The 576,716-nt window shown below is 45.3% G+C and overlaps 1 protein-coding gene across 3 annotated transcripts; it reads right to left on the bottom strand.

Moving 5' to 3' along the window:
* Nucleotides 1-134,815: 134,815 nt before the first annotated feature.
* PAX7 (paired box 7) lies at nt 134,816-381,103 on the bottom strand. 3 transcript variants are annotated; one of them, XM_085609035.1, is made up of 9 exons: nt 380,779-381,103; nt 372,619-372,854; nt 370,570-370,699; nt 364,632-364,766; nt 222,516-222,715; nt 206,784-206,946; nt 205,338-205,528; nt 159,966-160,209; nt 134,816-140,506 (listed from the first exon to the last, which is right to left on the bottom strand). In XM_085609035.1, the coding sequence occupies exons 1-9, from the start codon at nt 380,861-380,863 to the stop codon at nt 140,391-140,393; spliced, it is 1,500 nt and encodes a 499-aa protein (XP_085465161.1). In that variant the 5' UTR covers nt 380,864-381,103; the 3' UTR covers nt 134,816-140,390. The 3 variants fall into 3 exon arrangements, with proteins under 3 accessions (XP_085465161.1, XP_085465163.1, XP_085465162.1); XM_085609037.1 differs by having other exon boundaries at nt 364,632-364,760; XM_085609036.1 differs by having other exon boundaries at nt 370,570-370,696.
* Nucleotides 381,104-576,716: the final 195,613 nt, after the last annotated feature.

Here is a 576,716-nt window from a genome sequence, read left to right as displayed (position 1 = left end):
ATAACATTAAAAGTAAAGCGCGGGTGCCGCTATTATACCAAAGGTAAAGAAATAGATTATTTTTTTTCAATTTTTTTACTTTTGGTATAAGCGTGGCACCCGCACTTTACTTTTGATGTTATACGTAAAGCACGTGTGCCGCGATTATACCGAAGGTAAAGAAATGGAAAAAAACATCTATTTATTTACTTTTGGTATAATCGCGGCACCCGCGCTTTACTTATAACATTAAAAGTAAAGCGCGGGTGCAGCGATTATACCAAAGGTAAAGAAATAGATTTTTTTTCTATTTCTTGTTTTTAATTTCCTATCGCTGAACAGAAGGATAGTCTGAGAGGACCCGCTGCAAAACTAGAACTCTTTGCATCAGGCTGCGCCTCAAGGGTTCGTGACGGAAATAATACCTACACATTATCTACACTTAACATGGCCACGAGGAAAAGCGCATATGCACTATTTATGCGGTAAAGACTCTTGAAGGCAGACCAAATTGTTGTCCTACGTCTTTGATGCCGCTTCCTATGTTTCGGCCCCCAAGTACTCGTGCTGTGTTGCTTGTTTTTGCTGCTGCGGTGTATCTTGGAAGTGAGTCCAGAGCCGTGCTTAAGGGGTTAAATACCTCAGTATGGAACTGTGCCAGACACCAGACTTAGTGAGGCTACTATATATGTGCTAACAAGCAAAAACTTCATACAGGGGTAGGCACAGTGTTAGCGGCAGCATAAACTGTGGGACACATGGACTTGTGTTTAGCTGCGTTTAAACACACGCTGCTTGAGTTTCGCAGGTTTTTTTTCAAGCCCACGTATTTTCTTTTATATTGTTCTTCATATTCATTTTTCCTCTCTAATTTCGTCTTTGGACTTTCCTCCCTGCACATTAATGATTCTCTACAATATGTTCGACTTGCTTGTGTTACTCTCCGAAGTACAAAAATAGTCCCTGTGCACCGCACGTTGCTCCGAAGCAGCCCCTTATCCTGCCTCCAGTACTCTGCTACTGTATAGAGTGCCATATGCGGGTCTTTAAAGCACGAAAGGCAAAGAGGTGGCCGCAGGTATAGAGGAGTGTACAGGGGAGATATACACAGGCGCCATGACAGTGGGGTATGTCCATTCGGTCTGGTTAAGGTACCTAGTGCCGGAGTGTCAAGGGCCCTCCTCGCAGTAAGGTGAGGCAGGATGCATCTACCTGCAGACCCCCTCGATAGCACATGCCAGACAGGGCCCATTCCTGACGCACAATACAACCACTGCCTCTGAAATGATGAGGTTTTTTTACACGCCTTTTCGGGACACTGGCATTTAGGTCCAGAGACTGTTAAGGGGGCTTCTTTATTTGGCCACACGTCGTTAAACTGTAAACACGGCCAAAAGGGTGCTGAGTGCTAACCATTCCGGTTCCTTGGGCATGCTTTGTGTGCCCGGTCCGTGTGTTGTGCACTGCCGCCCGGACACCCGCAATAAGGGTCATCGGTAGGTAGAGCTTTGAGTTCATGCACACTCAATGGGTGCATCCCCCTCTTAGACTACTTGCATCACTGCATAGTGCTTTGAATCCTGCTTGGGTGAAGTCTGCACTAAAGAATACCATACATAAATAACAAGCATTTGCAATGCAGTAGGTCTCTCATTTACGAGAGTACCACCTATTGGCATTGTAAATGACAATGCATTTTATTTATCTGATGATTTTTAAAACAAAATAAAAGGCATTGTCATTTACAATGCCAGACCTATTGCATTGCAAATGCTTGTTTTACTTGTATGTTGGGATGTTGAGGCCGGGGGCCAGTCTAAAATGGAGATTCCTTTGTTGACTTTATTTTGTGATTTTCTTCCTGATAAAAAGTGGTCCTTTGCCATGTATTGCTTTGTGGGTGATGCAGGTTAAAGGTGGATCTTCTGGCAAATGATAACCAGTTTAGGGCCCTCAGGGCGGAGAAGATATGTGTTTATGGCTTTACATGTTGGAGTAGACTGGCAACAGAGTTCTAAATTCTCTCTAGTCTTTTCATGGTTGATAAAGGTGAGTCTTGATATAGACTATTTGACATAACCACATTTTGATTGGCAAGAGAGATTGTTGCCGGACCTTGTGGGAGAATCCTAGGTGGGGAAAGATGCGTTCCAGAGTTGTCATCATAAGAAAGCTTGATTTTGTTACCTTATCCACATGGGCATTCATTGACAGCTTGGAAACGTGTGTATTTCTGAAGTTTCTTACCTCCTTGGATTTTCTTGGTGGTGGTCCTAGATTGTCAAGCCATGCCAGAAAGGTTCTCTTATGTTTTCCAGTCACCAAAGGTGAGTATATCAGTTTTGGATGCATTTAGTTTGAGGTGGCTTCATGCCATCCGCTAATCAATAGCCTGGAGGCAATTGAGGATTTTGGAGTTTCCAATGTCAATCAATCAATCAGGGGTTGGTAACGCGCGCTACTCACCTGTGAGGGTCTCAAGGCGCGGGGGGAGGGAAAGGTAGGGCTGCTCCGGTCAGTCGAAAAGCCAGGTCCTGAGAGCCCTTCTGAAGGTGTGCAGGGTTGGCAAGCGTCTTATTTCTACTGGGAGAGTGTTCCAAGCTGTGGCTGTGGTGTATGAGAAAGCTCTCCCTCCAGCTCTGCTCCGGTGAATGCGTGGGACCTCTGCTAGCGCGAGGTCGGCTGAACGGAGGTTCCGCTTGGGTGCGTGAAGCTCATTCGGTTGTTGAGGTATTTGGGTCCGATGTTGTTGAGGGATTTGTAGGCGTGCGTGAGTAGTTTGTAGGTGACCCTCTTCTCGACGGGGAGCCAGTGGAGTTCTCACAGGTGTGGAGTCATGTGTTTGTGGCGCGGTGTCCCTAGGCTGAGCCTGGCTGCCGCGTTTTGGATGGTTTGGAATTTGCGTAGTAGGGATTTTTTGATTCCGGCGTAGAGGGCGTTGCCGCAGTCGAGCCTGCTGGTGATGAGTGCGTGGGTGACGGTCTTTCTGCAGTCTGGGGGGATTCACTTGAAGGTCTTACGTAGGATCCGGAGGCAGTTGAAACTAGTGGAGGAGATAGCATTGATTTGGTGGTTCATGGAGAGGGAGGAGTCGAGGATTATGCCGAGGTTCTTAGCGTGGTCCGTCGGGGTGGGTGGGGGTCCCAGGGCAGGAGGCCACCAGGAGTCGCTCCAGGCGGAGGGGCGGGGTCCAAAGATGAGAACCTTGGTCTTTTCGGAGTTGAGTTTGAGGCAGCTGTCCTTCATCCAGGTGGCCACGTTTTTCATTCCTTCCTGGAAGCTGAGTCTAGTGTCTTCTGGGTTGCTGGTGAGGAAGAGGATGTGCTGGGTGTCGTCAGCGTAGGACACGATGCTGAGTCCGTGCTGCCTGACGATTGCGGCGATGGGGGCCATGTAGATGTTGAAGAGCTTAGAGAAGATCCTTGAGGAACTCCGCAGATGATGTCGGTGGGTTTGGAGAGGAAGGGGGGAGCCTGACCCTCTGTGTTCTATCAGAGAGGAAGGATCAGATCCAGTTGAGGGCGTTTCCCTGAATTCCCGCGTTGTGGAGCCTGGTGGTTAGTGTGCGGTGTGAGATGGTGTCGAAAGCTGCGGAGAGGTCCAGGAGGATGAGGGCTGCGGTGTGGCCCTGGTCAAGCAACATACGAATGTCGTCGGTGGCGGCGATCAGGGCTGTCTCGGTGCTGTTGTTGCTGTGGAAACCGGATTGGGAGGGGTCAAGGATGTAGTTATCTTCGATGAAGGTTGTCAGCTGGCCGTTCACGAGCCTTTCTGTGACTTTGGCAGCGAAGGGGAGGAGGGAGATGGGTCAGTAGTTCTTGAGGTCACTCGGGTCGGCCGATGGTTTTTTGAGGAGGGGCTTCACTTCCGCGCGTTTCCAGTCCATGGGGCAGGAGCCGGAGGCCAGGGAGGAGTTGATGGTGCAGGCTAGATCGGGAGCAATGGAGGCTCTGTGGAAGATGTGAGGGGGGCAGGGGTCCGTGGGGGCTCCTGGGTGAGTTTTCTTCAAGGTGGTGGCAATAAGTTCGATGGATGCGGGGTTCCAGGTAGTGATGGTTGGTTTGGAGGTGGTAGTGGTCGTAGGGGTGAAGGCATTCGTTGGCTCGTTGAAGTTGTCGTAAAGTGTCATGATCTTCTGGTGGAAGAAGGCGCTGAGCTTGTTGCAGAGATCTTGGGATGGAGTGATGTCAGAGTCTTCGCATGAGGCTTTGGTGAAATGCTAGATGACGTTGAAGAGTTCCCTTGTGTTGGCTGAGTTGGTGTTGATTTTTTCCCTGATGAAGGTTCTTTTGGTGTCCCTTATCAGCTGGTGGTAGTTCTTCATGGCGATCTTGTGGTCGGTGTGGGCTTCAGTGGGCTTCTGGTTCCTCCATGTTTTCTCGAGGTGCCTGCAGGCGCGTCTGGCCTCTAGGAGTTCGGTGGTGAACCAGGCAGCCTTAGGGGGGTGTTTGGTGGTTGTCTGCCAGAGAGGGTCCAGTTTATCGGCGCAGCTGGTGATCCACCGGTGGAGTTCCTTGACGGCGGCGGTGTCAGCGGTGGCTGAGGGGGGGGGTCGTGAAGGAGGGTGGTGTTAAGAAGGTCTTTGGTGATCTTACTCCAGTTCCTCTACCTCAAATACTGTCAGGGAAGAACTCAATTGATGTGCGGTACTTGAATCAAATGGGATATCTAGGCTTATCTCCTGGTGGGTAATTCCCTTCGGGTTAAATATATTTGAAAAGTAAGATACCCATGCATCCCCAGGTATCACTGAATCCATACCTTTTACATCCTTCGAAAACAAGGGCCGGTTTATTACCTCCCAGAAGCTCTTAGAATCTTTCAGCTCACTAGCTCTCTCTAGATCTTCTCATGCTACTCTTCTTAGATCGTCCTTCCTCTGATTTATTGTGTTTTTATATGCCTGCTTCGCGTTTTTAATTCGGGTTTTGTCTTGCGGTAATATATGCAGCACCTTCCTGAGATCCCTCTGGGCTGTAGTACATTCGGCATCAAACCATTTGGTCTCCCGGGGTTCCCTTTTTCCTATTGAGGTGGTCAATTTTTCAGACACATCCCTCCAAATTAATTGGAAACCCTGTATAATCCTATCTGGGGGAGAATCTTGCTCCAAACATTTTAAAATGGAACCCTTATTATCTTTAACAATTTTCTCCTCAAATCGGGAGGGAATTATTTTCCTCCATTTTAGTCTCACCCCTTGATTTGGATTGTGTTGGAGGGGTCGACCATCACCGGCCGCTTTCTGAGCGATCACCTGTAGGGAGGCAGTGAGGGGGTTATGATCGCTAGCGTTATTAGGCTCTACTTTAAAGCTAGTAATCAAAGGAGCGAAGGTTCTGGATACTAACATAAAATCAATAACACTTTCACTGCCTCTACCTAAATAAGTTGGGTACTGTATTAAGGGGTTACTAACCAAGGTATCCACAAAAACTAAATCATTTATAGTAATGATAGCGTTTAGGGCATCACCCTGTGGGGTGTGTGTAAAGTGTGTCATTGGTTGGCCCTCTGTGTCCAAAAGCCCACACACCGATCTGAACTGTACAGGCATAAAGTACAGTTAAAATCCCCCACCCAGTAAATACATAAGGGCTGCCACATCCCAGCGACCTTATCAATTTCCTCCCTGAGGGTGACAATGACATCACACATATTATGGTCAAAGATGTTATAGTACCAATTAATCAATAGCCTCTTGGCCTGAAACAACTTTGTGATGAGGATAAGTTGATACCATGGCGAATCGATAATGGCCTCTGCCTCAATGGACCCATAGCTAACAGAGATCAATGTCCCCAGCCCCCCCCTTTACCCTCTCTGCTGGAGAGGCCATTGCATAAACATTAAAGCTATAATAACCATCTAACTCAATTTTTTCCCTATACTATGTTTCTTGCACACAGACGATGTCAAAGGTCTTGACATACTTTAACCACCTCTCGTTTTCTAATTTCGGGCGGATGCCTGCGATATTCCGGGATAGAATTCTAAGAGGGCGTGGTTTATGAATCCTTGTAACTGGAGCCTCCCGGTTACCATTGAAAAGGGGCTCACCAGGCGCAGAATTTAAATCATGCCCCTCTACTACTGAATTAAGTATAGGAGAAAGAATAACCAGATCAGGACAAAGCTCATACTCCTGTGTGTTAGTGTGATTACTGGATTTTTTTTGTGGGGTAAGGTCGAAACCATTTTTGACCGACCCGTTACGTGTTATTCTATCCACTTCACAAGGACCTCTCCTTAACCGCCTGCCTGATGTTACTATCCTGTCTGCTCTACCAGAATGATAAAGTAGTCAATCGTTGTCTTATAGACCAGAAAGTGCCTCATAGCGATTACGATGAAACCATATGGGGATGTCTAATCAAGGGTCGTGGGCGAGTATGTGGGCCCAAAAGGGCGCGCCTGTATCTGCTCAAAAGGAGAGGTTCGAAGATGACCCACAGCCAAGTCATCGCACCTCCTGTCATTAAAATTTAGTATCACACAGTCCCCTTCTCTGTTCTTTTCTGTTTTTCCCAGCCAACTCACCTGCCTTGCCATAATGATATGATTGTGCCAGTTTATCTGGGACTGAATTTTGTTAGTACACCAATAGACAGATGTATTAATGAGGCTCTGGCAACTTTCAGAAAGACCTGGTGGGGGGATGGAACCCATATCAAAACCATGGTATAGGGCGCACATTCCGGGGGCAGATTTAATGTGACATCAGCTCCTTGTCTGCTTGGGTTACCGAGCGTAAAACCCTCTGGGTGCTTTTCCGCTGTTGTTTGTCCCTCCCTACAGAGTCTGTCTAGTCTTGATGAATTAATGGCCCCACCATTGCCGTTAAGAATGCCCTTCTGTCTGGATGCCATGGCAACCTGAGCCGCAAGGTGGCTAGAGGTGACGTTCTCATTCTCGGGATGCTCAAGTGGAATACTCTCACTGCATGTAGCAATGGGGCTCTTTATTATAGTATTCCCTCCCTTAATCCCACCAATGGTGGCGTTATCCCCGTTTCCCCCTGAAGTGATTGTTGCAATCTGCCACCCAACATGTTTACTTTGACCATCTAGAGTCCCTGAGACCAACAGCAGCTGGCCAAGCTGCTCTTTAATATGGTCCAGTCGCCGCAAGATGGGCTCCAAGGAGTCCAACAACATTTTCCCAAATTGAGCTGTCCCCGTGTCCTTTTCGTTCTGAGACGTGATCGACCCTCCTGCTCCACGAGACCTTCCCCCGGTCCCTGTGGGGTTCTGCTTTGATCTCTTAACCTTTTGCAAATGTCCCGTGGCACGCTGATCAGTTCCAGTCAGGTCAATGCGTTTTCCTCCTACCATACACTCCTCCCCCATAGATGTGCATGTTGGTGCCTCCAAGCCTTTTGTCTCTCCACCTGGAACTCCTTGGCTCAAGATAATAATAGTAGGAGTAAGCGGGAGAAGAGGGGGACAAGTCTGTGCCATCAAAACGGGGGATATAATTGGAAGTGAGTGGCTGACTGGGCAGATTGAGTGATAGATGTATCCAATACATACAGTGGGGCTAACGATAGTCTGAGTTCCGCAAAGCTCGATTTCTTTGTTAATAGCCCCCACTGCCTTCGGCACGAAGCCATCTGAAGTGGCATCAGTACTTTTAGGAGCGGGCATGGCTTTCTTCCTTCCCATTTCAAGACAAATTCTCTAATACGTGAAATAAACTTTACAGGACAGGGCAAAACTAGTTCTTTGGTTCATAAACCCACCTCCTTACTTGGTAGATCTTGCTCCGCAGCTTGTAGGGCCAAAAGGGAAGGCCCAGCCCAGCCTCCTCCGGTCGCCGACGGGCGCAGACGGGCCCGCCCATGATTTTGAAGCGCCTCCAGGCACTTTGATTGGCCGCTAGTGCTGGAGCAGTTGAGAGGCTGGCGGCTCCGGCCGCAAAGAAGGCAAGGAAACGGCTTCCAGCGGTGTCATAACAAGAGCACTAAGCAATTTCTTTGTGCCTGTTGCTGGTTATTTTAATATAAATATTTTTTTACATTCAATGTTGTGTTACCACGTACAGGTAACAGAAGAACTTTGATTCATTGGATATTGTTTGAAGTAATACCACAGTGTATCATTGTTGATATTTTTTTATTGGGTAGAAGAGCACTTATGTGGCCTATATGCATGAGAAATTCATGCTTAGAACTAAAAAGATTATGAATAAAAGGTGATAAAACTCACAAGTAAGGAACTCCCAACAGTTTCGTTCCCCTTGCCTCGTGCCTCTCTTACTGCATATTGTTCCTATAGAGAGTTTTAGTCAATATTCTAAACAAAGTAATGAGAATAGGCAGGACAAGTAAAGTTGACCAAAGACATTCTCACACTCTCACAGGGCATCTTAATGTGATAAAGCTACACAAAACGAACTTTAATTTCATACATTTAAACCCCTGCCCAACTCTGACTCGGCCGCAAAGCAAAATATCAATACAACACACACTTTTATTTTAAGGGATGTTTGAATCTTTTTTACTTACCATTCACAGTGATGGGCATTCTTACCAAGGAACAATGTATTGTTTTAATGATTTCATGCACTTCTATGAGAAAGTGGATTATTAGTTGGGGTAGATGATAGCCCATCACAAGTAATAATGACACTATAATTGTGAGGTCCAGCACAGGTTTCAGAAATGTAAAACTGAGCTCAACCCCATATAGCTATGGCAAAGAGCAGACAGGCTTAATTTAAGAAAATGAATAAAGCATTTAGAAGCAACAAAACAGTTTAAAAAAAGAATCGAAAACAGAACACAACAAAAAAATCCCACTCTAATTCATAAAAGTAGAAAATATTTACATGAACAAAAGGAGACAAAAAGAACTGGTGTGGTTGTCGACAAAGGTGGAAACGCTCAGAGAGGGCGAAGTCTGGCATTGGTGCCCTGGAAGGTCTTGACGTCGAACAGCTTTGGCTCGGTATCGCTCTCGGTGAAGCCTTCTATGTTCAGACATAGAAACTTTCCCAGAAGTCAAATTTCCTTCAGGGGACAGACCAGGAACTTGAATCTGACCGGTGATTTGACATCGATGTCTTCGGCTCAATGGTGGCCCGGTGTCTTGCTGGTTCTTCGGAGAAGAAATTGACAAAACATTTCAAAGTCCTAGCTTTAGCAGTTTGGGCAGGAGGATTACACTCCGACAATTTTCTAAGAACCCCAGAACTCATGGGGCACTATTTAGAGGTCAGGACTCACTGCAGTAGAAGCCACCAGAAGCGTCTAGGCCGGTCCAGTTAGAACTAGTCAGCTAGGCTCTTCAGCTTTTGTGTCCCTGTAGCCTGACAGGAGGTCAGCCAACGGACCCTTGGCGTCCACCCCTTGGCCCTGGGTACAAGTGGGAGCAGGTCCATCCCTTAGGGCTGTACTCACAGGTCACAACAGCAGGTGCAGTCCTTCTTCTGTTTTCCACAGGTGCAGCAACGTTCTGAAGAGAGTATTGGGGGTGTCAATTTAATGCCCAGTGCCAGCCTGTGGACAGAGGAAACACCTGGGACTTCCTAACCAATGATGCAAGTTACCCAGGGGTGACCCTACCCACATTTGTAGCACTTCCTGTGTGTTTTACTGTAACCTATCTCAGAGTGCTCTACTCTACCTTAAACCAACATGGCAGAACCTTTCTTCCCCTGTGTAGAGCTCCCTGTGTCCGCCCAGAGGTGTGACTATGATAATGGACAAACTTTCCCTTGTAGTCACTCTAAACCAGTTCTGAGGTTGACCTCCCTCCCACTGGGTTTGAAGAAAAGCTCGCTATAAAGACAAAAGGGAGACATACCCAGGCATGAGGTACATATGCCAGTGACAGTGTAGGCATCCTTTAAAGGTAATTAAATTCCTGGGCACATCTCAGATGTCCATCCTGTCAGGGGAAGGTCAAACCCCTCCCTTTGTTTCCTCTCTAAGCTCTGGGAGCCACTTCACATGTAATCAAGGAGCCATTCATCTCCTGAGTGACAGTGAACACTGGCAGAAAGGCACGTTTGGTGATCTGAACGTGCCATTGTTAAAATAGTACTATAGAAAATGACAACTTTCTAAAAGTGTAATTTTCAAAATAGTAATATAAAATCCAACCTTGACTGTTAAGTTGAATTTTAAAATACTGTTAAAATGAGCCTTTGAATATTTATTTTCAGCTACTTCCAAACTGAAGCTAAGCAGTATAAGTTGTTGTCATGCAGCCCTGTGCTTTCCTATGGCAGCCCCCGCTTTGCCACACTGAAAAACAACTTTGGATGTTTTTCACTGCCAGTACATGTAAAGCATAAAATATATGTCCTACTTATTATATACCGTGCACCCTGCCATATGGGCATTTAGGGTCTACCTTAGGGTTCACTTATAAGCATTGAAGAGGAAGGTTAAGCCTGACAAGAGGCTTATTTTGCCAGTTGATGTGTCATTTTTTAAACCTTCCCACGCAGGCAGCAGGGACAGGCTTGGAGACTGGCTTTGCATTGTCACTTATCTGCTTCAATCTACTGGTGACCAATGTTAAGGTTGATTTCCTCCACACTGTCGTTCCGAACCAATAACTATCCCTGGATGGCGTGCTGGAAGGTACGACCCAATGGCTATCTTAGAAATTCATAATAAGACTACCCACACACCACGTTTGTTTCTCTCTGATAAGTTAATGTCTTATGATCCATATCTACAAAACATTTTGAGGCACAATTCGGTACTGATATCTCAGTATTTGGAAAGGTATTGCGCAGTCCTCAATCTGAGACATCTCCTTAGTGCATGACGTTCTATATCATTGAATTCATGCCTATTAAGGGCAGGGAACCCCTTTTCCTTAAGTCCCCTGGCTCTGCACCATCTAAGGCCTGCTCCATTCCCACTTGTGGGCCTTGAAGGAACATACTTGGCATTTGATCACCACTTGCCATTCCGGTAGCCCTGCGTGCAAGGTGTGCTTACCACAGAGATCTGGGCGCCGTTGAGCGGGGGAGTGACACGGAGCAGCAAATGACTTTTCTTATTTCCATAAAATATTCCGGCTCAGCTTTTTATTCTCTGCACCCCAACTAATTATTATTGATAACGGATATGGAGATACTTCAACAAAAAAAGAGGAAGGCGACTGGGGAAGGGACAAGAAAGCAAATGTGAGCCCCCCCGCCTTACCCCGCCACAGAAAATAAGCTGTTCCCATTGCTGAGCTGTGTACAACGCTTTTCTGAATGTACGAGGGTCTGTAACATGCGTGAAGCTGCACATAAGCATTCAGACATGGAGACAATTTTAGCAGATAATAGACTATCACGCAGGATACAATTTAAATTAAAAAATGCAATTTTCACCTTGAAATGAACAAATGATTACAATTTCTATACAAATTAAGGTCTTCAGACTGTCTTTCAGCAGTGCCAGCGGTCCATGAAATATGACATAATTACCATGAAATACATTTTCAAATATTTTGATTTTTGTCCGCTGGTTTTGGAAAAAAATAAAATAAAAAACCATTGACAGTAAAAGCTTCAATGTGAGAGGGAGGGCACGATATCCAACCTTCTGTAGGAAAACATATTAAAAAAAGAAAGGGAGCGATATTCAGAGATTAAACCTGCACTCCTCACCCTCCTTCCTCGAACTTGCTAGATAAAATTAACACGATTTTCGTTTTAAGTACACTCAAAACAGAAAAAGGCACGGCCGGGTCTTTAGATAGGCCGCTTGAAGAGGTTTGTGGATTCCTGCGCGCTTATCTGCAAATATCACATCTGCTAGTTATCTTCCGCACTTACAGACCCATCTCTTGTCTTATAGTAGTGATTTTTCACTTTCTTTACTCTTTTAATTCGTAATTATTTTTCATTATTGTGCCTTTTTTTGTAAGTGGCAGTAAAAGGCGAGCAAGAAATTACATCTCTAGGCTTGTATAGACTTTTTCACTTTCTTTACTCTTTTAATCTTTAATTATTTTCCAGTTTTGTGGGTTTTTTTGTGAGTGGCAGTACAAGGGGAATAAGAAATTACATCTCTAGGCTTCTATAGACTTTTTCACTTTCTTTAATGTTTTATTATTTTCAATTATTGCGTCTTTTATTTTCGGGCGGCAGTACAAGGCAAATAATAAATGACATCTCTATGCTTGTGTATATAGTACAATACTTTTCTAATAAAGCCTTCAGGGCGGGCCGCCTTCCCAGCATGTCTCTGGCCCTGACTCTCGGACACATTTCCTGCCAAAGCTCAGTCAGCAGGCGTGGGCTCTTCTTTGAGGACTCAACCGAGAGGACTTTGGAAGAGGCCTCTTCCTCAGCAGGGGTCATGGTCCGCTCCAGTGATTGGTCATCCCAAGCCAGCAAAGATCGAATGCCTGATGGGCTAGGAAATTGGAAGAAAGGGCTAGCGGGTTGAGCGGAACACTCGCAGAAGATTTTATATTTAATACATATTATTATTTGTACAAACCTAAACGTGCAAGCACTAACCATAAAAAAAGCTTCAAAATCATCAGAAAGAACAAAAAAAATGTCAAACCAATGGATATGGCACAATAGACAATGTAAATCCTTGCTAAAAGGTCGCAATAAAGCAGATTTAATCAAACAGAATTAGATTAGAGTTTGTGAATATAGTACCTCTCGAAAGCAAATAGTTGTTCAACTTTTTCCTTGAATGGGGATTCAGAATGGCCTTTTTTATAACTTGCTAGAACAGTGCACAGTTGTGCTTGTCCTACTTTCTTATAATCTATAAGCCCTCAGCCTTCACATCAATGGAACATATCTATGCCTCAGTCTTGGGGCTCTTAGTCTGTCTGCAATCAGGTGAACTAATGCGCAAAACATTTCGCTCTTATATACAGTGGGTTTTGTTTACCTTTTTTTGTTTTGTTTTGTTTTTTAACAAACCTTTATTGACATCATGAAGATCTGACACAGCTGGGTGCCTACATCCCAACGGGCCGGCACTGCGGTGCATGACATTCTTTGTAAAGGACAGTGGGGAAGTAAACACAGCAAGCCGCCTACAACCACAACGGGCTGGCCGCGTCAAGTGGGCTTTGGGTTTTGTTTACCTTATGGTTTGTGACCACTACTACCTAAATAATGATCCTCTAGGATCTGCAAGCCAATATATTACTCCCCGGGGTACCTTGTTGTATTTCAGTGTTCTAGGCTTTGACCTATTTCAGTGCTCATGGCTTTGACATATTTCAGTGTTCTAGGCTTTGACCTATTTCGGTGTTCTAGGCTTTGACGTATTTCAGTGTTCTAGGCTTTGACCTATTTCGGTGTTCTAGGCTTTGACATATTTCAGTGTTCTAGGCTTTGACCTATTTCAGTGTTCTAGGCTTTGACATATTGCACTGTTCTAGGCTTTGACCTATTTCAGTGCTCATGGCTTTGACATATTTCAGTGTTCTAGGCTTTGACCTATTTCAGTGTTCTAGGCTTTGACGTATTTCAGTGTTCTAGGCTTTGACATATTTCAGTGTTCTAGGCTTTGACGTATTTCAGTGTTCTCGACTTTGACATATTTCAGTGTTCTAGGCTTTGACCTATTTCAGTGCTCATGGCTTTGACATATTTCAGTGTTCTAGGCTTTGACCTATTTCGGTGTTCTAGGTTTTGACGTATTTCAGTGTTCTAGGCTTTGACCTATTTCGGTGTTCTAGGCTTTGACGTATTTCAGTGTTCTAGGCTTTGACCTATTTCGGTGTTCTAGGCTTTGACATATTTCAGTGTTCTAGGCTTTGACCTATTTCAGTGTTCTAGGCTTTGACATATTGCACTGTTCTAGGCTTTGACCTATTTCAGTGCTCGAGGCTAAGACGCATTTCAGTGTTCTAGGCTTTGACCTATTTCAGTGTTCTAGGCTTTGACGTATTTCAGTGTTCTAGGCTTTGACATATTTCAGTGTTCTCGACTTTGACGTATTTCAGTGTTCTAGGCTTTGACATATTTCGGTGTTCTAGGCTTTGACCTATTTCGGTGTTCTAGGCTTTGACATATTTCAGTGTTCTAGGCTTTGACCTATTTCAGTGTTCTAGGCTTTGACATATTGCACTGTTCTAGGCTTTGACCTATTTCAGTGCTCGAGGCTAAGACCCATTTCAGTGTTCTAGGCTTTGACCTATTTCAGTGCTCGAGGCTAAGACGCAGTTCAGTGTTCTAGGCTTTGACCCATTTCAGTGTTTTAGGCTTTGATGTATTTCAGTGTTCTAGGCTTTGACATATTGCACTGTTCTGCTCGAGGCTAAGACGAATTTCAGTGTTCTAGGCTTTGACCCATTTCAGTGTTCTAGGCTTTGATGTATTTCAGTGTTCTAGGCTTTGACATATTGCACTGTTCTAGGCTTTGACCTATTTCAGTGCTCGAGGCTAAGACGCATTTCAGTGTTCTAGGCTTTGACCTATTTCAGTGCTCGAGGCTAAGACGCATTTCAGTGTTCTAGGCTTTGACCTATTTCAGTGTTCTAGGGTTTGACGTATTTCCGTGTTGTAGACTTCGACCTATTTTAGTGTATTAGGCTGTGATGTATTTCGGTGTTCTAGCCTTTGACCTATGTCTGTGTTCTAGGCTTTGACGTATTTCAGTGTTCTAGGCTTTGATGTATTTCGGTGTTCTAGGCTTTGACCTATTTCAGTGTTCTAGACTTTGACCCATTTCAGTGTTCTAGGCTTTGATGTATTTCAGTGTTCTAGGCTTTGACGTATTTCAGTGTTCTAGGCTTTGACCTATTTCAGTGTTCTAGGCTTTGATGTATTTCAGTGTTCTAGGCTTTGACGTATTTCAGTGTTCTAGGCTTTGACCTATTTCAGTGTTCTAGGCTTTGACCTATTTCAATGTTCTAGGCTTTGACGTATTTCCGTGTTGTAGACTTTGACCTATTTTAGTGTATTAGGCTTTGATGTATTTCGGTGTTCTAGCCTTTGACCTATGTCTGTGTTCTAGGCTTTGACGTATTTCAGTGTTCTAGGCTTTGGTGTATTTCGGTGTTCTAGGCTTTGACCTATTTCAGTGTTCTAGGCTTTGATGTTCAACTCACACAAATACCCTTGGAAATTAGCCTTAGTTAAGATTTGTTTGGCAGGTGCCATCCACTGTTAATTGCACTCTATTTATAATCAATATATATTCGTAATTGCATATGACCGGTTGCACACACGTGCCATTCCTCCTAAGGCCCTGTTTCTTATGGGCAAGCATTCTAAACGCGGCCCATCAATCTTCTGGGAGGCAATGTATAGTAAGTAAATGTGCTCCAGACATGGGAAATGCTGACAAGAGTCACATTTCCCATATATTTTTCTCTAACCGGGCCTAGACATAGGAACTTAACAAAAACTATTGATGAATGAATAAAGGGCTGTTACTGATAGAAATCCGCCTTTATTGTCAACCATTGCAACTTGGCAACCGCTTTTGTGTCTGTTTGTGCTGCAGATGATGTACTGGAGTTGCACAGCTGCTTAACTTCTCTTTCCACCCCCATTGTTCGGTCTACCCAGCGGGGTTCTTTCCCGTTGGCCAACTTTTGGCGGTCGTCATGCAAAACTTACACCTATCCCCAAGTAAACGCAGTCGAGGTGTCCAGAGCGTACTTCGAATACCGCATTGCGTTCGTCGAAGCCTAATGTTTCATGTCAAAGCGAGGTAAACTGTGTTTGTGTCGGGGCCTGCGCGCGTGAATGAGAGGACAGGCCCGAGCAAACGGCACGCTGCTCCGACGACAGAACATCCAAGCCATTCACGGCCACTGTTCTTACTAAGAAAGATTTTTGGGCCAATAGGAGATGAGAATCAGCAGTGGCATGAGTAAATCTGAACGCATCCAAGGTGTGAATGATCCTTGCAGCTGTCTGTGATTACAGGACCCTTCAGGCTTTGGGTATTCATCTAATTTGCAACTTCGCTCTGATAATAACCACCCACCTCCAATGCCTTTGAGTCGATTTACTCACACGCGAAATTATCCACAAAAGATACAGGGGCGTAGCTTGTCCAGACAGATTTTGGGTGGGGGGGGAGGTTATGGGGGGCGGTGTGAGCTTCAGATATTCCGCCAATGAGGCTGGCATATAATGAGTGCATGCGAGCGGCATAAGGGGCAACGAGAATAGAGAGGAATGCGGATTGGTAGGGGTAATATAAGAGCGAAAACAAGATATTTTGTAAAATAACCAATACCCTGAGGACTTTCAAAACAGAGAGGGAAGGTGTGTGCATTTTTGTTTGTGTGTATGTATGAATCCTTGGTGGAATCTGACAGACATCTCACAATACCTGACTGAAAGCACCTCTACCCAACTATTTATCAGAAAATAAATTTATTACGGGGGTGTTACACCCCAAACACTCCCCACCCCGCCATTATGCCCCTGAAAAGATAGCTCCTGCTTTCGAGGGGTACCAATCTTCCATAGGAACTGGAAGTAGGGTTGATGGGGCTGCTGCAGGACCCCCAGAAGAACCGTGCTGGGGTTCAGAAGGTATCTGAGCAATAAAAATGCCTTTACATTTTGGTTTTCTGTTGTCACATCTGCTGTGGTTCAAAGACAGGAAATCAAATGCAAGGCTGTCTTCTGACAAATTGCGGCATATTCTTTTAACATGGGATATGGTGTTTACTTTTCTTTCTCCGACTACAAAGTGAGATGATTTTGTAAAGTGAACTATGTGACAATCTTGCTGGCGTACAGAGAGTGAGAAAGGAAAGGATGTAGGATATCTATTTTTTCTTAACACACAACAAAATTTAAATACCAGTAGCACTCTACAAATATTTTTAATTTAACAGTTTGAAAGGCACAAATGAAGCACAGTTTTTTAATAATTCGTCAGTGTGATGGAAATGAAGGTTTTAATATGTTTTAAAACAAATCAAGACACTTGAGGATGTACAAATTATAAATGTTCATTGACACCCCACACATTATCTAGCGTTTGTGTCCTATATAGTTTTAGCAGTAAAACTGCATGTCTGTGCAAATTTAGTAGCCATTTCAATGGAAAATGTGCAGCCTGCAAATGACAGTATCCTACCACAACATGCGTTAGTAATATATCGTCAACAGTGTGCTCCAAAATTCACCACTGGTTACATATCACAACCTTACCACTTTCCCTCTTGATGGGCGTGGCTCATTTGATACCCTTGTTCTTTGCATGATGCTTGGAATTTTCACAATCCCCATGTCTTCAGTAGTGTAACATTGAGACCCCCACTCTGAAAAATATTCCACCACCACTGTCTTCATCCTATTTTTTCAAAACTTTCCTATTTGCATGAAGAAGAAGATGAATAGGAGAGGGCCCACATAAAAATATCAGTATTACTGAATGAGACACTGAAAACCCTGGCTGCTGTGCAAACTGTAATTGCAACAATATGATCGTCAGCAACACATTCGTAGCATCAGAAAAAGGTGTAAACATCTGAATATATTTGTGATTCTGATTTTGTGGTGCGCAGACTTACTTGCCAGAGGGGATTGACGCATGAAGATGAAAGAAGCAAGAAGTTTAAATATACATCTCTGAACTTTGGAGTAAAATTGACAATGGGAATTCATTGGCCACCTAAGTACGGTAGTTTATAGAGCCATCATGTCAATTCCTATGGATTTGAAGACATTGGATTTGTTGATACAAATGAGAAAGAGGAGAACGAGGAAGCACCTTTTAGACTTGTAAATTTGGGTATTTTGTACCTCAGATTTGTGATATCCTCTCTACCAATGGCATGAGGAAAATGTATGTAATGAAGGCTACCCCACTAAAGTTGATTTTTGAACTACCTGAATGCAACAATAAAGACATCAACATACACTCTCGCTCTATCATGGTTCGTTCTGATCAGGAAGCTGTTGGACTCAGTCTCCATGCCCTGAGGATGTCTCAAAATCATGATATAAGTGGCAGAATAGTGATACCCTGACCCTCTTACAGTTACGGTGGTCCCTTGGAGGGAGCCACTTAACCTCCCAAAAAATAAAAACAACAATTTTTGCCCAGTAGTTCTAGAGGTACATCCACAGGACCTAGTGTAGTCCCTCAGGACTCTCTCGAGATCACAGGGGGTCCACACTGGGTCTCGCGGCCCTCCTGAGGGACCACTGAAAAACTAAAAAACAAAAACAACTTTGGAGACTATTCCTCTGTAGACAGTCAAGTTCCGTGAGTTGGCTGTACCCGCTCTATGCCTAGCCTTTGTCCTATGCCGAACCCTTTGCAGACAGCTAACCCCAAGTGGACAACCAAGTACACATGGGTTCAGCAATCCCCTGCTGCACAAGAACTCATGGAGAGACCACTCCTTCCAGACACCCAAGACTCCTTAGGTGGCCAAACTCCTACTACGCACAGTCTTCGCCCTATACCGAACCATTCTCAGAGACCCAACCTCTCATGGGCAACCAATCACACATGGATTGGCAAGCCCCTGCTGCGCACAGGCTTTGCCATATGCATAACTCCTCATGGAAAGCCCACTCGCTCCAGACACTGAAGCATCATTAGGTGGACACACCTCTACTACTCATGGCTTTCGTACTGTTCGGAACCCTTTGAGAATAGCCAACCCTTTGTGCCATTGTAGCACACACTGGTGTGCAAACCCCTACTGCACATGGTCTTTGCCCTGTGCACAACCCTTCATGAATAGCACACTCCCTCCAGAAACACAACCCCCCCTTAGTAACCCTAACCCTTAATATGCATGTCTTTTGCTTTGTTCCAAACACTTTATGGGCAGCCAATTCTTTGTGGATAACCAACCACACATGGGTGGGCAAGCACCTATTGTACATGGTCTTCGTTCTGTGCACAAGCCCTTACGGAGAGTCCACACCCTCCAGACACCCAGGTCCCTTTATGTGACAAAGCTCCTACTATACACAGCCTTCACCCTGTACTGAACCCTGTGCAGTTAGCCAACCTCTCGTGGGCAACCAACCAAACACAGGTGGGCAAGCCTTGCTGCACACAGTGTTTGCCATATGCACAACCTCTCATGGACAGCCCACTTCCTCCAGACACCCAAGCTTCCTTAGGAGGTCACACCCCTACTATGTCTGGCTTTCACCCTGTTCTGGATCTTTTGTAGACATGCCAACCCCTTTGCTCAATCAATCGCACACGAGTGAGCAAGCCCCTAATGCGAATGATGTTTTCCCTGTGCACAACCTCTTCATGGAAAGCCCTCTCGCTCCAGACACTCAAGGCCTCTTAGTTAGTCAAACCCTATTATGCACGTCTTTTTTCTTTTTCCGAAGGTTTTGGGGCAGTCAACCCCTTGCAGGCAATCAAATGCACATGAGTGGGCAAGTATCTGCTGTTCTCGCTTTTCACGCTGTGCACAACTTTCACATAGAGTCAGCTTCCTCCAGACAACCAAGCCTTTTTGTAAGTGTATGTCAGCTAGTAACTAACTCTTGCACACACTCACAGACACACACACAAAAAGCAGAGGTGCACAGGACTTGTCCCTGAAGTCTGTAATGTTGTCTATTACATTTCGCATTTAATGATTGGAATGTTCAAATCGTTTTATACGCTATCATAGTCGCTCATACCAGCCATTGACGGCCCATTGCTTGTTCTAAGCACTTGTTTTTCAATTAGATCAATTTCTCTGGAGTGGGCGTTTTAAGAACGAAATATCTTACTGCCGTACACTACAGTGATATAAGTACAATTTTTCATCAGAATGATCTTATATATTTATAATTTGCTGTAATATGCTGATGCAGTTATTAAAGTGCAAATCTGTTGTTATAAATCTTTGCCTATTGCTTACAGTTATAACAGTAATACCTTTGTATTGCTATCTGTAGCCTGCAATACCAGACTGTATGGATATATTATCATTAAAAGACAGACATGGCAAACAACAAATTTTTCACGTTCTACACAAGAAAACGTGGTTCCAACAAGTACCTTTTTTTAGTGTTTCTATTTTTTTAATTTAAAAAAAAAAAAACATCACAGGTTGTTCAAAGAAAGGTATATAGGCGCTATGAGAAAATGGATTAAAGGAATAATAAAAAATATAACTATTTTTTGCAGGTTTTCCCATGGGCAGCTAACAGTCTGTCTGCCTGATGTACTCTTCTCTATTCTAGACACACACTTCATACAGTCCATACAATATAGTGCAATGCGCTGATACAGCGGGTCACGATCCTGTGCCAAGGCTAAAGCAGCATCACTGGGAGCACTGTCTCCAACTTGCCCTGTATGAAGAAAGTGCTGTTGATGTAGAAGCTCCATCTTCTGTATCCTTCTTTGCTGGTACTAGCTAGCTGCCTGCTGTGGTGTAATTGCATGTGTTTCCACGTGCCAGATGTTCCAAAGGAACATTTTTTATAAGTTCCTCTGGAGAGCGCCCAGTCGCATATCGTGCACGTTACTACCTGTGCTGATATCTTTTTTGGATCACTCCAAGATGGCAAAAAATTCTCGCTTAAGGGACTCGTGTGTAGCCTGTGGTTGAGTCTTCTGCTTCTCCTCATTTGACTCTTAATCTCTGTCCTCTTCTAGCGAAGCAATTTTTGTTCAATCCCTCCAAAAATTAGGAAAATCCCACAAAAAGCCAAGCGATACTATTGAGGGAGTGAATCTTCTTCAATGCCATTCCCTGATTACAGAAAGAAGGTGGGCACTTCTGTCTACGCAGCAACCTAATCACATTAGCTAATGCAATAGCGTTTTATCATGAATCATAGGTACTGCGGTACCATTTTCAGATACCACGGTACTGCCACACCTAAAAACATAGAAGCATGACAAAAGATAAGAAGACATCTTACTGAGGGGCATACTTTTGCCTCAAACTTAAAAAAAATATTTACTACTAAACACAACTTTTTTAAAGACTTTTTACAGATCCCGCAATACCCTAGAGGGACCTGCAACATGAACCAAACCAATGATAGACTCCCACTGGATACTCTCATTGGTTCTATTGGTTCCACAGGAGTATTGCCGTGCCTAAGGGAGGTAAAAAAAATATAAACCATGAAATCAGCAATACTGTCGACCAGTCACAAGACACTACTGTTAGGTATATAAAAAGGAGTGTAAATGATTTTATTTTTTTAAATCTAAAACTTATTGAAACAGTCATTCTTAAAGTAATGGTACTCTTTGGTATAGAAAAAGTCCCCAACTTATGTTAAAAAAAAGATCCCAAGAAAAATCAAAGGTTAAAGGGACATTATAGTTAGGTATAGTAATATGATCCTATTTTATATTGAAAACATAAACCGAAAATGCCACTGAAAAGAAACAAAGGTTAAAGGGACATTTATTGGGAGAATGGGTGGGTGCTGCCTTCTTAAAATACATATAAGTTTTAATTGATTGTTTGATTTTTTATTTTCTTTTTTATTCGTTTATATTTTTAATAAACTTTTAAATTGTCTACTAAATTTCGGTTAGTGGGTTTTACTGAGAGTTTCAGTGAATGTTTTTAAAATTATGTATTAACTAATTTTGCTTGATTTTTATTAAATTGATATGTATTCCTTTACTTCTTTAATAACAATTGTAATTATCTAATGCCTCTTAAATTCAGGGTATGGGCTTTATTGGGAGATTAGGTGAGTAGTGGTGAAGTAAAATATATTTAATTGATAATAATCGATTAAAGTATTATGTCATTGTTTTAGCTAAATGTGTATATATTTTAAATTGATAAAAATATACAGTTTTTGTAAACTATTTTTTTGTATTTGAATACTTTTGGGTACATATTTTTAAAGTGTTTAATAATTATTTTCATTTGCTTGATATTTTAAATTGTTAATCTTCAGTATTTTTATGGTTGTTTTTTAGATGTTTTTGGTATGTGGGGTACATTGGGGGAATGAATGTGTAGTGTTTCTTTAAAAACAAACTGAAAATATAATCAAATAAAATAATTTTATCATAACAGATTTTATTACTTTTCTTTCATGTTTGTGTGTTATGTTGGGTTGCTTGGGGTTTATTTAAAATTTTATTTATTTGTTTATTAAAATAAAACAATAATTTTGTGCAATTTGATATATTTGCTCCTAAAATATTTATTTAATTATTTTCCTTGTTCGTATATTTTAGATTTTAAAGTATTTATTCACATTTATGAAATAATTTTTAATGGTTATTTATTTTGTTTATTTGTGTTGTTTTTGAACCCCCAACCTATGTACTTTCCTCAGTGATCGTTAGACTAAGCTTAGAAAAGTAAATCAGATCTTATTTCAAATTCTAATAATGTTAATTACAACTTATACTTAGCATTACAATGTCAATATTTTGGACCATAACATTTTTTACCACAATCTTTTTCTACTTTACATTATAAGTATGCAAAGACAATATGCATTTGGCGGATATTTTTATCACAATATGTTTGTATTACAATATGTTTGTGGGTGATATTTTGTCATACAAGCCAACTAAGGGCCGATTTCACAAATGTAATTGACTTCCCTGTCCTCCAAAATCTCAGTCCAGTCACTCTATTTAGAGTCAGCTTTCCATCAGCGGTGCCGCCGTTGGTTCCGTTGACTGAGAGCTTACTCTGATGAAGTGACATAGTGCTGGCGGTTGGGGTAAGGGCATCAGACCACCCGCCCTGTGGAAAATAACTCCCTCAGTGTGGGGATCGTAAGTTGTTTTTAAAAAATAAACTCCCACCATGTGAATTTGTTTCTGAAAAACAAACACTTTGGTGGACAGCCATCAAACTGAACAGCAGCCATCCACCAAACTTGTAGTTCCTTCAGAGGAATCGCTGTGACAGCAATTCCTCTGAAGGTACGGAGATCACCAGATCACCACTCGGCTGGTATGTTCTCCACCACCCTGACTGGCGACTCACTGCCCGTCACATTCTAAATCGGGCTCTAAGTATATAATGTAGCAGGCCACCCATTGAAATTGAATCGGAGATTTTAAGACATCCACCTTTGCCTCCTAGGGTAGAGTTAAGATATTCAGGCTTTGATAAGTTAATCTTAATTCAAGAAACCTTATCAAAGTCCAAAATGTGGTATTGCAAGCAGAAAATTGAGGTTACTGGGGACATCAACATCAGCAGGAAGTCATCTATGAACAAGGTGATCTTGTAAATGTTGGATCCATATATATTTCCCTTGATGGCTCCAACATCCTAATACCTGTACCAAATGGTTCAATCCTGAGAGTAAAGAGTAACAGCGAGAGGAGACAGCCATAACGGGTGCACCTACTTAGTGGGTACGTTTGTGACAACCTACAATTTAAACTGATACCCTGCCATCTCAATGGAGATGAACCTTGGCCCAAAATGAAATTGGTGCATCATTTTCTGAAGGAAGTACCAGACCATCTGGTTAGGGTGACCTGTTTTTAAAAACCATTTCAAAACATCGAGGGTGCACTGCTATTTTACAGCGGCCGAGTAGTACAGAATGACTTAAAGCACAGCACTCATCAACGTAGAAAACACAGACAACGAGGCACTAAGAGGAATAAATTAAATGCAACTTTTACACAAAATATCACATTGATTTCTGGAAGGGGCCTGTAACTAACCCTGCATTGGAATATGTAAAATCTTGCCGTTTTCTGTGTTCAGTCGGCCCTCTTTAAAAACAGGGCATGTCCTGAATCTAGTGAAACCTGTCAGTGCAGACGATGAAAGATCAAGACTGTGCTGCCAAATCTGGGATGCCTGATCACCCTACACCTGGCCAAGAGCCTTTTCAGCATCGAGGGAAAGCATTATAGTAGGAATAGATTTCCTGTGACTTTTTTGATCAGCTTTAATATGCCTTTGGTGTTATCATGAGCTTGCTGGCCTTTAATGGATATCAATTCACAAAGGTGTATTAAATCAGAAAAGTGAATCCTAAATTGGATTGCCAAAATTTGTACTAACAATTTTGTGTCAAAAGTTAACAAGGTAATGGTGGAGTTTAATTGCCCTATCATCACACAATTAAGGTGCCAGACAAAAGTACTCCTGTGGTGGAACCTAAAGGACTAAAGTCAGAATTTAAAATCTTTGATCAGGATGAATCTGGTTAGTGTGTCCGACCCGTGCACCATCTCAGTCAGCGTCAAATTGCACCTTGGCCCTGTTCTACTGCAATCGTTTGCTATCATAGACGCTTTGTGCTTCTCAGTGCTATTTCTACTTAAAACTTTAAAAATCATGTATTTGGTTCTCCTTTTTGGATTTTTATCATTTTTGTGTCATTTTAAGCCAAGGAGGCTAACACCGAGCTCCGCCACTTCTATTGTAAATATGTCCCGTAGATTCAAGTGTCCACCCATCCTCAGCAGAGACAGAAGTCTCTTTACAGTGTGGCGAGGGGAGAGCTTCCCAGCAGGGCAATTTTGCATCTTTACTGTGCAATCAGCCCCAGGACACCCACAAAGCTCATTGAAATCCTGGGTCACATCCAGCAACTTCCAGGAGCCACCGCCCACATGGGTACCAACCCCACAAATGCTTCTCAGCTCTACCGTTCATTAAACTCTGGACAAGGGTGCCCCCTACTGATTAGGGCCAGTTGTCCTCCTATTGTGGACTGCCCCAGAAGCGTGTATGCAGGCGGACTGCAGGCAACATCTTGGAAAGCCATGGGGAGTAACAGACTTCAAGCTGTCCTCACCACTCACTCATGGGGGTTAGGCAGGGTGGTGGGCAGCCTCCTCACAACTCGAGCAACCAGGGGTGCTCGGCATCCCCCGGTGTGCTAGAGTAATGCAGGCCGGTAATGCAGGCCCGCAGGAGGCTCAAGCTAGTGCATCTGACTCAGCAGATGCGTGGCCATACCCACATGGGTCTCATTCTTGATCTTAGTCCTGGCTTTCACTCGTAGGTTTCATTCCTTCCCCTCACTCATTGATCCAAATCTGGGATTAGTTTCTGGTTCCCATTCATGGGTCTCGTTCCTCTGGCTCACTCCTGAATCTCACCCCTGGTTCTCATTCGTTGGTCTCCTTCCTTCTCGCACTAATGATTCTCATTTCTCGGGCTCACTTCGATTGTTACATATGGGGCTCTTTTTTTGACCTATAAAAGGCAACTCACCAACATTTGGCAGGTGTCACCCGCTTTTTGCTTCTATTAACCCACCTGACAAACAACCAGGCTTATTATGAGCCCCTTGCACCAGCGGTGCATCAATTTTTGTGATGCACTGGCCGCGTACAATATGTGCCACACTGCGACATATTTACAAAGTGACGCATCTCAGCAGATTCGTCATTTTGTAAACTCCTGCGCAACATTATACCTGGGTCAGATATAAAGTATGCAAGGTGGGCGTTCCCCCGCAAAAAAGAGTCATAGAAGTGGCACAGTGAAATCTATCATATTTCACTACACCACTTCTAGGACGCTACTGCGTCAAATACTTATGCCTGCCTCACAGCAGGAGTAAGACTGACGCAGGCCCTTTCACATGTGGCTTTCCCCATGTAAAAGGACACATTGCTGGAGTTGCGCCGGTTGTCAGACACACTCCAGCAATGCGTACATTTTTTACCTATAGATATGTCAGGATTACTGACATATTGCTAAATCCTTATGACATGGAGCGCCGTACAGGAAATACCGTGCCTCCATGTTGTCTCAAGGAGGGTGCACTGAAAAGTGATGCATCGTTGTCTTCACGCAGCAATGCGACACTTTTCATAAATGAGGCCCAAAGTGTCTCCGTATACTGTAATGGAGTCACCCACTTTTCAAACATAAAATACCCTCCAAAAATTGTTCTTTTGACCTTTGGGAGTTCTGCTTAAATACTTGAATTCACCTGCATTTTTGAGGCAAGAGGTTGACAGGTTTGTGGTTTCACTACCAGCTCTTCCGGCCCACTTTCTTGTGTGCTGATTTGTGGGTCTGATTCTTGTATCTCACCCTGGGGCTCATTTTTGGATTTCATTCTGGGTTCTCCCGCTGGGCTTTTACTTATGGGACTTCTTCTTTTTCACTCTTATCGTAGCTCTTGTTTGTCTTATTTCCGGATCTCACTCTTGGGGCTTATGCCTCAGGCTCACTCTTGGCACTCACTTCTTTGTCTCGTTCCTGGCTCCCAGGCATGGGTCCTATTGGTAGCCCTCCTGGCTTTTACTCTTGTGTCTCACTCCTGGCTCTCACTCCTGACTCTCATGTGGGTCTCACTCCTGGCTCTCACTCCTGGTTCCCATGTGGTTCTCACTCTTGGCACTCACTTGTTTGTCTTGTTCCTGGCTCCCATACATGGGTCTCATTGGTAGCCCTCCCGGCTTTTACTCTTTTGTCTCACTCCTGGCTCTCACTCCTGACTCTCATGTGGGTCTCACTCCTGGCTCTCACTCCTGGTTCCCATGTGGTTCTCACTCTTGGCACTCACTTGTTTGTCTTGTTCCTGGCTCCCATACATGGGTCTCATTGGTAGCCCTCCCGGCTTTTACTCTTTTGTCTCACTCCTGGCTCTCACTCCTGACTCTCATGTGGGTCTCACTCCTGGCTCTCATTCATGGGTCTCGCTCCTGGCCCTCTTTCCCTCTTCTCACAATGTCCCCACAGACTGAGGTCTCTAAGGCTTTTGTCCCCTGCGTCCTGGTTCAGGGGACGACATTAGCAGGACTGAGCCTGGTGGTCCTTGCAGCCTCGCTCTGCCAGGCCTCAAACAAGTAATACAAGGACATCCTATTAAGATGGCCGCTGCGAGCCGGAGTGGGAGCTGTAATCTACAAGGACAGATGGCAGATATTCGTGATTTGGGCGAGCTCAGGATGTATCCGCCGCAGGGGCGCTTCCGAGAAGGTGAGAGATTGAATTATGCAGATATGGAAATGGGAAGCGGCGCACTTGGGAGACGGGCTCCCCTTAAATGGGACGCTAATACCGTGAAGGTGGAAAGGAGACCGGACCAATGAGGTGAGGGAGGGGGTCAGCCGCTCCTACATCAATGGAACCGACCTCTGCCAAGAGTCAGGGACATTTCTTTGGGAGTCACACTGTCTCGCGGGAGAAAATGGAAAGTCTCCACTGTTTGTGGACGGCCCTGTCCAAATATGTGCGTGTATTTTGGGGGCCATCTTACATCTGTCATTGCAGGCACATTGATGTATTTTTATCCATACTACATACAAACATTGAGTACATTTGGACAGCATGAATGCAGGCCTATAGAAAATATGAGGCCGGGTGTATGCGTGCCATCCTCGCCCATGGAATACCTCATTCAGGATACACATTTTGGCCAACTTCCCTTCCCTCAGACTACATCGCTCAGGAAGGAATGCAGGCCATCCTCAACCCCAAAAGTATTTTAGGCAGGCTGCAGGGTTGGATTAGGATTAAAAATCGGCTCGGGCACACTAAAAAAAGTGGCCCACATTTGCATATTGCCTTTCCGCAAAGCACTGCTTCGGCGAAGGTTTATCAAAAAGAAGGGGGGGGGGAGGGGGTCTCTGACAGAGGCATGTTTTCTTAACTTTGTTTAGATTTTTAAAAAAATGCACGAATTAGTTCACACTGGTGAAACACACCTGAAAAACAAGTGAGGCCACTCATACTCAGGCCCTCTGCCCCCACTCAGTATGCATACATTAATGGGCCGGCACCACTGAGAGAAAGGGAGTGACACCTATGCCCTTTGACAAAAGGGAGATAATGGACGCCCATCTGCCCCCAGAAAGGCCACTCAGGGCCCCACTGGGCCGCTGGAGGTATATGAACAAACCAGACACAGCCCAAATCAGCCCCCAGGCTGCCCAAATAAGCGGCCCACAGCTGGTACTCGGATACCGGCCCCTCGGCCATTGCCCGAGTGCCCGCCTAACCAATTCCGAAATAAACCACGGACGGAAGGAGGCTTGAATTCCAGATCACGAAACACATCGGACTGGCACAAACACAAACACGACTCCAACCGACGAGTGGAAGTCAAATACAGTTTATCTTTGAGGCTCTAAACCGGCTGGTGGAGTTCCTTATTATTCATTTTCCTACCCATACCTGACCAAGAAATTATTATTCGCAGGGCCACCTAGGAATCTGCTTTTGGGCTGCCATCTCCCTCCTCCTGCCCTGAGGAAGACCCGCCAGAACGCACTTTCACTTCTTGCGCCATACACTGGGTCGAAACGCCGGCGTATTGTATATGTCTACACAGAGCTTATGATCACAGTCCCATTCGTCATTGGATCATTAAGCATATGTGCTAATAATGACATTTATAAAATCTTTCTCCCTCCCACTCCCCAATTTTTGCACAATTGTTTCTGTATATAGTGGACTATATTTATCACCATTCACCACATGTCACTGTTTCACCAGTCACGTACTTCACATTGCAATTGAAATTGTAAATTGCGACAGCCTTTATTATTTGATTGTCTCTTAATACATTATTGATTCAAAAATGTTGGTGTGTGTTATATCTCTATTTGTTTATCTTTGTAAATTATTCATATTGGTTATAAGTAAGCTGCTGCTACTTGTCTTAAGTAATTGATACCCCGACAGAACCACTTTTTCTTTAAAATAACCAATCCTACTCTGGCAGCCTGAAATGTATTCCAACCTCCACTTCATCCTTTGAATGCCTCAGGCTGAACAGAATCAATGTCAGCCTCATCTCTGGTGCACAAGATGTTGGATGGAGGACAGGCCATCCTCGGCCTCTGCGACCCCGAAGCAGAATGGAAGGCAGGTCAAGACAGCGTGATGAAAGATGGATTACAGGCCAGCCTCAAATGTGGGCCACCCTGACCATAGCCCCGGAAATAATGCGGGTGGGGAAGTGGGCATTCCAATCTCTAATTTACAGTACTTGAGGTAGGATGGACTACAGACCAACCACAACGCAATGGTAAATCATTCAGAAGGGCATGCAGACAGCTTTCACCCTGAGAATTTATTAGGCGGAATAGAATATAGCCCAACCCCAAGCGGAACCACGGAATACCATTAATAGTATAGTGTTGAAGCCAACTTCTTCACTGTAGAATAATGCCAGACAGAGGAAAGACCAATCCAAACTTGGAACAGATCAAGCAGAATCAGATACATATCACTGTAACTCTAAAACGGCGTGGGCAGTATAGATTACAGACAAGCCTTATCCCTGAATATCGTAGATACGATGGAATGCAGCGCAGCCTCAAGCATTTTTGGCAGAAGATAGTGCATGTTCGTGGTAAAACACTTTAGACTGCTCTATCGTCTCATCTGAGACTTGAAGGATTCCTCCTGAGGCTCCACCGTGGACCTAAGGCCCATCAGTTCTTCTCTGCTTAGTAGTAAGCACTCGCTGCCTCATGCCGTCTTACCTTTGCTCGTAATTCCCATGAGGCCAGTGAGGTATTAGCTTCCAGCCACTGCCATACACACACATGTGGTCCACCACTACCAAGGCTTTAACAGCTTCCCAACTTGTGCCATGCACATACCCATGACTCCACCAATCTTCCAGGAAGGAGTGCGCCTCTTGCTGTCTCCATTACCCTTGACTCTTATTGGCTTAGAGGCAGATAAAACAGACGATAGCACTTACAAAAAATTAAATAAATATATAATCCCTGGAGTACCTCAGGCAAGTACAATGGAGTACAGGTAACCCTCCAGTGTATACACAATAGCAGCTGGAGTGAAGTTACACTCCATCGCCGGATGCACAGCTTTTTGCGTGATTATTCACCACATTGACAACTTTATCCACATTTCAACGATTTTATTTTCATTCCATGTAATCCAGTGAATATTCGTTCAACACTTCTTTCCGCTTTTCAACCTTTCACATATGCGGCCTTATTGTATTCAACAGTTTCTAGTGCCCAGATATGCCTATCCGGGCCTTTTTCTAGCGCATGACAAATCCATAAAACATCCCGAAGTTCATAACTTTATCCAATGTATTTTGGGCTATTTATAGCCCTTCTTCAGGGGTTACCTATGGATTTAAAATATTGACATTAGTTTTATATATTCAGACCTCTATACAACGATCACTCTAATACATCAAACTATTCCTGTCTCATTTTAAATAATCAACGTTTTCCCTCTAAATGTGCTGAAAACACGCCAAAAAATGTACCTGAAACAGCCTTCCCCAACCCCCGGTCTGCTCCCATGTTCAACCTCATTACCCATCTCGGCAACCCACCCTGTTATTTCCCTTCTCCTAGTTTGAAAATGACCTGTGTGTTAATCCGTCCCCACCAACAAAATCCAGTGTATACCACCTCCGGCAAGACAGATTGCAGATCAATCTCCTTTAAAAAAATACTTTTTGAAAAATACAATTGAGGTCAGCACCAACAGTAGAGTGCTTCATGTAGGATGTAATACATGCCTCCATTACTCTTACAGTCCCTCAGGTAAGATGGTGTAGAGGCCACAACTGCACCTGGAATACCTCAGTAGTTCACCAAGACTACCTCCGGTAGGTTACAAGCTACCATCACCCCTCGAATAGCTGAAATCAAATGAATACAAGTCAATGCTAACCCTTGAATGCTCCAGTCGTGAGGGAATACTTGACATTCCAGAATGAAGAATACCTGATGAAGGATGAATACAGGCCAGACGCACCCCTAGAATACTTCATGCAGGATGGAATACAGGCCAGACACACCCCTAGAATACTTCATGCAGGATGGAATACAGGCCAGACTCACCCCTAGAATACTTCATGCAGGATGGAATACAGGCCAGTCTAACCCCTAGAATACTTCATGCAGGATGGAATACAGGCCATCTGCACCCCTAGAATACTTCATGCAGGATGGAATACAGGCCAGACTCACCCCTAGAATACTTCATGCAGGATGGAATACAGGCCAGTCTAACCCCTAGAATAATTCATGCAGGATGGAATACAGGCCATCTGCACCCCTAGAATACTTCATGCAGGCAGGATGGAATACAGGCCAGACTCATTCCTAGAATACTTCATGCAGGATGGAATACAGGCCAGCCTAACCCCTAGAATACTTCATGCAGCATGGAATGCAGGCCAACCTCTCAACCCTAGAATACTTCATGAGAGGTGAAATACAGGCAAGCCTCACCCCTAGAATACTTCATGCAGGATGGAAAACAGGCCAGACTCATTCCTAGAATACTTCAAGCAAGATGGAATACAGGCCAGCTGCATCCCTACAATACTTCATCCAGGATGGAATACAGGCCAGCCGCACCCCTAGAATACTTCCAGCAGGGTGAAATACAGGCCAGACTCACCCCTAGAATACTTCATGCAGGATGGAGTACAGGCCAGCCTCACCCCTAGAATACTTCAAGAGGGATAGAATACAGGCCTGCCTCACCCCTAGAATACTTCATGCAGGATGGAATACAGGCCACCCTCACCCCTAGAATACTTAATGCAGGATGGAATACAGGTCAGCCTCACCATTAGAATACTTCATGCAAGATGAAATACAGGCCATCCTCACCCCTAGAATACTTCATTCAGGATGGAATACAGGCCACCCTCTCCCCTAGAATACTTCATGCAGGATGGAATACAGGCCAGCCTCACCCCTAGAATACTTCATGACGGATGGAATACAGGCCAGACTCATTCCTAGAATATCTCAAGCACCATGGAATACAGGCCAGCCTCACCCCTAGAATACTTCATGTAGGATGGAATACAGGCCATCCTCACCCCTAGAATACTTCATGCAGGATGGAATACATGCCAGACTCTTTCCTAGAATATTTCATGCAAGGTGGAATACAGGCCACCCTCACCCCTAGAAAACTTCATGAGGGGTGGAATACAGGTCAGCCTCACCCCTAGAATACTTCATGCAGGATGGAATACAGGCCACCCTCACCCCTAGAATACTTCATGAGGGATAGAATACAGGTCAGCCAAACCCCTATAATACTTCATGCAGGATTGAATACAGGCCAGCTTCACCCCTAGAATACTTCATGCCGGATGGAAAACAGGTCAGCCTCAACCCTAGAGTACTTCATGCAGGATAGAATACAGGCCACTCTCATCCCTAGAATACGTCATGAGGGATGGAATACAGGCCAGACTCATCCCTAGAATACTTCATGAAGGATGGAATACAGGCCAGACTCGTCCCTAGAATACTTCATTAAGGATGGAATACAGGCCAGCCTCACCCCTGGAAAAATTAATGGGGGATGGAATAAAGGCCAGACTCATTCCTAGAATTTCTCAAGCATGATGGAATACAGACCAGCCTCACCCCTAGAATACGTTGTGCAGGATGGAATACAGGCCAGACTCACTCCTATAATACTTGATGCAGGATGGAATACAGGCCAGCCGCACCCCTAGAATACTTCATGCAGGATAGAATGCAGGCCAGAATCACCCCTAGAATACTTCATGCAGGATGGAATACAGACCAGACTCACCTCTAGAATACTTCCTGAGGAATGGAATACAGGCCAGCCTCACCCCTAGAATACTTCATGCAGGATGGAATACAGGCCAGACTCTCCCCTAGAATACTTAATGCAGGATGAAATAAAGGCCAGCTTCACCCCTAGAATACTTCATGCAGAATGGAATATGGGTCATCCTCACCCCTAGAATACTTCATGCAGGATGGAAGACAGGCCAGACTCTTCCCTAGAATACTTAATGCGGGATGGAATACAGGCCATCCTCACCGCTAGAATACTTCTTGCAGGATGGAATACAGGCCACTCTCGCCCCTAGAATACTTTATGAGGGATGGAATACAGGTCAGCCTCACCCCTAGAATACTTCATGCAGGATGGAATACAGGCCAGTCTAACCCCTAGAATACTTCATGCAGGATGGAATACAGACCAGACTCACCTCTAGAATACTTCCTGGGGAATGGAATACAGGCCAGCCTCACCCCTAGAATACTTCATGCAGGATGGAATACAGTCCATCCTCACCCCTAGAATACTTCATGCAGGATGGAATGCAGGCCAGACTCGTCCCTAGAATACTTCATTCAGGATGGAATGCAGGCCACCCCCACCTCTAGAATACTTCATGCAGGATGGAATACAGGCCAGCCTCACCCTTAGAATACTTCACGAGGGATGGAATACAGGCCAGCTCCACCCCTACAATACTTCATGCAGGAGGAATACAGGCCACCCTCACCCATAGAATACTTCATGAGGGATGGAATACATGCCACCCCAACCCCTATAATACTTCATTCAGCATGGAATAAAGGCCAGCCACACCCCTAGAATACTTCATGCAGGATGGAAGACAGGCCAGACTCTTCCCTAGAATACTTAATGCGGGATGGAATACAGGCCATCCTCACCGCTAGAATACTTCTTGCAGGATGGAATACAGGCCACTCTCGCCCCTAGAATACTTCATGCAGGACGGAATGCAGGCCAGACTCGTCCCTAGAATACTTCATTCAGGATGGAATGCAGGCCACCCTCAATTCTAGAATACTTCATGCAGGATGGAATACAGGCCAGCCTCACCCTTAGAATACTTCACGAGGGATGGAATACAGGCCAGCTCCACCCCTACAATACTTCATGCAGGATGAATACAGGCCACCCTCACCCATAGAATACTTAATGAGGGATGGAATACATGCCACCCCAACCCCTAGAATACTTCATTCAGCATGGAATAAAGGCCAGCCACACCCCTAGAATAGTTCATGCAGGATGGAATACAGACCAGCCGCACCCCTAGAATACTTCATGAGGGATGGAATACAGGCCAGACTCTATCCTAGAATAATTCATGCAGGATGGAATACAGGCCAGCCTCACCCCTATAATCCTTCATGCAGGATGGAATACAGACCAGCCTCACCCCTAGAATACTTCATGACGGATGCAATACATGCCAAGCTCATTCCTAGAATACTTCATGCAGGATGGAATACAGGCCACCCTCACCCCTAGAATACTTCATGAGGAATGAAATACAGGCCAGACTCATTCCTAGAATACTTCATGCAGGATGGAATACAGGCCACCCTCACCCCTAGAATACGTCATGCAGGATGGAAAACAGGCCAGCCTCAACCCTAGAATACTTCACGAGGGATGGAATACAGGCCAGACTCTTTCCTAGAATCTCTCAAGCACGATGGAATACAGGGCAGCCTCACCCCTAGAACACCTCAGGCAGGTTGGTATACACCCCATCCATACCCATAAAATACCTCAGGTAGGATGGGATGCACGACATCCATACCCCTAGAATACCTCAGGCAGGATAGTATGGACGCCATACTTACCATTAAATTACCTCAGGCAGGATGGTATACAGGTCATCCTTACCCCTAGAATACCTCAGGCAAGGTAGTATACGTGCTATCCTTACCCCTATTATACCGCACGCAGGATAGTATACACGTCATTCTTACCCTTAGAATTATTTCGGCAGGATAGTATACGTCATCCTTACCCCTAGAAAACTTCAGGTAGGATCATACACAGGTCACCTCTCACCCTAGAAAACCTCAGAAAGGATGATATTCAGGACATCATTAGCCCCACAACATGCATGCCGATTCAGACGGAGTCCCAATTTTTGAAGCCCACATTTTTTTTCCAGCTGTCTCCCGCCTGAAATTGCCTCTGCTTTAATATAAGTGAACGGGAAAATGCATCCCCTGATTTTTTTCAAAATCTCCCACTTTTCTTCTTCGAAATGTTGACATCTATGCTAGAATGCCGAAGCCCGGGTAGTTTACACCACAAACTCAGCCCTACTATAATAGTTACGGGAGGATTAAGTATGAAGGTGAAAGCGAACAGCAGAAGGCCTCATTAATGCATGGGGGCACTTCTATGGTCTCACCGAAGGGCCCCATTGGGTCACTTCCTGGTGAGAGAGAAGCTTCCTTGTTAGGCTAACATACATATTTCAAGGCTGTTATTGAATAAAAGGCGAAAGGCCCATAGTGTAACCTTATTATTTCCATGTCTTACGAAGGGCTGCATTAGGGTTGGTTTATTCAGGTTGGTGGTGTAAAGTTAGTTATTTAACCCACTGACATCTGTCTCCTAAGCCCTCCTTGGAGGTTTGCAGCAGGGCTGCTGCCGCTTAGGTGTTTTATTTTTGAGTCTCAGAGTAGAGCTACGTTACGTCTTCAACTTCCTGTCAGGAAACCCAGGACGACATTATGTGCAGCCTGCGTGTGTTTTGTTGAATTGTTTCCGTGTCCTCTGTGATGAGGAAAGGCGCCCCGGCACACTATGCCACCTGCAGGAACCAGTTTAATTATGACAGCTGAATTGAATTCCACCCAGTACGTATGGGCTGCCCTCTGCATAATCACCCCCCGCCTCTGTTAGCCAGGAACAGGGAGCAGGGGACGGCTGCTCGGGCTTTCACTTCCCTTTTCAATCAAGGATGCCTCAAAATGGTGCTCGTGAAATGGAGGGTGCATTTTGATGTGTGTTAGTCATGTGATGTGAAAAATATGTCATCAACAGTCTGCTCAGAGCTCAGGCGCGCGCAGGACCAGACCAAGACCAAGGAGCGAGGGTGCACTCCAACATTGGCCTCTTTTGCCATCGTGTGACATGAAAGGTCAGAGGGCAAAGCAGATCTTCAGAAACACTGGGTTCTGCTGCAATATAAACTGCAAAGTGGCCTGCGCAGTTCCTCGGAGCAACTCTTTGTTTTTTTGTTTAACCCTATTACAATGAGACAGGGGAGTAACGTAGGCCCTGCGGCGCAGCGGGGGGGAGGGGAGGGGGGGGGGTTATTTTCCATGCAGCATATTACTCCTGTACTCTACATACTTTCAACTTAATCGTCTCTGGATTTATGTAAGGTCCATGATTGAGTGATGTCGAGAACCAGTATGGCTGCAGCATTTTGAACGTTCTGTAGTTTCCTGAGGAGTTTCTGGGTGACGCCGGTGCAGATTGCGTCGCCGTAGTCGAGTGTGCTGCTGCTGATTGTTTGAGTGACCGTTTTTTGGGATTCAGTAGGGATCCATCTGAGTGTCTTTCAGAGCAGGCGAAGCGCGTGGAAGCATGATCAGGATAGGGCATTGATCTTACGGTTCATTGTGTGAGTGAGGATTCCAGTAAGATGCAGAGGTTTTGTTCATGGCCATGAGGAGTGAGCGGGGTTCCCAATGCGGACGGCCACCAGGAGTCATCCCAAGCTGAGGGGTTGGTCCCAGGATGAGGACTTCGGTCTTGTCCGAGTTGAGTTTGAGGCAACTGTTCTTCATCCAGGTGTCAACAGCCTTCATCCCGCTGTGCAGATGCGGCTCTTCATGTGGGCGTACAAGCATCACCCCACTGCTTTCTCGTAGTGCGAGAAGCAGTAACATAAAATGGTATGAATATCATTTAATGTTACTGCTTCTTTCACTGCGAGAAAGCAGAAGGGTTTGGTTAGGGGCGAGCGGGTGGGCGGTCCTGCAATAGGGCAGGGGGGGAATGGCTAGACCAATGTTGCGGGCCCTGACTGAAACCAGTCATGCGCACTGTGCCATTTTCTCCATGTAGGCTGCATGCAGCCTACATGGAGAAAATGGCCTCCCCATGGCAGCTATCCCTACCAATCCTAACGCTGCCATTGCAGCGTTGTTATTGGCTAAGGGGAGGGGAGGGAGGGAGGCTGCGTGCTTCCTGCGAGGAGCAGAGAAGCAGAGACGACGCAGGACCGGATCGGGCCGGCTAAGAAGGTATGGTTTTTTTTCATAATTAAAATTGAACCTCACCCCCGCGCGACCCCAGCACCCCTCCACTTAAAAGTCATGGTGGCTGCGACTGCCGCTATGGAAGTTGTTGCTGGCGGTTGTGGGTTTGTTGGTTAGGGAGAGAATCAGTTGGGTGTCGTCGGCGTAGGAGACGATGTTGAGCCCATAGATCCTCACGATGGCCACAAGAGGGGCCATGTAGATGTTGAAGAGAGTGTGGCTCAGGGAGGAGCCCCAGGGTAATCTGCAGCTGATCTGGAGAGGTTATGGAGAGGAACGGAGGTAGTCTGACTAGCTGTGCTCGACTGGCGGGGAAGAAGTGGATCTAGTCCAGGTCCTTGTCGCGAATGCCGGCGTCATGGAGTCTGGTGATTAGGGTGCGTGGGAGATTGTGTTGAAGGTGGGTGAGAGGTCCAGAAGGATGAGGGCTGCAGTTTTTCCCTGGTCGAGGAAGGAGCGGATGTCATCAGGGGCAGCGAGAAGTACGGTCCCGGTGGTGTGGTTGCTTCTGAAGATGGATTGGGAGATGTCAAGAATGTGGTTTGCTTCGATGAACTCGGAGAGTTGGGCGTTGATGGCCTTCTCAATTACCTTGGTTGGGAAGGGGAGCAGGGAGATGGGTCTGAAGTTCTTGAAGTCTGTCGGGTCGGTGGATGTTTTTTTTAGCAGAGGATTGATATTGGTGTATTTCCAGTTGTCAGGGAAGGTGGAGGTCTAGATGGAGCAGTTGATGGTGCAGCTAAGCTCGGTGGCGATGGCGGTGGCTGCTCTGTGGAAGATGTGGTGTGGGAATGGGTCCGAGGGGGCTCCGGAGTGGATGCTCTTCATCGTCTTTAGAGTTTCGTCTGTGGTGAGCGGGGTCCAGTTGAGCATCATCTGTTGGGGTGGCGTGGTTGCGTGCAGTGGTGTCGGGCTTGGTAGGAGGGTCTTGGGTGTCGAAGCTGTAGTAGATCTGCCTGATCTTGTGGTGGAAGAAGGTGCCAAGTTTGTTGCAGAGGTTTTGAGAGGGGGACATCCGTGGTCTCGCTGCTGGGCCTGGAAAACTCCTTAATGATGTTGAGGAGTTCTTTGCTGTTGTGTGCGTTGGCATTTATTCTGTCCTGGAGAGCCATTTTCTGTGTGGTTTTGAGGAGGAGGTGGTGTATGGTGATTGCGTTTTTGAAGGTTGTGTGGGTTTCCGAGGTTTTGTTATTCCTCCATTTCTTCTCTAGTTGTCTGCAGGTGCATGGTGGGCAGGAGTGAACCAGCTGGCTTTCTTGGAGTGTTGCTTGTCGGGTGCATTCTTGAGGGGTGCCAGAGTGTTGGAGCAGGTGGAGATTGTGTTGGAGTGTGGTTGGTTTGGTGAAGGCGAAGTGCATGCAGCAGTGGTCCGTCCAGAGGAGTTCAATGGTTTAGCTGTAGGTGATGTTTCCGCTGGCGGAGAAGATTTGGTCGAGCATGTGTCCTGCTGTGTGGTTTGGAGAGGTGTCTAGCTGCTTGAGTCCTATGTTGGCGAGGTTTTCCAGAAGGGATGTGGTGTTCGGGTCATTGAGGTTGTCCAGGTGAAAGTTGAGGTCGCTGAGTAGGATGTAATTGGTGAATGCAAGAGCCTAGGGGGGCGATAAAGTCGACAATGGCTTCGGTGAAAGGCGGGTGGGGGCCAGGTGGTCTGTTGACGAAGGTGATGTGGAGGGTGGTGTTGGGGTTGGTCTGGATGTGGAAGTGGAGGTGTTCCATTGTTGTCATTGGGTCATTTGAGTGCGTTGTCAGGTCAAGGGTATTTTTGTGGACGATGGTGATGCCTCCTGTTGGCACGGTCTTGCAGGTGATATTGGAGCCATCGAGGATGGTGGTGGCGATGTCTGGGCCAGAGCTGGGGTTTGTCCAAGTTTCCGTGAGGATGGCGATGTCAGAAGAGATGAAGTCAAGGAGGTCCCATGTTTGTGTGGTGTGTTTGTGGAGGGAGCGCAGGTTGAGGAGGATGCTACGGAGCCTGTCTGGTCCGCTGTTGTTCGGTTGGGCGGCAAGAGGAGATGGAGTGCGGAGATGGGACAGGGTGCAGCTGCAGGTTTGTCAGGAGAAGGGTTCTTGGGTGTCCTTCGGCCATGCGAGGTGGTAGGCGCAGTGACGGCCTTGTAGGGCGTTTTACCGGGGCGGTGACGTGGCGCAGAGGAGGGGCAGGGTGGGGGGTTGCAAAATGCGGCATACGGCCGAGTTCAGGTAAGTTACGAAAAAAATTAATAAAACGAATTTTGTTGCGCCGTCGCATGGCATTCGGTGTTGAGAGCAAGGAGTGGGCTGGGATCGTATCGGTGGAAGGTCTGAGGACCAGGGTCCGTGGCGCTGGGCGTGGTCCAGACACGGATGGGCTTGCCTGTGAGCACCCATTGTCAGCCGCGGTGCGTCCATTGGGGCGTAGGGGCGTAGCCCCACCAGCCCTGCTGGACCCGCGGCTGCCAAAATAATTAAAATAAATGTTACGCCTAATAATTAAAATAAATGTACGTGCTAATTTGCTATGCGTGCTAGTGCTACTGCTTAGCGCGATATTTACCCGGGCATCACCCGACTGATTCGGGACTCGGGAGTGCGTAGGGGGGGCGGGGCGGTAGTTCCGTTGTTTTCCTTCCTTCCCGCATGTATGCTTCGGGCAGCAACTTGCCCGAGCATGCGCAATAAAGTCCCCAGGGCCTAGCTAGTAGGGGGGGGGTGCAGGTTATGTTGGCGGCACCCCGGCCTGGCAGCAAAAGGGCGACAGGGCGAGCAGTTGATGTGCCCTACAAGCCAATCCCGGCGCTGCATGCAGCGCCAGGATTGGCCGGTCACCGCGCAGCACAGCACAGCAGGGGCAATCCATATTGGATGCCGAGCGTGGGTGGCTCAGCCGCCCTGCACAATGGCCAATCACTGTCTCTGACTTAATGTAGTCATGCAGTGATTGGCCATTTGCGGCGCGCGGCGCTGTTGGGATCCGGTTCAGCCTGGTTTAACCGTTACCTCACTCCTCGCCTGAGTCGCCTCGTTGTGGACCTCGTGGGAGATTGAAGTCCTTCGATTCTGGCACAAGTTCAACCCGAAGACTGAGCTGAGGTAAGTCTCACTGGTGTAGTCTGGATATGGGTTATTGGCTAAATTGCAAATTTCAGCATGGAGACATTTTCTTTTAATCTCTGCTTCTCCACTATACCAAATGCGTGTGATCCTGGACAAATACTGTCCTGTGCTATGCCTAATCTTATTGGAAGCATTTATAGTTGGCTCAGTTGAGTATCTCGAATCCAAGGCCGGGGTTCCAGGAAAGCTTGCAAAGAAACAATCCCGCTGCCATATTCCATACATCAGTGTGTTTATGTGCGTGCACGCGTGTGGCTTCGCGCTCGCGCAATATATCGCTACTGCAGGAGCTTTAGAATTGATAGGAAATGTGACTTACTTTGATGTAATGTCCGTATTTCACTAAAAGTAGCGTATTCCTTAAATTAATAATTGTTCTCCTAAATTAAAATGTTTAACCAAAACTAAAGTCATGTGTTTTTTACATGTTTTACAAAAAAAACATGTAATGTGTGGTACGGAACATATCCAATCATAACAGCATCTTGGTTTTCAGGATCACGCTGTGTTTTCGTGTCAGCTGATTGTATTGCTGTTTGACTAGTCGTGATTCACACCCCTTATTTCACTGTCATGATATCATAGCTGTGAAATATGTCCCATTAAGTACGGACTGGCTAGTTTCACTGCTGTTGAAGCATGACAATGCATGGAGTACATGGCAGCCCCAACCCACATGGCTGCGTTTCACCCTTACCCATAGCTTATCAGTCAGGGCTGTCTTCGTGGAAAGTGAACAGCACTTTAACATGCTGGGTGGAATCAGGGCCCTTTGTTAGCTGCACCCAGGGGCAGAGTCAGGGAGATCGTACCCCTACTGTTAGATTGTGCGCAGCAAAGCAGAGCGCCTGCCCCGAAAGCGCCCCTTCTGAAAGGCAGAATTACAAATGTCTTTTCATTTTAAACCACCAAACTGCAGATCTAATATTTACCGAACTGTTTTACAAAAACGCTTTTCTTCGGGAAACATTTTGGGTGCAAATTGCTTCAAAACAAATAATACAAACTCGCCTATTGGATAACTTGTGTTATTCTCCAATGGCGTGGTCTTGGGGTTCTGGTGACATTTACACCCCACCTGGCCCTCAGTGTAACTGTAATGTGACCTATGGGATTGTGTGTGCGGGGTGGGGGGGGGGGGGATTCGCCGCGCGTGTCTGTGTGTGGATACAACGCCACTGAGAGTGTATTCATCTAATAAATCATGAGAATAAATGATATTTAAATTAAATACTACCACAACCTATAAATCACATTTTATTGCAGAACATCTAATTGCATTTGTTGGCGCCTGGTGTTCAGAATAGCGACCTCAGAAGGATGAATGGCTGAATCAGCAGTGATATGTACATGTATAACTTAGATGGCAGCAGAAAGCCTTTTGTAGGTTTATTTTAAGCCCGTAAAACATGAGTGCGCACCCAGTTAAACTGCACTCAGATTGTGACATGTTGAGAGCATCTGAGCCGACACAGCTCCTCCTTTCAGCAGCGCACTGGTTGCATCGTTGTGTTATGTTGTGTCATTGCTGGACAGCTCACTGGAACCGAGGCTGTGTTACACAAGAGGGTTAGGGGGCAGATTTACAAGCCCCTTGCGCCTCATTTACGCCGCCGTTGCGTCACTTTTGTGACGCAGCAGAGGCGCAAATCCTGTGCCATGGTGCGGGGTACTTACAACGTGACGCATCTGGGAGATGCGTCACGTTGTAAAGCCCTGCTTGCCACATGTAGGCGTTCCTGCGCAGGGGGGGCGTTCCGGCGCAGGAACGCCTCCGAAATGTGGCTGAGTGAAATCGACAAGATTTCACTCAGTCACTTTTATGCCCATGCTGCGTCAAAACCCTGCGCCTGCCTGAAGCAGGCGCAAGGATTGACGCAGCATTAACAAGATAGGACCCCCCAGGGCATTGCTGGAGCTGCGTCGCGATTGCGACGCAACTCCAGCAATGCGCCACTTTTAAGGCACAGATGCGTCACGCATCTGTGCCGTTTTTGCCCCATGGTGCGCCGCATTGTAAATGCGGTGCATCCATGCAGGCGGAGCTGTGGCGCACAATAACTGGCACTTAGTACTTTGCCACTGAAGGTGTGGTGAGCTGCAGTAGATCTTACCATATAGCAGTTGCTATCACTAATTTCACTTCCTGTAAAAGGGTAGAATGGCCTGTCTTATATCGAGTTACCACATGAGCACATTTCTAGAAGACACCCCTTTCCAGTCCTGGACTGTCCTTTACTACATTGTTGTCTTGTTTGATACTCCAGTGCCTTCAATTGAACTAAACAAAGACTACATGTCCCAGAATGCACTGTTGTGTGAAATGAAAGCCTAGGGCTTTGAACGATGTGTCCCTGTTTTATGGAGTTGTATGGTAACCCCAGGGCCTGGAAGCCTCCGGATTTACATAGAGTGCAGCCTGTCTCTGTGGTGACAGTAGTGCAGGTTACCCTGTCCCAGGTGCAGGATTTCATGGTCCATGGATGTAGGGATTGACCTCGAGAAGGACCGTCCTTACGCCTGAAGACCGCCAGTGAAGGAGACATTGGGCGGCTCAGGGTCCTGGCCTTGGCCAGCTTGGGGAGGTCATTGTACCGTAAAAGATTTCCTGCAGAATCGCTATGTTTGTGGTCCCAGTAGTGAACTAGCAGCAGGCGGCAGCGCAGAAGCTTAATGTGCCTGCTGCAAAGAACATATATACCTGATGCAGATCACAAAATGCATAAGATGTAAATAGGTCAGTGAGGCACTGCTTTTGTCAGAGAGATCCTTTTGGTACTTGCAGTTTCTAAGTTAAAATCCTAACATACAACAGAGAGCTATTAACTGTCATCTAAGAGCTGGATGCAAACTGCAAGGAAAAAATTGGAGCGTTATGTTTTTTCCCCACAGTCTTTGTTTCATTACCCTACTGTTTCAAAAATAAATTGTTATCTTTTCATTTTCAGCACCTGACAACCTGAAACATTACCGCATTTTGGGGCAATTTTCCAGCAAACAACAAGAGGACCCCAACCTCCTTTGCTGCTCTCTCACCCGACCCCGGCTACAACCCAGCAAACACCAGTGTTAAAGGTAAGGAAACTGATGCTATATATTTTTTTACATCGTAGTTAGAGCTATGTCTGTGGTCACTCTCAAGGCCCTCAAGCAGTGTCTTTCAGTGCCTCCAGCAACCACTATGGCACAGAGAGGCAGGAGGCAGTACGGCTCTATTTTTAGCAGTCATTTGAGATGTATTAGGATAATGCACAAGATATATGTATAATGTATTTATACTGAAATTTCATATTATTGCACTGCACCTTATACGTTGTACTTTGATTATTGACAGGTTTCTTTTATATATATATATATATATATATATATTGGTAAGGCCAGCAACACCCCATCATGAATACAGTACAAGAGCTGATTACAAAGTCATTCCAGTCACGGCCACTTGAACAAAAACTACAGTTAAAACAATTGGGACCTCATCAGCCTGAAATAAACCTACAGCAAACTACCCAGGACAGAGGAAAAATGTCAAAACGTACATTCTCAAATGCCTGGTACACAAAAGCTGATTGGCTTACAGGGTGCCCTATAAGAAATTCTCTGTTCTGCTTCCCCTGCTTGCTGTTTGGCGGTGACTTTTCTTGGACACGGCAAGGAATGGTCGACCTGAAGCACATCGCTGAAAAAATAAAGAAGCATGCGCTCACAAGAAATCATCTGGAAAACCTGACAAGACTGGGAATGTTGGGGGAAGACGCACCAATTGAGCAGCAGATAAATGATGCGTATCGCAAATCCATTCAAAAACACAATGAAGCTGTTGATAAGAACAGACAAAATCTATCCAAGATCATTGATTGCATTAGTTTCTGTGGTGCTTTCGAACTGGCATTGCGAGGCCATGACGAATCAGAAACTTCCTCAAAACCCGGGATCTTCCGAGGCCTAGTGGATTTAATGTCAACCATAGACCAGGATTTGGAAAGACATTTAGCACATGCTACAGTCTTTAAGGGCACCTCTAATACAATACAAAATGAACTCCTTGACTGTATGCTCGAAATTATAAGAAGCCATATTGTGCAAGAGTTGCGAAACACAGACTTTGTGGCTATTCAGGCTGATGACACCACTGATGTGTCCACTCAAACACAGTCCGTGTTAGTGTTTCGGTACCTTGACAGTGACAGAAACATTGTGGAAAGATTTTATGGCTTCACGCATTTAAGTGACTCTAGTGCAGCAACCATCACTGAAGCAATACTGTGTCAACTGGACTTAATTTTCCCGGACCTGCCTCAAAAACAAAAGCTTATCGCACAAAGCTATGACGGTGCATCCGTAATGAGTGGGAGCCTTAGTGGAGTTCAGAAGAGAATTCGAGATGTGTACCCTAATGCTGATTTTGTGCACTGTTACGCCCACCAACTCAATCTTATTATGCAACAGGCGGTATCAAAGATCAGAGAGACACGAGTCTTCTTTCAGGATATCGGAGGCATAGCAGCATTCTTCACACGTTCCCCCAAAAGAACAGAAGCCCTTCATGAGATTCTGGACAAAAGCGTACCAAGGGGATCCTCAACTCATTGGAACTTTCACATTCGTACAGTCAACTTAATCTTTGAACAGAGGGAGGGCCTTGAGAAATGTTTTGTCGCCATAGCATCCAGAGCAGACTTTGATCACACAAGTCAGAATGAAGCCCATGGCTTTATTAGAACACTACAAGACAAAGAGTTTCAGTTCTTACTGTTTTTATTTCATGACATAATGATTCCTGTTGATGTGTTATACGATCAGTTGCAAAGAAAATACCTAGATACTGTCTCTGTGAAAGCCAATACATCTGCATTTGTACAACAGATTATGAAAGTGAGAGATGGGGTTGAAGATTTAGAGAGCAAACTGCCGCAGCATTCTGTTTTTGAAAACCGCAGACAAAACATCACCTCTCTGGTTCGAATTGGAAAGGAGATATGTGACATTGGAATTGTGCAGGCGAAAGAACGCTTTTCGTTCACAAAACATTTGGTGAGTGCGACTTTATTGCAAAGTAAAGAGTTTGCACAATATGATGAATCCTTCCCTGAGCGTGCTCTGAATCAGGCTGTGGAAGCGTATCCTATGCTCAAAAAAGAGCAGCTGAGAACTGAGTTAACTGTACTCTACGGAATGCCTGTGTACCGGAAGGCCACAAGCGCCTTGACTTTGCTGAGTTTAATTCATAAACTGCATATGGAAAACTCACTTACAGAGACAGTGACTTTACTAAAAATTGTGATTACGACTCCAATGACAACAGTAGAAGCTGAACGATGTTTTTCAGCCTTAAAGCGCATAAAGACATTCCTCAGGAACACCATGCTAGAGGAAAGACTAAATGCTTTGGCGATACTATCTGTAGAGAGCAAGCTAGTCCAAAAGATACCGGACTTCAACATGAAAGTAATTGACAAGTTTGCTACACTGAAAGACAGACGTGCGGATTTCATCTACAAAAAGTGAATGCTGCTACTTGTTTGAATACAAAAAATTCTGATTGAGGTAAGAAATGCATTGTTATCTCTGTTTTTAAAAGTTTTGCAGTGTTTGTTCTATTTGGAGACTACACAGATTTGCTCACCTTTGTTCACTGGCCGGACCTGTCTCCCGCAGGGTGAACGATTCGTTGCTTGTGTTGCCTATCAAACCTTTCCCCTTGGCAAATTGCGAAAACCTTTATACCAGTGGTTCCCAAACTGTTTACTCCTGAGGACCCCAATTGAGTCACCACTGGAAGCCGGGGACCCCCAAGCAATTTGTATGACTTAAATTTCAAACATTAAAACAGTAATTCGAAAACAATAATCACACGTGTGCACACAAAACGGATACTCGAATTACTAAGGATTTTAGTATTTTATATTGAAAGAATTTGCAAAAAACAGGAGGGTTAGCGCTGCATCTCCATGACTAACTTTTAAATGGTTGGTTTTATTTCGCAGTATGAGACTCCTGCCAGGGCCAGACTGGAAACCCAAAGCAGCCCTGGCAAATGTTTTCAGACCAGTCCCCATACAGTGCACACCTAGTGCAGTAAGTGCGCCTGACCACTACAAAGGGGGCTTTGGGAGGCTCTCCCCCCAAGACAATTTAGGAAACAATGGTGCAGTCTACAACAAATTTATCATTATATATTGAATTGTATCAGCTTTTAAAGAGTAGTAAATGATGACCTTACTATGCACCAGGATATGACAATCTTTGTTGGGGTTCTTCAATGAATCCCATATTATCCTCCTCCAACAGTGCCTCTCATCTCTCCATAGCCCCTCTGTCACATGTATTTAATTTGTTTTATAACATCTCTCATACCATTGAAGGATGTCAGAGCACCTTAAATCACACACATATAGGGGCAGATTTACAAGCCCCTTGCGCCACAGGTGCGTCACAAAAAGTGATGCACCGGTGACGCATTTTAGTGCCCCATATTTCCAAGGCAGGAAAAGCAACCCTGCGTGACTTTTCCTGGTCTTGTAAATATGGCCCAATTGCACACAGCACTTTACGTGAAAGGGACGTTCCATGAGTGTTGCTGTGGGTGTTCCCACGCATAACCCATGGAACCAGACACATTTCCAGATTTACGAGGAATCGTAAATCTGGAAATGTGTCTGAATGCTACGCCACCCCAGGGGAGGCGTAGGGAGGGGCAACTTGGAGAAATGTATTAATTTCTCCTCTTTCTATGCATGTTGCATTCTGCAGCACGCATAGAAACAGGATATTACCTCTGGTGATTGTTTATGTACAGGAAGGTGTCCCTTCCTGCACATAAACAATCAGTAAAACAATGACGTTTTGCAAGTTCTATGTGTGCTAATGCAGCACATTTAGAAGTTGAAAAACGCCATTTCTGATTGTTTATGTGCAGGAAGTAACCCTTCCTGCATGTAAACAATCTCCCCACGACACAGGCATCCTTGCACCATGGTGCAAATGTGCCTGTGCAGGCGCATGGCAGCAGTTTATGCGCCAGCACAGGGGGAAGCACAGAGATGCAACATATTGTTGTAAATATGTCGCATCCCTGTGCTTCGAAAGTGACTCAGTGCGGCGCAGCCAAATGGCTTGCGACACACACAGTCAATTTCCTTGCAAATCTGCCCCATGGAGACAATGATTCATACGTGTAAATCAGTGTATAGAAAATGTTACATAAGGCAAATGCGACTACAGGGTGTAGGAGTCACATGTTATTCATACTGGTAGGCATTTTTAAAGAGTGCTTGGTCTGGAGAAGCACAAACTCAGGATTCAGAACATAACAGTGGTTAGCATTGACTTTAACAATAAAAATGTATTGCCACCCAAATAAACCTTTTTAGCAGGATTAGGATAATGAAAGACTTGAAACAAACATATGTTTCTAACTTGTATCATGCAGCTTGCAAGCAGCTCTTTGATGACAGTTTATAGGTCACTGTGCTAGATTACTATTGTCACTTATGAACTGCACAGTAACAAAAGAATCTGTGACTAAAGCAGTAACCCACTAACCTAGGCACATAAAAAATGTTTTTCAAAATGCATGGTACACGTTCTTTGCAGTAGGCATATTAACCCTCTGTGCTACATTAGATAAGTCAAAGCTGCCACTTGACACAACTCTCATCTCTCTCCAGCAGGTACATTAATCACCGACGTAATCTTGACACTTTTATTGTTGCTGGAAAACTGCTGATTCTACAAGGAACTTTTTTGTGCTTTTAAAATTACTGCCTGAGGACCCCCTGGGAATGTGTCACGGACCCCTGGGGGTATTTGGGGTACTTGCGTGGACCTATGTGAAGTGTGTGTACAAAGTTCAGCTCAACCAGAATCACGGTAACAGCGCATTGCGCTGCCTCTTTTATATTCAGTATATTGTAAGACTGTTTTTCTTCCCCCGCCTTTCCTTGTTTTGTTTCCCTGTTTTCCCCTTGCTTGCCATTCGTTACTCTAGAGTCTAATATTCAGTATGTTGTAAGACTGTTTTTCTTCCCCCGCCTTTCCTTGTTTTGTTTCCCTGTTTTCCCCTTGCGTGCCATTCGTTACTCTAGAGGCTAATAGAGTCGGAAGGCCGTAGGGGAATACTGTGGACTTTTCTTCAAGTTCCTGACGCTCCTGCGGAACGAGCCTGGCAACCATTACACTGCTGTGCAACTTCTTCTACTCTTAGAGCTGAGATTTCCATGAGTCTTATAGTCTGAATTCAGCACCTGAGCATAAGAGGACAGAATGTATGAAGCTCTGTGGTAATACTGAATAAGCAGCTACCTATGTTATGCCATCTATTAATGTAATAACTGCACTTTCACAATTGCTTTATTAACCTTCCTGCTTTCTCAAATTTGCTTGAAAATGCACGATTTTTCTTCTTTTTTTTCAAAATTTTCAAACCCCCCTTTTGGGGTTCGGGCTCGCGCGCTGCACTCGCTCGCTACGGTGCTGTATGCTAATTCGTTTGCGCCCCACCACTTTAAAATCTCACCCACCGCCCCTGCCCATTGTGCGACCCTCAGCTGTTGCCATTAAGTAGTGTGCAGGGGGGCTGGACAGCTGGGAGGTGGGAAATGCTGGGAATGGAAAGTGGCACTGGAGGAGGGCAGTGCCACGGGGGATCGAAGAGGCAAAGCACGGCAATAGGGCACAAAGAGAGAAGAGGAAAAGGTGCAAAAAAGGGCAGAAAGGCAGTAAACAAGAAAAAAGAGACACAAAGGGCAGTCCAGCAGTAGAGCAGTGACACTCTACCACGCTACCACCAGGGATGAGGCCCAGGCAGGAGCCTGCGGATGGAGGATGGTCTCCAACCACTGACCCGAGAGTCGGGAGGTCAGCAGCAGGGAGCTCAGGGGCAGCAGCTATCAGGCAGAGCTGCGCGAGGAAGGGAGCAGTCCACTGAAAGGTCAGTGGGTCAAAAAGGTGTTCAGAATGCATGGTCATCAATAGTTGGCCTCTCTGCAGAGCACAGAGAGCAAAGGTCATGTGTCCCAGTTGCAATTGTGATTCTGTCAAATGTGTGTTAAGGAAGTACATAGTTGTCAAGGCAAAAGTACTGCTGTGCGTGCAGGTAAGTGGGTGCATTGTTTGTTCATGGGTGGTGAAGTGGGGATGCGAAGAAGTGTATTCAGGAGACAATGAAAAGAGGGTGCTGTAGAGGAAAAAGATGAAGTGAATGATATGCAAATGGACGAGATGTGGGGAGAGAAATTGTATACATATCTAACATACATTGAAGATGACAGGAGTGTCTGAGAGTCTCTGAAGACCGCTACCCTTTTCACAGGTCTGAATCATGTTTAACTCACAGTCTCTCACCATCTCAGAATTTAAACATTTTGAATATTAACTATTTACAACAAAACCATTGTTGTTACTCAATTTTCTTATACAGCTAACAAACAGTGGTAAAGCCAATATTCCTGGCTGGTTTTAGGTGTATTACAGTTATTGTGTTATATGTCTAGATGCAGTAACAGAAAGTTCAGAGACAAACTAAAATGCCGGTTGGGTGGCACATTATTGAAAATCACAGAAATTTAGGGGAATATTTACAACAAAATATCGGAGCGCGGTGTTACGCCAAAACTGGTAACACCACACTCCGACAGTTTTAAAACGCAGGGATGTGGAGTATTTACAAAAATACGCCACACCCCTGTGCTTCCCCTAGCGTTGATGCTAATAAAGTTGCCTAGCGCAAGCGAAGGCACTCTTGTGCCATGTTGCAAGGGTGCCTGCATTGCAGGGGTGATTGTTTATGTGCAGGAAGGGACACCTTCCTGCACATAAACAATCTTTAAAGGCGATTAGCTCTTTCCATGTGTGCTGCAGCTGCAGCACACATGGAAAGAGCAAAAAAGGAGGCATAATTAATGATTTCTCCGTGTATCGCCAGTCTAAGACCAGGTGTTCCCTGGTCTTAGTTTTTGGCGCTGCCCCAGCCTTGTAAATATGGAGCAGCATCAGAAAGCAATGGGTGTTGTGGTGGAACGCACACAGCAAGACCAATTGCACGCCCCTTTTATGCTAGGTGAAGCATGAAAAGGGGCCTTATTTACAAGGCTTCATTAAGCCATGCTAAAAGTGGCTTAACGCTGCTTTGTAAATAAGAAGAAGGGGATATTGTCACCAGAACGTTGCTAAAAGTGACATTCTGGTGGCGATATCCCCTTGTAAATATGCCCCTTGTTTTGTGTTTATGCCATGCCCTATATGACAATAGGCGGTGCTCCTTTTAGAGACCCCTTCATACTCTTTTTTTCTTTCAATTTATAGCCCTGAGGATTCCACCATACAATGCAATTGTATGTATAAAATGATGCACGTATCCATGTATGTATGTTTGTACGGGCATCTCTAGACAACAAACCTAGTTGCAATGCAACATAGCACTGTAAACTAATGTTGGTGGAAACAGGAGGGGGATTCACTGGTAGGGGTCTCTTAAATGGTGGCCAGGTGTCAGCTCATGGTTATTGGAGTTGTTTCTTGATATGCAGAAGTACAGGGCAGGGTATTTTTCAGACCTGTGCAGTTACAGAGGTGAATATCTTAGATGCAATGTAGGATAAAGATGGATGTATCTTCGAATTTGAACTTTATTGTTTGTGGTCTGGTGGTGATGTTGTTGCTGCTGCAGCTGTTACGCAGACCTTCAGATCTTGTTTGCTAGGTACAAAGGAGGGCATTCTGAAGAGTTTGAAGATGCTGTAAGATGGAAGAGGGAGCCAGTTTAACTTTTAGAGTGTGATCTGATACGAGCAAACCTCTTCAGTCCTTTGATCAGACAGTCCTCAAGATGGAAGAAGTTCCGCGTGGGGAGTCAGAAAGAACTCTGGGATGCCTGCTGGCAAGGCACAGCTTCCCTCAACTACAGGGATTTGGAAAGTAGGTCTGACGTCTGCATCAGGAAGAAAAACCTTGATTCCGCAGAACTCGGTGCATTGCTATCAGGTGGTTTGTGTCTTCCTTGCATGTGAGTTATGAAACTGTGGCTCACGCCATTGTACAATCTCTGGCATTCAGTGCTTACGTGGGTTGAGGGGTGAAGCCTTTAAGTGTCTTTTTATTTAAACAAGGTCTACAGTATTGAAACAGATTTATATGCATGACAGGCACTAGGCAACGTTTAGGAAGTACAGCAAAAATGTGAACAACAGGACCAAGGATAACAATTCAATGCTAGATGATGCATGTACAGCAACTTACAACACTAAATTGCCTCATCCATATTGATATTAAAATTGGTCAATAATATTTTTTTCCTGGTCACGAATGTGGAAAATGACTTTTACAACAAAGCCCATGACCGCATGTTGTTAATCTGACTCTCAATAGGTAACTTAGAAGGTGATTGAGTAGAGCACAAGCACTGGGATTCACACCTACTCGGACATAATCGAGTATCATTCCCGTAAACCAATCTTTCACTTTTACCTCGTAGCTGTTGTTGGAGAAGAGACTTTGCCTTCAGGGTAAGAGCATCAGGTAGTCCTCATGCATACAGGTATTCATTGTGGAGCAGCTGTAGTTCACGTGGTCAATGTCATTTCTTGATGAGAATTTCAGTTCCAGCTGAGTATCATCCAAAAACTGTTGAATCATGACGTGCTTGTCTGCCATAAGCTTTCAGAGGGATTCCGTGAAACGAATGAACAACACCGAAGATACACTCAGTCATTGAGGAGCTCATTTGAACCTGCTGGAACCTATTGATCATGGGAAAGAACCACTATAAGACAATGATGCTGCAGCTAACTCTTAAGGAAACTACGATGAGTATGGCTTGACGATTGGCAGAATCGAAGGCGACTGGGAAAAGAAGTGCAGGACAAGGAGACAGGAGTAACCATTATAGCTGAATTGAAATGTGTTGTCGGTACTGTAGTGCACTCTGGTCTGAATCCAGATTGATAGTTGTGGTGAATTATCATTGATACTTATGTGCATTTGGCTGGCAAATTTCTTGTTGATCACCTTGGGCCTGGGCTGTAGGTGGGTGGTGGGTTGGTATTACGTAAGACCTTCGCAGTCTAGGTTCAGCTTCTTTGGAATTGGTTGGATCTGCTCAATCTGAGGGGGTGGGAGTTGTAAAATACCATTATGTGGAAAGTGTTGAATATGTTAAGCAGCGGACTGAAAGTTTTGCCAGTGATTTGATTCAATATGGATGTTGTGATGGCGTTTATAGGACGGAGCATCAAGAAAGAGCATTAAAGGACTCTATAAAGGATGTCTATGGACACTGCACTGAGGTGAGTCCACTTAGAAACATTGAAGGGTGCCACGCTGTCAGTGTGTAGTCTCGGTTGGTTTTGTCTACTTCTTGATAAGTTGTTGATGTCTATGCATTTTTCTTGTGAGTGTTCAAGATGTGGGTGTGAAGTAGGGTTGATGCAGTACCTGATTGCATTGATGGTGGCTACACTTGTGTTAGTGGCTTTGTTGATGACTGTGATGTAGTTCACTGGTTTGTTCTCCAATTTGAGCTATAAAAATCTTGAGGGACACAAGAATATCTTGTCGCTGAGGCTGGTGTTAATCCTTCTCCTGCCTTCCGATGGAACACTTGTTGACTGTGAGCAGTTGGGTGTGCTGTGGAGCAGAGGATTGACTTTTGAGGAGTGGATCTTGGATGGAGAATACGTTTTTACCATAGTGTAGATAGTTTAGTTGACATTAGAGAGCATGGAGTTGATATCAGTGTTAAGGACTGATAGGTTTTTGTGGAGAGCTTTCATATGCAAGGTGAATGAGGAAACTGTTTTTTGATTGTGTTTGGCGGCTATTACATCTGAAGTACAGTATATTCTAAGGCAATGGCTGTGGGGTCTTTCCAATTCATAAGTTGCAGGGCCTGACAAGTAATGTGTGGCATGGAGGAAGAGGTAAAGTCCAAGATGTTACCTATGACATGAATTGGCAGTGTGGTGAGTCATTTGATGTTGATGCTCAACAACTGGTTGACAAAGTGTTCTTTCATTGTGTTGGTCGCTCCATACCAAGGTTGATATTGCCCAGGTTATGTTAATTTATTTTATAATGTACATATTCAATAACCATAGTAAAAGAAAGAGAGGAGCAAAACAACTGTCATGCATTGAAAATCCAAATAGTCAATGACTTGCAGAGGTTTAGCAAATCAACCTTATTCCTTAAATAAAGGGACACAGAGATAAAAATTTCGATGCAGTGATCGAGAAAGTTCAATCCTCATAAGATACAGATATACATTTTGGTAGCCCAATAATGAAGACATTGTTGGAGTAGTTATTTGATGTTAAGGCGATGAAGACAGGCATCTCAGTGATGAAAGTGTAATTGGGTCCAAGAGGTCTTTATATCGGATGGAAGCTGACGATCTGAACATCTGGCATTGGGAAGTGGAAAGTGAGCTGCCTAAAGGTGGTGAAAGTTGACAGGTGCTGAAGTGCGCTGTACCAAGTTGATTTGTGGATGCCCGTGGTACCACTACCTTTTCTGTTTGGCCAATCAGTTTTCTGGATGCTGCAGTCAGTTATTTCACTGAGGTCATAGGGATTGTGAAAAAAAGGGGAGAGGAGTTGGCCTAATGGCTAGGGCGCTTGACCTCGGACTTGGGGAACTGGGGTCGAGTCTCAGTAATGACACTGAACTTCCTGTGATTCTGGGCAAATCTCTTAATCTCCCCGTGCCTAACAAAAAATGAATGTGTGTCCTCATGTAACGTAACTGGTGCTATGTAAAGCGCTCTGATACCTGATTGGATTTGGGTCAAGTTCGCACTATATAAAACTCTGCAAAAAAAAAATCAAAAAAAAAAATCAAAGAGTCACACAAAGAACAAGTGGAGCAAATGTTACACACTAACAAATTCAGCAGGAGAGTGGTAAGGGTGCATTTTGGAATAGATTGTCGCTCATATATTACTAAAGTATGGTGGGGTAGCACCCTGTCATTTACAGACAGCGCATTTTCTATTGAAATGGCCATAATGTTTGAACAGACAGCAGTGTTACTGATAAAACTATATAGTGCACAGATTAAATTATATGGTTTGGAAATTTGGTTTCAATGAATACTTATGTCTTGCCCATCACCAGCTAGATTCTTGATTTGTGTTGATCCTATTAAGCTATTTATTTCCATCACACTTCAGAGTTACAAACAGCCTTTCATTTCACATTACCTGTACCCCCATCAAGATTGCCACATAGTCTACTTTACAAAATCCTCTCAATATACATTACGAGAAAGAAAAGTAAACACTAATCTCCATGTTAAAAGAATAAGCAGCAAATTGTCAGAAGTCATAACCTGACATTTGACTTCTGTCTTTGTACTGACAGCAAATGTGAAAAGATGAAAACAAAATTAAAATGCGCCTTTATTGCTCATTCACCATCTGAACTTCAGCATTCTTATTTTGGGAGTACTAACCCCCTCTTCTTTATTATTCTGCGATTTCAGGGAATACTGGGTCACCTTATACCTTGTACTTGCCAGTGCATTATGAACAGATTCTAAAGATACTCATTAAAGTGGATTGTTGAGTCCAGGTCTTAATACCCTGAACATGCTTCACAGCCGATGCAAATCTCACACATAAACGGTCCCATTATTCTTTGTTCATTTACCACCAGATTCTTTATTACGGCCGTAACACAAGCTCCCATAGAGAAATGGGAGTATGCGACTGAACAGTGTTCGGTTGCATCGTAATCAGGCGGTCATAACTGCCGACCGAAGCGACGGTGTTGGTCGGAGCCAATTCCGACCGACATCGTAATAAGCCCCAAAATGTGTCAGGATTCAGTGTTCATTGATACGTAAAATGTCCCTCATGCATTGTAAAGCAATCCCTCCATAGGAGGTGGACTCATGATACATCAGTCAATAGCTTGAGTGCAGAGAGAAATACTCTTCTGGGCTGAGCCAAAGCCCAATAAGTCCTTATTTTAAAGAATTGATAACAATTCATGCAAACAGCTGTACTGTCAAGCCAGACTTAATAAATGCTGAACTCTAACCACATATCTCTAGGATGCTGCTGGAAGTGAATATACGGACCGCTTCCTCGCTATGAAGTCAGAATTCTAGATCCTTAACCATGTTTGTGTTTTGCTCGAACAAAGTCTTTTAGTTAAATCAAGATTGTTATTGTGTTAAGAGCACCAGTTGCTGGCACAGTATACCTGTTTCTCTGCATGAGCAGCTCCAAGCTAGCATGACTATCTTTACGCTGTGTTTTGTTGGCAAGAACATTTTACATTTGCTGTGGTTCCTGAGAAATGTGGATATCCCAACAAACTGTATACCACTGGCTCCCAACACTGGGCATCTTATATAACGTGTATTTTACCATGGTAGTCACTAAGGAAGAAGAAATTCTATGGCTTGCTGATCTAAGATAATGTGTAGATTGGTGCATGTGTGTTCCTGTGTGTGTGTGTGTGGTGTGTGTTGGTGTGCTATATTTTATTGATATGTCTGTATTTTCAGTGCAATGACAGGACCCAAATATCATCTATCAGAAAGGTTGTGTTAGCCTTATAATAGCTGGATTCCCGTTTGCACTGCATGCATTGCATGCACTTGGGTCATATACTTTGCAACACAATAGAAATCATAAAAGGTAAAAGAGGCCCCCTAGTGCCTACCCCATGTCGTAGGATACAAACTATTAGTATATTAATGGACTTTCCCCAAGGATCCTGTGTTCAGCGCCCTGGTGTTCGAATCATCAAAAACTATCTCTAAGGTCCTCCTGGATCATTGAACAAATCCTCCTGATGTACCATGGGAAACATCCTTTCTTAATATACTGAACCCCTAGATGATCCTACTGCCCCCTTCTATGGTGCAGCAATCATTGCTATATAGACAATGAGATATGAAATCTCATAGGTCACTGTAAAGACCAAAGCCCTTGAGTTGCTTGGTTGGGATGTTGTAATTTCCTCAGAAGAGGCCACCGTCCGCACATGAGCTTCTTCACATCTCGATGAGCTCCAAAAGATGCATGAACTCCTAATGACAAGTTGCACACCAAATGCATGGCCTGGGAGGAAAATGAAAAACCTGCTCCAGCCCAACCCAGCTCCTCTGCTTTGATCCTCAATGGAGCCCACCAGAACTTTGAACTACGCTCCTGCTCTAAATGGAGATGGCCCTCTATACAGCTTGGCTGAATTAAATCCATATACCAGCATTTGGGAGAGTTACATTTCAACAGGCCTACATGAATGTGGCTGGTGCTTGCTGGATGTGGATCTTCACGTTAACCATTTTCCCCCATCCAAGAAGTTGGAAGAATTCCTAATGGCTATAAGACAGTTTCTCAAGAAACCATCCCTTCACATAGGTCTCTGTTAGGCTTTTCTCATCTATTAAGTGAGAGACTTTCACACGAATACGAACTAGGGCTCAGGGAATAGTGCACTGAGCTGCTGAGCAGTAAAGTGAGCCATGTTTCCAGTGGCGGCTGGCACTGATCGGAAGTGGCGGGGTGTAGAAAAATAAAAATAAACGTACCTGTCACCGTGTCTCTCCTCCATCGTTTCTCCGCTTCTGACCGGAATGGAAGCAGGAAGCATAAAGGCTCCCCTAAGCCAATCACAACGCTGTTGTTAGCAGCGTCATGATTGGTCTGAGTGCTGTGGTTCGGCGCTCCGATAGGGACTATGAGCCTGTGCATTTTCTCCACCCAGGCTCTCATACAGCCAGGGTGGAGAACATGCTAAGTGCACATGACTGTTTGGCAGGGACAAGATGTCCGGCCAAACCGTTCATGCGCACTTGCATAGTGCCCACCACTCCTCTCCCTCCTCTGAGAGCAGAGCAGCCCAACTCAGCTCAGCCCCGCCCAACATCCTGCCTCAGCACGGAAAAATAAACTGGTAATAACATCGAGCTATTATCATTTTATTTTTCATTTTTTTACACTGCTGAAAAGAAGTGTGGCAACGCTCCTCCGGCTTAGCAGAGGACCCTACCCTGCATGTTTCAAACATATGATTAGGTCTAAATTTGTTGGGACGAGCAGCACAGCAAATTCTGTATGCCTTGTAAATCTTCAATGTTTTGTGGTGCAAAATGCAAGAAATAATTCTTTGGGTGTGTTTGGAAGAAGAGCAGCATGACATTGAGGCCAAAATGGAGGAACTCAGGAGCATTTCTCTTTCCCCTACTTTGCTCAATGACCCAAACTAACTGACTCAGATCACGACCTGTGTTTTTGCTTGATGTGTGATCTGTTGTTTGAAGCTTCTTTTCTGAAAGTTCACCGTAGGCACATGAAACAGTATTATATACCCTCCCCAAGTGCTTATCACAAGAGTGAGTCATGTTTACAACTTGCATCATTGTGTTAAACTCACTTTCTTGACATCCTCTTACTACCATCCAAGCTCGCTTTCTCACCAGGTCTTATTATTTGCATCAGAAATATAATTAAATGCTTGCCCGTTCAGAGGTCTCAGGACTGCAAACCATTTAACGCTCAGGATGTATGCAGGATGGAAACTCTGGGATCTGACCATCCGTCTCCAAGGGTTTGCTTTTCATATTACCCTATGGACCTCATTTTGAGTGCACCGCAAATCCTGATTCAAGCACAATTAGGAGATTGTGGCCAAACCAGGAGGATCCAGAGTGGCGCTCAAATTTCCACATTCCACAATTTTCTCTGACTCCATTCGCAAGGAAAAACCTGGCAAACTTTACCAGATGGAAAATAGTTGTAAAGAGGCATAACATGCAGCAATCAGGTGCACAATCTACCGCACCACATAAAAGACATCATTCCCATCTCATTATCTCAGAAGGATGTGGTAATATCCCATCTGTTAAATACCACACTTTGCACTACCAGTATTTCTTAGGCACAGCATTACCACCCAGAATAGCACAGGGCTTTGAAGGACGTCCTGTGTCGCAGAACACAAGGATCCAGTCCAGGACTTTGCTTATACAAAGCTTTGTTTTCAAGAATGATAATCCAGTGTATTAAATTGGCTAAATCAATCAAGCAAACCGCAGAATGCAGTGATGTGGTGAATGAGAGTGTAGGAAGCTGTCTTTTTATGTGATATGTCAAAAATCTTTTATACCGTGTAAAGAGTCCAGGGGTTCCCTTGTGAGTGGACAGGGTCTTGCTATGGCAATCCCAAAGTGCTCTGTTAGGGGGTAGTGTGGTCGAGCAGCATTAGGCTTAACACAGAGGAGTGCAAGACATCTGAAAACACACATAATGGTCAATAAATGAGACACACGACTCAAAAAGGAGATCCATACCAATTTATAAAAATAGCAAGTATCTTTATATATATTTAGGCATCAGAAGAAAATCGTTCAGGTAAGTATGTTTATAAATAGGAATATTTTTCAGTTCAAATAGTCGACACAGCAATACTTGAGTTCTGCAATGTTAACCTACGAGAGGAAAATCATATGATGCTTATCGGTTCTTGTCAGCAACTTATACGACCCTTCTATAGGAGTTAAGGTGATTGGTGGACAAGGTCCAAGGCAGCACCAGCAGAACACCACCGGCGGGACTAGGACAGCCCGGTGCAGAGGTGCCAAACAGCATTAGGTGTCCCATGTTATTCAATAGAGATCAGTTGTGGTAAAAAGAGGCTGCAGGAGGGGGTCTCTGTGACCTGTACAATGAAACCAACGGGTGGCCAGCAATGTTGGCGGATGTGGTAACACCTTTGGTCCTCTTTTCCTCTGGACGGGTGTCCAGGTACAGAGTGTCTTTGGTCTTTCAGGTTTCTCCGTCTGGCAACACTCGCAGTTGAGGGGGCCTGCCAACAGAGGCTGCAGACGACATTGGGGAGGCTACGAGGGATCACTCCATGGTGGACTCTGTACCTTGAGGGCTGGGAGACCTTACTGGCACCTTTGGCCCACTTCGACATGGGCTAGGGGGCTCGGATAAAGTGGTGAAGTGGTGCTTGGTGGCGTCAGGTTTTGGCTTGCCGGTGTCCTGTTGGTCTTTCTTTTGCTGTCTGCAAGTTGCAGGGGACAGTTCCACTGTCCGTCTGGAGGTCTTGGTACCTAAGCTAAGGCTGGCAGGTCTTCCGGGCTCTGAGGACTCAGCAGCTACAGGACAAGACAACTTCATGCGCAATAGGCAGTCAGCGAGCTGGCCGGCAGGGTTGGCGCCAATTCAGTTGCAGGGTCTTCTGTTGTTGCTGTGCAACACTTCTCAACCATCTTCTTTCTTCAGGTCATCAGGATCTGCTCTTCTGCTGCCAGGAGCTCCCCTAAATACTCAGTTTAGAGGTGCAAGGGGAGTGTAGGATATTAGCCAATGGACTACTTAGCCATGGGTCACATCCCCCCATATGACCACTTTCTGTTGGAAGGGGGCATACCCTGTGCCACAATTCCTAAGTGTGCCATCACAAAGATGGATACTTTTGAAAAATCGTGTCCACATCAGTCTAGCCCACCTTAGGGATGGTACTAGCCTGGGTGTGGCATGCCTATCTGCCTAGCTAATTTTCCCACCTGTCCAGGTGCCCAAGAGGCTCTGGACAAGGGGATTGGCTTCCTCTCCTGTGAAGGGGAGCCAGATTCGCATTTCAAAGGCGGTAGCTCTTTGAAGCTTTCCAGCCTAGGAAGGCTAATTCACAGGTCATCCTGTGGGTGGGGGTGTTACACCCTCTCCCCGGACAGGCTTTTGTTCTGGGCCTCCTGAGAGCAGAGGTTCTCACCCTAGAAGGTCAGAATAGTGTCTCTGGTGGCAGGCTGGCAGAAACCAGTCAGGGAACACATCAGAGGCTGGTAGGCTTTCAGCTGGCACCTCTAAGGTGGAATCAGTAAGGGTTTACCAGTACCAGATGTTTGATGCTAAACATCCCTATTTTCAGTGAAGCCCTCATGTAGCTGGGGAACTTGTTTTTAAATGGCTTCCCTGTCCACTTCCACTGATAGTAATAGTACTTACCAGCACAGGAGCATATCTGCTCATGAAGATATGCCCTAACATGTATTATTCAACACCCTGCCTTAGGGCTGTCAGGCCTGCTGAAGCGGTGACTTACAAATATTACATGCAGTGTTAGCGTACATGTTGTTTTCACTTTTGTCTGCACCAAGACACGCAGTCTGCAATGGCAGCCTTGTATGTGCTTGGTGAGGGGTGCCTTAGGGGTGCACAATTTGTGCTGCTGACCTCAGAGACCCTACCCCAGGCCCTAGGTACCATGGGTACCATTTATTAGAGAATTACAGAGGGTGCTAAAGGTTTTGCCATTTGGGGAAACAATTGAACATTTTTAAGGAAAGAACACTAGTACAGGGGACCTGGTTAGCAGGAACCCAGTGCACTTCAGTCAAAGTTGCATCAAATACCAGGCAAAAAGTGGGCTGGGTACTGCAACAAGTACCCAGCTCCTACAAAGAGGCTTGAAACAAGGTGTCCTTGAGGAAGGGGGACCAACCCTGAAGATCGGGGAGGGGAGAAGCCAAACGATATGGAAGACATTACATCTAATCAAGATTAGCAACCTGTGCGACTTACAATACCAATAATGACTAATGAATGTATATTGCACATTACCTAAAGTGTACAAATGTTATACGCCCTAGTTTTGTGTAAGCCAAGCATTTCACTGCTGGGGGGGGGGGGGAAATGATTGATATACGGTTTATGTTGTATAAAATATACAAAAAAGGAACATAAAAATATTTTAAAACAAAAATAAATGTATTTAATAACGGTCGTCTGCCCCATACAGCCCCTGAGGTGAAAGGACATCCTGCCAGTGGCGGCTGGTAGAGAACGGGGGTGGCGAGGCGGTGAGGGTTGAAAACAACAAAATATTTTTTTTAAACCACCTACCTCTTCTGCCGTCTCTCCTCCGTTGTCTCTCCGCTTCTCTTCTTGACTCTGAGTCCGAAAGCTGTAAGCACATAGGCTCCCCTAAGCAAATCACGACACTGGTGTCGCCATGACAGGTGGTTTGGTACTCAGACAGGGAGTGGGCGCTTGTTCATGTACTTCACCCAGGCTGTGCAATACAGCCGGTGGAGAGCATGCATGGTGTGCATGACGGTTTAGCCGGCCAAACCGCCATGCGCACTTATTGTGCACAAACCACTCCTCCTCCCTGTGACACCAACCCCACCCGCCCTAATCTACCCACGTAGCTATGACAAATAAAATGATAATAATGGCGTGTTATTACAGACCCTTAACGTGATCGCCAAGGAGGAGCGCATTCTATGCATACATTGAATAGCGGGAGGTCTTTGCGGACGGGACTGCGAGGACCAGCAGCCCCGTAACTCCGCTCAGCTGTGTCCTCTTCCCGCCCCTGCTGCCTGAGCCTACTTAACATCTCACGGCCCCCTGCTTCGCGGGAGCCGTTCGCAGAGGGAGGCTAGTGCGCGTGAAAACTCTGCTGCCTACACTTTGAAAGCATATGCCCTGGAGCTGACTTTGCCTTTTTACTTTTGTGTGCAGATAGCGGGAGGTCTTTGCGGACGGGACTGCGAGGACCAGCAGCCCCGTAACTCCGCTCAGCTGTGTCCTCTTCCCGCCCCTGCTGCCTGAGCCTACTTAACATCTCACGGCCCCCGCTTTGCGGGTGCCGTTCGCAGAGGGAGGCTTGTGCGCGTGAAAACTCTGCTGCCTACACTTTGAAAGCATATGCCCTGGAGATGACTTTGCCTTTTTACTTTTGTGTGCAGATAGCGGGAGGTCTTTGCGGACGGGACTGCGAGGACCAGCAGCCCCGTAACTCCGCTCAGCTGTGTCCTCTTCCCGCCCCTGCTGCCTGAGCCTACTTAACATCTCACGGCCCCCGCTTCGCGGGAGCCGTTCGCAGAGGGAGGCTGGTGCGCGTGAAAACACTGCTGCCTACACTTTGAAAGCATATGCCCTGGAGCTGACTTTGCCTTTTTACTTTTGTGTTCAGATAGCGGGAGGTCTTTACGGACATGACTGAGAGGACCAGCAGCCCCGTAACTCTGCTCAGCTGTGTCCTCTTCCCGCCCATTCCGCCTGTACTTGGTATATCACTACCTGCACACAACCCTGCGCGGTCGCGCGCCGGGAGAAGCCCGGGACAAGGGCGGGACCGTTTGTGGCCATTAGTGGCCGGTTGAGGCCGGGCTGGGCCCCGTCTCTAACATCGTGTTGTGAGGCACGCTACCCATGCAATAGTGTGTATTATATCGTGTGATTGGTTCAATTGTTATACTGCCTTATCGCTATGAATTCGCTCCCGGGTTGTTCTAACAGTAAGTCCCCCTTTAAGAGTTCAGTGGCAGGGACCTTAGATAGATTTATCATTAGAGCATCCTCCTTACTGGCCCACAAAATTGAACTTACGGAGAGGAGACTGTTGTTGGATACAGTTACTGGAAAACGATTATTATACATGCTAAATCTCTCCTACTCCCTCTCCCCCCCTCACTTGTTGTAAATTGAGACAGAATGTGATTAAGCATTTACTAAAGACATTAATGCTTTCCCTTTAGATCATGTTTTCTTCGTTATGTTGACCGAAGTCCGGACTCCATTTGTATTGACATGCTGCCATGTGTTCACCACGAGGAGAGTCCGACCTCTGTGTTAGTTGCTCTTGTAATCTGCCTAGTAACAGTTTATAAATAGCTCTCTCCTGTCCATCTGGCGCATGCCCAGACTTGACCACATCTGTTATAATTAGCCTTGCTTGACCATGTGTTTTCGCGGGCTCAAGGAGTGTGTTGGCTCCGCCCATGTATTGATTCAGTATTGAGAATGACCATAAATGGTAATGTTCTTCGGCCTCATGTTGTATCCACCCACTTATGAGCCCCTCTGTTGTGTATAAAAGGGGACTGTGTACGAATGTTCTTTGTGCTACTCCATGCAATACTGAAGAGTGTTGTGTGGATTGTAGGACCACCCTTAAGGGTTAATAAATGCTGTGTTTGTACTTTGCAGTTTCCGTGCCAACTTCCTTATAGATTCCGTTACAGGAGAGCGAACCCTTGTGTCCTACGGGCCTAGCTGGGGCCTGTATTCATCAATTGGCGCCCGTCACGTGGGGCTCATCGGCGACTCGGATGCTCGAAGGACTGGTCGCGACGAAGGTGAGGAGTTTGGCCGGGGACGTGATCACTGCCAGCGGCGTCTTAGCCCTGGCATCCCGAGGTTTTTCTTCCTTCCCTTCCGAGCTGACCGTCTGGGTGGCGCCGGTCATCGACTGAGACCTCTTCTGTCGGTCCTGCCGTGAGAGCCGTTTGGGCGATTGTGGAGCTTGGCAGTTGGAACCTGGACTCTTGATTGGTAAGAACCGTTGTACGGTACTTGCTCCGAGTTTTTGAAGCCTGGGTTGGCTATTTGAGTTTGATTGATGACGACTAGTCATATTTTGAATTTGTCTTTGTGAAAATATATGCGTTGCAACACATATAGGCAGGTAATGTGGAGAGATTTCTCCGGAGCTGTGTAAACTTTGAACGGCGCAACGATTAAGTGCCATTTTTCCTTATAATATTGCATATTTTGCATTATTCCTAGCATGCCTGCTTTTAGCGCACTCCGTAAGTGGTGCTGCTGTTTTGGTAACCGGTTGGACCTCGAGGAATCTGCTCCAGCTCCCCCAGAGGGGACTCCTAATAGGGATATGTATGTGAAGCATGGTCTTTCTTCCATAATGTACAGCACACTATGGAGGAAATACACGAAGAAGGATCCTGAGTTGCGATGGCCTTTGTATGGATCGTTTGATATACGTAAGATTGAGTATGTGGAACAGTGTATGTGTAAGCGACGTGCTCGTCAGGATATGTTTGAATGTGTGCGGTTGTGGGTGAAGGAGGTGCGTGAGCGAGAGAAACGTGAGAAAGCGCTGTTTGATAAAGAGCAACGGAAGAATGATCATGTGCGAGCGCAGGAAGCGAAGCGTCGGGAGGACAAAGAGCAAACGGACAGACAAGAGAAAGAGCGTAGGCTACAGGTCTCGGGTCAATATGTTGTTCGTCAGCCACTTTATCCTGTCCTTAATAATCCTGATGATGATTTTTATTTACTAGATCGCTCTCCGCCCCCTTATGTTGGCGCATCCGCTCCGCGGCCGCAAGATTCTGGCCCGGTTTCGGGTAAGGTAGACACACGGTCCATGTTATCGGCCGAGCATATGGCTGAGCTTCGGAAACTTTCCCTCCGTGCACTTAAGGGCAAGATGTCTAAGGAGGAGTTGTTCCATACTTGGGGGTCGTGGCAAGATAGAGAGAGGGTGTATTTTCTGTCTCATTTCGCGGATGAAGTAATTGCTGCTTTCCGAAAATATTCTAGTGTCCTTGAGCCTGACGAAGTGTCTTCGGATGCCGGAGCATTACGTAATGGTGTTTTTTCTCCCCCTAAGGCTCCTGAGGCGGCTCGGCGGCTGTTCGCTTTGCGGGACGAGGTGCTGGCCCTTAGAGAGAAAGCACGCCAACAAACGGAGGAGGAGAAGCAGTCGGATTCGTCTGCAGCAGGGGGCCACCCATCCGCCTCCCAGTCAGATAAGGATGACATAGTGCATGCTAAACCAATGCGAGAGGCGGCGCCTTTGTATGTTCCTCCTAAGGGAGCAGGGACTAGCTCGGATATTAACTCCGCCGATGCAAGGGGATATTTCGTATATAATTGGGTTTACACTCCATGGCATAGGGCCGATGTTATGGCGTTAAAGAATGCATTGCCTGACCCCCGCAAGAATCCAGCGGCCTTCTATGAAGAAGTCGAGGGGGCCTTGAATTCTTGCATTATGACCTTAGCGGATATAGACCTGTTCTTTGGCCTTATCCTACCGCCGGATACGTGGCGCTCTGTCCGAAAGGTAGATGATGCGGTTGCCTTCAAGGCCCGGTGGTCTGACCTTGAGGATGAGGATAGGGAACGGAAGCCCGCACAGAAACCACCCCAGAATATTTTAGATCTCCCTGCTGCTATTGTGACTAAGTTAAAGACGATTATCCCCCCTAAAAAGATTGACTGGAATATGTTAGCTGCATGTAAACAGAAAGTTGACGAGTCAGTTGCAGATTTCTTCACGCGCTTTGAGGAAACGTTTCATGATTTTAGTGGCCAGTCGCTTACTGACGACACGGGCCGCCACCTTTTCGCGGACAAATATGTGGCTAATCTGCTACCGGCAGTTGCGGCCCGGTTAAAAGCGAGCGAGAGTTCCTGGTCCTCCGCGACGCCGACGGCCCTTCTGACTATCGCTCAGTATTATGAGCGTCAGGAGCACGAGGCGAAGGGCCAGGAAGAGAAGAAATCGAAAGACCTCAAGACTAAGGTGATGTTAGCACAAGTATATGGCCCGCCCCGACGGGGTAATAATAGAGGAAGGGGCGGATCTTATGGTCCCCCTTCGGGCCGATCTGATTTGAATAGGAACCAGTGTGCGTATTGTAAGCAATTGGGCCATTGGGCCAGGGATTGCCCAGTGTTGCGTGCTTCACGTCAGGGGCATACTCCGGGTGGCCCGAGAGGTAGAGGGGGTTCCTCGAACTTTAGAGGGAATTCTAATGATAATGCCCGTTTCGATACTGCTGGGCAGCACCGAGATAGCTCAAATGTGTTCGATCGCCAGCACCAGTATCATGTGTCGGACATCGATCGATCGGGATATCACGATTCGCAGCATGCATAGGAATGCGTTGGATGGGGGTCTGAATCAGTTGAGGTGCCGGTCGATCAGACGGGTCCTTATGTATCGGCTGAGGTTTTAGGTTCTACTGATCAGTTCCTAGTAGATACAGGAGCGACACGTAGTGCATTGTCTAGGTACTTGGTTCCGGGGGCTCCCCCATCCGGCTCAGTGGTTACATCGGTAGGGTTTGACGGTACACTCTCCCGAAGCCCTCTTTCACAGCCCCTTACATTTAAGGTTGATTCTTTTTCTGCGCCCTGTCCGTTTCTGCTTGCTCCGTACACACCGGATAACATTATGGGCCTTGATATGTTAAAGTACTTTAGGGCTACAATCCGCTGCTCCCCTGAGGGTGTGAGGGTGATCTTAAATGACAACTACCCCCGGTCTGGGCGGATGTGTACGATATCAGAGGATGCGTTGTTGGCTACCCTCCCCCGAGCTTTATGGGCGACTTCGGACACAGATGTGGGACAAATGGTGATTCCTCCGGTCCACATTAGTGTCCAGGAGGGGGCGGTGTTACCACGCCTCCCGCAGTATCGTATTTCCCAGGAGGGCGAGGAGGCTCTCATACAGATTGTGCAAGACTTGATCGCAGTAGGGGTAGTGGAAGAAGTTCCCTATAATATCTGTAACAGTCCGATTCTCCCTATTCTGAAAAAGGACACGGATGCAAAGGTCTATCGGTTCATAATTGATTTGAGGGAGGTGAACAAGATCGTGATACCTCAGTACCCGGTGGTTTCCGATATCACGACGTTGCTTACCTTGGTCCCGCCTACGGCGACCATGTTTTCAGTGATTGATTTGAAGAATGCCTTCTTTTCCATTCCCATTCACCCTGATAGCCGATTTCTTTTTGGGTTCACATTAAATAATAGATCTTATCGTTTTTGTAGAATTCCCCAAGGCTACACAGAAAGCCCTAGTATTTACAGTCAGGCTTTGAAACGACAGTTGGATTCCTTTGTTTTACTCGAGGGGGTCGCCCTCATTCAATATGTCGATGACATCTTGTTGGCGGCTGACACCCTGGAGTTGTGTGAGACGAGCACGTTATCCCTACTTTCCTTTTTAGCATCCCACAATCATAAAGTATCTAGGAAGAAATTGCAATTCTGTAGACCAAAGGTGACTTATTTAGGTCACCTTTTGTCTAAGGAGGGGCGTGCACTCACACCAGATCGTATCCAAGTAATTTTGGACACACCGAGACCATCCACGCAGAAGGATGTGCGTGCATTTTTGGGCCTTGTTTCTTTTTGTAGACAGTGGATATTGGGGTTTTCACACATAGCTAAGCCATTACTAGCTCTTTTGACAAAAGACACGCCTATCCCAATCCCTTGGTCAGATGAGTGTGATGCTGCTTTTCAGCAACTGCGACAGGCCCTTTGTTCAGCACCAGTGTTAGGGACCCCTGATTATGCAAAACCCTTTTCGTGGTATGTGCATGAGAAGGATGGATGTGCATTATCAGTTTTAGTGCAGATGCACGGCGACAAGCAGCGCCCTTGTGCATACTTTTCGGCTGTGCTTGATCCTGTCGCCCGAGCATTGCCTGGGTGTTTTCGCTCGGTTGCGGCGACAGCTGTGTCAATACGCCAAAGCGAGGGAATTGTGTTGTCCCATAAATTGTTGGTGTTAGTTCCCCATGCTGTGGATGCCCTGCTCAATCAAACAAAGACGCAGCATTTGACCAGTGCCCGCTTAACGGGATATGAGTTGACGCTTTTGGCTCCTCATATTACGTTGAAAAGGTGCGTAACGCTAAACCCGGCCACATTGTTGCCATACCCCGAGACCCAGCCTGAGGCGCAGAAAGCGCATGATTGTATTCTTGTGACTGAGGAACAAACAAAGGGTCGTATTGATCTCCAGGATACGCCCTTTTCAGATGTAGATGGAGAGTTGTGGGTAGACGGATCATGCCTGAAGCTACCAGATGGTACGACTTCAGCAGCGTATGCAATTACCACATTACACACGATAGTGGAGACAGCACGCATACCACAGAAATCAGCTCAAGCAGCGGAACTGATAGCATTAACACGAGCATGTGAGCTCAGTACAGGATTATGTGTGAATGTTTATACAGATAGCCGCTATGCCTTCGGAGTAGCACATGACTTCGGCCTACTCTGGAAGGAGAGAGGTTTTTTAACGTCACATGGAGTACAGATAATGCATGGAGAGTTAGTTCATAATCTTTTAACTGCATTGACATACCCAAAGAAAATTGCTATCGTTAAGTGTAGCGCCCATAGGAAAGTGGTTGATAAAGTTGGAGAAGGGAATGCGTTAGCGGATCGAGTAGCACGGGAGACTGCGATGCAGCCCGGCGCTACTGCCATGTATGTAGTAAAATCACAGGTGGAGAGATGGCGTGATGCGAAGGAGGAAGTGCGAGAATGCAAAGGACCGCTTCTGATAAAGAGCGGGAGAAATGGGCTAGCGAGGGAGAGTTGGATGATGAGGGTTGTTGGAGAAATAAACAGATGGATAGATGGAAGTTACCCACGGCTTTCGTACAACCTATGGTTCAGATGGCACATGGGCTAGCACATGTTGGAGCTTCCGCAATTGTGAAATTGCTTACCCAAGTCTGGGAGCATCCAGAGATTGCTAGCACGGCAAAGAGGGTGGTGCAGACCTGTATGATCTGTCTGAAGTATAACCCAGGGAAAGGCACTCGAACTCCAGCAGGAGGATTTGCGACACCTACTGCACCCTTTGAGGTTCTGCAGATGGATTACATCCAGCTTGAGCGCTGTAACAATTTGAAGTATGTTCTAGTAGTGGTTTGCGCTTTCAGCAAATGGGTTGAGGCGTACCCTACGAAAGACAATACTGCAATGACCACGGCGAAGCTACTGCTAAAAGAGTTTTTCCCTCGATACGGCGTCTGTAGACTTCTGTGGAGTGATAATGGCCCTCACTTTGTAGCGGATGTTATAAAGTATGTCTTGAAGGGCCTAGGCATCACTCAGAAGTTTCATGCCGTGTTTCACCCCCAGTCTGCCGGACTAGTCGAGAAGTATAATGGTACACTGAAGCTTAAGATAGCCAAAATCCAAGCTTCAACGTCTTTGACTTGGCCAGACGCCCTGCCACTGGCGTTATTGTCAATTAGGTCAGTGCCACACTCTCGAACCGGCCTTACGCCGTACGAAATAGTATTCGGACGCCCAATGAACATTTGGGGTCTACCAAGGCCTAAGGCTGTGTATGATGTACCTTGTGTAATGATGAGCGATTATCTGGCACAGTTAACGGATAACTTGGTTTCTATTCATCAACAGGTTCGAGAGGCGCTCCCTGATCGGTCTACCGGCGAAGGACATGGTCTCCGGCCTGGAGATCATGTTATGGTGAAAGTCTTCGACAGAACGAACAGTTTGGAGCCGAGGTGGGTAGGACCTGAACAAGACCTCCTTGCAACGAGGACGGCTGTGCGAGTCTCGAACCGAAAGAATTGGATCCATTCCTTGCACTGTCGAAAGGTACCGCCCGGATTGGTGGAGTCTGCCGTGCTGACCGATCAACGAGAAATCCTAGCAGCAGAGACAGGCCGTGCTGCTGAGCCACGAGACACTGAGGAGCTCTTTCCGGACCACACGACTTCTGGAGGAAGGCGATATCATCTTCGACCAAGGAAGAAAGGTTTCCAGTGCCGGGACATACTGTCAGAACGGCCCTTGGGTTAGTGAAACGGAGAGCCGATGAGGCAAGGGGGGGGGATCAGCCCTGCATTAGTGTAGTGACACCCGTCTTGGCCCGCTGGTGAAGAAATCAACCGCTGCCCAAGGGGAAGAGTTCTGACAGACCTTTTTAGTTTCAGGAAGATATCAGGGTATTGTTTCTTTTGACATGGAGAAGAAGAAAATCCTTTGTGCGTTGGGGTTCATGCTAACAGTAGCTATTGTTGGGATAACCACATGGTTTGTGGAGGAGGTAACTCCTGCTCGGAAAACACTTGTGTTGACAACTCCGGTGCCTGAGGAGCACTACTTTTATACATTACCGTATCAAGAGTTGAAGCATCGACAATCTTACTTGAACAACACTTTCATCCAGATGCTGCATCATACCCACGTTGCTACGAACGCTACGAACTGTTGGATATGTGGGATGATGCCGGCTCATCAGAAGAAAGGAGGTACGCCATTCATACCACTCCCTTTCTCTCATAATGGCTCTTGTAGAGCATGGTACACTTTGCTTTTTGCCACTCGGAAACCGACAGTGGGTCGATTGCTTTTTAGACTTAATAGAGAGTGCCATCAAGACAAGAATGGGTATCCACAAGCGAATGGGACAATTTGGGAATGGGAAGAGTACCGACCGGACAATGAATCCATTCCCTATATCTTCACGAACACCAGAGACACTGTGGGGAAGGACAAATTCGTGATCCAAGTGGCACAAGCTCAAGCGGACCTGTGTGTCCAGAGTGTGGGTTTTATCCCTGTTGGTGTCAGTGATTGCATAACTGTACTGAATATTGACGGGTTGAACAACAGTACCTTCCTAGCGTCCCATAATACTTACTTTGTATGTGGAAATAAAGGTTATTACCGTTTGCCGGCTGGATGGTCTGGGGTATGCTATGTATCATTCCTATTACCTCCTGTATTTCTAGCACCCGCGTCATATCATAAGGATTTGAAATTGTTGAATAATGTGACTGTAAATAGGTATAAACGTACTCTATCAATTGATGATGTGGATCAAACCGATACCAGCTTGCAACAGTATATTGATTTTAACTTAGGACTGTTTTTCTTTGTTGGAGCCGCTTTGAATAGTAGGAAGATCCGAAGATTAACAAGAGTGGTAGAAGCTGTGACCAATCAGACTGCTGCTGCTCTTGGGAATCTTATGGAAGAGTTACAAATAACTAGGATTGTTGCATTACAGAATCGTATGGTATTAGATGTAATGCTAGCTGATCGAGGTGGAGCCTGTAAAATTATTGGAAGTAGCTGCTGTGTGTTCATCCCTGATCATACGCCATCCGTTTATAACGCCATTAACAAGCTGCATAAAATAGCAGCTGAAATCCACACAGAAAACGGCACTTGGTCCTTTTCTGGATGGTTTTGGGCGTTGGTTACTGCCTGGGGATGGAAGGTCTTAACTGGTCTCTGTATTATTATAGCAATTCTGTTCTTCTTCTGTATGTGTGTTCAATGTGGACCATTGTTCTGTTCCGTATGCATTTCATTCTGCATTCCGGATAAGAAAGCTATTGCCGATGTTGCTCATCAGAAGCGTCTAGCTAAAGAGGTTAAAGGAATGATGATAATTGACATATATGATGATTTTTGGAAACCGGATGTCTTCAGTAAATGCTGAAAGGGTCGTCTGTTGTAAATTGAGACAGAATGTGATTAAGCATTTACTAAAGACATTAATGCTTTCCCTTTAGATCATGTTTTCCTCGTTATGTTGACCGAAGTCCGGACTCCATTTGTATTGACATGCTGCCATGTGTTCACCACGAGGAGAGTCCGACCTCTGTGTTAGTTGCTCTTGTAATCTGCCTAGTAACAGTTTATAAATAGCTCTCTCCTGTCCATCTGGCGCATGCCCAGACTTGACCACATCTGTTATAATTAGCCTTGCTTGACCATGTGTTTTCGCGGGCTCAAGGAGTGTGTTGGCTCCGCCCATGTATTGATTCAGTATTGAGAATGACCATAAATGGTAATGTTCTTCGGCCTCATGTTGTATCCACCCACTTATGAGCCCCTCTGTTGTGTATAAAAGGGGACTGTGTACGAATGTTCTTTGTGCTACTCCATGCAATACTGAAGAGTGTTGTGTGGATTGTAGGACCACCCTTAAGGGTTAATAAATGCTGTGTTTGTACTTTGCAGTTTCCGTGCCAACTTCCTTATAGATTCCGTTACAGGAGAGCGAACCCTTGTGTCCTACGGGCCTAGCTGGGGCCTGTATTCATCATCACTATTATCTCTGGAATAAATGATGGCGCTATGATAGGTAGGAGGAGTTCTATGTCCCCGCTGGAGGAACTGCCAGAAATTAGACAGAGATGTCATCCTACCTCTGAGGTTGTCGGCATGCTCAGTAGCAAGATCTCTTGCTGACCGAATAGCTCCATTTCTTTAAATTCTTCCATTTTGGGGATGCAGTGCACGCAACGAAATTCGTTTTATTATTTTATATGTTAAATTACCTGTAAACCTCCGTAATCCATAGTTTACTACACCCCCCCTGCCCCTCCCCCTCCCCACGTCACCGCCCTGCAGTTACTCCTACTACCGACCGCGGCTGAAGGTTTGTCTAAAACATCTTCTGCTACTGCCCCAAAGGGTTTATGCTCTAAAAGGAAAAGGGGGTTGGATAAAAACGATAAAGGTTTGTTGCCTAAAAACCGTAAACTTGGCCCCTCTAAAACCAATTTAGCTGTCCCAGTAAATCAATGCCAAGAAAATGTTTTATTTGATGATCCTTATATCCCCTTGGCAACGGCAGACACTATGCCTACTTCACTGGGAGATGATTTCTGGAATAGACTGGAATCGATGTTAAAAAAATCAGTTTCATCGATTACTGACAGGTTGGACAGTATTGATAATAGGCTTTCTTGTCTTGAACTGGCTTTTGCCTCATCTCAAACTAGTAGTGATCCGCGGGGGAGTGCCATGAATGGAACTTCACACAACAAGAGTGTGTCGAGAGCAACAGCCTGTAATCAAGAGGGTTTGCAGGACCATGTAGGGGTCATCACTGAACCACAAGTAATTCCATTATCCCCGGTGGTATTTCCTAGTGCACCGGTCACTAGTGGGAAACCTAATTTATCTGGTGGAAAGGGTGGGGACGGGCAGGGGTCGGGAAGTATTGTTGCATTTGCAAAATCTATAGGCCAACGGGGTTTCCAGCCCTTTGGCCTAGTAGATCGAAGGCAATCTTTGCATCTCCCACCTGAATCGACCCCTTATGTTGTTGTTCTTACAGGAGTTCCAACATTATTAGACGGTAAGCGAGAGGAGTTTTTGGATCTAAAACACAAATGCATACATTGGTTAAATCGACATAGGCCACTGCCAAGGTGGGTCTCAACTGAAATCATCCTTGCACGGCGGGTGGATTGGGTTGGCCCTCAAGCTAAATCGCTGAAGGGAGACTGTATTGTCATAAATTTTAGAGACAGAAGGGCCGTGGAGCACATTTGCGGTTGGCCTGTAAACAATCTGGCCACCCACATTAATTCTCTTCCGCTTACTTTCTTTTACCCGCCTTTGTGTCATAATAGGAATCCCCCGCATTCGCTAATATCCGGTATCCCTGCTGATTTGCTGGGCAAAGGAATTCCTTTGTCTAACCGGTTTGCAGGTTTGTCGGATTTGGAAGACTGCGACTGACGGTTTACCGTCCTCCAAGTTAAACCTCCTTTTGTAGAGCCAATTAAAATGAATACTATTATATCTTTGGCTGGGTGTATTGGTAAACCTGTCTTGGTGCCAGAGGGGATTATCTCACAGAAGGCTGCTCTTGACACTGATTTATCCACCCGAGGAGAGGGGGTCATTTTACCGGATGCGGTTGAAGACATGGGTCCTAGTCTGCCAACAAGTTATTCTCTTTTTGAGAATATATTTACGCACTCTGGTCTATTGTCTAAGACCTCTTATGATTGCTCTGGCCCTCAACTAGCCCGCACTTGTTTGGGGTACTATCTAGCAACTTGGAATATTGCCGGGTGGCAAGGCAAGCAGGATATTTTGGGCTGGAGGGAGTTTGTCGGTTGTTGCGATTTGTTTTGTATGCAGGAGAACTGGTGCAAGGAACAAATCAACCTCGATGGGTTTGTTTCCTTTAATCTTCCAGCCCAGGAAACCCTGTCGGGCCGAGCCAAGGGTGGTCTTTTGATATTACTGTCCATTAAATTGCCTGTAGTTGTTAAGGCATACGAAACGATTGGCCACCACGCCCAAGTGTTGTGGTTACAGCATGAGAATGGCCGCAATGTTTTGATTATTAATTATTATAACAATCTATTTAACCAGATGCGTTCACTTGCGGTCATGGAATTAATGGGTGCTCTTGACAAACTGTGTTCCGACAACCCTATTAATTTTGATTTTATTTGGTTGGCCGATTTTAATACCCCTCTTTGCCCTTTATCCTTTATTGAGGCCTGTGGGGACACTATAGGTAGCACCGATGTCGAGGTGCACTTTCCACATAACTCCTATGGAGAGTCACTGAACTCTGCTATGGCTAAATTTGATTTAAAAGTTCTACAGAGCGTAAAAGATGATTGTGGTAACATTGTCCCTACTTTTACCGGGAGGGGCGCCATGACTGTAATTGACCACTTGATTATTTCGGCAAGTATTCATGTCTTTTGAGGAACCCCAGAGACCTTGGACCTATCCGTTAGTGATCATAATTGTATCATGTTTTGTCTGTCCTTATGGGGTTTCAAGAAGCAGGTGAACGAAAATATTGTCAATGACGTTGTTTTAAGTAGACCTAATGGCCACAGGATCAAGTGGACTGCTACTAACTCAGACTCGTACTTGAACAGAATTGTCACTCTCTGTTTACCCGAGATTAGTACGTGTCTGGATGCCACTGTTGGTCACTTATGCATCTTACAATGTTTTAACAAAATTAATGAAAATGTTAATAAAGTTTTGACCTCCTCCAACATAAAGCGACATAAACAGAACTGCGGATGGTTCGATATAGCCTGTACCAAGGCCTTACAACAGCTAAAGAAAGCTCTTTCATGTAATTCTCGGGACAGGTCCACTATCATCAATCTGAGAACAGCCTACAAGGAACAGTTAAAACGTAGGAAACGTGAACTTCAGGTTGAAGCGTGGGATAAATTGACAGCTGCAGTTGAGCTATCTAATAGTAAGCTCTTCTGGAACACTGTCAATAGTCCTTTTTTAAGGAACGATGATGTACCTACTATCACCTGTCAAGTTAGCAAGGAAAGCTGGGTTCTTCACTTCTCTTCCATCTTTGACTGTAGTGTTGCCAATCGTGTGTTTAGTTCACCCATCGTTATGTGGCCTATTATTCCCCTTAGTATTAAGCCACCTGAAGTAGCAATAGCCCTAAGATGTAGCAAAGGTGGACAAGCTCCTGGCCCAGATGGTGTGCCAATCGACCTTTATAAAGCTGATACTACGTTATGGGCCCCTGTCCTATCTAATGTATTTAACGCGGCAGTTGAGGAAATTATTCCATCGACCTGGGGACAATCTATAATAATACCAATATATAAAAAGGGCCTTAGATCCGAAGCTAAAAATTATCGCCATATATCCCTTTTGGACTCCTCATTGAAAATTATGAGTCGGGTCCTACTGTTCAGACCAGAAGAATGGGCAGAGGATAACGGGATTCTGGCCCAATCCCAATATGGGTTCAGGAAAGGGCTAGGGACCCGGGAACAATGCATTAATTTAGATCTCCTCATTGGGAAGTATACACGCGCTAAGCAGGGATCCTTTTTCCTCTGCTTTGCTGATCTTAGTAGCGCGTTTGACCTGGTAGATCATGGTCTACTATGGACAACTCTATTGGATTTAGGTGCGCCCCAGGCAATAATCTATTTTCTGGCACGACTTTATGCCAAGTTATCTGCTAGAATACGTTATGGCCAAGCAGGAGAATGTACCAGCCAAATTACGGTGAATCTTGGCATTAGACAAGGCTGTGTGTTGGCACCCTTACTTTTCTCTCTTTTTATTAATGCTTTAGAATCTGATCTTAAAAAGGTTATATGTGATGCCCCACAAATTGAGGGACAGGATGTACCTGTACTGCTTTATGCCGATGATACAGTTCTCCTTTCGAGAACCCCCATTGGCTTGCAAAAACTTATGAATCGGTTCTCCGATTTTATAAAAGAAAGGAAATTAAAACTTAACAACTCCAAAACCTTTATTTTACCATGCGGACGTAAAATCAGGAATTTGAGATCCTTCCATATTGAGAACCAGAAAATTCTTTTGGTTGATAAGTTTTGCTATCTTGGCATCATGTTCTCGAGTAACGGCATGTGGCATGATGAGATTCTTAATGTTAAGGCCAAAATGTCCAAATGTGCCTACGGCATTTTTAAATTTGCTATAAAGTTGGGGGACCGTCGCATATCTGATATGTTACACATTTATAGAAATAAATGTGTTTCGGTGGCGCTCTATGGAGCAGGGGTTTGAGGTTATTCCCCCCATGGTCAGCTCCAGGTTGAGGAGAAAGCTTTTCTTAAAAAATTACTATGTTTACCTTCACCCGCCCCTACTGTTTTAATGAGGTGGGGCTGACCTATTTAACCGATCTGATAGGGCTGAGACCCTTGATGATATGGAGATCGATCTGGATGAAGAAAGAGACCAAGTTTAATTGAAGCATTATAAATGATTGCCTCTGCCTGGACAATTGCCTACGAATCCCATGGTTAAAATATGTGGTTTCCACTTTTATGGATTTTTTCCAGGTGAATATCCTGGATAACCCGAACTATGCGACCAATCTCCCAAAGTCAGAATTTAAACATATTTTTTTAAGGGAAAAAACTCAACGTCGCCATCCTAAGAATATGCAGCTAGCAACCGTAGCTTTTTATTATTCTCAGGAGTTCATTGTAGGGTTTCAACAATACCTATCTAAGGTTACCAGATCCTCACATCGGTTCGTATTGACTCGATTGAGATTAGGTATTGTCCACCATCTGGTGGCTTTTCCATCTATAAATAAATACCCTACTGCTCCTTGTCCATGTGATGGAGTTACCAAACAGAGTGCCGAACATTTTCTCCTTACATGTGATTTATATAGGTATTTGCACATTGTCTATCTAAAACCTCTTTTTATTAAATACGGGTGTCGAACTTTGAAATCTACTTTGAGCCTGTTGTTCACTTTAAATGAGATGGATTTATGCTTTTGCACTGCTACATTTATTTTAAAATCTATTGTTGCTAGAAAAAGTATGTTTTTTTAATTTTCATGTTCGTTGGCTGATTAACTTTTTTTTCTCTCAAAATTCTGAACTGTGTTCCTTTTTATTATTTATTGAAATTTTTTTCTGCTTTGTGCTTTTATGATTATTTCAATAATCGAATAAAGTTTATTTTGAATTGAATTGAAATGATAATAACATTATTATTATCATTTTATTTTTCCTTTTTCCACTGCTCTGAGAGCTGTGGGGTAATACTCCCCCATCTTAGTGGAAGAGCCATCCCTGCATTCTGACCCAGTCAGCCCAGTTCATTTAGTGTATTTATGTATGGATTTGTTCAGACCGCAGATCCTTAGCTAAAAATGGTTTAGCAGCACCACGGGAAGTGTTCGGCCATCTTACAGTGATGCGGTAGATAGGGGAGTAGCAGGCTTGCAATTTGCTGCCGCGGTGGAAGGGGGCTCATAAGGCAATGAGGATGGTTGCAAAGTGCCACCAATTCACCCGTTGCCATGCACGAACATGTGACGCTGCAGGTAGGGTTTGACACTGCTGCAAACACACCCTGTAACTGTCCCTGCGAAGGTCATCATTGTTTTTTATAAAATTATTAATTTACAAGGCTGAGGACTTTAAAAATTCACACCCCGTAGTATCAAGAAAGCACACTGATGCTACTTTAGGGAACAGCTGATGATGAAACAAGTTCTTTAGATGCCAAATAAATAACAAGCATTGTTAAAGCCAGTAGGTATGGGTTTAATGTTTTAACTCATGCAGCATTAGTACATCATAGTGAGACACGCAGGAGAGGGAGCCATCCAGAGTATACAGAGAGGGCAATTGTATTATAGTCTCTCATACAGTTCAATGCAAGTGCTTGGGTGGATGCAGAAGGATGCATTCAAACGACCAGCAGCTTAAGGTGAGGAATGAATATTCAACAGGGCGGGAGCAAGAGGTGATTGGCAAAGTCTCAAACCTATGGCTTAAAGAGGTTGGTCAAAGTAAGCCAATTGGTGAAAGGAGCAGACCCAACCCTTTGTATGCAAATTGTAAGCAATAGGCACTGCCACTTAAATTATGTGATTTTTAGGCCACAGCTTTTTTTTGCACAAATACGGATTTGAAACATTTGCCACATAATCCTTCACCTGCTGCTTAATCTGCAGGTTTTAACCAAATAATTGTTTCTAGCTCAAATGGACCAAAAGTTAAGAAAAACTTTGCGGCGTGTTTGCAAGCAGTGGACGGCCCTTCCCAAAAGTTAACTACTCATCTTTCAATTACTGAGTTCTGTATTTGGTTGTAAAACTACTCCTAATGAGGTGAAATCTTTGCTCAGACAGTATCAAAATGTGTAAAAAAACTACAAGATAATGAAGTTATACTTTCACAAAATGTTTTGCATTATATGCTGCATAATTTGCCTTTTTCTTGCCACATAATTGAATCAACCGTGCTGCATAATTTGATGCTCCCCATCTCATAATTTCAGTGACTTTGGTGATAGGTCTGCTTGACAGCTCCACTAAAAAACCTTATGTTAAGAACGACCCACAGAGGAGAGCTCAGGGGACCACAACATAAAGGAAAGCCAAAAACAGGGCAGCACTATAAAAATGAAATGCTTAAAACCTTATTTCGATTGAAAGCATTCTATGGAACAGCTGGTGAATACATTTTAAATGAATAAAAAAAATATACAGAAAATAAAGAAATTTGCTCCTTGCACTTTTAGGAACCAAACTGCTTTTCTAGCGTTATGCAAGTGAGTGAGTAAGCTTGGAAGTGAGTGAGCTCGTAAAATATAAAACAGCAACATGAATCACGTTTAGGCACCTCCTTGCTAGCTCCCAGGGTAGTAAGGTATTTGGACAGAAAAGGTCCCATGAATGGATCGGGAGAACATCTGGTCCGGACTGGGAACAGCAACTGCCCTGGCAGCTTGCTGTTCCACCGGCCCTGGGAATGGAGGGGGGGTACTAGCGATAAGCAGCGCTCCCGCTTTTGTTACAGGGGGCAGATGTTGAAGTACTGCTGAAAAACCGGCCCCCAGTGACAAAACCTGCCCCCACAGGCACAAAACTGGGCCTCACCCATCCCGCCCACCGGGGATATACCCGGGGTCCACTACGGCCAGTCCGGCCCTAGAGAACATGCATCGCTACCCTGAATCCCCATAGTGAATCTCTGGATGTTTTTAAGTCTGATGTTAGCCCAAAGCTTTAGAGATTATATTTATAACAAACATACTTACTTGTAGGTCTGTCAGCCAGTCCTCTTCTTCCTTTGGTTTTTTGTTGTATAATTCACATTTTAACTCCACCCACCTCAACATGGGGCAAAGAGTCAGCCCACTTTAGACATTTGCTAACTTCATTAGGTCTATTGTTAGCCAAGACCTTTTGATTTTACTAAAATCATACGTCTAATATACTTCATGACAGGGCCTTCGAGACAGTCCTCTTCATCCATTAGGCAATTGTTGTGTTATTCACATTTTTCTTTTGCCGCTACAGCATTCAACATGGGGCAAAGGGTCACACCTCTTCAGCCACTGGCTAACCTCACTGTCCATGATAGCATTCTGCTCTTTTACAAGAAGTCCATCCTTTAGTGCCAGCACCCACCATTGCAAAATGTGTTTTTTGAGACTAAACACATATTTTAGCTTTCAGTTTCACCTGCCCCATCCACTTGTCCATTACTCCCCATGGTGCTCCTTGCCACGCCCTTTTTAAAACACAGCTGGCTTTAAGAGGTATCATCCATGCTCCAGCCTTTTATGACAGCAAACTCAGGGGCTTATTTACAAGCCCCTTGCGCTGCCAGTATGGCACTTTTTCCCATACTATAAGTGACGCACCTGATTGTAAATAAGCCCCTCAGAAGCAAGCTCACTGTACTGCACTCTGGCATGAGGTTGGAAATCTCCCGGTCCTTGTGTTGCACTGAGGTTGTGTTGGTCAGAGTGTTCTGGGAAAGGGTTTGGGTGAGGGAGATAACTAGGGGTGGGGCAGGAAGTTAAGGGTCTCTTGCCTGGTCACTGTGCTCATCAGTCACTAGTCTAGGTGGGGTCAGGATTGCCACATTTCTCAGTAAAAGATACCGGCCATCTGTTCAGTCAAGGAAGGATTCTTAAGTGCAACTTTATATGGAGTCGTCTATAAGTCATTTTTAGGTCTCGCCTGACCCAGCGCATGCGCTGGTCTGGCGAGACTTATTGAGAGGGCTCCAAAAAGTGCTACCAGGCCAGCCTAGAGCTACAATGCATGTGCGCGGGCGCGCGCGCCACGCTTTACCACGATTACTTTCACTTTCGCGGCCGCTTTGCATAGCCAATAGTTCTCGCTTTTGGGACCTTATAAGTATTTAGTTATGCAACTGTTGCATGGCTAAACACTTATAAGGTCCCAAAGGCGAGACCTATTGGCTATGCCAATGCTTGTTAAGAAGGACTTTCGGTCTTTGTTTACTTTAATTATCAATCAGAGGACACTAGGGCAGCTGAGGAACACATTTTAAAATTTACTGTTTTAAGTACCTAATAAATAGAGGAAAAATACAGTCTCTAGCTGATTTTTCTAATTTTTATACTGGCCGGACATTAAATACTGGTCATGCCTGTATAAAACTAGCCAGGAGGTAACGCATGTCCCAGCATCCCTTCCCTGTACATTGGGGTTTGGGAATGGTTGTAGAGGGAGGTGTGCTTGAAGGAAGTTTTTCTGCCCTTAGTGGAATTGGTGCACAGAAGAAGGAGGTTTGTAACTGTTGTAGGCACCACCAAAGTGCAGCGTTGTGTCAGGTCTGCAGGCTGTGTTAGGACGTAATCGAGGTTGGTTCAGTGTCCAGGGGCCAAGGAGACACAGAGTCCTGGGTTGTTAATAAGCTGAGTAATGCAGGATATGAGCGAAACAAGGGGTCATAGCAGTTTTGGGGAACTTTGAAAGAAGGTTTATGGGGGGAGGTGTATTATGTTAAATTGAATGTATGTATAATGAGGCATTAAGAATAGTCTGCATGGTGAGATAGAACAATATGTGTTGATATTTGTTATGCGCACCTGTGTCATTAAATATGACTTTTTCACACACATTGTTGCAAAATGTTTCATGGAGACTGCTTTGTTCCCTGAAGTGCTGTATCCTTTCAATCACTTAAGAGTATATTGAGATGTTCTCTTGAAGTGTGCAGGTGGCTTGGCAAGTTTAAGTAAACTACCTGTCAAAGTAGTCTGTAAGACCATATTGTTGCTCCATTGGAAGATGTCCTCTCAATTACTGCTTCCTCTTACATTACTTCATCAATGCCTTTGGAGCTGCTTGTGGCTAGTACTTCTTCGCTGTCCGTGGAGCTCTCTGTGGCCAGTCCTTATTCACTGTCTATGCAGTTGGGGGCAGCACTGACCAGGTCACCTGTATCAGTGTCGGACTGGGACAAAAATAGGCCCAGGCACCAAAATAAAAATTGCATCCATTAGCGAAGCATATATAAAAAAAAGTAATACTATCATGGAAATCAACAGTAAAAACCGGCCCACCTGATCATAAAGTCAGTTCACAACTGCTGAAAAACTGACCTATACACTGATCTGTCAGACCAGCTATCAGGCCCTGCCTGATTGCTCTATAGCAAAAAGAACAAATGAAGGATGGAATGCTGAAAAAATCAAACATTCACCCCAGTCACAGATCTGGTTTAAATCCAGTGATGTTTTGCTCACCACGCCATTCCACATTTGGACCCAGGCATATGCAAATAAGTCTTCATCCTGCTCTCCATGGAAACAGGGGTCAGGTCCTCCTTTGACCAAAAACAAGCATCCTAGGACCGGTTTGGGGGTATCACCCCTCACCAGCCAGGCTAGCTTGAATCTGGAGGCATACCAAGCATGGGACCCACGTCTGGACACACCCTTCCCACTTAGGGCGACAAATGCAAAAAGAATAGATGATGGACGGAATGCTAAACAAATCAAACATTCACCTCCAGTCACAGATCTAGGTTAAATCCGTTGTTACTTCATCCACGCCTTCAGAGCTGCTTGTGGCTAGTACTTCGCTGTCTGTGGAGCTCTGTGTGGCCTGTCCTTCCTCACTGTCTATGCAGATGCAGACAGCACTGAGCAGGTCACCTGTACCAGTGTCGTACTGGGACAAAAATTAGGCCCAGGCATCAAAATAGAAGTGGCACCCATTAGTGAAGCATATATAAACAAGCATTGGCATAGCCAATAGGTCTCGCCTTTGGGACCTTATAAGTGTTTAGCTATGCAACAGTTGCATAACTAAATACTTATAAGGTCCTAAAAGCGAGACCTATTGGCTATGCAAAGCGGCCGTGCGGCCGCGAAAGTGAAAGTGATCGCGATCACGATCATACATCAAAGTGGCCGTGCAGCAGCGAAAGTGAAAGTAATCGCGGTAAAGTGCAGCGCGCGCGCCCGCGCACATGCACTGTAGCTCTAGGCTGGCCTGGTAGCACCTTTTGGAGCCCTCTCAATAAGTCTCGCCAGACCAGCGCATGCGCTGGGTCAGGCGAGACCTAAAAAGTAGCAATATCAGGGAAATTAACAGCAAAAACCAGCCCACCTGATCATAAAACCAGCGCACAACTTCTAAACAACTGGCCCACACATTTATCTATCAGGCCAGTCATCGGGTACTGCCTGATTGCCCTATAGGCCAGTCCAACCCTGACCTGTATCCGTTAGGTGCATTCTCTCCTTGAGTTGTAAATCCTTTCTCTTCTGTTCTTGTCTAGCCCGGCTTCCCAAACAGTAAAGGGTGTCCAGAGAGGACAGGGGCAATTGGCCCCTGTGGAAGTCTCAAATTAGCCTCCAAGGCCACCATGTGGTGATCTATGGGTAGGGTGACCAGACATCCTGGCTTTCCCATGACAATCCCGTTTTTTTTGTGGACTGTCCCGGCGTCCCAGTAGTTTTAATAAAAACTGAAAAATGTCCTGGTTTAGGGAGAAAGGGATGGGGAAGCATGCACATTATATTTCAAATAGATTGCGGGCATGCACTCCCTCTGGCTCTCTTTCGATAAATCAAGATGCAGACAAAAAGTGCATTGTTTTCTATTTTTTAAAGACTCCCCTGATGTGCTGTAGTTATTTACTGAAGCAGCCCAGCAGAAGGAAAAGAGGGGCTAAGTAGCAACGAAAATACCTCAAAGCCCAAGCTCGTGAGCTTTCCTCTTAACTGCATCACAAGTGGAGTTGTCGTACTTTAATATTCGGGACCGCGTAGGGGACAGGGCCCTACCCCTGTCTATCTTGGTATTAGCAAACCGCAAATGGTAAATGCGGCATGTACGAGTGCTTTATATATCGTTCTAGCTATGAATGCACTGTGTACACGTTATTCTGCTTCACTACGCGGGTTCCATTTTGGAAGCAGTGGCCATCTTGTCATTGCCCTCACATAGGCTATAATGGAGTAAATACGGGCCTCACAGTACATGGGCTTCTCCTCTGACTTCTCTGTGACCTGGGCAGCTGGCTCTGCTGCCCCGGGTCAAACTGGTCTCACGAGCTCCCCTTCCTCCGTCCACCTGTGACTAGCATCAGGGCTTGACCCGTCATAAAACCCTTTCATTCTACACAATCCTCCGGCTAATCTCTTTCACCTGCTTGTTCCTGCTTTATGACTTGTTTCCCAAAACAGGAGATGCTCATGTTTATTGGGGGGCCTATTGATATCAAATGTGGGATCTGAACCTTACTGTGTAAATCATTGTGGGCTGGCCGAACTGGAATGTGGGATGGTCATCATGACTCTGCCTTTTCTTTGTAATGTATACTTGTAATGGCCATATCATAAACCTAGGAATGTATGCTTGAGGCAAGAAAAAGGGTATTTAAGATGAAGTCCGTTCCTATGATTTTCAGCAGTCTCCTGAGAACATACACGCTGTTGTACTTCTAGGATACCTGTAATTGGTCTGCAGCCAATAAACGAATCTTTGACTTCACCCAGAAGACTCTGTGTTTCTGTAGGTCTGGAACAGGGTGAACCCAGAAGTCATAGGGTGTGTGCCCCTGCACCGCTGGGACTAAAATACCCAGTACTTCAGTTTGGCGCCCAACTCGGGACGATTTCAGCGGTACCAGTCCAAGCCAGAGGTTCGTGAGGAGCTTCGTGTGGAAATTCCGGAGGAAGGCCGCCACTTCATCGACCCCTGCATGTCGACGTGGTCCAAAAGTCTTTTCTGCGAGGTTCTCCGCGTCCCGACGGCTACGAAGGACTGCTGCCCTGATTAATCGACCTGTTTTGGACCCTTGACGAGTTTGAGAGAGCGAAACAATCGAGAGAGTCTTCTGGTGACGTCATCGATCGGCAATATTCAGTTAAGTATAAGTGGAGCGTCTCCCATTTGTTTTTGGTATCCTTCGGGATCGTTTGATTTGGTAAATTGGTAATTTGGAGTTTGCAAACGCCAAAGCCAGAGGACTCGTGTATTCACGAGACTATCGTAATCGATCATCCTTTGACGTTTGGATCTAGACTAGTGAGCGAAGATGCCTGGTTCTGGAATATTTGGTAGATTATTCTGTTTGGGTTGTGGAAAAGATTTCCAGCTAGAGGAATCATGTCCGGTTCCTCCAGTTGGAACTCCAACTTATGAGCTCTATGTAAAACATGGCGTAGGCCCCATTGCATATAACGAAGTGTGGATCCACTACACTAGGAAAGACGGTGTTTTAAAATGGCCCCAAAATGGTAGTTTCGATACCGATATTTTAGATAATTTGGAAATTAAATTGTTTAAGAAGAAAGCCCGGCCGGCGATGTTTGACTCTTTCCGCTTATGGCGAAAGGAAGCCAAACAAAAGGAAATTAAGTTAGCGAAAAAGAATAAAAGAGAGAGAGGTATGACAGTAATGCAAGCAGCTGTACAATTTAAAGACAATGAGGAGGAACAGATGAATGAGCAATTGCACAGACAGCGTAAGTTAGGGATTGACAAATGTTACCCAGCTTTACCACATTCTAAGCAGAATGAGTTAGAAGAAAAGGAGAAAGATCCCCTGATGTCGCATTTGTTGAGTTCGCCACCCCCATATGCTCAAAATGCCATGGCACCTCCCCAGCTTGTGAATATGCCCCCTCCAGTCAATATACTGCAAGCCTTGCCGCTACCGCCAGTTGCTTTGCAGCCGGCTCCTATCCATATAGCGCAGCCCTCTCAAGGGCCGCCAGTTGTGTTCCCGACTGCCCCCACTCTTCCTGCAACTTTGCCTAATTCAGCAGCTGCCTCTTCTGACACTCTTCCTTGCACCACTCCAGTACCTGTTTCTACATCCTCTTTTCTTCCCTCTGTTTTTCCCCCGTTTCCGCCTCAACTTCTCCTTCAGCGCGACAGCGCTTAGCTAATGTGGTTACTACATTAATGTCGCCTCTCTTTGAGTCATCTGGTGCGACTCCTGGTTTACAGCGTAAGCAATTGCGTAGTCAATTGCCTAACCCTGATGAGAAAAAGGTAATAGACAGCATGGCGCGTAGATGGATTGTTTTCCCTTCATTGTATGATGTGGAATCAGTTGTCAACGTTTTCCATCAGTGGGATGCCCCAAAACAGAGATATGTGTTCGAGAAAATGTGCGAAATTCTCTGTGAAGAATTGGAAGATAGTGGTAAAAATCCGAGCCCGCAGGAATTGTGTAGAGTGAGGTTCGATTTTGGAACTGGTATAATTGTGGACCGCGAAGTAGATAAAGCAGTTGCGGTTGTATTGTCCTTCAGGAATGATGATTGTCAACAGTTATTGTTTGAACAAGATGTCCTTGTGGGGAAAAAGGTAAAAGCGCGACAATACCCCATGAGAGAAGTTCCCCCGGTATGGAAGGAAGCAGTTGCAGCTGATGCCAATGCCGGTATTGCCGCTGCGCCAGCGCATTTCCAGCGTGTTTGGGTGCATGTTCCATGGAAGCGCTCTGAGGTGTTAGCACTTAAGCAGTCCTTACCTGATCCCCGTAAAAACCCAGCAGGTTATTATAAAGAGTTGTCACAGACGGCAGGGTCATGCGTTATGAATCTGGCCGACATAGACATGTTGTTTGGTAATGTTGTTCCACAGCCTCTATGGGGATCAATTCGTAATGCAGATCACGATGCAGAACTAGGGGATACATGGGCTAACATCGTTGCTGCTGATGCTAGACAAACTGGTGGCGCGAAACCAGAACCTTTAGTAGCTGAACTGCCTGGTAGAATCATCACGTATATGAAGACAATAATGCCCGCGATGCGCGTAAATTGGGGCAAGTTATCTGCATGCAAGCAGAAGAAAGATGAGACAGTGTCAGACTTCTTTACTAGGTTTGAAGAAACATTTATTGACCACAGTGGGCAGGATATGAGTACTGAGGGTGGCCAACGGTTATTTGTGGATAAGTTTGTGCAGAATTTACTTCCTGACCTGTGTAAAAAGTTGAAAGACTCAGAGAGTTCTTGGGCTGTTTCTTCTTCAGCGCAAATACTGGCTACTGCACAGTATTATGAAAATAGAGATAAAGACGAGAAAGATAGAACAGAGAAGAAAACGAAGGAATTAAAGACAAAGGTCCTTTTACAGCAGGCTTACCCACCACGAGGAGGTCAGAACAATTATAGACAACCCCAAGGTGTCTATCACCAACCCCAACAGTTTCAGAACAACCAGCAAATGAATGGGTATTATCAACCACGTGTCCCTGTAGGTCCCAACCAATGTTCATACTGCAAAGAGGAAGGTCATTATAAATATAGTTGCCCTAAATTAATGCAGCGGAACGGTAATGCGTATGGCGCAAGAGGTAGGGGTGGTCAGCAAGCTCCTAGAGGCAGAGGGCGTGGAAGTGTTCCCCAGAACGCGCGTCCTCTTCCGCCCCAAAGCGCCATTAATAGCTTTGATCAGCAAGCTAACGCGACTAGTAATACGGCTCAGTACTATAATAATGATTATTATGCAGAGGACGGTGATGCAGAAAATAATGATTACTAGGACAGCCATAGACAGAGAGAGGGAGTTGTTTCAGTGCCAGTGGATCAGAGTGGACCGTATGTTGAGGTGACTACAGCAAATGTGAAGGAGCCTTTTCTGCTAGACACTGGTGCTGCAAAGAGTTCAATCATGCATTCGAAACTACCTGGCGCACCTTTGTCTGGCGATATAAATGTTTCAGTAGGTTTTTCTGGCGCCCCAGTTAGGAACCCGATTTCTAGTCCCTTGTCACTTTCTGTTGGGCCTTGCGAGCTGAAAGCACCCCTGATTCTGACAACAGGTTGTGGTGAGAATTTGTTGGGATTAGATTTGTTGAAAAGATTGCACGCTACACTGTATTGTTCTCCTTCAGGAGTACAACTTACATTAGGCAAGAAAGTGATTTCCCCAATGTACTTGTCTAAAAATACAATGCCGCCTGAATTGTCATCCTTTCCGGATGCCCTTTGGGCTACTGGTCCCAATGATGTGGGCCTCTTGGAGATACCGCCATATGTGGTGACTTTAAAGGCTAATGTCAGACTGCCACGTATTCCCCAGTACAAGATCTCTAATGAAGGGCAGAAAGCATTGTTAGACATTGTCAGCGACTTGATTAATAAAGGTGTGATTGAGGAGACAAGAGGCAACGTTTGCAATAGTCCGATTTTACCTGTCTTAAAACGAACGGATCCTTCACAGCCACCTGTTTACAGATTTGTGTTCGATCTTAGAGAGGTTAATAAGATTGTTGTGCCACAGTTTCCAGTTGTCCCTGATATAACTGCCTTGTTAACGATGATTCCAGCCTCTGCTGCATGGTTTTCAGTGATTGATTTAAAGAATGCTTTCTTTAGTATCCCAATTGCAGAAGAGAGCAGAGACATTTTTGGCTTTAGTCTGGGAGGCCGAAGCTTCCGCTTCAAACGCGCTCCCCAGAACTACTGTGAAAGTCCATCAATATACAGTCAAGCTTTGAAAGCGCAGCTTGATGCACTTGTTTTACCTAGTGGCGCTATCCTGATTCAGTACGTGGACGATTTACTAATCGCTGCGGATACTGAAAAGATTTGTAAAGAAGCCACATTGTCATTGTTGCGCCATTTATCTGCTTTCCATCACAAAGTGTCTCTCTCTAAGCTGCAATATTGTCGACAAGAAGTGACCTACTTAGGTCATCTCTTATCGAAGGAGGGAAGGAAACTGACCCCAGAAAGAATTCAAGCCATTGCACAGTTGAGTGTGCCGAAAACACAGAGAGAAGTGCGTGCTTTCTTGGGCATCACTTCATACTGTAGGCATTGGATCCCTAGTTTTTCTTTGTTGGCAAAACCTTTAGTAGCCTTAACATGCAAAGACACATCGAATCCTATCCCATGGTCTGAAGAGTGTCAGAGAAGTTTTGTGGAATTGCGTAATGCATTGTGTTCATCTCCTGTGTTGGGTACCCCTGACTACAGTAAGCCTTTTACATTGTATGTTCACGAGAAAGATGGATGTGCGTTGTCAGTGTTAACACAGCCTTTTGGCGACAGACCGCGCCCATGCGCATATTTTTCATCAACCTTGGACCCTGTAGCGAGGGCATTGCCAAGCTGTCTGAGAGCGACAGCTGCTGCAGCAATGTCTATCCGACAATCTGCTGGTTTGGTAATGGACAATACATTGATTGTTATGGTTCCACACGCTGTAGACACATTATTAAATAGGACCAAGACACAACACTTGACTAGTGCGCGATTATCAGGCTATGAGCTTACACTGTTAGCAAATCACATACACATAAAGAGATGTAATACGCTGAATCCAGCTATGTTATTGCCAGTCCCAGCAGACTCAGACGAGATTGAGCAACATGACTGTCTGTTCAGGACAGAAGAAGAGACGAAAGGGAGAGTAGATCTAAAAGATACTCCCCTGACTGAGTGTGATGGTACTTTATGGGTGGATGGTTCATGTTTCAAACTCCCTAATGGTGACACGACTGCTGCATATGCTATCACGACTTTACACACGGTCGTGGAAACTGCACGAGTGCCACATAATTCGGCCCAAGCAGCAGAATTAATCGCCCTCACGAGAGCATGTGTGTTATCTGAAGGAATGAGAGTAAATATATACACAGATAGCCAGTACGCCTTTGGCGTGGCTCATAATTTTGGGCGATTGTGGAAAGAGCGTGGGTTCCTGACTTCGCATGGAGTTAAAATTCAGAATGGCAAGTTGGTGAATGATCTCCTTGAGTCACTGACCCTACCTTTGCAAGTTGCGATCATGAAATGCAGTGCGCACAGGAAAGTCACAGATGATGTTGGACGTGGGAATGCGTTTGCTGATGAGACCGCGAAAGAAACAGCACAGAATGTGAAGACTAGAATGTATGTTGCAGGCCCCGCAAGATGGGTTGATGATGTTGGGATGTGTGAAAACACCATAGAGAGCGTGAAGTCGCTTCAAGCTGAAGCCACAGAGAAAGAGTTAAGCAAGTGGAGAGAAAGTATGGGTAAGTTGGATGAGAATGGTTGTTGGATTGATCTGACAGAACATAGGCGATGGTTGTTGCCTGACGCATATGTGCTCCCAGTGGTTACTATGGCACATGGAATGGCACACATCAGTACGAAAGGAATTTGTAAGTTGTTGGCTCCAGTATGGCAGAATGCTGGGATTCCCAAGTGTGCAGAGAATGTGGTCAAGAATTGCATAGTATGCTTGAAGTATAACCCTGGTAGGGGAACCCCAACTCCAGCTGGTCACTTTGCACCCCCATCATGTCCATTCGAAGTTTTGCAGCTGGACTTTATTCACATGGAAAGATGCAACAACCTGAAATATGTACTGGTGGTTGTTTGTGCTTTCTCAAAATGGATAGAGGCTTATCCTCTGAAAGATAACACTGCCCTATCCACAGCCAAAGCCCTTGTAAAGGAATTTTTCCCTAGGTTTGGGATGCCAAGAATGGTGTGGTGTGATAATGGAAGTGAGTTTGTGGGTAAAGTGATGAAGAACGTATGTGAAGGGCTAGGGATAAAGCAGAAGTTCCATGCTGCAAATCACCCCCAATCAGCTGGACTAGTAGAACGCTACAATGGAGCCTTAAAGCTCAAGCTGGCCAAAATCCAGGCGAGCACCGGTCTTAAATGGCCTGACGCTCTGCCTTTAGCACTCCTGTCCACCAGAATGACCATACACTCACGAGTGGGACTTAGTCCTTACGAGGTCATTTTTGGCCGCCCGGCCAACGTATGGGGTGTACCGAGGCCTACGAAGTTTAGTGAGATTGAGCATCCAGTACTACTCGATTACCTGTATGATTTGACTGTTAAACTGCGTGTTTTGCACCAACAGGTACATGATACTCTTCCCCAAGCTTCTGAACCTCCCGGACACCCCATCAACCCTGGCTCGTGGGTCCTGGTCCGAAATTTCCAGCGCAAGAGCAACGACGAGCCTCGCTGGATCGGCCCTCACCTTGTACTTCTGTCGACAAGGTCAGCGGTGCGAGTAAAAGGGAAGAAGCACTGGATCCATGGTACCCACTGCAAAGTAGTCCCCTTGCCTCTGCCATATGACCAGTGGGTCCAGGAGGGTATCGCCGACTCTGAGACAGACACTGTGCCTCGTTTTGTACCATTCAGTGACGCACGCATAAGAGGCACAGTTTCAGACCAAGAGAGTGACAATATTCTGCAAGAAGCTGTGCCACCATCAAATCGACTGGACACCACTCAGCCTGAACTTTTGTTCCAAGACCAAACAGCACCTGGCCGTCTCCGCTATAATTTGAGACCAAGACCCATGGACAAATAAAGATTTCCTTACTATTTCCTTTTTGACATTTTTTGCTCTCCCATCTGAAGGACTTTCTTGATTTTTGTTTTTCGAACCACCATCCGGGTTCTGCCGCAGGGTCGCGGTGCCGCGGTGGGGTACAGGCCGAAGACGCTAGGTCAACGGTTCTGGTTGGTCTAGGGCGTTTCCCTGGACTGACAGGCGTACTCCTTAGCAGAAGAAACTCATCCGCCGCGAGCGGCCCGATTAGAGGATGGAGTTTTTTAAGATGGAGAGACCCGTTGAGGAAATGAACTTCAAAGCAAGGATGTGTAGAATTGTAAAAACTAAATGTTTTGTATTTTTGTGCCTTTTTACACTGTGTAGTATCATGATGTTTATTGTAGGATTTGTGTTCTTCTCCGCTCAAAAGCCCATTGAACCCACTGAACAGCCTACACCTCTCTCTACTGCCTCCTCTCACTCTTTTCACCCTTTGCCTGAGCACGAACAGACCAGACGATCAGAGTTTGTAAATAACTCGTTTATCCAGCTCTTGCACCAGCACCAACTGGTAATGAATACGACCAATTGCTGGGTGTGCGGGTTAATGCCACACACCATTAACAAGGGTATTCCTTATTTGGTGCTGCCGTATAGTTACAATGGATCGTCATGGGCATTCCAGACCATGTTTCTCTATGCTCTAGATACGTACTCCCCTCGCCAACCGCGTTCCATTAGACCTATCACCAATAATAAGGCTTTGATGAAAGGAGTTGCTGATATGAGTAGGGATATTGATGCATACTCATCCATTCCCAAAGAAGAGCTGAGACCTTATGTAGGATGGAACGCGACGGGGTATAGTATTAGTCTGGGTGAAAGACAGCGAAAAATCTCATCTCCAATCTGGGTCGTACCCCACATGGGTCAGTTCTGCTTACAGGGTAATGGTCAGAATCCTAGAGCTCAACTGGGAAGAAGTGACTGTACTGAAACGTACACTTTCCCGTCACAGTTCTCCCCTGCGTTTTTGGCTGCCAAGGGCACATATTTCATCTGTAATGACCGAGCATATACATGGCTGCCCCCTGATTTCTCGGGCACATGTTATATTGCGAACTTGCTACCGCCGACATTTACTGCTGCCTCTGATTATCACAAGACCAGAGTTGTGAGAGGTGTGATTAGTAAGGAGGATACTGCCGGTCAGGAAGCGGGAGACTTCTTCTTGGGTTTCCTGACGTTTTGGGGACCTATGGTCAATAGTAGGAACCTGAGACAGCTGACACGTGTGGTTGAATCCACTATAAATGTAACGGCTGGTGCCCTTGGTAATCTGACAGCTGAGCTCCAAGCGGATCGCCTTATGACTTTGCAGAACCGCATGGTTCTAGACGTTATTCTTGCAGACCGCGGTGGGGTATGCAAGGTCATCCAATCCAGTTGTTGCATTTTCATACCAGACAACGCTCCAACAGTATATCAGGCCATCTCCAAACTCCATAAAATATCTGAATCCATACACGTGGATAAGGGAGATTGGTCACTGGTGGGGTGGTTCTGGGAATTGATATCTGCCTGGGGTTGGAAAGTTCTGATGGTCATTGGAATGATCTTAGCCATTCTTTTCCTGTTCTGTCTGTGTATACAGTGTGCTCCTACGATATGTGGCCTCTGTGCTACCTTATGTGTAAGGAAACCTGTATCGAGGGACGAGCTAAGTAATAGGATGATGCTACAGCAACATCTCCATGACTTCGTGAACATCGACCTAGACTCGGATTAAGATGAGTATAGTGATTGCCTATGTAAGGGCAAAAGGAGGGTCTGTCGTACTTTAATATTCGGGACCGCGTAGGGGACAGGGCCCTACCCCTGTCTATCTTGGTATTAGCAAACCGCAAATGGTAAATGCGGCATGTACGAGTGCTTTATATATCGTTCTAGCTATGAATGCACTGTGTACACGTTATTCTGCTTCACTACGCGGGTTCCATTTTGGAAGCAGTGGCCATCTTGTCATTGCCCTCACATAGGCTATAATGGAGTAAATACGGGCCTCACAGTACATGGGCTTCTCCTCTGACTTCTCTGTGACCTGGGCAGCTGGCTCTGCTGCCCCGGGTCAAACTGGTCTCACGAGCTCCCCTTCCTCCGTCCACCTGTGATTAGCATCAGGGCTTGACCCGTCATAAAACCCTTTCATTCTACACAATCCTCCGGCTAATCTCTTTCACACCTGCTTGTTCCTGCTTTATGACTTGTTTCCCAAAACAGGAGATGCTCATGTTTATTGGGGGGCCTATTGATATCAAATGTGGGATCTGAACCTTACTGTGTAAATCATTGTGGGCTGGCCGAACTGGAATGTGGGATGGTCATCATGACTCTGCCTTTTCTTTGTAATGTATACTTGTAATGGCCGTATCATAAACCTAGGAATGTATGCTTGAGGCAAGAAAAAGGGTATTTAAGATGAAGTCCGTTCCTATGATTTTCAGCAGTCTCCTGAGAACATACACGCTGTTGTACTTCTAGGATACCTGTAATTGGTCTGCAGCCAATAAACGAATCTTTGACTTCACCCAGAAGACTCTGTGTTTCTGTAGGTCTGGAACAGGGTGAACCCAGAAGTCATAGGGTGTGTGCCCCTGCACCGCTGGGACTAAAATACCCAGTACTTCAGAGTGAAGGGGGCAATTAATGAAAACACTCACTACTTTCGCTTCAATTGTGAAAAGTTGACCCATCTTTAATGCTAAGTCATGTTTCAAAGAGAGGTCCTGCACGTTTTATTTTTCAGCCCATATTGTAGAAAAGGCAAATATATTCTTATGGATCCTTGTGCATCTCTCCACGTTCTACCTCGTCGATAAATGTTTACTCTTATCAAATCTTGGTTTTATTTTCTTCTTTTGGCACTTTCAGCTCTGTTTTTTTCTTTTATGGATGCAGAACTACATGTCCCAGACTGCGCAGCGTTTCCCGCCTTCCTGTCTCTCCTCCTTGCCGAGCACTCATCTCTCTCATCCCCATAATGCACTGCAGCCACCGCATCAGCACCAGTATCGGCACAGCATTGCCCCTTTACATTATGTAGCACACATCCTTTTCCATTTTATTCAGATTCACTGCCTGAGGTCGCTGCAGGGAAAAGAAAACCACTGGGCCAGTATTATTAGTAGTAATATGTTTTATATAGCGCCTGGTACCCCATGCTTAGCTTTTAATAGAGCTGCTGTTACTCTTGGTTCATATTAACCATGGAACATGGTAAAAAGGCTGAGTCACCCCACTGAAATTCAAATGTGAACCATAGACTCCACATAGATCTCAGCAAAACGCGCGTTACCCACTGAGCTCTCTTGTGAGTAGCTATATAGCATTAAAGTATTTCCTCGACTTTACCATAATATTCAATTTAAATTAGATTTACACAAAAGCACTGTCCCTATAAGCATCTCTTTAATTTAGTGACAATGGTTTCCGTCCTTTGTTTTCTCTAATGTTTTGAGTATTTTATGTCTGATAAACGACATCTATACAAAACAGATAGCACAATCCTTTTGCCTACACTACCTTCCACAGGAGTCATTCAACAGTATTGTCAAGGATTCCTTCACTTTTGATTTTAATAGTAATAGTAATATTCACACAGTTGCAGTTTATTGGGGCTCTACTCTAAAAACGGTTAATTTCTCTGAACATGGGGTCATGTTTACCTCAATGCTTATGCTCCTAACGACTGAAAAGTTAAAGTCCATTATCTGTGTGCACCTTTTGTAAAAATCAGTATAGTGTGTAGAATGCTTTAATGCACAACCTGTGCAGCTCCTCAAGTGCACAGTGGCTATATGTCCAGCGTGGCTGTATGCACAGCCTGCACACGACTCCTAATACGCACAGTGGCTGTAGGCACATCCCACACATGCATAGGAATGCGCACTAGCCTTCATGCATGACCTCACCATGCTTTCCTCCTGTACAAGACCTGTATACAAATCCTGTTCACGTTTTTCCCGTGTGAACAATATATGCACTTTCCCCGTAAAATGCTGAGCCTTTATAACAAAGAACAGATTCAATTAAAATAGCCTGGACCTGTTGGTTTTGCTGCTCACATGGCATCAATAACATACTAAGGGGCATATTAACAAGGGCTTTATCTCCGCTTTTTTGGCTTTAAACGCCAAAGAAGCGGAGATAAAAATATTGCCCTATCAACAACAGGGTGCTAACATGCAAAATCGCATGTTAGCACCCTTTTTCACTACGCTCCCCTTTGCATCTCTAATGAGATGCAAAGTGGGCATTCCAGAGCAAAATAAAAGGAGAAATGTCGCTCAGCGACATTTCTCCTATTATCAAGCTTCACGCTAACCCTGTTAGAGACAAAAAAAGCAGCGCTAACCACGGTTAACGCTGCGTTTTTTACGTCTGCTAATTTTCAGATTTAGTCATGTAATCCAATGGGAGGTGGATTACATGGCTAAATCCACCATGGGCTATCAACAAGGATATCCCTATCCTTGTAGTTTTATCACTGCATTACCAGCGATAACCTCTCAAAATGCCGCTTTCGCTGGATTTTTTATCGCCTAGGCGGTTAGCGTTGTTAAAAACGCGATAACCAGGCAATATTATCCAGCGATAGCGGGCGTTAAAAAAATTAACGCTAAGCGCCCTTAGCGTTAATTTTCCCTGTTCCTTGTTAATATGCCCCTTAATTATTTTATTTTGCTGAAAACGATTGGGAAATGACCCCCATTTGAGGGAAGGTAATTCCAATTCCAACCTTTCGAGGGATAGGCTGTGCCACAACCATTGTTTATATATTTGTGAACCCTAACTTTATGCCATGGTCTCTTAACGGGGAGGTGCAAGTAGCTTAGTGAGGGGACCATAATGCACTATGCGCTTTAGCTCAATTGCCAGTGAGCAGAGCAAAACGCAAAATAAATGTGATCCCCGTTACTCAACACTCAACAGATGTCCGTAGGCTAATGTGGCAGCTTAAAACCCCAATTCAAACTCTGACGCTGTTAGTCAAATCGAATCAGGGTCTGTTTCTCAGCTGTTTAGCCAATGCTGGCAGCGTTGAGTTGATAACTCACTATAGGAGTTTAACTCAATGCGTTAAACAGGCCTCACTTAAGCCCATCTGTCCAGACAAGGGGCCCGCGATAGTTCGACAAGCATTGCTCAGCGGCTAGTCGTAGAATGAGGAAGGCGCTGTCTGCCTCCCCGAAGGTTTGGCCCAAGGTTTGGCAGACCCACCCTGAATACAAAACCATTTAAAAATGTTACTAAAAAGACTGGGAACTCCTGGAAGTAGCAGCAGCAGAGAATGACAGCAACATTTTTTGGGTTCTAATACAGAAAATTAGATCCAGGAACGCCTCTGAAAATCCCTCCCTGCAGTGTAACATCATAGCCTCACATCGGGTGTCACACTTCACTGCTAAATATCCTATTGAGGAAGACCAGGGCTCAGTGGCGGCACCTCCGCTAAGGCGGAGGAGCATCGCCCCACTGCTTTTTAGCAGTGAAATAAAGAGAAAATAAAACGATAATAACATTTTATTTCCTCCTACTTCCACTTTGCGTGATGGGGTGGGGGCAGGAGAGGAGTGGTAGCACCCTCCTAATTGTGCAATGACTGCTTGGCCAGCCGTTTCAGGCCGCCCAAAACAGTCTTGCGCACTTCGCATGTTCTCCATGCAGGCTACATTACTGTCTGCATGGAGAACATGCCCAGGCTCCCAGTCAGCATCTGAGCACCGAAACATGGCGCTCAGACCAATCACAACGCTGCTAAGGCAGCATTGTGATTGGCTGACTGGGAGCCTGGGTGTGCTTCCTGTTTTTCGGGTCAGCGAGTGAGGACTACAGAGGAGAAATGCCGCGAGGAAGCAGCGAGAAGGTATGTTTTTTATTTTACTTTTTGCTGCCCGCTTCCCCCGTTTCCCCCCGTTTCCCCCACCCCGCCTCCCTAACGCTGATCCATGCTGGCCACCACTGCCAGGGCTTGGTACTTGCTCTACACAGAAGATAGCAGCATTCACTGCCCTTTTTTTAATGTCTCCTCAGGAAGTCGAACTATCTATACAGCAGAGCACAGGCGGGAAAGCACTCAGCCCAGATGGGGTCCCAATCGATCTCATAAAATATATGCCTGATTTATGGGGTCCCATAATTACAAATATTTTTAACAGCTGTCTCACTTTTAACATCCCTCACTCCTGGATCTCTTCTACTATTGTTCACATGTTTGAAGTGGGTGACCATTCGTTCCCTAAGTGTTACCAACCCATTTCACTCATAGACACTACAATCAAAATGATCGAGAGAGTTATTTATAATCGGCTGGTTACATAGGCCAATGATAATTATATTTTTTCACCCTTTCAATTTAGTTTTCACCCCTGCTTGGGCCCAGTGGAGGAATGCTTGCATTTGAGCTTGCTTATAAGCAAACATACCCATGCTCGGCATTCCTCAGTTTATATGGCCCTCATGGACTTGTCCACCGCTTTTGATTCAGTAAACAGGACCAAGCTGTGGACAATGTTGGTCGACCCAGGGGTGGACCTCCCTCTAGTGAATTTTTTACACTCCTTATATGAAGATTTAACTGCAAGAGTACACATGAGTGCTCATGGTGAACTGTCTCCTAATTTCCCCAAAACGAGGGGTGTATCAAGGCTGTATGTTAGTGCCCCTGCTTTTTATCCTGTATGTAAGCAGTTTACCCACTTATTTGATCTCTAGCCCAGTGGACACACTAAGGATCGTAAGCATGCAGGGGCCAGTGCTACTGCTCACTGATGACACAGTCTTTTTAGCGCATACTCCTAATGCTCTGAGATCACTGGTGGACCGTTTTGTAATTTATATAAGTAATGTTGATTTAGTGACTAATTATGGTAAGTCACACATTATGGAATACGGCCCTGGTAAATCTAGGTTAACCAGATTTAATGTCACCGGCTAGGTTCTTACCACTGTTAGAGATGTTTGTTCTTTAGGTGTAGTTTTTAGTTGTTGGGGAACTTGGCACTCTCAGCTGAACAGCTCCTGTCTTGAACACTGTCCTCAGTGTGCTCAATATGACCAGACCGGGAAACAGAGGGACTATTTCTCCTCTGTTGAAAATGTAAAACTCGCAGTATGTTTCTACAACAATACATAGAGCCGGGATTTGGGGCCTTCATAACAGTTCCTCCCTGCAGCTGGAGGAAAATCATATCCTTCACAGAATTCTGCAATTACCATTGTCTACCCCGAGTTTTGTCATCCATTCAGAGCTCAAACAGGGTTATATTGTAGATAAGGTTCTGGTAGCCCCACTATTGACGTGGAACAGTATATGGACTAACGCGGTGGCATCTTTGTGCAGGGAAATCCTTTTGGATTGTCTCAGCCTGGAGAAGGGGGCCACTATTCCTTGACTGAGTTACATTTGTAAATCACTAAACACCCTGGGGCTGTCCCCTCTGTTCAATGATTCCAGCAACATCAATAGTTTGGACAAACTGAAGGTCAAAGCCACTTTTTTAGAGCACTGTGAAGAAATTAGAATGAAAGTTGAACTATCTAAAAGTACTGTGCAGACTTATTTGAGATATTTTTCTTTAGTGGAACCTGCTTTATATTTAACCGTAGATCTCTTCCAATGGGAGAGATCGCCTCTATTTTGTTTTAGGACAGGAACAGTACACTGGCTCTTGCGTTTTAAAGACGTTTTTAATATAGAGGGGATTGACGTATACTATGCCCATGCGACAACAGATCTGAATAATCACTTTTGCACTTTACTTTTTTCTGTTGCTTGTACAAATTTTCTCGAAAGCACTTTTTGAAGCCTCTATTAATAAAGCTAGGGCACCGGCGGTGTAGAGAAGCCTTGTTTCACTTGTAAATACTGAGGGCCCGATTCACAGAACTAACTTAAGACAAAATCCTAAACTTACTACCATTTTGGTATTCACAGAAGGCACTTTCTCATTTTGGTATCCACAGAAGGCACTTACTCATTTCGGTATTCACAGAAGTTAGGAGTCCTAACTTTAGGACACCTAAATGCCTTCTGTGAATACCGAAAGTCTTAAAATTAGGATTTTTCTCAGTTTAGTAGTAGTATAGTTAGGACTCCTAACTTTAGGACTCCTAAATCACTTCTGTGAATACCGAAAGTCTTAAAATTAGGATTTTATCTCAATTTAGTAGTAGTAAAGTTAAGACTCCTAACTTTAGGACTCCTAAATGCCTTCTGTGAATACCAAAAACCTTAAAATTTGGATTTTTCTCAGTTTAGTAGTAGTATAGTTAGGACTCCTAACTTTAGGACTCCTAAATGCCTTCTGTGAATACCGAAAGTCTTAAAATTAGGATTTTTCTCAATTTAGTAGTAGTAAAGTTAGGACTCCTAACTTTAGGACTCCTAAATGCCTTCTGTGAATACCGAAAGCCTTAAAATTTGGATTTTTCTCAGTTTAGTAGTAGTAAAGTTAGGACTCCTAACTTTAGGACTCCTAAACGGAGAAAAATCCTAATTTTAAGACTTTCGGTATTCACAGAAGGCATTTAGGAGTCCTAAAGTTAGGACTCCTAACTTCTGTGAATACCGAAGTGAGTAAGTGTCTTCTGTGAATACCAAAATGAGTAAGTGCCTTCTGTGAATACGAAAATGGATTTTATCTCAATTTAGTAGTAGTAAAGTTAAGACTCCTAACTTTAGGACTCCTAAATGCCTTCTGTGAATACCAAAAACCTTAAAATTTGGATTTTTCTCAGTTTAGTAGTAGTATAGTTAGGACTCCTAACTTTAGGACTCCTAAATGCCTTCCGTGAATACCGAAAGTCTTAAAATTAGGATTTTTCTCAATTTAGTAGTAGTAAAGTTAGGACTCCTAACTTTAGGACTCCTAAATGCCTTCTGTGAATACCGAAAGCCTTAAAATTTGGATTTTTCTTATTTTAGTAGTAGTAAAGTTAGGACTCCTAACTTTAGGACTCCTAAACTGAGAAAAATCCTAATTTTAAGACTTTCGGTATTCACAGAAGGCATTTAGGAGTCCTAAAGTTAGGACTCCTAACTTCTGTGAATACCGAAGTGAGTAAGTGTCTTCTGTGAATACCAAAATGAGTAAGTGCCTTCTGTGAATACGAAAATGGTAGTAAGTTTAGGATTTTGTCTTAAGTTAGTTCTGTGAATCGGGCCCTGAGTTCTTTTGATGTGTCTGTTTTAGTATAACTTCTTTTTTTAAATCTGCGATTAGAACTAGAACATTTATGGAGGAGAGCTTTTAACGCGGGTAAAGCGATGATATGAACCATGAACTGTTTTAAAATGTGTGTTTTTACTGTCAAAGATTTTTTCACAAAGTATTATTTATATTGTTTATGTATTTATTTAGAATTTTCTTTCATGAGCGTATTTAGGTCCAATAAAGATTATCGGATTGATTGATTGCCCTCCCATGCAACAGTTGAAGCTGTGCATGCATTCCTCTGTATGCATGCATACATGCAGCCATGTTTGAACTGTTGTATTATACTTTACTAAGAACCATTCGGCGTGGCCTGAGGCGTCAAGATGGCGGTCGCACTCTAAGAGTGCTCCGGACCCCTCCGTCATCTGCCTTCTATCCACCCGCTACCAGCTGCCATCGGATCCTTCCTACGATCAGCAGGGGTCCTCTGTTCCCTTTGCTGTGCTCCGGTCCTGCTTTGCGGCAGATTCGGACCCCCGTTGCACCGATTTGGCCTCCCTCCCTCCGAGGCCTCACTGGGCTAAAATGGTGGCCTTCTCGGTGGTCTCTCCTGGGACCTGATCGCTTAAACCCTGGCACTTCATCCCGGGGCCTTCCTTGCCGTTCCCGGGGCCGGAGGTGCTCACCTGCTGCCGGAGCTGCCCGCGACCTGGCTGTATCCTGGGCCAAGTGTGGTGTCATCGAGGCAGCGGTGGGGGCTGTGGAGTGAGGCCGGTGTCCTGCGAGGCAGAGAGCGGTGGGGAGCGGGAGCGGGCACGGTCTGGCTGAGTTGGGGGCACTGCCGGCCACCCGCGGATGCCTGCTGCTCCCGGAGTGCTGGCGGCAGTCGGACTCGGCTGCCTCTGTCGGGCAGCGGCGTAGCAGATCTGGGCCCCTGTTCCTTCCTACCTCCGCGGATCTGTTCTTCTCCGCCTCGCCTGCTGGAGGAACTGTGTGTGGTGACCTGCCTCCTGGCCTGCCGAGGCTCACCGGGATCCCTTGGAGACCTGCCGCCCCTGGAGGGGCCCTGTCGCTGCCCGCGGCTGCGCGGCCTCCCGCTCCATCCTGCTTCGGACCTCCCGATCCCTCCTGGGTTGTGGCCGCACTTCGGCCTCGTCCTGGCCTGCGCGGGGGCGGCGATCCGGCTGATATATAGACCGGCGGACTGTTGGTGAGCGGGAGCCGGCCCAGGCCCGGCTGATGGATTGAGGGGGGGAGTTGGGGTGGTGTGGTCGCTGCGGGCCCCCCGCCCCCTTCCACTGCCTTGAGTCGCAACTGGAAAGTCCTGGCCTTTGCCCCGGAGGGACACCTCTTTGGCCTCGGTGGTACCGGCTGCTACAGTCGGGCAGCAGTGCGAAGAATCTCTGCCTTAGTTTTGATTTTGGGGGTGCCTTGTGAGACTGTCGGCCTGTGAGTGGGGGGGGCCTGCTTGCCCAGCCTGTTCTGGAATCAGCCCTCGGCGGGCGGTGTACCCTGTGGGGTCGGGCCCATACCTCCTCCCTGCGGCCCCTCCGCTGGATGGTAACATTACAACAGCCTCAAACTCCCTTCCGGCCTCTGCTGTTGAGGGGCGTGGAACACGTTGCGACGTCCTCCTAGCCTCTGCCCCATTGCTTGGACCTAGCTGAACCCTAGTAGACTCGATTGCCCATCGCCGGCTGCCAGCACCGAGTGACACCTACCTCCTGCGGGTGGCCTGCCACCCTTCACCGTGGTGTGGACTGGCGGTCCATCTTCCAGGGGCCCTCCATACCTGGCTCGCGGAATTGTGTCTGGGGGCCCAGCGGCTGTAAGGATTGGGCAGCGGGCAGCCCTTTTCCCTCACGCCGCCTCCATCTGAGGGGTACCCTCACCTTGCTGGAATCTGCCTCGGCATCCATCGCCCCTGGAGCTGGGCGGTCTCCTGCGCCCTGCGGCATCCACAGATCCCTGGGCTGCCTCCTGCCTCTCGTGGACCCCGTTTCATTGGTGGCGGCCGGCTGAGACCCACGCACAAGTCTGTTCCGGTGAGTGGGGAGTGGGCTGGGGGAATTGGCTGCCTGGCCGGGCGGCAGGCCGGGAGGTCAACGCTGGGCCTTCCGGAGGGTGCCCCCCCGCCCTTCCCCGGACCCTTCAGGGTGCTACTGCGGCCTGAGGCGCCATACCGGGCCCCGCTCGGTGGAGTCTTGGGGACTTGAAGGCACCGTGCCTTCAGCGAGAGTACGCACCTCTGCTGGACCTGCCCCGGTGAGCCCCTGCCCTTCCGCCGACCTGGTACTTGCCATCCTGCTGAGAGGGGCTGTGGAGCTGGTCGTTGTGTCTGGGTCCGGGGCACTCTTGGCCCGTCACAGTCTAAGCCACGTGGTTTAATCCTGCCATACCAGGCCTGCACCCCCCTCTGGACGACGACCAACCGGAGGAGAGCTTGCTGGGAGGCCTACCGTCTTCCTCCTTCCCCTCTCCCCACCAGCCTCGTTGGGGTGCAACAATTTGCGGCATCGGGACGGCGTGAACTACCTTGTCCACCCTCCGACTGGTGGTGAACTCCCTACCACTGTGGTCTACCGGGCTGATTCTCACTCCCACATCTGGGCCCTTGGCTGAAGTTGACGTTCTCCCTACCGTTCGGCCGCCATTGTCGGGCGGAGGGAACGCGCTGTTGGCCCCTTACTGCTGCTGCCTGTCCAACCCGGCCTGGCCGCTCCCCAATAGAGTGATCCTTATGGGCCCCGCCAGCGACCTCGGGGCCCTGGATGTGTACTGGCTCTTCCCGGTGGTTCTCGAGGACTTGAGGGGGCAGACCTGAACGCCCAGGCCTGAGTATCGACGGTCTGGGTGTCCGGAGGCCCCCCCTCCTCTCTGGGAGCGCTGATCACCCCCTTGCCCGTGCAGTGGCCGGACCTCACCCTTGGTGGCAATGGGCAGGACTCACACCCTGCAGACCCCTAATCCTCCAACCCAACGCAAAATGGATCAATACACCACGTCCGATCGGGATCCTGGAGGAGGGGCGTCTAATACTCCTGCCCCGCTAGGGGTGATCTCTCCACTATCCTTCAGGCGATAGGCACATCGCAGGCCTCAGTCGAAAACAAGATTGGCGAGGTGAGAGTAGATATGGCCCTTATTCGCCAAGACCTGCGCAATGCCACTGTGCGAATTACAGAAGCGGAATCCCGTATCTCCACGGCCGAAGATGACCTTGGCCAACTCAAGACCCAGGTGGCTCGCCCCCAGACCTCGGAACTCCACCGACGGGACGAGGACACCGTAAACAGGTCGAGGAGAAACAATCTACGCCTCATAGGATTTCCCGAAGGGGTTGAGCAAGGCCATGCGGACACGTTTGTGGAGACTTGGGTGCGATCCTGGATACCCAAAGAATCCCTCTCACCCTGGTTCACAATCGAGAGGGCCCATCGCTCCTTGGCCCCCGACCTCCACCCGGGGCTCCTGCCCGGCCCATTATCCTGAGGTCTTCAACTTTCGGGACAGGGACGCCATCCTCAGGGCGGCAAGGGCGCCAGGTCCACTGGCGTTCCAAAACAACAAGATCATGGTCTTCCCAGATTACAACAGGGAGGTACTGGCCCAACGGCGAACTTATGATGATGTCAAGCAGAAGATCCGTAACCTGGATCTTCACTACGGTCTCCTTTTTCTGGCCCAGCTCAGAGTTGTTTTTCAAGACAAGACATTCTTCTTCGATAGTTCCCAGGTGGCCTGGACCTGGCTCACAGAAGAACAACCCCTTCTGAACCGGCGAGTCTCCTCCCCTACCCGGCGAGACCCCACTCAGCTTCACCCAACCCTGCCTAAACCTCAGAGACGCCGGACTAGGTCCCGCAAGAAGGGTGACCATCGTGGTGAAGCTTCCCACTCGCTGGGTGCAGAGTCCCAGTGGCCCCCTCCTCATGCTTCAACTCAGAAGTCTGCCACTCCCAGCTCGACTGACCCCTCCGAGACCCTGCGCCCTGCCATATCCGACTCAGACTTGTCAAGAAGCCCGCGCTTCGTGTAACCGGGGACGACGAGGGAGTTTGAACTCAGGACCCTAGGCAGGGGATCCTTAATCTGTTTCCTAAACTGCTCCTGTAACTGAGGTCGCTACCATATCCATACAGCAGGAGCGGTCCATCTCCATAGCGACCACATGCTATGAACTGTTCCTTACCTCAGCTCCTAGGCTTACTTGTATTCCTCTGGTGCTTATCTGTAATGTAATTGCAGCTGTTAACGATTTTTATCCGACTACATGGAGGGGTCCATCTCTGCCACGTTCCTGTTCGGCTAACCGTTTTAGCTTAGCATTCAGACTCATTCGTGTGTTGTTGTTTTAAGGTGTTTTAGGGCGACAGATGCTGTATCTTTGGAAGTGTAGGGTGGGGGGTGTTGGGGGGCGTGGGAGGGTGGGTAGACCATTGTTTCCCAGTTGTTTCTTGTTTTTGGCCAACTACAGGCTGCCGTTCTTTGTTTTCGTTGGTAGCTATCTACGCACGCACACCATCGATGACGACATGAGACTTAACACACCGCACAAATTTCACCCAAAGGCCCCGGCCATGGGGTGTTGCCTTCCCTGGGACCTGGGTCCCCTTGCGCTTGCGCTGTTCTTTCCACACACTGTCCACCCAGATGACGTCCACCTTAAATAGACCCCTCCACATTCTGTTGTGGAATGTCAACGACCTACTAGACCGCATAAAAAGTACTGCTGTTCTTCGCAGTGCCCTGCGTCATGCGCCTGATATTCTTTTTCTACAGGAAACACACCTTCTGGGCACTCACTCCACCTTCCTCGCCCGGTATGGGTTCGACAGGGTCTGGCATTCTGGTTTCGCACGGGGCTCCCAGGGGGTTGCCATACTGCTTCGCAAGGGGCTTCCCTTTACCTTGGCACAGGCCGAGACGGACACACAAGGCCGCTACCTGACCCTGTCGAGCAAGATCGAAGGGCATCCTTTAAATCTCCTGTGTGTATACATCCCCCCGCCACAACGTCCTCTGCCCTTCGACGTCTCACACTCGTAGTCTCCACCTTTCCACAGGGTCTGACGGTCATCGGAGGCAACTTCAATGCTGGCGACTTCAATGCTGTTATGCAACCCTCCCGCGGCACGACGGGTGCGCCCTGGACGTTCCGTCTTGCCTCTGCTAAGCGCCTATCTGACTGGTCCTCCGCCCTGGGTCTCTGCAATGCATGGAGGGTGTGGAATCCCCACCGGGAACAGTATACTCACACTTCGGCGGCCCACCATACTCACTCTCGTATCGACCTGCTCCTGTTGCCAGCCCCCGACTGTCAGTTGATGTCCGGGGCTACCATCCTGCCCCGAGGCATCTCGGCGCACTTGCCTCTGTCTCGGTAACACCCCTGGTGTCATTTGTACGGCTTGGCAGATGAACGCCTGGTTTCTGCAGGATGCGGAATCCATTGAATCCCTCGGGCAGGAACTGAGGCATTATTTTTCGACTAATATGGGTACGGTCTCCTCGCCGGGAACATTATGGGAGGCCGGCAAGGCCACTATAAGGAGGGCGGCTAGAGGTTTGGTCCACGCGAAGTGCACGGAACAGGCCGTCCGTCTTGTGCAACTGGAAGCCCACGCTGCACAGTTAGAGGCGGCCCAGGCGTATACTGAAAGCGACGACTCCGCTCGGCAGCTTACATTTCTCCGTGAAGAGATCTGTCAGATCTCGTTGGAGTCCGCTAAAATGCTATGGCGCTCCTCCGTGGTACGGTTGGGGTGATAGGAATGGCAAATTACTTCATAATTTAGTTTCATACCCCAAAGCCAACCGCATAATTCCCGAGATCCGTGATGGGACCAGTGTTCACCACGTTACCTCTCGGGTTATTGCCCAAGCCTTCGCGGGCTACTACGCTGCCTTTTACGCGGCTCGATCTCCCGAATCCTCCATGGCTGATTTGCTGCCCGAAACCGGGACCCAGCTGCCCCGCCTCTCCCAGATGGTCTCGGAGACTCTGGAAATTCCCTTCACCCCGGAGGAGATACATGGGGCCAGTTCGCTCCTGAACTCCGGTAGGACGCCAGGCCCGGACGGCTATCCCCAAGAATACTATGCGACCTATTGCGACACATTGGTCCCACACTTAGTGAAATTGTTTAAGCATGTGGTGGACACGGGGTCCTTTCCTCCAGAGACAGACATAGCCACTATTGTGGTCCTCCCAAAGACACAGCCACCTGCATGTGTGGATTACCGCCCCATTTCCCTCATTAACACCGAGGTTATACTTTTTGTCAGTGCCGTGGCTAAACGACTCCGCCCCCATTTACAAGATTTGGACCATCCAGACCAATGCGGTTTTATGCCTGCCTGGGATACCTGATATTGCATACGCGGCCTCCACCTCGCCCTTGCACACCGCCATCATCTCACCCCGTATCTGGCCCTGCTCTTCATTGACTTTGAAAAAGCATTTGATACAGTGGACTGGAGCTACTTTGGAGACATGTTAGAGGTGATGGGTTTCAGCCTCCTGTTTCAGCACCTCATCCATGTCTGATATTCCAGTCTTAAGGCGAGGGTCATAATTAATGGTGTGCTCTCTGAGACGTTCCCCATTCAGAGGGGCACCTGCCAGGGATGTCCGCTCTCGCCGCTCTTATTCACGTTAGCGATGGAGCCCCTGGCCTCTCTCATACGTCAGGACCCCCACATCCGGGGGTGGGCTTGGGACCCCTATCACATCGACAAGATTGCCCTCTATGCCGACGACGCCCTCCTCTTCCTGGCGAACCCCGAGAGCTCCGGCCCACGGTGCTTGGACGCCCTCTCTGCCTTTGAGCGGGTCTCCGGCCTCTGGCTCAACCCGGAGAAATCCACTCTGGTTCCCCTCCACCCGTCCCGAGCTTGCTTCGATTGGCAAACGACCGTTTCCCTGCGCAGGCAGTCATTCAAGTACCTGGGGGTGTGGGTCGCCCTCCTTCTGGAACTCGAGTGGGCCCTGAATATTACGCCCCTGGTTGCCAAGGCGGACCTCAGGAAATGGCAATCCCTCCCTCTCAACCCCCTTGGCAAAAGTGCCCTTTTTAAAATGATGGTTCTCCCCCGTTTTTTATATATCCTACAAAATATTACTCTTCACCTCCCGGGGAGCTGGTTTCGTGAAATCGACAGTACCCTCACCCAGTTTTTATCGGGGGGCGGGAGACCGCGAATGTCCCTGGCACACTGCTGCATACCTCCCTACGATGGGGGTATGGGGTAACCAACCTCCACCTCTACTACCTGGCCACGAGACTCATCATGATCCACGACTGATTGGCAGGCGACTGGTCCGACCCGGCGTACCGGGTGGAGCTCTGATCATTGGACTTCCCACAACTCCAGGCATATCTGTATGGGGCCCTCATACCGCAGGTCCTCCCCCCCCATCACCCGAACGGTGCTCATGGCCTGGCGCACAGCCTTGCAACACACGAAATGGGACGGGAAACTCATCAGGCAGACGCCCTTGTTGTGTGGTGTTTGGCTGAGAGAGGCCTCATCTCTCCAGGACTTCCGTTGGTGGGACCACATTGGGATCTCGCTACTAGGAGATATCTGGGTTGGGGACCACATCAGATCCTTTACAGATCTACAGCAGCGCTGCTCCCTCCATTTCTCCCAATTTTATAAATACATGCAGCTAAGGCATGCCCTTCGAGTAGATATTCCGTCTCCCACCTCTTTCCCTGAATTCAGCCCCCTTGAGGCGCAAGTGATGATGGGGAACCTGGGCAGAGGAGGGGTGTCGCAGATTTACCGCTCCCTAGTGAACAATGGCCCCGCATCCCTAGACTTGCTAAGTGCCCGCTGGGAGGGTTGGTTGGGCCCCCTAGAAGACGCGGACTGGAGAGATGCTCTCATGGCCTCCAAGACCTTGTTGACCTCCTCCAAGTGGTGTCTAGTCCAACTCTACTACCTCCATACGGCTTACCTCACATCTGCGCGCCTATATAGTGCCCGTATGCGGCCCTCCCCGACCTGCACGCGTTGCCATCATGCCCTTGCGGACTTCTACCACATGATTTGGCAATGCCCTGTCCTTGCACCATTTTGGGCATGGGGAACTGTCCACAGACCCTGGGGTGGACAGTTCCCCATAACCCATTACGTTTGGTCCTGGGTGTGTTTGATGGCCTCGACGGATCTCGGGCCGATAAGCGCTTCCTAGAACAGCGGTGGCAGTAGCAAAGCAAGATATAGCGGCAGTCTGGTCTCAGGCCAAGCCCCCTACTATGCGGAAATGGGGATGGGGGTGGATTGGTGTGGAACCCAAGAGGAACCCCTCTTTGAGGCCCGAGCTTTTTGGCAAAATATGGGGCAAATGGTTCAATCTACTGCCCTAAGGGTCGCATGTGGGTCTTGTGCAGGAATAACCTTATGCAAGTGTTTTAATTAATCCTAGAGAATGCGTACAAGTCTCTGTCGTCTCCCTTTCAAATGTATTTTATCCAAATATTGTGCTTGATTTAGCTGCCAATGTATTTTGTGATTTGTTCTTTAAAACCAATAAAATTGATTATCAAAAAAAAACCATTCAAAGGCAACAAGCATTGGCAGATAAAATTGCTCCGCTGCCAAAGAGAGCCGCATTGGCTTTGCCAGTGTTTCTTTGGGATTTTTGGCCTCATGGCAGTCATGCAAGTACACTGAGAGTCTGCGTGGAATGGACTGACACACAGCTGGGCTCTGTGATCTGGAGGGGCATACAAGGTCGAAAGTACCCCTTAGAGGATGCTGTATGTGGTCTGGGAGAAAGGAGAATCAAACAACAATGTTATAGAAAAAACCTTCCACTCGACCAACAAATGTTTTAACACTGGCTAAGAATAGCTCACACGGGCTGTCCCTTTGTAGTGACGTTGCTAAGTACACATGTAATGCATGACTTCAAAAGTGGTGTAATTCATTTTATTTTTATTTTTTATAATTTAATTATACTGCTTGTAAACCATTTTTTCATTTGTGTTTTTCTTTAAAATACAAGTCATGAACTTGTTGTATTACAATATATAGTGCAAATCATACAGAGTTAAACAAATGGCCAATATAAATACAGTGTACACACAAAACCTAAAAAGTACAATATTCAACATACAGTTAATCAAAAGATGTATAAAACCCCTTACAAAGGCACAGTTATACAACCTCACATACAGTCACCACATCAAAATCATACTCATACACACATCCCATACATAGTGTTCCAGCTAGCAAGGCTTGCACTAAATAACTCTTGGCGAAAATCCTTCACTTGTATTCCAAGGTTATGCAGCCAGCTGGAAAGTAGATCACGCCGACGCACGTTTCAGTAGATTATTAAACTTGAGTCCACCTTCATCAGGACCGCTCAATATTTTAAATTTGAAACAGCGGAGGCAGTAAGGGGATACAGGAATACAAAGGGATCAAAATCAAATTGGGTGCCCTCACAAACAATATTTTTAATAGTTTCTGATAGACACTGCTTCAAGAGACAAATTATTCTAAAATTTAGAGAGAATAGTAAAGGCCTAAGGACATGCAAAGCATGTCGACACCTTGTGGAAAGATAGAAGAAATTGCCTTATAAGACGAATGCAACTGCGTTGTCTTATTAAAGATAGCACTTCTCCTTTAACCAAACAGAACACCATGTGTTTGCATGAAAACACCTTATAACCCACTAGGTGAATTATTCTGTATCGGCATGTATTTATGTTATTATAACTAACCAGCACAATTGAATCCAGTTGGTTGCGTGTAGTCTGTATCAAGTCTAGAGGTCCACAATAGGTGCCACTGAAAGACTATTCAATCCGAGCGCTTGGTAGCGCACCTGTTGCAAAAACAACAGTTATGGACAGAATGCAGAACAATGTCATACATTCACCCTCAGTACCGAGATATGGGCCTAAATCCATCGTTTTTTTTCTCACCATGGCATTCCAGTTTGGACCCAGCCATATGCAAATCAGTCTTGACCCTGTGCCCAATGGGAACAGTCCAGCCCGAACTGCCTGGCCCGGTACTCCTTGGACTGGAAACAAGCATCCTAGGACCGGTTTCGGGGTTTCGCCCCTCTTCAGCCAGGATAGCTTGATTCCAGTGGCATGGAGAGCACGGGACCCACGTCTGGGCATACCCATCCCACTCGGGGTGACAAATGCAAAAACAACAGTTGACGGACAGAATGCAGAACAATGTCATACATTCACCCCAGTGCAGAGATCTGGGCCTAAATCCATTGTTTTTTTGCTCACCATGCCATTCCAGTTCGAACCCAGCCATATGCAAATCAGTCTTGACCCTGTGCCTCATGGGAACATTCCAGGCCGAACTGCCAAGCCAGGTCCTATTTGGACTGGAAACAAGCATCCTAGGACCGATTTTGGGGTTTCACCCCTCTTCAGCCAGGATAGCTTGATTCCAGTGGCATCGAGAGCACGGGACCCACGTCTGGGCATACCTGTCCCACTTGGGATGACAAATGCAAAAACAACAGTTGATGGACAGAATGCAGAACAATGTCATACATTCACCCCAGTACAGAGATCTGGGCCTAAATCCATCGTTTTTTTGCTCACCATGCCATTCCAGTTCGAACCCAGCCATATGCAAATCAGTCTTGACCCTGTGCTTCATGGGAACAGTCCAGCCCAAACTGCCAAGCCAGGTCCTCCCTGGACTGGAAACAAGCATCCTAGGACTGGTTTCGGGGACCACCACTCTTCAGCCAGGATAGCTTGATGCCGTCTGGGCATATGTCCGGGTGACAAATGCAAAAACAACAGTTGATGAACAGAATGCAGAACAATGCCATACATTCACCCCAGTACAGAGATCTGGGCCTAAATCCATTGTTTTTTTGCTCACCATGCCATTCCAAACCCAGCCATATGCAAATCAGTCTTGACCCTGTGCCTCATGGGAACAGTCCAGCCTGAACTGCCAAGCCAGGTCCTCCCTGGACTGGAAAAAAGCATCCTAGGACCGGTTTCGGGGTTTCACCCCTCTTCAGCCAGCATAGCTTGATTCCAGTGGCATGGAGGGCACGGGACCCACGTCTGGGCATACCCGTCCCACTCGGGGTGACAAATGCAAAAACAACAGTTTCTGCGCATCTGTTGTACACATGACTCCTCAGAAATCCGCTGTGACAAACACAATTAAGAACAGCCATTTAACCTACTGTAAAACGATATGTTATGCCAATTATTTCAAAGATCCATATCTATTGTTTTTTACCTCCAGGGGGTTCCGAAGCTCTTATGGGGAAATAACTTCCTTTATTATAAGTTTGGCTCTCTCTCAAAGTGCGAGGCTACACTTTTGAAGTCATGCATTACACGTGTACTTAGCAACGTCACTACAAAGGGCCAGCCCGTGTGAGCTATTCTTAGCCAGTGTTACAACATGTGTTGGTCGAGTGGGAGGTTTTTTTCTATAATATCTGGAGGGGCATACCATGTGTACCCCTCATTTACCAAGCAAGACTCAGCTCGCGAGGCTGTGGTGGACAGCCAGTGGGGGCAGCAAGGCATTCTTTGGGCAGTATAGGCCCTCTTACTCGTTATCTGCACAGCTTGAGCTGCCTACTGGCCTCGCGTGTCGGATCCCTACAACTGTCCGTGTGGACACAAATGCTGCATATATTTTAACGCTATGTATATGTAGAAAGACGAGTATGGAGTGTATATGCTATGCATAGCAGGAATCCACTGTAGATCTCTCCTGTGTGTGTATGTTCTCCCACCTCCCGAGCAACATACTTCGAAGTCAGCCCCTTTAGGGTAAGGAATTGTGCAGCTTTGGCACAGCTGGAGACAGGTTGTGTGGCGAGAGAAGGGGGGGTTATGAAATAATAGCAGGAGTATCTTTATTTAACCCATAAGCCACAGTGAATGGGCCCCTTATCTGGCCCCTCCCTTGCCCGTCGCTCCGGGGCCCGGCCCTAATGCTGTCAAAGAAGGAAAATGAGCCCTGCTTCTCTTTTGGATAGTAAAACCGGCAACATTGGTGTGCAGTGGCCCCCTCGAAATGCCTTTGCACATGTGCCACTGAACTTGCTGCACTAATGGTAGCTTTGCCCTCTGTAAAAAATGCGACTGCATCTCATCTGCCTTCCATACATCTCTCTGAGACCCAAACCACACTGTACCTGTGCTTCTTTTGAGTCTCTCCTATGAGCCATCTCTTCGATGCATTAGGGAACACTGATTCAGCAAGAGTGCCTTGGCCTCAAGGCTATAAAAAATTCGTCTGAACTCCCCTTTTGCACAGTGTGACACAATTGTGTGCAGTAGAACCCCTTTACTCCCAGAACCCAGTGTCAATGCATCTGATGGACTAATGATACTTACAGACCTGACTGTCTCATCTGCTCATTCTAAAAAAACAGAAAAAAAAATTAGCCTCCAGACTGCCCCCGTATTATATCAGCATGCTTAGACTCCGCTCAAGCTGTCTCTTCATTTTTCATTCTCTCTCTGACCCTTTCAAAAAACAAGCATTTGCAATGCAACAAGTCTCACGTTTGTTAAAGTTAGAGCTGTTGGTGTTGAAAATAACAATGTTTTTTACTTTTGTTTTATTATTTGCAGTGGAGTTATTATATTTGCATAGCACTATTGCCAATGGTATAAAAAAGCAAAAGTAAAAAACCTTGTCATTTTCAATGCCAACAGCTCTAACTTTAACAAATGCAAGACCTATTTCATAGGAAATGCAATCGTCCTCGTATTTGTTAAAGTTGGAATTATTGGCATTATAAACGCCAATGTTTTTTACCTAGATATGTTGCAGGGTGCAGTACCATATGTGGCCAAAAGTGGTCCCATAGAACCTCTTTTAGCCACATATAGTACTGCACCCTGCAAAGTTGGAGTTATGGGCATTATAAATGGCAATTGTTTTTACCTAGCCATATTGCAGGGTGCAGTACCATATGTGGCCAAAAGAGCTCCCATGGGACCTCTTTTGGTCACATATGGTACTGCACCCTGTAGAAGATATGGTAAATCCACCCTACCCATAATGCATTGCATGCAAGACAGTACCACAAGTACATTCAAATAGCTATGTCCATATATACAATTAGTATCTTTGAAATGTGACAAAAGATTTATATTAATTCCTGATTATGTTGTATTCTGTGTGGAGCTGATGAAGGGACATTTATAGAAGATTTTATATAAATGTGAGATGTGCTAGTGAGGAAAGTAACCACTTCCAGCCTTGCTTAGGACCAAGTGTGTGTCCTGCCTGAAGCCCTTTTGAAGAAAATAGTTCTTAGAGGCTGTAATTAAAACCTAGGGAGTAACAACACATGTAACAGGGGGTGTCCTCATGGGAGGTTACAAGAAAAAGACAAGGCGGTACTAAGGAGGAAGTGCTAAGCCTATTGACCAATGAAAAGCCACCATTTACAAAGGACAGGGACAGGAGCCACTTAAAAAGATGGGTGGGACGTGGCCAAGATGGAGGCGGAGTAGCACCGTTTCTCTGGGGCTCCGCTCGCCGAGGCTGATAAAAAAGCATCCAAAGGCAGCCTTGAGACCTGTGAGGCAAGGAAAAGTGATCTTAGGGGGTCCGGAACGCAGGTGACCCGTGCAGCCCTGAGGGCAAGATTCAAATCAGCGGTTCGCAACCGCAGCGCCATTAATGAGGCTCGCGGCTGCGGAGGCAGGGACGCCACGGAGGCCGCAGTGAGGAACCCAGAGGTGGAGGAGGGGTGCGGTGCCCTCGAAAAGAACTGTCCCAGCCGCTTGTGGAGCCTTGGCGAGAGAAGAGGAACGTCGGAGGGGAGTCTGCACGACAGGAGCGCGGAGTGCCGGGACACTGCAGGGCGCTCGCACTGGAGCTCTGGACCACAAGGCGGCGGTGGAGCTGAGGTGAGGCCGAGAGACAGCGCCGGCGGGGGTGGGGCGACCCCAACGGAGCAGGCAGCACTTCTCCCCCAGGCCCAGAATCAGTGGGATTGCAGGAATGGGAGGCCCCGCAATCAACATTCCCCACGACCCACCGCAGTAGTCCAGGATTGGGGGCCAGGTCCTGTTTGAAGGACAGCAGCACTGAGAGTGAGCGCTGGGACGGAGCGAACACTGCAGAGCGGGAGAGGCGCTGGGCCGTCGCAGCGGTCCCGGTGAGTGGTGCGATGTGGAGGCCCTGCGGTCCCTGGCTGGTAGCGGCCCCTAAGTGCATCCTACGCCCTGCACAAGCCCAGCGGCCTGGAAAGCGGAGGGCCTTCAAAGCACGAGGTAGAGGCCTTGCAGTCCCGGGTTGGTGATGGCCCCAGAGTGCTTACGGAGCACACCCTCTATACGCCCAGAGACCTACGGAGTGTAGAGCCTTCACAGCTGCCACGGTGGGTGGTGCGAGGTAGATGCCTTGTGATCTCTTGCTGGAAGAGGCTCCTGGGTGCCTTGAAATTACCCTGAACACACCCAGAGTCCTAAGAAGTGTAGGACTGCAGTAGCGGCTCCCTATCCCCCCCACAACCTGCTGTGTCCCTAGAGTGGGGGGCAAACAGCCTGGAAGACTAGGCCCAGCAACCGGTGCTCCCTACGCCATCCAGGAAGATACTTACTCCCAGGATAGGCTACCAGCCAGCAGGTAACCCGGGAGGGCGAGCCAGTAAAAGTGCAGGACCAAGGGGTGTCACGGAAGGCCCCTCACCAACCGTTGCTCGGTGTTGTGACCAGCTGTGCAACTCCCCAGAATGGTGACAGGCAATCTGGAACACGGACGTAAGGGAATCTCCCTCCGCTAGGAGAACAGGCCATTGAGCACATTGAGACTAGGCCCCATCCAAATGGGCCAGGGGCAGCAGCCCAGAGGGCGAAATTGCAGAGTTCGGGAGGTGGCTGCCCGGGGGCGACTCTCACACGGACTCCTTGGCGATGGGCCGTAGGGACTGGCTTGCCGAGAACACGACCCAGTGGACGACCGGGGGAGCGACTGGCCATCAGTGAAGCAATGCTGGGAGGAAAGGCACGTGGGCCTGTACCACAGTAGACCACGGCAATGACTACACCGCGGTCCAAGAAGGACGCATCGATTAAAGACCTGCTTCAGAAACCGGGCACAAAGAAAGCAGGGGGGCCCGGTCCCGACCCACAGGTGAACCAAACGACCGAGAGAGAGATGGAAACGGAAACCGGGCGAGCAGATGATCCAATCACGAAGGGCTTTTTGGAGAAGCTGTTTGGCTCACTCTGGGATGACTTTGCCGCGCTGCGACAAGGTGTGGCCTCCGATATCAAACAGCTGCGTACGGAGCTCCAAGAAGTGGGAGACAGGGTGGACCCCCTGGAACGCAAAGGGGATAGTAGAGAGGAGGAAATCATCTAACAAGTCTGGGAGCTGGTGGAGCTGCACAAACGGAACGATGAGCTTTACCTCAAGCTGGAAGATTTGGAGAACCGCTCAAGGCTCTCTAACATTCTCATCAAAGATGTGCTGCTCCAGGCGGATGGGGCCAGGCTGGAGGACTGGGTAATTTGCTTCTTTCGACATATAGCTCCGGAACTACAAGCCAAGGAGATCATACTGGATTGTACCCAACGCGCCAGGAGGCCCGCCTCCGGTCCTGGTCAGCCCCAGGACATTCTTACCTGCCTGCACTCCTACGGCCAGAAGGAGATCATCATGGCTTCCACTCGGGACCGAGTGACGGTGGAGTTTGAGGGGCTGCAGGTGGGGGCCTACCAGGATCTTTCGCCACTCACCTTACAGAGGTACAAAGAGTTGTTACAGGCCACAGCCTTCCTCCGAGAGCAAGGAGTGCGCTACCGTTGGGGACACCCGTTGAGACTGTCTTTCGTTTGGAACAAGGAGACACATGGAGTGCGGACCCTAAAGGAAGCGAGGGAAGTCCTTGGGAGTGCCTTGGTGGAGACAGGAGATTTGGATGTGACAGAGGGAGCTCCATGCTCTGGGAAGCCACCTAAATCGAATCAGAGAGGAGGCCTCAGGAGAGGAAACAAGATAAGGCCATCAGAGGGAGAGCGTCAGAAGGAGGAGGAAGGTCTACTGCGACAGATCCAGGACCGGGAGGGTACCGGCGACCAGTCCGGTGAGTGAGTTCAGCAGCGATTGTCCTGAGGCCCCAAGGTGGAGAAGAAGGTCCAAGTCCAAGGGCTAGAGTTCTCGGCCCTGGTGGGTGGAGCCCCACTTTCGGAGAGGTGATGACCATTCGTCGAACACATGGACCCGTACACGAAAGTGTGAGACATCACTGTTGGTGGGCGCTACGAGGGTTTACTTGCTTTTTCTCATGCCATTCTGTTTTTCTCTCTTTTCTTCTCTTCCAAACCCATAGGAGACCTGCAACCCTCACACAGACAGATAGGGCAACCATTCACTATAGGAACATACGGGTGGCAAGCAGGGGTGAGGGGCGCTGGGCGGCGCACCTGAGGGGGACGTGTTTGCCTTGTAGTGTAGTTCCTATTTCCCTTATAGGCTCTGCGCACTGGAATAATATAATATAATATAAAAATAATATTTTTGCATAGGATTAAGGTCAGTATGCTCCTATCAAGTACATTACACTTAATTACTTGTGTGTGCCAGCTAACTCAGAGATTACTAGAAACTTCTCAACTGAACAAGAAGAGATTCGTTTCTGACAACTGCATAAACATGACAACTTTGTTTCCCTTAGAGTTGAAATGCGTCTCAGAATCGTGGAAACAATAGATAACAGTTTCACTCAGTCAATCTTGCAGGCTTAGTTTAAAAAATGTTTTTTTTAGAGTTTTATATAGCGCGAACTAGACCGGAGACATCAGGTATCAGAGCGTTTTACATGAGCACCAGTTTCGTTACAGAAGGACACATTCATTTTTGTTAGGCACAGGGAGATTAAGTGATTTGCCCGGATTCATAGGATGTTGAGCATCGTTGCCGAGACTCGAACCCGGTTCCCCAGCTCCGAGGTTGGCAGCTCCAGCCGTAAGGCTACATCCTCCCCCCGTAAGGCTACATCAGAGTTACACAGAAATAGACGGGCGTTTCAATAAAAAGGTTTATTGAACAGTCTTGTTTCTTGTGTAAGAGATATGAGCTGTTACAATCATTAGACAGTAAGCAAGATATAATACGCACAGCGTAAGCAGTAGGAAGAAACAATACTGCAATAGCATTGTCTTTTAGCTATGACATATATTCATATATGCATACATAAATAACACAGGCTAAAAAGTGAATACTCCTCTGATGCTTCTAAATTGTTCTACCCCAGTGTACCTAACCTAAGTGTAGTACGTGAAAAGAAGTAGGTGCTGTTTTCTATAGAATGGTATATACTAAGTTTAGTATGCCAAGAGTTCCTCTAGGTTCTAGTCAGCTCCATACCTTAGAATGAGAGAGGTGGAATCTCTTTCCGAGTCTCAAACTCTAACACCCAGCGAAGGGAGTCAGAACATTGGAAGCTGGATTCTCTGCGAGCAGGAATGACAGCGTCTGGTCAGTGCATCAGGCTGGGATATGGTCTCTTCCGAACTTGCCGTGGCGAACCGCGCAGTCAAGTCGTGCTGAGTCGTGCCGAGTCGTGCCGTGCCGTGCCAGGGTAAGGGAAGGTATATTTATACCTGGAAGGTGCTTAGGAATGCTAGCATTGACGTAAAGTCGGCAGAGGAAGACGTCATGGATGAACCCCTAAGGAATAGTAGTTCATGCATAATAGATGAGTTATTTGAGAAATCAATAATCCTAGCTAGGGAAAGTCCCGTTCGGCTTAAGGGTCTGGTTTCTAAGAACTCGCTGTGACATGGGATGGACGGATGTAGGTGACCATGCCTGTATTTAGATAGCATGGCTAATGCCTAAATAAGGACTGGGTTACTATGCCTAAATAAGGGCAATGCGAATTGTGCCTAAATAAGGACATGATTCAGGGAAACCTATATACGGGTATCTAAATCGAAACACAACACCCACTCCATTGACGAATGATCGATATTGCTAAATGCTAAACATGCTGAACACATAAAATTGAGTATCACATGTTCACTAAAAACATTTGTAAAAGCATACTAAAGAGTCCTTGTTAAAAGTTTGCTACGCATGAAATGCAAAGTTGCTGTACATATTAAAGCAATGTTTCATTCTAAGCATATATTTACAGTGAATGCTAAGTGAATGAGCAGAAATATATACACATATGTAATGAAATGGTACAGTTTTACAGCAAGGAAAAAACAGTTCAGAGCCATTTCACGTCATGATTACATAAATGTGGAAAAAGGCGACAATGTGTCCCTGGAAGTGTTTCAAAGAAGTCTGTTCTCTATGAATAGTTCTACTGTAAGCAGAGCTTTTAGCCATAAAAGAAAAAGTCAATATTCACAAAAGTACGATCTTAGGAAAGTTCCAAATTTTGTCTTTTGTTTTGAAAAAATGAAGGCCGAATTCATAGATTACATGGTACACTGTGAGCCAAATCAAAAGTTATTTGAAGATGCTGGGGAAAACATGAAATCCTCTAATCCTGTAGACAAAAAGTTGTCTATTGATGTCGGTGATAGGTCGATTACCTCGTTTAGAAGACTAACTGCACATAGATGTGATGCATCGTCAGTAGCAGTGTTCGTTGATACCTGTCTGCCAGTTGATCCATCTTGTACCTCAGCAGTAGCATGTTGCGTCTGTGAGATCTCAATGAATGCCGTCATCAGGATCGGTAGCCTCTGGGGACAACTCAGAGCATAGGCCGTTATTGTGTCCAGCAGAGTATCGATATCCGTTGGCATGTCTGATGGAAGTGTTAGACAGACGTCTAGCACGCATTCTTCACCGCAAAGCAGGCAAAGTAGAACAGGTAAGATGCAATCTTGCCAGATTGGTCTGAACGACGAAAACCATGTGGTATTTAGTTCTCGTAGACGAGGTCAACCCAATAGTTGCACTATGCGCTCACGACACTTCCTTTCCGGGAGAGCATTCTCCAAGGTGCCGAGAGTGACGCTGGTGGATTGGCTTGCTATAGCGTAGCAGAAGGAATAAAAACAGGATTCCTGCAACGAGTGCTAGAATTAGCGGCAGACCACCAAACACCGAGTGCATGAAGTTTGGAATGATTCCGAGGACTGCTTGAAAAGGTATTAACAGTCCCGAACATACGGTCTTAAATACACGCATAATATCGCTCGTATCAGACATGTTTAAGATACGTCCCAACATTTCTGTGAAATGTGTAGGGCAATTTGTCCTGAACAGAGCCTGTATCTCAGCCGAAGTCCTTGCGACTTGTAGATCATAGGATTCTTTGGGCGAGGTCAAAAGCACGGTTTGTTGTAAAAGAATGACTTTTATTCAGCTTAAATATCAATTCGTATAGAAGAGATGTTCAGTGAAGGCCATAAAGGCGACTCCCTGACTGTGTCTATTTGGGGGAACAAGACTTGCATACAACAAGTGACCACGGAAGTAACTGTTACTAGATATGGGATACCTGGCAACATGCCACAACAGCTCTGATCATTCAACATGATGTAACTCCCATTTGAAAGTCGGCCAAACGTTGGATTAATCACAGCGGCTGGTGAACCTTGCAGGTGGCAGGATACATTTGCAGTGGAACCGCTACCGGCCCCATGTATACTAATATCCCGAAATATGAGTGAACCGCTCAGTGCATTTTCACAGTGTGTGCCGCTAATAAACACTTCACGCCCCCCACTCCAACATCTGTGTGTGTAAGGTAAATCCCAGGATGTCCTGATGTATTCTTTACCTAACCTTTCATATTTGCCTACTGGCATGTGTTTAATGCAATGCTGAAAATGGAAAGTTGCAACAGGCAGAGTTATTTTGCCATGTATGATCCATTATGTAGCTGGTTTTTCTGCTACCGTAAATGGCAATTTTTCCAGTTTTTCAATGCTCAGCACTGTATACTTTGCTCCCCTTTGTGCCAGTTTGATCTGTTTATAAGGGAGATTGTAATCAGAAAACAGAGAAGACGTGTTGATGAAACGCCAAGGCACATAGCCTGCACGCAAGTTTTGTAGCGTCCAGCCTAATGACAGAATAGAACGTAATTGAGACTGGCCTTGACGCAGCAAGACCAAATCTTGTTCCACAATGTCTATAGCAGAGGATACAATGTTGCCCAATGAATATATCCTGGATGACCCATTGCCGACCACAGCAAGAGATTTCTCTAAATTAATACAATCAATTTCTTGAATTCTTTCTGCAGCGTCTGCTTTGGTAACCTTCCATATTTCATTATAAGCAGCATAGATGCCGGCATATGTGAAATGTTTTTGATGCAGTTTTCTTGGACCTAGCAAGAATTCCCTAAGGTCTGCGTCTTCTTTAAGTAAAGATAAGTGTTGTTTCACATCTTCTAGTGTAGATGTCTGTAACCAATCAAGGCATAATTTTCCTACACTGTACGTTGTTACTACCCCTGGATGCTGTCTTTGAACATAGCGTGGGTCTGGCCTATTGTTTGTTAAACCTTGTGTTTTGTTCAGGAATCTTTCTTGACAGTTGTTTGTGCTGTGGGCCAGAGCAACCATTTTTTCCATTCGGAAGCTGATCTGTTGTTTTTTAAGATAGTATGTACGTCGACCACCCCCTGTGTAGTGCTATTACTTGCAGGTGTAGGTATGAACAGTTTGTTCATGTCTTTGATCTTGGCTGACCCAAGGCAAGACGTTTGTTGGACAGTGTCATTCAAAAACATTATCTGCTGTGGGATGATGCAGGCTCTAAACAAAGCTTCTATCCCCTGTACTTGCCAATCTTTTGTACCCCAGACAGATTTTGTGTTGGTTGTGTTTTTCCAAAACTCAAAACCCTGTCTAGACACTTGGGCAATAAAGGCTGCAGCATAAATCTGTTTGGTATTTGTTAACATATTTTTCGTTCCTGTTTTGTTCACATTTTTAAAGTAAAACGTGTCTGGATCGGATGTATTGTACCTTGAAAAATATGGAAACTTTATTTCAAACGTTTTTGTGCTACCCCTTAGTGGTGTAGGACAATGTGCCCATTAGTTATACATAAATACATTTCTAGGTGTTGCAGATTTATGCAAGGAATGATGACCATAGTGGTTGTAACAAAAAAGCTGTTCATAGTCTGTTGAACCCTCTAAGTATTCATGGTTAGAGAATGCAGCAGAACTTTCTAGATCAGACATCATGTTATTAACAGTCTCAAAGTCCCAATCATCAGAATAGGTACTGGAGGTAATAAAGTCACTTAATGATACCTTAAATAAATGTGGAATCTTCAGAAGTTCTGATGGACCGAATATATCATAATCCGTTTTGTCCCAAACTATACCATCTTGTATAGGAACGGCTGTGATGTTCACTGCTGACAAGTCTCTTGCTTCACGATGGGCTGATTTGTGTGGTTTCAAAAGTAAGTTCACATTTTTACTTTCTGTGTCCAAATGAATATATGTTCCATTTATCAACATGCTCAGAATTATTACTAAAGCTAGCCAAAGCAGAAAGAAAAATATTCCAGAAATAATGCATAGTTTAATCCATGGTGAAACCAGATAAATCTTTTTCACGTGATGAAAAATGTCTTGTGCTTGTTCTTTGAAAGTTCTTTTCGCTGGCGTTGTTTCAGGCTCGCTGGGAGCCTCAGAAAACGTATCAAAGTTAATGAAGTAGCCAGAAGCAGTTCTGTCAATGGTTGAAATTGCATCAGGATTCGTTGAAATCACTGGAACCAGTGGATCACTTGCTACGTTGGTGTAGACCGGTGTATCAGGATGAACTGTTATTTGGGTTTCAAGAGGACTGAATTTCATAGTATTGTTGCTTAGTCCTTCATTTCTTACTGTTAGATTCTCAATAGTGATGAGTCTTTCAGTTTGAACCTCATGGGTAGTAGCTAGAGGAGTGCGTCTGCTACTTGGTCGGAGTCCACATGGCCTACTGCTTAGTATTGGCCACATAGTGTGGTTTGATGAGGTCGATGGACACAAATCTTTTCTCCTTTTTACTAGCAAGGGGCGGCAGAAGTACTGTTCTTGATCCGTGGATTGCTAGAACAGGTACCGGTTGTCTGTAACAAGGCCAAAATTCCTTCTTGTCCGCGATCTCTCTGACTAGATCCTCAAGCTTTGGGATCCAGACCGGCCTCGCTGGGACGGCTGGATTTTCCCCAGTGGTGGGTTGTTTCAGGAACACGTTGTTTCGATCTTAGTTCATTTAACTCCTGTAAAACAGCCAAACGATCTTTGATATCAAATGCTTTATTTTCCACCACTGTGCCTTTACATTTGAGATCAGAAACCCACATTCTTGTCCCAAATAGGACCTCATATGGAGTGACCCCCCCCAGAGAATTTCTTGGCAAATTGTTTAATGAGTGTTGGACCACATAAAGATGTTCAACCCACCCATCACCCAAACTAAATACCCTAGCTGTTATAGACCGCTTTATGTCCCAGTTTTTCCTTTCCAAAACCAGATTTCCCTCAGGATGGAATGGAGAGGAGTACCGCAATGCAACGCCCAAACTGGCCATGGCTTCTTTGTAAGCCCGAAAGCTAAACGCAGGGCCCTGGTCAGAGTGTAGCATGCCTATTGCGCATGTGCCGATAAAGACTCGCAAATCTTTTATAAGAGCTCGAGCATCAGTCGAGCGCTGAGGCCACATCCATAGGAACCTTGACTTAGTGTTTGTGGGATTGCATTCGTCCAAGAGGACACCTGCACATAGATAGTCTAATGCTGTCTAGCAATGGTGTTTGTACTGGGCAGGCTACTTCGCAGCCTGGTATCTGGTGGCGTTCTGCCCTGCGATCTCTATTGCAGTCTATGCAGTTATTGATGAAGATGTGAATAAGTGTATTTATTCCAGGCCACCAGTACATCTCTTTTAATGTTAAAATTGTTTTAGAGATCCCCTGATGTGACAGACCCTCTCCCAGATGTGCTTCATAAATCAAATCTGCTCTATGTTCCATTTTTTGAATTACCATATCCCCCACTCCAGGGATTCGAGCAAACGGAACACTGTTCGCATCAATTATATATGAGTATTTGAGTGGAAACTTTTTAGGTAACGCTGCACCACTGCCTTTGCTTGAAGCATTGACAGCCAACAATATCTCACGGTCTATTTTCGTTTTTGAATGAGTGATCCCAGCTAGGGAAGCCGTTTGCACAGCCCCCGTCGCGGCTTCGTCAGCCAATGAATTCCCTGCAACGTAAATGCCATCACGTTGATGACTCAGCGTGTGTATCACGTGAGTGTTTTGTAGTCCATTTCGCAACTGAACTACCTGTTCCCAAAGCTTTTTATGCTTGATTGTGCCACCTGCATCTTTGAAACCATTTTGAAGCCAATTCTGTAAATATTCATTGTATGATTGTACACAGTAAAAAGAATCGCACACTATAAGTGTGGGAATTCGCGATCTGTATTTTCATGTGCCAATTTGAATGCTTGTAGTTCCGCTCGCTGAGCTGTACAATCTCCTAGAGATTGTGTTTTAGTGACCATCGGTCGGAATTTACCATTGCGCATACGACCTTTACCGATCGCGCAGGCTGCACTGTAAGCTTGCTTTCTTCTCATAGCGGGTTGTGCTGATCCGTCAGTATAAATTATGAATTCATACTGGTCAAGAGGGAGAATCTCAATAGGCAGAGGACATTCGTGTTCGTATTGCAGGAGTGCTTGTGTTTTTAAATTAGGATCAAAAACATATTCAACATCTGTTGCAGCAAGAGAATTAACCCATTGTATCCATCTTGGATGTAAAGCTTTTGCATTCTGAATACTGGCTTTTATAACTGCCTCTAAGGCTGGTACCGGAGTCACGAAAATAATGCGTTTCCCCTGAGCCAGAGCTCTTTCTTTTGCTACAGCGGTTTGAACTGCTGTCAGATTTTTTTCTGTCGAAGTGAAGCGCATTTCCGCTTGTGTATACAAATATGATTTGTATGCAATTGGTACTTTTTCACCTTCATTAAATGTATGGCAATCTGCATTGACCCGAAATTATTCGGATCACTAAATTGCGTGTATTTACACGTGTATGTAAGTGATTTGTTGCTAACATGTCAGCTTGAAGTGAACGCAGGATTTCTGTGTGTTCCTGTGTCCAATCTTTGGTTTTGAAATCAGGTTTGATTAATTTGCAGAGAGGTTTAACCCTTTCTGCGTAATTTAGAATGTAAGTTCTTCCAAAATTCAGGAAACCTAGAATTGACTGTAAGTTTTTCAGCGTTTTTGGAGGTTGGAGCAGCACACATTTTTCTAAAAATTTTTGCTGCCAGGCTTTTACCTTCACTTGAAAGTTCATATCTTAGGAAACGGAAATTGAGATGGGCAATTCTTGATTTCTTAAAGTTGAATTTATAGCCCTCAGAGGCGAAGCCCAGTATAATGGTGTTCACCCTGTTCAAGTGCCTATCCAGGTCATCGTCTGTCAGATAGATATCATTGACACATGACAATGCCTCGTCATCATAAATTTGTAGTAACTCTGTTACTCTTGCTGAGAATAGCCCCGGGCTGTTCTAGAACCCTTGTGGGAGTCGACAGAAGTGACGCTGGGTCTCCATTATTGAGAAAGCTGTCAAGTACCTACTTTCAGGTGCTATGTTTTGACAAAAGAAACAATTTGAAATATCCAAAGTGGTTTTATATTTTTTACGCACAATGTTATTCATTAATGCTGTACTGTGTGCATTTTGCACAGCAAATGCCTTAGAACAAGTGTTCAGGTGTCTGTAATCCAAAACTAGACGACATGTGTTGTCTGGTTTAGAAACAGGAAACAAAGGATTGTTTATTGATGAGGTGCATGTTTCAATCATCCCTTGGTATTCAAGTTGATCTAAGATCTCCCTGACCTGTTTTTAGCTACTTGCTTAATTGGGTACTGCCTTTGTGCAGTAGGTTGACATTTTAATTGGATTTTGTGGTGAGGTAAGTCCTCATCTCATCCTACATGATTTTTGTATAATGCAGGGGCCTGGGCTACTGCTCATTTCCTGGCATAAGTATATTTTAAATGTATAGGAACATGGTTGGAGAAGGCTGGCATATTGATGTGGCCACTCCCTGACAAATTCTGGTGGCCAGTCTTTTTCTGCTCGAAGTATGTCATAACCCCTTGAAAGTTTTTCCCAAAAGAGTGCTTTCACTTTTCTTGGTATGTCTCCTTCCATCCAGAGTGTTATTTCATATAACCTTTGTGGAGAACTAACCCTGGTGTCTACAGTTTCAACTGTTATGTATTCATTCAAGTCCACTGTCTCCAGAAGTTCCTTCAGGTTCTGGCGAGCTATTGTTACTTCTGGTGCACTGTCCAGCATTGTCTGAGCCCATTCTCCGTTCTTGAGTTGTGTCCTCAGGATTTTCGGCATGTCTGATCTTCAGACCTGCTACCTTTTTCTTGGTGAATTGAGGTTTTGGTTTGTTTTTCTGAACATGTTGATCGTCTCTGGACTTCACGCGTTCTTCTTTGTGATCTGACCGTCCTCATGTTTCGGATGTCTGTGAAGATGTCTGAAAGGTACGAGAGGAAAGTGTATCAGTATCTTGATACTTGTCAGGTTTTTTCAAATTATCCCTATTCCTGAGGTTATACCTCCTGTCAGAGTGCTCCTTTTGAGGAGACCTACCTCGGGATTGAGAATGTTTCTCTTTTGAATGTTGTTTTTTGTTTTCCCACTTCTTTTTAGAAGATTTAGGATTGTGTTTAATTGAGTTCTTATCAAGACCCTCAGACAGTTGTGGTTTAACTGTGTAATTCTATCAATTCTTGTATTTGATTAAGTAATTCCTTATCTGACATTGGTTCAATATCAGGATGAGGTATGTAGCCAGCTAAAATCGGCCATGTTGCTCCTGGTCTACCTAGTGGACCGAGCCTGGTAATGTGATTGTAATGTTTTAGGGCGCCTTTAAACCAGAGCTGTTGCTCCTGGTATGTGAGTGGAATTTCAACATCCTCGAAGGGAATGTATTCCTCAGGTGGTTCATCTTCTTTGAAGAAGTGAAACATTTTTGTTACTGGATTTGATTCTGGGAATGTAATCCATGAATAGAATACCTCTGTCTGAAAAGATTCATGTGCCTCTATCACAAAAACTGCTCTACCACCTCTTGGTGTCAGGGGATGTATGACGTTACAACGCGCGCTGTTACAACGAAACTGTTACAACGCAAGTGGATTTACAACGCATGCCATTACAACGCAAGTCTTTACATCGACTTGCGCTAGATGGCGTGCTAACATTAGAAAAGTGTAATTTACTATTCCAACTCCAGTCCACTTAACAGTAGGGAAGGTGTTGGGATAGTAAACTACACTATTTGTAATGTTAGCACGCCATCTAGCGCAAGTCGATGTAAAGACTTGCGTTGTAATGGCATGCGTTGTAAATCCACTTGCGTTGTAACAGTTTTGTTGTAATGGTAGTGCGTTGTAAAAGTTGCGTTGTAAAGGTTGTTCTCCATGTCAGGCCATGTTTTATAAGTTTTAGAGTGATGGCTCTCCTTAAATTTGGATGGATGTTTATAACACCCTCATCGGTTTCATTTAAACCTTTAGTATTGAAACCTGTTGCGACTAGGTCAGCCGCAGCCTCTGTATCAGACATTTTGTTCAATGAAAAATGTAGAACACGTTTTAAGGAAACAAAGATAAGGTGCACAATATTTTGGAACACTGTCTCCTTCCACGTTGACTAAACCAAACAGCTAATACATAGGATTTTCGTCCTACTCAGCTATGGCTGATATTATCCCTACCCACTCCAGACGTCTTATGGGTATTATGAGTAGGGGTCTCTGAGAAAAGCACGACTGAGTTTCTTCAGTATCAAGCGTTAAATGAGTGCCTTACCAAACGTTGGGCGCCATGTAGTGTAGTTCCTATTTCCCTTATAGGCTCTGCGCATTGGAATAATATACACTATAGTTATTGCATAGGACTATGGTCAGTTTGCTCCTATCGAGTACATTAAACTTAATTACTTGTGTGTGCCAGCTAACTCAGAGGTCACTAGAAACTTCTCGAATGACCAAGAAGGGATTCGTTTCTGACAACCGCATAAACATGACAACTTTGTTTCCATTAGAATCGGAACGCGTCTCAGAATCGTGGAAACAATAGATAACAGTTTCACTCAATCAATCGTGCATGCTTAGTTTCTTCAGAGTTACACAGAAATAGATGGACGGGCGTTTCAATAAAAAGGTTTATTGAACAGTCTTGTTTCTCGTGTAAGAGATATGAGCTGTTACAATCAGACAGTAAGCAAGATATAATACGCACAGCGTAAGCAGTAAGAAGAAATAATACTGCAATAGCATTGTCTTTTAGCTATGGCATATATTCCTATATACATACATAACACAGGCTAAAAAGTGAATACTCGTCTGATGCTTCTAAAATGTTCTACACCAGTGTACTTAACCTAAGTGTAGAACGAGGTAAGTAGTAGGTGCTGTTTTCTATAGTATGGTATATACTAAGTTTAGTATGCCAAGAGTTCCTCTAGGTGGTTCTAGTCAGCTCCATACCTTAGAATGAGAGAGGTGGGAATCTCTTTCCGAGTCTCAAACTCTAACACCCTGCGAAGGGAGTCAGAACACTGGAAGCTGGATTCTCTGCGAGCAGGGAAGACAGCTTCTGGTCAGTGTGTCAGGCCGGGATATGGTCTCTTCCGAACTTGCCGTGGCGAACCGTGCAGTCAAGTCGTGCTGAGTCGTGCCCTGGTTTGCCAGGGTAAGGGAAGGTATTTTAATACCTGGAAGGTGCTTAGGAATGCTAGCATTGACGTAAAGTCGGGCAGAGGAAGACGTAATGGATGAACCTCTAAGGAATAGTAGTTCATGCATAATAGATGAGTTCTTGGAGAAATCAATAATCCTAGCTAGGGAAAGTTCTGTTCGGCTTAAGGGTCTGGTTTCTAAGAACTCGTTGTGATGTGGATGGATGTAGGTGATCATGCCTGTATTTGGATAGTATTGCTAGTGCCTAAATAAGGACTGGGTTTCTATGCCTAAATATGAGCAATACGAATTGTGCCTATATAAGGACATGATTCAGGGAAACCTATATATGGGTATCTAAATCGAAGCACAACAGCCTGGGACGTCAGTACCCCACTGTTAGGCTTCCTCGAATGCACTCACCACGGAGGGTATCCAATGGCCACAGGCTACGCGACAGAACCACACGCAGCAGCGCACACAGGGAGGTCACTACACCTCACTAGATGGGCGGTGCAGGGTACTTAGGCCAGGGGGAGGAGCGGAGGAGGGATCCCCCACTAGATTAGGGCAGTCGGAGGAGTCCAGCAGAGTAGGCGTAGCCAGGTTTGTATGCCGATATCTAGCGGCTGCCAAAGCGTACATTCAAACCATAAATCCATGATAGGATTTAAAGTGGTTATCATGAGCTTCAATGTTTGGGATCTTTACTCACCGGTTAAGAGACATGCGCTTCTTGCCATGTTGAGATGTCAAATGTGATATCTGTATCTTACAAGAGACCCACCTCTTGCGGGCAGACTGGAAACGGCTCCGTTCAAAATGGTTCGACAGACAATATTTCTGTCATCGGGGAAGAAGGCCGGGTGGCAATCCTTTTGTCTACGCAATTTCAAGGGACAGTCTTAGGGGTACATGCGGATGTGGCGGGTAGAGTCCTGGCATTGAGCGTTTCGTGGGGGGGGGCACACAATGGCTTCAGTTTATAGCCCCAACGAACACCAGGAAGCCTTTTTTCCAGGACACGATACACACAATTCTGGAGTCCCCGGATGAGGATCTAGTAATAGAGGGGGACTTCAAATTGGTTCATGATGCCCAGCTGGTCAGATCAGTTCTCTGAGTGGGGCAATCTGGATCCATCTCCGACTCACTGCTACAATGGTTGGGTGAAGTGGTCTGAGAGACGCCTGGCGACACTGCTACCACGCAGCGTGGGAAAACACCTTCTATTCTACTGCACACCAAACGTATGCCCGGATAGATCTATTTTGGACTTCACCTAGAGTCACAATGGCTACAACAAACGTGTCTATCAGGGCTGCAGCGTTCTCAGACCATTCCCCAATCGTTTTATCGCTGCTTCTCCCAGCGGGGTCCCCACAGCGGGGGTCGTGGAGATTGAACTACAAACAGCTCACATACGACGCCAATATTGCCGAGATACAGGGTGCTACTAAAGCATACCTGGAGGTGAATGATGTGGGCACGGTCAGTGTGGACATGCTTTGGGATGCCCTAACGGCAGTTCTGAGGGGATGCTCTATTGCTATCTCAGCGGGCCTAAATAAAGACCGCAGAACCAAACGGGAGGAATTAGAGAATCAAATTAAGGAGTTGGAGAGGGTCCACCTCCGCACCGGGGCGGTTCAAACGTGGCGGTTAATTACTAAGGCGAGGAAACAATTGAGGGCCCTCGATATGGACCGTGCTGAATAAGCGCTGCTTCGCACTAGATAGCACTACTATGATGGGGCGAACAAGGCTGGGAAACTTCTGGTACATGCACTCCGGGCCGAGATGGCGGCATGACGGATCGTAGAGATTAGAAACGACCGGGGTGAGATCCTGAGGCCAGACAAAGACATTGCGTCCGAGTTCGAGGATTTCTACACTGCCCTCTATTCGGCGGAACGCCTAGACCCTGAGGCAGCCGAGGAATATACATGTGCGGCTCCGGTGATCCCCCTTCCAGCTTCAGAGGTGGCCCCTCTGGAAGCAGATATCAGGCCGGAGGAGGTCCTCCGAGCCATTCAAAATCTCTCCCCTGGGAAGGCCCCAGGAGAGGACAATTTTCCTGCGGACTTCTACAAAATCTTTGCCTTAGATCTTACCCCCCTCCTGACACGCCTGTTTAATACATTTAACGAGACCGGGAGACTGGCGACATTGATGTCCATGGCCGAGGTGGTGGTCATCCCCAAGCCAGGGAAGGACCCCAGGAGTGCGCGTCATACCGCCCTATCTCTCTGCTCAATGTTGACCTGAAGATTTTTACAAATATTTTAGCGGCGAGGCTCGCTCCCCACATGCAGGGCCTTGTGGATCCAGACCAGTCTAGATTCATCCCAGAGCGTAACTGCAGTGACGGGACCCGGCGATTATGTCACCTTTTGGATAAGACTCAACGTACCCAGATCCCGGCAGTTGTGTCGGTGGATGCCGAGAAGGCATTGGACCGGGTCGATTGGCCCTACCTTCGCCAGGTCCTCGGCAGGTTTGGCATTGGGGAACGTTTCCTGAAATGGGTAAACTGTATATACCCAAAAACACTGAGAGGGTGAGGGAATATCACTCTTGTTCCCCCAGGGTTAAGTCAATTAAACAACTAAAGAGTGACAAGGGAAAAAAAGAAGGAGCAAAAAAACACGGGCAAAAACCAAAAAGAATTGTTAAAAGAACCCTCACTCACCAACCTAGTTGGTGACATGCTTCATCATCGGGTTCCCACCAGAGAGGCCGAGTGCCTCTCTGGTGTGCTACAACGCCTGAATTACAGCGGAGCTGGTTTCTGAAAGCGGAGGGGAGTGAAATTAAAAGGTAAATGGTTTTAACCGTCAACTAATTTAATGTCGGCAAACCAAAGACCAATAAAAACGTGAATTGGGCAAGTTCTGGCTAGTTAGGTTAACCAGAGCTTAACCAATTAGTGATAAGGTCGACATGACATGTTTCTGCTTAAATGTGCCCAATTGGCTAAGCTTTCATCAGGACCACAAGGGTCTCCACGGCGGTATGCGCACGCTAAGGCGCACCCTAACCTGTGGAGAACGAAATGGCAAAACTCACGGTTTTACCAAGTAGCCATCCTAGTATTTCCGGGGCTATAAATGTTTAAGTACTCGATGTTACTAACATCATGGGTCCGGGAGGGGGGTAGTGAGCTATAGTTTTTCCATGCTCGCACACTCCCGCAGTCAGCCTCGATCTGTCCTCCTCGGCCCGGATATTTTTTGCTCCTTCTAAACTGTATATACCACAGCCCGCAGGCACGTATCACAGTGAATGGGATCACCTCTCGCCCCTTTCAGATTGGGCAGGGCACGAGACAGGGGTGCCCACTCTCCCCTCCTCTGTTCGCCCTCTATATGGAGCCTTTCACCGAACGCATCCGACATCTCCCCACGGTTACCGGGATCCGGATGGGAGATAGAGAGCACAAGAACTCGCTCTACGCGGAGGACGTGGTGCTCTTCCTGACTCGGCCGCTACTTTCTCACACTCCCCTGCTAGCAGAAATAGATGCATTTAGTGCGGCGGCGGGATTTAAAATCAACCTGAGAAAGACACAGGCCCTTAGCTTAACGATGCCTCACACAGATCAACAGCAGATAGCGGCAGGGTTCCCGTTCTCATGGGCCCCTAATGACATTACCTATTTGGGGATCCGGGTCTTCAAAACAACTGCAAAGATTGCCCAGGTTAACTATGTGGATATTTTTGCCAAGGTTCGTCAAGAACTGCACAGCTGGAAGAAACACGTCCTCTCATGGCTGGGCAAAATTGCTGCAATCAAGATGATGATTTTGCCCCGTCTTCTTTACATAATGCGTAAATATGGATTCAAGGGGACTTAATCCCCCAACTTACAACACGCCAGGGGGAGCGCTTGCACAGTGGTGCAGGGAGGGGGCAGGAACTGATATAACAAGTTAGCTATTGTGCTGTGTGGGACTTACTGGAGGTAATAAAAGGGGTAGTTGGCCCCAAGGTTGGCGTTGGGGGCTAACTACCCCTCCTGATACCTCCAGTAAATCCCACACAAGGGATTCCTAAAAGGTGTATGCAGGCCACGCTCACCTTTCTCCACCACTCTGCAAACGCGACTGCTATGTTATACTTAGTAATTAGCATTTAAAAAACCTTTGAAATTCACTGAAAAAAGCATAGGTTGTCATGTGAGATGTCATCAGTGATGTCACTGACCATTTCATGAATGATGTAATAGGTGACATCACCAGTAGTGCATTGCGGGGGCGTGAGTTATAGTTAGCTCAACTAACTATAACTGCCTAATTTCTCTGTTTTTTTACGAGTGAAATGTCCAACTAACTATAACGTCCCTAAAACCTATGTTTTTTTCTGTGAATTTCTATGGTTTTTTAAAGGCTAATTTCTAACTATAACGTCCCTGAAACTTATGGTTTTTATCAGTGAATTTCAAAAGTTATTTAAATGATAATTTCCAACTATACGTCCCTGAAACCTATGTTTTTTTCGGTGAATTTCAAAGGTTTTTAAAATGCTAATTTCTAACTATAACGTCCCTGAAACCCATGGTTTTTTCAGTGAATATATATATTACCACAGATCCTTTACCACACAATGCCCTTTAACTTGCAGGTTTACCACACATATGCCTTTACCACGCTTGACTTTTTTTTTTTTACAAATAGAAAGTATATATTAGGTAAAGTATATACATATTCTTACCTGATATATACTTACCATTTTGTGTGTGTTTATATATTATATATATGCACACACACCATTTTGTGTCTGTGTGTATAAATATATGTGTGTATATACTAACCTGATATATACTTACCATTTTGTTATAAAGGCATGCGTGGTAAAAGCATATGTATGCTAAAGACCTGTATGGTAAAGGCGTTGTGTGGTAAAGGATGTGTGGTAAAGGCATTGCTTGGTAAATGTCCTCCTTCTTTGTTTACCAACCGCAATAAAAAGGTTCAGTAGTTCCAATGTGAGGTTAAAGGTGTCAAGAACGACCTTATCCCGCTCAAGTCCTCTTCTTCTATTAAGTCTGGTACGAAAATTAATTGTTTTTCTGGCTCCTGTACTAAAATCCCTAAAAATAAATTAATGGATGCTGTAAAGACACTGGAAAAAATATTCAAACGATAATGATAAACAGGCGCTCCAACGCCATTCCAGCATTTAGGAACCCAGCATCAAAAAGACACCACAATTCTCGCTGTATCCCAGAAGCCACTAACCCACCCACCAACGAACCTACACAAAATTATAACCCCTGAATGCATGAACTGAAAAGTGAAAACTTCTCAAGCTCTCTGTGACGCTCAGGCAGAGAACTTCATGAGACATGTCAAAGACCTGGAAAAATACCTAAAGAAAAAAGGTGAATATTTTAAGTTATCCAATTTCAACCCTGACTGATAAAACAAGACAGGAGTTTGTTGGTTTATCTGTTGTAGTTTTGACTCAATACTTGGGGTTCGGCTAGGGTTATCCTCTGGACAGGTAGTTGGAGCGTGCCACAATTCAGATGGTGTTGTAACAATGTATCCATAAATGGAGTTGAGTTGCTTTCCTATAGAAAGCCTTTAATTTCAATGTATATTTCAAAGAAAGGGAGAAGATGTGGCCTAATGGCTAGATCGGCCGACTCCAAAGCTGGGGAACTAGGTTCGAGACTCGGCACGGAAGCTCAACCCGTCTGTGATTCTGGACAGCTCACTTAATCTCTCTGTGCCCAACAAAATGAAGGTTTCCATCTCAGTGTTTTAAATGAGGTAATGCCAGCACTTTTTTATTTTGAGAAGGAGATTATCGGCACCCCTCAAGGTGGACGTAATACTTTTAATTGGAGAGTACTGGCACTTCTCAGAAACAAGCAGGTACTCTTATACTTTTCATTTCAAGCACTGTTCCGTCTTTAACACAACTGGTGCTAATGTAAAGCGCTCTGATACCTTTGGGTCGAGTTTGCTTTGTATAGAACTGTGAAAAGGAAGCTGACGAGCCACAGAGTCATGACCAGCTGCAGAACACTGAGGTGGCTGAATGCTTCTTTGTCCAGACACATCTTTGCAGCAGTGCCGTCTTAATGCATGGGCACGCTGGTCAGTTGCCCGAGGTGGTACGAGCATAGGGGCTCCATGCAGACCAGAATTTAACACTCATTTTCCGTTAAACATTTTTATTCCTGTGAGTGGTTGAGTAGGCAGAGCCCAGAGCACTGCTTTGCTTGAGGGCCTATAAAGTTGTTAAGACGGCTCTGCCCGGCAGTGCTGCGTTGTACACCTGTACAACAGATTTCCTTCTTGTAACACTTCAGATGTATACTATTTATGTGAACAATTGCGTTATTTCTAATTTAGAAAATTTATTGGACTAACCACAATATCACTTACCACTGCACCTACATTTAGTAAATGTTTCTGCCAAATCATGTCATAAATCATGCTGCATCCCAGATAGCAGCCTTTGAGAAATAAATAGGAAACCATCTATTTCTACAGGCATTTCATCATTCATTGAATACATAACTGGTGTGGTCGCACTGTTCTATAGGTATCTGAACCTGGTGGAATGTCTCCACTGGTAACCTCGTCCTTACAAATTGCACACTTTAAGTCACACAGAGAGGTGGTCTTCACACACAGGTGGTCTTGCATTTTTGCACAAGTGGCTCTAAAGGAGATGAACAATTACCTGCACTTTACCGAGCCTCACCGATTCAGAAGAGGTGCACACTACTGGATTGTATTAAAAAGGCATTTATATCGTACTTCATACCTCTACAAGGCGCATTTGTGAATGGGTAGCACACTACTCCCATGGGAAAACGTGTTTTTGTCATGTGGGGCATATGGGCAGAGTACGATATCATGCGTGAGAACCAGAGTTGTGCTCTTACCAACTTTTTGTCACTTCTGTGTGAATCTGAAAAGTAAGCGCTAGAAGCATATGATGCTTAGACATTTAGCGTCATATTTATCAAAGTTTTGTGTTGCCCTTTCACCATGCAAGGTAACACAAGAGTGACGCAAAACCTAGATGAGATTTATCAAGCCACGCAAGGCCACCTTTCGTGGCCCTGTGTGTTTTGGTAAATCTGAAGTACCGCAAGGCAGCGCAAGTCACCGCCTTGCATTACTCTGCCCAAAGGAGGCGTTCCATGGGGAGAGAATGAGTGTTCCCACTCATCCACCAATAGATTTTGGTGCATTCCCAGATTTACCACGAGTTGTACACATGGGAATGTGACAAAAGTGTACGCCTTAACTAGGGAGGCGTAATGAGGAGAAATATCTTTATTTCCCTTGTTTTTTCCTCATTCTGCAGAACACGTTGAAAGAGAGAAAAGTCTCAAAGTATTGCTTTTGTGCAGGAAAGCAGGCACCCTTGCACCATGGCAGTAAGCAGCCAAAAGTGTGCCAGCGCAAACAGAGAACAGGAATGCGCCATATCTTTATAGATATGGCACATTCCTGCCCTCTCCCTTTCATGCAGCACAGCAAGGTGTCTTGCTGTGTTGTGTGAAACAATGATAAATATGACCATAAGTGCTGATGTGTGGATGGGCAGGAAGTGTTTGAGTGTCTTGTGACTGCCAAGCGGCCTAGGCGGGAAGTGTTTTGGAGTCATACATGAACGCAGAGACTGCTCTGGCCTTGTTGTTTCACCTACACCAAGGATGTTAGAGTGCGTGATACTAATTCCCCTGCTCGTCGTTTGTATGGACAGTGGTAGAGAAGCTGAACTCATTGAATGGAAGAATTATGGGTGTCTCAGTTTAATTTTATTTTTTTCCTTTTAATGTATAACAGTTACGCCTGAGTTACACAAAGAGAACACTTACAGGCAGCAGGTAATTGAAGCAAATACCAGTTTCTCCTTCTAGTCTACTACGCCATATAGCTGAATAAATTATGGTGAGGTTATATATACAAGCACACACGTGCACCCACGCACCAACAGACGCACCCACACACACGCAAGTGGAGTGAAATGGCTATGAGTTAAACACAGAGGCGGCAGATCCGCAGTTGCAAGTTGCGAGGAATGGTATACAGTGCTAGGAAGCTATTCCAGGTGAGTACATGGTGTTGGCGGGTCCGGCAGGCTGGAGCTGCCATACAGTATGGAAGTTCCTCATCCTCAGGTGAGCGGCCATGGAGTCAGGAGTGGTGGTCACAGAGATGGTCCAAGATGGCCTAAGGAGAAAGAGTGGCCACACCTCAAGAAACGACGATCCCCTGGTGTTGGTACTTATTGTCCGGGTTGACTACCAAAGAGTTGCGCAATCCCTCCTCTTCGTGGCACATTGACATAGACTGTGGCACATCACCAGGGTGTCTGCTGATGTGTGTAAAAAAGCAGTGGCTATGGGTATCCGTCCAGCACCTCAACGAAAGCTCTCACATTGGCATCTTATAAACAGTCCGGATCCGCCCGCATAAATGCCTCTTTTTGCAGAGATGGTCCAATTTCTTTTATGTTCATTTTTGTAAAACACAGTGGAAATTCTCAGTCCTCTGAATATTTGTTTTAAAAATTTTATACATAAACCCAACATTAACAAATAAAAACATGAAATGGAATTATGAGATACTATTTACAGTCCTTCTTTACATTTGGCCTTTCAATGTCTGCCATTCTCCACTTTGCAACTAACAGTCATAGGCTTTTCATGAGCATAGAGAACAGGAATAAATTCCCACAGGCATACATAAAATCTCAAGGGAAGGGCTTCATGGAAAGCCCACTATTTACACCAGTTTGTACCAAGCCATTTATTCTACGAAGAGCTTTATTTACACCAACATTGTGCCTTATCCGTCCGCTTTAGTCCCGCAAGCGGGCCCACACAGCCGGGCCATGTACCTTAGATGAGGTGGGGCACGGAAAGGAGGCATTGGCAATGTGTGCACATGTGGACAGCAGAGATAAGCAGTTGTTAAAAGCACCACTGAATAGATTTCATTACTGCATCACTGCTGCAATGGTGCCAGGATGTGGACATTGGAGATGGAAACTGAGTGTCTTCTTTAACTTATCATTAACTGTTGGGCACTCGCTAATGACTGATGATCTGTGGTAATGCCAATTTTGTTCTTCTGCGAGTATTGAATCAATTCTTTCTAGTCTGGTAGATGGGCTTCTCAATAGTATTTGATTGGCATTTAATTGATGATTGAAAAGTCTTATCTGAGCTTTTTGCTTTTTATAGGGCCTCTACCTTGTCTTGATTCCTTGCAGGGCATAATTTTTGAGCAGTGTCAGGGCAACACAGAAAGGCAAACTTTAGAAATAGCAGCATGATAATCCAAGGAATGATGTCTTTGTGCTGCTTCATGGACCATATTTTACTATCTCCACTTGGGTACACAATCCTCACACTGGCACAGTGAGATATGTCATTCTCCAATTTCCGGTCTGGGAGTATGAAAATGTAATCAGTCATGGGGTGTGAAAAGACGGGAAGCGTGGTCCAGAAGACATGTTTCTGTTCTGGCTGGCAATCCAGTTATTAGGCATAGGTAAGGCCAAGGGGTACACTAAGGAGTCAAAGATAAAACTAGGAGTTTGGGGGGCTGCATCGAAGGAGTTTAGTGGATTGCTACAGTAGGCAGATGCTCAGTCTGCATCCACTTTCCAAACACACTTGGCATTCTATTTTAATTTAATTCAGTTTTGAAGTCCTACGCCAAAAGAAATGACTTTGGGGTGGGTTGTCTGAGCACCCCTAGTGATGAACAGTATATAGTATTCCTTCCTGAAAACACGGCTTGGTCTTGGGTCATCCCTAGGCCTCACGGGACAGCCTTGGCATGGGTACGGTGTTGTGACGGGCAATACCCGAGGGGGCATTTTGGCGGCTTGTCCTAAAGGGTTCTGCTCCATCAACACATGCCACTCTGTCTCCCGCTCCAACTGCCTGCTTGCATGATATTATACCTGTAGATAATATGTAAAATGTGTACGATCACATGAACAGCAGAGGGCACTCCACTGTGCCTACTGATAGCCGGGTCCCACACATTCCCAATGCAGGCAGCATAGCTGACATGCTACACACTCTATAGGTAGAGTAGCATGTCAGCTAACGGAGCTAAAGAGCTTAGCAATTATACGCCCACATTGCCTACCAGAAGCCAGGATAGAGAAGAAACCTCTGCCTTCTGCCCTGTCCGAGCTTCCAATAGGGCAGAAGCTTGTGGACCCAGATGGGTCAAGTGAAACACATCCATCCACAGAGAATGGGACCCTACAGAAGTGCCTGCTTGTATCGGGGTCAATGACACTCTCGCGGCACCACTGTGATGTGACAGTGTTTTGGAATGCTATATGGCCAGTGTCAGGCAGGCAGTATTGTGCCTGTTCGTTCACAGGCCCAGGAAGTCCCCATTCAAAGCTCTCCCTTGAGAACCCTACCGTTCGAATTGGAAATACCTAAACCAATGGGTTTGAGTCTCGGCAGGGACGCTCAACAGCCTGCGATTCTGGCAAATCACTTAATCTCCCCATGCCTCACAAAAAGAAGAATGTGTCCATCTGTAACGCAACTGGTGCTCAAGTAAAGCGTTCTGATACCTTTGGGTCTAGTTCGCGCTAAATAAAACAAAAACAAAAAAAGTTAGATTTTTTTTAGTTGGCCACTTTCAGTACCAGAAGTGGACTGTCACTGGCCAGCACACAGAACTATCCGTTTCATGACTCTAAGAACTCTTCCAAGACCTTAAAGAGACTATAAATTTAGCATATAGTGTAATCCTGTGTGCTGGCCAAGAATTAGGCAGGACTTTCACCTTTACCTTACATTACTGACTCAAAGTATGAAAACTATAGCTTACAGACAGGGATATAAGATTCGGCAGCTGCAGCGATTTCGGCATCATAATGGATTTGCCCATTTTACCCATAATTCATATCCTGCACAATCTACAGGAAAAAACAATTCTAGTTTAAACGGATCAAAGTCATTAAAAACGTTATGACGTGTTCCAGCGCAGCGGAAGGCCTTTTGCAAAAGTTGGTCATCCTTCAGTTGAATAGTGCTGTATTTGTTGTTAAGCCGGTGCTAACCAGGTGAAATCTTTGCCCAGACAGAAAAACCATGAGTATAAATAACAAAATAATGAAGCAATACATCACAAAATGTGGTGCATTAGGTCACATAATTTGCCTTTTCTTGCTGCACAATTTAATCAACCCTGCCGCATTACTTTGGCCTTCTCTGTCACATAATTCCAGTGGCCCTGCTTACCACTAAGCGATACTGCCGTTCATAGTTATGTGAAAGCAGGTGGACATACACACTGCTAGATAGCACTCACCAGTTACCCAAATCAGTAGTAAACTACTTTTATCAATCTTGGAATGTTTAAAGGATGAACCAGCAAGGTTGGTTGTCAAGCCAGTGACATGTATGTGGCAGATTCAGGCAGTAAGGCCATTAACCCACTAAGATGTCTCACCAGTGTTTTTGCAATCACAAGGGGAACTCCACAGTGTATGGAGAGAGGAACGGGAGGCGTGGGGTTTTTTAGGAGCTAGCGGCCTCCATTACTGAATGATTACCACAGAAAGCTGCTCCTAATGAAGTGTGACCCTACTACAGTTAAAGACCTATTGTGAGTTAGGGCATCTCACAAAAAGTGACGGACTGATCTCACACACCACCTGGTGTCATGCTTCATCATCGGCCAGTCCTCGCCCTCCAAAACCTTCGTTTGATGGAGGGCGGGCATACACCTGGAGACAGGGATGCACTTCTAAACTAAAGAGTGGGGGCCCGTGAGGTGGAACGTGAAGTTAAAAATCATTATAGTTACCAGAGAAATTTTTAATGTGGCCAATAACTATATGATGCTAAAAACAAAAGGACGGTGAGTGGGGTATTTAGTGTCCCCTAACCGTCTTGTGAAAGGTCGACATGTTTCTGCCTAGTTGGCCCGAACGGGTCCAGGGCATTCATCAGGACCTAGGTTTAGAATTGGGGCACCAGTGTTTTTGCCATAGCCACGAGTATACTTCTCAGGGCCATGATTAACTTTTAAGGGCAGTAACAAGCTTCGCATAGCCACCTGGCTGATGTGCACGTTTTTGTGACGAATGAATAAAGTGCTTTTATCAAATTCAAGAACACTGGCATGAAAGGGTTGTCGGCTGCAGAATCCTGGCCATTTCTATGCAAGTCTAATATGACGGACTTGTCTTCTTTGTTGTCCGTTTCAACAGAGTGGCCAGTAATTTAAGAGCATTAATTTCCAAGCCCCCTTACTGTAGGGCCATAGTTTGAATACAACCACATAATCCTATGAGTATTGACCCAGAGCTTTAGCATTTGGTTACCACTGGGCTACAGGTTGCCTACTCAAGAGTCATACTACAGTATTACAACACTATCAGAAAACTGCCATTGGGGTACCACGCTTCTGGATATAAGAGGAAAATCATAACAAAACAACACACTGGAGTGAGTGAAAGTATTTAGGTAGTGCTTTCTTCCAGTTCTAGTTGCTAGATCACCACTTGGATGCACCACCTTCTAGAGCGCCTAATCCTATGCGTCACTGCGGGAATACAAAAGAGGTGCACCGACGCTGTCCTGCACCAGTCACTGCAGTGTGAATAATTCCCTAGTCGTGCAGTGGGAGTGGGGCTGAAATTTACTAGTGCTTTAGGAGCTAGTGCACTGCTATGTACCAATCCTTGCAGTGTGGATATCCTGCTATGCAGCCAGACTACACAGTAGAGAAAGGGCATGTCAATGCTGCCATGCTCCAGAAATTCCCCAGGTCCACATTCCACAATTTGGCAGGAATGTAGTGGTCCATATTCACTTTCCGTCTCAGGGACTGCAGGAATGATATAGGGAGCTTGGAGAAGAAAGAAGTAATTCCAACTTCTCGACGATTTCATTTGGTCCAAATTTTAAGTGGCTCAACTTACAATCTCTAAGATTTCATTTCTCATCATTTCCTTCCTATACAATGTTTAACATTTACAAAATGTATGTACAAATATATTTTACAGTCATTAATGAGCATTCTGTTGAACAGAGAAAATGTCTCTGCCCCTTCACTCAAGCTGTGGATCGCAGTTCCCAAAGACATCATCCGCTCTGGAGCTTGAAAGTGAATAAGAGCTTTATATGGTCTTCGAACAAGGTCCTATTGGCAGTCATCTGAAATGAGCGGGGTCTCCTGACCTCTGGTGTTGGAAATAGACACACGCAGAGTTGACATTGGTGCTAGTCAAGTGCCAAGATTGGGCTTCAGGGTGGAAGGTATCACACATCGAGATGTCCCTGGAGTCTGGGGTGGTGCTGGTGGTATCCATATGCCCTAGAGTGCGTCAGTAGGCTTGGCCCGTCTCCACAGGAAGGAGGCCGAGAACGGCAGAGTGCTCCCCCAGCTTCATCCTCCTCTGGGTTGACAAGCTCACGTTCTTGGCCAAGTAGTCAACAGCAGCTGTAGGACAACACAGGAAAATAATGAATATATTAACTGAATCCATCACATAACATCTTTATCTCATTGACACTTTCTACAGAAAAATATGCTGAATCTCGTTTTCTTTACCAACTTAAAGCGTTCTACTTCTTGCGGGTAAATATGGCAGCAAGTGTATCAAACAATAAAGTAATGACCCAAGTATTACTTCCCAGTATCATCAATGGGTGTAGCTATAACACCAAATAGGGTTAATCAGAATACTGCACTCTGTAACTCTTCCACTGTATAGTAGGTCTGGTGCAAAATACTAAAGGAACAGCTGCCACAGAACTCTCTACTTGTGCAGCCGCTTAGAGACTGTCTAATAGAGAAATAATATACCCAGGAGTTTGCACTCAGACATTCATATATAGTATGCATTACATATCAATTTCTGTCAGTCCATGATCACAGCATAAGGATGCAGTTTTTTTGATCATTGCTTGATCGTTTTTTCATTGTAAAAACAACCAAAGAGCCTCTCAGTTCTATTCCATCATAGAGAATAATCTCTCAACCAACGCTTTGTGTTCAGTAGGGAACTTCTTCAGGGCAGTGAATAGCATGGATATATAGAACAGTACAGTATACACGTTGTTTATCTTAAAAACAGATTATTTCTAAAACCATATTATGTCTACATATCGGTTTATCATTTTATCTTACATTCATTTTTAGGACTTCTCATATTCTCGAAGTGCTATTATAGTATAATACGAATTATTCGAAATGGAGCACATTTCTACATATTGTAAATTCAGAATAGTGACAGAATCATAACATTATTAACTAATAGAGCATTAAACATACTTTTTGTGAGGGCTCTGTTATCCAAAAATAGCGTCCAGCTTTGTACGGATTTGTACCAATATTTTTCTTTTACTGTACAGTAAATACATTATCTTCTACCCACAAATACGTATATCCATATAACTACAAAGCTTCTGAAATTCAGCAGTGGGAGATTAAGAGATTGTATTAACATGTATAGCATAACAGTATTGTATTATTATATATCATTTTGACAACTATCCTAATATTGTGTTCAGTCTCAAATTACATTGAATGGTACAACTGAAAAGTACATCTAAAGGAAATATATATATAGATCATGAGTATATATTGTTAAAACTGATGTTTGGTGATGTCATATAGAATAATCATTGCCTGTTGACTGTAAAGTACGTACTGAGAATCACAAATTGGCCATGCAGCAAGAAAGCTACCAGTCACAATATGTGTCTATCGATGGATCTATATGAGCCCTTTAAGGTCTATCGTACTGATCTGTATTAAAGGGTATGACCCTATTTAGTCCTCATATGTAGCACCATGGACCTTAAAGGGCTCCCTCAGATCTACTAGGATGTGTATATGTGTGTGTGTATAAATATATAGGGAGGGAGACACACACACACACACGCACGCACGCACACACACACACATATAGATTTTGGCACTTACATTTTACTTATATTTAAAGCTATTATCAGCTATATTGTATATGTTAGGTTTTATCAGATGACATGATTTCCTGGTGGTTTCTGCCTATAGATGATCAGTTCTATTGAGGGATACATACTGTAATGGGCATTGATTTAACGTGTGTTCTATATATATATTGCTTTAGATGTACTGTTTACTTGGCCCATAAACTGAAATACATGATTGAACACATCATTAGGATATTTGTCAAAACTAAGTGCTCAACACAAGAAAGTTATCTTTTTCCTAAGGTCAGTTATCTTTTAGGTAACGTCAGCTTACTTGATTCACACATGCTGCCAAGCAATACTTATAAATGGAACTTAAGAATATAGGGCCACATGCATCAAATTTGGAAATTGCGATTACCTAATTGCGATTTTGTGAGAATCGCAATTAGGTAATCGCTATTTACAATGTATGAAACTCCGTGCGTTTCATATACCGATACCTATGTGGGTCGCAAATCGGCATACTTCATTAATATTAATAAGGCAGATTGCAATTTGCAACCCCCTAGGAATCACCATGTTTGTGCTTGTTTTTAAGTAAAGCAATCTTTTTTTAAAAATGCAGCTCATTTTCCCTAAAGGAAAACGGTTTGGGTTAAAAAAAAAAAAACGTTTTCTTTTAATTTTTTAAGAGAAACTGCCTGCTTTTAAAAAACGTTTTTACAACATTACCAAAAGGGAAGGGGTCCCAAGGAGACCTCTTCCCATTTGCGAATGGGTTACCACCAACTATTTTTTTAGGTTTTGTTTAAAGAGTTTTATATGGCACGAACTAGAGTCGAGACATCGGGTATCAGAGTGCTTTACATGAGCACCAGTTTCGTTACAGATGAACACATTCATTTTTGTTAGGCACGGGGAGATTACGTGATTTGCCCAGGATCACAGGATGTTGAGCTTTGTTGCAGAGACTCGAAGCCAGTTCCCCAGCTTTGAGGTCGACCACTCTAGTCATAAGGCTACAAACTCTCCCCAAGATGCTGGAAAATTGTGAATGTTTTGCAACCACATTCACAGTCACAAAACATTCATACATACTATTACAATTCGATATTTGGAAGGGACGCCCTAAACACGCCACTTCCAAATACCGAATAGCAAACCCATTTGTGATTCCCGAATCACAAATTAGGGTTTGATACATGTAAAAAGCCTTTTTTTGTGCTTGCGAACAGGCCGATTTGCAGATTCTGCACGTTTGGGAACACAAAATCGGTTAATACATGTGATACATGTGGACCACAGTATCTTAATCGCCCACCGATGACTTTTGGAAGCTATGTAATTATACAGAAATATGTATTTGTGGATTGAAGATAATTTGAATTATTGATACAAATCTGTATACATAGTGATACTATTTTTGGAACAACAGATTTTTCACACGAAGGGTGTACAGGTTAGGTGTAGATCAGCGGCCTCCTACGTAGGTGCAGGAGCTAGACACTCATGCCCGAGTTTATAGTCTCCTGCTGTGATAAATGGACATACCATGAATCTAAATGTAAATCCTTTACATTTGGAGTGGTATGCTGAAAATCTGGTTTGGCTCTGGCTCTCAGGGCTAATGGTGGACATCTCAGGACCAAATGTTAGGAAGGGTTTGACAAGCCGAGCTATTAATGGCTTCAAATTCCATGAACTTCGTCAACAACATGCAGTCTGCAGATGGCCATGACCCAGAGAGCAACATACATTTTGGCTTAAAGCTTGATGATAGAGGAGGAAAAATCGTATTTATGTTTATATATTGTAGGAAGACATGATGGAAAATGCGATATTATTTAGAGAAGGAGTACATGTTTGAACAGCATCTCAGAAACTAGCTTTATCAAAATTAAATATCTGAATCAGGTGATGTATGAATCCTGCCTAGTAGGGAGAGGTAAAATCCTAAAATTTTAGAGGGTGAGGAAGAGAACCCATCGAGGTGGCAAACAGCACGGGAGTAGAGAAGGGGGTAAAGGTTAGAAAGAATGGACTCCGAAAGGAAGAGATAGCTAGAATATTGAACGCTAGAGAATTAGGGATGGGCAAAGTTTTAAAATGTATTCTCGCAGTGGCAACACATCTAATTTTGTACAGCTTGCAATGACTACCAAGTTTTATCGAACTTCACTGAGAGGACAATTATCTTACATTTTTAGCGAGAGAATTTACCTTGGTTTTTCTACTTCGAAAAAGAATATTCACCCGTTATTTGTTTTATCAAACTTTGCAAAGTTTGTAAAATTCACAGAGGTCGGGAACATAGTAAATGTGCACAGAAAGCTGCTGGTGCAAACCCTTTGTAGGTTCACAGACAGCTATGGAGGAGATAGCAATTGGTACTGATTTTGGAACACGAGGTAGGAACACGACAGCAAAAAGGTGGGAATGTCGCTCCAAGAGAGCAACCATGAAGAAATAAAAAATATCATAACAAAGAGGGAACAATGCTTAATACTCAGATCACAAAAATAGGCTGGCTTTGCCTAAATGCCTTTAAGTATGGAAGAAATTATCCTTATCCACAACTGCCAAGATGGTTCACCTGACACTTGATGGGATCTGAGGTTCACGAATCTGGAAAGTCAGGTTTATTTCCACCCCTTTGAACCTAATACATTGAGTGCCATTGAATTGGGTCACCGTAACATCTGTTATTTACAGCGCTTACTAATGGCAAAAGTGTAGTACTAAATAAGAGATAAAAACAAGTTATTATTCCTTAGCTGCTCAGTGGTGCAGTTTATGTATGTGATCAAATATTTAATTAATATAAATCAGCGTACACCACAGATCACCAAACAGGAAGTAGTGTGGTCTCTCTCTACACAGTTGACCCAAGAGACCAGAAACCAGTCTGCATGTCTCAAGTATTTTATGTTTCATTGGCGCAGAAGCTCTACACTGTTGGAGCAGCACTGCTGGCAGCCCAGCTGGACCAAGGAAGCAAGCCTCAATGAGTCTGTTGGATAATGTACGCAGGTTGCCTTCTATAGGACGGCACAGGGTGGTTGAAATTCAGTTTTCACCAGCAACGGTTTACGAAGAGTCCAATCAATGATTCAAATATCAAAACTGACAATTGTAGTGGTAGCCCGCACCTCTCATGAATGCCCAGTTTGAGTCCTAAGTATGATGCTTGCCTAACTCCAAAGGCCCGCTGTCAATGGCCCAAACGAGAAGCATACACTGTTAGACCTGTCAGCCTTAGGGTGGTCTTAACCCACAACTGTTTCCTATCTCCTCCATTTTTTTCTGATCTCGTTTTTATTGGCATTAAGACTCCGCTAACCAGTGCTAAAGTGCATGTGCTCACTTCTCTAAACATGGTAATTTTGGCTTATTCCCAAGTGGCATATCTAATTTACGTATATATATATATATATCCCTAGTAAAGTGGTATGACATGTACCCAGGGCCTGTATGTCAAATGCAACTAGTGGCCCTGCAGCATTGATTGTGCCACCCACTTACGGCATGCCATTGCAGAGCCTGAGTGTGCAGTTTTAAACAGCCAATTCGACCTGGCAAAATAAACCCTTTGCCAGGCCAAAGCCTTCCTTTTTAATACCTATAAGTCACCCCTAGGGTAGGCCCTGGACAGCCAGATGGCAGAGTGCAATGTATTTAAAAAGTAGGACATGTACATCTAAGTTCTACATGTCCTGCGAGTGAAAAACGCTTACATCTGTTTTTCACTACAGCAAGGCCTATCTCTCCCATAGGATAACATTGGAATTGCCTTATTACATTTTATATGAGTAATTTCTAAATCGGAACGGATAACTAATTCATGCTTGGTATTATCTGGAATCATGATTTAAAATCCTAACTTACTGTCTAGTCTGATTTTAAATTGCATTTCTGAAAATGCCACTTTTAGAAATATATTACGTTACACGGCCCTATTACATTACGTTACACGGCCCTACCTGGTGTCGGTCTCTTGGGCCTAACCCCCTTTTTGTTCCTACTTTTAGAAATATGGCATTTTCTTGCCTTAACCATTTGGTGTCTGCAGCCTATCTTTGGTCACATGACTGGGTGCAGTTGGCAGCTGGGCTTTGTGTATTTCTCCTAGTCGGCCACACACAATGGGAGCTTAGGTTTAACTGGATGGGCCATCACTGGCAAGATGGGAGGGAGAAGCTGGGCCAAGCCTTACTTAACCCTGAATATTCAGTGTTCGGTCTCCACACAAAGGGTTGCATACCCCCTGTGATTAGTTTGGAGCCAGGATTAGGAAGGGAGGGCATCTGTGCACTTCAAAGGCATGTCTCTAGAAGCTTCTCCCCCACTTCAAAGGAACAACTGGGAATATATACTGGACCTCAGACACCAACTCTTCAGTACACTTCTGGACCTGTGGATATTTTGCCAGGTAGGACAGCTGTGCTGCTGAAGGACTGTCACTCAGCTGGACTCCTGCTTTGCTGTACCAACCTTCTGCCTGCTGCTCTCTTGCCTGGGTGAGAAGGACTGGACCTGCATCTCTTGAACCCAGAGTGACTAAAAGGAACAGTTGGCTGGCCTCCTGATCTGAAGCGTCAGGGACAGAACAGGCTTCCACCAAACTTGCATCTGTACCTGGACTCTGCCATCTGTGAGTCTACCCTGCCAAGTGGTGCCACCCCAGCCCCAGACCTTGGAAGTGGGCTTAAGGTGCTTTGCCAGCCACTGTGGATCCAGTGACTAAACCCTGAGCAGAACTGACGCATGTCTGCTGTTGCGTGGATTGGATCTGTGCAAAGACTCGCATCCCTGCTGCAGTCTGCAATGGCTTTGGAACTGCTACTGTGTGACGCATCCTTGGCAGAGGTTCTCGCATCTCTCATTGATGGCAACCATGATGGTGATGCCGGACTCTGAATCACAGCCTCGCAGCTCTTCGGAACCCAAGCATCACCCTGACTGCACACCACATCCCGACGCCGGACTGCACATCGCAGCCCCGTCGACAGGATCCTTGACGTTGAAGCAATAGGACCTTGCACCGCAGGTTCGCCGCATCTTGGAACAGACGCATTGCCTCAGATGAGCAATGCATCTTCGATGCGGATCCATGCTAGGGGTGGGCAGAATGTTTTGTTAATTTTATTTTTTAGAGTTTTATAACACGAACTTGACCCCAAGATAGCGGGTATCAGAGCGCTTTACATGAGCACCAGTTTCTCTACAGATGGACACATTCATTTTTGTTAGGCATGGGGCGATTACGTGATTTGCCCAGAATCACAGGATGTTGAGAGTCGTTGCCGAGACTCAAACCCGGTTACCCAGCTTCAAGGTCAACAGCTCTAGCAGTGCCTGCAGAACTGGTGGAATTTCAGCCACTCCGCGTTAATCTTTAACGCTGTGTTCTGGCCAGATTTCGCCAAACGCTGTGTGCCAGAATTTCTCTCTCATGAGTCCTCCCCTAGCGCAATCTCCTAATGCGGGCAGGTGCCGGTGTTAGCGGGCAGTCGTGGTTAGAGGGCTGCCGTTCGAGTACATTTGCTGCTGCTCTAGCAGATTTTCTACTCGAGTGAATACAAAATAAACTTGAATGGCTGCACGCTCTTGTGCAAATCATGGTGCCGTTCACGCTGAATTTCAGCGCTGCTCAATTGCAGCACAAGCTGCATATTTTCCACCCCATTGGCGGAATTCCACAGAATCTTATATAGTTTTTCTGTAATTCCAAAGAATTCCGCAGAATGAAACTCTGCGATTTACACCCACTCCAAATCCACGCAATGCTCCACAACCCAGGATTTAAGGTACTCTGTTTAGCCATTTGTGCTTACTGCAGGCTATGATTGTGCTAATATCAGAGAAATCAGCAGTAAAATCTAGTCCGCCAAACCATAAATCCAGCCTGCAAACAGCCAAATAACCAGCCAATATACTGATCTCTCAGACCACCGGGATGGTCATTGCCAGATTGCCCTACAGGCAGGACCACTAGAATACTTGTAAATATACAGTACCAGACATGAACCATCAAATTTCACAAATTGAGTATAATCTTGCGCTCAAGCATCTCCAAAACTCAAAAATCTAATGTTCATGGAAGGAAGATATCCAAAGGATAAAAGGAAGGCAGTAGACTTGTTCCATGATACAAAATCCTTTATTGATTTGATGTGGTAATTCTTCTTAAAACACTGAAGTGCACTGAATACTTCAATGTGTATAAGTTTAAGGACTTGATACAGCACAGAGTAAGCTTCACACAGGACACGAACACTCTGCAGCAGGAGATTAGCTCAGAAGTGTGCACATGAGGCCACAGTGAGGCCAGGATGTGAAAGGTAGGAACATACAACTGAGACAGTACATGACAACACATTTATTTTTTCAGATTTAAATTAAATGTGTGCCCAAGTCTTCACTGAATGTCATATGACATACACTTGAGATTTATGGTACAGGAAGGTAAACTGATATTCCCAGAGTCACTTGATTTTTGCTGAGGTTGTGATTAGAAACCAGGACATAGTTCCATGGAAGCCACAAGACCACATCTCTAACATACCGCAACACAATAAATCATAACCTAACGCACGATATCATACTATAAGGCATTGTTTACTACTCAAGGAAATCACTACCTGAACGCGTTTCAAAAATCGAGAACATGCTATAATTCCAAAGGACTATCAAAAATTGTATATCCTCTCTCGACACTTATGCAGGCCTATTGCTTTATCTCCAGCCTCTTGTCCAAGGGGCAGCTCTCAAGAGTAATCTCAATGGTTGGGGATAAATGTCTTTACATCCAGCACACCACTCTGAGGTAATGACGCATTTATCTGTAGTGATACATTTGTCATGACCAAACTGGCCCACATCTCTGGGCTTGTACGCCACATGCGTTGCAACACATATGTGCAACAGTTTGAACCATGCACTTCTTCAAGTCTCTGGAAAGCTGCCTGGGGTAGTTCCTCCATAGAAGTGTAGGGGAGTTGACCCGCTACCTTCGAGCCATTATCCACAAATACCTTAATTACCTATCTTCTGACAAGCAAGGCGTTCTGTGCTCCTAGACGCAGTTTACTAGAGCAACCTGCTGGGGTTGTGTATCTGAACTACGCATGTCAGGTTGGAGGGTATTTCGCTTGTGGCCAGCCTGGCATGGGTAGTTCAGGCTTCCCCAATCATCGCGGTAAGGGAGCTGGGAAGAAGAGACACAGTCTCATCGGTCTCCGAGGGAGTGTTGTATTCACCTGTCCCAGCCAATACCCACACTGCTCTTATGCTGTTTACTATTATAAACAGCATGAGAGCAGGGCTTTCATTGGTTGAGATGCGTAATGCCTAGTTTCTGCATGCTCAGCACTTCAGTGCAGCCAGGCAGCGTGCACTGTGCGGGTGGATTGTGAAGAGTCGGCCTGCCAAGCAAAGAGGATCACTGAGGTAAGATTATTTTTGCCAATTATGCTCATGTTAAGTGCACGCAAGGCCGTGGTGTGTTTGTGAATCATGATTGTGTGCACTAGTGACCTGAGAGCTCTGTACGTCTGCTGGTCTCCGTGTGAACTTCAAACATTGTCATTCGATGCCAGACGGACTAATGTCCCACCATTTTATAGAGTCACCAGCAACCACTGCAAGCTGCCATTTGTACCATATCATTGTACCTGTTTGGACACCATCCCGCTTGTGTTGCGGTGGCAAGTACACAGCAGCATGAGCGCAACATGGCCACACAAGTGTGCGATACAAAGGCCAAAATACTATTAGACTTACCCCATAAAAATCTCATTTATAAACACAATGTAGACTCTTAACTGATCCAGCCTGGACTTTGCAGGATGTATGCCTGCTTGAACTGCCCATTCCACGGAAATTTCAGTGGGCTTCATAAAATGGTAGGGCAAAAGTGCCCACCGTGATCCGTCTGCCAGCGCCCACTGAATCTAAGCTGCAGAAGTGACCAGGGTCAGAATTCCAGCACCCGCTGAGTCCTGCAGTGGGTGCACCCACTGCAGCACCCAGCTATGACTGAAGAACGATTTTGGGATCTGAGGCAGAGATGGGTGACACCAGGTGTCCAGCAGCACCCACGATGGCAGGCAGCCATTTTGTGGTGCAAGGCTGGAAAAGGATTCCATCAGTACCCATTGAGACTCACCTGGCAGAACCAATGGAAGACCAACAGTGTTGGTGGAATTCACAGTGCCAGTAGCACCTGCCGACACCCGTCCTGCACCACTGCCCCAAAGCCAGTACAGCAGAACAAACCATGGCCTCTGACAAGCCCTACCTAGACCGGAAGTGATTGTGGGGCTCAAAGAAGAGAAACGTGTGCCAGCCGCACCCTTTCCCACAAGCTCACCCAGCACTGGCAGCCTTCACGGAGTCCAGAGACAAACCCACCTCCCTGAGGGTGCAGCCTGACCATCTGAGGCCTTCCCTGCTGATGCCCACACTAAAAGTTGGCAGAGCTGGACACTTGGCACCAACTAGTAAACAAATTCCAGCCATCAGCAGGTTGTCAGATGCTGCCCCCCGGGGCCCCTTCCAGACAGAGACTCTGATTGGACTTGTCATATCTATTAGGATCTCTGTCACGCTTCTCGTGCCATCTCTAGCCTCATTAGCAGGGCTCTGATCTCTGGGAGGCTGAGGCCGGAGCTGCAACGGAGCAAGGCCGGCTGGGGACATACAGGGACGGCAAAGGCCTGTGCCAACTGTGCCAGGGAGCGTCTCCGCAAAGTATCAGAGAGAGCAGCAGGAGAGGAAGTGCCTATCACGGTCGGCCTGGGAGTGAAACTAGGCACCATATTAAAAGGAACCCCCATTAGTGAATTAGATAGCTAAAAAAAGTGACCCACTTTTGAGAATCAGGACAGATCTATGGGCCAGATGTATCAAGGTAATTTGCGATCACAAGCGCTGAAATTCGCAGCAATTGCAAAAACGCTGTGTGCAACGCAGGTAAGTAAAAACCCACTCGCAAAATAAGGAATTGCAAAATTTGCGATTCCCTATTTTGCGCACACATTTAGAGGCTCGTAATTTGCGATTCCCTAAATGCTATTCTAGTAGCCATCGCAAATTGCGATATTGCTATAAGGAATCGCAAATTACCACCAACTTCAAGTTGGTGGTAATTTGTGATTACCTTGAAAAATTCACTTTTTAGCAGTTTCCAAAGTGCCATGTGGCACATATACATGCCCTTAGGACATGTATGTGCGCCACATATGCACACATGCACATTTCAGGGGTGCAACAGGGTGTCCTTTAGGAACCCTCGCACCCTTGGAATTGCGTGCGCAATTTGCGAGTACCTATTGGGTACTTGCAAATTGCGCATGCAATTCCCATTCATTCCTATGGGCCTCTTGGCCCATAGGAATGAATGGGAAGCCATTCCTTATTTGCGAGTCGCAAATGAGGAATGCATAGGAATCGCTAAATATTAGCAGATTCCTACATACATTGCATTTTGCGAGTCTATAATAGAGAATCGTTAAAATTCGCTAAATGCAATGCAAAATGTAATGTTGATACATCTGGCCCTATACTTGTAATGACAAGCTGTATGCGTATAAAGCATGGGAGAATATACATTTTCCCTTACCGTAGGCGATGATTGTATTAATTTCAGAGAAATCAGCAGTAAAGTCCGGCCCACCAGACCATAAATCCACCTCACAAACAGCCAAATAACCAGCCCCATACACTGACCTGTCAGACCAACCCTTCGGGCATTGCCAGATTGTTCTACAGGCAGGACCACTGGAATTATGTAGCAGGGAGGACCAAATTATGCTGCAGGCCTTAATAAATTATGCAGCAAGAAAGTTTAATAATGTGACGTAAGCAGCACATCTTTTGATTGCATTACGTCCTTACTTTGTCATTTGTACACAGGTAGACACTGTCTGGTCACAGTTTTCACCTGGTTAGTAACAGTTTGACACTAAAATACAATAAGCAACAGAAATGGGATCAGTCAACCTTTGCAAAAGGCCTTTCACTGCGCAGAAACACATGTTGTCACTATTTTTGTAATTTGTTATGCTTGAGCTAGAAACATTTTTGTAATTAAAATCTGCATATTATGCAACAGATGATGGATTATTTGGCAAATGGTGCAAATCTATAATTATGCGCAACAGATGCAATACTGGGCACATATTGCCTCTTCTACCTTTTGGGTGGCAACTAGCATATGGTTAACTCAAAGCTTTTCTCAGACACCTTATTTTTCCTCTTGTGCTAGCTATGGGTGAAGTAAAATAAAAGTCCACAAAACATGGTGTATGTCATAGGTTGGTGGAGCTTTGGTAATGGAGAGGTTGGCAGTTCAAGGCTCGGGCACTTTGGGAAACAGATATGTTACCGTTAGGTCGACCTCAAGCCTTTCCTTCTCGCTATCACGAGCTCCAGCCATCGATGGGCAAATCCCTGGGAAATGCCCCAAACCCTTGATCAACAACTCATGTGCCCAGCCCTACATCCAAAAGCAAACCTGAGAATGAAGCCACTGGCTTAAACTTCCATCCAAACAGCAGTGCACGAATTGATAATCCTCTACAACAATTAATGTGCTTGTTTTTTTAATTAATAGTTTTTTAATGTCAATCACCGTTTGGTCACTTAGAGCCCTGAAGGCATAGATGGGGAGGTTAATGGCAGCAGGGTGTTGGATGGAACCCTTGACAGATCCTTCAATAGTGGTAAGTGTTCTGTGTGCAGATCAGTTGAATTATTTATGCCTTTGGAGACTAACCTACCTTTTGTATGCCGTTTTGAGTTACTGATGGCTTCTACAGCTAGGTAAGCCTTCGCCCGCAAAAGGTGCCTGTTGTGGTTATAAATGCAGTCTTTAGTGATCAAAGTCGTCTGCAAACATGGAGGTCTTCTGCTGCTACAGATACCTATTGAGGCTCTCAATACCGTCTTTAGTGATTGAAGCCTTCTACAGCTGTTGATTCATTCTGCCTCTACAGAAGCCGTCTTCTGTTCTTGATACCATCTTCAGCCTTAGACACCACTATAAGTTATTGATGTCTTCTGCAACTATTAATGCCTTCTGCGGAAATAGAAGCCTTATGCAGCTACAGGAGCTGAACTCGGTTCTTGAAACCTTCTTTAGCTCTAGATACAGCGGTTAGTTAGCAATCGTCAGCGCCTATTTATGTCTTCAGTTGCAATAGATGTCATCTGCCGATATAGAAGCTGTCTGGTTCTTGATGCATTCTGCAGCTTTTGAGGTTGCCTTTGATTTCTGGTGCAATCAATAGCTTCTTATACCTTCTGTTGGAGAAAGACGCCACCTTTGGCTTTCGAGACCTTCTGTGGCTGTTGGTGCCTTCTGCTGCCTTGGATGTCCTCTGAGGTGAATGATTCCTTCTGCAGCTATAAGTACCTTTTGTGACTACATACGCTGTCTATATTTATCGAGGTCTTCTGCAGCCACAGATGGCTTCCACAGCTATGAAACATGTTTTTGATATTTGATGCCCTCTGCAGCAGTACGTGTTGTCTTTGGTTACAGCTGCTGCCTGTACCAATTTACATCTAACTAAAGATGGCATCTTTCGCTTTTGACACCCTTTGTGCCATCTTGTGCCTCTGTGCCCTCTTGTGCCTCTGTTCCCTCTTGTGAATTCTGTTGCTTTCGGTGCCTTAAGTGGCTAATGACGATTTCTGCGGCTACTGGTGCTTCTAGCCACAATAGAAGCGTTCTTGAGCTGTTGACGCCTTCAGCAGCTATAGATGCTATTTGTATATATTGAACCTTCTGTCCCTATCAGTGCTTTCTACAGATGCTGCTTTAGCTAATGATGTCATCTGCAGCTACTGTTGCCTTCTGTGACCACAGACGGTTCTGATTTAAGCTCGGGAGTTTACGAAATTAGGGGCCCTCTTGCCCGGGTGCACCACCAGAGAGGTCACAAAGGATAAGCAGCGCAGGGTTGGCGGTGACTAGATGAACAGGAAGTCTCTTGAACCCCAGGATGGTCACAGATCCATTATTAGGTTAACACCAGCACGCGGGGTGTACTGGGAGGGCGACCAAGGTCATGAACTAGAAGATTTCCGTAATGAAAACCCCCAAACGTTGGGTAAAAAAAATCCGAGGAAAAGACTCGGGGTGGTTTCCACTATTTGGCAGTACTTTTGAAAGTCTTGTTAGGCTGGGACAGAGACAGTAGCAATTCGGATTCTGCCTTACGTGGCACAAACTTTACCACAGCAATACCACTCTGCTTTAGCAATCTCCACAATTTCCGACAGTTCAACCCACCAATGGATTCATGCAAATAATAGTGCCAAGCTTGGCCAGTTAGCGTGTCGAAGAGCTCCACTGCTGGGCCTATCGCCTTCCGCCTGCCCCACTTTCTGTGTTTCTGATTAAATGTCTATCTGTAGAATAAACAAGGATGATTTGCCTTTGCCTGGGGCCAGCAGGAGACACTAAGAGGGGCTTAGATCTGGTTAAGAGCTCCATTCTATGGATAACACATGACAATTATTCTGGGCTAGCAGACATCAGAGGGTACCGGTGCCCTCAGGCGGTGTCACCCAGGGGACTATCGATTCCTCTTGCCAGTCTTGCCCGAGGGCAGCAGCATCCCTGGGACTCTCAGTTTCATTTAATAAGGTGTTGTACTTGGCATGTTTCTCGTTAGAGGGTGTTGAATGTGTTTTACTGATTATAAATTAAATCCCTTCTTTTCAGCGAGGCGTTTATCGCCCTGTGAATGGTGTTTAGGGATCCCCGCTCAGGGAGCTGTTGGCACAGCCCACACTGGGATAAACCATTACCACTGGCCTGCTGGTGAGCCTGATTGAGATGTGCTTAGGAAGAAGCTCAAAGGAACTATAAAATGTTAAGCTTACAGTGCTCTGTTACCAGTGTGCCTCCAAAAAGGAAGAGTGGCGGACTGCAAACTAGTGCAAGTGGCTTTGCTGTTGCACTATAGGCAGGGCCATTTAAATTATATGGCCGGAGAGGGACAAATTATGTGTCATAGTGGACTAAATTATGTGGCAAGAAAAGCCAACGAACGAGGCGTAGTGTGGCGCATTTTGTGAGAGTATTACTTCATTATTTTGCCACTTTGTTTTCACATGGCAAGGCTGTCTGGGCAAAGATTTCACCTCATTAGTATCAACGGAACAACCAAATACAGCAATAAGCAACTGAAAAATAACCAATCAACTTATGCAAAGGGCCTCCCACTGCGCAGGAACACGTCGCCATGGTATTGATAACTTTAGAGGCGTTTGAGCTAGAACATTTTTTATTAAATCAGCAGATTATGCAGCAGATGATTGATTGTGTTGCACATTTATAATTATGAGGAAAATGCTGCACACGCAGATTCAAATAATTCCAGTGACCTTGCTAGAGGTTTGTATTCTAAACCAACCCAAACATTTAAAAAGGAAGAACTAATGAATTTGTCGTGAATAGTTAGTGTTGTTTGGGCATGTAAGACCTTTGTAGCTCAGGAAACAGAGTTGAATGAAAATGTTGTTGGCCAACTTGGCCACCACTATATGGATAAAAAATCCTCACGTGGCTAAGATATCAGTAGTGGAATTAGAAGACCTGGGAGCAGATTCCCCAAGGCTTTGCTCTAGCACAAAGGCACCCAAAGTGATGCAAAATGGTGCAAAGTCTTGGAAGGGAATTTACTTTTGAACACAAAGGGTATTTTGTGTTGTAAATGTACACTTTTCTCGGTGCAAATAGGGGTTTGTGCAGCTGTGAAGCAGTTTGCATCAAAGTGGATTCCATGAGTTTAATTTGGGCAGGTCAGCCAAAGCACCCATAGTTTTTGGTGCAAAGCTCAGTCTATTAAGTGTGGCAAACCAGGCAGTGCGTCAAGCAATAACACCTCCTTGAAGCAGGCGCTAACTTGGAGAAATGATTTAATTTCTCCAAACATTCTGCTCATTGCATGTGTGCTGCACTTCCCAGAACACATTCAGTGTGTGGAATGTTTTATAAAGTGTCTAGGCACATGATTCGGGTTGCTCTCCGCTTGGTCCTTATTGTCTTGCAGCTTATAGATTCTGGCCCCATTTCCAAGGACGTACCCCCACTACCCCGCCGCCCCACCACCCCGTCTACTCCTCCATGGATGAATGTTTCGAAAATCTTTGGGACTGATTTCGATCCTAGTGCAGGAATACAATCAGGAACAATCATATTTTGTTCTCGTTTGTACCACTGTGCCCACGAGATAGTGAACATTAATTGTGCTGCCTCAGTTGGATTTAACAACGTTATCTATAGATTAATTCGAGCACAAACTTATCGAAAATTGGTATAAAACAGACCCAAAATCTCTTTGCGATTGGTAGCCCTTATTTCCTTAAACAAAGGCTAAATTTGAAGCAAAAACTTGGTGCGACCCTGGCACGAATGCTAACTGCACCAGGAAGTTTTATTGCCTGATTTAAAGCTAACTTCTAAACTGAACCCTAAAATGTCTACAGTTGCAAGAGATGTTTTTATTGTTATAGGCAAGTGATTAGCTATGCATGATGACATCTTTTCATAAAGTTAAATCCAAAGTAAATCCAAAGTAAATTCCGTAAAGCATTGTACATATTCTTTTAGATACTGTTATTGCTACCCAATTGAAATTGGTTCTGATTTTACTGAGTTCAGAAGACTGAAAGGCTAAGACGACATTGACAGAACTCGAACCTGCGACCTGCACACAAATCTCAGAAGCAATCACTGAGTTGTCTTGATAGCGTATATGTATACAGCTTAAAAAGCGGAGGTGATGCTTCCATTGTACATGTATGCAATGTCCCAGGAGCGCGGTGGCATTGCTTTTCTTCAACTGAAATAACCAAATACTACATGGGTTTATTTATTTGTAGTAAAGAGAACTGTGCCACTGTGGAGGACCTATTGCGGTTGCAAATTTGTAGCGTCGCTTTAAAAACGGAAATCCGGAGTTCTTGGTGTCCCACCAGGCACATATTCATTTTTTTCTCTTAAAATTCAGGCCATGTTAATTGGTATTTGTATATCACATGTTTAACTTTTGTATGTTCTCATATTCCTACCAAACTCTAAGCTTAATTTCCATTGGTTCTGGAATTTCTTTTTGGCTGGAGTCATGGTGGTATAAAGTTACTATGCTAGGCCAGTAAAGATCTGTCTGTCCAACGCATTGTTTAATAACGGTCTGTATTGGATAATGGGTAGAGTTCAATGTACGCAATCCGGTCAAGGATATTTGCATAGTACTGTGTATTTAGGTGCATGTGTCGTATGACTTAACTGTTTATTTCAGCACCAAATATCTACCAAGGTGGCACTTCGAGAGTGCTACAGGGGGGTATTCTGGACTCTGTCAGATTAAAGACCACCAGAAGTGCACCTTCTTTCATCCACAGGTGGTACTTTTTTATGTCTGATGGTGGGCTGTGTACTCAGGATCATGGCAATTTTCTTACTCAGAGGCACAGTATATTTACTATACCGATGGTGTTTGGTCAACCACAAAGGGTTGAGAGCAATACAGTATACAATAGCAAGGCCCTTCCGATCACCTACAGTGTGTGGTAAGAATGTGATAATAAATTGCTAAGATCTCTTTAGAAGGATGCCTACGTGTAGTACTGAGACCTTCCACTGGATGGCCAACCCTGTGAACCCCACATTTCCTCCAAGGATCCAATTCCAACACCCTGCGTGATTAAACAAGGAGCAGTTTTCAAGATGTTTGTCTTATAGCCCAAGACAGACCTTCCCCACCTTGCTCAAGAGGAAGCCCCTAAATATGCACTCTTAAGTGACTGAGAAGCTGACATACAAATTAAAACTCATGACCCCTGATCACCTCTTCTGAATAGTATCAGTGCTGAGCCCTTGCAGCCAGTAGTTGATAAAACAAGGGACTGTGAACCCGAGAAGATATGGCGATTGGAACTCGGATCTACTGTTGCATGCTTGACATTTCCTTATAACTAGGATAAGTTCTGCCTGTTCTCTGGTCTGTCTGGCCTGCCTGCCTCTGAATAGCTTCTACATGGACCAGAAGCTTTCCTCAGCATGAGGAGATCCACAGCTATCAGCCTTGGACTTGCCTACAAGACCCAAACCAGAGGCTGTCATGCCAGTCTATGGGAGGACCAATGGAGCCATGGCAGAGGAGCAGAGCCAGTGAACCAAGATGACGATGTCAAAGTGCAAGAGAGAAGCTGAAAGTAGTGACTGCTTGCAGAACATACTTCCATGTACCAAGAAGAGATCTTTCACTCACCAGGGCCGTTTGACTGCACCCCCCATCTTCCCGCTAATGTTAAACTTAATCCTGAAACCCCTATCTGGTGTTCTTTGAGCACATCAGAAGGCACTTATCTCCACTGGCCAAAATGTTGAGGTCTTTCAATTGTTAATTCGTGTACGAATCCAGATAATGAACTTATGTTGTCTCCTAGAACAATGCAAGTACTGCATCTCTGCACCTGGAGCCCAAAGCTTTACCAGAGAGGAGCCACAAGTCAGTAGGAATCCGGAGATGCAGCCCTTCGACCATCTTCCACTTCTCTGGCGTTACCATAGCAGCATAGTACATGTCACCCCAGAACCAAGTAAAACACCATACACTATTTGCTCAGACTGGCCAAAATTTGAACTTGAGGACCTTGTAACCCAGGCGCATAAGAAAGATAGGACTACTGCCAGTCCATTTTGAGATACTGAGCTTTTTGTCCACATGGTAGCCCAATAAGAATACTGCGAGCCAAGGGAGGCTCCGCAGCACTGACAGCCACATAAAATATTTAACTACAATGTCCTGAAATACTTGTTTATCAAATAAACTTTTTTTATTTTAATTTATTTGAACAATGTTGCATTTTGGTCCATGCAGAAGCAAAGCTCATTGACCTCCTGTGGAATCTCCTCATGACTACAAAGTATTTTTGTGCTAACTGGTCTGGCAGTGCAGGAGACAGTGTATTACCCAGTAGTACGCTTTGTTCGTTAACTGCCTTTATGTTTGTAATGAAAGCAGTGACCTCTCAAAAATTGGAACAAGAAAGCTTTGATTGCAACCAGAAAGCTTTGATTGCAACCAGAAAGGTTCTGCACAATCACAAAGCCTGTTCATCATGAAAAACGGGCCGACTAAATGTACAGAGTGCTGCCGCCATTTTATTTCACGTATTTATAAGTTATTTGATTACATCTACGGAACTGATTTCACTATTAATTCTCGTATTAATTGATCAATATATTTAATAAAATATTAACTTGGATACTACAGAGCACCCCATATGACACTTCTGTTATTTGTAAGCGCTATAAATGATGTCATTAACCAAATTGTTGTACTCGGTTTATTTACCTGCAGAAAGATGGAAGTCTTCTTTTTTAGGACTCGAGCTAATAACCTCTGGCTCTGTTTTCTCAGCAACGAGGGCTGAGCTCACAGTGCCATCCCATCTGCTTCCTATTAAGTGTACATTAAAGAATGCCAATTTTAAAGACATAGCTCTGACTAGATATTGACCTATAAATGTTGTATTATATTTCATCTGAAACCAACATCCACATTACATCCTATGTGTAATCCCTGACTAACTGACCACAGTCACCAATGGAGAATCAAGAAACTGCGGGAGTCTTGGCTAACCTCTGCACGTAATACTGATCGGCATCTTAGGACTGAAGGGGCGCCAAATATAGTTTAGTTTCTGATACTGCCCACGGTTCCCTGAAAAGTCCAGGGCCAGGACTACAAAGACTGATAGTCCTTTCACCAGCAGAGTCTCTAAGAAGAGAAGTCAGATTTCCTTTGGTGGTAGATGTGCTGCATGCTCATCTGTGGACAGTGTCCACTTCCTTTGGTAGAGCTACTGGCCTCAGCGGACTCAGGCTAGTGACTCTCTTAGCAGTCACAGACAAGACTCCTTATGTTTCAATGCTCAAGGTTCTAAGTCCCATAAGTACACAGGCAGGTACTTACTTTGCCCATACTGTCCATACTGGTAGCTGGCCACTGGGTCCACACTGTAGCCGGTAGTGCTGTACGTCGGCGGGCAATACGACTGTGAGGTGGAGAGACTATCAACAGACTTGATGGAGTCGCTCCGCTGGCTGCAGCTTGCTGAAATGGAGTTGGAAGTTTCCAGACCACCATGCAGAGGAGAAATTGAAAAATCCTGTGATTGGGACTGCACTCCGCTGGGGTTACTGAGGATGCTCATCACCTGTGAAACAGAAGGCCATCGCATTAGTACAGGCATGTAGAAACAGGGGAAAAAGTGTGATATGGCACGTTAGCTCAGGGCGGGAGCAATACAGCAAACAAAATATCCTCTTATTTCACATCTACAAACATATTCAAAAAGCCAATGAGAACTCCGGGTTAACTGTTGAATCCCTGAAACTAAAGGTAGAAAACCTCAGAATCTATTGCCATCTGGGCTTCGGCAAAGGCACAGGAAAGAGCTACATAAATCTTCAATCACCTCCAATGAAATAGCATATAGGCCTAGGATTCACTGTGTGTATGCCATACAAATTACAACAAATGAGAGTCAGGAATCAAATGGCTTTTCACAAGAAATTAGAGCAGGATCAGAGAAGCTGCCGACAAATACCTTAACAAAGGTGAAATCAGGATTCAATGTCCTATCCTTAGAATTTTCGGCATAATGGATTGTCCGCTCTCCTGTAGGTCACTGAATATTGCAGTATAAAGGATCTCAGAATTGAATGTCATTCACCTGAATTTACGGCAGTAGGTATCTGGAGATTTACCATCACATCACTGGAGGTTACAGCAGAATTGACAGTGGTTGATCAACAGTGGCCATTGTGCCTGATTTAGAGTTTGGTGAGGTCAGGACATCCTGCAAAAAATGCAGATGTCCAATTCGCCCTTTTTAGAGTGCACTGACATCAGTACACTCTAAACAGGTCAGACAGGACAACCATTGGTTTTTGCCAGATGTTCCGCATCAGCTTAACTTTAAACCCACCCCATAATATCCTATCGCTGTTAACAAGCACAGAAGGTAGTGATGAATCCGCTGTCATCACACTGATTTAGAGCAGGGGGACCCATGATCCACTATCACACCACCGGAGAGTGGGAATGAGGAGATTCTATAAATTTCACTAGGATTTGGATCAGAAGGGCGTTCAAGATCTTCTGTCATACTGTCACTGGAAATGAAGCAAAGAAACACACAATCTCATTCCGATAAACTAAAGCATATCAGGATCCAGCAACCACTGGCATGACATTAGAAACTGCAGCATGCGGGCACCAGGACCTGTTGACACTTAGCATGACAAAGTCATTTTGGACCCCTGGGATCTTTGTGAAGTTATCTCTGGATCCAAAATATACCCTTGGCTAGTCTTCACTATCTCTGGAAACAGTGAGACGCTTAAGGATGCTTGATAGACATATCAAGCAAGAAACCATCTGAGAAAGTTAATAACTACATCCCAGAAAAATAAATGGAGAACACAAGATGTCTCTACGGCAACATCTTACTGGCTATAGAGTAAAGACAGTGGCACAATTTCTTAACATACGCGCCAACAGTGGGGGAAGTAAAAAAAACACTGTTGACCAGTGAGTATGTGATCTGCTCTCCCAGTATGGGTCCATCCGTCTGGACTACATCCATAGAATTCCTGCGTTCCAAAGACACCAGAAAGCAGGAAATTACAGCAAATATTTGGAGTTAATTCTTAAAAGTCAATTTGCACCCTTTGTCCATATTTATTTTCGCTGCCCAATAACGTCTAAAGCCCATGAGAGGGCATTGGGCAGCTGACCCAACCGAGTAAAAACATTTAAATGTCAAGGTAAATGAAGGGTGTCTGCAGAGTTCAGGCCCCGGCCCACTGAAAAGCCCCACTGGCCTTTTGACACCCACTATTCATTAAAGGAGCAGATTTTTTTCAGTTCTTTACATTTACTTTAACCTTATTGACATCAATTAAAGTGGCAAATTGAAAATAGTTTGAGCCCGTCAAGTGATGAATTTGTGCTTTATCCACTGCCAGAAGCCTGTGGAGCTATTGTGCAAAACATTCTTTCACCAGAAGGACACCGGCTGAATATTGCAGAGGTCCCTTCTTAAGACCAGAGTTTGACTCAAAGCTCTCTGAATACTGCGCAAACTCACAGCCAAAGACAGCAAGGGACAATCATGAAAGCAGTCTTGTTATCAGTGTGACAGCCTTTAGACAAACTATATTTCTGTGTGTCAGAAAACCCAATATTTGTATTCCAACAAAAACTGGTGCAATAGTGCGATTCACCAACAGGCTCCAGGTCAGTGTGCCTATTGCAGGATTCTTCAAAAGCTCCCTTGGGAAAAAGCACCTTGAAGGAAACTGCATACATCGTCACTTTACTCAAGGCATCTTACCCTGCTTCTTCCCCACCCTTTTTTTATAGTAGTTCAAAGCATGCCAGATCCACTTTTATATTGAGGCGCCTTAGAGCATCTTTTAAAGCCGAGCTCCTGATTTTGAATAAAAATGTAATCTCCCACCATGTTTTATGGCATTTTCATATGTAATTGAGAGACAGCTATAGATATGCATATGTATTGTACGATTAATTAAAATCATTACAAAATGTATTTCATCAGTAAACATAAACGCAACACATATTGCACACGATGGGAGGGGTAAAAGAGAAAAGTGCTATTGTTTTATTAAAACATCACTAGATAACACACTAAAAAACATACGTTCAAATTGCACCTTGCATTTTTTTTAAAGTTGCTAAAAAAGTATTGTCACCCGTGACGTTTGACGATTGAGAGAAGTATTAATCAATACTTGTTTTGTTTGACTAGTGGATTGACTTGGAAGTACTGTAACGCTGTGTAATAAATACATAATTTTCTTTTGTAGACTGCAGTTTCGTGTGATTTGTGTTTGGCAGGGGCCCTGCGACCCTGCCAGGTGTAAATGATGAACTTTTCTCTGTTGCATCGTTATATTTTTACCTGTTACCCAGGTTGAGTGTGTATGCTGGACACCATAGCATAGCGTTCACTATACCCATTCCTATTGTAATGCAGGCCACAACATTCTCCATTATTCTATATTTATCTCCAGCTCAAGCTGTTTAACAGCACTCATTTTCCATCCTCAGTTTCTAGCATTTGGCATTGCTCTTCATCCAGTCTTGTCTCAATGCTTCTTACAGTGGTCTTCATCCATCACCCCAATCCAGTATTATGTACTAACGGATAAGCCTAGCACTGGTGCATGCTGAAGACAAAATGGCCTCTCCCCCCTCAATTAACCACATGCACGGTTGGATGCAACTAGGACTGCTGATGGCACCCATCCCTTCACTTGCACGAGAGGTGTAGCTAATTTCAGTTAAAGTTTACGTTCAAAGAGCCTCCATAGACTCAGTCTGACACACGCATCATGGGTGCAGGTGGTTATGGTCAAAGCACAAGGGTATCCTTACACTTAAGCAAACACGTGAATGCCAGGTCATAGTCAGCACTGGAAAATGTTGCAGTCCTAAGTGTTTCCTTCCACCCAATCAAACCACGGCCAGCAGGAGACAGATCGCACTGGTGCACGCTTACGCCCAAAGGCTTAACTTCCACTCAGGAGCACATGGAAATCCAAAGGCATTTGTCACCTCAAACAAGACACGCACAAGAGAACCCGGCTAATTCCTCGGAGAGAAGAGTTTCATTCCAGCGCAGTTTAACACATATGCCACAAGGCGTGGGTACTGGTGGTGAAAAGCGGACGCCCAATCAGTTTCATTCCACCCTCTCTATGAAAAACCTCCACTGCTTCAACCAGGCTTCAAGAAAGCCAAAGGCTGGACATAGCCACCCACTGAGTGTTACTATATGCAGAGTTCTTACGCTTGTCTTGCGCCCCTCATCTTCTGATGATGCAAGACTGTTTTTAGCGAATTCCATGGTGTAAAGTTTGGTGTGTACATCCTTACAGCCTGACTGCGAGTGTACTCACAGTCACCGCATGCTCTGACCCTGCAGAGGCAGCCATTGAGCTACAGCCTGCAGAGTTGGGCCACAGTAGAGTACATCTGACAGCAGTGCATAGTCACCTTACCGCTGGACCTTGGATTGCTTCTCCGCCATCCCCATCTTTGGTAACAGTGGTCAATGGACTTGAACTGAGGGGGTTCAGTCGCTGCAAGTTCATTCGGAAACAGGTTAAAGTAATTTAAGCAAATGTTTGAACTTTCGGAAGTTTGCAGCGGATGCTGTAATCCCCCCTGAAGATTGGAAGGCAGCCCTCCCCCTCCACGCCGCTCACTTCCCTATGACCTTGCCTTGCTGTAATTTATTACTTCTTGGTACATTACCATCACTAATGCAAAATCAATAGCAACTCTACATCTGCAAAGTTTTATCTGACGGGAAATCGGCAGCCTGTCAATCACTGAGATTGGCAGGCCCTGACGGCCGGGGTAGTGCCGTGCCCCCATCTTCCTCCTGCTGCACCACATCAGTCACAGGTTCCACAGGGGTGGGCACCCCGGGGTGGTCAACGGGAGGCTGAAGGGTGATCACCCATGCCCTGAGGACCCGCGTTGCCAGCCAAGAGCCCAGTGTGTCGGTCCAATGACAGTGCGTTATGGGTCCCAGGTGAAAGCGCAGGCCCGAAGCCCCCCTCGCCCATACCGTACTCCTCCACCACCCCTTGCAACAACCTCGCTCCCCCTCGGGACGTTTCATCACTCTGCCGTACTTTAAAAGAAGGGGTGGAATGAAAGTAATTAATTCCCTCCGTTGCTGAGCCGCCCCCGGGGCTCTGTGGCCATGGCGTCTGCAGCGGGAAATGTGCAGCTTTTATGATAAACCACCGAGTCTTTGGGAAGTCGACTGCAATTACTTGCCCCCAATCTCGACCATCGCTGCCTCCCCTCGGTGGATTCTTTTAGGGGTGGGGAGGGGTGGAGGACAGGGGGCGATGGTCAATGTCGGGAGTCAATTCCTCGCCCCTTGCACGGAAGCGCGCGGGTCTAAGGGTGCCGCGAGAGAAGGCACGCGATGTTTCTAGCCCATCGCCAAGATGGCGGGAAAAGGAAGTTCTCCACATCGGTTGAGGAGAGAACTGGGTCAAGCTGCAGGTAGATTGGAAGTGCTGACCAGGGTCTGCGCCTCGTTCACATACCGGTCTAACTTTCTAAAACATACTGTGCGCGGCTTCCGTTAGTGGCACAGAACGCACAGCTTTAGGGGCTAAAACGTGGAATGCACACACAAGCACGCCCATATGTGTATATATGTGTTCTCGTGATAAAACCAGCCCTGGAAATGTAAAAATACAAGTGCAAGTACTCCCTACCAGAGTTCCTGCTCGTTTCCGAGAAGTGCCGGTATTCTCCAATTAAAAGTATTACGTCTCTCTTGAAAAGTGCAGGTACTCTCCCTCTTAAAATAAAAAAAGTGCTGGTACTCAGTACCAGCTCATTTAAAGCACTGGATAAAACCACAAGCCTAAATAGTTAACAAACGTCTACAGAAGGCAGAGATGACGTTATACAAATACAAGACAGCACTATGTAGTACTTATTCCTGTATTATAAACAATGTTTTTTTCTGTTTTCCACACTTCATGTGGGTGAAGAATATCCCTTATCTATGAAGATGGCCACGTTTCCGTGAATGATCTATCTCTCCCACCCTTGCTATACCTTTGTAGACATATCTATCTATCTATCTATCTATCTATCTATCTATCTATCTATCTATCTATCTATCTATCTATCTATCTATCCACACACACACACACACACACAAACACATTTATGGCAAGAATCACTCCCCAGCAACAATGCACTCACTTGCAGAGAGGTCTGTCTTCATGCTGCCAAATTATTTGTGTATGCACATTAAATGTAGTTATCTATGACTGTAGCATAATACCACCACTATAATTAAGTTTATATTGACAGTTTACAAAAACAGATTCAAAATTCACGTTTTGCCTTTAACTTTGGAACTTCAATACAAAAAACCCCCACGAAATTCAGAATAGTCTCCTGGAATACACATAAGCTGAACATTGGTAAATGATTTCATAATGCACAATGCCTTCTTAGGGTCAAGTTCTGATAACTTGTTTTTACGTGGGCCAGCACAACTTGCTCAAACTGTCGTCATCAGATCCCAATCCATTTTGATACTGGCATAAAATCTTTTTAGGACATGTGCATACCACATAAATTATGAAAACTGATCCAGCCGTGCTCTAGGAAATACTCTTAAGCACACTTGATATTTATATAAAATTATGGGTTGCACAAATGAAACAAACTCCTATTCAGTTACTGTTCCTACAAGGTGTACCCATTAATTACTGTAGCCCCTACAAACACCAGTTCATTACCTATGAGGTCTTAGAAATGAGCCTAAAGAAATGTACATGCTCACCACTATATTTGCCCTGAAAAAAACAGATTGACTAAAAAATACCACAAAGCATCATTAAGTCTGCTTAAAAAAAACCCACTATACATGAAAACCAGACTGGAAAAGGTACACATATATAACGTTTGCTCATACTTAGTAACCTTGGTTCCTATTGAAAACTTGTCTCTTTTTCACTGAAAAAGGCGATGAACACCAGACCACCACAAAAGGGCATATAAGGAGTGCTGTTGCCTAACAGCAATTTATCAATACAATTTCTAAACTTACTGGACTTCAAATCAATATAAACCTGACAGCCGTAATTAGGAATCAATAAACTTATTAAATGAATATCAAAAACATACAACGCTTGATTACAAAATGCTTTAGTTGAAATGGAAAGCAACATTACCCCATAGAGGTGAATGAAGCTTGTTTTACCATTCCTTGCCCTGTGATGGTCCCTGCGGATAAAGTGGGCTAAGCTTTGTTTTCCGTTTTTCTTCACTTTCTTTAGACGCAAGGCATTGTACAATAGTATGAAAACTCTGGTGGCACCAGAAAAAGCCGATTGGCTTTCCTTGTGACTCCCAACAACCTGGAAAACTAGATAGAGCAAACCAGTCAAGCGCTTAGATGCACCCTTCAGTCTAAAGCACTACACAGATTCAAAAATGAATCACACAAGGCCCATGAACAGTTTCATTGTTTTACCAGTCTCTTGCCCACAAAAAGACATTTTTCGCAGTGGAGCGGAGTCACGACCTGAGTGTGGACAGGTTTTATTTTTTTTAGCACTATTCTCTGGAAAACCAGTCGTTTACATGAAAGGGATTCTGAAATACGAGGTGCTTGTAACACAGAAGAGCTAACTACGAGGAGAAACATTTTACAACTCCAATGAGAATAAAGCTGTTGGAAAAATTTTAGTGGGTGAATTTATAGTGCAAAGACACAAAAAGAGCTGGTGACGATTCTAGTCGAGGTGTTGCAGACGGCGGGAACTGCCACACTACTTGGGCTCGGTGTTCCTCATCTAGCATCCCTCCAATCAGAACCCCGCCCCTATGCGTCCTTCTCTACTCCAGGTTCTAATCCCCCTTCCCTCTGCTTTCTCTTTAACTTTATGTTCCCTCGCTTTTCTTCTCTCCGGGGCTCCTCTTTCTCTTTGTAAACCCCTTCTCTCAAGGTCCCTTCCAGTGGATATCTCCCCCCTGGTCCCTTCTCACGTACTCACATTTATATATTCTATTGAATCTATTCCCAGAAAGCTTCTCTTGGTTCGCCGTCTAACCCAGGCTCCACCACCCCTCGATCTGCTCCCGCCCCCTCCACTTGCTCCTCCCACCTCCCTGGTGTGGAATCAAACTTGTATTTTCCAATTCCCTCAAAGCTGCTCTGCGCTGCCTACCTCTCGCACCCCCAGGGGTGCTGGTAATAGACTGCCAGTGCCCACTTATTGCTTTCAAACAAGATTTCAGAAGCTCCTTTGAGGCCCCTCCCGCTGCAGCCCAGGCCTGGGGGGCGGGGTGCTAATACATATGAGAGGGACTTGCACTACAAAGCTCTCGGAGCTCGATCCGCGCCCGGGGCGGCCCTGCCTGCCCACAGATAGCCTCAATCCGCCTCTCACCGGATCAAGGGACGGAGGCATCAGTTAAGGCTTGGCTTAGGACTGCTGTAAGAGACACCGGCGGTAGGGGGCGGTGGACGGTCCCATTGACACCGGCGAAGGGGGTGGGAGTGGTGGGGGTGGTAAGGAGTGTGGAGCGGTCCAAGAGACTGCCAGCGACGTGCCAGGGAAAATGGTCCCACCCTCCCAGATAGGTAATAAAAAGGCCATATTTGGAGCGCGGTGCGCCCCTCAATCTCTGGGCCCTGGTGCAATGAAAGGTGCACTATTTGGGCACCAGTGTGGGGAGATGGAGTTCCTGCGAGTCTGCCAACACCAGTGGCAAAGGGCCCAGGACCCTCCCGGTCAGGACAGTCAGTAGGAGGATGGTGACGGCCCAGGGTACCATAAACACTTGTGAAGTAGAAGGCGTCTAGTAGCCTGCTGTACCTCCCATGGTGAAAAAAGCTTGTTGTTATGTTATCTTAGCAACATTTATAAAGCGCACATCTGCTATGGGGGTGGCCCTCTGGCGCTGTGGGCTGACCGGGGCGCATGTTTAAGCAAGGCTGTTTCTGGCTGGCAGCGTATTGTCCTGTCTTATGTGCTCAGACTGTTACAGTACTGCTGGGTGTGATGTGGGATGAACTCCAGTGTTGTGTGATTTGGTCAATGAGGGCTGTGTTTGTAGGGCTGTTCACAAACTCCTAAGGTGTGGTGGAGGACCAGTAGCACAGAAGGTGGTTGTGTCTTGGTCAGCTTGAAGTATATTATTTTTTTCAAGTGTGTCGTTTTGTGTTTGTGGGTGAGCAATAAGCTGGAAAGCTAATCCGCTTGGGTTCTGTTAGAATGGTTGTTGTCATTTACTTGTGAGTCATGTTAGATTGTGCAACATATACGTTATAGGCAGTGTGTATTGTAGGATGTATTGCAGACTGCTTTAAATTTGTTCTGAGTCTAGAGTTGCTTCTACTGTTTGTTCGCTTACCGGTTAGGTGAAATTTTGTTGGGTGGTCTGAGGGTCGTATTCACTTTCAGTCTGTGTTTAGTGATGTTTGTTGTCATTTGCATAGTTTAGGTGCTCTATACGTCGCACAGGTCTCTGATGTTGATGTATTTAGTGTGCTCTGTATGAAGGTTGCCGGGGGCATTTGGTTGTGCATGCTGTGTGTGTCTTGTATTTTCAGAGTGTGTTGTAGGGTGTTAGATGGCCTTTTTTTCTTTGGGGGTGTTGGAGAAGAGCTCATTTCGAATTGCTGTAGGAGGGTGTGGGTTGGTGCACATTTTGTGTTTTTTTAATGAGATTGGTGGTTAGACATATGATCATTAAGGTGTTCTATTGTGTTTTTAGCATTGTGTCCTAAGGCAAAGGTCACTGCTATGTTGTAGTCGTTAAGATTCTCTCTTTATGTTGAGTGGAGCTGGTGCAGCACATTGACATTTGATTGGTCGTCGGTGCTGTACTTGATGTGTAGGGGTGTGGGCTGGTGTGTCTAGATCATTCTGTTGCGCTGAGTTTAGCGGCTGTTGGGAATTTATTGGTAGTAGTTCTTGCAGATTTTGTGGTCATGGAATAGAAGATTCGGGGCTGAATATTTTGCCTTTTGATTAGTGTTGTCTTTCCAAGGTCTTCTGTTTGTTTTTAGCGCTATTGAAAAGGGGACCATCCCATCTGTCTTGAGTGTATGGCACTCTCTAGGAATAAAATGTGGTGATTAAACTGCCTATGTTTACTGCTGGGGAGCGGTGTATTGATAAGCACTCCAGACCTAAGGCTTGTGGAGCAGGGCAGGTTGACTGGCAATGATTCAGCTGTGTAGTTCTGCGGGGAGTCGATCTGCCCAGAGCATTAAGATGCTCCTTCACTGCTGCTGTACTTTTAAAGGGAAAATACCAACACTTGTCAGCAGAGCTACTGTACCTTTAATCACACTCTAACAATACTTCTCATTCTCAGTGGCAAACTTGATATCAGAGAGTACTAACACTGCATTTTGTGGCTACCATACTTTACATCAGAGGACCAACACTGCTCACCAAGGATGCCATTCCTTAAATAAGACAGTGCCAACATTTGTCACCAGGGCTGCTATACTTTAAATCATCCAAGAGTACCAACCATTCCCACCAGGGCTGCTATATTTTAAATCAGAGAGTGCTAGCACTTCTCACCAGGGCTGCTATACTTAAAATCAGAGAGCACCAACAGTTCTCATCAGAGCTGTAATACTTTAAATCAGGCAGTACCAACACTTATCACCGGGCTGCTATACTTCAAATCAGAGTACCAAATCTTCTCACCAGGACAGCTATACTTTAAATCAGATTGTACCAGTCCTGCTCAGCAGTGCTGCCATACTTCAAAGTAGACAGTACCAACTCTTGTCACCAGGGCTGATATACCTCAAATCAGAGAAAGCCAACACTTCTCTTTGGGGCTGCTGCACTTTAAATCAGAGAGCATCAACACTTCACAGCATGGTTGCTATACTTTAAATCAGAGAGCGGCAACACTTCTCTGTGGGGTTGATATACTTTAAATCAGAGTGCGCCAACGCTGTCAGTGGGGGTGCTACACTTCACAGGGGGGGGTGGTACGCTTTAAATCAGACAGTACCATCATTTCGCAGTGGGGCTGCTAGGCTTAAAAGCAGACTGTATCAAGAATTTTAAGCAGGGCTGCAATACTTCAAATCTTAGAATAACAACATTTCCCAGCAGGGCGGCTTCACTTCTCACAGTAACAGAGTCCACCCTCTGCGGCTTTACTATTGAGAAGAGGGTGCAGGCAGACAGCAGGATGACTGTATATTGTGATGGCTTCTTTTAATACAACTGGCCGTTTTGTGCTATGCCAGGGTTCCATTATTCGGTATTGGAGGGAGAGGTGCAGCTGGTTTAGTGCCTTTCAAGTCCTCCAAGAGGCTGGAAGAGCTTGGCAAAGTCAGTCATGTTATGCTCACCAAAGAACCAGCTTTTAAGAGGCCCTGCCCAGAAACATTACAGCCTCTACACTAGTCCTTCAGCCTAACAGAAACTGGTCTGGCATAGCACTGGCTCTGCCCAGCCCAACCCGCGTCCAGAGCGACGCGCCTGTTGTGAAGTTCCTGTTCCGTCAAACGGAATACCTAACGGTAGCCCGGAGGGCCTCTGTTAACGCGCAGATAGTGACTGCAGATGGGATGAGGGGCGGCGTCAGAAGTGAGATCTACAGAAGTCTACAAGTTATGCCCGTTTAAAACAACAATTTGCATAGATTTAATTGCAGCATTTTCACGCTGCAGTAGGGGCGTTTGTAATGAATGTCTGCGCAGCGGCTAGGCAGGCGGGTGCTCGTCACTCGTGAACTCGCCCTCCGTTGTCTAATGGGAGACAGACAGCCGGTGACAGAAATAATTTGTCAGCAGAGTGGGTGTCAGATGCGCAATCCGCGGCACCCATTTAGCGCGGGAAGCCTGCAGGTCTCGTGCTCCCTCCTGGGCTTCGATGCGCGCGCGCGCCATTGTGAGAGACCAGCTTTTCCAAGCGGGGCGGGGGGCGAGCAGTGCACTGACTGCGCCCCATTAATTGAAGCAGATTAGGACATAGATTGGCTGTGACAGGCACCGGGCAGGAGGAAAGAGGGGACCGGAAACAACCATTAGCGGCCCGACAAACAAGCTGTCACATCTCACATAGGTTAACTCCAAGCACTTACTATCATTTCACGACGGCTATTAACCCGTTTTCTCCCATTTCTCTATTAATTTAATATTTACTCTGCTTCTCGCACCCGCTCCTATAGCTGCTGTGTGCGCATGTGTGGCTGTCTGGTCAAGGATGACATCTTAAACCAGAACTAGGGCTGTGGTTTCACTGTTAACGCCTGAAGTACAGGCTTAAAAGTCGCAGCATACCAAGTGCGGTTTGCTAAACTGTCAGGTCTTGTCGAAGGCGCGCACATTATATTGGCCCACTCAGCAAGCACTTTCAAGATGGAATCTGGACAAGTCGAAACCAGCTGGTTTGATATTGAGAGACTAAAGGACTCATAAAAAGCAACTTAGTCCACGTCCTTTCCCCCCACGCTTCTACTTGCTTCTTAGGGTATTCCAAGTTTGCTGCCGCCTTCTGTGGCCTCGTGGCAGCAGTGGCTGGGAGTGTGCTGCGATGCAAAGTTACAACATTTCAACCCTGCTTTACGATGCTTGGAGAAATTGTAACTTTCCACAACATTTTCCAGATCTGGACTTAAAATAGTCAATTATTGCATTCCACTTTTCTGAGGTCAATAATACCTATCTATAATTATATTGCATCCAGTAAATGCCCTACTGCTGGTAAGGTAAGTATATTATTATTTTTACATCCACATAATTTACCTAACACCGTTCACTATATTCACCTATTATATTCACCTTTCTCTGTAGTAGTATGAAAATGCTTTGGATGTGATATTATTGTCATACATTATAATGCTTGCTATATATAGGGGTATACCTAGCAAATAAGCCTCTGGGACAATTTTGTGACAGGCAGAGCTTTCTCCAAACATTCAAGGACTTGAGTTTGAATAGTAGTATATTAGCCTTTGCAGCATCTGCAAAGGCTCTGCTGTCCTCAGAACACAACCGAAGACAGGGCCAGGGCCGGCTCTAGGGCGGTGTGATCGGTGCCACCGCACCGGGCGCTGACTTGGGGTGGGGGTGCCATGTTCATCTTTCAAAAGCACCTGATGCCGAATACATTGACCCAGCAAATTCCAGACATCAATAAAAATGACAACTCCGGTGATGTGCTTCCTGGAGAAAGACCGGAGCTTTGTCTAGTAAAATCATCATAGTGCAGAGGGTTAATGTGCCTGCTGCATGTAAATTGCAAGGAAAATATTAGAGCTATATATTTTTTGCCCAGTCTTTCGTTGTCCTAATTTTAATAAAAGCATTCATTTGGAGAGAAAGCAATTCTTATTATTAAAGAAACCCCCTAAGAATGGTGTTACATTTTAAATTCTGAATTTGTGCTTTTCCAGTCCAAGGACTCTTAAACTATACTGCCTACCAGTAAGGATGACCTGTGACTCCTACTCCTTGTAGGCCTCTGTCTTACGTAACCCTTCCTATATACAGATTTGCACAGTGATGATTGTCTCTGTGCAATGCGTGTGTGATGTAAAGTGCTCTGATATCTTAAAATGGTATGAGTGGTGCTATAAAACTAAATGAATCTAAGAGACAGTGGTTATAGAGACTGAGGGGCATTGTCAAATGGTGGTAGTGAGCGAATCCGTGGTGAAGGTGGTGATTGGGGGGGGGGCGCCAACAAACATTGTCGCACAGGACGCCACCAGTGCTAAAGCCAGCCATGGACAGGGCTACACCCTCCAGATTGCTCTGAAGCACCTTCCAGGCCATTTGTAACACATTCCATAGATCGCCCCGAGTGTAAACACCAAATCACTCGCTAGCACACTTTCTCTCCCAATGCTCCTTTGCTTGTGCTAGAAACTGCTACCTAACTCACCCTCTGGATCATTCTGAACACATCGGAAAATTCCTAACCTATGCTCTGGATTACTCCAAACACACATTGCAGACTGATCCTTATCAAATGTTCTAGATTGCACTTAACACATACTTTTCAAATGGTTACTAATACACCCTGGAGATTTTCCAAACCAAACACTGTAGATCACGACCCAAGACACTCTAAATTGCTCTGATTAATTTGCTCCAGATTGCTTTTTAATACAGTTTCTCGAATTCTCTGATCATTTGCTCTGGATAGTTCCACTGTGATCACAGCACACTAGATCACTCCCTAACACATATTGCAGATCACTTCCTATTGCATGACTCAATCAATCCCACACACATGCTCAAGATCACTCTCTAAAACTCACTTAGCATTGCTCCCTACCATATTCTAGATTATCTCTAACACTTTCAACTGTCCATTCAGCCCTCACTCAGACTCCAATAGGCTTAGGTCAAGCTGGTCTGATACGAAGAAGGAACATGGTCACTTTGAAGTCCACCCTTCTCTATATTTGATAGCAAACTGAGGACAAATTTATCTGAACGAGCGCTCAGGAGGACGGAAGATTGCTCAAACAAGTCCTCGCTCTGGAGCATCAGAAGTATTCTGCCTTTGAACCTAAGGCTGAGCTCTGGAGCATCAGAAGTATTCTGCCTTTGAACCTAAGGCTGAGAGAAAAATTGACTCAACTGGAATCTGATTGTTGAATTTTCCAATCCTTTACTTTTCACAAATGTCAATTTATAGCCAACCACAGATATTCTCACTGAACTTATGTTCCCCTTTTTTCATTGGGAATCACCTTCTTACTGCAGGAATACCTGCAGGGATTGCTTTCTTTAAGACTTTTCTTCTGCGGGCTTCTCCAGAAACCATACTTCTTCTGCATGGATGGAAACAGGCTTTTCTAAGGAGCTCCAAGAAAAGCTCTTTGTGATGGCAGTCAGAGATTACCCAAAGTGGTCCCAAAAACTGGCAAGTCAAAAATCTTCCAGAAGGCGGGAGTTATAGAAACCTTAGGACACGAGTTATAGTTACTTGAGATAACTCTAACTATAAGTGGTGAATTTGAGTGGTTTTCAGATTATAAAACAGAACATTTCACCTAACAATAATGTCACTTTAACCTTTATTTTTTTAGTGAATTTCTAGTGTTCTTTTAACGCAAAGTAATATTTAATTACCATACGTTAATCCAACACCCACCATGCTCAGCCTCAGGCCATGCGCAGTGGGTGGTTGGCTGCAGGCCTGGCCGCAGCTGCCAACTCCCCGCATGCAGCCAACCCCATGCTCCGCAGGGCATTTGGTCGTGCATGGTGGGGGGAGGTTGGTCACAGGGCATGGCATGGCCTGGCCTGTTGCCAATCTCCCGCATGCAACCACCCCCACACTGTGATTGACTGGCGGCTTGGCCGCAAGGCTTGATCTGCAACCAGGTCCTGTTGCCAACCCCAGGCAGGGTTAGTCCTGGTGATCCCAGGGCCTTTTTTTTTCTTTAAAGAGGAGGGGGACTGCGTGGACACCCTCCCTCAACCCATAATGACACTAGGGACCCCAAACCCCAAGCCATATATATTTTAAAGGGGAGAGGGCCACATAATTAAAACATACGCAAGAAGGGCATGCAGCCTCCTTCCCGGACGATTTTGGCTACAGGGACGCCACCCTCCCCAGTCCTGGCATATTCTTTGGGTTGAGGAGGGCACATGGTCCCCTCCCCGGGCCAATTTCGGTCCCCAGGATCCCATCCTCTGTGCCCAGCACTATATTTACAAGGGAGGGGAGCACGCAGCCCCTCTTCCCATCCCCCAGCCAACAAAGGGTGGGTGCCCTGGTGCTCATCCAGGACACCCACCACACTATGGTTGGGGGCTGCAGGGGGAGTCCCACGGCCCCAGCCGCCTTTCTACATCTAGCGGCAGCCAGCACTGCTCTCGCCCACAGGAAGCAGTTAAAAATGCTGCTCCTTGTGGGCGGGAGCAATCTTTTTATCTGTTGGTGTTTGCTCCCACTTGGTTGGAGTTTTAAAATCGCTCCCGCCAAGCGACAGCAAACACAGGTTTCCCTGCCTGCACCAGTGCAGGCAGGGAAACCGCATTGTCCTGGGGGGGGGCACCCCAGGACATAGCATATGAGCCGGCCCTAGGAGATGGGGTCCACAGGGTCATTAAAGGCTCAGGGAAGGGGCTGCATGCTCCCCTTTACCTTGCGGCTGGGCCCCGGTGGATGGGTCTGCAGGCCGAAATCGGCCTGGGGAGGGGTTCAAGTGCACCCACTATCCCCAAATTATAAATATTTGTTTCCCTCGGGACCTGTTTGAAAAAAACATGGGAGGGAAACTGCATTTGTTAATTGTTTTTTATTTTGCAGTCGATTCGTAGCAAAAAAATAATAATAATAAAATGTTTTTGTGCCCAGGCAGGTGCCCCTCTGGGACTCCACCACCAGACCTAGGGTTCAGGGTATTCCTACCCTACTCTCACATGTCCTAAGGTGGCTGCCACCACTTTCTGGTGAAGGTGGTGGCAGCCAATCAGATCTCACTTTGAGATCTGTCAGAATCTCCAGAGCCACAGAGTCCCTATATATACAAAGTTTGTTTTTCATTAATTACTCAAAAACTACTGGATGGATTTACATCAAAACACAAAAAAGCACTCTTTCTGTCCTAAATATCGCTTTCTGCTCAATCTGATGTAAACCCCTTCAGATGTTTAGGCTGTAGCTGTGTCTAAAGTTCCTATGGAAAAATAAATGGGGAAAATGCATTTTGGGACCCCCTTTTTTCTTAGTCCCTGCTTGATGGATCACCCTGAAATTTTCCATGTGCTAACTAGACAAAAAAAGAGCATTTCTTTGGAAAGAGTTGAGGAGAATCGTCAAAGGGCGCCAAAGTTATTAGCAACACAAAAAATGCTTTTCCTATTGAAAAACAATCCTAGCTATAATTACTCAGTGGCAACTTTATTTCTTTATTTCTTCTTTCTATACAAACCATACTTAAACATAAAAATTAAATAGTTAAAAGTTACGGTTATACCATAAATGTATCATTTATCTACCACCTTTACATTATTATAACTAGCGTTCCACCATACACACTGTTTTTAACTTGCATACCATACAAGAATAACTATAACCTGCCACTCTACCATGCACTGCTTATACCCTTTCATATTACATCACTTATACCATCTGAAATTATAGCATTTATAACAATGCGTATGACATCTCAAATCCCATCATTTCTGAGAACAAAGAGCATGGTAGAGTGGTGAGTTATAGTTATTGTGTGGTTAACGAGCTGGAGTGGGGTACAGTGGAGTGGCGAAGTGTAGAGTCAAGTATAGTGTCATAAATTGGGGTGGAGTCTCGCAGAGTACAGAGAGTGCTGTTTCATAAAGTGTTGGAAAGTCTTGTAGAGTGGAGTTGAGTGTTGTACAGTGGAGTGTCCTGGTATAGAATGGATTACAGAGTTGTACAGGCGAGTGTATAGGGATAGGTTGGAGAAGAGTCTCGTAGAGTGGCATAGACTGTTGTACAGTTTTGTAGATTAGAGGTGCACTGAGTGGAGGAGAATACTGCAGAATGGAGCGGTGTAGAGCTGAGTGTCAAACAGTGGCGCAGCTTGGGGTAAAGTATTGTATAGAGGAGCAGAGTGAAGTGGAGTCGTGTTGGATAGAGTGGAGTTAATTGTCATAGAGTGGAGTGTTATGTTGGAGAGTAGAGTGGAATGGAGTAGAGTGGACTGGCAGAGTATACAGAGGAGTAAAGTGTCAATGAGTCGAGAGGAGTGTTGAATCGTACAGTGGAGAGGTCTGGCATGTTGTACAGTTTTGGGAAGTGTCGTAGAGTACAGTGGAGTGCCACAGAGTGGACTGCAGTGTTACAGAGTGCGGTAGAGAGGAGTAGAGTGTGATACAGTGTTGTCGGTGGAGTGGAGCAAAGGCAATTGGCATAGAGTAGCTTAGAATGGGTAGTGTACAGTGGAGTATTATTGTACAGTAGATTAGAGTGGAGTAGTGTGTCAAAGTCAAGTGCAGTAAAGTGGGGTGGAGTGGCATAGAGGGAATTGCGTAGAGTATCATACAGAGTCACTCACTAGAGTAATTTAGACTGGCATTGACAGGAATTAATTGTTGTACAGTTTAGTGCTATAGAGTGGAGTACAGTGTGGGAGAGTGGAGGGGCGTAGACTAGTTCAGTTGAGTACAGTGTTGTTGAGCGGAGTACAGTGGCATAGTGTGCAGTGGAGTTGGGCAGAGTGGAGGGACGTACACTGCTATAGAGTGGAGTGGCAAAGGGTGGATTAGTGTACAGAGGAGTGGCGTACACAGAAGTTTGGTAGAGTGGAGTGGCGTACAGTGGAGTAGCATTCAGTACAATAGCGTACACTGGAGTGAAGTACAGTGGAGTAGAGTGGAGTTGCATAGATGGTGTCTATTTTACCACCAATGGAAACCACATCTTACTTTCAAACCGGAAACATTTGTAAGATTATTTTCTATTCCAAACACTCAAAAGCTCCTGTAAGAGCCACCCTATATTATGTATAATATTTAATATTGTGAAATATATATATTTTTAATTTTATTGGTACCGCGGTACTTCCTAGCAACTACTGTGGAACTACTGCAGAAGTCAGTGCATTTCTCTTTAAAGAAATACACATTACACATATACAATGACCTACCACTACTACCTTATATAGGCTTTCTGCAGCCTATTTATACTACAATTCTGAACTCCTCATCTTTATTTTTCACAATACTTTACATCACACAGTAAAATCTGTGTTACAAATACAAGAGGGCTTCCTTTCCACTGTGGATTATCCCCCTGTAGCCATTCATATATTATGACGTCATCGTTACGTACAGTGGTACTACAGCGACAACAGATATCACTACATTTTATTACCTTATAACTTTACAACCACTAAACCATTTTAGTGGTCATATAAAAAAGGATCATCTACATAGTATACTCTGCATCCCAGTGAAATTTCACTAAAATCTGTGCTGCTGTTTTGAGACCCTCTTTATTTCTTTGCACCCCCTTGGCGAAAAACAACAAAACTTTCCATCATTTACCAATGTACAATCAGGATTAATTCTGGAAAGTTTAGTGGAGATTCGTAAAATGGGTGTAAAGTTATTATGGGGCAAAAATCAGAGGAATGTCTATCTCTGGTGACCCCAATTATAATATATTAATATATATACACACACACACAAAGAAAACAGTAAGTCACAAAGAAATGTAATATCCAAGAAAAAAGTAACTCACACAGATGAGTGCACCAAAGAACAAAAATATATTTCCACTACAACGTTTCAGCTTCTGCCTTCCTTTGGTAATACAAGATTGTTTGCTCGGTTGCTGCATATTACACATATATATATATATAGAGAGAGAGAAAGAGAGAGAGAGACAGAGAGAGAGAGAGAGAGAGCATGAGAACGAGAGAGGAAACATAAGTAGAACAGGTCCCTGCTTGGTTTAGCCCATTCACAATACAACAATGACACAACCCTTAAGAACAGCCCTCTTTGGAGCTAACAAAGAAATGAAGCAGGAGAAGGGGCTAGGTCTGGCTCCACCAACTCTAGTTAATCTTCTCTCCCACAGGAGGAGAACCAGCCTTGGGCTTTGGAGGACAGCTTAATTATCAATGATCCAGAGGGTTATCAATGAAAAATGTCTGCAGGGCACTATTATCAAACTTCAAAGGATTACGAAATTCTATGCCTGGAAGGTAAGAAAGATATCTGTGCCATTTGGCACCAGCCCTAGAAGCTGTGGATAAGCTAATCTTCAAAATGTGTCTCTCTCACCTCACAACTTCTCAGAGAGACCCTTCAAGATGACAAAGAAGAGAATCCAGAGTTTTTTGATAACATACTTGGAGAGTCTTCCCGCATATACACATGCACAAATGGGTGCATGGGCACACGAGCACACACACATACGCACTCGACTAAAGACAGGCTTAAAGTTCTACATGAAAACTATATATATTTTTACATAAAAAATTAGAATAGGCCATTGGTTCAGATTCACCCCTTTGAAGGATAGTATTCTTTCCTCTGATGGTCATGTAGAAACTAATGGAATTCAGTTATGTTTAGTAAATTGCAGTGCCACCAGACAGGTCAAAAGACCCTGAGACTTTGCAAGGGTAACAAAGAAATAACATAAATGAGGGATTAAAACAGAGGCTGGAAAACCCTAAATGTGGGCACAGAACATACACCTGCGTGCGCACACACACACATGGTTTCACCTTATCGCAAGGTCAGATTTCGTACCTAAGGCATAATCTACATAAGTACAAGGCTCTGGAATGCTCCTTAAGATATGCTACCCCAATCTCAGCATATCCTTTTAATCGTTCTACAACATAAGCTCTGTGTATCACCTAACAACAGACTCTTCCTAGTTCCTTAGCACAGGCTCTACACGGCTCTCTGCTCTGGACTGTCCTCCTACCAGACATGTCACCTCATTTGTAATACATCTTGCAGATCCATAGAGAGAAGCCGTCAGGGTCTATGCAGTAGCTTCATTCTTGTGCATGTTTGCCAGCCTGTAATGGTTATTGACTAATATACAGAACACACTCTGTAATAGCACACACATGAACGCCTGTCTATCCAGGCAACTGTTCTCTCTTCGTGGCTGCCTTGCTAGGCCTGATTTTGCAGGGTTAGCCTAGTGCTTTGTAAGTCAAGATCAATGGTCCAAGGGAGTAGCCAGAAAATTAAAATACCTCCACTTCAAACCTAAGAGTGCTTCCTAAAACACAGGACTATTTCTAAAATACCATACAGTTTGCTTGAAACAAATTCTCTGGATAGTTGTAATATGGTACAAACGTTTCCTAACAATAACACCTGATCATTCCCCAACATACTTTCCAGAACACTTATGATAACTTCATATCAAGATTTCAGGATAACTTCCTAGCACTCGAAAATCTACAGTACAGCCCTAAAGAAATGTGTGCATGGGATCGCTCCGTAAAACCTATTTCTGATTACTCCAACCACACAATCCAGAACACTGACCACACCCTTTGGCAGTAGCATTACAGCCCCTATTGCTCACTAACATACACTCAGAGCACACATTCCTGATTGCTTCTAGCACGCATTATACTTCACTCCTTGTAACACACTCCGGATCGCTTTATGTCATACCCTTAAAATAGTTCCCAATCGTACACAAAGGATCACCTACCACACACTCCCTAGCACATACTATAGAGCGCTTCATAACACAGACTCCAGAATTCTTGTTGGTACAAACTCCATCTGGCTCACACTCGGACTCACTCCCTATCAAACATTCTTGATCACTCCCTATCAGGCACTAGAGGTCGCGCCCTGTAATGCGGTCTGGGTGGCTCCTGCCATGCACTCTGATCGCTCCCTATCATACACTGTGGATTGCTTCATAATCATACACTATGGGTTGATCCCTATCATACAATCCCAGGCGCTTACTATCATATACTCCAGAAAGCTCTCCATCATATACTATAGGTTGATCCCTGTCATTCTCAGGATCGCTCCCTGACATGCATATCAAATCATTGACTGTCTTACACTTTCTAGATCCCTCCCTATCATACGCTCCTGGTCACTTACTATCATACACTCAGGACTGATCCCTATCATACACTATGTCTCGCTCTCTATCATACACTACTACGCGTTACTCCTTACCATGCTCCGGATCGTTCTCTATCATATACTCAGGGTCATTTACTATCACACGCGCTGATCATACACTCTAGATCACCCCATCACACACTCCAGGTCACTGACTGTCATGCACTCCTGATGGCTCCCTAAGATGCTCCCATCTCCCCCTGTTCCTGACTGCTGTCCACGGTGCAGGTTAACTCTTCTCATTTGATCCAATTCAGAAGGCGGCAGCCGGTAAATCTGATGTGTTTAAGTGGAAATGCTCCAGTGGCCGTGGACTGGCTGGGCGCATCCCACGGCCTCCCTGGGGCACTGGGTACATCTTAAACTGCTCTAATGATCTGCATTAGTCAGCCAAGGGGGCTCCGAGCCCACCTGCCCACCGCCAGGAGGCCATCTTTTTCAAGCAGCAGTGAGGGATGTCCGGGCAGATTGGTGCTGACAGCGCTAATATGTGCAGCCTGGGACCATAATGACATGTAAATAAAGAGTGAGAAGGGCTCAGCTGGGGAAAGGGGGGTGGGCTGGGCAGAGCAGTTTCATGGGCCAGCTGTGCACTGCGGTGCAGCAACCGCAGTCCTCTCTAAAGACTCCCAAGCCAGCTCCCTTTCAACACACATAGGCGGTGTCACAATGCAAAATGATGGCACTTCCTGCACAATCTGTTGCGGCGACTGTAAGAGTGCACAGTGAATGCACCTCACAAATGTATAAGACCCTGAGCTAAGCAGGGCCCACCTGAACAGTTGGCGCGCCCTTGCACTGCAGGGGCTGCACAAGCCTACCTAAATTCCCTCCCACAGCCCCTCCCCTTCATTCCACATCCCCTCTTCCAGAGTGCACTTCAACATGACGGCTTCTTGCACAGCTCTCAAAACACATCCATAACTCCTCCTCCCAACCCACTCTAACGCTCTACTCAAAGCTTCCTTCCATACCCGTTGTGAGCTCAATTCCACAGTTCTGCACTACTCCCCACCACCACTTCCTTCAGCAACCTCACTCCACCCACTCCACGACTCACCATCTCAGTGCGGTTCTTTTCCACAGCACCACTACACTACTCCTTACACCACCCATTCACTGCACGCTGACTAACCATGTCACGAACAGATACAAACGAACCTAACACTGCTCCATACCGCTTAGTCCCAAGGGTACCAAAGAAACCACAGCTACTAACTCCGCAAGTTACCAACTAACCCAAGGCATAACAACTGACCCTACCACTACCAGACATCAATAACCTCTGGATATACCAGACACTAGTACACTAATTATAACAAACAACAATTCTTAGCTAGATATACAAAAAAGAAATCAAATCAGAGAATTCAAACAATAGTAAGCATTCAACCGACATCAAAAATCCTATCCCTAACAGACACCACCTGATCCCTACACCTCCAACTTCATGTGGCAACTAACCATAACGCTACTAGGCTCCCAATAATCCCTCCCTATACCAGACATGAACAACCCACACCTATATCACACATCTCTTACCCTAACTCTATCACAGACACCAACACACTGTAATCATACCACTGACATTAACAGACCCTCAAGACTAGCAAATGTGAGCCAAGCCCAGCTGTATCAGACATTATCAACCTCTAAAAAACAATTGTATCAGGCACAAGCTACCCTGAACTCTGTCATTCAACATTTATCTCTAACTCGTCAAGACACAACCTATTCCTAAATCTACCATACATAGTGGCGGGCAATACAAATAAAAAATGGTTGGCAGGCGTAGGGGGCGCAGGCAGAGTGCGGGGAGGGAGGGGTTAAAAATACAGAAATAAAAGACTTACCTGATGTTGCCGGCCGCCTCAGTGCTCCTCTGCTCTTTTGCTCCCAGCAGTCCCTGGGACACATCACAGACTCCCCATCCAATCCAGATGCTGCTCTCATGCTATACCTAGCATAAGAGCAGCAGGGGGATTGGCCTGAGTGGGCTGGTTTGATGCTCGCTCAAGCACTTTGAGTCTGTGCTGTTTCTCCACCCGGCTGTGGAATACAGCTAGGTTGGAGAAACCTAAGTGTGCATGTCTGTTTGGCCGGCCTAAGATGGCTGGACAAACCGACAATCACATTTGTAGCACTGCGTGCCACTCTTCTTCCCAGCCTCCCAGTGTCAATCAGGAGGGCCCAGCCCCACCCACCCTTGAACTGGCATACCGGACATCTAAAAACGAAAAATATCATGATTATACCATGTTTTATTATCATTTTATTTTTCCTTTATTCACTGCTCAGAAAGCCTTAATGGAGGAGCCGCTGCTGACCATACATCCACTATCTCTGTCTCTACCAAGAATAATCACCTCTAACCCGATCAGGCATTACCTAAGTCCAGCTTTACCAGACCCAAATAAACTCTAACTCGACAGAAACCAATAAATCCTAATTCAACACGACATCAACCATCTTACAATCTTCTTGTCCTCAACACCCTTAGCTCAACAAGACATCATTTAACCCCAACTCTGCTAGATACCATTAAGCTCTAAAATTACCAGAAACCAACAAAGCTATTTCTACAACACATCAACAGATGGTAACTATGTAAAAACCTACATTACAGTAACCCTTTCAATGACACCAATTACCTCTGCCAGATATCAACAAACTACTCTTCAAGCAAAGCAAATGCTACCAGAACAAAAATGAACTCTAGCACGCCCCAAACACCCATAAACAGCGATTAACGATATTTATGTCACAATATTTCAGTCAGAAGATACTTTGCTTATGATATCCTAGTCCTACACCCAAACTACCCGTTACCCCAACTTTATACCACCTACTCCTGACCCTCACGAGATGTTTAGGGGACTTCTCTCCTTGCAACATCTTCTAGACGATTCGACAGGTGGCAGAATAAGGAGGTGCACCTGAGTGGTGGGCAAAGCTTAGCATCATGCCCACGAGTAAACCCCGAACGCCGCATTCAGCAACAAACACGACTCTATTATTGAGAAACAAACGTCTTCTCTCCTGTTCAGAGCTGTCAAACACCTTCTTGTTCAGCTCAGCAGCTAATCCACTTATTGAAGCTCGCAGCCGCCGGTGCACAACGCCTGCGATAAAAGCATGTACAAAATTAGCAAAAACATGCCTCTGGCACCTTCACTATTTGCAAACACAGGATCAGGAACCATTTATTCCCTTCTCATTTTCCTAAGATCCCCAGGAGTGATGCTTTTGTTAGATAAAATGACTTTTTTTCTATATCTGCCTGTGCTTTCATTTGCATTTATATTTTTTTTCCTTTTTTCTTTCCTAAGACTGGAATCCAGGAGATAGCGGACAGCGATAAGGTGTGGTGGATGTGACAGCGCTAGGGGCAGAAGATAGGCAGTATGAGGGAGGGGTGGATGAGGAGACAGACCGGAAATGTAAAGGTTTAAGCAGGAGCTCAAGTGACCAGCAGATTAACGTCCAACAGCCACTGGGCTCTCTGAACTGGGACCATGGGGTGGCACTCGAAGGCCCGGAGAGGCACCTTGATCAGTAAAGAAGACATGGGCTGTATTTAGAGTTTGGTGAAAGGGATACAAAGCTGTGGGTCTTCTGTTTTTGTGCAAGTTTTTAGAGCACGAACTCGACACAAAGGCACTGGGGCCCTTTACACGATCACCGGTTACATTACACAATGAGGGATTCTTTATTTTTGGGTGGGGGAGACAGAGTGATTTGCCCAGAATTACAGGATGCAGAGCCAGGGTTCGAACCTGCCTCTGTAGTTCCAAAGTCAGCAGCTCTGGCCATAACGCCACACCCTCTCCTTTCCTAATAGACCTGCCACTGTGGTTTTCCACTTGAACATGGCAGAATAAGCAGATGTCGTTGCTCGGTGGGAGTGTGGAGGTTGCCTGAGTGACGGCGCACATAGAAGACCAGTTATCCTAGTAGACTTATCTATAATTGAGCAAAAACCTGCTTATTTCATCAATAGCCGAAGTAATGATTTTGAGGTGAGAGTGATGTGGTCTATGTTTTTTTCCAGTGGAGGTATAGATTGGCAGCCAGCTTTGCACCATTTGCCTTTTGATTTGGTTTTGGGCTCATCCTGTGTAGCTGATGTTTGAAATAGTCCAAGCAATCCGTGACCAGGGATATTGAGAACACATGCTGGTAATCAGTTTGGAGCATATGGAGCGCTTAGTTGGTGATTTGAGATTTTGGTCTGTTCACCTGCCTGCACACAGAAATAGACTGCTGGTTTGAATAGGGCACTCAGAGTTTTGAAGAAAAATCAGAGCCACGCATCAGAACTGGGGCCAGCCGAATGGGATGGTGAGCCTATTACCATCCGGCCATTGTGTACAACAAACATCATTCTGGTGAAGTTCGGAGAATATGTTAGATTTTATTGAATTTTATACAACACATCACATGTGCAAAAGTTCTTGTAGCACTACAGGCTGGCATCTAGAGGGAGGCACAGGTGGATTCCAATGAGTCGACCATGCCAGTGGTAATTAGTATTGTTGCTGGGTGGGTAAGAGTGCTAAAGAGGTAAAACTAGTTTTTCATATATGTTTATGTGCAAAATCACTCCTCAGATGATGCAAGCAAGGAGCGATCACACACAGACCCAATAGTGACACTCGGTGTTGGTCTGGAGCTAGTGCGCCGGGCTGTAAAGTTAGCCAAAGATCCATGAGCCTCCGTAGCTCTCATGTGGGAGTAGCGGAAGAGCACTCAAACCCTCAGCTCTTTAGGAGGCAGAGTATTGCTACCAGATATGAACAAACATGAGTGCCGACTCAGTTATTTACTTTAAAAAGAAAATACGTTGTTTAATACACAATGAAAATTACGCTTTTAGAAGACAGCCAGAAGGTTCTAACCACAGTGATTCCAAAGTTTTTATGCCAAATAAGGGTTTGGACATTGACTGTCTTAAGGACTCACAGCATATTCAATTTCATTATTTGTAGGTCTGGCCTTTGACACAGCTTTTGTTATTCGCCAGAATATTGCCCCCCCCCGCCAAAAAAAACAGTGACATACATATGTAGGTGGGATTTTGGTGAGCAGTTTTTATCCTTTGGTCAGTTAAAATGGCGGTCACGTTTTGCTTCTGCCTTCCACCACATACAGCATGGAGCACTGATCAGTTTGCTTTACCCATTGGGTCCTTTCATTTTGAATGACTGCCCAAAGCCTGTGCACATTGTTCCGATTTGCCTAATAATAATTTGCTTCCCTTCAGTGGCAAGGTTAGTTTTCTAATTTTTGTATTTATCATATTAACTTATATACTGGCTATTTTTCTGTCTGCACGTCAGGTGGTCAGTTAGATGATTTACTTTAAGCTGCAGTAGCTCCTAAGGGGCGTATGAGCGCTGCCCCACAGACCCCTCTGAACTGCCACATGCTTTACTGTTTATGTTCCTTACTGTTATTTTTTTAAATACCTCATTCATGGCGGCGCTGTTTGGGCAGGGCATTGGGCGTAGCTTAAATGATTGGCAGGCTTGGGATAAACTCAAGTGCGCATGTCGGGTTTGACAGGTCTCTTACTGTGTCCAGCCCGGCATGCGCACTTCAGTCCCTTGAACCTGCGCTGTGTTAGGCAGCCAGGGGGAAGGCAGCGCTGCCGCTTAGTCTTCCACGGATTGCTGGCTGCACCTGCTCCTGCCAATCTTTGCGTGGCTCTCATGCTGTTTACTACTCTAAACAGAATGGTAGCAAGGCAAGGATTGGCTGTGATGTGATCACAACCTTCAGTCAAGGCAGTGCATGCCGAGGCGAGAATATCCTTGGTCAATCACTGCGTGACTTTATTTGAAGCCACACAGTGAAAGGTCATATTTCTGTCCTTTGCACAGGAGGAAGGACTCTTTCCTGCAGCTCCGTCTGTCTGTCTAGGAATGGAGGAAGAACGGCACCACACTGGAATTACAATGAGGAGATATTGAAGAGATTGAGGAAGCAGCAAGCTTCCTTGAGAGACTGCATCACTCTTTTGGAGAAGAAGTTTGCGCAGGAGGCTTGATGTTGAGTCAGACACTGATGGGGAGTATTTACATCTTGCTGTGCCTAATGCAGAAAGGTGTTTGTTACTTTCCACTCACCGCTTTCCCCATCCACCAGCCGCCACTGTTTAATTTCCATCACTTTTAAAGTTTATTTTATAAAGTGTTTAGGTGATGTTGTAACACTGTACTTGCATGCAATTTGAGTGCTCATGTAGATGGCAATTTATTCTTGTCATCTTCAAAAATAATAAGAAAATACATGACAAAGCTAAAAGACTTGTTGTTTTAAAAAACATCAATAGAACAAATCAGTGAATGCTTTTAAATGTAACATTTTTATTGGAAGCATTTGGCAACCACATTTGGTGCCGGTAGGTTATTATTAGTATTGTTTGTGGCTTTAGCTTGCAGGAAAAAATCAAAACAAAAATGAGCCATCACACCAGCTTGCCAATGCAACCCCATTTGGCTTTGCCAATGCAAGTTAGATTGCTAGCCAATGCAGTTCCTCATCAGCGCAAAAACAAAAAGTTTGTGATGTCTCAGCCAAATATTAGTTTGGCTACTTGTTTCTGGGATCTTTGAAGTTGGTGAATTGTCTTTTTTGGGTATAAGTGGGGTTGCTGAAGACCACCCAAGCTATTACCACAGCAAGGGTTAATAAAGTTATGTGAGGGAGCTAGCGAAGACCCTGGGAGTGTCAAAGGGAGGACAGGCCTTTACAGGACACATTTAAACTTCCAAATACCTGGGTTTCCTTGAAGTGTCCCCAGTGTGTGTGTGTGGTCTATTTGAATGATTGTCTTATATAGTTCAAAAACACATAACGACCCCACTCTGAAACTGTCCTAAGGAAGCCAAAAGTGCACTTACAAGAACATCACATAATGGCCTAACATCACAGCACAGCAGGGCACAGCATGGCGCCCCTGGCTCACTGCGCCACTAGATTCAAGCTAGCCTGTCTGATTAGGGGTAATACCCCAAAACCGGTCCCAGGATGCTTGTTTCTGGTCCATGGTGGACCTGGCCTGAAAGTTCGGGCTGGACTGTTCCCATGAGGAACAGGGTCAAAGCTGAACTGCATATGGCTGGGTCTAAACTGGGGTGGCGAAAGTGAGCTAAAGAACGATGAATTTAACCCAGATCTGTTGACTGGGGGTTCATGTTTGATTTGCTCAGGATTCCGTCCATCATTTGTGTCTCTTTTGACATGACAGCATGGCATAACTTTGGCTAGATTATTATCACTGATGTGCGGGGACTATCCATATCAGTGCAGGGTGACCATTCACATGTATTACAGATTCGCTCAGGGAGATGGGGCGTGTCGGGTGGTTGCAGGCACGAGCCAGTGGGACACAAGCACCTGAGGAGGAGGCGAGTCTATGCAGACATGCCCTAGCAAAGGCGCAGCTTGCGGCTGCAGCAACTTGCAGAGTGGGTGGACATACCTGAAGAGTACTGACTGCAGACAGTTAAGGTGAGTAGCATTCCTACTTTGGGGTGGGCCTGGGGCTCAGAGCACACACATGCAACCTTCGGCCGGGTGAAGAATTAATCACTGGCGAGCACCTGTCAGAGAGGTATCCGGAACTAAACGGAAACACTTGTTACTGCTTGACCTTTCACCTCCGGAAGCCTAAGGTACATAGGGCATTCTGACAGCAGGCCCAGCGGTATGAGAGGGGCAGCCGGGAGCACGCTGGTGAGCCAGTGGGGAGACGAAAATACAATGAGAGAGAGAGAAAAGGAAGAGTTAAGTTAGATAGAAGAGAAAAGAGAGGAAGCGAAGGAAGAGGGAGAGAGGAGGTAGTAAGGAAAGGAAAGAAGAGGGATAGACTGAAGAGAAAGAGGGGAGAGGGAAAGTGACGGAAGAAAGTAGATCAGAAGAAACGAGGAAGAGGAGAGGGAGGAAAACAGAAAAGTACGAGAAAAGTGAGTAGCGGTGCTCCTGATATGATGGCTCTCCGCCATAGTCTTATGTTTGGCTCGCCAGCGGCATTTAGATCTCACAACATTTTGATTGGTTGACGTGTAATTCCACTGACGACGCCAGTCCTCGTACTGTGTGCATGTGAGGAACTATTTTTGCTCCCTCTTTTTTTCTCCCTCACTCTTTGCTTTCCCTTCTGCCTCTCTTCTCGTCCCAAGCCTCTCTTTTTTACCCCCATTTCCTTCACCAAGTCCACCCTAGTATCCTCTGAGGTCCATCTGTAATTTCTGGCCGGTCGCCACACTATCGATGGGCAGCCATCTTCAAATGTTTTTTTTTCCAATTCAAAATGACTGATGGCATGTACGTATGCACACCCTTGCACAGTGGGCACCTACGAATGTTTATTTTTTTATTTTTAACAAATCCCACGCACAGATGGCCGCCACCGATGGACACACCTTCTCAGCAGCCATCTTTAAACAGCACTGGATGGCTGCTAGAGCATACCGGAGCAAATGACAACCTATTGCCAATGCTGAAGTACTTTTGTGACAGTAACACTTCCCAGTTGAGCTACAGGAATAGCTTGTTTTCTCTAACACACTTCCACTGTTTCTTAAGTGTTGTAAATAAGCTGCAGTGCACTATAACCTGGTAAAATGGTACATAGTTTAGCAAACTCGAAAGGTAAAAAGGCTTAATTTGCCTGGCAGAGACTCAAACTCCAGGCTGCAGGCCACAGTAGATGTCAGCAGCAGGTGTTTTAGCTCACATGTATGGTCTCATTGCCAGCACCAGCACTTCACCGCGGGGGCGCTGTATCTGGAATGGTGGAGGGAGTACCAGTGCTCCTCATAAGGACTGCCCTACATGCCCCATTTCTCTGCGCAGAGCGGTTATGCTTTACATTTGCTGCAGCTGACACTCTCTTGTGTGTTTGGGGGGTGCGAGAGAGCTGGGCTGGCATGGGGTGCAGGACTCTTCCTCCTCACACCGGATTCATAAGTGAGATGACGATGTTTAATTGCTCCCTGCCATGTCCACCTTAGCTGCAGATGCTGGAAGCATGGGCACGTTTAGCTGCTGGCAGATAAAGGGCCCTGTAGGGCCCGGGGCCCTTCGTCTCCCACACCAAAGGGTTCCCCGAGATGGAGCGGAACGCGCGGCCCTGGCCCGCGGCACCGGCTCCTCGGTGTCGATCAGCGCCCGCAGCCCCGGCAGAGCCCGGGCGCAGATAAAGGCCCGGCCCGGCAGTATCATCGCACGACAGGCGCTGCCAGGCCGCTCATGCCTCCGCTTTAAAGCGGCTGCGCATCTTATGGAAACCGAGAAGGGGTGTTAAAGAAATCCCAGGAAGAAAGAGGGGCCTTATCTCTGGGAGACAGTTGTCAGGAATCACTTTGGCTGAGTCGTTTTGTCTCCGCGCTTCTTCTACTGTCAAGCAGGCCTCGGGGCATGGATCAAAGCAGAGAGGAGAGCCAGGCAGAGCTCTGATCCCCTCACTGGAGAGGACTGCCACAGCCCTGCGCCCAGCTACCAGAGAGAGAGAGAGAGAGAGAGAGAGAGAAAGAGGGGAGTGCAGAGCCAGGCAGAGCTCTGATCCCCTCACTCGCGAGGGCTGCCACAGCCCTGCGCCCAGCTACCAGAGAGAGAGAGAGAGAGAGAGAGAGAGAGAGAGGGGAGTGCAGAGCCAGGCAGGGCTCTGATACCCTCAGTGGAGAGGACTGCCACAGCCCTGCGCCCAGCTACCAGAGAGAGAGAGAGAGAAAGAGGGGAGTGCAGAGCCAGGCAGAGCTCTGATCCCCTCACTGGAGAGGGCTGCCACAGTCCTGCGCTCAGCTACCAGAGAGAAGGGGGAGAGCCAGGCGGAGCTCTGATCCCCTCAGTGGAGAGGACTGCCACAGCCCTGCGCCCAGCTACCAGAGAGAGAGCGAGAGAGAGAGAGGGGAGTGCAGAGCCAGGTAGACCTTTGATGACCTCACTGGAGAGGACTGCCACAGCCCTGCGCCCAGATACCAGAGACAGGGGGGTGTGGGGGGGGGAGGGGAGTACAGGGCCAGGCAGAACTCTGATCCCATCACTGGAGAGGTCTGCCACAGCCCTGCGCCCAGCTACCAGAGAGAGAGAGGGGGGAGTGCAGAGCCAGGCAGAGCTCTGATCCCCTCACTGAAGAGGACTGTCAAAGCTGTGAGCCCAGCTACCAAAGAGATGGAGAGGGAGAGAGAGAGAGAGAGAGAGAGAGGGGGGGGGGGATAGCCAGGCAGAGCTCTGATCCCCTCACTGGAGAGGGCTGCCACAGCCCTGCGCCAAACTGCCAGAGAGAGAGGGGGGGAGCCAGGCAGAGCTATGATCACCTCGCTGGAGAGGACTGCCACAGCCCTGCGCGCAGCTACCAGAGAGAGGGGGGGAGAGGAGAGCCAGGCAGAGCTCTGACACCCTCACTGGAGACGACTGCCACAGCCCTGCGCCCAGCCACCAGAGAGGGGGATAGAAGGAAGTACATGCAGATCTAGAAGAGGGAGAGAAGAGAAGAGGAGAGCCAGGCAGTGCTCTGATCCCCTCACTGGAGAGGACTGCCACAGCCCTGCGCCCAGCTACCAGAGAGAGGGGGGAGAGGAGAGCCAGGCAGAGAGAGAGGGGAGCAGAGCCAGACAGAGAGAGAGGAGAGCGGAGCCAGACAGAGAGGAGAGCAGAGTCAGGCAGGGAGGGGAGCGTAGTCAGGCAGAGAGAGGAGCAGAGTCAGGCAGAGAGAGGAGCGCAGAGCCAGACTGGGAGGAGAGCAGAGCCAGACAGAGAGGAGAGCAGAGCCAGGCAGAGAGAGGAGAGCAGAGCCAGGCAGAGAGAGGAGAGCAGAGCCAGGCAGAGAGAGGAGAGCAGAGCCAGGCAGAGAGAGGAGAGCAGAGCCAGGCAGAGAGAGGAGAGCAGAGCCAGGCAGAGCTCGAGTCTCATCACTGAAAAAGAGTGCCACAGCCCTGCACCCTGGTATCAGGAGGGGAGGTGGAGAGAACAGAAGCTGGGGGCAAGGGAGAGATAGGCGTTTAAGAGTGAAGGACAGATGTGGGAAAGAGGAAAAGCACAGCTAAACAGGTCTACTATCCCATCACTGGAGGAGGACTGCGGCACTAGCTTTATATTCAGCAAAGAGACAGTAAGTGAGAGAGAGAGAGAGTAAGAGAGACAGAATGGCAAGAGAGGGATAAAGTGTGACGAGGGAGGGAAGAAGGGAATGACGATGAGCAAGAGCATGGGGTATAGGACAAGAGAGGAGAAGGACAGAGAGCAAGGAGGTGAGAGATGGGAGATCTGGGGACAGCGAAAGCGTGGAATAGAGGAAGGACAATGTCAAAAATTGAGGTCAGTCATACCGATTTGCACATATATTAACTCAAGGATATCAACTACCAGCATATTGTCATGGTAAACATATATAAGGAGACATAAATGTACTATTCTTAGGGCAGCCACTGGGACGGGAGCCAGGGAAAAAGGTAGAGGCAGAGTTTAGGCCTAGCTAATGTGTCAAGTATATCGGTTTCAAAATTTCCAGCACAAACTGGACCTGGTTCCTTGTTCCAATTGGTTTGTGCATTTGGCTAAGACGTCCAATAATGTCCAGGAAAACAAATCCTTATAGGATCAGATCCGGCATAGCAGTCTCTGTGTTTATAGGAGTGTGTGTAAATGTTTCACACACATGCATGGAATGGTAGGTATTCCTAGAGATGAGCAGGTATATCTGCAAGCAAATGTCCTTCAAAAAGGATTCAGGTGCACAAAAGCATTCACAATGCATACTGTGTTGGGGCCAAGCTATTGCTGCTAGGGGGTGCCTTCGGCTTTCTAGTCATGGCTGTTGGGCATCAACCCTGGGTACAGTAGTCGGTGCTGTACCCTAAAAATGATACATTTCCACCATCCATGTGGCTGTCCCCGCTGTTACCTAGTCATCCTTACACTCCAGAGAAAGAGGTCACTTTGGGCTTTCCCAGCCAGCAGACCAGAGGCCCTTGTGACAATGGTAGAATAAGTAACCTGCTGGCTCCAGATTCAAGACCCCCAGCCGCAGTATAAAGGCGCCCATTATTTTTATTTTTTAACTGAAGTGCCCAGACACTTCATCTTTTGGATGGGCTAGTGCTTGAATGAACACTGATGGATACTGTAGGCATTAAAGAATACCTCTATGTCCTGACCTGCCGCTGAGAACAGCTCTTGTAGTTAATGTAGATCATATGGTTACTAGACACTAGCTTCTTCTCCTCCAAAACAAGCTTCTTCTGCAAAGAATGGAGCCGGGCTAACAGAACCATTCAAGTCCCAAGTAGATCTACAATGAATTCCTGAAAATATCTTTCCCAGATTTGGGAACGCTGTGAACCAATATTTGCCCAAGGATTGACCTTTCCTGCACTTGCCTGCATGGATGTCCATTCAAGAAAATGCCTGGAGTAGGAAAGTGACATCACCCGCCCTTTGACCTTCACTTCAATTCACACACATGCTTACACATACATGCACATTCACTCTCTCTCTCTCTCTCTCTCTCTCATAAACACATTCATATGCAAGTACACACACAACATATATTTAGAAGAATGTTTTCACTTACCTCAGCTGCCAGGTAATGTCATATTCCAGCTAAGTGTACTCCATTTTTATTATACTAATAGTGAATAATGTAATATTCTTCACCATTAGTTTAATAAAAAACAAAATGACAGAAAACGAAGAGCAGTGCCCCAGATATATGAGGAAAAGCTACCTCTTTGTTCCTGGTACTGATTTTGCTACATCTGAGGCTAGGTGTCACAAAGGTGCACTGCCTGTGTATGTACACACACACACACACCCACCCCTGCAACCCCTGACGGTCCCTAAATAACGCCCATGCTTGCCTGGGCAGCAGCAATTCCAGTTTCTTCCATTCTATTTATTCAATATATTTCTCAGCATTATGTCTGCATGTGCGAGTTCAGCTTTTTGTACCTTTTACTCTAGATCCAATTTCTGTTACTCTGAAGGCTATCTATTCCTTTGAAAATCCCTTTAAATTTGATGATATGTAATTTGGGCGTGTTCTTGATCAATCTCGGGTGCCTCAAATTGTAGGGCTACAAAATGTAGGGTACTCAAATGCAAGATAGGCCAAAGCTCCATAGAAGTAAGCTCATTCAGTTGTGTTCCAAAAGAGAGATTTCTATTATAAAATAAAAATTGTGGTCCAGCATTCATATTTATTTATGCTGGCATTACGTGGGAACCAGTTACAATTAAGCACTTAGCAAAAAACTGCAATGTTCTGCCCAACTCACCCTCTCCCAACTGTTCCAAAGTTATGTGCCAAAAGAGTTGGTCATCCAAACTTGTTACCAGAACCATAGTTCACAACACAGCCAGTGCTATTCCTTGGCACTCAAAGTAAGTCAGCGGGACAATATTATACCATGGGAAAGCATCACGTTTGCCATATATTTCATCTTGTGAGAAGACTCACAGTCAAAGGAAATTAAAAATCAGTGCAATTATGATGGTCGAGACCCTCGCAGTTGTAGGTATGGTGTCTATTTGGGTTTATCAGCGGACAGAGCTTCTGGTTACTGAATAATGTGAGAAAGGCAGAAAACGTGCTGGATCTTACCTTCTACCAGAAAGAAAGGCACACAGTGCAGCAGTTATAGTGGTCACAGCTTTTCAGCTCCCACTCCATTGTGTCACAGTGAAACTCCATCTTGCTTACAGCAGCCATCTATATCAGCCTGGTTCATAGCAGTCCTCCCAGTGGTAACCAGGATTCGCATTACTAACAAACCACAGCAGCCCTCTTAGGGTTCCTACTGATTCACAATGGCCCTTCTGGTGGCCCACTTTATGGAAAGGATCACACTTTATTCATTGTCCATTTCCACATACTAGCCAATCTACTCTTCTGCACCTACTAAAACGTGCACCCTGACTTCTGCTTACACTCTGATTTTGTCTCTAACCTGCACATCACAGAACCACTCTACTGGCAACAGTACGAGCATACCAACCATCCCGACGGTGTCCTGTCCTGAACCCTGCTGCCTATAAACACCCATCACAACATGAAAGTAGTTGAACTTACACCGTGTCACTCAACACCATATCGATACACTTCGGTGTGCACCCCATTCAAATGCGCAGCTTGTGTACGACCATCTGGACCTGCAACAGCAAGTACAGTATATCCTAGATGTTTTAACCCACAGGCACTAACCGAACGACATCTCCTCCTTGTGACTGGTTTGTGAGACTCCTAGAGTGAGTCAATGCGCTCTCAGACACACCAGATACGCTTAGTAATGCAAAGACAGCCCAGAAGTATGCAGCAATGCAAACAGAAAGCCCAGATATGTCATGTGCTGATGCATACTCCACAAAGCCCAAATATGTGCAGTACTTCTCACCTCAGAATAAGTGCAGCCGTGAGAGCCCACAAATGCCAAGAGGCCACACCAGTGGAAGATGTGTGTATAAATATCAGCAACATGCACAGATGTGGAGTTAAGAATAACAAACCACAACTTACATATATATCCTTACTGTCACAATTCTTTGTTAGTTAATATAATGGCTAGGATAATATTTAATACACAATATTCAGGTAGAATACCACAGCAGGGACAGAGCAGAGGGCTAAGGTACTTCCCAATAAATATTACAGTAATGGACTGGAATCAAGAACATGCACCACTTGTAGAGTCCGTTATCTACCACCCTGCTAAGCATTCCTGATGCTTAGAAGTAACTACGAATATCTTGCCTATATTCGGAGCGGGTCTATGTGCGATCTTTTCAGTGCTCGGGTGAAATAAATGTGTACAATATGTATATATCCCTAACTGCTCAGGCTTGCCCTTCGACTGGTAGAAGGAGTCCATAGCAGAGCATAATATCCAAGTTGCCTCTACCACAAACTTTTCAAACTTGAGCAGACATTATGGAGCTCCAAGGGGGACATGGCTTTCGCCAGAGGCCCTGAACTGGACATAGGACCTGGTACAGAGAGGGGGGGTGAGTGTGACATGATCTCTGTCATGGAGCACCCACTGTGCACAGAAATCCTGCACAGAACATGGTGTGGCAGTGGATCAAGGCCTACGCTAGTGCCGGCTAAACTACAGAGCACCGGCCCTGGCATAGTGCTCGGCCGCCCCCCTGCCCCCTCGCGGGGGGTTGGGGTGCCGCCGATCTCTTTGCCAGGGCCGGTTTTCGGTCGATTTTGTTACAGGGCCGATTTTGCAGCTATGCTGCAAAAACGGCCTTGTAACAAAAACGGCCCCCAGGGGCCCTAAACCGGCCCACACCCGTGCGGTGCACCGGGGGATTGCCCGGTGCCCGCTACGGCCAGTCCGGCCCTGGCATAGTGCTCGGCCGCCCCCCTGCCCCCTCGCGGGGGGTTGGGGTGCCGCCGATCTCTTTGCCAGGGCCGGTTTTCGGTCGATTTTGTTACAGGGCCGATTTTGCAGCTATGCTGCAAAAACGGCCTTGTAACAAAAACGGCCCCCAGGGGCCCTAAACCGGCCCACACCCGTGCGGCGCACCGGGGGATTGCCCGGTGCCCGCTACGGCCAGTCCGGCCCTGGTCCCAGGCTGTGGCTGCAGGACTACAATGTAGCTCCAGATGGAGACAAGGACTGTTGGCGTGGAGGTGGGTGTTGACCCAATTGTAGGTCCACATTTTTTGTGACCTTCCTTCTGTTCCACTGTGTGAGAGTGGCTTCTGATACCCTACGGTCATCCCTAAATCTGTTTCCCATCGGATCAACACGATCGCTGCCAATCTGCATCTACTTCTCCTACACAGCCTAAGAAAAGTTGTGATTTTTAGGTGGTCATCTAAGAGATGTCACCTAGGCAGTCTGTGTAGTAATCCTCTGCTTCTAAGCACTGGACTTCGGAAACTATCACGCAGGGACATCTTCACATTTCAAGGAATTGAACACTGTGTGTTGTAAGGGCAGAGTGCAGGGCATAAACACCCTGTGCAGCTCTATGCTAGCTAACTTTTAAAACTATACTCCTTACGGCAGTTAAGTCAGGAATCTGTCAAGTGCCCAAGATTGCACCATGTGTGACACTAGAATGCCAACAGACAAGATGCACATGTCACTTACTCTAGAAACGCTCAATAATACAAGCCAGGCAGAGCTAGGGCAACATCGATTACTATTTAATATAGGGAATCAACCCACAGAATTCTGGCCATATTTAAGAAAAACAGAAGTCTTTATAGTTCGAAGCACTGCGAACTCAAGCTGCCAAGACAACAAATTCCCTGACAGTTTAAAACCTTTTTATACTAAAGTCTACGGGTGACACTCACCAAAGAAATGAAAGCAACACAGAAAAAAACATTGTATTTACGATCGAAAGAAGCTTAACAAAGACACTCAAACCCGTCGAAAACACACAGAAAATTAAATGACAGGGTCTGCTCCATCTAAGCTACACCCTGGTAGAATATCTGCTCAAAATAAAGAACCATGAACACCTGCAACTAATAACTGCGCCCAGGATCCGGAAGCACTTGCATGCGGTGGAAACAGACCCAGACAAACCAGAGATCTGAAAGGAAGAAACATTATTTCCAAATACAGAGGGGGTCAACCGCAGGTTGAAGGTGAAAAGAAGCTGAGGCAGACACAGGGATCCCAAAACATACCCAATTAATGTCCATGTGCAGGTTCAGTGGATAGAGTAATGACTGGAGTAATTAAGATTAAAATAGGCACAGACAGACCTAGATAATCCAGATTTATCCAATAAATGACCAGTACAGGATGAGTGGGATGGAGATAGAACCAGGCCGATATGGATAGTCTTTAGGATCCCAAGACCAGGGTAATGACCAGGGGCTGAGGACTGAAATAGGCACAGATAGACCTGGGAATTCCAGGCAAACGCAATTGATGACCAAGTACAGATTTTGTAGCTAAAGATGGAGATGTAAATAGGCCTTCAAGGACAGAACATGGAATCCCACATAATGACCTACAACAGGATCAGCAAACACCGGCTGAAGTCTAACGGGAACAGCCAGACCTGACTCTCCTACAAATATACTGACCAAGCCCAGGGCAAGGGACTGCAGGCTGACGAATGACAGAGGCACAGGTTGACGTGAATATCCAACAGTTAGGCAAGCATTGACCGAGCACAGGGAACGGGCTACAGGTGGAAGATGAAACAGGCAGACAAGTCTAGGGTTGTAAAACACGGGCATAGACTGAAAATGAAAACAAGCACAGATAGACCTGGAAAGTAGTGCAATAGAGGCTCCACCAGAAAAGCGACCATGGGCCTATGTACCTAAACTACACAGAGACATTAGACCATCTAACATGGCGGGTGAAGTACCACAATATCGACTTTAAAATATTGACCTGCATCAATATCTGTCACAAGATATTGACTTGCATAATAGTTTCAATGTAAAATGATGTGAATTAGCAGTTAGATTAGAAATTGTGCACTCCGCTAACTATGCTTACCTTGACAATACTCTGCAAGGTAATATCTTGCATTTTTGTTGTTGTGAGTCAGTATTTTTAAATTCGATATACTGTGCATGGTAATATGTTGCATTTTTGTTGTTGTGAGTCAGTATTTTTAAATTCGATATTTTGATATCCAACTGATCTGGAGGATTATCAATGAGGTCAGTTTACTTCACAAGACTGGCAACAAAGGCAATGTCAACAAAATACTTGCTGTCATGTGATGACATCACAAGATCAAGGAATCAGGAGTAAAGCTTCTGAAATCTTTACGAATCAGGAAACTGTGCCAATTATCCATTTTTTAAATTAATGAATTGAATTGAAAATTGATTAAAAGGAGAGAAATAATATACAAAAGAAGAAACAGACAAAATTACGAGGTACATTGAATGATGACAGAGAGAGAAGTCTTAAAAAGAGGTCAAAAGAAGCGAAAGAGAGAACAAAGATAGCAAAAAACCGAAGAAAGGGAGTGAGGGCTCAGTAAGAATAGCCAAGTCTTGCAAGCAAGGGATGCGCTGGATTTCTCTGCATGTCGCTCACGCCGCGCATGCGCTTCCACGGTGCAGGCTAATCTGGAGAAGGCTCCTTGTCCCGCACAGCGTCCTCCCAGACACCGCGAGGCCCGCTTTCTCTCAGGGACGCGGGAAGCCTTAATACCCCCTCCCTCAGCCGCTGTAATGCCACGACGGCTCCAATCTGCTTTCAGGGATGGAGAGATTAAGAATAATAAAAAACTGCAATAAAATATGTGTGAACGCGGGGGTAATTGTGGACAAATGCAGCATTCAAATTCATTTTTCAGCTCTTTTACGCACCATTTCAATCTTATTTTCTGCCTGTTAATGAGATCTTGTTGGACGGGGTGGGCAGAGCTGCCCAGTATCGGTCGGTAATTGCACATAATTTTCTCTTTACCAGTGATTTGCATCAGTTTTTTCATAATTCTGGCTATTTAACACCCCTCGCAGACCGCCCCCTCACGAATCGGGCGCGTCTCATTTGGAACGCTCCTTAGGACGGAATCCGTCTCGGCAGAGCGACGGCGACCGAGCCGCCCAGCAGTGCAGGCTCCCGGGAGGATGGCGTCAGCCATGGTACGGCAGCAAGCCGAGCTGAACGTGAGGCTAGTGTATCTGAACAAAGCGACTGACCTTGGGTACGGGAGGAATGGAAGATGGCATGATTCAAAGGGAACTTCAGGGCGTGATAATAAGGGCTTTTCCCTGACAACAGAGGACATTTTCTCCGGCTACGGCCCTGTGCTACATTTCTTGAACTCTCCTTAAGAGGCTGAGGTTGTGAATCGCCGCTTAAACCTCAACCATCGCATAAGTAGGCCCGGTACAGGAGCGCAGTTGCAATGGTAGTCCCAGGGACCCCCGGTGGATCCCTACAGAGAGCTTCTTGATGACAGTAGGGTCTCCATTTTGCTCTGTAATTGCCCATGGACCTTGGCACATAGCGATGTTTGTAGCACAGCCAGTTCCTACAGCCTGGGATGCTGTGCACAGCCGCAGCATTGAGCACCTTACCAGGGAGCTGGCTGTTCTCCGTCTCTCGCCCACCATTCTCCAATTCTTTCCAAATATCAAGGTCATTGATATTGACCAACAGATATATCAGCTAAAAGATATCTGGTACCAGCATATCATCAAGGTAGGAATGTACAGGTAAGTATAGACGTGCTATTCTAAACTCTACATCTACTTAATCGTGACATGTTTGAAGTCCATATTGGGTAGTTGACATAAGTGCAGATCGATACTAAAAACTCAATATTTTGGAAGAACATCGACTTGCCGCTCTGCTCACACTATGAATTTGCAGGCACTTCTACAAACAGCACAGTCTTTCAACCCGCACAAGGCTCAAGCCTTTGCTACTGAAAGCTTGTGTACGGCGAAAAAGGTATTACTGCCAAATGAGTGGAGGGATGCAGTGAGCCTGACTGATACCAGTCTGCCCCAATTCATATTCCTACGAGCCCAAAGGGAGGGAGAAGGCGGGTATCTGTATCTCACCGATTGGTCCTTGAGTTTCAAAATCACCCACTTCATTCTGAATTAAAGTGTGCAGACAAGCACAGGAACAGAACTAGCAACATCTGCATTATCGGGTCTACATAGAAGAGATCAAATAACCCTGTGCCAGCATCCCACCACAGCCATAGGGAGAATGTATCCCCATCCAGCAACAGTAGACCTGTCTATGCATTCTGGAACACTAATGCATTTGAGGCTATCCATTTTTCATCACCATCTACTTGCACTGTGGAGATGCACCTGTGCTCCAATCTGACCACGTGCTTAAAGACTTTTGTATGCTACGATGTCTTTCTCCTAAAATGTTATATACAGCTTTTGTGTTCTCGGAGTCTGTATACCCATGTGTATCGCTCCAGCAGAGACAGGGTGTTAGCAGCAGGTTGCTGAAAAGAGTACCTCAGTCATTTCCAAGTTTTACAGTCTCTGTCAATTTACAGCACTCAGATGCAGAGTGCAGAAGATTGTTGGGCACAAGATGCAATACCTAAATAGGTTCCCAGATTTTACAGTTGCAGTCACTAGCGGAGAAGATTTAATTTCCTCTCCTGAGATTTACTCAGACATCAAATGGAGGAAAAGACTTGTACCCAAGTGCTATCAGCCAGCGTTTGCTTACTTTGTAGAGCTCTTGGACATATTTATGTGAGAGTAATAACGTCCTTTTGGTTACTTTACAGTACTGGACACTTTAAAGATAAAAGGTCAACTTTGGTTCCGTATTAGGGCCTCTGGAGATTGATCAATGATTTACATATTGGCTTATACTCTTCAATCAACCTTTTACAGCATAAAAACTGACTTGTGGCCAATATTGAAAGGTTCTCTTTTTCAGCTTCCTTTTCAACCATGGGTGGTTTGGGTCAGCTCGCAGGTTCAGTCCAGGGTGTTCTACAGCCTGGGGCACTGGGCTCCAAAGGATCCATTGCAGTCTATGTGACATCTGAAAGATCACTGGTTGACAAGGCGAGTATGCATAATGTGGATCTAAATCTTGCAGATATTAAAGATCTGTCATATTTATCAGGATCAACCACCTGACTGGAGTAAAAGAACTTTCATCAAGGCTTATCAACTGAATTAAGTGTTGTTCTAACTTGTATTTGGGGGTTAATATTGCAAAGCCTTTATTATTAGGGTGAGCGCTCTAAGGAATGCTGTGACTGCACTACCGACTGTGGTTCCGGAATATAAATATGTATGCACGTTTGCAAAGTTAAACAATATGAGGCTACGTATAATGCTCCCAGAATGCTAACTGTAAAGATGCAAATATTTGCATACGCTTGAAAGCAAAACTGATGATTCTTTGCTTTCAAAATAAAATGTTCACAAAAAATGCAAATGGGCAAAAAAACTTTTGCTAAACTCTTGCGAAATTTTAGGTACCATTTCTTTGAAGCATCATTTAGTAAAATGTGTTGATGCATGCTATTATTTTCAAAAAATATTCATAAAGGAAAATCAGCGTAACGAACTTCAACAAGATTATGGGAAACATGAAAATAAACAAGCACTGACAAAGGAAATAAGTCTGACATTGGTGGTCAATGAAGGTCTTATTTTTTACAGGGTTTTTTTACAAAACGTTATTGTTGTGGGAGCCGCCAGGCCCACGCCAGTATATCAAACACTGGCAATAAGCACAATTATTTTTTGTCTCAAAAAGCACACACTGCCACAGTAGCTCCTGGCACTGAACAAAACTACTTTGTGTGCAGATATGGTCCTTGTGAAATGGCAGAATGCTGTCACTCACTGTGAAGCCAGCTGATAGAAAGATAGAATTTTATTAAACACAAAACATCTTGGTTATCACCAGAACTAATTAGGGGCATGATTCTTAAAGAAGTCACAAAAACTACACCCATGGGATATGTCCTTGCATTAGTGCAGATTTACGGCTTTCATGAATTTACAGCAGGCTAGGAAATCGTACTTAAAAATATTTAGGAACTCCATTTTAGCACGAGCAAATATGCATGAGTAGATTTGCTCATGTGAAAATCTGTTGAGCGTTTACAAGTTCACTTTTCCTCCAAATACTTTTTTCCCCAACCTGGAAGAAGTTATACTTCTGCTCGTCAGGAGTAAATTTCCAATCTTTCTCAGTATGGGAAATGATTAGAGAAGAGCTGGTGAAAACCCCTAAAACATGCAAGTTAGTAGGTTTGCACTGACTCAAAAGGGCATTCCAATCTTGAAACTATCTATAGCTTACCGCTACGTCAGGACCCAGTAAGTAGACCTGTGGAAAGGTGGCAAAATAAGGGAACTGCAAGAATTCGAACCCTACTATATAGCATGAGCACTGCCATAATTGGGAGGCTATCATCAAAGCTCTTGTATAATGCAATTGTTGGCATAATTTGTACCCGCACTACGTGGCACCAAAAGGACAAGTGGATTTTTTTTTACAGGACAAGTAGATTTATGAAGCAGCCTGCCCCATGGACAAGTAGATATTTTATTAAATTCCACACCCCTGTTATACATATAAATAACAGACTTCAAGATTTTGGAGGCTTTTCTGAAAACACCCTGGTAATTTCTGCACACATGAAAGAGTTTGTGAAACCCAGACTAGCACGAGCCCTATTTTATAAACTGCCACCATTGCTAAAAAAAATGTTTTTTTTAAAAGCCTTGCATCCACAGCTTGAATTGGAGGAAGCAAAAGTCAATTTTGCAATGGGCTTTAGATCGAAGAGACATAGCACAGTACCCAAGGAGGTTCTATAAAATCTGGAATTCTGCAACCAGACTTGTGGTTGGGAGCGGGAAATGTCCCACAACTATGCCACCCCAAAGGAAATGATCCCTGCTTCCCATGAAGCCCGAACAGTTCATGGTGCTGTTGGAGCCACCAACCACACATGGCAATGCTGCAAATTGGTCACTAGCAATTTTATAAAGAGACCCTGTGAAACAGCCTTAAAAAAACACTGTGGGTTAAATTTAGTAACGTCAGTGCAGGAGCTTGGGCGTCGTAACGCAAATTTGCCTTGCACTCGTGGGCTGTTGTTATATTATATTATAGAGGGTAAATTGTTACTACGTTTTGCTTTGTGTTGTATAATGTGAGTGCACACTAGGGTGGCCACCTCCCTCCAAATCATAACAACACTGTTTCCAGTCCTGGACTTTTGTGTGATAGCCTAATGTGTTCTGGGTAGTGTACTCTTGTTTTGCCTCCATTGAGCTACTCACCTTAATAAGGCTGAAAACAAAGATTAGTAGGTGAAAAGTTCAGGACTGGAGACCGAGTCCATTATGACAGAGTGAGGTGGTCATACGAGGACCCTCACAAATCTTTCGTAAATGTACTCCTTTAAGGAACCAAATCACCCCTGTAGTTGTGGATCTCCATTCACGAAACATAAATTACGGAACCTCAGTGGTTGATATGTCAATTGACTCTCCTTGGCTTTTAAATCACCATCGAAGGCTTTGATGTGCCAGTGTTTTCACAGAACCCACATCAGCTCCTTCCTGTGTCCACTGTAGCTCCAGGAAGGACAGCTCCATGCAAGAGCTACAGGATATCATCATACGATAAATGCACAAACAAGGAATCTATATGGCGCTCAGCTCACTGGCTATATGGAACATCTGGTAGGGATCTGGCCCTCCTGGACCCACATTGGACACCCCTTCCGTACCTACTGTAACATAGCATTAACATAATTAAATCTTTATGGAACTCCGTGGTTGTACTGAAATCAGTCATGGATACGGCCCTTTTAGAACTAAGTTGGCACCTCTGTTTTAAATTCTATACCATTATCTATACATATAGTTAATCTATAAATAATTTAGTGGTCATACTGAACATCTAGCTTTCCTAGACCTACGTTGGATCACCATCTCAAATACTGTACCGTTCTTCCTATATATATTGAATCTATATGAAGGTGTTATACTGTACACATGGCCCTCCTGCACCTATGATGGACATCCCTGTCTTAAATGTTGTACCTTTATTTTTTATAGTGAATCGATATAAAGCTCAGGGATTATATTGATCATCTGGTTTTCCTGGGCCTACGTTGGATCCCCATCTTAAATACGGTACAATTATTTTTACATATAGCGAATCAATATGAATTTCAGTGGTTATACTGGACATCTGGCCTTCCTGGATCTACTTTGGCCACCCCTGCTGTAAATATTGTACGGTTATTTTTATATATACTCCATCTATATAGACCTCAGCGATTATACTGACCATCTGCACCCTTATTTTTTCCATCTGAGACAAACTCTTGACATTATTCAACGGCTTGGACTTGGAAGAGAACTTTCAAGAGCAAACCACCAAAGCTCACTCTTAGTCCCGTGCTCGGTTGGTGAGCCGGCGATTCTCATATGTGCCAAGAGGCGGTCAATTGATGATACACCGCATAATTGCCATGTGTTGGCGAGTTCATTCACTCACTCACCACCATGAAGAATGCAAGCTCAAAGCCTACAACACTGAGTGCCCACAGTAAAGAATGCAAACCCATACCACGGATACAGACCGTACACACAGCGACATCTGTGCACGTGAAGAGACACTTCTGAGAACCCCCTCCCTCCCCCACAGTGCCCGTACCTGCGGGGACAGCCCGTTGCTGACGGGGTTCATGTGGTTGCTCGGCCCGCCGGGGTTCATGAAGCTGTCGGAGTAGCTGGAGAAGCCGTGTCGGGATCCGTAGGCCGAGCTGGCTTCGGCAGCGGACAGGCCTCCCTGGTGCATGGAGGACGGCGGCAGCGGCTGGGGTCTGTGCACTGTGCTCCCTCCATCTGAAAGGAATGATGGCGCAGGAGAATAAGACCTCAGCGTGGCCTTCATACATGTTCACAACCCACCAGCGTGTCCTGAGATAAAACAGCATGCAAGCAAAGAAGGTCCGAAGCACGTGCGGCTGGGGCCAGCAACGCTTAGGCTTCGGCCTGTGGGACGCCTGTGCCCCTGGGGATAAGGAGCATCCATCCATAGGCCCTAAGGTGAAACATCTTCTGCCTGTGGGAACAATAGTCCTGCTACTGAAGTTCTTCTACAGACGTCACTGTGTCAGAAACTCTTCACTGGCTGGGACATGCACGGTCAGTATAGAACAGGGGGAGGGAAGCTCTTCAGCAGCTGTGAGATTTGGCTGTGTACAGGATGCAGAACTCTATGGAGGAGCGCTCTTCAGGCTGCACGGCATATGACTAACAATGGACGCTCTTCACACTATAGAACCGAAGGCTATGGAACGTTTCACCTTATGGATGGACACTCTTCAGGCTGTGGGGCATTTCACCTTATGGATGGACACTCTTCAGGCTGTGGGACATATCACCTTATAGATGGACAATCTTCAGGCCGTGGGACATATGACCTTATAGATGGACAATCTTCAGGCCGTGGAACATTTCACCTTATGGATGGACACTCTTCAGGCTGTGGGACAAATCACCCTAGGAATGGGCGCTTTTCAGGCTGTGGGACTTATACCCATGAATCGAAGGTCTTCAGGCTGTGGGGTGTATCCCCTGTGGATGGACTCTTTTCAGGTTGTGGGACATTGAACCTACATATCTATCTACGTAGAGAGAATCTATAGAAGCAAGCAATGGTGTACTAGATTGTACTTAGGGCCTGGTATAGAGGCTGCCAGACGGGTATCCATCACAAATGTGACCATCCATCCCATCCACCTTATTACAAGTGCATTCTGATATATTGCACTTGTAATATGGCGGAGAGGATATTTGTTCCTTTTGTGGTGGAGTACCCGTTGAGCAGACTCTAAATCAGCCCACAGGAGCATGTCAGCACAGGCTCGGGGAGAAGGGGTTCCTGGAATGTACGTAGAAGGAATCAGAATCAAGAGGATACGATGGAGGCCTCCTGGAGTGTACACAGAGAGCACTGGGAGAAGGGTCGGGTAATCCTGAGCTGTATACTCAGATATCACTGGAAAGAGGACGGATCCTGGATTGTCCCAGATTGTACATAGAGAACAGCAACAGTACCAGAGAGGCGACTGTCCCAAGTCCCATGAGTGCTCACCTTGTGATAGGGCGCTTGCATAGCCAGTGTCTGGAAGCTGGTAGGGTGGAAGGCTGGGCATTCCTGTTGGTGGAAAGCCTCCAGGCAGCAGATGATTGAAAGCTGCCAGTTGATTCGCTCCTGCCTGCTTGCGCCATCTTGCTCTACGGTTGCTGAACCAGACCTAAGATTGTCGAAACATAAACAGCGTTAACAGAAAATTCATAATCATGCTCAGTGCAGATTGGCTCTCATAACCGATTCATGTTCTAGTTTACATCTAAAGTTCCTGTGAGCACAGGAGAGGTTGCTTCAGGTTTGAGTAAGACTATTAGACAATCTGCCCATGCAGGGCTCCTTGGAATAGTTCCCTGGAAGGCCCAGAATTTACTTGCCGGTATACCTACCCCTTCATTAGATAGGACCTAGAAACTGTTGTAGATGTCGCGCCAGACTCATGTAAAAAACATAAATGCGTAAATTGAAAATATATACATACATAGAGGGGCTTTGGGCCAGCCATCTCTATTGGTGTACTCAAATGTCATTCAAATTTTGCTACCATGTTGGGATGGAGTAAGATCCTATGTTTAGCTCAGGGCAGCATATCTCATTGACTAAAGTTCCTCATTGCAAGCTGTAGATTTCTGACCCCCACCCCAGCACATACGACAATCATGCATGTTCACTGGGGGCATTTTTGTGACACAGATTCAGACAAAAGAGACAGGCTCTCTAGGGGCACTCCATGTGCATGCTTCATACCGTCATTGCTGCTAGCAGCATGTCAGGCTGTAGGGCACTGACAGCGGAGGCTGCAGTATGCGTTATAGCGGCAAGGCAGGCCATTTTACCTATTTGTGCCAGGAGAACTGCCTACTGGCCTCTTCCACCGTTTTAAATTAGTCCCCCTGTCCCTTGCTATCGGTTCTTTAGCCCACCTATTTAGTCTATGGATGTTGAATGTGTGTACATACTGCCTGTGTAGAAGACTGATGTATGGAGTATAGGTGACACACATGGCCATAGCCGCACAGGAATCCATTCTGTGTTTGGTACTTCCAAGTAGTACCTAAGATGGATGGTTGGGAAGAGCACAGGCAGCAGAAGAGAATTTCAGGGCTCCTTCAGGATATTCCCGGAATCCTTTCTGGTGGGTCAGACCATTGTAGGCGGAGGAGAGGGGCCAGAGGCCCCCTTCTAACGTAATGAGTTTCCCATGAAATTCCTGGCTCATCCTGGCTACGCCAACAAGTTAATAGGTAGTTAAGCGGAACTGCTTCCCTTTGGAATTCACAATGTATTCATGCACTTTTAATATAAAATGGGGCACAAACTTCAAACCAATGTGCCTAGATTTCTTCACCAGAAATCCAGAGTCCACAATCTCCGTACCCCAGGTTTGGGGTATATACCACCATCTCTCCATGCTAGGTTTGGGAACAGAGAGAAACCTGGGAACTTAAAATTGAACAAAGACTGTCAAGAGGAGGTGCGTGGACCCTGCTTCGAGGGAGAAAGCCGACTGCTCAGAACTTGCATTGGAGGTGTCCTGGCTTGAGGAACATATAGCTCTGAAGAGGGCCTGTGAGGAAGCTGAAGTGGGACGAATCAACATCAACTGCAGGACCTAGGAAGGACTTGCATCGCTCTGCAAGGTAGCTGCCCAGGGATCCCAAAGTGACCCCGCAGAGGGAGCAAGACTGTGTGCCCTATGTGGAAGGAGGGTACTGAGGAATTTGTGTTCAGTTGAGTTTATTTGCAAAACCGAGCAGTAAGACACCATGTGACTCTGAGACGAGACCACAATCTCCATGAAAGACAAACCAAGAGTGCTAGAAGAGAACTAACTCGAAGGGGGGCTTGAACCAACAGCTAGGTACCCACCATTGCAACCAGGTGTGGACATCTATGTGTGTGGGCTCGAGGACGAATCAAAGCCACAAGATCCAAAAAGCGACGAGCACTGCAACTCCACTGCAGCCTTGTCACGTGGTGCTAGCGTTAACCCCACTTACCTGGTACACCACACCATTGTTGCTGCTTTGGGCACCAGTGAGCAGAGCTGGAACGAGAGCACTGCTCCTCAAGCTGTAACACACACAGCGTAGAGTGGTGGTGACTCGCATAAGAATGTAGGCGCTCCATGCACCTCCAATGAAATAACAAAACAACGCCAAAGCATCGTGCAAACCCGGGAGAGTACAGTAGGGGACACATTATGTCCTCAGTTACAGGGAGGGAACCTCATGAAAGACGGGTCCATGATCAGGGCAACCTTCTCTAAAAACTACCCAGATTCCAGTCCTTGAATGCGAGGCCTCAAGTACTGGTTCCAAACTACCATACGCAAAATACAGGAAATACGGAAGCCTGCACCACATCAATAGGCCAAACTGTTACTTCAGTATCTGCTGAAAGTTATCAGTATCCCCAATATAATGTGCTACTGTCTGTAAAATTATGAGTGGTTTTGCGTTACATGTGTTGTGAAAAAATTATTTCTTTTTTAACAACAAATTTAAAGGTTGGCCATTGAGTTATTGACTTGCATTGCTGATTTATTGAGTTCTGAGTCTCTGACCTCAGACCACCTCCGTGAGTAAGCTAACCCTAAATTTCAAGTGCTAAAGAGGTGGGCTTGGTGCTCAGTGGTGGGCTCAAAAGTGAGGTTGAGCCCCAGGACACCACGGTATTAAAAAAACTCTAATTGACGCAATATGAGCCCATTAACTTCTCTGTTCCCTAGGCCTCCTAACAATGTGTCCACATTTAATTCGCCACAGCATATAGCAATGTGCAATGGATCATCCCTCTTCAGCCATTGGCTGCCTTGCAATGTGAGTGACGTCATTTGGAATGATCACTTGAGCACATCCGTCTAAAATGAATCATTCTTTGGTGCTAGGACTGGTGGTCCAATATTGTTCTTTACTTTTCATTTCCATTGTTTATACTGTTTTCATTTTTTCTAGTAATCCTTGCATGTTTGTACATTTTCTTTAGGTTGCAGTGATTCAAAGCGAATAGTATATATTGTTTCCACCAGTAACAATCATTTTCCGGTGATGAGCACTAAAACTAAAAAAGGTTTCTGTGCCAAGTACACATGCCTGCTAGGAAACCCGTGTACCACTCTATTCACATTACCTGCAATTGTTACTTTTTTTTTTTTTTGCAAGCATATATATGCCTGCTGCATTTAGGAAGCAGCAAGTTTTATTTTGTATTTTGAAGGCATATGCTTCCAAAAAAGGTTTTAAAAAGAAACTATGGCTCTACCTTGCTAATGACAGACGTATTGTCTTTTTCAATGTTTGCTTTCTTTGTGTATTGCTGATGAAAGAGACCCCTGTAGAAACAAGCATTTGCAATGCAATAGGTCTCGCATTAATAAATATTTTAGCTATTGGCGTTGCGTATACCGCGTTGCGGTACTGTGCTCAGCAACTATAAGATACACAATTAAGCTAAATTTTTGTTCGATCACCAAAATGCTGTGTATATTTCCAAAGCTTCACATCAGCAATGTCTTTAATGACGCTCAGATCCTCTGGTTGCAACATTTTAATGCAACAGACATAAGTCAATACTGTTTTGCAAACCGTAAAGGAACAATGGCACAGCTTGAGCTCTGGCAATCAATGTGGAGCATCAAATGCGATATCGGAAGCGGCACGCCATAAACATGAAACACTTGTGGCATAATATGAGCTATGACAATCACTGTACAGTGTAAATTGCGATATTTGAAACGGTGTGTCATCATACAGTGGCACCGGCAGTGTACAATGGCCCTAACAATACCCTCTGAAAGGACAAACAAGGTCTAAACCAGCCTGGGGTTGCTTCCGATTCAGTAGAGGTGTGGCCTAGCAACTCGGCCTGTATTTTCAATGATGGGGTGAGGCCAAGAATGAGATGCATATGGTCTGCCCCATTCGGCCATGGTATAGAGTAGGCAAGCTTATATAATAGATTGTAACACGGCCCACGTTGAGATGAATTTAAGAATTCCATACATCGCTGACAAACACAGCAGAATTGGGATCATATTTTCACGGTATTCAATATTCTGAAACAATTTACTGGATTCAAGTGCACTATTAATCGTGTGTGCACACGCACCCAAATCCCCGAGATGGACTACTGACATCGCATGCACTTTCCTCCACCCTAATCAGCAGCACAGAGGCGCTGGCCGACTAGAACCCTTCTCAGATCTGCACAACTGAAGTCCCACCATCCCCTACATTTAATGCGCTAACCAGTTACGGAGTTTGCATTACACTACTGCAAAATGCAGTGTTGCGGTTCATTCGTCACTGTAACCCAACTTCCTCACACGCTTTGTTTTTTAACTAGAATAAATGTAAGCCCAATGAGTCCCACCGAACATATCTAAGGGTAAAATATTTGGACTTCACATTACCTGCAGCCCCCACGTCGTGGCGTTCATTCATTTCCTCATCTTCCGATGCATTCAACCCAAGTACAACCTTCTCTGCTCCAACACAAGTAGAATGGCCCAGTGATGGCGGAGTAGACAGGCGGCAGTGAAAGCGATCGCGAAAGTGAACGCGATCGCTATTGAAAACAAACAAGCCCGCGAGTGGTGCGCACACGCCGCAGCGAGACATGTGGTTTCAATTATCGCACCCGTGTCTGGGCACGATAATTTAAACCACATGGCAGCGGTGCGCGTAATAGACACCAATAGGCCATGAGCGGAGCAATGCGCCCGCCTTTGGCCAATTGCGTGCTGTCTTTATTTATTTTTTTTTATTATTTTTATTAACAAACGTTGAACAGAACGGTCACTTTCACATTTGTAGGTCATCAGGATTACAGTGGTACACCATAGATCATTTGACAAATCTGTAATGCAGTATCTTACAGAGGCGCAAGAGTAAGCAGGTTCACGTTCACACTTCATTGGGGCAACAGTTCTTCAAGGGGCGAGGAGATTGGGGGCTCACAGATATTGCCTAGGTAAGCATTCCAGGGAGACCATATCATCACCCAACTCTTTGGGCAGCCTCTCGAGACATATACTGTCTTTTCCTGCAGCATGCACCAGTCCATGTCCTTTTTCCATGCTCCAAGCCGTGGTGGTGCCTCCGCCCCCCACAGGCGGGCAATGTTACGTTTTGCCACTGCAAGCCCCAGTGTTGCCCACTTTTTGCCCCTTACTGGCAGGTCCGTGGGCTCCCAAATATTTAAGAGGCATCGTTTAGCTTCGGGCCGCAACCGAATTCCCCACACCTCACTTATACAGTCATGTATCTTTGCCCAGTATGCTTGAACCCGTGGGCATTCCCATAATATATGAAGAAATGTCCCCCTGTCTCCACACCGCCTCCGGCAGAGCCCATCCACGCTCCTCCCCATCAATTCCAGTCTGGTGACTGAGACATACGCCCGGTGTAGTATTTTAAGTTGCATCAGGTGCAGTTTTGCCGAAATCGCCACTTCCTTAGGGGAGGAGAGTGCTTCCCTCCACTCCTCCTCGTCAATTTCAAGGCCATCCGCCTCCCATCTCCCCCTGAGGGGCCCCATTGGATCCGGGGAGTGGTGTACGAGTTTTTTGTAGGTGAGGGATATCGCCCTCTCCGGCAAGTGACCGTCTAGTAATCTGTCCTCTAGAGGGGAGGATTCCGGGAGTGGTGTCCCCGGTGGGATGTTGGATTTGAGAGAGTGTCGGACCTGCAGATAGGCGTGCTGTCTTTATTAAAAAGACGCACGCAAAGGCTAATAACGTGGGCCAAAAGGAAAAGCACACGCTTGTGTGTGTGCGATTCCTACCTTAGTTTTAATACCCCCTACAAGAAGTCTTGCACTGGGCGAGCAGTGCTTTAGGCGCGAGACCTAAAAAAAAGGGATGATGGTTGTAACCTTCCTTGTCCTCTGGGTGAAATTGTTTATGCTTCGACAAATATTGTGTCCTCTTGACATGATATAGTATTAGTAGTGATTTTGCTTGAGTTCTTAAGCAGGGCCTGATGCCCACAACCCTTAATTTGAGACTGCAAACTTCAAACCCTTAACTGGTGTAATGCCGCAGAAATTCTCCTTCTACCAAGGGACTCTGTAGAAAAAACAGAGCTTGAAAGGCCTGAGGTTAGCGGTCACTCCTCTTCTGCACTGAAAACACGGACTGCCGGGAATTTATGAGAAGTGGAAGGGAAACGAGTGCAAGCACCCCTCTGTCCCCAGGGCATCCATGATTCAATGAATTTCCAAATTTAGTTACTACATTAGTTAGTCACGTGCGGCAGTTCCTATGGGTGACTCACAGGGCCGAGGAGTCTCTCGTGACACACATTACTGGTCAGATTTCATTAGCTAACAGGAGAAGTCTATGTCTGGCTGGTCTAGGGGACATTGGCAAGTTTCCTGAGAAAGGGATGCCTCTAAAAATCCAGTGAATCTGGGAAGGAATCTGTCAAATGTCAGACAATTTAATGTAGCAGAAACGCAGCATTACCACACGAATAGCAAGCACACTTGGACAGACCCATACCATTCCCATAGTAATAATGCACTAGAGAGCTAAACTCATGGCATTGCCATGCGTCTACTGCGCCACAGTGTTCCAAACCCATAGCTTTACCTAAGAAATACTGGATAACAGTGTGCCAAAACCACGGCACTACCCTATAAATACTTGATTATTTAACCCAAGGAATTACTCCAGGGACATGGCATTATAGGATTACAGACGAAGAGCATTACCACAAAAATATTACACTCCAGCCTGGAATATTATAGTATTACTATTGCACTAGAATTCCAAACCCAAATCCTAAACTTTAACATGCCAAATCGAAAGTATGACCACGAGAATACTACATTTTAGTATATGAAGCGCTCAAAATGACCAAGTAAGTATTGCTCTATAGTGTGCCAAATTCAGAGCCTAATTATATGAATACTGCCCAGGAATACTTCCCTGTAATGGGAAACAAACAGCACAGGAGTACAGATTCGCCATCTTCGAATAAGTGGCACTGGAATTCGGAACTACAGTATTTCAAAGCCATAGAATTTCCATTTGACCACTGAACTAGAATGTGTTAAAACTACGAAACTGCTATATTTATGGATACTAGGCTACATTAAGGCCACTTGAATTATCCAACTCTGTTGTAAAAGCAGTTTTCTGCATAATATTGGATTCACCGAAGCTGCCATACAATCCATTTGCTGCTTAGCTTTCAGGTTTTCACCCAAAAATTGTTTATAGGTGAAATGAATCATAAGTTACTAAAAGTTGAGCTTTTGAGTGAAAATTGTGGCAAGCCACCTTGCACAGGCTAACTGGTCACCTTTCAGCTCTAATTAGGCCTGGGTGGAGTTCAACTCCGTGGAACTCCGTGAACTGCCGGAAAAACTCCACCGCAGATTAGGTTTTTCAGTATATTTTGGGGGGTTTTGATGACAACACTACAATCACCTCCTACACAACTATTCCCCGCTGTGCAAGCCTTTGCCCATGTACACTGGATTTTGGCAGCAGTAACTGGCCACATGCCAAACCCTGAGCCCACTCACTAATAAGGCTAAACTCTATGGTGTTGGCCAGCCTCGTACATGGCCAACTGTACAGTACATCCGGTCGTGCACTGTGGGGGCAAACGGAGGGCACAGTTTTCACCCACACCCTGCACCCAACCTCCCTCATGCCCAATATTGCCATGAATGTTTTTGGCCTTGCACAGCATATGTTGGCGGAATGCTGCAAATCCAAACTCCTGCACCTAACTCCCACTGCGCTGCACGGTGCATGTGTGTGTGACCATGCATAGCTGACTCTGGGTGCATGTCCCGCACCAACCGCTTAGTACTAAGTAAGTTGTAAACAGTCTTCGTCAGTGTGCACAGGGCTAAGGACAAAGAACCTGGCCTATGGCTAGGCCCTGAGCCAGCCCCTGGGTCCGCACTGCGTACGTGCATGGTCTCTGAAAAGTATAGCTGCATAGAGATTTTCTTTGTTTTAACTTTTTTTGAAGGATTTGCGAAAAACAAATTACATTTTTAAAATAATATATGGATCTAATCCCGATTTTGCACAACCACTAGTCCACTATTCCAGAGGAAAAAACTGTTTTTCTTTGCTTTTGGGATAACATGTGCCCGTTTAGGATCACTCCACATTATCTATGGGGAAAGGGTTGATCCACCAGCCATCTCGCTCGCTTTTGTTCAGGGTGAAGTGTTTGGCGCCTGGCATTGTTGTAATGACTACTGCAACAAAAAAGTTCAGTTATAGTCATTCAATCATTGGCTTGAATCTCTGAGGATCCACAGATCCTACATTGTAGAAAAGGAAACAAATGCTCACTCCTCCAATCTGATTCATTTTTCAAATATTACTATTTTCTAAGAATCCACCAATTAACAGTCCAAATACATCTACGATTAACCCCTCAAAGCCTGCTCAAAGGCTTTTGGTATAACAAATCTCAAAAGATGCTGAGCGTTTTTACATTAAACTAAGAAAAAACACTGCTCTTAGCAAAGGTTCTTGCTTCATGCTAAGTGTGGGGTAATACTGTTCAGTTGCTTTTGCTATAGTGAAGAGTAAAATTATCTATGAGATTTTCTGAACACCCTTCTTTTTTATTTTGGTTACACTTCCGCTAATTTAAGACATAGCTTATGCAATGCCAGTGAACCCATCTAATTTGGTTTATCCAAAAAGCTCGTCCAGCAATGCTTTAAAAAGCAATTTTTCTTCTAGTTTTACCAAATCATGCCCCCTCTGGACCCCCAAATCTATATTTTGGTTTTATCACTGTAACCTACATTAGGTTTTTCACTTACATTCACTACTGCCTACTAGGTCTCTTCCATTACATTTTCTGCTACTGATTTTTAATGCTAATCCGATTCACTTATTGCGAGCTCTAAACAATAGATAATGCATCTTTGAGGATGTTCATCAGAGGTCGAGTGGACTAAGAGAAAAGTTGGGTTTCAACCTAATAAAGTATGTGTGGGCATTTGGAAAGAAGCACTGGCAAAGCAAACGGGTCTGGATTTAATATGCTAAACAATGCAGCATTAGAACAAGAAACTTGAGAGGGAGACAGCAAGAACAGAGTGGACTATAGTTGTAAAGTAGTCGATCATGCTGTTCAACGCAAGCACCTGAGTGAAGGCAGAAGGATACATCCGAACAGCCAATAGCATTAGGTGAGAGAGTGAGACCGAATACTTCACTGGTGTGGCCCAAAAAGTGAGTAATAAAGTCTTCAGTCAATGTCTGAAAGAGGAGGTTGATTGAGAAAAGCCAATGGTTGAAATGGGTGGACCCAAAGTCCAGTTTATGTATATAGTAGGCATTAGGTCTGTTCAACAACTGTGCCGTCAAAACCTAGACCTGAACAGGCTCCTAGCAAGGAGAAAGAAAGGATGGAAGAGCTCTGAACATACAATCAGGATGTTTTTTAGTAGAATGTACAAAAGTTTAGCTGTGCAAGTCCAAAATTCAGATATTCAAATACGCCGCAAGCTTTTCTACGAACTTTTTACATGATGGACATTTAAAGCTGATTGTTTAAGAGCTACTTGGAGATACAAGAGTATGTAAGGTAAAAAAAAATCCATAAAAAAATTGAAATTCGTTAGTTTCGGATGGTAATGCATAATAGTCAGCCTTTTATAATGTATCTAAATTAAGATGGGCTGGGAGATGTAAAACGAATAAAGGAACCTATTTATAAACGTGCTACTTTGCTATTATAAGCTGTGTTTATCAGCTGAATACTAACACTTTCTATTCAGTATTTGATAGAATACTCCAATACCCAATACAGCATTTTTGGGAAATGCTACAATATGAATTTTGTATTTAGTGGGGTACTACATAAGTATTTGATGGAATACTACAGTATGTCTTTTGGTATTCAATGAAATACTACAGAGTGCTACACAGTATTTCACAGAATCTAAACCTCAATGGAATACTATAGTGTACTATTCATAATTCTCCATGATATGGGTGTGCAGAGAAGTACCGTCTGTGGAGCTGCAACCTTGCATTTTTTCTTTTAGCCAGTACTTCTGCAAAGTGCTCAGCTCCCACGTGTTTGTAGATCTTTTCAGTAATGGGAAATTGTCCCTGCCTGCTGCTGTGGGGGACTGCTCAAGTCAATGGGGAGAGGGGGACTGGCAAGGTTCAGTAGCTGCCCACAATCCCCTGCTGTAAGCCCCTCCCCCACCTGCAGTTCTCCGACTCAGAACTGACCTAAACCCCCATTCACAGCAGGTATTCCTCCCCCTTCAATAGCCCCGCCCATCCATGCCCCAAACCGCCTCACTTGCCCTCTTGCGTCCGTCCTGTGACGCCTCCCACCTCACCACCAAGCAGCTTCATTTCCATGATCTCCTTCTCCAGGATTCCCAGTCGCTGGGGCAGCCTGGAGTAGGAAATGGTCAAAGGGAAGGCGGGACTCAAGTATTTTACTACATCTCATGAACTGGGTGAAATTTCCCAAATTTCACCCGATTCGTGAGGTGTAGTAAAATACTTCACACAAGCTAAAAAAAGAAAATCTGATTTTGCCAAACTATGCAAGTGTAATAAAAAACTTGCTCAACACTAGGTACAAAATGATGCCCGGTATTTGACGTAAAACTAGCAGGTGTTATGTATTTTACTGCAAACTCCAGTATATTATTGTGGTATTGGAGTGGATATTCCACTGTATTATTCGAACCCGGGTTTTTCTCGCCTTGAACTTGAATGCCTCATGCGCCTTGGTCCCGGGAGTCCTGTAAGGATCACAGGGATATCCAGAATATCCTACAAGGAGGGGCAGGATTAGATGTGGTGGGAAGCGCTGCCTGCCAGGATCCAGGCGTGAGAAATGCCTTAGGAATGAGGAACGAGAACAGCTGCTGCCCCTCAGCTGAGACCCAGACATGAACCTCACCACTGTTCCAGCAGCATGGATCCAGGCCGGCTCGAGTGGCAAAGGATCCAAGACACAGCTCCGGTGGCAAAAGTTCCAGGCTCTGACTAGTGCGGCAAAGGATCCAGAGCTGTGTCCATGGGCAAAAGGATCCAGGCCAAGACCCCAGTGCAGTAAAGAGCCAGGCTAGCTCCAGTGGTAAAAGCATCCTGGCAGTGGCTCCAATGCAATAAGTATCCATGCTATAGTTCCAGAGAGACAAAGGATCCATGCCGCAGCTCCAGCGGCAAAGGATCCAGGCCACAGTTCAAATGTCACAAGGATCAAGACTGTGGCTCTGGTGGCAAATAATCTAGATCGTGACTGAAGTAGTAAAGGGACCAGGCCAGTGCTCCAGTGGCAAAAGGTGGCATCCCAAGGCTCCAGTGCAGCTATGATCCAAGTCACAGCTCCAGAAAGACAAAGCAGCCATAACGCTATTTAAGAAGGACGAGGATCCAGGGCACTGCTCAAATGGCAAAGGATCCGTGCCACGCCCCAGTGACAAAGGATCCAGGCCATGGTTCAAGTGTCACATGGATCCAGTCCTTGGTTCCAGTGCCAATAAATCCAGGCCATATCTCAAATAGCACAAGGATCCAGACCACGGTTTCAGTGAAAAAGGATCCAGGCCACAACTAAAGTGTCAAAGGATCCAGTCTAGTGCTCTAGCGGCAAAATAATCCAGGCCAAGCACACATTGTAACAAAGATCCATGCCACAGCTCCAAACAGACAAAGGATCTGGGGGATAGATTCAGTGAGACAAGGATCCAGGGCACTGCTCCACTGGCTAAAGATCCAGCCCACGGCTCCAAATGGCAATAAGATCCAGGCCAAGGTGTCAGTGGCACAAAGATCCTGGGCACAGCTTCAGGGGCACTAAGGATTAAAGGCACAGCTTGAGTGGTATGGGATCTAGGCAATGGCTTCAGTGGCAAATGATCCAGTCCACAGCTTCAAGGGCACAAAATTCGATGCCATGGCTCCATAGACACAAAGGATCCCAGATGCAGCACCAGTGGCAAAGGATCTCAACCACGGCTCAAGTGGCTATGGATCCAGGCCACAGATAGAGTGGCACAAACAATTCAGGCACAGCGCCAGAGGCAAAGAATCCAGGCACAGCGCCGGTGGTAAAGAATCCAGGTACAGCTCCATTGGCAAAGAATCCAGGCACAGCGCCTGTAGCAAAGAAACCAGGCACTCTCCAGTGGCAAAGAATCAAGGCACAGCGCCAGTGGCAAAGAATCCAGGCCCAGCTCCAGTGGCAAAGAATCTAGGCACAGAGCCAGTGGCAAAGAATCTAGGCACAGCTCCAGTGGCAAAGAATCTAGGCACAGCTCCAGTGGCAAAGAATCCAGGCCACAGCTCCACTGGCAAAGAATCTAGGCCTCAGTTCCAGTGGCAAAGAATCTAGGCCACAGCTCCAGTGGCAAAGAATCTAGGCCACAGTTCCAGTGGCAAAGAATCGAGGCCACAGCTCCAGTGGCAAAAAGATCCAGGCCTAAGGTCCAACTGCCCAAAATCCAGGCCACGGTTCCAGTGACAAAACGATCTAGGCCATGTGTCTTATGGCACAATGATATGGCGCAAAGGATCCAGCCCAAAGCAGGAGTGGCAAAGGATTCAGGTAATGCCTCCAGTGGCAACTGATCCAGACCATGGCTTCGGTGACAGAGATAAAAGCCGCTACTTCTGATGCCATAGAGCTGGGGTTCTTAATCTGAGGTTCGAGGACTCCTGGGTGTCCGTGAAGACTGCTCAGGGGGTCCACTGGTGTGTTATTAAATGAACTGTAATTAAAATGAATGCAGTACATACAAACGAAAAAAAGCAAAAATGAAAACGTGAAGCCTTTTCTACATTTGCTTGTGAATTAAACAAAGTATTTCAATATTTGAGAATTTGTTCGGTGTATACTCGTTTCTGCATTTTTGTGTGTTGTTTTGAAGTTCAAATCATAGAAATGGGTCAGGCTGGGGGTCCCCAGCTTCGAATAATCTCAGTAGGGGTTCCAATGAAGATTCAGTGCGGGTCCACAGAAATCAAAAGGGTTAGAACTGCTGCCCTACAGCATTGCTCAAGACCACCACTTAATGTTACAAAACTCCAGGCCACCTTTTCAGTAGGAGTAGGATCTAGACTACTGCCTTAGAGGCACCAGTGCTTGTATTCAGGTTTTGAGCTTTTGGGTCAAAAGAGTGGGTACTCAAACCACAGCTTTAGTGGTACAAAGATAGAAGCCCCGACTTCAATGTCACAAGTGCAAGGATCAAGGCTACCATTTCAGTCTTCGGAAACTCCAGGCCACAGAGTCAATGACACAGTACAAGACTATGGCTTTATAGGTGCATGTGCATATATCCAAGGCCACCGCTTCAGTGTCTAAGGGTGTGGATTCACGATACAGCTTAAGTGGCACAAGTATCCAGACCACAGTTTCATGGGCACAAGTATTCAGGCCCTGCATTACTGGCATGTCACTGCAAAATGGCATGAACGGAGGCCACTGCTTCAGTACCACAAACCTTAGTTATAGAGGTTCACAGGTCAAAGCGCGTGGGTCCAGGCCATTGCTTCAGTGACACAAAACTTCAGACTACAAATTCAGAGGGCAAGGATATAGATACAGGCCACTGCTTCAGTGTCACAAAACTTCATTCTAGAGGTTCACAGGTAAAAGTGCATTGATCCAGGCCACTGCTTCAGTGCCACAAAACTTCATTCTAGAGGTTCACAGGTAAAAGTGCATGGGTCCAGGCCACTGCTTCAGTGCCACCAAACTTCATTCTAGAGGTTTACATGTAAAAGTGCATTGATCCATTCCACTGATTCAGTGTCACAAGTAGAGGTTCACAGGTACAAGAATGTAGACCCAGGCCACTGCTTCAGTGCCACAAAACTTCATTCTAGAGGTTCACATGTAAAAGTGCATTGATCCAGGCCACTGCTTCAGTGCCACAAAACTTCATTCTAGAGGTTCACATGTAAAAGTGCATTGATCCATGCCACTGCTTCAGTGCTACGAAACTTTATTCTAGAGGTTCCCAGATAAAAGTGCATGGATCCAGGCCACTGATTCAGTGTCACAAATAGAGGTTCACAGGTAAAAGCACATGGGTCCAGGCCACTGCTTCAGTGGCACAAAACTTCATTCTAGAGGTTCACATGTAAAAGTGCATTGATCCAGGGCACTGATTCAGTGTCACAAATAGAGGTTCACAGGTAAAAGCACATGGGTCCAGGCCACTGCTTCAGTGCCACAAAACTCTAGTCTACTGAGTTCAGAGATATTCGGGCACGGGTCCCGACCACCGTTTCAGTGGTGTAAAGGGGCCCGTGGAGGCAGAAGAACGTGTAAGAGTAGGGGGGGGGGGGGGGTGGTAGTGTTCTTTGGTCGCGTTGTGCTCAACCTCCCTAGTGCTGAAATTTACTTTTGGGGAAAAGGGGACTTTATAAAGAGAAGCCGATGCTTGTGAGTTTGGGACGAAGTCAGTCGCACTCCAGGCGCTCTGTGCAAACCGAAGCATTCCTCGGGCGAGGGCTTTTCTTGGTAGCCCCCGCCCGCACACACACTTCGGTTCCCAAGGACCCCTTTGGAGCACAAATCTTTTAACACCTCCGAGCCCTTTGAGTTGTGGGCACAGCTGACACGGGCTTCACTGTCAGGCAAGAGGCCCCGTGTGCCGCTCCCGCCAGGAATATTAATCCTGTGCATGTCAAAGCCAACCCTGAAACAAAAACACCCCCACACATACAGCCGGCCTCTTCCCGCCACAACATGGGCCTTACCCTCAACTCCACACTGCACTCACTTCCTCAGCCTTCCTCTTCCGATACCCCAAACCTCTGGTCACACCCAAACAAATCACCATATCTAGACAGCCATGGGTCTATGAACAATAATTATCCCATCTTCAATGAAAAAGGGGTGTCGCCCCCACGGCCAGGCGAACGGGGGAGGAGGGGTGCACTTTCCACTCATTACAGAAAGAACTTCACCCACCGTCTGCCTGGTGAATGGGAGTGCGCCGCCCCCTCCCTTGCGAAGGACGCGGGGGCTCCGCTTCTGGGGGTGGAGGGCATTATCTGCTCCCCAATGAAGGGGGTGCACTGTAGACTCTCTAGTGCTTAGAGGATGCACGCGCCATTCACTAGTGAACGCGGCGCGGCGCGCCCTCTGCTTTCCGGTGATTTGAGTACACCCCTTGCGTCCCAGTAAATGTGAGTGCACCCCGAGTTTACTAACAGATGATAGTGAACCGTTCACTCTCACTAGAATGGGGATGCACACTCCGCCACCATCAGCGGAAAGGGAGTGTTCTCTGCTCCCTGGTGAACGATATGCACCCTCCGTGGTGCACATTCGGCTCCCTGGTGAAAGAAGGGTAACCATGCCGCTGAAGGGTTGAGTGAATGATAGCGTATGTTCTGCTTCCTGGTGAATGGGGAGAACTACAGTAGGGACACGGCGCTCCACATGGGGCCTCTGGTACACGACACAATACCCATCACGAGACATTTATTACTGGACAGAATGAGTCCTCAGTACTAGAAACAACGCAAGAGGTCAGGCCACCAGTCAATATATCTAACAAGACTTCCGGTACGTTACAGTTAGACCCGACAGAGGAGGCCTCATCAGGATAATGCATATGAGGTTCAATGTGCAGGACACAACAGAGGGTGTGTGGGCCTGGTGCAGCTCTGAGTGGGCGTGGCCTGGGCCCAGATGAGGGCTGGCACGACTAGCTCTCGGAGGCCTTGAGTGGGCCCCGCCTCAGACTCCGTACCTGCACTCGCGCCTCCGTGAGCTTGGTCCGCTGGGCCAGCTCCTCCCGGGTGTAGATGTCCGGATAGTGGGTCCTCTCGAAGGCCTTCTCCAGCTCCTCCAGCTGCTCGGCCGTGAAGGTGGTCCGGCTGCGCCGCTGCTTGCGCTTCAAGGGTAGGTCTGGCTCGGACTCCACGTCGGACCCCTCGTCCAGCCTGTTACCTGGAAACGGAAGTAGAGATCCGGGTCAGTTTGAGGAAGATTATTCATGACATTTTCACAACACAAGGTGTATTACTGCTAAATCTGAGCTGGCCAAGCACTGCAGTGGTACTGCTAGGTAGTAGGCAACGTCATCACCGATTGGGAGATAAGGGGGGGGGGGAGCAAGCCGACACAAGACCACTTTGTGTGTGTGAAAAAGGCAGATTTATTGAAACAGGTGCATATCACAATTTCAACCCTTGGCAACTGCCTTCCAAAACTAAAAACCTCACTATACAAGAATTTCCTGACCCCTTGTTCCTCCCCCCACCCCTGCTATCCCCACATCAGATCCCCCACCCCACGAAATACAACATAACATTCCATAACCATAATCTTACCCAATCCTACACAATGTAGCATTTCCAAATCCTCAACCTATCTAGGTCAGCGCTCCCAGCCACCAGGTCACCAAACCTAAAATGGTGGCTGGGGAGGCGCGAAAATGAAATAAATACCCCTTGGGCTACATATCCACATATTGGGCTACAATTGGGCTAGTCCCAATGTAGCACAAAAAACATACAAAATGGCCGCTAGTCGGCCAGCCCCCCCCCTTCCCAATCTGCCCGGGGGGCAGACCTCGCCGTGCTCAGCTGCCCCCCGAGCCCCCATACTGACAGGTCACAAGTACTGACGCCTGCACCACTGCAGGGGTGTGGAGTTTAATAAAATATCTACTTGTCCATGGGGCAGGTTGCTTCCTAAATCTACTTGTCCTGTAACAAAATCCACATGCCCTTTTGGTGTCATGTAGTGCAGCGACAAATTATGGCTGCTATCTCATTATATAAGAGCTCTGATATAGCCTCTCTGATTAGGCCAGGGCTCATACCATAGTAGTGTTTGAATACTTGCAATCCCCTTATGTTGCCACGTTTCCGCAGATCTACATACTGGGGCTGAAGGTAGTGGTACGCAATATTTCCAGGGTTAGAATGCCCTTTTGAGTCTGTGCAAACCTACTAACTTGGATGTTTTAAGGGTTTTTAACAACCCTTCTCTAATCTTTTCCCATACCGAAAAATGTTGAAAATGTACTCCTGACAATGGCAGATGTAAACCTTCTTCCAGAGTGGAGTAAAAAGTGGTTGGTGGGAAAGTGAACTTGCAAACACTCAGATTTTCGCATGATCAAATCTACATATGCAAATTTGCTCATGATAAAATGCTGTTCACAAATATTTTCCAGGGATACTATTTCTTGCCCTACTTCTGTAAATTCTTGGGAATTCACGAAAGCCATATAGCTGCACCATGGGTGCACTTTTGAGACTCTCTTTAATAATTGGGCCCCTAATTTGGTCTGGCGTGGACCATAATCTTCGGCGTTTATTAAGATTGTGTCTCTCTCTGTCTCTCTGTATCGTCTGGCTTCACTGTGAGTGACAGTGTTCTGCTCTTTCACAAGGAGCATATCGGCACACAAAGTAGTTTTGCCCAGTGCCAGTAACTACTGCGGCAGTGTGTGCTTTTTGAGACCAAAAACAATTTTTGCTTTTACCAATGTTTGTTATTATAGTGAGGTCCCAGCAGCTACCACACCAGTAATGTTTTACAAAAACCATGCCAAAACAATTCACACATTGACACATCTAAAAAGCTGACCACCAATTCCAGACCTACTGGCTTTGCCAATGCTTGTTTATTTTTGTTTCCCAAAATCTTATTGAAACTGGTTACACCGATTTTGCATTATGAATATCTTTTGGGAAATACTAGCATGCATCAACACATGTTACTAAATGATGCTGGAAAGAAATGGTTCCTGACATTTTACAGTAGTTTAGCAATCTGGTTTTATTCTGCACTCATTTTTTTAATGAACATTTTATTTGGAAACAAAAGAATCATCTATCTTGCTTTCAAGCTTCTGCAAATATTTGCATCAAATCAGAGAGCATTCTGGGAGCATTATACATAGCCTCACATTACTAAACTTTAAACATGTATGTACACATTTTTATACTGGAACCACCGTCAGTAGTGCAGTCAGAGCTTACAACATTTACTTAGAGTGCTGACCCTAATAATAAAGGCTTTCAATTAATGAACCATAAATACAAGTTTGAAAAGCATTAACATATGGACAAAAATATTACCTTATCTGTAGACAGTGCCCTTCCGTGATCCATAATGTGGTACTGCAAATTGGCAGCCAAAGGGTTTGTGCTGCAGGGGGTTGGGCCTACTTGTCCCAAGGACAAAATACACATGAAAACTTGTTGCCCTTGACCCCAAACAATATGTCCTGGGCGTCGGGACAAGCACTGCTACTGGTGGTACAGTGGGGAACAGAGTACTGTGCCCTAGTAGTACCGTCACTAGTAGTACTGTCAAGCATCATGAACTGGCTGTGGAGGCAAATGCCGACTTGGAGTAGTGGTACCCAGGTCCTAACAAGCACTGTCACCACTGTACTGATAAGTAATAAGTACTGTGGTACCATCAGACACAGAGTACTTACAGCGGTAGTCCCATCATAAACCAAGAACTAACAATGCTGGTACTGTCATGCACTGGCAGCAGTCATCTTAGACACTTGTCCTGTACCATGTAATTTCTACGACGGTACTGTCAGGCACCGTACAATGGTTATTACTGTCCTACACCGAGTAAAGGCAAAGCCAGTACTTTCAAGCAAATGGTGCAAATATTGCATCTGCCAAATTCATCCCAATTTTTCGAGGGTGAGGCCAGGTATAGATTCCCGTGACTTTCCTGTTTCCCTCTTTCCAGGCATCTTCTCGGGTTCTGGGGCAGATGGGGTGTATTTGGTGCTATCAGTGTTGGTATTGTCTTTTTCACCCCACTGTCCCAGGGCCCTGGTAGTGTTGCTATCAAGCGATACCCAAGACTCTTGTTAGGTTCTAGATGATGGGCAAACAGTCAAGGTTGATTCCAGAAGATGGTTGGGGGCGCCCAGGGCAAACTGAAGAGGAGATGCTACAGAATATAGGTTATCAGCAAGAATCCACATAACTTCCATAGGTGTAACAGAGCTTAGATCTAGGGTAGCGTGCCGAAAGTAGATCCAGGCAGGCCAGATATTTAGCCTATGCATATAATATAGATATACATATAATGAGTTTAAATGGAACACATTACAGAGTCAGTCAACGTCTGAATATCTGAACTGGATCCCGCTTTCAGGGACCTACGTTGAGCACCCTCTGATCTAGAGCTTTCTTCTAAAAAGGAGTGTCTGTTCGAAGTTGCCTTGCACATTACAAAGCAGACCAGTGCTACATATGTTAAGAGTGATGTGAACTATGCTTCATGTATCTTTCTCAGAAGGTGTAGAGCAAACATCTTGGATTTTTAGTTGGGAAGTCTCAATTGATACATCAAAATTAGTACAGATCAGTTTTAGCCTCAGGCATCGTCATACACTATCAACTAGTAGGAGATGACACCAGCATTGGAGACCATTTTAGGGACCACTTCCTCCTAGTCACCTTTTGCCCTATCCCGGGACCCTGTCCAAATAATGCCACTTGAGCGGCTCATACATTTGTTGTCTGTGTTTTTTTTATCAGCATTTTCTGCAAGAGCATCTAGAGGAAGGGCAAGCTGCGTTTGGTCACAGATAACAATATTCTTGGTGTGGCTGTTCAAAACAAAAAACAGTGATTGAGATAGTGTAATTAATCTGCCCCTAAATTGCCATTGTGGGGTTCTCGCGACATCATAAATATGACGCTGACGTGTTACCTATAATTCTTTTTTAATTTTACATGTTTGTTTGGGGGAAGTTAGTTTCAAAACATTGTTAATTTTATTGAAAACAGTATGGGAAATACTGGAAAATACTGTTTTGTTGTCTTTAGAAAAAGAAGAGAAAATATTTAATTTTACAGTTAAGAATGTAGAATTTTAAATAAAACAGCCTGTTTTTATTAAAAACACGTTTCGTCCGCAGAAGGGAGAGACTGTTGAAGCTGTTTTCACAGTGTGCAGCTAACAATGGGTACTGATTGAATTTAAAATGTCCAGGTTTTCTTTAACTTTGATTAATACACCACTGATTAAAACAATAACAGTTGCGTATCTATGCATAATGGTTTGTTGCTGTCATTATAACGCTGAATCACATATTCCATAGGTACCTTTGAAATATGTTCCATATTTTAGGAGTGTCTTTGAAAAGTTTATATCATTGGATTTTGTACAATAAAAGCATCCAAACCTGTAATATATGTAATTCGTGTATGAGGCAGTGGTGCAAGCACACCACCAACCTTACCTCACCCTTACATAGAACCACGCTAGTCATTTTGCCAGCTTATGTCAACTGAACCTTAGCACACCTGCCCAAGTAAAGCCTGCTAAGAATAAAAACAAGCCACCACTTGCCCTCCCTCGCAAGAGAGGCTATTTACTCACAGTATTCCACAACCTATTGCATTCAAGTTGTTGATAAATCAACAAATGCACAGTAGATTGCCATGGACTAAAGTCTACGAGTTCTCCGGGCCCGTTGGCAGGTGGTGCATCACGCCGGTGAGGCCTCCCGGCAAAAGTATGCCCATACAACGTTGAAAGATGAGACGCACACTCAGGAAGTAAACCAAATACGTTTATTTAAACGTATTTGGTTTACTTCCTGAGTGTGAGTCTCATCTTTCAACGTTGTGTAGGTATATATATATCTATCTATATATATATATGTATATATATAAACACCAAACTTCCTCCCAGGTAGGAAAGAGTGCGGCACAGCTCCGGGGTTCAAAACAAGCAGCTTTATATATATATGTGTGCGTGTGTGCCCAGCTATACTAGTCTACAGCTACACATTTCATACAGGCCCCTAAGACTGTGAAAACTGAGTTGTAATAAAGGATTCATGTGGGATAATAACCTATATTAACCAATGTTGCACATTTTCAAACAAATCTGACAGATATCTTCTGTCGTAAAAATTATAATTTAACCTATCTGTTTCTAAACTCTGCTCTAACTAGGAGTTTACCAAAAGAAGGATTTGAATTTTGCCTTTATACATTAACGGCGGGAATCATTATCCCCACTACTTGACTGATTATCCAAGGTTAAAACTCAAGATTCACGCCACAAGGAGAACTTTGCAAACAATGGTCACTCTCCAGATGCCCATGTAGGCAGTATCATTTGTATAAATCACAATGTTCACTAACAATGAACGTGTAATCTATCATAGTAGATAAATCAAATACCTTGGAGTAACACCCACACATACGCAGTAGAGATATATCATTTAAGGATATAAAAGATGAGGGTTCTAGAGGATCATATCCTCAATCTATCTTGAGTCAACTCTACTCAGGAAATTCATACAAAATAAAGGTATTGGCAATAAGTAATTACTGATGGACTACTAGGTTATGTTCCATTCTACCATTAAGAAAACACTGAACTAAAGCTAGGGGGACATGACGAGGAGAAGAAACCATGCATACCGTCAAAAAACAAACTGCTTAAGTGGAATGACTGCTGTATCAGCAGCCTAAGGAACCACATACAGAAGGCCTCACTAAGTCCATCGCTTTTGTCACTGTTGATATTAACCCTTTCTGTCCGACCTCACAACATGCAGGCATCTCGTTCATTAGCTTCCTCTGCAGCAACAAACCAAACATGCACCCATGTATATAGGGGAGTAGGGCTACCAAGTGCAAAGCTGGCCTCAACGAGCAACAGATGTTCTCCAGGGCCTATAATGGAGGACAGTAAGGCTGGAGTGATTTGCCTAGATGCTTAGTTTCTGTGACTCTCCAGTGGCAGCTGTTGTTGAGCTGTCAAGGCTTGCAGTAGGAAGTGACGTGAAGTTTAGTACCACATACAGTGAAACTCAAAGTAACCTCAAGCAATAAAGGTCAATGCCTTTCCATAAGGCATTACACTGAAAGGCTATAGGTCTATTATAATGCAGGGTAATAAAACTGTTAATATTATGATCTCTGATTTAAACCATATGTTACAGCAGCTGGAGTACCCGAGATTTGATGTCAAATAGCAAAGAAGCTGTCGGAGGCCTTCATATTAAATGGGGGAATATTCCACTACGACCTCAGAATTCAATGTGATGCATTACCCAGCTTTTTATTCCAATTCCAAAGTGCAGCTTTTGCAAAGCATGCGGATCAGGATACTGACATATATTTTATTTAGTTAATAGTTTTTGCCATAGTGCTTCAAAGACAGATTGCTATGTATAGCAAGCAGGAATCATACAAGATAGCAGAACACCTCAGCAAGTGAAACTATAAAAATTGTTTGCTAATCCGGTTCAAGCAAATAACAAGCAGCGGGAAATACTCTGAATGGATTGACAAACATGCCCATCACTTCGTCGGAGCTGCCTATGAGCAGTGCTTAAAATTAGAATAGCAGGTACTCCTTGTCCCCGAGTACCCGGTTGCTGCTGAAAAGTGCTGGTACTCACCCATTAAAAGCATTGGACTAGTGCTGAGAAGTGGCAGTACTATCCCTTCCACATTTAAGAAGTACACGTACAGAGTACCTGATAGTACCTGCCCATTTAAAGCACTGCATATCAGGATGGAAACAATGGCTCCAGGGGAGTGCTATGGAAATTGAAAGAAGAGGGTAAATGAGCAAAGGACACACTATTGTGAGAAGACAGAAATACTGGGGCTTTGTGAAGAGATGTTTTTGGAGATAAGGCTTGAAAGTTTGTAAGAAAGGAGCAAGTCTGATGTGAACAGGTAGTGTGTCGCAAATCCTAAGTGCATTTCCTAAGAAGGAATTTTAATGGTAAATACTTTCTGACAGAGCCAGGTTTTCGTTAGAGAAATCAGTGCCATTCCTAATGTTGCAACGTCAGGAAGCATAGTAAAAATAAATGTAGAACAACACGAAACAAAGACGCCTTGTAGTGTAGCACAGCGTGCAATAAGGATCCTATAATCAGTTTTCAAGTGGAGTATGGTATGTACTGCCGGCACCTGATTGGTAGGGATAGGGTCACCGGGCAACCAAAGTGGCCTGGTTCCTTCTGGTTGTGGTGGGGTTTGTCTGGAGCTGCAGAGAAACAGTGGTGTGCTTGCTACTTTATGAAGCAGTGGAACGTTTTCCCTACAGGGGGCGTCTAGACTACAGATAATGGAGCCTGGGGCCCAAAACAACAGGGTAAGTGCCAGGCACACACATGGACTAATAAAAGGTGATTCTGACAGCTCTCTAGGGGTATCCTTATAAAAATGCCTTAAACTGCCTATTGCTTGCAAATTTGATTTAATAGAGGTGCATCTCGGCCTGGTCATGTAGATGCAAGTGAACAATATCAAACAGTATATTTTATTTTAACCATAGATTTTTAGTCAACAGCTTGTCCCATGTTGAAATTGGCTTTAAACATACTCTTTATAATAAAAACTCGTCAGAAACCCATGCATTTTGCACTAAACTTCCTATTTTGTGATGCGATTCCCACATCCATCCAACCAGTCCAGTTTACACCCAACAGTTCAAATCAAAGTACTAGTGAGCCAATGCTGCTTCACCTGCAGATCTCAAGAGGCTCTGAAGCCCAGTTTTCCTGAGATAATCAGTGTCTTTGTGAGATCTGCCCAGATGAGTATACCGTTAGTAGTATACTGTACATGCTTCTGGTCCAGACTTCTGGAGTACGATACACAGATAGGCGTCTTTTCTAGAAGCCCACCTCAAACTAGTTGACCTGGTAGACCTTACTGAGCACACAGTTGTCACTCCAAGGCGTCTGAACAAACGCAGCATGCAAAGGTCCCAACAGTGTGCTTGTTTTGTAGATTGTAATAATGTGTTATGTGAGGCTCCGTGATTGGCAGTGTGAAGTGGGTTTCAATTGTAACACAGCCAAGACCAGGAGTGTATCCTTTCTGCGGTTACTCAGGAAGGGCCAAGACCAAACTATATGAGCCAGTTATAGGTATCAGACCCATCCATAGAGGCAAACAATACATAAAAGGACAAGCCAGAGAATGCACCACAAAGTAAACCCATTATAGGTGACTCAGGCGATCTCAGGTCCATAGGTCCATAACTATCAGAGTCACGATGTACCTGAGGGTGTCACGATAGAGGAGGATGATGAGGATGTATTCCCCCCTTACGTCTCTCCTCTATTTTAACTCTCCACAGGACCCGTATTTACAGGATCAAGACGGCGCCTTTAAAAACAGGGACCTCCTGGATTCCAGAATGCCTCACGTGACTTGGTCACGGGAACCAATCACAGAGTGGAATAACGCCGAAGCTGCAGCTTCTCCAGTGATGAAGGTGGCAACGACTGGAGCTCATAGAAGGATTCCGTACCCGACGTCAAGAGAGGCCCAGAAACTAACGGAAGAACAGAGAGCATCGTCGCGTCCCAGACAGAGACCAGACCAGTAGAGGCTAATACCCCGAGGATTGAGACAAGGAGGGAGCCGGACCCAACCCGGCACTACGGATTGTCCCGCCGTGCTCCAGGAGGAGCGGGGCTGTCTGAGGGACACCCAGAGATGCAAACCATCAGGAAGGAACAAGCCAGACAGTCCCTATCAGAAGAAAACTGGAAAAAACTAGACTTATACCTTGAAAGCTAATAACGCCATGTTAAATAAGCCAAGTGTATCTACTGTTGTTTCTCAAAGTGCCACACATAGGTAAGCATTTTATAAGTGATTTAGGTTACTCTGGCAAGGATCCTAGAAAACGTAACTTGAGATGAGGACCCTAAGACAGTTGATAGGCAACCCACACACAGCCAGCACCCCTTTAAAGCACTTAGACAAGGGCTGGGCGCTGTCAATAGACGCTTGTGGAAGGCCAAGTTGTCATGACTGCAATAGGTGCCTGACTTGGGATCAGATGTAAAAAACTTTTTGGGAGGTCAAAACGCTATTTGAGACTGAAAAAAAGCATTTTAGATGTACAAACGCCAAATTGCAATTCAGTAACTTTTGCGAATCGGTATTTGGAAATGGCGTCATTAGGGTGTCTCTTCTAAATAATGGATCGCAGTGGTATGTATTAATGTTTTGCAACCAAATTCCAGTCGCAAAACATTAATATTTTACTAGCACCTCAAAGGAGGTCGTAACCTATTTGCAAATGGGAAGGGGTCACCAAGGGACCACTTAACCTTTGAGAATGCAAACAAAAATATTTTCTAAGAGCAGATAATGGTCCCACAGACCACTGGCAACTCTAAAAAACATAAAACATAACTTTTTTTAAAACCCTTTCCGTTTTCCTTTAAGGAAGAAATTGCTTTATTTAAAAGCAATCACAGGCATGGCAACCTACCTCATTAATATTCATGAGGTAGGTCGATTTGCGACCCCACTAGGAATCGCTTTTTAAAATATATTCTTTAGTACATTAGGAATTGCCATTTCCTAATTGCGATTTGGTCAGAATTGCAATTCGGAAATCACAATTTCTAACTTTTGTTCATCGGGCCCAAGGACCCTGTCATAGGTGCCCTTTGCTATGGTGTTATAGATCACTTTGGCAAGGGCGGTCCTGGTATAGGGGACCTGGACAAGGCGGTGGCACTATTATGAGCCCCGTGGAAGACTTGCTACGACTTGGATCCTATCATGGGTGTAACAGGTTACTTTGCCAAGGACCCCACTATAGGTGACTTGGACAAGGCCATAGGGCTATGAGGAGTGCTATGATGGTTGCACAGGCAGGCTGCGAAGCTCCCTCTTTGGTTGGAGGGCCAGTGGGAGACGTCAGGAAAAGAAGAGATTAATTCAAGCTTCTTAAGCTCAATAGAGCATGTGCAAATGTGTAAATTAAAGACTGTAAACACTTGGCAGGAGGAGACTTCATGGATAATGATGGGAAAGGAGGGCAAGCTAGTAATGAAAGAGTAAGAGCACTGTGTGCACCCCCGCTTCTAGAGCACTGAAAGGGGGAAGAGAGGGGCTTGCTCGCTTATTGCTCCCGAGAGCCTGGTTGCCCCGGAGGTAAACGATCAATGAGATTCAGCTGGCTCTTTGGCAGTGAGGCCTTCAGGGCCCAGTGCCAGGCCTGTGTTCTGTGGCACTGCTCAGAGGCCGACAGGCCCACCAGGGAACATGTAACTAGCCCGCCTTGCCGCTACTTCTCAGAGGCAGATAGTTTGCACCTGACGGACTCTGCCACTGCGCCTTTGTCCTTTCAGACAACGTAGCCTTTCGGGCAATATCCCAGTTTAAGTTTGGACATATCAACCTATGGAGCTGCTCACCTGAAACTTTAGTCTGTCTGACTAGTCTGGGACCCATCAGCCCCAGGATTTCACAGAGGACCTAGTGCCGAAGAGCTGCTCTATAGCGCCCCTTGTTGTCTGGGGAGTTTGTCATATTGGTCATATCTGTCCCACTCTCAAACTGTCCTTTAAACAAACCGCTAACCGAGACCTAAGCGGCCTCTCTGGTTTGCTGACTGTATGGAACAGAGATCTGCTTTTTTGTGGTTGGACTTCACAGAAACGAAGGCTGCATTTAAGACCAGCGAGGTGTCCACTCCCTTCTGACACCTGTTTTTATTGCATTTGACAAGTTTGAATCCTGTCATGGGTGGCTCAACACACAATCCTTTCAAATTCATTAAACTGAGCAACACACAATTAGGTCTTTTCAACACCTGCTGTTTACAGCGCATAGGAACGGCAAAAGTAATATAAAAGGCTTTGTGGCAAAAACTTCAATTGGAGATGGATTTTATAGGAACCAAATCTGTCATTTGAAGCTCAATTTTATAGAAAGGAAGGTTTGGAGGATGCCTCTGGGGCCTTGTTTCTTATCTAGAGTTGAACTATGCACAGGTCAGCTGCCTGACCTTTCAATAGTGCTGGTGTGTTACCCAAAATGTAAATCTATGGGCTGGTCTGTTATCTGACATTGGCCCTAAGGGATGGCCTCTTATCCAGAGTTTCTCTCTATGGACTGGCCCATCTTCAATTCACGTAAATTGGTTCATTTTCGACAGATCAACTGTACGGACTGGTCTGATATCTAAATCTTGACACTCCCTCACCTGTATAAAGTGGTCTATTAGCTACAGTTGTGTTCTTCTTTAACGGGTTACTTATCTGGAGCTGGAATCTACGGGGTTGGCATGCTGGCACTGGCAGGTGGACTGCCTCAGTTGATGCTTTATTCTGAGCTGAACTATGGGGCCTGGCCTGTAATCTAGAGTTTGGTTGAATGGGCTGGTCTGTTTCCTGCACCTATACTCAACAGACGTGTCCGTTATCTAAAGCCAAACACCGCAGATTGTCTAGGCTAGTGCGTGACATGGAGGAGCACTCTTGGCTGAACTCTGGAGAGTACTCTGTAAGCTGAAGATGGGTTGCGTAGACTGCTCATTATCTGGAGTCAGACTTTAAAGGCAGATATCATCAGAGCTCTTCAGGAAATCAAACAGAAAGAGGTGCATTTAGGGCAGAATAAGTGATGCTATAGCTGACAAGGTTCCGATAGCCGCTGTTCCACCCTCTTTAAAGTCCCAACCACGGGCTAAGTTTATCATAGAAAGACTGCTGGTGCCAGGGGACTCTCCTATGTTAAGGTGTAAGTTACAATATTAACTCATGAACTACTGATCTACAAATAGCCATGACCATGAGATAGACTCCAGAAATACTGTAAAGGTATATATGTGTGGATTTGTGTGTTTTTTACCTCAGTTGTGGTGATATTTCCCGAGGCAATATTATGGTCATGATAAACCTGTTAGTCGAAAATCTGACTGTGATATTGTGGTACAACACCATGTGAGCATGAATGAAAGAAGCCCCCCTTTTATTTCAAAATTAGGCCCACTTGGTGGAGTTAAATTTTGTTACGACTAATGACACAGAAAAGAAAAGACACAGAAGTAGTTCTTGAATTTCAGCCAGTAGGGATCTTTTAAGGTGCCCTGAGGTAAATGGGGGTTTAAATGATACAGGAGCACACAACTTGGGCAGCTCATTGGTGGCCATGCACCAGCTGAACAGAATTTCAAAAATCTTGACTGAAAGTGGGTGTTAACTCCCCCACCCAAATAACACCCAAAAGCAACAAAAAAGCAATTGAATTACAGAGTAGACAGAAGGGCCTGGGATTACGACACCTGCTGTTCCATTCTGTGGGAGCTCAGCTATTTATGAGACACCACAGCGCATAGATAAGAAATGCAGGCTTTTTTTTGCAGATTGTATTTTCGGGAGAAAAAGAAGGCAATGCGAGGCTCCGAAAATCTGATGGGTTGCAAAATCCGCAGACCTAGCTGAATGGAAATGTTGGCCCCGTTGGTGCAGCCTCCCGCCACTGCCCCCACGGTATTTCCACACAAATAAAAGCAAATGGCCGCCGTGTTTTCGCCACCTTGTCACGACCCCCTAACCCTCGCCTGCTCCACAAGTTTCATTACGATTTAACATAGTTTAAAATTCGTGGTGCGAAAGCGCAGGGGAAAAAAATGAATCGTATAATAGTTGATATGCGTTTTAATCAAGTAATGCGGCCAAAGCCGAGCGGCGCTGAGAGCTGGTGAGATGCCCCTGAATACCAAGCAGCCGCCGTGCAGGCCTTGGAAAATGAAAAAGTCATTTAGAGCCCAGCGGGATGCCGCCGTCTTCAGCCTGGGAGCATTATTCGGGCATCGAGGGGCTTCGAAGGCGAGGGGGGCCGGCGCATCTTCTCTGTGGGCACCAAGCTGGTCAGCTGTAACGCTGGCGCGGATCAAGGCGATGTACCTGCCGCCATTTACAAGGTGGTGTGAATCTGATGGCTGACACCTACCATTGATTTATAAAGAAAAATGGACCAAAGCTGAAATGGGGAGGGGGGATTAATGGATAGTTCAATGTTTCTGGGATTAGGGCATGCTACTAGAATATCGTAATCAAAATATCACCTGACAGAAATATTGTGTCCTAAATATTGTCCACAAAAATATCGCCACATTGGAGTTTATAGTGGAACATCTTCAACGATTGGGACATTATTTTAGTAAATTATATTTAGGACAAGATATTCTTGGCAGAAGATATTTTTTCTGACACAACCAGCTCTGAGGGGCAGCTGTAGTTGCCACACAGACAGAATTTTACTGACATGACCAGTATTTTTATGTCAAGGCTGGTGAACAGTATTGGAAAAATGAGCAAATGTGGGTATTTTTCCCCTTTTAAAACAACACTACAGTAAATACACAAATAATAGTCACCTCAAAGAATTTTAGGGCTGCCTAAACCATTCCAAAATGATTTTTACGGCGAGCAAAGGCAGCACTGCCATGCCGAAAATGGATACAGGGTATTTTAGACAAAATTCTATTCAAGAACCAGCGCCTCACATTTCCGTATCTCAAAATATGAACAAATGACAGGTGTTTCTCTGAGAAAGATGGACACCCCAGATGAGACAAGAAATGCCTGATTCCCCCAGCCCTAAGGGACCCTTGACACTGGCGTGTCATCTGCAACCACCTTAGGCTCAGTCTCACATCTCTTTAGAGGAACTAGCCGGTGCAGTAATGTCCACATTTTGTAGTATATGTCTATCTGCCTTCTGATTTTAGTTGTCTTTTTCCGGCCTCAGAATCTATATATTTACTAATCCCTAAAAACCAGAGCACCTTGCCTCCAAAACAATACCAGTGTGGCCTCAATCTTTACTCTTTCTTTTCCATTATGTTAATACAACTCTTTATAATTCATTTCTATATGTTAACTACATTGATTCTTGCTAGGGTGGCATTTCTATACATTCATGAACTCCCTTTTTTGTTATGCTACATACACCCTACACCTATCCCAATCCAGAATTGTGACCTTTGATTATAGGAATACTCTGAAAAACGCTTTCTCTAGCATGGCCTACTCACATAGTAGCATATGTAGCAGTGAATATTTAAATTATTGGAGAAGCAAGTGCAACTAGGTTTACAGGCATCTATCTTCATAAAGAGAAGGTATACAGCATAAAGAGAGTCACAACATATTGAAGAAACTATAATGGTGTATTTAGGCAGCAGAAGATACAAAATGATGTATGGTACCCAAGAACATCAGAAAATAAGGAGAAGGAAGAGGAGAATCTGCTACAAGAACTAAAGTCTGATACGGTATGCTGCAGCTGTACTTTCATACGTTTTCGTTTTTCCTAGGAACATTTCCACATATTGTGCTTGACCTTCTGATGCTTTAAGTGCTTTCCAGCAGAGCTCAGAGTTGTGGCTGGTTTGAGGATATTCAAATTTGCCCAAGATCTAATCTCAAGAAAATGATCTTCCTTGTACTCTAGAAGGAAGACTGACTGGTTGGTGGCAACCTATTGTCTATCGTAAATTAAGGGTATAAAGCCTTTTTCAATGCCCGTGACAGTGAGTACCATCCATTCGACACCTGTAAAATCATGTACGACTCCAAAACAGATTCTTGCTCTCCATTTTCAGTGTGGTAAGGTGGTAAGAAATATTAGACTTGTGGCATTCCCCCAAGGTGATGCATGTGCGGATTCTTGAGACTCCTCACCTGAAGGCCAGCCCTCTATATGTGACCCTCTGTTTATTCCAGTTTCTTCACCTTTAATAGCATTAAGACCAAGGAGACTTAAGACTTCATGCCAATTTGCAAGCCCCATACATACCAGTCATTGTTTAGCAGCACTAAATACATAAACTTGTATTTATGCAATAGAGCGATCATTGCTCACAGTTAACTTTATGTATTTATTACAGGATTTGATCCATGTTTAGTGGTCTTCTGATTCAATTTATCATCACTTGGAAACAGAAGCTCATCACCTAAAATCCAACCTGATATGTGGCTGCTCTTCCAGCACCCGTCTTATAAGGGATGTGCACTGTCATTTTGATAATAAAATTTTCAAAAGCATGATATTTTCCAGATATCTACTCTTTTCTGGTTTCAAGACCTCTTTTTAAGTCCAGGTTATCTGAGAATGCCATTATGGAAAACTTTGGTTTAATTTAGAAATCTACTCTCACTTCAAAACAAGATTATACAAGTGCTGATTTGTAAAACAATTCATTTGTACATCCTATATCTGAGATTGCAATTATGAATACATACAAGGAAGTGTACAATGTTCTGATCTTCTCGGGTCATTTAATAAATGTGTTTTAGTTATCGATTCACCTACATTTTCTGAATTCACAAGGACCTCCTTTGAAGATTTTTATACACCAAAAAAAAATAGTTTTCACATACAAGTGAACAGATTGTGGCTATTGTGCAACATTGCACCATTTGTAGAAAAAAGATGTATTGTGTAGATTTCACTAAATAAACCATATCACTAACTGCTCAAAACATGTTTTCGTAGTATGCGGTCTTCATACAAGTAACTCAAAAAATATGAATCTATGTTACTTCTGAGAAATACCAGGTGACTCAATGGACAAATATCTGGAAATATGGATGTCATTTACAGAGCTTTACAGTTAATGGTCTTATGTTTAAAATAATATATTTAATATAATCATGGGATCAATACACTCGAATGCGTTATGTGCAATTAAATGTTATAACAATTCTAAGAGGCTATGTTATGATGTTAAGTATGTGAGTGGAAACATGTTGTCTAATGCCTTTTTTATGGTGGATTGAACCTGTGGGTTTAGTTTGTATTTTTTTCCCCAAAATCTGTTTATATACAGAATTCTGTGTGGCTCATCATTTTATCAGTAAGATTGTAATTGAAAAGAAAAAGGCTAAACACAAAATTCTGCCTAATTAGCCAAAATGTAATTGATTTTTAAAGGTAACGGAAGTCAAACAAGTGTGTTATGAGGCACAGATATGATAATGCAGGTGCAATGTGGGTTATTGACTCCTACAATTCTCTCCCATTTTTATTAGCTAATTTACCTCTTCCCTTTTCCTTTTGTTTAAATGAAGGGAATCGCTCCGAGAGAGAGGCCTTTCTGTTTTCCTGAGTTAGTAATAAGTTCATTGTATATTTTCTTTGGTCAATCTCTTTAAATTCAATTCATTTAATTTTTTCTTAATTTCCCACTGAGATTTTTGGCTTATTTTACAAATAAAATTTTGATAAAATAGAATGTAATTGTTTGGGGGTGGAGGCTGCTAAATGATTTTATATACCGGGCGACTTGTAAAGAAAATGTTTGAAATTCTGCCTTCAAAATACAAATTTGTGTCTTATTTTGTCTCTGTCCTTATTTCTCACTCTGGGTTTTTTGTTTACTTTTAGGATCCTTCTTTACCTTCATCTCCCTACCTGCAAATCCATATCTATCTGTGTCTCTCTTAATTTATCTCCATTTGTCTCTTTCACATATCCCTCTTCCTCTCTCTCACCTTATTACTCTTTTCATTCATATTCCAGCATTGTCTGTGTTTCAACTTCACTCTTCCCCTTGCTCTTTCTATACCCCTTACTAATCACTGAAACCTGTTTTATGCATCTCTAACTCGTTTTCTTCTTTGCTAACTTTCTCATTTCTCTATTTTCCTTCATCTTGATCACTTCTACACTCATCTTGGTCCGTATTCTCTTCCTTTGTCCCCTTGCTTTTCTTTACCCTTCCTCTTGCCTGTTTTTTCACTTTAATGACTGTCACTTCTTTTCCTTTGTTGGCATTCCTCTCTCTCTTTCCATTACTGTCTCTCTCCCTGGCACTTTTTACCCAATATCTGTTTCTCTCTTGTTAGCTCTACCACTTGAACCATGTCCCTTGTGTGGGCAGGTCCTACTCCCTCTACACCATCTCAATTATATGTGGTCAAAGTACCTCTGAGCTGTCACTCTGATATCTTCTCTATCAGTCCTTAAGGTGGGGATTTCTACCTCGACCTCAGGCATCCTTTACCCGTTCACATCCCCTAAATACTTGGTGGCAGCCTCTTGCACAAAGATAAAGTCTGGCACTGTCACACTTTGTTGACACACCAGTGATGTCTTTGTGCAAAAGAACCGAGAGGCACAGTGGCCTACTGGGAAATTGCCAGAGGTCTGCTCCAGAGTATGTCTCAAAATCTGATGTTTCTTAGTACAGTCTGCAGTGCCCTACCAACCTTTCAGCAAAACACACAAGATGATGGACGGAATGTTGCATATTGGCAAAACATTCACCCCCAGTCACAGATCTGGGTTTAATCCATCGTTATTTTGCTCACCACGCCACCCCAGTTCAGTCATGGCCATATGCAAATTATTCTTGACCCTGTGCCTCATGGGAACAGTCCAGCCCAAACTGCCAAGCCATGTCTTCCCTGGACCGGAATCAAGCATCCTAGGACCGGTTTCGGGGCTTCACCCCTCTTCAGCCAGGATAGCTTGACTCCAGTGGCGTAGTGAGCACGGGACCCACGTCTGGGCATACCCTTCCCACATAGGGCGAACAGCAAAACACACAAGATGATGGCCGGAATGTTGCACATTGGCAAAGCATTCACCCCCAGTCACAGATCTGGGTTAGATCCTGTCTGCAGTGCCCTACCAACCTTTCAGGCTGTACCTTGCCAGGGCATCTCCCACTTTCCCTAGAGGCCAGTGCGCCACTTCTGGAGTTTCCAGTCTCTGCTTTTGGAGAGTTAGCTACAGAGAGATGGGTTAAAACGGGGAGAAAGACAAGCACAATAAAGGAGAGGAAGAAAGAAAGTGAGGGTAACCCTGGGCTGTCCCATTTGCTGCAGGCACAGCTCACATTGTCCAGCCTTGGACAAAACCCGACAAAACCCAGAAGGCATGTCTTTGTGAAGCCCATAGAGCTGCCAGGCCTTCACCATAGGGGGCCGCCAGAGGCTGAATGTCCATGTGACAGGCCATGCCGGGCGCCATGATATCAATAAAGCCTGACATGTCAGCTCTGCAGTGCAGCTCATGAGGAAGATGCTGCCTGAATATTAAAAGGCTACAGAAGAAGGGGGTGGGAGAGTAGATTGAGCAGTTCAAAGTTTCGGGCTGCAGATATGACCTAGTGCATGATTTTGCACAAGATGGTTTGATCAGAGTGTCCACTTAAATTCTCCCTCAGCAGCCCAGTGAATCGGAGGACAGTAGGGCAGGAGTTAGAGTTTAATAAGGGAAGTGATGGCACCAGCTTAAATTCCACGAGTACTAACATTGGGATCTGGGAACGAAAAGGTGTCTGCACACATGAACACAATCCAGATCCCATTTGCTCAGTCAAGTAAAGACCGCGAGGGTCAGTGAAAACTTTTTACTACAGAGGGCGTGATTTTTGAGCACCTTAGCATACTTCTTGCCCTCATACCTAGGCTGCTCCTGAGACCCTCTAATTGCTGTCATTTTGAGACCCGTCTTTCTCATTGTGCACTCAACAGGTTAGTGCCCATTGTTTTGCAACCGTAGTTGTTCGATTTCTTCCATGTCTTACAACTCCCTGCCCTCAAAACTGTATGCTCAACGAAAGAGTAGGCAGCTGTAGATAGTGCGTGCCAGAACTGCCCAGACAGCCTGTGGTGAAATTCACAACAGCCCCCTACAAGTGAGAAGATTTATAATTGTGCTAAAGGAATCCAAAGCATTTGGGAAGGATTGAGAACCTGCTGCTGATTCTTTGTGTATAGCAGATAAACTGCTGCTCCTTTGAGTACAGGAAGCTCAACTTGCAGTGCCTTGCGTGCAAATAATGTAAAAAACTGCTGCTCACCTCCCTAAAGGACACCTGGCATGCTGCTCTTCGGATACAGAAAACTCGATGAGCAGCTACTTAGGATACAGGAAAATGGGAAATGATGCTCCGTAATCTACAGGAAAAGCAACCTGTTTCTCTCTAAAATAGAGGAAACTCAGCCTGTTGCTCCTTAGGGTACAGAAACCTTAATGAGCAGCTCCTTAGGATGCAGTAGAGTGGGACTAGTTGGTTCTTAAACTACAGGAAACACAACCTTTTTCTCTCTAAGATACAGGAATCTCAACCCTGCTGCTCCTTAGAAGACGCACGTATGAATCCACTGTAAGACACAGGAAACGCAACCTGCCTCTAAAACACAAAAAACTCAATCAACTTGCTGCACATGATAAAGAAAAATTCAACATGCTACTCCTTAGGCTGGCGGAAACTCGGCATGCTGCTCCTGGGGATAAGAAAACTCATTCTGGTGCTCTCTGGGTCACTGGGAACTTAACTTGCTGCTCCTTGAGATACAAACAACTGAACTGGTTGATTCTTAGGACACAGGAAACTCAACCTACTGTTCTTTAGGGTACAAACAACCTAATGTAAAGCGCCTCAATACCTTCGGGTCGAGTTCGCGTTATATAAATATGCAAAAAATAAATAAATAACTAGGTTCTTATCTGTGTGCAGAAATCTCAAAGAGCTGTTATCTAAGGTCCAGGAACTGAACCCGCGTTCGAGTGCTGGAAACCCAGTTGTTTGTAGAAACTGGTACAGCTGCTTCCACGTGTCTTGTGCGCTGCTCACCAGTCACCTATCAGCGACAGAAGCCATTCATCTGACAGGAAACTAGCCCCATCCACGCACCATCTCTGCCCAGACCCACTGGGCCGCTCACTGCCCTCCTGCCCCCTGCTCCGCCTCTCCTGTTCCCATGCGTGGAAAGGCGGTGGGCACATGCGGACACATTTCTGATTTGCAACACTTGGGGCTGCGCTTAACGTCATTGTTCGGAAGCAACATGTAACCGGAGCGAAAAGAAGACGGGTGAGTGAGAAGCAGAAAACGAGCAATGTTCTGGCCGTAAGTGGCGTGGGCTCGCGGAGATCCAGAGGGCGCTGGACCGTGGCTGCTACTTAGCTAAATGATTACTGCGCAACTGGCCAAGAAGTGTACCTCCTAATTACTGTCACAGGGCCTGCGCGGCTGACTCCGGAGGGGCTACTGCAGCCCGGAAGTCAGGGGCACGTGCTGACGAGTGCCGCGGAGGTACAAATTCCTACCACAGGATAGGACACGGACCGGTCTACAGACAGAATGCGGAGCAAGCATGCTGCCAGGGAGAAAGACAGGGTCATTTAATTTAATATATGGTGGGTGGCCTGTCAGTGCTTAATCTGCAATAAAATATACATGCAGCAGACTAAAGTATTTTTATGGAGCCCACCTCTGGCGCTGCCGAATACAGGTGTTGCTAATTTCAAATGCTCCCTAGTTATGATTGCACCTCGTGCCTCTTTCTTCCACCACCCTACACTTCTCTCGCAATCTCACTGTCCAGGTTCTTTTCACCGCATTCACCCCCCTTTTTTACGTACGTCCTCATTCTTTCCTCCTTTTTTGCCTATCACTTTCTTGTTCTGGCTCAAAGTTTGATAATGTCCTAGTATCTAAATAATGAAGGCTGGAGCCAACCACCTGCTACCAACAGCATGAATGAAACACTGCGGAGGCGCCCCCCACCCACATTCCCTATGGCAGACTGCACACCATAATATCCGTTTTTGGCTGTGGCTAATTGCTTCCTCCAAAGGGAAAGGGAACAGTTTCACGAGAAAGCTAATGCAGGGAAACAGAAGATGCCATTACAATCCTCTTCATTATTTTTTTTTCTTCAACAACAACCCCCCTCCTCCCAATGCAGGGGCTTGTTTTTGAGAAATACACAAAAAAAGAATCAAAGGCCCAGATAAACGGAGTTTTCTCCCTGCACGTGCGGTGACACTCATTGTTTTTCTTGTCTGTGACCACCATACATTGCAAAGCAGTGTCAAGCTGGGATACTAAACTTAGGAAGGCCACACTTAGGTAGGACAGGCCTTCCGACAGACCAGAGGCTGGTGTTGGAAGGGCAGCCAATCAAAGGTTTCCAACTGTGTACCAGCTGAGTTTCTGGCTGTTTCCCAAAGAAAAATGAGGCGGGAAACCTTGACTTTGGCTGCAAGGGAGTCTGGCCATATACAGTAGGGCTTCCACACCACTCATCTTTAAATGAGTGGTAGACCAAATCATTCTCCCAGTGAGACTGAGTCTACATCTTTAGTGCTAAATCACAGCATTCTCAGAGGGAGAAAGACAGTGTTGCCACAGTACTAGTTCAAATCATTTTCACAAAGAGAAATATGGTAACTAGGACCACAGGGCTAGATCATGGAAGACACCCAGACAGAAAGACCACAAGTTTGAATGGAGTTACCAAGTGTCTCAGTGATGGGAGTCTGTCGGAGGTGGAGGGAGGGAGTTCCATGCCTTGGCGGCGAGGAGGAAGAAGAAGTGTCCTCCTGCTTTGGTTTTCTTGATGCGAGGTACTGTCGTGAGGGAGAGCTGGGCCGAGCGGAGAGAACACTGGGGAGCGTGGAACGTGAGTGGGTGGATCAGATTGGTGGGTCCAGTGTTATGGAGGGCCTTGTGTGCGTGGGTGAGAAGCTTGAAGGTGATTTTCTTCTCGATGGGGAGCCAGTGTAGCATCCGTAGGTGTTGGCTGTGGCAGTGGTGCGGTAGGTTGAGGACTAGTCTGGCGGCTGCATTCTGGACGTTATGGAGTTTGGGGATGATGTTCTTGTTGATCCCGGCGTAGAGTGTGTTGCCATAGTCAAGTCTGCTACTGATGAGGGCGAGTGTGACGGTTTTCCTGAGTTCGGGGGGGGGGGATCCAGTTGAAGGTCTTTCAGAGTAGGCGGAGGGTGTGGTAACAGGGGGAGGTGAGGGCGTTGATCTGGTGCTCCATTTTGAGTTAGGGATCCAGGATGATTCTGAAGTTGCGTGTGTGGCTGTGGGAGTCCCTGAGGGCAGGGGGCATCCAGGTGTGGTTACAGGCGTCGGGGTGTGGGCCCATGATGAGCACCTCGGTTTTGTCCGTGTTGAGTTGTATGCAGCTGTTCTTCATCCATCTGGCGACAGCTTCCATTCCGTCTTGGAAGCTGCATTTGGTGATGTTGGGTTTGTTGGATAGGGAGAGGATGAGTTGGGTGTCGTCTGCGCAGTATGTGATGTTGAGTCCGTGTGAACTGACGATGGATGTGAGCAGGGCCATATAGATGTTGCAGCCTCTTTTCAACCGGACCAATCCCCATTGACTTGCTGTATTGCACCTCTGCACCCAGTCTCCTCAGTGCTGCCCGAGGTGACTGATGGTGCTGCCTTGGATCTTGCCCAATACTCAGCTTAAGTCCAGGAGATTGGTCTTGTAAGTCGTTGTGAAGAACGTGTATGGAGTATTTGTTTTTCCTCCATAGGATAACATTGCCGCCTCAGAAAATTGCACGGTCGACTTTTGAAAACTATAAACATTTCTATCTCGAAACGTACTTACATGATTTTGATGACATTGGTGCCTAAATATATGTAAATATATGTGTTATTTTTATAAATTGGTGTAAATCTCCTTATTGATTGGTGTGCATCATTTATTGACTGTGTGTATACTGCAGATGTCTAACACTCCTCTATGATAAACCTAAGGCTGCTCGACCACTCTACGCCCTGCCCCCCCTAAGAGAGCACATTGGGATGGCTAAAGCAAGCCCCGTCCACTTATAAGGGATACCTGGACTCTCTCCACAGTATTCTTCTTTTTGGTATACTATATTAAGAGGCTGCTTCCTACAATATTTCCCTTAGTGTTGGCACACACTGGGATGAACTGCAAAAACTGAACAATTTTCATAATGTCGTAGTGTAGGTAGACTGGTAAAGATTATAAATAAGCCTGTCTTTGTGGAAATAGCTAAATGTAGACAAGTACACATACACACAACAATGCTCCATGCGTATCTTATGCTTAGCGTTACTGGATACACAGATCATACGCACTGCATGGTTTATAATTCATGTTTTTTCTAGGCAGATTTATACACACAAAAAATCAGCACTGCTGTGTTTGCATCAGGAGGTTGGCTGTATGTAGCTACACAGACTTAACAACGGCACTGTCTGTAGCTAGTGCCTAGTGTAAATACTGGAACTGATCCATTTTTTTCTCATCAAAGTGTCTTTCATAGTAAACCTGACCAAATAGCCACATTCACGCGGGGCCTTCAAATTACATTGTGAAAAGTTTGGGACAAATGGAAATAGGGCTAAAATCACTGTTCATGTTATTGGTATTTTATCAAATAAAGTTATAATATCAGACAGTTTGGATTATTTGTTGAACTTTCATCAAAAATGCTTTATCTGTAAAGTAGATAGTTATACACATCAAGGCCAAAACGACACTTTTGTGCATAGAAAACTTAGGGCCTGATTTAGTTTGGCGGAGGGGTTACTCCATCATAAACATGACAGCTATCCCATCTGCCTTAATACAACTTCCTTAGGATATAATGCACTTGAAATAAGGCTGCTGGGATATCAATCACATTTGTGACAGAGCTTGTCTGCCAAACTCTGAACCAGGTCCATGGTGGTATATCCAAGGGGTCCTATGTTAAAAAACACAGGCCAAAGTAAATGTACCTATGCTCTTAGAAAAGGGCTGGCTAAGTAATGACCATAAATAACCTAAGCCAATCAGAAAAAATGATTAACTTGAAAGAATATTCCCGACTCCGTAGTCATAATGCTAATGTCTTCACGTTCAGCTTTTTTTTACCCTTCTCAAAGTGCGATATGAAATATAGAATTAATCCTTTTGTATAGATGTTTTGATTCCTAATTAGGAAATTCAAACAATTATTAGACAAGAACAGTGATACTGCTTCAGGCTAAAACGCACTTCATATACAAATATAGCAAATATAGTACTCCAGTCCAAAATACTATATTTAACACTTCAGAATGGTTTCATTTCAGGTATGAAATTAGGCAAAACTGATTTAAGGGTTAAGGTTCATTGTTTCCATGGATGAAAACATCTGCACAATGATTTACAAAATGGACGATACCCGAGTTTTAAATCACATGAAAAAATAGATTTTATGCTAACATCAACAGCAAATAGCTGCATGATCCAGGCAAATAAAAACACAGGGAACCCCCTGTTAAAGTTCCCACAGAAATCTTTAAAAAAAGGGGTGTGTTTGTTCTCTGAATCTGGATCTTTCTACATGAGTTTTGCATAGGATTGCAATGTAATTGATTAATTGATTGGGCATTCATCACAATAGTAGTGCAATATTGCCCATACATTATGCCACAAATTACAGATTAAATTAATGTTTCATGTTATTCACAGCACTACATATCCATGTTCTCCAATATGTCTATTATAAAGGATCATAGGGAAATTAATGATGTTGCTGTAACTGGCCCTGCAAAGTGCAAATTGTGACTGATTTGGATTCATCACAACAATCAATCCACCTCCACACCTATCAGTCGGATACTTTGATTTTAGGAAGAAGACTTCTCCAAATTGACTTGGATGCACATTCACCTGCCTATTCATCGAATATTTTGTCATGGGATAAGACCCTTGTAAGTTCAACCCATCAGCTCTGTGGCTTTATCCTCTTAAAGACAAAGGTTGGTTTCAAACCGTCTCAGTTTTTAAACTGTATCAAAGCAAATCACTCTTGGTTGAGAATCAAGCACTACCCATAATATGTCTGTTTGGAATAACCAAATCTATTTAGTCAATACCAGTCTGTCTTGGAGGCATGCTGTATTCAGCCTGAGGGCTTCGAACAAGCCCAGCGATTTTCATTGGTTGTTTCGTCTGCCTTTCTAAATTCCTTTGGTTTTGTTGGTGAATAGTTATTTGACTCGCCTTTTGGCTGTTTTGTTCCACCCTGGAGACTGATCCTGCACAGCCATCCTTTCATTATGGCCATATGTTTATTTTGGTGTACTACTTTTTTATTAGGTCTCGCCTTGCGCGCTGCATAGGAGATGACCTCTTGGAATTGATCTGTACTTTCTTGGAAACTCGTGAATGTTTTGCACTGTTTCCAATGAGTACTCGTGCATGCAGAGCGTTTGCCTTGCGGGAGCGAGCAGCGGCGCCATCTGTTTGTATTTATCGCGCCTGCCGCTGCTCGCTCCCGCAAGGCAAACGCTCTGCATGCATGTCTACTCTTTAATTTTCGCGGCCGCGGGGCCGCCCTGGTCTTTCAGCGCTTGTATTTCTAGGTGACTGAGGAGAATATTATGCGTTGTTTTAGATATCATACCATTTGCTCCTATTTGAGATGAATTTGCAAGCACGAATTTCAGGAATGTAGTTTCCCTGGGCACCCCAGCCACTCCCTCTTCCCGCTCTTGCTCTTCCTTTCTGGGCGTTACAGACTGTTGTGGTTCATTAACTGTGTATTTTGAAACCCTACATGTTTAGGCTTGGTGTGTTTTATCCACGTGTCCGTTTTATTGAATGAGTGTTTACCAAGTAAGTTTGTACTAAAATAGACATTTTAATAAAAAAACACAGCCGTAAAGAGAAAGTGTTTCCCATGCTCCGCGTTGTTCTGTTTGTTGTGCTGCCTCGGAGCATTCCTTTACCGCAGTGCACATGAATCGTGCCATTTTGGACTGTTCTAAAATAAACATACACGGACCGTGTCAACTAGTAAGGGACAAAACAGGGATAGAAATATTTGTGTGGGCCCGCCACATCGCATACCTGGCCAAGGAGTTGCTTTCACTCTGTTGGTTTAGGCGTTTACTTCGCGTGCGCACAGTCGGAGCGAGGCAGGGGGCACGCGGCACGGCTACTCTTGCATGTTTGAGAACACCACACGAAAAGCTGGAAGCTCTTCGAGGGTTATTTCATCTACTGTAGTAGTTTGTCCGTTTTATTAGGAGGGTGTGTTCACATACTGATCCCAGTTAATGACTTGAAATACACAAATCAGTGCGCGCAGTCCTACCGATTCGCAACACCTGTTTGTCAAGTAAGAATTAGTTTTGTTGAGGTACAACACGTTAAACGTGTTATTATATATTCAGCATTCTTTTGTGTCGTCAGTTTATGCAGATCTACAAGATTCGTTTTCTGTGTGTTTAACCAAACAAGATAGATGCATATTGTATATTGAATTTTGTGCGCGTACATTTTCAGAAAGCGACTGGGTTCTTTAAAGGGGGTGGCAAATGTGTAGTTAAGATCGATTTTATTATGTCGTGGTATGTTGCGCATCTTTGCTCCAGCTCTTGCGCACTCACTCATGTATGCACATGGAGAGCCAGGCACGGTGCTTCTGGCATTGCGCACCAATATAATACCAAAGTTTGTGCCATCTCTGTCACAAGTGTGCCCGCTCCCTCTTCTCCACCTCCCTCCCAGCAGGGCTGTGGCATTGCTAGGTTCTCAAGATCTCCAGTTCTGTGGCCGTGCATGGCCACTTCACTTTGTATTTGACATGTCTCCTTCTCAGGGCACAAGTCCTAAACAAGCATTTGCAATGCAATAGGTCTCGCAGTTATTAGAGTTTGAGCTATTGGCATTGTAAATGGGAATGCCTTTTATTTAAGTGTTGGTTTTTAAAACATAAATAAAAGGCATTGTCATTTACAATACCAATAGGTTAAACTATCGCAAATGCGAGACCAATTGCATTGCAAATGCTGGTTTATTTAGCTTTGGTTGCAACTCTCCTTCCTGTCCCGCCACCCGTGTAGTTTACTGTGAGCTTCCGGTCACCCAGTCTGTGATGTGAAGAGAATTGCCCCTGTGTTGTTTATTGCCTGCATCTTCCTGTTAAACTTCTGTTAACATGGGACAGAGAACAGCCGCAGGCAGTCCTGTAAAAATACCACCCTGTATGCCTCTGTATCTTCGATCTAAATATTTAAATGCATAGAGCAGAAAAACAGGTAATATATGCAAGTGCACTTCCAAGGGTAGAGGGGCATAACTATATCTTCAGGATAGGGAGTGGTGCGTTTGTTGTGTATTTCGTTCTTTCTCATGAACTTGTGTCGGGTGAAGCGTGCTGCGCAGCCAGAGTAGTGTTTCTGGGCGGCAATCATGGAATCATGATCTACTGCCTCAGGCTCTGCTGTGTTTTTGGTGCTAGTGAGTTTGAGTTCTAGCCTAGCCATTTAGCATATTACTGTGTGACCATGGGCAAGTTATTTAATCCACCAAAGATGCTATCTTCATATTAGCACGTACACGCAGTGTATTGCTGCTGCTGATATTGCATATTCCTGGCACCGCCAGTCACCTTCCACCCAGGCCAATGTTTGTGAGTTTATTAAAGCCTCTCTGTCTGTCAGAGGAATAGCTGGGACTCTATGAAGCGCAAGGGCCCGGGAATAGGAGTGGGCCTCACAAGCCCAGGCAGCGAGTTGAGGCCATGTTTAAATAAAGCATACTGCAATCGCCTTCAGCAAACCTTTCGTCCACCCATGCCAATTCACCTTTGCCAGGACACCTCATCCGTGCCTAGTCCCTCAATCTATACTGAGCCTCTTCGCCACAGTTCTGTCCTACACCACCCCTACACTCACACACACACTCCCACCCCCGGTATGCCCGCTATCCAGACACCCCCACACTTCCAAAGGAGCACCCTCGTACAAGCCAATACAGTCTTCCAAGGCTACCAGCCCCAGGCTCCATCTCGCCCTTTAACCAACCCTGTCTCCCTGTAGCAGACCCTCCTCAGCTTATTTGACGTAGGTAGCCTCACCTTTTTATAAATCCCTAATAAAGCTCTACGTGCCCCATCGCTCTGCTTTGTTTCCATCTTATCCGAGCCAGTCTCACTAACTTTTTACCAGTCTCTCGCCCCTGGACCCAACTACAATGTTCCACGTCCCGCCATTACAAGCCCACATACATCTCAAATAAACATAAAAATCAAAACTATATCTTTGAAAGACGACCACCAACCACAGACTCATGTTCTGATTTGTAAAGGAAAAAAAATCTTTAGCTGACAATAGTTACATTTGAAGTGGTAACACCCTTAGATTATGCAAACATACAGATCTCCTCTTGTGATGACTACAGCTGTGCTGGTCTAAAGGGTATATAGGTGGGGGATGTTTCTGGTTTGAGGAGTGGTGATATTTCAACATGTTCGATGGACTAGCATAGTAGCCCTGTGCAGATTCATTATTAAGTATATCACATACAGCAAACCTGCTATTATTCACAGCCTTTTTAGGCCGGCTTTGAAAAAAAATGCAGCACCTAATTTTTTAGGTATCGCCTAGACAATATTTAATTGGTTATATATAAGGTAACAAAAATGCTTATAAAACTTTTTTATTATAACTTTTCAACATGCTGCACAGCACCCACGCTGCTCTACAACATAGCTTAAAGACACTGGCAAAGCCAATAGCTCTTGCTAAACACTTATAAGGTCCCAAAAGCGAGATCTATTTAGCTATGCCAATGCCTGTTAATGTTAGCAGTTGCTAAAATTATTTGTTAACTTAAAGGTATTGTACATCATACCAAATATTAGATAATACCTTAACAGTTCCACTATTATAATAAGCTGCATTGCACATCATGTCCAAGTTATTATTTTATGTTATGTTACATTATGTTATGGCAGATTTGTAACGTTTTTTTATCACTGTCTGCTCTTTTGGTGCTAGGGAGAGAGTTTGAACCGTACTAATAAGTTATAAAGTCCAACCTACTAATTAGAAAAGGAAAGTGTTAAGTCTCCTCCTAAAGAGTAACAAACAGGACTTTACTAAACTCAGATGGTAAAGCATGTCTAGGTGAGGGTGCAAAAACCTAAAAAAGAGTGCACACCGAGTTGAAATTTTGTAAAGTGTGATGTGTTAAGGGTGATATAATGGATGCATATGGAAGGATTGTATCTGATTCGAGGTGAATTAAGACAGGTCGAGGTTTTACTAGAAACACAGTAGTGAACCAAACAGAGAACCTTGAATATTTTGGCACAAGCTGGCAGGCATGAGAGAAAGTTGAGAACAGGGTTGTCTGTTTTTTAACTTTAGTGATGAAGTCATCACAGTAGCTCTTTGATGTGTTAAGAGTTGAAGTTGGTACATTGAAAATGTTGCATTACCAGGGTAGAGTGCGCTACAGCAGTCTGGTCTGGCCCAATGACAGTGCTGATGACAAAATACCGACCGTTCATATTTAAATAAGGAAGGATCCTGTGCAGCCGTCTCGTTTGGTATGTGCAATACGAGGCTATTACAACGAGTTGGGCAGTCATTTAAACATTGGAGTAAACCTTCGTGCAATGAATTTAGTTAAACCACACAAAGCAAAGATCGAGCTCCACCGGCCGCAGTGGGAGTTGCCATAGGTCCTTGTTCCCACAAGCAACAACCATGTTGGTTTCTCTGCATTCCGTTTTCCTGAAAGCAGTCCCAGCCTCTCCTTGGCACCAACATGCATTGGCAGAGCTCACTGCCTCTGCTATCACAACCTCTGAGCCGGAGTAGAAGCTGTGCATTGCCAGTATAGGAGTAAAACTGACATAAAGCGCTGAATCTTATTGCACAGCACACATGATGTAGGTTGGATAAATGGCCCATAGCCAGATTGTGAGTCCGGTTAGACAAACATGAAAGCTATCTCAATTTTGTTCTGCCCAGGCCAATTTTACCAAGCCTGTTCAACAGGAAACCATGTGTTTAACATGATCGAATGATGTGTTCCAGATATATGGTCTCAATGAGCTTCCAGAATCAAGTGATTGTTCAGAATACAAGGTACATGCGGGTACCACAGATATTTCCACACAGTATTTGTCTTCACCAGTAATGCATTTCATGATTACAGCCAAAGCCTCAGCTCTATGATAAAGATGGCAAATAATATCAGTTTAGAAAAGTCCGCTACTGATCCTCTAAAGATAGCTCCCCCAAAAAAACCCAAAAGTACAGATTCCTCTGTATAACTCGGATGATAGGCAGTGACCTGCTAAAACCCATAATGTCTAAAGATAGCTCTCCAAAAAACCCCAAAAAGTACAGATTCCTCTATATAGCTCGGATGATAGGCAGTGACCTGCTAAAACCCATAATGTTAATTAATATTACATTAATTAACTAAATAGGGGCACATTTCCACTCCCACGTTTTGTGAGCTCCAAAGTCTCTGGGCAATGCCGGAGAAGGCTCAGTTGTAGGCTTTCTTTTTCTAGAATCTTTGTGGGTTCAACAGTAAGATGCTAAAGCTTCTGGAGGATCTGCAGCCGCCAGAAAGCTACAGCTTCTGAGCGAGGTATCTCAGGGTATTGAAGTGTAGGGCTTTATGGGTCATGCAGGCAATTTTAGCTGTGTTCTTGCTTTGTAAGTGAGCCAATTGAGGGATTTCAAATCGGGGGTGATGTGGTTGTTTCTTTTTGATCCTGCGATGAACCTTGCAGCAGAGTTAAGAGAGGCCCTTAGGAAGGAAAAGAAAGGAGCTCATAGAAAGAAAAAAGCAGCAATCTTCCAACGAAAGGAGCCACGTTCACAAAATTATTGGTGAGGGTCACTGCATATCAGCAGTTCTTTACGGTGGCGAGATGGCGAGCGTGCCCTGCAGAATGCATTTAATCACATGCTTGATAATCCATTGGGAAAGACCCTAGAATTAAAGAACTTGCCCTAACTCAAGAACAAGAAGTAAATCATGTTTAGCCATCTGGTGAATTCCTAACTGACCAGTGCTGGAATGCCCATATTGCCGTCTGAATCCTGAAAGTAGGGACCAAGTCTCAGAAACATAAGGGGGGAATAATTAGAGTAGGCAAAGTGCATTATTATTCACACTCTGAAATGTGCATTATATATGCAAGTAACTACACAGTTTACAGTGCATATTTTTATGTATAAACCATGTGCACCAGGCTAAGAGGTTTATGATCATGTGTTGCTTTTATTGGTGCCCTGGAAAGGCCTCCTGACTATTTGACCACTATAAACTAGATATCCCAAATAGAAAAGTGAAAACACTTTTAAATTATGTTACTAATGAATATCTCATGCATATATTGAGGGTCTGGCCGTATGAATGAATCGAAATGACATTGTAAAACAAAAGTTACACTTGTTTGGCACGTTTAAAAAAGACCGTTTTTCAACAAGTAAACGTTCAGCCTTGAATATTACAATACTTAGGTGGTAATGATATGAGAGATGCCTCTGAATTGTAGCATTCATTGTGTCTAACACCCAACGTCAGTCCCCTTTAGAAATGCTGATCACTCGTGTTCATACCTCGTCTTTCTGAAAGAAGGCGCCTAGCACACCCTACACCACTAAACTGTATGACCCTGTATTCCAAGCCACTGCCTATAGTTGCTATCACCACTTTTCTTATCCATCCTGTCGGCAGCCAGGACCATACTTTGTAAAAACATAAGTGCAGGGTCCCTCGTCAGGCGGTCACTGCAGCTTGCATCACCCATTGCCTCGGTCAGTGACAGTACCAACACAGCCCATCAGAGCCTCCTTCTCACTTCTTGATTTCCACAAGAAGACCTGGCTCTCTAAATTACTTTGAGAGGGCGCTCACCTACGCATCTGCTGAAGGGCCTGCATACCCTTACGGGGGATAAATGCGCTATACAAATAGACATAACACATGAGCCTTGCCCACATTCAGCCAATAAACAATGTGAAACAGACATACCCAAACTTTGGCCACTTATAAATTGTGAGTGTGGTCCAGCCCCACAAATCCTTATAACGTGATACTTATGCTTTTAACGGCCCAGATCCTTAATGTATCCAGCAACTAATGCAAGAGGAATGGACACTGGGTAAGAACAACGGTGACACTCTGTAGAAAGTAGCCATTTGCAGATATGAAGAGGCGCCATTCAAAACACAAGAACTGTTAGCTGTGGTGGAATGAGCCGTTCAACGAGAAGTGGATGAGAGGCCTAAATTACAAAGAGACACACGGAATTATTGTTTAAGAAAGTATACATTACAAAGGTTAACGATATGTAAGGCAGGGAGGTTGGATGTGTGGGACGGAGGAGATCTACACTGCATTAGGTGGCTAGGTGGTATATGTGTTGAAGTGCATTGTGTAATGGTCCGTTCAAGAGTCTTGGAAGAGCAGACGACCTTTCAGAAGGATCTGGTGGGTCCAGTGGGTGAGGAGGGTGAAACGTTCTGTGTTGAGGGTGGAGGCTTGGAAAGATTGGTTATAAGCATGACATTGATTGTCTTTCGCAATAGATAACAGATTAGTTCCCAAGTGCCCTCCCATTGGGCATTTCTGATTGAAAGGGGACAGTCAGCACTGGATGAGCTTAAGAGCTATTAACCTAATATCATGCACGGTCCTACTCTGTACCCAAAGAAGTGACAATTTAAATTAAAATTAAAACCACACTTTATCCCGTGGTGATAAATGAACGAAGAAATTACTATATCCAAAAGGGGTTAAATTCATCATTCCTATCAGATCAGCAATATACAGTGAATTACTTTGAGCACAAATTTATACAGCATTCCTATATATAATTTCTTTCTCTATCATATTCAAAAATTGTGTTAACATACCAATCTGAGTTCATTTGTTGGATATATACATATATATATGGCAGAATTTGAATCTGATAGAGAAAGAAATTATATATAGGAATGCTGTATAATTTTATCACCAAGGGTTATAGTGTAGTTTTAATTTTAATTTTCATTTCTTTGGGTACAGAGTAGGACAGTGCATGATATTAGGTTAATAGCGCTTAAGCCCATCCAGGGCTGAATTGTTTTGGTAACAGATATGTCCAGACAGTTCTATGCATGAGTATTGAGGTATGCAGGACTATTGGCCCATCTAGGGCGTGATGTTGTGACTGTTCATTGTTTTCATTTATTTAGATTAATTTTCTATTATAATTATATATGTGTTTAATTGATTGTATTATATAAACAGTCGATGGACATTGCCGTAATTGGGAGAGAAAAACCCGAGGCAGTTTTCTGTAATCGGCAATGCTATTATTTGCAGGATGTTTAAATATGGCGCTAGCAGTAATATGAATGGATTGGTCCTTTCTCCATGTTGGTAACAGGAAATGTGGTCACAGGTAAACACAAAATATGGCCGTTTCAGGCGCGCCTTCATACCATCGAGGAAGGCGACTGCCGAAATGCGTCTGGTGCGTTGAAGGTCAAAATAAATCTATTGACTCTCCCCCATGAGTGCTGTGTCTTTTCTGAAGTGGAGAGGAGGCGTGCATCGAAAATATTGGCGGGAGCACCCCCCGCCGTACAGCACCCGTTCGTGAGTGCGAGAGTTCGGTGCAAGTGGAGCGACTTATATATATCACCTCCCCATTTTCTCCAAAATTTATTGAAGACATCACCAAAAAACAACAACATATTCTTGACGGCACACCAATTCAATTTCAATTCAACACAGCAGTCGGAGCATCACACACACACGTACCACAAACACAGAGAACACATAAGATAGAGCAACACACCCAGGTCTACCTTAAGTCAAACATGTCATAATACCCAGCAACAATGTGCTCTGACAAATGACATCTGCTACATAATTGGCGAGGTTGTGGACTTAAACAGTTGAAAAAATCTACAATTACCAGACACCAAAATAACACATCAACATCTCACTGAATAAAATAAAGCCACCAAACTGAAGGATGGACAAGAACACACTATCCATAACACATCCTTGCAAGACGCATCATAATCCTGTTTGTGCCAGTCACATCACAGATGTAGAATGAACTGGTCTATATTTACCTATATTACAACCATGCCTGTAACTTCTGCACCCTATCATGACTACGATGCTCATGCAGTGCTTTAAATGGATGAAAATAAGTACAGGTACTCACCAAAAATAAGCAGTGGACTGGGGGTGGAGTTTGGGACGGGGCAAGGGGTGGGGTTAAGTTTTTTACCTTTCTAAGCTTTGTATGAAAAAAGTATGCATGCATTGTAAGAATGTCTAACCATTTATATAGTACTTAACAAGAAGTCCTTAATATTAACCAAAGTAGCCTTTTTTTTTAGCAACCTTATAATAAAATATTGACGGAAAAAATAGCAAGTTTCCCAACGTTTGCCTTGTAGTTTGATGTGTATCTTTCACGCAGGATCATAAATCACTAAACTATATGACAAAGATATTAACTTGTGACCTGCAGGTAGCACAATGATCTCTGAAGCAAAAACAGTAACCAACAAAGCTCTCTATATAAAAAACAAATCTGTGATCTGCATGTCTCATGCTGTGAGTTACAGCAGCAGCATTGATCCTCTATGCAATTTTATGTTCAGTCAAACCTTTGATTAGAAGAAAGCACACAGATATTTCCAGCAAGTGCATTAACCACCAGAGTTATTAAAGTGCCATTGTACCTGGGAATTTACTGGATATCAAAGATCTCTATACCGGGTAATATTTCGGAATGCAGAATGTTGTGATGAGTTAGGCAAGGCAGAATACATTTATCACATTTGTCTTGTTGTCAAATTCTTTGGGGCAGAGTTAAAAAAAATAATTAGATCATTAGAATGTTGGCAGCTCCTTTGAAAACGATGGAGTAGCTCCGGGCTTATAATGGCTGGTATAGGCCCAGAGCTCCAACATTCCAATGATTCTTTGTTCACAGCTGTGACTGTGAACAAAAGCTTCAGGGAGCCTGAGGGGATTTCAAACCCCTCGCGCTCCCTGAAGACTTTGTTTTATTTGTTAGAATATTCTGCCCTCTTGTGGCAGAATATTCTAATAGCCTTATAGCCCTTCGTAGCTCAGCTATACCGGCTATTAAAGTCCCTCTCCCTTGTTAAAGGACCTCGCCTTCGGCTCGGGCCTTTAACGCTGGAGCGGGCCTTTAGTAGCCAGTATAGCCCGCTATGGCGGGCTATAAGGCTATATTACGTTCATATTTTGCTCTTTGCAACTGCACCCATTTTCTGCTGCAAACCCTTGGCCTTTGCCAGATTAATAAACCTAGAGTTGGCCTCATGAGTTTCTATTTCGAAGTACACTTGCCCAGAGGTGTGTGAGCCACTTACAATTCAAGCCAGGCTTGAGCGAGATGCTGGGCTCTGGATCAACTCAAGGTTCTCTTGGAACTTCGAGCCCGAAATGAGAAGAAATGTCATGTGGCTTCTGCCAAGTGCACTCGCTGTACCATTATGCACAGAGTTAAAAACAAAATATTAACTCTGACATAGAAGCAGGAGAGATAAATAGATACTCATTTAGTGGCTGATATATACAAAGTGAAACAAGAAAACCTGGGATACATTCTGGCTTCTCCACTTACCCAAGCTCTGTGATCATAGGGAAATATTTAGTTTTACAAATGTGCCTTTTACTTCATTATATCTCAATATTGTATAATGTGACCTATTAATGTCAAAGCTGTACCATGTTACACAAAATATGCTTTTTTATTCTGGTGAGACTTTTTCCTATTTTAAGTGATGTTTGTTAGATGATTTACATTCAAACAGTTTCAGGGCTCGGCTCATGCAAGTTTTTTTAGAGCCCAACCAGACCCTTGGCTCGGCTCTCCCTGTAAATTTGTTGGCTCCCCCACTGCTACATTTGTCTTCTGAATGGTAAACCTGCTTTGTTCACATAGCTGGCATTTTCGTAAAAAGATAAACAAACTTTCACAAAATCATCAGAGAACATCATAAAAATAACAAAATTATCTCTAGCAAAGATGGAGATGAACTGTTAACACACATTCCCTACATGCAGTCTAAATACATTTGCCCCCTTTCACCCACACATGTCCCCTCACCCACTTAAAAGCCCATTTCAGGCTCCCTGAATCACATTTGGTTTCATACAAGCACACAGTACTACTTTTCATTCTCTCAGTCATACCCATTCTTGGAAACTCACACACTTATTGCTTTTACTTCCTGGCCCTCACACATTCTCTTTCACACACAGTGCTCGACAGTGGAGGCCTTCAAAAACTTTAACAGGTGCAGCACAAAGTCAGGGGTCGCATTTTGTGCGATGTATGCATTCGCATATTGAACCCTTTCAGAGACTGCCACAGGTGTGTCTCATTGCTGCAAATCACCCAAGTTTATAGTTATATAACAAATGTTTATGAATAAACGGCACACTAACAAATCAATACTAGTTTTGCAGGTTTTTTTTATTACTCATGAAGGATTTGCTTTAAGTCTAGAGGGCAGGGTTTTTCTTTCATGCAAATCCCTTATATTTAAATTGTTGATGGGCGAAGAATTGCGGGCATTTAAAACAATGGGCATCCTAACAAGCTATATTGTCCTGAACAATGTGTCCCACACTCGCGCCCATTCATTTTTTTGGACACCTTCCGACCCCCTCTTAAAGACACCCTGCGGCGATATTCCTCCTCTCTTAACTTCCAGAGAGGCACATGCAGCTCTCTGTGCTCTACTGAAAACGAGCTGCAGTCCTAGCGCTTTTGAACCAGCTCAGCCCTGGCTTCAGCTCAGTTTGAAAGGTGCTTGAAGCCGTGTTCAAGGTGCTAAGGGTGAAGCTCAGGAGCGCAGCACCAACTGCATCACAACCGTGCCGTTATGAGTAGCGGTACTCTCCGTGTCTGAGGAAAGGTCCCGGTACTGAAGGGGAGAAAATATAAAAGTGCCGGTACTCGGTACCGGTGAGTGCTGGCACATTTAAAGCACTGTGCTCATGACAACCAGTTCTTCAACAGCAGTAGTCTGATAATCAGGAACTCACTGCCTCAATGGAATGGGACGGAAATTAATGCAATGGTATGAATGAAAACATTGCTCCTTCCTGACATGAGAATAACCTCTGCTCTTCTACAATTAACATTGTAACTGGTGCACCTCAGGTCAACCCAATGCTTGAAATCAGTCAACGTGACTCCAACCAGGGAAGGCGGCTCTCTCAAATGCCTGAAAATGCCTGAAATAACTTAGGGTATGCAGGAAGTGATGCACAAGGAAATAAACATGAGTAAAACATACAATACTAAGCATGCAAGCAAAGACTGGTGATCAGACCTCCTCTATGAAGTCTTTGCAGGAAGTAATCACAGGATGTGAGCATCCCGAGGAGCGCCCTCAACTGCACATAGCAACCACACGGCTCCATTCTGCTTCCAAAAGAATAATCGGAACAGAGACATCCAGATGAGGTGTTATCAGACACTGCAATGCTGTTGGTGGTGGAGTATATCAAAGGGTCAATACACAGAGGCATGACCAACTTTCTCCACCTTGAAGTAGTATGGTCTGTGAGCACGAAGATTGAGTGGAGCTTGCAGTCCCGAGCAGAGGCGCTCCCAATCTGCTGAATGTGTGCAAATCAGGTAGCGATAGAAAACCTGCAGGAATTTCCAATATTTCTGAAAATGTGCACGTTTACCGCAATTTGCTGGCAGATAAGAAATCGATGAGGAACTAAAAAACATGGGGGTGGGGCAAGAAATCTGTGTTTGCCACATAAATATATGTGTCAGTGATTTGAAGTTTCTTTAGTCGTGAACTCTGAACACAAGCAACAGCTGCACCAGCACATGGCCTGCTGCTTAGGAGGTCCAGGTACCATGCATTCCCAAAACCCATCTGGGAAGGCAGTAGATCTCTAAAGGACATTCCTATGTCTAAGAGGCCATGAAAGGGCGTGAAAGCTGGGTTTCAAGACCTCCCTTGGCGCTCAGACAGTAATTCTTCCCATAAGGATTGCTTTCACCCAGAATATGGAAAAGGGAAATGAGAACCCCCGGAAAAGGCTTTGCCGTCATCTACATATTGTTTTAATTGTTCCATTCATAAGTTTTGTTTACATTCCACTAACACTTGGCTGCGATGACAGGGAAAGCACTGCTGTCGATGACATCACAAGAACTACATGGAATGTGAGCAAAACAACTCAGCACTTCTTTAGTAACTCTCTGCTGATATTCTGAGACAATCCCTTGCACTATCCTTCTATAATTTTGCATAGTGACATATATGTTCATAGTCCCCAAACAATTCTGATGGTTTAAAATCTCATGATGTCATATAGCGGGGGTTATCTTCTTATATATTTATATATTATCTCATTTTTTCAAAGTAAACATATAAAATGTGTATTTTAAGCAAGCGCTTCCCAGGACAGTACTTGGTTAAAATAAATTACAACACACAAAGACATGCAAGGCACCACTGATGCAAACTACAAGCAGAATTTGGATTCAGCAACCCTGCATCCCAAAAACAAACACTGCCAGATATGCAGAACTCACCAGATGCACTAAATGCATATTTGTATGCAAACCACACAATGGCAAGGACCATACTGGAGGCAATCTGTCACTCTCCAGCAGAAAATATCACATTTCAGAGGACACCCAAGGCATAGCATCACTACACTCTTATGAAACTAACAAAAAAAACAACGGCCATAAAGAAGGCTATGTGTTACTCTTCAAACATAGTAAACAAAGTCGGAGTACCTACTTCTTGCCCATAAGGCTGCAGATACCAGACGGTCACCTAAGCTTCAAAACTACATACCTCAACTCCTACTAAAACACATACATCCAAGTCCTTCCCCTTTCATCCTTCACAGTGTCAAAGTCATCCCATCTCAAGAGCCCACTCAGAACCCTTGCTCTAGCTGCTTGCCCCATACCCAGTCCCAGACTAATCTTACCAAACCCTTATGCACACACCTGAATGCATCACAGAATCAAGGCCAACCAATTGGCAGTGTGTCGTTCTCAACAACACACTTATGCATCTTTCACGTCTAGGCATTTGCTGTCTCACTTTCCTCTACTTATAACCGCATAGTCTGCACAACCAACTGTATACGTCCATGCAACAGCCGTGACTACATTTACCACATGCAAGCATGCACTAACCCAGCCCTTCCAGCCCAGGAAGGTGATTCCGGAGTTTTCCAGCGCTGTGAAGCAATGCACACTCAGACAGACCTGATATGTGGATTAATGCACACTCCAGACATACCTATGCCTGGGACCCAGACATACAAGAAGTGTTAAGTGGCCGCCCAATCGATGGAATATATGGTAGATATGCATCACCCCCACCCTTTACGTTTTAAAACCATGATGGAAAAGCATTCAAAGAAGAACATGATCACATGGCAACAATTTTGCTGATGTAAAAAGTATAATGAACTACGGCATGCATGGACGGCACCACTGCCTGGCTTCCCTTAAGTGGCAACTGTCTCTGAATTTTATGAAACTTAAAGAATTAGCTTCGGATAACAGGCCCGGTTGGGAGGTCCCATATCATCTGGCAAGTTGACCCCGAGTTTGGCAAAGCAAATTTCTCCATCTTGGTGGGCAGATCCAGTACCACTAGTCAATTTCAAGGAGAAAAGCAGTACAATATGCATGTTCATGATGCTGCACCAACAGTTTCTTTAGAAGGACATTCCTGGTGCAGGGCATAACTAGAGACCAGCATCTTGCCAAAAATAATTAGATTCTAGCCGGTGCGTTTCGGATCTGGCCTTTCTATCTAGACTTCTCAGAGGGAGCAAGCGAACGCCGCGGTTGGCCGGAGGTTAGGTGCGCCGCGCTGCTTCAGAGAGGCCCTTAGCCGAGCCAACACTCAAAACCGCTTTGACGCAGAAACAAACAACATTTTTCGTATTGGCATATAAATGAGCTGCTGCTGCAGAGAGGCGATGCTCACAGCTAGTGTGCAAGGACCTGAACTACTGGAGTTTGTCATGGGGGGGGGGGGGGGGGAATCCCATCAAAATTGCGTGCAAAGCGACACAACTTGTAATTGTGCTATAAAACTAATTTTTAAGTGCGTTTTGGGGAAGCCCCTCCTTCTTAAGGTCGTACTGGCTTCAGTGGTTCGGACGACCCTGCTGTAGGCGGCTGCTAAGAACACACTTTCTACCGGGGCTGCTTTCGGCCCCCAAAAGGGTTCAATGCTTCTGTGTACGCCGGGGGCCTCAGCGCCCCAGGCCGCAGCATGATGCTTCCTCGTTCGGCTCGCTCTTCGACAACAAGGCTGGGGAAGCAGGGGATTGGCGCGAGCCTGTAAAAGTCAAATTACGAACAAATGAAAGACAGATCAGAGGTAAATCAGAACCACGCGCTGGGGAGAGTTTAAAATAACACACTCGAAAATAGAGCCCTGGAGGCTGGAGCCTAACGTTTTAGAAGAGGGGGCGGGGAGGGCTGTTTACCCCCAGTGTTTGAAACACACGTCCTTCCCTTGAAGCACACTGCTCTGTCAAGCAACAGACAGCCACTTGTTGCTGTCTAGTCCCAGAGAGGGCGGCCCACTCGGCAGCACCCCGCCCCCCAAGAGCTCCAGCCTAGACACTCTTCCCCTTAAGTATTTCCAGGTGACCAAGAGATTCCTGGTCAAGCGCTCACATGAAAAGATGAACCACAGTTCGAAAGAATTACAAAAAATATATATGCGTGAAGGCTTCAGGCAATTTTTGAGCATGTATTTTTCTTCAGTCAAAGCTAACCTTATTTCCGCCAGAAGAGTGCCGTCATGGAAAATGATTTCCCCTCTGTACCGAATTTCACCCATATTTTTTTTTCCTAGGCTGGTACTTCACCAGCCTTCAATCGCTGCACAAAAACGAAATTTGAAAATTCAAAACTCACCTAATAACTGCCTGGCTGGAGTCCCAAAACCAGGCCCAAAACAGGAGGTTAGTGCGTCTTTTGAAAGGAATAAAAATTGACCTTTTCCTCTAAATGTTTTGCAGTCCTTGGCCTGGGAGGGAAATGGACGGGCTCCAGTGTTTTCGAGGTAGGAAGTTCTCTGGGCTTCAGTCTTATTGACTCCATTGGGTTGCTGGCAGAAATTGCAAACAAATGGGCCATACTTTCATTTTTCAGTGGACTTTGTACTGTTTGACCTCCCTACTCACAGATCCTTGAGCGATACAAGTGTTGAACACCCTGTTTGGGTCTTGATTTGAATGAATGTCTGAATGAAGCCGTCGAGTGGGGGTTGCTGGCCATAACAGTTCATTAACAAAAACACACAAGGAATCCAGGGTAGAGGCCCTGAATGGGAGACCGTACTGCTCCCTATCGGAATATGAAACCCACAATAAGTACGTCTTGAGAAATTATGAGTCAAAAAAGTGGGAGACTGTTCACAAATGTATTACAGTCTGGGTGTCGGACTCAGCATTCCAACCATCGTGCAGGGAAGAATCTGTTTTAGGACAAGAACCCTCACTCACCCATATGTGACATGCTTTATCATTGGGTTCCCTCCTCACACCAAGGCCGCAAGGTCATTGGTGTGGGATACAACTCTCCAGGCTTTAAAGAGGAGCTGAGGTGTTTTCAAGGAACCTGGGAAGAAAATGGAATGAAGAAAGGGGCCGTGAGGGGCAGAGTGCAATGAAGGGTGAGTTGTGAAGTAAAACTGTCTACAGGAGGCCAAATGGTATTTATTCCATGGTCTCCTGGGACAGGATTAAAAGAAATGAGGACTAGGGGTTACCCATGGGGGCTCAGGGGCATTCTTCAGGACCAAGTAACTAGTCACTCTGTATAAAAAAAAATATATATATATATACATACATACATGTAAATATACTGAAGAGTCCGTGTCTTCTCTGTTTCGGGTGTCCAGGCGAGAGTAACAGTTCATTGTCATCTTGCCCACTTGGTTTGAAGGTGTGCAGTTTCAGCAGCTATTATCTTCTAAGGTGTGTGGGTTGAGCATTCTTGGAAGCATACAAAGATGCAGGAATAGTTGCATCAGGGGGTGGGTGAAATGCTGAGCCCAAAAGCAGACTGTAAAGCAGGGCCAAGTGCTGTTTAAGAAGTATAAATAAAGTAAATAATTTAAATTAAATGCTTTCATGGCCTCAAGAAACCCTGGAGCTGTTGAAAGCAGAAAGGTCGGTCATGGGGTTGGAGGCTCCTCTCTGGGTGTTATATAAACCCTGGCGGTAGCAACTTCTAATGTATAATCTTTTGTTCTGGTAATGCAGGAAGACAGGAGAAACATAGTTCTAAACAGGTAAGGTCCCATCGTACTTAATTCACTGCATTAACTCAGAAATTCCTGCTGTCCAGTATGCATTCTGGCATTGACATCCATAAAATGATCGCAAAATTTCCAAGTATCCAACTCCAAGAAGCAAGAACATGCCTTAACCTGAAGAATTCAGAGCATATTTCCCCAGCTCTTAAAGAACTCCACTGGCTGCTGGTGGCACAGAGAATATAATGAACAATTTAGTGTGTCACCTTTGATGCTCGGAAGGGCAGTGGTCCAGGAGCTTTTTACACCCTCTGTAACTTGTCAAAGCCTGAGATCTGGCAAGTCTACACTGATTACTCAATGGGAGGAAAGACGGAGGAGATACATCGGATTCAGGGTGATTAGCTCTGGAACTCTCTCTGCTTGGACTTCAGAAACCTTACCAGTCTGGCAGTGTTCAAGCACAAAACTAAAAGAAAGTCTTCAATGAAGTTTCCCTTCTAATTAGACGTTCATTTGTCACCACCCTCGTGGTCCTGTACGGATAAGGCCCCTGAAGAGCATAAACCTAATCTCAGTTGAAGTCCTCAACTCAGGAACCTATTGGAGACTCTTCCTCCTCCAGCTATGTGACCAAGCAGCTCCGAAAGAAGACAGAAGGAACCAAGACACACACCTTTCTTACAATAACACTGTAAAGTGACTCCCATCACAAGCCACTACACTACAGAACACACATTACAAAAATAAAATAATAAATAACTCAACACAGTGAAACATATCATAACTTGTAGAAGCAAATTGAAAGCCTTGTTGATCGAGAGAATTAAAGGGCTCGGGCAAAAAGTGGCAGGAGAGTGGAAAAAAAATATAGGAGTGGATTAATCCTAACCTAAACCACACAAATTATTAGTAGCAAACAGGTCTATATGGTGATTGTGAGATCATAATCAGTAAGATGGCCACAGATTTCCAAGAATTCCAGCAGGACACAGCAGGATAAAGCCAACAATATCTAGAACTGAGATTTCTCAATCAAAACTCGGGCGGTGGCGGGGCTTTTCATGGTTCCTGTGGCCTGATATGACTGCTTCTCATTCTTGGACTCCAAACAAGAAGCATAGTCAGTGTACAAAAGACTTGCAGGTAAGGTACATGCTGTCCTGCTGACCATGGAGCAAGAATATTAGCAGGGTAAGTGATGCATGTGAGAACTGAGTTTGGTCTGAGCTACTGTCCTGAGACCACAATGAGATACCGCAACACCAGGAAAATATAGGCATTACAGATGATGCTTGTGAGAATTGATGCTGGCTTTACTAAGATCCTGTGACCACACTTGGTCAGGTCATCGATGACAGATGGTCATGCGGAAACAATTCCACAAACCCCAAATTAGCTATGTATTGGTGAGGTCGAATTGATACTAGGCCTGGGCAAAAATTTCGTTCCGTTCGCGGAAATTGCGATAATTTGGCATTTTTGCGTTCCGCGGAGAGCGCGAAAATGTCAAAAATTCCGGTTTCCGCAGCTTGGCGATAATTTGTTTCTTGCTCGCGCTGTAAAATAATACATTCTCGCGCGCGCGCGATCGCCTTACCTGAATCCCTGCGTTCGCCGACAAGTTTTCTTGATCCGGTCGCGTTCTCCATGAGATGTTGTATTGTTTTTAGCCATTTGCGCTGTCTCGCGACAGTTCGCGCCCGCAGTGACGTCATGCGTCGCGCGATCACGTCTTTCTTCTCGCGATCATGCACCGCGAGAACAACTCAAAACAAGATGGCCGCGCCCGCAAGCAACCACATGGGTAAGTTGGCGACCCGCAACCATGCAGAAAATCTCGCGAACATGCCGGAAAAAAACTTCCGCATCTTCGCGATATTTCTGCTTGTTTGCGATAATTTTAAACATTCTCGCGATAATTTGCGAAGGTTAATTCCGCAAATTCCGCCCACCCCTAATTGATACCCCTTGAAAAATGACTGTAAAACTCTTGGGTCTGTACAAAACCCGCACGTAAAGTTTTGAAAACTCTTGGCAAATATAAACACATATCTTGGAAAATGTGTACAAGCCTGTTGAGTTATGAAGACAAAACTATTGCCAATGAAGTAAAAGCCCTTTGGAAGGGTACGAAAATTTGTAAGAGTGCGAAATGTATGGAATACTCTTGGGATATATATTTAAAATTCTTGGAAACGGTGTGGAAAAACTCTCGAGAAAGGTGTACAAAACTCTCAACATAAAGTGTGGGAAAATCCTGGGTCAAGAATTACAACACATGCAAAAAGTGTGTAAAGTTATTTGTAAGTTACTTGACAAAAATGTTTTTGAAACTCTTTCCAATGGTTTGCATATCTCTTGGTAAAGGTGTGGAAAACTTAAGAAAATAACTGAAACTCTTGAATTCACTTTGAAAAACTGCTGAGAAAGGCGTGCAAAACACATGGAAAATGTATAAAACATTTGAGAAAAAATGTGCAAACTGTCTGGAAAATCCAGCAGAAAGAGTATATTGGTATGCAGCATGAAAAATATTGGTAAATGAAAGTAAGATATTGGGAAAAAGCAAAGTGTGCTGAACATTATAGCAGGGTGTCGTGTCTGAAGAGGTGTCAGAGATGTACATGGCCCTGCCCCGAGCTAACTGCTTTTACAATTTTGTTTTCAAAAAGCACTCGGCTTGACGCCCTGTAGGCAGGAAACAGTGTGACGTCAGAGCAGAGCAAGAAGGTACCAGTGTCAGTTGAAACAACAGCAAATAAACGAAGTACACGCTTTTTGGTGAAGTTACTCACATTGCTGTGGAGAATCAGCTGTCTCAACACAAACCATTGCTAAACTACACATTTAATACAAGAGGCAGCACTGGTGTTGATCGGTCATTGAATGAGGAGAGGCAGTACTGGTGTTGAGCGATCATTGAATGTCGAGAGGCAGTCGTGGTGTTTAGCGGTCATTGAGTGAGAAAAGGCAGTCGTGGTGTTGAGCGGTCATTGAATGAGGAGAGGCAGTAGCGGTGTTGAGGACTCACCGATTGATGAAAGGTAGTCGTCGTGCTGAGCGGTCATCGAACAACGAGAGGTAGTCCTGGTGTTGAACGTCATTAAATGACAAGAGGCAGTAATGGTGTTGAGCGGTCCCTAAATGAGGAAAGGCAGTAGTGGTGCTGAGCGGTCACTGAATGTTGAGAGGCACTCTTGGTTTTGAGCGGGCATTGAATGTCGAGAGGCAGTCGTGGTGTTGAGAGGTCATTGAATGAGGAAAGGGATTTGAGGTGTTGAGTGGTCATTGAATGAGGAGAGGCAGTCGTGGTGTTGAGCGGTAATTTAATGAGGAGAGGCAGTAGTGGTGTTGAGCAGTCATTGAATGTGGAGAGGCAGTTGTGGTGTTGAGAGGTCATTGAATGAGGAAAGGCCGTAGTGGTGTTGAGAAGTCATTGAATGAGGAGAGGCAGCAGTGGTGTTGAGAGGTCACTGAATGACGAGAGGCAGTCGTGGTGTTGAGCGGTCATTTAATGAGGAGAGGCAGTAGTGGTGTTGAGCGGTCATTGAAGGAGGAGAATCAACAGTGGTGTTGAGCGGTCATTGAATGAGGAGAGGCAGTAGTGGTGTTGAGTGGTCATTGAATGAGAAGAGGCAGTAGCGGTGTTGTGCGGTCACTGAATGACAAGAAGCAGTCGTGGTGCTGAGCGGTCATTGAACGAGGCTAGGCAGCAGTGGTGTTGAGCGGTAATTCAATGAGGAAAGGCAGTAGTGATGCTCTTTAGTAACTGAAATAAAAGAGGCAGTAGTGGTGGAGTGTAATAACTGAATTGAGAGAGGCAGTAGTGTTGCTTTGAGGTGAATGAATGGGAAGAGTCAGTAGTGTTGCTGTGTTGTAATTGAAAGGATAGATGCAGAAGTGGGGCAGTTTGGTTGATCAACTGTGGAGAGACAGTAGTGGTGCTTTGCTGTGATTGAATGAGCAGAGGCAGCGGTGCTGTTGCGAGGTGATTGAATGGGTAGAGGCAGTAGTGCTGCTGTCAAGTGACTGACTGGTGAGAGGCAGTAGTGGTGCTGTGTTATGATTGAATGATGTTAGGGAGTAGTGGTTTGTGAATGGGTAGATACAGCAGTGCAACGGTACTGTGACTAAAAGGGTAATGGTGCTGTTTGTTTTCTGACTGTACAGAAGCAGCAGTTATGCGGTGCTGTGTTATGACTGACTGAGGAGCGGCGGTAGTGACACTGTAGTTAGTCAGTGGGTACACACGGCGGTGCTGCGGTGAGGTGATTGAATGAGGATGGGTAGTAGCGGGGTTATCTGGTGGAAGTGTGGTTTCGTGCATGTGTTTCCTTAAGGTCTACTCTACGGCATGTCAGGTGGTGCAGAGGCAAAGTGCGAGTTGTTTCTCTGCCAAGTGCTGCCTGCTGCCTTTTGAGGATCTTTTGTCTGCTTTCCCACTCAGTGACCCCCCAATGACCGAATCCTACGGTCTGTCAGTGACCCGGAGACCCGCGCGGCCGCGGGTCATTCCTCCCGGGGCACAGGGTCCTTTCATGGTGCTAAGAAGAGGTCCCGGAGGTCACAAGGCACTGGGAGCCCTAGGGCAGTTTGACTTCAGTAGACCAGCCATGGAAAAGCGACTAAGTGTTCTGTTGAAAAAAGGGGTGTTTGAGGGGAAAACTGCAGAACTGTTTTTGTTTGTTGTGATTATCACTTGACCTCTCGCAGCCACCATACTGAGCTGCCGAGCACAGAGGCATCTGGGGTTTAAATCATTGTGTGGCATGGGGCTAATTTATCTTCTTCATCCAGTCTACCCACCTCCTGCGCATCTTTCTGCACACTCCTCCCTGCAGACGTATCATCTACCCTAGCACTGCACACTGACCCCCTGCAGACATATCATCTGCCCCTGCACTGCGCACTGACCCCTTGCAGACATATCATCTGCCCCTGCACTGCACACTGACCCCTTGCAGACATATCATCTGCCCCTGCACTGCGCACGGACCCCTTGCAGACATACCTGCCCCTGCACTGCACACTGAACCCCTGTATACACATCTACAGTACCACAGCGAACTGACCCCCTGCAGACACAGCATCTACACTAGCACTGCACACTGACCCCCTGCAGACATATCATCTGCCCCTGCACTGCACACTGACCCCTTGCAGACATATCTGCACCTGCACTGCACACTGACCCCCTGCAGACATATCTGCCCCTGCACTGCGCACTGACCCCTTGCAGACATATCTGCACCTACACTGCACAGTGACCCCCTGCAGACATATCTGCCCCTGCACTGCACACTGGCCCCTTGCAGACATATCATCTGCCCCTGCACTGCACACTGACCCCTTGCAGACATATCATCTGCCCCTGCACTGCGCACGGACCCCTTGCAGACATACCTGCCCCTGCACTGCACACTGAACCCCTGTATACACATCTACAGTACCACAGCGAACTGACCCCCTGCAGACACAGCATCTACACTAGCACTGCACACTGACCCCCTGCAGACATATCATCTGCCCCTGCACTGCACACTGACCCCTTGCAGACATATCTGCACCTGCACTGCACACTGACCCCCTGCAGACATATCTGCCCCTGCACTGCGCACTGACCCCTTGCAGACATATCTGCACCTACACTGCACAGTGACCCCCTGCAGACATATCTGCCCCTGCACTGCACACTGGCCCTTTGCAGACATACATGCACTGCACACTGGCCCCCTGTATACACATCTACTGTGGCACTGCGAACAGACCCCCTGCAGACACAGCATCTTCCCTAGCACTGCACACTGGCCCCCTGTATACACATCTACTGTAGCACTGCACACTGACCCCCTGCAGACTTAGCATCTACCCTAGCACTGCACACTGACCCCTTGTAAACACATCTACCCTCGCACTGCACACTGACCCCCTGTAAACACATCTACCCTAGCACTGCACACTGACCCCCTGCAAACACATCTACTGTAGCACTGTACCCTGAGCCCCTGCAGACACAGCATCTACCCTAGCACTGCAAACTGACCCCTTGCAGACATATAATTTGCCCCTGCACTGCACACTGATCCCCTGCAGACACTGCATCTACCCTAGCACTGCACACGGACCCCTTGAGGGCACAACAACTACCCAAGCACTGCACACTGACCCCTGCAGACATAGCATCTATCCTAACACTGCACACTGACCCCCTGCAGACACATCATCTACCCTAGCCCTGCACACTGACCCCAGCAGACACGTCCCCTGCACAAGCACTGCACACTGACCCCTTGTAGACATATCATCGGCCCCTGCACTGCACCTTGATCCCCTGCAGACACAGCAACTACCCTAGCACTGCACACTGACCCCTTGCGGGCACAGCAACTACACAAGCACTGCACTCTGACCCCTGCAGACAGAGCGTCTAGCTATCACTGCACACTGACCCCTGCAGACAACCATCTACAACAGAACTGCTCACTAGACTCCGCAGATACAGCATTTGCCTGAGCACTGCACACTGACCCCTGGAAACAAGGCATCTACTGCAACATTGCACATTGACCCCTGTAGAACTAGCATCCACCCTAGCACCACATAATGTGCTTCTGCAAACAAATAATTTATCCTAACACTGCACACTGTCCCATGCAGACATAACATATTTCTAAGCATTGTACATTGCCCCCTACCCCAAAATCATCTACCTTAGCACTGCACAGTGACCTCCTGCAGACAAAACATCCACCCTAGCAGTGCACACGGACACCCTGTAATTGTAGCATTTAACCGACCACTGTAGACTGCCCAATGCAGAAATATCTTCTATCCCCAACACTGTACAATGCCACATGCCGAAGTAGTCTGTACTGTAACACTACAGAAGATGGCCCCTGCAGTCGTCTATTGTAGTACATCACACTGAACCTATGCAAACACTGCATCTACCCTAGAACTGAACACTGTCTCTTGCATACTTGTCTACCCTAGCACTGCCCACAACGCCTGCAGACGTCATCTACCCTACCTTATCACTGTGCACAGGACCCCTGCAGACACAGCATCTGCAGTAGCACTACACATTGCCAATGCATACGTAGTATTTACTATAGCACTGCACACTGCCCTCTGAAGACATATCATCTACCCTAGCACTGCTGATTGACTCCCCTGCAGACATAGCATATACCAAAGCACTGCACACTGTCCCCTGCAGACATAGCATCTATCCTAGCGCTGCACGACGACCCAGTGCTGTACAGTGACACCCGTAGACATAGAGTTTACTCTAACACTGCACAGTGGCCCTCACAGGTACAGCATCCACCCCCGAACTGCACACTGCTCCATGCAGGCATAGCATGTACCCGAACAATGCACACTCTGCTACACACACATCAGCCCAGCACTGCGCACTGCCCCCTACAGACCTACAATCAACTCTAGTACTGTGCCTGGAAGAAATAGCATCTACCCTTGCACTGCACACTGCCTCATCCACAGATAGACTAAGTCTGGCACTGTACACTGCCCCCCTGCCCCTGCAGACCTACTATCAACTCTAGTACTGTGCCCTGAAGATATAGCATCTAACCTAGCACTGCACCTCGCCCCATCCACAGATAGACTAAGTCTGGCACTGTACACTGCCCCTGCAGACCTACTATCAACTCTAATACTCTGCGGACACAGCCTCTACCCTCACCTGCAAACGTATCTACTTTAGCACTTCACACTGTCCTCTAAAGACCCATCGCTGCACGCTGCGCCATGCACACATATCATCTACCCTAGCAATGCACACGTCCCCTGCATAGCATCTACACTAGCACTGCACACGACCAAGGTAAACATAGTATTTACCCTAGCACTCCGGCCTGCAGATATAGCATATACCCTAGGACTGCACACGCCTCCTGCAAACATAGCATCAACCCTAGCACTGCACATGACCCCTGTAGACATAGCATCTACCCTAGCACTGCACACGACCCCTGTAGACATAGCATTTCCCATAGCACTGCGACCTGCAGATATAGCATCTACCCTAGCACTGAACACGACCCCTGTAGACATAGAATTTACAATAGCACTGCGACCTGCAGTTATAGCATATACCCTAGCACTGCACACGACCCCTGTAGACATAGCATTTACCATAGCGCTGCGACCTGCAGATATAGCATCTACCTTAGCACTGCACACCACCCTTGCATACATAGAATTTACTCGAGCACTGCGACCTGCAGATATAGCATATAAGATATACCCTAGAACTGTACACGCCTCCTGCCGATATAGCATCTACCCTAGCACTGCACACGACCCCTGTCAGCATAGAATTTACCATAGCACTGCGACCTGCAGATATAGCATATACCCTAGAACTACACATGCCTCCTGCAGACATAGCATCTACTCTAGCACTGCACACGACCCCTGTAGACATAGCATTTACCATAACGCTGCGACCTGCAGATATAGCATCTACCCTAGCACTGCATATGCCTCCTGCAGACATAGCATCTATGCTAGCACTGCACACGACCCCTGTAGACATAGCATTTATCCTAGCACTGCGACCTGCAGATATACCATCTGCCATAACACTGCACACACCTCCTGCAGACATAGAATTTACAATAGCACTGCGACCTGCAGTTATAGCATATACCCTAGCACTGCACATACCTCTTGCAGACATAGCATCTACTCTAGCACTGCACACGACCCCTGTAGACATAGCATTTACCATAGCACTGCGACCTGCAGATATAGCATCTACCCTAGCACTGAACACGACCCCTGTAGACATAGAATTTACAATAGCACTGCGACCTGCAGTTATAGCATATACCCTAGCACTGCACATACCTCTTGCAGACATAGCATCTACCCTAGCACTGCACACGGCCCCTGTAGACATAGCATTTATCCTAACACTGCGACCTGCAGATATACCATCTGCCATAACACTGCACACACCTCCTGCAGACATAGCATCTACCCTAGAACTACACATGCCTCCTGCAGACATAGCATCTACTCTAGCACTGCACACGACCCCTGTAGACATAGCATTTACCATAGCGCTGCGACCTGCAGATATAGCATCTACCCTAGCACTGCACATACCTCTTGCAGACATAGCATCTACCCTAGCACTGCACACGACCCCTGTAGACACAGCATTTACCACAGCGCTGCGACCTGCAGATATAGCATCTACCCTAGCACTGCACACGACCCCTGTATACATAGCATTTATGCTAGCACTGCGACCTGCAGATATAGCATCTACCCTAGCACTGCTCACACCTCCTGCAGACATAGCATCTACCCTAGCACTGCACATGACCCCTGTAGATACAGCATTTACCACAGCGCTGCGACCTGCAGATATAGCATCTACCCTAGCACTGCACACGACCCCTGTAGACATTTCATTTATGCTAGCACTGCGACCTGTAGATATAGCATCTACCCTAGCACTGCACATGCCTCTTGCAGACATAGCATCTACCCTAGCACTGAACACGCCTCCTGCAGACATAGCATCTACCCTAGCACTGCACACGCCTCCTGCAGACATAGCATTTCCCATAGCGCTGCGACCTGCAGATATAGCATCTAGCCTAGCACTGCATATGCCTCCTGCAGACATAGCATCCATGCTAGCACTGAACACGACCCCTGTAGAAATAGGATTTACCACAGTGCTGCGACCTGCACATATAGCATCTATGCTAGCACTGCACATGCCTCTTGCAGACATACCATCTACCCTAGCACTGCACACGGCCCCTGTAGACATAGCATCTAACCTAGCACTGCACACGCCTCCTGAAGACATAGCAACTAACCTAGCACTGCACACGCCTCTTGCAGACATAGCATCTACACTAGCACTGCACAGAGCCCCTGTAGACATAGCATTTATCCAAGCACTGCGATCTGCAGATATAGCATCTACCCTAGCACTGCACACGCCTCCTGCAGATATAGCATCTACACTAGCACTGCACAGAGCCCCTGTAGACATAGCATTTATCCAAGCACTGCGATCTGCAGATATAGCATCTACCCTAGCACTGCACACGCCTCCTGCAGATATAGCATCTTCCCTAGCACTGCACACGCCCTCCTGCATACATAACATCTACCCTAGCACTGCACATGACCCCTGCAGACATAGCATTTATCCTAGCACTGCGACCTGCAGATATAGTATTTACCCTAGCACTGCACACGACTCCAGTAGACATAGCATCTACCCTAGCACTGCACACGCCCTCCTGCATACATGACATCTACCCTAGCACTGCACACAATTGCTCTTCCCCTGAAAACATTCCATTACCCTAGCAGCCAGCATACATCGACCGTGTGTGTGCATACTCCCCTTGCAGCCAGCGCATCTGCCCTGTGTATCAAACATGAATACTGCCCTCGCAGTCACAGTATTGTCCTACTCATGCATACTGCCCCTTGTGGACACAAGACTGAAATACTGATACACACTGGCCCCGCTAACACATTAATGTCCTTTTTCTGTGCAGGTATTCTGGCCGGCACGATAGTTTTGAGCCTGAATATTGGCCCTTGTAGACACAGGGCTGTTCTATTTCTGAACACAGCGCCCCATTCACACTTACTGCCCCTTTCATATACAGTATTGCCACACGGCTGCACATTCCCATTCTTAAAACATAGTTCCTGCTGTCCTGTCTGCTGCTATAATGCACAGCGCTAACGTGTCAATGCACACTGCCATCTACGGACACGGCACTGCCCTATCCATGCACAGCGTCACATCAGTAAAAGTGAATCCTATCCTTGCACACTGTCCGCAGGAGAAACAATCTGTGCTATCCTTCCAAACTGCCCCTAGCAGAAGCAGTATTGTCCTATCCTTGCTAGTAGTCCAAGGGAAACTCTACTCTCCTAGACTTGTATGCTGACCCAGGCAGAAACTGTAGTGTCCCATCCTGCCACACTGTTCGCAACAGAAATAAGTTGCAAATACAGCTATGTAAAAAATAGGTTACTGTGAGATGGAAAACCTAAAATTAAGTGGCACCTAGACATGTCAAGGTGTGGTTCGGCAGCACCTGGGTCTATGCTGAGAATGACTTGGTAGTACAAGACACCATCTAAGTCTATACTGAAAATGACTCAGCTGCACAAGGCGGCACCTAGGACTGTACTGAGAATGACTCTGCGGCACAAGGCAGCACCTAGGACTGTACTGAGAATGGCTCCGCGTTACAATGCTGCATCTAGGTCTATACTGAGAATGACTTAATGGCACATGGCTAGGACTGTACTGAGAATGATTCGGCTGTACAATGTGTCACCTAGGACTATACTGAGAATGATTCGTCGGTAGAAGGCAGCATCTAGGACTGTACTGAGAATGATTCGGCGGTACAAGGCGGCACTTAGGACTGTACTGAGAATGATTCGTCTGTACAAGGCAGCATCTAGGACTGTACTGAGAATTATTCGGATGTACAATGAGGCACTTAGGACTGTACTGAGAATGATTCGTCGGTAGAAGGCAGCACCTAGGACTGTACTGAGAATTATTCTGCGGTACAAGGCAGCTCCTTGGTCTGTACTGAGAATGACTCGACGTTACAATGCTGCACCTAGGTCTATACTGAGAATGCCATAACGGCACAAGGCTGCACCTAGGTATGTACTGAAAATGACTCGGCGGCACAACGCAGCACCTAGACCTGTAATGAGAATAACTTTGGGGCAAAATGTTTCCGTGTTTTCCGGGGCACTCTATGTCATATGCAAACTACAAAGCAGAATGTGGTAAGAATAACTAACCACCCCAATGTATCATCAGGATGTGTATCTAACGAGTATAGCAAATCTCAGATCTCAAGTCTCTAATGGGAATGAGGGAATTGTGTACAAACTAGGGCTTTAATAAAAAAAAGTACTGAGAACCAGAATGCTGCACGTATATGAATAAGCATTGACTCAGGAGACCAATATATCATCTATAATTTTGTAATGGGAATGACTCTACAGCACAATGTAGCGCTTGAATCTGTAACTAGTATGAATCAGCATCATACTGCAGAGCCCAGAGCTATACTGAAAATGACACTGCAGCAACAATGTAAAGTCTGGATCTAACCGCAGCACCTACTGAAGCCCGCCGCCATCATAGTCTCCTCTCCAACTCCTACAAAGATGACAAACGCCTTTAAAACATTCACTAAGAAGCAAACCCAATACGAGCCTCTTATAACCCGCCTATCTGCCTTCTTATTGCGCGACCACAGGCTTTCTGAAAGGAAATGCTTCCCAAGAGGAGCAAGTGTCTCTCTGTACTGCATGCTCTGCCAGTCAGACTCCTCCATCCACCCAGAGTCTGTCAAGAAGCCCAAGAACTGAGTCCCAAGGCCTGTGAGGCCCCATGGACGTAGAAATGATACAGGATGCTCACACGGGATCAGTGGGGGGCACTTCCAAGTACTTCTCTCCAATCGCTCTGCTATGCATCCCCACACAGTCCTGCCCGTGCCAAGAATCGAGGAGCAGCATTGATACCAACCAACACCCACCGCCACTCTACATCCCTCTACCACAGGTCCCACCACAGGGGGGTTCTAGGTACGACTGAAAGACTGCCCGCTGAACTCCATCGCCCAGAAAACTTTTCATTGGCTGCCATCAGCACCTGGTTTGTTGTCAATGCCAAATGTCTCACCCACAATGACATCCATGGAAAATCCCATAATACCTCAGTGAAAAAGCTAAAAAAAACAAAAGGGTGTTACCAGCATTCACCAAACAAAGCCTATTGTGCAGCCCCCAAGACACACTCTGACTCAAATGAGGAAGGTGCATTGCAGCCCACTGACCCAGACTATGTTATGGACCCTTTGTGAACATCTGCAACAAAGACATTAAAAAACAGAACTCTTGACATTTTCCTGAATAGTTCTGCAACCACTCCTTCGAGAGAGGGTGCATTACACATTGAAGTGCGTATTCTAGACTATTCTTTCGTATCTTCAAAAATGAGTTTCTTCAATAATCATTGTTTCGTCCTTTTATTATTCCTACATTCACCAATTATTCACTCATATGCATCTTTTCAGCATGGTAATGCAATTGTGAGGAAACAGTGAGTTGCCAATTGTTTGATATTATGATCTGGAAGTGTCGGAGTTTCTCTGGAGTAGACAAAGCTGCGGTTTTACTACACGCGCAGGGCTACAAAAAACCCGAATTGTTGCAGGCGGCTGGCCATAAAGGCATTGTGTTCAGAAGTAGACAGGGGAGCAGCGCTGGGGATAGCCAGGGAATGAATCACTGAAGCGCCTGGACGATCTATCTGAGTTCAAGCACTATATACAACCCACACAAATTAGACCAGAATGGACGCGCAGGGCTGTGCAGCACAGCTCCCCTTCGAGCGCTCAATAAGGGGGTGGCAGGGAGCTAAACATGCACCTGTGCGCGCGGGACCCCCGGACGCCATCTTACTCCAAGCCATCCGTCACCTTTCTATTGATCTGTAGGAATGTCGAGCGCGGCCACTTTGACAGAATTTATCTGGTGTGTTAACATCCTGGTCTCCCAGGCGCTAATGAGAGGAGCAGCTTCTTTTTCATGTTCCGGCTCCGGGCCCTTCTGGAACAGGTCGGGAGTGATTTGTGGCATATGGTGCGCGGAACATCCCGGGGACCGAGGCTGGGGCGGGTAGAAGGCAGATGTACAAACGCGGTGGATATTTATTCCGCCCCCTGCAGATGCACATGAAGGGGCGGGGGCGGCCCGGACCTGCACGGCAGCCCTTCCTTTAACACGCTGTTGTCTGGCCCAGTCGTGTCACTCCAAAGGCGCCCATTCAGGCCTGCCCGGGCACCCGCCTCCCGGGGACAATAGAGGCCGGTTTATAAACTGCCTGTCCAGTTGCCTGCGCTCTTTAGTGCCTTTGTCTCCGACCTCTCTTAATAAACTTTTTGGGGTAGTACATCAATCCGCTTGAATGGCTGATGAGCTCTTTCTCCCGCGGGGCCCGGGCAGAAGGGCCGAGCCTCTTCCAGCTTTGAAACGGGCCCTTTTCTATCAGACGGCGCTGAAAGCCTCAAAGAGCAGCGAAGAAAGGCGCGGACAAAGGCCCACTTAACCACAGTCCCCAAAGCCACTGCGCCCGCGAAGAGAGGCGCCACCCTCTTTGACCACAAAAGATGTGGTAAAGGGGCAAACTGCAGCTGTGAGCGTGTTGGCTGCTGGGTGGGGTCCTGTCGCCTCCTGTGGTGACTTTAGTTCACGGGCCGGGGCCATGCAGTGAATTCTAGGCGTGATAGCATGCTCGGTGCGGGGCAGTGCGGTAGGCTGGTGTGATTTGTAAGGGTGGCAATGTGTGGTCAATATGCAGCCATAGCCAAACCAAGGGGCGCCATGGCTCCTGGAGTCAGGGGTGCACCGAAAGCTCATGTAGTCCCAGCGGTGCTGGTGGGGCCCCCAAACCACAGAGGACCGTCGTTCTTCCAAAGCCTTCGTAATTTTGCAAGGGGGGCAGCAAACAGTACATGTGAGGGCCCCACACCAAACACTGTGGAGGAGGCATCATTTGGGCTATGCCCTGCCCGATGCCATATGACCTTTCGTCCACTCTGTTTTCAATTATCTAATGGGGTATCCAAGTTGTAGAACATATTCAGTAAGTTTACTAAGCTCAACCGATATTGTAGCTTTGTGATGGGTCCAGTTGTACACACCAATAGCCTTTATCGGCTCATCCGCTCCTACCTATTACCATTCGAACCCCTTGTCCTATTGACATAGACTTCACAATCTCTGGGAGATCAGAATGAGGAAGAGGGACCCTTTGTAAGAATGATGATTACTAACAATGACCGCCATTTTAGAATCTACGCACCTTAAAAGTGAATCTTTACTGTTGCTTTCAACGCCAAGATACCCTCATGGGTGATAGTGCGCTTTACAAATGCACATAACACAACGCCTTTGCTGCAGAAGAGTCATACGGAGACCATCTACTGGAATAGCAGAGGTGCTCCATGCTCATTGACCTCAAACTATCAATACCTTTGAGGAAAAAAAGAGGTCTCTTTAAGGAAGGCCCCTGGGATCATACAGAAATAATCTTTACATAAGGCATCAGGATTCTGTAAGGCGTAACGAGATAGTCCAGCCTTCACCCTCAGTTAGTATTGGGGCCGTGTCCGGTTTTCCTCCAGATTCTGCTTAGTGGAGATGCACCTGCCGAACATTAGATGTGATGTTGCATGTTCTCTCAAATTTCCCAGGATGCTTGCTTGCCTAGGTTAGCCAAGAGTAACTGGTTTCCTGCCATTCCAAACTCCCAGGGACTGTGGCCAAGGTTTACCTATAGGAGGCGTTAGGGAGCTTGTCACATAGAATATGGCAGAACAGGACATGCAGTAAATTGGCGGATGTCCAATTCCTCTTACGTCACAGTTGCCTGCCTCATTTAGAGGCAGTTGAACCACTAGTGGTGAAGCTGCACATAGCTCCTCTGTAGGAAACCTTTTCTAAGTGGACCATTCGCAAGAGGGTTGTGGAGGTCACAGCACTGGAAGGTCCCCTCTATAAAGGCCAGTCCTTCAGATGCAGGTTTTCTGTGGGGAAGTGGGTGGGGGAGTGGGTGGTGAAGATGGGGTGCTAGTGTCTCCTGGCACCACTGTTATCCCTGGCACAATTTCTCGTTGAATGATTGGAGCGTGAGAATGATGCAGGTTCAGGAGACCTGAGGGTATCATTTGTTTCTGTGCCTGAGACTGCCCGCTCCACGGTCTGTTCACCTCAATAAAAGTCACTTTAGATTTAGGATACTGTAAAAATAAACAGGAGTGCAACTAATCTATTTCTAAAACAATATAATTGCAGGCTAAAAAAATGTAGAAACTATCACAAATTTTACATACAAGCCATTGTAATAAATGAATGCTGAAAAAGAATAAATTTTTTGCAATTTACAATAGGTAATTTTTAGTGAACTAAAGATTTAAAATGTCTTGACACCCGGTGTTAAGAAATCCTTCCTGGAAAAATTACACAGGTAATAACAGAAACACGAATCTGTGGTCATTTCTCACCACGTGCAGAAAGACACCACCTGAGTTTTTACATATTTGTTTACTTCATTCTTTGTCCAGTCACTTAAGTGAATAAAGAAAGAACAAAATCTTGCAATGTTTTTCATCTACTGGTCTCTGAAACCCGGAAAACATCTAAGTGTCAGTTCTGTGTGCGGCCCATGCACTCCTTCTGTACACAAGGAACAGTGTCCCGGCAAATTATGTATCACTGCCTACCCAGCGGAACATGAAATAAGCCAGTGTGCAGCCTTTTCTTTACTACCCATAGAGCTGAGGCCTCCTAAACCCAACCACGTGAATTCCAGTCTTATCGCTCCTGAAGGTTCCCAAGCACAACCGTAAAATTTCAGCCTTCTCATCCCTATTATATTTTTTCCTTTAACCTGTGTGCTTGTGATCTGGTTGGGTTCTGGCATGCCTGAGCTCTATTATAAGTAATGAATGCCTGCCAATCTGTTCCCCAAAAGAAGGCCACCCCGTTCCAAGAGTATTAGCTCCAGGTTGTATGACCATGTTGCCATGGTTTGGAGGGTCACTGCAGTACTTAATTTGTAAAAAAATGAAATAAATGCCAGTGCCCTTGTCAGAAGGCCACTGCAACTTGCACAACCCATTGTCCCCACTAGTGCTGCTAATGACAGAACCATCACACTCATACAAGTGTGACAATTCAGACTTTAAATATACATCAAAAATGACTAACACATGCCACCCAAGCTATTCTCATAGCATTGGGTAGCAGGTATTAGTGATTTTTATGTATATTTCATTATTACACAACTGTTGTGCTCCTCACAAAACCACATAAACAGTGGCACCAAATGGCAGACTGATATAAGAGCTGGTGTTGACAATAAAGTGCCGGTGCCGAGCACCGTAAACTACTGGCTCAAATTAAGCACTGGTCACAGGTGTACACAACCCTCCTCATGCCTTTAGGATCTGCTGTGTTGTAGCCTTATTCTCACATCCTGCCTGCCAAAAGTTGTTCTGCGTATACATGTGGTTTGTGGCTGAATTAATATTTGGATCTAAGTTAAAGTGACTTTTGTATGTGAAAGACCATCTACCCAGATTTTAAAGGAAGTGCTGTAACACTGTACTAGGTCAACAGGCCGGTAACTATAGAGTATGAATGTACAGAGACCTAACATCCTTCAGTTGGGAACAATAGAGGAAGAAATCTTTATTGAAAGGGACTGTCTTGCCTGCCAAATGAAGCATTGTTTGGTGGACAAAAAACAACCCAGCTTGAAGAGACAGTGACAGGTCTAGGATTGCTTGCCTATCCCACATGACTCAGCACTGAACAAGCAGCTCTGGAGGAGTGGATCCAGCGGTTCAAGAAGACCCTCAGTCATAAATAATAAAGTCCTTTGGAGCAGAAGCTTTGTTTGGGAAACTTACTTCCCTACATCAAACTTACTCTCCTTATTCCCCTACATCAAAAAAGAGACCCTTCTTTTACACCCTAACTCCGTAACCTGTAACACAAATATGTCAGTTTCCATTTGGTTGGATTGTGATATTGGAGCACCATTACTCCAGCTAGGCTCTGATGGTGTTGGCAGATATCTGGCTATGGCCACCAGCCAGCATGGGAGTGAATGCCCAATGTACATAGCCACTGACCCAGAAACTTTGTTTACCCCTTGTGGTACTGCCTACTTCATTAGTCAATAGAACTTCAACATCCATCACAAAAGGTGCCTGTGGACTTTAAGGAGCCTTTGATGAAAGAATTTCAAGACCACCATTACGTATTCTTGAGCTACAGGTCACCTCTTGTTTTTCTCAGTAACTGTAACCCTTTTCAACCTAAGTCTATGGGGATCCACATTTTTTTAGCATATGAACTTCTGAAGATCCAAACACTTTGGAGGGCATCTAACAGAATGAGCCATGACTGCTCGGTTAAAAGTTATTATAATATTCTTTCATCACTTTTAGCCCAATCCAGTAACTGATAGCCAAGGGAGGCTCTGAGCAATCCGAAGATCAACTGTTCATTGCACCATCATGCCCCAAAATCTACTTTTCAGTTATTGAACACTGCTGCATTATTTAACCCAAACTCAGCAGCAATCCAAACCTGCTTATCTGCCCATAACTCTACATGACTTGCATGCTCTACCTTGGTGGAAGCTAGAGAGATGTAGTATCTATTGACTGACTGCTCGTCTAGCAGTAAATACTGTAGAAACCCAAAGGCTCACGCCCTTCTGAGGTGATTAGGAGTCGGACCTGTGCGCTCACACTAAGTTATTGTTGCCCCCTATATTAATACTGGAGTACATTTGGGTGGTGAGGTGCCACATGATCGATGTCAAAATGTTGATCTATGCATATATATGGCCACATTAACATTGACTCTGAAATATAGTGAAGCTGAAGTTAATGAAAGTAAATACAGCAACACAAAAAGATGATGGACGGAATGTTGAACATTGTCAAACATTCACTCCCAGTGACAGATCTGGGTTAAATCCACCCCAGTTTGAACCCAGCCATACACAAATCAGTCTTGACCCTGCTTCACATGGAAACAGTGCAGCCTGTACTACCAAGCCAGGTCCTACCTGGACCAGAAAGCAAGCATCCTGGGACCGGTTTTGGGGTATCATCCTTCATCAGCCAGGCTAGCTTGAATCTATTGGCATAGAGAGCACAGGACCCACTTCTGAGCATACCCGTCCCACTTATAGCAACTATAATAACACAAAAAGATGGACGGAATATTGAACAATGTCAAACATTCACCACCAGTCACATATCTGGGGTAAATCCATCGTCTGTATGCTCATTATGCCACCCCAGTTTGGACCCAGCGATATGCAAATAAGTCTTGACCCTGCTCCCCATGGAAACAGTAAAGCCCGAACTGGCCTGGCAGTTCGGGGTAGACTGCTTCCATGCAGGGTCAAGACTGATTTGCATATGGCCAGGTCCAAACTGGAATGGTGTGGTGAGTAAAAAAACAATACTTTTAGGCCCAGATCTCTGTACTGGGGATGAATGTTTGATAATGTTCAGCATTCCGTCCACCATCGTTTTGTGTTGCTATAGTCACCTCAAGTGGGAAGAGTATGCCCAGACGTGGGTCCCGTGCTCACTATGCCATTGGATTTAAGTTAGACTGGCTGATGAGGGGTCATACCCCCGAAACTGGTCCGAGGATGCTTGTTTCCGGGCCAGGGAGAACCTGCCCTGGCACTTCAGGCTGCACTGTTCCCATGGGGAGCAGGGTCAAGACTGAAATGCATATAGCTGGGTCCAAACTGGAATGGCCTGGTGAGAACAAAAACGATGGATTTAGGCCCAGATCACTGTACTGGGGATAAAAGTCTGACAATGTTCAGAATTCCATCCCTTATCTTTTTGTGTTGCTAATGAAATTAAATATACATTTATCTTGACAATATTTTCCAGTGAAAATGATGTTATAGATATGTAGGTTGATAGTTCTATTACAATAGTGTGACCTACAACCATTTGGAGTCATATCTCAGAGGTGTTGAGGACTGAGTTCTTTGAGTTTTTACTGCTGGTATATATCAACAGTTGTCTTAATCAGAGGCATGTTAACGAAGTGTTCCCTTTCAAATAAATACACGTGGCTGGAGCTAATGAACCTAAACCATACAGTTTTACAAAAAGTATTGAATTATATTAATTGTCGTTCTAAAATACATAGATTTATAGATGGTTAACAGTGAATAACGGGTATTTTTTTTTTTACCGAAGGGTTCTGAGTGAAGGCAAATTGACAACGAGATTGAATAACACTCAAATCTGCAATGTACTACTCCCAAAATTATCTGTCCCTGCCTTGAACTACAGTGCACGGGCAAAGGATAATAGGAGAGCTACATATAACATGCCCTCTCCTCCTGGACGCAAATGTGAAAAATAAATATGTTACCTGTTATCCTTAACCAAAACCAATCACCTTCCCTTTCTTCCTTCCCCCCTGCAGCAGTGCTTTCTACTTTCAGTCATAGCAGACAAGCAGAGCAGCGCTGCCAGGCTCTCAGAGAGCCCTGTCACCTGGTTTGGAAGGCCTTTATCACATACCAACAGTTGATAACCACTTTTGTTATCAACTGTTGTGATGACGTTATAGCTAGGAGTTATTACTTTCAGAAACTAAAATAATTGGGGGCGTTGCCCCCCCCCCGCCCGCAGCTCCCTCGGCGTCTCTGAACTTAGTTTACTTAAGTTCAGAGACGCCGAGGGAGAACTGACAATGCATGTCAGTCAGCATGTCATCGGACCGCGGGTGGTCCGGCGTCATGTTGACTGATATGCATTGTCAGACCAGCAAGGGACAGGTAGCACTGCTGCACAAGTGCGCATGTGTGGGCAAGGTGAGCTAATTTTTAGCCCGTGGCCAGTCATGCGCACTTGTGTTTTCACGGACTTGCGCATGCCCATCAGGAGCCCCTCGGTCTCCTAATGGGCAGGTGGCGGGCGAAGAGTAAGCTGTGCCCTCAGCCAATCCTGGCGCTGAAGCAGCGCCAGGATTGGCAGAGGGGTTGCCACTCCAGTGCTGACGTGCTGTTCCTGTTTGAAGAGGGCAGAGGCGCCAACGCGGACCAGGAGCAGAGGCGGTCAGGTAAGTTTTTGTCCCGCGCAACCCCCCTCCCCCCCCCCGCGACTGCCTCCCCGCTCTTTGAAGAATGTTTTTGCGTGCATTGGAAAATAAAATGCATACTGCGCGCGCGGCTCTGTATTCACTAGCGTGGTCTTTTTAAACCATCCTGCTTTTGTTTTTTAATGATATAAGCAATGGGCATTAGGTCTCACTAGGCGCTATAGATAGATAGTTCATGATGTTCAACCGATTGTGAGATGTTCTCTGTCGTAAGTCACTGCTTGAGTCCAGTTCTCCCGCTGCTGGCAGCTGCCTCCCCCCTCCTTTGTTCCCCCTCTTCCCTCTCTGTCTCACTTCTCCTCATGTAGCAAAAAACGGTCAGAGACTTCAAGAAACAGGTATTACCTTCTCTTTCCTCCTTTCGTTTATTTGCTTCCTTGTGAAATGGATCCAATAAAGAAAAACACTTGCTGGAAACGTAGTCTTTTGCTGACATTTTTCAATTTCTAAGTGCAGCCTCAGGGTAGAGAGAAATAAAACATTCAAAAAATGAAAAATAACTAACTAAAGCAAGGTGGCCATATTGATTTATTCACACCTAAACACATTGGCACCACATTACAGTGTTTGCCAGTGAAGCCCTACTTTTGTTGCCTCCTCGCTCTTTGAACAACCATGTTTTCCCTGGGTGGGAAAGCACACTATTCCTGGAGGTACTGAAATACCTGCTTGTTGGGTGCGTGTATTGGAAAACAAAATGCATACTGCGGCTCTGTATTCACAAACATGGTCTTTTTAAACCATTCTGCTTTCGTTTTGTAATGATAAAAGCAATGGGCATTAGGTCAGCTCCGTTACTCTCACATGTTCCTTTCTGCACCCTCGTTCCCTTATGTCACTGTTTCCTTCTCTTTCTATTCCCCGGTTAACTGACTTTTCTCTCTTGCTCTGGGGGTGAAGGCCGATGATGAGAAATACCCCCCGGACCGGACGCTGGACCTTAAAAGAGTGGCAGCGCTAAGTGCCCACCAGCTGCAATCACCGATACATATTAGGCGCTATAGTAGAGTCTAGAGATAGTTCATCCGATTCTTGTGTGAGATGTGCTCTGTCGTAACTACTTGTCATTTGCTATGACGGGCGAATGGAGGTGCGGAGACAGAGAAAGAGACGAGGGAGGAAGGGATACTGAGATGTAGGGAGGGATAGCAAGCAAGATGGATGTGACAGCAACAAGATAGGAAGAGATAGCAAGATAGAAAGAGGAAGCAAGATAGGGAGAGAGGAGAGCATGGGGGTTGCGAGACAATGGAAGGGGCAGCAAGAGACAGTCACCGGGCAGTGTCAGCAGCACCCAGCCAGTGACAGAGGAGGGGAGATGCTGAGATAGCGAAAGAGATAAGGTAGGAAGGGATGCTTAGATGATGGGAAAGTGAGAGTGTCACTGGAAGAGAGTGACGCCGATAGAGCAGCTTGTAGCCACTTACAGGTGAAGGTGGTGAATTCTGGGAGAGAGATAGGTAAAGAGAAAAGTGACAGTTCACAGAGGCACTTTCACAATTGTTTTATTAACCTTCCTGCTTTCTCAAATTTGCTTGAAAATGCACCATTTTTCTTCTCTTTTACCAAAATTTTCACGGGAACAGAATCACAACGAACCCCCCCCTTATGATGGTTCGGGCTCGCTCGCTACGCTCGCTCGCAACAGTATACCAATCATTTTACGCCTCACCAGCAAGACCAGCAAGGGACAGGTAGCACTGCTGCACAAGTGCGCATGTGTGGGCAAGGTGAGCTAATTTTTAGCCCGTGGCCAGTCATGCGCACTTGTGTTTTCACGGACTTGCGCATGCCCATCAGGAGCCCCTCGGTCTCCTAATGGGCAGGTGGCGGGCGAAGAGTAAGCTGTGCCCTCAGCCAATCCTGGCGCTGAAGCAGCGCCAGGATTGGCAGAGGGGTTGCCACTCCAGTGCTGACGTGCTGTTCCTGTTTGAAGAGGGCAGAGGCGCCAACGCGGACCAGGAGCAGAGGCGGTCAGGTAAGTTTTTGTCCCGCGCAACCCCCCTCCCCCCCCCGCGACTGCCTCCCCGCTCTTTGAAGAATGTTTTTGCGTGCATTGGAAAATAAAATGCATACTGCGCGCGCGGCTCTGTATTCACTAGCGTGGTCTTTTTAAACCATCCTGCTTTTGTTTTTTAATGATATAAGCAATGGGCATTAGGTCTCACTAGGCGCTATAGATAGATAGTTCATGATGTTCAACCGATTGTGAGATGTTCTCTGTCGTAAGTCACTGCTTGAGTCCAGTTCTCCCGCTGCTGGCAGCTGCCTCCCCCCTCCTTTGTTCCCCCTCTTCCCTCTCTGTCTCACTTCTCCTCATGTAGCAAAAACCGGTCAGAGACTTCAAGAAACAGGTATTACCTTCTCTTTCCTCCTTTCGTTTATTTGCTTCCTTGTGAAATGGATCCAATAAAGAAAAACACTTGCTGGAAACGTAGTCTTTTGCTGACATTTTTCAATTTCTAAGTGCAGCCTCAGGGTAGAGAGAAATAAAACATTCAAAAAATGAAAAATAACTAACTAAAGCAAGGTGGCCATATTGATTTATTCACACCTAAACACATTGGCACCACATTACAGTGTTTGCCAGTGAAGCCCTACTTTTGTTGCCTCCTCGCTCTTTGAACAACCATGTTTTCCCTGGGTGGGAAAGCACACTATTCCTGGAGGTACTGAAATACCTGCTTGTTGGGTGCGTGTATTGGAAAACAAAATGCATACTGCGGCTCTGTATTCACAAACATGGTCTTTTTAAACCATTCTGCTTTCGTTTTGTAATGATAAAAGCAATGGGCATTAGGTCAGCTCCGTTACTCTCACATGTTCCTTTCTGCACCCTCGTTCCCTTATGTCACTGTTTCCTTCTCTTTCTATTCCCCGGTTAACTGACTTTTCTCTCTTGCTCTGGGGGTGAAGGCCGATGATGAGAAATACCCCCCGGACCGGACGCTGGACCTTAAAAGAGTGGCAGCGCTAAGTGCCCACCAGCTGCAATCACCGATACATATTAGGCGCTATAGTAGAGTCTAGAGATAGTTCATCCGATTCTTGTGTGAGATGTGCTCTGTCGTAACTACTTGTCATTTGCTATGACTGGGGAATGGAGGTGCGGAGACAGAGAAAGAGACGAGGGAGGAAGGGATACTGAGATGTAGGGAGGGATAGCAAGCAAGATGGATGTGACAGCAACAAGATAGGAAGAGATAGCAAGATAGAAAGAGGAAGCAAGATAGGGAGAGAGGAGAGCATGGGGGGTTGCGAGACAATGGAAGGGGCAGCAAGAGACAGTCACCGGGCAGTGTCAGCAGCACCCAGCCAGTGACAGAGGAGGGGAGATGCTGAGATAGCGAAAGAGATAAGGTAGGAAGGGATGCTTAGATGATGGGAAAGTGAGAGTGTCACTGGAAGAGAGTGACGCCGATAGAGCAGCTTGTAGCCACTTACAGGTGAAGGTGGTGAATTCTGGGAGAGAGATAGGTAAAGAGAAAAGTGACAGTTCACAGAGGCACTTTCACAATTGTTTTATTAACCTTCCTGATTTCTCAAATTTGCTTGAAAATGCACCATTTTTCTTCTCTTTTACCAAACTTTTCACGGGAACAGAATCGCAACGAACCCCCCCCCTTATGGTGGTTCGGGCTCGCTCGCTACGCTCGCTCGCAACAGTATACCAATCATTTTACGCCTCACCACTTTCAAATGTCACCAGCGGCCCCTGCTCTCAATGAGAGCCATACAAAACAACTGAATAATTTCACATGAAGCCTGATAGCAAAGACTAACAATTGTTTTAATCAAACATACCTGTTGCGCTTAGCACATTCAACTTTTAACATACTGTTGAGCTGTGCCGACCTCATATACAAAATCTAAAAACATGTTAATCTGGCATGCCTACACCGTGCTTCTAAAACACATAAATGCTCAAAGTACACGGTTTGTAAAACTGGCACACTTAAAAGGGGCTGCCTTCAAAAACTTTGAACAGCCACAGGCCAGCTGCATACAGGGGCTACTAAAACAGCTGGTTATGTCATCACTGCATTTTCAAATTCCGAGATGGATAAATGATGTTTTTAAGAATAAGCTTCTTCCCCTGAGAGATGTGTGCTGAGCAGCACAGAATGTTCGCTAGATCTTAAAAAACAAATCACAAACCCCCCAGCCACTGGGTATTCGTTGCTGTGCTTCACCAATTTAAAAAAAACGCCAAAGTGCAGCCTAGCACGATGGCTCTTAATTTTGAGACAATTTAAAATGAAGAATGCCTGGATTGAAAGACTTTAGGACTAGCCCGGCATGGCTTAATGATCAACAGGCCTTAAAATCGGACCCAAACGTAGTTGACTTTTTAATATGGTTTTATTTTGGAAAATGGGCCAGGATGCCTGGCTGGACGTTGTTCTTTCGATTCTAGATTGTCCTTGAGCTCAACCCTTTTACCACCTCCTAGAGCAAGCCTCGACTTCCCAACCAGATCAATTAAAGTGACTGAATTGACGTTACCCTCTGCGAGCAACATCCAGCGAGGAGAAACAGAAATGTCAAGTACTTTCCTAGTGTCCCGAGCCCTGCGGAGAAGGCCTGGTGGAATTTGCCAGAAACACACAAATAAATGTACACACGATCTGGCGTGTAACATGGCTGCCAAGCTTCATGCAGCGTTTGTTGCTTTGTTTAAGATATAATGCTTTACATAAAACCAATTGAGCTGCGCCTTCCCTGGCCGTATTGTGTTACCAAGCGTTTCTAAATGAAATATAAAACATGCCAACTGCAAGCTGGAAGGAGCCGCCAATGAGGGAGCACAGAGAGCGGGAACCTTCATCCAAGCTGGGAAGATGCCTGAGAAGTGAACAGGGCTCCGCGGGCAAGGGTTTCTGGGTCGGCACCCCAAAATGGAAGGCTGGTCCTTACCTGCCTCTTGTCTTACTGTGTCCTGTGTGCTGCCTCCCAAGTGACAATGTACTGTGTAGCTGCCTTTTCAGTGACTGTCTTCATTGTACCTGTTTCCTGAGTGAGCGAGACTGTATGACTGCGCTTAGTGACTATGTCCAGTGTAACCGCCTTCTCTGTAATTGTCTGTCTTCTGACTAGCTGCATCCTGTATGATTGCCTCCTGAGTGACTGCATCATGTGTGACTGCTTCCTGTGTGACTGCTTCCTGGGTGACTGCATCCTGTGTGACTGCCTTCTGAGTGTGACCGCCTTCTGAGTGACTGCCTCCAGTGTGACTGCATTCCGAGTGCCTTCTTTCTGTTTGACTAGCTTGTGAGTGGTTGTCTTCTATGTTAATGTTTCATGAGTGACTGCATCCTGTGCGACTGCCTTCTGAGTGACTGCTAACTGTTTCACTTCATCATCACAAGTCAGTCCCCGCCTCCTCTGGAACATTCCTCGCACATGGGTCTGACATCGATGACAGGCTTTCGAAAATGTGTGAAACGCATTTTGGAACTAGAAAAAGTTCAAAGCGTGGACATTCTAATAAGTATGTCTGCCTCGTGGCTCCCTGTCTAATCGATGGATCTGTCTGGTGAGCTCCATGTCTAATGGGCGGCTCCTGATCAGTCATTCCCTCGTTCAAGACAGTCTTAAGACTTATGCTATGTGTATTTGTAGGATGCGGATATCACCCCGGAGGGTATCTTTGCGCCTGACGAAAGATGGTGCGGTCTGCCCGGCACAAATTGGAAGAAACATGTTTTTAGTTTTTTTGTGTGGAATTCAATGACAATATTGGTGGTTGTGATGTGCAGGAAGAGGTCACGAGACTGACTATCTTATATAAGCCAAGATAGCCCTGAGTAACACAAGGTTACACCAGTTTAAGGCAGTCTTACAATAGGAAGGTGACGTTTCGTCTCACCTGCGAATTTCAGCTAAAGTGCCCTTCAAAAAGCTTGCAAGCAGAAAAACACAATCTTTCTTTGAAGGATATTTTACGCAGAAACATTTTGCTACTGTTAAATGTGGATATATGGGACATAAATTGTTACAACAGTCACAAGTTTCTCAAACTTCGCAACATGGCAAAGTTTTCTGCTCCATTTGCAGAAAAGATGTAACTTTGCACTGCGTTGCCCAAAAGTCTGGCCTTTCTGATTGTAGAAAGTCTTAAGTTTCTCTTTTACTCCGTAAGGGGCAGGGTTCTCACTCGACAGCGTCTGGAGGGCCAGGAGGAGCAGGGACAACATTGCAGGGCCAGCCCAGTCTAACAGGCCAGTGTCCCCAGTGAAGGGCTTCAAGGTTGAGCATCCACACTCCGCAATGTCAGTTCGGCCTGTGGTGACAGCAGTGGTGAAAGTGGATTGTGTATTTCAAGGTTTTATGTGGTGCTACTGTGCCACACTTTGATGTAGCTGCCTTTTCAGTGACTGTCTGTTTTAAACATGGAGTAAATTGATGCATTCAACAAGACAAATTTCACATAAAGGTGCCCCAAAAAAATGTAGATTTTGAAAGGGGGATTAATTAAATACTGCAGTATGCTAATGGGGTGTTTTGCAAGTCTGATGCTCCCTAGGGGTACTGCGGGTTCACTTTTTCCAAGAAAACTTTGATGAAATTATTTCAAAATGGTTCATTTTCCAACACAATTTTACAAAAGGAGGTTAAAAGGCCATTGGTATTGCATGAAATAAAAAGAAATCTGGATGTAGATTTTCACATGGCATATTTTTTTGCTTCTACATTTCACCTCCATTTTTTCATACTGCCTATTGGAAGCATGTTCTCAGTCATTATTAAAATGAAGGATCTTCTAGAAAGAAGAGGCAGTGAGGAAAAATACAGCAAGCTTTACAATCTGACACCACAGACATCAGAGCAAGTCCTCATATAGCAGTGCAATTGATGCCACTTACATGGTAGAGTCCTTAAAAGTTCAGATGCAACCATTTACACCAAACGTAGGGGCTCATAACTCAGACAGGCAGAGCGATAAACCAAATAATTTAACAACATACATGGTAAAATAACAGCAGGTTTCCCCTACACCATGGAGACAAACATCAGTAACATTTCTTCCAAAGTTGCATGAATTATCACTCAAACACCAGTTTCAAATAGATAACTAGAAGTGCAACAATGGTGTTGCCATATATTAGCTTGTCAGTTTATGAAAATACACACGTTTTACTGAAAAATACAAACTTCCCATTTCCCTCAGAATAAAAAACTGTATTTTTAACTGAAGAAAATTGCGCTGAAATACCAGCTTTGCATTTTAGAAAATTCTTGTTTGGTGCTCAAACATCGTTGTGTCATTTTCAATAGTCACATGTAGTACTACGTTTGCGCAGAGAGGTTCTGCTTTTTGTGACCTTTTACCACCATTACATGCTAGGGAATCCTATCACAAGATACCGCCATTATGCCAGGGGTGTCCAGCACAACACCAAGTATATCCACGTTATGGAAAAATTTCAACAATTACCCAAGGACATTTTATGCAGGAATGAAGGGCCAAACAGCTGTCCTCTCAAAACCGAACTACAGTGTACCCTCACTGGCTAGATCTTTAGACTGTATGTGAATCATTTCCCCTGCAAGTGCCCAAGACACACTCTTTTGGATCTTGGGGAAATTTGCACTGTACAAAACGGTGTTGTGGACTTTTGGTGTTTCTTCTTCAAAATTAAATTTCTTGCAGACCGTTGCCAGAGGAGACTTGTGTCTACCAAGTAGCCCAACACCAACAGTGGTCAACACCAGTCACTTGTACAAGAACCTCAGCAAGGTGCTTTGGGGCTTCTGTAAGGTTCACAGCGTATAGACCCACAACACAAGTAGACATGGAAGTCTCTTCGGGCGCTCACTGACTTCTTCACCATTTTATGGTAGTAGATTTAGTAGCAGTAGCCAAGACTCAGCTTTCGAGGGATCACACAGTTGTGAGGCAGACTGCCAGTTCAGGCATATGGGGCACTAATCTGCAGGGAAGCCCCTATGCTGATTGCACAACAGACTTATTGCATGAGGTCCTATCCAGAGAAGTCCTCCTCTCCTGCGGGCATAACCACAGCCCCAAGCTCTGCATCAAAGCACTTTGAGGCCATGTAATTAGTAAAGATATACTATACAAAAAACAACTCTTCCCCTTTCCCTGTTATAGGAAATTCTTAAGGGGTTTTCATCAGCAAGCTGTTGCTGACCTTTGTGATCCCCTTGTGTCAAAGGCCTCAAAGGACAAGCATTCTCTCATGGTCACACTGGAATGCATTATCTTTTACTTGTACCCTATATTCCTAGAGAAGAATTTGGCAAGATAAAGTTGGAAACTCATTTCAAATCTCCCAGCTCGAAAGGAAATGGGAGCTCACATACTACATCCCCGAGCTATTGTATTATATGATCTATTGCTCGCAGTAATTAGTAGGCATGGGTCTGAAACCGCCCACTGCTGTGCCCGCTGTACCAAGGTCCATATGTGAACATAAATTGTCATGTAAAAATTGTAAAAAAAATTAAAATAACTCAGACAAGCCCCTGAAAAGAGGTAAAACGAGCAGCTAGCGTTCCATGGAATAGGTGAATACCTTCCAATTCATGAAATAGAATGCAGTAGGGATCAATGCTTTCAGGGCACATCTCGTAGTAAAGGATTAGGGGTCAGTGCCCTGAGGTCACACTTCCTGGGCTGCATTTACTGGTGAGTTCCTCAATATACAGTTCATATCCCGCAGGTGAACGCATGCTCCTCGATCACTGTGCTGAATAAATCTGAGCTGGATGGGTTGGGAGCTCAATGTATTTGATAGATATCTTCTTGTCATATTGAGAAGAGGCCTTACAATGTCTTCTTGTCAAGTCCTACACTGCCTCTCAGGACTCTGTACTCCTCTTTCTCAAGCTGACTTTGAGATGCAATGTCTCAGGCTCTCACTCTAAAATCCCCTGACTCGGGCCTAGGGTTGAGATGCCAACCAAGGCAGAATTCGTTTTATTTGTCAAGAACAATAAATAGGATACAGTAAAAACCAGGCCCAATGACAAGAACCCTGATGTCTTCGATTCCCATCTTTCACTTGGATTCACCATGAACACCGTCACCCTCAAGGAACACATTGGCAAAAAAATAGTGGCGGCTAGCTGCATTAAAACATGGTTGGCACGATGCCGTAAAACTCTCCATAATTGCTCTGTCCCATCTGTTCTCTTCCGACGGGATCCTGGACAAGCAGGAAAGGAATTCCTTTCTACCCAAAGAAAGGTGAATCTAACCAATCCTGGAACTGCCCTCATGCTGTATTCAGCATGAGAGCAGCTCCAGGATTGGTTGGAGCAGGCTAACCCAGGGATCATTTTGAGGTTGGAGGCCTGTGCCTGGGATTGCTGGGTCTGCAGTGTGCCTCTTGGGCTGGCCGTCGCAAGACAGATGGCCAGTCTGACATGCGTACTGACAGGGGCAGCAACTCATTCTGCAATCGCAGGATTCAGCCCCGCCCCCTGCCCTCACACAGCAGCAGCAAAGTAAAATGGCACTGATATGCCATTTTATTTATGTATGTTTACCTGCTGCGCTCACAGCGGGTGGGGCGACGCTCCTCCACCCTTTATGGACTGGTACAAGAGCTCTCTTCTAAAGAAAGTGCTCCGATTTCTTCCAGGAAGCAACTTCAGAAGTATTGTTTAAACCGTAGTACTCACCCACCTGGATGATGGCAATGCCCTACTCGGAGGCCTCCTAGACTCCACACTGATAACCCTTAGAGGCAGCATACACACTGCACCATGTCTCATCCAGGGCCTCTCAGATCCCGTGCCTCAGGCTCAGATTCTGAGATCCCCTGTTTCAGGCTGTGAATGTGTGGTCCACTGTCTGTGCCAGGCTCCGACCTCTCTTTCAAAGGCTCTGAATGTGTGCTCCTCAAGCTCTGATTCTGTGCTCCATTGTCTTAAGCTCTGACTCTGTACTCCTTTCTTAGGATCTGAATATGTCTTCCTCAGGCTCTGATTCTGAGATGCCTTGTCTCAAGCCTCTGAGCTCCTCTGTTTCAGGCCCCAAAACAGAGATCCCTTGTGATAGACTGTCTACATGCTCCTCTTTCACACCACACTCTGTGTGCATGGTCTGTCTCAGACTGTGTCTCTGTGCTCCTCTCTCAAGCTCTAAATGTGTGATCCTTTATTTCAGGCTCTGAAGCTGTGCTTTGTCTCAGGTTTTGACTGTGTGATCTTCTGTCTCAGGTTCTGATTCTGTGCTCTTTTATCTCAGGCTCTGAATGTGTATTCCTGTCTCAGGCTCTGTCTCTGCACTCTTATGTCACACACCTTGAATGTGTGCTCCTTTGTCGGTCTCAGGCTCTGCTTGCGTTCCTCTTTCTCAGGCTCCTCAGGCGATGACTCTGTACTTCTCTCTCAGGCTCTAAATGTGTGCTCCTCAGACGATGACTTGTGCGCTTATGGGCTTTGGGGGGCAGTCAACTGCAGGGAGGTGAGCCCCGGGCAGTTTGGGACATGGTGCAGCCCGGGGATTCTTTTGGGCTCCTTTTGGGCTAGACTGTGTTGGGCTTAATCGCCCAGGTTATATATGGCCATTTTATCATTTCGGTCACCTTTCTGTGGTGACACAGTGGCCATCAATAGCAGTTAGGAAAATTCTATACGTTGGCAAGTAAGCGTAGGTAATTAATGGCGGATTATGCATCCAAGAAGCCAGGCGCCTTCTGGCTGAGGGCGACTACGGAGACTTGATGATCAGGCACGCGGGTATGGGAGCACCAAGCGAGGAGTGCATAGGGCGGTGTGGCAGTAGGTCATTGCACGCTCAATGCCACGTATATTCCAACACACACGTAAGGGGGAGGGGCCACTGTGAGTAAGGGAGCGGCACCAAGAGGAGCACGTGGCTCGCGCGCTGGAAAAGGCCCGGCACTTTGGCTGCATGGTCCTTTATAGGCAAGGAGGGGGCGGGGCTAATACCTGATCGAGACAACAAAGAAGGCTCCAGCCACTTTCAGTACCGGGGCCCTGCAACGTCAGCGTGGGAGGAGGGGGAGGCACAGGTGGGGAGGGGAGAGAATATCGTTGAGGGAGGAGGGTGGGGAGATATGGAGGGATGAGCTGTTGCCTTAGAGAGCAAAAGACTGGCAGAGGGGGTTCGAATGTAAGCCGACCGCCCATGTGGTTGGAGGGATGGAAGGGAGCAGGAGTGGTGGGGGGAGGAAGAGGTGGGATGCTGGCATCAGGTTGGTGAGGCCCCAGGATCATTGGCTGCAGGGTGGCCCGAGAGGGCATCAAAAGCACTGAAAGGAGTCTGGAGTGAAGGGTGGGGGGCGTGGTATAGACAGGGGCATATGGAGCGGGTAGAACATGGGGTGCTCTGGCCAGGGAAGAGTGCCAACAATACGTAGAGTGTCCGCTTTGGGTAGGGAGGTTAGTGGGGACAGGACACAGGGGGAGTTGGCTGGGGGCGTCAGGTCAAGGAGAAGGACAGGGAGTGAGGGACCCTAACAATGGCACACTTGATCTGCTTATTCTTTTTCAGGTTTAGCTCCATGTGGGACTAGCGGACTCGGGAGAGTCTTATGCGGCTCACAAACCCCAAGGGGGGGAGATGGCAGGGTCTCGGGCGGCCAGCCGGATAGCAACGTGGGATGGTGACAACACTGCTACATGAAGGTCTGGCGTGGCCTCGGTAGTGCACAACCCGGAACGGGTCAACGTGGCCTCTCTGTCACCAAACAGCAGGGCCAAACAGCGTCGGACGGTGGTTTGAGGTGGGAGGGCTTACTACAACTCCTTGTACTCCCTCGGAGAGGAACGTCTGTGTGACAAGTAAGGTGTAGACAGGTTTGTTGATGAGGCCATGGTGCCATCAAGGACGGAGGAGAGGAATGTCTGTATAACAAAAGTTGGATGACAGGTTTGCTGACAAGGCCAAGGTGCCAGCAGGGGTGGGCGAGAGGCATGCTTGTGTGACAAGAAAAGTAGATGACAGCTTTGCTGATAAGGCCACGGTGCCATCAGGGACGGACATGAGAAATGTCTGTGTAACAAGAAAGGTGGACGACAGGTTTGCTGCCAAGGCCACGGTGACATCAGGGTCAGGTGATTTTGGCGGGGACAGGACCAGTGGGATTATGTCAAAATGTGTGGGACGATGGGCAAATAGTAGAGGAGCCGCAGGAGAATCAGGACAGCTGGTGGGAGAGGGGGCGCAGGGGGGATCCCATAAAGCACTTGTTCATAGCTCGTTGCAGGATTGTCACAACGGAACGGGGACACGGACAGAAACGGCTGGTGGAGCTTCTTCACAACTGGTTGGGCAGGTGGATCTATGGAGGAGGCCGGCCTTAGCGCCAGGTGAGGAAGCTAGTAAAAAAATAGCACAATACTCAGCAAGAACATGGAGTCCATGGGGGTGACGGTGGGGGGCATCGAAAAAGTAAAAGGGGAGCATATATTATGTAAAGGACGATACGTAGAGAACGCAGGGATAGCCACAGACACAGGTTGACAACACCAAAGCAGGGGTAGGTAAGGTACTCCCGGAAGGACAAGAAGTAAAAGAGGTGAACTCGGCAGCAGAGGAAGGCCAAGAGACGCCGCAGGGGATGACGTAAGGGCAGACAATCAAGGGGGGAGAAAACAAAATACAGGTGAAATGTAATGAATAAAGATTCATAGATTGCAGTATATGGGGGGGACCAAGTCCCTAGGTGCGCATTTAATGCTAGCAAAGAATGGAAAAAAAATAGGGGAGGACTATGTGGCAATGCTGAAGCGCACCCACAGAGAATTGAGGGCCAAGGAAGGGTCAAAAGAAGTGGAAGTGGAGTTGCCTAGAAGGCCTAGGGTACCTACGACAATAGAGAACTGGACAGCAGATGACACAGGGCGACACGGTGGACGACACAGTGGGGTACAAAAGGGATGTGCTGGGACTTTAAGAAAGGCTCCTGTACTAGGGGCTACTGCAAGTTTAAACACAAGTGTGCCAAGTGCGCTGGTCGGCATTCACTGGGATAATGCTACGGAGTGAGTGGAACCACAGGGTAATTGGGGAGGACAGTGGAACCAGTATCATGGGGGTACAACAGTCAGCAGGGTAACCCAGTGACGGGGGACACACGGCACTATGGGCAGAAACTCAGATGTTAATTAAGGGCGACCGGATGGGAGAGTGGTTGACCCGATATCAGAACAGATAGGATGCAAAGTGGTTGAGTGATGGTTTGAGGGGTTGTTTCGCTTGGAGTACAGGGGCAACAGAGTCACATGATGGGCTGACAAGTTGAAATACGCACATCCCATAAACAAGCCATGAGGGACAAACTGGCAAAGGAAGAACAGGAGGGCAGAATAGTAGGACCGTTTGGCCAATGGCTGCTGCACAACTGAATTGTATCCCTGAACAAGGTGGTGCCAGGAAAGAGAGCAAGAACAATTTTTGGGTTATACAACACTTATTGTGGCTGGAGGAGAACTCAGTCAATTACTTTATCCCAAGTGAGGTGACCTCGGTGTCATGTTCCTCAGTAGAAGTGGCTATGGCATTGGTGGAACAGATAGGAAGGGGCGCACTCATGGCGAACTGTGACAATAGGTCAACCTTCCGGCAGGATTTCAGTTGCTAGGTATACAGTTGTAGGCCAATGGTTCATGGATAAGACCTTAGCGATGGGCTGTGTAATACGTTGTGCCCTGTTTGAGCTATTCTGCTTTTTCTTACAATGGGTTGTAACGTTACACACAGGGAATAAGACAGTAATGCACTACTTTCTTTTGTGGGACTGCCCGGTTCTGCAGACTGTCATCGTCACTTGACAAGTTTCAAGAGATTATAGGTGACATGGGGCCAGCAACTGTGCTTTCATTTTTGGGTATTGAACTGGATTCCATATCTATGGAAGCCCACCTCCCAGAGGACAAGAAGGTGCAAATGCAATGGTTTTGAGTACAATGCTGGACAAACCAAAGGTCAAGTGAGGCGCGAGTCGTGCTTCAACATTGGAACTTACTGTGTGGGGTAGTCAGGATGGATAGGACTTTCTGTAGGCGCCTGGGCATCTGAGGGTACGGGGTGGACCTGTAGCATGTAGCACAGTTTCCAGGACTATTTCAATGGGATTCCCACGGTTAGTCCACAGGAATGGGATGGGGATGTGCAGATATAGTCGGATGCCACTTGGGGGATCAGAATTGGCCTCCACTGGCAGGGCAGGTGGTGCGCAGAAGTGGCCGGCAGCAGTGAAGCAAGGGTAAGGGTGTAGCTTTCATGGGGACTTCTCCCATTAGTTGGAGTGACGTTATAGGGGCAGGGACTGGCGCACAGAAAAGTATTATTCAGAGTGGGTAACATGTCAGTCATAAACAGAGTAAATAGGCAGGCCGGCGGGATGAACAGGTATTTAAGTTGCTGCGAGTATTCATGATGTGTTGTTTGATGCATGATGTTGTCTTCAGAGCAAAGCACCTGCCAGGGGTGGACAATGACATTTCGGAGTCTTGTCTAGTTCACAGTGGTGGAGGTTCTTTGGCCAGGCCATAGAGGAAGACATAGACAGGACGATGATACCAGATAACATGTAGAGCATGGGGGGGAAGTGCAGTTGCTGGTAGGGTCCCCAGCCACATCTACCAGGAAAGCGTATGCTATGGTCTAGAAGCTGTTCCGAGCAGGCGGAGCTGAATGGAGGCCAGAAAAGTGGGAAAGGGAAAAGGACATAATAAGGTACATCCTCGCACTGATGGGGGAAAGGGCTTTCAAGGGTCATGATATCTGGGAAACTGGTGACCATAGCATTCATGGGCAAGCTTTTAGGCGGATACACGCCTTCAGCATTGGAGCTGGGAAGGAGACTGAGAGGGTGGGTCCAGGGAAAGGGGTAGGCAGACTCATAGTTGGGCGCCTTTATCCCGGTAGTTGCTCAGCAAACTTTTAGCTGTGCTACAGTAGCTATGCACAGATCAGGGAGAAAGGGTTTTTTCTCGACCCTCATGTCATGGTTGTTATTCGGGGCTTTTCGGGTTTTGGAACTGCTGGGTAGGGAAGGTATCCCTGGGATTTAAGTGGGGAGCTAGGAGAGACCAGGAGGACGGGCTTGAATGCTACATTCGTCCTTCTAAAACGGATCAGAGGGCACTAAGAAAGAGGGAGACTGCCTGTTTTTCTGGCCTGGACAGTGTGTCCATGACAGTGGGGAGGAAGTGGTCAGAGGTTAGTGGGGCAACAAGGGGGGAGGTTTTATGTCAAAGGAATGGGCATCGGGTGACAGCTCATCAGCTTCTGTGTGCCATGCGAGGTGCCTTGAAAAGCATAGGAAAAACCCAAAGGAATTCGGGACACACTTCTTTAGGATTGGTGCAGCCACAGAAGCAGTCCAAAGGGCCTGGAGCAGGAAAAGGATTATGGTATTGGACCGATGGTTGCCAGGCTGCTTATGGCAACGTGTGCCCTGGGAACAGGATGGGGAGTTTGAGCTGCCACAAATTCCGTATCTCACATTTGTGTTGTTTTCAGGTGTGGTAGCTGGGCCAAAAGTAATGAATTGTCTATACGGATCGTGGGACATTTATTTATCAAAGGGGCTGAACATCAGGAACTACAAGAAGGTCGAGGCGGCAACCTTGGGCTGGATGAACAGCTTTTTACAGTGAAATAGCATGTAAAGGGTGGTATGCGTTGACATGAATTTTTAATTGCTTGAATCAGCTATTGAGGAGGCACAGGTGTCCTGACATTTTAGTGTTGTACTTATGGGATAATGATTTTGTGATACATAAAGGCCTTGCCCTGTTGAAATAGCCAAAAGGTCTCACCTTTGGGACTTTATAAGTGTTTATCCATGCAACAGCTGATGTTGTTGCACCAAGGATATTGTGCTGGATAACTAAACACTTATAAAGACCCAAAGGCGAGACCTATTGGCTGTGCCAATGGTTGTTGAGAAAGGTAGTGCTCAAAAGATTTTATTGAGTTTTCAGATTAAGCAAACATAAAGACAATACAGAAAAATATTATTGAGCGAAAATACCTAATTATCATATAGAGCTACAAAAGCATCCAGTGAATTGCATTAGATAATAAACAATACAAATAATCAATGAAAAAATAAAAAGGGAAGGAAAAGGAAACAAATCTAAAATGATTGCATTAACAAGCAAATATAGAGCTACTATACAACAACATTTGTCTATTATGATTGCAATAAAAACTAGATATAAATATATACTTAAGAAGATAAATATAAGTCAACAGATTTCCAAAAAGAGTGATAAGAGTTAGAATTATGACCAATCCCGGATAAAGATAACTGTGCACCTCTTCTTGTAAAAATCACCCATGACCACCAAGCATGTACTGATAATAACGAAACATCTTTCCAACAGAATGTAAAAGATTTTAAAGCAGCTGATATAAGAAAAGTGAAAAGCTTACCTTCTAAGGCATTTAATTTATGCGACAAAACAGCAGATTTGCAGATTAACATTTTAAATGAAAGGTCATCTTGAATAGTTAATATCTTTTTTTATAATATCCCAAACTTCTGTTCAAAATTTAGCAACTGAAGGACAATCAAAGAGCATATGCTTTAATGAACCTGAATGTAATTTACAGTGCCAACAATTTGCAGATTGAAGAAGTTTAGCTTGAAATAAACGTGAAGGTGTCCATAAACAGTTGAATAAAATATAAGAATTAGTTTGATAAAGTGAAACAGGTAACCAACCAGAAATATTACTAAGCCAAATATCTTTCCATCTAACAACAGATAAGGAGAGATAAAGTTCAGTGTTCCAAAATAGTGCAATCATATTAATGTTGGTTCCTAGATAATTTTTTATATAAAATAGAAACACCATGAGATGATGTGGATACAGTTTGAATATATACTGATAAATTAGCTGTAACATTAGAAGGAATACCATGAGGAAAGGAATCTAGAATTGAATTACATAAACATTCATATTTGGTAATATCAGACTGAGGTAAATAAATTTTGTTTGTAGAGCATCAAATGATATAAATGCATTGTTTTAATATACATCTTTAAGATAAAAAATACCAGCATTAATCCATGAATACCAAAATCTTATATTTCTATTTAATTTAATGACTGTGTTATCCCTTAATCTAATATGATGTGATTTTTTTTTTCCAAAGAAATTTGGAGAGAAGTTTATCAACATCTTTGTAAAATTTTAATGAAAATTGTGTAGGAATCATGGCAAGAGTGTAGAAGATTTTAGAAGCAATAGTCATTTTAATAGAATCCATTTTTTCCCACCATGAAAGGTGAAGTGAAGACCATTTGGATGTTTTATCTTTAATACAATTTAAGAGAACGTCACAGTTCAATGTTATTTTTGACTTTATGGATGAAGAAAACAGGATACCAAGATATTTCAATTCATCTTTTTGTCAAATAATTTCATTCATAGGTAACATATCAGGAGTACAATAAATATCTAAAGGAAAAAAATTCAGTTTTAGTTGTATTCAATTTATAGCCAGACACTGGAATACTTTGACATAATCTCTACTAGGGGAGGGAATGAATATAAAGGATCACTAATAAATAAAAGTACATCATCAGCATATGCTATGGTTTTAATAATGACGTCCTTAACATTGACTCCCTTAATATTATCACAATTTCTTATAGACGCAAGTACAGGTTCAATACCTATAAGGAACAAAAGTGGGGAGAGAGGGCAACCTTGTCTTGTACCTCGAAAAAGGGAAAATTGTTTTGATATTTGGCCATTGATAAATAAACGAGCATTAGGAGCAGAATACAAAGCAAAAATCATGCAAATAAATGTGTCACCAAAGTTAAACGATAATAATGTATGAAATAAGAATTGCAAGTGAATTTTATCAAAAGCTTTCTCAGCATCTAATGCGAGAATTCCCGATGGTAGAGATATATTAGAAGCTTGTTCAATAACATGTAACAGGGTTCTTGTATTATTAGCAGAATATCTATTTTTTATAAAACCAGATTGATCTGGATGAATAATAGAATCTAACACAGGGGACAATCTGGAAGCAAGTATTTTAGCATATAATTTGCAATCTTGATTAATTAAAGAGCTAGGCCGATAATTTGATACAAGTGTGGGATCCTTATCAGGTTTGGGAAGTACAATAATTAAAGCCTCAGTAAAATAACCTGAGGTAGATCCTGTAGAACCAAAGAAGGAAAAAGTTGAAATAAAAAGGGGATAAGCTGCAATTGAAATTCCTGATAAAACTCAGCATCGGGACCAGGAGATTTCTTTTTTTTTAAGAGATTTTATGGCTGATAAAATTTCATCTTGAGTAATGGGAGAGTCAAGCCCACTTTTATCTGATTTTGAAAACTTGGGTAAACCACATTTAGTTACAAAGGAGTCATTTAAAGAAATATCACTAAAATTGGGTTTGTTATAGAGGGTAGAATAAAAATCCCAAAATTAATTAACAATATCATTGTGTGTTATAGCAATTTTACCAGTAGATCCATGAATTGAATTAATTTGAGTTTTGTCTTTTTTATACGCTAATAATTAGCTAAAAGTCTGCTTGACCTGTTGGCACTGAAACGGTACCTGGCTTTAGAATTAGAGATCTGAATACCAGCTCTCTTGCTGAGGATTGAGTTAAATTCATAACAAAGTTTTTGCAATTTGATTCTATATTGAGAGTCATTAGACGTAATAAAAAGTCTTTCAAATTTTGCTATTTGCTTTTCCAAGTGCTTAATTATTTGTGTTAAAGGTTTTATTTTTGTGTGCCATTAAAGAAATAGTTACATCTCTAATATAAGCTTTAAAAGCGTCCCATCTATTGACCATAGATGTAGAACCTTCAGGGTTAAGAAGGAAGTATTCTTGAATGGCATTTAAAAGCTTAGGTTTATTACACTCATTAAGAACAATATCGGTATTCATTTGCCATCTAGATTGCTTTGTAAAGGAGGGATTTAAATTCAAAACAAAAGAAATCAAAGCATGATCGGAAATATCAATGTTACCAATCTTAGGAGTAATGACAGAATTAATTAATTGTTTAGAGACCAGTAAATAATCGAGCCTAGAATGCGAATTATGTGGATTAGAAATTAATGTAAAACTCTTTTCAGTAGGGAAGTGTCGTCTCCAAATATCTACTAACTGTGTGACTTGAATAAATGATTTAAAAGCATAAAAAAACCTTAGGAGGATGACATTTTGTAAGAGATAGTCTATCTAATAAAGGATCAAATATAACATTAAAATCACCTCCAACAATTAGAGGAACGTTTCCCAACTTTAAAACTTCAGTTGTAAGAGTAGACCAAAAAACTGGATCATCCGCAGTAGGACCATAAACATTTAGTAAAAATACAACTGAATCATTAACCTTAATTTTAACTATGACATATCTTCCGTTAGTAGCTAAAAATGTACTCAAAATTTGGCAATGTAGTTATTTGAAAAAAGAATAGCCACGCCATTTTTTTTGCCAATTGTAGAAGAGGAAACAATATTGTCAACCCACTTTTTTTTTCATAGAATCTAAGATTTTGTTATCAAGATCAGTTTCTTGTATTAAACAAATATCTGCCTTGCAACCACCTAAATAATCCAAAATGTTTATACGTTTAACTGGATGACATAAACGTTTAACATTTAATGAAACCACATTAATGTTATAAACCTTTGCCATGGTAGAAGAGAAAAAGAAAAAGGTCAAGAAGAGGAAGATGAGGAGTAAAGAAAGAATATGAAAAATAGTAACTCCAGAACAGGCGAAAGGGAAAGGGTAGGAAAAAGAATATACAGACTAACATAAAAAAAGATGACACAAAAATTACACACACAAAGAAACATCAATAAAAAATGTGAAACGCACACATACTTAACAAACATGACCAAACCGTTGGAGCCCAACATTTAGGAAGTGACAAAAATTAGTCAGAAATATCAGCTATAACAATATTCAAGTTGCAGAGTCATGTGTATCCACAGAATGCTGCGAGTGATGTGACTGTTGATCCAGAAACAATTTCAAATCTTTTGGGCGATGGAAGGACTTAGAAAAATTATCTCTCCAGATGCGCATCTTTGAAGGATCAAATTAGCCATACTTAAAACCAAGACCACGCAACTGAGGACGCAAATCAGAAAATTCCTTGCGAATCTTAACAGTCTCTGTGGCGAGGTCCTGGTGAATAAAATGTTTATTTTCATTAACCATTAAAGATGGAATTTCACGTGTCGCTTTCCTTATCAAGACCAAATGATGATGACGAAGGACCTTAAAGATTATGTGACGTGGCCTGGTATGATGAGGATTGCGATGCGATGGAATCCTATGCGCTTTATCTATTTCAAATGTCTCTGGAAATGTAATATTTAAAAGACCAGGAATTAAATTCTCCAGATACAGTCTGCAATTAGAGACTTCAATATCTTCTGGCAAATTAAAAATATGTAGATTATATTGTCTGTTACGATTTTCCATATCCAGCAAATAAGCAGACATAGGGGAGATTTTAGCCACAAGAGGTGAAAAGGCATCAATCTTGACGTTATTAGCTTGTATTTTAATGGAATTATCTGAGACCCTCATTGACATGCTAGCCATATCTTTACGCAGATTTTTTATTTCTGACGCAATATTATCAGTGTTGGCACGTAGAGCATGAATTTCATCAAGAATTAAAGATAAAGAGGGTTCACTTGATTCCACCACTTTAGACTTAACAGGAGGACGAGAAATCTGTTGTTTCCTTTTATTGTTGGGATTTTGTGCATTGTTATTCTCCATTTTCGTAGTTTAAATAAAATGAAGAAGTAAATAATTGCAAAGCACAATAAAGATGTTAAACACAGAAAAAATGCAGCAAGCAAAGCTGGTGCAGCAGCTAAAATGGACTGTGGGAGTGGTTAGGCCAAAGCCAGGACCTTTCCTGAGAACTTGCTCCGCACCCCTGACAGGAAATCTGGGCAGTACCTGATGAGGAGCTCCAAGCAGCCACCAGGAGGAGCAGAAAGCTGCGAACAGTGACCTTGGCGCCGAGAAAACGTCCACACAGCTGCAGGTAGGATCCACAAGACTGCCAGGAGCAATTTCGTCGAAAAATTAATGCAAATAGCCAATTTTTGGCATTAAAAACGGCTCCGTAAATACAGAGCTTACAGAGCGGCGGCCATCTTGTTTTCGCGCGCTCGAGCAAATCTTGTTGAGAAAGGTAGTGCCTAACAAAAAGGCGTTATATATCTTATCACTGGCCAAATCTAACTGATATACAGTTTTATAAGTATAACATTCACATTCAATACTTTGTTGGGACCTCGTTCTTTTTTGCAAAAATGCATGTACTGAACGTTCACCGAATACAGCTTCACTTTTAGAGACTGTTAATAGTAGGAAAATGTAGATTTGTGCGCAGTTCTTCACAAAACATTTAGAAGATTTAAGGACTTGAAACAAATAATTTAATGGATATTATTTTGGGTCATCGGTAAATGTTTTCCCTTAAATGGTTGTGGCATTTAGCTTACAAGCCGTGAACTTAGATGTGTCGGCAAAAAAAATATCGGAACACAAACTAGATTAAAATGCGCCAATTAAAACCAACCACCACCGTTTAACTCCAGCAACCAGCCCTGTGATTCATCATGAATTGCCCAGAATTATCTGTATAACAGTTCTTATGTCTAAATTCCAACAGGCTACCAGTTGACTCAAGACACACCTGAAACTTGTGAAATTGCATATTAGCCTGGACATTTCCTGCTGTTGTTTATCGCAATGTAAATAAAGTAAATCACTGACACTATTTTCAGCTTCTCTGTTTATTAGAAAAGGCCCAGCCATTGCTCTAACAGCTCTCTTCGTATGTGCCATAAATGTCTGCTTGGATAAACCGTAAGTAATGCTGACACATGTAAACACGGTTATGAGAAGTTATCAAAGGGCTGATATGATGATAAACCCTCAGGTGTCAGTGTTGTTAGTTGGTATTTCCTCAAGTGTGATTGATCCGTGATTTTTAGGAAAGGATTTCCTCACCTCAAGCACGACCTCATGTTTGATTAGTCACAAATGTTTTCACCATAATGGTTTACCATATCCAGGTAAACTTTGTGTAAATGAGAAAATATTAATTATATTCAATGAGAGATGTCAAGGGCATCAAATGCACCTCTGCAGGAGAGCGTGACATAGCTATCACTCACCCAAAACATGGTAAATTGTGCCACACAAAATGGCCACAGGTCAAGGAAATGTGCTTAGTTTTGCTGTGAATTGCGGGTGCCCTTCATATCTTTTATTGGTGAGAATTAGCCTAGCCAAATCACGGAGCATTCCATCTGGGTGTACTTTACAGCCCCCACATGAATCAGCACAAAAGCAATTTTCCGAGCTGTGTAAAACGAAGGCACAGCTCTTAGCTGGGAGTCGATGGCTTTGAAAGAACGAGAGAGACTCATTTTTCACTCGATTCATACAGATTAGTGCACATGGTAAATGTTATTTATAGAGTCCGATCTTTCTGCATGGTAACCCGCTGCCGAGACCTTAGATGATACTCTATATTACTCACACAGTAAATGTCTCATCAGTGTGGTAATGGGCCAAGTGTGCCGCTTATATAAACGTGACACACACAGCCCATGCATGTCATGGACCTCTGTTCCCCAAATGCAAGGAGTGGCGGAAGTGACATTGCACACTGTGTGGTGGAAATGACATTGCACACCCTCTGACATCCAGTCACATCACTCGGCTGACCTTCCCTCTAGCCTTAAGCCCCTGAACTGTTTCCTGTTTGCTGCTGAGGGACTAGGAGAATGGAATAGAGTATAAACAAGACTTTCTGTTCCTGCCACAGCTTCCTGACCATTGAGTCCGGGGAAGCAAGCAATGTGCTTCTAAATGGTATAGACAGGGGTCACAGTAATTGGAAAGGAATGCGCATCCAGTTCAAGAGCTGAGCAGCAGAATGGAGAAGAGCTGGTGGCCCGGTCGAAAGAAAGGGGCGTGGCCACAGGCCCAGCAAGGGTGACGGTGAGCATGACGAGTGTGAAAGGCTGCCAATTGGAAACGGATGGCACCCTGCGCGCTCTCGGAGCAGGCAAATGCACACAGCTCTTTTCAAGCACACTCGTGCTTGTGCTGGCATCCGCCTTGTGGATGTCAGCACAAGCACGAGTGTGCTAGAAAAGGAGATGACCGATTTCTAAAGGTCATCTCCTAGAGCAGCGCATGTGCGCTGCCTAGGCGAGACCTAAAAAGGGGCATGCTGGAAATTAGGAGGCAGTGTTCACCGGCAGCATTGGAGAGGGGCGACCAGGCCGGCTGCCATCGACATGGCCCGGCATAAGACTATCAGGGATATAAGGATGCTTTTGCAGGGAAGAAAGGTTTGGCAGGGTAGAACAGCTAAAGCAGAGGTTTGAGGACACATATTTCTTCAGAGCGGCTAGAGTGCATTTATCACCGTACGGGTTACAGTTGTACTTGAGTCAGACAATTGAGACCTTAGATAAGGTCTTGGAAGCGAGCAGAGATTAGAAAGGTTCCGGGGGGGGGAGGGGGCGAAAAGGGGAGGAGGGAGGATAGGCCTTTTCTGAGTGGCATTAGGCATAGTTATACATTCAGATGATGGTTGTGAACATAGGGGAAGCAGGACAAGGTGGGGGGTGGTAAAAAGGTTAAACCTGGAGGCAGGAAAAGTTACGAGTTAGGATAGTTAGATGATAATAGATGTAGGTCAAAGTGTTTATCGTTAACAGTTACAAGATAAGGATGCTAAAGGGGTTGGTAAATTTAGGGGTACAGGATTGGAGGAATTAGGTGCATTAATATATAATGAGGTCTAGTTTTGTGAGTTGAAGGCCTAGGCAGGGCTTTAAGTGGGATGAAAAAACTGGTGGGTCTCTTAAAGGGGAGTGGCCAATGTATTTAAGGGCGTGGCTTAAAAACATGTAAGCTAAAAACCCGAGCTTAGCATAATATGCCACCCGACTTGTATTTTGCTGTTTCTGTCATTGCATCCAGATATATGATACAAGTAACATCATACCTACAACAAGTCAGGACTATTGGCTTTGTCAATGGTTGTTAGTTGCATAACATACATAAGCAGCAACTATGGCTTGCATATAATATTGAAAAAGCTTCCACTTAAAGCCCAGGTGACACCACGACAATGTTGCTGCTCCTGGGTTTCAAAAAAAGAAAACCCAGAGAGAAAATGACTCTTTAAAGGATTTCCCTTCCCCTACAACGCTCACCTGGCATGACCTCATGCCGTAACTTCACTAGTGAGAAGTGAGCAGTGTGAGCACGCGCACATGATGTGCCTGCTGTCACTGCAGTCCGGAAAAAAAACCGGACCGCTTGTGCCAGGGCACAAAATAGAGCCAGATAGAGACCTGTTTCGAGGCCTCCTTTAAAAAACTGCTGGTGCTCAGCACCGGTGAGACCCGGCCCACTTAAAGCCCTGGGCCTAGGGTAAAAGGTATGTGGTGTGCACCGGTCTTCAATAAAGCAGCCTTTTTCACACAAGATGCGAGTATGTGGTCTGTGCTGCTCCTTATGGCCCAAATATTTGCTCCTCAGGCAATGACTCCGCACTTCTTTCTAAATGCGTGCTCCTCGGGGTCCGACTCGACGCTGTGTGCTCCTCGGGATCTGACTGCGCTCCTCTTTTTCAGGCCCTAGGTGTGTGACCCTCAGGCCTGACACTGCCCCCCTCTTTCTCTGGCTCTACTTGTGTGACCCTCAGGCATGACACTGCCCCCCTCTTTCTCTGGCTCTACTTGTGTGACCCTCAGGCCTGACACTGCCCCCCTCTTTCTCTTGCTCTACTTGTGTGACCCTCAGGCCTGACACCGCCCTCCTCTTTCTCTGGCTCTACTTGTGTGACCCTCAGGCCTGACACTGCCCCCCTCTTTCTCTGGCTCTACTTGTGTGACCCTCAGGCCTGACACTGCCCCCCTCTTTCTCTGGCTCTACTTGTGTGACCCTCAGGCCTGACACCGCCCTCCTCTTTCTCTGGCTCTACTTGTGTGACCCTCAGGCCTGACACTGCCCCCCTCTTTCTCTGGCTCTACTTGTGTGACCCTCAGGCCTGACACTGCCCCCCTCTTTCTCTGGCTCTACTTGTGTGACCCTCAGGCCTGACACCGCCCTCCTCTTTCTCTGGCTCTACTTGTGTGACCCTCAGGCCTGACACTGCCCCCCTCTTTCTCTGGCTCTACTTGTGTGACCCTCAGGCCTGACACTGCCCCCCTCTTTCTCTGGCTCTACTTGTGTGACCCTCAGGCCTGACACCGCCCTCCTCTTTCTCTGGCTCTACTTGTGTGACCCTCAGGCATGACACTGCCCCCCTCTTTCTCTTGCCTAAATATGTGCCCGCGGGCCCTGGCTCTGCGCTTCTCTGCTGCAGGCTCTCGTCTTTGCCCCCATATCACCCTGTGTTTTTCTAAATGTTCGGACTTGTTAGCCTCCCATTTGAGGCCAATCACGAGCAGCAGGTGAAGGTGATGCTGATCTGCTGAACTTTGCGCCTGGGAGTGGGTGGGGGAGGGCAGAAGGGAGGAGAGGGCTTTTTCTAATTTCCCAGTCCTTCCACTTCTTAGGCCTGGCTATTGTCCGAGCTCTCAGCAGCTGCTGGTGCTAATCTTTCGGTTATTTGCAATCAGTGGGAAGAAGCGTCCGGATTGCACCCCCCTGGAGAGCGCGATATTAGATCGGCCGGAGAGAGGGGGATGAACCACTTGGCCTCTGCCAAGAAAGCAGGGTACTGAACTCTGCCTGACTCTCCGGCTGCCAGGTGATTCTAAATGCCGTATCCCACCAGGCGGAAAGTTATGGAAATCCGAGTGAAACCGACTTACAGGTACCCAGGAGCCCAGGGCACCACAGGGCAGAGCTTATGAGCTGGCGGACAGGCCTGTGGGAGACCCGGAGATTTCCGGACGGGTCGAGCCCGTGAAAGGCCTATCAGGCAGGGTCAGAAATGTGCAGTCTGTGGTACCCCCCACAATCCCTTTAGAGGCTCCAGCCTGTCGGGGAAAATCCGAAATTCTGTGTAGGCCCGTTCAACTCAACTAATAGGGGTGTGTCTGGGCTGACGGTGATCAGGCCATGCACCATCTAAATTCATCTTAAATATGGCAGTTTTGAAAAATAATTAGCACCACAAAATATATGGATGCAAAATCTGGTATTAAATTTAAATAAACATTTGGTCAAAATAAAAACTATCGGCTTTAAATGATTACTTTTAAATATGATCTAGAAACAGAAAAGTGAATTTATTCTGATTCAGTGGACTTAGTCGCTGTAGTTCAGATAAGTCGATTTTACAGATTACATAGAACTTCTAAATTAAAATTAAAATGTTTTAATAAAAATGTTTTTTTTTTGATCATTTTGTTATTTTCTGCCTTGAAGACTAATTGTACAAATTGTTTTGATGCCAAATGAGAAATTAAAGAAAACAGAGGCACGTATCAAAGAAACATGGTTTACGTCATTAATAAGATAAATGTTTAAATAAAGAAAGAATATATTTGCTTGTATTAAACTTCAACTGGAAACAAATTCTGTGATAACAGTCCTTCTACCACAGTTGGAACACCCTCATAACTATAGATATAAGGATGACAGCCTTGCTGATCTAGGTTTCTGTTGCAAGTGAGGTACACTTCTGTTATCCACCACAGTCGATTGGGTCTGATTCAGATGGAACATCAGATTTTGGAAAATAGGGGGTCAATGAAAATAAGTCATTTAGAGTCGCAAGACACTGCGCACTGGCTGCTTACGAGCACTACATGGAATATAATTCTTAAAATGTTATGATGGTAAAAGAAGCAAGTGTTATTTCTGAAAGTAAAATATGCTGATAGACCCAGTGGTGAGAAGCAAACAAACTGCCCTTTATTCAGGAAAGTCTTCTGACAGCCCTCTGAACATTAACCCTTCCTAGTGGTGCTCTGCCTCCCTACTCGCTGCACTTTTCTTAAAAGAATACACCCACACCTTCCAACATACTTAGCACTGCTGCCACATTCTGGGCTCTCGGCTGGACCCTCCAGGTCGACCATGATTGTAAAGGCAGGAATTGAAACCAGGAACAGAGGTAAACTGGAACTTTATGTTAACAACAGAAACTGTACCTGCTTTTCTCGGTCCAGTTTATACAAGCAAAGATTCATTACCCATATGCAAAGGCAAGCTGAAATGGCCATAAGGTGACAAGTTAGCACATCAATAACACTAAAGGAAATAAAAGAAAAAAGTGCTTTGTGGGGCAGGTATCCTAATTGAGCTCACAGCATTTTGGTTACTGAATAAAAGAATAAGATGTGCAATAATTTCAAATGTTACAATTATGAAAATTATGAAAAACAAAAGTTTTATTTTTCTTACGGAAGAAGATCCACACACAGACTGAAAAATGTTGATACCATAAATACACCTGGATCATTTGTGTGCAACAGTTCACCAACCCACCAGTTTTTAAGAGAAAGACATTTAAAATCAAGTTTGAGCATTAAACCTGGCAACTCCTGATATTTATATTTTCCATTTACTGAACTCTGTTCCAATTTATGAAATGTGCCCTCACTCTTGTAGCAATACATCAGTAAGGCTATTTTGGTGACCTTTATTATTTCTCGGCCTGCTGGCCTCATCGTCGATTATAGCCTTAGAGCCTACACATGTCTTGGGGTGTGGCTACGACTTCCTCAGAGCTGTATGTTCAATGTAGTCTAAGTGCTGGATTCACCCCTTAGTCCCGGTTGTACTTCTGTCCCGGATAAAATCAATAAAAATCTTCACAAGCGTCACCACTATCTTCAACATATGCCCTTATCTTTTATATCACGGGTCTGTTACATTTAGAAAGTTGCGGGGTGTCCTCTACATCCAGAGAAATCCTCCCTGTACTGGACTGTATGTGAAAACAAGTACGCTCTAATTTCAGAGCTGAAAAGACCACCAAAATATAAATAGTGTTATCGAATATATGTTTGTTTACTCTGACATTGAATTTAGCATGTGGTTGCGGCTCGAATGTTATGCATTTACAATCTTCGATCATAAAATTTGGAGAGTTGGGTGAATCTTCCTACCTTTTAGAGCAACGCAACCATGATGAGAACTGGAAATTTGTGGGACTGTTGAGGAGCGCTGTAACCCTATCAAATCGCCCTTGACAAGACTTCACACATTGCTAATAGTTACTGATAAATGAACAAACATATGAGTGTATTTAAATGCGATAAAGACCTTCACGTTTGTGGTTTATTTTTAGTGCTCATGTTTGTGTTCTGAAACTTAAAATGTGTATATACACATTTGGAGTTTTGAAATGATGTCACGTTGTCTGGGACCCTATTTTGAAACATACGGTCATATCAATGCTGTTGCGTTGTTTGCACAGGGGAGTATACTACCAGGGTATTTTGTATAGATCATTGAAACGTATGAAACATGTATCACAAGACCTGCTAATTGATACCTTTATGGCTGTAATGCACCACAACTTCTCAGCTCCTGCTTTTTTGTATTGATACATTTGTGCAGAGCCTGCATTCCTCTGCTCGTGTGCCTCAGCTCACCTCTCTGCCTGTTTGCAACACATCCTCTCTCTCTCTCTCTCTCTCTCTCTCTCCCTGTGCAGGCCTGCCATGCTTTTGAAATCATCATAGACATCATGCCCTTTGTGAAGGAGGGAGTCCATTAGCCTTTTTTTGCAACAAACACCTGCGCAGGTAACCTTTTCCTGATATATAAATTATGGATGGTTTCGCGCAGAGACAACATTTCCTCTGCCGGTGTACACTTGCTCCTGAGAATGCGTTTAGGACAAAGGGTTCTAGTGAGCTGTCATCCCACATGTAAATGTCCCGCTCTGTATAATACTAGATTTGAGCAAAGCAGAAACTTCTGCCTTCGTGCAGCCAATCCATGCCTGTGTGCAGTCCATGTGCCTGTGTAGAACTGGTGCTTGTACTCCTACTGAGTTCTGTTTCCTCAGAAGCAAACCCTTCTCTATGGATTGAGGATTGTGTACTAAGTCAAAACTGCCACTAGGTGCAATCCACGTGATTCCAGGGATTTTGTTTCCGTCTTGTATTTTTAGAGGGGAAACAGCCTTTACCACGAAGCATTTTCTACGCGATACGTTTACAGCGGTACACTTACCTCGTAAACGTCTTCACAACGCGTATTGCTTCAACGACGTCTTTAGCACGCAAGCAACGTCATCACGGAAAAACGTCTTCCTGGTCGGAAAAAAAAGCGTCAGTCCCTCGTTAGTGTCGGCGAAGACCTAAAAAAAAGAAAAAAAAAAAGAAGAAAGGGGGCTTGGGGGGTCTCCCCCCCAAAAACGAAAAAGCGGGGTAAAGGCAAGATCGAGGTAAGGGCAATGCGAGGAAAAAACATTTCGTTGTAACGCATGCGTGGTAAAGGCATGCGTTGCAACGGAATGCGTAGTAACGACATATATTCTTTTTAGAGAGTATCTGCTGCGGTTCCACGGGCCTTGTCCGGAGCCTGCTCAGCCCCCACCCGTGCTTGCAGCGGTCCTTCCTCAGAGGTCAGGTTGTTCATCTGTATAAGGGCGATTCACCAAACCGTGTGCAGGAGTAAGTTCAAATATCGCAAGTGTACTCCAGGAAACCACTGAGTTAAAAACGAATTTCAAATCTTTTTCAAATAATGAAGGAGTAAACCCATGAGAGTAGATTTTCATTTTTGTGTGCATTGGTCCATATGTAGCACGTGTTTTGTGCATAGCGTGTGATCATAGCTGTCAGACTGTCATGTCATGCAAGATACTTTTGAATAGTGCTTAATTTATACAAAAAAATGTAAGCGCAGGGATCCGAAGCTTTTCCTAGGAGCCTGGCGCCAGTGATGCCAAATACACGGTTGCCACAGATCAAGGCTTCCTTACCAACCACTTCAACCTCAAATACTAATAAGGCACCGCATTTGAGTCATCTTTGTTTTTCAGACAATGGTATTTTACTTTTGCATTGTTTAGGAGGCAATGCCTACAAAATGAAGAGTGAGACTAGAAGCCGCACAACGCAGCGTTTTGAAGGCTTCACACAAGCGATCTGCACGCTCCTGCCTCTGTGCGGCGCGCGCTGTATTCTGTCTGCAGCAGCCCGTGCTCTGCTCCAGGTATTTTCCTCAGAGACCGGCCCTGCTCGCGCTCCAGAGAGCTTTACGCAAAGCGCGCACTTCCTCTTCTTTATTGATTTCACTCAGGTAAAGCCCCAGATGACAAAACGTTTCCGCTTTTTTTTTGTAAACGTTTCCTTTTTACCTTCAGCGAAAGCATTTTAAGCAAAGCCCTTAATACCCCATAATCATCCGAGGTCGTGACCTCTGAGCCAGGTGTGAGGAGAAGCAGGTGAATGCGTCTGTTCACTTTCCCGCCCTTCCCATGAGGCAGTGCGGCCTGTTGCTAGCCCGCCTCTTCTGACAGGGAGCAGTGCTGAGGAGGCACAACTACTGTCTGAGTTGGTGAAGGGGATCTTAGCTCTGAAGCGCCCAGAAGGGGAGCGGGGTCTGGGTTTGGCAGAATTATGATGAGAATGACATGTGCCGTTTCCGGATTTCAGATGCGCTGCCATGGTAGAAGGCTCTTCCTCCAATGAGCTGACGATGTCTAATCTTCAGTGGAGTAGGGCCACAGCTACATGACTTCAAATCCTCGGCTTTTGAATTAGTGCCTGGACTCCAAGATGCCCACCGAGCCTTGGGCCTAGCAAGGCATAATAATAAATGTGTGACACCTGATTTTAAGCTAAGAGCACGGTGCATCCTGGGACTTGTAGTTTCACGTTTAATAAAGAACACGTGGGCTCGAGCTGTCCAGTGTGCACAGTGCTGAGAGCTAAAATGGCTAGACTGCTCCAAGTTGCCACCACAGATTCCATGGGCCTACTTGGCCGCTTGACACATCTCCCCAGTGCAACGCTCATTAAGCAAGTGCACCTGGTTGATGACCAGCAATACCTACAAGACACTTCGTGGTATGGCTTTGTAAATCTAATATTTATGTTCATATTTCTTTCCGTGATAACAGAATTGTCAATAAATTGGTGAACATTGCATAGTAAGGACAGCCCTGCCAAGCTTCCCAGATCCATGCATGATGTGCTGATCCAGTCCTGTTTTTCTCTTTGAACTCGGGGTCTTGTCCTGTTCCTGGGGTACTTACCAAGGCTCACACTCTAATGGGACCTGCAATTACAGTCCTGCCCCCCAGGGACCTGTCACTACTCATTCCAAATGTACTGAGTAGTATGAACTCTCCCCAAGAGATCCGGACATCCTCGCTGCGTGGGATGATTCCGAGGTACTCGCAACAGGGGTTCTGCTCCTAGGGTCCCTAAAAGCTCTCACCTCAGGGGTCCTGCATCCGACCACATGCGAGTGCCTCGGTCAAAAGACCTGCTCCTGGTGATCTGCAAGCATTTACAGAGTCTTGCGCCTAGAGGTCTGTATTCACACCAGGAATCCTGCATGTATTGTGGCTATAAATACACAAAGGCACATGCAAGTTCTCAGTCCAAGGAGCTTGGTACTGGGGTAGGGGGAGGGGAGGGTTAGGCCTAGTACACATACCAAGAACCTTGCATCTGGGACCTCTATGTGGTCCTCCACAGGGATCTCGTAGCTAGACTTGCTTCAAGGGGAATGTGCTTGCATTGGGCACTCCTCTGTGGTGCTAGATGCTTCACCGGTGATAACATAGGGACCCTTCGCTACTACCTCTCAATAAGTAGAGAATATATTTGTATATACTAGCACGAAGACATGGAACAGATGGGATGTGAAGTTTGTGTACACACAAATGTACAGGCCCTCCATGAGAACACTTCCTACCCCTGAAGAAGTGACTAGAACACTGATGCCTACTATAAATGGCCTGTTGACCGGTATCCCACAGCTGATGAAAGATTATACGACCACAGCTATTGCTCAGACACCTGACAGCATATACTTTAAGGGTGACAAAGCCTAAGATGCTTTGCAGTATAGTATCACCACCATGACTCCAGCCTTGTGCTCTGGCGATCCCCCCACCGGTGAATAGACCTTCAGTCCCTGAAGAAACCCCACATGTCTCAGGGCCCTATTTTGGATAGCTGTCCATACATGTGACTGCACCCCAGCATCTTAATCCACCTGCTGTACCTGTGAACCGCTCCCAAATACAAGGGGCTCGACCTAATATACTTGTGATAATATCCCCAACCTCTCATGACCCCCCACTACTGATAAGAACACAAACTACTTATGACGCCTCTACTGTGCTTGTGACAAGACCCAAACTTCCAACGACCCCTCTAAAGCACATTACAAGACCCTCAACCTCTAATGATTCCGCAACCCATGAAAAAAAACTAAAAATCTGATGAGCCTCAAACTTGTGCCAAGACCCACTGGCGTAACAAAAATTGAGGGGGCCCCCCTGCAAGGTACTGTGAGGACTAATTTGGGAGCTCTCTGGCCAGAGATCTGTGCTGAGGGGGGCCCCCGCTCCGCGGGGGCTTTAATTAATAATAATCTTTATTCGGTTTTTGACATTGTAAAACCATAAAAGATGTCATGACATACACATATTCATAGTAAAATTTGCTTAAAAATGTGATTAAATATACAGTTAAAAAACAAAAGTGTATGTAGTTTAGGTAATACGGAAATTAATTCACTATATTACAGATTGTTTCTGTGCCTCATAATACACTTTAAAAAATTCAGTACATGATACACTGTCCATTCGGAGTCCAAAGTTTGAAGTGCCAGCATGGCTGGACGGCATTGTCTGTGGCCCCATTTTTTTAATAAAGGGATTAGCCAGATTTTTCGATGGGTATGGAAGAACTTACAAAACAATACTGTGTGCATGGTGGACTGTTGTGAACGATCATCACATGGGCACAGTTCCATCTGAGTTTTCCAGTTATTTTTTTCAGGAAATGACACTAGTCTGAAGAAGAGGTTCATTCTGAACCTTGTTAGGAGCATCTTTTCATAAGTGGTGATCTCCAGGGTCAAATAGGGCTGGATATACAGGGACTGCTGTGTCATAATTGCGTGGATGACCGATTTTTTCGCAATCAGTGATGCCAGTCTAAGGGATTCCAGGTGGCTCAAGGCAACTAGTTTCAATTCCTTTTTAGATATTTTCTTCAATTCATCTGGCGTGTGGTAGTATTTTTCTAGACCCAGATCGGAGAAAAAATGTCTTACGTAAGAGAGCCAAGATATTTTATGGGCGTAGTCCAGATCCATGGTGTCGCGTAGGATGGTTTTAGACAAACTGTTTTTTTCTGATACCCATACTCGCCTCCAAAGCAGAAGAGGTTGAATTTTTATTAAGTCTTCAATATATGGGATTCCAAGTTCTATATGTGAGGCGTAGGTGGAAGTGCCTTTTGGGGTTGATAAAAGGAACCTCGTGAAGATGTTCTCCTCTTTTTGGATAGAGCTGGTAGGTGTGTGTCCCCAGATCCCTGCGCCATATAATGCGATGGCTTGGCATTTCGCAGCATAAATCTGTAGCAGTTCTACTGGTGGTTTTTTCCCGAGTTTGTTGGAGAATTTCATCAATGCCATGATTGCTCGCTTGAAGAGATGTCTCCTAGCCTCGACTGCCGCTTTCCAGTTCAAGGCATCGTCGATCATAATGCCTAGGTAGGGATACTGTGGGGTCTTTTCGATTTTTTGTTCTTTCAGAAAAATGGACTTAGATGTTTTTTTTGATCCGCCAGCTACCATAACGTAAGTTTTTTTGATATTTATGTGAAGGTCCAGGGCGCCCATGAAGTCTGCGTATTTAGATAGAGATTTATGCAGTTCAATGGGGGTGCGGGCTAAGATGACTGCATCGTCCGCATAGAGCAGTGCGGGGATCAAGCGACCTTTTACTCTTGGGAGGTCTCTCCCTCCTCTCAGCATAGTCTTTTCTAGGCCATTGGTGTACAAGGAGAAGAGGAAGGGGGCAAGGACGCAACCTTGCCTCACTCCCCGCTCTACCTTGAATGGTGATGTCAGTTCTCCTTTTGTCCCGTACCTCACTCTCGCCGTGGCTTCGCTGTATAGCTCCCTCAGAAAGTCCAAAAGAGGGGGATCTACCCCCATTTCACTCTGCAGTGACCAGAGCCTTGCATGCGAAACGCAGTCGAATGCGGAGGACAGATCTACATAAACCATATAAATGGAGCCAGGTTTTGCATGGGTATATTTTGATATTAACAGACTTAGATTTAGGGCCTGTTCGACAGTTCCGAAGCCCTCCCTGAACCCGAACTGTAAATCTGATAAGATGTTTTTGTCTTCTACCCATTGCTGTAGCTTTTCGAGGAGGACTCTGCCAACTAGTTTGCCCAGGGAGTCGAGGAGCGAAATTGGTCGATAACACTTTGTGTCTTGTCGGTCCCCCTTCTTGAAGATTGGGACCATGATTGAAGATGACCATGATTCTAACAACCCAAGTTTCATTGTTGCTAGGCAGACTCTGGTGAGTATTGGTACCCAGAGGTCTGGAAGATGTTTAAATAGGTCAACTGGGACCCCATCAGGACCTGGAGCTTTCCCACTCTTGCTTAGTGATAACGCCGTATCGAAATCCTGCAGCTCGACCTTCATTAAAATTGGGTAGGCTACTGGATTGATATTGAGATGATGTTCTTCACTCGTAGAAGTCAGTTTAAAAATTTTTGAAAAGTGATTCACCCACGAATCCTCATCGATGGCCACGTCTATTTTTGGGCCAATGTGGTCCGTTAGCAGAGGGGATTTGGCTATTTTCCAGAATGCCTGGCTGTTTTTCTGGAGTGCACTTTTGTGCAAGGCCTTCCACAAGGATTGTTTGTTCTTTTTTCCTTGTTTTTCTGGCGGTGTTATACTCCCGTCGAAGAGATTGGATATTTGTTTTGTCTCTGTTTGGATTTCCGAGAGCTTTTTTCAAATTGGTATGTGCCTTAGTGCAATCTTGGTTAAACCAACCTGTGGAATTTATATTGTTTTGTTTGGGTGTTTTAGTTAATAGTTTTCTGACTTGTTCTATAATTATCTTGTAATTTTCCACGATTTGATTCGTCTCTGCGTGAGGGTCGAGACAGATCAAGATGTTATTATAGGTGGAATCTACTAGCTGTTTAGTAAGGATATCGGGGTCCAATTTTTCCCATTTTATGGTGTATCCGTTGTTTTTCCCCAATTCTATCCTGTTCTGTGCTAAGGTTTTTGCTATGGTTGCCATATGTGTTCTTGGGTGGTTTGTTTGGAAGTTTATTTTTAACGCAGAATGATCGCTCAAGTTGTTTTCCAGAATTTCGAAGTTGTTGATTTGGTCTTTAAGGCCTTCTGTAATTATTATGTAGTCAACAGTGGTCTTGTGGCCCCTTCCTCTGTAGGTGTATTCTAGTTTATTATTTGATTTTTGAATGGGGTTTACGATTTGCAGATCCAAATCGGCAAGTAATTTGTTCATGGCTGGGCCTACGCTAGAATGGGTAAAGTGGGCTAAAGAATTCTCATATTCGTCCACCATTCCACAGGTGTCATTATTGGGGCAGGGATGAAGATTGAAATCTCCACCCCAAATTATGTTGGCGTTTTCAATTTTTTGCTTGGGGTGCCCGTGTTCGTTTATTTTTTCTTGTATTAGGGAAAGAACGTTCAGAAAATTATCATCCGCTAGATTATTGTAAATGTTAATTAATGTAACAAAGAGTTTTTTCCCTATTTTGAACGTGAGGATTTGGAAATTGGGCAGGAGGTCTACCTTAGTCGTCTTCATGTCAGAGATTGTATTTGCTAGGTAGATAGCCAGTCCCCCTTTAGGTCTACCTGATGTACTAGGGAGGGCAGGAGATGTAAATGTTCTATATCCCTCGAAGTGTAGGGGTGTCATTGACCAGGTTTCTTGAAGGCAGATGATTTGAGCCTCCTTCAGAAATTCGGCTGCAGAACCGTCCTCTATTTTGTTTCGAAGACCCGCCACATTCCAAAAGATCACGGGAAGATGTAAGGAAGTGTGGTCTAAAGCTGTGGTTTTTGTTTGTACAGCGGCTGGAATGAGGATAGATGAAGCCAAACTTGTCTGTGGGGGCTCCGGGGATTTAGTTATTAGTCAATCGACCATTTCCAGACCACTGAACCGATTCATAGTCGGTATGCCTGACCAATTTAGCCCTTTGGTGGTATCTCTGTGATTGACTCTATATGATTGGTAGGATGGTCTCTCCCATTGCTCCCAGTTTCTAGGTCTATTTTGTGGACCCATAATCTGCCATGGGACTTCTCTTTGCAGATTCTCTGTGCTGAGGGGGGCCCCCGCTCCGCGGGGGCTGCGGGGGCCTGTGGTACGCCACTGCAACGACCCAGCCTCTGAGGATTCCCAAAAAGATAGCAAGACCCCCAACCTCAGATGCATCCCACTGCATGTGTGACAAAGCCCTTGCCCTGGCCCTTCAATGGGATGACTTTAGAGAAGCCAGTCACTCTGTGATAATGTTACCCGACGGTAACAAGAGTCTTACCCTTACTGATAATCCCTAGCTGTAACAGAGCGTCTTCCACAAATGATCCACACTGCACATGGTAAAGCCCCAACATCTGATGGTTCAGCTACCTGTAATAGGCTATGCCAAGGTCAAGGTATATGTACAGGCATTAGTAGTATTGACTTATAGTGAAGCAGTGGTCACAAGACATGTCTTGTAAAGGGCATGATGGACTGTGCCTATTTGTTTAAATGTCAATGTGTTTCTTCCGGCTAGCAGTGAAGCTTCCACAGCACAGGGGTTACTTTAAGTCTTTTTTGGATCTGTGTAATTGACACCACTGAGAAAGACATGAAAGGCTTTCCTCTTTGCCAAAAGCTATTAAACTGGTTCCCAGGAGAGAGGATGTGGAGTCACTACAAGAGGTCTCTAGGCTCCAGGTCTGGGTGCAAAGGGGTGTGTCTGGCTAAAGGATGTCTCACCGTCTTGCTTGGTTGATCTGGGCGTGGTGAGACCCATTTCAAGAAGTTATGCCTGTAGGATAACGTCTCACAATGTGGTAATGTTGGCATTCTTTTTGGGTTTCGCTCCAAAAATTGGGAATTTCTGATTCTGAGTGCAGTAGCTAGAGAGTGTACACTTGATCTTTATGCGCTGGAGTCATAAGGGGTAGGTGAGAATTTCCAGCCCCAAAATCTCCTCCACAAGAACCACATTGTTCAGTGGGAAGAGACCACTGACATGACCCCCCCACAAGGGTGCTTCGTATCATGGTCTTGAAGCTCCGACAGTCACCCGTCCTTCATTTGTATAGTTCTCAGAGACCAAGGTCCTCATTGAGACTTGCGACTGGCAAGGCATGATCTGCCAGGTTGGCAAAGGTCATTATCTCTGCTAAATTACTGCCCGCTACATTTAGACATGCCACCTTGCTGGGATCTCTCAGGCTTCAGAGGAGCCGTTGCCACGGCCACCAAGAATGCTGGCCTGAAATTGTACTTTCAACTACGTCACAGTGAGCCTCCGGGAACCACCTAATGCACCATGGTTGGTCCCAGTCCATTATCTTAGTATTAGTTTGTTAAAATGTCACATACGATTAACTTTTATTGCTTACATTAAACAGGTGCTAAGGAGGCAGCTGGAGGTCATCATGTGGTTTTTTTGTGAACCATTGAAAATGCTATTGGATTTTTTTTTTGTTTTGTTACCATTCACCCTTATGTAACCATATAGTTTCCATACTTTATTAACTGAACATTTTGGATAGTGTCTTTTGTTTTATTTCTGTGTCCGAGCACACTACTTACTTTCAAAAGTATTACCAACAAATAGGAAAGATGTCTTTTATTGCAAATATTTTCTCTGTTGGTGCAGAATTACCAGTGAAATTTTACAAGCAATCTGACAAATTGACTGCATTGCAACTTTATTCCTATCACTAAAGGATGATTTTTATCCTCACGTGTCGGGTGCTTCATCCACTGACGATTACCCTTTTCACCTGTGGAACGATCCCCAACTTCTAATTAATACTGCTTTTGCCTGTTGCACGACCCCCAACCTCCAATCACTACCTTTTTTTTTACCAGTGTCAAAACCCACAACATCTGAAGTTGCCTGTATTTTACCAGTGGCAATACCGCCCAACCTCTGATGATTACCCTATTTTACCTGTGTCAAAATTCCCAACCACTGTTTTTTCCCATTTTTTGAGTGTGGCAAGAGCCCCACCCTCTGTTCATTACCCTCCTCTAACTGAGAGAAGACCCTCAACCTCAGAACTGCCTGATGTGCAACAAAATTGCAAGCCTTTAGTGACTATCCTGCCAACCTCTGGTGACCTTATGACATCACACTACTTCACTTTTCTTATGGCTCTATCTGTGACAAACCCCCATACTCCTGTGATACCAAGCTTATCGATGAACACCTATATATAAAGACCCCAAAAACTCTGAAGAGCCCCAGTTATAACAAGGCCTTGGTTTTTGATGTTCTCCACTACCTATGACCAGTGCCCCGAAATCTGACATTGCCAACGGCCTGTGGCAAGAGCACCAACTTCTTTTCACCCCACTCGTGATGGGCTTCTCTACAACTGCTGTCCCTCAAACCTCGGATTACTCACCGGCTGTGACAAAACCCCTCAACTTGAATGACCCCACTGCTCATGAAACTGATGTCCTGCTATCTGTGTCAAGCCTGGTTCACCCGAACCCCTAACCTATAGTTACTCCTGGCAAAACCAGACCCCTAACCTATAGTTACTCCTGGCAAAACCAGATGCGGCTGTGTGCCGCCTCCTCCCCGTGTACCCCATCCAAGAATACCAGGTTTAGAAGGAAAATAATCTTGAAACTCAGCATTCAGGACTCTGTAGAGCATTTCCTCAGAGGTAGAGGGTCTGCCTAGGTGCATTCAATAAAACATGTTTTTCTTATGGCTAAATCCTTTAAAGGAGCCGCGCTTTATAAACTGGAGGAAATCCATGATTTGTTGTATTCATTTACTTAGCGTGTCGACGAGTTCATTGGTCTGTTGTTGAAGAATTGGAACAGTGGGAGTTCATGGGAGGACCATTTGGGGGTAAGGGGTATGTGTGAGATTTGGAGTGTCTTTAGGTTCATACATGCATGTTACCCCAGGGAGAGGGGGTTTGGTATTGTGCCCCGATGGACCCTCCACCGTAAAGTCAGGCCTTCTTTTGGTGTGTTCCTTTACATTCAGCGACACGTTCCCTCCTGACTTTATCCCCTTAAGTCAACAGTGCGGAGCTGCTCTTCCCTTCTACCCTCCCTGGAGTTTGGGGCTCTTTTGTTAGGGAAAGTGAGGGTGGGGGACAGACAGGGATTCCAGGCATTTGTCGGCGAATCTGAGGGTGGATTAGGCGGCGGCGGCTGCACACTCCATGGAGAGAGCTCGCTATGCCCTTCAAGGGGCCGAGGGGGCTCGCTTACGCCACCTCTTCAGATGTTTGTGTTTCTAAACTGCCCATTGACAGCCTAGGAAAGTGTAGCGAGTGCTGGCGAGATAGAGGAGGGGCTGGGGCAGGGGGACTTTCACTTAAAGCGAACACTCTGACCCAAAGGTCAGGCGCCCCCTGGAGGAGGCGCTGCAGCCTTCTGATCTCGGACGTTCACCAAAATCCCCTTTTAATTTTGTCCTGAACCCCCCGGATCTATTTTTTATCGTTTGGATTTTGGAAATAAATGGCGCGGATGTGTTGTTTTTGTTCCCATTTGGATGCCGTGGGGTTTGGTATTTTCTGGACGCGACCTCGGCACATTTGGAGTCGTGTTTTTCTTAGACTGAGCATGAAGGAGGAGTGTGTGTGTGTGCGCAGGGGGGTGGTCTACAAAATCATTTCTCAAAGTGTGTTTTCTGATGCATTTACTCAAAAATGACAAGGATTCCGTCTAATGAGTGGGCAAGCAGGGTCTGGGGCACTTGTATTCCTAAACTTACAACAGGAGAAAATGCGAATTTTGAGGCAGCGTTTCGGCTCGGGTAAATGTAGAACCAAGAACCTTTTATATTTTTGTCAACTTTATTTTCTACCCAGTGCCAAAAGCCATCTAGATGTACGCGCACGACAAAAACATTTCCCACATTTTACAGCAAAGGCGCTGGAAGTAGGGTTGCGGGGTGGGGGGTGATAGGGTGGTGCCTCACCCCCAAAAATTAACCATGCTGGAGTTCAGAAGGTGAACAAGCATTAAAAATGCCTTTCGATTTTTGGTTAATCTTTTCACACTTGCCAATCGTTCAAAGACAAATGTCAGGCTAAGTCTTCTAACAAATGGCTGCTTATTGTGAAACTGGTGTTTACTTCTATGCCGCTAATTGCAAAGTGAGAGGATTCTGTAAAAGTGACTTAGGTGACAATCTTGCTTGGGTACAGGAAGTGAAGGAAAAAAGCTGTATGTAGGTTTAAAAAAAATGTAAATACCTATTAAGGAACTATACACACATTTCAAAATATATCAATTAGGAAAGAACAAATATAGCAAATTTTTTGTAATTCTGAAGTGTCATGAAAACAAACATTTAATTAGGATTGAAACAAATCATGACACTATACTTGGTGATGTGAAAACGACAAGTATTCTCTGAAGCCCAGGTTCCACACATTGTGCGCTATATAGTCTTAACCACAAAACTGCATTTCAATGCAAATTTAGCGGCTATTTCAACGGAAAACGTGCAGTCTGTGAATGCCAACGCGCCGCCACACCACTGCTCCAAAATGCACCACTGGCTACATATACCCACATCCTCACCACTCTCCTGCTGAATGGATGTGGCTCATAAACTACACTTGCTTTTTGTGTGAGGCTTGGATTTTTAACAATACCTATGATTTCAGCGATATAACATTAATGGCAGCACCCTCACTCTGAAAATTGTTCCATCACAAAAACAACAAGCATTGGCAAAGCTAATAGGCCGCCACTTTGGGACCCAATGGCTTTGCTAATGGTTTTTAGCTATGCTCTACACAAGGCCAATGGAATTATGGGGCAGGCGCAGAACAAATTATGTAGTACGCTTGACTAAATTATGCAGCGAGAAAAGGCAATTTATGGAGCGTAATGCTGCAGTTTTTGTGGTGTTACTTCTTTATTTTGTCATTTTACAAAGGTTAGTGCTGTCTGGCAAAGGTTTCACCTCATTAGTACCAGTTTAACACCCAAATACACAATAAGCAACAGAACGGAAACCATACACATTTCGCAAAGGGTCTTCCACTGTGCTACAACATGTGACACTGTGTCTTTAGGAAATTTTGATACATTTGAGCTACAACATTTTTTAAAATTAAAATTTGCAGAGTATACAGCAGATGATGTTTATGTGGCACATGCAGCACATTTATAAACATGCGGAAAACGCAGGGCCACAAAACTGCATAATTCCAGTGGCCCTGGTTGTAGAGCATCCCCGAAGCTATGCAGCGTGGCTAACTGAAACAAAACACAACCAAGGCACTATGACACAGCAGTCACGTTATTTTGTAGGCATGGGCACCATGCATGTGCAAGCCTACTAATGACACAAACATTTTTTAAATTAATTAGATCAGTAAATTAAACAAATAGAGCAAAAGCATTATTATCATTTTTTTTGGGTGGTGCAGATAGATGGAAGAATCACAAAACATGCGGTTGGGGTAAGCATCACAAAGGATGCAGAAAGGGAAACAATACTGAGGGAGTGGGTGGGGTAAACAACACACAGGGCAAGGGTGGGGGAAAGGACACTGAGTGCGCAGGAGGGGGTAAAGCAATACAATGGGCTGGATGGGGGAGAGAAGCAACAGAGAGACAGCAACGTGGAGCGGGCATAAGCACATGGGCAAGAAAGCAATGTGGGGGAAAAGAGCAAGTGCAACATGCAGGGGGGGTGAGGAGGAATCACAGGGGCAAAATAGAGCAACACAGAATGCTGCTGGGGGAGAGAAGTACACGCGAGACAGCTGGAAAACATATGCACTCTCACGGAGTGCTTAATGCAAAAGAAAAAAGTAGCGCTTGTAAAGCAAGCGGTTGGAGGGCAAAAGTAATGTTGTCATGCTCCAAGAAAGGGACAAACAAGAAGCAAAATGAAAGACCACACAAGCTAACAAATAGAAATTTAGCAAATAAGAGTGACAGTAAATGCTAAGCAACAGGCAGTCTCTAAGCCGCTGTAAGCTGACAACAGGTATTTTCACCAACAGATACCTTGGCTGTCTGGTAGGCAAGGCCTAAAATTGAGGCCATAGTTTTAAAATTAGCACTAGAGCCTAATATTTCAAAACAAAAAACTAATCTCCCAAAGAAGTTAACACCCCATAATGCCCCTCTCCCTTACACACTAGAAGACATAAAGAAAACCAGTTAAAGCTGTGCAAGGAGTGTGAGCCCCAAGGTTTGGGGGGATGGGCGGTTGTTGGGGGAGGGGGGGATTCAGGGAGTCACAATTCTATAATTATCTCTTTAATTAAGTGTGCCTGTTCACGGCACTCACATCTTTCCAGCAGGGATGTCAGCTGTGTGTGTTATTGGAGGGCTTCACTTGGGAGAAGGTTCCTTTTATCTCTGAGCCTATGATAGGGCTGAATGAAGGAGAATTAGGTTATATTTTGGGTGGCACGTGGCTTGTGAAAGTGGGTTTATCAGAGAACACTAAAAGAGATAGATGTGATGCTTGACCTAAATTCAGCCACTTTAGACAGCATTGTGGCCCATCGTTTTTCAGCTTGTCTGTGCCAATACAAAGACCAGCCATATGCAAATCAGCAGACCAGCCCGAAGTTCCAGGCCAGGAACACAAACAGCCCCAGGAGTCATCAGGCTAGACCATAGGAAGCATTTCATATGTGCCTATCTCAGAGTCTGTTAACAGGTTTTATGAAGAGTGACCAAGGCCTCTTCTGCAGGTCATTTTTCATTGTCTCACAGTGGTTGCAACTTTGTCGAAGGGTTGCAGGTCAGAAGTTGCCAATATAGCCATTTTTAGCCCTCCCTCCCAAAATGGCAACGAAAGAGGTTAAGCCCACCCCACGCACACACAAAACTGAGGACAACAAGCATATCTCTAGACTCTAACCCTGCCTTCCCTTAACATTATTTGACTAAATACGGCCACAATCTGCAATCTCTGGCTTCTGTTCTCCAGGCGTGCACTCCACAAACAAGACTTCTGTAGCCCACAAGTCCAATTTCCTGTATCTCTATTTCATGCCTCCTCTGCTCAACCCAAACTCACTGCCTCCTGCATCTGGCACTGCACACCTTCCCTGTCTGCTGCAACCCTGGCACACCACACAATCCCTGTCTGTTGCACTCATGGCATTACACACACTCCCGGTCTCCTCGACCCTTGGCACTGCACACACTGTCTCCTGTATAGATCAGCACACAACCCCTGTCTTCTGTACACCTGGCCGAGCACACAACCCCTGCCTCCTTCTCACCTGCACAGTACACAATCCCTGCCTCTTCTCCTCTTCCCTGGCACAGCATGCATCCCCTGCCTCCTGTCACATCCCACAACCTTGCCTTCTTCCACCTGACACAACACGCAATCACTGTTTCCTCTATACCTGCCAAAACTTGCAATACTAGTCACCTGCACCAAAGACACTACCCTAAATCTCCTGTATCTGTCCACAGTGCTGTACATTTCTGCCTTTAGTCCCATGGCTCCTTGCTCAATTCACATTCCACGTACCCGACACTGCCCTCAATCGCTGCTGCCTGTATTACGGATACTGCCCCAATCCACACATCTACTGTCCTTGGAACTGCCCCAATCCCTGCTTCCTGTAACCCAGGCACTGCTCTAGATAGGTAACCAGCTGAACGATGGCAAGAATTTCCTGCTATGTAAATATGTAATATATAATTGCCAAGCCTAATCGCTGTTAAAATGTAATCCTGAGTGAATTTGCGATTTGTATATATATTTATCTCTAACCACTAGTATATGTAGTAGACCTTTGTACTTACTACAATTTCTATGTAATTTTAGAGTTTATCTGTGTGTATCTCTTCCTTGAATTACTTTACAAGTTGTACATTTGCAATTTTTCCCTCCTTTCACTCCACTTGTATATATAACTCTAACCACTAGTATATGCAGTAGATCTTTGCACTTACTACCATTCCTATGTGATTTTAGAGTTTATCTGTTTGTATCTCTTCCTTGCGTGACTTTATAACTTGTACATTTGCAATGTTTCCCTCCTTTCGCTCCACTTGTACATTTGCAATTTGTTTCCTGTTTATATCTCTTATGTAACTCATGTAATCCAAAGTCCTTATGTAACGCAACTGGTTCTTTTGTAAAGCGCTCTGACACCTTTGGGTAATGTTCGCACTATATAAAATCACATTAAATAAATAAATAAACCAGTGTATTCCTGATACTGCCCTGGATCCCAATTTCCTCTGTCACTGGTACTGTCCTCAATCGCGGCTTCCTCTATTACTGATACTGTCTCGATCCCGGCTTCTTCTGTCCCGGACACTGCCTGAATCCCTGCTTCCTGCGTCACAGGCACTGTTTTCTACTCTTACCCTTAGTAACAATGGCACTGGCCAAAATGCCCCCATCCTCTGTCTCTGGCACTGCCCTCCATCCTTGCCTCGTGTTGATTCAGGAGAGGCTACTTCACAAGGGTGTAGAGGGTAAGCAATACAATTTAAACAATCAAATACATCGTTTTTTACAAGGCCTGTGTTTATTTTTTACTTATGGATTCATGATAGATTTGTAGTAGCTGGGCGGTACAGGGGATGTGTCCATGTCAGTGGTTGGCTCAAGCATCCTGTGGTGTTGCTAGAGTCAGAGTGGGTCATTTCTTCAGGGATGGGTTTGATGGTGAAGTTCTAGTATGGTCGAAGCTAACAGGTTGGCAATTGAAGGGTCGTTAGTTGGCAGTGGGGGCTGGTTAGAGGTCAGGCTGTCAAAGTAAGTGCTGGCTGATGGTGTCATATGAGTGTTCCTGGGTAGATCTTGGAATGTTGGGCAGTACTAGTTCCTTGAACTATCACAAGACATGTAGCAGGCCTCGCCGAATCAATCTTTATGATGTCCTTTCACACATAGGAGGGCCGGAATGGCAAACCAGGTGGTAGATTATTGTGCAAGCCAACGTCTACCATCAACTTGCTGGTAGCTGGACGAGTAGATGGCAAAGAGGTTAGATAAACAAGATGTGGCCTACCGTATAAAACTTGTGGATTACGGAATTAGGACCCTTCTAACGCAAATATATTGAATAAAGACAGTGGTACTTTAATAACAATGTTGTTACGAAGGTAATGTTTAATTAGCTACCTTAAAGCATTCTTAATACCTACATGCTTCCAACCCCAGTGCTATTCGTGGAACTATCTGCAGTGAAGATTTGTGGGAAAGTGAAGACAGCCCATCAATAGAAGCAATTTTGGATTTTAAACTGCTTTTAGTATGGGGGGCGTTTATAATGGCACCATAGGCAGCCCCCACTACGCCTTCTGTAGTAGGCCTCCGCCTGCAATCTTTAAGCATCATGTGGGGACCATTATGGCTTTTGGGCTGTGGAACTGAAGGGGCCTGGGGGCTAATCCAGGTTTAATACTAGAAGGAGCGGGCCCAGGCTGATTGCCTTATCACTGCCCAGCACTGGAGGCTGCAGGATCCTCTCAAGAGCTGAGAATAGCTGCAAATGGGTCCGGCCATAGCCTGGGGAAGATGTGCAGTAATGTGGGAGGAGCTCTCTTTCAGAAAGCAGGAATCCCATGAAATCCCCTCTCCCCAACCCCACATACACTTCGGTGTATGCTTGGCACCGGGATTGTGTGTAACGTGGTAAATGTATTTCCCAGCCACGCAACCTGTAGTAGCCCTTCTGAGATGTGACATACAGGTTAGGTGTGATAAAAAAATCTGTATTTGTTTTTTTTAAAACCTTAGAAACTCACTGAAGAAATAAAAGGTTAAAGTAACGTTATAGTTAGGTGATTATGTTAGGGACAACATTAACATTCTGAAAAAAACCCACATAAATTCACCAGTTACAGTTAGCAGAGCTAACTTTAATTTGCGCACCGGCCATGCACCGCTTATGACCTCACATATTACATTACTCATGACATCACTAATGACATCATCCAATGAGTTTGTTAGTTTGATTTATAGTTTACATAGTGGCGCATAACTACCACAGTACCTATTTATCTAATTTTGTACAGCCTTTGTCCAGCTAATGGGCGTGTTTACAAAACCATATTTGAAATCAACACCCAGCCACGCACAGCGTTCGGCCATGCGTGGAATGGGGTTTGCCACAGGGCCTGGTTTGAGGCCAAGGCCTGGGAAGGGGGCCAAGTGGCTCCCCTCCCCGAGCCTCATTAGGCCCCTTAGGCCCTGGTGACCACAGGGTCTTATGTTTGTTAAAGGGGAGGGAGGCCAAGCCTTATTATGGCCTGGGGACTCCATTCCCCCGGCCATTTTTATTTTTAAGGGGAGCGGGAGCCACGTAGCCCTTCCCCTTGAGTCTCAGTAGGCCCTCAGGATCCCATCCCCAAGGGCCTAGGTATTTTCAAGGAGAAAGGGGCCAAGTAGCCCCTTCCCTAAGCCTTATTAGACCCTGGGGACCCCATCCCACAAAGCCTTATGCTTTTTAACGGGGTTTGGAACCAAGTGCAACCCCCCTCCCACACAATCTTATTAGGCCCACCCCAGGGCCAAAACTTACAAAAAAGGGGAGGGGCTGGGCGGCCCACTCCCCGAGTTTTTTTTGAGCCCTGGGGACTGCATCCCCCAGGGCCTTTTCTTTATTAAAGGGGAGGGGCTGCGTGGCCACCCTCGCTGTGTCTTATTAGGCCCTGAAGCCTCCATCCCCCAAGGACTTTTTTTAAATTAAAGGGTAGGGAAGCTGAGAGGACTTCCTCCCCGAGCCTTGTTAGGTCCTGGGGATACCTTCCCCCAGGGCCATTTTTTTAATTGAAGGGGAAGGGGGGGAAGCACCAGGTCCCCAACCGGCTACACACATGCAGCGGGAGCTGGCATTGCTCCCGCCCGCAGGGAGCAGTTACTTAAACTGCTCCCTCTAGGCAGGAGCAATATTTTGCTCTGCATCCCTGGGCGCATCAGTGTGGGCAGGGAAACAGATCAAAAGTCTGCTCCCTAAGGGTCGGTACGAGACTTATGGCTATGTCGAGCCTACAGGGTTTCAGAGGGTGGGACCGGATTGGCCTCTCCACACTTGGAGATGTTTAGGATGCGATCGGCATGGTGCCGTTCGAGTCTTTAGAGAGGAATACCATATGGCTCCCAATTTTTTAAATATTACCCATTGAGACTCGCCCTAGAAATACATATGGCACCAGATGATGATACGATGAAGGAATCTCCATTAGAGACACTATTTCTAGACGATCACATGCTGGCTAAGGCGATTTCCTTAACCTTTAAGACTCTCAAATAATACTCTGGGGGAACTCGCTCATTTACGACTGAAATGGCAGGTGGGTGTGGGTGATTTGGAGGATGATGAATGGCAGGAGGCACTACAATTCCCTAGAGAGGCAACTATTCAGGCGCAATTCCGCTATGGCCAGCTATTACTGAGTCCCCGCCCCTAAACCCTGATTTGCACAACCCTCAGACTATTTCCTCCAGGATTCCCCACCCTCGTGGGTACCCCCTCACACATATGGCACACAACTACAGTCAGAACCTTTTGGGTTAAGGGTCGTAACAACCCCGGACGTATTTTATTTACAAACAATACATCATAAAATTATCATTTCACATTGATACGCAGAATCTCCCATAACACTCCATAGAATATTAACATATGGGTGGATGGCTAACCTTAACAGAGACTCTAATATATAGCCATTCCTAACCCTAAACTAATAAAATATACATTGTCTATGCGTTTAGTGCGATGAGCCTACGCATAAGATCATGACTGGTCCAACTATGTGTGAGGTCCCGCCCTCCCCCGGAGTGACATTGCACAGGAGGCCCGTCTGCCAAGAAGGTTATCTACCTCGGGCACCCCCTTTGTTCGCAAATACCACCCCCCAAGGGGCTGTGCTGCTATGAAAGCTTGGAGCCCAAGCGCCCGTGCACTTCCCCACCTCCCGCACCCTCTAGCTGACTGGCCGTAAGCGGCCCCTGGAAGTCCCTGAGAGACCGCTGTCCCCCAACTTTCCCCATTTGGATGCCTTCTAAGGACCGTAAATGCCCCACCAATCATGATCTTACCACAGACCAAGGATATTTCAATGAAAATACGACACTTTCTGACCACTGCAAGAGAAAGGTTAGACAGACCAAATTGCAACAAACCAAAGGACAATATACAACTTGCTACCTAAAATAAAATAAAGCACCTGAAGACCTGCAACAAAAAAACACATTCAAATAAGACAATCTGCTGCCTCAGGAGATGGTGGGCGGGTTGAAAAGAGAGAAGATTAATGAGACCGTCTCGCCGCTTCGCCGCCACTTTTAAAGGGGCGGGGTTCTGGTGCAAACCAGCTCCCCCTGCCCCGGAAGTGCTTGATGCACTTCCGGGTCACTGTGACTGCAGACCAATGCCCTGGCGTAATAGGGGCTGGTGCCGGCAGCGTCAATCGCTGGTGTCACCAGCCCTGCCCCTTCCGGCGGGGACCAGCACACCACCATGGGCATGGCGCATTCAGAGTCCGTGGGGCACCTTAGCACTCATTTAGTTTAAAAGCCTTCATACAATTTACTACACTAGGATACTCCTGCACAAGACTGGAAGGGATGTGACTGATAAATGCCGACGTGCCTGTGGTCAGAAGGGGTCTTTCCTCCATACGCTGTGGGAGTGCCCCAACATTCACCTTTTCTGGGAGAACATAAAAGCTCGGTTGAGGGTTGCAATTGGCAAACCACTTATACTTCAGGTCCCGTTGATACTGTTGGGGGTGTGGGAGTTCGCAAACCTTAACGCTTTGTAGAGAACCTTGGGGAACTTGGGCTTTCTCTTGGCAAAGAGGGAGATCAAGCGGAGACGGTTAGTCCTAGAGTACAATAATGGCCAAGAGCGATGGATGTGTGCTGCAACCGGGAAGGGTTGGTCTACAAGGGCCGGGGTTGTTGGATAAAGTTTGAGAAAGTGTGGGGGAGATGCCCCATAGACAAATAAGGGAGAGTAATAACAAGGCAGGGGGAAGACTGGAAAGGGGAGGACACAATTCCTAGGGTTGGCGGCGGAGAACCTAAGGGCTGGCGGCAGAGAATGACTAATGAATGAATCTCCCGATAAAGCAATAGAAGCATTGTTGTGATTTTCCATGAATATGGATATGTGCCTTTTTCACCGGTTATTTGGTATGTTATATTTACTGTTAAGAGGGGTGAGAGAAAAGGAGTGGGGGTAGACGTCACTGCACTGTTTGGTTGTGTTTGAGTTGATGTTATACTAGATATGTGTGTGTTTTGGAAAATCAAAAAAAATTATTTTGAGAAAAACAAAGTCTGCTCCCATCTTGCGGGAAGCTCCTGCCCGCTGGGAGTATACTTTATGTTTGCTCCTGCATGGCTAAAGATTTAAAAATGCTTCCGCCAGGCAGGAGCAAACACAGGTTTCCCTGTCTGCGCTGGTGTGGGTAAGGAAACCCCTATGTCCCGGGGGTAGGCTCCCCAGGACATAGCTAGTGAGCCATCACCCCCCCCCCCCGACCCTATATTGATTAATTTCAGCCCTGGGGTGGGCTCCCCAGGGCCTTTGATGGCTTAGGGAGCAGGCCAGCCATCTTTTTGTTTTATGATCCCATGGGAGTTATATGCAGGGTTGTAGAAATGTTTTGTTTTTGGGTGGGGCGGGGTGCGGGGGGTAATCCCTCTGGTTCCCCTCCATGGGGCCTAGGGGGTCAGGGGATCATTAATTGTTTTCAGTCATGCTCCATTTATCCAATACACCCTTACTCTATCGTTTTTCGTTGCTCTATTTATTTTGCCCTGTTTTTTTCTCTCTCTCTGTAATGTAATCCTCTCTTCATTTATCTCATGTTTTCTCCTTTCCAATCTTGCTCTCTTCCTCCTCTTTTTCTCCCCTCTCTCTTTTCCTTTTTTATTATTCCATTCTCTTCTTCTGTCCTCCTCTCTTTTTGCCACTTTTTATTACTTCACATTTCCCTGTATCCCTGTTTATCCTCCTCATCTATTCCATTATCTTGCACCCAAATTTTTCTCTTTCCTCCCTTTTTCCTGCTCACTTTCCTGTTCTTTCTTTCTTGCTCTCCCTGTTTATTCCTATTTTTTCCTTTCTCACTTTTCTACCTTTTGCTTACACTACCTCTATTTACTTCTTTCCTTTTCGTCATATCTCCTGATCTTTTCCTCACTATTTGTTTCAACTCCCTTTCTTTTCTCTTCCTCTTCCCATTTCTTTGGGTGATATTTTTTTTCTACGCAACTCTCTACTGTTCTCCCTGTAGTCCCCTCTTATTTCAATTTCTTTTTGTTTTACTTTTTTTAAATGGTGTGTTCCCATCTCCTACTTTCTCTTCTAGCCTTTTCTATCCCCTTTGTATTCCTCTTTTCCTTATCTTCCTAGCATTCCTTTTAGTCTCCCTCTCTCTGTCATCCCCTTATCCTTTCCATGCTGCCTCTCTCATTTTCTCGTCTCCCTTTCTTTTTCTTCCCCACTCTCTCCTGTTTTCCTCACTTGTCTCATCTTCTCCTTCTGTTACCCATTTTATTTTTTTAGCTTCCATGTTTTAATTCATCTTCCTAACTTTCTTCCTGTCTCCCTCCTTTTCTTTCTATCCCTTTCCTCTCTACTCTTTTATAGTCTTCCCTAGATTTCTTGGTCACCTCATCTCTTTTCTTTGTCCCACTCCCCCTGTTTCTCTCCTGTGTTTATTTTCCACTCTTCTGTTCTTCTCCACTGTTTCACCTTTTTCTTCCACTCACACATTTCTTCTCTATTCGTTTTCTCTTCCCACTATCCTTTCTTTTTCTCCCCTACTCACTTTACTGTTTTTTACTATTCTCTTTTTCTCTTCATCTCACTGATTTCCTTCTTTCTCTCCCTTTCTCCTTTTATTATTCCCTCTATCCTTGTCACTGCCTCTCCCTTTTTGCCCACATTCCCTTTCTCTCTTCTCTCATTTTCCATCTCTGCCTTTTACTTCTTCTTTTTCCCTTCCTTTCTTTTTCTGACCTGCGCTCTCCTCGTCCTCCCATTGTTGCTCCCGCCCCTTCTTTCCTCTTCTTCCTTTCATTTTCCTTCCCCACTCTCTCGCTCAATCCTGTTCTTCATCAAAGGTTCTCTTCTTCCTTTCACCCATTTCTTCTCTCATTCCATTTCTCTTTTTCATACCTTTTCTCTTACATTTTAGTTCACCACTTTTTCCTTGCAACTACCTTTTTTATCCTTGTTACTGCCTCATTCCTTTTCTCTACATTTTTCCATTTCTCTCGCTGTTCCTCTTTCCCCCTCATTTTACCTTCTCCCATTTTTCTTCGGGTTCCTGTTCTTGCTTCCTTTATCCGTGTCTCTTCCTCTTGCTCGTGTTTTCTCCGCACACTCTTCTCTCCTTTTCTCCACTCTTTCCTGGCCTTCCCTCTTTTCTCTTCAATCTCCTTTCCCTTCTCTCTCCCCGCGCACCCTCCCCTCTCCATGTCTCACTCTGCCGCCTCCTCACGGTCTCCCACCCCCTCAGTATGCCGGGGAGCCCTGTCGCCTGTCTCCGCCCGCTCCCGTCTCCCGCTGCCCCCCATTATTTGCGCTGATCCCACTCAGAGCTCGCACAAATCCCTTCTCCGTGTCTCATTACTCTGCGCACTCGCGCTAATCCCCTGATCCCTGGAGTGGCTCCGGCTCCCTCTAAACATACATTTACAGACGAGATGTTGGTTTAATCAATGCAGATTGTTTCTTGATACATCGGCTGATATCCTTCGCCCTCTTCAGTAAACAAGGCTGCAGGTGGGACAACTTCGGGAGCCCCGCGCGCCGCGCTCACTGCAGGAACTGCGCACCTCAGCCCGAGGGGAGGAAGCAAGAACCAGAGCCGGCGCGTGACCCGCGGCGCATCTACCAACACCTGCCCCCTGCACCTCTCCCACCTCACTCCGGGAGTACCTGCCCCTCTCCTACCTCACTCCGGCACTACCTGCCCTCCCCACACCTGCCCCCTGCACCTCTCCCACCTCACTCCGGGAGTACCTGCCCTCCCTACACCTGCCCCGTACACCTCTCCCACCTCACTCCGGGAGTACCTGCCCTCCCTATACCTGCTCCTACACCTCTCCTACCTCACTCCGGAAATACCTGCCCTCCTTATACCTGCCCCCTGCACCTCTCCTACCTCACTCCAGGAGTACCTGAAATCCCTATACCTGCCCCCTACACCTCTCCTACGTCACTCGAGGAGTACCTGCTGCCTGCACCTCTCCTACCTCACTTCGGGAGTACCTGCCCTCGCTATACCTGCCCACAGCACCTCTCCTACCTCACTCCGGGAGTACCTGCGCCTGCACCTCTTCTACCTCACTCCGGGAGTACCTGCCCCCTGCACCTCTCCAACCTCACTCCGGGAGTACCTGCCCTCCCTATACCTGCACCTCTCCTACCTCACTCCAGGAGTGCCTGCCCCCTACATCTTTCCTACCTCACTCCGGGAGTACCAGCTTCACACTATATCTCTCTCACCCCACCAGTATCTGCTCCACACCGCCCCATCTCTCTCCCTCACCGATGCCTCCCCCAACCATACCTCACCTCCCTCACTCACTCTGAGTACCAGCCCTCTCACTTCATCTTACTCACCACTCCAATACCTGCCCCACCCGCCCCTCATTTCCCTCCCTGATACCTGCGCCATACCTCAGCTCCCTCCTGCCCGGATACCTGCCCCCACACCTGTTCTCTCCACACTCCAATGTCTGCACCACATCTCTCCTCCCTCACTCCGAGAGAATCAGCCCTCACACTTCATCTGACTCACCCCACCAGTTCCAAACCCACACAGCCCACCTATCTCCCTCCCTCATACCTGCCCCAAAACTCATCTCCCTCACTCCGAGTGTACCAGCCCTCACACTTTATCTCACTAACACCTCCAGTGCCTTACCTGCCCGCACCTCATCTCTCTCCGTCCCCGATACCTGCCTCACACCTGTTCTCTTCCCAGCCCAAAGTCTGCCCCACACCTGATTTCTTCCCACCCCGAAGTCTGCCCTACACCTATTCTCCCTCACTGCTGGAGTACCAGCACTCAAACTGCATCTCACTAACCCCGCCAGTACCTGCCCCGCCGTGCACCTCTGCTCTCCCCTTCCCATGCCTGCCCCATACCATCTCTCCCCCAGCCAAGAAACTGAACCCATACCTCATGTCTCCCCCCCTCACTCCAAGAGCACCAGACCCAAGACTTAATCTTACTCACCCACCCACCAGTACCTGTCCCACACCTCATCTATTCACTCCACGGTACCAGACCCACACCTCACCCCAGTACCCAGAGCTTTAAGAAGGATAAAAAAAAAGAGTGGGCGGTCTCTAAAAGGGGCGTTGCATATGTAAATAAGAGTGTGGATTAAATACCTAAACTACATTTTTGTGATTCCCATAGTGCATCATTCAACCAGTATTTAGGTACCTCTATGAGTTTTCTGTTATTGGATCCAGATATATAAAACAAGTGAAATACACCCAACATCAGCCAAGAGCATTGCCTTTGTCATTGATTGTTAGCTACTTAAAGCACCGCCAGTGGAACCTGCACTCACCACCCACGTCTCCCCCTCCCTTTGCCAGTGATTTGTCCCACATGTTATCTCTCACCCCCTCACCTATCTCCACCCCACATCTCATCTCTCCTACTCTGCCAGTACAAACACCCATTTCATCTCTCCCTCCCCAGTACCTGCACCCACATCTCATTTATTCCACCCCACTATCTACTATTATTATTATTTATTTTTTATTTGAAAGTTTTGTATAGCGCGAACAAGACTCTTACGGGTATCAGAGTGCTTTACATGGTCCATGTAAGTAAACCAATACACGCATAGGAGAAAATGAAGGTAAGACTGATACAAAAATATCACTAAACCATACTAGCAGGTAAATTACAGGTAACATGTACATGTAAGTAGATCAGGTAAATTTAGCCATGAGAATAGCTTTCACTTCTTTTTTGAAGAGTGCAGTAGAGGGATTCAGTCTCATTTCTGGGGGCAAAGCATTCCAAATCCTGGGAGCCATTCCTGAGAAGGACCGGTTGTATGTTTTCTTCTTGAGAAATCGTTGTGGTTTCAGTAGAAGATTGCTGGAGCTCCTGGTGGATCTATTAACACATGATAGCACTAATTTCTGAGCTAGATAACTCTGAGTTTTGTGATGTAGTGCCTTGTGTTTCATACAGGCAATTTTCAAGTGAATTCTAGCCTCGAACGGTAGCCAGTTGAGGGCTCGAAGGTCGGGAGAGATGTGACTGTTTTTTTTGGAGCCAGTGATGAGTCTAGCAGCAGCGTTGATTGAAGCTCTTAAAGGGGCTGTCGTCACTCTGGGAAGTCCGCAGAGAGTTACACTCCCATATTCCACTCTGGGGATTACTAGAACTTGAACTGCATGCTTGAAGTCATTTGGGGGCAAGAAGGGTTTCATTTTTCTCAAGGTGTTTATCTGAAAATGTGCTCCTTTTGTTGAGGCGCTGATGTGTTTCCGCATGTTCAGGTTTCTACCTAGGGTCACTCCCAGTGATTTCGCTGAGTCGATAATGCAAGGTTGACCTTTTGAGTGCTGTTAGGTGGCTCATCGAATCGAGGATGGTGGTCGATTGGTGGGGGGGACGATTAAGAGGAATTCAATTTTAAGAGTGTTCAGTTTCAGATGGTTTTCAGCCAGTCAGGTCTGCGGTTTTAGAAGTGTTGTACTGAGAGATTTGATGTCCTCAAGTGAGTGGATCTTTGTGTAGAGTTGAGTGTCATCCGCGTACATGTGGTAATGTACATTCGATGAACTGAGAATTTCGGTGAGTGGTTCCATGAAAAGGTTGAAAAGCGTAGGTGAAAGGGATGATCCCTGTTGTACTCCTAGAGTGACTGGGACGGTCTTGGATAATGATTGATTGACCTTGAATCTTTGTGATGTTTGGAGGAAGGAGGTGAACCAATTTAGAACAGCTCCTGATAGATTCATTCTGCGTTTCAGGAGATCTATCAATGTGTTGTGTTTGACTGTGTCAAATGCAGAGGATAGGTCCAACAAGATTAGTAGCCAGGCATCATTCTGATCAAGGATTTTTAATGCGTCATCTATTATGTGGGTCATGGCTGATTCGGTACGGTGTCCAGCACAGAAGCTGGATTGGAATTGGTTGAGCAGGTTGAATTGGTCTATGTGTTTGCCAAGCTGCATGTGGACATATTTTTCTAAGGGTTTAGACAAGGTGGGCATGTTGGATATTGGGCGATAGCTATTCAAGTCTGATGGGTCCGCCGATTGTTTCTTTAAGATAGGGGTTACCTGCCCAGCTTTAAGGAGTTCTGGGATGGTTCCTTGAAGGAGAGAAGTGTTTATAATCTTGGTCCAGAGAGGCAGTAACAGTGGAATGAAGTCTTTTATGTGGTTTGCGGGAAGAGGATCAGTGAAGTGACTGGAGGGGTTCAAGGCTGTGAGCGTTTTTAAAATAGATTCTTGACTGTAGGTGTGGAAGGAGGACCAAGATGCGTTGTATTTGAGGTCGATCTTTGCGGGAACTGTGAATGGGGCACCAGGCGAGGGCAAAGAAGTGTCTCAGTGGGGGTCGGTAAGAGAAGCAGGATGTTAAGACTGTAGGTTGTGAGTAGGTCTGAAACATTGTTTAGATTTCTCTTCCAGATTTTAGTTTTCTTGGGTTGGGTAGAAAGTAATTTAACTGGTTCGTTGATGTGGAATGTAATGATGTGGTGGTCAGACCAGTCACAGGGGAGGATCGAATCAAGCTGTGTGGAGTCGGTTTTTTAAATTACTAGATCCAGGGTTGAGCCTTTATCATGTGTGGGGCTGTCACAGATTTGGGAAAGGTTAAGGTTCGATAGGAAGTCTGTTGACTCGTGGTTCGTCAAGGTCCTCCCAGTGGAGATTGAAATCCCCAAGGAATATTTGAGTAATTTGTTGTCCGTCCTTTGTAGCTAGAATGTCCATAAGATGTTCGATGAAGGTGAGGTTATCACCTGGTGGATGGTAGAGTGTGTTTAGAGAGCATATTGATTTATTATTGCTAGTGATGTCTAAACACATGAGTTCACATGAGGATAGTATCGGGAGTGGGAGCGGTTCACTGAGAGATTGCTCCGATGTATACCTCTACCCCACATCTCAGCTCTCCTTTCCCTAGTCCCTGTCCGCAAACCTCACCGCTCTCTCCCTACAGAAGCACCTGTCCCATATCTCATCACTCTCTCCCTTATCTCACTCGCTCCCTACATCTGCCCCACAGATCACCTCTTTCTCTCCTTGTCAAACAGTACAGGACCCCATTCACCAGTGTCTGTTCCCCTTCACCAGTGTCTGTCACTTAGTGTCCACCCCTTCCCCAATATCTGTCTCTCATACCAGTGTCTATCCCTATGCATGTCCCCCCCTGTACATCTGTTGTCACCTACACAAGTGTCTGTTTGTGTCTGTTCCCCTTAACCACTGTCTGTTGCTTAGTGTCCACCCCTCCCCCAATATCTGCCCTAACACCAGTGTCAGTAGCCATACTTGACACTCCCATACATCCGTCGCCACCTACACTTGTGTGTCTCGCACCACCAGTGTCCATCCTCACCACTGATGTCTGCCCCAACACCATGTCCGTCCTTACACCAGTAAGAGCCTGCCTGTCCCCTACGCTACCACCAGTCCCCCAGCAACAGTGCCCGTCCCCAAATGGTGCAGTTTCTCTCTGAGCAAGGAGGGAGCGCATATTTTCAGACTGTAAACATGTGACTAGGTCGGCTGCTGTTAGGTGTCTGGGAACCACTAGGAATCCATTTCAGAAAGGGGCCAATGCCACCAGGAAGGCTACACTATCCTTCTCCATTCCTCCATAAGGCATGCCCTCCCCAGACATTTTGAACCAGTTATAAGTGTGAGTGCAGAGTATGTCCCTCCTGGCACATCTGAATTAGTTACTATGTCCCCAACCCACTGGCCCAGAATTTGTGCAGAGCTGCGGAAAGTAATAGGTCTGGGCAAAATTGACATTGCATCTGCGTAAATTTTTAATTTTTTTGCATTATTCTTGTTATTGAAATGCCTGAAATTGTGTTATGACGCCACATAATGTAGTTATGCCCCGTTTGCAGTAACTATTCTTTACAAATGCGTGGTTCCTCAAACGCATGGGAGCAATACGAATGACAGGAGTGCAAGTGGCTGCTGTTCACTGTGTTTTTGTTATTTTTCCTCTTTTTTCGGTGCAAAATGCATCATCATAGACATGTGATGCATTTCATGCTAAAATGCAACACAAAATGCCAGTTTTTAATTTCGTGCAATTTTGCGTAAATTTGATAAAACGTCACGTAATTACGCAAAGCAAACTATTCACATTTTGTACACTCCTAGTCAATACTTTTAACTCTTTCTGAAGCAAGGTTGGCTCTGCTGCCTAGGTCAAATGTGCCATGGCGGTTGCTGTGATCCATGCAGTGCCCACACCTTGACCTTTGCAGTAAGACCAGCCTGCTTTAAGGCCCTGGACTGGGATCAGAGTACATCGAGCCAGGTTCTGCGCTCGGCAGTGAGCAGGAGCAAAGAGAGCCACATGCCAGCGCATGACTCCTTAAGTAGGGGCAGGGTTGGCCCACACAACCCCAGAAGCACTTGGGCCAGCGCCCTATCTTGGCTAGTCCACGGCCCTTGCTCAAACCCAGGCACTGGGGCAAAATGGCCCAATCGCAAGTATGCCCGCCCAGCTCCCCAACATGGTGTTGGATCTCCCGAGTGGGAGAGCCTCTTGAAGTGCCTGTCTATCTTGTGTGCCATCAACAACTTCGTTCAACAACGTTCCTTTAAGACACTTAAATAGGGTGGATAATACTTGTGAGCCTAGGATCTGAAACTTTACAACAGCCTCAATCTTTGAAAATCAGCAGAAGACTTGTAACTCCCATTCAGGGAAGTCCCAAAACCGGAACTTTTCAAACAGGCTTTCAATAAAGGCTCAAATTAAGCATCAGGCTGGCCTCTTAACTCTCGTGCTTTTTAAAAAAAGTTCAATGTTATTTTTTTAGTCTAATTTCTTTTCCAGTGCTGTGAAGCCACTGAGGTAACATACAGCACATTATGCAACTCCTAAATAAATAATCAATCAATCCTGCGAGGCTTGGAGCCAGTGATACTGAACCCTATTAGAGTCATCCTGCAAGGATCTCCCCTCTGAAGCGATCTGCACACCACACTGTGAAGGAGCTGCCTGTTTTCCGGGGCCTTCCTTAAGGTTTGAAGTCACATACTGCTGGTCTATGGCTATGACTAGCTGGTGCTTCCTCATATGTATGACGTTGTGGTGTGTACACCCCAAGGTTTTGACACTGTTTGTCTTGGAGGAGTATTTACATCAACATGTTTCTCCTGCATTGTTACTCTTTGTCTTTCCATCCTTGCCTCCCATCCTTGAGAACTTTAAGACTAAGTAGGTGTTATGCAGCGCTTTACACAATATATAAATAAAAACATAAAATAAAGTACGCCTGCCTGCCTTTGGGAGACCCAACCAATGTGAGGTAGTGCTAAGAAGCCCGCCCTAGCGTGCCTTCAGGTTGGTTCTATCAGAAGCTACCTCTCCTGTGACTTTAGGTCACTATGGATGTACAAAGACTCACGATGCTCCGAGGGGAAGCCTGGGGGTCATTGTCTTAGGGGATATGTTGCAAGTTGAGCACAATAATCCCATCACTGGCAGTTGTTGTAAAGAAGAGAAACCATGAATTCCTCTTTTGCCGCGCGTGGCGGCTCAGACCTTTCTTCAGGAGCTTCAAGGGAACCTCAAGGTTCCGCCTCTGATAGACGTAAATGTCCACGGAAGGCCTTTGGTGCTGTGGAAAGAACCACGAGGTTCTAGATCAGAGAGCCCTCCATCGGACATCCCTGCATTCACAACAGCCGCCACAGAGTTTCCAAAGGGCCTGATTTTCTCCTGTTCACCCCTAAATAGTTTGAAGTAACCACATTGTTGAGACTATTGCTGCTTGCACTATTTTTACTGTTTGCTAGCTTAATAAAAGTTACAAATCTCCCTTTTGAAAATGACGCTTTGGGCAGACCACCTTTGAAGAATTGTTCAATGCTGCCACTAGCCCCTTCGCCCCCATCCGCCCCCCCCCCCCAGCACCGCCTGTGAGCCCTGGCTTTCACTCCCACTGCCACAGGTTGATCAGGAACGGACAGAAGTCCTGGGACGTTGGGTTGCAAAGGAGCTGGAGAAACGTGACCTTTGGCACTGCCTACCTCTCTCCCTGCCTCCCCCTCCACCGGCACCCCTTAACACGGTCACAACAGTCTGGGTCCCCGATTACCACCGTGTCCTCTTGTCCACCGAGCCCTTTCTTTTATTAGTTTCAGCTTCACACCAGTCCACCAACTGTCTCCCTGTCGAACCGCACCTCCCCCTCCAAGGGTATCTCCTCTCCTCCACCACCTTTGCTACCAGTGTCTACACTCTGCCACTAGTGTCTTCCCCCTCAGCTGTCTCTCCTCTTTCACCAATGCCTGGTCCCTTCCAGCAGTGTCTCTTTCATAGGCTAGTCTCTCTAACCCTCTAAACGAATCCCGCCTCCCTCTGTTTCACCCAGTGTGTTCTCCCCTACAAGTTTGCCTTTACACTAGTATCACCCCTCCGCTACTGGCTCTCCTCCGCCCCTCCCCCTCCACCCTACTTGCGCCCTTCCACCAGTATTACCCATCCGGGAGTGTTTCACCCCTCCAACTCTCTTCACTCTCCACAAGTATCCGCCCCACCCCGGTCTGCCCTTTCACCAGTGTTTCGCCCTTTGGCGAGTATCTCCCCACCAGTGTCTCACCCCATGATGGGCTTCTCTTGACCTCCACTTGGTGTTTACCCTTCCAACAGCGTCACTGCCCTCCACCAGGGTCTTCTATTCCACTGGTGTTTCTCTTTGCACTCATTATGCTAACTCCAATGGGTATTTGTATAGCGCCTCGTTTACCAATCGCTTGCCCTCTTGGCACTGCGTTGCAAACACCAGCCAGCAGTAGGGATTCATCCAGCACAGGTATTTTACACTGCGGCGTTTTATTCTCAAACACCACTGATGTGGGTGGACGGTGTGGGGCTGGCGTCAAGGCAATTCATCCCTTCAACCGGAAGGCACCAAACCCCTGGAAGGGGGGCGGGGCGGTGCCCCCCTCAATCCCCGAGTACAGGCTGTCCACAGTCATCACCCGCGTTTGTAAGCCCCGCTCTCCAGCCATCCTCAGCCCAGGAAGCGACCATGCTCACCTCGCTGCCTGCTCAGCTAGAAATGTTCCATTTATCCTGGAACAGAACAATTTCCTGAGAGAGAAAAGTGCGCACTCAGCATTCCGCGCCTGTCAGCTTCAGAATCCGCCCCCACCTCACTTTTAAAAGCTTCCTCGAGTGCTTCATCCTGCGTCAGACCTGGACACCAAAGCCCCCGCCCCCACCAATGCTCCCACCCCCTCTTATAGGCTTCCAGACCGACTGTTCACAGCTCAGAATCTCACACAAATGCGAGCGGTGTCTCTCTTTATTAATGCACACAAACTGTACTAGAATAGTCCTCTAGCCAGGTATCTGCAGTTATTCCATCATGATATGCAATCCATACAATTCCATGCGGGGTGTGTGTATGTGGATATGCATACGCTCCAATTCAATTCAATAAACCTTCATCGGAAGCGATGAGCATCCTTAAAATTCATAAAAGCATCACACGGTACAAAATAGGTATAAAATGTACACACAGGTGAAAATATATATATATATATATATACTCCTAATGTAATTATTAGGTATAGCAAAATGTCCGCTATATAAACTAGTGCAACGTAACGTTGATTCGGGAAAGGCCGCGAGTTGATCACGATCACCCCCCTCCCCATGGTAATAAATAATACCCCCCCCCCTGCGGATCTGCACACATGTTTTACGCCATGTCGATATTTGCATCTTTAGGAGTTGTGAAAGGTGTTACAGGAAGTGGTAAAAACATCGCCCTTCCCACTGTGGTAATAAATGCATGAATCTGAGTTTACTAGTAAACTAAGCTCCTATTAACACCTTTTATCGTGCCTCATACATTGCACCAGTGGGGCATAAAAACATTAATGTCATACCGGTGCGCAAACATGTCCCCAATAAAAACATGTTCTATTAGTCTACTATTCATGGCCACACACCACCTCACAGAGCTCGCGCGTCATGCTCTCAGATAGTCCCGCAGAAATGTCGCCGCGCTCCCTGGCAGCCCTAATGTTACACTCACGCAGTGGAAACCCACTTGCGGCTCTGGTGCTGGTAAATACCTTTGTCCACAACTACCAGAGCCAAAAATGACCATTTCATGAATCGTCTGTAAAGATCACTGCCACCCGTGTACAAGAGCAGAGTTATGTGGAAATACACACACATTCTTAAAAAAAAATACTGGCTGCGACCGCCCCCTCCTGCCCTATTCTGCTACTGGTCTTACTGGGAGGGGAGAGGGCAGACATGTACAGATGAAAGAGGGGGCGAGAGAGTTTAACGCGCTCTGAAGACCCTGTCCTCGACGGATGATTGGGGGGGGGGGGGGGTTGTTACCAGAGTGCCGCTTTAAGGACAGGCTCAGTTATAAATCGGCAGTAGAGCCCTACACCGTGTGTTGTCGGACACCCGGAAAGGAGAGCGCGCTGTGAAACTTACACCAGGTCCCGTCACTGCTGCCAATATCACCCACCCACCCCCAGGCAACCGGCGCGGGCATTCCGCACATCTTAAATTCAGAGCACTGCGATTAAATAAAGTGATTCTTCATCACATTAGCCTCCTACCCCCAAAAAATAATAATAAAATCCGATGCGGCTAATAACTGGGCTTCATTTCCAGGTGCTTTGATCACATTCCGATCGTATAAAACGGAGTTTCGTTTCTAGGCACGTAAGTACAATTGTTTAAAATACATCGTTATAAAAGTCGAGCATTAACTTCCGCACCCTACCCTTTTTGGTTGAAAGATACATTTAAAATGCACGAAAAAATGCACAGGAACATACATGTACGTGCACTCACGAATAATAATAAAAAAAAGGATAACAGGCAACAAAGAAAATGCAACATTGAAGTTTCATCAACAAACATTCGCATGGCAAGTCACAAACAGTTCCCACATTTGGGTCATCTCTTATCGTAATTTATACGTAAAAACACAAAGAAAACACTAAAATAAAACCTTTCTAAATACCAATAAACGAAAAATATAAATGACGGAGATATAAAGCAGAGAATTTAGGAAAAAGCCAAAAAGCAAACCTTCTGTGGATGATATCGAAAGTTACACCCCCCCCCCCCCCCCCAACAACACACCACCTTCCACCGCGGCGCCTGTCGCCGCATTCACATCTCTAAATGAAGAATTTAAAAAATCCTTAAACGTGATTTCAAAAAACCCTCTTTAACAACAAAGGAGCTTATTCTCGATTTCCAAAAGAGCATCCCGTAAAAGGGGGTTATTCTTCGCGGACAGACGCGGCTCCGCTCTCGCTAAACTCGCGAACAGCGGGGAGTTTTGAATAATTTAGCCCCTTTTCTCGCCGCTTTGTGCAAACTTTCTCTGCTGCCCGCTGCTGTTTCAACGGGAAAGGAATTCCCTCCCCCTTCACCGGACTTCTTTTTTTTTCTCTGAGGGTTTTGTGGTTTTTTTTTTAAGGCGCTCTGTCTGTTTTTTTAACTGTTTGCTTTTGTGATGTCAGACATCGGCGCTTCTGAGAGCTCCATAAACTGTCCTCTTTGTGTCGAAGTTCATCACCGAGGCCGCCACAGAAGAGCTTCTTGCGGCCCCGAGAGGCTGTCTGTGTCCCGCCTTTCAGAGGCAGACAAATGTTTGCACAGGTCAGGGGAGTGGGGGCCAACTCGGCCCCCGCTAAACATTTAAATTTAAATATTGTCAGCCGCCTATCTCTCTCTTCTTCTGCAGGATTGTTCTTCCCTCCTTTGTTCCGCCTTTATTCTATTTAAAGCGCCTATTTTAGCTGCCCCCTTTTTGAGGAGGAGGGCGGGGTGAAGAAAGAAACTTTTCATTTGGTTTCCTAAATGCATTGCGGGGTTAGGAGACGCAGCAGCGATGAAAGGAAAACTCTGCTTTTCATGCAAAAGTCAGGGGCTGCACGCTTTGGAGTTAAATAACGTAACAAAGGAGATGATATTGTATAAAACTGTAAGCGCTACAAAAATATAAAAATTGTAGTAAAGTGTTCTATTATGTGCGTACTTTAAATTAAACGCATAATATAATTGTGGTTGTGTGTACGTATAAATATACACTCAACGTACACAATATTATCTATAACCGCTGAAAATATTATAAAACCTCATTAAATATTACATTCGATATTCATCTAAACGCTGACGTAAATAACATCAATACACAACGAATTACAAATTGAACGCACTTTTTATTCCTCGAACAAACACCGCACATAACTCGGGGCATCGAAAAAGCAACACAACTATTCTTGCCAAAAACATATTTTAAGTCGGCGACGATATATGTATATATCATTTCAACAACTTTAATCATGATTTACGACTCCAATAAAATACGTGCGCATACATTTCACATCATCTTGTCACAGACTAACACTCGCGCTCAAGGACTAACTGGCCAAAATACAAAAAAATACGCAATCGAATCGCGTTGAGAGCAACCATCGATATGTTTCGTTCTAGCGCTAAGCATAGATATATATACCTGTCGTTATCCAGACATTTAAAGATAAGAACACAAATCGATATTGAGGTAAATCGACATTCTAACCCGAACACATTCTGCTTTCCGTTTTTTAGTCTGTTTTTCGATCAAAGGTTTGCGTTCATTTAATTTCGCATTTGGTAATCTGTAATTACGTTTCTCACTCTTCATACATAGATGTATACATGCATAGGCCTTCATATCTAAACATGATGTGTTCTTCGTTTTTATTTTTTATTTCAAAAATAGTTTGTTTGTATGTATTTCGGATATCCACAAGTTCCCACACCAAGCCTCAAAGAAGGATGGGACATTTCTACCGAGTTTTCCCAAGGTGGTTTGGTGGCAGAAGAGAGGGGGCCCATAAGGGGGGGGGGCGTCATTATTCGTTCAATATCACATTAGATTTCAATTTGTATTTCTTCCTGCCGGCCACCTGCGACCCGGCGACCCAACCAGAGCGCTGTACTCCGGAGGTGGGAGAGATATCCGTGCAGGAGAGGTGTGCGTCCGCGGAGGGTTCGTGCAGAGGCGTCGTCGGTGCCGCGGGGATATGTGCACTGTGGTGTGGGCATAATCCTGTTCTGGGGTTGGTGTCTGTGCGTGGAAAGGCGTCTAGAGAGAGAGGGCGGGCGGGAGAGAGACACAGGGATCCACGCAGTAAGACGTCCCTGCTGAGAGACAAGTCTGTGCCCGGAGAGGTAGGTAGGCAGGCTTCTGTGCACACAGGGGAGTCGGCACACACACCCTGCTTGTGCTCAGAAGTGTCTAGAAAGAGAGGTCTGTAGTGAGAGTCTGTAGGAACACAGCGAGAGGTCTGTGCATGTGTAAGTGCTGTAAGTTGCTGCTGTGAGTTTCGTCTGTGCTTCCAGCAGTATACGTGCGATGAAAAGTGAAGGTGCGGGGCTCCGTGTTCCTGCAGAGGTATGGGCCTCAGAGGTCTGTGCTGGGAGCGGTGTCTGGGCAGTCCTGGCCGTGCTGGGAGCGGCAGCGGTGCTGGCGCGCTGAGGCCAGTGTTGGGACTGTGAGAAGTGTCAGTGTGGACTCTGCGCGTACTGTGGCCGGTGCTGTCGGCTCTCTGCAGTGGGGTGTGCTAATGCAGGTGAGTAGGAGCTGAGAGCGCCCTAGGGCCGCGAGGCACAGGTATGGGGGCCACGTGTCCTGTGAGTAGTACCCCTCTGAAAGTAGTAGATGTTGTGGTGCTGTAAGGTGCAGCTGCGAGTTCTGCAGTGCAATGAGACACGGGTATGAATAGTATATGTGCTGTAGGTAGTGCCTGTGCTGTAACTAGTAGCTGTGTTGTGGTACAGTGAGCAGTAGCTGTGCGTTCTGCAGTGCAGTGAGGCATAGGTGTGAATATATGTGCTGTAAGTAGTACCTGTGCTGTAACTAGTAGCTGTGGCGGTGCTGCTGAGCAGTGAGCAGCAGCTGTACGTTCCGCAGTGCTGCGAGGCATAGGCATGAATATTATATGTGCTGTAAGTAGTGGCTGTGCTGTAACAGGTACCTGATTCGGTGCTGCTGTGCAGTGAGCAGGAGCTGTGCATTCTGCAGTACTGAGAGGCATAGGCATGAATATTATATGTGCTGTAAGCAGTGCTTGTGCTGTAACAAGTACCCGGATCAGTGCTACTGTGCAGTGAGCCGCAGCTGTACGTTCCACAGTGCTGTGAGGCATACCGGGTCGGACTGGCCTATAGGGCACTCAGGCAGTTCCCGATGGGCTGGTCTGAAATGTCAGTGTGGGCCTATTTATTGGCTGTTTGTGGGCCTGCTTTTTGGTCTGCTGGGCCGGTTTTTTATTGTGGATTTCCTTGATATAAAATCAAACATTGTATTCAGCAAACACACATCCACACAGCCTTCCACCCCTTGTGAAGACAGGTTGTATAACAGTTTTGCAAGTCCCAAACATCCCCAATTTGCAAACATGGGCTACTTCTTTTATCTAAGTTACTAATGGGAGCCACTTTTATTGTGGTCCCCGGGCCTACTTTCAGGCCCAGCCAGAGCATGGAGACATACGTATGAACACTACACGTTCTTCAAGAAGTGCCTGTGCAGTGAGTAGTGGCTGTGATGTTGCTACTGTGCCGCCAACTCTCTTGCAGGCATAAGCTCCAACTATTGCCTATTAATAATTGCTGTGCTGTGAGTAATGGATAAGAGGACACAGCTATGCTGTGACTGGCACCTGTGAGTTCTGCATTTGTCCTGAACCCTCTCTGTACAATGAGTAGAATATCTCAAGGGGCTGCTGTGAGCACTGAATGTGAGTACTTTCTGTGCTGCGCAAACTATTTTCTGACTGTGTAGAAGCTGCAGTGGTGCTGCTGTGAACTGTGATGCATGTGGTCTGTGAGGGTAGGTATGGTACTTTGAGTTGTGCTCTGTGAGTTGTGGTGTGAGCTGCATCGTGAGCTCTGCAGTAAGCTGCGCCGTGATTTGTGTTAGGAGTTGTGCTGCGAGCTGTAATGCTTGTAGTGCTGTGATCGCGCTCCCAGTCCTCCTTTAAATGTTTGTGTTTTGTGTACTGTCTGAGCTGTGAGCTATGCTGCAAACTGTGCTGTGGACTTGCTGAGCGCTGTGGTACACTTTGTGCACTATCGTGTGACTGCTAGGCAGAATGGAGAAAGCAGTGCTCGGAAGAGTACTGCAAACTATGATGTGAGCTTTGATGTGTGTGGGCTATGAAAGGTGGTTCTATACAGTGCACTTTGTGCACCATCGTGTGACTATCCTAGGCCGCCATGAGGAAGCAATGCTCGGAAGAGTACTGTACACTGTGGGTGAGCTTTGATGTATGCTGGACAGTGAAGGGTGCTTCTATGCAGTGCACTTTGTGCACCATCGTGTGACTATCCTAGGCCGCCTGGAGAAAGCAGTGCTCGGAAGAGTACTGCAAGCTATGATGTGAGCTTTGATGTGTGTGGGCTGTGAAAGGTGCTTCTATACAGTGCACTTTGTGCACCATCGTGTGACTATCCTAGGCTGCATGGAGGAAGCAATGCTCGGAAGAGTACTGTAAGCTGTGCTGTGAGATTTGATGTATGCTGGGCTGTGATGGGTGCTTCTATGCAGTGCACTTTGTGCACCATCGTGTGACTATCCTAGGCCGCATGGAGGAAGCAGTGCTGAAGAGTACTGTAAGCTGTGATGTGAGCTTTGATGTGTGTGGGCTGTGAATGGTGCTTCTATACAGTGCACTTTTTGCACCATCGTGGGACTATCCTAGGCTGCATGGAGGAAGCAATGCTCGGAAGAGTACTGTAAGCTGTGCTGTGAGCTTTGATGTATGCTGGGCTGTGAAGTGTGCTTCTATGCAGAATACTTTGTGCACCATCGTGGGACTATGCTAGGCCGCATAGAGGACGTAGTGCTCAGAAGAGTACTGTAAGCTGTGCTGTGAGCTTTGATGTATGATGAGCTGTGAAAGGTGCTTCTATGCAGTGCACTTTGTGCACTATCATGGGACTATGCTAGGCTGAATGGAGGAGATAGTGATTGGAAGAGTACTGTAATCTGAGGGTGAGCTTTGATGTATGCTAGGCTGTGAACACTGCTTCTATACGGTGCACTTTGTGCACCATCGTGGGACTATCCCAGGCCGCATGGAGGAAGCAGTGCTCGGAAGAGTACTGTAAACTGTGCTGTAAGCTTTGCTGTATGCTAGGCTGTGATGGGTGCTTCTATGCAGTGCACTTTGTGCACTATCATGGGACTATGCTAGGCTGCATTCAGGAGATAGTGATTGGAAGAGTACTGTAGTCTGTGGGTGAGCTTTGATGTATGCTAGGCTGTGAACGCTGCTACTATGCGGTGCACTTTGTGCACTATCGTGTGACTATCCTAGGCTGCATGGAGGAAGCAGTGCTCGGAAGAGTACTGCAAGCTATGATGGGAGCTTTGATGTGTGTGGGCTGTGAAAGGTGCTTCTATACAGTGCACTTTGTGCACCATCGTGGGACTATCCTAGGCCGCATGGAGGAAGCAGTGCTCGGAAGAGTACTGTAAACTGTGCTGTAAGCTTTGCTGTATGCTAGGCTGTGATGGGTGCTTCTATGCAGTGCACTTTGTGCACTATCATGGGACTATGCTAGGCTGCATTCAGGAGATAGTGATTGGAAGAGTACTGTAGTCTGTGGGTGAGCTTTGATGTATGCTAGGCTGTGAACGCTGCTACTATGCGGTGCACTTTGTGCACTATCGTGTGACTATCCTAGGCCGCATGGAGGAAGCAGTGCTCGGAAGAATACTGCAAGCTATGATGTGAGCTTTGATGTGTGTGGGCTGTGAAAGGTGCTTCTATGCAGTGCACTTTGTGCACTATCATGGGACTATGCTAGGCTGCATGGAGGAGATAGTGATTGAAAGAGTACTATAATCTGTGGGTGAGCTTTGATGTATGCTAGGCTGTGAACGCTGCTTCTATGCGGTGCACTTTGTGCACTATCATGTGACTATCCTAGGCCGCATGGAGGAAGCAGTGCTCGGAAGAGTACTGCAAGCTATGATGTGAGCTTTGATGTGTGTGGGCTATGAAAGGTGCTTCTATGCAATGCACTTTGTGCACCATCGTGGGACTATCCTAGGCCGCACGGAGGAAGCAGTGCTCGGAAGAGTACTGCAAGCTATGATGTGAGCTTTGATGTGTGTGGGCTATGAAAGGTGCTTCTATGCAATGCACTTTGTGCACCATCGTGGGACTATCCTAGGCCGCACGGAGGAAGCAGTGCTCGGAAGAGTACTGTAAGCTGTGCTGTGAGATTTGATGTGTGTGGGCTGTGAAAGGTGCTTCTATAGAGTGCACTTTGTGCACTATCATGGGACTATGCTAGGCTGAATGGAGGAGATAGTGATTGGAAGAGTACTGTAATCTGTGGATGAGCTTTGATGTATGCTAGGCTGTGAACGCTGCTTCTATGCGGTGCACTTTGTGCACTATCATGTGACTATCCTAGGCCGCATGGAGGAAGCAGTGCTCGGAAGAGTACTGCAAGCTATGATGTGAGCTTTGATGTGTGTGGGCTATGAAAGGTGCTTCTATGCAATGCACTTTGTGCACCATCGTGGGACTATCCTAGGCCGCACGGAGGAAGCAGTGCTCGGAAGAGTACTGTAAGCTGTGCTGTGAGATTTGATGTATGCTGGGCTGTGATGGGTGCTTCTATGCAGTGCACTTTGTGCACCATCGTGGGACTATCCTAGGCCGCATGGAGGAAGCAGTGCTCGGAAGAGTACTGCAAGCTATGATGGGAGCTTTGATGTGTGTGGGCTGTGAAAGGTGCTTCTATAGAGTGCACTTTGTGCACTATCATGGGACTATGCTAGGCTGAATGGAGGAGATAGTGATTGGAAGAGTACTGTAATCTGTGGATGAGCTTTGATGTATGCTAGGCTGTGAACGCTGCTTCTATGCGGTTCACTTTGTGCACTATCGTGTGACTATCCTAGGCCGCATGGAGGAAGCAGTGCTCGGAAGAATACTGCAAGCTATGATGTGAGCTTTGATGTGTGTGGGCTGTGAAAGGTGCTTCTATGCAGTGCACTTTGTGCACTATCATGGGACTATGCTAGGCTGCATGGAGGAGATAGTGATTGAAAGAGTACTATAATCTGTGGGTGAGCTTTGATGTATGCTAGGCTGTGAACGCTGCTTCTATGCGGTGCACTTTGTGCACTATCATGTGACTATCCTAGGCCGCATGGAGGAAGCAGTGCTCAGAAGAGTACTGCAAGCTATGATGTGAGCTTTGATGTGTGTGGGCTGTGAAAGGTGCTTCTATGCAGTGCACTTTGTGCACCATCGTGGGACTATCCTAGGCCGCATGGAGGAAGCAGTGCTCTGAAGAATACTGTAAGCTGTGATGTGAGCTTTGATGTGTGTGGGCTGTGAATGGTGCTTCTATGCAGTGCACCTTGTGCACTATCATGGGACTATGCTGGGCTGCATGGAGAAGATAGTGATTGGAAGAGTACTGTAATCTGAGGGTGAGCTTTGATGTATGCTAGGCTGTGAACGCTGCTTCTATGCGGTGCACTTTGTGCACTATCGTGTGACTATCCTTAGCCGCATGGCGGAAGCAGTGCTCGGAACCTAGTTCTATGGTGTGCTGTCGGTTTCGATGTAAACGGTGAGCTGTGTAGTGTGCTGTTTTGAGATATGCTGTAAATTTCCCTACTCGGACATTGGTGGCGTCTATATTGTGAACAGGGATAATGTTTTTTTTATTATTTATTATGAAGTAATTGCTTATTTGCCAATTTGGTATGTTTTAAGTCACTACATCTGTGTGCTGAAATAAAATACTTGGAATTGAACAGATGTGCTGTGAACTCTGATGTTAACTGGAAGGTGTATGGTGTCCTCTAAGTAGTGCCCTGAGCATTGCTGTAAGCTGAGCTGTGAACTGTACTTTAAGCAGTGAAATGCGCATTGAACTCTGCTGTACACAGAGCTGTGAGCTGTCCTGTAAGCTGTAATCCTAGATGCACGCCAGGTTTGCTGTGAGTTGTACGCTTTCCTGTAAGCTGTTCATGCCAGCTTTGCTGCGATTGTACGATGTCCTGTAGGCTGCGCTTCCAAATGCATGCCCGCTTTGCTGTGAGGTGTAAACTGTCCTGTAAGCTGTACTTCCAGGTGCATGGTAGCTTTGCTGTGAGTTGTACGCAGTCCTGTAGGCTGTGCTTCCAGATGCTTGCCGGCTTTGCTTTGAGGTGTAACCTGTCCTGTAAGCTGTATTTCCAGGTGTATGGCAGCTTTGCTGTAAGCTGTACACTGTCCTGTAAGCTGTGCTTCCAGTTGCATGCCAGCTTTGCTGTGAGTTGTACACTGTCCTGTAAGCTGTGCTTCCAGATACAAGTCAGCTTTGCTGTTAATTATACACTGTCCTGTAAGCCGTGCTTCCAGTTGCATGCCAGCTTTGCTGTGAGTTGCACACTGTCCTGTAAGCCGTGCTTCCAGTTGCATGCCAGCTTTGCTGTGAGTTGCACACTGTCCTGTAAGCTGTGCTTCTAGATACAAGTCAGCTTTGCTGTTAATTATACACTGTCCTGTAAGCTGTACTACCAGATGCATGCTAGCGTTGCCGTAAGTAGTACACTGTCCTGTAAACTGTGAACTCTGTCTTAAGGTGTGCTTTGAGCTGTGCAATTTATTGTCCCAAAGTGCATTTTGGTGTGAAGTGTTTTAATCAGTGAGCAGTGGGCTTGTCTGTGAGTGGTACCAAAAGTTATAGCTTTACTGTCAGCATAGCAGTGCGAGATACACTGTTTTTAAAATCATCAGATTCTAGCCTTTTAATTGTCTGTGCAGTTGCCAAGTTGCGCGGCAAAATGTGGATCATAAGAAGGACTGTATTGAAAAAGTAATTGTTTTATCTTTTAACTAGGTTTTTAGCTCTAATTTTTATCAACTTGACGGTTTTTTTTCTCTTTGGCACAGACTTTTGTCAACACCGTTTTTAATTTTTATATAAGCAAATTTCAATCTGCTATGACAATGTACAGGATAATTTAAGAGGATGAAACTGATGATCTGTAGCTATGAACTTGAATTGCTTTTTATTGGATTTCTTGTACTGTACACACTTGCACTTTTATGGTCGTAATGACCGACATAAACTTTTTATTATGCTACACTGTAAATACCACATAAACATATCTGCTGTGAGTAGTACAGTAATAACTGTGTTGGAAGACTGTAAAAGTAGCTGTGCTGAGAGTAACAGCTGATCCGCGAGTTGTGAAGTTATAGCGGTGCTGTCAGTACTGCTGTAGTAGCCATGCTCGGAGTAACAGCTTTGCTGCGAGTACTACAGTAACCGCTGTGCTGTAGGTAGTGGATTATTAGCTGTTTTGTGAATTGCTCAGCAAGCTGAGCTATGAGGACTGCAATAAAGCAGCTGTACTGTGAGTAATAGTTGTATTGTGAGTAGGGTAGGAATAACTGTGCTTAAAGTGACATGGTAGTAGCTGCACTGTGAATAACAGCTGAAGCTTGAAGAATACTGTGCTGTGAGGAATAGTTGTGTTTTACGTACTGCAGTGACTGCTGATCTGTAAGTTGTGTAGTAAAGTTGTGAGGATCAGAGTAAAAGCTGTGCTTTGAGTAAAGCAGGAAAAGCTCTACTGTGACCGCTGTATTGTCAATATTGCAGTAATAGCTGTGCTTTGAGCACTGTGGCTGTGAGGTACAGCTGTGCTGTGAGTAGTGAGCAGGCGCATCTCTGCTGTGAGGAACAGCTGTACTGTGGGTAGCTTGAGAAGTGCTACAGTGGGTGTGATGTGAATCTGAGCTGCAGTAACACCTATGCTAAGTAATAGTTTTGCTGCAGCCAATGGCTGTGCTGTGAATAATGCAATACATTCTGCAATGTGAGTAGTGGCTGCGCTATGCGTAATAGCTGTACGGTGAACAATGCAATAAATTCTGCAGTGGGAGTAGTGGCCGCGCTATGCGTGATCCCTGTACGGTGAACAGTGCAGTAATAGCTGTGTTGTGAGTACTGCAGTGGTAGCTGTAGTGCAAGTTATAGCTGTTGAGTGAGTAACAGCTGTAGTGTGAGAAGAGTAGCAATCAACATGCTGTTAGTAATATGTGTACTATGAGAAGCGCAGTAAGACCTATGCTGTGTGTAGTGCAGTAACAGCTGTACTTTGAATAAATCTGTAATATCTGTGACGTGAATAATTGTTATTTTGATTACTAGAGACAGCTGCGCTGTAAGCAGTGCAGTAACACGTGTGCTACGAGTAGCGCAGTGAGTTGTACTTTGAATAATGCTGTAATATCGGTGCTCTGAGTAATAGTTGTGTTTTGAGTACTACAGTAACTTCTGTGCAGTAATACTGATGCTGTGTGTAGTGCAGGAATAGCTGTGTTGTGTGTGATACCTTTGCTGTGAGTAATATAGTTACACTGAGTAGCACAGTAATAGTTGTGCTGTCAGTAGTGTTGTAGCTGTTGTGTAAAGAATGCATGTGCTGTGAGTAATATAGTTAAAACAGTTAGTGATGCAGTAACAGCTGAACTGTGAGTGTTGTATTAGCTGTTCTTTCAGTAATAGCTTTACTGTGAATAGTGCAGGAATCAATATGCTATTAGTAATAGCTGTACTGTGAGTGGTGCAGCAATTAGTGGGCCGTTAATAGGCACACTGTGGGATAACCAGAGTAAACACCTGTGTAGTGCAGTAATAGCGGTACTTTGAATCATGATGTAATAACCATGCTCTGAGTAATAGTTGTATTTTGAGTACTGATGTAACAGCTGTGCTCCAAGCAAGGCAGTTATACTGCTACTGTGTCTAGTGCAGGACCTGCTTCTCACAATAGAATTATCCTCTGAGCATTATCATCCCACCCTTTCTCCTCAGAACAGAATTACTCTCGGAGCATCATATTCATGATGCTCAGATGGTAATCCTGTTGTGAGAAGAGGTGGGATGATGATGCTCAGAGGGTAATTCTGTTCTGAGAAGGGATGATGTGATGATGCTCAGAGGGTAACTCTGTTGTGAGAAGGGATGGGATGATGATGCTTAAAGGGTAATTCTGTTGTGGGAGGGGATGGGGTGATGATGGTCAGAGGGTAATTCTATTGAGAGAAGAGGTGGGATGATGATGCTTAAAGGGTCATTCTGTTGTGAGAAGGGATGGGGTGATGATGGTCAGAAGGTAATTCTATTGAGAGAAGAGGTGGGATGATGATGCTTAAAGGGTCATTCTGTTGTGAGAAGGGATGGGGTGATGATGCTTAAAGGGTAATTCTGTTGTGGGAGGGGATGGGGTGATGATGGTCAGAGGGTAATTCTATTGAGAGAAGAGGTGGGATGATGAGGCTCAGGCAGTAATTATTTAGTGAGGCGAATGGGGTGGAATGATGCTCAGGCAGTAGTAATTCTGTTGTGAGAAGGGATGGAGTGTTGATGCTCAGTGGGTAATTCTGTTGTGAGGCGGGACGGGGTGATGATGCTCAGAGGGTAATTCTGTTGTAAGGAGAAAGAGGTGGGATCATGATGATGCTAAGAGGGTAATTATGTTGTGAGAAGGGGTGGGATGATGATGCTCAGATGGTAATTATTTTGTGAGGAGGAGGGGGATGATGATGGTCAGTGGGAAATTCATTTGTGAGAAGGGACGGGATGATGATGCTCAGTGGGTAATTCTGTTGTGAGATGAAATGTAGATGCTCAGAGGGTAATTCTGCTCTGAGATGGGATGATGATGCTCAGAGGTCGATCCTTTTGTGAAGAGAAGGGGTGGGGTGGTGATGCTCAGAGGGTAATTCTGTTCTCGTCAATTCTGTTGTAAGAATGGATTTGGCGATGAGGCTCAGAGGGTAATTCTGATGTGAGAAGAGATGGGATGATGCTCGGCGGGTAATCCTGTTGTGAGGAAAAAGAGGTGGGATGACGATGCTCAGAGGGTGATTCTGTTGTGAGAAGGGGTGGGGGATAATGCACAGAGGGTAATTCTGTTGGGAGGAGTAGTTGGTGATGCTCATAGGGTAATTTTGCTGTGAGGAGAAAGAGGTGGGATGATGATGCTCAGATGGTAATTCTATTGCGAGGAGAAAGTGGTGAGATGATGATACGCAGAGGGTAATTCTGTTGTGAGAAGGGGCGGGACGATGATGCTGAGAGGTGTGAGAGGGGATGGAATGATGATGATTAGAGGGCAATGCTGTTGTGGAAGGGGTGGGTGATGATGCTCAGATGGTAATTTTGATGCGAGAAGGGATGGGATGATGATGCGCAGAGGGTAATTCTGTTGTGAGAAGGGATGGGATAACGATGCTCAGAGGGTAATTCTATTGAGAGAAGAGGTGAGATGATGATGCTCAAAAGGTAATTCTTTTGTGAGGGGATGGGATGATGATGCTCAGACAGTAATTCTGTTGTGAGAAGGAATAGGATGATGATGCTGCTCAGAGGGTAATTTTGTTGTGAGGAGAAATAGGTGGGATGATGATGATGCTCAGAGGGTAATTTTGTTGTGAGGAGAAATAGGTGGGATGATGATGATGCTCACAGGGTAATTCTATCGTGAGAAGGGATGGGATGATGATGGTAAGTGGGCAATTCTATTGTGATGAGAAGCAGTGGGATGATGGTGCTCAGAGGGTTATTCTGTTGTGAGAAGGGGTGGGATGATGTAGGGTGGACAATCTTGGAGTGAGGAAAAGGGGTCTGATGATGATGCTCAGTGGGTCATGTTGTAGAGAGGAGAATGGTCCGGATGATGGTGATGCTGTATAGGTCATTTTGTGACGATGATACTTGGCTGAAATTAACTGGATGATAGTACATTTGTAGAGGTGATGTGAGGTGGTAATTCTAGGGCAGTGATTTTGGGTGGCTAGGCTTTGTTGGTGAATTTTCGGTGGAGATCAAAGGGTGATGATCTGGGAGGGGTTATAATATGGCTTAAGATGCTGGAATGGTGTAACTGGAGTGAAACTGGGAGTGATAAAAGCTGTACCATTCCTTGTAAACAAGCTGTCTCTTTTCTTTCTGTGATGTCTCTTTGGGTTTAGAGAGATGCCTCTGTCGCTTGTACACAATCTGTCTCGTGGGAAGTCTGTGCGGCTGGAGTGAACTGCATCGATCCTTCTGTTTCTGTGGTGTTTCTTTGAATGTAGAGAGATGTCTCTGTCCCTTCTATGCAAGCTGTCGTATACGATGTCTGTGCGGCATGAGTGAGCTGCATCAATCCTTGTAAACGAGCTGTCTCTTTTCTTTTGGTGATATCTCTTAGTGATACCTCACCATCCCTAGCACATTAGCTGTCCAATGAGGCCTCTATGAGGCTGCAGTGAGCTGAACCAATCTTTTGGAAATAGCTGTCTCTTCTGTTTTGATGGTGTCTCTCGCATTAGAGAGATGTCTCTGTCCCTTGTACACAAGCTGCCTCGCTGAATGTCTGTGCAGCTGGAGTAAGCTGCATCATTAAATGTGAATGAGCTGTCTCTTCTGTTTCGGTGATGTCTCTGTGTGTAGTGAGATGCCACCATCACTTGTACATTAGCTGCCCATTGAAGTCTCTAGGAGGCTGCAATGAGCTGAATCAATTTTTGTGACCGAGCTGTCCTTCTGTTTCGGGGATGTCTCTCTGTGTGTAGTGAGATGTCACTGTCCCTTGTACATTAGTGTGTGTAGTGAGATGTCACGGTCCACTGTACATTAGTGTGTGTAGTGAGATGTCACCATCCCGCGTACATTAGCTGTCCATTGAAGTGTCTAGAAGGCTACAGTGAGCTGAATCAATCTTTGTGAAGGAGCTGTCCTTCTGTTTCGGGGATGTCTCTTTGCGTGTTGAGAGATGTCTCTACCCGGGAGCTGTGCGGGCTGGCTCTCAGGCACCCCCAGGGTCCATCAGTTCCCGTTACTGGGAGCTGACGCGCTGACGGGACGGGGAGAGATTTGCTAAGTGAATTTGTTGTTAAACAGATTGTTTCCCCGCTTCCTAAACAGTCCCCTGAAACTGGGGCTGACAGCTCGCTGGAGGGGGCTGCAGTATCAATTAGCGGCCGGCTGCAGTGTGTGCTGCTCAAGGCACAGCTGAGGCAGCACCACTTACGGCTGTAACTGTATTACTCACAGCACAGGTATTAGTTCAGTGCTCAGACATGGCTATTCCTGCACTACACACAGAGCCGGCATGACTGTGCTGCTTACAGCTCAGCTGCTTCTGCACAAAACACAGCGTATACTCCCAGCACGGATACTACAGCATTATTCAAAGTACGCCTATTCCTGCACCCCACACAGCACAAAAGGCACTGTTCTTACCACCGGGCAGCTATTACTCACAGCAAATTGATTGCAGCACTACTCACAGTCCAGCTATTATAACACTGCTCACAGGGCAACTCTTACTGTGCTAGTCACAGTTGTAACTGTGCTCTCAGCACAGGTATTACTTCAGTACCCAGGCACAGCCAATCCTGCACTACATACAGTGGCAGTAAACCTTCTTTGCTTACAGCACAGCTGTTACTGCACTACTCGAAATGCAAATATTACAGCACGGATATTACATCATTACTCGAGGAACAGCTATTACTACACTGAACAGGTGTTACTGTGGAGACCCCACAGTGCAGCTATTACTAACAGCCTATTCATTGCTGCATTACTCACAGTACAGCTATTAGTAATACCATATTCAATCCTGCATTACCCACAGTACAGCTATCACTCACAGAACAGCTATTACAAGACTACTCACAGCACAGCTGTTACTGCACTACTAACTGTTGTAACTGCATTACTCACAGCACAGGTATTACTCACACAACAGCTCTTACAACACTATTCACAGTACAACTATTACTGTGCTACTCAGTTTAACTGTATTTATTACTCCCCACACAGCTATTCCTGCACTACACACATCACCAGTACTACCGCACAGCTGTTACAGTAGTGCTCCAAATACAAGTATTACCCAGAGCACGGATATTACCCAATTCATAGTACAACTACTACTGCAATACACAGGAGTTACTGTAGTTACCCCACAGTGCAGCGATTACTAACAGCCCATTGATTCCTGCACTACTCATAGTACAGCTATTACACACAGAACAGCTACTACAACACTACTCGCAATACAGCTGTTTTTGCACTACTCACAGTTGTAACTATATTGCTTACATTACGTATTACTCACACAACAGCTATTACAACAGAAATCCCCTTTGAGCATCATCACCCCACCCCTTCTCACAACAGAATTACTGAGCATCATCATTCCACCTGGTTTCCATACAATAGAATTTCCCTCTGAGCATCATCACCCTATCCCTTCTCCTTACAACAGAATTACCCTCTGAGCATCTCCCTCCCCCTTCTCACAACAGAATTACCCTCTGAGCATCATCATCATCATCCCACCCCTAGTCCTAACAATAGAATTTCCCTCTGAGCATCATTCCATCCCTTCTCGCATTAGAATCACCATCTGAGCATCATCCCACCCCTTCTCATATTAGAATCACGCTCTGAGCATCATCCCACCCTTTCTCACAACATAATTACTGTGAGAATCATCATGCTGCCCCTTCTCCTCACAAGAGAATTACCTTCTGAGCATCATCCCACTCCTCCTCACAACAGAATTACCCTCTGAGCATCATTCCATCGCTTCTCACAACAGAATTACCCTCTGAGCATCATCATGCCACCCCTTCTCACAACAGAATTACCATCTGAGCATCATCATGCCACCCCTTCTCCTCACAACAGAATTACCCTCTGAGCATCATTCCATCGCTTCTCACAACAGAATTACCCTCTGAGCATCATCATGTCACCCCTTCTCAAAACAGAATTACCATCTGAGCATCATCATGCCACCCCTTCTCCTCACAACAGAATTACCCTCTGAGCATCATCATGCCACACAACAGAATTACCCTCTGAGCATCATCATGCCACACAACAGAATTACCCTCTGAGCATCAGCATCCCGTGTCTTCTCCTCTCAATAAAATTAGTTTCGGAGCATCATCACCCCACCCTTTCTACTCTTATAGTTACTCTTTGAGAATCATCACCCCGCCCCAACTCACAATAGAATTACCCAGTGCTCAATGCATTGGTGAGGCTGGTACATCACTGGTACATCCCTAGAAGAAATCTTCGCTCAGCTCACCTCAATCTGGTTACAGTGCCCAGAGTCTGGGAGATGAGATGGGGAGGCAGAGCTTTCTCTGTCGCAGCAGCAAGACTGTGGAACCCACTTTCTCGCCATCTGACTTGTATTAAACTGCATTCTCAATTTAGAAAAGCCTTAAAGACTTGGATGATCACCTTATAGGGGGATTTGTATCTGCTTCTTGGCTGAATTCGGCTAGTGAAACTACACTATCTACGGGTATTTGCTGTGATCTATAAATCCTATTAAAATCAAATCGTATTCATTTAAATTCCTATATTTATATACAGTGATTATGTGTGTACGTGTGTTAATATTGTATAATTTGTATAGAGCAGTTATATAGTCTAATATGTATTTGTAGTGATGCATTTTCACACCGGTGATCAATGGCTCAGTGTAATAAAGGATGCTACATTGCAGACTTCAACAGATTCAAAAACTGAACGCTCTGCCAACACTATTCATGTAATAATCGAACATTCTACACGTTCAGCATTTCAAATATGCTATCCACACAATAGCCCCTGTAATTCCACAAAAAACATCCATCCTTCACATCCAAACTAAAAACCTGTTGTAAAAAGGCAAACGGTGTACTATAGGAAATCTGTGAGACAATATGGCATAAATGTAGATATTCCATTCGGATTTCGAATATTATATACGTACTTCAAATCTGATATTCGAATACCATACTTCGAAGATTATACTGACAATTCAAATATTTAAAACGTGCCTAGAACTTTACATTCGCACTTGGAACGTTCCAACAAAATATCCCCCGCGCTTCAAGTAGCACCACCCTCCACTTGGAACATTCCCGAATTTGAATACTCAACCCTACCTTTATCGCCCAAGATGCCGTCGATGCTATGCTTGGTCTTTTTCTCGCCTTCCTCCTCCTTCTTCTCACACTCCTCATCGTCTTCTTTCTTCCCGAACTTGATTCTCAGCACTCGGCTAATCGAACTCACTAAACCTCGGAAAGCAAAGAAACAAAGCGGGATTTAAGCTCGATCCGCTCAGTTTTGGGGCCTGCGGACTGAGTATGGTAGTGTGCGCTAAAAGGCATATAAAAGCTGCATCTACCTGGACTTGGGTCTTGGAATGCTGCAGACATTCCTGCACTGTAGAGGGTTCTATGGTCTATAGGGGGCGGTGGGGATGAAGGGGTGACATAAACCGGATTCGCCCAGTCACATGCCCCCCCGCCCCCATACTAATGCTGATACACCCTGCACCATCTGCTGTCTGAAGGGGGAGTCAAAGTAATATACAAGTTTTAGTCACCCATTTTTAGAGCCCAGACCCCCAAGGTTGCTCCCTGCCCCGCTCCCATGGAACCCACAAATCAATACTTGATACCAGAGCGGTGAGTAAAAACGGCCATGTTTATAATACACCATAAACATGACAAATTAAATTTACTAATCACATTTTAGGATGCAGATCTAATCAATTGGTCATTAATCAATATTCAATCCATGTTTACATTTTTAATTTTGCATCCTAAACAATCAGCCTAAATGACTGACTAACTTATATACAACACATATTCTCTTGCTCCAGCACCAAGGGGCCCTCTGGCTCGCGCCACCCAACTGAGAACCACGCAAAGCGCAACCCACCTGCGTCCTTGAGAGGTGAGCACCAGCCCTCTGGTCCTTGTCCGCCACCTTAGGGCCCACCCCTCTACCACCAGGCTGACCAAGAGGGCTTGTGGGGTATAACCAGGGGCCGCTGCCCCATGCCCTAGCTTGTAACCTGAAGCACTTGCCCCCAGCCGGTGTCCCCATGCTCACTGCGGTGAGCTTACAGTCTCTCCCCCTCAGTGCTGGCCTAGGGAGTCTGCAGGAGGACTCCCGTTAACAATCTGAGTCAATCTTCTGTGGCCTCCTTACTTTAAATCTAAGGGACGGGTGGGTGGGAGATTCCTTGGACACGCACTGCGACTGGGGGCCGGTGCTTGGAAGAAGAGAGGACGAGAACCTGTGCACCAAGCCCTAAAGAGACCCCAGCTCCCCCCACCCCTCATCGCCGCAGTGTGTGAGGGGGCAGAAATAGAGGGTATTTAAAGATATCTCCAAAGGGATTAGGGGACTGTAGCTCCCCTGAGTAGTCTGGCATGCAGGCAGTGGGAAGGACAGGGCGCACGATACAAGTTGGAACTGTCCGGTGGTGGTTTCTGCAACCCCGGGGCCTCCACTTCCAAGGTGGTGAAAAGTATAAGACAATATAACCTGGAATTGACCGATGTAGCCCACCCTGCACCTCAGGAGCTGCAACAAGGGTTGGTTGGGGTGGTGCTGTGATTGTTGATGTGTGTGTTTGAACTTGGACTGAGCATGGCCCGGACAATGAGTGACTCCGCCATGGACCGGCTGTTTGAATGCCTCCCACCTTTCTGAACTTGGGTAAGCCCCGCTTTACCCAGACCCACTCTCCTCTGAGACCCACAGGCACTAACCTATCATTGGAGATATTTCTCTGACATTTACTGGTCACAATTTGGACCGTGAGTCGCCATTACCACCCAGAGTCACTGTTTTAGCACACTGATAGAATTGGGAGTCCACCGAGAGCACCACACACCCTGGAGACCTCTATGCCGCTCCCAGGTCACAGGAATGAGGCCGCTCCTTTAATGGACTGAGGGAATGACTCCCTTGCATTTCGCCTCACCCTCAGTCCAGGAGTAGTGCATCAGGGGTTCTTACGTACTTCCGGTGTCTCAGGAACGGGTAGTGTTTTGGGGCTATGAAAGTCTCAGTAACAAGAAGCTCCCACGGTGGTCCTAGTGTCCTGGGTGCAGGCAGCACCGAAGGTGTTGAAAGTGAGTTCGAGATTCTCAGTGCCTCGGAGGCACTAGGTATCTCAAGCACTAGGATTACCCCAGTCTCTAAAGTTCTGGTACTTTTTTAGGGCTCTTAGCATCTCAGTGTCTTAAGTGCTTTTAGAGTCCAGGGGGCGCCAGTGTCTCGCTTGGTGCTCTCAATGTATCAACTGCTATCAGTGTAGAAGTTGATCTCATGCTCCTAGTGTGTGGGTTGTCAGTGTCATGGATGCTCTCGGTGTATCAAGTGCTGGCGGTGTCTAAGGTGGCTGCAGCATCTCAGGGGCTCTATGCGTCTCAGGTGCCTAAGGTGACAGAAGCATCTTAGGGACCCTCAGTGCCTCAAGTGCTCGCAGTGTCTAAGGTGACTGCAGTGTAGGACTCTGTTTCTAAGGTGGTGGCAGTGTCTAATGTGTCTGCTTCATCTTTGGAACTCTCGGTGTCTCAGGTGCAGGCGGTGTCTAAGCTGACAGAAGTATCCTAGGGATTCTCAGGGCCTCAGGTAATGGCCGTGTCTAAGGTGACTATAGTGCCTTCCGAAGCTCTGGGTGCCTCGGGTGCTCTTAGCATCACGATTATTCGCTATGTCTGAGGCGCCCTCAGTGTCACTTGTGTTGACAATGTGTCAGGGTCATTCTGTGACCCCAGTGATGACAGAGCCTCGGATGCTCTCAGTGCCGTGACAACACTTGGTGTCTCTGGTGCTCACCTGGTCTCTAGTGCTGTAGGTGTCGGGAGCTGTTCCTTGTCGCAGGTGCTACCAGCGAAGGTCTTTCACTGTGTGTTGCCGGCAGGTCCCTGCCACCCTCAATTTAGCCATAGTCTTTACATGGCAGTCTCAGGTCCGGGCAGGGCCCTTGTCACTCTGTATTAAGTGCCAGACTCAGGTTTTGACAGGCAGGGTCTAGCAGCCTCTGGTCCTCTATCACACAAAAGGTGATGCGAAGAATCCTTGCATTAAATCCAGCTCAAACTGCCAGGCAAGGCACTCTTCTGGCCCTGGCATGGCTCCTTGTCAGACTATGTCACTGCGTTGGTGGGGAGGCCCCTTGGTACAACAGTATTCTGAGTGACAGTCTAGCAGTCTCGATGTTGGCAGGGCACGGCGTCTCACTGTGCTCAGTGACCTCTTCTGTCTCAGTCTCTGCTAGTAGCGTGGTCGCTCCCACACTGTGCTCTGTGACTGGGTGGGGATCTGTGCTGGTATTTGCGACTCCTACTTCAGGAAGTAACACGCTGTAAAGTAGGCTTTACACCTGTCGGGTGTTAAACCTTTCTGGGACACAACAGTGCCCAAACATGTGACCCTGTAAAATGTCGCTGGCAATCCTGGGGCAGAGTCACATTACCGGTTGTGTAGCGGCAACAGAGACCACTAGAGGCACAGCAATATTCGTCTCTTGTTTTTTCTGCAATAACTGTGTGCGTGTGCGTCTTCGACGCGATGACGCAGTCCGCGCGCAAATGCATTTCCGGCTTTCACGCGGAGAACTACACCCCCCCCCCCCCACCCCACTTAAAAGCCCTCTAGTGTCGACAGAAGGTCCGTGCAACGTGTGACAAAAACAGCTATGTTGTGTAAGAACTTGATTTACTTGAATGATGAAAGTGGAACCGCATGTGAACGCAGTGGTGTGGGCATTTCAGTTGCAGCTCTCACAACCGATAATTCTTTTTTTTTTCCCTAAGTAAAGGTGGCGAAAGGTGAGGGGATAGAGCTGGCACTGATGACGTTGTCAGTCAATAAATCTAGTTATGGTTCCCTTACTTTAATTACGCACGCTCTCCTGTGGGCCGGGCCATTAAGAATCTTTGCTGACTGGCTCAGTAATACAACAATAGCACACCTCTGTAATATATACAATGTATGTTGTTCATATATGATAAACTGAAATGTTGTGTATTTACCACTTCATACATTTGTTAGTCCGGCTTTTAAGTATTCTTTCTATTGTAGCACATATGGCAACTGAAGCACAAAGGGATAAAGTGACTGCACAGTATCACACAATGGGTCAAGATTAAAGCTAAAACCACAACATAGACCACATCCTCTCCTGCTACGCGAATTCCTACTAGTTGATTAGTGTCCCTTAAAGAGGCTCTTTATTAAATCATGTCACAAAGTTTTCAGATCTCAACCCAATCTCATCCACAAAAGCACATTCCTAAATCCTTCCTGTAAATGGGTCTGTTGGATTGAGCACAGTAACGGCATTGCTGTCTCTCCAGCAGACGCTCTCTTTAAACGGCATGTGCACCATACTTGCATGTGGGGTGGCAGTTTAAGATATATATGTCTATTTGTATGACGCGCTTATCACCTAGGAGGGTATCCTGGCACCTTGAGTAGAAGGGTGCTGCCCTGACTGGGGCCTATTGGAATAGCCACAGTTTCGGTTTTTATGGAATTCTAGGGCTGATCTAGTGACTCTTATATGCAATTGGGGGGAGGGTCATTTGAGGCTTTAGGAGCCAGGCACAAAAGGCGCAACTTTCAGCTCTGGCTTTTCAGAAGCAGGGGATGTGGGCGAGAAGGAGGCAGCCAGAGCAGACGAGTCTGGGTGCTGTGTGAAAGCTGATGCAGGTGTTCAGACTTTGTGTAGAGTTTTGTATGTATGAGTGAGGAGCATAAAAAGGGCATATTTGTGAATGGGGCGCCAGTGGAGGTCTTTGAGGAGTGTCAATGTGGATATATATAAGATTCTTGTATGTACTATTTAAATGACCGAATTTCCCTTTCAAATTCAAAGTTGATACATCTTAGAGGAATTAAGTCCATTTTCAACACTATGATCTATAATCAAATGGTCTGAGTCAGAAGGGTGGGCCTACCATAGCTCTCTGGAGACTCCACTGTAGGTCAATATCTATTTATTTGAGAAACTTTGTATAGTACAGTGCACCCATATGAAGCCCTTGCATATCCTGTTGAATAAGGGTGCTGTCCCAATGTATTACATGTATGTGTTAGCACTACACAGAATGTGTTTCTTTATATTTATGTATTTATCCTATTTTATAGTACTGACATGAGTATAAAAAACAATTATAGTATACATGTATTTTTTTCCCAAAACGTTCTATAGGATGAGTGCGGCACTGGTTCTTGGGCAACCAGTGAAGGGCTATCAGAAGCTCCTTTCAAGATGCAAATCAGCCCCCACTGCTATGCTAGAAGATGGCAAAATGGTGTTCTGACTAGAGCAGAGGTCTTCAAACTGGAGCGGGCCCCTCCCTGGGGGGCCTTAAGTGATCTCAGGGGGCGTGCCAGAGTCTGTCCAAGAGAAGCATCACGCTTCGTTTTCAATGTTAAAAACATGAGCGGCAGTAAGCCACCTTGTATGGCCATTACTAACAACTATTCGCTTTTATATCCTGAAATGGAGTATGTGTAAAAATGGGTAAGACTGCAATGCTTAAATATGTTTAGACGTAGTCAAACATTGCCAATTTAGCAGAATAGTTGTGAAAAAATGGAGAGGGGGGATTTTTTTCTTCCCAGGCGGGCGCAGCATTAAGAAGTTTGAAGAACACTGGATTAGAGTGACAATATTCCTTGTGTTAGCAGTTCCGTGTTATGTTTCTATCTTGCGCTCTGCTCCTTGTGCTGTGTCCCTGCACCCTGGGCAGTGCCACATCCACACGTAATGTGTCCCAGCCCCACTTGTGTTTTATATAGTGCGAACTAGACCAGAGACATCGGGTAGCAGAGCGCTTTATATGAGCACCAGTTTCGTTACAGATGGACACATTCATTTTTGTTAGGCACGGGCAGATTAAGTGATTTGCCCAGAATCACAGGATGTTGAGCGTCGTTGCTGAGGTTCGAACCCGGTTCCCCAGCTTCGAGGTAGACCGCTCTTGTCGTAAGGCTACATCCTCTCCTGTGCATTACCTACAGGAGCTCGAGCCCACACAGCAGGTCAGCCTAGCGTAGGAGGCTCACCTGAGGGAACTGTGCTCCGGTCGCAGTGTCCGTCCTTTAGGAGTCTGTCTCTGATCTCCCAGCTGAACATCCCCGGATTCTCTCTTTTATATTCCTCAATCTTCTTCTCCACATCAGGAGTGGCCACCTGCTTTAGGGGTTAAAGGACACAAACACAGGAAAGCACTTTAATTTACATAGTTACTCGAACTCCAATGATTGACCGCTACACAGGTACAAGAAGTGGAGAAGTGAAGGATGGAAAGTCGGTGTGCAGAGAGAAAACAAAGGCTTTAAGAAGCTGGGAAAAGGAAAAAGAAGGGGAGAATGGAGATGGTACAGAGGAAGCAACATGCTGAGCTCACTCCCAGTTCTGAAAGGACTTGCAGATACTGTGTGCTGTCAAGCCAGAGAGCTACAGACTTCCATACGCTTGAATCATGTGTCCATCCCTAGCTGTGTCATGCATGAATGTACCATACCCCAAGAACATTATGCTCAACCCCTGCAGTGTTGCAGAATTTGATGATCTAATAGACCAGACTTGTGGATCACCATGTTCAAACTCTGCTGTGGTGTAAGATCCATCCATCTAGCAATGTACCAGACCACCTAGATCATTGTGTCCAACCCCACAATGTGGTGCAGAATCTGCTGATCTCCTAATGGACCGGACCTCTAGCTCAGTCTGTCACATCTTGATATCCTAATGTGCTAGGCATCCTAGATCATTGTGGCTACCATCTGGTGGTGCAGAATCTGCCCATCTCCTGCGTACTAGTCCTACTAGTTGATTGTGTTCGTCATGTGGTGCAGAATCTACTGATCAACGAATGCATCAGACCCATATATCATGGTGTCTGCTGACCCTGAGTTCGAGTGATGCTACCCCAATTTTCCTGATGCCCACTCTTACAATGTACCAAGCTGAGCACCATATAGTGCGTACAAGCTTGCTTTCCCTGACCCCATCCCCTCACCCATACCTTCAATCCCCTCAGCACTGATCCTCCCTTTGGCACTCACGCCAGATCAGCTGCTCCTTCAGTACTCATTTAGCAATCCCAAGGACTCACATTGGACATTGCACTCCCTGAGACCTCAGCATGCACATCTAGGCACTCGCAGTGAACTTACTATAGTACTGACTCTGCACTCACCCTTGGCTTGCTGTCATTTCAGACCTAGCACTGAGATTGTTGCCTTTCTTCTTCCTTCCACCCATCATCTTTCAAAGAGGGCCTGTTGCCCACTCAGCTCTATCCCTGTACCGCTCCTGATTGTGCAGCCCACTTAGCGCTCATCCTACACCCCTCAGCATTCGCTCTGGTGGTATGGTATTTTCAGTTCTCATCCTACACCCCTCAGCACTCACCCTGGTGGTGTGGTCTTTTCAGAGCTCATCCTACACCCCTCAGCACTCACCCTGGTGGTATGGTCTTTTCAGTGCTCATCCTTAACCCCTCAGCACTCGCCCTGGTGGTATGGCCTTTTCAGTGCTCATCCTATATCCCTTAACACTCACTCCAAACGTATTGCCCTCTAGGGGCTCCCCAGCTGCCTTCCAGCTGAACGCTAACTTTGAGCTTGCTCAACCTGCACCCATAAGCTCCCACAGTTGTACTGGTGCCCCCTCAGCTGCCTACCTGCAGATGTCACCACTCATCCCGAGTTTCCTGCCCTGTCCTTTTCATCCTCACACTGCATCCACCAGCCCTTGCAATAGGCCTGCTGTCCCTCAGCCCTAACCCAGTGCCCGTCAGCACTCTATTAGATTGCTGAACTTGTTTTCTTACCTCACAGTAAGACTGCTGCTCACTCTGGCCCTTCGGCACGCACTGTGGACCTCTGCCCCTTCAACACACACTCTGAACCCCTCTGCACTCACCCAGAGCTCGCTGGCACTTCAGTGCGGTGCCTACAACCCCAGCACACATAGGCTTGTCCCCCTGCCCCCCTTTCCCGCTCACTCGCTACGCCCTTCAGCTCTCGCGAATGACCTGCCGGCCCCTCCCTGCAGCCGTCAGCCCTCACTGGGGCTGCTTTCTCCCTGCGCCCCTTGGCACTCACCCTGGGCTTGCTGCCCCCAATAGCCCCGGGCCGGATGGAGCCCGTCTCCTGGTACCGGCACAGGATCTTGGACACGCAGCCATGGGAGACGCGCAGCTGGCGTGAGATGACGCAGGGCCGGATACCGTGGTGCGCCATCTCCACGATCTTGTGTCGGATGTGGTTGGGCAGGGGGCGTCCGTTGATGAAGACCCCTCCCAGCTGGTTGACTCGGCCTTGGCCCAGAGGAGTGGACACTGCGAATCATAAAAATGGAAAGAGGTGGGGAACCCACGTTAGCTCCAAACCTTGCGCCTTCACTCAAAACAGCGATCATAATAGCGTAACAAGGGGCGCAAGACACACTGAACATGGACAACCGGACTGGATCACATAGCTACGGTGAACAGTTCCCTTTAACCTTCAACACTAAAACAGTTCAGCGAATGGTCTCACAGATCCCTTGACACAATGTGTTTTAAATCCATAACGTAATCACAAATATCAAATCATACATTTTTGGGATATATTTTTTTTTACATCAACAATCATTTCAACATTTAGAAGCAGCGAAGACTGCAATTTAGAGACGGTGTTGGGGCCGCATTAACTTGCATCGGAGAATGGGCATACGTGCTATTAATTACTAAATGTATACGACTTTTGGAGACCTAAACGAGTGAAAATGCTAAAGAGATGAACGAATATATTCTCTTTTTTCTAGTCCAAAGCCCGTGACATGCCTGGCTGTCATCGGAATACGTGCTCTTGCGCCTGGACGCCGGCGTAAATCGTCAGCAGATTGCGCCCTGCCGGTGTCACGTACAAGGAAGACACCTATTCAGGGGCGAAAGAAATTATTTTAGTTTCAATGGCACACACACTCAAGTTCGGCGTAACGAGTGTGGGGCGCGTGCCCTCCCGGCGCAATCCACTCTGAGGGCCCGTTTTAGCAAGCGGCAGTTCGTCCACATCCTGCGCCCACTCGACGCGACCCACCCGGCATTACAAATTCGATGACAGGTGGTGGACTTCGGCGGCCCACGGCTGCATGCTGTGAATCCACCGATCGGTCCCATAGGCCGGCCATCCATACTCCAGCACGCGCTGGACGACGGAACTATTTTTTATCAGAGCTCCTGGTGAAGGGGTTCCTTCAAAGCTCAACATATCCTCCTCACTGTCTTGCGGCTGTAGACCCAGAAAAAATAAATACTATTGACACACACACACAAGCACACCAATACTCGCCAATCATTTATTTTTTCACGTTATACAGTGCAAGTGCCCTAATAAATGCACATGTACATATTACTATGAACATATTACTATGACGTAAAGGTAAGATTGCAGTTTATTATCAAAGCAGAGTGAATTTGGCATTAGAAAAACATCCTTGCCTCATGTGGCTTATTAGACAGCGCGTGGCTACCGAAGCGGGTTTCAGCTCTAGATAAACGGAATGCAACTGCTGCTTTCACACTCATTTAGTTTCAACCATTTCCCGTTTCCAGCTCATTCCTTTTCCCGACTATTGTCGCTCGTTTGTATTTTTGGGGGTGCACCTTTTATTCTCAGCTAAGCCTCATCTTTTATTACCACACACCTGTGGTCCTTTCTGAGGGATGCTCGGAAGAGCTCCTGCTGTCCGGGCGCGGCGCGTGCTCTGTCCGCACAACGCAGTGCTTAGACCCGTAAATTACAGACTGGGCGGAAGTGAAGTCATTGATAAAGCATCTGCTTTTCACACCGCCGAGAGGCAGAGGTTTGTCGGACAAAAAGTGGAGATTTGTTGATGAAAATTCACCGGTCTCCATCATTACATTTCTAGCCACCCCCTGGGGCTGAATGCAGTTTTTGCCTGAAACGAAGTAACTCTCTTTCTACATGGCCAGGTAGGCTTGGGAGGGGAGGGGTGGTACAGGGAAGGCACCCACATTGCCTGCAGCACAAATCCACGCCGTCTCCCGGACATAGCAAAATATCTCTACACTGTGTTTTTACAAGTTCACAATTGCTGCTATTTGTATATCTGGACCTCGTTCCTGGCTCGCTGGATTCACGAATTAGGGGCACTTTTATTTTGGTGCCCAGCCGTATCTTCTGTCCCTGGTAAAACGGTCTTTGATTTACCCTTATCGAGCTCGCTGTAAGGTGCCGGATTTCTCAGTTTCGTGTTGATTTGTTAGTTTTGTAATTCACAGTCTCACTCGAGCTTGCAAGCAGAGGCCAATGCTTGCCAGACCTAACCAGGAGGGGCGTCTGTGGACAGGCACCAAGTGAGACTTCTCACCGGTCACTACTGTAGCCCCCTATTTCTGTAAGGCCTTTAGTGAGAACCCAAACACTTTACCCTTTTTTTTGCTACATATATTGGCCCTGCAGTCACAGGGCAGGTGCTCTTCAGTCAGTATTTACATGGCATCTGCAGGAGGAAGCGCCTAGACACGTGAGTTCGGAGAGAGCGCTTTTGGAAATAAGTAATAAAATAGCACAAGATGAGTGGACGTTTATGGGGACTCACGGGACTTGAGCCCACCGCATTCTTCGGGGTGGGGGCGTCTTTGATAGGTGTGTACCCCCATAACCAACTCCACCACCCCAAATCATCTTTAGAGCTCACATACCGGGGCGGGGAGTGATCGGTTTAAGGGGGGGGGGGGGGCGCATACAACGAGACGCCGGGAAGAGGCGCCAAAAGGCAGCGGGCGCTTCTGGGGCCATTATGAGCCCTCACGCGCGGCGCTGAGGGGTATAGAGAGCCGCGGAGCCCCGGCCTCCCCCCTCGGCGCTCATTATTCGCAGTCATGCTGTCCAAACATGCCTGCCTCTGTCACTTGCTGCAGGAGCCACTTGAGTAAATCCCCGGATTGTGGGTTTTGCTGCCTTCGGCTCCTGCCCAGCACTTGGGCACGAAACGTATGAAGTCTTCACGTTAATAAATGCGCGAAATGCCGCTCGGGCCCGCTGCCGCGGACGGGCACATGTGCTGAGGGTGCGCGAGCAAAGAAAGGGGTTCCAATCTCTGCTGAGGGGGTATGCGAGCAAAAGGGTCCCAAGCTGTTGTCTAGGAGTGCGGGAAGGGGGGGGGGGGGGCTGTATTGAGGGGTGCATTGAAAGAAGAACTCAGGCTCTTCGCAGGGGCGCAGTCAGGGTGACCCCTCTGTGTGCTAAGGGGGTGCAGTCTGCTGGTTGGTGGCGAATTGTGGTGATGGGTGCATTTAGAGGACCCCAGTCTGTGCTGAGGGATGCATTCAGAGTTCTGAAAAGTGCACAGGACATACGGCAGTACCGTGCAGAGGAAATACCCCCAGTATTGTGCACAGGAGAGACCTAGCGCCCTGTACTGGAGAAACACTGGTACCGTGCACTGGACAGACCCCTGTACTATGTACAGATTAGACGTCAGATCTGTGCACAGGAGAGACTCCGGTACCTTGCAAAGCAGAGATCCCCAGTACTGTGCACAGGAGAGACCCGGTACCGTGCACAGGACAGACCCCGGTACCGCGTACAGATTAGACCTCAGTACCGTGCACTGGAGAGACCCCGGTAGCGTGCAAAGCAGAGACCCCCTGTACTCTGCACAGGAGAGACCCGGTACCGTGTAGTGGAGAGACCTCGTAGCTCGGTGTACACATTCAGAGGGCGCCTGAGAGGATACACAGTCTACCCAGGCCGTGCTGAGGGGGTACAGGCCCAAGGGAGCCCTACACACACTACTACCAGGCGACGTGTTCCCTCACTACGAGTGCTTGCTGCAGGGTGTCTGAGAGATGTGTGCCTGTCAAGTGCCCCCTCCTCATATTTTCCACGCGCCCTCCAGCATGCGCTCCTAGTAAGAGAAAAACTCGAGAAAATTACTCATTTAGATTCGCTTCGTATCCTTGTGATTCTCGAGATATGGCGCTTTACAGGCTCAGATTACAGGGTTCTGGAGAATCACGGAAGGGGTTGTTATTTTTCTGGAGTGCACGGGGTTTACAGGCACACAACAGGCACGACTGGAAACAGGATAAGGGAGACGGGGTTTGCAGACGACGGTAGAGGAACAGGCAAGGGACAGGTCAGTGCTGAGGGTACAGTGCTGAGGGCTGTATCTACAGATGAGACGCAGAACAGTGCTGTGGGCTGTAGCTACAGGTGAGACACAGGACAGTGCTGAGGGGACACAATGCTGAGATACAAAACAATACTGAGGGGATGTATCTACAGGTGAGACACAGGACAATCCTGAGGGGCGTACCTACAGGTGAGACACAGGAAAGTGCTGAGGGGTGTATCTACAGGTGAGACACAAGACAGTGCTGATGTCACCCCGAGAGGGACGGGTATGCTCAGACGTGAGTCCCGTGCTCTCCATGCCACTGGAATCAAGCTATCCTGGCTGAAGAGGGGTGAAACCCCGAAACCGGTCCTAGGATGCTTGTATGTGGTCCAGGGAGGACATGGCTTGGCAGTTCGGGCTGGACTGTTCCCATGAGGCACAGGGTCAAGACTGATTTGCATATGGCCAGGTCTAAACTGGGGTGGCGTGGTAAGCAAAAGAATGATGGATTTAACCCAGATCTCTTGACTGGGGGTGAATGTTTTGATTTCTTCTGCATTCCGTCCATCAATAGTTCTTTTTGCAGATGTTTACAGGCGAAGCATATGACAGTGCTGAGGGGACAGACAATGGTGAGATACAAAACAGTGCTGAGGGGGTGTATCTACAGGTGAAACACAGGACAATGCTGAGGGGTACAGGCAATAATGAGACACAGGACAGTGCTGGAGTGTGTCTACAGGTGAGACACAGGGCCGGGCTCGGGGGTGTATGTACAGGTGAGACACCGGACACTGCTAAGGGGTACAGACAATGGTGAAATACAAACAGTGCGGAGGGTTGTATCTACAGGTGAGACACGGGAAACTGCTGAGGGGTACAGACAATGTTGAGATACAGGACTGCTTGAGGGTGCAGACACAGGACAGTGCTGAGGGGTAAAGCCACAGGTGAGGCACAGGGCAGTGCTTAGGAGTGCAGGCATTGAAGTGACACAAGTCAATGCGGGGGTGTCTCTACAGGTGATGTGCAGGACAGTGCTTAAAGCGGCGGCACAGGTGTAACATGGGACAGAGCTTAAGCTGCAGGCACAGGCGAGACACAAGAACGTGCTGATGTTTACATGCACAGGTGAGACACAGGACAGTGCGGAGGGGTAAAGCTGCAGGTGTAGCGCAGGACAGTGCGTGTGTGTGCAGGCACAGGGGAGACAGTGTTGACGTGTGTATTTGCAGGTGAGACGGGGGCACTAGTGAAGGGTGCAAGCACAGGTGAGACACGGGGCATAGCTTAAGGGGTGCAGGCACAGTGGAGATCCCTCGAGGGGCCCCGAGGTTGCGCTCACACATGCACGGTGGGGTCGCGATGCTGCGCGCGCTCACGGATACACAGTGGGGTCATCAGGCTAATGTCAAAGGTTAACAGTGGGTCCCGAGATTGCGCTCACGGGTGCCCAGAAGGGCCACCAAAGTTGCGCGCGCTCACGGATACACACCAGGCCGGTCATCGAGGCTGCGTCCACGGTACACGGTGGGGTCACCGAGGCTGCGCTGATGGGGAGCAGGCATAGTGCAGAGCCCAGAGGTAGGTCAGGCAGGGGAGTGGGCAGTGCTTGGCGGTACATGCACAGGGCGGGGCCCATGCTTCACTAACAGAGCGAGGAGGGCACGTGAGGTCTGGAAGGATGCAGACAGAGAGGAGACGACTTGAGGACAGAGTCGAGACCCCGAGATCCTGCTTGGGGGCGCATGGTCGGTGGGGAGCCAAGTAAAGTCGAGTGGCAGCCGCAGGTTCAGGTTGCAGGATTTTTAGTACTGTTAGTATTTAAACTTTCGGTTATGTCGTTTTTATTCATTTTATCGCGCTGTGGCCATTTATACATTCCGAAAATGGTTCGCATTATTATTTTGTCCGCGACACTACACCGGTTGTGAATGATATATCACCAAAATCTCCAGCATGTACCCATTCCTCTGGTGCCGGAACCAATTTTTTAAAATCATTTTTCCATATTTTAGCTTGGGTTTTATCGGGCCCTATCAGGTAAAATAAAAGATGCCCGCCTTTTAATATAACGGCATGCGCCACTCTCCGGTGCCATTTCTAATGGGAGTCAGTTTCTCCCATGTGCGATTACTATATCAACATACCGATAACATAGTAAATAGTTATAAAACCGGCATGCATTCAACTTGTAAGGGTGTGGGAGTTTTACCAAATATATTTCGGTGGATAAAGTATCCCGTCCGTAATTTTCACATTTACTAAACACCGCCTGAAATAAAAGTCCCTGTTTTCCAGCACGTCACACATCACAAAGCAGTTGCAAACCCTCGAAAAATCATAATTTTCCTATTTTCGTCTACAAATTCACACAAGTGCACTGGAAGTTAGTCATATTGCTTTTCCCAAATTTCCTTCATGTTTTCTTGGCAATAGGGCCGTTATTATGAGTTATTTCTGCACAGAGCCTTCGGGCGCCATTCTTGGTTTTCTTATAAAAATGAGAACTTATCCAATGGTTTCTTGTTTCAGTAACATTTCGACCGATTCCGCCACATATTGCATTAGTTCTGGGACTAGGGGAATAAGTACCCCCAAAAGATCAGTCCGCCTGAATGAACCAACCGGGCAAACCCACGTCGATAAACGGGACAGGCTCTGTAAATCACACCGCGGGGCCTTTATCGGACAATAATTGACCGCACTATTTTATGAACCAGAAGGGAGTGAAGGGCTCCAGATGCGCGCTGTTTTCAAAGACCATAAGCCACCCGACTATCCGCAGGATGATCCAGATTTAAACGCTCACCGCTGATATTTACTGTTACCTGGAGGTAACGACATCGGATCCCGCAAAACGTCTTCTCTGCCGTTCGTCCGTATATACGAAAGCTATAAGCTGCCATACAATTGGAGTTAAGGGACACCTATTGTTTACAGCGCTTGGAGACATGAAGTCTTTGATTTGAAGCGCTGTATAAAACAAGTTATTTTCGCTATAAACCCCGACCCACTCTGCACACAAACACTCCTCATTCACATGTGACTTGGAAGAGATGGTGACCCCGGGTCTGTAAACAAATGATGCTGAATGTAGGCAGGCAAGGTGCCACTTTCACGCATTGGGAGTGGAGGGGGCGCGTTGAGGTTGTTAAAATTCATATCAGGGGCCAGGGACCCATAGGGTCGCCTGCGAGGGGGGGGGGGGGGGAGTTTATATATTTTTCTGATGGAGGGTGGCAGAGACTGGTCTGGGTGTTTGCAGACTATTTGTTTTTTGCTGGGGGTGTAGGGAAGGTGGGGGTGATATATTTTGGAGGCGAAGTGTTTATTGCATACACATGATGTGAGGTTCTGAGGCAGACTGGAGGATAAGTGACAGTCTGCGTTTTGTAGACATTTTTGAGCGGTTCCGTACACACGCTGCGCCAATGGCCGAGTGTGTAGACGACTGGGGTATCGCGGGGGGAGTGGGGTGCATGCAATTAATGTCACTGCCACTGGACGGGGGTGGGGGGGCGGACCTTAATCCCTGTAGGTGCAAGTGGCCTGGAAGCCTTCAATACATACACGTAATGCCAGGATGATGGCGCTGGTGGTGGGAGTAGAGGTGTGTGTGTGTGTGTGGGGGGGGGGGGGGCATACTTGGCCGTAACGCTGGTGGTATGCAGACATTTAATATTAAATAAGTGATGGTTGCGGCGTAGGGAGTCCCTTGCAGAAGCAGTGTCGCTTAGATACAAGTTTGTTTCTGGTCCCTATGAATCCATGTGGCCCCAGAGGAGGGGGTTTGAAAGGGGCTCAGCTGGTCTAAGAGGTTTGTCATTGAAGATACTGGGTTGTAACCCCCACCCCCTTTAAGAAATGGAATCACTCGGATAAGAGTTCCTTTCAAGGCGCTATGAATGCATTTGGTGATGGAGGAAAGGGCAGGAGGAGGCAAAGCTGGTCTCAGCGACGGTGGCATGCAGTTTATCAATAATGAAGCTGGGGCGCTACAGCCCCTCCCCCCCCCCCCCCTTCCCACCCCACCCGTGCAGAAATAAAATCGATAAAGGGTCCTCCCGTGACAATCAATGCATGCATCTGATGCCGCCTGCAGGGTGCCAGGGCCGGGGCTGCAGACCTACCTTCCAGAGGAAACCCCGTCCGGGGGTAGTTCTGCCCAGGTCCTGGTCGCATCATTCTGGGGACAGATCCTGGGAGACACGCCATTCGCCGGGGCACGTCAGAGGGGGAGACTTCTTGGGGAGCAGTCCCCAACGCCGACCAGCACAGGAAAGGCAGACAGCGCCCCTCAAACCCGAAGCAGATTCCCGACGGAGGGAGCAGAGCGGCCCTTGGCAGGGACTGGACAGATGTTGGCAGATAGTGGGCACGCTGTCCGGGAGGCTCAGGGCTTCCTCGCTGCAGGAGGCTCCGCTGCTCCTGGGGGCGCGGGGGGAGGACGGATAATGTCAGCTGAAAGCTTTGCAAGTTGTTAAAGTGACCAACTTCAGGCAGGAGGGGAGGGGCGCGAGGAGGGGGCCTGGGCCGCTCTGATAGGCTGAGGACTTCTATTCTTTCAAGAGGAGTAGGGAGGCGATGCTGAGCGCTGAGAACCAATCATAGCCTACGCCCCTTCCAGCGAGTATCCCCTCCTTCAGCGCAGACTGGTTCCCTCTCCCACCCCTACACCATCAGCAGAGACTTCGGCGAGTGCCCCCTTTCCCTCTGCACAGAGTGGATCAATGCAGTACGGAAAGACTTTGGGTCCAGAGAGCCCTCATCACCCCACCAATTGGGACAGGCTGGAACCAGGCTCTTGACAGGGTGGGTTCAGCGAGTGACCCCCAGACTCTGGGGTGCGTGTCTCTTCGGAACCCGAGAAGTTGCTCCCATTGGTCCTCTGGCACCGGACAGGCTGACTTTAACCCACCCCGTCCAGTACTGGGACAGGATGATGAGTTCAATTTCCCTCCAACACAGGAATAGGCTGCGTTCACCTCCCCCAACCCCCCATCCAATACTGGGAGGGACAGGCAGCTGAGGTCAGCCCTCCTCCAGCACCCGAGCAGGCTGGATCCAGAGCCCCTCCAGCACTGGCACAGGCTGGGTCCAGTGGCCACACCCAACTCCCCACCCTCTCGTAATGGGAGTGGCTGGGTTCAAAGCTTCTTTACCAGGGGCATCTGAAGGATTTTTGGGACCCTGGGCAATCATATTTTGGGGGTCTGTGTTCGGAACAGCTTTGAGTGTATGATCCAATTTCTACTCTCATGCCCTCCTTGGCCAGGTCACTGATCGTGCCCGGGCACATTCATGCACATTCTAAATGTGTTTACATCTAATATTCAGGAATAGTAACGTGTGTTTTCAATATTGTGACACAGCCGGGGCTCTCTCATATTACTGCAAACAATCATTGTTACCCCTCCCATTTCTCATTTGTGTGGTCCTGTTTGGATGTAAAAGAAAACTTTCTTATGGATGTTGCATGAAACATAAACACATTTCTCTGCAAAATGTCTGCAATAGACCCTCACACATCATCCACATTCAACATAAATTAAAGGAAAGAGGTACTTAAAATAATATGTTTAAGAATATCAGTGCAAGACTCTGTAGAACAGAGCTGCCTCTATCAGGGGGTCCCCTCAAAGGCTGGGGCACACTAGGACAAATTACTCTCGTGCACTGGGACAGTGGCCTCCATTGTCCACCAGACAGAAAGGTCAGAGTGAGAAGCTTTTTTTAATATATATTTTGAAAGGTCACCTAATTTTTCCCAAGTCAACTTTTATCCAAAATGAAGAGGATGCCTCCCATAATGCACTTATACACTCCTACTCTCAAAACTAAGGGAGGGTGATAGTCCCTTTTTATTATTAGACTCCCACCCATACATTTCTACGTGACATGTTTCATCATCGATTCCTCGCCCGGTACAAACATCAACATGGGGGTGGGGGCTCAATATCGCTTTTGGAGGGAGCACTTTGATGTAAATTTGATACTCTATTTTGGGATCCTGATAAAACTTTGAATTGCCTGAGGGTGATACCCTACTTTCTAACTTTGATTCTCAGGGCACCCTTCGTAGGTTAAATACATGGTGGGACATACTGGAGTGTTAATAATGACTACATCCACTTGTCAACATGTTTCAGCCAGCCAAGTTTTGCCCAGGGGGTCACCCGGCTTTTATCAGGACCGTCAAGATGCCTATCAATTGCACTATTTAAGATAAACTCTTCTTATGTCTTGTGAGGCTCTCATAACTAAGCCCGGTCGGTGAACTCCGCTTGCGGAGTTTTCCGCACACCGCGTTACGCGGAGCTCACGGATTTCCGAAAAACTCTGCAGAGCGGAGTTTTTTCCTCACTCGCATTAGTCAACGTCATGTTGGCGAGCACGAGCGTGGAAAATAAACCTCCTGGTGAGATTTCTCAACGCGGGGGGTCAGGTTTCTCATTGCGAGTGGTCGCGTATGCTTGTGACCGCTCGCATTGAGAAACTGCCCGTTCGCGTTGAGAAAGCTGCCGCTCGAGTAAAAATCTACTCGAGCAGGAGAAAGGAAAGCAGCGCCCGCTTCCGCTGTGCATGGTGCCGTTTGCGATGATTGCACAGTGCGGAGAAGCATCTGGCACTGAAAATCACCGCGGACGGCATATTTCTATTGCACTCAGCTGCTTGCGGAGCTCCGTGTAGCGGAGGTTTTTTTCACTTCGTGGAGTTTCGCGTAGCTCAAATACGCGAACTCCACCCAGGGTTAGTTATAACACTCTATTGTGAAAAGCATGCTTGCATTCCATTCATACATACAGACAACACCACATCAAAGTTCAGGTAAGTCTTGTCGCTGGAAACCTGGGGATTCCCAGGTGTCCAACTTATTTATCTAGGCCCAATGTGTCCCTATGGGTACTTCCAGGCAGGTGGCACCCCGTGTCACACTTATTCCATTGGGAACACCTTGCGAAGTACCTAAATTGGCCTGCTATGTGAAACCTGGGAATTTCCCAGTGTCCAATTTATTTATCTAAGCTCAATGCCTATAGTTATGGGGCCGAGTTAAGTACTTCACAGATTTTCAAATAGTGTGGGCTCTAGTGAAAGTAATGGTGCAGGTGAGGAATGCAGAGTGCTAAATGTGTATGAAGTGACTTAAAACTACCTCTTGGTAGACTAGATCTAGGCTTTATTCTGGTGCCTCCAAGGATAGATTAAAATCAAGGAGGAATGAGATTTCACCCCAGTGCAAGAGTGTTCAACATGTTTCTGCCCAACTCAGGACCAAGCTACGACATTCTTAGGCATTCTTCAGGACCATAGCTGTATGTCTCCCTGCAAAGTGATATGTGATAAAACAAAAAAAAAATAATTACCAACTTGATACTGATGGCAACCCACCGGATACATCAGGGGAATCCACTGGAAGAGTACAGAAGCATTTAAGCATACATAAACATGAATACACACACACTCGAACTTTAAATGTTTCTTAGCATGTGAGGGTGGGCATGCATGAGTGATAATGCACTGACACCACAAGTGTCACACTGAGAAAAAGTTAGTACTTAAGTTAGTACTTCATCATGAAGTAGATCTTCCTACAACAGTTGGGTGTCTTACTTCAACTCTAGCCTTTTTTAGAAGCAGACTATATAACGATGCTAAATATCAATAAAAACAAAAGTGAAGGAAAGAAAGGACTGAAAACTTTGAGCCATAAGCATTGAACGAAGTTAATTATTTGTATCTGAAAAAGTTACTCATTAAAAATGCACTTTGGTCAACACAAAAGCACAATATATAACGAGAGTCATAAGTCCTGTCTCAAGTTCGACATAGAGGGGGCATTTAAGGAACATCAGTGCGTGTAAGGTCAACTATGTGCTCCCATTATGCAGTGTATCAACAGGGGTCCTTATACAGTGGGTGAAGGAATTATTTTATGAGTAGGAGTCATATGTTTAAAAGCACCCTGACACATTGCAAGTAAATATTGAGGGCAAGGCCGGACTGGCCATAGTGGGCACCGGGCATTTCCCCAGTGGGCCGTCAGGGTGGGGCCGGTTTTGGGCCCCTGGGGGCCGGTTTTGTTACCGGGGGTCGGCAATATCGGCCCCCTGTAACAAAATCAGTCGAAACCGGCCCTTGCAAACAAGTCGGCAGCAACTCCCCCGGGGGCTGGCCGAGAATTTTGCCAGGGCCGGTTTCGGTTCCCAGTCTGGCCCTGCTTGAGGGCCAGAGTGATGTCTCTTTAGTAAAAGTCTCCTGTTATCCGTCTCTGGCATGCCCAGTGAGGAAGCAATGCTGGCCGGCGAGAGCGACCATTTCTGATGCAGCCGTCCAACATCAACAGCATCTTTGTGCAAGGTCATATTCTAGAGTGAATACGCAAAGGAGGTTGGGAGATGTGATCCCAGCAGGGTAAATTACGAAAAGACAGATGTCAAAAGTTCTAAGAAAAGAGATACTGATACTAATGGCCTCAGGCAACAAGACCAAATTAAATGTACACTAACCAAAGATCATGTAGTCTCATAAGACATTCGCACTGTGTGGGTACAGATACTTTTTCCTGCACAAATATGGTGTTAAGCCTTATGTATGACAAGAGGTTTTACATTTCTCTACAGTTACATTTAACATAACTCAGACATATATTCAGATACACTCTCTATAAGAGAGGAAGTCGGAATCAATTATGGGATTATTTATCAACAGACCTGTATAGTATAGATCATGGCAAAGCGACAAAGCCCGGGCGGAGGTGGCGTAGTTGCACTACGTGGAGCTCCATGGAGTTGGACAAAAACTCTGTGGAGCGCCGCTCCGCTCCTCCATCCCCCTAATGAATAAATATTTTTTTAAAAATGAGATAAAAAAACACACTTACCTCTATCGCGGCGTCTCCGGGCTGCTCTCCTCCTCCTCCTCCTCGCCGTGGTCTCTTCTGAACCCGAAACCCCCACGTCAGACGTACGTCTTGTAGGACTGCACGTGCATGCGCAGTCCTACCACAACGTACGTCTGACGTAGCAGTTTCTGCAGGAGAGACCACGGCGAGGAGGACAGCCTGGAGACACCGCTGTAGAGGTAAGTGTGTTTTTTAAATCTTTTTTATTTAAACAAAAAATATATATATTTATTGGGGTTGGGGGGTGGAGGGTGGAGGGTGGAAGCTTGCTGTGGAGTCGGAGTTTTGCCTAAACTCTGCGCTCTGAGCAGAACGCGGAGTAGGCAAAAATCCGCAAGCTCCGCCAGTGGAACGGAGTTCTCTGCCCACATTTAAAAGTGACCAGGCATTATCATCATTGAGCTCTTTAATGTGACTCCTCAACCTGAACACCCAACGCTGTTCTCTATGAAATAAGAGGCTCTCTAGACTACACATATGTAATGTGTGGTAAGGTTTGTCGAGAATAGTCCCCCTAATGTCATCTTTATTGATTTGATAGGTGAGGAAATGTTGAGACAATTTGGTGTTTGAACCCTTGCATTTAATTGTGCTGCGGTGTTCCACTAGCCTTGTCCTCACTTTGCGGGAAGTCATACCTATGTAATGCAAATTGCATGGAAATTTGATCAGATCAATGACTCCGCTTGAACTACAATTGTTGAAATTTTGTAATGACTATAGGGTTCTAAGCCCTAGATCGATCTCTGTTTGTTGCTGGGTAAGATGGCAGACAGATCAGGAGCCACACAGAAAATTACCTTTAATTTTCGGAAGGGTCCAAAGGGTCTCCTGGTCAGGGTCGGATTGGGAAGGCGGGTAGTCGGGCATTGGGTGATCGGCCGGTGCCTAAGGGTGACATGTGGACCAGTTTTTAAAGGGCCTCGGCTTCATTCCTGCCCACCCAGGCCATCGCACATGCTATGGCGGACAGGGCAAAAGTGTTAAATGTGACAATCTACCTTAATGGTGCCATATTTGATGAGTCATTCTTATCTCGGCCGCCCAGTGGGGCCGCGAAGCAGTGTCTTGATCCTGACCCCTCCCCTGCCAGGCCATCACATTCAGGCAATGGTGGGTGGGGGCGGGAGGGTGTATGCAGGGGCCTCACAGGGGGAGCAGGGTTTTTGGATATGGGCCATCTGCATCTCAGGCCCCACTGGAGCAGCAGTGGCGGTGTCCTTTTTCTTAACCCCTTCGCTGCAAGGCCATCACCCTGAGGCTATTGAGGGCTGGGGCGGGAGAGAACTAAGATAAGCCTTCCTGGAGGTGTGTGTGTATTTGCATAGAGCTCGCTGTAAGGTACCCTTTATTAAGCTTTTATTAAACTAGAGAGGATGTCCTGTTGTGGCCATAGCTGCCTACTTTGGCAGTAGGAGACCAGGTTCCAGTCCCAGCGTCAGCTCAACATCTGTGATTCTGGGCAAATCACTTAATCTCCCAACACCCAATGCCCTAGCGCCGAGTTCACCTGATGTAAAACTATAAATAAGCAATTAGAAAATAAAACAGCAATTTATTTATGTTATTTGATTCTGCAAGGGCTAGAGCATGATAATTAGAGAGGACTCTTGATGTAAAAAAATCCATGTTCCTTTTTAACATGAACATGTCTTTTCTGTCTTTTTTAGTTTAACTATTAGTCAAGGTTGGGTAAAGCAGCTTTAGAACATATTTTAAAGTGCTTTCAATTTACATTGACTGTTTACATACCGATCAGAGGAAAAAAAATAGAGACTTTTGCATTTTTCTTCATTTTGGACTGGCCAGGATATTAAAAGACAGGTCATGTCATGAAAAAAACAGCCAGGTGGCAAACCTAGCCAGATCAGGTATTGATGCCCGTGGGCCATTTTATTTCACCATGCCAACCTGGCTAAAATGCAGTGCTTCTAGTTTTCACCAATCCTACTAATTTTATAGGCTGTAAAATGCTTAGGTTACCAAACCTTTCTCTAAAAAATAGTCCAATGAGACTAAGCAACTGATGATTTCTGAAAGGGGACGCCCCGAGAATGTGGGCCACTTTTTGGGGACTGCCCAGGCCTAATTGCAATCCCAATCCGACCCTGCTCCTGGTTGTCTCTAGGTGGTAAGCAAAGTCCAGTGTGTACCACCATGTCTTTTAAGCACGTTTAAATGAAAACATACGTTTCTTCAGATTAATCTCTCCTGTATTTAGCATGGGCCAACTCTTGTAACAACCTTTTTGATGGTGTGAGTCACATGAGTAAAAGTACTAACACATACCAGTCTATTAGAAGACTGTTTTAATTGATCATCTTTATGTGTGTCTCTGTGGTTGTTTCTCATTATTTTAACTTCTTTCTGAACTACGCCTGAAGGATAGTTTCTGTGCATTCAGTTTTCACTGAATTCGTTGGTATGTTTGTTTTAAAATTCTCTAATTCAGAGCAATTCCTGCGTATTCTCAGAAACTGACCAACTGGAAGATTATGATTTGCATAAGGCACTTGGATGGAAACTATGATATAATAGTAGGGAGTTCCATGCAATAGGTGTTTTGTGCAATTCTGAATGTATGTGTCCATCCTTTGAATATAGTAATAGATCTAAGAATGAAAGTTAAGTTCTACTCTTTTCGCTGGTGAAACATATGTGGTTATTCTTAGTAGTCAGCCGTTGTGTGAGCTGGAGAAGCGACTTAGAGTCACCTTACCAAACTACAAGGATGTTATCAATATATCTCTTCCATAGTTTGAGATTGGACATTAGACGGGTAGATATATGTTTTTTCAAAGCTGTGCATATACAAATTCACCATGCTAGGGGTAAAAGTACTGCCCAGCGAAGTACTTGTGACCTGCCAGTATAGTTGGTTTTGAAATAGAAAAAACATTTCTTTCATGGCTAAAGTGACACAGTCCACTATAAAAGATGCTGGTGTCATGCCATCTCTTTTTCGAACATGCAATAATGTTCCTACCGTCTGTAAAGTCTCATCTTGTGGGATGTTAGTATAAAATGACTCTACGTTGAAAGTGACTAAATAGTGTTTCTCCATATCAAATGGCACCTCGGTCAGGAGTGTAAGAATGTGGATTGTGTCTTGTAAATATGAAGACATATCCAATACCATGGGTCTTAGAAAACAGTTCAAAATTGTGGAAGAGTTCTGAGTACAGACCTTATGCCAGAACCCATAGCTCTTCCATGTGGTGGGGGTCGAGGTTTATGAATCTTAGGAAGTATTTACAAATATAGCATCATAAGATGTTGAGTGATCAGAATTTTTGCTTCATTTGCCATAATGCATTCTGCATCTCTGCCTCTTTCTACTAGGTGTGGGATCTTGTTTTAAAGGTTTGTATTATCTTTGATCATTTAACTGTCTCAAGCATGCTTGCTGGTAAATCTCACTAACAAGTAAGACAATAGGTGTGAAGGTTGAGAACAGATACAGCGGAATAGTTATCAGACTAGGTGTAATGTACAGTCCGTTTCGACACTTCGAAAAGCATTTTTAGAACTCTTAAAAACAAATAAAAACACATTTAAGCGTAATGCTCACAGCAAGATAACATGGAATATAGTGCTTTATACTGCATTTGTGGTACATCCGAACATTGTAAATAACAAGTGTTACTATAATGCAGTTTATAGTACTCAAATGACCTCTGAGGGATGGAACTCTTAGTTGGCCATCCTGGGATTCAAACCCATGACCAGCACAACATTGCCCTTTCAGCAGCAAGCGTTCAACTCACTGAGCTGTTTTGCCAAGACACAATAAAAATACATCACATTAGCAAGATATAAAACTGCAACACCCGATACTCAAATTATGATAATAATAATACACTGTTTGCAATCAGTGTGCTATTGTTAACCCCTTAACTGCTAGGCCCTTCTACCCGCCAGTGCTGAGCCCTTTTTTGGCTATATGGGGTAGTTCGTGCTTAGGGCTACATTACTTTCTTTTCCACATAAGGTATCAACACCTAATTGGCATCCCTTTTTCCAACATCCCGGGAATTCTAAAGATACCTAGGGTTTGTGGATTCCCCTTGAGGGGACCGTGTAAATAGGGAAAATATAGCAACGTTTTGAATTTTTGGGAAAAAATAGTAGAAAAAGTTCTCCGGATAAAAGTGTCTGTTTTTTGTCCTAAAAATGGCATCAACAAATGGTTTGCTGTGGTAAAGTCACCAACTTCTCAGATTTTAGGAACATGTAGATTCGAATAATAAAATTACCACGTTTTTGCCATTTTTCAAAGTGATAGCCAATTTTTTCTTATTTTTTGTGCTCTCAACCTCAATCCAGTTTGTGGAGGAAACCAGTGTGAAATACATGGGTGATCCAAGAAAGCAATAGATTTCTGAAAAGTCAAAAAAAATCCAAATCCATCATATTGTATATCCCTCAAAGTTTTCCCAAAGAAACTAACTCTTGAAAGACATTTGTGACAACGTTTTCATCTGTAACTTTCTGTCATGATGGCCGATTTACAAAAGCAATATACCGTTACATCTGCTAGACCCTTCTGGCTGTGCTGATATGTAGGGTTTGTAGGTTCTCCAAGAACCCAAGGTACCCAGAGCCAACAACTGAGCTGCACTGTACAATGGTATTTCTTTTTGTACCGAGTATAGACCAATTCATATGGTCACATATGTAGAGTGAAAAAAGGGTATCAAGGAAACCTAGGTATTTCTGAAATGGGAACAGGCTATGGAGTTTAGAAGCATTGGTTATTTGTACATCCCTGAACTTGTGGGTATCCGTACTAGCATATGACTTAGAGGGTATTTTTTTAAAAAATGCCTTCTTTCTTACACACTGACTTACATTTGGAAGACACAAATGCAGCAAAATCCAATTGGTAATAACAAATGTTCTACTATTCTATGGTCTCAAATGTCTTCTGATAAAAATAATGCCTCATTTGTGTGGGTATTACAAGAGCCCAAAACAAGAAACTGCCCAAAAAACAACATGAACACATAATTTTTCTACTGAAAACTGACTCTTTTTTACATTGAGGGTAGCTGTGAATTTTGGGCCATAGCTCAACCGCCAACAAGGGAAACCTAGCAAACCTGAACATTTTTTAAAACTAGGGGGCATATTAACAAGCAAGGGGATAAAATTATCGCCGCTTTAGCGGCAGAAAACTGCAGATAAAACGGTGATAATGGGCTTGATAATTTGCTCTATGGAATTGCAATTGAAACCCATGTTAAATGTGAAGGACGTCTAACATGGGCTTCAATTGGAATTCCATAGAGCATATTATCAAGCCCATTATCGCCGCTTTAGCTGCAGTTTTCTGCCGCTAAAGCGGCGATAATTTTATCGCCTGGCTTGTTGATATGCCCCAATACACCTAGGGAAATTCAGGGTTCGATGGCTTATGTGGCTATCATCAGTTTTTTTTGCCCAGAATCCCTTGCAAATCTTGAACTTTGTCTAAAAAACACATTTTCCTCACATTCCTGTGATGGAAAGTTCTGGAATCTGCAGAGAGCTACAAATTTCCCACCACCCCGAGTTGCAACATGTCCGTCGATAAGAACAGTACCCCACTTGTGGGAGTGGCCCAAGAGACAATGACACAAAAGATCTTAAAGCCCTATATTGAGAGATATAAAATAGGGGTAGCTGCAGTATTTTGGGCTGTGCTATGGCATCACCGACGCAAACCTACAAACCACAGACATTTTTGAAAATTAGAGAACCAAGCCACAGCAAGGTGGTGTGTCTTGCATGGTTACCATGAGGTATTCTTACCCTCAATGCCCTGCAAATCTCAAACTTTGTCTGAAACACACATTTTCTTTGCATTTCTGTGAAGGAAACTTCCAGAATTAGGAGGAATCCACAGAATTGCTATCACCCAGCGTTACCTCACTTGTACTGATAAACATGCTGTCCCACTTGCGTTTCTGGGCCTGGTGCCTGTAACAGGAATAAATCAAACCAAGGTCAAGGGGAGTCCTTTCAAGGGTACCCCTATATACCTCAATTTGATCCATTCATGGAGGGGCGGAAAGACCACTGGATACCACGGATTGTTTGTTTTCTAAAAATATGGGGGCCAGGGATTCCTACCAGGGCATGGCCATACCCCCACCCTCAATATATATGGAACAGTATTTCTGCCTCCCCCTCCCCGGGTGGCAGATGTTGCGAGTCCTCCTATCTGCCCGAGGGGTGGGGGGAGCAGAAAGCCCACTAAACACCAGGGATGTTTTGCTTATAAAAATATAGGTGTGGGTGCTGCCCACCAGGGCATAGCCATGCACCCACCCTCAACATATATATTAAACAGTCTTTCTGCAGATGGGGTGATTACCCCTGATCTTGGTCATCAAGCATCGGTTTCCTGTCCAACATTTATTGTGATCCTCTTTCCTAGGAAACAGAGATCAATTTTATCCTGCTAGTGGAGGGCGTCTGATTACCAAATCTCCTGAAAGAAAATATGACACTTACTGTACTGTGTGCGATTACAGTCTCCTAGAAATTACTAAGTAATTGATGGTCAATAAAGCAACATTATTTTTATTGATTGCTATGTTTATCGGGAGTCTATATCACTAGTGTGTTCCAGAAGTGCAGTTGCCTCATCCCATTCATGCAAGCCAGGGTGAGCATACCTTGTCCATTTGATTAAATACAGGCATGATTCAAATAGTTTGCATGTGTAGTATGACCTCTTTAGTACAGGGATACATGATGTTGTGAGGGGTGCTCCAAAAGTGTAATGTCGCAGAACATAGGAGTGGAGGTGTCAAAATGATGCAAAGGTTGATGATTTGCAAATTTGTATGTACTATCCTGGCAGGTCAGGAGTTAGTGGATGTGGTTGGATTTTAAGGGCATCCTTAGAGAAGCATCATTGTGACGTTAAGATAAATATTAAGCTTTTCAGTCCTTGTGTTCAATTGTTTTTGTCAGGGAAGCCTATTGTACCTAATGTGTTTCGTTCACAAATGAGGGGCGAGAGGAGGAAACGCCTAAATCATTCACCTTCCAACCAAGGATACACTCACAATCAGAAGCTTAGGCATTACGCTAGTATTTTGGAGATCATTGCTCCAGAAGTTGATAATATTGTTCTCAACCCATAGAAACCAAGGGGGCATCTCCCTGTTGTCAAACTTAATCTAAGGGACAGACGCTACCCATCGTCTGCCTCGGTATTTCCATCCGCCTATGGAACCCTAAATGGATGGCTTCCTAAAGGGAGAAGTGGAAGTGGGCCTACTGATCACCTGACACCTCCCACAACACAACATTAATCAGCGAGTTCATCACATGAATATAGAAACAACATTATTTAGTAACCAGAGACGCTGACGTCCAGACAAAGGCCGGCATCCTTTGGGCAGTAAGAAGAACAGACAAAACATGTTGAGGTTATTAAGGATGAGAGCGTAATAGACAACCCTCGGATTTCATCCATTTTTATTATTTTTAATCGTATCGGTTCATCCACAAATAAAATAAACTTTGGATAGCCCTAGACAGTTTTAACAGATTTTTTACTGCGGCAACTGACAATCCTATAGAGTTAGTTTTACACCCAAAAACCCTCACTCCCACGCATAGTGGTAAAGCCCATCTTGGACCCAATTGAGCCCAAGTTGCGGGAAGCCCAATGATGAAGCACGTCTCATCTGATGTGGGTGAGAACCTTACATTTCCCAGAGATCACTGTGTCTATATAGATATATTGATACTAGCATACAACCTAACCTTTTGATGGTGGGTGTAAGCCTATTGTGTCTCCAACTTCAGGGTTATGGTTAGAATTATGGTTGCCACAATATCATGATAGATACATAATTCAAGATCTGCAAAGGTTAGTGACTCCAAGGCAGTGGTCCTTGGTCCAGGAGTGCCTAGCCTTACAAAAGGTGGAAGATCAGACGATGCTCTGGCCCTTGGAGAAAGCTGGGTAGTGAGACATGAAGTACAAAATATATTGTAGGGCCTTCTTCAAGATCAGGGTACGGCTAGCCACTCAATCAGGTAGTAGATCATTGCAGAGCCAGGCAGGGCCAGGGGACTGCCAAGTTTGCTTGGGAAAACCTGTTCCGAAATCCAGGTCACTTGGGGTGTTGGTGAACCTGTGCTCGATGACACCAAGGGTGAAGGCAAATAGGTACTGATAAAGGGCAGGACTATGGAAGAAGTGTCCAACAAAGATGAAAACAGGTCTGTGATGGTATGTAAACACTCACTGTGTAGAGTATTATTGAGAAAAACAAAAAAGATATGGGTGAAATGCTTGCATTAATCTCAGCCATTGGTAATTATTCTTCACGGCATTATAGTTAAGGCTCCCTGTTTTCTGTTTTTACTGATTTTTACAGATAAATACAGACAGAAAACCATTTATTTTCTAGTCTGTATTTATTTTTAAATGTGGATACAAACGGAAATTAGGTGCTTTTCTAGTGATTCTAAATACACTTTGCCATGACTTCCAGGCCACTAACTGTGTGGATTGATAGGTAAGGGGATTTAAAAAAGGGAATTTTAGTGGAGATGCTTAAACAGCAGTAGATATGCACAAGCCTGATCCTGAAACTTGCATATTTTCAAATAAGTGCATTGATTTATCTTCTGCGGGTGTTCATATCACTGAAACCTGGCAGCCATTCAACCATGACTGCATATTTATTGGTTAAATAAATGTGGAAATATACCAGTTTCAGCCTTATTTGTTTGACAAAAGCCATAATTAATATGGATAAATACAGAAGGAACTGTCCCAAAACCAAATAACATAAAACCAGTAGCCCTAATTATAGTCCATCATGTTTTTTCCCACTGTGCCACTTTAGACATTGACAAATCTAATATAAATTAGCCTTGACCCTGCACCAATAGGACTAGTACAGCGCACACTGCCCGGCCACTTCCCCAACGACTAGTCGCCACTAAACTCAATTCCTTTTGTAAGGAAGGTTTTCCTGCTGCCCTCATTTAGTCTGTGGCACGGAGTGGAGAGGGCTTCTCGGTGCTCTGGACACTATTCTTTGGCCTCCTTCCAGTCTGGATTTTCTGTACAGACAAAATCACAGTGTAGCTGGACAGGCAGCAGAACAAGGGTTTTCAGTGTCTGGTCCCATCCACAAGGAAGTGTGCAGCCCTCAGCTCCACAATCAGGAAGCACCACAGCAGGATACACACAGATCTATGTTGATGTTGTTCCTCTAACTGCTTGAGGTGGGGTCCAGCTTACACTGACAGTGCTTGGCAGTTGGGCAGTAGCCCACTGCCAATCAATTTAGGTGTCCGCAGCTAAAAAATCTAGCCAGTCAGCTTTCTCTTCTCAGAACTGATAAAGATTTGCCCTTCTCCCAAGATGCACTATAGGGGTTTCAGCCAACGTGACACAAATGTACACTCTCACCAAGTGAGACGGTTTGCATGTTTCCCTCAAAACAGGCCTTGGGGTCAAACGAGCAAGACGGGTAAGAGAAAGGGAGGAAGGATTGGCCATGTTTTTTGTGTATGCAGCAGCCATCCTCCACCTTAAATTCAGCTTTAACACAAAAGATATCCATGATCATCTGAGGGTAACCCTAATGATCCATGATACGGTTTGGCAGTGTCTAATATGTGCTGTCCATCGCCACCATATGCAAAAGAAACAATTGATGGACGGAATGCTGGAAAATGCAAACATTCACCCCCAGTCACGAAGATCTGGGTTTAATCCATCATTCTTTTGCTCACCACACCACCCCAGTTTGGACCCAGCCATATGAAAATCAGTCTTGACCCTGTTCCTTGTGGGAACAGTCCAGCCCGAAATGCCAAGCCAGGCCCTCTCTGGACCAGAAACAAGCATCCTGGGTGCGGTTTCAGGGCATCACCCTTCATCAGCCAGGCTAGCTTGTATCCAGTGGTGTAGTGAGCACGGCTCCTTCCCACTTAGGGTGACATATGCAAATGCCACCATGGCATGCCCCTACTATAGCTTTTTGATAACTCTTAAGTGTGATGTTTTTCTCTCTATGACCCTACACCTCTTGAGAGCTTGTTGAATATTTTTGTGTGCATGTTTTTACCCTGTACCGTGGTCTGATACCTTCACATCATGTTTGTGCTATGTTAAACTCTCAATAAACAAATACCTTTCTGGATCACTACACCACCATGGACAGGTGGTCATCCCTGTGTGCAGCGTACAGTGTGCTTTTAACACAGTGGCCAGTGTTGCCATGCTGTGGACACACCACAAACCCAGTTAATCACAGGAAAGGAAGTTATCCTAACTGAATAACCACCTGTTAGGCATAGGCGCATGCACACCTACACTAAATTGCACACATGGCCATACACCAGTAGGTCATGTGTGCTCCTTCTCCTCCTGCCATGCACACTGACATATTTTTAATTCTTTTATTTTCTGATACATTTTTCAAATCCAGTACCGGTGGTATTTGTGTCATCACTCAACAACTTGGCTGAGTTTGAAACTGAAATCTGGTATCTTATTCCTCTCTCAGCCTGACTTCCAAATGGCTGCAGTTCGGATAGTTTTAAAATATGGGCCAGAAACTCTTCCAGTAAGCAATGGATCGTCGTTCAACAACTCTCAGTATTCTCCTGTGCACCACGCCGTTTTCTTGCCTGAGAGGGGGCGGGCAACGTTTCTGATTTTTCTCTATAATTATATTTTTGATGTCGATAGTGGCCAACTATGTTTAGTTTTGAGCTTTATGCCAAACCAAGACACGTGTGTTCTACACCTTTGCCTTTAAGTGTTTGTCAGACAACTGAGTGTCGACATCTCTGGGAAGGATGTCTGTTGCTTCTGAAAAGGCTGGTGCTACAGAGTTTTTCTTCTACAGGCAAAATGACATTTCCACTCACCTTCACTACTGACTGGAAATATATGGTGTTTGTAGGGGTAGCATGGCACACCTCAGCTGATGTACCCCAAAGGTGGCGACCTTCGTGGCCTTGTCCTAGAAGCTGTACTGCAGCAGGCTACTGCTTAGAGACAGAACTCCATGTTTTATCTCGCATTAATTATTCTTTATTTTACCACTTTATACCAAAGTTGATGTCACAAAATGGGTGGCATATTAGGCAGTAGAGGCTCCTCCGCATTAGCGGAGGAGCGTCGCCCCCCTGCTCAAAAGGAAAAATAGAATGATAATAACGTAAGGGTATTATCATTTTATTGTTCCTATTGCAGTCATTGGTGGGGAGGGGGCTGATCAGAGCAAGGGGAGGAGTGTTTTGCACTCCCTAAGTGCTCATGACTGTTTGGCCGCCCTCTTGGCCCGGCCAAACATTCATGCGCACTTTGCATGTTCCCCAACATGCACAGGCTCCTTGTTCCCATCTGAGTGCCGAACCACGGCGCTCATAGCTTGCACTTTGGTGTAGTTAAGTGAGAGATCACTGGGGGCATGTGCCACAGCATCTATGTTTGCACACTTAGTTCACAAGGTGATGTACAGTGTAGGCAAATGTATATACCATGACCATTCCTGTGTCTGAGGCGAGGTCAGACTATGCACCAGCCAGGCTCATGGCAGCACCTTCCTTAAAACAATTTGGGTCCTGGCACTTATATTTTTATTTTTTATTGTTGTACTTATTTACTTATGCATTTCCATTAAAAAAAAATGTATATCGTTTTCAGTAAGCTCTCCGTCTGTAACTATTTTATTTCCTTAAAGGAGAGCTGGCATTTTCTCTAACTCAGGAACTCTCACGGTGGGAGAGTCTCTCCTCTAGTTTCAGGGTGGGTACTGTGTGTTGTCTTCTCTGTTTTTGTGATGGGGCAAAAGCCTGGGCCAATAGTTTACCAGCATGTCCTTGCAATGGGCTGGCTGAGCAATCCATGTTGCATTTTATGTATTTTAGTAAATGTTATAGTTGTTTTTCTCAATACTGTCTTAAGCATATTCTGAAACCATCACAGGAATAAAGCAGTTTGCTCACATCTCACCTGCCCGTAAGAGTCTCAACTGGCTTCCCATTGAAGGAAGAAGCATATTCAAGAGAGCCTGCATCACCCACAAAGACCTTCATACCAAAAATCCCAAATACCTAGAATCCAAAACGTTTGAGAGCAGGTAGAGGGTGGCACTGAGAAATTCCAACTCACTTCTTCTCAGAACCCCTAATCTGAAACAGAAATCCACCCAGGCACGCGCCTTCTCAGGAAATGCCCCCCGGATATGGAACTCACTCCCCAAAGATCTCCACTGCCAAACCCTCCTTTTCTTGCTTTAAACTAGACCTCAAATCACTACTATTTAACAACTACTTCAACACGCATACATGTTGATCCACATTTCCCAAAGATCTTTTCCCACTCTAAAGACTCTTTTGTTGCGGTCTTCTGACCCAGTCAGTCCCTACTTTGGCACTAACATCATTACCTTAATGCTGTATTGTTATGTACTTTTCTATGGTTCTCACTATTTTAATGATGTTTTGTATATATTTCCTTTTTGACCGCATCTGACCCACAAGTATCCTCACATGTATCACAAATTAACCTATAATCACAAATTGTAAAGTGCTTTGATACCTTTGAGTCTAGCTAGCATTATATAAAACTCTAAATAAATAAATAAAATTCATTTTTAAATTAAGCCTTGGGGGATCACACTCAGTACTCCTCCAGCACGCCTTCCTATGTTCATGATCATTATTGTGAATTCAAGCCAGATAACTGTATAAATTTAGTTTTCATTTTAATAAAAATCAAAGGGCTCCACTTTTAATAAACACCACTTAACATAATTTACATGTGGCCAGTAAACATTATCCCTGGATGGATGGATGATGTTACAACGCATGCTTTTACAATGCATGCTGTTACAACGAATTTTTTACAATGCAAATGCTGTGACAACGCAAGTCTTTACAACGCAAGTCTTTACATCGACTTGCAGTAGATGGCGTGCTAACATTAAAAAAGGGTAATTTACTATTCTAACTCCAGTCCACGTTGCAGTAGGGAAGGTGTTTGGATAGTAAACTACACTATTTTTAATGTTAGCACGCCATCTAGTGCAAGTCGATGTAAAGACTTGCGTTGTAATGGCCTGCGTTGTCACAGCATTTGCGTTGTAACAGTTTCGTTGTAATGGCAGTGCGTTGTAAAAGTTGCGTTGTAATGGTTGTTCACCTCCCTGGATGCAAGAACTGCACCCCAAAGCTATACAAGGGTTACCACCCACTGGGACTTCAAGTAAGGTGCCATGTGGAGTTTCTTATTCAAGGTTAACTGGGCGATTAGACCATCTTACAGTCTCCCCGGTCTCATTGTACACAAAAGATGTCTCTGGAAGCACCAAACATGTATTCTGCAGGCCCCTTAGACTAGTGCCTTTCTCGCAATAAAACAGAAAAGAAAAAATATAATTGATCCCTTGTATCATCCGTAGTTCCTTAACAGCCTCCTGTTGACTGAGGAGCAGCAATCGAAAGAGCAAGGAATGTAACAATCACCGGTAAAGTCAATAGGTCTTGCTAGAATGTGGCAGCAAAGGTACCGTAAACACATTAAAGTCAGACAAGAAACACATAGCAGGCTTTATTTAAGGCTTCCTTGCCTTCGATATAGTCCTGTTTTTTTGTATTTCAAACATAGAGCCCATAATTGTAAATGAGTCCATCATGCAGTTCAATGCAAGCAATGAATGGAGGCAAAAGCAGTTCCAAACAACCAGTAGTATAAGGTCAGAGATGGACATTCCACTTGGCTGATTCAGGACGTGATAGAAAAAGTATCAAGCCAATGGCTGAAAGAGGCTGGCGAAGAAAGGCAATGGCTGAAAGAGGCTGGGCGAAGAAAGGCAATGGCTGAAAGGAGCAAATCCTAAATTCAACTTTATCTATGATCCAGGTTAGCAAGGATAGCCCAAGGGTTACCAAACAACCAACAAAACAGGTAGGGTCTGAGGGAAGATCTTTAGAGACCTTCAAGGATTCCTAATCCCCCTTCCTAAATATTCAATACAACAAAGGGATCCGAGGTCTATTACGCAACCCTTGATATAAATTCAAGACAGTTGACTCTTAGCAATTTGCTCCAACAGTGAATTAGAATAGGTAAGCATGTGAGAAACAGATACAAAAAAATGAAGACAAACAAGAGATGAGAAAAAAAGCTTGATCTAAGGATAATCAGCATCCCATCATTACACTCTGAAAGTGCCCAGTGTCATCATCTGGGGTACCAAACAACTCTTCTCAGCAACCTCTTGTAACATCGAGGTAATACGAATGAGTTGTATCCTCTTATCAAGAATTCGTCCAGGAAAAGAGGAAAAATAGAAAATATTTAGAGTGCAATGAAACAAAAAGATTTTTTGTGTTTTTCAGTGTTCCTAAAATAGAATAAACAATTGACGAACACTAAGTATGTATTTCTAACCTGTGTCCCATCAATCGTATTCCTATCTAAAAGCAATGTGAAAACAAAAAGAAGAAAAGGCAGTTACACAACGTTTACTGCTCCTATTTTTCGGTCGACATGTTTCAGCCTTCGGGAAGACTATCCCTGGCTTTCTTCAGGACCTCATGCTCAAAGCTACTATTTTGTAGACTTTGAAAAAGAAGAAGAAATGGGTTACTACTATACCCTTGTAGTTGTTTTCCAATTCCTCAATGTGATTACTGATGTTAAGTGATATCTAAAAACAACAAAGAAATTAATTGCATTGAGATGTGGATTCATACAGATAATCACATGGTATATATTACTTCATACATCTGTTAACCCCACTTTTCTGAATCTCTGCAAAAGATTAATGATCATGCTTACCAAACATCATATGAGGAAAAAGCCCCACCTCACTCGGCACCAGCTCAAGTCAAAGAAGAGGCCCCGCTCTGAAAGTAAACGTGAGCCAATGAAATAACAAAATTTGAGGAAAGACCGGTCCCTGAAACTAAGGAACGGTGAACTTCTCAGAGAAGACAGACAAAGCTTGACCACGTCCTTCACTCATTAAGTGATAGGGGCAGGAGCGTGTCAGCGGATCAGCCATTGGCATCTTTAAAAATAATTAGCTAGGTATGGCATATGGATAACGCAACACATCTCCATGTTTGAAAAATGCACCTAAAGTGACATCACTAATCAGGTTTTAAGACGATGTTCAATTGCACCGTGGCAGAAACTATTCGTATCGAGATACTTTAGTAACTCAAAAGGTAAATGAGTAGAAACAAGGTTCTAAAACCCAGTTTAAAGAGTATCTACATGAGCAAAAGTTTCCACTATGCAAAACAACAAGCGGGGTGATGAAACGCCACCTATACTACAACAGGTATTAAAGAAAACGGGCTGTAGATCCATACCTGTCCGTCGGTACCTCCGGCAGGGACTCGTACTGGGATGGAGGTACCGGCCGTGATCGGACGGTTTGGTTTTATGTCGTATTGAGTTAGCCCAGCTGTCAAAAATCAGCGAAAAAACGCATATTTTAAATATGAGGACACTATCTACCTACAGACCTCTGGGACCAGTATGGGCAGTATTTTCGCGCCGAGTTTGGCGAATCTTTACGTCCATACTTTTGAGCAAGAACACATTTTGACCACATCGAATCCATTTTTTACATCGATCCGCTTTTGGAAGCGGTATATCGATGATATTTTAACTGTGTGGCGCGGTAGTTTGGAGTCCATCACTGCATTCAAAGAGTGGCTTAATACCAGAAATGAGTTTCTAAGATTCACAGTAGAAGTGGGAAAAGACAGGATAACTTTTCTAGACCTGTCTATTTTCGCCACCCCCACAGGTCTACAAAGTGAACTGTACCGCAAACCAATGGCACGTAATTCACTGCTCCGCTTTGACAGTCAACACCCCAAATCACTCTGAGAGAACCTGCCCTATGGCCAATTCCTCCGCATCCGGAGGAATTGTTCTACTCGTGAGAAATTTGAAGCACATTCTAACAACCTGAAACAACAACTTCTTGAGAAGGAGTATCCAAAAAAATTGATTAAAAAAGCTTATAAAAGAGCATCCAATAATAACCGGGATGCTCTTTTAGAACCCCCAGTGAGAAAACCTCCACTATAGCGGTTAACTTGTGTCACTACCTTCTGCACTCTAACGAATACGATTCAAAAAAGTGTTCGCAAACACTGGCGAATTTTGAACAGCCACACTGACAAGATACCACTACCTCTGTTTTCCTTGAAAAGAAGCACCAATCTAAAGGACATATTGGTCCACACTCGCCCATGTGATCAGAAGCATTTGGCAGATACTACCTTATGGGGTCTACCTCCGGTCCAGGGCCACTATCCGTGTGGCTCCTGTGCCGTTTGCCCACAAACCCAAGCGTCTAAAACTGTTGACATTGGTACCATCAAACCATGGGTGCAAAAGAGTTTTACAAACTGTAATAGTGAAAACCTGGTGTATCTCATTACATGTCCATGTCCTTTACAGTATATTGGCATGACAACGAGGAAAGTAAAATTACGGATGCAGGAACACAAAAGTACATTTAGATGCAGAAAGACCATGACGAAACTTACTAAACACTTTGTTGAAAAAGGCCATAATGCAGGTGATTTCAATTGGACTGTGCTTGAAAAACCTTATATTCCACCACATGTGAGCGATGTGTCCAATTTCCTTTTCCTACGTGAGCAGAAATGGATTTTTAAATTGTCTAGTGATGTACATGGTCTTAATGACGCAATACCATGGATGTCATTAAGTAAGAAGTAACATTTGGCAACCAGTTGATATCTGGTCCTGTGAAATTTTCCTTCAAAACAAGCACTTATTCCATTCACGTCACTGAATATACCTTTAGACATTATGTATTAACTATGATCAGTAAGAGGTTCTGCACCAACACCTATATATAATATAATATATTTTTGACATAAGGTGTTTTTCCATCCTGCTCTCTGAGTTTTTTGTCACTCTGTGTATTATTTGACAAAATGATGTTACAGGTACCTGATGCTAAGTGCTTTAGCAGTATTTTTTACGTATGTGAGAAATGGTCATAACACGCCCCTCTTTTTGCACACAATCCTGTAACACACAATCCCAGAAAGGACATGTGCCGTCTCATAGTTGTTTTATACTATCACAATCACTAGGTCCAATTGATAAAAAGAAAACTTTTCTTCCGTATAAATAATCAACTTTCCATTAGGGATCGATTCTTCGATTTGTGGTAATAAGGAATAGTCACTATTGGTTTGTTTCTGCACTTTATCGCAAAGAGGATTTGTGCCGCCTTACGTGACGATGTCAATACTACCACAATAAAGTTTTCCTATGGAGTTTTCTGGTCGAAAAAAGAAACAGTTTCCGTTAAAAAACTACAACTACCGGCCATCGTGACGTTTTTCTGTAGTTTCCGTTATACCTCATGGTTTGAGCGCCGGAAGACCTTTTTTCGCTGATTTTTGACAGCTGGGCTAACTCAATACGACATAAAACCAAACCGTCCGATCACGGCCGGTACCTCCATCCCAGTACGAGTCCCTGCCGGAGGTACCGACGGACAGGTATGGATCTACAGCCCGTTTTCTTAAATATCTGTTGTAGTATAGGTGGCGTTTCATCACCCCGCTTGTTGTTTTGCATAGTGGAAACTTTTGCTCATGTAGATACTCTTTAAACTGGGTTTTAGAACCTTGTTTCTACTCATTTACCTTTTGAGTTACTAAAGTATCTCGATACGAATAGTTTCTGCCACGGTGCAATTGAACATCGTCTTAAAACCTGATTAGTGATGTCACTTTAGGTGCATTTTTCAAACATGGAGATGTGTTGCGTTATCCATATGCCATACCTAGCTAATTATTTTTAAAGATGCCAATGGCTGATCCGCTGACACGCTCCTGCCCCTATCACTTAATGAGTGAAGGACGTGGTCAAGCTTTGTCTGTCTTCTCTGAGAAGTTCACCGTTCCTTAGTTTCAGGGACCGGTCTTACCTCAAATTTTGTTATTTCATTGGCTCACGTTTACTTTCAGAGCGGGGCCTCTTCTTTGACTTGAGCTGGTGCCGAGTGAGGTGGGGCTTTTTCCTCATATGATGTTTGGTAAGCATGATCATTAATCTTTTGCAGAGATTCAGAAAAGTGGGGTTAACAGATGTATGAAGTAATATATACCATGTGATTATCTGTATGAATCCACATCTCAATGCAATTAATTTCTTTGTTGTTTTTAGATATCACTTAACATCAGTAATCACATTGAGGAATTGGAAAACAACTACAAGGGTATAGTAGTAACCCATTTCTTCTTCTTTTTCAAAGTCTACAAAATAGTAGCTTTGAGCATGAGGTCCTGAAGAAAGCCAGGGATAGTCTTCCCGAAGGCTGAAACATGTCGACCGAAAAATAGGAGCAGTAAACGTTGTGTAACTGCCTTTTCTTCTTTTTGTTTTCACATTGCTTTTAGATAGGAATACGATTGATGGGACACAGGTTAGAAATACATACTTAGTGTTCGTCAATTGTTTATTCTATTTTAGGAACACTGAAAAACACAAAAAATCTTTTTGTTTCATTGCACTCTAAATATTTTCTAATTTTCCTCTTTTCCTGGACGAATTCTTGATAAGAGGATACAACTCATTCGTATTACCTTGATGTTACAAGAGGTTGCTGAGAAGAGTTGTTTGGTACCCCAGATGATGACACTGGGCACTTTCAGAGTGTAATGATGGGATGCTGATTATCCTTAGATCAAGCTTTTTTTCTTATCTCTTGTTTGTCTTCATTTTTTTGTATCTGTTTCTCACATGCTTACCTATTCTAATTCACTGTTGGAGCAAATTGCTAAGAGTCAACTGTCTTGAATTTATATCAAGGGTTGCGTAATAGACCTCGGATCCCTTTGTTGTATTGAATTACCAAACAACCACCCGTGAGTTGCAGCTCCTACCCTACGCCGCTCCTAATTGACATCCACAAGAGATCCGGACTCAAAATTGCACAAGAAATTCACCCTTTTCTATGACCACACCCTTTGGTGGGACATAATTTAACTGATTTCATGACAACTTTGACAAACAAATGAATTTGAATTTGTCTTTCTGTGTTTCCCGTGTGCTGTGAAAGAAAAAAACAACAAAAACCCAGAAAGTCACTGTTCAAAATGATTGCTGCCGGTCAATGATTATTGATTCACACTTATAGACCCCGCGTGCCTACAGCTTCTGGTGAATGGAGCAGGCAAATGACCCGTAAAACACACAATACAGAAACAATTTACGTTTGACTGAACAAATAAATATTTTTTTATTAGCAGTCTTTAAGAACGATTTCTCATTAGGGACTAGAAAAGAAACCAGGTTTGACCTTTGACTCTGGAATACAACTGAGGTAGAAAAGGCTGAGGATACATGGGAGGTGACTTGCTGCCTGTTGTTTTGAAGGTTTTTAGAAATGATGGTTGTTGGTCTTAACTGATTGATGCGTCTCTAGATTTTGTGTCACGGATTCCTGTGTTTGCACCTGAGCAATGCAAAGGACTCCTCGGATGGCTCTCTACAGAAGGACTTTCCAGTCATTTCCTTCACACACCGGAGTATATTGTGGGTTTATGGTGGTGTGGGATCTGTACAGTGAATATGTCGGTTTTAATCGGTGCTGAGATTTCGGTTGGTAAAACCAAGCGGGCTCAGGAATTTGCTTATGTAGTTCTTGGTTGGTGGTGGTGCCCATTGCCCAGCAAATGTGTATGTGTGATAAACAGCTGATGGTAGCAAGGGCTTCTGGATGCCTTAATAGCTACTTAATTGCATATTCGAGCGATGTTGGCGGTATGTGCAGTGTTTGACATATTCAGGGCCACTGGAAGCAAAGGAGGACCAAATTATGCTGCAGGGTTGACTAAAATATGCAGCAAAAAAAGGCAAATTATGCAGTGCAATGCAGTACATTTTTTGATAGTATCACTTCATTATTTTATTATTGTACACGTTAGCACTGTTGGGGCAAAGGTTTCACCTCATTAGCACCATTTCGACACCCAAACACAGCAATAAGCAACTGAAAGGTGGTCAGTCATTTGCAAAGGGGTTTCCACTGCGCACCAACACATCAACTTTTGATCCGTTTGAGCTCGAAACATATATATTTCTTTAATCTGCAGATTATGCAGCAGATAATAGATTGTGTGGCAAATGCAGTGAATTCATAATTAGGCAGAAAACACCACAGTCTCAGAATTGCATAATTCCAGTGACCCTGGAGTCTTTAGGGGGGCTGTTGAATGAACTTCGATTCAAGCATCTTTATTTGGGGGCATATCAGTGCTATTTAGAACTAAAAATGCAACTGTGTTTCATTCAGACCCTGTGGGGAACATGGACGCTTTCTCCTAAATCAGGGCAGGAATTGAGTATCAACAATTTTTCAGGTCTACGTTTTTAAAATGCAAATAAATAAAACATGGATTGAAGTCTAGTCAAAAAAACGTGGCAGCTTTTCAGAAGCTTCTGCCTATTGGTGCCCCAAAACAAAGGTTGTATAAAAAAATCCATCATTTTTAAATCAATTTCTCAATTTGGAAGGAGTCTCCTTCACACAGGGCTGGAATTGGTTTTTATTGCAGGGGTACAGGAGGAGCTATTGGAGTCTGTGTGCAAGGCAGGGAATTTGGGGGGAAAGCAAACTAAATCCATGACTGGCTCGATGTGCTGCTTATTCAAGTTACCCAAGTCATCATTGTAGTAGGTTCGTTTATCAGTACACTAGTACAGATACATCCCAATCCATCATGGCTTCCCGATAACCTGACTCTTTCTGTCAAGTGTTTTGTTTCAGCGGACTACACAAAAAAAACTGTGCAAAAATGTGTCTCTTTGTGTCTCAGCTACTCTGCACCTTTGAGCAGAGGGATTGAGTGATATTTGACCCTTGCTTTCCTAATTATTTTGCAAAACAGATACAACTCTGTCTTCCACAGGCCTAATTATTTTGTGCAGCTCTGGTAGGGTTTTTATCAGCTTATGCTGACACTTGTAGATCATGATCCATATTGTTTAATCTGGTCAAGTAAAGATGCACCTGAAAGAGACGTAAGACTGTTCTAAAGAAGTGAATTAGTGCTCACAAGGCTTTTTAAAGCTTTAGTGGATTCCTCCTAATAACACTTCCTGCCTTGTTCCAGGGGGACATATACAAATATTTATTGAAAACAATATTTATTATTTTTATCCAGCCGTGTCCCATGCAGGTAAGAGCGGTGGGACCGGGTTGGAGGGGGATTCGACAGACGACCATGAGGTAAAACTAAATAAATAATTAATTTTCCCTTGTCGTCGTCTGTCGAAATCCCACCCCCCCCCCCCCCACACGGCCTCACTGCCCCACCGCTCTTATCCACACGGGCCGCGGCTGTTTTATCTGAATAAGACATGTCTAAAGATGCTCATTTACAAAGATGTTTCTGACTATACACAATAAAAGTCAGACAAGTCTAGTTGATAACCATTTATCTATTCAACTATTAAAACGGTTTATCTGTCGTAATTCGGACTCCTTAGTCCTGCCATCATTCAAGTGGCAATTTGCATATTAACAAATAATTTATCACATTGAAGTATTTTTAAAAACACTTGTTAGGGATCAATTATACACAGCATACAGCATTACGCGACTCGTCACAACCAATATACGTGTTACTTTGAGGCATTCCCTCTAGCTTATTTAGTTGTTCACCTGGGGTAAAGACGTTTGCGATAGTCCCACCACCTCCCACAGACCTTGCCATATATCTGAGGGCATCCACTGGAAACGTACACATGTTCTTTGGCATTTGAACAGTAGTCCATGCCTCATGTCCATTCCCCTATAGATAGGCCTCCTCTGATAGCCAGTAGCGAGCAATGTCTCTTTTCGCAATAAACATGACCAAATGTCTCAAGGAGTCCTGTACTTCTGGTCCCTCTCAATTCGTCCATTAAGCACAATAAAGCTATTTTGAGGTCGTGTGTGATCTTCCTGCCACATTAAGATATTTCATTTCAGCTCCTTTACTAACAGTACAACCTAAGGTGGGCTGATATCATACTCTCTGTTCGCGGGCCCTTAGCCAATGGATTTCTAACCCTGATCTCTTTGCCTAGACCCTAACAGCAGGGAGAAGACACGCCATCGTGGTATCGATTGGCAGGTTCAAGCACATAGTCAAACCAACTACATTTATTCCCAATCCTCCAATCATATTCAAAGAGGCTCCTCGCCTCTGACATGTCCCTTAAGTCTACACGTCCCATGCCAGAACTATAGAAAAACCTCTTACACCCAGGGTTGGACACTGACAGAAAATAGGATCATGCACCAAAATCAAAGTCGCCACATTTATTAATTCAATAGCTAAAAAAAAGTGGCCCATATCTACAAATTGGGGCAGTTTTGAACTTTTAAAGTCACGAAGTATAGATTTTACGCAATGTTTGTGGTGATATCAGGGAAATCAACTGTAAACAACAGCCCACGAGACCATAAAACAGGCCCACAAACAGCCAGAAAACTGGCCCAAAAACTGACCTGTCAGGCCAGTCTTTCAGGCACTGCCTGATTGCCTTATTGGTCAGCCTCACCCTCCCTACACCTCTTTTCCTTTCCGCATGGAGAACCACACTCTCCAAACCTCCAATTTCACCACCTTGTACCTGCGGCCATGGGATCCGCTAGCTGATTTCCAAAGCTACAGAAATCCCCTTTTGCCAGCTGTACAGCTAGGTCAATTAATTTACAGCTTGCTTTTAAACTCTTACATCCTGGTTTCAGGCCAAGTACATATATTTCAGTTTTTCCTGTTCCCATACTTACTGTAGCCTCCATGAGAATGTCATTGTTTCCCAATAGTCTGCTATGACAGGACATTGCCAGAGCATCGCCATTGTGGCAAGGTACCATCTGTACAGAACAAAGTCTACACACCCTTTTGGCGGTGAGATATGTTCTGTGCAGATTGGTAAATTGCAAAAGTTTAATGCAAGCATTTCCGGACACTTTGGGGGTGTAACTAAGAATAAGAATTCTGCTTCCTCCAACTCCCTATCTAAGTCTCTTGAATATTTCTCCTTGAGGTCCTCCAGGTCATACTTAGGCAGTCCCAGCAGTGGCTGATCTAGAGAGTCACCAATCTCCTTCCCTCTCCTACTGTGAATATTGTGTCCAATTTCTCCTGTACCCCATGCTTGATTCACTACTCCAAGAATGTTCCTGTACATTAAGAATTGACCTGCTGTTCCCCCTACCAACCATGACCAAGTCACTAGGAGAGAAAGAGCCCGACTAACCCTGTGGAACCCGAGCACATTAAACTGATAAAGGGTAAAGGGTTCTCTATAAGGATAAATGCTATAGTGACCTCCTGTTCAACGATAAAATAATGATTTATTATCGGAAAATAGATTGCATTTATGTACTAGTTAAATTTAAACTTCTTCTTTTATACCCCAGTTAGTGCAAACAATGCAATAGGTAATAACATGGCCATAAGCTAACCTGGTACACTTTGCACTGCGGCAACCAGATCAAATGCATGCATAATTGTGCAAAATATACATTTATACAAGTCAGCGTGTGACAAGAACATCAAGATCCACCAAAACCAGGAAATCTCTTAACAGGGATACTTAACAAGCGGTACTATTCCCTAATTTCATGGCACTCGTATCAGCAATTGGTTTCACTCCCAAGCTTAGAGTGTGGCTTTACGAAGGGTCACCCCTCCAGCAAGGAGAAAAAGTATCAACCTCTACATCCACCCCTTACCATGATCTGTGATTCCCAGTCCTTAAGGCTGCTCTACCACTGCCCTGTGTGTACACCCTAAGGCTGATCACTTGAAGTTTGTAAACTGTGTAGAGAACTGTGTGGTACTTGCTCACGTTTGTACAAACATTGCTTACTTCAATGTGACATATAATTGCTGGACTCTCCCATTTGGTGCCGGGCTAAGATTCATTTCCATATGGATGTTCCCTGTCTGTAATAGCACACTGGGCAAAACAATGATGGACTTTAACGTGACTCAAGCAATCGCCATTGGTTGAGACTTGTAAGCATTCCACCAATCACCTTTTGTTGTTTTATTGTCAAGCCCTAAGTACAATGGGTATGTCAAGATGTGACTCCCCTCCTCGATGTGCCAGACATTGTTCAAATTGTACAGTCAGGAGTGTTCGCATCTTGAATCGTGATCGAACGACAGAGGAAACATCACTAAGTTCAAAGAGTTAATGAAATATGTATCTTCTGGACAATTTGTATAGACGACCCCTACTGAGAATCATGTAACAAACCTTGGTGGTGAAATATTAGTGGAGGAAATGTCTGCTGATGAGGTAGTCCTGTTGAAGCTTCACAAGTTGCAAGTGGATCAGTGAGGGACCCTACAGAAAGGGAGGAAGGACTGTTCCCAAAGGTCTACAAACGTGATGTGGCCCCACCCTCATTCCCAAGATTCCCTAAGTCCCATCTCAAAAGAGAAGCATAACCGGTACCTTAACCTGAAACCGTACTGCTCTACCAGCAAGGCGCTAAATCAGGTACCAAGTGCCTAGGGTGTACATGTGCCCTATGTTCAAGCAGCACATTTGTTCCTTTCAACCCAGACAAAGAAGGCAGGATTTGGTTAGAGGATTGTAGGGATGTCCATTGTTGGTCCCAAAGGGCCAGATCAGTGACATGTTTTCAGGATAACCAATTACTATGCAAACACTTTCATATTAGTTGTGTGCAACTTTATCTCATTTGGATATACTGAATATCTGGCATGGATCTGCCTCTCTTGGACCTGTATTGGACACCCTGGGGGACATGTTGACTTGCTAAACCAGAGGAAGTTAATCATGATATACAAAACACTGAGGAATGATCTTTCAGTTACAATTCCCCTGAGTGGCCTTAACCTACCTATCAAGAGTGAGCTTAAGGAAGAACTGCTACATTATGGAGGGTGGGGGAGGGGGGTATCTGCAACCAAGATGTTTGAAGATAATGGTATTCCTTATTCTCGGCTCATTGGTCTGTTTGGTAAAGACAGCCCATACAAAACATTGGGACAGCCTAATATGCTTTGATTCAAGCTTGTATGGTAAGCATCCAGGGCTCATTTCGGGAACAAAATTAGTGGCTTCCGCTGCCTAATTTTTTTACATTGATCTTAGGAACACTTTCTACTTCATTTTTTTGTACTTCAGGCGCTTCCACAGCAGAGCGCAAGGTTCTCCCTTTTTAAAAAAACGTTGAGCTATCTTTTAGCATGAAATGCATCCTCACATTAAAAAATGTGTTAATAAAAAGCACAAAAGACTTACGAGCTGAGAATAGCTGCTCGGCTTCTGCCCGTTCACGTTGTTCCTGTGTGCCTGCATTAGATTTTTTTCCACATATGGTGCAAAAGTACGCAAAGTGGTGTGAAGCATAATTTGGGGGATTTTAAGTATTAAACATAATGTGGAAATACTGAAATTATGCCAGTAAGGATAATTTTGCCCAAGCCTACCTGGAAATTAATCTTGACTCTGGTTCGCTGTGTGCATTCACATGGTAGGAGTTATTCTGCAAGATCTGCACCAAATGTCAGGAAGGTAACAGCACCGAGCACCATTTTTAATAAGAAAACGTGCCAAACATGAACTCTGCCCGGAGTTCCTGAAGTTGTTAGCAATAGTGCCACATTTTCAAAATTAATAGTATCCCTGAAGTCATTTTAGTCAAACCTGAATGATGTTAGTCCCACAACACCAGCGGTGATTAAAATATAAAGTCCGAGCACGATCAAGCAGTGCTTCATTTGAGCCGGTGGATTCCGGGGCTCAGCACCGGCCATTAGACATCAACACTAGCGCTTTTCATGAGCACCAGTTAAGGACACATTAATTTACTGGAGATTAATTGATTTGCCCAGAATCACAGGATGTTGAGCTGACGCCGAGACTCAAATCTGGTTCCCCAACTCCAAAGTCAGCAGCTCTGGCCATTATGCCACCTCCTCTCCCCACTTTCTTGGTTAGCAGTTGGTTCTGTTTTAGGCAGGGCTAAAAGGAGAAATGGACTGGTGCAAGCTGCCTCCTGATGAGAGCCCCGGCACTTATTTTTTTTTTACCAATTACCCACCTCCATCTTGCTACCAAATATGCACTGATGAATGGGAATATGAAATAATTATACATTCACCCTACCTATTGCACACAAAACCTATCCCAGGATGCTTTACTTTGGAGTCATTCATGAAATGTATTGGATGTTAAAACAAAACCCAGCTTGGAGACACTAACCACAGGGAATGATTGTTCTGTGATTGCAGATCCCCCTCACACAGGAGGGTGCAATGAGTGAGAGAACGCCCTCCTGTTTCCCCTCCCCTAAAGTATACAGTGAAGGGGAGAGAAACCCCCACCCTCCTCCCTGGCCATTTTAAAACGCTTCAGCAGCAAGAGGTGCCTCTCGGGTTCTCCTCAGGACCAAATCTGACATCAAACAGCAGGATTAGGTTTTGTTACCGTGACCAAAGGCAGGAGGCAAATAAAGGGCCAAATATTTCTCCCTTCGAATGGAAATTCCATCCTGTGGAGAAGGTATTAGAGGGTTTAATTCACTACATACTCTCCTGACACGTGTTTTTATATATGGAACTATATATATATATATATAAGTCAGTCACAAGGTCTCTTTAATTTGATTTTGCCATCCTGACCAAATAGCATTTTCCACTTTGCACACCTCCATATAATAAATGTACATACATATTACATTCAATCATATGTATATATATATATATATATATATATATATATATATATACAGATAGATATGTATACACACACACACACCCATATATACATATGATTGAATGTAATATGTATGTACATTTATTATATGGAGGTGTGCAAAGTGGAAAATGCTATTTGGTCAGGATGGCAAAATCTAAATTAAAGAGACCTTGTGACTTATGACTCTCTCCCTCTCCTCTCTCTCTCTCTCTCTCTCTCTCTCTCTCTCTCTCTCTCTCTTTCTCCTTCTCTCTCTGTCTGGAAATGTAGGATCATATTACACATGTGGCTTGTTATGTTTTTTTATATATCATGATTTAATGATTGAGTTTAGTTTAGAGCATTTGAGCACCATACCTTTAGAATTCATTGCTTCCCTGAGACTGCCGATATGTCTATCAATGTTTTGAGAAATGTTTGTTTTTGTTAGGGAAAATGTGGAAACAATTCAAATGTGCAACAACGTGAATCATTACAAGTCAAAATTTAAATGCAAAGTGCATTGTAAAGAAATTAAAAATATGTACTCTAAAATGTGTGTTTACTTTTTAAAAATACTGTAAAAAAACAATAGATCAAAAACAAATCATTCTAAAAAAAAAGATTTTACTCCTGGTAAATATATTAACAAACTTTATCACATACATCATTATAAAAATCAAAACTAATGTCAACAGCAGTACCATGAATGTTTTTATGAGTAACTGAGTAATGCCATTGGTGACATCCTTGGAGATGTCATCAGTGCTATCATTTAACATTGCCACGTGATTTCATGCGTGAGACCAGAAGCAGTGCATGCAGGGGACACACATCATGGTTACCTTATCTAACCATAACCCACAAATTTCAGTGTTTGTTAGGTTTATTTTTCTTTCCTTTACCTGTGTTGTTTCAGGGATTTTTAAAAACATTTTCGTTAACCTGTTTTAGGTATTATAACCAAAGCTAACTGTAACTATAAACTTCACTCTAACCTTTGGTTTTTTAGTAAAGCTTCTGAATTTTAGATCATGTACTTATCCAACATTTTCCTGCGCCCACCAACCATGAGTATCCAAGCTCTGCTGCAGACGGCCTGTGGCCATGCACACAAAGGTTGGTTGCAAGGCCCGGCCTTATGCCAGGCCTTATGCCCAACCCACTGTGTGAGGCTAACCTCTGGCTGTGCATGGCCTTTGGTCGCGCACAGCTGGAGTTGATCTTCAGCCATGCCCAGAAGATTTTGGTTGCAGGGCCAGGCCTTTCACCCATCCTACGACGGCGGCCAACCTCTGCCACGCACAGCCTTCTGCCTTTGATCTTGTTCTTACGAATCACACTACTTCATTTCACATACAAAAGATGATGGGTGTTTTGCTCACAATATGGACTTTGTATGATTTCTTTATAATGTATTAGAATAAACAGAAAAGTGCAAGCAATGCATGAGAAACTTAAAAAATATTACTGTAACAGGAAATAGTTCAATTGAAAAAGTGACTGAAAAAGGTTTAGATAATTCCCATGAATTACGTTAGACCCTCTGAGGAGGGGCATGAGAAAATAAATCATGTTGTTGAAACACTATGACCTAAAGGGACACGCCACTTCTCATCAAACATTTAATGCAGCCCATTCAATGATGTGAAGAAAAGACTCAACTCCATTATAGACAAAAGCCTTCCGGGAAACTGACCAAATCTCTTGATGATCCCCAGGCTTGGCTACAATCCAGCTTGCAGCACTAAGTCTATCTTTAGTGCTGCCAAGGATGATCCTGGGATCTCCACTTATGTTGGGGATATCAATGCCCTGATTTGATTAGCTCTATATTCTTCAGCTTGGAATACATAAGGTTGGTTTCACTAATACAGCTATTCAATTACTGATCCCCTTTCTTCCTAAATGTATAAAATATATCTGCTTACCATTTGCATCTCCACCGTGTTCCATTTATCCCACGGTGCCCACCAGGGTTCTGCTTGCTCCCTCGATCATTGGATTCGATTAGTGGAGATTCTGATTATGTCCTTTAGTTGTGTTTCCTTTACTACTACTACTACTCAGGGCACGTGCAGGTGGTAAAGAATTCGGATTTCAAATCCAACAGAAAAGTGAGCTTGAACGCCCAGATTTGTGTGGTTGTGTCTTCCTTCGATGTACAGCTTTGCAGGCTTTGCAAGGTTATACCTTTCGATATAAATGATGGCAATCACCTCGGGATTTCTGATGCCATTGTGTAGTTCTTAACAGCGTGAAGCTCCAAACTGTAGCTTTAGGTGGTCGGAAGGTGGCCGAGGGCTTCAAGGACTTATCACAGTCTGGTGCTGCTTCATTGGAAGCCTACTGAGTATCCTAGAAGGACACCTTACCCTCACTAGGCTGAAGAAGACCAAGTGATTGAGGGATGCTGGTACTGAGATGATAACGTGTGAGCACTCCGAGCATGCCGCCCTGTCTCTTCTTTCTAGGGACCAGGTAAACACCCTTGAAGGTGCCCTATTCTAGCTTTGTGATTACTCTCTCCCTTTCAACGTACCCCGGCTTACTGGAAAAAGTGGTAATCAGTAGATGATTTTGAAACAGTCACGTGGAGGGAAAGGGGGTCCCGAGGCAATCAAAAAGCCAAAAATCGACCAAAAATTGAGTATGGCCGGGATAGTCGCTATCCTAACATAGCACGGACCTTTAAAAAGCCCACACACACATCCTGGTGATGGCCTTAAAGGAGGCATCTAGTGTAAAGAAAAACTGTTCTCTTTGCCCAGCACTAAATCTTCAAACTAAACAACAATATTCATTCTGGAATATTTTTGGGGTATCATGTAAGCTGGGGTTTGAGATGTATTGTGACAACATTCACTGGATGGTTCCTTTAAAGGGGCGCACGTAGAAGAGATCCAGAAAGCTATCACTCCAGAGAATCCCCCTTCAGAAATGGCAGGAAAATAAGACCTGAGGAGAGCTTTAAAAGCTCTTAAAAAAACACACAACTGTACAGAAGAATGGAGGAACTACCAGAGGCAATGTCAAGGACGGGAGAAGGGGGAGCTGCCGCCTAGAGAAGGTTCAAGGGTTTGCTGCTCCTCCAGAAGCAAATCCCATACAGGCAATCATCAAACAAAGCATCCAAGCGAGCGTAAGAGTGGCAAGAGGTTAGAAGAAAGCTATCTAACGATACTTGAGCCACGGAGTAGGACCATTAATAAACCCACACCAAGTACCCCCTGCTATCACCAGCATGGAGTCAACTAGGAATGGAATAACCTCAAAACATCCAGAAGGAACAGAGAGACTATCTCTTATATCATTTCTTACTCTACCTGAATATTACATTCAAGGCCTACAGTTGAACCAGACCCAAGCCCATCAGCAATGCTTCTGAGATGCCAGGTCAGCGGACATGAGGTGTTGTCTACCAACGTGGCTTTAATGCAATTATAACCCAGCCAGGGTCAGACTATTGAATGCACATTTTGTGAATAGGAATCAGATCGAGGATTTGCACATGCAAAAAAGATTTCTTCCTAGTAGGTTACGATAAAAGTAATGTCTTCTGTTTTTCTGGGGAATTTACAATGACCTAACCAGGGCAGAATCTGAATGGAAAACTTTATTTAATTAAACTAAAAGAGTGAGGCGAGGAAGCATCCTTCTGACTCCTTTTTGCTTCATGGGCAAGGAGCATTGATCTCACCCTGGAAGATACCTGCTATTAAGCAAGGAAAGCAAAATCTATTTAACTGCTATTGTCCTGGGCTCTCCTTTTAATTATTATTACTAATTTCCTGTTATTAATCCGACATTCCACTGCCCCCTTCTGTGACAAGTTAATAATTCACAGATAGACCGGCTACTTCATCCTTCCTAAACCGGGTAATCTGAAACCATTTTAATTGTGTAATTCAGTTTTTGACATTTGTGTCCCCGCAACTACAAATCCTTTCCTCAAATGAATTTTCAATGATATGAACTGCTGCCCAGTCCCTCCTCCCACCCCCTTTCTTAATTCCCTAGTTTTTGCTATGACCTCCATTGCCTTAATTTTGGTCGACCTTTGGGAATGGACTTTCTGTTTTCAGCTTTTGTTTTTAAATGTTCATGGTTTGACTGATGCATAAAAGGGCTAGAGTGAACAAAATGTAGTTTAAGTTAAAAAAAAGACTCGGAAATGCCCAGTTCATTATATGAAGAAAGCCATTTTGCCGGCTCTCTCCCTGGCTAATCAGTTTCGGCGGGGGTGCAGTGGAAAAGTTGACCTTTCTCGAAGAGTGTGAGAAATTTGTGAAGTTCAATAGTTATATTTAAAACTTCACCAACCTCTCCTGCTTGGTCAATAGCATTAACTTAGGAAGGGTGTAAAAATCGTACCCATACCAGGAGGTTTTTCGAAATAAGCAACTGTAAACCATGTTATTTGTAGGACAATTCTGACTTTTATCTTTTTTAGGGACAGGTTTCCCCACAAAAGAGTTTTTTGTGCAATTCTGCAAAGTTTAATGAGGGTGACATCCTTCTGAACTCTGTAGTCAGTAAGTTTGCCTTCTTCATAAAACTTTGCTGGATCTGAGTCAGGCGCTCTGGTGAGGCCCTCCAGGTCAGAGGACATCACCTGGACCTCTCTTTGTCAAGGAGATGCCATGTGCCAACTAGAATATCGTGATGCCAGGGTCAAAATAAAAAGTCAGGATACCAGATACATACGCAGTCGAGCATCATGGCAGTATATACCAGTATATCATGCAGGGGACCTTATAGTTCCAAGAGAAACCAATCCTATCGGTGGACAGGCCATTTGCTTCCTTCTAGCCTACCTACTTACTTAATATAGCTCTGTATCACATGCACACTTTCTTACTTTAGTTTCTTTCTAAAGCTTTAAATCCTCAGATTTCATTCTACCGCAAAAAAACACAACCCAGTGCACTCTAAAACCCTGCATGAAAATCTGACCTCCATGTAAAACTTTCAGTTGTTGCCTCTTCGTTCTCTTTAATGCCCCCCCAACCTCCATCCCAGGATGCGTCCCGTATCTGAGTATTGCTTACTCTAAGTTGCATGCTCCCGTAATTTTCATTATTGTCTTTTCCAAATTGCCTACACCTCTTACCAAAGACCATAACTTTCCCTTCTTTGAAACCATAGCCACGCAACCTAAAAATACCTAACGTCCTCCGGCCTGTCTATTTATCCCACCAAGCATTGGCAAGTGCTGATATAGCCCATACTAACGATCACGCCTAACTCCTAATGATCAAATCTTCCACAAAGAAACTGGAGCCAACTCATGCAATGGTTTCCTTGGGAGCACAAGACTTACATCAATTACCAAAGATAATCAATAACCACTAATCTTGGGTTCAAGAGTAGGGTATTGCTCACTGTAAAGTGCTTTAATGCCTCGTCAGGGGTTATAAGCGCTATAGAAAACCAATAACAATACAATACATAGTTAGAATTCCAACCAACTCTAACCATGTCGCTGCCCTTTAGTCAAGACCTGCAATGTTGCAGGCAGCCAACTCTCAAACTAGGAATGGACTCTTTAACCAACCCTCAAACTAGGATTGGAACAGGCACATATAGTGCAAGCACACGGAATATGCCTTTTCTCGGAAGCACGCAGTGACTGTATTTGAAGAATTGTCATATCTTCACTGTACTTAACTAAAACAATGTTGGATCATATTTAGTTACAATAAGAACTGAGGAGAAATGACTCTAGTGAATTGTATGGTTTTGGAATGAATCAGACAGTTCTATGTCTAGCTGCAGCTGGTGAGATTGATAATGCCATGGTGTAAGGAGTGGGCATGAAAATGCCCCATTACAGCGCACAGCTGTGCATGATCAAAGGTAAAGCCATGCAAGTATTGCATGTATAGTTACTCACTGCAAGGCCTTCCCATTGGTCCTACCTTGTGCGCCACTGACCAGAGCGCATAGTCACAGGCCACACAGTGTGGGTCTTGTGCACTGCGCAGTCAAAGAATGGCTGCAGGCAGTATCGTTTGGGCACTGTGTGAACTGTAACTTGCAAAGAGAACTACATCCGATGCAATGTAATGCATTTTGACCCTTGCCAAGAGACCAAGTCATGAGCAATGGCCTGCCAAGGCAGTTGGCAAGGATACTGGGCACAACTCATGGCCAGCGAGCACACCCTCCAATTATTAAACACACCGTTACTGAGCGCAGGTGATGGCTGAAAGTCATGGCCAGCTGGAATTGACAGCCTAGGTACTGAGTCCATACCCTGCTGTCAGCGCCTGCAGGTTATCACTGGACTACATGCTCTACAGATACTATTGCATTAGATAGTGTGCGAAGAATATGGTAGGAGACTATAGCAGGGCATGCTCAATGCCAGTACTGTTCCAAAGGATAGTGGGCACAAAACATTGTAGAAGAACATGCCTTTTTGGCAGGGCCGGCTTTAGCGCTTGTGGGGCCCTGTGCTACAATGTCTGTTGGCGCCCCCCCTCCAATGACCACCTCTGCCAATGATTCTCTCTATGGCACCCTTTAAAAGTGCCCCTCAAGTCTCCATAACCACTGTCTCTCAGATTCATTTAGTTTTATAGCACTTCTCATACCAGTGTAAGGTGTTAGAGCACTTTACACCACACACACATTGCACAGAGGCAATCATATGTGTGTAAATCAGTGTATAGGAAGTGTTACATCACACAGGACTACAAGGTGTAGTGTAGGAGTGACATCGATACTGGTAGGCAATATAGTTTGAGTCCTTATTCTGGAAAAGCAGAAATCCGGAATTTAAAACGTAACATTATTGTTAGGGTTCTCTTTCATAATTAGAATTGTTTTCTACCCAAATGAACCCTTTTCACAAGTTTAGGATAATGAAAGGCTGACCAAAAAACCATATAGCTCTAACATATACCTTGCAGTTTGCATGCGGCTCTTTTATGACAGTTAATAGCTTAATGTTCTATATTAGCATTTTGATGTATAAACAAGTAACAAACGGAGCTCTCTTACAGAAGCAGTAACCCACTGACCTATTTACATTATAGGCATTTTGTTATGCGCACGGTGCACGCTCTTAGCAGCAGGCATTTTAACCCTCTGCGCTACCTTAGGATGAGCAAAACTTCCACTAGACAAACCACCAGTCTCTTTCCAGGAAGACGATTAATCACCAGAGTTAGCTTGACATTTTAATTGATGTCTGAAAATTACTGGAGGCCAGGAACGCGGAAGCAGGTGCTTTTAAAATTATAATAAACATTTTCAAAAATGATGCCCCCACCCCAAGTCAATGCCCGGTGCGATCGCACCGATCGCACCGCCCTAGAGTCGGCCCTGCTTTTTGGCAATAAGAACACAGTTTGCACTGCATCCAAAAACAGATCACTTATTTCTGTCATTGAAGAGGACAGCGTCATTGTCTATTTAAAGCGCGGCTGTTTCCATGCTGCAGCATGATCTTAAACCAGAATGGCAACCTTCTAGAAGATTGTTCTTGCTGGCCTGCCCCTGAAGTCTGATGGGAAATGCTTTTTTGTGATCTTTCCTCGAATATAGACGTGTGAAGAAGCCAAAGTTAGTGGGATCATGTTGGTTAACAGTTTGTATATTCAGCTGGAAGGACCAGTCTTGTCATTAGGGTAGATGCCTTGAGCAATAGATGCTTTACTAATGTTGAGGAGGGACTCAAAGGCATCTCCTTGAAGAGACTTGACAGTGGTTGAGGGTAGAAAGTCATCTTTATAAGAGGCGGTCATGTGAGAGTTCTTGTGTGTTCTGTTTGTGTGAGTGGAGGGTTCACTGCACCTAGGGCTGGAGACAAAGGACATGGGTTTTAGCCTGAATGTGTTTGTTGACAGTCTCTGTGAAGAGTGATTGGTAGCATAGGATTTGTCATCTAATGGAGGGATTGGCCAGTCTGCTAGTAGATTGATTAAGTGTTTGATTATATTAATTAGAGCTTTGCTTCTATGAGTTACTATGTTGATAGAAGATTGGTAGAATCTGGCGTTGATTGAGGTCCACCTCCAGGTCCCAAAAAATCCCTATTCACCAGCAGCAGAGTTGCCCAGGGTTCCAGACTGTCTCCTGTCATCTTCACGCTCTACATGGAATCACTTAGTGCTCTACTCACAGATAACAGAATTAAAATTTGCCAATATGCAAATGATCCACCCCTCTACTGGAAAGTCTCCTCCGCTTCACACATCCAGTGCCTCCAACACTGCTTATACATCATCCAGACATGTAAGTCTAGAGCTTACCTGAGGCTCAACTCAACTAAGACAGAAATCCAGTATGCCAAGAAAAACAAACAAGAAACTCTGCAAACCTGGTTCAATGAATGAACCTTGACAGCTATGAACCCCAACTTCTATCGATTACCAAGTCACTTGTAATCACCCGGACACCAAACTCACTCTCAAGGAACACATTGCCAAAGAACACAAGGATGACTTGGTACCAGCTTTCTTTTCTTAAGAAACTGAAACAGTTTCTTCCAGAAAGCGACTTTAGAACTACTGTTCAAGCCCTTGTACTCTTTCATCTAAATGGCTACTCCATGGCCTCCCAGACTCACACTGTCACCACTTGAGAGCATCCTACAGGCCACAGCACGTCTCATCGAGGGCCTGAAGAAATATGATCATATCACCCTCATCCTAATACAAATATATTGCTACTGCTTGCAAGCCCACACCATCTGAAAAACCAGCTGCATCATTTAAAAAGCGATAATAACTCGCACTCCTGCTTACAGCTTCACCATCTCTGATGGTTCTCAGCACACCCCACAGCCAGGACACATTCAGACTGCAGGCTAAGGGGTATAAAAAAGACAGGCCTTTTCCATCTCTACACCCAGGATCTGGAAAAACATCCCCATACCAATCATCAGTACCGCCACAGTGCTGCTCAAATTCAAGACCAAGCCCAGTGGGCATGTGTCACAGAGTGTGCCCTGTATCCATATCTTCTGCCTAATACCACTCGCATAGCCTTTGACAGTGTCCTCAAGGGTACCGACCACAACCTAGATCTGTACCCAGTACATAGCACACCTGCATGCTGCGTCCAGTGAAAGCAGTCTACCAATCAGGCATTGAGCATTTGCATTTATTATTGCCAAATCTTATGCCCAGCACCCAACCTGCAGTGCCCAGGAAGCTTTACTAGTGGTTGTCCCTGAAGGAACTAAACAGATGTGTGCCCATATGCCGTGCACCCTGTGCCCTGACCAAACACAGAATGGTTGGCACAAGGCGTGGCTTATGGTCTGTGGGTTCACTGCCCTGAGATATTTCATTCCCATAGTATGCACTAGACTTAGGCAAGGGTCTTTGAATATGCCCCATTTTAGTATTCCTACATAACTTGTTCACTGAGCATAGCCTTTTACTGAGCCCAGAGGGCATTGCGGAGATGCTGTGTCCTTCAACCATGTACTGCGTCCAGTGCCCCTGTCTACTGTGCCCACTGCACACAGCTTACAACTGAGCTGAGCAGGCACTGGCAAAAGACATGGGTTTTGTCCACCTAATGTCCGCTGTTTGCTACCATTCCCACTGTAGCCATGCTCTGAGCCAACACGCATGCCCACTGTATCTTTAGGCACAAGGTATTGCATTTAGCCTTGCTGTGTGCTTATAACCCCTGCCCTCACTGCACCATGGGCATTGGCCAAAGGGCAGGGCCTTTGGCTATTCAATTTACTGAGTATTCTGAACTTACTGCCACTTGTGCTGCCTGCGGCCTTGCCAAATATTCCTGCATTTGGTGGCTGCTGAGTACAGTCTGTCTTCCTCCAGATGTGCCCGCCCGGTAGCTTTACCCACTGTGTCCACGGAGCAGAAAGGTCTGCTGCCATTTTCTGTGAGCCCAGGGTGTGGCCTTTGACTATGCCCTGTTCCCACTAACCCTACCATCAGTACCTGCTGTACAGCACCTTCAGCATTTTCCAGCAGACAATATACATAGTGTGTGGTTTATGGCCGCCACATATGCCCAGTACCCTTACATGTATCTGCTGGACATGAAGTATTGCCTTCGCCACACCCTACACCCAACACTGCTCCCCGCAGTGACCTCTTGAGATTCTCTGCAGGTAGCAGTTTTTGCGTTCTTGAGCTCCAAGAATTCTCTGATCTTCCTTTATTTACCAATCTGCATAAACATTATAGTATTCATCTTATGTGCATCTTTACTGCTTTTTAGATTTTATGCAGATGCGTGTCAAATGGTCCCAAAATTATTAATGTTCCAAATTTTTTTACAGTGGACCATACCTCAGCCACATCTGAACCATTTCAATCCCAACAATCCATGCTTCTTTAATGTATTCATAAGATCTCTCCATATATATAGGAATAGGATTGATAGATATATGTGCACATTTTCTCCACATGCGCTGCATGCTTATAACGTCATAATAAAATATCTATATCAAAGATATACCGCATGCATAGCATAGTATAGCAATGTGTCCATTTTCTCTACATGTTCTAAATGTTACACATAAATATTTATTTAAAATATATAGCGTTGAAACAGCCATGGTAAAAACTGCTGATGGTGCCTTACAAGTCCTTGACATGGCTGTTGGGCAATTTTAGTTTTACTTGACTTCTCCACAGCATCTGACACCACTGACAACAGCAAATTCTGTAAAAACTTGACCAAAGATTTGTTATTGGTGGAATAGTGCTCAATTGGTTCAAACCTTCCCTCAATTAATTCTCAAAGTTTATTACAATCAATGACACCTACACATCTCCTCTGCTCATGCCATTTGGTTCAACCACAATCATCAAATGCCTCCATCCTCTTCAACTTATATCTTAGAATCATTAAAAAATCTGAGGAATTCCTTAAACATCACTTAACTCCAATGTGAGCATGATACAGAAATCCACCTCCACAGAATCAGCCACAGACATCGAACAATTCCTAAAAATGTTTAAAGATTGGATGTCACTTAAATTAAACACAATAAAAAACAAGGTCTTCTTCGTAGCCTGAGACGCCAAACAATAAAGTCCTGTCCAAATGGCTTGAGAGCTTACAAACCATGGGCCTTTACCACAATTGTGACCAACACACCATCCCAAAGCATCACAGTAGATCAACTGAATATAGATGACCACATTAAATCCTTACAGGAGGACGGTGAACAAGCTGTGCACGGAGAGGTCATATCTGATCTAGCCTCCTGGCAAGATGCACTGCCCCCTCTAAGAAGGAAATGTCTTCTGCATGGCACTGCTGAGTGTGCCACCCTGCCCTATGTCAGGGTGTTATTAAAGTTATTGTTTATCTATGTGGCTTTTTGATTTTTACCTCAGTGAACATGACAATCATGCATGTTCACTGAAGGTCTGTATTGTCATGGTTGAGACCACCGAGCATGGCTCTGTGGTCCGGGGAACATAAAGTGCACCCCCATTTCCAGGGTGACCACTGTCCTCTTACTGGTCTGAGCGGGACTGGCAGTTGTGACAGCAAATTATTATAGTAGGAAGGACACCTCTTGTAATAAAGGCATCCTAGAACCCTCCATCCATGCAGAGTGCATGTTTGCTTTGCATGTATCAAGTAAGGTGAGCATTGAGTGTCTTTGTGGTGCTTTACTGCATGGAGACAGGAATCCACTTTGAACATCCTGTGTGTGGAGGAATCACAAGGAGGATAGAAGCTAGCCTGTTTAGGTTTGTTTGTGGTTTGGGGAAAGCCTTTGAACAGTCAACATTCTGGCCTTTAAAGTGGGCCAGACCCCATAAACTGGAGGGTGGATCTGGTGGCATGCAAAAGGCTGGAGCGAATCTGGAGACGGTACTTTGACTCGGTTGCGAAGGGGAACTATCGGGCTGCTATTAAAAGCTACCATAGGGCCATTCAATCTGAACGGGCAGTTTTTTATGCACAAAAAATATGAGAGAGTTGCAACCCGGTGAAGAGTATCTTCTCGATACTCACAGACCTTAAATCCCAAAATTCCTCAACAGCACCTCTGATCATGTCGGAACAGCAGTGTGAAGACCTTGTCACCTTCTTCATTAGGAAAGTGGAAAATATTTACAGGTCTTTTCTGCCAGTTCAGGCGGGCTTATGTGCTGTACTTAGTCCCTGCACTACCCACACCCTGGAAGCCTTTCCCCAATCTCTCAAGATCAGCTGCTTTCACTGTGCAGCAAAATTAAATCTGGCTCTCCTGCTGACCCTCTCAAGCCCGATCAATTCAGGAAAATTCTACCTGTGCTCGTGGCACCTTTGGGCCAGGTGATCAATAGGTCTCTTGCCACGGCGGTTGTTCCTAGGTTATGGAAACAAGCCAAGGTGGTACCTCTGCTCAAAAAACCCACCCTGGATTCAACTAAGCCAGAGAATTTCCGCCCTATTTCCCTCCTGCCATCGGCGTCTAAGATCACTGAGGCCTATATTAATTCCTTACTAACAGATTTCCTGAACACCAACAACATCATAGACCCCTCCCAGAATGGTTTCCGTCCTGGCCACAGCATGGAGTCAGCGCTCCTTGCTGTGACAGAACACCTTCAGACTGCGCTAGATGCTTGGCGCATTTCGGTACTGATATTACTGGACCTAAGTGCCACATTCGATACGCTCTCCATCTTGCTGCAACGTCTTGGGGAGGTAGGCATAGTGGGCTCCACTCTAGATTGTCTCTCTTCCTTTCTTGCAGGGAGAAATGTTTCAGGTGACAGCCTTCCCCTTTCATTTACGGTATTCACACCATCAAACAAGGGGTGCCATAGGGCTCCTCCCTGAGCCCATTGCTGTTTAAACTGTACGTCCATCCCCTGGCAGAGGTCTGACTATGGTCTCCTACGCCGACGACACACAGTTGGTAGTGGCACTCTCGGATGACCCCACGTGGGGTGCTCCCAAGTTTCAGAGCGATCTCGCGGCCGTCGCCGAGTGGATGACTGCCAACTGTCTCCAGCTTAATGCTAACAAGTCTGAGGTGTTGTTGGTAGGGAATGACCCCGGGCTTTGGAATGAGCACTAGTGGCATGAAACCCTTGGTAATGCCCCCCCCAAGCAGGTGGTAAAGAATCTAGGGGTGTGGGTGGACTCGGCCCTCAGTTTCCAAGTCCAAACAAAGAAGGTGGCAGGGACATGTTTTGGGCTACTGTGGGGGCTCAGAATTTTACTGGTTTTTTTTGACACGCCAACATGGCAAGTCATCATCCAGGCCTCGATTTTGTCGAGACTGGATTATGCCAACTCAAGGCAGAAATTTTGAGACTCCAGAGGGTCCAAAATGTGGCTTCCAGAACCCTTCTTGGTCTTCGTAGAGCTTGCCCTGTGTTGGATGCCATTCGCCGACTCCACTGGTTGCCGGTGGCTTGTTGGATTGAGTTTAAGGCTCTCTGCTCAGCCTTCAAGATTTTGAAATATGCCACTCCAGGAATCTTGGCCAACCATATGTACCTACATGCCAATTCGTTCCTTGGGACAAAACCTGGTAGTGGTCCCCCAGTCAAGGAGGGTACGCGCTGGGGGACGCTCGTTCCGTACAATGGCGGCAAAATTCTGGAACTCGCTTCCTGTACAGATCCGTATCTTGAACAACTACCTAGCTTTCTGGAAGGCAGTTAAAACACACCTCTTTCCTCTGTTGTAGATCTTTCTGCCTCACCCCGTTTGTTTCTCACTGCTGTTAGCGCTGGGACGCCTCTTTGCTGGGGCAGCTGTTGCGCTTTATAAAATGTTATAACATAACATAACATACCTTTCCCTTGGAATACAATGGCCACCCGCGACATTGCAGACAGGTTTGTGTATGTATGTATTCACATAACCTGCAAAGCACTCTGATATCCTTGGGTCCAGCTAGCGCCATATAAAACTTAAAAAATAAATGAATAAATAAATTGGCAAGTAAGTATGCCTCTCCCTCCCTTGTGCTGGTGTTTTCTAGGGGTGGGCATAATTTGCCTAATTCAGTGTAGCGTAATCACTCAGAATTACCTAGAAATTCATTGAGATTACACATAATTACACTAGAAGATAATTCTGCATTTAGCATCTTTCCTAATTTATAAATGATCCCTTGCATCCAAGATGGGTGTGAGAATACATGTTTCACTAAGAAATAGCACTAAATACAACAGAACACATTCACGCTTGCTAAAAGTGCTCTTGGGTAGGATTATCCCCCAACTTACTCCAGACAATTAGCACTATTTTCTTAGTGGAAAATGCTCCTGTCACATCAAAAATGGGTGAAAGAATGCATTTCGCTCTAAGAAAATACGTTAAATGTGCTCTTAGTGCAGGATTTCCACCAACTTAGTCCTGGGATTTAGAGCTATTTTCTTAGCGCAAAATGCACCCTCACATCCAAAATGGACGAGCGGATGCATTTTGTGCTAAAAAAAAATAGCCCTAAATGCAGCAGAACTTGAATAGTGAGTGCGAGTGGCTACTTGCGGTCTTTAAATGAGCTCTTGCTGTAGGATTGTTTCCACCCAAACTACTCTTAATTACACATGCAGGAGTAATTGTGTATTTACTTAGACATAATTAAAATTATGCCTGGGCCTAGGGTTTTGTACATCAGGGAACTCCCAATTCAAGCCCCTCTTCCTGCTGATTTGGACATCGGAGATAAAATGACTAAGTTAGGGACAGTGCTTAATTTGTAAAACAAAAAAGTGCCAGGGCTCTTGTTCGGAGGCCATTGCAGCTTGCAGCACACATTGCATTGCTCCTGCCGTGCTGCCAGCGATAGTAGCAACACACTACTAACCATCACACTCCTACAAGTGTGACAATTCGGACAACTTCAGGCCTTCAAAGCTGTAAGAATGGCTTGGGCAGCAGGTATTAGTCATTTTTAATCTATATTGAATTAATAATTACCTTTTGTTGTGGTCATCTGTAAATTATCCAGACAGCAGCACCTTGTGGCAGACTGTCACAAGCGCCAGTTTTTACAATTAAGTCCCAGTGTTGAGCACCGGAAACCACCGGCTCAAATGAAGCACTGGTCTGGGAAGGCCTGTGTGAAACTTTCCGACAGCCTGAAAACTATATGTAACCGAAAACAGAGAGTGGTCCTAGAATTCACATATGCTTCTGCCAGCAAAGGACATATATTAAACAGATACCCCAAGTCACTTTCACAATAATTCTAACTGGCCACTCCCCATATTCAACACAGCAGTGCAAGGGAGAAAATTTCCAACTTTCAGGACTGGTGTCTTTAGCAGCCAGCTCCAACGCCAGGCTAGGAACAGAACCTGAAACAAGTTCCTGCAAGGAGAGCTGAGGACTGCCTGAAGGTAGGAAAAACTGTCTGCTGAATCTAGAGGGCTGCGGAAGTGCATACCCCAGCGGAGTGCCTACTTTGCAGAGTCATCATCCCTGCTGCCTGGGTACTAGGGGCTAGATGTACAAAGCATTTTTGCTGTTGCAAACAGCCCAATTCACACACTTGGGCAGTTTGTGACTGAAAAAATACTTTTTGTAATGTACAAATACCAAATTGTAATCCAGTATCTTGTTACCAAATCATAGGTTAGGTTTGAAAACAAAAACAGAATCGCAATTTGAAAGAGGCATATTCTTTGCATCCCTTCCAAATAGAAATTCTGAGTGGTATGCACTAATGTTTCGCACAAAATGTGCTATTTGTTAATCTCTATTACTAATGTTCGTACATCTAGCCCTAGGAGCTCTGCAAGGAACTGTGGGGAATCGCCTCTATCTTTGGAGCGAGCACTCTTGCCACTGGTTGCCCCCAACACGACCTTGAACTTGCACGGTGCTCCTCTGTTGCTTAGGAATGTTCAGTGGGGTTGAAGGTCAGAGGTTACAAGCTTTGAACCCCCACAAACCACATCCAAAACTCCCCAGTACTTGTGGAGATATTTGAAGTCAAAAGGCCTTTTAGCAGGAGCCATTGTGTGCATTCCTGTAAGCTGTGTGTCAGGGGGAAAAAACATTAACTCTTCACTTTCCTGGTTTGCCGCATAATGCCTGTTCTCAAAGCCATAGGCAGTGGGTGATTGATTGTGAATAACTCTTTGGTAAAGGCAATAGGCAGTAGGATTTAATGTGTAAAAATGGTCTGTCATGGTCTGTAAGAAGACAGTGGATTATTGGGGAAATTTCCTTTTTTCAAAACTGTTTTTATTTAGATTTTATGACAATGTACAAAAGAAAAGGGTATAGAAAACTTATAGGCGTGGCAATAGGGCAGCAAGGCACATTGCCATTTCGATTCTGAGACTCCACTCGATTTAGGGAGGAGACACTAGCATATTCATATATGGCGTAACACATTGAAGCAACATATATTGGACTGCGGGATTACAAAGTGGGTCTTATAACATCAATATCACCACTGTTAAGTCCATAATAATTAAGGCTTCCTGTTTTCCGTTTTTACTGATTTTTAATGATAAATTCAGACAGAAAACCATTTATTTTTTGTCTGTATTTATTTTTAAATGTGGATAAAAACGGAAATTGGGTGCTTTTTGAGTGATTCTAAATACACTTTGCCATGACTGCCAGGCCAATAACTGTGTGGATAGATAGGTAAGGGGGTTAAAAAAGTAATTTTATTAAAGAGACTTAAACATAAGTACATAAGCACAAGGCTGATACTGAAATGTGCATATTTTCATATAAGTGCATTGATTTATCTTCTGCATGTGTTCATATCACTGACACCTGGCAGGCATTCAAGCATGACTGCATATTTATTGGTTAAATTAATGTGGAAATATACCAGTTTCAGCTTTATTTTTTTCACAAAACCCATAATAAATATGGATAAATACAGATAAAGTGGACACAAAATAAATATGGATAAATATAGACGGAAATGTCAAAAAACATAAATACCATAAAACCGGGAGCCCTAATAATAATCCATCTCCTTTCCCCATATTTTACACAATTTGTGTGAACAACCCGTGGAAACCTATTGTTAAAGCCCATATGCTGTGGATTATTGAGTGTTATTAGTGGTTTGCTGTGTCCTGGGTTTCAAGCCCTCATCACCTCCCTGAGCAAACCATGGACCCCTCTTCCTTGTTATCTTGAGAGTCAAGTGCTGAAGGGGCACTTGATGTTCACTTTTGGGTCGAATACGAACTTGGCCCCTGCACACCAGAAGCAAAAGTTTCTCATTGACACAACTGGATCCCAGTAACCCTTGAATGCCTGGGCCATCCACACCAGTCCCACTTCCACCCCCCACCCCCCAAGCAGCACTTTACGCTGACTACAGATTGATCCCAACTCCAAGGAAGAAGGAGCCCATAAGACCAATCATGAAATCACTGCTGGCTTCCGCCTTCAAAATTATCTGTATCACCTTCAAGAACCTAAAACAAAACACTTCTAAATATCTATCAGAGAAATTAATCATATCAGAAGGCCACAGATAATGAGCCCAAATCCACACTTTAACTACAGCCCCCTGGCTTCAGGTAAAGTCCCACACCATCCCGCTAGTTCTTTGCAAATCCACCCAAGATCTGGAATGACCTTCCCGCAGACATTAGTCTGGCACAGTCCTTCCTTATATTCAAATATAAGTTATGCACCTGTTACCCAAGATCAATAGATTGCCTCAGCTCAATCTTGAAAGCAGCATCCTGCTGAATGGCGTCCCTATAACCTAGCATTTGCTCATCTCCAGTAAGCCATACATTTTGACAATCTACATGACTCAATATACTGTTTTACATTATATCTGCGAAACATGTCCGCGTCTCTTCTCCACGTACACCATAGATAATATGGCTTTATTCTGTAGCCTAGGATGACTTTTTCTAACTACATATATTATGTCGGAGACACTTTTCCGTATTGGTCTTTTCATGTGTGACGTATGCATTTTAACTTGCATTACTGTGTGCATTTACACTTTCACTGGGACAAATACATCACCTGTAGGGCGCTCTTGTGTTCTCCCGAAGAGAATCCATTCTATGGAAAACTGGCTAAATGAATGCAAAAGAATTATAGCTATAATACATCAAAAGTCCTAAAAGTCACTAATAAAGGTACTTCCATGACTGTCAGAACTGGTTTGGAGAGTTGTAGAGCAATCAGGAGTTTCTGGGCTCTAATTGTACCAATTAGAGAATTTTACCACCGGTGGCCTGAGACCACCTTACTACTGAATCCAAAACTGGATCTTTTACTTGACCCTCATGTTGGCAAAACAGGATGGTCCAGGGCTTAATCGAGGAGGTGGTGTTAGATAAAAACTCTGCACTCAGCAGAGACAGTAATAATACCTAAAATACCTACCGGTGCATCCAGTGCTTTTACTTTTGGAATAAAGTACTTCATTTTGACACACACAGCTCAATATTACACATAAAACTACAAAAGTACATCCAGCAACAATAGGAGCTGTAAACATGATTTTCACCATACAACAGATGTACCTATGCAGGATCTCCTCAACAGCGCCTCTGAGGAGCGGCTACTCTCCTAAGGCAGAGGAGCGTCGCCTCACTGCTTTCAGAGCAGAGCAGCAAAATTAAAATAATTTAAATGTACCAACTGTACGGGCATCATAGATGACCACATTGTATATATGACCTTGTTTGCGCCTCTTTTCCCGCTGTACATATTCCTTCACGTGTCAACAGCGCCGTTCACCTCTCACAAGCACTTGTGCACAGTATCATGGGTTACATGACATTTCATGTAACACTGTGCATTTATGATTGGTTGTTTATTTATTTATGTTTTGACCATTTAATGAAATCGATGTGGAAAGCAGTTCCTTAAACCTTTTTGCCTCACGGTCTTTTTGTTTCCCTGTGCCCTTTCCCCCATTCTCTGCAATTTATTGTGCACTGTAATTCTTTTCCTACCAAATGATAGATGTGTGAGCTTTAATGCAAAACAGTGGCCTTGCGGACTTGCCCACAGTTCCTGATCAGTCATGTGTGCACACATTCTCTTACAACAAAAGTATAAATGTGCCATCAGTGTATCAGGGATGTCGCGGTCAGAGGAAAGGAGGTTCACTGATCGAGATGGTCTCTAAGAAACCGCACACTCATCAATGCCTCCCCTGCCTGACCAAAGCCCTATGCCATCCTTGGGAGATCTTCAACGATTCCTCAGGGCCAAGCACAACTCCCCACACACACACTACAGATGATTTGAGCCACATGGCACACAGTTGGTCATTGCCACCACAAACGTTGGAGGTATCTGGGGGAACAAGCGGCACTTAAGAGGGGGAACAACAGTTGATTTCCATTGCTCCTCGCGGGAATCTTAGGGCTACAACTATGACAAAAGATCAATATATTTTGTCCAGCACACTTCAAAAGCCCATATCTAAGAAACCACCAGATGCTGCTCGGATGTTTTGATGCAGCAACACATCAGAAGCTCTCATCTTTGAATAGGCTGATCACTATTAATTTTCTAGTGCATGGGGCACTCACAGAACTACAGAGCTAGGCAATGCAGTGGGGCACAAAAGGGCTTGCACAAAGAGGGACTTTAAAAGTGAGAATTCTCTGCAAATGCTGGATGGATTTACAAGAGGTTGGCATACTCTTGTGCAGCAAATTCTCACCATCCAACCCTCCAGTCAATTCCGGCAGGGAAGGATATTGAGGTCTTGTTGGGGGCTATCGAGGACACAGTGGAGGTGAGGAGCAGTGGAGGCTCACCAGAAATATACTTGTAGAGCTGATGCTCCACTTGGGTCACATGTAGTATTGATCTTGCACGCCTCACATGTCCTTCTTGCATAACTCCTTGGTCACCAGGCAATTAGACTGGGATCTCCTCTTAAAGACAGCTTTCTTCTAAAGGTACCCTTGAACACTTCCAGCATCCCTCTGTTGCAATCTGGCTCCTTCTTCTAAGGCAGGTCCAGACAGCACTTCCAAAAGGTTTCAGCGTGACAGTTCAGCTACCAATTTAGAGGGGGATTGGAATCCAAAGATACCAGTCTTGGGGCTCAATTATTACTCAGACACACATGTGTATCCTGTCTATGGTCAAGAGAAGTCCCGGAACCCTGATCACCTACCCAGTATTGATTCTCTAGGTGATAATTTATTTGTGTATGCCATGTACAGTTTTTGAGGCCTCTTCAACAGATACCTGATGTTATTTCCATGAGCACTTTTGTGAGCTAGTTTGGGCCAGCACCTGTGTTTTGCGTATAACATACAGTGTGGGTCAGCTATGCTCTTTGTTAAGATGATACAGCAGAAAGAGGGTATGGTTGTCGTACCGCTTGAAAAATAAACAATACTGCATCCCTACTAACCATCTGCTTAAAGCTGACCACAGATAGAGGAGGAAAATTGCAGTGCCTGCCCCCCAAAATACACAGGAGAGTGTACCATATCCCACCCATCAGCAACAGCTTCTACACTGACATATGTGGGTAGGGTGCAGGGATGTTCCTGGCCCACTCTCAGGTTTAGTAATGCACTGTGGCAGTCTCACTAACAGTGGAGTTGCTATAGAGAGGGTGTTTGGGGTGTTACACCCCCCAAGAAATTTATTATTTAATAAATAGTTGGGTTCATGATCTTTCAGTTGGGTATGTTATGGTGTCTGTCATATTTCACCTGGGATTTTTAAATACTCACTCAGACAAAAACACACCCACACTCTCATCTCTGTTTTGAAGGTGTTAAAACATTGTTATTTTACAAAATACTGTGTTTTAACTACCTCCTCACAAACCGCACTCCTTTCCCTTTCCCCTGGCACTTAAGCCCCCCTAATGCGCTGCTTCTTATATAATGATTAACATGATATGCCAGCATTACTGTCGAAAAATATGAAGCTCACATCCCCCAGTCTTACTGACCAAGCTACGCCCCTGCTCACTAAGACCTCAATTTTGAGTGCCATCCAAACAAAGGGATCTCTAGATGGATTCCTGGGTCCAGACAGTAAAGCTCACAGAAACAAAATGTTCACATTCACATTACAAATACAAAGTCTACATGCACTGACGATTGTGCCCCACATGGATGAAACAAATAGCTCGTTTGAATGATATTAGCTGTATTTTTAACAGGAGAGGCCACAAGCCATCTTGAAGGCACTGGGGAAAATGTGTGTCCCTTCTATGAACAATTGATGCTACCAGCACGGCAAGTATCTGTTAGCCCAGTGAGAAGACAATAGTCTCTCTCCCTATGAGGTGTGCACTCTGGCATCCCCTTCTGGCATCAGAGCTTTGCTTTGGATCTCAATCCACTCACAATGGAGGCCTTCAGTGAACATGTGTGATTGTCACTTTCACAGAGACAAAAATCAAAAAATCCTGCATAACATTCAATATTTTTACCAGTAGTCTAACATAGGCAGGGCCATCGAAATTATGTGATTTTATGGCTGCAGTGTTTTCCACATACGTATGGATGTGCCATATTTGCCACATAATCCATCATTTTCTGCATAATCTGCTGATTTTAACAAAAAAATTGTTTCTGGCTCAAACGGGTCAAAAGTTACTAAAAACATGGTGATGTGTTACAGCACAGTGGAAGGTCCTTCGCAAAGGTTAACTGGTCACCTATCTGTTGCATGGAGTTGTATTTTGGTGTATGATAAAAAAATTGTGTATATATACACACTTTTTTATATATATGAAGTATTTTAACAAACAATTATTAAAGTGGAAATATATTTCGTACATTTTCTTTTCTTCTTCTGTTTCTCCTCACATTATGATGTTTATTTAGTTTGCTTGAATTATCCTGATTGCCTAGGAGTTACTTTCTTCATACAGTTTTACACTGTCCTAGGAATTGTGCAATTTACTGTTCAGGGGGTCCTTGTTTTCCTCACTTGTTGTATTTTGGTGTCACACTGGTACTACTATGGTGAAACCTTTGCCAAGATAGTGTTAACATTTGTAAAAATTAAAAAATAATGAGGAAATACTATCGTAAAATAAGCAAATTATGCTGCATAATGTGTTTGTATTTTACAATTTAGTAATTATGTCCTATAATTTTTTCCTTCCTGGCACATAATTCCAGAGGCCCTGAAAATCGGCCAGGGGAACATGCTCACCAGGGCTATGAAGGCTGCGGTCGAAGTTGCATTAAAAAAAAATTAGGAACAGTGATCCAGAGTGAAATTGGGTGGCCAGTGAGTGTGGGGGCGAGATAAAAGGCGTGGTTATAAAGAACAAAATATTCTATAACTATTGTGCTGGTCTTTCACCTTTAGGCAACTGTATATAAATTAATGCACACACAGTATAAGCTAGATTGCCACAAAATGCGCAAAAAGATTTAGGTTTAAAATAGAAAAATATATTATAGACCTTAGTAATATGCAGACTGTACCTGGTGCAAGCATTTTTTTATAACTGTCCATTAAAAGTATGCACTCCACAGCTCAATTGGTCACCTTACAATTTCTTACAATTCCTATAAAAATAAAAATAAATCTTTCTCATCAGGAAGCTTCAAGTGACTCCATTGATTAAAACCAATATTGGCTTCCAAGCAGCTTTTACATTTGCAGATTAACCAATTGCATACATTTACATCTCTTTCAGGCAGCAGGCACCTAGGTGAAAAGGCCTGTTTCTGTTTAGCTTGTTCTTCTCACAGCTTCACAACACTATCGACTCCCTCCCTCCCACTATCGCTAAGGCATCTTAAATGTTGTAATTAACCGTCCCGGGTGGCTGTCTTTTAATATAAAGTAGGAGAACTGTTTTAGTCAAATTAAAAAAGTATGGGCATGTATTACCGTTCAGATCCCACCCACTTCGACCACTGTTTGAAGGGCATACAGGTATCAACTAATTATGTATTTGGCTCAAATTGCTCATTTACTGTTGAATAAAGCTAAAAACAATCTGTCTCACAAATTTGTTAAATATTCCTTGCAGCAGTTTAAGCAGTACCCAATCACTAAAACTCCTTGTGAAGGTTTCATGGCTGGCACAATTCTGGACCACACATTTTAACACAGCCTCTCCTCACATCCCCAATCCACTCTACTGACCTCCACCTAACCCACCTGAAAAAATATTGTATCCCACGCTGATTTTTGGGGCAACTTAGTGCAGATGTATCAAAAAAAGTTAGTGAGCGCTTAAAATTGCCTCTTCCTCGGGTACCTACAAGGGAGGTATGAATTCAATGGCCTAATAGAAAGTGTGCCCCCCTGAATATTGAATCGAAAATTTCAAGGGGACAGAATATTGAAGATAAAATATTGACTGGTAAGTAAGTCTAGATTTTCTATACCTAACTCCACTTATATGTGCCTATGCAGTACATATATCTTCGAGGCACAAAGATGTTTAGTTAGGAATAGTAAACCTATAATTCCCTATGTGCACTTAACTTTCGATATTTTGTTCCTCAATATTAGTATGCCAGGATATTATTTGGTGTCAATATTCTGTAGTACAATCCACATAGAGTATGCTGGGTTTATGGATCTATAAATGCATGGGATTGCGTTATACATTGGAAAGGTTTGCGAAGATCCTTATTTTTGCAGTTTGTGAAACTTTCAAGTTTCTCTGTTTGTTTCCCTTTGTCATCCTCACTCCCATGCAAAGCTTTTCTGCAGGTTGTGAGGCAGTTTTCACAGCATTAGGAGAGAATTAATTATTTAAAACCAGACAATTTGGCAAATATATGTAGAATTTTTTCACACTATGAATACTTTTTGCGACTTAATTTTTTGAAAAAGTTGTTTTCATCCAAATGTGGGAAATCATAAAACTTTGCAACTCTGCAACTTTCTGAAGTCTTCAGTGGACCTTTGTAACGTTAGCGAGATCAATGTTTTAACCTGACGTACCAACCGCGTGCTATGTATACAGATCTGTGTTTCAGGCTGCACGCATTCTCTCCTACAGCTGCCTCTCTGGGGATCCATCCATGGTAGTTCTGTCAGGGGGGGTGCGTGCATGGCAAGGTTTAGCTCCACCTCTCCCCTCTTGTCGCCACAGACCCTGCAAGGAGCCTTAATTTGGGGGATGCGCGTCTGTGTACAAGGCGGCTCCTGCAGCTCCCTGCACAATGCACCCCTGGTGAAAGCAATTTCACAAATGATTTCTGCAACAATACAGGAGTGTGCGGGTCTGAAATGGAAATTTCACAACTGCCCAGCAGCGGGAAAGGGTGGTGTACCCCCTGCCTCATCCATGTGGGGGGTGGGCACAAGCAGTGGCGTGATGCAAATTGATGCCCCTCACTGCACAATGTAATGGGGGGGACCCTGAGTCTCACATATCTCACAGATATTCATTGGCCTTGGGCTGAGTGGGGGCACCCTGAAGGATTGGGGCCCCCCCTTAAGGGTTGATGCCCCCAATGCGCTGCAGGGGGCTGCAGTGGCGCAGCTAGACCTTTGGCCGCCCGTGGCGGTCCCTTCGTCTGCCGCCCCGTGGCGGCCGCATTGAAGAGGGAGGGGGTGCTAGCGTTTCTTTTGATTGCTGCCCCGCAACTGCCACATTCAAGAGCTGATGAATGGGTGCTGGTGATTATCGCCCTGAGACAGCAGGTAGAGCGGGGGCGTCCACCGCCCCTAAAAACTTGTGCCACCCCCCCCCCCTTGCTACACCATTGGGGGGCTGCGCTATGCTCCTGCTTCCAAGAGATACCCCACTCCTCCTGAGAGATCAAAGGCAGCTTCAGGTTCTAGGATTCAGTTGGAACTTCCTAGAACCAGAGATAAAAATCTCATCTAGAGAAATCACCCAGTCCTTGGCATGGAGAATTCTAGAATCAATGCCTCAGTCCTAAGAAACGTAGTCCACAGACCTTGAGAAGAACACTCTCCCCCTGGAAGAGGAACCCCCATGTCTAGGAAGGACAATAAGTGGGGTGCCAACGCCTCCATGGGCCCTACCGCAAGAATAGAAAATGGACCCCTCGCACTGCCCCCTCTTGTTGTCTAATAAAAACAATCACACTTGGGGAGCAGGGGGCCTAGCACAACCGTGCCCCCTAAGTCACTGTGCCGGTTGTTCTATTGCAAGCTGAGCCACTGAATAGAATCACTGGTTCTAAGAAAGGAAAATACGTGGCCCCTGGGAAGCAAAATCTATGGCTCCTGAGAGGTATAATTCTCAGAGTGGGAAGGGGGCACTGTAGCCTCTAGGAAGGAGAACTCACAGCCCCAAGAAATAGAATTTACAGCCGACAGGAAAGGAGAATCCCTACCCTTGGGAAGTAGAATTCCAAGCCATTGGGAAGAAGAATCAAGGAAGGGGAATCATCAGATGTAGGAATTATAATCTATAGCCTCTGGGAAAGATAATCTGTAGCCCATGGGAAGAAGAATCCTCGGCCATGGGAAAGCGATTTATCAGTTCTAGGAAGGAGAATCTACAGTCTCTTGGAAAGAGAATCCCAAGCCTGGTGAAGAAAAATCTCTACTTCTTTTGAAAGAGAATCTGTAGCCTCTAGGAATGAGATGCCCCGGGGAACGAGAATCCCCAGACCTTCGAAGGAGACTCTGTGGCCCGTGGGAAGAAGACTCCTTAGCCCAGGGGAGGGAAACCTGTGGCCTCTAGGAATGAGAATCTACAGCACCTGGGAAGGAGAATCACTATGACTGCGGAGGAAAATTTGTAGGCTCTAGTACTGAGAATCCACAGAACAAGGAAGGAAAATATTCAGCCCTGGGAAACAGAATCTACCGCATCTGGGAAGGATAATCCTCAGTCTAGGAAAAAAAATCTTTAGCCTCTAGAAATGAGAATCCTTGGCCCTGGGAAGGAGAATCTGTAGCCTCTATGAAGGAGAAGCCACAGTGAGAATCAAAATGAGAATCCCCAGCCCTTGGGAGGGGAACCTATAGTCCCTAGTGATGAGAATCTACAGCATCTGGGAAGGAGAATCACTGCAACCGCGAAAGAGAATCTGTAGTTTCTAGTGATGAGAATTCACAGACTCAGTCCAGGAAGAAGAATTTTTGCCTCTAGGAATGAGAATCATCAGCTCTGGGAATGAGAATCTACAGCATCTAGGAAGGAGAACTGCTGCACTGGGGAGAATCCCCAGTCTTCGGAAGAAGAATTTGCACCCCCTGGGATGGAGATTACGCACTTCTGGGAAGAAGACCATGCAGTTCCCAATAAAGAGATATTACCTGATAAGTAAATATCTCTGACCCTGGTGGTCGCTCTCCATTCTCCAAGCATCGTACCTCAGCTCTTCCCGACTTAAAATCTTAGGGGCAGATTTACAAGGTCTGGCGCATCCCTGCAAATCAGCAGGGATGCGCCAGAACACTTGCGACCCGCAAAACCACCTGTGCGCCACCACTGATGCGCCGCATTCACAATGCGGCGCGCCGTGATGCATGAATGGGTAGATGCGTGTCACATCCCCCGGCGGAAATGCGGCGCATTGCTGGAGTCGCGTCGCAAGCGCGACGCGGCTCCAGCAAGGCTCGGGGGTGCCCTATGCATAACATGCTGCGTTGATCCTGCTTCAAGCAGGCGCAGGGTTTTGACGCAGCATGGCCGTAAAAGTGACTCAGTGAAATCTTGTAGATTTCACTGCGTCATTTTTACGAGGCGTACCTGCGAGGGAACGCCCACATGAAACCTGACGCAGGTTTCATGTGGCGCAGAGGTCTACATTGTGACGCATCTCCCTAGATGCGTCACGTTGTAAATATGGCGCAACATGGCGAATGATTTACGCCGCCTCTGCGTCATAGAAGAGACGCAACGTCGGCGTAAATGTGTCGCAAGGGGCTTGTAAATCTGCCCCCCTAGAGTCACGGGGCTGAGATGACCACCTGACACCCCATCCGAAATCCTTATCTTGGCCAGCTCCCCCAGACCTCCTTGAACGCCCCCCTGCCATGGCCTCCTATTTTTTTTTTTTAAACTCTACTCTGCCCACCCCCTCCTCACTAAATTCGATGCCAGGCACAGTGCACCCGCTTCATTGAAAAACTCATCTTCCAACCCAGATCCACTCATAAATCGTATATTTTCGTCATTCTTGGCGTGTACATTTAGACGTGTCCTAAATCACGTTAGCGCCTTAAAACGAAACGAAATTCCGAACATGCGGTTCTAATGCGTTAATGCGCCTGGGATTCGGTATTAAAATCTCCAAATTCGACTTCAGAACATTCCGTGGGATCCCGCATAATCCTTTCCGAGCCGCTGTCTGCGCTTGTGTGAAATAAAAGGCGCGTCTGACGGGGCGCCGCGCCCGCCTCTGCCTTTACTGCGCAAAACATCCATTTTCGGAGTTTGCAAATTACGCTTTTTGTAGGAAACCCGCTTTCTCCAGCGGCCGAGCGCCTGACCCCGGGAGGAGGAGAAGGTCCACGAAAGGAAATCAAATTAAAACTGAAAGAACCTGCGGATTTAGGCTGAAAGGGAGGTGATTTGGCCGGCGGAGGCTGAGGCTTTACTGTGAACCGGCTGCCGACAACTCCGGAAGGTTTCCGGTGTAAATTATTTGCGTTTTATGTTAAAAACGAATCATTTATCAGTGTACCGCAACAAGGAAAAATATATAAAAAAGAAAAATAAATGAAGTGAGGAATCAAAGCATGTAGAAAAGGAAAATCCGTTCTTTTGTTTCTCTAAAATTGTATTTTTTTGTTTTTAAATCACAGGTTTCAGTTTACGTGCGTCTTCTAATGAACCCCTCTCGCCAATTGGAAATACATGTGCAATTTACACTCTCCGCCGCCCCTCCGAACACCCCTTTGTGTTTTTTTCAGGTGAGTCGGAAGAGTGCGTCCGTGTTAGAAGAGGGCAGGGCTAGAATTTTCTGTAAGGAACATTAATACTCATTAGATCCCCCATAGTTATATATGTCCAATGCGTCCTGTGAGCATCTCATAGAACAACGGTGCAGGCACGAACAGCCATCCTGTGATACTTGCTTCCAGGCTTGTGTGTGCCATTATGCGCTAGTTGTGAATTGTTTTGTGTTTACCTGTGTGTCTGTATGTTTGAGTGTGTCGAATGCGTGTTTTTGTTTCCAAGTGCCCGCGAGTCTTGGTGTGTAACAATCTGTGAGCATGTTTTTATGCGGGTGTGTTTGTGTGTCTGTGTTTATCTGTGTGCTGTATGCACGTGATATATTGTTATGTCCGTGCGTCGTTGTGTGTCTATCTGTGAAATTGTTTCTATGTGGGCGATGTGTGTGTGTTTCTGTGTTTATCTCTGCGTGTCGGCATGTTTTGGTGTGTCGCATGTGTGTGCGTTTATGTCGCTGTGATTCTTTGTATGTGCCTATGTGTCTGTTTGTTATTTTATGTGTGCATACGTCTGTGTGAGCGTATGTGTATGTTTGGTGGTCCGTGTACAATAAAGGTGTTTGTATATGTATCTATATGGTCTAGTGCGCTGTGTGCGTGTGTTTGTGTGTGTGTGTGGGGGGGTCCTTCTTAGTACGCTCTTTTGTCTGTGTGTGCGTGTAATCATCTGTTCGTGCTTCTGTGTTTAATTTTAAGTGACTGTCTTCGTTTTGGGTTTGCGCGTGCCTGTGTGCTTGCGCTTATGTGTGTGTGCCTTGCTGTGTGTAGGTGTGTATATGCACTTGTGCGTTTACCAAATTACCTTTGTGTCTGTATGTCTTTGTGTGTCGTATGCTTGGGTGTGTTTGCTCGTCTCATTTCCTTGAAGGTGCCTGTGTGTTCGTGTGTGTATGTGTGCGTGCGGAAGTCTCTGTCCTTATGTACCTAGCTGTGGGTGCTGTGCACTCACTGGTGACCACAAATGCCCCCAACACATGATGCAACCGTGGCAAACACGTTGTAATCCACACGACCACAGCGTGACAGTCAAAGCAGCCTGAGAGATGCTTCAAACACTAATTGGGCAGTCTAGTGCTACTCGAATTCTCACTCCATTGTAGGCGCTTCCCGAAGAAAATGTCACGCTCAGAAGCGAGATTTGACGTCAATTTACAGTGTGCGGGTTTATATTTACTGCCGCTGGGGTAAGTATGTTTACTTATGTGTGTGTATAAATGTAACTCTTTGCAGTCAGATTTTGCCAAATAGTGGTGTACGCTAGGTGGACAGTTGTCTGTCCACACAATATGACCCTGAGGGAAAAAAGCTTCTTGGCAGTCTGCAGGCGAGGAGGCCACGCGGAGCGGATCACGCCTTGTTGTAGCTCAATAAATGAACTGTACATAATTTTAATTATTCCGAGTCTAACAAGGAACACTACAGCGTTTAACCCCTAGCAGCACAGCTGAGGAGGCAGCGCGAAATACAGGTAGACGTCACTGTGACGTAAGAGCAGAGAAGAACTATGAGCCTGACGTCAACAGGAGAAAAATATTACTGAGAATTAACCCTGCAGTGGCATTTATAGCAATGCATATTCAAACTGTCACCTAAGTGATAAATGGAGCTTTATCAATAATAATTTTTCTGAATTGGGACCATGTAATGTGGCATATGGATATATTGCGGGAGTGTGGGGGGGGCAGGGGGGGGGGCTACAGCCCTCTCATCAGCCATGCCCCCACCTCCCTGCCCTGCCGCGCGGGGTACCCTGAGACCTGTCAGGCACATCACACAGTGCGGTCTTTATTGCAGGAAACACCCCAAATCTGCCGCGTTTCAGCCCGACGCCAGCGGCTCTCAATCCGTTCAGCTGCTTAATGGGACCGGAAGACCCCTTTATGCCCGTTTGCTCTTCACTTCGTCACAAGACAAGACACTTTCTCTGACGCAATCACCTGTATTTACATCCAGCAGCAGGAGACGGAGCCTCGAGCAGCGCCTGCGTCAGCGCCCTGCGCTGAGGTGAACCTCGAGTCCCTGTCACCAAAACATTATGTTATAGAAGGTAAACAACACAACAACCTCACCGGAGACTGTGGCTGTAAATAAAATCATCGCATCCTTCTGGTCTTTTCTTTTCGCACGCGCTGTGTTTCTGAAATGCCATCAGAATCATTTTCAATGCATTTTAAAAATAAAAGTTACTTTGAAGCACTTAAAATGCCCATCCAGTGATGCACAATACGGGGCAATTTGTATTTCACGTCCTCTCGATTTTTACTCCTTCTCCTTTCGCTCGTGGTATTAAATCCATCATTCTAACTAATTTGATGTGAATTTGAGGGCGCTCACCTGTAAACAAAGCGTCTGAGGTGATGCGCTCTCGTGCGTGCGCCCTGAAAATAACACGCGTCAGGCATGCTTAGTCGCCGGCGTATTTCGCTCAAAATCGAAACTCTGCGGGGGTTTCAGACCTCTTGTTGCATTGTCTGGAATTAATAAAAACAACTGAGATGCACACTACAGCAGCGCCCAAGTCCCACGGATTGCAAAGTACCTACCTACCTATCTATCTATCTATCTATCTATCTATCTATCTATCTATCTATCTATCTATCTATCTATCTATCTATCTATCTATCTATCTATCTATCTATCTATCTATCTATCTATCTATCTATCTATCTATCTATCTATCTATCTATCTATCTATCTATCTATCTATCTATCTATCTATCTATCTACCTATCTATCTAAATATCTATCCACCTCTCTCTCTCTGTCTGCCTGTCTGCCTGCCTGCCCCTGCCTGCCTGCCTGCCTGTCACTACATGGGAGAGGGGTGATAGTGGTTTCAACTGCCAGTTTGTGGCCTCAGCTCCCATTAGACACGGCTGCTCACCACTCAATAAAATAAATGGGGCACACGCACGCATATTTTGTGAAACCTGCGAAATCAACAAACTGAGTGGCAAATGACACAGCAATGTGTAAATCTGTGATTATGTATGGTAAAGGCTGCAGCCACAGTGTGTCATGAACCCACTTGCCATCGTCATTATCACCAATTTATTCATGAAGGGTAAACCTAGACATATACATTGGAATTAGAGCCTATTGGTTATCTGCACTCTGAAGAAAACAGTATTTTTACACTAACTGAGCTCAAAAAATATGTTTAAATAATTTGCGGAACAGGTCACATGAGTGCTATGGGTCTGATGAGCCACCCCGAGGCTCTGGCAACATTTACAAAACACTCAACAATCAGTTGTGCGGTTTATAATGTCACCAGAACCCCTAAATGGCAATGTGTACCATATAACAAGATTACCCATTAAGTATATATATCTATATATATCTATATATATCTATATATATATACACATATATATATCTATATATATCTATATATATATTCACTGAAAAAAACCATAGGTTTCACACATGTTATAGTTAGCGGAAATTTTACTGATAAAAAACCAATGAAATTCCCCCGTTATAGTTAGTGCAGGCAACTATAACTCACGCGACCGCAATCCTCTGCTGATGCTAATACTGTATTTAGACACTTATTTGCCCATGTCTTCTTCCATACATTTTTAGCTATACATATATTACAAATATTTTTTTTTCATAAAGACACATATGTCATCAGCAGAAGATTGCGGTCGCGTGAGTTATAGTTGCCTGCACTAACTATAACGGGGGAATTTCATTGGTTTTTTATCAGTAAAATTTCCGCTAACTATAACATGTGTGAAACCTATGGTTTTTTCAGTGAATTTGCAAGGTTTTTTAAATGCTAATTCCTAACTATAACGTGTGTGAAACCTATGGTTTTTTCAGTGAATTTGTATGTTTTTTTAAATGCTAAGTTACTTTACGCCATTCGTGGCGTGCGCGCCCACTTAACGCATTTCGTTCCGTGCGCGCACGGTGCGCTTTGCGCACCGTGCGCGCACAGTGAGCACGCGGTGCGCTTCGCGCACCGCGCGCCCACTTTACGCAGTTAGTGCCGTGCACGCACGCGGTGCGCTACGCGCACCGCGTGCCCACGTTACGCTAGATGGGCCATGTACGCACGATGCGCTTCGCGCACCGTGCGCACATGGAGGACATATGATGCACTTCATTTTGAAAGGTAATATTTTAATTTTTCGTATATTTTATAAGCCATGCACAAATGGTGCCCTTCGGGCACCATTTGCACACGGGGTGGAGAGAGTGTGGATAATTTTTTTTTTTATTATTATTTTTTTTAATATTTTAGTTTATCTCAGGTGTAATAAGCCATGCACCAATTGCACACGGGGTGGAGAGAGTGTGGATAATTTTGTTTTTTAAATATTTTTTACAGTACACGTACGGTAAGCGTAATCGGCGAAATTACCGAAAAAATAAAAATTCAGTTTTTGGCCTTGGGGGATCTTTGGGGACTCCCTCAACATGGCTATGTGTGTGGGAGCTGTCTAAACAGCCCCTTTACATGTTTTTGGGCTTTATATTTTAAAAATCACTCTCAGTGCGAGAGAGAAAATGGCGGCCGCCGCTTCCTGGTTTCGGCCGATTCGAATGTTTACTTAGATCTAAGAGCCAATCAGAATCGCGCTCGCGCATGCCACCGTACGCGTACGGTAAGCGTACCGTAAGCGCACCGTAAGCTGGCTCAGATATATATATTGATTTAAAGGCTATTTTCTCAGAATCTACTGAACAGATTTACACCAAACCTACAAAAGGCACTTCCTTGACCTGAGGACTACCTCTCTGCCAAATTTCTAGTAATTCTGTTCAGCCGTTCGGGCTGTAGCCCTGTCTAAAGGTCCTATGGAAAAATGCATGGGAAAAACGCGTTTTGGGACCCCCCTTTTTTCTCAGCCCCCGCTTGACGAATCCCCCCGAGACTTTCAGGGTAGGAGCGGAGCGTAGCGCCCCACCTATTTTGAAAAATTCGCGAGGATTCGTCGACCGGCGCCAAAGTTATTCAAAATAGAATGTTGCGGATTTCCTATGGAAACGTGGTCCTAACTATAACTACCTACTGGCGACCGCCAGTAGGTAATATATATATATATATATATATATATATATATTTAGAGAAAATTGTGGTCCACAGGCGGCGCGCTCTGCTGCTGGTGCGGTGTTGAGGAGCAGACCACATGCCCTCAGTCATAGGATAAAACAAAGGAGATTTCACCGCACTCCCAGAGATGTAAAGATGTCTTTATTATTTGTTTATCTTTCCGAAAAGCAGTTCTGTTCACCACAACGCGTTTCAACTACCGTCTTCCTCAGGTGGTGTCTGATTGCCTGCTTGCATTCTGCCACGCCTATAGTTTTAGTACTAGGCATTATGGGATTTATATTTCCCTTCTTGAGGCATGATGGGAGTTCCACTTTAAGTAAGTATATTACATTGCTAAGTGCAATTATCATATATATCCAGTACGTCTTCACTGTTTATTTAACAAATATTTGCACTGGCACTATAAATAGACACTCTGGGCTTTAGGACTCTATGGTCCAGTCGAAGGCCGAGTGCCGAAACGCGTAGACTGTCTTTTTTTCGTGTGTGATGCCTTATTCTCAACTTGAAAAGAATAAATATTACTTTGAACGTCGCTTGTGGTGCTGTGATCCTTACCTGCGAAGACCTCTGGGAGACCGAGGGAGTAGCGAAATGAATTTTGCGATATATATATATATATATATATATATACTCTCGCTCACACACATTCTCTCTCTACACACACACACTTTCTCTCTACACATATCCACTTTCCCTCTACACACACCCACTTTCTCTCTACACACACTCTCTCTATACATACACTCTTTCTCTCTCTACACACACACTCTCTCTACACACACTCACACACACTCTTTTTCAATAACACACACTCTTTCTCTCAATAACACACACTCTTTCTCTCTCTCTCTACACACACACACATGTGTGTGTGCATGATTGGATTCTTTTATTTCTTAAAATAGCATGGTATAAAGTCTATACTCCATAGGGGCCCATGAAACGTTTAAAATATTTCATAGGTTCCCCTGTAGTATGAAAAATAATTCAGAGGTCCCTGTGAAATAAGAGCGTCATCATCCTAATGAAAACCTCAAACCACTCAGCACAGCCCTACAATTGTCCACTACTTAATCAACATTTCAACAAGGAAAGGTGAACTCAATCTAAACATTCTAATACAATCAGTGAGCGTTGTTAGGTGCAGCTTAACACCTTGAATAAAAAAGCTTCAACACTCTTTACATTCTACAGACTGAATGTTTAATTTTTTCTAAAAGTCAACATTATTAACTGCATATCGAAGCATTGTTCTTGTTTTGTTTCTACAGACACCCAAACAGTACATCCTTTTTCATGTACAAATCAGAACAAATCCTGCCACTGGAACAGTTCCTTTCTGAAAATCCTCACTCTCCTAGGCTGGCAGGAGGCCCCATTTCCGGGGCAGCAGCGAGACAAAAAGTGCATCCCTTAGTTGCCCAGGATTATGATCGCCCCTTATGCCTCCCTTAGCCCCAAACGTCCTCCGTTTGCGTTAGGAGGGTGCAGTGGTGTCTAGCTGTGGTCACTGCTGTGTCACAGAAGAGCGTCTGCACACCCGCTCAGACACATCTAAAGAATGAAACTGTTCGGGAGATAGAGGGTTCCTTCCAAACCTAGATACCTAATGTGTGCAGCTTAGTGTTCTCGTGCCATGCATTTCAGTCTGCACCAGGAGAACGTCATGTTGAATACATTTTAGTGCTCAAAGGAGAGATGTGTTGCATGGCTTAGCCACTCTAGAACCAGGCCTTCTCACCAGCAGTCATTAAAATTCATCTGAATATCACATGCTGTCCATGGGCGAGTACATGCGAAATGTCCACACTGCTGTGTGTGTGAATGTGGACTCAAATGAGAGATACAAGAGTGGTGATTGTCTGCATGTGATAGGATAGGACAGCAATTTCCAGGCAGTGGCATAGCTAGATGTACTGCCACCAAGGTGGCCCCTAAGTTTGCCGCCCGGGTGCAGGTATGAGCATGGGGGGGGGTGGCGGCTGACGGACAACTTGTTCTCAGGGGCGGGGGGATGATGGTAGTCGACAGACACGACTCCCACTGCCCCCAAAAACAGTGCCGCCTGGGGCGGACTGCCCACCCCCCTATCTACGCCACTGTTTCTAGGTCTCAGACACATCCTACTGACGAGACCCAAATAGGCTGAAACATGTCTAGGGTTGCTTGAGTTCCTTTATGGATGCGGCCTCACCTAGCATTTTGCGATGGACTGTTCCTGGACTGATTTGCATAAGGCAGTCCTTGGTCTCGAGTGTCATGGCGAGCGAAAAATGATGAACTGGAATGCGGCTTGAGCGATTGAAAGTGGCTGAGGTTATTTCAAGCATTCCATCCATCACCTAGTGGTTTGCTACAACTGACACCCTAAGTGCAACAGGTGTGCCCAGATGTGGGTCCTGTGTTGACTGAGCCATAGGACTCAAGCTGCACCCTACTGATGAGACCCATACAGGCTGAAACCAGTCTGGGCTTGCTTGTGTTACCTTTTGAAGGGGCCACAATTGGCGGTGTGGGATGGACTGCTATCATGAGCAGCAGGGTCAGTACTGATCTGCATAAGGCAGGCCTCTATCCAGAGTGGAATAGTGGGCGAAAAACAATAGACTGGAGCACAGCACAGAGTGATCACCCGTGGCTGAGATTAATTCAGGTGTTCCATCTATCACCTTGTTGTTCATCACTCTACAATACACAATCAAGGGATGTCCGTGTGGTGGTCAACAGGAGCCCTTACGAGCTAGTTTTAGCCAGTGGATGCAAATAACACTCAGACAGGAAGGCCAAATCTGTTTTGTGGCACAGATGAGGTAGGAAGTGGAGGTGGACCTTGGAGGTCTGTGGGAGGAATGGAACAGGAGGCAAGCTACAGTGGAGAAATCCGATACCCCTCCTACAAGATACTGCAACCCCCTACAGTGAAACTCTGGGGGGGGGAGGGGCAGAATGTTACAGTGAAGGCCCCCAGGTTAGCAACCTGAGCAGACTCATCTAAGACCCTTTGTACTGTCACATACGTAAAGGGGGGTCAAAATGGATTCCCTTCTGTCCCAGCGGAACATAAATATCAAACAGGGGTTCCAAAGGAATCAGTTAAGTAACATATTTGGATTTTTTGGTGCAGTGCATGTAAAGCAAATTACATGTTTTATGTATGGGAAGAACTAATTACATAATCCCTGGTTGTAATCAATACTTATGTTAGATATAAATATCAACAAGAACAATGACAAATGAAAAAAAAAAAGTGTTGAACGCTGTATATACAATACACATGTGCAGTGGTTAATTTGTAAAAAAAAAAAGTGCAGGGGCTCTCGTCAGGAGGCAGCTTGCAGCAGCCCATTTCTCCTGTTAGCGCCACCTACAACAGAATCAACTACTAACCATGAAAGTGTGGAGAGGATGTGGCCTAATGGCCAGAGATGCTGATTTCGGAGCTGGAGAACCAGGTTGGAGTCTCAGCGTCGGCTCAAAATCCTGTGATTCTTGGCAAATCAATGAATCTGTCCGTGGCTACCAAAAATTAATGTGTTCTTAACTGCTGCTCATGAAAAGTGCCGGTGTTGATTAAGTCCGGTTGCTGCACCGAAAACCATCAGCTCAAATTAAGCACTGCACATGTATACAGAATGTCACTGCAGGGTGTAGTGTTGACAGCAAAGTGCACAGTGACTAAACTGCTCTGGTGGGAAGGTATGCAGTGAGCAAACAATTGCTGTACCTTGAGCCGAAACATTTAATAGTAGTATCAGGATGAAGGAAAGTTTCCAATAACATTCCTTAAAAACCCAGTCCTGTATGTAACAGTCGATGTTATGGCCTGAGGTTCTTTTGTCTAGTCAGGCCAAGGCTCGTCGGGCTACCATAACAGGAACCAGTCCATCAAGTATTATCCAAAGCAGAAAAATAGTGTATGCCACACTGAGGGCTCTTAAAATGCCGGAGTCCATGAATTACACCAGGCATGTCGTAATACAAAAGACTGGCATGGGTCTGTGTCATGGAAGGATAGAATTGCCATCCAGGTATATATGTACCTAAACATGTGTACAGATTCTACAATCATTGTGTGCCATTCACCTAGTGCACCTATACCTTTCAGACAGATGGAGGTGAAAGAACATGGTTAGGTGAGACTGACAGAGCCTTTTAAACCTTGGAGGCCAGTAGATATCTTCCACTGGAACAGGCAGGAAAAAAGGTCTGTGCCTTCCATTACAAAACATGGTGCCGCAACCGCCAGGCACCCAAAAATCCAGGTACAGAGGACAGTATCCACTTTTTAAAAGAGAGATGCGCTTAGAGGGCGGCTTCAATTTCTGAGCCCTGCTTTGGGGTCTCAGCCCAGGAGGACGAGAAGATGTGTGATTGTTCACTGAGGTAAAAATCAAAACATATTCACTCTGCAGTGACTTCCTAGGAGTTCAACATAGGACAGGGGTGCGTGTTTTTCAGAGACATCCACTGGCCACTTCCATCCAAACAGAGGGACACAAGGAGTCGGGAGGTACGCAGCCTGCTTATCTGAGAAAGGGACACCAAAAAAGAAGGTCCCCGGAGCAAACACCGCCAGATCAATTTAAGAGGGTGCGCGGGGGTGTTGGTTAGAGCAGCCTTTGTTCTTTTAGTTGTGGCTATGAGGGAAAGGTGAGGTTTTTTAGAGGACACATTTTGTTGTTCTCTGGGCACGGTATGAGAGATGGGGGCGTGGGGAGAGGGCATGGCGTCAGAGGAGGTATCCAAGCCAAGCAGTCCCATTTCCATGAAAGAGGCATGAAGGGGCAGGAGAGGGTGTCTGAGAATTCATAGCTCATTTCTCTGTTAACCATATAATAGAGAGGTGGGTGTTAGGGTGCACACTGTCTTTTTCCATGAAAGATGTGTAGATTCAGGTGGTGTCTGAACACTGCCAGTTCACCTTTACAGGGGAAGCATCTGGGGGCACGCTGCCAGTTCACCTTTACAGGGGAAGCATCTGGGGGCACACAGCCTGTGTCCGTGAGAGTGGTATCGTCAGAGGTGATTTCTAGGCGCACACAGCCAGTTGTCTAGGTACGGCAAAGAGACCAGTGAGGTATTTGAAGGGAGAGGGGTTCTGAGGCACACAGCCAGTTTCCATGTGAGACGCCGGGGGGTTTTGGGGCACACAGTATGGAGGTGCCCCTGACACATCCTGCCAGCTCCATGAAATGGCCGTATAACGGGATCAGGGATGGTGTTTGGAGCACACAGGCTGTTTCTCTGCTAGGTGTGCAACTTGCAAGGAACAGAAGCGTGCCTTAGATATCCAGCACATGTTTTTGGCTATTGTGAATGAGAGTTTGAAAAAATGCTTGTGGGAACACATCCCATTTTACATTGGGAGGGAATTGTATGTCTGGATTTCGTAGTCAGAAACATTGTCTAGCATAAACATTCTATTCTAAATATCAGTTAAATATATCATCCTATTTGGTGTAGATTTTCCCTTATTAACTGCAATGCCGCAATATTTTTACAAACAATATTTAGGACGCAATATTTATGTTAGACGATATTTCTGCGTGCGGTATTCTGGAATCAGGGGTACACTGCACCAGCTTTACGAAAGATAGTATAAAGGGATCCGAGGTGGCGTGAGCCGCGCCGGCCTCCTTTTCTTCCTCCGCGCAGACTCTTTCCCGCGGAGGGAGCGCTGCATCTCATAGGTTGTAATCAGCACCCGTCACAATTACCCCATCAAAGGCTCGCGCCCCGGAAAAGGGCCGACTGTTTTCCTTGAACTGCTCCCAATAAAGGGGTCGCTGTTTGTCGTGTCCCTTCTCCGGAGCGCGCAGACCGAGGCCGGGCTGCTCCACTTCCAGTTCCGTCTTTGTTCGCCTTGTAAAGGGGGATTAGGGCTCACCCAGAGCCGCAGCACTTGTTTTCATTGCCCCCCTTCGCCCCCTAATTGGGTTTCATCTGACTGAAGAGAGAAACAAAATGTGTGTGTACCCACTCCGTAATTATTCCAAACACTCTGGCTGCTTTGCTGTCAGCTGCGTGTTTCCATTTAATCCACAGTGTGTGCAGAGAAGTGAAGGCCTGGCGGACTCCGGGGTGGAGGAGGGGAGGCAGGGGAGGGGTGGGGGGGGGCGAGATGTACCATTGCCAGGCTGAAGTCCGAGGACTTTCTGCAGAGCAGAGGGTCCATCACACTGTGAAAGGCACTCAGGTCCTCAGTCTCTCCCGTTATTTCCCAGTAAAATGTTATGTTAAATTATGTTAATTTGTATAGCGCACTCATCACGTGAGAGGGTATCTAGGTGCTTGGGCAGGTGTGTAGTTTTGTGGTCCCCAAGGTGCTTGTACGAGGAGCCAGGTCTTCAGCTTCTTGTGGATCTCAAGAAGTGAAGAGGATGCTCTGATGTGTTGAGGGAGGTCATTCCACCCTCCCCTGAAATTATCAGGACACCCTGTAATAATAAATCTGAGACAGGGAAATACCAGGAATGATTATGAGCCCTTGTAACGCTTCCTCCAGAGCCCATTACTCTCTGGTCATAAGCCCCAACTTTGCCCTGTTCAGAGCCCACAAAAAATAAGGTGATGGATGGAATGCTTGAATTAATCTTAGTCACTGGCGATCACTCGGGCCTCACTCAGGCCACTTGTAACGAGGGCCTGAGTGGAGAGAGCGTACTGCACCCAGTACAGGACTCTGTTAGACATGTACAGGGCTTTGAACAGGGTAGTGTTGGAGCATATGGCCAGAGAGCGAAGGGCTCTGGAGGAAGTGTACCAGACCCCGACCAGACTTGTGCAAGGCTCTTTAGGGGAGTGTGTGGAACCTCGTAGAGTGCAAAGTTCTGTGGGAAGTGCACATGGAGCTAGAATCAGACTAATTCAGGGCTCTGTTGGGAATGCGTGGGACTCTGCACAAAGAGGACGTGGCTCTGCGAGGGTGGAGGAGGAGTGTACCACAGACTGTACCAGCCCTTCCCAGACTAAGGCAGGTCACTGTGGTTACTGCATAAACACAAAAACATGGTTGGTGGAATGCTTAAATTCAACTTTATTCAACTTCATCAGTGAGGTGTGACTTGAGTCCTGCGTTATATACTGAGCACAGGGCTCCTCTCTGGGCCTACCATTACACTTGTGGCATTTCACTAAGAAAAACAAAAAAAGGAATTGGTGGAATGCTTGAATTAATCTCTCATTCTAACTTTTTATTTTTGCCCACTGTGTCACTACAGATGGTAACCAATCGTGCACAAACCATCCTTGGTCTGGATCCAATGGAAACAACTCATCCCGAATTGCATGGCCATACCACAACTGAATGGGAAGACAAGCAACTCCAGACTGGTTTCAGCCTTTTGTAGGCCTCATTTGTGAGGTGCAAATTTAGTCCTATGAGCATTTCTCCCATCTACCTTTTGTTTGCTCCTTGGCCTATAGTAGATCCTGTTTAAGTTTCTTTTTCTTGCTCACCAGTAAACCCTCCTTTCTTTGTCACAGATGTTAGCACTACGTGTCCTTGCACAGTTTTAGATCAATGTCTCAAGCGCTTTTGGCAGCTCATAAGTTCTAGCTGCTCCTTGCAAAAGGGCCGCTGCCTCTCAGTTCTGGGTTTTACACACTGGAACTCAAGTTCTGCTCAATTTGTGGCTCAAATGTAACCACCTTCCTTTCGCAACGCACTGAAAAAATGTCGTTTCTGCTAATTCTCTGGGTGTTCCCCTCTATTGCATCTGGCCTTGAATCAGAAATATTCTGGATGTCAATGCACGCTACAACTGAAGATCAATCATTCGCTCAATCAATCAATTTTTTCCACACCCTATGGTAAGGACATCCCAAGAGTGTGAAGATGCTGCATCTTCTGCTTGTGGGCTCAGCATTCTGGATGTGATGACAACAGTTTATGAATATTTCTTGAGTTCTCTTCCCTCTCCAGTGTTAACTTACTCGAAGAAGGAAATGTGACAGCTGCTACTATGGACAATGTAGGCCTGGACGAATGTTTTGCTACATGAGCAAAATCTAGCATAATGCCAATTTTTCATTAAAAAAATTCCTTCATCACATAATTTATAGTTTTAGAAGACTGGTTCAAGCCAAAAAGGTCTTGCAGAAATTTAAACGAATATGTGCTCAAACCAATCTGTGATCGGTATTTCATAAGAAACGTTTCGTATGCAAGGTATGCCAATGCTCAGATTTTTTTACACCGTTGACTGGTGAAATGTATTTTGCGCAATCAAAATTATTTTAGCATATATCACACAAAGAAAATAATTGCCATTTTTGCCCACGACTAACGTTACATAAACTCATCGCAAGCAAAACAGGTCAAAGGCAAGTCAAGGGTATCATTTTTTAAGTAACGTGTCTTTATTATGTAACATTTACGATTGGGATCGCTGGTGCAAAACAGAGGTCACTAGCATTGTCAGTTAGTAATGTAGGACTGCAAATTATTTTATTGTGACAGTCAGATATTGAAAACATGGTGGCTACCACATATTGAAAGAATGGGGTCCGGGGGCGTGGCCACGACGCCGACCAAGATGGCCGCCTGACGCGGGACCTCCGACGCGCCGGAGCTTCTCCTTTATCACGGTTCTTCTCCGGAGAGCATTTCACCATCACGGACATTGGTTTTCCATGTGGGAATGCAGCGCGCTTCTGGTGAGCGCTTTTTGATGCATTTTTAGGGCCGGGCTGCCTCTTTTCTCGCCGCGTTCGTTCTCTCCTCAGAGAGCGGCCGCCATTTTGTTTGAGGCGCGATGCTCGTTTTCCTGCTGGCTTGGCTACATTTGCTCCACATTACCCTTTTTTTAGGGTTCTACGCCTCCTGAATGCTGTTTCATCCTTTTTGGACACTGCCCTGCCACATGGATATCTTATTGCCTGTGCTGCCTCACGTGGCTGGAATGAGGTAATCTCTGATAATTGACTTTCTTGCCATGTTCCTGCCTCCTTTTTGATTACGCTCATCATTGCCTCTGACGGGGGGCGTCCAGGACCTGGTTGGTTACTGACCCTGCACTCTTCATTTTTGCTTAGTCTGGCACTGGCTTGTCTCTGTTTATTCTGGAACATTTCTTTATTCATTCACTCCACAAACTCTCCTATGGTTACTGCTTCACCTTTATGCGACTGAATGCCTTCACTTTTTTGGTCTTACCTCATAGTCGTCCTCTTGCTTGCTGCTTGTCATTTCTGATTGGCTTCTATGGGCAAGTTACGCAATCCAAAATTTGTCTTTACCCCTTCGGGGAACTCTCCTGTGGTAACCTCTTCACCTCACTCAACGGCGGACTCTCCTCCCAAGGTAGCACCAATGGCGGGAGTAACCCTCCCTCGCTCCTCCTCAACACAGCCGCCTTTAAATAAATCCTCACCCCCGTCAGCAGCATCATCTTCTAAGCGTCTCAAGCAAGATGCTTCTTCGTCAGAGAAGCCATCATCCCCTATTTCCATGGAGATGCTTTTTGAGGAAATTCGTGCCCTTCGGCCATTTGTTGAGGAGACCAATAGTAAGATGCAGCTTCTTGAGGAGAAATGGTCATCCATGGACAACAGAGTTACAGTTGTGGAGCAACAGGTTTCGGACCTTCATTCTACTTCTCAGAGGGTCTCCTCCTTAGAAAAATCTGTTCTGGCGCTACAGCAGCACACGGAGGAATTGGAAAACAGGAACAGGAGGAACAACCTCCGTATTTATGGTTTACCGGAATCTTTAGAAGGGGACGACCCTGTGCTCTTTTTCTCCTCCTTTCTCCCGAAGCTTTTGGATATGCCGTCTACCACTTCCCTCAATATTCAGAGAGCGCATAGACTTGGTCCTCGCTCCTCTACATCAACCAAGCCAAGGGGAGTCATTATCCTTTTTTTGAAGTTCACAGATCTTCTCTCTGTTCTTTCAGCGTCCAGAGCCAAGCGTCAGATCTCCTGGTTGGGTCAGAGAGTATATCTTTCCCAAGATGTTTCAAATGCTACTGCCTCCCGTCGGAAGGAATTTTTGTCCCTGCGAGCTCCTTTGAGGTCCCTTGGTGCTAGATTTGGTTTATTTTACCCATGCACTTTCAAAGTTACGTACCAGAATCAGACTTGGACCTTCCAGGATCCTGCTGAACTCAAAAATTTCATTCATATCCGTTCTAATTCTGCTATGGAGACCTCTTCCTCTTCTTGTGGCTGATTGTTTAATTGTTTTACACTTTCAGATTACTTGAAATGTCTAACTTTTGCTTCCCTTACAGGTCATCCACTTTTGTCCCTGTCTCTGTTTCCGTTTATTAATTTTCTCCGTATTAGATTATAAATATACTTTCTTACTCCCATGTTTCTAACTTCAAACTCCCTCTATCCTTTGTATAATAATTGTGTCTAGTTTTTGTCCTTCAACAATCCTTTTTGACCTCTCTGTTCTTCGCTTTCTCAGTTCTTTCTTTTATATGTCGCTCTTGAATTTTCACCCTTTGATCGTCATAGTATGTCTTCATGTTCTCAAATGTTACTCATTCTTTATTCATTTATCTAGATGGACCGACTTCCTCTCCACCTGGCTCTTCGGTTATGTTCTTTGTTCCGGTGCGATCCGGCCTGGTCTCCCGTCTTGGGGGATCTGTCTCGTTGAGTGTCGCCATTTCCCCGTTGTCCTATTTCGTCCTCCCCTCAGGTATGTTTTCCTCAGTCATCCCTTTGGGATATGTGCTGTCTCTCCTTGTACTTACTTTCCTTTCCCGCTTCCGTTTTCCTTTTCTCTCCCCTGTACTGGTTGATCAATTCCGATTCTCCTTTGTTTCTCTTTACCTCTTTCCCTCTTTTCTCAACCTACTTTATCGATACTTCTCAAAGTTTTCTCCTTTTCGACTTGTCTTTTGCGTATGCCTCTTCTTCCTTACTTCTTCTGTCCTATTTGATTCTATGTTATTTGTTAATTCAAAGTTATTACCTGGAATGTAAAAGGTTTTATTAACCCTATTAAGCGGCAGAGAGTTTTGTCCCACTTGGCCTCCTACAATCCAGATATTGCTCTCTTGCAAGAAACTCACCTTAATGATGTTGAATCTCTGAAGTTAAAAAGAAGTTGGGTGGGTACAGTTTTATTTTCACCCTCTGACAACAAAAAGAATGGAGTTGCCATCCTCTGTCACAAGAGGCTTAAATGTACGGTTCTGTCCCAGGAGACGGACTCAGAAGGTCGTTGGATACTGGCCAAATTACTGCTAAACTCTATTCCTTTGACTGTTTTTAATGTTTATGGGCCTGTACAAGCAGACTGTTCTTTTTGGCCTTTGATTACAGAGAAATGTGTTCAATATCAGGATGTATCATTTGTTTTTGGTGGTGATTGCAACCAGATTGTTGATCCGTTCCTTGACCGTAAATCCACAGCCCGTTTCACACCACACAAACCCCACAAACAATTTCTTAATACTATTTCACAATCACACCTTATCGATTCTTGGCGTCTCTCACACCCTGACACGTTGGATTATTCCTTTTTCTCTCCTCCTCACTCATCTTTCTCTCGCCTTGACTATATTTTCCTCTCTAAATCTTTATCTCAGAATGTTCTGTCTTCTTCCATTGAACCTATTGTCATCTCGGACCACGCTCCCATCGTGACAGATTTTGACCTACTCCCACCACATCCTAAACCTTCCCGTTGGCGCTTTAACAGTGCACTTCTTACTGATCCCAATTTTTCTTCTTCTTTTCGCTCTTTCGTTGAGGAATTTTTTTCTCTTAATTCAGACCCTAGTATTTCTTCCCACACTCTGTGGGATTCCTTTAAAGCCTCTGCGAGGGGTTTCATCATTGACTTTGTCTCTCGGAAGAAGAAACAGTTTACTCAAAAGCGGAAATCCTCCCTGGCCCATATAAAAATTCTGGAGCACCAGTTCTACACTTCTTCTGATAAATTTATGTCCCCGGATCTCCTGCGAGCTAAGCTAGAATTCAACAAATTAACCACGGATAATGCTTCTTCGATTCTTCTTTGCAGTAGTGCACGGTATTACGGAGGTCGCAATAAATCTGGTAAGCGCTTGGCCAATTATCTTAAATCCCGTAAGGAGCGCACTCTTATAGACTCTATATATTCTTCTGCTGGCAGTCTTCTCCACAGAGACAAAGAAATCCTTGAGCAGTTTCAATTGTTCTATCAGAATCTCTATACCCCAGAGTGTCCTCCCACTCCTTCCCTTATTCAGAGTTATTTTGAGAAGCTCCCTACACCGTCTAATTCTCACCTGAATTTTCCGGACCTTGACCTCGATCTCTCTCTCCATGAACTCTCTGCAGCCTTGTCAGCCCTTACTAAAGGCAAAACCACTGGCCCTGACGGCTTTCCTGTGGAATTTTATTTGCACTTTTCAGACATTTTACTGCCTAAACTTTTAATCCTCTTTCAATCATTCTCCTCATCTGGTAAGGCTGAAGGCACTTTTCAAGATGCTACCATCTGTCTGATCCCCAAAGAAGGTCGCGACCACCAATTTTGTAAAAACTACCGACCGATTTCGTTAGTCAATGTAGACTACAAAATCTTTGCCAAATTACTTGCAATGCGCCTAGACCCCCTTATGCCTCACCTCATTGGCAAAGAGCAATGTGGCTTCGTTAAGGGCAGGCTTACTTCGGACAACTCTCGCCTTTTTCTTAACGTCCTAAATAAAGCTCCCTCACTTTCAACCCCTCTTGCTGCTATCTCTGTTGACGCAGAGAAGGCCTTTGACAGGGTTGACTGGTCTTTTTTGTTTGCTTCATTGCGGTGGCATGGCTTTGGTCCCAAATTTATATCCCTTATCTCTCTCCTATATTCTGCCCCCAAGGCCTCGGTACTTGTGAATGGACAACTCTCTCCATCTTTTAATCTTCAGAGGGTTGTTCGCCAAGGTTGTCCTCTTTCCCCACTTCTTTTTGTCTTATCTCTCGAACCCTTTTTATCCTCCATTCGCAATAACACTTCCATTTCTGGTTTCCCATATGGCTCTAATCAATTGAAACTTTCTGCCTATGCGGATGACATCTTATTATTTATTTCTGACCCTGAGTCCTCCGTTCCCCCCTTGTTATCCGAGTTTCACTCTTTTTCTTTAGTTTCCGGTTATAAGATCAACTCGGACAAAACCGAAATTCTCCCTCTCACCTCATCCTGTCTCCCCCATCTTTTCTCTGCTACTGGTTTTGCCTGGAGTAGCTCCAAGATTAAGTACCTTGGCATTCTGTTTTCCAATTCCATCTCATCCTCGGTTAAATTGAATTTGTCCGCAGTTATTTCCAGGATTGATCAGTCGCTCTCAGCCTGGAATCCCCTCTTTCTTTCCTGGTGGGGTCGTTTGGATTCAATTAAAATGATGATTGCCCCTATTTTAATTTATACCTTCTCTATGTTACCGGTTCATATCCCTACATTTTACTTTAAAAAAATTGATTCTCTTCTTTCTCGTTTTCTTTGGAAAGGCAAGAAATCCAGAATTTCTATTGCCACCCTCCGCAAGCCTAAATCTAATGGTGGGGTTAATTTCCCTGATTTCCGTCTTTATCATAGATCCTTTTCTTTACGTCAAGCTTCGAGATGGATCTCATCAACTCTTTCTCCTTTCACGCCCCTTTGGCTTCTCATTGAACAATCTTTACTATTACCCTTCTCCTTTGCCGAGGTGATGCGTTTCTCTGCCAGGAATCCCTTTTCTCTTTGCCCCCTATTCAAACATACCTCTTCTCTTTTAAGTCCTTTGGTTCTTCCCTCCGAGGTCACACGTACATCCTTCTTAAATTCTCCTATTTGGTATAACTCTCTTATTCTTTTCAAAAATAGACCCATTTTTTGGAGAGCATGGAGGGTAAAGGGCGTAATGTGGGTCAACCAACTTTTTGATGGTGTATCCCCTTGCTCTTTTCCCCAATTTCAACTTTCATTTCGGTGCCCTCGTTCCTTTCTGCGGAAATTCACAACCCTCATGGCAATTATCCTTGATCGTTATTACTCTCTTCCCTCCTCATCATCATCGTCACCTCCTCCTTCTCTTCTTAATATTCTTGCTACACTCCCTAAAGCATCTCTCATCTATAAATCTTTTGTATCTCCTAATCCTAATCGTGTCAAATCTAAAGTGGAGCTTTCTTGGGAAACGTATTTTTGTTGTACTTGGCCGATTGCTCTTTGGGATAAGCTGTGGTCTAGATCTTTAAAAATTTCCCGCTCTGCTTCTCTTACTCAATCCTTATTTTATCTGTATCACAGGCTCTACCTTTCTCCCCTTTCTTTATCCCGCTTTTCTCCCTCCTCTGACTCTAAATGCTGGACTTGTGGCTCTTCTGATGCTGACCTTTTCCACATGTTTTTTCTGTGCCCAGTTGTTTCTACCTTTTGGGGGAAAGTGTGGTCATGCCTCTCTCGTATCTTCCCTCTCCCTTCCTCTTTCACACACTCTTTTCTCTTTTTTGGTAGCCTTTCTGATTCCTTGAATCTCCCTGCTCATCTACACGGTCTCTTTGACCTGACACTTGCGCTTGCCTTCCAACATATTTCTTCCAATTGGAAATCTCTAGCTTCTATTTCCTTACAAGGCTGGTGGAATTCATTATGCCACTTTCACAGATTGGACGTCTCCTTTGCCTCCACTTGTAAACCTGTTCGTAATGTTGATTTTTTCTGGTTGCCTCTTACCACGTATTTAGACTGCTTGGCCCTAAAGAAACCTATATGTCTCAATGCAGAAAATTTTAAACCTCCTTGAACGTCTGGAACTCTCTCCTTTTGGTATCCAGTATGGGTTTTGTTTAATATTATTGCTTGTTTTATGATGGTAATTTTGCATCGCTGATTTATACTATTTGAATATGTGTCGTAATTATTAGATAATGTATGGTCTATATTATTATCTTTATGTCTTCCTTTCCCTTTCCCCCTCTTTTCCTCCCTTATCCTATCCCTCCCATTGCCTTCCTCAATGTCAAAATTCTCTTAAAATGCTTTGTGGGTTTCTAACAGTGATATTAGCAGTGTTGAGTTTTTCAATGGTTTCTGTATTATTGCAATGTATGCTGATATCTTTCTTTTGTTATCAACTCTTTAATAAAGCTTTCAAACATAAAAAAATAGAAAGAATGGGGTCCGTTTAACCTATGGACAATCTGCACAGAGTTTGTAATTATAGAAGACTTATCTCTGAGATTTTTTTCCCTAACATCTGGTCACAATCTTTAGAAGCACACAGCCCAGGCCTCAGACAAATTGGTGCTATTCTGATGTAATAATGCACTGATCTAAAGTCAGAGCACAAAGATATGTATTGTATTGTAATTGCATTCATATAGCGCTTACAACCCCATACAAGGCCTCAAAGCACTTTTTCGGCGAGTAGCACGCTACTCCGGAACCCATAAAGGATTAGTGGTGAATTAGTATAGTGAAGTGTGAAAGTAATTTGAGCGGTGTACATGTCAGTCAGTTATTTGGATTCAGAAGCATAACGAAGGGATAGAAGAGGGAAAAAAGGTTTGTATTTATATAGCGCTTCTAACCCCCGATGGGTTGTTGAAGCGTTTTTTTGTCGAGTAACACGATCTCCAGAACCCATAAAGGATTAGTGGAGAATTAGTATACTGAAATATGGAAGTAATTTGAGTAGTGAATATGTTCGTCAGTTATTTGGATTGAGAAGGATAGCGGAGGGATAGAAGAGGGAAAAAAGTTTGCATTTATATAGCGTTTGCTACCCCTGATTGAGTTTGGAAGCTTTGTTTTCAGCAAGTAGCACGTAACAAAAGCACATTGAAATGTAGCACTGGTTGCAACAATGATCATTTGCAAAAAGCAGCAAAGACTGAACTCTTTGGGGCCGATACACAAACACATTTATGAGTGTGAGAAGTAGTACTACAGAAGAATTCTTTGTGAAATTGCCCTGAAAAGTTCCATTTTTTGTTAGTAAATGTGTAAAGAAGGCAGCGTGCTATCAATTTGTACTGATTGTATATAAATATTTCCTGAATACACCCATTTTATTGCCATTTGAGGCGAATTCGAAAAGGCATGTTCAAGTATGGAAAAGCATACAACTGAGGTACTGCTTTACGTTCTCTAAAATTACTTTGTGAATAGACCCCAGAGTTTCCTTAGAGGTTGGATTGAGCGGTACCGATGATGGTTTGATGGTTTCTGGTGGATCTTGGAGAGCACAACTGCTGTGTCTTGCAGTCTAAGTAGGGGCAACGTACAAATTGTCCATAGCTCCAATCCAGCCACTCATGGATGTGTATTTGTAGTGATCCACATTTTCTTAAGACTTTGGTCATCCCTCAAGGTCCTTTAGTTGTGCCGAACACCACAAATGACCCCTGTCTTGAACTCTATCGATGGTTGTTTCCAACTCCCTTCATTTACCCTGTCCCTGTCCCCTTGTGGTTAGGCTTAGGAGCAACTGGGGTGGTGAGAATCTTGCAGTTCTGGTCAGCCATGGTAAGGTTTCTCTTGTGCTCAATGCTTCCTCCAGCCTCCGAGGCCTCATAGTGAGATCAAGGTGCTGCAGAGTCCGAGATATCCACAAGTTGATATGCCCACTACTTGCTAATACTGGACTCGATAAATGGACTACCAGATTGACACCTGGTGGATGCCTCAGCTGGAGGGAAAGAGGTAGCATGCAGCCTCCCATTCAGAAGGCACAATCCAGGTGTTACATATTAAGGTTTTGCTTTTCAGAGAACTGGATGAAGATGCCCAATACTTTATTCTATTAAGAGAATTTGGATAGGAATACAGTTCTAATTCAGAAAGGAGCCTTAAAAACACATTTGAAAGCCACTGACTCAGCAAAAGAGGCATGTGTATAGGCACTTTCTTGGGTACATTTGGGAATGTTGGTTTGGCAAACAGGCTTTGTATTCCAGCCCAAGGCCAAACATTTGTAAAGTAACTCCTTTTAAGGATATGGAATTTGCATTGGGAAATGGAAAAAATGGGTTATATGTACAGGCATGCCCTCTAGCTGGAAATCACAAAGTTGCAGGCATGTCTCCTTGTTGTGGGGTGCAACAGGGCCCGTGCTCAGTCTCCATTTTCGTTTAAAGTTTTAGCTTGACACTGTTTTCTAATGGTGACTTTTTACATACTTTGTGCTTACACAATAATGTAATGAGAAAGTATTATACATGCAGTTAATTTTTTACCAAGTAGTATTATCACGTTATTTGTACACTCTGTTCAAGGCTAGAAACATGGAACTCGATGTCCTTGTGTTTGGTTGTCCAGATGGAGACAGCTCTATGGTTCCCGAGTAACCATTAAACACAGTGCGATTGGAACAGTGCTTCTAGTATATATACAGTCTCTGCGCCACATTCGGCGGAGGAGCACTTCTGCTGGATTGTCCAGAAATGCAACCCACTGTGGCTGAGATTGCTGTCCTGCTGACTCTGACCTCTGTCCTGCTGACTCTGACCTCTAAGGAGAATAGCTTATTCTACGAATATAGCACTTTACTACGCAATGTATTACATCGCGTGCTATTACAACGTGGTCGTTACAACGACCTCGTTGTTAGTACGCGATGCATTTACATCGCAAGTCTTTACTATGTCTTCCACTATGGGGCGCGCTGTACTTAGGAATAGTATTATTAACTATTCCTACTCCAGTTTGCGCAACAGTAGGGAAGGTTTTGGAATTAATTTCCAATACTTCAGCGCCCCCTAGTGGAATTCATTGTAAAGACTTGCGATGTAAATGCATTGCATACTAACAACGCGGTTGTTGTAACGACCACGTTGTAAGGGTATCCAGGTGTAATGATCGCGTTATAAAGGTTGTTTCCCTTATTCTACACATGCCAGCTTTCTGATACATCAAACTCAGGTATGATTAGGCTATCCCAACAGATCTGGCAAAGTGTACTCCCACTAGGCTCTTGATAGTATAGGTAGTGTTAGGTAGGAGTATATTCATATAATCACATAAAAATGTTATCATGGTTGAACTGTATTATCTTTTTCATCATCCTTGTGATGTTGGTTTCAATACTTTGTTTCTTCTGCCTAATAATTGCAGTGCATTCTTTCTTTACAAACATATAATTGTTTCAATAAATGTTTGAAAAGTCAATTCGTAAATTTTCTTGTGTTTGACTTGGGCATGCAAATTAACAATGAAGTGGTAAGATCTATTTAGAAGTTTTCTTGGGGATTAAAACAGTGGCCATGTTTGAGGTTGCTGATAACATCTGAGACCCTGGGATGGTTAGGGGTTCAGATGGGGCACTGTGAGCTAGCTAGGGACCAGGCCAACATTATCTGATATTTGTGAACTAAGTTCCCATATTCTGAAGCTTATATTGTCCAGATACACAGTCCTACTTAATTCGTAGGAACCGTATAGCATGGCACCACCAATGTTCTAGTTCAGGCACTTATTTATTGGGTCTCCTAAGTAGTTCTTGCCCAATGTCTCAATTTCACCTCAAATGGAGACATCAGTGGTGTTAGGGATTTAATAATCCTCAGCTTATTAGGAAACGCCAACTTTAGTCCGATGCTTGTTCAAGCTTGAACCATTAAAGGGTTACACCACTATAGTATTTTCCTTTCTTTGAATTCCATTCATTAAATATAGCGCTAGCAGCTAATATCCCTGTTAACTACAGACATGCTGTTACAGCACTATTACAAAAACAATGGCCCCCTGTTGAAGGGGGAGACATTACCTTCATGGTTGAGACCACAAAGCATATAAAACAGAGGGATTTTATTCATGGGTTCACTTTCCTATAGTCGATGGCTCTTCACAAACATATTACCAGCTAAATACAGACCTTATGAAGAATTAGAAATAGCATTAACTTTCAGGATCATCACAATTGGTTCCAAGGTGCCCTCCCACATCCACTAAATGATGTGAGACTAGGTCCCCTCAGCAATGATGGGGCCACCTGGTCAGTTTTAGCCGCTACACACCATACCCAACATTAGCACCACTAAATGCTGCAGACCCTCATGCTCTTAACACAGGTCAAGTAATACTATACAGATATTTAACACAGTTTGTCATACGTACAGAAATGGCTACCCCAGCAACGGCTGTTCAAGCTGTGCAGCCACATTTAGCTGTGCCTGCAATTAGTCCAGTCACTATTAATGCAATTATGGGTAAGGTACCCGTCAGACGGGAAGAAATTCCTGGATTGCACAAAAAACAAACCAGCTTGAAGCATTGTTTCCCTATATGGGACCTCGAGACAAACATAGAATTCTCACAATGTGCCTATCACTTGGAATGGTTCCCCTACTAGAAGATTATGCCACTTAGGGTACAGTCTTTGCTGCCATATCTATCATAACGCATGGCACCCCATCTATTGTTGTTTTGCCTGAAGCGCTCAAACAGATTAAAAATGTATATGGGCTGCCTCTGCCCTGAAAATGGGGAATAAATTAATTGGCAACTTTGCCACAGTTTCCTTAATAATTTTAAGTAGTATTAAAGGGGAGGCAGCAGCATCGGCAGTGTGCCAACATCTTGCACAAATTACAGTTGCAGACCAGAAGTGCGAATTACCAAAAAAGATTCCTGAAACCTACAAATCCATAGGTCAGGATAATTTGAGAGCCAGACCAATAAGCTGTGGCTTCAAGGCAATTCTGAAAAAGAAACTGCCAAGCAGGCACACGAGTCTTCTAAAAAAACACGTGGACATACAGGAAAATAAAGATAAAACAAAACCACTGGGTGGATCTCCGCAACTGAAGCCCATTGAAAAATGTTCCAATTTATGTAACTGTGATACACTTAAACAGCCTGATAGGTATCAGTATGCTGATACACATCCTTCATGTTCCTTTTAGGACTCACCCGACAAACGTTCGGAGGAAGGGGGACATTCGGAGAACAGGCGTGAAGAGTATGTGAAACCAAAAAAGGACTCACACCGCTCATCTGACATCATCATAAAAAGGAAGTGAAGCTTCCCTAACTAAAACCCCGATTCAGAAAAAAGGGAGTGGCAGGTATTTCTACTAAACATGCCACACATATTGAGAACGATCTTTCAGAACAAGATGTGGGTATTGACACTCCTAGACAGTGCTGCAGCGGTCCTGAGATTGTGCCAGAATCATCAAGAGGTTCTAGCTTCAAGAGCAACGAATGAATTTATTCAAGTCGAAACACCAGATCAGCGCGTTAGCCCTCCTGAGAGGCTATATGATTTGGACAACCAAATCAAGGCTGATATTCCGTGCACTATTAAAATAATATTCTTGGGAAATCTAACAAATACCTATAAGATTCTCTTGGTTGAAATGGATTGGCCACTGAAGATTTTCAGTAAAGTTTCACATGGGGAAGATGTCATTATACCTTCCTTCTCTGTTCTTGTTCCTGGCATTATAAAACAAGCGTATGCCTCAGAATGGGCCATTACACAAGCCCCGCAATTATATTGCAATCATGTAGGATGTGATAAGGACTCGCTTTATCACATTATACCCATAAGGTCTAGCCCACAAGTACAGCCAGAATACCCAATTAAACATGAAGCAAAATGCGCAGTTAGGGAAAGTTTCTTACAATTAGAGTACCAAGGCATAGTAGGGCTATGCTTTTAGAAATGAACAATCCATTGTTGCTGGTAGCTAAGTCAGATCATTCCTCCCATTTAGTCCTAGGGCCTGGTTTAGATGTTGGTGGGAATGCAAAGGAGTGGGCTTTTTTGGCGGTCTTCCTTCCTGCCTACTTGGCAGTATGCCCATCTGAATTAGTTGCTGATTTGCACTGGGCGAAAAGACCGCTTTGGTCCTGCTGACTCCGACAGACCTTTGCTCCCTGCCTCTTTGGCGGGATGGGCTGTAGGAGGCTGCGGCAGGACACCAGCCAGGATTACTGCTGTTGGTATTTAATTCTGGCTTGTTTCAGAGGGAATTCCAATGGGAATCACTCCTACTTTGAGTCGGCAGAAATGTACAAAAAGGGGTGAATACTCACCTTTTTTGGGGGTTCAGGCTGCTGTTTCCTCCTCTTCTCCTTCATCCAGGTTTCCCCTGTTCTGCTGAACCTTGACCACAATGGCCTGTTACCTGGTTTTTGATGGACTGAAAGGTAAGTGTTGGTGGTCTGTGCCGGTATACATTGCATGGTGTGTGTATGTTGGTGAGGTGCAGTATGTACCCATAATGCACACACCATATATCCCACGGACACATATGCACACCTACACAACATATATGTGATTTACATACAAAAAGAAAATTCACTTACCTGCCTCCCCACCTCCAGTGTCATACCCTGTCAGTATTCTGCCAACAGGACAACGCCAGGCCAACGGGAAGATCCAAATCTGCTCCGCGGGACCCCGTTGTCAGGATATCAACTGGGGGCGGTTTGCCAGCACAGATAACCGTCGCTGCGGCAGTCTTCTGTCTATCGCGTATACATCTAGATAGGGCGGGAGGACAGCTGTCAGCTCAACGGTGTTTTACAGGCTGCCACAGTGGCGAACTGGCAGTCTGACCACCAAGATCTAAATTAGGCCCTGAGACTATAAACATTAAACAGTCATACACGCACCTTTGCGATTCAAAATGCACACCAATGAACAACATAGTGTGCAAAAAATACAAAGCCACATCGGATCTTTCCAATGGCTTTTTCTAACAAAATGTAGCACGTGAAAGCAGATATTTAGTGATGTTCGGTGCTTTAGGAATCCAGAGAAGATTCTGTCGACTTCCACAGGGGTATAAGAACTTTCACTTCCACTTCCACAGGGGTGTAAGAAAAGCCCAAGGAAGAATCTCATCCATGAGATAAAGCATTCTTACCACACATTAGGTGGTGGCTCCACTTAGGAAAAAATACGCCAGTAATCCAGGGGAAGCAAGGAGACCTTATTAGTTGTACCCAGGGAGTTCTTTACATCTCACCTAGGGGATACAGTTAAAGGGTGCCCTCAAACTCAATTGACAATCACCAATTGGCTAGCCTCCCCATAACTATGTGAGATTATACCTGGGTTAGCTGCCAAAGGATGAAGACACTCTGGGTAAAGCCCCATCATTTTCATCCTGGGATCAGGCTGATAAACACAACAGTTGATCCAAGGGTGGTCTCTCGGGTTTAGAGTTCACAATCTGAAACTTTCAAACAGTGGAACTACCAGTAAAAGTAAACAATTGCAGGATGAGACATTTGCTGTGTATAGCACCGGTCTTATGTCCTTACATTCAGTAAGTGTCAAAATTCATATGCTTTACAGACACCTTAAAGAACCTCACACCCTTTCTCTTGCTCTCATTTTGCCTGTTTGTACTCTACCTTTTGCTCTCGTTCTCCCTCTCTCTCTATCTTCTCTTATTAACTCTTGTTTTCTCTATTCCTCTGTCTCTTCCCTCTTCTCCCTGTTGGACTGGAGAAAGGTCCCCTGCATGGCTCTGGAGAGCATGTGCCCCTGGCTTGAGTCCCCCAGAACAAGCTATAGCATATTTGACCCCAGCTCAGTACACACAATGATCATTTGTATGCGTTGAAGTCTTCCCACGATATGTAGTAAAACCCAGAGCAGGGCTCTGTGGTCAGACAGACAAACCATAACACACCTTTGTCTTAAAAAGAATGACTACTATCATCTAACCACTCATCAAAGAACTGACACTGGTGGCAGTGAAGTGATTATAGTTGCAGGGCAGGCCTTTTTACCAGGATACCTTTCACCTGCTAGGCATATTGGCCCACTGGTCTCTCACATGGTTTTAAATTGTCTGCCAGTACTCTAACACTGAGTCCTTAACTCATCCATGTGTGATATGGATGTTGCATTCGCCAACTTATCTATTGGTTTGGAAGAAATACCTATACATATGGTATGGTACGTATGTGGTGCATGTGGCCATAGCTCCAATGGCTTGTATTTTGAACAGGGTCAAATCCAGTGGTACTTATGATGGAAGAAGAGGCAGCCACGTTAGCCGATGTGATTTGGAGAGTCATTTCAGACATTCCTGGGATCTTTGCAGTAGGACAGACTAGAGAGAGTTTACAAAAGGAAACCGAGTCCATGGGACTTTCTCCAGCCCTGTCCTGGCACATAGTTCACTGGAACGGCGATCCCCTGAGATTAACAGGTAGATGAGTGGGACAGCCTGCATATCTTTGTGCCCTTGCTTTGGCATTCTCCTAACCACATACTCCAAGCTCCACTGCACCTTTCTGCACCCACAGTGAGGGTGCGGGGGAGAAAAATATGAGTCTTGACCCTCTTGAGAATGGGGAACTGCAAAGTGATTTCAACAATAAGAGAATGACTTCCTGAGCGCCCTCACTTGACACAGGCAAATCCTAGAGTGCAGTATAAGAGCCCTTGGCAAAGTTGCCCCCGATGAGGCGGTACATACCACTCTCTCTATTACCTGTTTCTTTTCAGCGTAATGATAACACCCTTAATAATTTGTTGCTTTTGAAAGCATTTATGTGTAGGGTTGCATTTTGTGTGATTTATAGTAAAATATTATATTTTTTAAAAGGCTATGCACTGACAGGAACATTTTTTATCTGCATTTCTGGCTTATGCATCTGGAACTTTTAATCCCACACCACGTCCTTGAGTAATCCTTTTACTGCTCTACTTAGTTAACTTGAGAGTAAAGTGCTAAAGATGTGTGCATGGTGATCAGTTTTTGTTCCATTGGTAAGCCCCTGGACAATGGTGATAAATGGCACTGGTTGATACTATCTGGATCCAGTAACCTGTAACTTTTCAGGGACTCCTGAAAAATGTCTCCCAAATTGCAGCAAGTTGTGAGGAGCACAATGTTTGGGTTGTAGTAGGCACTAATACAAGTTAATAATTCCACTTATGTCACACATAATTAAGTCAGACATCAAAGGGGAGGGTGCAAGCCTGAAAAACATGTCACTAGGTGAGCTGGAGGAAATGTGTTGGATTATGGTGTGGAGGGCTCCAAGGCCCAAGGATAGGGCCACCATTATAGATTTCATGATGGACAAATGAGAGAAACAGGAGTGCAGGAAGCTTCAGGGAGAGTTCAATAGAAGATATCCCAGAGGAGAGTGCTGTGGACACAAGCTTTAAGAGTCTCAGGGTGCAGGCTTCCGCTGCACTACATCCCAGTATCCCTAGACCGTTCCCTAGAGCATCCCAGAGACAGTCTTGTTTGCCCACCTCCAGGGCACCCGTGTCATCAGCCCCAGGGAAAACACCTTTAATTATGATACATTTTCCTGAGACCCTGAAACTTAAAATACCACTTCAGAGAGCTAAGGAAGAGTGAGAGGATAAGTTAGGGAATTTGAAAGGGAGAAACTCATGTTAGCATACCAGGGACTGTATTATACTTAGGGCACACTTTCTCTGTTTGCACTTAAGCAGGCTTTCAACGGGATGCACCAGGTGCAACCAGGGACAGTGCACCCTATTACATATAATGCGCTCACCTCAGGGCAGATACAACTCGTGCTTGGACTTATTGCATTAGTCAAAGTCAGAGCTGCTCTTTGAAGTAGCCGCACCACCTTTCACAATACAGTTGACACCCAACCTGTTTTACAAAGTGAAACAGGGAGTGACTGCAACCCCCGGGCACTGACTGTGTGCCACCTCTTTGTGGTGCACAGCCAGTTCTCCTCATGGCCGCATTTGTGCCTCTGCGCCCACATCCATAATATTGCATGAGTGCAGAGGCACGGTGTTTCCGTCATTTGCATGGGCTATGCTTCCAGGAAAATAAGGGAACACTCCATTAAGATAGCACCAGCGTTACATGTGCACCAGAGCTATCTGTATTACAGATGCGACCACCACTGGCGTAACGAAAAATGAGGGGGCCTCCCTGCATGGTATGAAGAGGGGCCCCCTCCAGGCTCAATCAGGAGCGCTCTGGCCAGAGTGCAGTGTCGAGGTGGCCCCCTTGGAGCTTGGGGCCCCCCCGTACCGCGGGGGCTGCGGGGGCCTGTGTTACGCCCCTGGCGACCACTACACATCTGCAGCACCTACAGTAGTACCGAAGCCTGGGGTGCAGAACATGGGCACACACTCTTTAATACAGACCCATGAAGATGAAGAGAGGTGAAGGAATAGGCCAAATGGATGGGAGTGGGATAAAAGGAAGAGGGATTTCTTAGGCAAGAAAAATAGAGTGCTGGGGAATTAGAAAAGGAACGGATAGTCCTATTGAATGAAGGGTCAATGTTACCTTCTATGAGAAAGGTTGGCCTTGGAGATGGTGATTCCCCTTCCGTCCCACAGGAATCTACCACTAAGGCACCACAAGAATTGTTTCATACATACCTACCAGGCACTGAAATTCTAGGATGGTCACACAGTTTTGATATTACATGTGAAGCGCAGAGTATGAAAGGTACTCATGTCATTGGAAGGGTAGCGGAGCATGACAAACTGACTAAAGATGGCATGAAACATGCTCTGATTAGGTAGCTTGGGTTAAAGGGAACTCAACACCTACAGAAGTTTAGTGATAGTAAGAAAACAGATTGAGTTCTATTTGAGAATTTTGGTCCATGACAGATTTCCAGTCCTCAATTCAGTTAATGATTGCAGAGCGTCTCAAGGAAAAGTATTCTTAAACCATTCAGCCAATGCTTATCTGATCTTTGAAAGACAGCCGGGACGGCCGGACGTGGGTAGGTCCTGTGTTAGCAGGCACTCTGACAGAGTTCGGTCTCTCTCGCAACACCAGCAAGCAGCCTGGCATGTCCCAGTTGGGGCTAATCAGCCCCCCTATTTAGGTGCATTTTTCCAGAAGGTATAAAATGTAACCTCTTGTTTTCATCACTTAATAGGATTACAGTTGAGTCCAGGCTATAGGGGACGTGACTTTCTTTTTTTTTTTTTTACACACAGTATACGCCGCCCCCTAGGAGTAGATGAGGATACTTCGGTCCTAATGAAGTGCCTAGATCCGTTCGGACTGTCTAGGGCATGAAACATGTCGATCCCCTGCACACCTTACACATTCCTTTGAACTGAAGAGGGTATCATTTTCCCCTCTCCAGTCCATGACTTTCCAGTCGGTGGTTTTACTCATGGCACAGGCACCCCTTGGAGAATCCTGTAGCTATTTTTAAACCACACTTACACTATCCCACTTCTACTCACTACACATATGCTCCCTCAAGAACATCTTTAGCTTCACGACGGCAAACTGATAAGACCTCCGGCAAAGAGCCCCCTTGTGGGGCCCATTGGGCATTGTGCGCCGGCCCAACGAGGAGCTGCCCTATGATGAAGCATGACACCCTTTGGGGGGTGTGAGGGCCCTTGCTCCTTATTGGAGCTATCCCTTTGCAATCACGCACCCCCTTACCTAGCACCTGTTCGTAACTAACATACCATTTTCTGCCTGCCACCCAGGTATTTCCTTTTCTCTTTTCCCCCCTCCCCCGTCCATTCCCCCCATTCCCACATAGGAACAGCGTACTCTTTTTGTTTCACCATAACTGTATGGGGCATTTATGTTGGACCTCCGAAATCCCTGTCCCCGCTTGTGAGATTAATACTTTGGAAAATCTTGCCATGTTGGCTGTCAATGGTTAGCTAACAGTGTCGGAGCAGCATGGATCCAAGCCCAAAGGCTCCCAGCCAGATCAGAAGCCTACTGGCAACTGGGTTGCTGGCCAGAACGTGCAGGAGGTAGGACTGAAAGTTGCCCTCTTCCCTAAGATGCAAGCCAATGAGAGTCACAATAAAGCCAGTCAATGCTAAGCAATGGGGCGACCTAAAGTAAGTATTGTCATTGTCCACAATAGGTCCTCAACAGCAGCCAGCTAAAAGCCTAGGCAAGACCTAAAACTTAGGGGCATATCAATAAGGGCTTTATCTCTGCTTTAAAAGCCAAAAAAGGAGAGATAAAACTAGCGCCATATCAACAACAGGGTGCTAACATGCAAATTTGCATGTTAGCACCCTTTTACTCTACGCTTCCCCTTGCATCTCTAATGAGATGCAAAGGGGTCGTTTCAGAGTAAAATAATAGGAGAAATGTCGCTAAGCGACATTTCTCCTATTATCAAGAATGTCGCTAACCCTGTTAGAGACAAAAAAAGCAGCGCTAACCGCGGTTAACGCTGCTTTTTTACGACTGGTATTTTTCTGACTTAGCCATGATATCCTATGGAAGGAGGATATCATGGCTAAGTTTGCCTGTCCCTATCAACAAGTTAACGTGAGATTACCAGGCACTTCACTTCAGTGAAGAACATTCCCAAATAGTGTTACAGTGTATAAGATGACAAATTAATGAACCATTGCTATCACAAAACGCACGTATTATGCTGCATAATTAGGCTTTTCGTGCTACTTAAATTTAGTGAACCCCTCTGCATCTGCATAACTCGGTCTGGGCTGCTGGCTTTTGGTCAAACTGAAGACTTCAACTCTCTGGAGCAAGACGAGGTCTCTGCATGGCTCCTAAACAATAAATACTACCCAAGAAATTCTGTCTGATATTGTCCCTCTTTATGCACATACAGGAGAAGGGCCATGCCACGTCCTCACTTTTACACCCCCAGACCTGCAGGGACATGTGTGTGGAAATACCAAGTGACCATATGTCTGGTCTAACCCTGTCAGACCGTCATAACTGTTTCACCTATAAAACTTTGCCAAGTAGTGGAAACATAAAACTACAATTAACAGAACGCAAAGTGCTGTTGGTGCAAAGTGAGGACAGTATGCGGGTATCACGTGCTACACAGGACCACTTGGAAGCCGCTCTTCTTTCTGCCCAGGCTCTGGTGAAAGGATCCGCAGGACGGGGGTATATTTCAGAGAAGCCAGGATCAAGGCCATTTACGGGGTTTCCCGGGTGGGACCGCTTCCTTAGCAACTACAATTGCCCCGAGAATCAAAGCTATACAAGCGTAATCTGCTGGCCGGGGCAGCCATGATTACAGAGGCTGCCTGGCGAATGCCCACGCGCCCAAGTGTCTCTGCAAAAGACGTCGTGATAGAGTGAACTACAAGGGGCTTTCACGCGTCTCTGGAGAGCGCTATCAAAGGCCTTTATCGCGTCTTTAAATGTGGCTGACATTCTGAAACCGCGCAGAGGGAGGTGGGAAATCAGGATCATTCCCGGCAGCCCAAGCTTCTGACAACATGGTCACCTGGTCGCATGTTCGGAGACTGAGCTCGCCATCCCAACCGCCTGTCAGATCGTCAAGATTAATTCCCTGAACTTCTGCCTCTTTACTGCATTGCCCCGTTTGCCTTTGCCATTAAGTACGAGGAGCTTTACATCTATACCGATCACAAACATAAAATACGACAACTAAGTGTATTTTAATGTTTTTTCTTCAAACAAAAGCTGTTGTCTATGTCATCAGCGTTATTATTATAATCAAGGCCACTGGAATCACGGGGGCAGTGGAGGACCGAGCTATGCAGCAGGGTTCACTAAATTAAGTGGCAAGAAAAGGCAAATTATGCGGCATAAGACGCACATTTTGTGATAGTATTGGTTCATTATTCTGTCGTTTTTTGTACAATATAACACTATTTGGGAGTATCATGATAGTAGCCTAATACAGCCAGCCCTTGCGAGGGCCCTTCCACTGCGCAGGAACACGTTTCTATGTTTTTAGTAACTTTTGTTCCACTTGAGATAGAAGCAAATTGTTTATTTGTTGCTAAAATCTCTAGACCATACGACAGAAGGTGGATTATGTGGCAAATGCAACACATCCATAAGTATGAGTCGAAAGCTGCAGCCGCAGAATCACCTAATTCCTGTAATAGATAATAATAACTTGGGCAGTTTATACATAAATTTGACCCATCCAGGGAAATTTTGTACCAACATGTATACTTTACTAACCAATGTAAAAAGCAACAATTTTTACACCGACCAACAGCGTAAAATTGTTTTTGAACCGACCTGTGCTAATATTTTTGCATATTTGCAAATGCCAGTGCACAAATGGCCTCTTTCGGCGCCAATCCATGGAATCTAGTATTGTGTTTTTACATAGCAGTAAGTCAACAAGGTTTCAAAGGGTTGATAAAAGGTACCACTTTTGCCAACCATACCAGTGCTCATTTTATTATCTTGACTATTGCAAAATGTTGATGAATCCACTCCAGGAACTGAACCTGAGAATTAAAAACTGCACACTATCCTGTACAGGAGCGTTAATCTACAGAGCTGCTTTACACACTAAGCGCATTTTGTATATTAAAATTATGTAGCCAAAAAGGCATTACATTTAAATGAAGTCTGTGTTGCATGCCTCTCAAGATAAAGTAGTTCTAAAAATGTTGCGTTGGATTGTAGGAAATGTAGTCCTACTGCTCAGTTTCGCTTTCCCTACCTACAGTTAGGGAAAGATGACCATGCCTGGCCTCCTCAATTAAGAAAACAGAAACAACGTTATCCATTACACAAGTTCAATAACTACTGCAGACAATTGTTCAGCTGGGATCATTTATCTAGTACTTGGTCACCACTTACTGAACCAACTGTCTACTAACCATACACAACAAAATACCACCATCACTACAAGATACACTCACACAATGGCGTCTCCAGTTCAATCAATGATTTCCCCTCTCAGACCTAGGGGCTGATTTATATTGGTGGACATGGAACTCTGTTGCAAATGCCCACCCTATTTAAGGTTGGAAGAACCGCTCTCTTTCCCTCAATGGAGTCCATGTTGGTTTTGTCTATGTAAAGCTTTCTTAGAATAGGGGCTGTTGGAGGTAGGGCGTTACATCACCTGCCCTAATTAGAGTAGACCGTAGGATGCCCTTACATTTCTGCCCATCACCACATGTAAAACTTGGAGATGAGGAACAAAAAACAAAAACAAATAATGATCCCCTACACCCAGGAAATTACTCCCTGGGATTGTGTGGGGGAGGGTGAGTTGTTAGTGTTTTGTTTTTAATTATAAACTCCCACTTTGGGAGTCTGCGTTTGAAAAGCAAAACTTGGCTAAGGTTTGGTGGGCAGATGTCAAAACTGACCGTGGCTATCCTCTAACCTTTTTAGGTCGAGCCTAGCGGCAGGGCGCATGCGCTGCTCGCTCTGCGAGGCATGCTGTATTAGGGTATGCACTTGAAGCCCTGCCCATATTGGTCATAGGCTTGTGTCATTGTCCTTCGTAAATGCTGGCTTCTGATTCGTACGTAGGCTTGTTAGTCCCTCCTTGGTACTGCCTTGTCTGCTTTGGTTACCGCCCATAACGACTGGACCTTTTACTTGGCTCGTTACACGGTCTGCGTTATCTAGTGGGCGTTCACTATTTTCTTTAATGTTCTTTTCCTATTCCAACCACACAATGCTGCAGCCCTCTTTTACACTGTTGTTATGTTTTTGGATTGCAGAGCGGTCCGCTTTGCGGTCGCGCTGCTTTATTTATTTAATCGGTAGTGCTGCAGCCCTCTTTTACATTGTTGTTATGAATTTTTTATAATTTGCAGCTTGGTCCGCTTTCGGTTTAGAGGCCGCATTGCTTTATTTAATTAATTTGCAGTGCGGTCCGCTTTCACTTTAGTGGCCGCGCTGCTTTATTTTACTTACACATAAATAATTGGCGAACTTGTTGGATGTTCTGCTGTCAGTACGGCATCAGTGAGCCTTTCATTTTCAGATCCCTACAGTGAAGGGAAACGCATTTGCAAGGAAGCAACATGCTTTTTGTTGAGCCCTTAAAGGGGAGGTTTTTCTTCCCCCGCACACTAGTGTTAATTTCTGTCTGCTAAATCGGCAAGCCCCACAGAGAATTGTGGCATCTTTTTAAAAACACAAAAAACATAACTCTCTATCAACACAGTTTAGCGCCAATGCAGTTTACTATGTAAATGGCAGAGGAGATGGGCAGCTGAGCTCACTTGCTTTGCTTTAACCGTAATAAAAAGACACAGCATAGAACAGCTACGCTTTTAATGTGCCAATAGCGAACCAAGCAGCAGAAATACAAGTGGTACGACATCCACTGCTTAGGTTCAAAGTGTCAGGACCAACGTTCTATAAAATGGTGTGCCACATATATCTAGGTAGGGCCATTGATGTGGCCTAACGGCCAGAGCTGCCGACTTTAGACTTTAGACTTTGTATCTACTCAAGTACCCGAGCACAAAGTCATTTAAATTGTGAATTCTTTTTGAGTGAACAGTTTTTTTTAACCTTGGAAATCTGTTTCCTTGTAAATACATTTATTTTGAAAATGTGATTATAAATCTGTAAATTCTCATGTTATAAAAATGCAATTCCAGTTGAAGGAACTTGAGGAAAATCAGGCTTGCACAGTGTTTAACAAAAAGCAGTAAGTGAAAAACAGAAACTATGGTTTAGACAGGCTCAGCCGTAAGGAGTGCAGTACATTCAGATGTGGTAACAAGACAGTTCTTTGGCATTTGTTTGTCAGGCACTCCTAAATTGGGCCAATGTTTCTAAAGCAGGATTCACATTAAGGGTGTCCAAAATTACTAAGTGTTTTTCTCGCCTCCTTTGCAGGTTTTGCACAAAAAATGTTTCAAAAAATGCTAAGGTCGGAAGTTGTACAGGAGCGAGATATTGAGTGAAAATTGTACTTTTCAAAATACATTTAGTATTGCTTGCTCTGCATTTTCACCATTTCCTAACTAAGATTATTTAGTTATGAAACCATTCTGAATGAAAAAAGAGCTCAATTGAAAAGAAAACTGAAAGGTTTAGTCTGTATGAGCTGAATCTTAAGTGGTTGTGTTTGGGTCTCAAGGTGGTGTAGAGGGCATCTAGAATATCAGACCATGTACACCCAGGGATCTGACATCCATGTTTCATCCTCTTAAAAATTTTTAAAAGATCATATGAGATAGTGAAGTTTGGGGGTTTAACTGGGGTGTGGAGTCGGGCCAGTTTCTGCAGAAATTACGGTCCCCAGGCTTGTTCGAACTTCGGCTCCGGATTTGAGGATCAAGTCGGATCTATACCGGTGGCAACTAGCTTTCCAGCCACCGGTATCGTTACGAACTGTGCTGGCCCTCACCTCTTTGGCTGCACCAAAATCGATATTCATTGAGGAGTACATTTTGAGTTACACATACAAGTGTCCTGTTTCCTACTACCAGGATTGAATGTAGAGCCCTGATGATGACCTCATAATACAAGTCCATGTATACCCCATAAAGATAGAGGTCGAAACGCGTTGGCCATCATTCTGGGGAAGAAGACTGGGAACCTTCTCAACATATAAAATATATGTGTACCATTTTTTGATACTGGAGAGTTAACTATGTGATCTAAACTTAAATAACTTGTTAGGTCGAGGAGAGAAGGAATCATTGGAATGTACCTTTATCCCCAGAGGGGTAACAATCTGATTGTAGCGTTTCAAAAATAAGGTTTGGACGCTGTATATAACCCCACGATCCTAAAGCACTTTTGGAATTTGGTTTAAAGAGCTATAAATCTTGTTGTTGTAATTGTCCCTTGAAGAAGTGTTTATGTTTATGTAGTATTGTCATTTGTCTATTGTATTACTTAGTGTTTATAATTGTTGTAGGAAGGTGGATATCTGACTATGGTTACCCCCAAATCTTTTGCCTAGTGTCTAGCTGGTTTTTCGACTTAGTTGGCCTGAGATCCTGCTATTCAGGATCTCAGCCTGGCTGTTCTCTCTTTAAAATGGACTCCATGTACCCTAGGTACATAACCAATTGGAAGTGGATCACCCTGTCAGCCCCTGTACCAGTGTACACTAGGTACCCAGGGCATTGGTGTACCCAAGGCCTGCCAAGGGCTGAAGCATGTATTATGCCACCCCAGGCTTGGCCTAACAATTTGACACAACTGGCTGATCACTCAGCTGGGGTAAGTTGGTGTAATCACCTCTTACTTAGGTGTAGTATACCTATACCTAACCTTAAATGGGACACCTGGTAACCTATAAGTCACTCCTATGGCAGGCCTTAACAATCCTGAAGGCAGAGTGCTTGGTTCCATGTGAGATGGTGCTCTGGCATGAGCTGAGCCTGTCTGCAGTGGTCGGAACAACTTCCTTCTACTGTTTCCAGATATCGTCATACCATATACTCTTAAGTGCATTATGAACCTCGCGGTTAAATGCTATCTTTGGTTTGGCTTTATCAAAACATGTCGAGTAAGGTGTCATACGAATTGGAATACTAACCCCTCGCCAATTCTGGCGACGGGGTTAGCATTCCACCCTTCTAGAGGGACACGACATGTACAGTACCTGAAACCCGGGTAAAATCAGACATAGCCTCAGCTCCACAAAATGGATGCTGCCACCACAGACACAAGTCTGCCCTCCTGCTGCTGGGAGTCCTTCCAGCTTGGGAGGTGTGGACAAAGGGTTTCCTGCCAGGGGAGGTGCGTGCACCACCCCAGACAGGATTTTGTGTATTGGTCAGGTAGGGCTTGAAAGAAACCAGACATGCCTGTGGCTCACAAGGAGCCTCGGTGCATATGCCAGTTCAAACCGGTCCTGGGGCACACCAGTCCCGGGCCTGGGGCGAGCTGGACAAAGGATTGGGGGTGTAACCACCCCCCTTCCTGGTCCCACCCATAGGGAGGGACCTAGCAGGTAGTCCGGCCCCTAGAATCCGCTTAAAGGTAGGAGCTGTGTCCTAAGACTTCAGACATCCTGGAATCAACTTAACACTAAGAAGAAGACGGGAACTTCGACGCTCTGCTGCACAGAGGACTGAAGCCAATCTCCCCTGTGGTCAGGGAGTGACCACCTTGCTAACGCAAGCACCATCCAGCGAATCAACGTCTGCTTTGCCGCCGCCTCCCGCCGGAGCCCGAGCCCAGAGACTGACAAGACCTGGACCTCCAGACCTCTCACCGCCCGATCCACAGTCCCTGAAAAGAGGAGACCCGTGGAGGCACCGAGACACGTGGAGCCAGCCATCTTGGATCGACTACGACAAGCTGACAAGTGCAACAACCGAGGCTCCCTCCAAGTTGTGCTTTGGGATCTGAGAAGCCCAACTCTCGAGCAGCATTTGCACCAAAGGTGAGCCCTCCAGCATCTCCACGATCTGCGTGGGGCCCTTCTGCATTTTGCCACTCGACGCGCCTAACCGGTTGCTGGCCCGCTGGCTAGTGGCCATCTTGGCGACGAACTCTACAAAAAACACTGCTGGTCTGGTTGCTCCAGACTGGCCCTTGCTCCCCTCCAAAGGAGCAATCTCTCTGACCTTGCTGGTCAGAACCAACAGCTGATTTCCGAATCCTCCTACAATTGCTTTTGCCAAGGCTTGTTTGCTTCGACCAAGTCGCCGACACCGCCGACAGCGAGAGCCTGCGTGGGACAGCTCGTGAGCTGACTCCTGGACATCGTCGACCTCCAGGGACCACGTGGCTGTGGAGACAAGCTACCCCTCATCACCTGTTTGCACCCGACATCGCCTGGTACCTACCTGGTGCCACGCCGGTCACTGGATAGTGACTGTGAACACTGTCCCCTCTGCTTTCAGGTCTTCTGCAACTCCGATCCACCCTTGGATCCACCGCATCTCTCCCGGACCGACCGCCTGCAGCATCTTTGTCCCAGGCTCAACGGACCAGATAGAAGAAACCCGACGCACTTTGAGGCCTATGCACCCGCTTCCTGTGGGTGAGGTAAAGCTGGTACTCCGGTGCCCATGTGTAGTAATACATCTCTAGTGCCTGTGTTCCAAATCTTAAGTTCCTAGTCAACCCGGAAGATCTCCTTTGCAGTAACTTTGTACTTTTTACGCACCCATTGAAACCTATGGGAGCACGCGTGTGACTATTTGCTCTGCACACGCCACCCGTGGACCTCCTGGTCACTAACTGACGTTAGCTCCTTGTAGGCCCAGCGATTCTAGAGGCCTTAGGCCTTTTCCCTTTTCTGTTCGTGGTACTTATACCACTATTTTAGTATATGGTTCGAGTGGCCACCAGGGCCTATCCATATAAAGTGCAACTTCTGTGTATTCTGTGATAATCTTGTTTGACGATTTGTGCTCCTGTGCTCATAAAGAGACTAGGGGTTACTTTGAGAAATAAATACATATATATTTTGAATATATATCTGTGTGGTGTCCTTTCATTGGTATAAAAGGGGGTTGCATTTGGTAAAACAGCTGGCTTAACACGCTTCACGAGTTTAGCCTCAAAGACTGCTTAGCCTACGCTACCACTAAGGCAGCTAGTCCGAAAAGGTTGACTTACAACCACACCATAAGGGTTGCTTGGCATGGTACAAGGTGATCACTTTAACTAGTGAGCATCATATACCAGGCCAACTTCTCACATTGGTGAGCAGCGGTTGGATTTGAGCTTGCTGTGTTTTACCATTGTAATCTCTTGGTTACCAATTGAAAGATCACATAGGTACCTGTAGGTACATATAAAACAAGATTAGATATACATAAGTTCTACTGAACTTAGTTGTTGTAGAGCAAAGGGAGTAGCACACCCTGACTACAACTACTAGATAGGTTTAGTAGGTAAACCCAAGTGTAGGTAGATTGCAACACATCCACCCACACTTAAGAGCAATGGCCGGGGCAGAGGGGTCCACTGTACCCATCTCTGTTGAGAGTGACCCCCAGAGGGCACCATCCAGCTTTGCTACCCTTAACCAGAATGAGCTCAGGCATTTGGCAACTCTTAGAGGCCTTAAACAGCCCAAGAACCCTACCTCTGCTGAGCTCAGAGAACTCTTGCAAAATGATGAGAATCAGAGAGAACTCAAGAAAGCTTCCCAGTTAGCCCCCTTAGGGACAGGAACAGGAGGCCCCCCTTCTGAAGATGCTACAGAGGTACCCAGTTCCAATAGCCATCCCTTAGATGAGAATCATACTACAGGGGAGGAAAGTGGTGAGGATACAGAAAGTAGTGATGATGAAGGGAGAACTAGCCCAGTGCCAAGTATTATACTTGGCCCAGCTAAACTAAGGCTATTGGGGACTGACAATGGGTTTACCCCATTGGATCTCCCCAGTGGACTTAACACAGGGCTTGGGAGGCAAAGGAATCGCTCAGGTGACTCCAATGCTTCTCATGGCTCTAGAGGCTCTCAAGGTCACTCCAGGAAAAGGATGACCACCCCTCAGAGGAGGGAACACGAGGCCAGAATGCAGGAAGCCCAGCTGAGGATCAGGAAGCAGGAGCTAGAAGTATCCCTGATGGAAGAAAAACTGAGGAAGGCTAGGCAACCTAGAGAGAGTGGGTCTATACCCACTGGTGGCAGCATTGTCCCTAAGGACAAAGATAGGGTCTTTGATAATAGGAACCTGTCTAAGGTTGTGCCCCCCTACAAAAGTGGGGATGACATCCACAAATGGATAACTGCTCTTGAGAGAGCCTGCAAAGTACAGCAGGTTCCTGAAGACCAGTGGGCAGCAATCCTCTGGCTCTCCTTTGAAGGAAGAGGCAGAGACAGACTCCTCACTGTTAGAGAAGAGGATGTCAGAAACTACAGAGTCCTGAAGAGTGTTCTGGTTGATGGGTTAGGCTTAACCACTGAACAGTACAGGTTAATGTTCAGAGACACCCAAAAGACACAGACTCAGGACTGGTCTGAATATGTTGAATGTGCCACTAAGGCTTTGGAGGGTTGGTTGCTGGGAAGTAAGGTATCTGATTATACAGGATTGTACAATTTGATGATGAGAGAACAGATTTTAAGTAACTGTCAAAACCAGCTCCTCCATCAACACCTGGTAGACTCAGATTTGACCTCTCCCCAAGAATTGGGAAAGAGGGCAGATAAATGGGTCAGGACCAGGATCAGGCCTAAGAATCAGGGTGGTGACCAAAAGAAAGATACCACCAAACCTCAAGAGAAGGGAGGGGATAAGGCAAAAGAGAAATCTTCCTCAGGGCCCCAAAACTCCACACAGGGTGGTGGGTCCCAAGCTCCCTCCTCTACCACAGGTAAAAAGCCTTACTGCCATGAGTGTAAAACTCCTGGGCATTGGAAAACTGACAGCAGTTGCCCAAGGGCTACAAACAAAACTGTTCCTCCAATTACTCCTGTCACACCACCTATTACTGTCAGCAGTAATCCCCCAGGTGGTGGGAGTGCCCCCAAAAATTTGGGTGGGTTTACTTGGGGAACACAGGGGGACCCTGGCTTAGCCAATTCCCCTGCAGCAGATACTCTTGTCTGTGATGGTGGCATGGGGTTTGCCAACTTCACTGCCTGTCCCAACACTTTGGGTAGGTACAGACAGGAGCCCTACATCAATGGTACAAAAGCTGAGGCCTACAGAGACACTGGAGCTAGCATCACAATGGTGGCCCATTGGCTAGTTCCCTCTGAGCAGCTTTTGCCTGGTTTCTCCTACCAGGTGACCAACATTGATGGCAAACAGAACAGTCATCCCATGGCAGAGGTATGTCTCAGCTGGGGAGGTGTCACTGGCCCTAAAAGGGTGGCAGTGTCCCCAACCTTGCCTGTAGACTGCTTACTGGGGAATGACTTAGAACTCTCAGCTTGGGCTGGAGTTGAACAAGACACCCATTCTAAAATGGTGGGCCTTTCACAAAAGGGTAGTGGGGTTGTGCCATTCACAACCCCTGTCCAAATAGATTTCCTCCCTGGAAAGGTTGGAAGGGCAGTGGTAGCCACAGCCCAGGCACAGACAGACTTCCCTGTAGAGACTGGCAGAGCTGTGACAGTCACAGCTCAAACACAAACTGAGTGCCCCCCTGAAAAGGTTGGCAAGGCTGTAATGTTCTCAGCCTATACTCAGACTGACATAGGTGTAGTGAAGCCTGAAACTATGGATCACTCCACACAAACAGAGAGTAGTGGGGAGGAAGAAAAGTCTCCCTCTCCCCAGACATTAGGAAAAAGTCAGCCTCCTCAGGGAGCTGACCTCACCCCTTGTGAAGGAACTGCCCCAGAGGTAGCCAGGCCTGGTCTGGCAGAGCCTCTGATGTCAGTGGCCCCTTCCAAGGTGGGACCCAGTCTGGTGCAGGTAGCCTGCCTCTCTCTACCCTGCCTCAGTCAGCCCAGGGCTGCAGAGGTCAGGGAGGCCAGTGGACCCCAAGAGGGCCCCTGTCCACAAGAACCCCCCCATCAAAAGAATGAGGATTGCCTGGCTAGTAGCCCTAGTCAGGTGATGGGTAAAAACATTCCTGAGGGATCTCCTTTACAGGTAGTTAGGGACCTCCCCCAGAGGGATTCTGTTGGGTACAGGCAAACATGGGACCTTAGGGCCCCAGACCTGACCTGTCCCTCCAGTAAGCCCACAAAAGGGACCCAGCCTCCAGCTTTAGGTAGCCAGAGGCTGACCTTGAGAGCACAGTGCAACTCAGTTAAGGAAAGAAAGGCATCCATGGTGGAGGGGGATTGGAGGAAGGTGAGGCCTCACTTTGAGGACACTCACTTCAGTACTCCATCTCAACACCAGCCTTTTGCTTTGCCAAGACACACCAAAGGTAGAGATTCCCTATGGTGGAGACCCTCTGATACCCTTAGGGTGAGGGATTGCTTAGTGGACCATGAGACAGGGGGTAACCATGCCAGTGCTGGTTCCTCCTTATATGGCCACTTGGGCAATATAGGCTTACCTGGTCAAGGTCAGCCTTATCTCCCTTCGTTTGGGGGGGGGGTTGTGTAGGAAGGTGGATATCTGACTATGGTTACCCCCACATTTTTTGCCTAGTGTCTAGCTGGTTTTTCGACTTAGTTGGCCTGAGATCCTGCTATTCAGGATCTCAGCCTGGCTGTTCTCTCTTTAAAATGGACTCCATGTACCCTAGGTACATAACCAATTGGAAGTGGATCACCCTGTCAGCCCCTGTACCAGTGTACACTAGGTACCCAGGGCATTGGTGTACCCAAGGCCTGCCAAGGGCTGAAGCATGTATTATGCCACCCCAGGCTTGGCCTAACAATTTGACACAACTGGCTGATCACTCAGCTGGGGTAAGTTGGTGTAATCACCTCTTACTTAGGTGTAGTATACCTATACCTAACCTTAAATGGGACACCTGGTAACCTATAAGTCACTCCTATGGCAGGCCTTAACAATCCTGAAGGCAGAGTGCTTGGTTCCATGTGAGATGGTGCTCTGGCATGAGCTGAGCCTGTCTGCAGTGGTCGGAACAACTTCCTTCTACTGTTTCCAGATATCGTCATACCATATACTCTTAAGTGCATTATAAACCTCGCGGTTAAATGCTATCTTTGGTTTGGCTTTATCAAAACATGTTGAGTAAGGTGTCATACGAATTGGAATACTAACCCCTCGCCAATTCTGGCGACGGGGTTAGCATTCCACCCTTCTAGAGGGACACGACATGTACAGTACCTGAAACCCGGGTAAAATCAGACATAGCCTCAGCTCCACAAAATGGATGCTGCCACCACAGACACAAGTCTGCCCTCCTGCTGCTGGGAGTCCTTCCAGCTTGGGAGGTGTGGACAAAGGGTTTCCTGCCAGGGGAGGTGCGTGCACCACCCCAGACAGGATTTTGTGTATTGGTCAGGTAGGGCTTGAAAGAAACCAGACATGCCTGTGGCTCACAAGGAGCCTCGGTGCATATGCCAGTTCAAACCGGTCCTGGGGCACACCAGTCCCGGGCCTGGGGCGAGCTGGACAAAGGATTGGGGGTGTAACCACCCCCCTTCCTGGTCCCACCCATAGGGAGGGACCTAGCAGGTAGTCCGGCCCCTAGAATCCGCTTAAAGGTAGGAGCTGTGTCCTAAGACTTCAGACATCCTGGAATCAACTTAACACTAAGAAGAAGACGGGAACTTCGACGCTCTGCTGCACAGAGGACTGAAGCCAATCTCCCCTGTGGTCAGGGAGTGACCACCTTGCTAACGCAAGCACCATCCAGCGAATCAACGTCTGCTTTGCCGCCGCCTCCCGCCGGAGCCCGAGCCCAGAGACTGACAAGACCTGGACCTCCAGACCTCTCACCGCCCGATCCACAGTCCCTGAAAAGAGGAGACCCGTGGAGGCACCGAGACACGTGGAGCCAGCCATCTTGGATCGACTACGACAAGCTGACAAGTGCAACAACCGAGGCTCCCTCCAAGTTGTGCTTTGGGATCTGAGAAGCCCAACTCTCGAGCAGCATTTGCACCAAAGGTGAGCCCTCCAGCATCTCCACGATCTGCGTGGGGCCCTTCTGCATTTTGCCACTCGACGCGCCTAACCGGTTGCTGGCCCGCTGGCTAGTGGCCATCTTGGCAACGAACTCTACGAAAAACACCGCTGGTCTGGTTGCTCCAGACTGGCCCTTGCTCCCCTCCAAAGGAGCAATCTCTCTGACCTTGCTGGTCAGAACCAACAGCTGATTTCCGAATCCTCCTACAATTGCTTTTGTCAAGGCTTGTTTGCTTCGACCAAGTCGCCGACACCGCCGACAGCGAGAGCCTGCGTGGGACAGCTCGTGAGCCGACTCCTGGACGTCGTCGACCTCCAGGGACCACGTGGCTGTGGAGACAAGCTACCCCTCATCACCTGTTTGCACCCGACATCGCCTGGTACCTACCTGGTGCCACGCCGGTCACTGGCTAGTGACTGTGAACACTGTCCCCTCTGCTTTCAGGTCTTCTGCAACTCCGATCCACCCTTGGATCCACCGCATCTCTCCCGGACCGACCGCCTGCAGCATCTTTGTCCCAGGCTCAACGGAACAGATAGAAGAAACCCGACGCACTTTGAGGCCTATGCACCCGCTTCCTGTGGGTGAGGTAAAGCTGGTACTCCGGTGCCCATGTGTAGTAATACATCTCTAGTGCCTGTGTTCCAAATCTTAAGTTCCTAGTCAACCCGGAAGATCTCCTTTGCAGTAACTTTGTACTTTTTACGCACCCATTGAAACCTATGGGAGCACGCGTGTGACTATTTGCTCTGCACACGCCACCCGTGGACCTCCTGGTCACTAACTGACGTTAGCTCCTTGTAGGCCCAGCGATTCTAGAGGCCTTAGGCCTTTTCCCTTTTCTGTTCGTGGTACTTATACCACTATTTTAGTATATGGTTCGAGTGGCCACCAGGGCCTATCCATATAAAGTGCAACTTCTGTGTATTCTGTGATAATCTTGTTTGACGATTTGTGCTCCTGTGCTCATAAAGAGACTAGGGGTTACTTTGAGAAATAAATACATATATATTTTGAATATATATCTGTGTGGTGTCCTTTCATTGGTATAAAAGGGGGTTGCATTTGGTAAAACAGCTGGCTTAACACGCTTCACGAGTTTAGCCTCAAAGACTGCTTAGCCTACGCTACCACTAAGGCAGCTAGTCCGAAAAGGTTGACTTACAACCACACCATAAGGGTTGCTTGGCATGGTACAAGGTGATCACTTTAACTAGTGAGCATCATATACCAGGCCAACTTCTCACAATTGTTATATATTTTGGACTGCAGACGAAGAAATTGATATAAAATTAAGACATCCTTGAAAAAAGTTTATAGAATAAAAATGGGATAAATACTCCAACACACTGGATTTAATTGAATGTTGTGTTTATGAAAAATCATAATATAATGATGGTCACATGGGGTTTCTAAACATTGCACTGAAATTACGGTCCCCGGCATACTTTGTATATGGTGCAGAGTTCCTTGAATTTGAACTTGGCTTTGACAGAAAGCCAGTGGAGAGTTTTCAGTCTAGGCTTGATGTAGACATGTTTGTGGAGGTTTAGCCCAGCCTGGCTGCATGGGTGTAGCATTCATAGCCGGCAATACGTTTTTTCGGGAGAACTGCACAGATGATGTTGCAGTAATCCAGTTGGGTTATCTCGAACACTCTTGTCAACTCCATCCAATGGTTGGTTTGTGGGGACCTACTCAACAAAGAAAGGAAAGTTGGAGATAGCTCCCCTTGACAATGAGGTGTCTTGTGGAGAGTGACTGTAACTATCTGAGAAGTATTTTGAGGATTCTGCTTTTTTGGTAGTTAAAGAGGGGTCCCCATACAAGATGGGGTGGGGGAGCGCTCCTTCATTGGATCACATGGTCCAAGCATAACCTGATGGTGGTGGACTTTGCTGGTCCTTTATCTATCTGGAAGGAATCAACATGGCATCCACATTCATTTGGAAGTTCATCTGGTGCTGCTCAAGTAACTGTGTCAGGGGACGTACATATATAGCAAACAGCAGAGGAGAGGGTTGATTTGTGGGGAATGTCACAGAACACTGAACATGCGCAAAACTGAGCTGACCCAATCCTGTATTTTTCCCTGCATTTGGAAAGAAAAGACAGAATTTATGGCGGAGCAAGCATGTCCTGATATGCTCACCCAATATTCCAGTCTGGTCTTCAGTATCAGGTGATTTAACAGTGTCATAGATATAGAAGCACAGGAGTGTAATGTCTACTTCCTTTTAGAAGGAGGCGGGAGCTCCTAAGTTATATTAGCTACAGCCCATTCAATATGGCATACATTCCCCTCTAAAGTCTCAGGTCGCCCTTGAGGGAAAGCAACGTAAGTTATATATTTGCATACAAAACACTGATCTTCTAGTTTCTAGTTACATATTGTGAGAGGAGGAAAAGGAGACAGAGTAGAAAGAAAAGTTAATTTGATGCTTGGGACATGTTTTAATGCATGTATGAGTTTGATTACAGGAAAAACAAAGTTTCAAAGTAGGGGAAGTTAAAGCAGGAATTTCTGCTAACTATGAGAAGACCAATAATCTGAAACTATTCAAGCCTGCACTCATGTAATAAAAACTGTACCTGCACCTAATTCAGATTCATATTGTGTGGACTCTGTTTTTGCTCCCGTGAGGCACAGATAATATCACAACATCCAGAAGTAGAAGTGATTAAGGCCCTGCCAAATTTTGTCCCATCTCTCAGCTTCACTCTCCTATCTGGGGGCTCTCCATGAATTTCTGGATTTCGAGGGGAAGTATGTTTTCAGCTGTGGACAAACCACATGCACTCAGAGGCAGGGGTGTTGTTGTCTCAAGAATTGCACATCTGCCAGCTATGGCTCCAATGGCAAAGTCAGGAAGGAGAAAGATGGGCTCTGCCCCACCCCCGCTCAGCATCAGGAACTTGCAGCTGCAACCCCTCCTAGTCTCCCCCCAAATGGCCGCCACCTGGGATGACTCACAGTTTTGGTAGATGAAAGGAAGACGTTGATTGATAGAGAAAGAGTACAGAGGAAAGTTACAAGGTTTTTGAACTTTTCTTCAAAGTTTGAATGGTATAGAACATTTGTGGAAAAGTTTAATTGGAAGAAAAAACTGCAAAAGAAACATTTCCAAGAAAATAAATAGTGAGAGAGTTTTCTTTCTTTTTTTCCTTAAAAAATTCTTCTACATGCAATGTTTGGTGATGATTACAGAGATTTGAACAAGTGGATTTGATGTTTTACCCATTCCTAGGTAGAAAAGGGTGTAATATGTAAATTCATAGCAAACAAAATAATAAAAACCTAGCTTGAGACCGCAAATAATTGAAAACCCTTCTAGTAGAAAAATAAATTAATACAGATGCCGTTGGTCAAAAATAATGGACCCCCTACAACAGCAATTTAAAAGAAAAATAATCTGCTAAAAACTGACTTTAAAATTAAAAAAACTTTTTGTCACTTTATCGATTCCCAGTTATGAAGTGATACAGAAGATCTATAGAGAAAAAGGTAGCAGGAGGAAAGTTAGGGAAAGGGTTAAGTGGAGGAGCGTGGGTACATAACCCCGTTCCCCCCTACCCCCAAAAAAAGGAGAAAAAAAGGAGCATGGGGAGGGAGAAAATAAAATAAATTTAAAAAAGGGGACGGGATCAAGGTTGATAAGGAAGGGAGATGGAATGTGGGAAGGACAAATTCATGTGAAATAGGGACTGCGGTGACAGGATGGGGAACCGAAGGGGAGTGAGTAGATCAAAGATCTATGCAAATCTTGAAGATAAACCAACCAGGTATCCATTTTAAAGATTAATTAAATTTACCCCAGAAAAGCGTGAACCTTCCACAATTAATTTATACCAAATGGTAACTGTCATTCATCCTGATCATTTAGATTAATTACTTTAGTTGAAATTCTTTCTTAGAATTGGTATTCAATTTGCAAAAGAAAAATTAGAGGCCATTACAATGAAAAAGGATTTACAAGAATCTATCATGAAAAAAGACTGGCAGGAATTCTGGAGGCTAACAGCAAGATGTTTGTACGGAGTAGAGACATTTCTACACTTTCATATATCCGCATGGGCAAAGTTTCAATATTTTTAAAACCCCTGGGGAGTAACGAGACCTGACCGAATTAAGTTTGCCTTAGATAGAGAGAAGCAGCTGCAGTAAGGGACTCATGGCTTATCGAATATATGTTGAGTTAGAGGAAGTGAAATAGGTATCATGTCATTTGTCAAATGACTCTGATATAATTCCTGTAGACTCTTTTGTGTTTAGTCCTGAAAATAGGTCTGGCCTTCTACATGCACTCAATTTTGAACAGTTGATTAGAATATGGCACTGTCTTACATCATGGCGTCATGCCATTGTAGTACTATGTATAATAAGAGTAATTGAATGGACCGCATAAACTACATCAACTTATTTATTAGATGGAGAAGGGAAAATCTTTGGAAAAATCCTGGCCCCCAGGCTTCAGACATATATGTAAAAGTAAGCAATAATAAATGAATGCCAGGCAGCCTTGCAAAGGAAGATTATAACAGTTGAGGAGGGATCATATCTATTTTGTCTCAATATGAAATGTCACCATGAGTGGCAAGAGACTAGTTTTGGCCTTTCTCGACCTCAAGGCATCATTGGATGGACCACTGCTTTGAGGGAACCATGTACAAATATAAAATGCCATAAGGCCTTATCAAGCCAATTCATATTTTAGATATATAGTATTCATTCATCACTGAGCTGAAAAAGACATTGGACCCATTGTAATGAGGTGGATTCAGTCATTCTTCGAAGGGTGGTTTCATACCTTATTGCTATCCCTTTTCAGTTCAGCTAAGGTGCTTGTTTTATGTGGGGTGTATCTGAGCTTCTCTCCATCACTCATGTTATTTAACATTTATGTCTGACCCTCTAGCTCATGTGAATAGATTTTATGATTGCAGGAAACTGCCCTATACAGCAACACTCAGCAGATGATCAGGCTGGACAGGCAAGGTCCTGTGTCTATTTTGAGATGGGGGATTTCCTGGTGACCATTCATCGATGCGTGGCGCACAATTTTCTGGAACTCAGCATGGGCAAAACTAAGTTACTTGTCATAGGGAACAACAGATATTGAAGGAATGCTGCCCATGCTCTGCAATGGCACTCCTGACTCTAGCCATGAAAATGCCTAATGGTTGTTCTAGATCAGGGGGTCTCCTTGAAGGCAGAGGTGAAGGCAGTGGCCAAGCCTTGCTTTAAGCTGCTCCTCCTGCTGGGGAAAATGTAGAAAAATCTCACCATGCCTTCAAAGTCACCTCAAGCATCCTCTTAAGTCTCGATTGTACTAACAGCATTTATCTTGGTCTGTCTGCCTACTTATTAGCAATTCTGTGGTAAGGTCATACTTTACTGTCAGGATTATCAAACATTCCCAGAACCTCTGCTAGTGCTTTCTATTCTCCTTCAACGTTATACTTCTGCTTCCTCACTGCATTCAGCATAACCTCCTTCAGTCCAGCATCTCAATGACCAAGAAAGAGCGATCTGTTGGACAGTCCATTGGTTGCTTAGCTTTTAGACTCTGGGGCAACCGGCTGCTGGAGAAGAAGAATTCAAGAACTTTCTGGCCTTTAGAAGGGTCCTAAAATGTTTGTTTTTCTTAAAACGTTGTTGAGGCCATAGAAACTCACTGTACCTTTGGGTTTTGCAACAAGTGACACAGAACTATCAAGGCCAGTTGGTACCTTGCTGCTTTACAAATAATACAAAAAAGCAAAGGAAAAAAGAGACAAGAACAAAAAGTCAACAGGTCATTACAGATCTTTCTACAGCTTAGACTGTTCCCTCTTCCGCAGCAAAGATCAGGCAGTTCAGATGTAGAAGTTGGACAAGGGATCTTTCCTGTGTTGTTATTGGTGCTTGATGCGACCTGCTCTAATCTTGACATTTTGGTAAATCAAAAAGCAGCCTACTGATAAAAGAACACTACTACACAATGTTCAAAACCACTCCTGAATGTTTGGATTCTCTTGGAATTTAGGAATTCTGAGGTGGCAGAGACACAGTTTAAGAAAGATTTGGGAGATTACAATGGTCATACTGTATATGTCTTGGGGAAAGGTATGCACAGAGTATAAGGGGAATGCTTTGGATTAAGGATTACAATGTTGATCTATTTCAAGGGAATTGAACGCAAATGTCTTCGAATCCAGAATGGATTTTTTTGTTTTGTAAATTTTGAGGGTCAGAGGACAAATAACTAGAATGAACAGGTCTATGGAGGGGAAGAGCTTTGGTGGAATGCAAGTAGACAAAACGAAAATGCAATGACTTGAGCAGGTCATTCCCTGACTGCAGTGTGACCTAGGCCATAAACATCCCTCCTTTCCTTGTGTGCTAAGCAATCATTCCACAACCTGCAAAAAAAGGTAAAGATGGCCTCTTCATGCCACATGAAGGAATGAGAGAAAGAAGCAACCTGATGAGCCCCCCTGAGAAGTCATCCATGTCAAGTGGCGAGCGCACTTTCGGCGCTCTATAAATACATATACACAAATACTTGCGGAAAAAAAACACAAAAAAGAGGTTGTGTGGCCAAGGGTATTGAAGAGAATTTGGGAGGCTTATCCGGCAGAGTCCTGACTCTGAAGAGTTAAGTGAAGAAAACTGAAGGCAGAATAACCAAGCTCGAGGATGTGCACCCTGAATCAACAATATCGATGGAACAGAATATCAAGGACAGAATGTTGAAATTAAATATGGACGGGTAAGTCTAGGTTTTCTATACCTAACTCCATATATATCTGCCTAAGCCATAAATATATCTTTAAGGTACATAGAAGGTGGAGTTAGGAATAGTAAATCTATATTTCCCTATATGCACTTACCTTTTGATTTTTACTGCCTTGATATTATATATGTCACGATGGTGTCGATATTCAGTAGTACAATCATCCCGGGCAGAGACTGTGGAGGAAATTGATATTAGCGCCTTTAGATCATCAGCAGTGGTGGCTGTGGTCAAACTGGATAGGAAAATCAGTCTTGCAGGCTCTCCAGAGAGAAATCAATCAGCGAGTGCTAGGTGTCTCGCCTGGGACAGCACCAGAAGCCTTCCTGGGCGTGATGTAGGAGTTAGTGGCTGATCTGCTAATCTGCGCATCTATCTGAGCATATTCTCTTGGTGAAGTAGACATACACCTTGTACTCTAATATTTCTATTCTCCTAAGATGAATCAGCAAGAGCCTTTCCTGAGGATTAGGTCCAGACACTGAATGTGTGTATGGGGGTGGGCTGGCAAGTTTACAGGGAGTTGGGATAATGATTCCCATTATGGTTACTCCCCCAGGGAGGGTGACCTGGTGGACTTCTCTGTGTGACGTGGATGTTGGGATGTTTCTGCTGTCTCTCCACGTCCACTTTCCCTCACTGGGCTCAAGTGAGGTACAGAAGTTCTTTCTGGGATTAATTATTTGGGGAAATGTTCAACGATAGTTGTTTGGTCAGTTCAATTCACTTGCCTGTTGTGTGAACAAAGGAAAACAAATCTTGATCCAGAAGACTGTCACTCAAGGTTCTTTTTTCTTGTTGGTTACCAATAAACAGATTGAAATCTGAAATATTTTGGGGGAGTTCAAGTGGACAGAATTGAAACATCTTGTAGAAATTGCAAGAGTAAAGATGTATCTAGATCAGTGGCTCTTAGCCTGTGGTCCCTGGACCCATGGATATCTGCTATGCCTACTAAAATTACTTAGGCCAGGGTCCCCAGGATCTGATGATGACTCAGTGGGGTTCCCCGAATTCCAATAATGATATAGTGATTGCCCCCGGATTCCAGTTATGATTAAGTATGGGTCCCCCGAAGTTAAAAGTTTAAGAGCCGCTGATGTAGGGAAAATTAATATGGAAGTGGCCATGTAAGAGATGATTTCAGGACAAAACAGAAAATGGCTGATGGGTGACTTAATACTTTGTACATCATTATGAGGTGCATAGTCTCATATTAAATAGTTTTAGCAAGAGTATTCGATGGCACTGCTATTAAAGAACATTATTCCATGACACAGGTTTACTAAGCGGCACTATTTCTACTGGATGCACTGTGGGGGATAGTCTCAAGAACGTGTGATAACCACCGCAAAAGTAACTTAATGCAACTCTCAACATCGCAGCCTATCATGGGGAAATTACTCTGTGTTAACTAAGTATTTACAACACAGCGGTACCATGCGATAGTCACCAGACAACGCATCAAATGGGCGCGATAAAATCAACGCCACACCACAAAAATGCAAATCACGAATGCAAAAAAAGCTGCGATGAGGCCAATCGTGATACAAAAAGCTGTGAAAACCAGCGGCGGGCCTACAAATCCCACGCGTCTGGCGGGAAAATGCACTATAAAACCAACAAAAACAACACACCAGAAAGAATCCAAAGTGCGTAGTAACATGGATACACCCTGACCGAACACAGAGGCCAACGCGAACCCCACAAGCCCCACAGACCACCAGCAATGAAGAACGTGCTCGGGGAAGGCCAAGGAGAAGAAGGAGAGGAAGACGGGGTGCAGTCCGCAGCAAAACCAGACCAGAGTCACGGAGGCGACAGAACACAACCATCAACTGACCCCCAATCAGACCACCTGGAATGCAGTCGTAGTGTCGAGGAGGCCAATGGAGGAGGCCAAGAGGAGCTGGCATGATGTGAAAATCTAAACCAGGAACAAAGCCGCTGCCAACAGGAAGGCAGCAACGGCGACAGAAGGTGGGAGTCCTGCGCCACAGGAGGAACTGGAGGAAACGGAGGCCACAGTCAACAGTGCGGAGACGGTGCAAGGAGTCGGGAGTGCGGACACAGCTTGGGAGGACCTGACACAACATCAACAGGGTGAGTAAAGACCAGGGACTGGGGGGACGGGGGGAGATGGGCACAATGGCACACATGCACAATGATGTGTAGCACACTGCACACCCACAATGACCCTGGATCATGTCCCTCATCCCAGTTGCACACTGTAGCACACACACATAGCAATAACAGCACATCCACATTGACGACAATGTGGTACAATGTGCAACCCCGACACTGCAGAACAGAGGACACAACTGGCTCTGCACACGCGCAGAAACAGGACCACTACATCTGACAGAGCTGAGAACTGTGAAATGGACATGTACGCGTAAAACCTCACACCCGTCATGTAGTCCATATGTACACTGTCCCGCATCTAAATCCTGCACCTCCAAAACAGTCACAATGTACGTTGTCATACAGTCTGCATGTAAACAAGAACAATGTGCCAACACACATGTCAACACAATGTCAACATGCATCTCCCCTCCACATTGCAGAGGGACACACAACACCTCCAGCAGAGCACAGAAGACCACACATCAGTGATACCGGAGAGGACCACCACATCTTTGACACCGACGCCCTACAACAGCCCATGGACATCCCACGCAACCCACCACCAGAACCAGGGCAGGCAAGCTACTTAGAGGAGAACCCAGCCCCTGCAACAGACCACACAGCATGAAGCACCCGCAAGCACGGCAGGCTCACAACACTTCACCGACCCACACATGGCACCCCAATGCCAGGTGTCAGAATGCCAAAAGGAGGTGGCCTAACAGGTGCAGGTGTGGTCCGAACCCATGGAAGGCGAACTAGATCACATATGTGGGTGTCTATTACCCTTCAGGGACCACCTACACCCCACAAATGAGACCAACACTGCCATAGAGACACATGCAGATGCACAGTCCCAGTACAGAACCACGCCCAGGGGCACGCACATATCAGTCACACACCCACGTTGGCTCTGCGTACGACGGCACATCCCACTACCCTAACGAATTGAGTGGGTGACGACAGAGCTACATGTCCAAACTCTAACCCGATGCCTGCAGTGACATGTCAGCATCCGCTGTACACAGCACAATGTAATGTCCTAGGGCCCAGGGCCCTCATGCATACAACAAGACAACAGGGACACACGCAGATATCATGTTGAACTGGCTATGGGCACGTGCGCCCGGCCCCTTTATTGGCAGGGCCACATGTACATTGACGCCTGTGCTGGATGTGTGTTGGGTGAGTATAAGGCAGCCCACACGGAGTGCTTGGTGCTGGCAACAACTTGAGCAGTGGACACGAGTGCAAAGGAAACAGAAAACACCTGCATAACAGTGTCAACTGCTAAGCAACATGGAGGGAGCCGGAGAAAGTACAGAGGTCACCCACCATACAAACAGAAGTGTCCGTGAGTTTCAGTGCGCTGAGGTTGCCCAGAGCTGAGCGTGCTCATGTGTAGAAAATGTCTAGGATTGTGTCCTTTCTGGACATTCCTGATGCAGTTGCATTGGGGGGGTGTCACACCTGCATCATCTTCCTCATTGAAGTCCCAGGTCTCCCACACTGCCTGAGGTGACATCGCTGTGTGAGCTCTCCACAGCACATAATCAAAACAGTAATGGGTGATGATTCGTGGTGCACAGAGTTAGTGGCACCTGGAGAGCTGAGCAGGAGATCAGGCAGAAGATGGCATCCACGACAGGTGCGTGCAACTCTGTCAGTCTGCCAGTACGACCGCTTTGAGACTGGCAGTTGACGGTTGGAGTTGGTCCTGGCAGTGGTGGCGTGTGCCTCCTGCGGTGATTTGACGCCCGGGCTGGTCAGGACTCCATTTGATGTGTGAGCCCTGGTAGGCCGCATTTGAGGTCAGAGGCAGCGGACAGCGCATGGCCACAGACACATGGCGTTGATGACCCCAAGGCCATCGCCTCAAAGGCCAAACAATATCTCAGAAGAAGTGGTCCCGGATCTGACCAGCACAGAGTTAGTGGCCCCGGATGCACTGCGGCTGGCACAAACACCCTGCCACAGGACGGTGACTTGCGGTGCAGTCTGATGGGCCACGCGAGCTGAGCGGGTCCCCATCAATGTCCGAGGTGTATGTGGCGGAGGGTTGCGGGGGACAGTGGAAGGTGTCCTCCAGGGCATGATGCAGTGGGTGGAAGCTGTCCGGAAGCAGCAAATGGAGGAGTGGAATGCCACGGCATTGTTTTAGCCACAAATTCAGTATCACCGACAAGATGACGAGGACAACCCCGAGTCCATGGACTCATTCGCCACCAAAGTTCAACCAGCAAGTGCCCATGTGTCTCGGGGAACAGACTAAGTGGCACCGGGGCTGAAATGAGATGCAGTCTGCGTTAAGGCCTGTGCAATGACATCAAGTCAGCCATTAATAAATCAAGACTGAATTTGAATAGTGTGACCTACTCGACCACAGTGTAGGCCTGAGGCAGCGGTCAGCGCGGGCCAGACGCGGTTCAGTGAGCTCCACCTGTAACTCTAACACACAACGTTGACATAACATTTGGGGGTGACTTTTGGTTGACGGAGGCAAAATCACCAGAGCCGAGCGGGTGTTCAGTCAGCGACGATGACGTGTCCTGCCTGGTACGGACTGGATTGGATTGGCGTTAGACCTGCTGGACCGCAGTGTAGGCTGACGGCGTAGTCATCAAGGGCCCACAGACACGTGTGGTTGGGATGTCAGGCACATACTTGGTGTCACCACATCGAAGGGAGTACAGTGATGTAAACTCTGCATTAATGTGCGTACTCGGACAATGTATGATCAAGACTCAGTCCCAAATGTGTGACCTACTCGCCCGCAGCGTAGGCCGGGGGCAGCGGTCAGCAAGGGCCCACAGTCATGTGTCGTTGTCTTGCGATGCACAGAGTTAGTGACACCAGGGCAGTTGTTGGTAGTGTTCGATCACCTCCGTAACTATGATCCTTTTACCCTCTGGACTGAAACGCGTCATCCTCTTACACTCTCCTTGCGTGCAATGATATGTACTCTGCCATTGACAAGTCAAGACTCAGTCCCACAAGTGTGAACGACTCAAACGCAGCGTGGCCCGAGGGAAGTAGTCCGCATGGGCCCACGGACACCTGTGGATGGAATGCTATGCACAGACTTGGTGGCACCACATCGATGGGAGTATAGTGAGATAAAATCTGCCATAATTGATGTTCTCTGCCATAGTGTAATCAAGACTCAGTTCCAAATGTGTGACCTACTTTTCCGCTGTGCATGCAGGTGGAGTACCTCAACGAGAAGGGAGTACAGCGGGCCGGGGTCGCAGAAGCTGTGATGGTCTGAGGAGGCTGCCCAGTTCGCGGCACTCGGGCTTGGAGCTTGCACCGGCACGTGGTGGGCCCTCATCGACACACGTCGTGTCGGCAGGTGTGCATTGAGGCCTGGGTGCGCTGGGCCTGGCAGGACTGGTACGGAGCCCTGCAGCCCGGAGTGCAGCAGGCACACAGACATGCAGACAACACCGCTCATGGCGATGGCGTCGGCCTCATGGCGGGGTGAGGGGCGTCGTCCTGGCAGAGTCGTTGGGCATTCCGGAAGAGGACCACACCTAGAGCTACATACTTTTAATTCACACCCCTACGCGTGCCCGGCGTACGCCGGGCCAGCCCACTCCACTCACGCTTACGTGGGGACGTAACAAGCTACATTTCCGGGATCTTTCCCACTGGCTGAGGTGACATGGTTGCGTCCACTGTCCACTGCACTCCATGCACCATATGTGTGTGGTCTGTATACTGAAGTCTGGCCATCGCTTCGATGCCACACTTGGCATTGTGTACATTGTCATTCATCGGTCAGTTGCCTCCTTCGCACATGCCTGGTCCCTACCTCTTCCCACAATCTGCTACTGTGTGGCTGAGGTGCCATGCAGTTGATGGCTTATGTGCATGGCTGGCCCAGGTTGCCAGAGTGAGTTGTGCTGTTGTATCTGGTGGGTGGGCATGTTGTTTGGCATGTTGTATGTGAGTTTGTGACGTGTGCATTCCCAGTGTTGTGAGTTGCATGGTTGTGGAGTTGAGGTGTGTGGTGTGTTCATTTGGTACTTGCCAACGAGCAGTGCATTTTTGTAGGTGCCAGCCAGGAAGCGCCGGGTGATGATGGGCTGTCGGAAGATGTAAGACTCATGCACTCGGAATGGGTGGTTGGCGTCGAGGTTGGTGGAGATTCCCAGGTGGTCCACTATTGCACAGTGATGGTATGCGTGTGCTTTCGGTAGCGGATATTGTGTGCTGTGTCACCAGGGGGCACAAGTAGGACATGTGTGCATTCAATTGCCCCCTGACACGTGAGGGAAGCCAGCTATGGCTTTGACGCCTTGCTTGGTCTCCAGCTGTTCCTGCGCAGTGTGTGGGAAGGATAGGTAGTGTCGTACCAAGCTGATGATGGCATCCAAGACAGTTGGGGCGGCTTGGATGTGGCTGGCTGTGAGACTCCTCGGACTCTGGCGGTTGTTGGTTGGCAGGTCCCAGAGGCCAACAGGTGAGGCACAGCCAGCAGCTTTGTCTGCAGAGAGATGTTGGTTGTCCGCTGTGTTGGTACCGTCAGCCTGTTGGCAATGGTGGTCAGGATGCGTAGGATGGTTGTCCTTTTGAGCCTGTGGTGGGGAATGACATTCCCTGGTGTTGGGTCTGTGAGGTTGGTGCGTTTTCAGCAGGGCGCTGTCTTTGTCTGCGCTGCCTCAGTGTTGGTCCGGGCAGGGGGTGGTGGGGATCTGGGGGGGAGGGGGGTTGGGGGTGGTGGTGGTGGGTGTTGTTGCCCAATTGGTGCTACCGGCTGCATGTTCAGTTGCCCGGGTGCATCTGTTGTTCTTCATGTTTGGCTCTGAGCTGTGCGCCCTTGTCTGTTGCCGGTTGTTGTCCAACTTTGCACCAGGTCGGAGCAGGTGTTAATTTCCTGCTGCTAACGCATCTTATTGCATGTTTTGTGATCTTATCGCTGATCTGGCTGGTCGTTGAGAATGTTGCGGAGTGGGGTTGTCACTGCTTTTTGCACGGGAACGCCTACTCTGCATCTCATTAGCGATAGTTGCCGGGGTCATCTGTGGCAAAGTTTTTTGAGGCTGCTATCACAGGTAAACTGGTGTTGTGGGCTGTTGACACCAGCTTGTGAATGGGGTGATAAGTTTATCGCAACTTTGGCTGCGATAAAGTGCCGTTAACTTGGCGATAGCTCCTTGAGAATATGCCCCTGTATTTCTACATGAGCACCCTCATGCACAGTACTTCTTAGGATACCCCAAAATGTTTTAGCTAGTCTACTCAGCTACCTGCCCCAAAAGGAGTTCATCGAGAGAAGAGGGCCACACAATAGAAACATTTGCACTGATACGGGAAATTCATGTTCAACCATTTTGATTCTCGTTTAATATGGGATTGTTCAGATTGTGTTTGTGTTTCTATGTTAGAATACTGATAACAAAAATATATTTACAAAAACATAGGTCCTTTGAGTGCTGATCCCCCTTCGACTCGCTATTAGGATGGGATGTCCTTGGCACACCCCTTCCGAATAGCGATTCGCAAACCCTATTTTGCGAGTCAGTAATAGGTTACCGACTCGCAAAATAGAGTTTGTACATGCTACAACCCTTTTTAGCAGTCGCAAATGGCCGTATTTTCCGTTTGAGACCGCTAAAAACGGTCGTACATCTGGCCCAATATGTTTGTCAGACAATGTTTGTGCGATGATATTGTGGAACCATAATGTGTTTACTTCAGGGCAAGTATGCTACTAACAGATTGTCTTTGTTAAAATATTCTATTATTCATTTTAAATGAATCCCTATTTAGTACAGAAACAATGAACTGATGTAAATGTATCACTTTCAGTTTTTTGCACCCATGCAAAGTTTCTGGTGCATAGATCAAGGGTCCCGCTACACGAGATAATAAGTAACTACAGGCCTTTACTGTTTTTACACTATACGATTTTACCAAAGTCATTATTTTTCCTAGGGGAATAATTTCGGAGCTCAGCCATTAATAACTGTATTTAAATTCATATTTCATTAAAAAAAATATTGATTTAAAAAATCCTTTCTCAGGACGTTGAGGTCACGGGTGTGGAAATACACTACTGAACAACATTTTATTTGCCCCTTCATTTATCTGAGCACGAACTCTCCTAGACCCCTTTTAAAACATTTTGGCGCATTCGTTGGCCTCGCTCGGTCAGAAACGCATGGATTGCTCACGGACCATATGTTTTTAGTGAGGCAACCCTGTGCCCAGCGTCCCACCGTTAAACCTGTTCCAGCGCCGCTGGGCGCCTCGGGACAAGCCGAGTTCGCCGTTCGCCTCAGTGACTCACTTCCTCTCGGTCTGACTGGATTGTTTTAGGCCTTGCGTGAGTAACTTTCCCGGAAATAGACACGGAGGCAAAGTATGCGAATGTGTATTTATTTAGATATTTTCGTGTGTTACAGCGACATGAAAACCTGCCGGATAGAAAGGAGAGGTAAAGTCCGCAGCCTGCGGTAAATAAGGTGCAGGAGCTGTTGTGTGTTTGATGTGGAGGGATCAACATCTGCAGGTCAGACAATCGTGGGACCTCAACTGCTTCCAGGGCACACCAGCTGCAGCACCTGCTTCCCGACAGGTCTACTTCAGCACCTGCCGCGTGCACGCACCTGCATCCAGTTTGATCTGGCCACGTTACGTCGCTTACAAGTGCAGGGGGGAAATCCTCTGCCCATTGGTTGTTCCTTATAAGGAGAAGAATCGGAGATCACGTGGCACATCTGCCCTACTTGGTTGGAAGTGGGTCGATAAGGAATTCTCATATCACAGCTAAGGGTGTTTGAAGTTTTCTCTTTTTTGTATCACCTCTGTGCTGTGAAGCATTGAAACTTTTCAAAGGATGCCGAGATTACCATGTCTGCGTGAAAATTATGACTTTTGTGATAATTTATGTTACAATTTTCCTTATTAGACACCAGCAAACTGGTAAAGTTTGAGGCAATCATGCAGGCAGTGCTAAATTTGTGAAAAAAATACGTATTAGGACAGGTGCCAACGTAAAATTTCACACGGGTCAACTGCAGCTGTCGGTGCTCACATATCACTTTAAACTGTTGGGTTAAATCCTAGTTTTATCAGGTTTTAAACTATATTAAACGTAAAACCCATTGCAGAACTACGGCTGTCCTATGGAACGGCCTACCACTGATACTAAAACCCGCCCCCTCTTTATCTCCTTTCAGAAAGGCCCTGAAGACCTGGCTCCTCTCTCAGGACTAGGAGATATCGGGGTTCGGCAAGAATTTCCATCATTTTTGTAGTTATAACCGATTCTATAGCGCCAAGACACCCTCGGGCAAGAGTTAGCACTTTATAAATTACAAATCAAATCGAATGAAATTAACTATGCTAAGTATCACCGTGTTGTGGATTTTCGTAGGTAAAACCTGGAGCGCACAAGCTGTCGGTGACCATGAAAGGGGGAATAACATGTATTATTAGCTTATTATACCCCATTTCAAGATACACATAGTGGAAAGGAATGATACTGAAAGCTCCATTCATTAAATATCAGACCTCGCCCAATCTATTTACCAGGTGGGCATTGGGCACCCTGGAGTTGGAGCAATTTACAGGCCTTCAAAGATCAGACCTTAATTTCTTTTTCTATTCAATACCATTGTGCCTAAAAAAGCTCAGTAAAACGTAGATTTGCCAAGAGAAGTTCTGGAAACAGTTGCCACTGTGTATGGAAAAGGTGTGCAAAATGTGGACTTGCAGAAAAAAAATCTACATGCATTTTCCAGCCTAGGTGGGTTTGACTAGAGAGAAAATTATCTTGCCAGGCTCGACAAATGATCTCACAATGCGGAAAAATTTGTTGCTTGGGCACAATCAAAGATAAATCGGGACTCTTGTCTGCTTTCCCTCACACAAATAATCTTCGCACATCCATAATCACAACTCTAAATAGCAACATTAAGCAATCAGCACTCACCCTCCAAAGAGGAATACACACTGAGTTTTTGATGTTGTTGTACCAAGTGGAAGTTTGGCTTTATTGTTTCCATGATTCTTCATATGTTTTGGGTCCCCTGCGACCTTCCTTTGCACTTTTGCTGAGAATGAAGGCCACTGAGTTCCCATGTATTTCTGCTGAAGGACAATTCTGCCCAACACCCTGGAATCATGAGTGAGGCCTTGCATGTAAAATACACCTATCTTGGGCTGCACATATCATTGTAGCTTTTAGAATATTGAAATTAAGTAGCTTGCCTTTGAAACGTGGGGCAGCAGTTGCAGCTAGCTGTGCAACCACAATGTGACTTTCTATGGTCCTGGTTATGGCTGGATCAGAATAGAGGCGCCATTTACCGCATCCAGTAAATAGCAATACTCTGGCAGCAAAAAATACCTCTTACTACACATTTTGGTCATGGAAATAAGTCACAATATGCAGATTCTTTATTTATTGCAACACAATCACAACAGTTTGCCTCTTTACTGGCTATTTCGCTCTGATATATTTCACCAGGTGAAATCTGAATCCGTCTGAGGCACCATAATTGTCCTACAACTTGGAATTCTTATCCCTTTGAGAAAACATTGTTTTACATACATTGGCATTTCCTCCCTGAGGGCACAAATGTTTACTAGACAAAACAGTAACATTGTCAGAGCCGAGCCTCACAATGTATTTTTCCACTCTGAACTCAGAGCACCTAAGCAGGTCAGGGTGTACTGGTATTCCAGAGGGGGCGTGGGTAAACACACAAAACGGACACGATTCCCAATTAAAACAACTAAAACAGTCTTCACAAACATGTATCACTGTATGACCAGCCGCCTGAAACTGAACTCGGACAAGACGGAGGTTCTCATCCTGGGCTCTTCACCCTCCGCCTGGGACGACTCCTGGTGGCCTCCCGCCCTGGGCACCGCACCCAAACCGACAGACCATGCACGCAACCTGGGCTTCATCCTGGACTCCTCCCTCTCCATGACCAGGCAGGTCAACAACGTCTCCTCGGCGTGCTTCAACATCCTACGCATACTTCGGAAAATCTTCTGGTGGATCCCCACCGAGACCAGGAGGACCGTCACCCAGGCCCTCGTCACCAGCCGACTGGACTACGGTAACGCCCTCTACGCCGGTACCACCGCCAAGCTCCAGAAGAGACTCCAGCGGATCCAGAACGCCTCAGCCAGACTCATCCTCGACATCCCACGATCCAGCCACATCTCCGGACATCTGAGAGACCTTCACTGGCTCCCCGTCAACAAGAGAATCACCTTCCGCCTCCTCACCCACGCACACAAAGCCCTACACGACCAAGGCCCGAGCTACCTCAACAGCCGAGTCAACTTCTACGCTCCCACGCGCCACCTCCGATCAGCCAACCACGCCCTCGCCGCCGTCCCCCGCATCCGAAGAGCGACTACAGGAGGAAGGTCCTTCTCCTACCTGGCCGCCAAGAACTGGAACTCCCTCCCGACCGACCTGCGCCTGACCCAAGACCACCTCTCCTTCAGGAAGAAGCTGAAGACCTGGCTATTCGAGCAGTAGCGGCACCCCCCCCCCCCCCAGCGCCTTGAGACCCTACGGGTATGTAGCGCGCTTTATAAGTGTCATTGATTGATTGATTGATATCAAGAATAAACCAATGCATGTAAGCCCTTGGTAGGGGAACTCGATAATGTATGCAAAATGGCAGTTCAAAGATGCTCATGTTGTATGGAAATTGTGGTCAGATGATCTTTCAGTATCAAAATGTCTACGTTTCGACCCCATGGGTCAGTAGTTGGGTGGGGTCATCATCAGGACAAGGAGACAGAGCTAATAATGCATCACCATTTTAGTTTAGAATAAAATATGGACAATGTTTACAGGTAAGTCGATTTATGGGTACAGAGAAAACACACCAATTATCAAATTCATGTTACTTATGTAATTCTGCTGCAAATTTTAAATAAGGCCATTTAGTGGTGCATGGTTAAAACCAGAAAATGATTGTGGGTGAAAACAGAAATCCAGATATACAGGAATCAATCCAGTACTAGTTCAGGCAATTAAACTGTATAAAGTATACAGCTACATTTAGAGAATTTCATGATATTGAGCAACCAACAGAACTAGTTTACAGTACCCCAAAAGAACAAGAACTACGGCAAACAGAATGAATGGAATTGTAAATGATAATGTGACAGCTCAACGTGATAAAAGACATTGCAGATCTCCATACTCACATTTCGTGGCACAGGAGGAAAATCGACTTATTTCAGGACAAAAGCCTGAAGAATCACAAAAGGGAAAATTACACATATTGGCAAATATGACCACTTTCGCATAGAAAATGTGAGTGTGGATAATACTTAAGAAATTGACAAGATACTAGCAATGGGAAAGTGCCTGCAGGTAAATGCAATCCTGTTCTCAACAGTAATCAAACCATTAAGCATGCTTGAAAAGTTTGAATTAAGCTCTCCTTACAACAAAAAGTACCATTGAACAATAGTTCCTTTATAACAAGGAGCTTTTACCTAATTAAGATTTTATCATATGTTGGTGCGTAACTTCATTGTTTGATGGTGCACAACCTGTTCTACTCCCCCATCCCGCTGCCACTACCATCCAGGTGCATGGTTGCCCTTATCGTGAGGATTACCCTGTGCCCACTCCTATCCCTACTCTTGGTCCAGCATGCAATGACCACGAACATATCTATGTCATTCTGCCATAGAGCCCCGACCACTTTAACTAGGATGTGTAGCATCCTAAGTATACTAGTCCCTCCATCGTCTCAGCTGTTGCATTCGCTCCCGCTCGTTTTATAGGCCCATTCCTACTCTCACCATCCCTCCCGTGTTCCCACCCCCATCATGGACCCAACAGATAATACTTTGTTGAAAGCCTTGCTAGCCCCCATAGGTAATAATTCATTTGTAATAAACTATTACCCCCAACCTATCCAAAAACGATAAGAGAAACCTCAAACATAAGATCCTACACCTTAGAAAAGAAACTCTTTTCACCAACCGCTACTTTTGCTACAACAAGGGTACCTAACTCAACGACCACATCTTCCCAACCAACCAACGTGCCAAATGGAGGAATGTTCTCTCTTCCTCACTCAACACCACCATAACGAAGAAAATTCCCTCATGGACATAAATGACCTATTGCACCCTCCACGCTGTTCCTTGGCAACTCCACAATCTCCATGTACAACAACGGCACCATACTCGTTTAATCTTCTGATCATAGTCTGGAACTTTTCAGCAGTCTCTTCTCCTAACTTGACTCTGCTACTCTCCTTCCTATCCCCTCGCCTACCCCCTCAGACTACCCCTTCTTAGTGAACCCTCTCTTCCCACTCTACCAGTCCACTCCCACCCCTCTCCCAAGGTTGTCAACCACCAGTCCATGGACACCGTTATTGCCCATTACACCCCCCAACAGGTGTCAACTCTATCTCCCCAATGCAAAAAGAACAATTGATGGACAGAATGCAGAACAATGTCATACAATCACCCCAGTACAGAGATTCGGACCTAAATCCATCGTTTTTTGGCTCACTATGCCATTCCAGTTTGGACCCAGCCATATGCAAATCAATCTTGACCCTGCGCCCAATGGGAACAGTCCAGCCCGAACAGCCAGGCCAGGTCCGCCTTGGACTGGAAACAAGCATCCTAGGATGGGTTTCGGGCTTTCAGCCCTCATCAGCCAGGCTAGCTTGACTCCAGTGGCATGGAGAGCACGGGACCCACGTCTGAGCATACCCGTCCCACTTGAGGTGACAAATGCAAAAAGAACAATTGGTGGACAGAATGGAGAAAAATGTCATACATTCACCCCAGTACAGAAATCTGGGCCTAAATCCATCGTTTTTGTTGGTCACCATGCCATTCCAGTTTGGACCCAGCCATGTGCAAATCAGTCTTGACCCTGCGCCCAATGGGAACAGTCCAGCCTGAACTGCCAGGCCAGGTCCTCCCTGGACTGGTGTTCTGCTTGGGTTTTCGGATCAGATAGAACCCGCTCATCAGAGCCTCACTAACCCAGCCAGAACGTTACCCCCTCCCTAGAACCTATTTACAATCCTACAACCACATATATCTATCACCTAAGGACAGGGGATTCCTACTATGCATACCAAGATCTCATAAGTGGCGGCCTCGCGGTCCCATACGAACCCAGACCTCTCTGCCCATACGACAGTATCACAAGTGGCGGCCTCGCGGTCCCATACGAACCCAGACCTCTCTGCCCATACGACAGTATCACAAGTGGCGGCCTCGCGGTCCCATACGAACCCAGACCTCTCTACCCAGACGGCAGTCTCAGCACAATCGGCGGCCTCGCGATCCCATACGGATCCAGACCTCTCTGCCCATACGACAGTATCACAAGTGGCGGCCTCGCGGTCCCATACGAACCCAGACCTCTCTGCCCATACGACAGTATCACAAGTGGCGGCCTCGCGGTCCCATACGAACCCAGACCTCTCTACCCAGACGGCAGTCTCAGCACAATCGGCGGCCTCGCGATCCCATACGGATCCAGACCTCTCTGCCCATACGACAGTATCACAAGTGGCGGCCTCGTGGTCCCATACGAACCCAGACCTCTCTACCCAGACGGCAGTCTCAGCACAATCGGCGGACTCGCGATCCCATACGGATCCAGACCTCTCTGCCCATACGACAGTATCACAAGTGGCTGCCTCGCGGTCCCATACGAACCCAGACCTCTCTACCCAGACGGCAGTCTCAGCACAGTTGGCGGCCTCGCGATCCCCTACGAATCCAGACCTCTCTACGACAGTTCATCCTATGATCACCATAACATACAAAAAGGGAATCAGTCTCACTATTCATCAGATCACACAAGGATTGCCAGTTCGGGCATAGCCTGTTCTCAGGTTTGAGGGGCTCCTCTTTCCCTTATTCAGTTACCACTTACCTGATCAGGGTTAACATCTGTTCATGTAGCCGCAGCTGACTAGAAGAATAGGCTACCCTCTTATACAAGAACACACAGCATATGTTGGTTCACTACAAACTGGATACTTTATTACTCATTACACATACAATCACATAACATTACGATATAACACATAACCTGCAAAGAAAAGTGAAAGATTAAGTTGTACACTCTAATAAGAAAGGGTCGACATCACCTTAGTAGTATGTAGCCTGCACTCAGTGGTCATCTAGGCTCCCTTCTCGTCTGTGCCTCGGCTCGCCTGGAATCACCCTTCTCCGAGTCACTGGGACCTCTTCCTTATCGGCTACTCTCTCCTCTCTGGCTATTCTGTTAGGAAAGCATCTGTCTCTCGGTTCTTCTCCGCCTTCAAGATGGCGTCTGTCTTCCCTGGAATAAGTAGTAGCTCTACTGCTAACGGCTAGATGCCGCCTACGGACTGAACATGTAACTGCCTCAGACTTTCACTAATATAGAGGTGCATTTCCTCATGGAAAATTCCGGCCCGTAACCTGCCGCCCACCAAATTCTTGTACCTCCCCGTACCAAGGACACGTTCCCAGCCGGCCGGCCTGATGTAGTGTCTTCGGCATGAAGAAAAATACAATCCTTCGATAAGGGCCGGCCTGAACCGGTTCTCTCCAAGCGAATAACACCTCATAACTAAAACATAACTCTTGACCTAGAAGAATCCCAAGCTGCCGGAGCAGAAAGAAAGATGGAGTCTCTCCCGTTTGAGGCCTACCAGGCCTGCATTCAGCACGGCTCCATGAAATACCCTCACTACAGGACAGGTTATCCCTAATACTAACGAATCTATCCCCTAGGCTATGTGTGCGAGCCCTGATCTATGGGGAAGAGCACAGAATCATGTCGAAGTGCCTAGTAAATAGGCTCCATCCACTACTCTAACCCTTAGGCTTGAATGGTAAGAGACTGAAGTCACATTCAATCACTTGTTAACACAAGAAGGCCAGGAAAATCGAGCAGAACATTTCACCCTTGACTTCAGTCTATTATACATTCATTAAACAGAACTAACATCTGTGGAAGAATAATATGAAACAAAACTAACTGATCTATGTCTATTACCAAGTGTGCAGAATTGAAGTAGTGAAGGAATACACTGAATAAAGCAACAGATGGAAATCAAAATGGCGATAGTAATCAGAATACCTCCTAATATTTGACGTAACATATGTAAATCAGGTAACCAATTAAAGAGCCAGTCAAACCAGCCCTGGTCAATGTGTTTTCTAACTTCTTCTGTTAAGTCATGTAGCTTATTAATGTGAGTTCGAATGGATTGTGTATGATCAGACAAGTTAAAACAACAAAGACCCTCAAAATCAGAACAATCGTGTCCATGTTTAAGCAAAAGATAATCAATGGCCGCTCGATTTTGCAAGATAGCTCTACGTTCACCCTGGGCGTCTAATAGCATGTCCGACAGGACTGTAGAAGTATTATTAATGGATTTCACCATCCAGCAGGCCATTTTCTCAATAGATTTTGCATTATAAACTGCCAAAGCAGGAACACCAATAATTGAAATAGCCAGGCTAAGGTATTCGGACTTAGAATATAAATGCAAAGAAGAGTCACAATCCTCCTGTAACCTCACTGTATCTCGAATCACACGAGAGTTGGCATTCGGATGAGACGAAAACATGAGCAAGCTTAGTCTAGTAATAGCACAAGGGCCTCCAGAAATATTTGCGGGGACATATGGCCAGGAAGTATTACCACATGAGAAAAGCCATCCAGCAGGTAGTAACATCGTGCGATAGTGACTGGGGGTAACTACCATACTCTTACAAGTCATGTTGTTCTGAACAGAAGTACATGTTTTCGGTGTCCTTTGAAAGCACAAAGTCCGTTCATGAGTGGTGAATAAGGTGGCACCTTTCAATTTTAAACGCATACATTCCGAAATCGCACTTGGATTACACGTAAGGAAGAAACACAAATCACCTTGTGTGATATTATAAGTAATTATTTGGGACTGGATGGGGGGTAGCGGATCTGACAGTTCAGTACACAAGGGGCAATATTGATGGGTAGCGAAATCGCCCAGAAGAACATTGGGGCGAGCGGTTGATATATTGAAAATATGACTCAAAGTCTCCAACGATGCAGGGACAGCAACCAAACAAGTTGCCAAAATGTCGTTTACTGATCTCATCGGTGTCAAGCAGACGAATCCCACGCAGCAAAGGAACGCGACACTCGGGTTTTCAACTCATCCCGGGTTGATGGGATCCCTCCTCTCTCGTCGCACCAGCCCGAAAACAGTCCGACGCCGACACATCCTGCAGCAACAGTCCAAAGAATGATCTGAAAGAGAATCAAATACAGGCATTATTCATTCTCGTAAGTAACATTTGTCAGCCGGGACTGCTTCCCAGCTATCTTTCTCTGGTCTCATAACTAAAATAGTATTATCTTGACCGGTTGCAATGACCTCTGCTTGTTCAGGGGGATTCTTAGGCGACTGCACCCAAACTCTGGCCCCAGGATTGTCGGTGGAGCCAAAACCCTTCTGGCCTCGTACAGTTAGCAACGTTGGGGCAGTGCCTTTTACCATCTCACCACTGAAGACAGGCATTATTAGCAATTGAGCCACTCGGTCAGTTTTATGTATCAGTAGGTCAACCTCACTGCTATTCAGCAGGAGCACCTTAATCTCTCCCTGATAATCACTATCAATGATTCCTCCAAGCACCTGAATGCCTTTTACAGCCAGCCCCGATCTAGGGGCAATTAATCCGAAATTTCCAGGTGGTATCTGAACACCAACACCTGTCTCAATGATGACTCGATCTTTACTTTTTATAATGATGTCATCCATGGCATGCAAGTCTAAACCTGCCGACCCTGGGGTCGCTCTGCATGGAGCCAAAGCTCCGGGAGTAATCTCCCAGTACATCACAGTCTCTCTGATCTCGTTAGGTCTAGCATCAACATTCGGAGGAAACAAACGCATAAGTGGGGATTCAGCATTTAGAAAAGGACGATTATTCAAAATCAATAGCGCTTGAGGCAAAAAATCTCGCCAATTCTTATACTTGTCATCTGTTAATTTGCGAAGTTGGTCTTTTAGCAGGACATTCAACCTCTCCACAAGACCCGAGGCCTGTGGATAATAAGGTATATGAAATACCCATTCAATATTGTTTTCCACACAGAATTCCTGTACCAATCTTCCACGAAAATGGGATGCATTATCAGATTGAATTTGGAATGGCACACCATAATACATCATAATCAATTCCAATGTTTTAATAGTATTCAATTGGGTAGCTTGCTTACAGGGAAGGGCCACCAACGGGCCACTGTATGTATCAACAATGGTGCAAACATATTGACAATTCCTACTCATAGGAAGTGGACCAATGTAATCAATCTGCCAAATTTGAGCGGGCAATTTCCCGCGATGTAAATGACCTTTAACAATTTGGGGCACTTTGCGCTGCCTGATATGCTGACAAATGGGACAATGTAGAATAACATTTTTAATTAAATCTAGGGGAATATAAATTCCTCGATCAGCAGCCCACCTGCTGGTGGCTTTCTCTCCAAAGTGTCCTGCTTTCTGGTGGGCCCATTTCGCCAATCCCGCAATATCAGAATCTTGCGTGTCCACCACTGCCTCAGCAATTTTAGATTTCTCATCTGCAATATTATGAAAGAATTTGTCAAGAGAGTCTATCGGGGTATGAGCATCCACATGGAAGATTGTAACAGTACTCTGTGGGAGCATTTCCCAAATCTCCTGCCATAATTCTTTTCCCCATAATTCCTTGGAATGAATTTTCCAATTATGGGAATGCCAAGTCGGTAACCAAACTGCCAGTCCATTGGCAGTAGACCAAGAATCGGTAAAAATATGACATGTGCCAGGTAACTCTTGTTTCAGAACTTGATAAACAGCATAGAGTTCAGCAAATTGACTGCTCTTACCCTCACCAGTTGTACTCAGCAATTTTTGTGTGATCGGATTATAGGACACTGCTTTCCAATGCCGTTTCGTCCCTATGAACCTTGCTGAACCATCCGTAAACCAGACATGGTTTCTATCCTCTGCAGACAAATCATCAAAAGGTTTACCCCACTTAACAGGAGACTCCTGTACTAAGGGTACGGAACATTCATTCTCAGTTTCAGTTGATGGCGCCCGTGCCACCTGCTCATGCAAAGATGCAACTCCTTTTTGTCCCACACGTGCCCTGTCTTGTATATACCATTTCCATTTAATCACACTCGCCTCTTGAGCGTGTCCAATTCGGTGAGTTTTCGGCGAACTCATAACCCACTGCATGATAGGAATTTCAGGTCGCAAAACTATATCATGTCCCAAAGTCAATTGCTCGGTATCCACCAGAGCCCAATAACATGCAAGTAGCTGTTTCTCAAAAGGTGTATAACGCTCACCAGCATCAGGTAACTTTTTGGTCCAGAAACCTAACGGTACTCTACTCTTACCTTGTTTCTGCCACAAACTCCAATTCGCATAAAGGCCTTGTACAGACACATTCAAATCCACATCACCATTACATACAGGCCACAAATCCAGAGCATGCTGAATTGCTTCTTTTGCCAGACTGAACGCATCTTGCTGTGGTTTACCCCATTCAAATGCATTCTTTTTACGAGTGACCTGGTACAAAGGGGCCAATATTTGACTCAAATGAGGAATATGCTGGCGCCAAAATCCAAACAAACCAATGAAGCTTTGGGCTTCTTTCCTATTTCTCGGAACTGCAAAATCAAGAATTTTCTGTTTGACTTGAGGGATCACTTCTCGGTGCCCTTCATGCCAATTAATACCCAAAAATTTTACAGCCTGGGATGGACCTTGTAATTTATCCGGGTTGATTTCCCAACCTTTCTCACGCAAGCACTCAATGACTCTATCCAATTGGGTCTGAACATCCTCTTGTGATTCACCTTGGATCAAAATATCATCAATATAGTGACATATCTGAATTTGTGGATGAACTGGTACCTCAGCCAGATGCTCTGCCACCAGCCGGTGACATATCGTAGGACTATGCACATAGCCCTGAGGAAGACTTCTAAACGTCATTTGACGCCCGTTCCACGTAAAACTGAATTGTTCCTGACACTCAGGGGCAATCGGAATCGAAAAGAAAGCATTAGCAATATCAATGGACGCATACCATGTACCTGGATGTTTTTGGGTTCTTTCAATTAGGGTAATAACATCCGGTACTGCAACAGTCAAAGGGGGTGTGTGTCTATTCAATTCTCGATAATCAACAGTCATGCGCCAAGAATTATCACTCTTACGTACAGGCCAAACAGGATTATTCCAAGCAGAAGTAACTGGGGTTATAACTCCTGCATCCACCAACTCCTGAATAGTGGTACTTATCTCTTCATGACCACCTGGAATACGATACTGCTTCTGACGAACTACTTTTGTCGCCTGAGGAACTTTTATGGGGGGCATTCTTAAACGACCAAACCGTACAGGCCTGGACGATATATAATGTTTAGTTCCAAATTGGTAACATCCATCATCTAAGTGCAAAGTCATTCCTTTCAAAATATCAATTCCAATTATGAATTCTAAGAGTGGCACCACTAATACAGAGTATTCTTTTCTAGGAATTCTACCTATTCTCATTTCAAGTAAGGTTTGAACTGCGGGAGTTTCCTTTCCACCTAATCCAGTAATTGTAAAAGGCTGACCTTTAAACTTCTTTGATTTTCCATGAATAAGAGTGGCCTCCGCTCCTGTATCTACCAATGCTCGGGCCCTTTGGATATTACGATGTCTCCAATAAATATCAATATCTACATAGGGTCTATTATCTCTGTGAGCCCATCTGTGTACTGGAGCTTGACCTATTTCCTAGTCCTTTTTATTGTGTTCTGTGTACCAGGATAAATCAGGATAAAGACTCTCACGGTTCCTAGGTATCGCTACCTCCTGTTCATATCCATCTCCATTACGAAATGGATTACTGTTCCCTGCATTGTACTGCGGGTTTCGATCGGCCAATATGTGTCGATCCTCTCTCCTTCTCAACTCAGGGGATTGATCCCTATCATCTCTACATCTGCTGTTAACATAATCATCTCTCCCCCTCTCTCTTTCCCCCTCTCTCTCCCTGTCTCTCTCACGACGGGGGGACAAATCACGCGCATAACGTCGATCATCACGACGATCAGAGCGCCCACGGCGGTCGTCATCACCGCTACCGTCAGAAAAACCACGATCACACTCAGTTGTCCGAACACGCCGGGCACCCTCCTTTCGATCCAAGCCACGTTTGCGAAACATTTTCCACAAACGAGAAGTAGTCTCACCATCAATATCCTCCTTACGCACACCATCAGCCAGAAGAGCAAGAAACATATCACGTCTAGTAAATTTATTTTCACCAGGAGTACGAGTGTCAGGCCGGGACTGCCGTTCAGGTTTAAACCACTCACCCAACTCACCGAGTTGGCGTACCGATTCCAGCACCACAGATAACATGTTACCAGTCTGATTTATCAATAAAGTCATCATGACCTGCTTATAAGCAACAGGGGAATAACGAATAATACGATTCCGCACAGAAGATGTCAAGAAAGCATCAAGCAACCGGTCAGCAGTATTCAGAAAAATTTCCGTTTTCATCACCTCCTCTTTGAGACGTTGCGCAGCATCGCGCAAAGTATACCACGGTTTGTCATTCACAGGCCAGTCAGACTCAGTAGGATATTTTTGATTACAACCCTCAGTCGCCAATTGAAGCAAAGAAATTTGACCACCACCATTAAAGTTACGAAAATGATCCTGTACAGTAGAATCCGAACTCAAGGAACAAAACTTCAAACAATCGCCAGCATCCAACATAATGCCAGCAGCGCCCAGTTCATAAAGGCGCACCATCCATGTGAGCAAGAGCTCACCAACTCGTTGCCGAAATCGCTGTAAAATATCACTAATTTCTTGTTGAGTAAAATCCTCCAAAGAGTCTAAAGCAATAACATTCGGAGCACCGGGAGCCTGCTGCACCTTCCGTCGAAAAACTGGATGCGCCGAGACCGCGGGATGAGCATCACAAGGAGCTCGACCAGTACACGTAGAGGAACAATCAGTGGAAGAAGCGTCGACCCCGCTCGAAGGACGAGCGCAATCACGGGGTGCACCATCAGAGGCGCAAGAAGCAGATTTACAAGCACGGCCGGAGCGAGAGGACTCGCGCTTGGCAGACTCCTCACCCGAGGAAGGAGAATCACTCGAGTTCCAGATATTACCATCCCATTCATCAGGATTCCAATCCAGTCCGGCTTTCTCCACGACCAGACGCACGCCGATTCTTGTATTTATAACGAGCAATTCGCACAGCCGCTCTTTCGGCAATAGTTTGGTACGTCTCAAGTTTGTCAGCAAGCAACTTATTTTGACACCGTAACAAAGTATGAGCATTCTGAATCTCAACAAAGTTCGCTTCCAAATCCTTATGCAAGTTCTGCAACTTCAACAACCTCTCATGGAGAAGCCTGTACGCAGACAGAACAATCCAACCTCTGCGCCCTAAAATGGGAAGCTCATCACCCTTAGATACCGGCGCCTTCTGTAAGCAAGTAATCACATTAGCCGGCTCCGCCAGCTCCAAAAAAGAATTCCAATTCTCACTCAAACCAGTAGAGTCAGCCCACTCACGGGCTAAGGCTTCATAAGGCGTTGAATCCCAACCGGGAATATCAACGGGCAACTTAAAAGTATATTTCGACTTTCTAGAAAACATTTTTGAAAAGAAAGAAAAAGAGAAAAAGAAAAAGAAGAAAGAGAAAAGAAAATTATACGCAGGTAGATACAAATAATATACAAACAAAACCACGCACGCGCCAAAGGCAAACACAATACAACCACAACGCACACAGGTTTCGTAAACGGTTCGTGACGCCAAATGTTCTGCTTGGGTTTTCGGATCGGATAGAACCCGCTCATCAGAGCCTCACTAACCCAGCCAGAACGTTACCCCCTCCCTAGAACCTATTTACAATCCTACAACCACATATATCTATCACCTAAGGACAGGGGATTCCTACTATGCATACCAAGATCTCATAAGTGGCGGCCTCGCGGTCCCATACGAACCCAGACCTCTCTGCCCATACGACAGTATCACAAGTGGCGGCCTCGCGGTCCCATACGAACCCAGACCTCTCTGCCCATACGACAGTATCACAAGTGGCGGCCTCGCGGTCCCATACGAACCCAGACCTCTCTACCCAGACGGCAGTCTCAGCACAATCGGCGGCCTCGCGATCCCATACGGATCCAGACCTCTCTGCCCATACGACAGTATCACAAGTGGCGGCCTCGCGGTCCCATACGAACCCAGACCTCTCTGCCCATACGACAGTATCACAAGTGGCGGCCTCGCGGTCCCATACGAACCCAGACCTCTCTACCCAGACGGCAGTCGCAGCACAATCGGCGGCCTCGCGATCCCATACGGATCCAGACCTCTCTGCCCATACGACAGTATCACAAGTGGCGGCCTCGCGGTCCCATACGAATCCAGACCTCTCTACCCAGACGGCAGTCTCAGCACAGTTGGCGGCCTCGCGATCCCCTACGAATCCAGACCTCTCTACCTAGACGGCAGTCTCATACGACAGTTCATCCTATGATCACCATAACATACAAAAAGGGAATCAGTCTCACTATTCATCAGATCACACAAGGATTGCCAGTTCGGGCATAGCCTGTTCTCAGGTTTGAGGGGCTCCTCTTTCCCTTATTCAGTTACCACTTACCTGATCAGGGTTAACATCTGTTCATGTAGCCGCAGCTGACTAGAAGAATAGGCTACCCTCTTATACAAGAACACACAGCATATGTTGGTTCACTACAAACTGGATACTTTATTACTCATTACACATACAATCACATAACATTACGATATAACACATAACCTGCAAAGAAAAGTGAAAGATTAAGTTGTACACTCTAATAAGAAAGGGTCGACATCACCTTAGTAGTATGTAGCCTGCACTCAGTGGTCATCTAGGCTCCCTTCTCGTCTGTGCCTCGGCTCGCCTGGAATCACCCTTCTCCGAGTCACTGGGACCTCTTCCTTATCGGCTACTCTCTCCTCTCTGGCTATTCTGTTAGGAAAGCATCTGTCTCTCGGTTCTTCTCCGCCTTCAAGATGGCGTCTGTCTTCCCTGGAATAAGTAGTAGCTCTACTGCTAACGGCTAGATGCCGCCTACGGACTGAACATGTAACTGCCTCAGACTTTCACTAATATAGAGGGGCATTTCCTCATGGAAAATTCCGGCCCGTAACCTGCCGCCCACCAAATTCTTGTACCTCCCCGTACCAAGGACACGTTCCCAGCCGGCCGGCCTGATGTAGTGTCTTCGGCATGAAGAAAAATACAATCCTTCGATAAGGGCCGGCCTGAACCGGTTCTCTCCAAGCGAATAACACCTCATAACTAAAACATAACTCTTGACCTAGAAGAATCCCAAGCTGCCGGAGCAGAAAGAAAGATGGAGTCTCTCCCGTTTGAGGCCTACCAGGCCTGCATTCAGCACGGCTCCATGAAATACCCTCACTACAGGACAGGTTATCCCTAATACTAACGAATCTATCCCCTAGGCTATGTGTGCGAGCCCTGATCTATGGGGAAGAGCACAGAATCATGTCGAAGTGCCTAGTAAATAGGCTCCATCCACTACTCTAACCCTTAGGCTTGAATGGTAAGAGACTGAAGTCACATTCAATCACTTGTTAATACAAGAAGGCCAAGAAAATCGAGCAGAACAACTGGAAACAAGCATCCTAGGACCAGTTTCGGGCTTTCAGCCCTCATCAGCCAGGATAACTTGACTCCAGTGGCATGGAGAGCACGTGACCCACGTCTGGGCATACCCACTCCAGTACGGAGATCTGGGCCTAAATCCATAGTTTTTTTGCTCACCATGCCATTCCAGTTTGGACCAGGCCATATGCAAATCAGTCTTGACCCTGCGCCCAATGGGAACAGTCCTGCCCGAACTGCCAGGCCAGGTCCTCCCTGGACTAGAAACAAGCATCCTAGGACCGGTTTTAGGCTTTCAGCCCTCATCAGCCAGGATAGCTTCACTCCAGTGGCATGGAGAGCACGGGACCCACGTCTGGGCATACCCGTTCCACTCAGGGTGACAAATGCAAAAAGAACAATTGATGGACAGACTGCAGAATAATGTCATACATTCACCCCAGTACAGAGATATGGGCCTAAATCCATCGTTTTTTTGCCCACCATGCCATTCCAGTTTGGACCCAGCCCTATGCAAATCAGTCTTGCCCCTCCGCCCTAATGGGAACGTATGCACACTCCTATCAATTGATTGCACCCATCCTCCATAGCCTTTCATCCAACCATTACAGAGGCAGCCCCCTAATCACTCGGAGTCTCCCCCACACCCCAGCGCTTCCCCCATCCTGGAATCTCTCAACAACCTGTCTTATGTCTCAATGCTCAACACTATAAATTCCAAACTGCATCTGATCTGAGCTGACATTCTCAAACTATTTTGTATCAACTCCAACCTTGAACACAAGTGGTCCCGGAATCAACTCACCACCTATCTAACCATACCCCCACCATCTCCAACCACTACTCAGACCGTATCCCTGCCTACACTAGGAGCTCTCAACCTTCCTGGAGGACCATACCCATCCTTCATCATTCCTCCCAATACGGTAGGCTAGTCAGACAGCTATCAAATAACGATATACTCGAACTTCGAGACTCCTACAACCCCTCCCCTACAGCTCTCTCCAGACCCTCCACCAAAATCGAGACTATCATCTCTCTCCCTGCTAGGTCATTCCGCCCCAAGACGAAGGGGCATATTCACAAGGAACTATCGCTGAGTCAACGGCACTTTATCGCAGCCAAAGTTGCGATAAATCATCGCCCCATTCACAAGCTGGTGTTAACAGCCCACAGCACCAATTTACCTGTGATAGCAGCTGTAAAAAACATCGCCACAGAGGCCCCCCGCAACTATTGGTAATGAGATGCAGAGTGGGTGTTCCCGTGCCAAAAGCCGCGACAACAGTACACCTCAACATTCTCAACGACCAGACAGAACTGTGATAAAAACACAAAACAGGCGATAAGGCGCATTAGCACCAGGAAATCTACACCTGCTCTGACCTTGTGTAAAGTCGGACGGCAGCCTGCGCAACAAAAGGCAACACAGCCCAGGGCCACATTGGAAGGGCAACAGATGCCATGGAGCCACCCATCATGAGGCCCGGACACCCAAGAGGGCCACAACACCCACTGACACCACCCCTGGACCACAACCCACACCCGGAACACCCCCCCGGACCACCACAGACGCAGCGCAGACAAAGACAGTGGACCCCCAGGAAGCGTACCAGCTGCACAGACCCAGCCTCTGACAATGTGACCATCCACCACAGGCTGAAAGGGGCAAGCATCCCATGCATCCCAATCATCATCGCCCAACAGGCCTACGGCACCAACACAGCGGACAACCAACATCTCACCCCACACCAAGATGCTGGCCTGGGAAGTAACAAAGTGTCAGTGAAGTGGAAGCGTAGACAGGCTCACCATTACAGTGGAAATGTGCTCTCAAGGTTAGAAAATATGACGTGCTACTCTACCTTAAACCCCAGATTGAAAAGAGTAAACACCCATTTGCCTACAGAACGTGCTATGTAAGTGCTAGATACACTTACCAAAATAACAAAAGTTCAAGGGCATCTCATATTTCAAGGTTACGTCAGAAAGCTTCCTTTAAATTCCTAAAAGGTCAAAAGCACACCAACCTTATATTACAGGCATGTATCTCAATGCAATATAGAGTCCAATCCATTAACACTTATTATTAGCCGGAGTATTTGCATAGTCGTGATATCATGGTGACCATTATGAAGCCATCAGCCAACAGCAATTAAAATGCGAAAATTGACGAAAAGAAAAAATAATTCATACCTAAAATCCTAAAACGTGTCCACTCATCTGTCAGATGCACGTATTTCCAAAGGCAATATTACAAGTAAAAAGTGGCCACAATCAGCCACCTATCCTATGGACAGAAAAAGAAAAAGCAAGAAAGCACTCATCACTCATATTACAAAGGAAAGCAAAACGTAACATCCAGTAAGGTTGTGAGCTCGTATCAGTAAAAACCTTTCGGCAAGGACATTGAGGTATTACTATTGAAGTTTGCACATGTGCTACGACCCTAATATACTCAAGCATAATAGTCACGCTAAAAGGGTCAAAGTCAGAGGAAGAACTAGAGAATAAAGTACGAGCATAATTAAAGGCGACAGACTATCGGAATAAGCGAGGGAGCACTAAAGCTAGTCTCCATACGGATAGTTAAACCAGCACGATCCTCAGTCCACTAACTCGAGGCGCACTGGTAAATGTCAAGCCTCTATTACTGTCTCTATGCGTGCAGCTAAAACTATACTGATTTATTTTATTTATAGAGTTTTGTATAGCTCGAACATGACCCAAGTGTATCAGAGCGCTTCACAAGTACATGTTATGAGTTGTTTAGATTACAGTTTGTATATCATAATAATATACATAAGGTTCCGGTTCGTGCCTTTCATATCAGTTTCAACAACAACAGAATTAAGATCAGTTAAATTTACAAATGTATATTCGTAGTATCATACATAGGATCCGATGTGTCCTTTCATATCTTTTACCACACTATTACAGTTAATGTCCCAAAGTTGTAGTCCTGTGTAGTCTGAGGGGCCTTTGCAAATAACTGGTGCGTTTATCCTTACATTCGTTAATGCTCTGTTGGTGCCAGCACCTTCATCCGATCTAATTGTCTTTGTGTTCTTTTTGTGTATGGTACCTTCATATCTGACTGGACTATGCAGTGTCTGGTGAATAACCACTATACAGACGATGAGCAGTCCATCTTTAGGGTAGGAATTTGCTCATTAGGAAGATCTTTGCTTCCCTCTTGAATGTTGACGTGTTGGAATTTTTCTAATATTAGGAGGTAGTGAGTTCCAGATTCTGGGGGCAACTCCGGAGAATGCTCGGTCATACGTTTTCTTTTTCTGAAAGATTGGAGGTTTCAGCAGCAGGTCTCTGGCATTCCGGGATGGTCTGCTTCCACCGGATAACTCCATTTTCTGGGCTAAGTACATTGGTGTTTTGTAGTGGATTGCTTTGTGGGTAATACATGCCAGTTTAAGTTGAATGCTGGCCTCATATGGAAGTCAGTTTAAAGGTTTTAGGTGTGGGGAAATGTGATCATATTTTCTTGATCCTGTAATGAGTCTTGCAGCTGCATTTAGACAGGCTTTTAGTGGTGCTGTGGAGATTTTAGGTAGACCTGTTAATGTTGTACATCCATATTCAATCCTTGATATGACTAAGGACTGAACTGCCAATTTGAGGTCTGACGTTGTAATGAGTGGTTTCACTTTTCTAAGATAGCTCAGGTGAAAACTGGCATTTTTTGCCATTGAGATGATGTGGGCTTTCATGTCTAGATTCTTATCAAGTGTGATTCCTAGTGATTTGGCCGAGTCAACTAGGATAGGGGTGCAATTTAGCGCTGTTATCAGTTTGGTCCATCCCTTCACGTCTGCGGAGTTTATTGGAGGGGATATTAATAGAAATTCAGTTTTTTGCACATTCAACTTCTGATGATTGTTGGTTAGCCATTTTAGTGGCATTTTCAGGGCTTCATTCATTGTCTTGATCTCTTCCACCAACGAGATCTTGATGTAGATCTGCGTGTCATCTGCGTACATGTGATATAAAATGTTTGCGTTCTGGAGAAACTCTGTAAGGGGTTCGACATATAGGTTGAATAGTGAAGGGGATAATGTTTAACCTTGTGGAACTCCAATCAAGTTAGGGCTTGGTGTGGGTAGCGCCTGGTTTACCAAGAATCTTTGTGTTCTATTCTGTAGGAAGGATTTAAACCATTTCAGTACAATTCCAGATATTCCCATCCTGTTTTCAATCCTGGCTAGTAGTTTTTCATGATTAACAGTGTCAAACGCAGAAGACAGGTCTAGAAGGACTAGAAGACATGTTTCATTGTGATCCAGGGCCTGTAGAGCATCGTCCACTATATGCAAAATCGCTGTTTCTGTACTGTGCCCTGGTCTGAATCCAGATTGGCAGTCATCCAGTAACCTGAAATTAGTGATGTGATGGCTCAGTTGCTGTTGCACGTATTTTTCAAGTAGTTTGGCTAGTAATGGAATATTGGTCACTGGGCAAAAGTTGTTTGGGTCTGCTGGGTCTCCTGTAGGCTTTTTAATGATAGGTAGGAATTGACCTGTTTTTAGGCATTCTGGTATTGTGCCTTGAGACAGCGATGCATTGATTATATTTGTCCATATGGGAACGACGATGTGATTGATTATTTTCTTGCATTTTCACGGGAGGGGTCATGGTAGTGGTTATTTGGTTTGATTTCTGAGAAAGTTTTGGCAATGGAGTTCTGGTCATATAACTTGAAGGTCGACCATTGTGCTTTATTTTTCTTCATATCTTGAGCTGTGTGCATGGGAACATCAGTCTGTGGGATAATGGGCTAGGGAGGTTGTTCGCTGCCACCCTAAGTTCCCTTTCGAGAGAGTTGGCTTTGATTGTGAAGAAGGTAGAAAATTCCTCGCAGCTCATTTGGGTTTTAGTTGATTCCTGAACAGTTTTGGCCAATTTATTTGATTATTGTTTCAACATCTCGAACAGTTTCCTTGGTCTGTTTTTAGCATTATCCAGTTCATATCTAAAATATTCCTTTGTAAATCTGATAATGCTTTGGTTATAGTCGTTTCTAGATTTCCTGAGAGTTTTTTGCTGGGGGGAAGAAGGGTGTAGTCTCCATTTTCTTTCTGCTAGTCTCAGTTTCCGCCTTTTTTCATTTAGTGCCTCATTAAACCAGGGATTTTTATCTTTTTCTGTAATTCTTTTCAGTTTCAGCGGCATGGTGGAATTGATTATATTCGTCATTGATGTGTTGTAGTGGTTTGTGAGTTCGCTAACATTCATCAGGTTGTTGGGTGAATCGTGCTATTAATTGCTCAATATTAGAGTCTTTGGTGTTCCTAATCCAATGTTTAGGTTTGACAGTTTGCGTGGTCTTATTATCGTCCCAGTGTAAGTTGAAGTCACCTAGGAATATATCATTAGTGTGAATGTTAGAGTTTGCGGTGATGATCTCCATTAGCTGGTTAATGAAGGAAGCATTATTTCCTGGTGGGTGGTAGAGTGCGTGTAAATTGCATCTTTGATTATCTTCGGTTTTTATAGCGAGACCGAGGTATTCACATGATTCAAGAGGGTCGGAATGAAGTTGGCTTACTGAGATATTAGAGCGATGTATGCAAGCTATACCACCTCCTGTTTTAAGTAGTCTGTCTAAACTTACAATGTTATACTGTGGAGGCACCAGTAAATCCATGTGAGGGGAAGAAGACTCATTAAGCCATGTTTCTGTCAAGATTGTCACATCTATTTCCTGATTGATGATGTGGGCAGCAATGTCTGAGGCATATTTTACCACAGAACGGCAGTTGAGCAGTAAGCAAAGAAGTGGTTTCCCTGATTTATCCGAGTTCATCTCTTGACCATTATTGGATAACTGGACTTGTTTTAGGTTGATCAGATTGATTTTTCTGTTTGTAGGCAGTGATGTTCTATTTGCATCGCTTATGACTGATCTAATTTCCTCGCCTTTAGTTATGGAAGTGGACTCATAAGAGAGGAGTAGAGGGTGGATTTCCTCCTCAGATATATATTTAAGATTCTTGTATGGCCGATTCTGTTTGTTTGATTATGGCGTGGCTATCCATTTACTCTTTCCTTGGAGATTGTTCACAGACTCTTGAATGATTTCGACTTTAGAATGAGTTCTTACTGTGATTTCCAAAATTTTCTTCATAACTTGTAGTGCGTTTTGAATACCCTGTGACATGTTGTTTGCTTGTATTTTAAGATTTTCTATTTCCCATTGTGAAGGAGGCGATGTAGTAGATGTGAGCATCTACCTCATTGGTATTTTGCTTGTGTGACGGAAATTCCGATCAGAATCTATTTCAATGTCCCTATCTTTCTCATTCTTTATAGTTTTTGAGCCTCCTCTGTGTGTCATAAAATAGGAGCTCCATTTGTCCTGTGATCTTTTGGTCGAGTTAGGTGGATCCGAATTTTGTAGATAAGCAGAGGCTATTGGTTCTGCCGTATTGAAGGGTTTAGGAGTAGGGTTAGCCTCCCTCCTCTTTATTGCTGGATAGTGGTTCCCATTAAGTGGCCTATGTGTGGGAGTGATCATATCCTGGGGGAGAGGTATTGACCTTTACCGATGTAGTGAGGAAGGGATGCTATTGGCGTATTCTAATGTTTCTTCTTCTAGCTCTGTGCAGTTAATAGCAGATGTGTCTCCTGACATAGTTTTTGGATGTGGCTGAGGTGATTTTTCTGAATTTATGATGTCTGTGTCCGAGGTGTCTCCTGATATAGTTGTAGGTTGTTGCTGTAGGGGTTCTTCTGAGATTATGATGTCTGTGGTAGTTGCGTTGGTGGTATGTTGTGTGAGTGCTTGTGTGCACAGTTGTTGATGGGAGCTTGTGTTATGTACACAGTCTTTTAATGTTGCAAAATAGTTGTCAAAATTTTTCAATTCATTGTTGGCTGCTTGTATAAGCACAATACCGTTCTTGTATAAAGTTATGCACAGCTCCGCTCTTAGTCTCAATGAGGGGACTATCGATAGCTTAGTGCCATGTGGGATATTACTTGTATTTTTTATGTTAAGCATCTTCGTTATGACAGTTCGCCATTTAGCAGTTTTTCTTGTGAAGAATATCAAGTTACAATAGTGCCTTTTTAAAAGTTGAATGAAGGGTCCGAGATCAGCATATCTGGGCTTTTTCTAATTAAATTGTGTTTGAATTTTTTGTCTGCGATTTTAGATAGGTTAGGTGGGTACCCTATGGTATGGGAGTTACTGCAGTCTGGTTTTAGATTGATTTCAGCCATAATTACGATGGTGAAATATAACCCTTCTGTGTGGTCCTTGAGTAGAGACACCCACTTTGATGTATCTTTTAGATCTCTGCTGATGCCTTTATTATCCTTGATTTCATATTGACCGTGATCATTTGGACAGTGCCTTCCAAGGTAATATATGTAGAGAATTAATTGGCTATGATGAATGGAGTATCTAAGTAATTATAGTCTAAATGTATAAGGTATTTATGGCAACTCCAAACAAGTTTTTATTGACGATTTTATATGGACATAGTCATTCCAAGATGGCCGCCGTCCTGTTGATCCTGGCTCCTGTTGCTGCTAATCATACTGTTGGAGCTCAGCCGGGGAGAGCTGTCAAACGTAACTCGCATCATCGATATAGCGTAATGCGGAAGCTAGGGTTTAGTCTCAATATTCTGTGATGCGGCTTGTTAAGAATGAACCATTCCAAGATGGCTGCCGTAATTACTACATAATAGACCCCATTCACTTTGTAGTGATTGGTCCCCTTTCACTTTCCATTGGTTCTTCATCTAGTGGTGAAGTCCTCTTTCCATTTTGTCTGCACTAGGGGGAGTGGTCTTTTCTTTGTTTTCAGATGTGTGCATAGTGTGAAGAAGTCCTACGTTTCTCTCTTGATTATTTCTATGGCTGGTTAGACCTATCACACAATTACCACCAGTGCTGCCATTTTGCGAGATGTGTGGTGGTGGCTAAAGAACTTAACATATTAGTCTGTGGCAAATGAAGTACAATAAAAATAAAATAAAGCAAAATAAAATAAAATAAACTTGCCAATGTCACGTAATCCTGATTGCGCTGTGAGACCGAAGGCTTGCAGTTTTTGTCAGCAGTCAACACGTACGAGGCTCTGAGTTGATCTGGTCGACAATTTCCCTAAACGTGCAAGGGGCTCTGTTCTCTTACTTTAGAGGGGTGTGTCGGCTCCAAAAACAGCTTGATGCCTCAGGCTGTGTGCTCCGGAAACAGAAAAGGACGGCTCCATCCCTCCCGTCTGGATTTTAAAATATAGCGGGCAAGAAGAAACTCAGACCGGAGTCCACTTAATTCCAGCGGAAGCCATGCCTCACGCAGCGGGCAGGATCGTGGCTTCCGAAACTGACTATGAGTACGGCGAGACCTGATTCATGCGTGAGATCATGCTGACTTTGAGTCTGCCGCATTGTTTCACCATTTAGCCCTAGTCACTGCCATCAGATGAGGAGTCGCAGCGAGAGGCAGTGAGATAACAGTGTCAAATGCCACGATTTCTGTTGTAGATCCGAGACCTCCGCGAGAGGAGCACCGCTGCAGCCTCTCATCCAATGTTGGGCGTTCCGATCACCGTGGCGGCCGATTCTCCGTCTATCTTCAGTCCGGCTCGCAATTTGCAGTGGGTGAAAAAAGCTCACCGTGAGTGCAGGAATGTCGATGTGATCTTCTTTCACGGTGCCTTCGGATGCATGGTCAGTGCTGCAGCCAGTCCAGAAGGATTGTTGGTTTATGGACCCCACCCCTGCTCCAACTTGCAGAGGTAAGAGATAGGGGATTCAAACTGTTGGTGCGTCGGGTCTTGTAGCTTGTGAAGTTTCTTCTTTGTCTACCTTCGTTCCTACTTTTTCTCAATCGTTCCCGTGCAGAATTCCGATGGGGCTAAACAGGCATATAGCGGTCAGCGATCCCAAGCACACGGAGCTCTCATTAGGGAGCTCCTCACCAATCGGCCATCTTGCCTCATCTCAAATATCCAAAATAACGGAAAGAGCAACTGGCTAAAAGTCAAACAAACGAAGGTAGACCACTATGTACTACTATCTAATTACCTGAGACTGGCATCATGCCTAGGAAGCGGAAAGTCCTCGTGTAGCGTTACGGCGTTCTGAGCATGCGCCATATTGGTGAAACTAGTTATATACCCTCTAGCTACAAAAGATAGAGGATGGACCACGCATCTCTCGTATATGGCAGAGTCTACGTCCAAAAGCCAGCGCCATCTTAGACTGATGGAATAAGTATATGTATCCTTCATTAATGAACAGCTACAGCACACTCTTATAGACGCCAAAGAAAACCTATGATTTTCAAGCAATCTAATATTTGAAATCTATTTCCAAACCGTATTACTGTATCAACTTGTAAGAATGGCCATTATATAGGTCCTCTGAAATTATTTAAAAACTGACTACTATAACGTTAGGTCACAGTAGGTCACAGTGAACCCCGTAAATACCAGCACTGGGACAAACCCATGCTTAAACAACATGGTCGCTGGAAATAATATAAAACTGCAAAGGTCCAGTAATGATATGCAAGTCGATGTAAACAGTCATGCACGCATGATACAGACCCCTCATTACGCGCTCAGGATCAGACCAGTATTAAACGCTATAGTCACTAGAAATAGTATGAAAATACAGAGGTCCAACAATTGTATAAGTCACGCCAGTCCATATCAATGTAAAACGTGAACACGCACGATGCCGGTTCCTCATTTCTCACCACTATAACTAATGGGATGTGTCTAACCTATGAGGAAATTTCCCTAAATACGTATGTTCTATCTCTCCAGGGATATAAAACAACAAATAATCCGGTAAAAGAAACCAAGTATACTGAAAAACAGTGACTTACCCCTTATGAGTGCCAAAAATATTTAGTAGAGAGAAAGCATTAATACCTAAAGACAGAAAAAGTAATTAGAATCTATTAGAATGAAAGTTAATAGTAAGAATCTATTAGAATTAAAGTTAGTAGTGATATGTCGTATATTGACCCATGATGCCAATTGGCTATTAATAACAGTCCTAAGAAACCACACATGTTATCTCCCAATTGTTCAAAGATTTTCACAGATCAAATAGTTCTGACATCAGCAGAAATCTAGCAAATTAACATAATAAATCAGCAAGACATGGGTAAACACTTAGACTTTAGTCACCCTAAATACAGATTGCATGAAAATAGAGGGCATTCGAGCATACATGATAAAATAATCTGTTAAGCAGCTGCGGAATCAACAAATCAAGTGCCTAGAAAATACTGTAATTCATTATCAATATTGACTCCCATATCAACTGCATGTAGTTTGAGGATCCAACGTGCCTCAGCCTGCCGCAGTCTCAATTCACGATTGCCGCCCCTACAGTCAATAGGTACAGTTTCCAGACCGTGGAATTTAAATGACAGCTGTTGGCGTTGTTCTGTACATTTCAATGCATGATGCACAATGGGGTATCTCTCATCTAGATTTTTCAATGCCCTAAAATGTTACGAAATGCGTACCTTCAGGTTTCGAATAGTGCTTCCTACATAAATCTTAGCGCACTTACATACTATAATATAGATCACAAACTTAGTGTTGCAATCTATATGCTGATTAATATAGTATTTTCTAGAACCACTATATTGAAAGTCACATATTCCAGTAAGGGCAAATTTACACATACTACAATTTCCACATTTGTGGAATCCCAAGTTGCGTTTATGTAGCGACGTCAGGTTACCCTTGTTCTTATTAGGGTAGCTAGGGCTAACCATATTGCAAATTGTTTTCCCTTTACGGTATGTTAGGCTGGGATTCTTAGTTATGTGCTTATTTAATTCAGAGTCAGTTGTTAACAAATGCCAGTGATGCTTCAAAATATTGAAAACTTTATGTGACCATGGATGGTAATTAGTGATCATTCTCACTGGTTCTGCTGGCCCCATTGTAGTTTTTACTCGGGGCTTAAGAGTCTCATTCCTAGTTAGCTCATGAGCTCTTCTCTTTGCTTTGTCTATTACTTTCTCATTGTAACCCCTACCCAGAAATCGTCATTCAATATCAGAAGTACATTGGAAAAAATCTGAGTCTTTGCTGCAGTTCCTACATGCCCTATAGAATTCCCCAAAGGGTATTGAATTAATCTGTATCCTGGGGTGGGCACTAGCCACATGTAACAAGCAATTGCAGGCTGTCTACTTTCTAAACATTCTACATTAGTGCTGTTATTTTCAATAAACAATTCCACGTCCAAAAATACAATTTTCTCAACACTGTAGGACATAGTGAATTTCATATTGTATATATTGTTGTTAAGATATTCAAAAAAGTTATGTAATTCATTCACATTCCCGGTCCAAATTAGGAGGCAGTCGTCAATGTATCAACCAAAATACATGATGTAATCCTGCCAAGCGGCCACCGAAGGGCCCCAGATGTGCGCCGCCTCGAACCACCCCATAAAGAGGCAGGCAAAGGACGGCGCAAATCTGGAACCCATCGCGGTACCGCATGTCTTAAACATCACAATTTTGCCTTCACAGCCAGCCCTTTCCAGTAAAACCTAAATACCTCCTTTAAATATCTATTCACTTTTAAGATACACTACTTCTGCTTACTTACAACATACTGTACACTCTTCCTTAACACCACTTTATTTCACTCTCACCATTCTACTTCCCTCTGCAGTACTAACAGCACACACTTCATAGCACACTACTTTACCACACGATACACCAGTCTACTATATCACACTAACAGCACTACACTCTAAGAAACTCTTACCACTCCACTCTACAACATACTCTCTACAACACTTTATAATACTGCAATATTTTACTTCTCCCATCATTACTACACTCTACAATAATATACTTCAGTCTACCTCACTAAAAGCCAATCTACCACACTATATACAATTACACATTATCACATACACTACATCACCTCTACATAACTCTACAGCACTCAACTTGCCATCCTCTACTCAACTCTATCACAACCACTCAACAACACTCTATAGCACTATAACATGCTATACTACACACCTCTTTACTACCCACACCATTACACTACTTCACAACATTCTACATCTTCACTCAACAACACTCTATAAAACTACACAACACCCTACACACTATCACACTCTACTACATCATGCTACATACAATACAGCTCCAAAACACTCTCCTACAACTACTTAACTCTTTCACACACACACTACCACATACAACTTTCCACCATTCTTTACAACTCACTCTGTATAATACACAGCACTATACTCACCTCCACACCACTACACGCTACACTACTACACTACACTCACTTCTCTAATACTTAACTACATGCTATACTGTACCAATACTATATACCACACTACGCACTATAAATATCACAATCTACACATTACACATACTCACATTTCATTACTATTTACAGTACTAACAACTTTAACTTCTACAACTGCGAGACCTATTGCATTGAAAATGCTTGTACTTGTAATATTGACTTTGGAAATACGTGCATCTGACAGATGAGTGGACACATTTTAGATATGAATTATTTTTTCTTTTCATCAATTTTTCGCATTTTAATTATTTTATGCATACAAGCATGATGGCTTAATAAAGGTCACCGTGATATCACGTCTATGCAAATACTCCAGCTAATAATAAGTGTTAATGGATTGGACTCTATATTGCATTGAGATACATGCCTGTAATATAAGGTTGGTGTGTTTTTGACCTTTTAGGAATTTAAAGGAAGCTTTCTGACGTAACCTTGAGATACGAGATGCCCTTGAACTTTTGTTATTTTGGTAAGTGTATCTAGCACTTACATAGCACGTTCTGTAGGCAAATGGGTGTTTACTCTTTTCAATCTGGGGTTTAAGGTAGAGTAGCACGTCATACTTTGAGAGCACATTTCCACTGTAATGGTGAGCCTGTCTACGGCTTCCACTTCACTGACACTTTGTTACTTCCCACGACTTTAAGGGAGGGAGATAGTTGCCCCGTCTGTTGCATCTTTGTCATTCCTGTTTGCATCACTTATTCAGTTGTCTGACGCACCAGTGGTATACTCTACATGGGTGAAGGATGTAACTTACCTCATATGTATATAACTGAGTGCAGAAATGTAATTAGGTTACATTTCTCTGTTCTAGCCCTGATGAAGTCCATGGCTTACAGCTGGATGGACGAAACATGTGTTGGCATGGTCTGTGGCTTGAACCTACTCTGTTAAGAAGATGGATATCATGGAACGATACCTTGCAAACTTGATTATGAATTATTGACAGGAAGCCGACTGGATTACAGCTTCTTCAAGCCCCCCCCCCGATAGTAACATATCATGGAACGTTACCTTGCAAACTTGGAATAAAAACAAGAAGAATATACCCAGGATTGAAATTTTGACTTTATTTTGTTGCTTCTATTTGTGTGCTGTTTGCTCGGGCAGCCAATTGTCTATGCTTTCAAAACTAGACTATGGTAGCACTACCCTAGTGGGCCTTCTGAAAACGTCACTCGCTCCCCTACAGGGTACACTTAATGCAGTAGCCAGGCTCATCACAGGTTCCAAAAAAGTGATCACATCACCCTTGACCTTCAAGCTCTAAAGTGGCTACTATTCGAGTCCAGGATGCATTTCAAAACTGCCTGTATGACCCATAAAGTGCTGCACCATATTACCCCTTCCTTCCTACCTGTCCCAGAAACTGACACTTTCAGAAGTATGAGCACCTTATTTCTCAAGCCGCAAAAGTACAAGAAAAAGAATACTTACAACCGATCCTTCTCTGGAATGGCCCCAAACATTTGGAACTCTCTCTCTACTGAGATCAGATGCAACCCATGCACCTCCCTCTTGAGGAAAGAAGCAAACATTTTTCTCTCCAACGAATTCCTCTCTCATTGAGGACTTGACCACGCCCCCTCTCATTGTTTAGAACCCGCCCTCCATCCGTCCACTACCTCCTGTCACTCCGTAATTTGCCTGAGTCCCAGACTTATGTTACACTGCACTCCTCACGTAAATCTATGCATAACTACCTCGGGAAAAACTGTGCTTTGACTCTCCCCATCCTTACATCTCCCTTCCTCAATTACCTCAGAACTTTTATGTACTCTATCATTCAGATTCTTTTTTGACTTATTGTCGCTATGTAAATTCACTCACCCTTTATACAGCTCTGGTTCTAGCTGCTTCTTGCTTACATACCCCACTGTATTTCATCTTCTTCTTTCTTACTATTAAGACTTATTTTTATTTGTTCTCTTTGTACCTCAAGTTTTTGCTGTTGTGCTTACTCTGTAAAGTGCTAGTTTCATGATCTTTAAGTACTATGTTGGCCTGCTCATTCACTAGCTCAGGGAAATACTGTGCACCTAATCTCCCTACCCTTGCAACTCCCTACTATATCTACCTCAGAACTCTACATCCTCACATCCCTCTGTTGACGCGATTCTTCTTTTTAAATATGTTGATATATATTTTTATTTACGCTTTATGTAACTGGGGCACTTGCTGCTAATTTGCCTACATATCCCATTTTAAACCGTTTGCCCTTTTTACCACTACTATATATTTTTTATCTATTCTCGACGTACATCATGTTATTGTTGTTGTGCTTACTCTGTAAAGCGCTCTGATAATTACGGGTCAAGTTCACGCTACAGCAAACTGATAAATAAACAAATAAATAAATTAGTATATGAAACACCTACACTAGTCCCTGAGCAAGATGAGGACAATGATTTTGTGTTTATATTGTCACATGGGTAAATTCAGAGTAAGCAGATTAGTGCTCAAGATAGAAAAGCAGCAATTGATGAATGTGTATAGATTTCAGGAGCAAATGTGGAGCAAAATGACCAAAACATTGTATTCAGGGACACCTGTAAAAGAGTGACTCCCACTAAAATGTTTAGAGAAGGTGACGGTTTACCATAGCAAGGAAAGAATCGAACACTCTTGTCTTAAAAGGAGTGGGATATGGCGCCACCTGTTAAAATAGGTTTTGCTTTCTCAATGGCTCTCCATGGGAAGTCATTAGCTGTGAGCTTTAAATCAGAAAAATGTTGTATTCGAGGCACATTTTCAGCTCAACAACACATTCTGCGTTTGTTTTGTGATATTCTCAGCTTTATTTTTTTGGGTAATATGTTTCAATGTAGAGTAAGCCACGTGGATGTTTAATATGCTAAAATGCTTATATGTGATCCCACCAGAGGATTCATGGGTGCACTTGAGGAATTACTGGTCAGATAGTGTGATATTAAATTACTATCACACGAAGACTTTAAGGGCCAGATGTACGACCGTTTTTTGCGGTTACAAACGAGAAATCGGCCCGTTTGTGATCGCAAAATAGGTCTAGCCCATGTACAAACCCTATTTTGCTAGTGGGTAATCCATTACCGACTCGCAAAATAGAGTTTGCGACTCGCTATTAGGAAGGGGCCTGCCAAGGGCATCCCTTCCTAATAGCAAGTCCCAATGGCATGTACCATTGTTTTGCGACCGCAATTGCGGTTTCAAAACACTCGCCGTTTACCACCTACTTCAAGTAGGTGGTAAGCCACTCGCAAACAGGAAAGGGTCCCCAGGGGACCCCTTCCCCTTTGTGACTGGTATTCAAAATATTTCTTAAGAGCAGGCAGTGGTCCCACGGGCCACTGTCTACTCCTAAAAAATGAAACACTAACGTTTCATTTTTCTATTTTTTAAATGCATCCCATTTTCCTTTAAGGAATACTGACTGCATTTTTTTTTCAAACTGCTTTATTTAAGAAAGAAGTCACAGACATGGTGGTCTGCTGACCCCAGCAGGCCACCATCCCTGTGCATGTTAGCCATTCCCAATGGGGTCGCAAATCCCACCTGCCTCATGACTATTAATGAGGCAGGCAATTTGCGACCCCATTAGGAATCGCAAACAGTGTCTGAGACACTGTTGTACATTACATTTTGCGAGACACAAATTGCGAGTCGCAAAATGATGCAATTTGCGACTCGCTAATTGTAAGGGTCATTGATCTGGCCCTAGATATCTTTATTGTGACATCCTTTTATCTCATACCAAAGGTGCATAAACCAATCTCTAGAACCCTAGGCAGGCCTATAGGTGAAGGTGTAGGATCTCTTTCTGAGCACCTTGCTAACTGTTTGAACATATTTTTGTTTCCTTATGTTAAAGTTCTCATACTGTATGTTTGTGACTCTATGGATATAATGAATAGCTTTAATGATTTACACTGGGAAAACAAATGTTGTAAGATAAATATTGATGTGAGCTTGTTATACATGTGTGTCATTTTCATGGACTTCCAGCAGTGGAATAATCTTACAGGATACATCGTTATATTACTAGCGAATATATGCAGCGACAATGGGGTCTTGCATTGTCCACACCTATGGAAATGTAATGATGGGATTTTGGGAAAGGAGTGTGACATGGTCTTGGGGTGACCAACTTTCGGCGTTTTCAACTGTTGTCGGCGTTCCTGCCATTCACAACGCTGCCGTTGCAGCGTTGTGATTTGCTTAAGTGAGGGGAGGGAGGCTGTCTGCTTCCTGCGAGGAGCAGAGACGACGTGATGCGGGACCGGACCCGGCTGGCGAAGGTAAGTTTTTAATTTTAATTTAAAATTCCCCCCAGCGACCCTCTCTGCGCGCGACCCCCTAACACCCCTCCCCCACCCGCGAGTCATGCCGGCTGCGACTGATGGACACATTTTCCAGTCCTGTACTTTATTTTCAGGATTGTTAGTCAAATTGGTTCAAGAGAGCAACATAAGACTAAACCATCCAGAATGCATTATGTTATCAGACACAAACCCAGGAATGGAAACTGGTCCATAACAACCTGGATGGGGGTGGTCATCCTATATGGTTCCTTAAGCTTGGAAAATAGCACAGTCATGCAGTGATTTGGCTGATGGACATCAATGACATCCTCCTCGTTTGAGATGAGACATCAGAGATCTCAATGATAATAAGCAGGAACTTAGACAAAATGAATATCATTTTAAGTTTACCTATTCTTATAGCTATTAAATAAATTATTTTATTTTGGATTTGAAATGTTATGTACTAGGCAAAATATTCTATGCAGAATGGTCGTAGCAATCTTCCTCCTACTCTGATTCCAAGAATACCATGTGGTGCACCGCCTTTCCATTAATCCTATGATCATGTATGTGGGGAGTTTTTCAGAAATACCAGAGTAAAGAGGGGCTACTGGGCTCAGATTGTGACCATCAGAGCCTGTTATTAAGGGTGTCCTGGGACTTATCTTACTACTGAGCCTAACACGGAGCCCCAGGTACACCCTTTTAGGACTTGATTTCCATGGTAGCAATGTTGAGAAGTCCAAGGCGTATCCAAAGTGTACTCAGACAGGCAGAGTGGAGTTAGAGACTCAGAGCTCAGTAAAACTGTAACAATGTTTAATAATGATTGTCCAACCAGTGTTTTAATTAAGGGAAAGAGCAACCACACAAGGCAATATTGTACACAAAAAAGACATCTGGTGGGGGCAGTGAATGATGCTTGGACTGTTTCTGGTGAGTACAAATACCAACACATATGCTTGCATAGAATAAGGATGCTAGCCTCTGTTTGAGTTCCTTAGCCTATAGGTCCTGAAAGGATGTTAGTTGTCTGGAGTGCACTGTGACCCATAAACAGCTCTTCACTGCAGTGACCATTTTTGCACAGTATCTTACTAGATGTCTCGTTAGTTTTGTTGGTGTGCAGGCTGTGTCCGTTGATGGCACCAAAGGGCTGGGGTGGCACCTATTCGGGGTGGTGTGAACTCCGCAACGCCCACCAAACAAGATCACGCTAACTCTCCTCGGCCTGGCCATCACTTTTATGGTCTCCAGCAAACATGCTTCCACTGAAGGAGAGTGGTTTACCATGGCTGCTGAAGGTAGGAGGCTACACTTCACGGGATCTGCCTGCAGTAATGTTTGTCTCCACTGGGGTCTTTTCTTGGGCCGAGGTAAAAAAAAAACACTGCCCAAAGAAAGGGAAGAGCCCACCGAAACCATTGTAGAGGGTCCAGCGAAGGCTAAAGTCACCCTTGCTCAATGGGACTGACTTTGCTGAGTGCCAAGCATCAGAAGTTACTTTACTATATTTGTTGTGAGCACCGACTGCAGTTGAGATGTTCCCAGCATCAAGCCATCACAGATGCCACATCTCTCTTGCAGGGAGGCTGCAGGGTGTGAACTTCTCGTCATCCAAGGACTTCCTGTTCCTAGAGCATGCAGCAAGTGTACCAGGGCCTCAAGGCCTCCATGCACGGTCTGCAGCGCAGGTCTTTTCCAGATGTTGCATCAGTCAATGTTCAGTTCTTTCCGCCTCATCTCATGGCAGTCCTGTTCTTTAGTGGACTTGGGCACCTCCAGGACCGCTCTTTAGCCAACGGTCTACTCATTTCGCAAAGCTGGTCATGCCTATGACCAGGGCCGTCCCTAAATTGGATTTACCTGGACAGTGACTGGGCTGAAAGAAAATTTGGTGTTTGTTGTGAGGCTAGGGGTTTTTTGCTGTGTGATGGCAGGAAGTGTGAGAAGGATGGTAGGAGGGCAGGGGGTTGATGGGCTGCTAACACGTACGATGAGGTACATTAAGGGCTGATTACAAAGACTTTAATGGGACCCTATTGAGACCAAGTCGGATGGACGAGTTGCTGTTTGCATAACAAAGTCAGGCAGCTCCCTGCTGCGCCCCACCGAATATGGGCGCCCCGGGCCTGGGCCCAGCTCACCCATGCCCAAGGCCGACCCTGCCTATGACTGTCAGGACAGAGAATGTGGCTTCCGGAGGGGGATGACTTACTTAAAATTAAAGTCAGCATTTATTAAAAGATTCACAGAAATAAATGCAAAAATATTCAGTACAACACTTAGGCCTTCATTTCAAACATACAAGAAATCCATTAAGGCCTGGGTCCGGCTAAAATCTCCAATAACATCACCTTACTCGATGAAATGTCTTTCGGCTAATTTACCACATTCACTCATTTGACGCTGTGCTAATTGTATACATGGAAATATCAACCCTGCAGTTTAATTTTTAGGGGTGATGTCATTGTTGACCTGTGATTTTACCAGATGCTAATGGTATTACCGTGTGCAAGAAAATCCGTAAAACAATTGGAAATCTGCGACAGCTTTTTTTTAGGAATCTAAATCATTGAACTATTATTTTATACTTTAAAAAAATATGAAAGAAGGAACAGGATGTAGGTGGCATTTTCTGTACTCATGACCTGAGGACAGTTTTGTTGCCCACACAGGAGCACTCCGCAGTATCATTGAATAAAATATTAATGTAGCAAGACTGTAACCTTCCCCTAAGTACCTCATAGGTAGCGCAGAGGTTTCTGGTTTAAAAGTATAGGTAAAATCTTTTTTTAAAAATCTTAGTGGGCAGGGTTGGTGAGCCAGAGCCCTTATATTGAAAGGAATTAACTGCAAGGATAACTATTTATTTATATATATAGAGACTTATATAAAGTGTCAATGCAAATAAAGTAAACATTTATTATTTGGCTATCTCTTTCCTATTAATTGCTGTTGTATCAATTTGATATATATGTAATGAGGTTGCACCTTAATGAAAAAGAATAACCATCTGCTGATGTTGGTTATGTTTCACAGACGCCCTCCACATCCAGTGACTTTCTATTTAATAATTGACTGGAATGGAGAGCTGTAGTGAAGTTTTGGAAATAATCATTTTTTGACTAATAGCGGTTGCACAAAAAATATGTCCCATTGGAAAGTCTTCTGCCTGCGGGTGCAGAGGGCCCTATTACGATGTCGATCGGACGAGCGTCCGACAGACACCGTAGCAGAAAGGGACCGCCCGACAAAGAGTTGGTGTCCCTCATCCATAAATATGATGCGACCGCCTTCATGGCGGTCAGAAAGCGCATATTTTCTACTGCGGTTTGTGCTGCTGGCTGCAGCACAAGCCGCAATAGAAAAAATACACTTTTAAAACATCCATGCCCCGTGTGGCAGGCACCATTTGGTGCCTGCCACACGGAGCACGGGTGTTTAGGGGGGCACCACAGGTTGCCCCCAGGCCTCATAGTGGAGTCCACAGGGGGACGGGCCTGCTAGGGGCCCCCAAAGTCACTTTCCGACAACCTTTCCATGTCGGAAAGGGCAACATGGAAAGGCTGTCGGAAACAGACATCATAATCCTGATGGCGGTGCCTGAGCAGGCACCACTGCCGTTTGTGGATTATCTGTCCATCCAATACCCCAACGGGATCTCCAATCCTGACGGAGGTGTCGGTCTTTTCCTCAGCCTGAAGTGATCTGACTGACTGCATCGTAATGCGGAGGTCTGACCGCTGCTTCCGATGTTGGACAAACCGCCACCGACAGCCTGTCGGTGGCATTCTGCCCGACATTGTAATAGGGCCCCAAGAAGAAAAGTAATCCTGAAAACGAATGTACATTCACATTGATGAACTTCTGTGCAATACACCATGACTTAAACTGATTAACTTTCTTTAATACAGACTTCCGCGATTCCAACAATTCCACTTTTAGTGATACTGTTTTTTACTGTCATAAAATGAGTTTTTAGTGCTTTCTGATGTAATTGTTGCATTCAGATGTCATGTTTGTAGTTATGTTTCTTGTTAGTTACTAGTAAAGCATAAATCCAGTGCTTAATTTGAGCCGGGGCCTTCCGGTACTAAGCACCTGGACTTAATTGGTTTCCGGTGCTCGGCACCGGCACCTAATTGTCAACACCATACTTGGAACAGTCCACCACATGGTGGATCTACTCATCTAATTTAAAGATGAGCAGAACAACGGTAGTTAAGGAACACAATATACATTAAAATTGCTAATACCTGCCTGCACAGCCATTCCTTTACCTTTGGGGACCTGGAATAATCTGAACTGTCGCATTTACATGCGAGAGAGATGGTTAGTAGTTGTTTTGGCAGCTAAGACAACGGCGCTGGGTGGTGCAAGCTGCAGTGGCCTCCTGGTCAGAGCCTTGGCACTTAATATTTTACAAATTAAGCACTGCATAAATCAGAGGTGACCTCTGTCTCCAGATAACCAGCAAAATATACACATGTGTCCTAATTAATTAACCATTAGTGAAATAAAAGTAGTCAATAATGATGCACACTCCTAGATTCATGATTCAATAATTTATTTTTGTTTGTGTAGTCAATAACGATGCACACTTCTTGATTTACGTTCTGTTATATCCTGAGTTCAATGCTATTCATGCCCTGCCTGTAGAATCAGCATGCTGCTCAGCCCAGCCAACTGTGTCTATTTGATCCACAACATTGTATAACATGTCATCACAGTAAGATTCGACAGGCAGGGCATGAATAGCATTGAACTCAGGATATAACACGTTCCAATCTTTTTATTTTTATTCATTTCCAATAAATGTGACTTCACGATGAAAAATCGGAAGATTAGCTTCTGTGCCCAAATGCATTTCGGCATGTGTCCTTTGTCAGGTTGCCGCGATTAGATACTGTTTTTCTAATATTTGCTGCACAAACGCTATGGCCTATATAAGAGGGTACTACAGTGCATCTAGAAGATCTTTCCATGAGGGAATCCCTGTTTATGGAGAAACATAATTATTTTTTACTGAGGATAATTCAATTCCATCTAAGGGTTAGAGAATATCAGTTTGTATGCAGTGATTAACAACTGAGCAGAAGACTCACCGTGGGCTTCATTGAATTGCTTGAGAATGCTATTGCTAGCCAATGATCGGGCAATTAATGCTGAGTGATGCTTTTTTTCATAAGCCTCTTACCAATCTATATCCCAAGATAGAAAAATTCCTCAAGAATTTCCAAGACTCCACCACTTATTATCAAGGAAAATGACTTTAGCCTGCGTTTCCCTTTAAAGAGCATTAATCTGGTCGCTTTATAGTTAATTTGCAACTTCCTTTCCCTACAAGATGGTGTCAACAAAGTTAATGACTACTGAAGGCCTACAGGGGTTTGGTTCAATAACATAGTGTTATCCACAAAAGATAAAATTACACTCGTCTATTAAGCAGCCTTGGGGAAACAATTTGCTGATGTATTCATACTTGTCGGAGATAAACGAAATAAAGAAAAAGATGCAAAAATATAGCTTTGATTAATGGCTTGAAATTGTCTTTGATAGGGTCCCTACTCTCCCCACTTGAATCGCGAGTCATGTATCTTAGGATCAGGGTCAGACTAGTGATAGGTCTGGCCTCACAGGTCAGTGTGTGGGCTGGTCTTTTTCTTGTTTGAGGGCTTCTTTTAAGGTCTATTGAACCAATGTTTACTGTTGATTTCCCTGATATTAAAACAAACATTGTCTGCAGCAAGTTCAAATCCAGGCAGCTTCCATATCTTGCAAAACATTTATACAGCATGTCTTTACAAATTCAAAACTGCCTCAAATTTGCAAACATTTGCCCATGTTTTAACTTTCTAATTCACTAATGGGAGACACTTTTATTTTTTGTGTCAATTATTTGCTCTAATTCAATCCTTCTGAGGATCAGGCCATTATAATAGTGGACAGACCTTTGAAGTTTCCGAATTTCATGTTGAATGTTGAGGAGATACTTCGTATTTTCCTACCAATAGGCAAAAAGCTAGGGCGTGGTGTCACCCTTGGATTAGTTCTTTAGGAATTCCGCTTAGCATATTGGAATTTTAACATTGATTGATACCCAGTAAGAAAGATGTACCAGTACATGCTTGACACACACTTTCCTGGGGCTATCCGGGAGGAATAGCATCTGTTACCACGCATGCCAAAATCATGCGTGGCTTAACAACGCAGTCAGTACCACGACTGTGTTGTTTCCACGAGTTCCGTTGCAACGCAAGTCATTGCAATGACTTGCTTTAGGAAAGCACCGGACTTTTGGAATTGTTTAAATTACTATTCCAACTCCAGTAGGGAAGGTGTTGGACTTAAGATGCAACTACAGTCCAACACTGAAGTCCCTAAAGCAGGGGTCTTCAAACTGTGGGGCGCGACCCCCAGGGGGGCCGTGGAGTGATGCAAAGGGGGTCGCGCCTTCAGTCACACTTCTGCCCAGGCCCAAGGGCTTCAGCCCCCCCCCCCCACACTTCCCCCGTCCTGTGTCTCAGCCCGGGCTGCTGCAGTGAAACTTGAGCTGCTGGGGGCTCAGCTGGGCAGTGTCTGGAGTCTTATCTCCGGCACCCCCGTGTTTTTCACAGGTCTTTAAAGACCATTTGCATTTTTACATGCCAGTACCCCCTGGGTCCCCACTGTGCCTATTCCTTACATATGGATTTTACATTCACTGTGGTAGTGTGAGAATGCATTTCATGGAAAGGAATACAAAGTTGGCTTCCTGGGGGCGCCTTTTGAAGCACCTGCTGCAGCATTTCTTTCCCCGCAATTACCAGGCCTCACATAAATGTCAAGATAACTTGCGTGATTAATTATCGTCCTGGAGAGAGATCAGAATTTTGAATAGTTGAGGTTTTGACTTGGGTGAAGTTAGTGCAGAGGGTTAATATGCCTGCTGCGAAGTGTGATGTAAACAGATCAGCAGGTTACTGCTTTCAAAAGAGACATCCTTTTGTTACTTGCAATTTATAACTTAAAGTCCTAATATAGAATAGTGAGTTATTAACTTTCCTCCTAGAACTGCATGCACACTGCAAAGAATACATTATTAGAACATTGATTAATGTTGCAAAAAGGGTTAATATGGCTAGAAATCAATTCTTATTATTAAAGGAAACTCCCAACTATGTTTCTTTTTCGACTCTGAGTTTGCGCTTCTCCACACCAAGCACTCTTGAACTATACTGCCTACCATGGATGACATGTGACTCCTATACTTTTAGTCCTTTGGCTTATGTAACATTTCCTATACACTGATTTACACACTTATGATTGATTGTCTCTGTGTAATGTGTGTGTGATGCAAAGTGCTCGGACACCCTACACTGGTATGAGTGGCACTATATAACTAATTCAATGCATCTGAGAGAGTGTGGTTATGGAGACTTGGTCACTGTTAAAGGGTGCTAGTGAGAGAATCCGTGGTGGGGGTGGTCATTGGCGGGGCACCAACAAACATTGTCGCACAGGGCACCACCAGCACTAAAGCCGGCCCTGGGAAGTATGCACAGATCAGCGCTGAAAATACCTCTTTAGGTGACTGCTTTTTTTTGTACCGACTGGGCCATCAAAATAATCTGCTGGTAACCCTAACCATAGGACTGGAAGTTTGTTGCAGGATCAGCACATTATTTATTTCCTTCACCCTCGATCCCCGATTAATGGCGCAATAGTTTAACTTAGATCTTAAAGTCTACGCCCCCGTCAATAACATGCTGAGTTACTTCATGGGTCTGGGAATGCACCCTGCATTCAGACAACTCATTCCTCATTCTCGCCCTTTATTGTCACGCTCACCTTGCACTCACAGTGATCACTCTGCACTCACAATGCACTTGTCCTGCTCACACTATACCTCAACCTGCAGTCACACGAGTACACTACTCATCCTGCACTCATGTGACACTTCACTCACCTGTCCCCCTCACTACTCAATATGCAACTCACTCAAACAAGCCCATCAGTAATCATACATTCATTCATCCCATTCTGAACTTGCATCCGCACCCAAAATGAGAGAGGACAGCAAGGGAGTGAGAGAATTTGATTGAAGAGGTCAGGGATGAGGAGAAATGTGAATTGCCGAAGAGAAGAGTGGACACGCAAGAAGTGAGTGTGATCCAAAGGTGAGGGCTTCTGTTAGAACAAAGTGGAGATGTGAAAGAGGAATGGGGGGACTGGAGAGGTGTAAGATACAAATGGACAAAAATTTTAATGAAGAGACGAGGTGAATGAGAAGTGCTGAGGGGCACGGGAGGTGACAGGGCCAGAAAGGCCATGAGATAAATGTGAGAGACTGTTAGAGATGAGGGCAGTGAAAAGACAGAATGGCAAGAGGTGATTAAAGGTGAAGTGAGAGGTTGAATGGGGAGAGTTCAGAAGTTGTAAAAAGGGGTGAAAGAAAATGACCTGCAAAGTGAGAGAGGGATCTGGGGTTAGGAGAGGAGAGAGGGATGGAAGGGAGGCGGTGAGAGGAAAGCTGCATGGGTAAACGGCTTAACTCTACACAAAACCGCCAGGGTTTTAAGGGACCCCTGCTTCTCCCGGTCAGGGCCAGGTGAGCTTCTAATGTGGCAGCACGTATTGCTGCAGAGTGGAAGGCCCTTCACAAAGGTTGACTTGAAATCTTTCTGATGATAATTGCTGTATTTTGGTTATAAATGGGTACTGATTGGGTAAAATCTTTCCTCAGTGTTACTGTGTGTAACAAATATCAAAATAATGAAGCAATGCTATCCCAAAATACGCGGCATCACATAACCTCATTTACATTTTCATCCCACCCAATTTAGTCAACAAGTTTAGACATTTTTGTCAGGAGGGGGTCCTTACGCCTCAAAATGTTGACAGGGGGGTCTCGGCATCCAAAAGTTTGAAGACCTCTGCCCTAAAGCAAGTCGTTGTAATGACTTGCGTTGTAAAGGAACTCGTGATAACCTCGCAGTCGTGGTACTGACTGCATTGTAAAGGCACTACAATGTAATGCCTGCGTTGTAATAGATGTTTCCTATCCGGGATATCTAACTATTTGGACCATATGCATGGCTGGAGTGGCCATTTTGTGAGATGCAGGCTGGGGGCGGCAGCTGCCAGTCGAAGATGAACTTCTGTGACCTAACGGTGAAAGTCCCCATTGTCCCATTCTACTCTCTGCGTCCTGAGATATGGGGCTAACATGTACATCTTCGCCAGTGTCCTTTTTGGTTTCCGGTTCATCCCTGGCCATCTCTGTTACCTCTTTGGAAAACCCATCTTAAATCGATTCTGAAACTGAAACTCAGTAAATAACATTTACAAATATCAGTGTTTTAAACACATCATAGAACTTGACATAAATATGATGGCATATGACATGAAATGAAAATGATGAAAGATGACAGCTCTAATTCAAAGTACAAACTAGTAGAACACACCTTAAAAGTAATCGGATGCAGAAAAGGTAGTGAATTATGAGTTTCAATATTCAGCACAAAAACGTGCCCTTTAACAATAACAGACTTAAGCAAGGCCATGTTCTGCTTCCCTCCTTCTCGAGTTTAAGGGGGGTCATATTAGCAGACTTTCATCCATCTAAGTGGAAAAGAAGAACAAAGGCATTACAGAATTTCCGTCAGTAATATATTCACCTTGCAGTGAGCTGGAAGGTTTGTTTTCTCAAACCTTTTAATATATTCCATCTTCATGTAACTATATGATGCCTCCTCCCTGCTGCTGTTGACCGTCACAGAGCAGCATTGCTACCTCAACTAAGGGGTCTCTACATGATCCTGGCGCGTGGATGCCAATTAGATGGAGGAGTTGCTAGCCCTGGCTTTCCATTTGGTTGCCCTGGTGCTGTCCTTGCATCCGCTGGCCTCAGATACTACAGAGGTAAGATATATGTGTGTTTCTTACTTGAAAACAACCTACAGTTCCATCTCAACAAGTTATTATGAAATGAAAGTAAGTAAAATTAAAACGTGAAGAAAACGCGAGCCTGTGTTTTTTAAGATCTAAACTGTATGCGATTATCTAGGGTCAGCACAGAACACATCTGCAGCATAATCATTGTGTCTGAGAACTTGAAAGTCACCATGCCCAGGGGCCATGCACGTGGCTATACATATTTACATCCAGCTGTAAAGAGGTGAATGCCAAGAGCTGTTTGCATGTCGATTCTTCTCTCCTCACGTTTTGTATAAAAAAAAATCATATAGTGCTTCATAAGAGTTTCTGCCCCCTCTAGGTGCTGTATATAGGAGGTGTTACTCTTACTTAGATCAGTGACACTCAGTATGTTGCAGCAAATGAGAAGGTCAGCTGCAGGTGTAGCCCTGCTTTCCATCTTGAAGGAGGAAGGGCACATCCGCATGTCGAATTAATTTGCAAAGTGGGCTCTGGCACAGGGCCCCAGTCTTTCAGGGGCCCCATGATAGATCCAGCTCTGTTCTCCAGATAGTCTTGCCCTGATAACCTTAAATATTTTTTAAACAGAATCTTGCAAATAGCGTTTTTCTATCATTTATTTTGAATGTATGAGAGTCTATTTCAGACATTTTACAGACACAATGGGGCAGATTTGCAAGCCCCTTGCGCCACTTTTGTGTCACTTATGTTAAAAGTGACGCAAATGTGGCGCAAGGGGTTTGTAAATCTGCCCCAATGTGTTTATGTTTCATGCACCTTCCATATAAAAAGTTTCTTTTAGATCAAAACAGGACCTCACATATGAGAAATGGGAGGGTGTCACAGAGATTATTTGCAGTACTATTAGTGAGCTGCTGATGTGTTACAATATTGAAAACACACATCACTATCCCTGAAGATCAGATACGCTTTTAGAATTTGACCAAAGAGGCCATGAAAGAGCTGAAACTGGATCATACAATCAAAGCTGTTCCGAACACAGGGCCCCAATATACTATTGGCCCAGGGCCTCCAAAATCCTCAAAACGGCCTTGACATAAATGTCAGACTGGGAACATTACTAACGTTCGCTTTGCTAACTAAGGCTAACTAACGCTTTCATGAGATCTACTTCTAACGCTTTCATGAGATCGACTTCTGGACTTCTGGACTGAACAGACTATTTCAATATGTACATATTTTCTAATACATAGGGTTATTTTGGGTGTATATATTTGACCCGAAGTATGATTTATTTTCCAATGCAAGGAAGGAGGGACCTGTTAAAACTCAAATAAGAGATACAGAAAATAAGTTAACATGAAGTTGGCAGGGAAACTGTTGGAAACAAGCACTGGTAAAGCCAATAGTCCTGGCTTTAATTTACTAATGTATGTACAGACAGGCATGCGCGAATGTGCACTGACTATTTGTATTGTGCCACTGAGCTCTATTTCAGTGCCTCCTATGTTTGTGCCCTACTTTTTATTCCCAAAGCTCGTGGTGCTGTACGGCTCTAGCCGTGAACATTTAGAGGATAAAAACTGGGAATAAAAAAACAGTACTGTAAACTTGGAGAATAAAAACAGTGCACAGATGTATAAGGCACCAAAAGGCACAGATTGCATCGAAACAGTGCAGACTGTCTGTGTACATTTGTGCCTGCCTCTGTTTGTATATTTTAGCACATTAAAGCTAGATCTGGCTGAAATTGTATTACAAGTGTAATCTCTCATAACTTCCAAATATAGGGTTTCAAGTATTTTGTGCATTTTTTTCTTTTTTAGTAGTTAAACATTTTCGCATAATACTTCTCCCATGTGACACCGGCCTGGGTCTTGGGCGAACTATTTTTTTTCCCGGAGTTTTATATAGCTGCAACTTGACCCGAAGGTATCAGGTATCAGAGCGCTTTACACGAGCACCAATTACATTACACAAGGACACATTCATTTTTGGTAGGCACGGGGAGATTAAGTGATTTGCTCAGAATCACAGGATGTTGAACGTCGTTGCTGAGACTCGAACCGGGTTCCCAAGATTTCAGATCGCCTTCCCTAGCCCATTAGGCCGCATCCTCTCCCCGAACTATGGATCTGAGAGCATCCTACCTGCAGACATTTTTTGATTCAGCAAGTCTCCTGCTGATGCTGTGTGTGACTTTAGAGAGTCACTATTATTGTGCTGTAGCTGGGCAGGCCCAGTGCCTGGTTGACAGTTGCATTGTGTATCAAGGAGCATTGGTGATCAGCAGGAGGGCCAAAGGTTTGTTCCTTTGCAGTGTTTTGCTCTTTGCCAGTATTGGAGCAGCTTTGCTCCAGATCATGGCACCTTGATTTGTGATGACATAATGCTATCTGGTTTAATTTCCAGAAGGGTCTGTGGGTAATAAGGGAGGATGGTGGAGTGGGGGAAGGGTGACCTAGTGCTGTCCTAGTCAATATCGATAGTAGGCATGGCATCGGTGTTAGCAAGCTGGGGTAGACATTTGTAGGGCTTCCAGGGTATCAACCGATGTGATGAAGATATGAAGGTTGATATCTGAGGACGGGATCACAATCTTTCCATTTTCATATTGGCTAATGTGCAGCTCGCATTATTTATTATAATGAAGGCTCCTAGTTTTCCTTTTTTACTGATTTTTTACAGATAAATACAGACAGTAAACAATGTGCTTCCTGTCTATATTTATTTTTAAAAGCAGAAAAATCCAGAAAATGATGCTTCTTGTGTGTGACTGACTCTCCATGCTGTCTTGCTGTCTTTCATGCTTTCTAGGACAACAGCTGAGCAGATACACCGAATGGGAAGTTAAAAAACTGTTTCAGATTTCCCTGAATACAAGCATGTGTTAGCATATATTTGTATTATAATTCTGATATTTACCTGTGGGTGCAGGGTTTGGCTATATTTAGCTGCTTAGTTTGCTAAAACGCGACAGGCAGCAAAGTATGAGGCATGTTTATCCGTTAAATAAATGTGGAAATATACCGTGTTATGACTCTATTCATTCTCAAAACACAAAATAAATATGGAAAAATACCTATAAGATGGTCAAAAAATAAATATGGATAAATACAGACGGAAATGTTAAAAAACATAAATACCATAAAACCGGGAGCACTAATAATAATGATCTGACACAGACTTTCTTTTCTCATAAGGGCTTTTGTGTCCATTGAGACTAAGAAGAAAAAATGCACCGCATCAGCCCAGAGGGTGTCCTTAGTAAAACAAAAAAAAGGAAGAGGCAAGTCATTTTTATGGCTCCTGATCTGACATTATTGCATTTGCCCCTTATTAAGGTTCTGAGATGGCCATTACAGCTGAGTCTTTGTGGTATTTCATGGTAGTTGCTGGGTAGCATAAGGGGCAAAGGGCTAAGGCCTTGTTACAGGCGTCCTGGACTGGGATCTGATATGAAGTTCTCCTATCTTGGCAGGACCATAAAGTTGAGGCTTAATGTGCTTTACTGACTGTTTTATTTTTTCTAATTGCGCACTTGAGGTAAACCTTTTTAACTTTAATAGTAACATTTGGTCTTTGCATTATTGTCAGAGATCATGTGATATAGGTTTGTGCTGATGTCATATGAGTTCACTTCTTATGTAATCTGGGATAAAAGCGTCTGTGATGTCACTTTTGCTAGCCCAACCCTTTTCGTGAATCTACGACCATGACTTGATGAGATGCAGTGAGGTGAATCCTACAGTGTGAACATTGTTTTGAGGAAAACAACTTGCATCTGGATGATCCATTTCAAGTAGATCTTCTTCGATCAGGGATATGAACCCCAAAGCAGCTAGAAACCTGCCATGCCGCAAGACTCATACCACACTGACCACTAATGGAGTACCAGAAACAATGCTACCCTTGCAGTCCTCTTGATCGATATGTTGGTCACTGAAAAAAAGATACAGAAGGCAAACTTTACCTTATAGGATAATAATGACCCTAAAGGAATTCTTTAAGTAATGCTGCATCTGATGGTCAAGTCTTCAATTTGTGCCTTTCCCAATTTTTGCAAATTAGTCTATTTTTCCCCAATCCTCATAAACAATTTTAACAGTTTTCTTCCACAAAAGATGGCGGCTGTCAGAACCCAGCTCTCATCAGTCAGTTAGCCCAATGACGCAGTCAGAAATAATTTTTTCAAAAACCATCTTAGTGCATATTGAGTCCTGGGTGGAACCAAATTAAAGGCAGCTTCAGAAGATACTTGACAACAGTATGTCAGTACCTTGATTTGGAGTATCTTGTACACCAAATAGACGCTCTGCACACTCTATTCAGACACATGTGGACCACCATGGTTCTGCTCTCCCTGCGGCCAAGGCCGATAATTGCTGCCCTTATTGCCTACAGGTGCAGGGAACAACGCTTGATTCATTAGTTGTTGCATATCTCACTCGCAACTTGTGGAGTGTGTCCAACGCTGCATTTTGTTGACTCATCAAACTCCAGTCTGTGTATAACATCACCACCAAGAACCTAAGGAGAAAAATACTGGAAATGTGAAACTGTACGTCTTCAAGAGGTCACAAGTGGAAATAATCAGTTTTGGTGCTCTGGATCCCAAAGCGCCATTGTTTTACCTTACCTAAGATCATCGCTTGTAATTAAATGGACTAAAGAAGAGCACCAGAGTGCTAGCAAGTATCCTTATGGACGAGGAACCATTCAAAAGAGGTCTACAACAAAATTAAGTTGTTGCTGTAGGCCACCGGTTACGATCCGCTTCCATGATGCGAAACAGGTGACGTACACAGAGCAAAGAACTTCTCCCAGGGATAAATCTGTTCTGGTCCCTATGGATCAGTCGAGGCAGAATCGGTTGGATCCTGTGGGCTAATACCATGAACAATATTTTAAAATCAATATTCATAACTGCAATGGTACGATACGAAGCACGGTCCAGAGCATCTTTGCCCGGCTTCAGTAGTGATGCTATGGACGCCTCCCGGAGAGGACCGGGAAGGGTTCCCACCACCACAGCCACCTCATACAGATAAATGAGTCGGGCATCAATGCACGCCAGGATGTCTTATAGAAATCAACAGGAAGGCCATCTGTTCCAGGCGATTTGTTGGAGGTTAGCACTGTAAATGCCATCACCACCTCCGGAGCAGTGTGAGGGCCTCGAGTTCACCCCCTTCCACCAGCAAGAGTTTAGGGAGGCGAGCATGTAGCTGGAATGCTTGTAGGGCAGCAGGGGTCATTCAGGCATTGGGGGGATAATGGTCTGCATAACAGGATATAAAAATGCCATGGATTTTTAGCTGTGCATATAGTAGGCCCCCGTCTGGGGCAAGAAGGGCAGTGAAGGGATGTTGATGCGCTTCCTAATTAAGAACCACGCCAATAGTCTGCCAACCCTATCTCTCTCCGCATGTGTCCTTGTGAGCTACCCAGCATATTCTAAGCAACATAGGTGCTCTAATAATCAGTGTTTGGTTCCTGGAGAAAAGCTAAGGAGGACAGGAGGTGGGGATCGGAGGTCGCCCTATGCTTAGTGTCAATATATTCCTCGAGATCATGTAGTATGCTTGGGTGGACCCCCACCACGGTCTGTATGCATCTCTCCTAATGACCACCCTTAATGCCTCTAACTCCACCACCGGGATAGAGGCTGTGCCCTTGTTATGATCAAAATAGTCCTGGATCTTACCGGTCAGGATCTCGCGGAATGGGAGGTCCTCAAAGGTGGAAGGCTGAAGTCGCCAAGTAGGGATTGGAAAGGGTGGTCTGCCCAATGTAGCCTAATGTCAGGGCATTATGGTCAGAGAGTTCCCTTCCCAAGTAGTCCAGTGTTACAAGAAAGGGGCAGAGGTTCTGGGAGCAAACACTGCAATCCAAGTGTGCATAAACCCTGTGGACTGGGGAATAAAAGGAGGAAAGTTGCAGACTTGGATTGCAGTGTCTCCAGGCATTCAGCACGGCCTACTGATGCTGTCACGCCGAAAGAGCCTTTGCATTGGTAACTGTCAGGGAGCGGAGGGTAGGAACAATCCACGGTAGTGTCCAGGTCTGCATTAAAATCCCCCCCCCCCGAGGAGCCATGGGATATGTTCCCACCTGGCCAACACAAGAGAGAGGCACCAGAGGAAGGCAGCTTGATTGGTGTTAGGGGCATAAATGCAGCCTATATGGTAGTCATTAAGTCACGCCTCCAGGAGGACATACGAACCCTCAATATCAACCTCCCAGTATAGGACTTCAAGAGGAGTCCCTGCTCTCAACCACATTCGTGCACCCCTCGCAAATGCCCAGAAATTGGTAGTGAAAACGTGTCCCCACCATCGTCTCTGGAGTCGGATCCCTTCACAGTTGTAGTGTATTGGGATTCTTGCAGCAGAGCAATATGGGTCCCCTTGCGCTTAAGTGAGGTATGTACCCTATATCATTCAGCCGGAATGTGCCTGCCACGGATTTTCCAGGAGAGGATATTAGAAGTCTGGAGTGGCAGGATGCCACAGAATCTGGCACTACCTTATGTCCCACTGGGAGCAACAAGGGTAGGGGGCTATTGGGGCAGGGAAGGCAGGGGGACTACTAAGAGAGGAGCGAATGGGCATAATCTACATGTATAGCCATGTATAATACAAAAACAGAACTGAGTTCAACAGATAACAACAGTACAAATACCAATAACAATACTGCAGGTAGCGTGCCAACTGCCTGTCACCCAAAAAGAAAATTCAAGACATAACAATCATGGGGGGGAGGTTGAAAGCAGGAGTATAGGATCTCTTCTATTGCTCCATTCCCAAGTGAGAGGGGGTGGGGGTCAGGTGAAGCAAGCCAGCAGCCCCAAGAGGGTGAGGTGGAGTGCCAATTCATAATATGCCATCTGTTTGTGGGGGTCACCTGTGGAATGGAGCCGGAGTCCGAGGGGGAATGTGCACAAGGACTTCCCCTTTCTCAAGCTAACTGAAGAGTGCATCGAAGAGGCCACCTCTAGGATGGGCAGGCAGCCATCCTGGGCTTGTGTCGGGGACAGCGTGCTCGGAGCCAAAGGGCAGTCGGCCGACTGTGCCCTGGTCGGCTGCTCCCCAGCAGGTTCCTCTCTGTACTTCAGTGCCATCGAGTCAGGAAATGTGGCCTCCAGCCAGTTCCAAGCCTCTGAAGGCTCTAGGAAGAAATTAGACTTATTGTCCTGAATCAACTTCAATTTGGAGGGAAATAGTCTGCGGAGGCTAGAGTAGGCATGCTGGGATTGGACCTCGGTAGTTATTTTTTTTCACAGTAAACGGGAGCCCCGGCAGCACCGCCACGCACTTCTACACGGCGCCGGGAGGGACTAAAGGTTTGGGTCACAGCTACCCTTGATGAAGTAAGTGAGGGATTGGAGGGACGACTCTTAGCAGTCTTCATGTTTGCCAAACCGTTTAGAGGAAGACATTACTCAGTATACGATAAACGGCTGACACGGCGGATTTTTAAACATGGCAGCCTCCACTTTTCTCGGAAGGCGCTCTGGCAAGCTAGACAACTTGGGCATTTATAACCTAAGAGATAGGAAACCGAACAGCATCGTATCGATATATCCTTACCTTAATATCGATCACACCCTATCTCATTAGCATTTTCTATGCTTAATTATCTCTCATTCCCCCTTGTACAACAGAGTGTGACTATAGGGAGCTGTGCTCACTCCCCCGCCAGCTCAAGTCTAGATTTTAAATGAACTCGGTAAGCATAACATAAACGATAATGATGGTCTAATGTGTGCCTCCTAGCTCTGATACCCACAATGTTTATAGCTTGTTTTTAAGTAACGTGATTTAACCTTAACTCCTTGTGAGTTTTGGTTTCTTTTACAATTGGTAAGAGCAATTAATTTTCTAGTAACACATCGCCGGGTCCCTATCTTTTTGAGGACCTGAGCTGGCAGTTTCGAATGTTTGGTTTAGTATGTGTGTGTGGGGGCGAAACACAGTGATGTTTTGGTATTAAGTATTGCACAAAGGCCACAGCACTTTGCACTTTACCTGTTTTTATTCTAATTCTTTTACAGTTTCCTCTCGGAGAGCAAGAGGTCTACCACATTTAAACTGAGCAGTGACTCAGTGAGTGACTTGTCCTTTACTCCTGGATCAGAAGGAAGTAGGGTCAGTACCATTAGGGGTCATAATGTTGAGAGTCCTGATCCAAGGCGGGGTAGTACATTTTACCGGCTGAAACATGTCGACGGTTTTGCAGAGTGTAGGGGTCGGTGTCATATTATAAGCTCCCCAACCCGGCATCCACAAGTCCATTTTTAATCTGGACAGGGTACCCAGTATTAAAATTGTAATAGAGACTCCCTGAGACCAGTTTTAAACCACTATATCTGCACATTTTTTCACGTGTGATCTCGTTTCTCTCAATTTATGTTGTATTGTCTTCCCCCTCCCTATTGCTCCACCTCCAGCATTGGTCTGCGTGGAGGTGTGTCAGCAGCCCTATGATGAAGCATGACACAGATGGCTGTGTGTGAGGACAGTTTTAATCACTTTTGTGTATTTCCCCCTCACAAACTTTCCATTATCAAATTTTACGGTCCCTCTTCCAGGTTGTGATTAAGATATTGTGCTGGAGGTCGAGGAGGGACGACTTCCTCTCACCCCTCATCCTTTTGTGTAAATTTAGTCCAACCAATCAAACCAGGAATGACCGGGAATGTGCTGTCTCGCCAGCTGGGGTAAAGCATCCAGCGCCACACAGTGCCCTCAGCTGGGGCTCCAAATGTCCAGCACACCTCGATGGATGGGCTCAGATCTCGGGACCAGAGCCGGGAGTTCCGCGTACAAGCAGACGCCATGTTGCACGTCTTCATCAGGAGCCCTGATAGTTGAAATATTTTTTTTGTAACATTTAGTGCAGATTCATCAAATATAGGCAACGTTAGTAGCCATCAAATAGTACTAATTCTGTAGGACAAACCAACATAACCCTACAACGTTGACATTGGTGCTCGTGGCACCCAGTGCAGCAATTTTTTTTGCACCCCTCCATGACCTCCTTCTCCATGGATTCCCTCCACCAGTGTCCCTCATCTCTCCATAGCCCCTCTCTCACATACATTTAATTGGTTTTAAAGCACTAGTTGGGGTTGGCTTTAATAATAAGAATGTAGTTCTACCCAAATGAAACCTGTACAGCAACATTATGAATAGATAATGAAAGGCTGGGGAAGAAAACATAACATCCTAACCTATACTATGCAATTTGTGTTTTTGAAAATGCTCTTGATTGGTTTTATATAACATAATAATAACAGGATCAAAGGTTCAAGTCAATCATTTATCTGTCAGGAAGGTTATAGAAGTAGTAGGCGGAGTAGGGTGAAATGCCACCCCAAAATAAAGGTGTAAATAAGCAGACGAGATTAGAGGAGAGTGGGAGGCCAGGCGCCAACCCATCAACGGCCTAGTCAGGAAGGGGAGGGAAGTGTACGAGGCAGGGGTAGACTGGTGAGGTGTGGAAGTGATGTCAGGGTGAAAAGGGAAAATTTCCCTGCATGTAACTTGATAGTGTGGTGACGCCGCTCGCAGTCAAAGAGGTTGCGGTGCAAGGTGTACAGAGTGAGGCGGAGGAGGACCTGAGATTGCTCATGGCCTGGGGATATGGACCATAGAAAGGGTTCTGGCAGGAGGCCCGGATATTCAGTGCATTGTCAAAGCGGAAGTGGGTGTAGCTTGAGATTGATTCGGATTGTGGTTACCCTGCTCCCGGAAGTGAAGCAGGAGAGTGTCCCACTCCATCGCAATAGGGTATTGGTGAAGTCCTCTGCCCTCCTCCCTGCGAAGTGCGGTGTGCTCAGACTCAACCTAAACATAGCCGAGAGTCTCCACGCCCCCACACTTGGGAGTCGAACAGCCTTTCAGCGGAAGGCTATAGTGTGCCGTGCTAGGAGTGTAGTTACAAATAATGAGTATAACCCAGAAGCGTCACTGGAACCTTGGTAATTGTCAGTACAGAAGAAAATGGTCCCAGTGGAACACAATTGAGGGAGAACGATTCTTTTATAGCAGCATGCATTCAAATTACTTGCAAAAAGAAATTCTGCTCAATATTATTTATTCATATTGAACACACAAGGAAATGTTCAAAATCCAGCAAACATCTGGAGGGTATATGCAAATGTGCCTCAAACAGGAAAAAAAAGGGAAGGGGGAATTTTGTGTGCGAAAGTGAAGGTTCAGTGGGAAAGGAAAGGTAGTGACAATATATACATCTGCAATATAATGTACAAAGAAGCCTGTCCAGCCTGACAAATGACTAAAGGATGAATATTCAGCCATTGTGTTAAGTTTGGCGCAGTGAAAAAGCACCGTTGTCCACACTGGCAACAGAAACAAAAAAGTTGAAGTTTTGACCCTAGGGAAAATGTAGGTAGTCCTTGATCCTTACAGAGGGGTCTTCCTCCGTACTGAAAGGGGGCACTGCAAACCCCCATAAACAAATGATCATAGTAGGCCCATGGGCTCCTGTAGCAGAGAGGGAGCCAGAATGAATCCAAAGGTTCCCTGTTTCTCGCGACTTTACAATGCGGTGAACGGATGCGGACATCTGGAGAAACACGGAACCTTTGGATTAATTCTGGCCCGTATATTGGAAGAGACTGGCATACCTAATTAAGCATAATAGAAATTGCCATCCGCACTGGCTCTCGGCCCATGGTCAGAGGTGCTGCGTCACATGCCTGCACCACATACCTTGCTACCCCAGAGGACCTGGAGGGCGCATAACATACTCTGATACGGTCCCCAGAGGACCCCGAGGCGTGCCACACATCCTGCTTGCCCCACAGAAACCGAAAGGGCACCAGATAATCTGTTCAGGCACGGAAAGAACCACTTATCTTTTTACCCCAGATAAACCGACGTGCGCCACATGACCTATTACACCAACAAACACTAAGGGGCGCTTGCTCCTACAGGACCGAGGGTGCACCACAAAGAACTGATCCCCACACCACCTGCGCACTCCAAAGAAACAGAAGAGCACTTCACAGTCTGCTCCCCCACCGGCCCCAATGTGCACCAGACAATCTGCTTTCTGCAGTTCTCTGCTTTCACTTATCACATTGGTGCATTCTGGTACTTGCTGTTGTTTGTTGCCCTCCGTTGGGGGCCCAAAGCTTTGAGGATTTCGTGTGTGTATTGACTCCCACTCAGGATCACCTTCGGTTATTGGGGGCTCTGACAAAGCTGCCCACCTCAGACCGGTTCCTTTTTTTAACTTTTTGAAGCGAAGGTCTGGCCGAGGGTAGGCGGGGCCAAATATTTGCTATAAGTCCATCGCAACAACGCATTAGTCATTACATTACTGTAAAACAATGTTTTTTTCCGAAATGTTTGGACTTACCATTATATGTATAGAAAAACAATCTTTTTGTAATCGATATTTTTGACACAATATTACTGTATCACAATATTTTTGGTTTCGAAATTGTGTCAGAGAACCGGAACCAATAATTGTGGCCTTCAAGGCATCCCGTTTGATAGCCCCATAGGAAGCAGTGCTGACATTACAAGCAAAGAAAGGGGAGATTTGGGCTTGCAGGTCAGCTCAAACACTTGGTCATTAAGGAGGGAATGCTGCAAGCACCAAGTTGGCATCAGGGGATGAGGGACACCCCAACGAAGACCCACTTTCAGGGGATTATGATCAGACACAGTGTGGTCCAAGTAGTCTGAATGCGAGAAAGAAGCGCTGAGAAAGGCCAAACACACAATCCTGTCAAGATGCATGTTCAAATTGTAAGGGGGAGAATACAAGGAGAACTTGTGAGAGAGTGGGTGTTGCTTGCGCCAGATGTCCTCCAAGGCCTAATCCCAGAGCCAGTGGGTCAAATGCACAACATGGCACGTCGCAGCTGTATGGGGTAGCGGTGGAAAGGAGCAGTCCATGCTGGTGTTTAGGACGCAATTAAAGTCACCACCCAATATCCGGTGCACCCCAGCACAGCGGGTGTGGACACCACTCAAGTGGTCTAGAAAGGCTATCTGTTCTACATTTGGAGCATAAATACTGCCCAGCACTAAGGGCAACCCATCTATGGTGCCCTCTACCAGCGCATATCAACTCCTGCATCCAACTCCATGCTGTGGGATGAAATGAGACCCCTGCCCTTACCCAGATCAGAGCTCTCCGGGACGTAGAGAAATGTTTCCCACGCCAACGCCGTTGAAGTCTGTTAAGCTCAGGCCCAGACATGTGGGACTCATGCTACACCTCTGCGTTTCTTGTAGGAGTATACTGCATAGAGCATGGAAACAGTTTGAATCCCGCTTATATTCCAGGTCATAAGATTATAGACTTTCAATAAGTTGGCCATAGGGAGAGGAATGGAGTGTGTGCCGTGGGAGCATAGATTGCTGGGTGGAAGTGAATTGCACGCTCAGAGAAGTGGTGTGTCGCCTAGGGAAAGGAAGCCAGCCAAGGTAATATGGAACTAAAGGGGGGTAAACCAAGGGGAGAACTGTGGAGGACAGAGGGCAAAAGGCACTCTGCCAAACATCTGACAACATTCATAGAACATCATATGGGGCAGTGGCTGGGGTACAAAAGCAAAGGGAAAATATGCTGACAACCCAAGGTGCCAAGTGTGTGCCGAGGGCCCAAGATCCATGCATTGGCGTCAGCGAGGGAGAAACGTGTGGGGAGGAGAGGAGGAAAAAATGAGGACTCCTCCAACCCCCACAGTTCTAGCGAATTCAAATCAAGTCATCTGCAGTTTGTGAAATAGTATCCAGGCGCGTTTGTCATTCCATATGGAAGAATCTGAGTCACTGGACAGAGATGCCCAGGCTGCCTTTGGGCCACCACCTGAAGCACCCTGCAGATCGGTTCCACCGCCAACATGGTTGAGGCCAAGGAGAGGGCATTGTCAGGACCAAGATCTACTGCAACGTCATCGATTTTATGTTCTAGAGATGTTTTTTTTCTCTTCGATGGCGGCCAGGATGGAATCCACTTTTTCCGAGGTGCCCATTTGTGTGAGTTCCATCGCCGTGGGCTTGCTCAGCACCCCAAGTGTCAGTGCAGCTGTACTGGATCGCACCTTACCCATATTTGCTGCAGATAGAGATTGGAACATCGCGAGTAGAGTCTTGCATTGAGCACGAGCAGTCCAATCGCGTGGGAGGTGTTCTACGTCTCGTGGCCAAAGACTCGGGGCCTCAGACCCAGTGGTGAATAATATGGAGGAGGGGTCTTCCTGCAGAGGTCAGCAGGTCAACCACAGAGCTGACGGGGTCCAGGATCGCAAGCAGGTCCAAAACCGTATCAGCCTAGGTCAGCAAGGTGGCGCTGGTCCCCACTGCTCTTCTCCCCCTAAAGGTGCGGGGTCAGGTCAGTCCCTATCTGGTCAGCATCGCGCTTTGTAGCATCCCAGTTATGCGCTGCAGGAGAGCGACAGTCCAGCTCTGCCCGCATCAACACTTCAACGCGGCAGACCGGGGTTGTGGGCCGCTGGCAGATATAGGGGCAAGAGGAACAGTGAAAGTAAGCCAGGCTCTGGCTGGTCAGCACTGCTCCCTGCAGTTCCGCAGCAGCTCGCAGGGGTTGGGAGCAGCAGTTCGTCCTCTCCTGTTGCTATAATCCAGCGTGGTTGACAGGGGAGCAGGCCGCAAGTAGAGCCGTGGCAAGGGGGAGCTGTGGGGCCAGACCAGCTCCTGCCTGGACTATGCCACTCCTCTCAGCATCGCAGTGATGCACAGGCAGTGGTGCAACAGTCACTTCCCACCCACGGCGCAGTAGGTGGAGGTGGAAGCCACAGGGAGACTTGAGGGCCAAGGGAAATGGGGCTCAGTCCGTAAATCGCCAGGGCTACACGAGTCATTGCCGCCCAGTCTCACACAGCAGTCCTGTCACCGCCACGGTAGAGGGGTCGGAATCAAGCACAGAGGGTCCCCAGCAGGTCCGATAAGTAACGGATCAGTGGGAGTCGATGCTGAGCTGAGAGTTCAGTTGTCCGCCATCTTGGATTCCGAAGTCATGCCCCTGGCCTGCATGCAGCTCTCTGATGACAGTTCATACGTATATTAGGATTGTAATGTATGAACTGCAAGCAACAAATGAATCTCTGTAGCAAAAGCAGTAACCCACTGAACTATCCACACAAAATACACTTCTGTGATCTGCATTGTACAGTTCTTTCTATACTACTTTATGATGAGCCAAACTGCCACTAGACAAAACTCCTTCTCTCTCCAGGGAAGAATAATCACCAGTTATCTTGATATTTTTATTGTTGCCTGAAATCTTCTGGACATAGAGGAAGCACTGCAGCAGGTGCTTGTAAACCCATAAGTTATTTCTAGAACACCATCCATCCAAGGTCTGCACCGGTCGCACCGCCCTCTAGCCCACCCTATAACCATAATTACAGTCAACATCATCTGCTCTATAGTATAAATACATATTTATATATTTTAATGAAAACTTCTTGCATGGCTACATGGCCTTTAAAATAAATATTTTCCGTTTAACATATGATCAAAATGTCCCATAATTAATTGCAAGAGGTAGTCAAAAATACCAAGCAAAGGCATATAAATTAACTGCATGTAGATAACTTTTTGTTTTAAAAATTAAAATACAACTTTCATTCTTTAAAACTCATCTGAAGATCGACAGTGCTACACTACTGTAATAAACTACAACTCTTTATTTGTGATATCAAGGTACCTAACTTCAGCTAGACCCACCAGATAGTGCGAAGAGAACGGAATTAAAACTATGCCATAAACAAGTAAAGGGAAAATATCTTATCACAGTTCTCTCTCCTGAACGTTTGTCTCTGGAAATTCCCTCTCATTAGCTGGTAGCAGGCATTCATTACAACATGCTATTAATTGCACTGTTGATGTTCATTCCGAAATGCAAGAGGTAATCAATCTGCTGATTACTACACATTTTAGCAAACAAGCGTTTTTGAAAGGGATTTTAAAAAGCTGCCAGGCACATGTGCTTGCAACAAATCAGTGCACATTGGCGAGTTCGTAGTCAGTGCTCATTGCACATTAACTACATAACTGAAACAAAAGGATATTTTTCATAAGAAAGACACCAAGTATACCCTCATACGATAGGCGAAGAAGTGCAGAAAAGAACAAGGCAACCAGTTTTCTCCACCTGTACAGCAAGGATCTTGAACAACATCCCAGGATTATTCAGGATTGCCCCAAAAGAGCTCTAATTTAGGAAAAAGCTGGAAACATATATTTTTTTAAAACCTACACCACGACCCAGAGATAGTCTATGTCTGCTACTAGGACTTAGCTATCCCTACAGTTGTTGGTTGACTGTAACCGCGTACATCACTCTGCTGCCTTCGGGCTACTTTCAATCTACTCAAAGACCACACACATACGTACATACATACATACAAACATACATACATATGAAAGAGCAAGAAACCAGGAATATGACAGTGAGATGAGGGTGTGGTGTGTGTACATGTGTGCCTGTGTGTGTTTCCATGTATTAGAAGACATAAAATACACCATACCTTATTTAGAAAGATTAGGTCAAAAAGCTCCGAGTTCCGTGACCTTCCAAAGGAATTTGTTCTCTGGCCTCTTTCTACTCCATTGTCAAAGGACTCCTTGGTGACTTGCAACATTCTTTTAGTAGACGGAGGGGGTACTTTATCCCACATATATGTGGATATGAGAGGTAAAGGACTACACATCTTTAGACATGAAGCCAGATCCAAGGTACTCTTTTGGATTGCATGTCATAGTCCTAGCAGGGATGAATACCAACTAGATTGAATAACTAATGAGATGGCACTCTGCTGAGCAGACTTGTTAGCTATTAATTTCGCTGTGATTAGAGTTCAGAATTACATCCCGGAGGGGTCGAGAGGGTCAGAATATCTGAAAGATGTTTGAAAATGACACATCAAGGAGATGCTAATGGAATAGATGTTACACTACATGTAACATCATACAAATATTTGATCTGAGTAAACATCATAATGAGTTTCCTGTTATACAACAAGGGGAGGACAGGCACTTCCTTGTAGGCACTGTAGGATCCTGGCAGCCCAGCTGTCCTGATTTGATGATTGATGGGAAAAGGACCAGGATACTGTTGCCAAAACATCACAAGACAGAAATAATGTCTCCTAAACTGTCCTAAACTTAGTTTTCAAAAATATTGAAACATTGGCGTTGGTAATTAAAAAGCGACATCAAATGGAATGATATTTTTCTAAATAATATCTAGGACAGAATATTTATGTCAGATGTTATATCTGCATACAATATTCTTACATACAATAGACCGATTGATATATGTGTTTAGTATTTTTACATGTAAAGTACAAATCTAGCTAAAGGCCAACAGCATTCTGAACATGGAAGACACGGGCAGGTTTCTCAACAGAGAATTTGGAGGACAGCGACTGTGGGTAAGGTAAAGGTAGCAGAAATTCTAAATTGCATGATACGTGGCCAACAGCATTGAGGGAGTACTCACTGATGGGTGATGAGGTTGTCTCAGAAAAGATGAATCTTTATCTTCCTACTAAACTGCAAGAGTGTTTCGGAGAAGTTTGATATGCGGGGGGCTGGTGCTCTATATTTATTGTGCACAGATGGAGTTTGTCTTCTAAAACTTTTCTTTCTTGCATTTTTTTTTATTAAAGTCTTGGAGTTTGAGAGCTCCTTGTGTTTTGTTGGCTGCCCAATGGTTTGCTGTTTGCTCAAATATGTTGGTGCACCATATTTCACTCCATTATATTCTGACATACAACCATAGACAGAGCTTCAATTGCGAGTCAGGAGTCCAAATTAGACGGATTGGTATTATTTTGCACAGAAGTCAGGTTGATTCAGTACTTTCTGCGTTTTCTTGGCAATGTAGGTTTTAAGTGGTATTCTATGACAATATTGAAGGTTAAACATTGACCTGCCCTGATAGCGACCGCCTAATAACACCTTCTAACATACCTTAAAGGAAAATATACGTAGAAGAGGGAGACTGGCTGGCAGGCGTATTTGGACTCCGGTTCTAAAGTGGAAGGAGGCTCAGGAAACAAATGGTCCCTGATTTATCGTAGTTTCTGGCTGTAACTAACTATCTTCCAAGGTCTATTGTTTGGGAAGGTGCATGTTTCTCTTTATGATCTGATCTGAGGTTACTGCCCGCAAAGGCTAAGATTGATGATGCTGAGAATTGATTTGGATTAATTTGTAAAGTGTGACACCTGTGCCCTCCTTTATTGTTTATTTTGCATAGCTCAATTTTTCTGTAAATATGTACGAAATTTTTTATCATTAGCATGAACTGAGCATCCCTCATGTTTAAAGTATATGTATAACTTTGTGCTGGTATCTAAAAATGTTTAATAAAAATATTTTTAAAAAAATAGAATAAAAAAAAGTACATCTATACTTCCCTAGGTATGTTGATCTTGATGATAAATTGATAGTAAATATTCTGGAATCAATTTACATGCAAGTCGATATTTTTGACTATGATATTGTGACATACATACAACCTTTTGAAAAATATGTCACAGTCAATAGTGAATCCTTGATTAATGGCCTGATCTATGGTTTGGCATGTGGCCCTCGTCTGTCAGGGCGGTGGAGGTCATATCATCTGCCGTGTTGACTGGACTACTGCCTTGCAGTTAATGAGATCACTGCCGGCCCAGCGGTGATTTCTGTGCTTTTAGAGGAACCGCCGTCAGGGCAGGTCCTCTAAAGGCATCTCAAGTTTGTTTGACGACTGCCATCTGTTAGATGGCCATTCACTAAACTTTTTATTTTTCATAAGCAAAGGGCCTGATTCAGATCTTGGCAGGACTTCCGTCATCCCGCCGTGGCGGCGTTTACAAGTACTCCGTCAAGCTGACGGATTCCCAACAGCCTTGTTCAGATGTGGGCTGGCTGATCGTTCATCTGCGTTGAGAGAGTGTTTACTGTTGCGTAAGTGGCTCACCTCTGTCGACGCGGCAGACTCCTCTGCTGGTTAACGTTACTCCGTCATCGTCACGGTGGTGGGATTGCACCAAACCTATTTAAATTTCTCAGTTGTGATGGCATTGTCCTAGTGGCAGATTCTGTCGCAAGACCCGCTCTACATTGCACTATTCCTGTGGCTTTAGATTGGATGCTAGTATCACACACCTGATGTGTTTTGGCTAATTGTTTCCACCTGCGTACCACACTATAAAACACACTCCATTTCAGACCATGATCCTTTGCCATTCCATTGCAGCAGAACAGTGTTCCTAAGCACTTTCTCAGTGAAGTCAGGTTTTTTTGCTTTCTCTATTTCTTGGTCATTTTTTTATTTTTTATTATCTGCTGGGTAATTACATTTAGTTAAGGTTAATATTTGATAATGGCAGGTAGAATTGTCAGTCATGGTGGATACATTTATTAGAGTAGAGCCACAATTGTTTGGAGCCCAAGTACAATATACTACCAGCGGCGGCCAGCACGGACCAGAGGTGGGGGGCGGGGTTAGGTGCGGGAGGGAGGGAGGATGTGGGGGAAGCGGGCAGCAAAAAATGAAACAAAAAATGTACCTTCTTGCCGCTTCCTCGCCGCTTCTCTCCTCCGTAGTCCTCCCTCGCTGACCTAAACAGCAGGAAGCACACCCAGGATCCCAATCAGCCAATCAAAACGCTGCCTTAGTAATGTTGTGATTGGCCTGAGCACCGTGTTTCGGCGCTCAGACGCTGACAGGGAGCCTGGGCATGTTCTCCATGCAGACAGTAATGTAGCCTTCATGGAGAACATACAAAGTGTGCAAGACTGTTTAGGGTGGCCCAAAAGGGCCTTCCAAGCAGTCATTGCGCACTTAAGAGGGGGCTACCACTTCTTCCCTGCCCCCTCACACAAAGCTGCGGAAGTAGGAAAGAATAAAATGATAATAAAGCAAGTTATTAGAATTTTATTTTGTCTTTGTTTCACTGCTAAAAAGCAGTGGGGCAACGCTCTTCCGCCTTAGGGGAGAAGCTGCCACTGTATACAACTATAGCTCAGAAAAGGGAAAATGCGGGTCAGAATAGTTGGCAGAGTGAATGCTGTAACAGGAGGAAATTAGGAAGAGGTGGAATGACCTGTGGGGAAGAGTGCATTCCCTGGCCTCCAAGCGTTACCTGGATTCCCAGAGGACTGGTGGTGGTTCTCCCATCCCCTCCTTACAACTTTATCTCTGGGAGGAGAGTGTCTTGCAGATCCTAAATCCCGAAGGCTTGACAGGAATCCTTGGTGGAGTGGAGACTGGTAATTTATACTTTTGAATGTGTCACTAAACCTTAATGCTGTTTTTGCTTTTAATTTGGCTATTGCTAATGTGTTTTGAACCTTTTTTAAACATATAAACCTATATATAAGTAATTATTTTCTTTTTTGTGGGAAATTTGTAGCGTTATTGTTGTTTCTCTCATTTTACTATTTGTTTAAATGTTTAGTCAATCTGTATGTTTTCCTCCATGATTTTCTTTTTTTGCCTTGTGTGATTGAATGTATTTTGTATCCTCAATCCAAATTCAAACTTCCACCCCAATCCCAAGCACACTCAATTCTTTCCAGGCACCCATTGCAATAGATACAAGCAGCAGCCCTTTTCCTCTTGAAGGTAATCCATCTTAGAGCTTTTTTAGATGATTCAGGAAACCGGAAAATTTGATATGGGATACTGTACTAATCTTAGCTCGTTGGTTTATTTATTGGTGACTCCATTGGGGCTTCATGGTTATATGTAGACAATCGTCATCAGAATTTCATTTTGACCTTGCAAATATCGGGCTGGTGTATTTATGAATGACAGTTGCACATAATTTTATTGTTTTTACGATTTATGTTTTATATAACTGACTTGGCATTGTGTGAATTTTGGTTTTAAAAAATCAATGTTTTAATCATATTGTAACCATTTATTGTAATATTTTGTGCTTTTATGTCTCAGTGAATTTGTACTGAATAAAGCTTGATGATAATGACACAAGCAGCACAATCACACATACACATAAACACAATCACAAAGAAACACATAAACAACATACACACACTATTTAAACTACACCCACAAGCACCACATCACGACAACCACCACCACACCCACAACCACCGTCACACCTACAACCTCAACAACCACCACACCCACAAGCAGCATAACCACCACACACCCACAAGCACCACAACCACCACCACACCCACAAGCACCATAACCACACAGCCAGCACAACACACTCATCAAAATCAACACACTCACACAAGCACACCTACACACAAAACAACACTCACCAAAAGCAAACACACACTCACCAGAATATCATACACCAGCTAAAAAACACACATCCAAACATACACTGCAAACAACACACCCACATGCAACTGCCAAACATACAGACATAACCACCACAACCACACCAACCACCACAACAACACATTCATCAAAACCAACACACTCACACAAAAGCATACCTACACACAAAACAACACCAACCAAAAGCAAACCCACACATTCACCAGAATATGAAACACTAGCCAAAACACATACATTCAAACATACACAACAAACACCAGACCTGCATGCATTCGCCAAACATACCGACACAAGCACATCACACAATCCAGCTCCCTCTACCTCCAAAAGCCAATCCTCTACCACCCTCCTACCATTACTCCTCCTTCCGAATTCACCTCTTATGTTTACTTAACCCCTAACAAACCTAAATCCACCTCTTCCAAGTAAAATCCCTGAGGTGCCTGCTCTGTGTCCAATAGATGCCCCTTCCAGAGGAGGTTACCTTTTGGGCGATGATTAGGAGACAAGTTATGGGCAACAAAGCCACAGGAGGTTATTGTGTTAAACTATGTTCTGAGACAGAATATCAAGTTGGAAATGTCGACTTACACAAATATCGAGGTGGAAATATCATGATTCAGAAATATCGACAGGAAGAATATCAAATTTAAGTTAAGAAATATTGTTTTTAAAAATATAGAAGTCATTAATATTGTTTTAAAAAAATATTGGGGCCTATGCATCAACAATGCCATTTGCGATTCCTTATTAGCGAAAAATAAGGAATCGCTAATAAGGAATAGCAAAAGGCTATGCATGTAGGAATCGCTATTCAAATAGCGATTCCTTAATATTCCTTATTACCGAATCGGTAATACCGAATCGGTAATAAGGAATACCTACCCATTCATTCCTATGGGCTTGGAGGCCCATAGGAATGAATGTAAAGTCAGTCTGTATTAGCGATTCGGTATTACCGAATCGCTAATAGCGGGAGCACTTTCAAGGGTGCCAGGGTGTCAAAAGGACACCTTGTTGCACCCCTGAAAATGATATGTGCACATATGTTGCACACACACATGCTCTAAAGGCATGTGTGTGCGCAACATGAAACTTTGAAAAATGCACAAAAGTGCATTTTTCAAAGTTTTTGCAAATTACCATGCAGTTCATCTTCATGGTAATTTGCTCCCCCTATTAGCGAAATCGCTAATTTTTTTACTTTGATGCATTGCATTTAAGCAATCTCACTTTGGGATTCCTTAAATGCAATCGCTATTTAAGGAATCGGTATTTAAGGAATCCCTATTTAAAGAATCGCTATTTAAGGATTCCTTAAATAGCGATTTCTGCTTTTGGGTTGATGCATTGGGATTGGGTATTTTTTACTTAATACCGGGAGCTATTACCGAATCGGTATTTTACCGACTGGATTTTGGGTTGATGCATGAGGCTGATTGATGTTTAAAATATCGATTTTTAAATTAGTGATATGTATTTTAGTTTATATTTTAAATGTATGTGATGTATGTTTTTTTGTAAAAGTATTGTTTATGTTTTTTAATATATGTTACATTTTTAGTAGTTATGAATTTTATTTTAATTAACTGTTGCATTTTTTAGTTCCGTAGCAGGTTGTGGGGTTGAATGAGAATAGGGAGGGAAGTAATGTAATTATAATAAATGAATGACTAATTTTTATTTATTTAATTTAGATTTTATAGCGTTAATTGTGGGAAGTAATTTATTTGTAATTAATTATTAATTGGTTGCTAATATTAATTAATTAATTGAAAATGAATTATGGTGATTGTGTAATTTTTTTTAGGTTCAGGTTGTGGGGTTTTTAGGGGTAAACGGTGGAGAGTAATTTATTTTTGAATAATTAATAATTAGTTGTTAATTTATATTAATTAATTGTTTGAAAACGAATTATGGAAATTGTGTTATGATTTTAGGTGTGGGTTGTGGGGTTTATAGGGTTACAGGGTGGGAAGTATTTTATGTTCCATTAATAATTAGTTGTTAATTTATATAAACTAATTAATTGATAATTAATTATGGTAAATGTGTGATTTTCGTTAGGTGTGGGTTGTGGGGTTTATGGGGCAAAGGGTGGGAATTAATTTATTTCTAATGAATTAATAATTTGTTCTTAATTGATATTAATTAATTGATAGAAAATTAATTACGGAAATTGTGCAATTAATATTAGGTGCAGGTTGTAGGGTTTATAGGGGTAAAGGGTGGAGTGAGAATAATAATTGTTACGCCTCTGAAATCCAACACTTTCCCTACTGTTGCACTCACTGGAGTGGGCATAGTAATTTTTACCCCTCTGTTATCCAACACTCTACCTACTGTTGCCTTGTTTGCTGTCATTTTTCCAAATTTGCCTGTGAAGAAGGGTTACAATACCTGAAACGCGTTGGCTGAGAGAACGGAGAGTGTTCTACTATACCCAACCGCGGAGAAGAGCAGTCCTGAGTGTGCCACTTAGGGGTAACTTGAATCAATAAAATAGTGACCAGCCCTTGGTCACGGTGAGGCACCACCATTTTGGCTGCAGAGGCCAATTGATATGACACTGCGGGACCCACTGAGGGTGTAACAAGGGCCGATTACAACTACATGTCCCAGAAATCAATGCAAGTTATCGGCTACTAAGCTAATACACCTGAGGCTGTTTCTACAAAAGGCAGCTAAGGAATAGGATGGTTCGAGCTTCATAAAACCGTTTTGCCAGATTGCCCATGAAGAAGGAGCGAACAGCTCAGAAACGCGTTGGGCAGACAAGAAAAAATGACGGATGTTTGACCACCATCGCAATGAAATAATAAAAAAAGGATTTTTACCTTACTGCTGTCGAGTGCTTTCCTGCTGCAGAGCCTTTGGATAAACATATATATATATATATATATATATATATATATATATATATATATATATATATATATATATATATTCACTTAAAAAACCATAGGTTTCACACAGGTTATAGTTTGGTGGACATTTCCCTCGTAAAAAACCAATGAAATTCCCCCGTTATAGTTAGTTCAGATAACTATAACTCGCGCGCCCACAATCCTCTGCTCATGACGTCACATATTACATCACTCATGACATGGTCAGTGGCATCACTCTTGACATCACTTATGACATCATCCTTGTGATAGAGTGGCGGTCGCGCGAGTTATAGTTATCTGTACTAACTATAACGGGGGAATTTCATTGGTTTTTTACGAGGGAAATGTCCACCTAACTATAACCTGTGTGAATCCTATGGTTTTTTAAGTGAATTTGCAAGGTTTTTTAAATGCTAATTCCTAACTATAACGTGTGTGAAACCTATGGTTTTTTAAGTGAATTTGTACGTTTTTTTAAATGCTAAGTTATGTATTTATTAATATTTTTTTTTTTAAGGTTTTTCCGCCGTACGCTTACCGTACGCGCACGGTACGCGTACCCCGCGATTTAAAAAAAAAAAAAAAATGTATTTTTCACACTTCTGAGTCCTTTTTGGAACCCCTGACAAAGGCTAGGGGTTCATGTAACCACCAATCAAAATTACGCTCGCGCACGGTGCGCGCTTATAGATATTTATGTACTTTTAACTGAAATATTCTCAGGAACTACAGAACAGATTGACTCCAGATATTCAAAAGGCACATCCCTGACCTGAGGACTACCTCTCTGCCAAATTTCAAATAATTCTGTTCAGCCGTTTGGGCTGTACCTTGGACTAAAGGTCCCTATGGAAAAATGCATGGGGAAAACGCGTTTTGGGACCCCCCTTTTTTCTCGGCCCCCGTTTGACTAATCACCCCGAGACTTTCAGGGTAGGAGCGGAGCGGAGCGCCCCACCTATTTTGAAAAATTTGCGAGGATTCGTCAACCGGCGCCAAAGTTATTCAAAATAGAATTTTCAGATTTCCTATGCAAACACGGTCCTAACTATAACTATCTACTGGCGACCGCCAGTAGATAATATATATATGTATATATATATAATTCGATACTTTTTACATCGATATTTTTTTTCTCTATATTTTGGTACGTGCCTGTTTAAGTATAGGGAGTCAATATTTTTGCATTTTATATTTTTCCATCGATATTTTTTCCTTTCATATTAATAAGAGTTAATGAGAAATAAATCTCATTTATGAATAAAAAAATGTATTTGTACAAAGTTTGTCCTAACATTGTTATTCGTTTACAATTCATTGATTATTCAAAATGATGAAAATGTGAAATACATATTCCTACTTACATTTATGACAGAAAATACAAACTTTTTTTAAATGACATATTTGAAAAGTCCAAACATTAGTAAAAATATATGGAATGGACATCAAAATTTTGGTGCAAGGATTAATCATGATAATGGATACTTACACAAAAAGACGATTTGAAAGGTTTATTTTTAAATGTTAATACAGGTGTGTTTATTTTATCTTAATAAGCAAAAAAAAAAATAGACAGATATGCATTACAACTTAAAAAATAAAAATAAGGGGGGGCGTGGCCAGGCGCCGATGCAGATGGCCGCCTGACTACCGAGCTCCGCCGGGACCGCTGTGGTTCCCTGATATCCGGCACCGAATCCGAGCTTGTCCGCCTCCTCTCGGCGGCACCAGCTACCCTGCCAGTGGCGCTCCTGCCCCGCGAGTCGGGCGGGGTCCGTGTCTCCTGCGGGGACAGATCGCGGCGCTCTCCGGCACTTCGGACGGCCTTGGAGCCTGGGGCCGGGAGCGGGACTACGAGAGTCCCCGGCTGCGGCCTACGCTTCGCGCGGACGGGGGCGGGGCCTACCATCGCTGCTGGGCTTGAGGTGAGGGCCGGGCTCCTTATCTGCCCCCCCCCCCCGCCCAGCGAGATTTGGCGGTCACGGCGGAAGGGGACCCTGCGGCCGGTGGAGGAGCGGCGTGGGCCCCTGCCTGCGTTGTGGCTGCCCTGCCGCGGAGCTCCACGTCGTCCAGCACGAAGGGTAGATGCCCCGCTGCCCAGACTTACGTGCCCCAGTGTGATGGGGGATGAGTGGGAGTGCGGCACGGCCCGAGGGGCCACAGATTGAACTGCGAGGGGCCAGCTGCCAAACTACCTCAAGGAACTGTGAAGTGGCACGACGCTGAGTGCGAAATTGGGTCCTCCGCTTGGGTGCGGGGATCGCTGGATCCGGTTCGGGCTGGGACTGCTCCTGAGGTGAGAAAAGCCCCGTGTGGCTGCTAGTGGCCGGGAGTGGTGGGCCACGGCGTCCGGTGCGGCAGTGGGGCCGGCCCTCGGTCTGGCTTTACTGCGGGGCACGGAGCTGTGGTGGTGCTGAAGACCCGCCAACGACTGTCGGCGATCGGACTGGGAGCAGACCCGGGTTGCAGCGGCGGAGAACCAACATGCGGCCCAAGGGTGGAACAAAACCGCAAACTAACAACCTGGATAAGTACGCAATGCCCAGGGGTCCGTCACAGCCTGACGCGGCGGGGGGGTCCCGGCCGCGAACAAAAAGGAGCCTTCCTTGACCTCCATAATGGCTGCGATTCAAACGCTGGGCACCAACCTAGAGACAAAAATGGTCAAAATATCCATCGAGGTCAATCTGCTTCGCGCAGATCTTGGCCGTACCACGGAGAGATCGAAATCCAACGAGGCAGACATCAAGGCGCTCCAGGCCTCCGAGAAGCGGCTCGAGGGAAGAGTGAACGAGCTCGTCTTCCAACACCGCCAAATGGCGCTTCGGCTCGAGGACCAGGAAGGAAGGGCCCGGAGGAGTAACATCTGCGTCGTTGGGGTACCGGAGGGAATGGAAGGGCAGAGTGTAGAGCTGTTTCTCGAAGACTTAATTCTCAGGCAGCTGAAGCCGAAGCGATTGTCCAAGCTCTTTACCATTGAACGTGCCCACAGAGCCCTGCTCCCCAGACCCAAGCCGGGGGCCCCGCCACGAACAATCATTGCAAACATTTTGAACTTCCGAGACCGTGACGCCATCCTCCAGATGGCCAGACTACATGGGGACCTACATTGCGAGGGAGCCCTTATCCGGTTTTTTCCCGACTTTACGTTGAAAGTCCAGCAAGAGCGGCGCTCCTTCCTGGGGGTCAAGGCAGCACTCAGGGAGCGGGGCATCAAGTACATGATGTTCTTCCCAGCCAAACTGAAGATACTCGCGGGGGGCGGGTCCCGCTTCTTCACCTCGCCGGCGGCAGTTCAGGAATGGCTCGACACGACGACAGCAAACGAGCAGCTGGAGAGTGCCGGGAGTCACGGGGGAGGGGACGGAGCCGCCTCCCCGGGCTCGACGGAGGAGAGACCGAAGGCCGATGAGCGGAGCCAAGGGACCTGGCGCTCCAGATCGAACAGTCCCCGCTGGGACTCAACTCAGGAAACGGCGGCATGATGGGGCCTCGGGCTGTGGAACTGCGTCTCGCCGAACAGTAACGTATGAAACATGCACAGGGTCCGGGGTGGTGTTGCAGTTGTGTGGAGGGGGGACCCCTCTGACACTCGCCCACAGTGGGAGCATTGACTGATCCGTACTGCTCCGTAAATTAAGGGACTTATGGTTTGGGACACTGCGGACACGGCGGTCAGAGTTGGGGCCGGATCACGTTCCCCAGCAGGTATGTTTCTCCTGGGGAGGGGTGGTTATCTCTCTCTGGGGAGGGGTAGGGCGACAGGCGCTCTGCTAATTGGGGAGGTGGGTAGTTTGAAACCTACAGAGCAGGGAGCAGGGTGGGGGGGGGGTTGCGCTCAGGGGGGGAGACTGGGTTTTTTGCTAAGGCCAGGACCAGTATTGGGGCAGTGGGTCCCGTGTATGTTCTGTTCTGTTGTATGATGGTGGGTGGATGGGCGGGTGGGAGAAGGGATGGGGAGGTTTTATGGTCACACATTTGCATCTTTTACAGGGTCAGCAGCTACACAGGTGCGCAGGGGCTGGCTGGTTTCCACAGCAACGGTTATGGCTAGCACATGGGAGAAAAGTCTTAAGGTCCTTGGGTGGAACGTGAACGGGCTGGGGGATGGGCTAAAACGTACAATAGTTCTGCAGTTTATTAAACAACACCTTCCTGATGTAGTGCTACTACAAGAGACACACCTGATGGGGAATGCATGTCAGGCCCTCAACAGGTGGGGATACACTTTGGCGGTACACTCCGGCTTCACCTCTGGCTCCAGGGGAGTGGGGATTCTTCTGCGTCGCTCCTTTCCCCTTCATATTGACTGCACAGAGACGGACCCGCTGGGCCGCTTCGCAGTACTGACGGGGAGGTGGGAGGGCCGTAGATTAAACTTGGTATCTGCATATGTCCCCCCGGGTCTGCAAACACAATCATACACGGACCTGGGCAGGCTCCTGCTTACCCTACCGGAGGGTCGACTGATCATTGGCGGAGACTTTAATGCGGTGGTCTCGGGAACTCAGGACCGTCATCCCCCTAGGGAAACGCCCACGGGCAGAGGTGGTTGATAGACTTTCTCGAGGCCTTTGGGCTGACAAATTTGTGGCGGGTAATGCATCCCACGGGCAGGCAGTTTACGTTCCATTCCGGGCCGCATCACTCCTTCTCCCGCCTGGATTATATGTTGACTCCATTGCAGCATGACATGGTGATACGGGAGGCCCTGCACCTGGCGCGCGGGATCTCCGACCACTCGCCAGTCTATGTACACATCACGCTGGGTCGGGGACGGGAGGGTTGCGTGCTGCCAATTAATGCCTGGTACCTTAAAAATGCGGATAGCAGGGAAAAACTGACCCGTTCCATAACGCGCTACTTCGCACAAAATGACGGATCGGTAGGCTCCTCAGTTACTCTATGGGAGGCCTTTAAAACAGTGCTTAGGGGAGAGGCCTTGTCAGCCATCTCAGGCAGCCGTAAGGAGAGGGCGGCACAGCTGACCTCTGTGGAGAATGACCTACTGGCACTGGAGGAGGCGGCGCGCTCGGACAGTGACCATGATGTGCACCATCGGTTGCGACTCAAAACGGCGGAATACAGGGAGCTGGTCACGCAGACGGCCCAAGTGGTGGCCACCCATAAGGCGGGTAGGATATACGATCAAGGAGACAAGGCGGGTAAGCTTATAGCCTGGCTGGAAAAAAAACAAAGGGCCTCCAAAGTGGTACCAGAAATTGCAACGGAGGCGGGGACCCTGGTTACGGAGCCCCGCGAGATCACCGCGGAGTTTGTGAGGCATTTCCGACAGGTATACAGTAGCGGGACGGATCGCTCCGAGGAGGACTCTGTGGCCCTTCTGCGGGATATCCAAATGCCCTGCCTGTCGGAGGTTGACAGGGAGACACTTGAGGCTCCGCTCACCGCAGCCGAACTAGAGCGTGCAATAACCGACCTACGCCCGGGCAAAGCCCTCGGACCTAACGGTCTCCCGATTGAGCTTTACAAGCTAAAACCTGACGCCCTTGGGGTGCACCTCCAACGCATGTTTGAGGAAAGCAAAGCCAAGGGAGTGCTGCCGCGAGACCAACGTATAGCAACTATAGTGGCTATCCCGAAAGAGGGAAAGCCGGGGGAGCTATGCTCCTCGTACAGACCGATCTCGCTACTAAATGCGGAACCGAAAATACTGGCGAAAATTCTTGCCAATAGGCTGAACGCTGTTCTCCCCGCACTAATCCACCCGGATCAGTCCGGCTTTATGCCCCACCGCAACACGGCTCTCAACATCCGCCGCCTGAATGGGGTACTGGGGAGGTGCCACACCATACGAGAGGACGCGGTGGTGGTGTCACTTGACGCCACCATGGCGTTCGACACCCTCGAGTGGCCCTACATGATTGCGGTGCTCCGTAAGCTGGGCTTTGGCCCCCTCTTTATAGAGTGGGTGCGTCTTCTTTATTCTGAACCCTTGGCGCAGGTTGTGATTAACAACAAGGTCTCGGAGGTCTTCGAACTAGAGAGAGAGACCAGGCAGGGTTGCCCGCTTTCGCCCCTCCTGTTTGCGATCGCCCTTGAGCCCCTCGCGGCATGGATCAGGCAGGACATCTCCCTCGTGGGGATGCGGTGGGCAGACGGCTGGGAGGACAAGGTCTCACTATATGCTGATGATATCCTCCTCTATTTAACCCAGCCGCGGAATTCCATCATGGTAGCCATGGACATAGTTAAAATTCGGGGTTCCGCGTCAATTGGGGCAAGTCCCAAATCTATGTCCTTTATGGCGGCCCTCCCCGGCTCCCCGTGGACTGCCCGCTTGCCATTGCGAAGGGCGGGTTCCGTTACCTAGGAGTTTTTATTTCCCTTGACAAAACGCTCACATACGAGAGGAACTTACTGCCAACCTGCGACGGCTTCAAAGGGACGCCAATACATGGCAGAAACTCCCATTATCCCTACTGGGCCGCGCGGCCCTCTTCAAAATGTTTGCGCTCCCAAGGTTTATTTATGCCCTCCAAAACTATCCAGAGCTCGTGCCGAACTCATACTTCATAGCGGTAGAGGCGGCGCAGCGGTCCCTCCTCTGGGCGGGCACACCTAGGATTGCACTGCAAAAGCTCACACTCAGATGGTACGACGGGGGAATAGCCCTACCGGAAATCCGCAAGTACTATTGGGCAGCCCACTTGGCGGCGATAAACCAAGGAACGTATAGGGACGGCAACGACCCCGCTTACGGGATGGACCGATGGTTGCTCCCCGGTGGGAATTATGAGGTAGCACTCTATTCCAAACCCGGTAAATATAGGCTTACGGGGCCTACGAAACATTCGGTGCAGATATGGCACGCGGCACACCGCAGGCTCGGCTGGGCTACTGCCCTGACAATGGCAACTCCACTCTGGGCCTCTGAAAGACTGGGCAGCCTGGGACGTACAAAGGGTTTCCGGGGATGGGACCTTATTGGTATCTCGCAGGTCAAGGACCTGTGGGGGCCCGAAGGGGTTAGATCCTTTGCATACCTGCAAGACACGTACGAGTTGGCAAACACCGAATATTTCAGATATTTGCAGATTAGACACTCCCTTCAGGCTAACATACCACCAGGGACCAAGCCCCCACAGGCATCCCCACTCGAGGATAGACTGCTCACCGGCTACATGCCGGAACACGCCATTTCACTTACATATAAGAAATTGATAAATAATCCTCCGGATCCCCTCGAGTCCCTCAGGGAGAAATGGATAGCGGATGGTCTAGAAATAGATAATGAGGAGTGGGTGGAGGCGCTCGCATCCCCGAGGGAGGTGGCGATATCGGCGAGACTTCGACTCATACAACTCAAAATATTACATAGAGTGTATATATCCTGCACTAGACTGCAGGCGATGGGACGGGGGGGGGGGAGGGGCTCTGCCGGCGGGGCTGCGGAGAGATTGGTTTGTTCTTTCATATCCTGTGGGAATGTCCAGGTGTGCAGAGATACTGGAGGCGAGTGGTGTCTTGTATGCAGGAGGTGTGGGAGGTGGAAATACGCCCAGAGGCCAAGCGCTGCCTTCTGAACATTTGGGACCCCACGGATTTACCTGCAAGGGGGAAACTATGGGTTGCACTTGGGCAAATGGTGGCAAAGAGAAATATCGCACGCCTGTGGGGGGCATCGGCTCCTCCTAAACTAGCCGAGTGGCAAAGAGACATGGACTGGTGTATGCTGCAAGAGAAGACTGTGTATACAGTGCGGGGGTGCCCTCGAAAATGGGGGGAAGTGTGGGCAAACTGGAATGCATTCAGAGGTAACATCTGTGAGCCGCCGCAGGCCCGCCGGCCCAGCACGGAAACCACAGACTAGCCGGACACTGCTTTGCTGTACTAAATAAAATATACTGGCCCTAACTTGTAGACACTTGTAACCAGAGATCTACAGAAAGTGATGTAAGTGAAGTGACCATTTTGTTTGTTTCTTTGTTTTTGCAAAATAAAAACAGATTAAAAAAAAAAAATTAAAAAAAAAAATAAATAAAAAAATGTAAAAATTTACACAAAATGCACTAAGCAAGGGGAAATGTTACCTAAATAAATACATACAAGTAAGTAAGTTTAGAACTACCATTGATTTTGCATGTCTAAAAAAAATCATTTTACTTTGTCTAGTGCAATTACTAAATTATATGAAATTGAAATTATTTAAAAGAAATTCTAATTTATACGTTTATAATTTGATAGTTTACTAAAAATATTTAAAAGCACACCTGTATGAACATATTATGAATTTTGATTAATGTTAAATCTTGCGTAAGTATCCATTTTCATGAAGAAAGCTTGAACCAAACTAGAAAAACAAAAACAAAAAAGAATAATACAAGTGTGTTTCTTTCAATTTCTTAAATGACAAAATTACACACAAATATGCATTACACATCAGAGAAAATTACTTGTAAGAGAAATTTCATAAGTACAAGAGTCCATATCAGATATAAACAGACAATACAAAAGAAAACAAGTAAAAAAGAAGCTTATCTTCAATTCGAGTGACGAAGGGGTTGATTTGCATTGTGGTCAAGTAGCAGCAGTAAAGGTAGGGCTTGAATGTTCGGGCTCATGACAGAAAGAGAAGTGGAAAAAGAAAAAAGGTAAAATTCTACCTTATATCGCTTTGAAACAGCCAACTCAGGTGTGGTGGTTTACCCACCACAGTTACGTTGACAGGAAGACACATTGTTATTTCCCCGGCGGAAATATTAGCTGAACTCACTCCAACAGCTGCTTTTGCCTATGGCGCCGTTACTTAGCACAATTGAGATAGAAGTGGGTTTGGTTTACATTAATTGAGCTAATTAATGTGGGTTCATTTGTACAAACAGCACGTTTTGGCTGTGAGCTAAGGAATGCTGGAATAAGAAGTCTACAGTGGCAGGTGACCCATCTGCAAATTGTTGTTCCTACATTCAGGTGTTGGCGGGAGGCAATGTACTCTGGAAGGAAGTGCAGCCAGATGCTGGTTTGCTATGACCACCATCTCTTTGTAGCTTTCCTCATCACGGTTCTCACATAGGAGATGGCTACTCACTCCAGAGACAATTCACTTACTCCCAATGCTACAATTCGTAAACCCCTCCTTTATTCCCGCCTAAAAATTTCCACCTGACCTAGATCACTTTCTGTTCTTGTCTGTCTCCTTCAGAGGCTTGGCTTTGTTATATGTCCTCACAGGGAGGTGAAAACATTGTTTGCCGTTTTTCTCTTTCTATGTTTCTTAATGGTTGCCTATCAGAGCTGTGACTCACCAGTGTAGGACAGGGTTCGACTGGCCTATATGGCAATGTGGCAGTGCCTGATGGGATGGTCTGACAGATCAGTGTATGAGCAGCTGTTTTGGCTGTTTGTGAGCCTGTATTATGATCTGGAGCTGTTTGCACTGTTAATTTCTGTGATAGTGCCCCAAACACGACCTGCAGCAAGCACAAATGTATGCAGTCTGCCATACCTTGCAAACGCCTATGCAGCATGCCTTTTCAAGTTTAAAACCACCCACATTTGCAAATATGGGCCACTTTTTCATTTATCTGACTAATTGTTAGGAGTCACTTTTAATTTGGTAACTTGGCCTATTTTCTGTCCCAATATGACCTTGGTGTTGGGTGAGGTCGTTGCTGCATGAGGTGAGGTTCAGTCTGAGAATACTGTGTTAGCCATTTCTACAGATGTTGTTCCCCACTGAGTCACTATGTCAACACCTTCGGGCTGACTTTGCTAGTCTGGTGGTCATCCCTGACATTCCCTGACATTCCCTGAGGAGCTGCTGCATTACAGCAGCTATTTTTAAGTGGTGAGTACTGCAGCAGTTGAGAGTCATGTGGCATGCAGGGAATTACCCCCATCTCCTGAGCGGCAGCTAGCAAACACAAATGAAGTCCACTTGTCAGCCTGTTTGCTTTCCCCAGTGCCAGAAATCTCACCTTAAGCTCTCATTATGAGTGGTTCATGGGTGGGTGCAATTTTGGGCCAAAAAGGGGGTAGCACAGACCACAGACTAGCTTGTTGGTGTGAAAAAGGCCGCTTTATTGGAAACAGGTGCACCTTACACCAAATTTCCCTTGGTCTGTGCCGTACAAAACTAATACCTCACTAAATATTATCCTCCTACTTTA

This window comes from Triturus cristatus, chromosome 1_2 (assembly GCF_964204655.1).
Source record: "Triturus cristatus chromosome 1_2, aTriCri1.1, whole genome shotgun sequence".
Lineage (NCBI taxonomy): Eukaryota > Metazoa > Chordata > Amphibia > Caudata > Salamandridae > Triturus > Triturus cristatus.
The sequence above is the reverse complement of the archived record's forward strand: the minus strand, read 5'-3'. Positions and strand labels throughout refer to the sequence as shown.

Excerpts from the sequence above, each read along its gene's own strand:
- PAX7 (XM_085609035.1), bottom strand. The coding sequence starts at position 380,863 with ATGGCGTGTCTCCCAGGATCTGTCCCCAGAATGATGCGACCAGGACCT. Across the intron at positions 370,700-372,618 it reads TTGGGGGCAGCAAGCCCAGG|CAGGTGGCCACTCCTGATGT; the intron begins GTGAGTGCCAAG and ends TAACCCCTAAAG. Across the intron at positions 206,947-222,515 it reads TCACGGAGGCGCGAGTGCAG|GTCTGGTTCAGCAACCGTAG; the intron begins GTACGGAGTCTG and ends CGACAATCTTAG.